The sequence below is a fragment of the Gasterosteus aculeatus genome, chromosome 21 (genome assembly GCF_964276395.1).
Source record: "Gasterosteus aculeatus chromosome 21, fGasAcu3.hap1.1, whole genome shotgun sequence".
NCBI classification, from domain to species: Eukaryota; Metazoa; Chordata; class Actinopteri; order Perciformes; family Gasterosteidae; genus Gasterosteus; species Gasterosteus aculeatus.
The window spans coordinates 16,652,565-17,160,140 of NC_135708.1; the positions used below are offsets into that span (position 1 = coordinate 16,652,565).

Below are 507,576 nucleotides of genomic sequence, written 5' to 3' on the forward strand. Positions count from 1 at the left end.
AACGCAGCGAGTGAATAATGGAGGTAATGGCGGTGAATCGATCTCCAGAAGTTTGCATAAAATCATCCTCTGATAGACCTGTGATTGTTGAGAAGGTGGTTGTTAACAGCTCAGAGACAGACTTGTGGTAAGCTGACAGCCGCGGTGCTTCAAGAGCCCTGAAAGAGCAGCGAGTGCATCAGAGAAAGAAAGAAAAATAGGAGTGAAATGGGGCAAAGCGAACAACTTTAAATGGGGGTCTGATCATTGTGCAGCTGCAGTTCTTGTCATATAATATATATATATATATATATATATATATATATATATATATATATATATATATATATATAGTCATAGGCGTATATGCACTTCTGCACCTGAGTGGCAGGGGAAGCAATCTGAAAAGAGAGTGGAAAAAAAGAGAAGGTGGAATATGATAAAGAATACATAGAGGCATCATGTTTTCTTCCTGTGGGTGAGAGGTTCAACAGATGGTTTGGGGGCCAATAGGGGGCACTGGGGGCCTAATCCACAAGTTTGGGAGCAAGCAGTAGATCAAGTAGCACCAAACACGCTTTCCTCCTGAATTCCACCCTGTTAAACTGAACCTACTTTACTTAAACTGAGCAAGAAAATGGAAACTTCGCGACTCCTGTGTCATTTGATGAGATTAATGTGGGGCGAGGCGGCAATCAAACGTCTGAGCTCCGTGCGACCGCGGACGCGGCTGCTGCCGTCTGAACCGTCATCAGCGAGTCGGCGATGTCTAATCAGGGCTTGATTGGCACCCCGGGAAGAAACGGCCCGTAAATCAGCCTGATGTGAAGAGCTGTTTCAAGGGCTCAGGTCGGCTCTCTGTAAATACAGATGCTGCTGTTTCGTGCATTCAGTGCTGTTCATTTGTCTACTTCGTGCAATTTTAACATTAGAAGGAAGAGCTGCTCGTTATCTGTATTCACTCACTTTGAGGAGCCTTCCCACTAATTACAACCCTACGCTGCCGCTGTGATGTATTAGCTGTGCTGAATTATGATAAAGCACATTGTTGTCACCAATTACCGTGCAGAGAGAGACTGACCCGCTCCTCTCCTCTATACCTCATGGGCTGTGGTTACCAATGGAAACAGCGCACGGCTAACATTTACCCTCACTTCTTTGTGTGATGTATTGCAGTAAGAAAAAAAGATGAACAAAGCACAGTAGCATACTGAGTGTGTGTGTGTGTGTGTGTGTGTGTGAGAGAGAGAGAGAGACGGAGAGAAGGCTGTGCAGAGACTGAACTTTCCCAGCTAATGTACCTTGTGAATCTGGCGGTGACAAAGATAAATTAGCCAAAGAAAGAGCGGGGGACGCTTCAACAGCAACCGACCCTCCGACACCAATTAGCAGATTGATTACGCGCCTGAGAGAAGCGGACGCTTGTCAATCAGCGCCACACAAGGAGAGCGACAGGAAGGAGCTGGCGTGGATGTACCTGGAATGTTAAAGGAACAAGAGGCTGCTCCAGGGGATCCATACAGAGGCACTGATCCATAGGACTGTGTAGCGCTCAACAATGACACACTGAAACAGCAAAGGTGCAAATACCACTATGCCACATGGAAGCCTGAAAACCTTCACAGGCTGCAAACTCAAATACCTGTATAACTGGAGGCACACGGGGCCCGTTGTGATGGCTGGCCGTGCACCCAGCTTCCTGTATGATCTGAGTGGATTACTGCAAACAGTAATTCTGCAAAGGGAGGTATTTTTTGGTGTGTGAGTGTGTGTGTGCATGCATAGATTATTTGCACACATGTTTATTCTTGTTCTGCTCATGCACACGCACACACACACACACATGTGCAGAGGCGTATACATCCCCATGTTATCCATCAACTCCCGAGGGGCTGGGTAGTGCTGTCCTCTGGATGGTGACAGTCTTGTTCGCCTTCATTTAGCAAGGACACACCGGCAAGGACACAAAGTAAATAAACGCAAACCGCACAATTTAGTGCAGCCTGACACATGCAAACAGCAAGAGAAGAAGAGAGAGAGAGCGAGAGAGCGAGAGAGTTGGAAGACTTGAAAACGGCTGCTGCTGTGCGAGGAGGTTCAAACCCGACGACCGTGCGTCGATATCAAGACGGGCTGCAGCTCAATTTGATGTACAGCTGCTCGTATGCTAAGACTCACACAGAGGCTAGTTAACTGTTAAAGTTAAGACAGCTGAATCCTCTTTAATGGGGCAGTAAAACTCGGAGAAGAAAAGGGCACAATTAGATTTGACCGCAGGGGGAAAGACCCCCGGGTCCCGATTCTTTGCCTCCCCCTCAGACTGTATGCTCCACAGTAACTCTTAAAAGGATGAGACCATGACATCACCTCCGGATTCAGAATAGCTACAGCATGAAAGAATGAAAAGAAGGAGAGGAAACAGAAACCAATTTGTTAGATTAAACATTTCTCATGCAGCCGCATGATTTAGAAGGTCTGCTGACCGCAGTCGCACAAGGTTTTACCTCCTCTAAGACACAGCATTCTGTCAATCCGGCCCAGCCAGAATGTCTAATTATAGTCTGCAGACGCAAAGAAGGTCAAAAGCTTATTAAAAGTCAAGATTAAAATTCCCAATGCATATTATAAGCCACCTCCTCCCCTGACTAGCAATTATTTGCTAACTCATGCCAGTACGGAGAGCAATATTTCTCCGGAGCAACACGTTATGTGTGAGGTGATTGTGTGTTATTGTGAGGGGATTAGCGTGTTCTGAATGTTCTAGTCAGTTGACTTTGCAGCTGACATTTGGGTTTTGCCTTTGCATTCCCTGATCTCTCTTAATAATGGCAGGAGAGGGGAAGGAAAATGATTTCGCTGTTTCCCTTTTTTGTTGTTTTTTTGTCATGAAGCGATTTAAACTGTTTGTTGCACATACAAACATGACGGTTATCTTTTTTCCTGCAGGATCCTTTATAGTCAGAAAACTGTCGTAAGATGATGAACATGTTTGGTTAGTTCTTGTTAGAACTAACAAACGGTGATGACTGAAACAACGGACGCTGCAATGCAGGATTGCTCCATATGTTTCAGTCATACAAGGATACGTTACATGGGGAAGGTGCTCGCCCAGACTTAATGAAAAAAAGGGTTACGGTAACAGAACAAAACTGAAGCAATGTGAGTTTCAGAAGTCTTTGCTCGCCGACGGTCTGAAAGTCTAGACCTGGAGTAGCATGTTTTTGCACCGAGGAAGCAGCCTCGCGGTGTCAAGCGGGGTCATCACAATAAACATCTTTTTCTCCATCATTCTCTTCAGACTTCTTTACTCACCGTCTTTAAAGAACCCCCCCAAAGATGTGCGGACGGACGCCTCAGCGGACCAGCTAAGCTGTTGCTAGCAGACATGTTCTGTTATGAACCAAGGAGCATTTCAGTCAACAGCATCGATCCAACTCCAACAAAAAAAAGTCTCTCTCCCTCTTTTCTTTTCTTTTTTCTCTCTGTCTCTCTCTCTCTTCTCTGGAAAGCTTCCAGCCACGTCTGATCACCCTGCTGCTCCCGTATAGATCCGAGTTCACCTTCCATTACAGCGTTTACAGGGCCTGAATCTTAATTGAAAAATTGATTACAGAATAATGACATGACACTTGTTTAATCAACTCACTCCCAGCCGGTCGAATGGGGTGACACGTGGGCGCGCACGCACGCACGCACGCACGCACGCACGCACGCACTCTGTGGCGTGCGGGTAATGAAAGCTGCGAGGTGAAAGGCACTTTATCAAATGAATGGCTGAAACGCTGCAGACCGTAGTTATTATCAGTCCAGGCTGGAGGCTGAGGCTCCTGTGAAGACCGGGACGCAGCTGAGGGTAATCTCTACCTGGATTTAATTGCTAGGTGGAGAACTGGGAGGGGGGGTGGGGGGATTGCCATTTTTATGAAAGTGAACCTGATAGCTCTCTTCCACGTTGCCTCTTCACATGTGGTTTAGCGATCTCAGGTCATCTTCCCTGCATCTGTGCTCCTCGTGAAGGCAACTGCTGAGGAATAGAGTATTAATTATGGCTGTGCGGTTGAATTGGTGTCTGAGGGCATCGGCGTGGCAGCACAATAATTCCTGTATGTTTGAGCTCAGACGCAGGACCGGGCATGTTTGCCGTCTGCATTGATGCATTCGGGGTCCTGAGCAAAAAGGTGATGCATCTGCCTGTGTTCATGTACTCGTATGTACAACAATGACCCGCTCTGTGGCTCCAGAAGGGTGATAACGAAAGCTGTGTGACGTCCACGCGGTCATCAACATCGACCAGACAGACGTCATCTCTGCGTCTTCCTGTATCCTCGGAGTCCACATTGTCACGAGAGGGTCCACTTGATATTTCGTGGTTGTCCACATTGCTTTGTTCATGGCACCTGCTGGAGAAAAACCACACTTTTGTATGTTTCCATTGTGATAATTTCACGTTTGAGCGTTGAATTTCCCGGGTGGAGCTTATCATCTGCAGACTTAACTTGTGCGTCGGATCGCCTTGTTTTTAAGTTTTCATTTTAATCTCCTTTTGATGTGTTGTTCCACTTGGAAGAGGGAGCTTAATGCACAGGTATCAGTAGGAATTACAGGAGGGCTCCTGCACACCGTCAGCCACACTTTCTTGTGGCTTACTAAGTAGAGCTGGCTGCTGTCGAAGATGAAGGGCCACTCTGAAGTTTTTCATAGATGATCATGCCGGATTTTTTTTTATGTTCTCCAACCTTTGAACACAGGATGTGTTTCCAAGTTTAGTAATTAACTCCGGGCTCAGCCATTTTCATCCAGCGACGGAAAGTTACCAAATGATGAAAATGAAAGATCAATACTTTGCAATAGTACATTCCCAGTTGCATTATTTTTAATGTGTGTGACTCAGTTGCAGTGATTACTTAGATTCTGTAATGAAGTCATCGAAGCAAATTTAATTTGAGCCAAGTTCTGAAACCAGTTTTTTGCCTGGCTCATAATTCAGTAACGCCTCGGTTGAACCCATTGCTCCGCCTTGGCCGAGGAGGAAAGTATATTAAGGATTATAAATTGCAGGGGGAATAAATGACAGAGCACTTTTTGCAATGGAATAAGTCTGAGTGTGCGACTGTTTGTGTGTTTGTTTCGCTGTCGAAGCAGGTGAAAGGCGGGAAGTAGCGTCGGGGCATTGTGTGAGCGGCTGCTTTTCCTCCTCTTCCTCCTCTTCCTCCTCTTCCTCCTAATCCAACAGACAACTTATCAGGAATCAGGAATCAGGAAACATTTATTGCCAAAATATGTCAAACATACAAGGAATTTGTCTTGGCGGTTGATGCGTGACAGTAGACATAAACCAGACAATAGACAACAAGATGCTTTCTCCTCATCAGTGTTTTATCAAACACAATGTTTCTGTGCACAGCTTTTACTTTACTGTTAATTCTTTCTTTTTATCTACAAGTGTGACCTAAAATGCAAATAACGCTGAATAGAATCGTCTCACTGTACTCTTAACTAATCCATCCGAATCCTTGGTATCAAAATAAATTGCGGAAACAAATAACAGCCTTCACTACTGACGCACAATTAACCAATTGAGCTGATCAGGAGGACTCAAACCGCGGATATCGTTCAGTGTTTCTTCTCTGCCGTTACTCAGTAAAATTAAAACTATATACTGAGCGATGTGACATCCTCGCGTTCTCAAACACAGTCCGTCAACCAGCCTGGATCGAAGCCTGCGCTCAACTCAAAGCACTTCACTTAGAAGTAATACATTTGACAGGAGGCCAAGCAGACATTTGCTAGCTTGCTGGTCTGACCCGCCGGATGCAGACTGCCACCGACGCGGCGTTCTCCTACTCGTCTACTTGACGCCGGAGCCACTGCAGTGATTGGATGAAAGAAATACAAGCAAGCATATATTGTGCAGAACATTGCAATATGTTGTGAGTGAACTTTTTTACTTTTTAACTTTTTTACCAATGCATGCGTTTTCATCGTTTTTGCCACGTGGCAAAGGCGTGTAAATTCCTGATGTTTAAGGGGAGCAAGGGTTTCTGGGTAATTTGCCGACTTGCAGGCCGGACGGATTGCGTGGAGCACCAGCATCTCCGCCAGGGGTATCGATGATGTAATCCTCATCCAGAGACAGACACAGATATATGATATTACATCATCGGTGCTGAACCTGGGTAGACAGCGGACACACACACACACACACACACACACACACACACACACACACACACACACAGGCAGACTGTACACAGCCACACACACACACACACACACACACACACACACACACACACACACACACAGGCAGACTGTACACAGCCACACACACACACATACACACACTCACATTTAGGATAATTAAGCTTTTGCTGCTCAGCCTCCATTGTTGACATTCAGCAGCCTTTCAGAACTTTTGAATGTGGTGCTAATTTGGCAGCGACGGTGCCTTTTTATCATTCGGCAGATGCTTTTCAATCACGTGTAACGCTGTGGGGGAAAATGAGCATCTCAGGATGGTCTGGCGGAGTTTGTTAAGTTGGTGGATTTTGGGGGGGAAATGAGGAAGCTTTCAATGTGTCTACACTCAGGGTGGGAATGACAAGACCAGGGTGCAGGAAGAAGCAATTATATCCCCTGAAGAGTTGTTTGACAGTTTTATAGTGCAACATCTATTTTCTCTATCCTCCATATCGACATCCGTCTGGGGAAAAGAGCGCCATTAGTTCCCCCAAAACACATCTCAATAATTAATGCTATGCTTAAGAACGGTGGATAGAAATGTTGTAGGTAGGCATTGTTTTCACACTGGTTTAGAAGAAAGTATACAGGCTCTATTTTCACAACACGCTTAAGGCTGTATGATATTTCTTACATGTCTAAAATTAGCTGCTGACTAATATATATATATATATATATATATATATATATATACATATACATATATATATATATATACACATATATACATTATATATATATATATATATATATATATATATATATGATTTTATATGTGCTCCCAAGAAGAAAATTTGCAATAAAAAATATGTAAAAATGTATTTTTTGTACTTGAACAAACTAATCTGTGCTGATGTAGTATTTTTCTTAGCACTTTACTAAAAGATTAAAAAAAATCCATCTAAGTGTTATTTCAAAGGTCATTGAAATGATCTCAAACCCGTTTAAACCGGTTGACAACGTTTCAACGACAGACACGTGCTGTAAATAATGTTACGGCATCATCAGTTGGATCAGTGAGCAAATAGTATTTCCTCCATCGCCTCACGTCAGCTCAACTAGGCGTCGCAGTTAAAGTTTCATACAGTATGTAAAGCGAGATGTCAATAATTAGCACATCAGGATTTGGGATCAATATTTGATTCCTGTGAGGTTTGTACATTCAACCCGGAATCTGAGAAAAGAGGGACACTTGTCTCTCTCTCACCATGTCTGTTCACTACTAGATTTCCTTCCCTGCACTATATAACAACTTTTACACCGTCAATGCAAACTATTGAACCAAAACAGGCAAATTCAAGTCCCTGTGCTCTAAAATCCCACGACTGCCGGAGCTGACGCGTCTGGCATCGGCAAGCACATCGTGTTCAAAGTTGCCTAAATCACACGCCTGGCCTGGTGTCACATTTAGTGGGGTAGAAAGTAGCTGCTGACTCACTGTCTGCGGGATGGAGCCGTGTGTACGAACGGGAAGGTGCAGCTGATGAAGTGACCTTGGCGTGTGCAATAGGCCCCGCCCCTTATGACCCACCTGGTCTTTTCACACAGAATTAAAAGCTGTATTGTTTTTGACACGTAAACTTCCTCGTGCAGCGCAGGCGTCAATGCACTGCAGCTTTTGTAACCAGGGAGAGTTATTGTAGCCGCTCACAATTACGCGTGAGCGTCATCACTATTTAGCAGAATACCCTATAATATTTTTACTTCTCACTGTGAATTAGGGCCTACGGAAATTACAGGCTGGAGGTCTGCCTCGCCGTTTTATGAACTTTAAGTGCTGATATTGATGGAAGGGTAATGGTAGTCCTCGGCCCCGAGTGTAAATAGTATCTAAAGTGATTACTCTCTTATCCCGTGGGGTAAAAAGGTGGAGAAGGACTTAAAAGATAAAATATGACGGAGGGGCGCGGACCGAGAACGCTGGATTGGTTTCATTTTGATGGTTTATTGGCTTAAATTTCAGGTGTATGATGGATAAAAAAATACCCAAAGTGGACTATAAAACAGAGTAGAGGTTATTCTTCTTCGTTAAGTAAATATTGTCCTTTTCAACCCACTGCAGTGATTTAATATCAATTGTTTCTTTGTTAAATACGATTTGATGTAAACTTATAAAAAGTAATTATCATGAAGGACTGAGGTATCCAGCAGTATTTAAAGTAGTTCAGAACAACTCCACTCTGATCAACAGATATATGCTGCGTGCACATTAATGCATTGGTAATAATCAATGGTTTGATGTACTACAACTCTGTGGTTTCACTTTTATTCACTTGAACGATTTGAGAACATCTTTCTCTACCGTTCACATCTTAAGTGAATTCATATGTTTTCATCATTTCACACTGTTTTTATGTCTTATTACAGATTTTCTACGTATTTTACAGTGATTATGTTTTTTGTTTTAAAAAGCACCTGTCAAAACTGAGAAGTTCTTTCCAAGAAAGAAAAACATTTATGTCACATAAATCAACCCTCACGGATAAACACACAACAGATTGAATGATCTTTATCATCATAAAGCCACATTATGATAAAAGATGATTTAGATCAAACTATAAGACATTATGTTTGACTCCTCAAACAGTTTTCTGAATGTAGGAAAATAAATCACTTTCGGCCTTTTCCCTTTTAAATGCTTGCAATAATCACTGTTTTTGTTATTTTACTGTTCACGGAAGTACTTTGTCACTGCGGGAAAAAAAATCCCAAATATTCATTTGACACTTTGACAACAAACAACGCCGACAAAGTCCAGTTCCTAAGCTGCTCCTCGGTGCGCTGAACCTCCTCTGAATGCTGCCCCTGTGATCCTGAGACCTGGCAGTGGTCCACGCTCTGTTCAGCATCGCTCCACGGCTGACAGGGAAGCAGAACGCCGCCTGAAAGCGTCTCTCCTTCGCTACGTTCTCCAATCAATCTGCCTGGCAGTTCCTCTGTTCGCGGTTAAGTAGCTGTTAAATTATTTTGGTTCAATTTATATCCTCAAAGCTCCCGTTACAAGGGACTCCCTCTCTTGACACCCGTGTCGAAGGGTTAAGACTCTGATTTTCATCAGTGAGTGCCCCCCCCACCCACCATCCTTCCCCACCTCCCACCTCCCTCTCCTCTTGCCTCCTCTGGCGTTCGGCCTCCTCTCCCGAAAGGAAGCTGAACATGTAGCTGATATCTTTCAATCAAGGGCTCTCCCGTCCCTGCAATCACAGTGTCATTGTTCGTCTCATGTTGTGGAAAGCTCTTTTGACAGAGCGCTGCCATGAATCACCTGGCTGAGCAGCCTTCAGATCCCATCGTCCTCTTGGGGGGGGGGGGGACAAAAAAAACAACATTCAATTCATTTCTCCTGCTCTTTCATGTCTTCTGCCTCTTTTTTTTCGTACACAGGGTGTAAAAGTTATTCACTGCAGACCGTCCTCTTTTCTTCTCGCTGGGATTCGCAAAGCAAATATCTGGCGGGTTTGGTGCATAATGGAAGCGCTTTTACTTGCTTGAGGTGCTGACGGCGAAGCACACTGTGTTATGTTGGAGGCTTAGAAAAACAAAACTCTGCAGGGTAATAATGCTCAGCGGCCCCGCTAAGCGTCAGAGGCAACTCTTCCTCCTCTCACTCTGTGGAAAACACTCTTTTGTACAAACAATCTGTTTGCAATGCAGAGAAATGTGTGCTCTTTAAAAAAAAAAAAAGTTTTATCATGAAGTACCCTCAGTTTTTAACCTCCCCCACCCCTCTTGTATCAACTCCAAAAAGTGAAAAGAGGGACAAATATAAACTTGCAGGAGCAGCGTGTGAGCACACGATCAGGTCCAGGGGTGAGTGTGTTTTTCAAAAGGCTGAACGACATCACAGAAGAAAAACCGACTGCGGGGAGAAGCACAAATGAAACGCCCTCGAACCGGGCAAAGAGAGTGATTCAGAGCACCTGTGATTTCACTACACGGGAGCACAATGCGCTTTCACAGCCTGTCAATGATCACTCAATCGCTGCAACAGGCCGATTAAAAAAGCGCTCTGACACATCTGCGCCTGTGTGTCAGTATCAAAAGTCACGACGAGCTGATGGACCAGCGTCCCCCCCCCCCCCCCCCCCCCCTGTGGTTAAGAGAGCGGCTTGTAAGGTTTGGTTTAAAGGTGAGGGATGTCGAGGGGAATTTATAGATCCAGACGCATTGTACCGGCCAGCTGTGCAGCAAATCACTCCACCCGATCCTTTAAATGCAGACATAACAAGCTGCCTGAGTGATGGGATGCAAAACTTTTTGGACTCGACTGAGGAGAGCTTACCCTTAACCAAACACCGCAGACTTCAATGACACGCCGATACCGATGTGTTCATGCATCATGTTCAAGTTTCTGAACACACCAAACGCTGAAATGATCTGCCAGACACCCCCAGGACGTAGCTTTTAATATTCACGCCAGAGCAGTTAAATACAATGTTGTGCACAACGCAAGGAAACTGTAATCTGTTCTTAATCAATGATGTTTGGAAAGAGTGTGAGCACGGCGCTTAAAAGCATCGCTCACACATTACAAAAGTGTTTATCGGACTGCGTGAGAGTTTAAAGGCTGGATGTTTTCTTAAGAGCACATTTAAAAAAAAAAAAAAGGAGTCTCTCCCTGTGTCTCGCAGCCTGAAATGTCTTGAATACGGGGCATGTTTTGACATTTTCAAACAAAGGGCACTGCTATTGTGTCACGAGCATTTTCTAGCGGTTCTTTCATGGAAATATTGAATGAAGCGATCAGTACAATTAAGGCGCAGATTCTTCAGCAATGTGAAGTTCGGAGACCTGGACAAACCCTTTGCTGTCTCCAGCGGGAGGCCTGACACCTGGGCAAACACTGCAGCCCAATGATCTGTCATCAGCTATGGAAACCAGCACCAACCCGGTCGCTTTTGTCAGCGCACAAAAGAAAATGCCTCAAATTAATTTAGCACTCTGCATTCATCTTCTGTTGAGGCTTAAGACCTCATCTAAGCTTGCGAAACGGCAAGGGGCTCACGGGGCTTCATGTAAGAATTTTGGCTCATGGGTGAAGCCAAACACTGCTAAGACGTGACATGTTGACTGTTGTAGTGAAGTATGTGTATCCTGTGAATTCAGACAGTCGGTAATACCTGGGATCTACGGAGCCCTCAGATGTACTTCTGTGTGTACCCTGCGTCTCTGATCTCTCCTGCTGAGCCTTTCCTCCACAACGCCAGGCCTCCCGAGGACGTACGAGATAATTGTCCCTCAGCCGCCTCACTACCTCGCAGGCGACTTCAAACGGAGCTCTGCCCGTTCTCGATTCACGCCCAGCGTCGCCGGCGACGACTCCCGAGAGCCCAGTGGGCGATGACACGTCCGGGTCGGCGGCGGCGTCCGTGCCGGTGACGCGCCGCTCGGGCCTGAAGTAAACGTTCACACACCGTCTGGAATGCAAATGCTTAACGTGGCATCTGGCTTTAGGCAGCTGGTCATGTGTCGCAGCTAATCATCTCTCTCCGGGAAACGTACGTCATGACTAACTCAGGGAGCAGTTCTCTGATCTTACCAAACATACACCCGCTGAAGGTTTTTGGGTGTATTAGGTGAATACATGTTTAATTTGGGGTTCATTTTAAGGATGAAAAAGATAAAGAGGATATCACAACAGTTACAGCTACAAGAAGTGACAGAAGTGGGAACATTTACAAATGCAAATCAAGTCTGTCACGTCAGTATTTTTCTATTTAAAAGGAGCAAAGCAGACTATATTAGTACCTGTGTTCAATCCAGATAGGTTGTGTATTCCTGTATATTATTCATTTCCAACAGGAACTAGTAGCATCTGCGTGCGACTCGTGTTAGGAAGTAAAAAGGTTGCTCGATTTACATGAAGAAATTAAAAACAATTAAACACATTTGGCAAAATGCATTTTCTAGGGTGTATATCGCTGGCACCGTTTTTATGTTATATGGTGTCAAAGTATTTTTAGATAAGGTCATAAGATTAAAACAAATAATGATAATAATAAAAGGGCCTCTGGTAAATATTTAAAGCAACTATTTAATGCATTGAAAAGCTTTTTGCAAGACAAAATTCTGTTAAATACGTTCTGTGTTGAGGAACTAATTTCTTTAAATCCTATTTGTGAGCCACAAATCTCAGGGGTGGATATCTCTGAAAATAAAGACAAAACTACCTTTATCGCTTGATGCTGCCGATCGATGCAGCATTCACCATTTTCACGCTTTAAGTATTTTCCTGCAAATTAACCGCAGCTACGAATACATTTATTGCAGGTAAGCCTGCCACGGATCGCCACAAAGCACAGCACAAAGGGAATAACCTGAGTGCCATTTCCATGGTAATGCCATGCGGCTTGGCTGCAATCACCGCGGCGTAGCGACGGTTGTCACACAAAGCCATTCAGACAGTCAAATGACGAGAGACCTTGAGAGCGGGACGGGAGGAGAAGCCAGCGTGAGTGTGAGGGGGCCTTTTCTTCTTAGCGCTGCATTATAAGGCACACTGCTCAGACTTGATCACACACCAGAGGAACTCATCTTAAGCCCTTTAAACTAGCCAGTAATCCACCAATATGTGCAATGTGACATGAATCGTTTGGCTGGAAAGGAGGGCGTGCTACTGCATCACATTCAGGTCACCTAATTCCTTGTCAGTGTTATCCGTCCCACATCCATGTTATTATTCTTAACAATACTTGCTTTCAGATCAAGCACTTAAAAGGGAGTTAGTGTATCATCTGGATTTACTTGAATGGCAGGGGGAATTTGGCGAACGCATCAACATGCAATGCCAGATACAACTGAGAAAATATTTCTTTTCATTTGGCCGTCCGTTGCATCACATGATGCTGCCGCCGCTTTCGGAGATTGAATCTTAAGTCATGAATGTCAGAAAGTGATCAATGGCCTCTCGATCTACCCAGAAGAATCAGGGTGCCTTATTGTGACTTGCCCCCTTTTTTGTACCTGAACATAGTGAACGTATGTATGTCTGACCCTGAGCATGGAGGCTGTTTGGACTTTGGTTTCTCCGTCGGGAAATATCTGACACCTGAGGCTCCTTAACCGGCATATTAATTACGAAGAGCTGTAACAGTTAAATCATTAAAAGCTTTTCATTTCCTGGTGGCATCTGCAGTACTAACAGTCATCAACTGACAAGAGTTAATAACGTAATATTTTTTAAGTACGCATTTACAGATAAATCAATAAACATAAGTTTTCCAACAGGTTTTATAACATAAGCAGCGATGTATTGCTTTTAGAAAGGTGTGGACTAAGATAAAACGCCTTTACATTTGTAAGATACTTTGAAGAAAAGCTCAAAAGCTACAAACTCGCTTCATGAAAAAAAACAAATTGACTGAATATATTTTACAATTCATTCCCCCCACCGGTTTGAAAACGCGCCCTTGGTTTCCTTCAATGAAGCCGGAGGATGAACCGTGCACTTTGTCAGCCCACCAGTCTCATGGCCGGCTTCCCCGCCGCTTTCCTTTCAGCGACAGGTTAGCCACCAGGGCAGATTAAGCCCGCTCCCCTCCCCAATCACCCAGTAATACCAGCACGCTGTATAAAGCCCATGTTGGGTTTTGCCTGTTGAATGGTGGCTTATGGCAGCTAAAGACCTCTAGAGGGGGAATCCTGAGGGGATTACTCTCACGTTCTCCATGAAGTGGGAAATCAAAACAGTCTCGAGCGTCTGGGGATGATCTCCAACATCCAGCATTCCCCCGCATGCACGCGCTCGCGCACACACACACACACACACACACGCATATCTACGCTCATGTGCAAACATGCACAATTACACAGTCGACACAGACACACACATAAACTTTAAGGATATTGGACACTCCCATCCCTCTTACCCATTGACACCCAGTTTTTTTTTTTTATACCCAAGTATAGACGTCTAACAAGGGCCAACTCCACTCTGAGAGGATTAGTGTAAGTCGCACTGATAATGAAATCATGGGCTGAGTAGCTGTTGGGAGGATTTCATACAAAAGAGGCCTGAATTACTTTGTCTTTTCTGTTTTTTGAAAACCTTTATTCTCTACGGTGAGAACATTAAGAACAGTATGAATTCTGCGACGCATGTCACCCTGCGGCCCCCCGTCCCTCTGCGCAGGGAACCCAAACATTTCCACCGTCCATAAAGAAACTGCTTAGCCGGCTCTCATCAGCAGCGGAACACATCGTCATGGCATTAATCTGCTGCAAGGCCTGCATCCTCTTTCTCCGCAGGAATTTCGCCTGGGATTACACAGGCGATCAGCATTCTCTCACACAAATAGATTATTGCACAAAACAGCAATGAAGAGCAGGTCGAGCGATGGTGAATAGTCGAGTGTCATCGTGAATTTCTTAATTATGACAGAAAAACGCAAATGACCAAACTCAACATCTCCCGCTGACTTCTGCAGTGGAGTTACGGTCTGTGTCTTGAGGGAGAGGCTGACGTCTCATATAAAGAGAAAACATTTTAAGTATTTCTCAAATCATTTGCTCTACAAAAGAAATAATGAATTATCAGTCACTCTGTGATTCCAAAAGTATTTTATGATACTGAAAGAAACACACGAAGCCATGAATCGGATGAATGATTTTTCTTGCACTGAAGAATCTATAATCTTTGCATATTTAAAAAAAATATATACTTTTTACCTGCTTTAATGTTGCGTTGCCAGTTGAACACTTGCTTCTCACGACCATCTTTTTTTGCAGTGATGTGAACAACAACGAGGCGGCACTTTAAGAACTTAAATTCTATCATAAAATAGTGAAATTGATGTGATTTTATGTTGACTAAATCGACGTCCTCTATGTAAAGTCGTGTAATTTTATTTGTGATTTCATGCAGGGTCATGCCGTTAACTGTTATTTCCCACTCTGTAATGCTATTGAGTGTCATGCTAGCGGATGGGATTGAATGTTCCATTGTGTCACGTCGAATGAATATGTCATTCAGTGGAATATGCTTGTGTACTCACATATTTAGTACCCTAAGAAGGAGAATTTAGGGTGTTTCTGTCAGAAAGATACTATTCATAGTGCTACACAACTTCAAGTGAAATACTAACGTGTTAAAACACAATGCAACGTGACAGTGACGGCAGCTTTCACAGCATAAAAAAGGTGGATGGCTCTGAAACAGCAAATACACGCTTCCCTGTGAGTTTAAATACAAGATTCCACTCACGCCAGGCATAATTATTTGTTTTAAATAAGCTCACAAATCATAATTTGATCACAAGAGGTTGTCAGGGGTTACCATGGTTACGTGTCTCACACCAAGAAGGAAACTGGCTTCGTAATTGCAGTACATTGTGTCCGAAAACGTAATTACTGCTGCTTATTAACAAAAGTATGTTGAGAGAGAATACAAATATGTTGTGTGTAATGCGTTGTATGCTGTGTAAGGTCACTGTTTTTCCTGTCGTGCACATCATGCTATATTTATTCATGTCATTTTTATGTTGTGTCGTGTTATGTTGTGCTATTTTCCACTTTCGTTCTACAAGTTCTGAGCCACAGTTTTAGAAGGAACACATTCATTCCAACAAACCAACCAAACTTCACACAGTCGAACTCCATTCACGGACCTGTCCGCCCACACCATCACAACGTCAAAGGAGGATTTTCAATGTTACGAATTTATCTTTTTAGCATTTACAATTGGAGTGAGTCATGCACAAACGCCTTCTCCGTTTGCTTTGAGGCAACACAACCATAAACAGCTGTTACGTGTGAAAAGGTTACATTTTTGTTTGGCAAACACTGTGAGACATTTCTCAATGACTTGGGCTTCTCCAGTTCTGGTCAGGGAATAAAGATTTCCTCAAAGTGTCGATTCACAACGGCAGAGAAGCTGACCCGTGGCTTGTGCACAAAAAAGCTCGGTGAGAAATGTAGGTCAAAAGCTAATTACGTGGTCTGGCAAGTGGGGCTTACGCCGAGACATTTCACAAGGACTACGGCCTGCACGTGCTTAGCGAAGGCCCGTAACATGTGATCGGTCGTGCTGCTATTTGTTTGGCTACAAACGGGATACAGTCACACCTTCACCTCGTGAGCTCTGTGGTCTTCAGAAGCCAAAGTCCAAATGTCAACGCGAGCTGTCACGATTGCTTTTGTTGACCTAAATCAAAGAGAGAATAGGGCGACGGAAATCTTATTTGTCGAAGCCAGCCCTCATGGAGGGTCTCACAGAAGAGCGGTAATTTAGGGATCAGGAAGGTGGAGCCACCTGTTGAGAGACAGAGGTTAAAAGCTATCTGTTGGCCTTCCCAGCATGCCCCTGCTCACAGCCGCCAAGTACAGTTTCAGGACTCGGTGTTGCATTCCGTAAGTAGCGTCGACTGTGATCTCACAGGAATGCTGCTTTCAAAGTGTTTGGGATTAATATTTAACACAACATTGTTTGAAATGCTGAACAGAGTCTGTGGTTTTGTGAGGCTGTGTTTTCTTAGGAGCTGTGCTGCCGGCGTTATCAGGTTCTTGTCCATAACAAAGTATTTATGAGTTGTCTGGAGTGATTGATGCACAGGTGGGCGTGTTGTTGTTGTCCAACAATATAGGCCGACTTATCAGAGCACGGCCGAAATGGTGCTCTGTGTAACTGTTGTATTTCTATCTGCAATGATAGTATGGACATGGTGAAATTACACTTTTTCATTAATAAATGATAGATGATGTGCTCCTAACTGCAGAATTATCCAATCATTCCAAGAATGTTGTGGCCAAATTCTACTAATAATTTAACCACTTTGATTTAAAGAATACAACATTTGAATAATATTGTAACATTTTGAATCAGCGTGTTGCTTTTGTGAAGCACAAATCCATTCATGGAAGGTGTGTGTGTCCTTGTGTGTGATGCAGATGCTCCTCGTGCTCATATATGCACCAACACTGTCCATTCAATCTTCAAAATATCTTTAGATATGTCTATATACATAGACATCTATGCATACATACATATATTGTAGAGAATGCTGAAGACACCACAAGGTACCGTTGAATCGGTAGCAACCTGGGACCTCCACCTATCGCTATAGCAACAGCCTGGCTATTGAGATATGAACAATGTGACGGAGCAAATGGAGGCTGAGACTGGAGGCGGAAGAGAGATGGGATCCTTCAGCTATAATGAAGACGTATTGGGTGTCTCCTCTTGTTCGGCTGTAGATCATTCATCCTGGTCCCGTTCAGAGGGATCTTGTTAGATTCTTACCAAATCGAACCAAAAGCATATTTCACAAAACAATAAGTAGTCACCTTATTCAAAAATAAATGCAGTTTAGTTGCGCTTACTCCAAATGCAGAACTTACTTGACATTAAATAATCAACGAAAATATGCGCAATATATTGAACTTTAAAAACATAAACGTAGCTTGTAAGCAAAGAATGTGGAGAGTCTCAAGAAGTAACACAAAAAAGAGGGGTTGGTCAAACATAACTCCCTCAGAGCGATCATTGCACTGATTGGGTGACAAAGATGAAAAAGACCTTTTCAATAACTCAGGCTAATGTTGTGCCTTTGCTCAGACCGGCTGTTGCCCCGGGTGCGTGTGAAATGCTTGGCGTGGACAAAGTAAACCACGGCCGGTGCCCATGCTCCATTGTCCTCAAAGCCTCCTAAAGAGGTCTCTTCACAGGTCCAGCAAACACACTCTCCAGACTCTTGGCATATCTCTGAAGATCCTCCTTTTGTGCGAGGAAACACATTACTCTCTCAAGGAGAGGAACAGGGGAAACAAGGCAGCACTGGTGAAAAGGCTTAAGTATCTCAGCCCCCCACCCCAGACCGCCTCTTCTCCTTGCCAGATGATAATTGGGACTGAAACACTTTTTTTTGGTCCGAGCCTAATTCAGTGAGTAAATTGCAACATGGGAAAAACATGAATGGGGCCCAAGCTGTGTGGTGACATAGCCACGGAGACGCTAAGAGTCGCTCTTTGTGGCCGTCTACAAAAGGGAAATGTTCTGTTAATCAGCATTGTTATATAAGTAAGTGTGCTTTCCTTCAAAACTATGTGATTGAATGTTCCTCCTGAGGGGGGGTGCGTGAAAAATATTGATCGTGAGGGACGTGTATGAGCACTGCAAATATCATATCGGCATAATGCTGGGAAAGCAAACTGGAGCGGGCTCACAGTTGTAACACCTCTCCGTCCGGGTCAGCCGCTGGTTTTTATTAAAATTGGAACAAAGTAAACAAGCAAGTTAGAGCGTGCGATGCAACGGCATCAACCGCTCATTTCTCGCCAGTTTAATTCCTCGCAAGTCGGCATGGAAAACAACCAACAATGCTGACCCGACCGGCTTATACTGAATTGTTGCGCAGATTAAAATTCGTCGAGGAATGCAAAGGATCAGCAACAGCCTAAACTTTGCCACACGAATGTTTACTTCGCCGACATACAGGGAGGGTCGACTAATTAACGGATGCACTGTTACTTTGCAAAGCAGCAGCGCAAGCAGGTCACGTTGAGTTGGATGCAAAGTGGTTCTGTTAGTAGCAGTGTTCATGTCCAACGGACGGCTACTTCTGGGTTCGTAAAGAGGTCAAACCACAGCGATGCAGGTTACATGAACTGGAAAACTGCTTATATCCAAAGCCAAATCACAAAGAAATATAATATTTTGTAAAAAAAAAAGCAAAAGAACATACAAGTCATGTTACTGTTTTTATTTTTATTGTGTGTCACGTGCAACAAAACCTTTAAATCACAGGAACAGTTGGGCCTCCGGACACCCAAAGGTGCCAAAATGTAATGATGTCTTTGTCCAAGATGATCATTTCCTCTCAAACGTGCCACTAAATCCATGAGTTATGTTGTGGATCAAGAAGGCCTGTAATGCCTTTCATTTCTTTCCCAGATATTCCTGAACATTATTGAACCTTTGTGGAGGCTTCTGTTGTCTTCGCTCCATGGAAACTACAATCTAGGTGTCTTTTACTCTTTAACATGTTGAGATTGGTTGAAAAATTGGACATTCATATACAGTAATTTGTACTTTAACCTCAGCTATAGAATTGCAGGTGAAAACTGCACTGTGTGTGTGTGTGTGTGTGTGTAGTGTGGCACAGTAAAAGAAAGCCAAACAAATACTCCACTGGGAGAATAATGAATGAAATATGCTCCCTACGGTAGCTCAGAACTCCCTAAAACCTGCTTATACCAGGAAACAAGTAGAAAATAAGAACAAGAATATACAAAAGTATTGCTTCAGGCAATCTCAGGTGATAATTTCCCAAATTGCTAGTCTCCTCTTTCTTCTGTCTCACCGTACACGTTCAAATCCCTCGCTCAGACAGATGACTCTCTCATTACTGCTCGCTCAATGCATATGATGTGAACAGGTAAACAGCGGCAGAACAGAAGGGAGCTGAATGTGCGTCAAGGGTAAGCCGGGCCGCGTAATAATACGACTGCGAGGGTTTGGGTTTGCGGCATGAAAGAGTCAAACTATTTGTGTGGACGCGCTGTAGTAGGACGGGGTGGCTGTGTGTGCGACATCACTTCAGCAACTCAGACAGACATAAATATACATTTTCAGATTGCCGTCCTGCACTAAGCACTTAATAGTACATTAGAGTGCATGATTTTGTGCTTTAACTTTGACGTAAGGGATCCTGGGAATGTGATCCGCGCTTCCTGGTGTATTCTGTATATTCACCAGCCAGCAACGAGCAGCAAGCCGGGGGACATAAAGGACGATAATCTCCTTGGAATTCCACCGCATTTTCTTATAGAGACGAGGGGAGTGATGGACAGTGGGGTCGCGGGGTCAACGGGACCAGTTTGCTGAGGCCCATCTGTCGGCTCCTGCTCTATTTACGCACTATCTCAGGAGTGAAAGGCGAGCGTCTCAAGAGCTATCCTGTTCTCATAACACCACGACGCTTCATATTGGTGGAGGAGACACAGAGGGCAGCTTGTGGTGGTATGCGCCCCCAGCCACCGGCAGTGTTCCCCCTACCATTCATCATCTGCAGACAAAACCTAATAAGCGACAGAAGAGGCTGCGACTCGCGAGGGCCTTCGCTTTAGAGGCGCGTTCGGCTTTGATGCCGCGGGTTTCAATACAACGGAAATACATGAAAGCCTAAAATTTGTTCCGTGTAAATTGTTATTTTGAGCCAAATCGTGTCGAAGCAGGTGTATTTATAGGCCTATTAGGGAACAGATTTGACACATCAAATGGACAGATGACTGAGATAAAAATAAAGGTAAAGCAACACACAGTTACCAATTAGTTAGAGCAATTAGTGCAATTACTTATGTCACCTTTGAGTGCATTAACGCTATAAATGTATTTGTTATAGTTTCCCATTTGGTTCATATCAGCTTGTGTATCAGTTTGTTTTTGTTTATTCCAAAGCTTTTTAAATGACACATTCACTCCTTGAGGCCTGCCATGTCTATGGTACTCCAGGTAAATGCATCATATCCACCATTTCCAGCCGACAGGGAGTCGCTTCATTCACAAAATCTATGATTATACATTTTAATAATACCGTGCCACTCTATGAGAGAAGGGATGGCTGAGTGAATATCAAATGGTGACATATACAAAATGAGATGGTTAACCCAGCCAATTGAAACTGTGATACTGTATTTAGAGTGCATTTTGCCTTGACTTGTAAAAAATTACAGCCCTGACTATGTATTTAAGAGGAGCTGACTACAGTCGGAAGGCAATATGTGAACAACCCATGACCACATTAAACGGCACTTTAATATTTTACTTCAAAGTGGCAGAGTAAGAGCACCAGAAGCAAGCGCCGACAGCAAAAACAATAATTTCATACATCAATGTAAATATTAGTTAAAATTGAAATCATCTTTTTCTGTGTGATTTTATGACGTTCACCCCGTGTAATGAGCGGTTTGGATGATGACTGTGTGAGAAAAAGTCCTGCTATTTCTCAAAAGAGTTGAGACAAAAATGTATAATTTCTCATATTCCACATGAAGAAGCTCAAGTGATCTTTCAATCTGCAAGTATTTATTCAAATGCAAAAGTTTGACACCGTGGTCATATTTGTCCATTCCATTCAAGGCGACAGCCAGCCGCCGCTTAGCTTAGCTTAGCATTCAGATGAGAGCAAGGTGAGAAACAGCATTGCTTCCCCCTTAAAAACCTCTCTAATTAAAATGATACATCTAGTTTGTTTAATCTTCACCAAAAACAAAATTGTGTCCTTTTTACGGGATGTTATGAGCGGTTTCCAGGCAGCGCGACAACGCCTTAACTTCAGGAAGTAACTTGATTGTTACCCTTGTTACCCCGAGTCTGTCATCAAATGCAACCAATAAGGTGTTTGATGCCTTTTCTCAAACGCGGCTGTGAACAACCGTTTTAATTTGTTTGCAAAGACTTAATTGAAATAGGTGATTTGTGCTGTGATTAAACTGCATGGAGACGACAATGTCAGTGACAACAACAGCATTGTTTACTTCATCCTTTTTTATCAAACGTCATTCTCTTCGCCTGAAAAAGGGAACGAGAAGGGAATAAGAATGAGCCTTCGAGTCTTTAGAGAAAACCTCACTTTGTGTTAGAGTTACGTAAACTGGGGGAATTCCTATTGTTGGCAGGTGGACCAGGACAGACCTTTAGGCAACTACAGTGCAAGTCTTGGCTGCACGAGACACAGCCTGAGGAGCTCAAACCCAAAAGAGAAATCCTCACACAGGTGATGGAAGAAACATAAATTGTCATGTCAGCTTGTGAAATAATGCCCAATTATGTCACCTTATTTTTCTTTTTACCATTTGGTAAATAGCTAGTATTAAATAATAATGTGACAAATAGAAACATCAAAGTTCTTTTAGACTTGCTTTGTGTAGGCCGACCTGAACATGCCTGGACGAGCCTGCATGAACATTTAATAAATCTTACATTGAAGGAGGAAACCCTCAACCGATTGATTGATTAACTGCCGACAGCTTTATGACAAAATTACTATTGTTGCACTTTGAGTACTCATCATTAGTTAAATCAATGGTAAGGCGTGATCATTTGTGCCTTACCACACTCGTAGTGTCTGTCAGCCCTTTCATTTGGTCCAAGTCTGTCACCAGTCCCCAGCAGTGCAGCGCATAGGTTCTCCTAATAGCCACTAGTTATGACAGCAGCTGTCATGTGACACCGAGTAGCCTTTAGTACGTAGCTCACTTCACATGTAAAGGGTTTGTATTGTTGTATTTTTAGACTGCGAATATTTGACTTTCGATTATCGGATGTGTTTACAACAATAAAGTTTCTTTTCTGTTCAAGTAGACATTACTCCTCTATATCTTTGCATAGCAAATTGTTGTTACTGCTCTGAATACCATGCAGAAAACATTTACATTTTAATTAAAAACTAGCAATTACATTTAATACACAGCCATAACACGTAAAAGATGCAAAAAGATCTGTAGCGCTGAGGGGACCTGCAGAGTCTTGTGATCGAGTCTTATCCGGCCCTTATAGGATTTAATTTGATCTATTCTTAATATAAAAACATGAATCGGCATATTCTCAAAGAATTAGAATAACTGCTATAAATGAATCCCATTGTTTTCTGTGTATTTGTGTGCTGTCTTTAAATGACACCTCGAGCATTAGTGTGCTATATCCTAAACTTTAGCACATGCGCCTTAAGTATAGCAACAACGTGGAAAAACACCCCAAACAATACCAACTTGTGTCTGAGTGAAATGATTAGGCTAAATCACATTTGTTTGGCTAAAGCAGCTTAGAGCAAGAAGCATAGCGTAATAACACTGACTGGTGGGGAGCTTAGGAAATACCAAAAGTCTGACAAAACAACAAATTGTCGGGTCCAACTGCCTCATTCTTTCTGTGTTTCACTTAATGTCTCCAGGTCATGTGGGCGTATTTGTATTTATAGTGAACACCTGTGCACAAAAGACAAATAGTCAAAGATCTGAGCTACTTTTGTAATGCATTGGGGCTTTAATTCAACTTGAATGAGATGTGACATTTTCCAGCACTGTTATAAATTAGCTTTCAGTTTTGCCTAAACGTTTGGCAGGAAAAATCCTCCCGCGCCTTCACAGCTCCACCGCCACCGATAGAAGTCCTGCTGCTGGCGTGTCCTGAGTTTTGACAACCTCTTGTAAGTGCTCACTGCGCCGGCTCTCACTCCACACGTACCCCTTTCAAGACCGGGGCAATCTAATACGCCCTCAACCCCGGGTCGGCCCCTTCCTTCAGCGACGGCCGCCCAGCTCCAGCAGTTAGTAACTTCATCTCATTCACGTCGTCTTTCACAAAAAGGTGTGTCTGTTTACAAAACCCCCGGCAAACGTGACACTTACCACGTCGGCAGGTACAAAGCCCCAGTCGAGTGATCCGGGGCCGGCAATGAAAGATGAAAGACCGAGGCTGGTGCTCTGAAGCACGTGTCTGGATGATGCTCTCATCAGCCTTCAGTCGGACAGGTGGAGGAGGAAGAGTGCAACGGAGGCCAAGTGATGAGGCCGGGAAGGGTGGAGGAGGGCGGCGAGTGGCGGGGAGGGAGGAGGGGGGGGGGTTAATCTCTGGCCAAGGTGGGACTTACTTACGTTCCTGTTTGATACACTTTGATATGTGCACTGCACCTGAGCCCAGACTGTGAGTGTGAGGGGCGATGAGCAGGGACTTGTCAGACGCTTTATGGGATGCGGCGTTTGTTTATTAATCACTAGGTTCTGTGATGTGTCTCTCATCACCCCAACAGGTATAATTAAGCTTTAAAGGGCACGAGAGGCTTGATGTGTCTGCGATTCATTTTGTTTTATCTCCTTGTTCCTTTTGAAGTCACTGCTGCGTGGGTAAGTTGTGAGCGTGCACTGCAGTGTGTGTGTGTGTGTGTGTGTGTGTGTGTGTGTGCACGTACTGTAGGTGAGCGTGATTAAACCTCTGCATGGTCAGAAAGCGTCGTAACAAAGTATTTGTCTGTGGTTCCCATGTTGCACGACCTTGAAAACGTCCGCTTACACGCCAGCTCGTGTAGCCTGACACGTCCTGTTGAGCCTCAGCGCATTCAGTCGTTATGAGGAGTGACAGTTCAAAGGTTGTCAGGTTCTGATGGCCAGGTATTGTGCTGCTTGTATGACATCTTGGGTTCCCAGCAGGCAGCTGCTGCGGCCTGTTATTCAGCACAAGTATGTGACAAATGGGGGGTGGGGGGGGGGGGGGGGGTACACACAAAGACGTCTGGCCGTAACTGACGTAGCGCTATCGACCCGATCCAAAGGTCAAGCAAATTGAAATATGTATCAGAGACGGGACTATGTGCAGGAATGTAAACAGGGCGGCGCTGCGCTTTGCCGGCCTTGATCTTCCATATCAGCTTTCTTCTTGCACGACAGATCCTTGCATTTAAAGAAAAAGAGCTCTTCTCTCGCATTCCAAGCAAAACCGGACAGAAGTCGCACCTGAAATATCCAGTTTGATAAGGCACCGCATAGGCTATCAAAACACCTTCGCTTTAACTCGACCAGACTATTGTCCTTCCGATGGGCTTCGCCTTGATTCTGTTCCACGCAGCTCTCTGTCGGCAGCAGGCAGAGGTGCGAAAAGATGATAAGCTCACCTGTTTTCTTTGGCAGTGGAGACCGAGCAGGCAGAGAGCCAGCAGCACCGTCACTTCTCCCAATGGATCCGCCGGTTGTGTCGGAGTGAATCGATGCCACTCATGCAGAAATGTTACCCGGCATGGCACCCAACACGGCGAGCGGGGGTCAGGGGAACGAGCTCATGTAAATCAAAAGGAGGGATTTCTCTGACATTAATCATAATTAATTGTTTTTTGCATCATCGGATTAGATAACTATATATTTTAGAGACACTTTTTCTAGATAGATCAGTAGGATTATTGGTCTTGTCTATGTGTTCCTCTGCTTCTGTCTGACTCAAATGAGTTTTTCCAATATCTAACTTTTCCAACCCCCAACAGCCAGCAAGCTGTCTTGAATGCATCATGGGAATTGTAATTAAGTGGTGACATGCAAACATTTCTTCATCAACTGCAGGTTTAAAGATTACAAATGATTTGTGTGCGGAAGGAAAAACATTAATATTTGCTGTAACTGTTTGTTACTGGGAGGAAATCTTTAGTAAATAGTAAATAGATAGCCGGATCATTTGTGTATTGGGGTTCATGCCTTTAGCATTTAGAAATGTGATGCTCACCATTAAAATGTGAATCCATGGATGAACATTGATCAAATGATCGGATGAGACGGATAATGGAAACAAAAACATCTGTGACTGCACCTTTGGCACAGTAACAAGTAAATAAGTGTTGCTACTTTATCTTTCACCACGCACTAAAATTACAACAAGAAACCAAGAGACTGCGCCTGTTTGGCAGAATCTCAACGCGCTTTGAAGTCAGCGAGCAATGGTGACTGACTTGCCCTCTGAACGGTTAAGCAACATGTGTCATTTGGACAGCGGCAATGTCTTTTTTTTAATGACCGGCTTTACTATTGTCAATCCATTTGTTTAGGGTTGTTTTACTAGAGATGTTTGAAAGCTAAATAGTGAAGGCTGAGGTTGGAAATGTCTCCTTAAGGCATCTTTTTATTTCAAGTTGTTTTGCCTGTCAACAAGGAATAAGGTGAGAAATGGATAAAGACATCAACCATCAATGATCTGATCACATGGTCACAACTCCATCTCCTTTTACTCTTAAAGATGCCCCAATGCTTCCTGATCAGGTAGTAATTATGTTAAAGAAAAAATATTACATTCTTATCAATATGAAGAAGGACACCTCCCAACCTCTACCTTGCTTTAACCAATCAGGGTCCAGTATTGTAATGCAACCGCCTCTCCCCTGTTAATAATAAACGGCACATCATCACTATACAGTAGGTGCTTCATACAGGTCGCCTTGGAAACAAATGTGCCCATGTGACAATATGCCACGAAACATTCGGCACATTTACATGAGTTTGTAAAATAAAGTACAATATGTGAAAAACTAAAATAGGCCAACAGTCGCTCAACATAATTTTGTTCTTGTTGTTGTCTTTAAGGAGTCTTAAATTGTTTTCATGACAGGCTAAATATGGCTCTCCCCACTATGATCCCACCCCTCATCGCCTAAATATGGACTCATCTGTTGTCCTGCATGTCGGGTAGGAGGAGGAGACAGCGGCGTCCTGTGCAGACGCGGAAAGTCCCCAATTATGTGGTAATTCTAGAGAGTGGTTGTGATATTTATTCTTATTGCCCAAAGAACTTGGCATTTATGAGACTCCCCACAAACACATTCCCCACAGCACCGGCAAACTGTATGCCCTTTGCACTCGTCCAATCGGGTGAAACAGCAGCTGAAGCTGATTTTGGGAAGTCTCCAGCAAGCCCTGTTTATTTCATTCAGGTGCTCTTTTAAAAAATAAAAAGAGGATTCATTAGGTTTACAGCAGCTCCTCTTTGACAGTTGTTGATGGGTGTAATTCTACACGCCATAGCAAACATTTCCTGGTGTTTCAAGTACAAGGATTGGAATTTTTTTATTTGCTAAAATATAGTCACGGTGTTCACGAGGCACTGATGGATCTGAAAACTTGATGACAAGTTGTCAATCAAGAATCTTTTATATAGCAGAACTGCTGCCATGCATTGTGCCCGTAACACCCCTCAAAAGGCCAATTGACTGCACTCTGTGCTTAAAAGGTATGATTTGACTCGACTGGGTGTGCATTGTATGCAATCAGCAAGGAGGCTAAATGTAAAGATGAAAGCGAATGTGCAGAAGTTGCTGTGCCTCTCAGACGCAGCGAGGCAGCTGGATTCTCAGCGCTCATGCCGTCACAGGGCACAATTTATGGCCATTATGGTGGTCTATTTCTAGCTCTACTGATGGATTCTGCTCAATTATTGTCCATTATGGAGAAAGATGGCCACACAAGCATGCCAGAAGGTATTGTCTCCCGCTGTAGGGACATTACATTGAAATCATCACTGCACATCCAGCTCAGGCAAAAGTAACAAAAAACTGCAATAGTGTCGTTCTGGTACAGATTTGTGGAAAAGTACCAAACCTCATTTGCCTACAATCCCTTAATACTTGTGGGCCATTATAACAGGTTGCATATCTACTATTGCGAGCAGTTCCCTGACAGGAAGCTTTTTCTAGAATAACCAGTGCAGTGCCCCTTTTAAACGTACCTGTGTTTTCATTGCTTGGCCTCCAGTGTTGCTTCTTGCAGCTTTTACACTCCACAATGCACCTCGGCTCCTCAGTGATTCACCTGCCAAGTTTGTCAAGTCTCAGGCTTGTCCAAGTATGTAAACTAATAGCAAATCCGCCTTATTTTGAAACGAAATAATATATACAGTTGAAATGTTATTCTCCTAATTATTTTTGTGATCGGCTACTCAGTTTAACCATAGCGCTATACGGCAATACAGTAAAGTGCTTATCAAAAATGTATTATTGAGTCCCCAAGACGTAGTGTTTTCAACCAACTAATGTTGCTAACGTTAGCTCAGTTAGCTTAGCTTAGCTTAGTCTTATCGCAAGACAAGGACCTGTCGTGTTTTGAAAATTACCCGGAACTTCTAGTAATAAATTTGCCATCGTTTTAATTGTAAATGGTAGTATTTGTTTTGTGAAAAAAGATTTGTCACAGCCGAAAGTGAATCTCACACCATCCAGTCCAGGATCCTGAGTGTGATTCCAGCACAACATTGCAAATTATTTAACCCTTTTCCCGGTGCTGACCCATGCACCAGGCTTACAAGCCAACAAGTAAACCCTCCTCCGCCATTGTCCTGCTTTCTTTACGGCTGAATAATGGCGAAGAATCGGGAAATAGAGGCCGAGTTCCTATTATTCCTGGCATCCAGACGCTGCAGTGGCTCTCGTCTCGACAGAGCTCGGCCCGGCACTCAGCACAAACTGGAGGTAAGTGAGAGCGAGAAGTCCCGGCCAGATTCACAGCAGGCCACCGAGGGCCTCTAAATGCCACCGTAGCCCCCCGGCGGATATTAATCAAAATCTCCGATCAATAACTTCTCAAGTGCTAATAAGCACTGGCACATTTTGTGATATGTGAGCCCCTTCATCATTTCAACTCGCCGGGGATTTATAGGAAATCCATTGTTAGGTCCAAGTATGAGGTAATGTAGCACTTAGTAAATGAAGTAAAACCAAAAGCCCGGGGTGATTTGTATTTCATTTACAAAGGACATGTCTCATCATTAGGAGCTCCGTCTCTCTAAAATGCAACCAAACTGCTCTAATGATGGCTGTGTTATTTTATAGCTTACTTACTCAGCAATGACGCAGGAGATAACAGCAAATAGTAAAGCATCGCTGTCCTCCGCTGACTGGTTCACTCCCAGAAAGCCATAGGGGACCACTATCCACCGTGGAGTGATTAAAGTCAAGTTAAGCAAGCATTATGGGTCAAGTCATAAAATAATTAGATTTCTGTTCCCCTCCACTGTCTCCTATCAAAGTGATTGGTCTCCTGGTCATCTCACTGGCTGACATAATTGTTAATTAACCATTATGGGCTGCCCTCTCTCATCTATATCTCGCAGCAATTACTCATTTGTACAACAATGCACTAAATCACAGCGTGTGATGTATGGAAACAGACCCGTCTTATGAGCATGAACTGAAAGTGTTCGCTGTAGTCGAGATGCTTTATTTACTCAAGTATCGATCGCCATCCTGTTTGTCTTAAATATTTTCCACAGGCGCCTGAGATGATTTATTGTAAAGTCTTGACGGCTCTATCTCAGTGAGCACAATGGCATATGCATAAAGTTTGAGTAACTGATTGTTCTTTTTCAACTTCTGTGAGAAGTCCTATACTACTTTTTTTTGCCATTCGCTGAAGTCATCATCTCTTTGCACGTCAATGTGAGTTGTCTTTTCAGAAATACCACAGATCAGGCAAAGAGGTACAGGGGAAAGAAAGTTAAATAAAAAGCTCTTTAAAATGGTATTCATAAAGAAAAAGACAAACAATGTACTTGTTGAAAATAAAAGCGCACACAGAAATCCATTCTGATGACAGTTGGAAGAATGCAGGCTTTATGGTGGGACTTGAGCCCCATCTTTGCCATATCTTTTAAGCATGATTATTTACTTAAAACAACAAACCAAAGCCCAAAGTCTGGCATTGTGGACGACGGGCCTTTGATTGAGCTCTGAGCTTGAATTCTTAACTAATAAATTGTTCCACGCCTTTGTCTGGGGCATTAACAGCAGTGGTCTGCGTTGTTCTTGCCCTAATCTCAAGAATGCAGCAGCCTCTTGAGAAGCTCAGGGGTTTCCTCCTCTTCCAGAGCCAGGTCTTCACTTTGTTTTCTTAGAGGACTCCCCGGATTGACAGGCCTCACCGTTAGCCCTCTCCCCGGCCATCTGTTTTCACCGATTCAACCGACCCAACACATCAAAGTCAATTTAGGGTTGCAAAGCATTTTAAAAGACACACACACACACACACACACACACACACACCACCACCACCACCACGCTGCTTGTGTGTGTGAGAAATAAAGCAAACTTTTCAACAGGCTCACAAAAAAAAGAGACGGTTTGGACTGTGTGTTTGTGTGCTTGGTTTTCCATGTGAGGGTGACCTGGGAGGGATCCCTTAGCTCACAGCACAGGTATGAGCAGCTTAGCTTTGTTCACTGCCTACTCTGACGACAGCTCCGTGAGTCACCTAAAGACATATAGACCAACCTCCTTTGGTCCGGTTCCAACTATTCACTGCAACTGCCTAACAATAAAATAATCATTAGTGAGATTGAGACAGGGCACATCGTTTTCAAAGAGCAAAATTGTCTTTGCGTGGCGATAGAATGGGATATAAATAGACACCTTTGCAAATGTAAAACTGTCAGCATTGGCAGAATTATTCAGATCTTTGGCTTTAAAGGTAAATTACAATAGAAATACACTATTAAACTTACATACATACATCCTATACGTACATCTTGTCATACACTTGTCATAAGTCATACATCTTGCTTGAATAGTTTCAGCAAAATGTATTGTTACAATTTTACTCATGAATTAACTTGAACGAAACATTTTAATGCTACAGATTAATTGTGACAGAACAATACAACTTGTTACTGTTGCTTTCAGGCAATGCCGTGAAGAACAAATGTAAACATGCACTATTTCTTTATTAAGTGTAGTTTGGTAAAGTAGAAAAGCACTAAAGTAAAGCAAAAAATGTAAACCTCAAAATTGTACCCCAGAATGTTTAAGGATTGAGTATTGTATATGTTTTTGTAAGAGTATCCCTTATTTATTTTCTGTTTGGCTTGTTACACACTCTAACATAATTGTATGTATATCTAATGTGTTTAAATCACACACAATAAATTAAAGTAGCCAACGGTATTTGGGTAAATAGACTATCCAGTATATTTATATGGCCACATTCGACTACATTTTGGAATAATTCATACAACTACATAATCCGAAACCGGACCGGTTACCTGGCAACTGTGTGGACACCGTGTTGATAGTATGGCAAAGCGGAAGGTTTGGACTTTATTTTTGGTTTAAAAAAAAAAAGTAAAACTACGGAAGATGTCTCGTCAGGGTTTCTTCCACTACGTGCCTTCGGTCTTTAGACGTGGTCCAACTTTTGAAGCACGGCGCTCCGCTCGTTTAGTAAAGTTCTCCCGTTGCCTGCTAGCTTAATTAACGAGCACCTGTGTGCATCTAACGCCGTACGGTTCCGTCCATGTTGAAAACGGTGAACGTAACCGTTAACTCTCCAACGTTAACTTGTTTCTTCCTTTTGCTTGCTGCAATGTGTCTAGACAGCGTGATTGTGAATTACATCTTTTTTGTGTGTGTGTATTTATCGGTTATCCTGGTCTGAGACGTTACGTGAATGCAGTGATGTTACATTTCGCAGGGCTTGACGTGGAAAGCTAGCAGCTCGCTGGTGCTCAACTCGGCTGCCTTTCAAGACCACATCACACGCAACCTGCTGCATCCAAACGTCCGACTTCCTGCCCCCTTCCCGAGGGGCAAAAAAGCAGCGAGAATAAAACTAAAGGAAACTGCTCTGCAGACACACGATCAGCAAGAGGAGAGGGAATACGTGCTTGATTCTGCGCCACCCCCTTTAACGCTGGGTAAAAACAACCCTGGGAAATATAGGAACACTATATTTGTGGTGACCTCCAGGATGTAACCGGTGTCTTTCCTGTGTCTTCTAGCTCAGAAGTTGGGTTTGGTGGCCTCCCCTGCAGGGAGGATATCTGAGGACGAATGGTCTCGGGTCAAGGAGAGGTCTGTTCGGCAGGGGGACTCTGCACAGCCGTGTGCAATATGCAGGGAGGAGTTTTACCTTCAGCCCCAGGTATTCCCCCAACACCGCCCCAATAGCTGCTGTGAGAGTGCTCCTTTTGTGTGTGTGTGTGTTTCCAACATTCTGTCTGTCCTCGGGGAAACCTGTGTTTCCGTATGCACACATGGTCACATACACAAAGCCACCCCCCCCCCGGCAGTTCCTGTATGTCCTAATCTGTGTAGACAACTGTACAAATTTACCCATACTGCCTTGGAACTCAACTGTGACGTGATGATGTAGCAATCAGTGTGTTACTGTGAGGGTCATTCAGTCCTTTACACCTTTCCGATCCCCTTTTAAGATGCCAATCTCCTCAAGAATGTGGGACTAGAATAGGCGGCCTCACAAAGCACAGTTGCCATAGATGCGTATGTAAATATTAGTTTGACTCAAGGGGGGAAAAAAAGTTAATTAGAGCCTGCTAACAAGGGAAAGTGACAGGAGGGAATCTTTGTTGATTTTCCTGCAAACCTATTCTAACGACGTGTATTTTGTTGCGCCGTCTTGCATTCAAGCATTAATATGACAATAAAAAATGCTTCCAGCGGTGGTGGTTCTTTGTCAGCTGTGTTGATGTTGCTTCTTTATCCAGCTCATACTATTTTTAATACAAGTCACTTTGTTTTCTCTAATAGGAATAGATTTTTAATGAAAAGGATGCTCTGCTCTCTCTTACATTTTACTCTCTTTCTATATTGTGTCCATAAACTGTAGCTCGCAGCCTTAAAACATTTTTAGACGTGAAATTTCTCTGTGGTTTAATAGCTTGTCGAGCTCCTAGAAATTGTACACTACAGGGGGCCCTTTCACTGGTGATGGAGTGTGTTGGTCAGGCCAAAACAATGGGAAATCAATATGCCTCCCCCTGCCCTCTAGAGATCTGAGTAAACTGGGTTGTGTGCCAAGCCCAATAGCTTTGGCTGTCTCCTTTCAGACCATAAAAGAATCCCACTCACAGGTAGAAGAGACTATAGTCCACAGCCCAGCCGGCCCACTGGGGGTTCTGCTGACTCCCTCTATCCTCTCAGCAAATAACACTTAAAGGCAGACACATACATTCTCATACGTGCATGAATACACACATTTAGCTTGGCTTCAGGCTCAAATACGCACAGCCTGTGCACAGACTGTATACCATATGAGAGCTTTTTTGTAAGCACTTGAAAACTCGAAAACCACTACAGGCTCAGCAGCCTCCTCTGGAGACCTTTCAAACCATATAGTCGACCTATGAAATTGCATGCATGATACAATTTTCATTTCAGATGCACTAAATAACTTATATCATGTTTTTCTGTTTTTTTAGGTGTTGCTGTCATGTTCTCATGTTTTCCACAGAGCATGTTTGCAGGCCTTTGAAAGGTTTTCTGGGAGGAGGTGCTGCCCAGTGTGCAGAAAGGAGCAGTATGAGACACGGGTGATCCACGATGCAGCTCGCCTTTTCAGACATCAATGTGCCACCAGGTGCATGCAGTAGATGCATTGTTTTAGTTTAAATGCACAAAATACTTTGTTTCAATACATGTATGGGACAGACAGATTCAGGATTGTGCAAACTGCCAAATAGTCTCATAATCTCAGCAAGTGATTTTGACAAAACAACATCTTTCATCTAGTGTTGAAGGAAAAAAATAAGCTTGAATACCAAAATAATCTTTTATAAATGAAATTGTCAATATTAATAATAAGTAATAATAGTCGATCCCATTTTATTATGAATAAAGGGAATCTGCGTTAAATGAAAACATGGACTCATGATCAAATATCGGAGTTGCATATGACATTTCTAAACAATCCATAATATTTGTGCCGTAATAGTCTCAGTTGGAATACATGGAACCACACTTGCTATTAGAGCTTGGTTACGGTTTTACTTAATGAGAATTAAATAAATTAATTTTCAATATGTTAATTTGGCCTGCCTAGAAGCTTAGAGCCTCTCCAAATTATAGCAGTCCATAAATAAAGTGTTGACATGTTTTGACGGTGACTTTTTGAATATATTTTGAGGATGTGTGTGTGTCTGTGTGTGTGTTTGTGTGTAGAATTCAAGCACGCTGGCGAGGCTACCTGGCTCGAAAAAGGTACCAAAAATTGAAAAAATCCATCTGTCCAAAAGACACACGGCTGCGACGGAAATTCTTTGAGGCAAAGGTGACTTTCTACTTCAAATTTTCAGCGATCACAATCAGGTTTAATTAATCAATCATTCTTCTTTTGATCACACTGGGGTCACGGGGCCTAGCATCCGTCTCCTACATTTCACGCAGGCATTTCTAGACTCTTTTAGTCAAACAAAGCTCGCGACAAACGTCAAGTCTTGATGGTCTCAGGGACTCGCTGACCCCACTGCTAACTTTCAGACACACCTTCACCTGCTCTCACCCTCTCAAGCTTCTTTGATGCTTTGTGAATCATACACTGATTGTCCACTAATGAGGAGAGAGTTTTGTGTTTTAGTCAAACAGTCTGGACATTCCAGGGTCAACACAAAAGCTTGTCGTCTCCTGTGCATGTTTGGGTTTTAGTCTTCCTTTATCTGTGTGTGTGTGTGTGTGTGTACGAGAGTAGCTTTGTCACTGTGTCGGATGGGAGAGGGTGAAGAGGTGAGGTCGACCAGGATGTTTGGATACCTGACGCAGGTTTTCATTTCAGGCTTTGTACTCGTGTTCAATTTTGAACCTATAAATCATGCAAATAAGGTTTTATTTAAAGGTTGGCCCTCAAGAACAACCAGCGGATGGGGTCGTTTGACTCTGAGGCTGCGGGTTGCCTTCAGGGTGTCTCTCAGGAAAAGGGAACATTGCCACCTAGTGAACCTCCCCCATTTGAGGCCTCAGGTGACCTTATCTTTCGACCAAACACCAATTTGTTAGGGATGCACGGAGATTTCTCATACAGATTCATCTTATGACCCCCGCTTTAAAATAGTCATAGCTCCAACACGTGCATTCTATGTGCCATGTCTAAAATGCCCTATCCATTCATATGTTGAGTTGCAATCATGCAGAGTGCTGCAGCGCTCCAAACGGGCTGATTAAGCATGAGTGACAAATATGTGAGGGGCACACGTGTAATGTGATGCAAGGGTCGGAGTGTCCTACCCATCCCCCTGTCAGTCTCTATCATCTCGCCCATAAACCATGCCTTAACATGTCACGTAAACAAAGACACAGCATTTACTTGGCCAATTAACTGTGTCCTAACACATTAGGCCGTGTCCTGGTCCACATGCTTAGGATGGAGTCATAGGCGCTGTCAGCCACTTTGCATTCACGTTGTGTGAATCAGAGGTTGTGGGTGGTCATGAGATTGTCTCATATCTTTTGTCACACCGAGGACGATCTTCAAGAGCTGTGAGCTGCGCAGCACAGCGCTGACAGGTCTGATGGACTTGATTTTCAGCGGGAAGACTTATTTGCTCAGCTGACTGTAATGCAAACAGACGTGTTGGTGCTGGGCTGAAACCTGTGTGAGACAGAGAAACCTATTCTTTCAGTATTCCTTGTGATAGCACGAGGCCATAAAGCATCTTTGTACCACCAAGCCACAGGTGTTACTGGAAGGAAAAAAAAACAACTCCCACATATCGGCCCATTTTCTGAAATCTTATCAGCTGATCCTGATGCCCAGCTTTCAATTTTTACTCACTTCGGAGGTCCGACCCTGAGTCAACACATTAAGGGGGACACTACCCACAGCTAGATGGATAGCCGTGAGATAACGCCTGTGCGCTCCACCTCCTCTTCCTCCTCTCTCTGTTCTCCCGTCCACATCGCCTGTAGAGCAAGGCAAAGTTCACCAGAGCTGCTGTTTGTCTTCACTGTGGAAAACACAGGCTCATAAAACCATCCATCCAAACGGTCAACTTTGGTTTATAAGTGATGAAAGCGTGGCTGTGAAGCAATTCTAATGTCACTACGATCGGCTGCGTGTTTGTGTGTGCGCGTGCTGAGGCTAATGGACTCTAAGTAACATTGAGCACAAATGACATTGTATTTCCCAGATGTAGGGCGACACATCAATGTAGAGCTGCATCTAGTTGATTGACAGAAAAATGATTGATGGCAATTCTGGTAATCAATTAATTTTGAGCAAATTCCAAATATAGTTAGCTTCTCAATCACGTGTTTCTTTTTGTCCTGAGATGGTTAACTGAATGTCCACATGATTTGATCTGTTCAGGAAAACAAGCATTTTCGAGATGTAACCTCAGGTTTAAGGAAATTGTGACAACCTGTTGATCAACTAATTCATTAATCCACCAATTGCAACCATACATGTATGTATCCGTAATCACATACTGTCATAACAAATAGTTTTTTCCAGAGGTTTGACCCACATCTATGATCTTCCATAGGTGTTGTAATGGAGATGGTTATCCATTAATTGTGAAGATGGTATTACTTCTGTTATATAAAACATTTAAATGAATTGATAAATTGCACAGGGCTGCTGGAACGTATACTCTATATAAACATAAAGCCTATTCATTCACTACTAAACGCGTTTTGGATATAAACATTCATTAATTGTTGCCTAGCAACCACGGCTGTAAATGTGAGACGCCAGATGAGTTCCAGGAGGACAGACAATGGGAAGAAGTCTTTAAAGTCAGTTAATTTGAGAATTTTAGAGGAGACCGGGTCACTTGTTAATTATATTTCAATTTCTTTATTTCCATCCTGAATGTCTAATTATTCTTTCAAAGCCTCCTTTATTCAGCCAAGGCGAACATTATGGTGGGAATTAAGGAACCTGTCTCCTGGCTAAAATGGGGCGGTATTCGTATGTTAGGTTATTAGAAATAATTACAATGATTATAAATGTCTTTGAAAAGAATAAAGATTAGTACTTCAAGACATGTCATTTGTAACCTTTAATAGTTCATTAGTTTTAGTAATACGCCCACGCTGTGTATAAAACAGACTGTAGTTCTTATGATCGTGTAGACGGCAGAAAAGGTGTCAGATTTGTCTGTTTCCACGTTTCCCAGCACCATCTTTCCCGTTTCTTTTTACTGGTTTCCATTAATTCTCCGCGTTAGTGGTAGATGTGACTGTATTGATCTGGCTGTTTAACAACTGCATCCTGTCAGCATGCCTCAGCCATTACAATACACACAAACCATTAGTCGCCGCTGAAAACACGACTCCATTGTGTGTCTGAATGAAACATGCCTCCTTTGTGTGACTCAAATGCTTTTTCTAATAAGTTGCAGGAGTTGAATGACAGCTTTGTCCGATACTGTCACACCGACACGGAGTCTTTTCTGAGTGATATCAACCGCTCCCTGTCGTCGAGCAGACGAGTGTTCCAGCAGCTGGAGAGAAAGCAAGTCTCTGAACCTCAGGAGAATGATTGGGAGCGAATACAAAGCCAGGTCAGGAGCAAGTCACACTCTGCTGAACCAGAAGCCGCTTCTATCATTAAACAAGCTCCCCCTCCCGCCCCCCATAAAAAATATCTTCTCCTCCCAGCCTCGCCTTCCTCCTTGACATGTTAACGCTTGTATGGGGACAACGGCATCACAGCTGCAGTATAGAAAGTTCACCTCTCCAGCGGTGATCATTGACTTCATCAAATGAATGGCCGTGGGTGGACTATTAATCCTCTGTGTTTACAAAAAACATGACCCGGTCTGATAATGCACCGCAGGCTTTTCATCGCCTCGGCTGCTGCGGAGGGTTTGAAAAGACATTACGGTTTGCGTTTCCTTGAGGCTCCATTGTGGGCTTTCCTTGCAGCCAGTGCCATTTTCCATAGAGGGAGCAGGGTGTGTGTGTGTGCAAAGAAGAGGTTGTTTTTTTTTCTTTCCTTTATCTGGTGTGAAAAGGTTGCGCACAAGGCAGGAGTGGCTCGGCCTTGACATTGAATATGAAACACTGAATGTGCTTTCAACACATTACCTTGCACCTTTTTTCACCGGTGAAAAAACCCTATAAAGTGGAGAGCAGCTCGTTATGAGACATTTAACGGTCCTGCATGTTGGCTCCTAAAAACAGGAAGCTCATCTGGTTAATGATTGGCGTTGGTGTTTTAAAAAAACATAAGGATCACTTATATGAACATGTTATCACCTGGATAGTGACTTACAGATTTAGTTAAGAGTTCCTTATAATAACGTGGCGGTGGCGAGGTTTGCCTCTGTAACAGGCGGTGTTGTGTGTATATTTCCAATAGGTGGTCCAGAGAGGTGTATGGGACTGCCCCATCTGCCTGACGGCACTGCGTAGCCCGAGCCTCCCAACAGAAGCCGGTACGTCCAGCCATCACCGACACGCCGCCCTCCTGTCCTGTTCCCACGTCTTCCATCAGCTCTGTCTGGAGGCCTTTGAGGCCTTTTCAACCGAGAGCAGACCTTCCTGCCCCCTGTGCAGATCGTTCTACCACAAAAAAATCACCCACCTGGACACGAATTGAATTTAAGATGGCATTTTAGATCACATCTAGCAATATTTATAACCTGTAATAAAAGTATTCCTGAAATACTAACCCAGCCTGTCCGTATTGACCCAGGGCGTCACAATGACAAATGAAAGCAGTTTTCTACATTTTTTTTATTTGCAAAGACATCAAAAATAACTAAACTTACATTTAGCAAACTGAGAAATTGTAAAGAAACACATTCACAAAACGTACTAAAAATGACATGCAGCGACCAACTGACATGACAGTACAGACTTCAGACAGCTGCTTCACGTACACAACAGCTCACCTTTTGGAATCCCACACACACCAGAGATGTACTCTAGAGGCAACTAAAAGGTTAGCTTGAATAGAAAATGTCTCTCAAGTCCTTATGCAATGTTTTATTAGGGGAGGTACACTTCAATGTGAAGTCTGCAGCGGAATGGATGTCTGCACCACCATGATGGAATTGGAAAAAATCCAACACAAGCCATATAGTTAATGTAGTTCATCCAAATCAAGTCGTACATTTCGTTTCATACTTTCACTAATTTACTTGACATTTAAAGTGATATCTTGCTAATTTATAATATCTCTTTTTGCTTTGCCAAATCCCTGCGGACCACGTTAATTATTCACAGTACCCAATGAAATTGCACACTCCGTACAAGTTTTAGCCAGTTAAAATTGTGGGTAAAACTGCAGGCAAAAGGTAGACAGCTTTGAGAAAAACAATCCCTGTCTGAAGAAACAAGTTCCAAATGCAAATAGAAGAATTTCTCAATTTCCTTGTCCTTTGTCTCACTTAATTAAGCCATGAAAACACATGACATACAATGCCAGAGATAACGTCGTTACATCACTCAACCCAATTCTAGCGTTCAACTTTTTAAGAGGAACGAATGAAGGAAGCTTCTCACTTCATAAGAGCCACTGTGAAAACATTCATGGCACAAAGCAATGTGTACATTATAGCGAGCTGGCTTGACTAGAAACTCGGTGGCGTACGGGGATCACAGTGGAACTGTGCAGAGACAAACCATGCACTTGTACACATACGTACGAGTACATTTACAAACAACACGGAACAAGAAACAACCTTAACATTAAGCCCGCGAGATGCTTGTCGTTTAAGGCATTTAAGGTGGTTCTGGAGACAAAAGGACGTCACAGTTTAGAAGATTATGCAGCAATACAACTACATGTAAATCGGGCCTGAGTCACCAAGTCTTTCTAGCAGCTGCAAAGTTGCACATTTTCACACCCTGCATTCTGCATGTAAAGATTGTTACACGTTTGCATTGGATTGAGGTGTCCATAAAAAAAATATGTACAACAAAGTACAGCTTGCTTAGTGAGTCAGACCCTTATTGGACTCAACAAGAGCCAAATATTTACATCTGAATAATGCAAAAGAGTTTTGAAACACAGTGATATTTACATGTAACATTTACAAAAATGACCTATTGAACTATTTGACTATTTCTTTATGTGCCATGTGAATTTAAATATATATTTATGGGGGAGGGTGAGCAAAAATGTGATGGTGTTTTTGATTTAACATGTACAAAATAAAATTCAAGGAATTACAACCACAGGCTCAGCTACAAATGCCCTGAAGCATTCTGCTCTTTGGAACTGAAGAGGATGGAACTCCAATATAGTTTCCCATTTGTAGAGTAGCTCAAGTCTAACCTAGAGCTCCTAAAGAAAAAGTTCTTACCCTACGTCATACAAACTAACGACATCATCAATAAAGTTAAAGCGCACTTCTGTCAAGCCAAATAAGAAGACGAATGCAGCCCATCAGTTGGGATAGTGCAAATGCATATGATGTGAATCGTATGGATGAGTTTTATATATTGGATGGGAGGAGAATAACTGACTTCTTTCATGCTTCACAAAGCACATTTTGTCCTTTTCACATCTTAAGCTCTTAAAAAAAAAAAGAAGAAAAAAAAAGACTGACACCTTTTTATCATGCCTGCATTATTTCGCATAACAACCAGAGACCACAGACAATCAACTGCTCACATATCACACACACACCGATTACCATCTACGCACTGACATAAAAAGGTACCCATGTGGATGGTGGGTTCATTTACTATACCGAGAACAGAGGAGGCGCACGGTGATAGAAAAGAAAAAAAAAGACGTTGCTCCTTGCTTTTGTCTACTGCAGCGGGAAGGAGTTTGTGGAACAAAAAAAAAAAACAGTAAACAGGAAGCAATGCTGGAGAGGGGGGGGTGGGGACGCCCTGAAGCAAGATATGGGTGGTTTAAAGTCACAGTCGCGGTTGAGGTCAACGTCAAGGTCACTGCAGTGATGCCAGTCTATTTCCCTCCTCGGTCTCATCCCTGGCTCGGCCCCAGCTTCCGTGCGAGACGCAGAGGATGGAATGTCACGAAGCTAAATTGCTCCCAGCCTCCCTCTGCAGCATCCGTCAGACACTGCCCGGGTTTATTAAGTTCCTTCCAATCCCTTTTACCTTTCAGTAGTCAGCCAGTACTGTCGAAATCTCCCTTTGGCTGTGCTAAGGTGTGTGTGCGTGTGCGTGCGCTGATCTATCGTCCCTTTTCACAGAGTTTTCTGATGCCCGTTGGCTGAGAGCTTTCCAGATTCAGGGTCCGTGGGGCTGTTTGACAGTTGCAATTTATCCAAACCTGGGCAGGGGGAGATAAGGGAGAGAAATCTCATTAAAAAGCCTCAGACTTTCTCTTAGACAGAGGTATTGATGCCCCCCCCCCACCACTCTGCTTGACATTTTCTAGCCCTATCCCACCCTGTGTATCAAACATCCAGGGCCTGTCGCCACAAGCCTTTGAGACTATCCCCGTCCTCTGTCATGTGTCAGTCCCGCAGCACATTGGATCTAGCTGCAAGTTCCTCCATTTTGTTAAAATTAAAAAAAAGGCACTTTCTCCCCCCCGAGGCCGAAGAGAAGGTTGGTCCCGAGTGTTTCAGACGGGACCTTCATTGGTATAAAATTGGTCACAAAATGGATTGCTTGATATTCTGCAGAACATCCAGGACGTCAAAAGGCAGGATTACAATGACAGCTAAAATGTTGCAGTTTGGCTTTATTTGGTTATAGTACATTAAAAAGGTGCTGGTTAGAATCCCTCGAGAAAAATACATAGATTTACCCAAGGCCTTCAGAAGCTCTTCCCGTACTGCTGAGGTGAATTTTCTCACAAGACAGAGTGTCGTCACGACCGCAAATAGCAGGTTGTACGAAAGGACGATGTAAAAGTTTCCCAGCCAATTAAATCTCCCGAAGTCTCCCAGGAGATCAAACCTGGTAATACCTGTGTAGGACAGAAAAACAGGTAAGAGCCAACACTCATTTGGTTCCTTTGAGATACATTTCTCCGAATTGTCTTTAAGTTAAGTCCCCCTCTGATAGACAAATCGTTCTTCCAAGCAGAAGCACGGGACGGCAGAATGTGGGACAGTTCAACCCAACAATAGCGATCACAGCAGGTGGCACTCGGGTGCACGTCATCTCCCAGAATGAAGGAGTGGTTTCTGTGCCATCCGATGTTAAAATAAAACCAGCTTTCAATCCCCTGATGTGTACATACGTGTCGTATTCATGCACCACAACTTTTTTTTCCTAAAGAAATTGGATGAGACGTAGCACACCGTAGACCCGCGAGCCTTTATACGCTCTACTCCCCCTGTAACATCTTCACAACCTCTGTCGTCAATTAGATCGGGCAATCGATTTTGTCCTGGGAGAGAGGTATTTACAGCCGCAGTAAGCAGTTTGAAAGCATCAAGGACCTTTAACAAAATTGCCTGTGAGGAGACGACGGAGACCTCAGTCGAAGCTGCTCACTACTGCGGTCTGACCGCATCCCCCTCTAATGCCCAAAGGTCTCGATCTCGGTCTGGTCATTTGAGAAAATTGAATTGGGGTCGAAAAGACGCTTGGCATTTGAGATGTCAGGGGTACAGTAGTTAAAGCCACTATTATGCAGCTACATATGATATTAATCGGGGTTGTATGGGACTATTTTCACTGGAAGTGAGCGGCACTTGATAAGTGATGCCGTTGGTGGTGATACAGCATGCGTTTGGAGAAAGAAATAGACTGTTAATGTTCCCCTTTCTCTCATACAGTGTGCAACCCTCCCCACCCCCCCCCCCTCTTTTCTTTAACATTTCACTTTTTTTTTCTTAAGCTTAAGAGGCCTTTTCTCTTGAACTCTGTCTCATGTATTTATTCCTTTTAATCTATTCAGCGCCACAAAGCGGAACCTGAGTCACTGTATGCTCGCGCCGTCCCGTTTTCCCAATGTGTTGGTCCCTATCTCTCACACACACACACACACACACACACACACACACACACACACACACACACACACACACACACACACACACACACACACACACACACACACACACACACACACACACACACACACACACACACACACAGTAATGCTATTTGAACAGCTGTGCTCTGCCTTCTGCATGTTTATTAGTGCCATTGTGATGGTGCTACCCCTGTCATTTTTACCCCTTCACCCTGCGCTCTTTTCGTCACTATGGGAAACTATCGGCGATTTCAAGTTGCAAACTTAATGGTCTACGGTTTGTGGCGGGTGCCTGTTTTTTCAATGATGATGTGAATACACCATGCGGCTGGTTGGCCTCAGCTTAATATAAAGACTTAAAGGAGAATAATAAAGACACACAAGACGCGTGCGCTGGACTCACCTAGAGTTCTGGACATCACTGGCAGGGCTGAACTCAGGACCAAAATGGAGACACAGCAACCAATGATCTATAAAATGTATAAATATAACTTAAATTGTTCAAGCATATAATCTGCAGTTATGAGGCGTGCGACGAGAAAAGCTCCTATTGCGCCGACAGTTTCGGCTGTGACGTGCCCACACGCGCGCACGCAACGCGAGGCGTTAAATTAGTTGCACATATTGTGCAATTAGAACCTCTGAAGTTGCTCATTACCAGGTTTCCCCTGTTGTCCTTTCAAGCCCTTTCACTGGAGCGTCATGGCTAGTTAACAAGCCTCACCACTCCCAAACTCATTACCAAGTGAATAGGTGCCAAACAGAGGATGCCCCCCCGCCCACCCACCACATCCCTAAAAAAAAAACCAACTCTCCCTCTGATGTACAAGAAAGGGGGCTTGCACTTTGCCAGTGTTTGCGCAACCCACAAACAAATATTGGACAGATCAACTAAAGCCATTCAGGGGGCCCGAGGAAAACGTTAGTGAGCAGTAGGAGTTCAGAGTGAGAGGAAGGCGGGAAAGAGTAGTGGGAGGTGAGGGGAGGGAGGGGGGGGAATGGACAAAACACAGGGGGTCCCAAACACCGCACTGTAGGAGCAATCTCAGCCCCCACTTCACCCCCGTCCTTACCGTCGTCATGGTGGTGTCGTCGTTCCTGGGAGTGAGTCCCTCGAAGACTCGCAGGCTGTAGAAGCCAACGACGGACGACACCATCAAGTAGCTGTTGAGCGAATCAATCAAGGACCCCAAAAAAAACAACAACAACAACAACACACTTCTCTGCCGGGTCGCGGGGGCAGGCTTCATGGAGTCGCCTCTAAAAAGTAGCCCCAGTCGGCACCTTTTCAGCCGCGATAAAAGGTGACGAAACGGCGCAACGTGTCTCCCGGAAGGTGTGCGGCTGAACTATGTCCTGGGTAAACAAAGGCGGGCTGGACAATGTTGCTCTTGGCCGTGGAGCATGCTACTTTGACCACAAACAATGGGGCGGGGGGGGGGGGGGGGGGGGGGGGTCACTTAAAGGATACAACATGAGGACGATCTCCAGCACCGCCTGAGCCAGGCCGAATGTGGACAGAGAAGTGTTCCCAATGCCCCGGTCCTAGAAGATGAAGACAGGGGACGGGAGACACGGTTACACCTTAAACACATTAAGAGTTACAAGAAAAAGACGATGGGAAAACGACGGCACTGCGGGCGGTTATAAAGCACATGCAGATACAGAAACCCTCCAAAGTCAGTATGCGGCGTGTGAAGACGTTTCCCCGCGTGAGCAGGACCGAATCAAAGGGATGAATGGAACGAGATGGAACGATCGCACGGCGCCGGGAACAGGTGTTCAAACAAAAACGCCACGTCGCTCGCGGTAAGAGGAGGCTGAAAGCGCGGCAGAAACATAAAAACAACAAGACAAATACTTACGGCAAACACCAGCCCCCCCACTTCCTCCCTCCCTTCAACACCTAGAGGCCTTTTGAAACCGGAGCAGGAAAAAGGAACATCTACATATGCTGCACATACCAAGTGTCCGTGTCGCCGAATGATAAATATTTGCTTTTGACAGACTTGGCACCGGAGTGAATCCTGCGAGGGATCAGCGCGCTCACTTTCACGCAACAAAAAGTTCCTAAAACTGGATGCCGACTTTTCAGAGGTTGTAGATAATCATTTAGTTATGAGAGATAAATGATTACAACAGCAGTATATTCACAAACACGTAATGTGCTAAAATACACTACGCCGTCCCGTCTCGTGCATTCACTAATGTTCAGTGTGGTCCTAGATTTACTTTTGTGTTTTGTGCATTTCATTTATTTCTTTACCCAACTAGATTGTCCTTATCTTGATTTGTGTGATTTGAGCCTCTCTCTCTCTCTCTCTCTCTCAGCAGGCAGCATCAGATATAATTTATTAATGGAGAGGGAGGGGGGGGGGGGGCGGGGTGGGGGCATGCATTAAGATTGTGTGTGCACTCACAATATGCGTGTGTAGCCTGCGCTCAGGACAGCTAGCTTTCACCGTACGGCGCCTTCCAACTCTGCTGTCCTCATTAAAGTCGCACACGCTGGTCAATCGGATGAAACGTACGAGGTGGGATGATGTCGAGGTATCAACTAAATAAAAGGTGATTGCAGCGCTCAGCTCGTCTCCGTCCGCTTTCCTTCACGAAAGCTCCTGTGCACGTTTGTGCACGCTCAGAGAAGGGCGACTTTAGTGGGGTGAGAGTTTGGAGTCCAGTTACAGCTAATTGCCTATTTTATAAAATACAGTGTCAAGTGTTGTGGCTACCACGGGTCTGCAATAACACATTTATGGGTCCCTCTTAGTGCTTGTTCATCAAGCTGTAAAACACACCGTCCTCTGACAGCGCCAACACCAGTTCCTCACCCCTCCCCACCCCCCCCGCGCCCCCTGTTGCTTCTACAGCACCTCTGCTCCCCGTCTCCTTCCCCCTGTTTGTCCCGCTGGCGGATTCGCCTTCCCTCCGCCTCCATCCTCCGCTCCGTAAAGCCAATTGGGGCACTGCTCAGTATGCTGGGGACTGTGGCGGGATGCTCAGTAGGAAGGGAAGGCAAACATTGACAGGGCACATCCATTGTGCTCTGCCGCCCGCCCCACCCCGCAACAATCGCCGCACCGGGGGCCTCATTTGACTTTCCCACAGTCTCTTTGCTCAGACGGCTCCTCATTCAGACCTCAAACCTCACTTCTCTGCGTCGCTGCCTCTCCCCTGCTCGCCTCCTCCGAGACGCCGCGCGGTCAGCCCCCAGGGAGCTTCTGCGCGGATATCATATCAGTATCGATTGTTTTGCAGGACGAGACACCCCCCTTCCGCACACACACACACACACACACACACACACACACCCCTCGTAGCGCTGTGAGATCATCAGAGGTGTGGCATCCGTCCAGCTCAACAAGCGAGAAAAGCATTTAGTCGGGGCCACACTGTCAGGGAGGACAGCTTCAAGCTGCATGACAAGTGTAATTTGGGGGGGGGGATTTTCTGTGATGCGTCATGCCAGAAGAAAAACATCTCTGTTGAATAAAATAATTAGAACGTCGAGGGCACCTCTGTCAGTTGCCCGCGAGACGGAAAATTAAATGAGGGAGAAATAGGATACATTATGTTGCTCCCTCTCAGACAAGAATGCAACCACAGACGCGCGCACACACACACACACACACACACAAGCACATGCACGCACGCCTCTCTGTCACTGCAGATGAGACGAGATAAGGGGAGCTTAAAACGCATCGCATGTTAGGCGGAGATGGAGATCTCTAAGAGGCGTTCCACACGCGGTTAGGCCGCCTCACAGCGGGAGCCCGTCACCTGGCCTCCGTCTGCCTTACCCGCTGTGGACTTGAGACACGCAGCGAGCTCATTGAATCTGCACGCCGCTGTGAAATGACTTTCAATGAGCTTCCAAAACAAAAACCAGAGGCACAAGGTTCATGTGTGATTAACATCTGGCCGGGCCTTTTCTTTCCAACGAGCACGTGAGCATATCCGGAATTTGATTTATGTCGCCGCCAGGAGCACGGCGGGTCTGATAGGCAGGCTGCTCTGCAGTTTACATTCTGGGCGTGTGTGTTTGTGCAGGGGGGGGGGGTAAAAACGTACTTAGGTTAGGTTACAGTAGGCTTACCGTGGATCCCTTGGGCATGGCGGTCTCATCCACTAGAAGGTAGAGGATATTAAATACCACCATAAGGACTGAGATTGTCTGCGGACACAGAGGAAGATAAAGATTTGTTTACACGCCGCGTAATTAGAAAACCATCGCGTAAATCCTCAGAGTATCCTCACGATATAATCGAATTGGGGTTGTCCTTGCTGAGCCGTACGTGAGCCGATGCATTATAACCATCAACGTTAAGCTACTCAAAACCTCAACAGCGTGGGGAGGTTTCATGCAAGAATATAATGTATTAAAACGGTGGCTGTTCAGCATTGACAGCTATTGAACAAAAGTAGTTTCCCCGGCCGGACTCAGAGCTGTTAAGAGGATTTGGGGTACAGGGGTGTTAGTCCCAATGGCCAGCGGCCCGGCTGCATACGCCAAGAGTAAACAGTTTGGGCTTAATGACGAGTCGGTCACTGCACTCACGGTTCCTGCGAGCAGGATCAGCATCACTATCGGATACAACAAGTTCTTCTCCCAACCGGACGCCTTCTTTCTTCTCTCTGAGTGGAAATAAGAGCCAAAATGTGAGGTCATTGGTCCTATAGAAATATATATGTATAAGCAACTCTTTAATTGCCAGATTCATTCATTGAATTAATATGTTCATCAATAGCTTTACAGGGTTTGCACATCTGGATGTGTTGGTAAAACATAAATCCTGAATAAAAATAAATTAATTCAAAATGACTTTCATTTAAAGTTTCTGTCTTCCAGCTTCCTTTTATTCCAGCGACTCATCAGTCATCTTTTTAGACACTGCTGACAGCTTGTAGACCACGTGCCCTATATCTTCTATTATGGACATCCACGGTACCCAAGGATGTGCATCTTACTGCTCCCCAATCCTTGCTATATTGACTTTCTTTCTCTATTTCCAACCTTGTTAGTCCTCCTTATTCTCAAAGTGCACCCACCCTGCCTGCCCGAGAAGTTTGCCAAGTGCACTTTATATGCACCATCCTTCTAAATTAATGACATCACTAAAAGGCTTGCTACAATATAAAGTTTCCATCTTGTCCAATATCCTAAGTGCCTTTGTGCCCCCCCCCCCATCCTCCTCTCCCCCCCCCACACTGCTCCCCAAAAGACTCAGCTTCATTTATAATATCCTAAAATGGATGGAAAATTATCAAGCGGTTCTGGTCCATGTCCAAATTAAGAAATTAAGGCGGACGGGGAGAAAGCAGCCGCCTGTCAGCAATATGTAAAAAGCTTACTTCTTGGCAGACGTTTCCATGGCAATTCAAGGTCTTCAGAGGAAATATTACAGTCCAGCATTAAACAAATACTTACCCAATTTATGCTTCAGATTTCTAATATTGTCCAGGTCTTTGTTGAGCTGCACAGTAAAGTTTCCTCGAGAAAAGGTATAAGAGGTCGATCCTGCAGAAAGAGAAACCATTGGAATCACCTTCATTTGATCAGATATCGTTGCGATTATTTTCAATATGCAAAAAATTTAGTCAATAAACGGATTACACATTAAGTGGAATCAAAGTCAAGTTATGGAGAAAAGTTCTGAGAGTCTTGTTTTGTCTGTCCGACCGTCCTAAACTTTATTTGCTATTTTTGTTAGTTATTTTCTTTAAAATGATATAAAACACAGAAAATTAAAAAATGCTAACATCCGAGAAGCAACTAAAAGCAAAAACTATAATCTTTGTTTCAACAGATCTCTTCACAGTGTCTGCCAAATATGTGCACTGTACAGGAAGACTTAAGGAACAATGCATTCAGTTGGAAAACAGTATCAAATATCACGCTCAATGTTAACTTCACCCTTCAACTTTTTCTCGCTGCATCATACGGTGTTTGACCTCTCTATTAAAACAATTAACCCTGCTGTGAACACCACCATGTAAATCAAAAACCATTCCTTATGTCAGGAGCTGTCTCCTTCATGCCACAACTGGTTCCGTGGGCTGGAGAAGACAGCGGGGGGATTCTCCGGGAAAACCGCAAGGCCGCCTCGTTCAAGGCTAATTCATCTACTTCCCTCCCCGACTTGACGCGGTGGCGCAGAGGGCCCCCGGGAGCCGAAGGGAAGAGTATCCGTTTGCATCCCCCCCCAGGTGATTGGCGGATCAACACCAATTAGCTCAGCGTTACAGCGTTACTAGCGCGCAATAAAAACACCGTCTTTCATCTTTGTTACAAGAGGGAAGGACCAATGGCTTTGATCAAGCCCCCGTCCCCCCCCCGCGTGATTATGACACGCCCTGTCTGGATGGCTTTAAGTAGGCAGAGGACCTGCGATAGACTGAGAGACTTAGCAGTGTTGTCTGTCCCGGGATCTAAGCAGGGGAAAGTTTGAACCCTCCGAGCAAATATACGAACAACACAACAGGAAATGTCACGGGCAGTTCAACAGCTTTTTCTTCTCCAGAGATGAAGTGAAAACTCCGCCTCGGGGGGGGGGGGGTACTGAACTAATCTATCATATTTGTGCATAACGCAGCCAAACGTGGCCCTGCCCGTCACCCGGGACGGATAAATCATTGATCGAATGAACCGTAGGCAGATCCAAGTGAAGACAAAGAACAATATCATCACTTGAATTTCAACTGCAGTATCTTCAGTGACATCATTCTAAACCGGAGTTAAATATATCCCTCTCCTTCTGCTGGCAGCATCAATTAAGAGACTGAGTTACAGCGAGGCAGAGATGCTGAGTGAGGCTTCTGGCAGCCAGGAAGGCCCGGAGTAATTCAACGTATCCTTTCCAACCTTCAGCACAGACGAGAAAAAAAAAGGACGTCATCCACGCTTATGCTAAACACCATGCTGAGACAACAGAGGCACCGGCAAGGTCATCGTGCCGCATAGCATCTGGACAGGCGCTCTTTTGGTCTGCTATCAGCAGATCCGGGTCTTGAGAGGGCAGCGTGGTGTGTGTGTCTGTGTGTGTGTGTGTGTCACAGTGTGTCCTATTTGTCTGTTCTGGATACTAGACAATAGTCTCTCACCAAAAACCCGACGGAATCCCCCAAAATACCCTATTTTTTCTGGGATTTCTATACGGTGTGTAAACTTAAGCCTGAACACATTGGACAACAGTCAAAAAAAAAGGGTCGCTGCGGTTAATTGCAAACCCTGGTTTCTGGTAAGCAAAGTGTTAGCAGCCTACCGGAGAGTTCTCGGTGCGTGCGTCTGAACATCACGCATATTAGGTCCATCGTTACCATGACAAGAAGAACAGATGCACATGCCCAATCAGCCAAGTTAAGCCGTGAGCCTCTGAACTCTTACAGTTACAACATAAACAATGCCATTACAAATGGGCCGTTACGTGCAGAGCGAGGACAACAAAAGGCCCAGACGCGTAAATAAACGTTGATGCGCCGACTGATGTGGCTCAACAGTCCACATCTGCAAACACAAACCGGGCCAAAGGACCCGTTGGAGGGGCTGCATTGCGGAGCGGACGCAGGTGAAGCAAGACAACAACACTGCTCGCCTCTGGAGTGTGTCCCGTGAACTGTTGGTGAACTGTGGTCGCTCGCAGCAGATCAAAGGGACACCAGTCTGGCCTTCGGGGTTTTTTCACCCGTGTGCGTGTGTGTGTGCGTGTGTGAGCGCGGACCATGTGCATCTCTTGCGCAGCATGAAAACACTCTTCTTGGCCACGCCGGTTCCACCTTTTCTAAACGGGTAAAAGCGCATTTGCAGCTCGGCGGCGGCACACACACACACACAAAAAAAGAAAAGATGTTGGCCACATTTTTTGTTTGTTTTGTTTGCCCTCACAAGGACTCGTTGAGTTCAAACTGTGTTGGAGGTGATAAGGAACAGATTACAATTATTCAGTTAGTTCAAAGCGGGGCGGCGTGGAATATGCTCGAGGGAACCATACGCATTGGTGGCTGTCTATGGGGTCGGCCCGGCGTGGCATTCGAAAACACGCGTTATCAGGGAGGGATCTCCCTTACCTCCATGGTTTGAAAGGACGCTCGTCCTCTTCATTTACTCGCATCCGTACACTTGGTTGCACGCTTGAGTTAATATTAAAGTAGCTTTTGGAACGCGGCCCAAATACTTCCTGCTTTTGGAGATCATTCAAACGTCAAAACGAGGAATTTGGGAACACAGAGGGTCGGACGTGAAAAGGAAATGCAGGCTAAAAAAATAATCTGCACCATCCAACTCTTTAAACTATCCCTTTGTTCCGGAGAGCCGCACACGGCTCCCTGTCTCCTTTCAGGAGCCACCGAAAAGCCTCTTTTATGTCCAAAGAAGGTCCTTGTAAAAGACTTATTACTCGGGCCACCGTTCTAGTCCTAAAAGAGGCAATCACTTCACCAGTGTCTTAAATGGATCCTTAAAAACTTCCTTAACATATACAATATGGTCCTTTCCATGTGGCTGCTTTGCCCTTCAGCAGAGGTTATGTTGGTGAGACAGCGGTGGGGAAAGGCCGCTGGAGCCTTTCCTCATGTATTGCTTTCTTTTCCCCCCCCCAGTGTCTGTTCATGTCCGTCTGTGTGTGGCTGAATTTTCAATGCTAATTGATTCCAGTGTGGCCGCGCTCCATCACACCCAATAGGGCAGTCAGGCCCTCCCCTCCAATGTGCCAACACGTCCCCCACAGACATACCGTTTAACCTCCTCTGAAGGGCTTCCTCCTGCAAATGGATGCAGTAAATCTGCTCATCCAGGTCCTCCAGGATCTGAAGGCAGGGAGCAGAGGAGGAAGAAATGAAATGGGTTATAATTAGGCCCAGAGTGGGACTGGAGAGATGGCAGATGGGAGGATGAGTTGGTGATGTATTTGTAGTCCTGCGCTCTGCGTGTTAGTGGTCGTCTCAAACAGACAGTTACCTCCAGTCTGAGCGTTCCGGTTCAACTCGGCATTGTTTCAGCCCAAAAAACCAGCTGCCAGCTGCTCATTTCTACAGACAAAGGCGTTTACAGCAACAAACAGATGCAGATTCCTTACTGTTGGCTTCACTAGCAACTGGCCCATGATGGTGAACATCCTCGACAATCCCACAGGAGTGCACACTACACGGGACAGAAAACAGCACGGTCAGAGTGCTTGTTTAACCAGGACGAGGTGAAGAAATCAAGCAGTATTAATTTGATGGATTAGCGATTAGATTGCATTATTTGCAGTGTGTGTAAATGAAGTGGCTTACTGAGTAAAAGCAGTCCTCCCATCAGAGATATACAGGAGTAGAGGTATGGAAGGTAGAATTCCCAAAGATCTACAGAAAGAATGGGTCAGGAAATGAAAATCATCATCTAAGGAAATCCACACTACGTAGTTTTACATTTATATTTGTGAAGGGATTAAACAAACGAGATATTATGTTTTAATTTGTGTGCTTCATTAGGTAAAAAATTGAACTTTTGAGAAAGCCACTCTAATGAATTCCAGTATTCATGCTAAGCTAAGCGAAGCTAACCAACTGGCAGCTCAAGCTTCATATTTGACTGCATATGAGCATGAGAGCCTGTTATCAACCCCATCAGACAGTGGGAGAAATAATGCAAATGTCCAAACTGGTACTGGTACCGTAGAGTGACTCCATACTGGCCGCATCGTTGTCAATGAGCGCTGACGCCACCCACACGATGCCCAGGATGAGCAACGCCAGCAGGAAGAGCATCACAAAGGTCTCTAGGATACGCGCCTTAATGCCCTGACAGAAAAAAAACACAACTTTATTTCAATACACAATACAAAACACATCAAGCCTGGGAGGTGGGATCACCTACATTTCAAGTGATAATTAAAAAACACAAAAACAGGATTCCTTTTACGAGACATTTCCATCCTCCCGCGCTCATATTAAACGCCATCATTTCCATTCAGGCCACAGAAACATGACAGAAACGCTCCCACGGGTTCCTGCGTAAAACAGTCCTGTTATACACACACGTTGTGCTCTTTAAAGTGAGTCTAACAGGGGCTGGTGGTGGCAGAGGTGAAATGAAAAAAAAAAGTTTGCGGTGGGGGGGGGGTGCCGTATGGAGCATGCGAGCCTGCCCCGGGTCGGCTACTGTCTGCGATCAAGAGCAGGCCCCCCATCTGGGGCCGATTAGGAGCTCCCTCAAGACGCCGCGGCCGTGTCCCGGGCCCGCGCAGACCAGAGGGTTTTGGGGTAATTTGGGTTTTCCGGGTCACAAACTGCTGAGTGGTTAATAAAGTCCTCCTCTACCTGTTCACACAATTTCCCGCCCCCCCCCCCCACCTCTCCCCCGCCCTCCCTTGCAGGAGAGCCGAGCTGTCTGTGCCTGTAAGATGGATCGGCGTTCTACACATGTCGGGTAGGCTACCAGGCTCGGGAGAACAAGGGCTCTCGGCTTAAATTGGGCACATATGAGCAATTTGTTACCAGCTAACATAATGGCTCTGCGGTTGCTGTTCAGTATTTGCCAACAGGTACAAGGGGGGAGGGGGGGCTCTCTTTGAAAGTATCCCCCTTGTTAATCAAGTCGCTTTAGAAAATGCAAATGGTTTCAATTCTGTAGATTAAATCAGACACGGCTCACTTTTTTTTTTTTTTTTTTTTTTAATGTTTTCACGGCACAGTTCAAGATGTCAACCGAACCACCTGTTCTAGCGTTCACATTCACAGTTAGAGAGCTTGAAATATGGTCTCTCCTAACTCACTCCTGAGCTCCCATCTCTTTTACAAGCGCCGATCTCACAAACGGCAGCACTAATGGATCAGAGGCAAATTTATTGTCCACACATTGTCACCGACCCCCCTTCAGTCCAGACTTTGGATACTGATGTGTGAGGATTTGAGCTTATTCCCAAATCCGCCGTCGCATCCCTCGGCCATCGCTGAGCAATCGCCTCCTCTTGCGCGGCCTTCTGGAAAAGCCTCGGTGAGTGAGTGTAGAATTTTCTAGCACCACAGGGAGGACCGTGGACAGGGTCTGGAGTGCCCCAGTGTGGCCGAGGCAGACACTGCAGCCACCGACAGGTCCTTCTTGAGTCTGCAGAAACATTTATTCATTTTCTGTCATGCTATCACGCCGTCAACGACCCCCCCCCCCCCCCCCCCGCTCGATGCAGATCAATGCACCGAACGCGTTAAATATCCCAACGCACACAAACACGACAGTCCGTGGACACTCGGGGCACTGGTGCGTTTTTTCGCTGAGGGGACAACGGAGGGAGGCCGGCGGGGGGGGGAGAGGAGTCGACGCCGGGGCGCATCTCAATCCCCGGAGGTGAGCGCGGCGAGAGAGGAATGCTTTCAGCCCGCGTCCCACACGCGCGCCCTCTCTCTTAAGGATGCATGGGGACACACGTCCGCTCAAGCGCACCAGTCCACCTTAACAGGCCGACCGATGCCCAAGGTGTATTTCCCTCAGATAGGCCTCTCAATCATTTATAGGCCTCCAATCATTAGCCATTCAGATCATTTAGGGCAGAGGCAATCACCTCCCTCACTATCATCCCTGGCTCCTGCCTCGCTGGAGGACCGGTCCGCTGTGTCGGACCGGATTTGACAGCTCGGGGGAAAAGCGGACGGCTGACCTGCGAGTCCAGATTGGTGTCATCGATACGCGCACACGCATGACATTGCACATTGAAAGTTTCTCACTTGTCCTTTCAAGCGAGAATAACGAAATCCTTTGTTCCTTTATCAGACGGGAAATAAAAAAGGCAAATTTGTGCTTTGAAAAAAAACGATGGTATGAAAATAGAAAAATGGAACTAAGCTATCATCAGCCATCAAAGATGAAAACTGTCAACCGGTGAGGGGACGAGAGAGAAAGGATAGAGAAACCTGTGCCTCGGCATCCAGAGCGCCCGCTGAAAGTTTCTATTCTTGCCGTTCTAAATGTGTAACTACGCCTAAATATAGCAGCTCTGAAATATTCAGCATCCCCTGATCCTCACACCGACATCGGGTGCGGGGCTGCTTAACGGCAGCTGTGCTCAAACAAGAAGGGAGAGACTTCCAAGAAACTCGCGTGGTGGCCAGAAGAGGGAAAAAAAGCGCTTCATGTGAGGCACCAAACTAAACATGCCTGAATTCACGTACGCACACAGACCGACGCACGTGACCAACGAGGCAAATAAACCTCCAAATCCACCCAGTTACACAAAGCCACAGAGGAGCCGTCGGCCTGCTTCCTGCAGAGAAACCAAAGCACAACCTGCCCGTGTCCACCTCTGCTCCTTAAATGTGCAACAGTCGAGTGAACGAGAGTGAGAGACGACACTAAAGAGGGAAGATGCAGGGTTGAGTTGGACATTGGGGCGGGAGGGGAGGGGAGTGGGGTCGGAGTTAGGACGAGTTAGGTGGTGCAGGAGCTTCCGAGTTTGCCGCCATCAATCCTCGGCGGGTCAGCAGGCGGTGGCAGAGATCATCCCGCAGACCATCCTTCTGCTCACTGTCAGAGGCGTGTGGAACAAGGGGCCGGAGTGTAAGACGTGACGGAGGGGGCCCGGGCCGGGGCCGCCCCCCTCCCTCCTCGCTGCTAAAGACGTGCCAGATGTCCGGGGACCTTATTAGCGTGTCCTTCAGCCGGCCGGGCCGCAGCGCAGCGGCCGTGTCAGAGACAGAAAGCAGAGGAGAGGGACGCCGCCCTGTAAAGCTGCACGACCAACTTCTGAGGGCTCTTAATAAAGCACCAATGACACGAGCGCATGGGAAATGATCGGCGTCACGTCGTATTGTTCAAACCCAGGTGGGGGGGGGGGCGCTGTTGTAAATGTTGATGATTTTCGGGATGTGAGTTAAAACTCCCGTTTCCCTGCTCCTCCCATCGCTGACTCACCGGATGAGTCGGAGAAGAGAAGAAGTTGTGTTCGACATCCCCCTAATCGACACGAAGCTCAGTCAACCTAAAGCCACGCCAATGATTTCTATATATGCAGTCTGCGTGTACGATATCTCGCTTTAAAGGTCAAGAAAAGATTCAGAAGCAGAATCAGTGGAGCTTCAGAACTGATCCCCGAGGTTAGAAAAACTGAGTCACGGGAGGAAAGGGGGGAGGAGGGGGAGAGGGGGGGGGGGTAGAAATCCTGAGCAACTCGCTTGTTCTTTCTGAAATTCCCAGCTCGAACTAATATGTTGCCATGGTAACCAACATTGTAACAGGCAGCTTTAGGGAGACATTGTGACCTTAAAGGAAGGTATGTAAACACCACTTTATATTCTCCGGCCCGGCCCGGCCCGAAGGAAGGCCTGGGAAAAATGTCTGCATGTGCAGGAGATTTGAAATAAATATCCAGGCCCCCATTGTGGAGCTCCAACAAAGAGGAGTATCTTAGTAACACCACGCGGGTTCGCTCGGCGAGACGTTCCCCCTCCCCACCCCCTCCTCCTACTCCTCCTCCCCTCCCTCCACAATAAACACACTTCTCATCATTGGCGGGTTAGGGCTTAGGATGAGATTGATGAGGAGTTTCTTTAACTACCAGATGAAACCTGTTGGCCCTTTGCTGGGTCAGTCGGGGGGTCAGACTCGTTCCAACTCGTTTCAGGATCAAACACATTTCAATACTGTGGGTAAGACCGAAAGACTGCTCCCTGCGAAGCATACTTCGCTGTATGGTTCTTACTAGACTCATAAAACACACATATTTCCCTCACACTGAAGTTACAATAAGCGTTGGTAACTGAGGAAATGAATATATTTGTATTTTTAGCAAGAGATGATATCGTCTGTGCATTAGTGGTAAGAACATAAGATGAGACAACACTAGAAATAGACCCGTCAAAACCTCTTTTTATACCTTGATCTAATTGTTTTTGAGTAAATATAGCTTCAAGATATCACACTCACCGTTTATAATTACTAAGCCAACTTAAGTCTCTTGATATAAATAGAAGTCGGGACAAAAGGCTGGGAGTGCTGGTGCCTTCGAGAACATTATTATAATGCCACCTACTGGCGGCGCGGCGGGCGACCAGAGCGGACCGAAAAGATTAATATTAACCTTATTTTACGTGCGATTCGCATTGCACACGACACATGGTCAGAAGCAGCTGAGCCGACCTGCGCGGCGACCTTTTGCGGCCTCGGTGATGCGGCTCCGCGGCAAAGATTTGAGAAGCCAGCAGTTAAGTGGGGGACATTTTACAGCAGCAAATAAAGCTGCATCATAACATCTGCCATCAAGACCCTGTCGCTCTGATTCATCCACCATTTGGACAATTTGTTAAACTATTAATCTCTCGGGGTGACAGAGCCTCTAAAGAGGTGAACGGTTAACGTACGAGAAAAAAAAAAAAAATACATCCACATTTCCATCTTTATTCTGGTGGCGTCTTTTAGTGCATCGTCAAAAGTAAACACAGCCACATGAAAAGGCTGACCGACACCGTTAGTAGTGAAATTCATCATTCACTTCATTTCCGCAGTCAAAAAGGAACTCGCAGTGCCGTAACATTGGCACGGGAGGTTAAAACGCCACATAAAACCTTATGACAATGTGGTCGAATGCGCTTATTGGGGGAAAGGGATAATATCCCATTCGAATAACTCGGATCTGAGGGGGTTTTTGATCCTCTTCCTGTCGCCGGGCAGCTCGGCTGTTTTATTTATTTCATTTGAAGTGTCGCCCCCGCCCCTGCACACAACATGTACGCAATGTGAACCTGCACGTGCAGCTCAACATTGAGCAGTGCTTCCTCTGAGCACATTTATGGAGGAGCGGTAGCAAGGAAAAACGTGAAAGAGGCCCTCGCCCTGCTTCCTACAGATCAGGTCCCGCCTTCCACTGAAGGAAGTCCAACCGAAACAAATTAGCGGGCCGAGGAAGAAAAGATCTGGCCGTGCGCTACAGTACAGACTAATTTTTATGTGCTTTAGCCAGGAGGGACATAAACCAGAGCGGTTTCAAACTGTGACACAGGATAGAGGTGTATTAAAACAAAATCCCCCCCCCCCAATTTTGCAAGCTTCTATTGTGCTGTCATGTTGCTGCGACTTTATGGACTTTTGGAACACGAGCCCCCAACCTCCTTTTTTGGGGGGCGGAGGGAGGGATTTTGTGGGGGGGGGAGGTAATCAATTAAACAAGGAAGTTTTCTGAGCCATACAACTCGATTATTAGCCTGTCCTTTTGAAGTTTTATTTTGGGGGGCCGGGGAAAAGGGGAGGCAGGGGTGGGGGGGGGGGGTGACAAGGAATCAGGCTCTAAATCAGCGGAGCCGATGCAGCCGCGTTGAAGCGTTTGCAGCCCCCGCGGCCTTATTGGGAGTGTTTGTCAGGACGTGGCGCTGGGCGAAGTCCAGGTTCAGACTTTCATGGTTAATGAAGTTTTTCTGCGGTGGCGGTTACAGTCGGCGGCGTGAGTCGGGGAGGGGGGCCGAGGACACGGCACCTGCTGCAGGAGACAGGCCCTTTGCATGCAGAGCAAAGCACGGGCACACGGGAGGCACAGAAGAAACGGCGTTCTGCTTCTGTATCGTTTCAGTTACAGTGTCATCGATCACTTAATTCCCAGGACCAAAGTTTTTCTAAAACTAATATTTAATTTATAGCATTTTTTCTTTTTTTGTGATGATCGTTGTGCGTCGAAATGATGCAACAAACGTAAGGCAACGCACCTTTTTAGAACCTGCGAATCCCTCCGACTCCAGGAAGAAGTAAGCAAAGGGCATCAGGACAAAGAGACACAGGTTGGAGAACAGCGACACCAGGTTCCACAGACCTGCAAACACGTCAGTCTGTTTATGCATACAGGTAAATCATTATATATATATATATATATATATATATATATATATTACACATAAAATCCTGTTTTAATGTCTAATCGTGTCAGGCTCAGTGAGGTTACATGAACAGGTTGTGAGGTGCCAACACTGGTTTTAACTGTCCGTTATCGGTCTTTGTGTCCAATTCATGGACTCTGACGCCCCCTGGTGGATGTTCTTGTAACAACACAAATACTAAACTTTCAGCATCAAAGACAGAATAAAATTCATATCAATATCAAACAGTAGTGACAACAACAAAGAAAGCTCCAGAGGAGATGCAACTTTCTAAAAACTGACACAAAACAAAAGAAAGATGCAAATTCAAAAAGAGTTTGGTCACAACAGTCTATTAATATATTCTTTTAATCTAGCTCGTGTTTTAAGTGGTGATCTTTGAGTAAAACTGAAAACTTGACAGGGCAACAATGCCTCTTCTTTTTTGTGTTGAATCTACTATGTTTTATTATGTCATTTGATACCTTAAAACAAACTGGATTAAAATAAGTGTTGGCTAATAGGTGATTATAGGTTATTCCAAAAAACAAAAAAGGCAAAAGGAAGACGACATGAGATCGATCCACTGACCATGAATGAGGGAGCCATTGAGCCACTGAATGTAATAGTTTTTGGGGAAGGAGAGGAGGATCTCGTTACTGATGATGGAGAAGGGCAGCAGGAAGACGGCACCACCCGACACTGCCAGCGTGAAAGTGCACAAGTATAATCTGGGGACCGAATCCAAACACAAAGCAGAAACACACACGGGTCAAAGTGGAAACACGTGTAGAATGTTTAAGGATGTCACAGGAAATGAGCTGTGATATAACAGAGTCACTGCGTTTACAGCAAAGCAAACGTGACGGAAATGTTGAATCTATTATAAAAGGCTGGTTTAGTTTGAGTAATCCATTCATTGTTTCAGCTCCAATGAGCAACATATTTATTTACTTTATTTAAGTAGCTGACTAACTTTCTGAACATATTTGCTTTTTTTTATATGAAACATGAAGATATGAACAAGTTTGTCAAGTTAAAAGCCAGGTGCCGCTTAGTAGATACGTTGTTCCAAAAAGAAAATTTACCGATGGTAAATTTACTCACGATATTCTATTGACGACCGCATCTTCATCTTCGTGGTCATCTATAAAGGGAACCAAAACACAAGGTGTGAATCTTCCGTCTGTCTCATGCATCGCAACCTGCTTCAAGCAGCACAAAGGTAAAACATCTGACATTTTCACATCCGCAGATACCAACATGCATGGTTGTGTTGTTAGCTTAATAAAACAGCCCAACCATCTACATGCCTCTCTTTGTTTCAAAATGAAAGTAATCCATCTCATTTCATAGTTATGTGCAGGTGCTCCTATTCTGTGAAAACACTTTTTTACAAAACCTTCATAGAAATCGTGAAATACTTTGATTTCTTAGAAGAAACAGGTATTTACATTTACGTTTTATTTACAGGCATTTTGTTCGTTGTTGGGTGAAACAGTTCCATGAAAAAGTGCTTCTATTTTTGCGAACCCTTTAACTGAGAGGATCAAGCTTCCAAACCACTGGTGCAAAGAGAAGAGCGGCCTGGATGTCTACTGCACACTGGATGTCCGGTGCAAAGCGGTCCACTTTCCAAACGAGACGAGGGAGACCAAGACGACCGGGACACAGGTGGCCGATGTCCGATCACAGTCTCCTCATGTCTCCCCGCTGTACCTCCAACGTGTCGGATGTTACAGAAGAACATCTCAAGCTCTCCGTGTTTCCTAATAGACAAACGTTGTATTGGTCCAGTCCCTAAAGCGCTTGTGGGCGGACACGAGTCACACCGATAGAAAGCTGCCGGCGTGAGATTACTCTGCAGGCCTGGGTGTGGTGTCTCAAAACACCTAAAGCCTTCTTGGAAGTGACTTGCTTTCAGTCCCAACACAACAGAGGGCTCGGTCAGTGAGTAAATACACCGCGCACGCCCTTCTGCCGTGGAAGTGCTCCGGTTTGACGCTTTCGGGCGATGAAATCGTACAGCTTTCTGCCCCCGTGGAGGGAGAGTTCCTACGTGACACACTTACCGCTCTTCTTCTTGTATCTCGTTATGATGAAGTAGGACACGATGTAGAGGACTGCAAACAGGAGGAAGCAGATCTGAAACGACAACGTCAAGAGTCTTGGTCAAGGATTGTATGATATGTGTAGTTGGTCTTTTTCTGTTTGAATGTATGGTCTCGGCAGCACAATGTCCAGAACACGGAGTGCTTCCATATTTGCTTTTAACCATTCTGTAACCCCCCCCCCCGTGCGTCTAATAATACCCAAAATGATTTGTGCAATGTGGAAATATGTACATGTCTGCTTTCCAAAAGCGAATCTACCTGTGGTTCAGGCTTTTTGAAGTGTTCTCATTATTACAGAAATCCTTCATTATTAACGTAAAGTTCAAATTGACCCTATTTATTTCAGCATAAAGTAAAATAGTAATCATTGTTTTCCAACGTATGACGTGCTCATGCGACCAACAGTTTGTGCAAAGTGGTCCAGAAACGGCCGCCGCGTGGGAATGTGTCACCTAACCGCGGCCTCAAAACACGCAGAAGGATCCCATTCCACATTTCCCCCCTTCTACTGTGACAGTGACACAACTAATGTTAGAAGCTCCCGCTTCAGCACCTTGCACCCCGTCAACATTGGATTGGGAAAGCTGGGCTCATGAGATGACATGGTGCTGTATGTCTTATCACCTGAGTCCTCTTTCCAAACGAAAGACAGCTGATTTAAAGACCGGGGCTACAAAAAGGTCTGCTGGGACCTCGGGGGGGAAACACAGAGGTATGTGCAGGGAGCTGATGGACTGGCAGAGACGCAACACGGGGGTTCAGGAAGATACAACAACAACAACAAGTCACAGGCAGAGCGGAGGCCAACGCCGCTGCCCATCGGGAAACAGAAAAGAAAGAAGTAACAACAAATGTAACGGCTTGTGAGCGGTTTGCACGCACCATCCAACCATGGGGACAGTATTTCACAGCTTTATGCAGTGAGAACTCGAGCTGCAGGGGAGGGACACTTATGTCATTTGACAATTCCTGCAATGACTTCAGGCGCTGTGGTAAATGTTGTTCAAGAATTAGACCTGTTTAGCAGGAGTCTGGTTTTAGATGTTTCCACGTTAGACAAAAGTTAATGCAGTTGAAGGCTGCAGACAGGAGATAACCTGATTAACAGAGGACGGCTGAAGAAACCTAAACACCAGGCCATGACCCCTGTCATTAGCCACAACAACACTTTTACAACATGCTGTCAAAGCGTGCTGGAAGAACTTACTTCACTCGGTCTCCTAAATGGTCAAAATATTTTCTTAGGAAAGTGGTTGTTCAGGTTCAGGAATGTCACAACTTCTGCACGCCCTTCAACAAAGTGAACTTGTGTTTCCAAAACCACGTGAAAGCCTGATAATCATTTTCCGTCCTTGTGTGGAGGTGGAAGTGGAAGGTGTCATTAGTGACGGAGTCACCAGCTAGTCTCACTTTATTCCGTGTTAACTAGATTTCTCTTAAAACACTTCTTCAGGACGCCGGTGCGTCAGAAACCACTTCACCAAAACTCAGGTCTAGCATGCAAAGTACCACGTTGTCACCGAGTCATGTTTAACAAGTATGAAACTCAACGCAGAGTGGCCCCGGCACGCACAATAACACACAGAAATCAATCTGACTCACATTGAGACAGGAAGGAGCCATTACGATGGTGATACGGGATACTGGGAGTCAGATGCAGAGCGATAAGCAGGACAAAATGTGCCATCCAAAGCTGAGCTGTTCAGCTCGTCTGAGAGGTGAAACCTTTGATAGTTACTATTCTAAGAGTAATCAAGTAGATTTACTCCAGGTTAAATTATCCCCTGTACTTTCTCATTTAAGTCGACTGATCCACAGAAAAAAGACGATCATCAGAGAGTTTCCTACCCACGAGTTTATTGTTATATTTTGATTGTCAGGTGGCATAACGGGAAGATTAAGGACACTAAATGTAAAGCTGCAGTGGTTAAACATTTGCCAGACAAGAACACATCTTCTTACTTATAATATTACACAGCAAACTGCCTCCTCTGCCAATCACGTCATTACAAAACATGTTTTCTTCCTGAAACACAAAGTTTAGTCACTCACATCATCAACATCCAACCACAGGACCTCATGAGAACAAAGAGGACCTTTTACTGAAAAAGCCATTAAATCATCATGTGATCATCTGACAGGTCTGCATTTAACACAAACCGATGATCAAACCGAACACGTGTATTTTCCGAACGTGTAATATCCGAACACATATTTGAGCAGGGAAACATGAATATTATAATCTAACCTGTTTGTAACGTAACGTTATAATATAAATAAAGCCTACAAATGAAAGGGATTTCAAAAGCAGATGTCCCAGTCCCCCGTTCAGCCTGAATGAGTGAGCACTGGGACATTGTGTCCACGTCTTCCTCCGTCAATCGCAGGTGTATTCATAACAGGTCTGTCCCAACATCGACGCCTCCACTGGCGAAGTTGTAACACGAACGCTAACGTGACAGCTAACTTTAATTAGCAGATGCGACCTCACGTGTGACGGACACACAACGGGACGTGTTGCACAAAACGTGGTAAAGTGGGAGCGAATCTGCAGCGTCTCACTGACAGGCGAAGCTAACGCTAGCCCCCCCCCACCACCCGCAGAGCAGAGGGCGTTGTTAGCTTGCTAGCCTCCGCTAGCCGCTCCGGTAGGCTACTTACGATGTACTCTCGAACTTGGCTGTGGAAATTCTGCTCTCGGATAGAAACATCGTCTTCTTCCATTCTTCATATTGCAAATACGAGAGAGAGACAAAAAAGAGCTATTAGATTCACCGCATGTTAGGTTCGCGCAACAACTCCGGTGTCTTCGTCCCCTCCAGCAAATATTGCCCCGACTGGTTAAGAGACAGTTTACATCGGAGAACCCGCCGCTGCGTGCAGTAAAAAAATAAACCCGCCCATAAATAAAGTACGTCATCACTGCGCGCCGGCTCCTCGGCGCGCCCTGGAAGCAAATGCTCACGTGTTTTGTGGGTCACATAAACAGTTTTCTACACGGAGCTACATGTGCGGTTCGTGGTATTTATGTATTTTAAATAGGGGGGGATTCTCAGCGGGGGCTTTGCGTATGTAGATTGTTTTAAACCATTTGCGGATGCCACCGTTAGCTTGTTCGCTACGTGTCTGTCGCTATTTTCCGAAAGAAGGGTAACGGCCGGTGGAGTTCACGTGTCCGCGTCAAGTTACGTTTTAGAGATGAAGGGGAAATTTAAGAAGAACAGCAAAAAGAAGAAGAAGACGAACGTTGTGTTGCACAAGTACATGGTGGCAGTTGATGATTTTTTAAAGAGCAAAAGTGTCACTGAAGAAGAGGAATCTGTCCAAGGCTTGAGGGTTGTAAAACAGAAGAGCAGAAAAGAGCTTCGCAAAGAAACCCGAAAAAATAAAAAAGCCAGAATGAAATGTTACTATGAGGGTAAAAAAAAAATCGACGGTGAAAACTCTGAAATAGTAGTTGATAATCCACAGCAGCAGAAGAAGAAGAAAGGGGCGAAAGCGAAGAAAGAAGTGTCAAAGTCCTCCAGTTCTGTTCCAGACAAACCAGACGGCTCTGAAGCACCATCGTCTTCCAAGAAAAGCAAGAAACTCAGCAAACTTCAACAATCAAGGAAAAGGGCACTCCTGGAGGCAAATGAAGAGGAAGACCGGGAAATAAAGAGATTAGAGCGACGCCTGGGATTAAACAAGAGGAAAAACAAGAAGACCCTCCCTCAGTCGTTCTCGGTTGATGGACTCGATTACATCCTCGGTGTGCTGGACTCCGGCTCATCGGCCGCGGCCTTGTATGACGAAGATGATGGCGATGAAGACATGGAGAAGGCCGTGGACAACTTTGAAAAACTCGATGAGAACAACCCCGAACTGTCCGATGAGGACGGGAAACTTGGAGATGAGATGGCGAGTGAAGGCAGTGATGAAGAGATGGCTTCATTTGATGACGAAGATGAGGTTGATGGGGACGACGACGACGACGACGGTGAGGATGACGAGGATGCTGACGATGAAACTGTTGAGGAAAAGGAAGTGGACGCTGAGCCGGATGAGAGTGATGCCGCTGACTCCGGCAATGAAAACGATGGTGAAAAAGAGGAAGAAGCTGACGCTGAAGACACGGCGACGTCGGGCTTGAACTCTGAAACGGTGAGTTCACAAACGATCCTTTTATTATTTCCGAAGCGCTGACTTCTCATTTGCTGTACGATGGATCTAATTGTAGGACACTCGTTCTAATGTCCAGGTCAACGCTGCAGCGGGCAAGTATGTGCCGCCTCACTTAAGAGGCGCCGGAGATGAAAAACGCAAAGCTGAGCTGGAAAAGCTGAAGAGGACCGTGAAAGGCTTGATGAACAGGTACTTGTTATTCTATAGCACAGACGTAGCGCGTCACCCTCAACAGTGTTTTGCAGGTGCGTCAGAAAACATTAATTTGATATTTGCTGCGTCAGGGATGTTAACTCAGTTTGATGCTAATACATTCCCATAATACGCACGTTTACACTGCGATTAAGCATTTACACGTTTGCCGCTTTTTCTGCTAAAGCTGCGTTTCTTTATTTCAACAATCCTATGAAAGTTTTTTAAAAATATGTTTCTGTGATTTTATGCGTTAATATTCATACTAATTGTTGTTGGCTGGTTTTGTCCATTGAACGGTCCAAAGCACAAACATGTTAATCCTACCAGGATACGGAACGCCTGATTCCTGATGACTCGTTGTTTAATCCTTCAGGCTGACTGAGCCCAACATGGCGTCCATCAGTGGCCAGCTGGAGGAGCTGTACATGAGCTGCAGCCGGAAGGACATGAATGACACCCTGACAGAGGTGCTGTTAGCAGCCTGCGTCACCCCGTCCCTGATGCCCGACCGGCTTCTGATGGAGCACGTCCTGCTCGTCAGCATCGTCCATCACGCCATCGGAATCGAGGTAAGCGCACCGCTTACTTCGGTGCTCGAATGGCCCCTCATTGAATAGTTTTTACCTCCTGATGGCTTTTGAGACATTCTTTTCACGATGACCGCAGGTGGAGGATGGCTTTTTTTTTTTTGTAGCTCATGGATTATTCATTGGAGGCTTTTTTAAGGCAATTACTGCCTGTGCAGACTTTCACAGAATGATGATGCTCTCTTAATGAATTGGAAAGTTAAATCCAAATCTTCACTTAAGGTGTAATTCAACTATAATCTCTGTTGTATTGACTTTCCATCTTGTAAATGACCCCAAACAGGATCATCAGTAGAATTAGCCACAGCCAACAGATTGCTTTCCACATAGTGGAATTTTAACATAATACATTTGCTGGTTCTTTTTTTGTAAGATATCCTGTAAATATCTGTAGTTTTTCAATTCAGTACTCTTGCTACTGTATTAATTATCATTTAACATATTCCCTAGAATATTAACCAACGTAGATTGGTAAATTTTGATGATTTTTCCAGGTTGGAGCTAATTTCCTCGAGTCTGTTGTGCGAAAGTTCGACGAAGTGTACAACAACCCGACCGAAGGCAAAGAATGCGACAACCTGGTCGCTATTGTGGGTCACCTCTATAACTTCCAGGTGGTGCATTCTGTCCTCATCGTTGACATCCTCAAACGTTTTGTCGGAGCCTTCACGGAGAAGGACATCGAACTGGTGCTGTTGGTGCTGCGGAATGTCGGCTTCTCCCTGAGGAAGGACGACGCTCTGGCTCTCAAGGAGCTCATCTCGGAGGGCCAGCGCAAGGCCCGCGACCTGGGCTCCACGTTTCAGGACCAGACCAGGGTAGGTCAAACAGAAGTTCCTCTCCCTTTTTTTTTAAATTTACCCTCATCTACACCTCAGGCTGACTGAGAATGACCCTCGTTCTCGGATCATCACACGTCTATGTGCACACGTGCTTTAGGTGCGTTTCATGCTGGAGACCATGCTGGCTTTGAAGAACAACGACATGCGGAAGATCCCCGGCTACGATCCGGAGCCCATGGAGAGACTGAAGAAGCTGCAGAGGACTCTGGTGGGTGCTTCGATTTGAAATACCCTGATTTAAGGTTATTGGTGAGAATTGAATTTGGATTCTTAATAAGTAGCGTACATGCGACGGTGTTGACCCTCCTACTGAAGACGGTTATTGTGTTCTTTCAGGATATTATTTTCATAGTAGCTTCGGCTTGTACCACCAGGTGGCCCTAGAGCCCCTCCCTTACAGACCTAAAGTCCACAGTATATGGGATGCTTTCATCATGACCATGAGTTGAAGCGGTTCTAACGATTTGCTAATTTGGTTTCCTTCTTTGATGTTGTATAACCGGCGTTTTCTCGTCCCAAGTGGACTTATGGTTTATCCTGGGTAAATTGTGTCACTCAGATCCAGCGGCGGGCCGGAGGCAGCGACATGAAACTGCGGGTGTCTCTGGACAATCTCCTGGCTGCAGAGCACGTGGGCCGCTGGTGGATCGTCGGCTCCTCGTGGAGCGGCGCCCCCATGAACGCCGAGCAAGGCAACGCGGCCTCGACAGGCAGCGATGCTGGAGGGCAGGTGCGGTACCGGAGATCGTAATCCCAGTGCAGATCTGTAAAAGTTAGGCCATGTTAGGAAAGCATATGCTGAACTGATCATGTTCAATGTTGTCTGTGTTGCAGCATTTATATTATCTGCATTAATATATTTGATTTTTGCAATTTCTGGTTTAACTAATTTATCTTGCAAAAAACCTTTAACATTAAAGATAATTGTTTGGTCCCTGAATAGTATTTGTTGGTGTATTGACAATAATATTTTAATGCGTAAGAAGACAAAAATGATTTCCATTTTTTATTAATTCAACTTGGTGGGTGTTGGGTCTGGATATTTAACCTTAAAATGTTAATGTGCACCAATGAAGTTTTCCAGTTCTTATTCCCTGCACATAAACATTTTTAACGTGTAAACATATTTTACTACATTTTTCTAGTTTTCCTTTTTCACAAGCATGTAGAAAAACTTAACTGGGTCAAAATAATTTTAATAAGTTTTAAACAGAATATTTCAGTAATCCAGCTCTTGTATTTGACTATCCCTGACTTTTCACTCTCATTTGTTATTAATTTCAGTTTAGCGCCAAAGTCTTGGATCTGGCTCGGAAACAGAGGATGAACACTGATGTCAGAAGAAACATCTTCTGTGTGATAATGACCAGTGAGGATTACTTGGATGCATTCGAGAAGCTGATCAGGTTTGTTATCACTCACCTGTACAGTGTGTCTCCACGTTAAGTTGGAAGCACAGAGGCAGAGAGGAGGAGATGCGACGGGTCCCGTCGAAGCAGCCCAGCTGTGAGGGTAAATGATGTAAAAGCTTTTCCTTTGCTGTGTGTGAAGGATGGGCCTGAAGGACAAGCAGGAGAGGGAGATTGTCCACGTGCTGATGGACTGCTGTCTGCAGGAGAAAACCTTCAACGCCTACTACGCTGTCCTGGGAGAGAAGTTCTGCTCCCACGATCGCCGCTTCCAGGTACTCGGCTGGTGAAACACACATTGTGACGACTCCCAATTCCACATTAGGAATCAAAATTGTTTGATGTGTTAATATGAAATTGATTTTTTTTTTTTTTGAGTTACATTTCCTAAAATAAAAATAGTTTCAGTAAATAAAAAAGGACTGCGGTTTTAAATTTGGTGAGGTCATTTCGCTGTACACGTCACTACGAGTTGTAAATGGTTAAACCGCCGGCCGGAGGTCGTGTGACCAACCGAGTCTCTTAAACTGCGTGTGACCTGCGTCGCGCGGCCTGTGGTTCACCTCTGCAGCGTGGGAGCCTCTCACACCTCTCGCCACTGATGTTATTTGACTCAAACTGTGACTGCAAACAATGGGGGGTGAGACCACGCTTCCTACTCTGCTGCCAGGTAGGCCGCGGCTTCGTATCAGAGGCCGACGATCATTGTCCTCGTCGAAGCGCGTGAACCAGAGATGCTGCAACGTTTGCTTTTCTCATGTAAACTGGAGAGACTGCAGAGCTCGCTACGGTTCTCTGTACTTTCTGCTGCTCTTCTGGGGAATCTATAATTTAGTGTCTTATGTTCTTCAAGATGACTTTCCAGTTCAGCCTGTGGGACAAGTTCAGGGAGCTGGCCAACCTCCCCAGCAGCACCATGAACAACTTGATTCAGCTAGTAACCCTCTTCCTTCAGAGGAAGTGCCTTTCACTCTCCATCCTCAAAGTAAGTGACGTGTCGGGTGGCGGTTTTTACTGTTATCACATTTAATCAGTAGATGTTGTAAATTCAATTAAATCGTGATACCCATTCGCCAGTCTGTGTGTTTTTTCTATGTAGGTGATAGAATTTGGAGAACTAGATAAGGCCACGGTGCGCTTCTTGCGCCATGTGCTCACCAAACTGCTGAACGACATGGATCCCGAGGACCTCGCCGGCTTATTCGGACGGTGAGCCTCTACATGCACTTTCTTCTTAGAGGTTTGGAGATTTAAACATGCTAATTAATGCAACGGTAGGAACTGGAAGACCAAGAGTGTACAGCCTCGCGTTCTGCAGCCCTGTACTGTGCAGAGTGTCTTATAGGAAGGTTGTAAATCAAAGAGACTGTATTTGACCTCATGGTGGCACTAGATGAAAAGTCGGGGGACAACCAGAGTCCAATGCATTCATCACCTGGAGACCACGAATGTCCATATTTTCATTGCAGTCCATCCAATAGATATTTCCGCGCGTGTCCAACGTCAAGCTGTTTAAGCATCTAGCTGCTTCGCACCGCGTGAACATATGACATCAGTGTCCCTCATTGTTTCAAATCCACCAGGATTTCAGGAATTCCCAAGCTAGGAATGCTGCGGGAAGGCTTGAAGCTTTTCATCAGCCACTTCCTGCTGAAGAACGCCAAGTCCCGGGGACCAGCTGAGCAAGCAGCGACTCTGTCAGAGCGCGCTCAGGTCGCCACGAAAGCCATGGAGGCCAAGCTCAAACTGTAAAACACGACCACACACACACACAAGAAGCCCAACAGATGTACGAAACCGGATTGTGGAACAGAAGAAGACTTCGTCTCTTTACACAAAGAACCCAAACCTACAGTTTTCTTCGATGAAGAATAAATGTGTTTTTGAAATTAAATTAATGTTTTTTTTCGCTGGGGAGTCCTTGTACATAATTGTTACCACGACGATTCTTTTTACTCGCGTCAGTCATTGGGCCGTGTATATTAATCTTATTCAGTGCGTCTTGGTTGAGTCTATTTTGCAAAAAAATGTCATAACAATTTGAAAGCAATACTGTGGATGTTTTATATATTTTCATTTTTATATTTGTTCTCCCAAATTTTCCGTGTGTCACAATTTGAAAAGCATCAATCAAGGAAGCATCAATAATTCCAGACAAAAGCTTTGACTCCTTTTTTAGAGAAAAAAAATATATATAAAATATATTTTCCGACACTCATTCTTCCTCTATGCTTTATTTTCCTTTATCTGAGATCACCTTCATGAACGGCATACGCGGAAAGAGTTGAGATTGTGCACCTGGACCTGAACTTCTAGCCTTTACTAAGTCTATTTACTCTAAAGCATCTAATATTAAAGTCTGCTGGCTTTAAATGCAACCGCATGGTGAATATTTGCACGTTGTGATCCTTCTCTGTTGATGTTTCCACTCGGCTTGCTGCGAGTGTGACACAAACAAGAGCAGCGAGGGCGCAGAGCGACGGCGGCGTCGTGCATTCTGTTTGCCCACCCTGATGAAGCAGCCCTCCCTGTTTGCTCGCTGACACCAGGATCTGCCCGCGTGGTGAGCATAGCAGAGCCCTTCCGTTACATTTGATACTCGCCCTTGTTAATTAGCTCCCGTCGGTGCGGCCCGCATCCATCCAGAGGCTGGAGGTCGGCGACGGGCCGTCCAAGGTCGACCAGAGGAAACAACGCGACGTCACGCCGGTGGAAGGGATGTTTCAATCACGTGCAACATTTGAGACGCCGGCGGGCTTTGATAGCGGAGATGTCTCTTTTTTGTGATTTGATGATGGAGACTACCGGGAGAACACCGTGAAAAGAGCTCGCTGTGCACTCCACACACTGGCCATTGTCTGCGGTCGAAGCCGTGAGCTCTCACCTGTATTCTGTTTGGGTTTGACCCCCAGCTGAACTCTTGGTTCAGTCTGCCAAAGCAAACAGCTGAAGATAACCAACAGATCGGCCTGTAATCCTGTTGCAAACGGCACACAATCAGTCAACCGCCTGCTGTAGTCTCGACTGCGAGAACATGGGCAACCAGGAGGACCTATAAAGTAACACAGATGAGTTACTAAACCGGTCCTAGGTAATGAAAGACGATCAAATTAGATATTGACGTATTAGTTAATAAAACACCATGAGTGAATGTGCTTGTTTAGGTAGGAAAAGTAGGCTGATGGTATGTTTTGTTTGCGTTTGAGGAAGTTGACTTTTCTTTTCTTTTTCTCTTGAGCTCATGCAAATCACCGACAATGTTCGTTATGTTTATCATTGTTTTGTCTGGTTCGATGATGTTTGGTGTTTTTCATTCAAGGTGAGAGCAATGAGACTATAACAAAGCAGCACATTATTTAAATCTGCTTTTATAATATCAAATATTTTTTGCTTCTTGCTTAATGAAAACAGTGCACAAGCGGCCATTTAGAAGCTTTTTCTTAATGCGAGCCCATTGCCAGTGTGGTGTGAAATGTTTCCGCTGTTTGCGCTCTCCGCACGTTTGCACACATCCGACAGCGCTGTAAACAGTGATTCCCATGACCCGAGCTGTCAGACGGGAGAAAAACACGCGCTGAAACACTGCGCGTCACGTCGTAAATCAAAGGACTTTATTCTTCTGTTTTCGTTTTTAAAACCAGGAGGCCAGCTGAATTTTTATATAAAACTTCTTTTTTTTAAATTTTACATTGTTTGCACCAGGAGCGACGCTAAACAATAACTTCGCATGCACGGGGATGACCATTTTATAAATACAGTATAGAAAAATAAACGTAACATTTATTTATTTTTACCAGCGTGATATGACACATTACGGAACACCACAAAGAACAACATGAGACGAATAACAGCGGGATATTTACTGCGCTGAGGACTACGTCAGCAGCAGGGAAAGAGCGCAAAGTTCTGCGCCAGTATGCACATAAACCATGCAACATGTTCAGTGCTGAATGACGCTCCGATTAGAAACCTCCTGCTTTTATTGCTTGTTTACGAAAACCAAGATCACCTGTTCTCGACTTAAATTGTATTATTTTCATGAGAGAAAAGAAATGCCATGGAAGTGATTAGAGGCCGGATTACATGCAACCGCGTATTTATAGCAAAAATCCCCCCGCCGAGTTCATTACAAATGGGGATCGCCACCTTCGCCCCGGTTCGGCTTCAAGGCTGCGGACTTATGTCGCTGGTGTGATTCCTCTCGTCGTCCGAGGAGCTGTCTGACGAGTTGTACAAGAAGTTGTCGCCCTCGTCGTCGTCGCTGTCTCTAAAGTCTCTTATTCTGCCATTTTTTGAGTCCGTCTTGCTCTTATAGTCCGACTGGTCGTGTCCGTCCGATTTCTCCTGGGCGCCCTTGGTGCCTTTCTGCTTCTCGGCCTCCTGCGCGGCCTGCTCCTTGGCCTTCTTGCTTCTCTTCCACTTCATGCGTCTGTTCTGGAACCAGATTTTGACCTGAGGAGGAGAAAATAATTGACTTTCAGCGGTTTGAACGGGAGGCTGCATGTGCGTAAAGATTGCGTAAAGGCTACCAGGTCACCTGATATTAACCTCTGCTGTGCGTTTCAATTGCCCTACAATAAAAACATGACTTTCTTTAATGCATTATTATCAAATGGAAATAAAACAACCACATGGTCAGACTGCAAATTCCCCAATGGCCGATTGAAATAATTGGAGAGAACTTCTAAGGTAACGTTTAAATTATTTTTTTTAAAGATACTGGTTGTACCTGCTTTTAAAAATCACTGAGATTATCAGCGGAAGTGCATTGTAAGAACTAGTTTACCTGAGTTTCTGTGAGCATGAGGGACGTCGCCACTTCGAAGCGCTTGGGTCGTGACAGGTACTTATTAAGTTTGAATTGATGTTCCAGCTCCAGCAGCTGCTGACTTGTGAATGCGGTTCTTGGTCTTCTGCACTTGCCAAGCAAATTGGACTGAGCCTGAGCTGCAACAATAAAAAATAAAAATAAAAAAAAAACACGAAAGCATCAGTGCCACACACATAAAACAGCGCAAAATGACGAACAGTCTTCCTTTGGCTGATGCTGAAATAATGACATGATTCCGCGTTGTGAAAGGAATCGACCGGCCGTTGTTGTAATAAACTGAATATGTGCTCTCTGCTCAAGGAACAAGGTCATCCACTTATGAATATCTCCACGCAGAAGATATTTGCCACTCCGTTTTGAACAAATCTGTTAAAACGAGCGGAGACAAAAAGGTAGTATCTGGTGAGCAAATAGCATGTCAGCTGTGGGTTTCACACTGCTCTGCCACTTTCCCACTGTCCATTATCTGTCCATTTTAGTTCCTCTACATCAACACCACAGCCTCTTCATTCAGGAGATCGTAATACGTGAGGGGAATAGTGCGCCAAAATGGACAAATTAATACTTCATTTTCACCCAAAATAAGAATTCAATTGCTTTGTATATATTCGTCCCAGTGACGTAATCTGTCTCGGAGCAGCATCACTGAGGCCGATCTATTTCATATTTATGAGCAAAACACATCAAATAAAGCAGGCTTTTGGATTACCTTCACACATTTTATATCAACCCGGGTCACCGCACATAACCAAAGATGCATCTATTAAATAATTTTCTTTGGAGAGAAGAAGAGAAGCCATAACGCCGTGTCACCAAACAGCTACAAGCCTATACTCACAATTAAAGTCGGACATCTTGGGGAGCATCATCCCGGCCGTGGACACCCGGAGCCAGTGGTCCAGCTGGAAGGTGCTGGCCGTCAGTTTGATGGGATCGCTGTGGTGGTGATGGGAGCCGTGTGGGTACGAGTAGGACAGCGCCGGGTGTTGGCCCGTGAGCGCCGCCGCGGAGTAGGTGTACATGGGGTGTCCGTAGAGAGCCTGCGCGGGGATCCCCGCGGTGCTCTGCGGGTGTAATCCAACCATGCCGTGCGGACTGTTGAGGAAGCCCGGCTTGGGAATCAGCCCGCAGTTGGAGATCCGCGGCGGAGACGGCGTCTCGGTGCGTAAGGAGTCGACGCCGGTCAGCTCCGGGGCCGCGGACGACTGGATGGAGGAGGACAGGGAAGTGACGAGCGCGAGCGGAGAGGTCTGCGCCTTGGGGGTGTCGACTGCTAAAAGCGCGTCAATGCGAAAGTTTTTAGATTTCTCCATTGTTTTGGGGGGGCCCCGGTGCGCGTCTCTGTGGCTTTGGTGGCGAAGGAGAAGTCGGTGCTGTTTTTTCCCACCTCGCAAAAGTTATGATGCGCTCCGGAGTGTGAGAGAGGAGCTCCGTGTGACACTTAGTCCATGTCGGAGGGAGTCGATTGGTGCAGCCGGCTGCAGGGGGGAGGAGGGGGGGGGGCGTCCCGAACGTCACAACGCCCCTCTGCGCGAATCGCCGTAAAGCGCAGTGTTGGCTGCGCTCGCGCTTTTATGAGTATTGCTATTGCAGGAAAAATGACCTAAACGTTAGAAATAAAACGCAAGGTTTTTGATAAATTATAACTGGGTGTTATTTTTTTTGCGTATGACATTCAGCGGGCCTACAGAGAAAAAGGCTAACTAAAGGAGGGATTTATTATAATGTACAGGAGCCAGCGTGCGGTGCATTTTGGGGGATTGGCTCACTGTTTGACCAAGGTCACAGGAACAGGTGTACTAACATTTGATTAAACATCGGCAGGCACTCTAAATTGTCAACTTAAATATAAAAAATAAACTTTTTTTCTTGACATGAAAACATGGGGTGCGGATATTTTCCCATAAATGAATTGAACTCAAACAGGGTGCTTCTGTCCCGGAGCTGTTCTGGTTCATCTGAGGGCGGGAGATGGTTACGCAACACACTGTTCAGCTCGAACCTGAAAGCTGAAAATAAAATAGTTCAAATAGTAAATTGCAGTTTAGTCCAAATCATGTTGAATGTAAACCAGAATGCGTTAAGGTGACGTGACCGGTTATAAGACTGCTTATTGAAATCAGATGGCATGATCAAATAAATAAATAGTCTGTTAAAAGAATGAAAGCATCTTGAGCCGAAGCCCCCCCGCGAGGCCGTCAGGGAAATTTAAGTAAAAGCCCTCCTTCTGTCTCCCTGCCAGGCTGATGGGGGGGGGGGGGGGGGGGGGCAGACGCCCACCAGGCCGCTGTAATGGCGCTGTGGGTCCAAATTGATTACGTTGAATCAGACTGCGTCTGACGTAAAATATTAACAAACACTTTTTTTTTTTTAACTTTCGGACAAAATGAGACATTCAAATTCGATTTTTTTCCCTCCCCTGTTCGTTGTTGGTATTTTACTTGTTAGAAAGAGTCAGCGTCAAAATAAGTCAAAAATGTAATTGAAAGAACCTCAAGTGAGACCAGGAGAGAGATGTAGATAATAGGCCCGTGGCTCCGGGTGGCTTTGGTCTAATAAGCCACTTAAAGTTAATGGAAGAGGAGGTCAAAATGAGAATTATTGACACCCAGTTGCCCTTAACCTGTCTACCAATAAAGCTGATTAGTTTTTGTCAATTCATCAGCTAACCGCACTCCTGGGACGTTTATTTGCTCGGGGGAAATCAACAAGTCACCGGGTAGTTTTCAGGTAAAGGATCGCCATTTAATTGTGGACCTTGATGATCAGGACCAATTACAGAATGATAACCGGAGGATTGATGCGGGAGGGATGTGGGCCCGCGGGGAACGTTGAAAAAAATAGAAGAAGAAAGACACAGTCAATTCACTGTATGCTTTAAACGTCAAAACCTATTTATGTGGCAAAATGGCTCAAATGCTTATCAGATATATAGTCACCAAATTTTCAGATGTTCCAGTTTTTTCACTTGAATCATTTTTCCTGACTCTTAAAAAATAAAAATAAATAGAAATCCATTTCAATCTTGCATTTCCTTTTCTTTTCTTTATAATTTCTTAATTGCAATGGTTTTAAAAGATATACAGTTGGACAAAGCGTGACAAAGAGGGGGTGAGTGTGCGTACTATATTTGTATTAAAATAGATATTATAACGGTCTAAGTACAGATCTTAGCATTTAAACAGTGGGTACAGAAAGTCTTTTTGTGCAGTTCCCTCTCCAATCGAAGGCATTTTATCAGCCTCCTGTATGATTATTATAACAACTGGACTCTCGATCGTCCCCACCGCGGGTTTAATTTCATTAAGGGGCTCGCATGAATATTTCTATTAAAGCGGCGGTGAAATATGGGCCCATTTAGTATTGGCCTTCGCCGATCACCAAGATTTATCGCTCCTTTTCATCACATCTAAGGGAGAGAAAATTAATACGGCACCGGGGAAGGAATCGGACCCTGAAACCCTGGTCTTTCCTGAAAGCTGTTAATATGCTCTGTAATTACTTTTACAATTAACTGAAATACAAATCAAAGTGGCAAATCGGGATAGTTTATATATTAATTACCTTCGGTAAATGTGTTCATTATGAAAAGGCAATTTAAAGGGACCTGCACTCTCATTTAACGTCATAAATACTTTCGGTTAAATTGGCACAAATGGCCGCTTCTATGAAATGTATTAAAGTGCTTTTAAAAACATTTGTACCTCATAATCTTTTTTTTCAATCCTATACATCTCACAATTTCCGTCCTCCTATCAATGTCAATGTGAGATCACTGCAGAAAAGAGAGACTCATTTCTCTGAAAGAAACAGCTGAATCAAACCAAACCAAACTCTTTTTGAAATGTGATCAATACACGTTGAATGCGGCATACTTCACATGTGCGTCAGCATGTGAGCTTATGATATGATACACGGGCCTTGGTCCAATCAGATCTTAAACATTTGTCTGCATCATGTTCATGCCTTTAAAGCCTTTATTCGTTTAGCCTATAAAAAGCCCGATGAAATAAATCGTCATATGTTGACAAAAAGAGTAAAGGGCTCGATCCTACAAGTACTAATTTGTGTGTCCCATACTTATAATGAAATTTTCATCACTGTTAAACCGAATTCAAAACATTTCATTAGTTTCTAAAAATGCAAAAACAAATATATAATAATTTAAATTTAGCATTATTAATATCAGTATTATATGTATTGAAACACGTGTATTAATTCATATTTTGGTGCCTTTGCCTGAAAGTTATTTATGTATAGATTTGTTACATTGGACAGTGTTATTAAAAAAATTCATTTTATTTACTCAATTTATCAAATGCAAACCAAATAGTGCATATATATATGGAGAATTATAAAGCAACATATTCCCAAATAAGATCTTTGAAGACTGACTTTTATGTGATGTCAGTTACACACAGAAATAACTCTCTTGTACTGTTAACAAGTGTTGTGTATTAACTTATTAAAGGGAGATTTACATGAAAATTAAGATAGAGCAAATAAACAAAACAAATCAGTAGGTTACACGAGCCTCTAAAAAACAGCGATATGACATAAACATAATAAATGACAGATCAGTGCAGCATTACAACATAACAAAGGCCTCATAATACCGATGACTCCTTCAAATACCTCCAGCTGTTTGCAGACTTCAACATTCATGAAAACAACTCACTCAAGATACAACATAGAAATATAAAACAAGAGCTTGTGCAATCTATTTCACATGTGATCAGTGTGCGTTGTAGAATATGTTATTCCTGTATGAGGTAGACTGCAATAGATCCAAGGAATGATCTTTGTTGTACCTGTAATGAAGGACTGTGAAAAAATGAGCATCCACATATTTCATTTTCTATTAGTAAATTAAATGAACCAGTTCAGTGCATTGAATAAACACTAAAACTCATACTCGACATATGAATAACAATCAACAGATTCAGTTACAACTTAAGGCACACATTAGACCCCCTTTATTCACCTTTCTGAGACAAGTTATGTGTGTTTATGGACAGAATTAGTCTTTTTGGGATGGCAGGATGGATGTTGTTTGGGTTGTATTCAACGGGTTTCTCTCGTCATTTCAAAAAGTAAATCATCACATCAAATATTGTTAGATATTCTGAGCACTTTAAGTTGTTTTTGTCCATGTTGGAAAACATTGGAACATTAAATATTTGTGGGCCAACACATACTAAAAGTCCTTAAAGTTCTCAGGGGTGAAAATGTGAACATGTGCTGAAACTTCAATGACAACCAAACACCATCATGCTCTGTTGACATTGTTTTGTATCTTTTAATTATTTGCGTTTTTTTTCAGCTGTGTAATGGGTTTTTATTTAATAATTTATTGTGTCATTAATAGTTAGTTGTGTGACTTGGGTAAATGTGTAATTACCGACTTCACCGATGAACTTTTTTATATATATTACCAACTTCAAGGTGATGCAAAGAGCATTTTGATTTGATGTAAAAATCACCTCCATTATATTTAACCAATCACAATCAATGTGACAATGTACTGAGAATACAATAAAATTGTGATTATGAAACAAATAATTTAGCGTGGTGTGCGTCTTAAATCTTAAAGATCCCGTCGACGTTACCGCTGTTAGAATATTCTCTATATACACATCCACACATACATGGGAGGCGGGCTCAAGCCGCTTGGTATATTGACAGGAATGTAATCCAATCCGTTGCTTGAAATTGCCGGAAGCGGAAACAGTAAAGTTCTCGGCTGCCTGTGTTGTGTTGACTTCTAGAGAGAGAGAGAGAGCAGGAAAAGAAGACCTGGCGTTTGGATTAACCTAAATTGCCTTCTCAGAGTTATTGTCCCCGTCTCACTCCTTAATTCAAAAGTCAAAGGTAAACGATTCTAATTCTCAGATGAGTTTCCTGTTATAAAACCGACGTCATAAAGGACATGCGGAGAGGAATACACCCCCCGTAAAGTTAGCGTCTCATGAGTACTTAGCTGCTCTGCTAGCTAGCCGCAGTGCTAACGTTAACAAAATCAAGTTGCTCACGAATAAATGAATCAGTACTACGCCACATCATCAATAAATGGTGTGTTATGTGCTGTCCCCGTGGCTGCCCGTAGTCAGATAACATAAACGGCCCCGTTGAGCTCCTGACAGCTGCTGAGTCATTAGCTAGCTAAGTTAACCGGCTAGCTAACTATTGTTGCAACCAAACTGAAGCTGTCAGCCGGTTAGCTAGCTGAAGTTAACCTCCGGTCTTGTCGTTTCAAAAGTAGCCCACGTTTTACGACCATGATTGTTTTAATAAAGCACAGAAATTGCTAACGACAAACGCAGGCACTTGCACCGCGTAGCGTTAGCCACATTTAATTGTTACTCAATTGGAGCCAAGTCACGAGCCGTTGGTTCATTTTTGATTCATTTCGTCACTCCATTGTGTTCTCTTTTTCCAATTATTATTAGATAATGACTTCCCTTTCACTTTCTCTTTCAGGAATTCGTGGCAACCGTCAGTCAATGGGAAAAATCTAACAATGTTTAGCTTTGAGGGAGATTTCAAGACAAGACCCAAGGTGTCACTTGGAGGAGCGAGTAAAAAGGTGAGTGTCCTTTCACTTTTCACAGGGAAGGTGGAACGGAATCAGTTGGTAACAAAACAGGGACCACGTACCTGCTCCTATTCAAATTTCTCACAGTTCTGTTTATTGTGACAATCTTACCGCATGCTATTGTTTCAAGTGTGTTCAGCGTTTCTTGTGTTGTTTCTCAGGAGGAGAAAGCTTCTCTGCTGCACCGCACTCAAGAAGAAAGACGAAAAAGAGAGGTGACTCAGTTTGTGCTGTGCTAATCGTACAAACCAAACCAAAACAGTAATATTTCAGTCTATTTGGGTTTCATAGTCAAAGATTGTGTGTGCTAAGGTATGTGCTTTTATTACTTAGGATGAAAGGAAACGACTGAAGAATGCTATTATCATTCAGTCCTACATACGTGGCTACCAAGACTTGAAACGACAGGTAAGTCTGCAAGCACTACGAAGAACCCCTTTTTGTGTGTGACTGTAAGAATACATTGTAGCAATATTATTCGAGAAAAAGTAGGGACACATAAAACCTCAATCTGTAGGTTACGTACGGGTTAGTGGAAGTAACTATCAACAGGGCTTTTGCTACATAGAGGGAGATCTGCCCCATGACTTAAAATTAAGTTGTCCCTGCATTCCAAAACGCACAACATTTTTTGGGGCTTTTGCTTCATAATGCAGCTTGCAAAGTACATGCGGTTGCATCCAACTTGGACAAACTAGGGCGCTACAGTGCACTGTGAACAAATATGTACCGTGCAGAGGATTGGGGGTCCAAATATTCCAAATAGCCTAAATACAGTTCATTCAACAGTAAGGATTTGCCTTTAGTTAATTTGTCACCGGGTGGCAAAAAATTATTATTTGAGCAAGTCAGTGCAAACAAAGCGTTTTTGCAGAATGTGAGAATGTGACCTTTTAACCTTGTTTCCCCCCCAGTATGCCACCCAGAGGGCCAGGTTTGATGAGTGCGTCAGCCAGACGCAGGTAGGGAGAGCCTCGCGTGTGCTGGACGGTCCGGGTCTTTGCCTCTTATCAAGACAACTCGTATTTTTCTACAGACAAAGTGTTGACGCACATAGATTGGTGAGAATTAAACACATCTCTTCATTTGCTAGTGTATTGATTGCTTCCAGCTATTACGCTATAGTGACAGAGGTCTAATGTAAGTCTTCTAAATGGTCTCTGTTTGTGTGTTGATAAAGATATGGTTGTGCCAGAACCTGGTGAAACACAACAGTCAGTTTGTGAAACTTCTGGTGGGCCCACAAAGACAGACATGTATGTTTCAGATCAAGAGGATCTTAGGCTTCTGCTGCAGGTACAGTACCCAAAGATAACAACAGTGGGTTTGTATTTTTAGCCGCTGGATGCATAACCATTGACGCAACCCTGTTTTTATCTCTCCAGACTCCTACAGATGTGCAAGGATGACAGTCTAAATGTGACGGTTCCCATGCGGATGCTAGAAATATTTTCTTCAGAGAAAACCTATCTTCCTATTATTCCCGACGCTAACTACGTAGCATCGTTACTCGAGCAGATTTTGCACTATATGGTACAGACAGGTAGGTCAAGCATCAATCGCTCGGCTTTGATTGAGGGCTTTGAATGCTCAATTGATCGTTGTTGTGTCTGCTCAGCTTTGTGGAGGGTTAAAAAAAAGTCTGTACGAGCTTATTTTAGTATAATATAAGACCAGACTGTCAAACATTAAGGGTTATGGGGATGGTGAACGTTTGTAAATATCAATTGGTCTGAAGTGTGTTTGACTGCACACGGGAAGTTCCTGCTCTGACGGGCACCCGAGTAGAGACAGTGCAGTGCATAAGGCAATGACTCATTTCCAAAGTGCAGCTGTGAAACGATCCATTCTAGTAAACATAAAGTATATTGTTTCATTTTCAGCGCTGCGTCAACTGCAGTCTGATGTACCGAAGCCTAATTAGCTCAAATTGCTGACCGTTTATTTAATTGTTTCACCAATTCTACACTTGTTACTGCAAACAATTGACTGTATGTTATTGTTATTGTAAGTGTGTATTTATAACCTAATGGTTTTCAGAAAGTGAGTTTGTGTCTTTAAATTCTTCCTCTGAATTTCTGCTCTCCAGGATACTACAGGTCGCTGTATATTCTTGTGAATCACCGGCTCCCCTCCAGTCTGGAGTACAGTGACGCTCCCTCTATCCCTATGGCAAGCACACTGTTGGAGCACATCCTCAAACCTCTGCACTTTACCTACTCCTCCTGCACAACAGGCGCAAGGTACGGCACCAAGCTCAATTAGCGCTAGGTCAGTGCATTGAACACAGAACGGGTTTCGATACTAATCTTGTACAACAGGTCGGGAACACAACATGTGTGTGACAAATTAAGACTCAGGGAGACAACATTTAAACTGCTACTACTTGATTACTGCTACCGCTGTGTGACCTTCCCCTAGAGGAGGCAAAAAAGCAAAAGCAAGTGTCACATAAAAGGAGCGTAATAAATAATATCAATGTTGTCTCAAATTGCTGCTTTTTGAGGACAGATACCACGGCATGATAGTAGGAAAGGAAAGTCTTTGTCCCAGGTGAATTCTTCATTTAATTGATCAGACCAACAGCAGTTTTGTCCCTTTCAGCCGAAGCAGTAATTACATCAGAGACCAATTTACAACAAGCCCATAAAAGGCCCCCGTGCTCGCTCGCCACAGTGCAGAATATCAAGCTGTTTGCCCTCAGTTTCAGACATTCTTAATAACAAACGACAGGCAACTCCTTTTCTTCTTTGAAGAAAGGCAAGGCGGGAGTGAGAGGAACTTGTGTACACACAGACTCTTAACAGCTAATTATCTGACTCGGCCCACCAGATGTGTGTGACTGGGCCACACAAAGCAGCTATGTTTGGAGACACAATATTGGAGCACTCCTCCGGCGGAGAGAGCGGGGTGAAGTTACAACACCCCGTTGTGTTGGCAAAGTCACTTATGACCCCCTCAGTGATTCATCGCCTAATGTCTCTTTGTCGTCTCGCAGGCAGTTTGTGTTTGCGGCCTTCACCAAGGAGTTCATCTCCCCACCGTTCACCGAGCAGATCTTTCACTTCTTCATCCCGGCGCTGTCGGACGTCCGTCTCTCTTTCCCGTTCGAGGCCTTCCTGAGCTCCCTGCAGGTCACCATCGGCTCCTCCTCGGCGCCACAGAGCCAGGCGCCGTGGCTCTTCTACTTTGTCCTCTCTGCAGGGGAGAACTGCTTAGGTGGGTGGCGCAGTTGCTACGCGCACACTGTACAGTCCATGTGTAAGTTGGAAACCGAGTCGTCACGGTGACCCCGTTTGTGTCGGCAGGCTCTCTAACGGAGGAGGGCCTCCTGCTTTACCTCCGCGCTCTGCAGACGCTGCTGCCGCTGCTGCCCGTGTCAGAGAGCAGCAGCAGGCCGGAGGTGAACAGCGACTCGGAGGACGACGATGACGCCGGCCTCCTTCCTCCACCCAAGCAGGTTCGCTGCGTAATGCACGCACCAACACATGCGTGTACACAAAATTACTTCTGAGATAAGGAGCGATGTTATAGTTAGCGCGAGTTTAGATATCAGAATCAGGATCCGGGCATCTCAGCATGATGTCACTGATGCAAATAATACTATTGATTAACCACATCCCGTTGACATGGTGACATGTTTGAAAATCCTTTTGTTTTTTCCCCCCATTCTTCCAACCCATGTTGTGTTTCCTTCTCCATCAGGACGACAGCAGAATCTCTGTGCAGCTCATCACGGAGGAGTGTGTCCACAAGCTGGACACCAAGCATCAGACCAACGCCCTGTTGAACCTGGTGTGGAGGGATTCGGCCAGCGAGGAGGTGTTCACCATGATGGCATCCATCTGTCACACGCTCATGGTTCAGCATCGCCTCATGGTGCCAAAAGTCAGGTAGGTTAACACCAACCACGTTGTCCCTTTGTGGTGTAAAAGGCACGAAAAACGAGATTTGGCAAAAAATGCTCATTTCAATAATTTCAATAAGATACAGTTGGTGTTCCACAACTACGTTCGAATTGCATCCCGCGGGAAAACAGATGTAAGGCCTTGTCGGGATCAGCCTTGCGTTTGGAGAGCTTGTTTGCACACCTAGCTGATTGAGAGGAAAACTGTGTCCAAATGTGTTTCCGCGCCGTAAGCAGTAATATAAATAACGGTGAAGCGAGGCAGGCAGTTATCAGTGGTCCGCACCCACTGGCATTTACAACCGGCAGAGGAAGCAGGGATGTCAGGAAAGCTGTCAGTTGTGGATGAGGGCAATTACCCCTTCTCAGGTTGATTACATTAGAGCCAGGATGTCAGAGGTGGTGTGTGTGTGTTTGTGGGGAGGGTTGATGGTGCATTGACTGATGGGAGGTGATCCACGCTGAGCTTCATGGATGGTCAACCTGCTCCAGTTAATTATTAGTGGAGCCAGTTGCTGCTAGTTGATGGAAATGTGGGGATGTTGATGAAGATTCCTTAACATGACTTCTTTTGGAGCCCCTTGCATACCTAAAACCATAGCGTAATAGGATGAGCTTAAATTTGCTTCCTCTGACATAAAAAACAGGACACACGCAGCACGAGTCCAATGTTCAACTGTTCAACAATTTATAAGCAATGCTACAAAATGAAGAGAATATTGAGGAATTTCAGTGTAATTTGCACATTCCCCTTATTTTTTACGGGTTCCTCCTTGTCTTCTCTTTTACCATAAATCCTGCCCTTCGTCTTCCATCATTATTGGATATCTGTACAAAATAATTAGCTCACTGAGAAAGATTAATCACCGCGGGAGTGGACGGGATAGCTTTACAAGAGGCTAAGGGGAGCAAATTGCATCCCTGCCTTGATTTACAGCTCTTACAGCAACAAAAAAAAAAAAGAAGTGAAGAAGCTGGCCGGACGTGGAGCCGGCCCGGCATGCTGCCTCTTTAATAAATATGTAAAATGTCTCATGACAATCATTTTCTTTTAGAGGACAACTAAGACGCTGCTCGACGATTCGGGACCGAAATAGATTTTTCATTGGTTTGCTAATTGTGCCCGCCCAGGTTTGTGGGTACAGTGTGATTTCACTTTGGTTCGATATTTGGTGTAATGTCCCTTTGATAGTTTGGTTTCGTAGCACTCTGCCGCTAACGAGGCTCGCTCTGATGAAAGCGAGCGCCGGTGGGCTCCGGTCCTCCATCTATAATGTGCGATGGTCGCGTCGAGTCCGCTGAACAAATCTGTGTTCCGTTGGAAATTCTTTCTTTTCGTCTTCACAGTGTCAAATCGGACCCGAGCTCCGCTGTGTGTTTTCTGCTGAACAGAGATTCTTTCATTACTGTAAAATGAAATGATTGGGTTGTGATTCATCGAGCTGCTTTACACACACATGCACCGGCAACCCCTTTTGATGTGTTGACTTTGTTTATTAGCGGTTCACTCCATGATTGAAATGGGGGTTTGGGTTCTCTCAGGCCCGTAAATCAGCATGTCAGCTGGCATTTAGTGCTTTGTTTCCCATTTCAATCAAACACCCGCATCACTTGTTATGAGGCCGCAGCAGGACCGCCCGCTCCTCTCCTGAGCCTTGTAGTACTGACAGATGGCGTGTGCTCGGCACGGACCATTTTTCAAGCCGCATTGAGGGTTGTCTGACACTCTGCTCCTAATGCTCATTTCCATTTTAGGAGTTTTGAATGGCTTTTGGTAGATTGAATGGTCAAATGGGAATATGAGCATTGACATTGAGATTAGAATATTCAGCAAATTCAGGTTTCCCCTTTTCTCCTCTCGCTCGGATTTCTTCCCTCTTTCTGTCTCGTAGCTCTTGTTTTCCTTCGCCGACCTTTGGTCCTCTCCTCTACCGAGGACACGTGATGCTGCCCCGTTAAATGCAAGCATCCTTATAGGTGTCAGCACTGTCACTCTTAAACAAGGGCCTATTATATGCAGGGGCACTTTATTCTGCCTTTTTAGCATACTTACCACATTATTATCACCTGTACTTACCCTCCGCGTGAAATGCCGTGCAATTTAGCAGCACACACGCTTGAACAAAGAGCAGCTTCGCACCTCGGTGCCACAGCCCGCTGAGTGCGGAGCGACTATAGCGAGGTATGTGGGCCCTCAGTGTTCTCATGTAATTCCCTGTGAGTGTGCAAGCATGCTGGCGCTGCGGGGTCACAGCGAGGGCCAGGCCTCCCCTCCTCCTCCGTCCTCCATTGTCTTGCCTCCCCTTGCCATTAAGTTAAATGGGGCTCCTGCAGGAAGCCGGAGGGCTGTTTATGACCCGAGCTGGGTATCCTCGCCAGCAACTAGTTTACTAATGGAAGGTGCCTCGCCTAAATAAAGCTTAATGGCTCATTTAATCTTTTTGTCGGCCCCTCACGAGGTATAAAACGGGAGAGAAAGGCCAAGAACGTTCTATGAGGGAAATGTCGGTCGACAGTGTCATTTATTTTTTTCCCCCTCATGTGTCCTTTGGTCAACAGGGTGAATTTAACTATCTCAACATAGCAGACAGACTGACAGAGGGAGGTTTTACTGTCCTTCACACTAATTATGTCGTCACTAACTCACGTTTTCTGGTTTAGAGCTGTGTTCTTAATCCCAATAAATGTTTACTTTTAATGTCTCTTTTTCGTTTTTCTCTCTCCAGGCTTCTGTACAGTTTAGCTTTCAACGCACGTTTCCTGAGGCATCTCTGGCACCTGATAACTTCCATGACAACCAAAATGATCACCGGGTACGCTGACAAGAAGCAGATTATTATTATCAATATACTTTGTGTACACATGGCCCTCACTTTCTCTCTCTGCCCCGTCAGCTCCATGGTGCCGCTGCTGCAGCTGATCTCCCGAGGGTCCCCCATGTCGTTTGAGGACTCCAACCGCATCATTCCGCTCTTCTATCTCTTCAGCTCCCTCTTCAGCCACTCGCTCATCTCTGTGCACGACAGCGAGTTTTTCGGCCACGAAATGGAAGGTAGTTAACTCCGTCGGGATGGCGTTGTCGGCGGTAACCGTCGATCGAGTGCAGTGTAGAGCCGTGGCTTTAAGGAGCACGACAGGGAAACCCATGTGTGTGTTTACATACCTGATGGTTGTTTGCTGCTGTATTAATACTCTGAATATTGCCCTGCAAGCTTTAAGCCTTTCACTCACTTTTGACGTTGTTGGGCATCATGATGTCTGATTTGGGGGAACACATCCCACTGGAGCTACTTACCCTGTGAACACACTCCCATCTCCCTCATTTTAGCAAAATGAACATTGTCCGTGGCTTTCAGCAGTCACACGCTGTCTTGCCGCCATGTAAATGTGAAAAAAATCAATATCCTTAAAAGGCCCGAGTACATTCTCCCTCTCAACAGGTCAGACGCAGTCCTCCATGATGCCCTTCACGCTGACAGAGCTGGTGACTCTGTCTCGCTGTCTGAGGGACGCGTGCCTGGGGATCATCAAGCTGGCCTACCCGGAGACCAAGACCGAGCACCGCGAGGAGTACATGGCGGCCTTCCGCAGCGTGGGCGTCAAGACCAACATGGCGGTGCAGCAGCGGATCCAGGCCGAGCAGAAACGCTGGGTGCAGCTCTTCAAGGTAACGTGGAAAGCGCCTGTCTGCTGTAGCAGGAATGTGCATCGTTTATTTTCTCGTTCTCATATTTGTCAAGGAAATGGTGTTCTTCATCTTCAGGTTTTTCTTTCTATGTGCGTTCCAAAGTTGAAAGAGACACTTTTTATTGTTTTAGCTTATCATTGTGTAGAATGTCTTGGTGGCACAAAGGAAGTACGGTCAACCCTCACAGGAACAGGATTGCGCCTTTGTGTTCCTCGCTAGTTATCCACAGTTACCAAACAGAATCGGCTAGAGCCGCACAATATGTAGTTTCGGCATCAATATTCTCCAAAGTAACATCGCAGAGTCGTTTTCAATGTCTTTGTTTACGGAAAAGCAGTTGGCAGATTGTGCCACATGTGACTCATGCAGTTGGTCCCACATCACAGACGTGCTAAACGGTTTGACCTCTGTGGAAAAAGAATGACCTCAACCCCGCTTTCCCATCAGTTTACAACTGAGCTACCAGCTGCTACAAGTTTGACAATTTTGGAGTTTGGTTTGATTGTTTTCTACATAAAGCTGTGATATGTGACGCATTAACATGAGGGGTAAACCTTGTGTCGCCCCTCTGTGCATTGAAGCATGGTGACCTAACGCCTCCTCTGTGTTTGTGAGGATCAACCACGTATGACTGAGCAGCCAAGGACAAGATTGAGCGCTGCCATGGGTGTCGTCCATTTGATATTTACCCAGAAGTAATGAGGCAAAGGACGGCATTAACTTCTCCTTGGCTCTTTTTGCTTATTCCACCCCTCACCTTCCTTCCGCTCTCTATCGGGGGAAGCGATAATCAAGCAACGTAGCTCTTGGCTGTTTGTGTTTGAACACCGGTGTGAAAGGTGGCGAATACGTGGAGAGCATGTCGGAAAATTTCAAAAGAAATCTGCTCAAAGGCCTCTTGTCAGCGAAAACGACCCATTAAAGAAGTGGGGAGCAGGGGAAATGCATTTTCCAAATTGAACGGTGGGATTTACAGTCTGTTTAACGCCGCTGACCCCTAACGCGCTAATGTTTGGTTCGTGTCATCAGCCGTCCCTCCCCATCTTTTATCACCTCCATTGTCGAGCTATCTATTTAATTGAAAGAAGTTAATTGAATGAAAATGATCAACTAAGCTTGTATTAATATTGCTAATGGAACTTTCCTCTTGGCCATGTTTGGAGAACGATGTCACGCCGGAGTTTGGGAAAGGCCCATTAAGGCTTGCACTTAACCCGATGGGCTAATTAAGGAATGCTTATTCATTCCCAGAGTCAAGGGGTAGGCCTGCTCCAAACCCATCGCCACGCGCCTCTTACAGCATTTTGCACTTGCCATTATTGAGGACACACAACCGCGCACCGATTGGCCGAGATTGATTGTCGCTCTGTGAAAATGGCGTGCTTTAGAAAAGAACATTTCGATTAAAATAATCTATGTTGGGTTTTATGTGGAAATGCTGGCATGTGACTGTTATGGCGGACGGCTACATCTCCCCTAACGAATCTTCATGCAGTGACACGTGTGAGGTTATTTTGCGGATGTTGAGTAGCCATAGCGGAGCCCGTTAGGATCCACACACGGCACAGAAATCCTCCCGGTTAAAGTTGATGTTGACATTTTTCATTGTTTCTTTATGAGAGAATACATCTCTATTGATTCATATCACAAATTTCTAAAGCTCATGCAAGCCAGTAAAAGTTTACACAAAACCAAACTGACCTCTTCAGAATACAGAAAACCCTGGTTGGCAGGTTTGCAGCTTCCGTTTGAATGTGTATGTATGTGTGTGTGTGTGTGTGTGTGTACGTGTTTGAACGGTTGAACGTCGACATGTAGTGCGCTGTGCTTTAAATGGTCGGAAGCCGAGGGGGGGCCTCCAACCTTCACCTTGGACCAACGATGGGGTTTTAAAGTGAAATACCTGTGTGACCCCGAGCCTCGTACAGGCCGGCCAAGAGCCACGCTGATACTTGCAGTGCGTTGAACCGATGCTGCGTGGTCCTCTCTCTCTCTCTCTCTCTGATGGTTGATGTCAGCAGCAGTCCGCGCCAATAATTAACAAGCCTGGACGTCGATGGACGGGCACGGGTCGTTTTTCTTTTACACTCTCCATAAATGGTGCACTAATGGCTGAATTCTCAAATTGCTCTTTTTTCCGCCTTTCCTAAGCGAAGGCACGTCGTCCCGTTGAATAGCCGATATTACTGTACTTCACAGGTACTATTGTTCATCTCACAGTGAAAGGGATGTCACTTTTTTTGTATGATTGCCCGAGTTGTTCATGTGTTTAGTTCCCGTCTGTTTGCTCTGCTGCGCAGGTCATCACTAACTTGGTGAAGATGGTGAAAGCTCGCGACATTAGACGACCCTTCTGTCCAGGAGGTCACTGGCTCTCTGTGGAGGTCAACATCCGTGCGGATAAGGTAATGCAGTGCTACCACAACGTTAAGTCACATTCCAGCCCTATTGTTAAATGAATTATCAATCGAGAGCTGCATCCACAAAGCTTCCTGAAATGAGTTTATCACAGATGAATCTGAGTTAAAGTCGGTGAATATTCAAAGAATCACTGCGTTTTACTGTGGATTTCCCTCCAAGAATACAATGAAATCCAAGTCATGATTAAAGCTAGTTAGAGGAAATATAAACCATATGAATTAACAGGCAAGAACAATAAATTACGCAATAACAACCACTGACTACCAGAGGTAATTTAATGCTCCTCGTGATGATGTCATTCGCTCTCTAGGTCACCCAGTTGTACGTCCCCTCTGCGAGACACGTGTGGAGAACGCGTAGGATGGGTCGCATCGGGCCCCTTCAGTCGAACCTCGATGGTAATGTAATAACTTTGTTGTTTTCATCTTTGCGCTTGGAAAGTAGTTTCCAAAAACAACTGTACAACTCATGAAGAAACATAAACAAACGTTTATATCAGAAACATTTGACAAGTGTCTGACATTTATTCACTTTCTAAAAGCAATTGGTGGACAGTTCCCCTGGTCTAAAAGGCTGTTTATAATCAGTTGGAATCACGTGGCTGTTCAGTATATAATAAAATAACAAATTTATTTTTACGTTCTAAAAAGGTCGTACTGCTTTTTAGCACGGAGCTACCCCTTTGAGAAGAAGGAAAATGTTGAATATTATACAGTAATAGATGCGTCAGCTTAATGTATAGTTCAGTGAATCATCCTAATTGCTGTTCAAAGTCACCTTCTCCATGTTTGATTTTTAATATTCTATGGAGCTGTGCATCTGTATTATTGTTACCCTCCCTTCTTCGCTCTCTATAGTAGATGGAGTGAAGCTGTTAGGGTGCAAATGTGCTGTAGGACTAGGAAATGATTCTCTCTTAACAAGGGATAATGTACTCTTTTTTTTTTTTGCTGGGGAAAAAACCTCTGATAATGTAAAGATGCTGAAAAGTCATTAGCCTTCCCCCGTTTCAACAAAGATATATCACCACATTTTCTCTTCATTACCTCAATTAGGCACTCAGAGGAAAATGCACTGACGCAGGCAGGGCTTCCTCCCAGGTTTCTGTGAAGCATGGTGTGAAAACAAGCTGATAACAATGTGTGTATGATCTGCCCCGGCCCACTCACGGGCTGTATGGGATGAATTCAATTAGCGTGAAAGTACCTGATGAACTCAGCCACATCTGGTGCATGTGTTTGTCTGGCCTTTTCTCATTTCCTTAAATGGACAGGCCCAAAGCTGATGAATGAGCAACGTATTGACCGCTCTGAGGCCGTATCTCTCCTCAAAGATGGAAACCTGATGGGGAAAATGCAGATCAGACTGACTAATTGAGCAGAATAATTGAGCCGCAGTGGTGGCAAAGTGGTTTAGCTATTGTGGCTATTTTAGTTTAGTGGGCTAAACCCTAATAATACAGAAGAAAACATCAGCATAATGGATCAGGGCCGGAAGGTGGGGAGGCAGCTGACTGTTGGGTTAATTAAAAGGCTCTAGGATGGAGATGTCTTTAATGGCTGGCCTGTAAACGGGGCACTAGGTCTTACTTACAGAGCTTGTGTGTGGAGTATTCCCCAGATAACGGTTCCCTGAGCAAGTCTGTCTTACTCCTGTCCACTTGTAGTTGACCCTGACCCTTGAACCCTGTGGAGGAGAAGACTAAATAATCTGTGTCAATGTCTCGAAATTATGATGAAATCCCAGGAGCCAACGAGAGACATTCTTCTATTAAATCAACTTTCAACCAGTGATCGAACGATCATGTCCATTGTTTTTGCAAAAGTAATTAGTGATGCTTCAATAATGTGCACAAAAAAAAAAAAAAAGAACGAAATACTTGAGGGATTTAGACGCGACCCCAGATGTTTGCATTGCATTGGTTGCCCTCCTTTGACACGTAAGTGCTTCATAATTCACTGAAAGGGTATTTAATGACTTATTTTATATCATCGAACAAATCCTAAAATCACTTCACCTTGATCCCTTTGACTTTGAAACAACGGAACCACAAATTCTAATTCTTGTTTTTAAAGTCTCATTCCTGCAGCGCTCTATACTCTTAATTCTAAATCTATGTAATGTCTGAATGTGGTTGATATTTTTGGTGCGTTTGGTGAATGGACACGAGCAGACAACAATAATTCTTCTCTCCGCAGTCGGTTTGGAGCCTCCGCAGCTGTCTGTGTCTGAAGAGAGACATCTGGCCATCCTCACCGAGCTCCCGTTCGTGGTGCCCTTCGAGGAGCGAGTTAAGGTAAGGACGGCGCTGTCCCGGGTACTGAAACACAGCACAGGCGATCTCCAGTCACGCAGTCTGAGGAAAGCCGGCTCTTTTGTTTGATATGTTGCTTAGACTACTGTCTATTTACCCACGCATGTAATTATTGCACATATTGTAGCAATTTGTATTGGATTTAGTCCAATTTTTGTCATCACTTATTGGACGATTGAACAGCAAAGAAAATCACAATTTACAAAAATAATGACAGCTGGTTTGAGGAAAGCAGGGAAATGTTATGTTATGTGTACTATCGGAGTTGATTTGGCAAACTCGTATGCAGAGAGTGATACAGATAACGTCCTTATACGTTTGTATTTCTCACTGAATTGTGCCTCACAACCGCATTGACTTCTTCAGTTGGGCTTTCTTTTGCTAAAACGTAGTTTCCTTTTTTTTAATACCCTTTTCCCACTTTATCTTTTTCTCTAAGCTACCAACACAAATGCTCATCAAAGTGTGCATGATACATAGTACAATCCATACTGGGAATTAAACATTTTTACTGCTCAAAAGGATTTGTCGCTGACCCTGCCGCCGGGCTAACATCTGTCTTGTAGATCTTCCAGAGGTTAATCTATGCTGACAAGCGGGACGTGCAGGGGGACGGGCCGTTCCCTGACGGCATCAGTGTCACCATCAGACGCAACTACATCTATGAAGACGCCTACGACAAACTCTCTCCAGAGAACGGTACGGCCCGCATCGTGGTTCAGATTAAGATTCGATATGTGCATTATTTGTGGTGTCATATATCTCACACGAATAGCTCCCATGCACATGGCCAATACTCTCGCCATTGTGTTGTAGAGTCTTTGCCATTTCCTTCATGCATTGTCTAGATGACGCGTGCGAGAGGAGAGAATATGTGCAGTAGCAGATGTTGTCACTGAAACTCTCCTTATGCTCCAAGAAAGATGAAAGGTTCCCGTTAGCGTCGAAGATGAAGGTTAGCTCTCTCCTTGTGCAGAGTATCGAATTTCGGTAAAGCATAATTGTGGTTGCGATTATTATAATGGACCACATAAAAGCAGAATCAATTATTTTAAGTCACCTCTTTTGTGTTTGAATTTGAAAGGGCACTTCAGTGGGGGCAATCTGATTAAAAAGAGTAGTAGGGGACCTGGGCTGAAAGACATGATCTATATCATTTATGTGTCTATAAGTTATAGCTGCCTTGATTTATCACTGTACATTAATTATTCTGAAAGATGACCTCTTATAGGATTTGATTTGAATATTCTGCAGGTCAAGAAAGAGCTTTCTTCTTGATGTTTGTTTAGCAGAAACAGCTGATACACTAGATTTAAATGGTATTGGAATTCTGTTTTTACATTTTTCATCTATTTTCTGTGTGTACAGAAATGACCGGATCATCAATATATTTGAGACAAAATTTTATTACTAAAGTGCACAATCGAACAACTGGATAACAATGATGAGTGATGGTAAAATATAAAGGGAGATCAAACAAGGACATACACATCTGCATCTAATATCAGAGTGCACATGCTACACTAAATCTCAGCAACCCGGACTGATTTAGAAAAAGCAGTATTTCTGTTGGATCAATTGTATCCAAATCCTCTATTTGAGAATGTCAAAAGGGCCAAAAGGTGAAAAAGGTTTTTTTTTCCTGCGCAGGCACTTTCGCCCCGACATGTGCACACATATGTCCGTGTATGCGCGCACGTGCCGCTCCCAGCGGACAGACTATTTACTTTAACTCCAGTGTTTTCCCCCCCGGGGGAAGCACTGAAGTTGTTTGACTCCATATCTTGTTGTTTTACCAGAATCAATCTAGAGTGAAGAATGGAGATCTAAAGGTCTCTGTTGCATGAATCAGGGAGAAGATAAAGTCTCAGTTTATTGTGACCTTTACCTTGATTGGATGATGTTTTGTTTGTGTATTTTTTTTAATTTTCTTCACAAATCTCTCCTCATGCTCTTGTGTCTTCAGAACCCGACCTGAAGAAAAGGGTTCGCGTCCACCTGCTGAACGCTCACGGACTGGACGAGGCCGGCATCGACGGCGGCGGCATCTTTCGTGAGTTCCTCAACGAGCTCCTGAAGTCGGGCTTCAATCCCAACCAGGGCTTCTTCAAGACCACCAACGAGAGCCTGCTGTACCCGAACCCCGCCGCGGAGATGCTGGTCGGGGACTCCTTCACGAGGCACTACTACTTCCTCGGCAGGATCCTCGGAAAGGTGAGGTCCCGGCCCCCCCCCACCGCCAGAGGCTGCATCTGATGATGAGTTCAGATTTATGAACTTTAAAAACACCAGAATAAGGGAGAACATCCAAAGATGTTATAGCTGCCTGGTCAGTTTCATTAGCAGTCAGTGTCAAGGTTGGCACGTGCCGCAAATATAGAATTCAGGGGTCGTTTTGTTGTTTGTTCTCCAGGCGGACACAGTTTAGAGAAATTGCCTTCGTTGGTTTCGAGGGGCGAGAACTTTAACCCGGCACTTCTGCAAGCTTTAATTTACTCATTTATCCCGGTGCATAATCTGTTGACGGCATTGTTTTTCTGTCGCCTCCTTCCTGCGATGGCACTATTTATTAGTGCCTAATGTTTCTAAATCATCCTTAATGCATGTGGTAGTGTTTATCAAGATTCCTCCTGTGGGGGGCTGCGCTATCATCTCAACCCGGAGAAGAATTACCTCATGACAAGCGGTCGCCTCTCAATTAGGGCTTCCATTAGCCGATGATTCCTTCCTCTTGTTTGTGTAGTGATTGCATTTGGCTGGCACTAAATCAGCGAGCCCGCACAGACAGGACATAAATAAGCGCTCAAAGCACGTGGTAATAGCATTTTGATCTGTTTTACAGTCGGGAACATCCAGGTCTCTTCACTCTTGCGCAGTTCGAGAGATGGTCTGGTCCACTTATCAATGGATCGTAACTCCTCCTCCTCTTCTTCTTCTTCCATTTCCTCTTCCTCCGTGTGTTCTTTACAAGTGATAAATGATCAATCAGCAGCCAGAAGCTCTCCGCACCCACTCCCTAGATATTGTGCTCTCGATAGCTAATGGTTCAGGCAATTAGGAGAGGGGAAATTAATTTGAATTTGACTTTCAATTAACCCTACCGTAAGTTCCTCCATCCCCATAAAAATGGACGTTTGAATGGCCGTCTAAGAGGCATATTGATATTTGTTTAGTGCTGTTATTGCCTTGGTAAAAGGCACCCGTCTACAGGGATTGGGATTGCATCACTGCCGCTGCGGCGTGCACAGTGCTCATTGCGGCCCAAAGGACACCGGAGATTAATATTGTTAATTAATGTCCGAGGCGCGCCATTGTTGTGGAGGTGATGTATTACAGGCAGGAGTGGCTTGTCCGGGGGGTACTCACTGAAATGGGATTGAGCATCAGAATAGAGGCCGGCCCTCATCCTTCTTCCTCACTCGTCCACCCCGCTGTCAGGCAGAAAGATTTAAGCCGCGAACGGTGAAACGGGAAAACGGGTCTCTCTGCTCCTGTTCCTCCATCCCTCCAGACTTTAGACGAAAGAGTTCATTTAATCTTGAACTGAGTGTTTCCTGACATGGTCTTTGTCAAAATTTGTCATTATGTAATATGGCCGGCAGGAGGTTCTCTTTCGTGCCTCATTCGTCTCTCATTAGCACAAAACCTCCAACCTCATCAGCGCTCCGTAAACGGTGAGGGTGAGAAAAGTTTCTTCTTCCTCCTCCTCCTGCCAGTCCCTTCTTACTGGTCTCCAGTGGCTGATAGCACCCGTTATTAATAGAGATGCGTTTGAAAGGCATTAGAATTTTATTGATTCTTAATGCAGTAAATTAAGGAACGTATTTGGCAGCGAACAGAATGCACCTGCAACATTGCTGGCATTTATTCCACCTGATGGTGCCGCGATCCGCTTTAATTGCGATGCCGCTGCACTCACTTATATTAAAAGGCCCGGGCCATTAAAATTAATCCTTTGCAGCCAGAGTCATTTTGGCACAATTTCTGGCAATAAACACTCATAAATAAAGTGTGTGGCGTTGAAAAAATAAGGCCACAGGTTTTTTTTTCCATACATTTATTGCTGCCTCTTCCCGGCATAAGTGTTATTGATAGGTGTCAAGGGGCCACGTGGCGCATATGGTCTGGAACGAGCGCCGGCCGCCAGAGAAGTACTAAGTGGATTATTTTGCATAAAAAATAGACAATGTTTGAAGTTGCCCAATTAACCTGTGTTTAGAAAATAGCCGTGATTTATGTGTGCGTGTGTGTTTAAGATGCATGCATTATGGAAATCCTTTGAGATTTATAATCCATTTAGCTGATGTGTTCAGGGTTTTTAGCGCTATCATTTATAAAGACCTGTATATTTTAATGCGTCCAACGAGCTCTTTTTTTCGGACTATTCCAGTGCATTAGCTTTAGCTTTTATGAGTCACCTGCCCAGCTGTGGTTCTTAATGGCGTTTGAGGTCAAGGTGAGAATTGGCATTTATAAAGTTTGAGGCGGGTGAAGCCGAAGCCCGTGAGTTTTAAGATGGATTGTGTTTTCTGTTTTGCTCCCAGTCATTTTACTATCTTGTTGCTTGATTCTTAGATATACGATTTGTACGTAAATATAATGTTGTAAAAAGTGCTTTGTAATCAGATTTCTGAATGTGTACATAGTAATCTAATGCTCGCCACTTGATGCGGACATCTTGTTTATCTAATCATCATGTTTTATTCAGTGGTACACAAGCAATAAACCATTTCTGTGGTTAATCTTCCTGGCGTTTCCTCGTTTGCACTGACTGACTGATGATAGTGGGGCAATTAACATGAATGAAGAGCATCCTTGTCCTGGCGTCGTCCTCCAGCTAACAGGCACACCCTTCCCTCCAGGCTCTGTACGAGAACATGCTGGTGGAGTTGCCTTTCGCCGGTTTCTTCCTGTCTAAACTTTTGGGAACCAGCGCCGAGGTGGACATCCACCACCTGGCCTCGCTGGACCCGGAGATGTACCGCAACCTCCTCTTCCTCAAGAGCTACGAGGGCGACGTGGAGGAGCTGGGCCTCAACTTCACTGTGGTCAACAACGACCTGGGAGAAGCTCAGGTGACCAGGGGTTTGGGGCGCGGGGGGGGGGGGGGGGGAGGGTGCAGTCGGATAAATGATTCACACGTTCCCTTATTTCTTTCCATCTCTCTCTCGCCCCCCCTCCTCATCAGTACCTCTCATTCAGCTATCTTTCCTGCCTCCTCTTTAGTTCGTCTTTGTGGCGTTAATAATTCATTCCCCTCATGATGAACCACTTTTCAGCTCCGAGAGAGATAAAGCACGTCGCCACCGTCGCTCAGAGCTCCGGTGCGGGGAACACAGCAGCTCTGTTGACCTTGCCACCCCCCGCCAGCTCCTCCCCCGCCCCCCCCTCCCCTCACTTTCGAGAAATGATCTCGGGACACGCCTGACAGAAGCAACTAGCCGCTCTTAAGCACGTCCCCTCCAAAGCTCAAGGCTGCGAGGACGAGCCGCCGGCAGCACTCTGTGTCACCCGGGCCCGGAGCGGCACTCCCCCCCCCCGGGGGCCCCTGTTTGCTCAGGGCCGTATTGGCTCTCCTCAAACAACACCTGAAATGGTCGAGTTACAATGCGGCCCTCCCGGTCGCAAGTAGGGCATCGCAAACACGATTGGGAAAACAATTTGTGGAAGATTAGGCACACACCCGGGAGCAGTCTGCCCTGCATTTGCCCTCGTGAGATAGCCAGAGCAAGCGAGATAAGGACAGTAATTCTCTTACATTAGCACATAATCAGGATCCCCTGTGGGGAAAGAAAAAAAAAAGGGCTGAAAATGATTGCTGTACGTGCATTCAGCCGACGGACAAAATGTTGAACAGCTTACTTTATAATCCAATCTAATTTAATATCGCCGGGCCGAATACCTTTTGTGAGGCTTATCAATCACTTATTGTCAAGACTACGTCAGATAGCTGCTGATTCACCTCTGTTGTACATTTTTTACTGTCGTTTGTTCGTTTGTTAAACAAATATCTCCGACAGTCAACGTGTGACGACGTCGCTGCAGCCGCTTTAAAAAAAAAAGTTATACCAGTAAGAATTTAAAGGTATTTAGAACACAAGATAGAAAACGATTGAGGAAAAATGCTCTGGAGAAAACTCCTTTTCTTTCCCCTCTCGAAGCTGCTATGACGTCGTCATGCACCATATGAGCAGAGATGAGCACATCGTATCAAGCTATAACTGCTCTATAGATAATGAAAGCAGAACTACAGGCCAAATTGTATTGGACCAGATGTTCATTGGATGTGCTACATTTGGACACACTGAAATGCACACACACACGCACACACACACACACACACACACACACACACACACACACACACACACACACACACACAGCCGTACCTTTAATCAGAGTGCTGGTGGAAATATTTTAATTACCTTTCTCTGATTGAATTAAATTCACCTGGCACAATCCAAAGCACTTTGTTTGTTGCTTGGTCATACGGCTCCCCAGGGAGACCCAATGATATCCATCATATGATCTGCATACTGAAGTGTTCCGTATGGCTTCCACCAGTCACGTTATATATTAAATACTAAATGCTAAACCGAGGAACCCTTCTGACGCAGGTTGTTGAGCTGAAGCTGGGAGGCAAAGACATTCCTGTGACCACAGCCAACCGGATAGCCTACATCCACCTGGTGGCCGACTACCGGCTCAACAAGCAGATCCGGCCTCACTGCCTGGCCTTCAGACAGGGCCTGGCCAACGTGGTCAACCTGGAGTGGCTGCGCATGTTCGACCAGCAGGAGATCCAGGTAACGCCGCGCAGCAACCCGACGGGGCGTCCGTAACTCGCAGGAACGCGTGACTTATGCTCCCCCACCCGTCTCTTTGGCTGCGTCTGTGCAGGTGCTGATATCAGGGGCGCTCGTGCCAATTTGTCTCGACGACTTGAAAAACTTCACAAACTACTCGGGTGAGGGGCTGATGCGTGAAATAGTTATGTTACTAATGCCTAAGGGTCACCTACGTGCGAGTCTGGGTTCACTGGTGTCATTTTCTCCATGGTGCTCTCCTGTAGGCGGGTACTCTGCCACTCACCCAGTCATCCAGATCTTCTGGGAAGTGGTCGAGGGCTTCACAGACGAGGAGAAGCGCAAGCTGCTGAGGTTCGTCACCAGCTGCTCCAGACCGCCCCTGCTGGGATTCAAGGTGAGGTTTTTACCCAACCTGCCCCCCCCCTCGCTCTGATACCTGCTCTGCATATTTGACCCCCCCCTGTATCCTTTGTTATTGGCGGGTTCTCCAAACCCCGACGGAAGGGGCCGTTCCTCGTTAACGAGCTTGTAATGAAAATACCTCGACTGATAACAGCCCTCAAAAGGACCATTTTCAAATTAGGCGTATGATAAGTGGCGAAGGTCTTATCTCCACTTCCGCTGCCGTTTTTATAGTTCATGACCTTCCTGTGTTGAAGAACTTCCCTCCACGGCGCTGGATGTGTGGGCTTGGTCGGAGATCCTGCCTGGACAAATATTACCAATCAGCCCTCGGTAGCAGGTTGAACTTCTGAACTTTTGCCTTCTGTGTGACACACGGCGGAAGGCAGCAATCTCCTATTAAACAAACACGAGCGGGAACGACGTGGCCGCGCCTCCAGACGTTGTTCGAGCAGTGCTGAATCATTACTGCTATTTCTGAAATTATTTCCTAATTGGACACAGTTTCACTTTCTCACAGACGTGATTTGTGGTACACTTAGGTAGGTAGTTTGAGATGCGGGTGGGAGGGGGGAGGAGGAGGAAAGTGTTGCCCGAGGCCATTAAGGAGTTTTTTATGTGTCTTACTCCGTCCAATGAGAAGCTGTAATCGGCATATGATGGGTTTTAGTACTCTTTATGACTCTCAGTTAGTTAAGAAAACCCAAATGGAGTTCTGCAGTAGACTGAGGCAACAAAACCCTCCTTAAATTCCTTCGCCGTACCTTCTATTTGGATTCGAGAGTTTCCTGTTCTCCACATTTAATCAATTTGTCGTTGGCCAGCGGTGGATATCTCCACCCCCCACGCCCCCCTCCCATTCCTTGTCTCTTCTCCGGGCAGGAAAGGGCGGTAATTCGTGGGGGAGCGGCCCCTGACCCGGCCCTCAGCCCCAGCCAGCTAAGCCTTAATTAGCTGTCGTGAAACGGCCCAGGATTCATTAGAGGAGAAATAGCTCTGTCAGGAGAAGCCATTTAAAAAAGATGATGGAAACTCTCTTTTTTTGGTCCAAAATGATAGCCGTGGTAATGGCGCTTTCTCAATAAGCAACGATAGTTTAATACGGTAATTGTCAGAGAAATGAGGTCGTTACAGCTAAGCCCCCGTAGAGCCATTTAATCGGGCGAGTCCGGCCACGGAGGCGCACGCGCTCCCTTTAAATAGTGGGGGGGAAGGGGGAGGGATCAGGGCGGTGGAGTTTATTTTGTCGGCCCGGCCTGTGATGGAAACGCTCCGTGTCACAGTCTGCAGATGAGGTTAGAAAAAAAGCCAGATCGACAACATGAAATGACCATTCCTTCATCGCTTCATCCGAGGGTCACGCTGTGGGCCAGTCCCCCCCACCCCCTCCCCCCCTCAGTACCCTTCAAGGCGCCAACCCGCCCGCCTAAATTTATACTTCCGCCCTATTAGCTTAACGCTTAATGTTTCTTTTAACATTCACCCCCTTGTGGGCGTTGACATTTATTACCTAATCTCGATTGCTTCGGACGTCGCGATCACGTCTCGTCGTCCCGTCCCGTCTCTAAATGCCTCCCCATTTCTCCGCGGGACTGCTGCCAGTTTTTGGTCCGGCGCTTGTTTTAACGGCTTTCCCGTACGCACACAGGAGCTCTACCCGGCCTTCTGCATTCACAACGGCGGCGACGACCTGGAGCGCCTTCCCACCGCCAGCACCTGCATGAACCTGCTCAAGCTCCCGGAGTTCTGCGACCAGCACCTGATGAGGAACAAGCTGTTGTACGCCATCGAGTCCTCCGCCGGGTTCGAGCTGAGCTGAGGGGCGGGGGGGGGGAGGCGGAGGCTCCACGGACACGCCGCCACACAACATGGCTTCGGAGAAGAACACAAAAAAGTCCATTCAGAATCACACAAAAAAATGGAAGGAGAGAGAGAGAGAGAGAGAGTAGGAAAACAAATGATGCACTGACCTGCCTGATTTATTGTGTATGTGTGTGTGTGACAGTGTGTGCATGTGTGTATGAGCCGAGGGGTGAGGACATGATCACCTGCAGACTGCAGCAGAAAGAGGGGTGGATGCAAGGCTGAAGCGGGGTAGGGAGCCTTTTTTTTTTTTAAATCCTTGTTGCTTTTAAGTAATTTAAATGTTTAATCACATGTCAAAACACTTCAGAATGAGCAGCGACGGGAGAGGGTGGGGGGGTCGAGTTCAGCAGCTGCTCGCTCGTGTCGTGGAACAGGAAGTTATTTTTCACCAAAGATTAAGTGGCGTTGCATAAAGGGACTCTGAAGCCCCTCTGGCGTGCCGGGGGAGAGGGGGGGGCTTCTCATAGTATCTTCACATAGAGGTCATTGAAACATTTCTCCTGCAATTATTATTACGAGTGATAACACCCACACACACACACACACACGCCATCTGAAGTGTGGAAATGTATCATATTGCTGGACTAAATTTTTTGGCGGAGATACTATATGATTATGGATTTGTGAATATGTATATGTTTACAACTACTCTTGTATTATTCATTTATTCAGTATTTGTACAGGTTTGTGTTTTCTTTCCTTCTGTGTGACGAATGGAGGCCTGGTGTTTTCACACAAGCTCTCCAAGAGTGAACAATCTCCTCTCGGGCCGCGTCGCTCTGAGGGATCAGCAACCACGTCGATCGGTGATCAGTGTACCAACCGGGTGGGAAAAAAAAGGAGTGTGTGTGGAAATAAACCCATTTTTTTTCTTCTCTTTGCAGCTTTCCTTCCAAAAGTATCTTTTCTTGTTGCTTGTAATTTGCAGTAATGGCCGGGACATAAAACGGTGCTTTGTGGGGAAATCTCCTCCTGAGTTTTATGGCCTCTGACATATAATTAAAGAAACATCCAGTTAAGAAACACTGAGCAGAAGTATTCTGGCCTTGAGATGCATTATCGGGCTGAGCACAAATCAAGGTTGCGTGCGTTTGCCATAAATCTCGCTGCCCTCTGATGCAGTACAGCCCCGGAGGATATTCATCCCTCTTTGGACCGGGTCCATGTCTCCATCTTCTCCCTCGTGAAACAGCAAACTCTGCTGCCCCCCCCCCCCTTCTCCCCTCAGAGCCCGAACCCCTCACATCCGCCGGGCCAAGGAACTCAGTGATAATTGGGTCTTAAAAACCAGACTTGTCATTGAAATGAGGGATTCATCTCAATTACTACGAGATTTATTTAGGACTATTACGTTGTGATGGATTATAACTGACAAAGTTAATGCAGGGTGTTGTGAATCATCCTCAGTGCGCAATATACTTTCGCTTCCTCGTAGGCCTTTTAAGAGCTAATTGAAGCTTTTAGGCTTGTTTATCCTGCCGCAGAGAAGGGAAACATCAGACATGACTTGATTGCAGATTGTAGCCTTTACAATCCACGAGATTAGTGCCGTCAACCGTGCATGACTGGACTGTGTGCCTTAAATCAGACAATACCCGATTCCTTCAATGAACAAATCGCACAATGACAGTCATGGCTGCAGGTGCTGCATCGAAGAGCAAACGTGTTGCGTTCCCCCGTGACCCCCGTTCAGGTTACTTGCTGTAGCAGAGTACCATCTGGTGGTGAAACAATACTACTGCATGCAGAACATTCTGAACGTATGTAGAATCAAGCACCTTCGTCTGCCTTCTAACAAATGAAATGCCGAAAACTACAGCTCAGTGTGCCGCTGAAACACCCCCCCCCCCCTCCCCCAATCCCTCCCTCCATGAGAGACATCTCACGCATCACTTTCGCTCTTTGGTCTCCCGGTTGCAGCAGAAAAGACGAGTTATTCCATGAATATGGAAACATGCACCAAGAGGTTTAAGGCTCACATGTAGGTTCACCATTTGATGTTGCAGCACCAGAGGGTGTGTGTGTGTGTGTGTGTGTGTGTGTGTGTGTGAGAGAGAGACACTGCAGCATTCTGTGCCTGTCCAGGCATGAACGGGGAGTGGGCCGACCTTATTTCTGTCTCTCAGTAATTTGCAGCCTAGCGTAGGCATGAAGGTATATTGCAGCCTGCTGTCACAATTATCCCCCAAAAGAGCCCGTAAGAGTCTATTTGAATACGTTTGGAGAAAGCTATCGAGTCTTTTATGAAAAATGACCCGTGCATGATATCTATTGCTGTGATTCCTCCTGCTCATTGAGTCTAATTAGATACTGACTGGCCTTAACGTCCAGTGTAATTAATAGCCATCTGTCATTTTCATTGGGTCTTCCTTTGCTGGAAAGAGCTCCAGTCGGCTTTAACAGCAACAACGACCTTCAGGTTCCATTTAAAATCAATGCCAGTCTGTATAATTTTAGCCTCACGTCGATTCAAAGTTACATTCTGTTTCTTTGGGCTATGATGAGTTCATCTTATGGATTTGATCTTTTGATTTTTTTTTTTTACCCTTCTCCGTCCCGCCCAATTGTTGTAGCTGTGTCCATTTCTGCCCATGAAGTCCACTCGTATGTTTAATTTAAAGCTTGTTTTATTACAAGGAAAGTACATTGCAGCTCTCTGACTCTCGTGAACTTATAATACAATATTTATTCATACACTTGAATTCCCAATTACAGTGGAAACAAATAGCAATGAGAATGTAAGAAAATACAGTTTTATATATATATATATATATATATATATATATATATATATATAACACACACACACACATTCATAAATTAACAGGATTAGCAAAACATTTTCCTCTGGCACATTGTTTCCCATCAACACTTGAAGGACTGAGTTTGGACCCCTTTACTCTGACACGTATACGGCCAAAAGATTCCTGCCTGAGGATATGAGACGCTCCTCAGGTTTGTTGTGCAATGGGAGAGATATGATCTGGAGTGCTAGCATGTAGAACATTAGGGCCCTGAAGCTATAAGCCTAAATAAAAATATCTTGTCTAGAGCCAACTTGTGTTTTCCTACTTAAATGTGTCAATAAGGTGAATACTAAAAGATCCTCACAATTTTGAAGATGTATACACCTTTGTCCTAAACAGCCATGGTGTTTCCTCTGTAACAGGATGGTCTTCATTGTCACAGGTCACCTGTTTAACACGCTCTACACGACAGATGGCGCAAAAAGCCTCGTCTTGGTTTTCTGCACCTGCGCGGCAGAAGATAAACTGAACTTTTTCCAGGGGGCCTTTTTAAGAAAACCAGGACGGGCTCGTGTCTCAGTTCACGTTCTATACAGACGCGAAGAGTGGAGCCAGTCATCTGTCCTCAGGGTCTGTGGAGCGTCATCGACGTGGATGCGTGAGCGGGGTCAAAGACGTGCTGCGTTCAGGGACACATTGGGGAAAAACCTCCGTCGTGAGCTTCTTGCAGTTGCAAACGCATTCAATAGCCTCAATGTTGAAATTGACACGATCCTACGGTTTAAGTCATTTCCTGACATATATATTGTGATGGGTTGTGAAACTATTCGACAAGTGCACAATATATTTACTTAAGAGTTGCAAAGGTAAGGCCATTTTCCTTTTATTTTGCTCTCCAATGAGCACAATGAAAGTGTCATCTAAAGTAGATAATTGGTTTATGCACAAACATACTAGCTCTAATAATATTAGCTAATCAAAATAGGATCTACAATCTGGTTCCAGCACATGCAATAGATGTATAAGCAATGTATTACGATGAAAGGTAATCACTTACAGTGAATCCCAGGTGAGCAACGCAGTTTTGAACATTTGACTTCATTTAAAGAGGAGGCAGAATTTTCTGTCGGGCAAACATGCAACTAAACTGCCTTTCTTATGTTATTTTGTGAGGACTTTATTAAGACAGAAATATATTGTTTCAGAACATACAGAACGTATATAAGTATTAGTGGTGTTAATTATAAAGTTTGACACTGGATCCATCATCATGACAAGGCTTTAAGATTAAAAGTAAGTACAAGTGAGTAAAAATACAGGAGTCATTGGACCTGGTTTCTTTTTTATTTACAATTTGCCGCTCACATTACTAAATAAATGCGATCCTGACTTTGTACAGTGATCTTTTTGTTTTGTGCGTTTCCCAGAATCCGACCGCCCGTGAAGGCAGCAGCACCTCAGTGGGCTGCACGGTCTCTGTTCCTGTCGCTACACCACCAGCAGCCGCGGTTCTCAGGAGCAAGACACCGGAATAGCGAGGGAAAAAGAACAGCACCCCCCCCCCCCCCCGCTGCTTTTTTGTTTTGTTTTGTTTTAATTAACAGGTAAGTTAAGCCCCCTCCGTCAAGACGCGTACGTCGTGGGTCGCAGCGGCTCCACTCCGCCGGCTGGCGTGTAACGTCCCCGTCTCCTGCCGCATCGGGACTCGGCAACGTTAAGTGCCGCACGTCGGGATGCTGTGGCGTCGCAGCCTGATGCGACAAGATAATACGATATATAAACTGTTATATGTACATGCAATTATGCGTCGTTGGGTTCACGCGGACGCGGTGCTCTGTTTGAAGGCTCGTCTTAAGTTTATGCTCCCTTAAAACTGCTTTTACTCGTCTTCGGCGAGCTGAACGAGCCCAAACATTTCATAACTTAACGTTAGCTCGCAGCTAGCTGTTGCTAACTTAACCGACGTCAACTGTCAAATCATGAATGGTATTTAAACGTAACGTTTGAAGTTAGTTTTTTTTTTTCAAACTCGGACGTTACAGGCAATATGAGTCCAACGATAGGAGTCTAATATTAAAGAGAGGACTATTCCCAGAGGGGGTTTCATTATGCAACCGGTATGATAATATCAGCCCCCCCGCTGTGAGGCTGATCCGCATGTTGCTGGTGGCTTCGACAAGTTCGACTGGTGCTCGACTTTAAGTGTGTTTGTTTGCACTGAAGGTTGCACTTTTCTTACGTTAGGTGTACTTTCAGGAGCAAGTTCAACAAATTAAATACTTTATTTGTCATTGTGTGATAAATGGCAGTGAAATAGCAGATTCATCTATTGCTTTATGGCAGATTTATTTCTATTATCTGTTTGATTGCTGGACTTAACTACAGAAAAAGTGGTAAAAAAAAGGTTAAATGTCCTATTTAAAAACAAAGCACATGTTTTCGTAGATGTATTTCTTATGAGTTATTACCATTTAAACCAACAGTTTATATGGCATCCTTTGAATAGATGTATTTATGTACTATATAGTTATGATGTATTCTCTGATCCTTTTGAAGGATCTGTACGTGACACCGTCCCTGTGGTGGACCAGTTTGACCACTTTTTTGCCAAATAACGTGTCCTCATTTCACTTCGCTATGTGTAAAGCCGAGTGTATTACAGTGCTAAACAAGGTACTCTGTTTGCCACATTGTGGTTAGTGAAGCCCAGCTGGCGGCTGCAGCAGCAGATCAATTCTAACAAGTTTCCTGTGGCTGGATTCCCCGTCCAAGTGGACTTTTGTTTACAGTAAACAAGTTCTTCTCGTGACCGAGGGCCCTCGGAACATGTTTCCACGAATAGAAAAAAAGTGAGGAGACTCAGATTCTGCAAATCTTGGATGGAAAACAAAATTAGTTTCTTTGCCGTTGATTTAAGAAGGAAGTTGCTGTACAGATGTAATTTGTGATATGACCTTTAGTGAGCCCGAACCCTGGTTATCCGATCATCGTGACCTCATGGAGTTTATGGTGAGACTTCAGGGCCAGACTTCAGGGCCAGACTTCAGGGCCCATAACTTGCGATGGTTGTCGCTGTTGGGGGGGCGGGGGGGGGGGATTCCAGTGACGTTGTTGGCTCCTAACGCTGCTCTATAAAGTATTACATTGAATTCTGTGCTTATCCAGAGTCTGATCCAATACTTGTTTTAATTACACATCTCTATACATTCTCCTGCAGTAAACAGCCGGGCACAGCAGTTGAACTTTGTTCAAATCAATGAAGCATCTTAGATTAGAATCGGGTTAGAATCCTAACGAGAAGAAGCACCGCCTCTTGTTCTCTTGAGTCCTCGCGGGGTTTACTGACCCACATCTGTTGCTCCCGCTGAGGCAACAGTTCAGGAATCCGTCAGATCTGCGCTGGCGGCGGAAGTCCGACCGCGAGGTGTCCGTCTGCACGTACGCGCACGGGTCCTCGCACCGTGCAGAACCAACCGTGAGCAACCACATCCGCAGCAGGCACGCGCGTCCATTACCTCCCGACCGCTGCATGGGGCATGTTAGCGGGAGCTGGAAATGGCTGAAGGGTGGAGGGAGGGGGGTAAAAGAACATCCATTTAATATGGAGAGTCGGGGACATTCGGTTGGTTTTTAAGAGGAGACCCAGGGGAAAGTGATTTATTTTCTGGGTCGCCGCGGTTCACTTTTAGATTGTGGTCTATATTCGGATGTGGGGGGGTGGAAAAGAGGTCATTCTTACAACGAGGGCTGTAAATGCTGGAGATTCAACCGAAAAGAGTCTACGAGGGGGGATTGGGAGTTGCAAAAGACAGGAGTTAAGTGCCTCAACTAGGAGTCCCTTACTGGCACTGCCGTGTGCCGCCACCCCACCCACTCCTCCCATTGCGCCCCCCCCCCCCCCCCCCACACGCTCACAACAAACACAATCTAACTGCAAAGGCCACAGGTTATAAATAGCAAACAAACAGGACACAGTTGACTCCCAGCGTAAGTTTGTCCTCACGGGTTCGTTTACCATTTTTAGTGCGATTGGCCAAGATGTCTCACCATTAATTAGCGTCCGCCTGTGGTTTTTCTTGGCGTTTTTCCTCCTCGTTTCAGCCGCAAGAATGAGCCGCAGAATATTGGATCTCGCCTCTCCGTTTTAAAGAGAAGTGCGTGCCGAGGGTAGAACTTGGGAGGGGGGGAAAATGTAATGTGACCACCTTCACTGGACACACGAGGACGGTGTGTTGGAGACAAGGTGTCGTCCACTGGAACGGGTCGCAACGTAGTGTTTCCCTTAGTTTGACTCCTTTTTGTGCTGCACTCCACTTATTTAAAACAAAAGGACGAGAGGAAAACTTTCCTCAAGAGAACTGAAATGATTTTTGTCAATTTCTAGAGCAAGTTTTCTACGTGCAGACGGGGGCAACGTTTCCTTCTGTGTCTCTTACGTTTCAGGAAACTGTCAACAGGAGGAGGAAATGTGGTATTCTTACCATATTGGCTTTTAGTTGCCTCTTGCTGCAGCTGCAGCGATTTGTAGTCTGATATCTTTGTATCCAACTCCGGATCCAAAAAAATAGGACATTTGTGGCCTTTAAGAGCTGGTTATGTTCTCATACTTTTTCACCAGACATGTTTGGTCTTGTTTTTTCTGGGTTTTTTTTCAGAAGCCAAGCTTCATAACTTCGACATTGGGTCACGTTCAAGAAATGCGTCAGTCTTTATGGCCGAATCAACGTCTCCCAAAGTAAACCGTGATTCACGTTTGTTCTCTTACTGCCCGAGGGATGATCACCAGTTTATTATGTAATTTGGCTTGGCTTGTGTTCCCTAAGCCGCCCTCCTCCCCGCGTCTCTATTTCCGTGCGGTTGATTACATTGCTGGGTATTGCCACCCCCCGTTTAACGCCGTTGCCCCCTCCCGCCTCTACGAGTTGACCTCTGGGTTCTGGAGGGGCGACGTCCCCCCGCCCGCCGCACGTCGCCGCGCTCAGTTCGCAGTCCGTTGGGCCTCATCCGTCCGAGCAAACATGTCTTAACAGAACTTCTGTCTCCTTCCGCAGAGACGACCCTCACACAGCCATGCTGGAATATTACCAGACACTAGGAGTCCAGAAGAATGCAACGCAAGAGGACATTAAAAAAGCGTAGGTGCCCCCGAGTGTTTTTCTGCTCCATTTTGCCCAAGATTGTTGCTAAATGTGGCCCACTCACAGGGGTGTAACAGGTTAATTATATCCCCCCTCTGGCTGCGTAAACAGACACAAGGAGGGAAAACAGAGAGGCTGCAATGCACAAAAGTTTCCACTCTTCTTCCTGTAACCTTGCCGCTGTCAAATACCTTCCCTCTTACACTCCACTCGCCACACGCAGATCTCCCGCTGCACCGGAGAAAAACAAGTATTTTAGGCAATGCAGCAAATCGCTGAGTGACATGAAATCACGCGAGAACGGATGAGACTGATGAACATCCGATCCGCACAGCGTAGAACGATGGCGAATGCCGAGCGTCTGCCGTCGTTATCGGCCGCCAAAGTCAAAGGTTATCTCTCCACCGAGACCGGCCAGTAAGTCACGTCTGCAGCCACGATGATGTCACAGGGCACAACAAAGACGTGGACTACAAAAAAAAAACCTTCACCGCGGACCCCCGGGGGAGGAGGGGGGCGCGCGTTGCCTGTGAGTCCGCTGCCGGCCGGGCCCAGAGACAAACAGCTGATGCAGCGAACGCCGGCGAGCGAGCTTCGCGTCAGCGTCAGAGTGCAGGCTGTCTTTGTTATTTCCACCGGGGGCGAGGGGGAAGTTGCATGTATGCATTTGTGATGTGTGTGTGTGTGTGTGCATACACTGGGTGTCTGTGTGTTTGGTGTAGGCATGGTTGCAACTCTAAAAAAAGACGTGAGTGTATTTCTAATTGGGGGAGAGAGGGTGTCTGCTATACATGCATACACATTTTCCACCTCCCGTTATTGTCCATGAGTGTTGATGTAAATGTCTGCATTTAAACTTCATGGCCTTTGTGCTTCAGTTACAGAAAATTGGCGTTGAAGTGGCATCCAGACAAGAATCCGGACAACAAGGAGGAAGCGGAGAAAAGGTTCAAAGAGCTGTCAGAGGCGTATGAGGTGCTCTCAGACGGTAAGCTTTGTTCTGTGGAGGTGGGAAGTCAGGCACGGGGGCCGTGTTAGGTGAAGGACGTATAAACTAATGTCAAATGCGTAAAGCAGATCATTTCAGACCTGATCCTGTTTCTTAAGTTGATGCGAGCACCAGAACGAGGCACACATGAACACAACAGAAGCCTGTAACGTTTTCATTTGGTTATCACAAACTAAGATGCAGTTATGGTCCTCACATCCAGTCAGGGGAAACCTGACTTTGCTGCAGCCCAGCGAGTGTTTATACCCGAATTAGAGGGTGTGAGTTTTACTTCTTGTTTCACTTTGTTTTTTGTGTGTCTTCCGTCCCCTCGGAATCAAGGAGGAACTAGTGAGAACTTTGTGGTCAAGGTCATTGTGACACTATGACAACTTCCTATAAACAGCGGTTAGGGTCAAGTGATGAGCGTGTGACACTTTGGACAGACTTGATGTCGGGACAAGCAGGCAACCACAAAGTGCAGATTCTAACTGAAAGGGGCAATTAATGTGATGCTGAGGTTTAAAATTGTCTGTTTAATCTGTTTAACCTTCTTCCCACAACAGAAAGCCAGAGAAACACTTACGACCGATACGGCAAAGAAGGTCTTACAGCAGGAGGAGGTGGAGGAGGAGGAGGAGGCCGAGGAGGAGGTAAGGAGACAAGGAGACCACTTCCAAAAGAACAAGCTTTTTGGAGATGGATTTCAGTAGTCAATATAGAAGTGGAGAAATCTGATGAGGATTAAAAATAAATTTATGATTTTGTAGACTGACTGTGCTTCCCACACACGTTTACATTTAGCTGACACTTTTATCCAAAACAACATCGCTTTCTATTATTTTTTACATTTTTAATGAATGTGCAGCTGTAAGGGCCGCCCAGGGAGCAGTTAGGGGTTGGGTGTCTTGCTCAGGGACACTTCGACACGGGACATGGAGCAGCCAGGGTTCAAACCGCCGACCTTGTGGTTCCCGGTGCACCCTCTCTACTCCATGCTCCACCGTCACCCCTGTTCTGAGAGTTATCTAACCGTCAGCAACAACATTTATCTGTTCTTATTATTCAAATGTGTTTTCATGACATAAACGACTTTTTCTATTATGTTTTACAGGAGGCCATTATGATCACTTTGGTGGCGGCGGCTTCACATTCCGTAATCCCAACGACGTTTTCAGGGAATTCTTTGGCGGCAGAGATCCTTTTGCAGATTTCTTTGGTGAGTCTGTTTTCAATTAATGTTTTCAGAAATATAAAAGAAATGGGGAACCGCAGAGAGTCAAAGGAGTGCAGAGAAGGCAAAGGTTATTATTATTATTAGCTGCATCATTTCATGCGATCAAAAAATACACGCAGACGACCTGAGAAATGTAAGAACAAGTTGACATTGATATTTCTATTTGTTTGTCTGTTAGCCAGCAGCCTCTGCTGTGTAGAAGGGTGAAAGACTGAGCATTAGACCAAGGAAACATTCTGTAAAGCCTGGCGCTAATCCGCCACAGCGCTCTGCGTGCATCTCCAACGCACGTCCGGAGGTCGCCTGCCACTAAATGTCACATGTTGGCCGACTCTTTAGCTGAGCGGCGTAGCATTCAGCTACTGGCCGAGGTCAAGACCTGTTCATCTACTCCAGAGAAAAATACTCATGAAAACAAATTAAATAGATGAAATCCCTAAAGGCGTCTGGAGTTACGCCTAAAAATAAACTTGAGTTAGTTTTAGATTTTCATCTGATCTTAAAAAGACATAAACGTCTGAAACAATCAGTGCGGGGGAATTATTTTGATAATTAATTAAAAGTTTATTTTTATTATTCCTAAAATAAATTGCCAAACATTCATAGATTTTTTTTTTTTCATGTTTTGAGAGGATTTTCTTTTTTCCCCACTTTGTTTCTTAAATAAAAAACGAGAACATAACAGAAAGAATTTAGGCTAAAAATAGCCGTTGGTGGCAACCCTGCATTTAGTCTTAACCTGCCTATACCCGACACAGCAAAGTGATGGTAGCTTCCTGTATGCTGTTATACTGCTGGTAATACGCTGTGGCTGTTGATCACTAATTGTTCCGTGTGTAGTTACGGGACCTTTAACGTGTGGTCCGGTTGTCCGGGTTCAGCTGAAGGCTGATTGGGAGGCGCGTGTAGTTCACCCTGTGTAGCTCTAAATATGGAGTTCAGACGCAGGCTGAGGGTGGATTTGAACGTCTGCATCACTCAACTGGAATGCTTTCAAAAATAGCTTCCGTATTAAAACAAAAGCAGATGTAATAAGTCCGCGTGTGTGTGTGTGTGTCCATGTGTTGGAGCACACGTAAAACGTTGTGCGAACACTCGAGCGTGGCTGTACGAGAAAGTTGTTGAAAGTAACTGTAATCTAATACCCGAGTTATTGGGAATGTGCTAAAAAAAGGTGGGTGGGAGGGTGTTACTGAACTCAAACTTGTAGGGAAATTAAAGTCATTATTTGTATCAGTGGGTTTTTTCCTGATAAACTGACATGTTGTGTTTTTTTAACATGGAGACGATGAGCAGCTGTTGTTTATTCCCAGTGCACGCAGCGCCTCGCCGGGCTTTTTCAAAGTGCTTCTCGTGTCCTGAAGAGAGTAGAGTTCAAGTTCCATTTCGAATCGGGACGACCTGTTTTATTTTTTTTATGCTTAATTGGTACGCAACAGGATCCGTCCCAACATTCGCCCTGTCGAATCTCCTTCAACTATACTTAGTATAGATACTAAGAACTGTACTCTATTTTATCTTTTTCCTCAGAGATCTAAATAAAGAAGTTTTTCGGTTTGACTTTCCTCAAGCGGGCAGCCGCAAAAAAATAATCTTTTAAAATCCCGACCGGCTTCCCGTCCCGACCGTCTCAGTGAGCAGCAGCTGGTCTTGTAGATCCGTCACTCACACACCCACCTCAGAGCGGACGGAGCGGCGCGTGCGCGTGTTTTTATTCGTGTTTGTGCGCTCTAGAGACGAACACAGATTGACCCGATTGACGACGTCTCAGTTTGGTGCCGAGAGCGAACCATCATCATTCGGAAAGGAACGACGACATCAGTAGATATTACACAGACACACGTTTAGTTTGAAGTACTGCAGAAACACACAAGACATTTACAGGAAGTGGCGTAATGTCCTGTTCCAACCCTTCAAATCGTCCTCTGCTATTACACCGTGTTTCAGGCTGTGAAGGTGTGCCACATTCCTCCCTGATTTAATCTCCTGGTGCTCGGGACGCCTCTCATAGATCCATCCAAGTGCTCAAGCTTCACAGACCAGGAATGCTGTGACCTTTTTATCTCTCTGTGTACTTTGATTATGTACACAAGCGTTAAGTTCCTCTCTCCTCCCTCTTTAAGAGCTGAGCTGTCTCTTACGTCCTCTTTGAGGTAAACTGACACTAACGCGGCCTTTTACTTAAAGCACAAATAAAGGTTTCTTGTCGCTGCTTCGATTGACGCTGAAGGAGGAAACGGTGCCAGCGAATCCAGCCTCATCGCGTCAGGTCGACCCAGATCGGCAGCTTGCAATTAGCAGCACGTCCGCAGGGCTTTAGGGGGAGGAGGGGGGGGGTATTGGTGGGGGCCACTTTGACAGTTAAGATCGTTCCAGAAGTTACGCACGCTCGTACAGCCAGCGCTTTAGGAAGCTGTGCCTTAAAGCTGCTCTGATCCTCATGTCTATTAACAGTGGATCAAACTGCATCCACGTTCATCTAAATTGACTCTTTTCTGCATATATGCTGCACGTGCAAAACATTCTCCACATTAACTGAAAAGTCAATGCGTAACTGGTCCCAGGTGAAGACACAGAGAATGGATTTTTCTTCTTAAAAACTGAAACAAAAAGGTCCAACATGCAATGCAGAATGCCTCCTCAAATCTTCTCTGCTATGTCTCTCCCCCCCCCCCCCCCCCTCTTCCCACAGTTGATGACCCCTTTAACGACTTCTTCGGAGCCGGTCACGGTCGCCAGGGGGGCGCGTTCCAAAGCCGGATGGGGGGATCGCACTTTGGTTTCGGGAGCTTCCCGGCGTTTGGGCCCGGCCTCTCAGGTTTCAATTCAGGTCCATACATCGCTCCATACAACAGATCGCTCCACATTTCACCGGATTGGTCATGAATTCAGTTATGTTTTATCTTTACGATGTGCCCTTCCACAGGTTTTAGCCCCTTTGCAGAAATGGGCGGAGGAGGATTGACCTCCTTCTCTCCTTCGTCGTTTGGCGGCGGAGGCGGAATGGGTAACTTCCGATCTGTGTCCACCTCCACCAAGTTCATTAACGGCAGGAAAATCACCACAAAACGGTAATCAAACATCCGGCAGGAAAGGGAAAAGCCGCGAGCCCCTCCCAAAATCTCTAACTTTCTGTGAGCTCTTCCCCCCAGTCTGACCTCCAGAGCTCTGCTCGTTGTGTTTCTCACAGGATCGTGGAGAACGGCCAGGAGCGGGTGGAGGTGGAGGAGGACGGTCAGATAAAGTCTCTAACAGTTAATGGTAAGGAGCAGCTCCTAAGACTGGCGAACAAGTAACTATCTCGCCTCAACATCTGACCCACGTACAGTTTTCTCACTGGGAAAGAACTCGGTGACTGTTTGGTACCGACGGTCTCTCCTCTCTCCTTCCCCCTGCATCTCATTCCAGAAGGACAGTGTTTCTCATTTTAGCTTTAACTGCGAGGGAGGCGAGAGAGACGTCATCGTCACCATAATTGCATATTTGTATTTATTCCATAATTATGGGGGAGAGGCGGAAGGGGACCATCTTGTTGGGTTTTTTTTGTTTTTGTTTAATACAGAAGTGTAATTGTATATTTCTGCCATGAGCACAAAGCTGGGGACGGGCTTTTATAGATTTATTTTTGTTGCTGGAAAAACAAGATGCTGTAGGATCAGATTCGAGCATGTGACTTGTTCTTTTCAAATGACCAATTTAACAAGTGAATGAATAAAGCTTAACCACTTTGCTCTAATGTCTTTAACTGGATGTTCACCTCGCTAACCCGTTGCCATGTTCACGCGTGTGTACTATGAATGACGTGGGTCATTAATCAATTCATTAGAATAATAAGCATTTCTCTTACTCTAACTCTTGTCTGTGTATTTGGGGAAAAAACACAGTATGTTTGTTTGAATTATTTTTGCATGAATGCTGAGTTCAGGAGGCTGCTTTTTATATTTTCACTTTAACAATGTAAGCAGCTCGAACCATTAACTCTGACGCACAACACTGTTACCGGACAGACAGGGAACTTTTCATTCTTTGTTAGAAGAAAAAGAGAAAATTAAAAAGGTTTGTTCAATAAACTTCAGTTAAACTTGGTGGAAAGTCTGGCGCAGTCACTCTGTGTCTTTGAATGGCTTCTTTTAATCACCTGCTTCCTGGACGTGTAGTATGAGATGTGTGTGCGTGTGCCTGTTCACTTTTTAAACCCGCTTCACACAATAAAGGAAACCACAGCGGCTGCTTCTTTAGGTGCACTTACAGCTCACCGTGTGTATTCTTTTAACCGATTAACGCCTGGTGACTCACGTTAGGGCTTGGTCACTGATTCCATTGTGTGCACGTGTGTGTGTGTGTGTGTTTTCACTAAAATAAAAACGCTATTCATCATATAATCCATAACAATCATGGTGGAAACGCAGCAAAGTCACAGCTGTATCCTCAAACCCCCCAAATGGGCTGTAGGTGGTCTTCACCAGGTGAGAAGGTGACAGGATTCATGTGACCGTCGTCACGTTTAATCTCTCTCGCCGAGGGTTACTGGGCGGTACGAGAGGTAGGGTGGGGGTGGGGGTGTATTCTTTTTCATCTGTTGTGATTGAAGGGGTGCTTGTGCAGTCCTGTTGCTAGGTGACAGCAGGCCTGCGCTCAGTCTCCCCTGCTTACACAGTCTGTCTCTTCTCCCCCCACCTCTGTAAACGTGATGGCTAAATTAAGGATGTGTGATGTCGTGGATGGGGATTGCCACACTAACTAGTGCTAAACCGCAAAATGGAATTACAAATAAAACCATCATCTTAGAGTCGGTACAAATGGGTGCATTAGATTTCCACGTCAGCAGTGGAGCGCAGTTGAGAAGGCGACAGACGTGGTGTTATTGGTGCGATAGCACCCTCTCCTGGGTTCTGGGATTACGTGCAAGAACCACAACCAGAATTTACACCTTCAGGGAAATTAATCTGGGAAATCTAAGTAGGACTACAACATAGGATTTGGCTTCGGCCTTCAACTTTACCTCGTTTTTGCCATTATCGGTTTCCATATAGTTCAGTTTCTGATCGCAAGACTACTTCACTATCCCAAAAAACCTTCTCTCTTTGCCTATTCTATCTTAATTATGAGCAGCTTCTGTCTTTGAGAGGGTGTTTATTCCCTAACCGGACAATCATCCCAGCACCGTTTATATCTCTCCTCCTGTGTGGGTTCCCACTCCTTTTTAAGAGAGCTGTACAGTCATGTAGTTAACATCAAACAGGTTTTACGGGGTAAATACTTTAAATTTAAATTTAATTAAATGTATTTATTTTTGATATGTCCCTCAAAAAGGAGAATGCAAAGTTCCTGCTATTAACCAGACATTTGAATTCAAAGGGAGACTCATGTGGCCACTAGGGGACGCTGTTCGTACACACAAGGCAGCTGACACGGTTTGGCCAAGTGATGATTTCCTGAACACTGTGGAGCGATGAGTGGGATAATGTTACAAACTACATAGAAACATCCTTTTTCTACAATAGTTTATTAGTTATGATCCAATCAAATTAGTCGTGTATCCTCTTCTCCTACGTTTATCCATTCCAGTATGACACTCAATGCTGAATGAAACACACACACACACACACACACCCCTCTTGTCTGGCCTCTTTATGAACCATGACAAAGATAAGTCGCCACTTTCTCTTTGTGTCCGTACCAGGACACCAGTTGTCTTAAACCAAGCGACGGCGGCATGTTGACAATAATGTGGGCCACAGTTAAAGTTGTCATGTTGGTTCAGCCTTCTGCTGAGCAGTGGTTCATTTTCTCCACCAGCCGGCTGCATGTGACGCTGTGTGTGTGTGTGTGTGTGTGTGTTTAGGTGTTAACCGGGGTGTTTGTGCACGCGCTCCTGTGTGTCAAAGACTTTTTACAGATTCAAAGTGCATTGTTTAGCCTGGAGACAAATGACAGGCACTCTCAAGACAATAGCTGCAAATGAGACCATCCAGAACCGTGTTCACTGCTTTTCAAATTACCTCTGTGATTCAGAAGATAAAAGGCCGCCTGCACGAGCATTAAAAGATCTCATTATCATCAGTTCACTTTGATATTGTCTTTGTGTAAATTAATTAACTGATGATGGATTATGCGACTTGATAGCGGATGGAGTCTTATCGCCCAGGTAACCCGGCCCGTAATAGCCCCAAATATTGATCCTTTGGAACAAAGTGCACGAGTGTGGAGTCACATACATGTTGGCTTAATCCAGCTGAGTGGATCACCAGATGAATGTAAATTGGGATTACTTACTTTTTCCAGGGCCGGAGAGAGAACAAGTAGCTTTTGAGAGTATTAAAAGTGTATTTAAAAAGCTTGTTTCAAAGTTAACACAATTTTGGCACTAAAGCAACATACATCACATTTTTCATTGTGTAAAACTACACGGGCCAAGAATACTCGTCCAATTACGACCGTGACACAATCCAAAAGCATTTGAGACAAAGAAATCGACTGTGGGCGTAATGGAGGTCCTGCAGTAATAAGATGCCCACTGAAGGAGAATTGCAATCCAGAGACGTCTTTATCTGTGTGTGAACCGGAGCACATGCAGCCGGCCTTGATTGCCTGAAAACCCTTCAGCTGCTCCTGAAAGCATCTCGACTCTGAAATGTCACGTGAGGCCGGCCGACGCAACGCAGCCTCCCGTGCGGTGGAGATGCACGTTAATGAATAAAATAACGATATGTTTATGTCGAGGGCTTCTCCCACAGGTGTTCAGCAGTACGTCAAACAAAGCTGTCACGTCTCTAATGACTTGTGATGTGTTTAAGGCCGGGCTGTTGCAAACCACGCGAGGGATTTTTAAATGCTGGCGCAGATCGTCCTCTAAATGGGGACCAGGTTCAGCACGGCGAGCATCTGGCCCCCTTTCTTCTCCCCTCCACCGCCTTAATTACACAACACAATGGCGATGAGATCTGCTTGTAATCTCGCAGCATAAGTCCCCCCCCCCCCTCTATACCCTGCCTGCCATTAATTCAATATAAATGTAAATGTCCTAGAGAAAAGAATAACCAAATCTCATTTTATTTACATGACTAATCACAATAGTCAGGCAGATGAAATATGAATTAAATATATGGTTGTCGCCTTAGGGACTCTTTCAACTTGTTGTTTTATATTATCTTTGTTTCACGTTGGTAACATCAATAGATCTATTTATTTTTGCACTTGTGCTCAACTTGCTGTAATAGATGTGTTTTTTTCTGATTGTATTCACACTGCCAAGGGCACCGCGAGGTAAATTGTTTTCTCCTTTCCAGGTGATTTTTTTATGCTTTTTTTCATGTCAACAAGGTGAAATCCAAAGACCTTTCACAGAAAAAAAGTATTTTATATATACTTCCATTTCCTTATGTAAAAGCTGTTGGGTTTAGATCCGTAGGCCAGCCGTCCAGAGGGCGAGTAGACAGCGTTTTGATCGGATTCACGCCCCCCACCCCTCTCCCCCCTCTGCTCTGCCCCACACCCGCAGACGTGGCGACCCACGACCCCTCGGAGGAGGAGGGTCGTCGGCGCAGACAGAATGCACTACCGGGCCTCGGCCTGCACCAGCGCTACCTGAGGAGCTCCGCTCACAACCCCTCGGAGGAAGAGGAGGAACACGGCCTGCAGAGCTTGGGGCTAACGAGAGGTACTGCCCACCCGCCAACTGCCGAGCTGATTAATTACCGGCACAAAGGGCCTCTGCTTTAAAGAGTGCGGTCTTAATAAGCGAAGCTAATTGTCCGCCTTTGTGTCTGACGGCCACACAAAAGGGCGATGGCGAGGAGTGGCGTGTGTGATTGGCGGGTGTAAACACAGAGGACGGGGGTGTTGATTAGGCGGCTCTCTGTTCTACGCCGCGGTAACCACCGGAGGTCAGAGGTCGGCCTCTGTTTTCCTTTACAGGGTCAAAAAGTCGCACAGAAAAGCTGAGCAATTATCTGGAACACACGGTCGTTTTTTTGTAATAGAAGCTTCGTTGGAGAAGCAGAGGACCTTTAATTTAACTGTGCATACTTCCTGCTGGGACGTAAACAAAGGCCCTAATTCTCTGTCTGAGATGATGTCTCAAGCTGCTCACATGGGCGTGTTTTTAAATACTACAGTCTAAAAGGTCTTTGTAAAGGGTTTACAAGCTGTGACGAATAGTTTTTAGAAGTAGTTCATTTACTGATGCTTTACGCATGAGTTACAATTCATTGGTGAGAACAACATTCATTGATGAAAACTACAGGTGTTTATTATGTTAATCCTCTTGCTTGACACTATTTTTAGCTCCTAAATTAACCTTGAAGGCCATTTGGTCTTTGACCTTTTGTAAATGGGCTGCAGGATGTCTGCACCACAGTTAATATATCAACATTTTAGTTGAATAATTTCATTCTAGATGAGTGATATATATATATATATGAACAAATAATGAAAGTGTTCTTTTATTTTGTAGGACACATGGACACGAAGAGGAAGAAACTGTGGCTAAAGGAGGCAGAGTCCAAAAAGAAAAGGGCTCCTCGTCTCTTCCCTCGTTTCGGTGGACTTGGTGCCTTTTATTAAACATCTACACACACACGCACGCACACCAACAAACAAACAAACACACATCTGTTGGCAGACGTGCCATCAACCATATGCGGCATTAGTTTATCACTGCTACGTATCCGAGGCCCGACGTCCCCCCTGCTGCGTTGTGTCACCCGTTGCACATCAGCAGCGCACATCAGCAGCGGTGCGTTAACGAGCGGCAGCCCGCAGAGACGACGCTTCGTTGTATCTACAATACACTTTTTTTTTTTTTTTTAGTAGCTAAGCTTTTGCTGTAATTATTGTGGGCGGGCTCTGTGGATGGATCGGAACTCTGTGATTAATCACCTACGATGAGGAGGTTTGAGGTGGAAGGAGAATCACAGCAGCAGCCTCGTTTGTGATGAGCGTTAGAAATGGCCGCGTGTGAGAATAGCTGAAGGCTCGAGCTATTTAGTGAACCCGTCAATAGAGACGCGGAGGGAGAAGGATACGTTAGGGAATGTGGGAGTAAAGCAGGGTGAAAGCATTAAAGGGTGAGTTTCATTACGAGCATGAATGTCCAGTCCTTCACATGAAGATAACATTCATAACACTATTCCCTGTTTTTACTCCAACAGGGTGAAAGACGGCCATGCCCTCCAAGTTATTTCTTTTCTATTTGTAGGAGTCTTTGTACCGAGTAGATTCAGCAACATGTTAATGGGTGTTTTTGTAAAATATTTAAAAAAAACAGAATGCGGTTTTTCTCGTCTGAATTGTCCTCAACATTACTGTGGAAATGTGTGTTCATTTTTTTATGGACTCCTACCAATAAATGCAAAAACATACTCTCCTGGGGAAGGTCGTCGTATCATATTTCATCTTATATAAATCATGTATTTTACATGACTTTATAAGTTCTAGTTGTGTTATGTCATGCATAAATAACAAGTGACCCAAATGAGACACTCGGGATCAGTTGTCACCCGCTGATTTGGCTTAAATAGATGCAACCAGCAGACATTGGGGACACGCTAGCTTTTATTTAAATTCACTCTGATTTTACCCACAGATTTGGTCTCGGGCCACTCTGGCAACTCTTGATCATCTTATCGTATTTATTCTTTGTTTCCGTTGCCAGGTCACCTGAGCTGCGGCCTTTCTTTCCTTTAGTAAATGTTCCGTACCGACTGCTCTCCACGCACGGTAATTGAATTGAAGCAGAGACAAAACACCCTGGATTTTCCTGTCACATGGGCAGAGCCCTGCAAGGGGCAGTTTTCTCATTTTATTTTGAATGAGCCTGCAGTGTTTTGTATTATTCATATGGCAGAATGAATGCATGTGCCACAGCTGGCCTCTCAAGGTTTAATTAAACAGTGTCGAGGCAGCGGCCCATCTCCATCCATTGCTTTGCTTTTGCAGCCTTCCTCCTGAAGTTGTTACACAACTGTTCCTGACCGGGGAAAAAAGAACTGTAAAATTCTCCTATTGACCTCCACTCTCCTGTTGAAAAGCACATCTGCGTCACGCTGCCTGTTAAAAACTGCTTTTAAAGAAAATAACAATGATAATGTTCAAAATAACAGATACATTTTTTTTTAATCAAAAAGAGAAGATGAATCATTATTATCAAGTGTAATAACAATTTAAGAATGTCTTTTTGGACTTTTAGAAATCAAGTAAAGACATGCCTCATTTAAATTGTACACAATGAGCTTAAAGCAGCAATAAGCGCATTGCATCGCTTTGTTCAAAAAGCAGAGAAGCGTTTTGTTTCATGGCCTCTTCATTGTATTGTAATTTCCAAAAACCACTGCGGCCATTGAGACGGGAGGTCTTCACCCCAACAAATGTATACTTCTGGTTAATTGAATGAATCTAATTGTGATTTTATTTCACCTAATTGATGAAGAACTTGTGTAATCAAACAAGCTTTGAACAGTTGTGACTGCGGAGAGGATTTCTTTCCTACTTACTAACTATTGTTGTGCTCAAGGACTTAAGACTCTCAGTGAATAAAATAAACATGCTTGAGTCAAAGAAGCAAGATGCAGGAAGGGTTTCTCAATCCATTTTTTACAGAACGATCCGGCCACCTAACCACATTGGAACTAGATTAAAACAAGACAAACAAAGTGAGACTAAAGGCCACCTGGGCGCTTCATTTTGGAACAGCTGTCGGACAGGGATTTAGGTCGGGCTAGATTGGACTGAGATTTATTCGAGAGCGCACTCAGCAGATCAGGAGAGAGGAAACATCATGGCAAGTGTTCTTCAGTTAACAACAGCAGGGAGCAGCGATGTAAGTAAGTCATATTCCAACAAACTCTTCACAAAGCTTAAGCTTTACGATGCCTCTAAAAAGTTATAGTGTGTGAAGTTATTGCGCAGTACTTCATACAAGCTGTCAAGCTGGAATATATAGTGTACCATCAAACATTATGTAATGAGTGTAACATCCGAAAAATAGTCGTTGAAGAAAGGGGCCTTTATGAAAGCGTTTTGTCACCTCTTTGTCTGTGACCCCCCCCCCCCCCCCCCCTCCCATAGCCATCTTCTTTAGCTTCTCTTCTCAGTCGTTGTCTGATGGGCCTCCACAAATGTTTCACTCGAAGGCCGTGACTAGAGGAGAGGCCATTGAGTTAGAAAATAAAAGACAAGAAGTCACTTTTCTAAAATGCTGGGTGTTACATTGGGGGGGGGGGGGGGGAGACATAATCTGGGATGTGTTTCACTGCTGACAAGAAAAACAACGGTCTGCTGATTGGAGCGGAAAAAAGTGCGGAATCCGACTGTGAAACAATATAGAAAAAAATCGACAGACCAATTCAGTGGAAAAAAAATTGCCCTCCCCTGCTGCGAGCAATCAGCACACTCTTGTAGGACAACATACCCTCAGTGAGATTAAGAAATGACAGGAAATCCTAAATACATCTACACACCGCGTGAAGGAAGCTTATAAATATAGTGCACACGTTTTTGCTTTATTTAGGTGCAAAACTGGGTCTTTTAATAGGAAATATTTATTGTTAATGTTGATTATCTGCATTTCTGACATTGCTCTGAACAAGCCTTGTTTGCAAAAAGGTGAAAACTCTTTTGTGACCAGAAATAGTTCAGAAATGCATATATTTAAGGTGAACATTAAGTGGTATTGATATTTAGATTTTAGGTTTGTTGGAGAAATACAAAAGCGACCCATCTTACGCTAAAGAATGAAAACTATTTAAAGAATGTACAGTTATTGTTCAGTGATGTTCATTTTGACATTTGTGTAGTTCTTCAGTCAGAGGCCAGAGTGACATGTTAAACTCATTGTGTCGGCGTTTTGAATAATTTTGGTGTAGTTTTCTTCATTTTCTGGATATTCAGGGGCGATGCAGACACGGGTTCTTTGCACAGTTAAAAAGAGCAAGACTACTCCTAAAGGGGGGAGAGAGATACCAGTGTGATGTATTATCCCGCTGAATATTATCAGACCATTTTGAACCCGCACGGACCACATCCCTTTGATGAGAAGATCAGGCCTATCTGACATAAAATGACAGTCAAAGCCCTCTTTGAAAAATGATGTCTGATTACAGAGAAGCAGGCGAATAAACTCTTGGATCAGTGACACGTGAGAGGAGTATGTGCTGTAAATCAACCCCATAATCATTACGTAGTATTTAGGCTGCAGAGGCAAACACCTACTTACTACTTACTTACTACTCTACTGTATTTATTTAGTGAAGCCCAGAATAAACTGAAATATTGAACATACTGAACATATCCGTACAGAGGGACACAGTTAAGAGCCCTAAACACACTCTAGTACGGTGGCGTGAGGAAACGCATCATCACATTGTCCTCCCTTGTTCATTGGCTAAATTTTGATCAGGCATCAAAGTTTCTGATAGGCTGCTGCGACGGCGGAGAGTTGTTGCTGTTGCTAGGATCCTGTTGCTAGGACGGTTGCCATCTAAGAGGCTCAGCAGGAAACATGTAATGAATCATGGATGGTTGATTTTTCTCCAAGCACCCTAATCTGTGATGCAGATGAGCCCAAAGCTCGCCACCCCCGTCTCCACCCTCCTGCTCTCAACCCCCCCCCCCCCCACACCCTCCAACCTCTGGATGGGTTCATTAAAAAAAAAGGAACCAAAAATCAAGTTTAGATTTCAAGAGCTGGCATTTCAAATGAGCCTGAGGTTGCTATGGAGGGAGGTGGTGGTGGAAGGGGGGGGATACTGATAGGAATTCTCATGGAAAAAAGGGAAGGTCAAAGGTAATTTTCCCCTTTTTCTCCTGAAAGGGGAGATAACACAGCTGATATTTAAACTACAACTGACTCCCCCCCCCCCCCCCCCCCCCCGAGTTATTTCACTTGCATTCAGTAAGATAATGTTAAGCTAACAGCTGTCTGGCAGCTATATAAGAAAAAACTGTGATATCACTTTCAAAATGTGAAAACTATGGTGCTTTTCTTTACCAAGCTGTTATTGTGCCACACTACATTCTGCCTTTGAAACTCATGAAGAAGCCTCATTATGATTCACAAAAGGTCATCCATCCCGGTTTAAATGTGCCACCGAGACTTAACAATCGCTGTGGGCATTTTTAATATCATGCTATTACGCTCTAGCATACAGGCCGGTGTTTAGCGGAGAAACCGGGGAAGGCCCTCCAACCCCCAAATGAACCACAGTGGGCATGATTTATTTATTCCTGTCCTGTAAAAGAAAGTACAGCTGTTTCATACAAAGCTGCAAACAAACTCTTCTCGTACAGACGGCGAACATTATCCACAGAGGGGGAGACGAAGTGTAAAACGGGGTGATTACAGACAACAGATGATGCTGCTTTAGTGGCACATTTACAGAGTGACTCCGCTGGATGTGCTGTCTGTCTTCTTTATGTCTTTTTCATCTTCGTACTCTTTTCAACAAACACCCTCGATCCCCGACGTGCTTCCTGAACAAACAATGATTTAAAAAAACAAAAAAAAATTCCCACTTCTCCTTGTGTTCCATACGTGGCTCTTCAATTAACCCCCTTACCTTCGTGCAAACGCGCATCCCTCGACAGTCTCTCCTGCTCCCGCCCTTTGCCCTCATCTTCCCTACAAGCAAGTCACTAAACGGATCCTTTTCGGATCTAGTTGTATACGTGACGCTAATGCCTTCTGACACATTTGTTCACCGTCTCTTTATCATTAATAATTATGCAAAGAAGCTGCGTTCTCAGCCGAGCAAAAGAAATCCAATCTTAGTATGCAAATGGTTAAGGTCCCCGTGGAGTGCGGCGATTAGATGTGTGTTGATAAACTCGCTCATGATGAGTGACAGGCAGCGGGATTGAAGGTGCGCTGGTCAGCCACCACCGCAGACACTGGTGAAAACACCCCCCCCCCGCCGCCAAATGCCAGGGTATCCCTAGATGCATGATGGGAGAGGGGATGAAACAGTGTAAAATGTCATTGTGGCTGCTGTGAGCCCATTAATAACCAGAGAGAAGGAAGCGAAGGGGGGTGATGTGAAGAGATTTGCCTCGTGATTGAAGGCTTCGCCTTTTCTGTTCAGCCTGATGTTTGCTCAAGGGCTGCAATGTGCTGCTAACGTCCCCAAAACAATCAGCTTCCTCTGGACTGGACCATAAATCCCATTCAGCGTCCAACATCCAGTTTTACATTTGACCCTGTAGTCCTGCAACTGGATTGGGCTTCACCAGCTTTGCAAATCTTCTTTTTGTGGTATTGTTAACATTTCTATTGGTTCTCAACGGCTCTCAACATGGCGACGGCCGAGCAGCAAACGCTGCTAAAGGTGCTTATGGTGTAAATAGTGACAAAGTACCCGTGTAATACCTGGAGGATGGGTACTACAAAAAAAGTATTACCCTTTCAAAACAACATTAAAGTTTCAGGTTCGACATTCCATATTTGTGCCTTTAAATGGGTTATACTAGCAGGATAAGTTAGCTAGCTAGCTTAGTTTAGCTAGCTCAATTAGCTAACAAAACTAACAGGCAACTAATCTCCAAATAGGAAGTTATGTAATGAAGTTACGAAAAAATCTACTTTCAATTAAGTAAAAAACTAAGTAAAATTAGTAAACTTGCAAATTATCATGCTCAAGAATAATTTTCTTGTCTTTATTCTCTTTTGTTTGGTCTTTCATGGTAAAAGTGAAACAAAGGAGAGGCCCAATTGGTTTCTTAATACAGTCGAAAAAAACTCTCTTGGTTGTTTGTTCCAAGATGAGAAAAAAATAACAACTTTTGCAAAGTTTTATCTTTACACATTGAAACTACATTGTTAGTGACGTGGTTTTATCTTACTATGCTTACTTCTAACAACATGGTGGGAGTCCATATCTTAAACCACGCATCATTGAATGCACACGTTTACATAACTATTCAGGATACATTTTCTCAGGATCAGCGTTTTGACAAACAGAGACGGAAAAAGAAGGGAGAGTCTCGTCGCGAGTTGCCAAGTTTAAAAGCTTGTTTGTTTCTTCAGAAGATCATAGGTATCAAGACCTTGGACGGGTATGACAGGCTTCTGCAATCTGCTCTCCATTCATTCCCAACAACACCGCAGGAGAAAAACAAGTCCTTTCTCTGAGAAATCCTGGATAGTATCCCAGACAGTTTTTCCAACAAGCAAACACGGGGATCTCCAAGCCCCTCCGTGTTTGTCAGCACGCTGTGTGGTGCCATTCAAACGTTGAATGACCCGCAGATATTTTTCCAGGAGTGCAAAAAAGATGAAAGCACCTCTCGGACTCCAAAAGTTTAGTAATTGCATTTTTTTTCTACGTACTAGGCAATTGTTTTTCAAGCAACCACGTGGATTTGATTAAAACAAAAGTCAAGTTCTCTCTGATAATTTAATGGGACATGGTTTGATAAGAAAAATCAATAGTTAAAAAAAAAAAACTGATCCACAGGGGGATATTATGAGGCTATTAAACCAAATATTAATTACAGCATTCTGCTGCCTTTTCTGCAATAAACTGAATGTAAATCTTACAGCAGCACCTTTTGTTTTCAAAGTAGGAAGTTGGTGGAAGCGCAAGCGATGGATTGAAAACGAAACAGAACGTCTCGATGTCGTTTGCTCTTTAATTTGTAGGAAAAGATTAAATGATGACCAATTTTGCTGCAATGGACTTTGCTCTAATGAAGATTCTAATTGAAGATTTTTGTATATTTATTTTCCCACTGAACACCAATATGTCTCACGACTGCTTTGAACTTTGAAGTGTGTTAGAAGGACCGAGAGCCAACATTCATTACAATAAACCACAGAGACACCATCAAAGAGCGGGCCGGAGCTGTAAGGCCCTCTGAGGTCCGTGGCTGAAAAGGCCCCCTTGACGTTCTCGGCGGCACGGAGGCCCTGACTGAGAGACCTGCACTGTGTTTTAATCTGCTTGTTTCAGGAGTGAATGATTCATCGGCTTTGAGGCGGCTCTACTTCCAAAATCTCTCCCTCGCGAGATGATCCTCATTTCACGCCTGTGACTTCTCACTTTTCTGTTTTGCTCCCGCGTTTTCCCCGTGACTTTGCAGCTTTTTCTCTTTGGTGGAAGAAATCTGGTCCCCGTGATGGCAGGAAGGTTTGCGAAGGTTTCTTGTTGCATTTTCCTACTTTACATTTATAGCCCTGTGATATGTGCCAGCACTCCTCAACAACACAAGCGAGACATGCTGATTGTGACGGATCTCACTGCAAAGACTTATCCCAGCTTAAGCTGGAATTTATACATCTCAAAATTAAAAATCACTTTGGGTTAAACCAAGCAACCAAAGAGGGAATACACAGTGTCTAATTTTGTGACTTTTTCGGAAGGCATTAATCCTCCCAAATGGGTGCTGACAGGATACCACATGGTATTGTAGCACACGAGATACCTCGGAAAGCAATTACCGTCGATACATTTTCTAATAAACTTGTACCCATCAGATGATAAGCAATTAAACGTGCGTAATTATGGTTTCCATACAGTCATCTCTAAGCTGATTAGGTTTGTGTGCTTTACAACCTGAATGGGGGAATATTAATAGAGCTTCGGGTTTGCTGGTGGTAGTTAGCGGCGGCAGCTCATCGGCAGATCACATGCAAATGAGGCTTCAGGAAGTGCATGAAGCCTCATTCGCAGCTATTAGAACCATCAGGGGAGGGAGGGACATGTCAACGGGCGCACACGTGAATATGTGCATTCACACATGAAGAAGGGCAGGAAACTATATGTTCTTCATACACTTCTTTATATGTTCGCAGTTCTCTATTCATTAAAATCATCCAATTCTACAGTCTCATCTCATCTCTCATCTGCAGTTACAGATGCTTTATTTGCTCCAATAAACATTAACTATTAATAAAGGGTTTATTATTGGTTAATTAATCATTTAATACAGTTTCATAGAGCAGTTATAAACCTTTAATGAAAACATTTTGATCATATCCTGTTACTTCCTCTTAAGCATCACATGTGATCTTTGGCTCATCATTTATGAATGACATTTTAGCATTTATTATTTGATCTATTACTATAAAATGAGAGCCATTACTCTTTATTATAGAATAATGTTTGTTTCTCCTGGGTGTTACTCCTAGATTAGGTGAAACCTAATCATAAACCTTCTTTTAATGCATTTTAATATGCTCAGAGCACATTGTGATGACTTTTTTAAGCACACATAAATATTCAGAACACTGAGCAATAACACACTATAACGCAAAACAAACACACTTGTAATGTATTATGAGATTAGTGTATTTGATACTAAAATATTCTAATGGGTTTCCACTCTATTAATTATAATACATAATGAGCCTTGTAAAACTTATTATGAAATACTTTATGATGGTTGCTATGATTATTGTTTACAATGTGTTTATAAACAATAACACAGTGCTATAGGCAGATTATAACAAATTATAAGTATGCTTAAATGCCTAATAAGCATCGGCATCATATAAAAGTGGTTTTGAAGTTAAATCCCTCTGTAAATATTGAATCACTGGGCCTTCTCCTCTCTGTAATACGGTGAGCGGACCTCAGTGGACGAACGCGCGACTGAATTCATTTGAAATCCCAACCACTTTCTCCTCAGGAGCAAATATTTCATCCAAACAAACCTGCAAGATACAAACCCTCAGGCAGCGTTATCCATCTTTTCTCTGTGACTTCACTAAGGCTGCCATTCGATCAAATGTCATGCACTGTGAGAGCAGCCTTCCCCCTTCTGGGTGTGTGTGTGTGTGTGTGTTCATCTGAAATAATAGGAAATACATCAAATCAGTATAATCTGTTCTGATTTATTATCAATCTGGATATTACTTTTCACACAAAATATATAGTTCTCATTGAGGCTCTCAGTATACATTTCAGATAGTACTATATAGGTATTCATCAAGTCATTTATTGATTGTACATAGAATCTTTCATGTGGCACAAAATACTACAATGAACCAGTGATGGAGGCACGAAAATATGAGTAACGATCCCAATACAACTTCTGCTCACATATACATCCTATTATTACTATCTCGACACTGTATGAACCACCTCAGTTTTTGTATTACACTAAATATTAACAGAGATTTTGTTATGTAATGTTTAAAATGTATGCAGTGAGGAATAAAAAACACCTGATATGTTAAGAATATATCAAGGATCATGACCTGTGAGGCTTTTTGAGAATCAGCTGAGATGTCTGAGCCCAAAATACAACAATACACACTTCAACATGTGATGCACGTGATGCTGAGCATATAGTGGGTTGATTCAGATCACAGAGGAGAAGAAACATGTCAGGAGTCTATTCACAAAACGCTATATGCGTCTAATACATCGATTCATTTAGGGGATATAATCTGTACAGTATTAGGCAGGAACTTCATTTACTTTACATTTTATTACTCAAGCAGTACTACAGTTGAGAGCGTCGATGATGATGATGGTGGTGGTTAGTCTATAGGCAAAAAATATATATATATCTGCAACTATTTTGGATATCAATCCATCTTTTAGGCAAAACTGTCAAACATTCTCTGGTTTCAGCTTCTCAAAAGCAACAAGTTAGTGTCTTGAAACTGTAGGTCAGATATAATGAGCAAATTGTTAATTATAAACGGCCTTCTTTTCAATTTCGACAAAGCATTGACATTTTTTTTTAATTTTAATCGAACAACAAAGTGATGGTTTGTCTTAAATTTGCCAAAAGCCATTTTCAAAGCCTGCGTTTCATTTCCCCCCGACGGCAGATAGCTTATTTTGGAACTTGACGTCACGTAAACTGCCCGTCAGTGGCACTTGAACGCTACGTCCAGGAACAACACCACTTCTCATAGAGGGCCGGGGGGCCTCACAGCAGGGGGGCCCATCTAAGATCCGGATCACGACGGTCGCATTCAGAGGCGAGGGAGGGGGAGGGGAGGGTTTGCGAATATAGATCGAGGTGAGACATCTGGCACAACATTCATAAGTATACGGTATATATAGAGAGGTGAAGAGGAGGAGGAAGAGGAGGAGGACAGAAACGGAGCGAGGAGGGAGGGGGGGCAGTGACAGATGTCATCCTTGAGTGGGCAGAGGGAGCCGGTGCTCGGCGGGCGAGGAGGAGCCGGGCGATGGGATGCCTTCACTGAGGAAGCGCTTTCAGGATGGCGTTCACCTCCTCTGCCACGGCTGTCAGCGCAAACTCAAACTGCTCCTGAGGAGGAGGAGGAGGGAAGGGAGGAAAGTTTCAGTGTGCGGACAAGTGTGTAACAGCCGAGGAACGCCGTCTCGGGTTGATTGGCCGTCCTCCTCTCTCCCTCTCCTGACCTTGACCTTGACCCCGGATGCGTATTTGGCCACAGACCGGAGGTGAAGGTGAGCCGCTCTCTGGGCTTTTCAACTCGGGGAGAGCACGCGCACCCGGGCATCGATCCAGCCGCTATGTCTTGAAATAAAGCTTTTGAGTCTCTCAGCTCTGTGTGTGTGTGTGTGTGTGCATTTATTTGTGAATCCCACTCACGGGTTTTCCCCCGAGGAGCGCAAAAGGGGGGCCGATTGATGTGCGCCCCGCGGACCTGGTGCTTTTATATTCCTCTCCTCTCCCCAGGCTGGAGGCCACGGGGTCCTCTCTCTCAGAGAGAGAAAGGTACGTAGGAGTTTGGAAGGAGCGGCCTTTAGATGTGTCATCGCACAGCGCGGCGGCCCGAGGATGGGCTGAATCAATAACGGAGGAGCCACCGTGCCTCTCGCTTCTCTGTGGAGATTATCTGGAGTGATTAGGTTTTCTATTTTTATGTGTCTTCTGATGTTGTGTGGCGAGAAAAGAGAAAGCTCTTCACCGCGGCTGTTTGCCGCAGAGATGGATAGTTTCTAAGTGAGATTTGTGCGTGCGGCGCTGTTCGTCTTTACACCACTGGGGGGAGGTCAATCTCTGTTTGACGGATCAGACGATGTCTTTCAAAAGTAGGTAACCAGAAAAAGGAGGTAAATAAATGTTCTCTCTTATATTTTTGCAGAGTTTTATCCAAAAACATAAAGTGGCCACATCTTGCAGCAGAAAATAAAACATAACTGCCAGTCGGATGCTAAATTTAATACCTCATTACAATCTGATTTCTGTGTCGAGCCAGCGTGGAACCGCAAAGTGGAATCAACAATATTCCAATATAATTTCACTTAAGAGTTGTCAGAAAAGAAAAAAGAGAGAGTGCTTGAAATGCTTTTCTGCGCTGAATACAGCGGGGCTGCAAGAGCAACATTAATGAACCCCGGAGTCTGTTAGCAAGCAGCTACAATAAGTATTATCGCCCACCGCGGAATGAGGTTTGCCCTTTTATTATTATTACTACCACTATTATTATTGTCCCATCCAATTACAAGAGAGAAAACAGAAGATACTTCCTATTAGTGGATGAAAAGAAAATTCTGTGCAAACTCCCCAAACTAGGTGTGATACAAACTGCTGAGACTGCTAATGGATTTACAGTAGCAGTGTTTTATTAGATTAAATATTTACTACTGGTAAAATATTTCAAGATATCAAGATAAAGACGATATTATGTTTAATATTTTTTATAGTCACATTTTTCAAGCAAACAACATTAGTTTGTCTTAGCTTTTGCAGTTTTTCTCTGTATATAATTAAAAAAGGAATATTTTAACTTTTGTACTTTTGATTAAATACACAAGACATTTGAAGACACCACAATGAGACCTGAAAGGTTTAAATAATCGCAGCCCTAGTTAACACGTCTATTTAATTATCATTTAGATTCGTTTAACAATTGACAGCAACTTACATGACTGATTCATTTAACCGTTTTGGAAGGATTCATAATGTATGTTAAGAGAAAATCTTAAAATGTGTCACTTCCCCATATGAGTCTGTGACAGAGGGTCTTTGTGTCTTGTGATAAATGTGCACCAGTGAGTTATTATCTTCTGAGACAATGTTTGTCTAATCCTGCAGCGGTTATCAATTACCGCATCATTTCCCCTGATCCGTGTGCACACCAAGTAGAAAACCGTCTGTTTGAATGACTGCGACCCCTCCCCCCCCTTCCCCTCCCTCAACCCCCCCCCAACCTCTCTAACTCAAAGCCGGGAACCTTACCTTTGTCTGGACCATGCCAGCTCTCTGGTCTCTCAAGTGCTCCAGGGTAGCGGCAATATCAATCTCTTTAGCACCTGCAACAGACCGAAAATTGGACTGAGTTCAAAGCAGCCGAGTAATCCAGCTCACATCTGTCAATCTCTCTTTATGCTGGGCTCCCTTTGGAACGGCGCAGCAATTGAAAATTATTACATTCATCCTTGGAAAGGCTTGGACGAGAGCCACGCGGTGTTTCTCAATAAAATATGCAAGGGGATATTTTTGAGGGGTCTGGGATGTGCGCAGTGATACATTTCAAAAGCGTCACGCTCTGGCTCCTCGTGAGAATCTTGCTCAAAAAATGGTTTTGAATTATGTGCAGCTATGAAGTCTGCTGAGAGCTTTCTGATATCTAAGTGTGTCTCTGTGTGCGTGTGCATATACAGTATGTAAAAATCAACAAACGCTAATTAAAGCGTTTCATTGCCTTTGCAGCAGCGATGCCGATGAATAACCTACACAACAGTTGCTCGACTTCAACTGTGATCAACTGCTGTTGGGTTAAGTCTGTCTTTGGCTTTTAAAGTGTGAGGCATTAATCTAGTATCTTATTCTACTTTTAGATGTATGGGTTCAAAGCAACGAGCGAGGGCTCATTGGAGAAAGAAACGCGCAGAGCGGCCAAACTCTCGAGATGTTTTTGAAGGTGAGGCAGAGAAAGGAAGCAAAGGAGACGGAGTGCGAGTGAGTAAGAGACACTAAAAAAGAAAAAAGAAAGAGGGATATAATTCAGCCGGAGTTAGTGCTCAAAGTCCTCCAGTACTCCAACAAGACTTTCATGTCTCAGAAGGGCTGGATTCCAAAGTTAAGCTGAAGAGAGGCTCTTCGACCAAAGGAAAAAGCTTTGGAGAGCGAGATTATTTTCATTTATACATTCGATCCTAGAGCGCGAAACAAAAGGCTAAAAAGAGACCCGGTGGCACCTTTGATCACCCGGACAACCAGAGCCAGATGAACTAGATCCGGTTGTTTCAGTCTTATTACTGTTTCCCAATGCAACCGTCTTAACTAACTAGCTCTGGCGGGCTGCGATTGGCAGGTGGAGGGCCGTGCACAGGGCGGTGGGGGCAGGGGTCAAAGTTCAAAGGGCAAAGGGCAGAGGGCAGGCTAAGCTATGGAGGGCTTTACGGTGGCAGCCTTTGGAAGAGCACAGCTCCAGTGCAACAATAGATGTCCGTATCTAAATATCAAAGAATATGTATATGCGTACAAACTAAAAAAACGCAATGTGCAAAAAGCACAGGAACCTAAAATGTAGAAACAGATCAAACCATTTCTTTCAGCCAGCTTTTCTTGCCTAGATGTTTTGTATTTATTTAGGCCTTTGGATAGTGATTACTGCTCTATAGGCCAATAACGATGCCAAGTTACTGTGACTTGTGACCAATTCCAGACCATCATCCTTGACTGTTTTTTGACTAAACAATGCTAACTGAGGGCCATTGTAAGCTCAAAAATGTTTTCTGTAAGATATTTGCAGTAAGGGATGAGAATTGAGTAAGAACCATGTGGAATACAAATAATAATCAAATAAAGACTTTGTTCCCATTAAATATTAAATACTTAGTTAAACCATTGGACCAAGGATTACAAATTCCATGCATGTGCTATATAAATTAATGTTGCCGTTGCGATGCAGGTCAATATGGCGTGACGGTAGCTTAAATAGATAATTGCTAATGTGGTTAAAGGTTTCTCCCCCCCCCCCCATTTTCTCTTTGTTCAAGTCTCTCCACTCCCTCCACGTCTGCCTCTGTCTTCGCTGCCTCTCCACGCCTCAGGAAAGTCACCCTCTAATGCATCCCGAGACCCTCTCTGGAAAATGAGAGGCTTTGGTGTTGCCAAGGCAACACTTCCACGCAAGCAGAAAGAGAGAAAAGGAAGCCATTGATCGTTACCTTTAGCCATCCTATTGAGGACCATGTCAATCAGAATGTAAGTCCCACTCCTGCCAGCTCCATCACTGCAGAGAGTTAGAGAGAGAGAGAGATCATTAAGGTGGCAGAGTGAAGCTTTAATCTCAGAGTGTTTGTCTTATAAGTAAGCAAATTGCTCATTTACATCTGCGTCTGCGGAGAGCCTGCAGAGTATATTTAAACCCAAATGAGTCCACGCACACGGACACACCCCGCTCCATCCGCTTAAAGCCGGATATTACACATACGATTGAAACAAAAATCAATAACGATCATTAATATAACAGATCTGAATAGTTGATGTTCCGATAAATGTGACTATGTTAAACCTTTGCACACGAGTGCATGTGTGGTCTTGAGACCCGCTCGGCTATTGGGGAGAGGGCAATGGTCTCTGAGGCGCACTGGGGACAAAGGCTTTTAAATGAATGCACCTCAGGAGCAGAGGAGAGGTTGAGGGGCCGGGGGCGGTTCGAGAACGGCTTTTGGAGAGCCTTGCTTTTCCATTACTCCAGAGATAGTCTTATGAAAAGCCTCCCTTTGTGCCCGCCGGCCATTCAACGGCTCTGCATGTTAATTGCAAACAAGGCGTGCACATCTCACTAATAAAGGCAAGGCCAATAAAACAGGAGCGCGGCCTGAGCGCCACTGCTTCATTAATCCACTGCTAGACACTCAGTCCTTACAGCTCCCTCAGAGGGCGAGTAGGCTGCCCCCCCCGCCCCCCCCACGCATGACTTAACAGGATGTGACTATTAAAAGTGGTCAGGCAGATACCAGGTGTTTAACACTAAACCAAGCCAGTTACTCAACCAAAAGTGGAAATGGAGGTTTCTCTGGTCGGGTGTCTTTGCACCACGCAGCCGATGGAATAAACAACAGCTCCAGTGGACCCAGATAGAGTAAATGGACCCCCCCCCCCCCCCCACAACCCCCTCAACACACAATCACCATCCCAATTCAGCAGGATCAGCCCCTGTAACACGGTTGAAATAGTTATACTTGCCTGCAGTGAACAATAATTGGGCAAGATCGACCCCGGTAGCACTTGTTAACCTTTCTGGAATGAAAAAAAAGAGAAAATTGGATGTTATGGTGAGTTTGGCAGCAAAGCTGTCTGAATTGTCCTCTGGAAACAAGGTTTTGCTGAATAATAACATTAAAAATCACAGTGACACATGACTCGGCTTGTATGGTCTGGCTGAAATCAATGACTGTGACTATCAAAAGAGCAAAACGAGATCCCGAGGGACGAGCCCTCCTGTCAATCAATCACCTTCATTCGAGGACAGAGAAATATAATCAGCGTCGCGGCGAGTGGATGAATTGAACAGCTTTATTGTGACGTGTGGGTGATGGATGGAGCGGTGCGATGTTGTGATTGCCGACCTGCCGACGCATTAACCCAAGCCAATTATGAATGTTACACACCACCAAAGGCACGGCGAAGGCCAGCGAGCCTTTTTCTTCCCCCCCAACATCGCTGTTGCCATGGCAACTGACTACACCGAGCGCCACCACGTCGTCACATTTCCCACCGGGCCCCGAAAAATCACAAATAAGCGTTTGAATGACTCGGAGTATCTGAAATCTGTCGTTTGATGTTCTTCTTAAAAACCACCAATACTACAAACATCAATCATCAGAAACATTTAAACCAATGGATGTGTTGAAGCTTATATACAGCTTATATATATAGCTTTTTTTTAAATAGTTGAGTACATGTATTTGGTACTTTACAAACTACAACTGTGAATCTCATCTCAATGATGGCATTTTTTGGGGGGGAATTGGCATTCATTTTTGTTTGTACATCGAATGCATATCTTCTAAATTTGAAGTATATACTGTTTATAAATACATATACATTTATACATATAAATATATATATATATAATAATAAAATCTAAATCTGTCCTTTGTTGAAGAGCATACAGAGATGGTTGGAGTTCCCATGCAAGCCAGAGGAAGGAGCAGTGAGCAGACAAGAGGTGGAGGGGAGTCAGGAGTGAGAGAAAGACAGTTTGTGCACAGGCCTGGCTGAGGAGACACAGTTTCCAATGATCACTTTTGTGACTATGCAACTGGGCTCATATTACTAGCTGCAACATCACAAAAATGACACTGGCAACCGCAAAATACCAAGTTGGCCGAAACCGTGAAAACCGTTCGATCTGAGACCTCTGAATCGCAGAGAGAGATTTATCTTCCCCAAATCCCACGTGAGCATAAATTGAGTTAAATGTAGGCAACCTCGTTGTCAAGGCGGAAACTAAAACAGGTACGTATATATATTCAAACACAGCTAAAGTCTGCACAACAATACCATAAAATAAATATAACTGACTGCAAGCCACGCCTGCTTTAACTTTACGGAAAAACACAAAAACCCAGAAGCGACTGCGAGGAAAAGGATGACATGATAACGCTGCACAAATCCTCCTCTTTTTTTTTGCTTTCATCTGCATTACAAACCAGAGGGACATACTTCCATCCACAAATCAGATGCATCTTTTCTCATTTGGAGGGCTTCTTCTATCCCTCTGGGGTCTCCCAGCGGAGCTATTGCTGCTCTTCTGCCAGAACGCATTATATGGAGAACAGAGTGAGGTTATTCAGTCACTAGCTCTACCCCCTCTCCTGTGTTTTTAGTGAGACAGCTCTCATTTAATTGGGTGTTTGAATTAGATGTTTTTTTTTTCTCCTTTCTTCTCTTCCCAAGCCAAGCCAGGCAGTGCAGGGCTGTTAATTTGCTGCATCACATGTGCTGGAGGGAGGTGAGGGAAATAGGCCCAGGATGAAAGGGATAGAACAGAAACACGGTCCTTATTAGAACCACCATTCTCTCGGACACCAGAAGGCAGAGGGGGGGGGCGAAAGGGAGGCGGACCAGAAAGGCGGCGACAGAATACAGAATACAAGGGAAGGCGATTGAGAACGAGCAACCGGATGAAGGGCAGTTGTCCGAAACCTGCCTGAGCTCCGGCCGGCGGCTTCTGCACTCTACCTGCGGAAGTCCAAGAGGGTCCTGGCCGAGTTGGGGATCCCGCGGTCCATCCAGGACAGGAAGTGGAACTGCGTTACGGTGCGGGTCTCGTTGGTCTGCAGGTTCTTCAGGTAGAAGCTACGCACCAGGAAATCTTCGCACCAGATGTGCTCCGACACCAAGTTGACCTACGTTTCGGGAAAAGGGCCACACTCGGGTTAATTGAATACCGCTTCACACTAATAATGATATTATGAGAGTGATTTGGTCACTGCGAATGTCTCAACGCCGCAGCGATGGACAGGAACCGACCGCAGCGCAACTTCTGCCCGATCTCTCGGGGGAACGTACCTCGTAGACGTGGTAGACGTCGGATCCTTCGTCGGGCCAGTAGGGGTGACACTGCTTCACTCCGTTTTCAGACAGCGGGGTCAACATGACGACGACGACGCAACCGCTCTCCCACACCATCTGCACACCGGGAGGAAAACTTCGGGAGTCAGGCGTCTCTCTCGGACACAACAAGCCCTTTTCGTACTCGTCGCGGCGGAACCGTGGCACCAGGGACGCCATGTGGCACATTAGCCACGGCACCTTCGTATTAGAGGGGGAATTGATTTCTCAATCTTGGATCCGGAAAGTATGAATAGACGTCACCTCTCTGCGTGCGACGCAACGATAAATGTTGAGGTTCGAGCAGCAGGAGGGCGAGTGGTGAGTCGCCGGAGTGACAGCATCGACTGAGCCGCTGCTCCATGTGCGTTTTATCACAATCTAATGTGTCCTTGGGAAAAAAAGTACAGGCCCACGGCAGCCATTAGGAAAACGAGGAGGAAACACGGGATTTTATGATTGCTATAAAAACACAACGGCCTTGACAATACACTAATCACAAGCTTCTGTGATCCAGCCTGGTGGACACATTACACGCCAACTGTGCCAACTGTGCCAACTGTGCCAGGATGTGATGAGATTAGGCAAGGTGGTGATGTCGGGGAAAATGAACCATTTAGTCTACTAATATTCAGCAAGTATTTGTAGGCAATGAGGAAGAGGTGTATTACTTCAGGTATTAACGGCGTATTTTTTTTGATGCAAAGCTCCAAATAAATACTTCTACTTCGCATACTATGTGTAGAAGAAAGCAGGCTACAACTTTTGGTCCTGAAAATGACCAAAGTTGCAGTTATGTGAACTGGCATCAGCTCCGATTTCTGCAGTGGATCCAGAGGAGAAGCGAGTAGCAGAGCCCAGCTAGAGTTAAGGTAATAGGGACGGGGGGACGGGGGGGACGGGTGCAGGAATGAGGAGTGGAGGATTAGAGCAGAGCCTCGTTTCAGAGCTCTGCCTGAGGGCGGCGTGGATTAGATAGGACGGAGCAAAAAGATTTGCCTCCTGCATGGTCCATTTGCATGAGAGTGTTTCCTGTGTTTGTTTACTTTTAATTGGGGAAAAGATTGTTTTTTTTTATTCTCCTGCTACAACCCAAGGTTTAGCATATTGAAATAAGGAATGGCTACATCTGAATCACACACACAGCTCTTATGTTTATTGTGTCCGTCAATCTGTTTCTAATTTTACATCATTTCCTGCTTAATTTGGAAATATTTTGAGTTGTTCATTGCTAAATAGCCCATTTCATTAGATCATGGGTATCCATTTATCTACCTGGCATAGAAAAAAAATGGCAGACAAACAAATAACCACATTGATTAAGAGATAATCATCCACTGTTTAATTGCACTTTAGAATTGAAAAATTAAATTCACTTCAATTTCATTCATTAAATACTCTTTTGAGCAGATATAGTCAATCGGTGCTGAATCTTTCTTTTACTTTAATTAGCTAAACATCGGACGAGGACAGAATTTTTAAGTAAAGGTTTGATTCTTGGGCTTTAAAACGCAATTTGCTACAAAGACCCAAGCAGAACCCAACCAGACCACACTTAGTGTTTCCCCCTAACAGCACTTTCATGATGCTCCCCGAAGCAAGCCAGCTGGTCTGCCGGGGTTTATGCTTCACACTTTTACATCCCGGTCACGGCCATCACAGTTACTTTCCCATATGGAGGTGATGGGCCAACTAATTACGACAGTGCTGTCCTATTAACACATAAGAACGCCATTTGGCCACCATGCATCATTTAAGACATTCCTCCACACAAGACGACACTTCCCCAATAGCCTTTACCCAGTGATTAACGGCAGGTTCGTCTGACATTTATGGATGCGGCGGAGAATGCAAATGGCAAAAGAGAGAAAAAAAAAGACAAATAGGAGCAAAACAGCATCATCGCAAATAATGTTACACTTCCTGGCGGTGTGGATAACTAGACTACTGTTTACAAAACAAGAGCTGTTTTCTAGAACATATTCTGCGAGTGGCACTGTTTTATTGATGAGTAAGAAAAAGCACCATTACGTCCAGCTCGAGTCCATCATGTATTACCGTTTACGTGAGTGACAGAGCCAAGCATTACATTTTACTATAAAATATACAATGATTCCTTCCCATAATGGTTTGGGGGGCTGTAAATAAGAACTATACTGTTGCCATGGATTTAGTGACATATAGATAATAGATGGCAGTTTCTATTAGGAATGTAGCCATAGATATACAGACAGTGAAGGAAACAAAAAATGAGATATGTGCATGTTTTTGCAGTATTCTCTGACAGCGTTAGTCACATTTAATCAAACAATATGTGTTTCACGTCTGTCTGTTCGAACTACTGGATTAGGACTTAAAGCAGAAGGGGGGGGGGGGGGGATTTTTGATGCACATTGGAGCTACAAAGCGTTGAGGGTTTGCTTGTGAAATATTTGCCATTTCTGGTTACCGGGATTAAAGAAAATAAATAAGCAACTCAACAGACGTAGTATTCTTTTCATACGATTAGAAGAGTCTTTTAGGATTCTGTAATTAACCTCAGAAAAGCAGAACGACAACTCTAGTACAATTTGATGCTCGACTTGAGCAGAAACCAGGCCGACATTCTACTTCATCGATCCGACTTTGAGAAATCCCACCACTGCTTCGACAGCAAAGAAAGTAATCTAGACACTTGGACCAAGAGGAAGACATCAGAGTCACATGGGAAATCACACAAAACCATCTCGGATTCTTGAAAACACCCTCAACCCTTCATAAAAATAACGGTTAGAGGATGAGAAACCGGCAGGAATGGAGACGATTACCTGCCAGAAGTCCACCACGGTGGAAAGAAGTGGGCCCTGCGAGGAGATGTAAGTAGGGTTGCGAGGGTCGTGGTCCATCTGGTGGAGAGGAAGCACAGTGTGAGACAGCGTTTGGGGCCGAGGACTGGCGGGATGAAAATGTACCGTGTGGTTGAGAGCCTCCATCTGGACGGAGGCTTTGAGGGGCAGAAAACATTTGCTTCTGCAGCCTCGTTTCCCCTCCATTAATTTATTCCGTCCCTCTGAACGACATCGGCTGGAGCGCAAAGAGAACCACGCGCTGTTTCAAGCAGATTGGAGGCCCTTTTTTAATCGAACCAATGTTTTCAACCCTTTGAAATATTCAAAATAAACATTCATTTGCATTACCTTGACTTATCTTTTTCATCTCATCATTGAGGGACGCGTTTACCTCGCCTCAGTTAAGTCATGTACCGCCTTCTTTTCACCGCCCGCCTGCCGATGACCTAACGAAATGGCTTCTCGGATCTCGGTTCTGTCGTGCCTTGACGTGCGTGTGCATGAAACATGATGCAGCGGTGTGACTTTAACGCCTGCAGGCTGTTGATACGAGGGGACTGGGTGTTTAGCGGAGACATAATAACACGGGGGACTTGATTTGAGGGATGTATTGAGACTTGATTGAGTAGGTGTCGGGTGGGTCGCCCCCTGAAATCAATGATGTATTTCATGCACACCCTCGAGTGCAAGATGCATCAGTGGAAAGATGTTGATACATTTGGCAGGAAAAAAAAATGTGTACTGTAGACTTATGTGGTGAAAATAAAGAATATTGGGAAACCAAATGTTTTTTTCTTGTAAAAAGTGGCCCAGTTACACAGAGTCCCAGAGAGTGTGCGCTCCAGAGTTAAAGTTAAACAGAGTTTTTCACACCTGCAAGAAATGTTCTTGTATGAGTAGAACGCAGCAAGTTATTTTTCATTAACTATTTCTCACTGAACAGGAGTTTAGAAGTGAAACAATACGTTTTAATTTAATTTATGTTCCTCCTTGATTCATTTTTTGAAGCTCATAGACATTGACTTTGGTTGAATATTATCCCTAGAATTGTAAATGTATAATTTTAGATGATTGATACGCACTAAAATGCTAGAAAGGTTTTCTGAAATGTGAGAATTTGTCCGCCTTGTTATGGAAGAAAAATTTGCCAAAACGACACACCAATGCAGGAAACATCAATTGTTGTACTTCCATTGATATTCAATTTTGCTTTTATGCTTCCCGTTTAAGAAGTCTCCAGTGGATTTGTTCAAATGAAGATAAAAATCCCCCCCTGAAAGGAAAGGCCGGCGCCTAAACCTAGTGCTACCACTCCGTTAGCCAATCTCAAGGACACAGACAGGCGTCCACGTCCCTGCATGAATACTAAGGCGAAAACATGAAGCAGTAGTCCCGCGTCTCAGCTGTCCTCGCCGTGCCATTGTGGGAAGCAGATAGACCACAGCAAAAAGCAAAGGAACGCTCTTCGGGTTTGAAGTCAAATTGCCTGAACTTAAACGGCTCGCACGGATGTCTGTTTCCCGAAGACGAGGCTCAACTTTCGCCTTCATCCTGCGTTAGCGCGACACGCAGAGCTGGGACGAGGTCATCCTGGGAAGTTCAAAAAAGCCAAAGCAACCAGTTCGACCTTCTTCAAAAAAGCCGGACAAGGCGAAGGCCGACCCGTCTCTGACCACCAGTTTGTGCCGCTGCGCGTCCCTTTGATTCATTCCTCCGGCTAACGATGCCGCGCAAACGCTCGACTCATTTGTGGTTCGAGCGTTAACTATCGCCCAGGCTGTCTCCTGCGCGCGTCGCCCTCTGCTTTGCGCAGAGCGCAGATCTCTGACCTCTGATTCCCGGAGAGAAGGGACAGACTATTTACTCGTAGGCCGCTGCCCCTCCAGCCCCTAATGAGGAGGCAGAAGCCACGCCGACAGACGTAATTATCACAGTGTTGCCGGGCTCGGCCAGGGGTCCCTTTTGTGGTGTAATTACTGTCTTTTCATCCACACACCACTACATCCGCCATCACCTCACCCGTCTTTCTAAATACTTAAAAGAAACAACAACTTTGCTCTAATCCACCGATTTTTGCCGTTACTTTAATATTATTCCATGTGTTGGCAAATGTTGCTTTTTAAATGAAAAATGGCTAAATATTCCATGAGAGGAAAGGTAGGAAAAATGGTTTGTTCCTGATGGGTAATAGGCTTTTAGCGCAGCTGTGTGCGCCCCCTCCTCTATCTCCTCAGACATTTTGGCACTGTATTTGAAATGCATAGTTTCTGTTCCCTCTGATGGAATCCCTTTTCAGCTGCCTCTGGGGAAATTATGACTGCCAATGTTTTTTTGGGGGGGAAAAAACAATCGTAGCCGTCACTAACACTGAGGTCTATTTGGATTTGTACATTTCTTTAGTAAAAAAATAACGTATAATTCTTTATAATGGGAAGAGAAAAAAAAGGGGGCTTCTCCAGGGGGCGGCCATTTTGAAAGCGGTGTAATTCGACAAGACGCACAAATCCACTGAGGCTCCATGAGTTAAAAAATATATCAATGCACTTGGATCAATGACGAGTCCTTTAAAACCTATTTTTATCTCAAAATAAAAGCCAACCGGTGCTCCTTGTACAAAAAAAAGGCAGACATCAGACATGATCCACGACGTAGAACTACAATGAATAAACAATACTCACTATTGGACTGGCATTGATGTAATCTGAGTTGCCGTGGTTATTCTCCGCTTTCAAGTGGATTCTGGAGTGATCATCTGCAAGGGAGAGGCATGATTCATCAACATATGTTCCTCCCCACACGATGACACCCGGGTTCTGAGCAGTAAGAGAAGAGCGCCGGCTTCTGCAATTTCCCCGCGGTTTCATCATACACCTGAGTGGACTCACATACGACCACGGCGTCCGAGCGGTTCTTCTTGGCGTTGGGCTCGCCGCGCCCCACGCTGCAAGCGCTGGGCTCCGCTTGGTAGGAGCACAGGGCCTCCCACTCACGCTCCAGACGGTTCTTGTTCTTCAAGTGGTCCTCCATGTATGACTAGAGGAAGAACAGGACAACACCTGAGCCACCGCTGCAAATAACAAGCCAGATACATTGTCTGCACACACTGGGTTTAACGGAGACACAATTCATCTCCACCATTATAAAGCTTGTTTGAGATGCCTGATTTTTTGGTTATTTTTCATATTTTCTTCACCAAGAGCTGTCCAATATATAAAGTGGAGCAAAAACAACCCCCCCGACAGCATTAAAGGAATTCTGATGTACAGCCTCACAACAGGGTGAGGGGGAAGGCTGTTGACGATCTGGGTGGGGTAGGTTTATTAATGTTTATGTCCTTGTGTGTTTGACCGAGAGAGAAAGAAATTGTGCACAATTAAGACCCCCGAAAGGTTTGTCTGCATTGGAAATACTTCAGCGGTGTTTGAATCACGTCCGTTACTGCTTGCACAGCCACTGATAAGATTGTCTGCATTTAAGCCTTTGCTCGGAGAAGACAAAATTGAATTCGCTAGAGAGACAAAGATGGGAGAAAAAAAGAAGGGGGAAGGGTAGAAGTCTTTGTGTGCGTATTCTCCCAAACCAAGGCAAGTAGAGAGCTTAGACGCCGGCAAGACGATCTTTTGTAGCACAGCGTTGTGTTTCACTTTCCCGCCTATATCATGGCTTCCCTCCCAATGGGGTTAAACGCTTCAGTCCGCTATTGTGTGAGGCAGAAGATTACAGACTCATAAAGTGATGTCAGGGATCAGCTGGCTAATACAATGAAAGCGATACCCAGATGTGCCGGGGTTTTATCCCATATTAAAGGCAGCATAGGTAGGGCTGAGCAGAGAGGCAACACTCCGTTGTTACAGCCAACTTACTCACTCCTGTCCGTCAAAAGTGTAATCCAGCTCTTTGCAGAATATATATACGATTCTTACATAGATGATAATCGCAAATAAGCTTGTCCAACGCACAATAGGCAATTACCCTTTGATGGCTCGTGAATTCAGACATCGCCTGCATGCACGCGAAGGGTATTAGGAGATTTATAAAAACATTACAAAACCCACAGACAATGAAATCAGAGTTAATTGTTCAATCGGTCGCTCGGGTCTTAAAAGCAGCGCTGACAAAAAAAAAAGAAAAGACTAAAAGCAACTCTTGGGATTAATTCAGCTGCCTAATGAGAGCACAACAGCACACGGCGTTCTGGCTGAACCCATTAATGACACACGGCGACATTTCTGAAATATTACTGGAGATTTCTGTTTACGTACTCTGAGCCATTCCCCAACTTTTAATTTTATGCCTGCGAAAAACCCCAATTATGAAAAAAAACAAAAACAAACTAGATCATTTCAACTCTAATAGCAGCCAACATATATAAATATATATATATATATGCAAATATATATATATATATATATATATTTGCATGTGTGTTGGTGCGCATCGCCTACACAAACAGACAGTGCTGTCTGCCCAGGAAAATGACAGCATGCCATTATGGCCACTCGACAGAGCCTGTCACCACTATGCTCTTGTCACCCTTTACAAGTGCTCTCAGCTTGCCAGCCTGACAGCATCCCACCTCCCCGACCAATATTACATCTCCATGTACTTGATAAATCCACTCTGAATTGCCTCCCGTTCTATTCAAACGATGCCCTGAATCGATTGCATTCCAAATTCCTATTTTCGTAGCTTAAACGCGACGCAGCCAGCGGGCCCTTATCAAGCCCTCCCGTTCCAGGGGGGGGGGAGGCAGTGGACCGCGGCGTATTCCAGAGACAGGGTAGCGAAGGTTTAGTGAATGAGGGGGGGGGGGGGATTATGTCTGCCAATCAGAGGTTTGGGATGGGAGGCCTGGGTGTCAGGGAAACAATGTCTAATCCTTCCTAAGCAGTCTCCTCGGCAGCAGAGGGTGCTGGGTGAAATCAGGATGATGGGACAACCAGGGGAGCCAGACACAACAGGTAACACACATCGCCGCCGAGCTCCTCCGTCGAATTTTAAAACGAACAATGCTGGTCGGAACGGTTGGAACACGGCACTTTTTGATATGATAAACAGCGGCGGGGGGGTGGAATAAAGAAGGCGTTGATATGTACGTCTTTGTCTGCTGGCTAATAATAGCCAGACGAAAAGAACACACCGTTTTGACTGAAATGTAAAGGTCATTTTTTCTTTTGCTCATGGACTAAATGAAACAAAATGTCACAATAACTACTCAACATAATAAAAAAGAGTGGTGTGGCCAGTTAACAATGCTTGTGAGGAAGCGCTGTCCATGGTGCTGAAGGGGTCGCGGCAACAAGCACAGACATTCATCTTACATCTGGGAATCATTTTGGGGGGGTTTGTAATCCTTAAGTACGTCACGTTTTCATGGCTGTAACATTAAGCTGCAGCGGAATGAGGTAACAAGAGAGGAGATGGGAAATGATGGCAGAGGCGTGTCAGGTGACAGACGCAGAGGCATCCAATTTCACTTCTGAAGTCGAAAGTCGTTATGCAAGACTTTTCAAATCTTTGTGGGGGTCGAACGGTCGGGCGCAACGCGCTAGTTCATAGTGGTTGTGTGTGCGCTCGCGCGTGCGTGCGTGTCATCTGATCCAGCCTCACAATAAGGACCCCCAGCGCATGTGCTTTGGAAAGCCGGGTATTCATCATCCTTCTCCACACGGCGCGAGCTCCAAAGAGCGAGAGAGCGGAGATGAGAGGAGAGGAGAGCTGAGATGGGAAAATATAGGTCTGAGATCAGTGATAACAAGGCAATCTCACACATGGTTTCATGTGAGATGGCGGTGGAATTTTAAAGAAGAACCCCTATAGAACATCTCCATGTCAATCACGGCATGAAAGAGAACCCAAAGGTCCCTGAGTGTTTAACTCTGTACATTGCAATGCCTGCATGCAAGAAACTATGGCTGATAATCACAGCTCCTAGAAATGATTCACAGCGTCTCTTTTGTTATCGCGGGGCTAAATGCTTTTCTATTGTCAATGTTTTCAAAGGGGGCTTTACAAACAAGCCTTGACGAGTGCAACAAAACCCATCTATTACCACCAATACAAGGCATTACTCAGATTCACTCTCATTCATTATAGCCTCCCAATATAAAAGCTAGACATGCAGTGTGATGAATGCTCCCTCCAATAATGGAAACACTGCAAGGCATCTATCCATCTCTTTTATCAAGCTTGTCTCCAATGAATGAAGCGAAAGTTGTGAAAAATTAAAACAATCCATTGTGTGTGTTTGTGTGTGTGTGTGTGTGCGGAAGCTGAATTTCAAAAACATCCAAATGAAAATCAGACAAATCACAATAGTTCAGTATTTCAGCTCTTGTCTCACAAAACAACGTCTGCCGTTGTGTTGCTGCTGCAGTAAGAGAGACAGAGGGGGTAAGCGATGTAAATAAAGAGAGATGCAGGGCGAAATGATGGAGAGAGAAAATGACACAGTTAAGGGAGGAAAAAGTTAGAGGAGAAAAATGAAGACAACGGCGCAGAGATAAAAGAAGAGGAAAAAAAACAGCGGGAAGAGCGATGGGAGGAAAAATCCAAAGATAACAAGGTTCTGACGGGAATGAGGTGAGAGAAGAATGCAAAAAGAGACTCATCCAAATAGATAAACACAGATATCCCGCTGTTTGTTTTCAGCACAGGCCCTGGCATATAGACACTAGGAGTTTAAAAGCAGACACACAAATGCAAACTCACGTTAAACCTCTGAAAAGCTCATTGCTGCCCCAGAACATCGTTTTCAGATGATCTCAAGTACCCCAAAACGAACACAACCCGACCAATTGAATCCAATACGGTTTCTGTGTAATACTGTTTATTGCATAGAATCCTTTATTGTTACTCGTAAAATGCAAATTGTCAATGTTTGAGGCAATTTGATATGTAAAGTTATTGAAATTGTGCTACACAGTGTCACGCGGCGTTTGAACAATTTATCTCTCAACTTATCAAAGTACCAGTAGGGTGCAGGTACTCCGTGTCGATTATCTCGTACACAAGCCAACACCTGTCTTCTTACCAAAAGCATTGCAATCTGTGACTCCACGGAACACTGAAAAGTGCGGCGTCATTGTCGCGTGACGTTGTGGTTTGTTTAGCTGCAGCGATCAGAAGAACCCACAAAAAAAAAAGCAGAAAACCCCAACCAACCTCCTCCGTCCCCACTTTCCCCGCCACACGGCTCATTATACTCACTGTGTAAAAGCAAGGCACTTACCAGTATCATGTGACCAGTGGAGATGTCCATGTTGGACGGCACTGGCTCCTCGCACCAGGAGGAGGTGCTGCTGCGGGTCGACGGGCTGGCCGCCGGGCCGTCGCTGAACTGCGACGACACGCTGTTGAGCCTGGAGTGGCGCAGCGTCTCCGGCCGCTCCACGCGCTCCGACGTGCGGGTCGCCATGCGCTGGCGACACAGCTCCTGGAAGGTCAGGGGAGATAATGGTGGAAAAACTGATCTTCCAAAATGGCTCCTTGCCAGGTATTTATCCTCTTTTCACGAACAGAACAATAGTTGCAGGCAGGTGATGTGCTTATCCGTGCTGTTAGGGGCTGAGTCCCGTAAAAGGCACGTTGTAAAATCCAGTATCTCGGCCGACTTCATCTGTCCTCACTTGCCTAGATTAATGGCTTATCCTTGTGGATTATGGGGCTTATTCTAATTATGTCAAAAGTATATGGTTGAGAAACCATACACGATTTACAGAATGAATTCAGTATGTCCCACCTGGCTGCTACACAGCTTCTGTCTTCATTGTATAAGAAAGGTTATTTTAGTTCTCAAAGAAAGTGAGCTTTGAAAATCAAATCCTGTACAAAACCACCATAATTTAAAAAGAAGAATTGGGAAATTTGCTTTGCAAAGAAAAGAAAGTCCATCCATCAATCAATGAAAAAGGAGCTGCACAGTGGAAAGTACATAACCACAGAGAACCAAAGTGCATTTGCTCAATTGTAAAGTGGAATTTTCTGTTGTGATGGATATCGCCAGATTTTTGGAGACTTGCTAAAAAGCCCACAGCTACAAAGATTACACTCCTCCGAGTGACTCAGCTTTTCTCCCAACATGCCTCAGTGCAGAGACAGGGCGCTCAAAATCCAAAGACTAAGCATTATGCACTCCAATATATACAAAATGAAAAAGAAAGATGAAACGTTGTGCATTTAAAAAAAAGGTGTAAACGAACAAACAGTAGCGGTACACGGCCTGCCTGAATCCCTCCATAAGGTGTGGTCACACTTGATTTTTTCATGTTAAATTCCTAATCTGAAATCCCATCATGTTTGCTTTTCGCAGGCAGAGCCAGTCATCTCCACAGAATAAATTAGCATACTCAATTAATAACAGCGAGAGCAAGGCAGAGCAGAGAGCCTGGCGAGAGCACACGCTATCTCATGCTCTATCGTAGTGATATTTCCCTGTGGAGCACAGGCCCCTCTAAGCCCTGGTCTTGGATCAGCTTTGCTGCCGTCAGACCTTGATGATTAGAACCATGAAGCGGCGCCCTGGGCCTCGGACCCCCGGGCAACGTCCAGGTCCGCCTCATAATTCATCCCACTTCTCAAAACGGCTCTGCAAAGCGCAGTGCGCGGGCGGAGGGGGAGGCGGTTAGCGGCAGGGAGGGCCAGAGGACAGACACGTGGAGCCCCCCCATACTCCCCGTCCCCCCCCCCCTCCTCGTTCAGACTGCGGCTAATAGGAAGAAAAACAGGGCGGAGAGGAAACGACGTCTCTGGCGTGTGCTGTCATCTAACAATATCGCACTCCCACTGCACACTGACACGCAACTTTCTGTCCAAACAGCGAGAAGGCGTCACACATGAGAGAGCAGGTTTTCCGTCCCTCCTTAAAAAAACCCCAATTCACTCTAAACCCGATCAGAAAAAAACATTCAAAAAAATTGACGTTCTTTAGTTTGAAAAATCCTTCCGTATTTGAATTGGTTTTGCTTATCTGTGGCCGTTGCCGCTCCCGCAATGGGCCGAGAGAGGCGGACCTGTGAAAACCTGATTAAATATTGAAAATGTGAAGGCGACATGCAGATAAATATGTTCTGAGTGGCATGCTGGGCACAGCTGAGCCCCAACGCCGAAAATCAATACAGCCCAGGCGTTCCACGGCCCTGGAGGAACAGAGGGAATAGGTCACAGCGGCTGCCGTTCCTCTGTCGCTTTCTCTCAATCTCACTCCCTCTGTCACACACACACACACACACACACACACACGCGCACACACACGCAGACGCTTGTCAGGCACCGTAGAGCATTGAATAACTGGATAGAGCGAATATATCTATCCACCCAATAAGTCAAAATTCCAACTAATTAAAAGCAGAAAAATAATGCACATAAACATTGAGTGAGATGTTCACTTATGGCATTACATGGTAAAAATAAAGATTACATTCATCTTAAAAGCGAATACTATCATCGCAGCAGCCATAAAAGCAGGTAGCAGCGGATCATTCCCACATTAACACTCCCACAAACCAATCAAAAAAAATCTACCCTCCTGTGTGTGTGTTCTTCCAATTGCAGAGCCGGGACTAAGTGCACCGGCCCCTGATTGGCTCATAGCGAGGGGGGCTGGTCTAACCTGATAGGTTGCCGTGGCATCAGTACTGGTGTCAGTCCCCAGGCTGGCCAGCTTCTCCTTCATGCGGAGGTGGGAGCGTTGGCGAACGCAATAGAAGGTGGTGGACACCGCCAGCGCCACCAGGATGAAGAGCATGCAGAGGACGGAGAGCAGCAGGAACTGGCCCGACTCCACCCGGGTCTCCTTCACCACCGGGATCTGGGTCAGGCTGCCCCTCTGGAGGACACACACAAACAGAGAGAGAACGCACCGTCAGAAGCAGTAAAGCAGACCACTCTTTTTTTTGTACTTGCAGTGTGTGCAGTGCACCACCTTTCAGCTGGAGGCTTTTCTCAATGCCTCCTTACCTACCTATACCCCCCCCCCCCCTCTCCACCCACCAATATCTTATGATACGCATTCAGATGGAGTCAACCCATATTACCCGCGTGGTCCAGTCCACACTGCCTCAATATAGATATTTACAACCCTGTTTAGAGCTGGCGTGGGTCGGGCTGGTGCTGTGCAGCTACAGGAGGTTGGATACTAAGAGCTCGTGCTTAATTAGCTCCTCTGGTCCTGAGTTTGGCTGGATTAGGCCGCGGCCCAAGCCGCAGAACTAATGGAAACCAGTGCTGGAGAGACACAGGCAGCCCAGACTGGACCTTCATGCATCCACCGCCAAATTCAAACCCTCACAGCATGTTAATTGAAACAGGAAGGTATAGGCTCCGTCTCACGGCGGCAGACTTGTTTTTAACAAATCCTCTTAGAGATTTTTATCAGCGTAGGTTAGAATTGGCCTATGTGTTGATAATTGGTCCACTCAAGGCCATTTACTGTAATGATAAATTCCCCCTGGGCTCCATTGCAGAATATTTTGAGAGCGTAACAGCAATAATTAGAAGCATTAGTTGGGGATGATAACAAATGATAGCTAAAATTAAGCTCTTGTTAAAGAGTTTGTTTACTGATCACATAAAATATACGCAGACATTCGGCTGTTTTGTATTCAACTCCCAAAAACATATCATAAAAATGCACATTTTTATTCACATAAAGGTTCTATGACTAACACAAAAACCATGGAGTTTCTGCAAAGGCCAATTCTCCACAGTTTCTGATCTATTTCTGTCAGATGCAGGATGCCAATAGCTATACATCTGCAAAAGGGCAATATCAATAACAGAGAACAAATCAGCAGGCTCCTAATTGTCCGCATGCAAGATTGAAAGATTGATGGGCGAAGTGAATCAAATTTACAATATGAAAAAAAAAAGAAAGAAGAAGAAACTGCCAGAGCTCTGACATTTAGCCCGAGGGGGTCTAATGGGCCGGCTGAAGGATGGCTGCTTCTTGTTATACCATTTTCCAAAACACGACACTTGAGCTCACACCAGTAACAATACGGTTTGACCTTGTGACTCGTAATTGCCAATGTTTTAGCGGACGTGCGGATGCCATGGTCTTCACCATTACCTTGTTGGGCCCTGACGACGGTTGCTGTTGATTGCAATCGCCGTGGTTCGAGCATGTAGCTTTAATCAAGCAATAAGAGGTTGGACAACAACTGAGAGGTCTGAAGAGGCTCGTGCACGGGAACGGAGGGGAGGGATGGCCTCAATCCAACGACTCGTCCGTGCCGCTCAGTGATCAAATGAATATATAGTCAATTTCCACGAGTACTTGTTGAGAATGCAACGCTTTCAGCCAGTATCCTCTCTCTCCAAATCGCACAACAGGAGACTGAATGTAAAGCACATTAAAAGGCCTCACTGCTATTTGCTATTCAAAATGTTTTTGCACTGTAGACACAGAATGTCACACGCCTCTGAGACCAAAGTGCCCCCTAATGGTGCAAACCTCCCTGACAACTCCTAATCCCAAACTATTTGCTTGAACTCAATTTTTAAAAAACCCCTAAATTAACTAAATTAAATTAAGACCGGTCTCTACAATCGGTGGCTACTCTTAACTCTGTAGGCAAATGACTTGAAATGATTCATTTTAAAAGGATTTCCACTGTGGGAGCAAACAGGCTGGAAACACACTGCATGCATAAAGGAGTGTCTGAAGGCGGTAATCACGTCGACAGATTCAAAAAGGGAGAGAGAAAGAGGAGGAGGAGGAGGAGGAGGAGGAGATGTGACGAAGAATTACCTTCATGGGCCTTTAGATTTCTGGCCCTTTTTTCAAAGAAAATACATATTATGACGTATTTGTGTGATTATTTTTATCTTACAAAAATTTTATTTTACGTCTAAATATTAAAAAACACAGAAATTATGAATAATATTAAGCAAAAATTTGAAATCACACCAATTGTTAATACGATAAAAGATGAAAGAATATATTTGAATCTGAAGAATAGAGCATAATTTTGCACAGAAATCCAAGATGCCAATAAATAAAGAATCCGTTTTTTCCCCAGATAAATTATTTTGAACTCAGTAAATTTATTTGGATCGATTTTTATAAAATTGTGTTCCCACTGCCTTTTATCCGCACTCACACTGAAATTATTACTCCCTGCCTCATACAGGCTTTGCTCTTGTTTCTTTCTTCTATTCATATTGCCCCGGTGTGGTGAATGAGCCAATCTGAGAGGAGACAAGAGGCAGATGGATTTCGGTGCTCTGGATTATTCAAATGATAGAGGAAAGTTCAGGCAGAGAGGTGTCGCTGGGGCGGCTGCCCATTCACTCACCACACAATACCCCCCAAAAGTACAAGTAAATCCTCCCAAACACACAAACTCCCTAACTTCAACTCCATGGCTGTTCGTATTTTTTGCAAGTTGCAGCTACAATTGAAGATTTATGAAGTTTGAAATTTAAAAGTAGATTCTATGCAATGCAACGTGACCGAGAGCCCTGTGATAAACTGAAAAAAGATAAAAGGTGAAATGTTAAATGTAGCAACATTTTATAACCATGCTATTTTGCACAGCTCAAAGAAAAGACTGCATGGCAACAGCAAGTATGATGACATTTTGTAAATATAACCGTAATAGTTTTTTGAATCCCTGAATTATTAAAAAAAAAAAAAGATTAATTTCAGAAATACGAAAATAAAGCCATTAGATGTGGACGAACTCTAGTACCTTAAAACCTGCAACATCACATTTCCTGGTAGGCCAACTCTAGAAATATATCCAAGAATTGAATAAAATGATATAATATCAGAGATACTAGATAAGATAAGGATACATATATTTGTAATGAATGCTATTATAATAGAATAACTATATAAACACGGAGCCAATTTACCAGCTTTCAGTATAAACCGGGCAGCTGCGGAGAGGTTGACCATGCACATAAACTTTGTCCTCTGCAGCCAGATGTGCTCAAAGCAAAGCATCACTTTGACCAGGGCGGCTTCGAGGACTCTGCGTACCGGGTGCATTGCCCATTTCCCCCCGTTGCTCGATCAATGTTGTATTCTTTAAGCCTTCGCATTGTCGACCTCCAGCAGACTTTCAGCAGCACAGCGGATGAAAACCCCGAAACCTACGCTAAAATATCCTGAAAAACTAAACAATATAGGACGTCATTTTCGTTCACACACGGAATCCGGTTTTCGACGAGTTTGCAAAGCCGGTCCTTTAAAGGCGCCTTTTACGCATTCGACGCATTAGAACTTGCACACGGAACATTAATAATCATACAAAAAGAAAAAACAGGACAGTTGCACGTTTCAAGCCTAGATATAATTACCCGAATCCATGTGGCGGCACAGAGTGCACATTTCGCAGCAGACGGCGGTGTCCTGTATTCCAGAGCGCGCGCTTAACCACTGACGCCCGCCGCGGCTCCAAGAAGCGTCTGTGCGTCCCGGCCGCCCACTCAGTCCGCTTCTCCAAAAGTTCCCCCGCGAGGGTCCCATGCGCCCCCCCCCCCCCCCTCCGCCCCCCAGCGCCAACAAAAGACCGCGGCTTCAACACGGAGATGAAGAATTAAAAAAAAAAAATTAAAAAAAAAAAAAAGGGGGGAAAAAAGGGAGAGTCGGAGAGAATAAGAAAAGGGAGAAGAATGTGGGATATGCCCGCCTGATTTTCCGAGCCTCGGAAGAATGTGCAGAAGCCCCACTAGTGAGTCCTTTCAGCGCCTCTGTGCCAATGAAAAGAGACGGGGAGGTGGCGGGGTTGGGTTTTTTTTTTTTTTTGCCATCATTTAGTTAAGGCTGAGCCCCTCCTTATATTCAGCGGCTCAGGAGTCCCCGTCCATTGCACATGTCATATCCACTGGTTGCTATAGCGATGCCTCCACATGTTGTCGACAGTGAATGTTCAAGGAGCGATGCCTGGCTAATAGGCTTGCGGGCCGAGGGGCGATATGAATGGACATAGGGCCAGACACTCATTTGTTGAGCTACTAGGGGTCTCTGTGTTTGGTGTGTGAATTGCTGTTTTCTCAGGCTCTCCTTTTCCTCTGCGCTCCCTCTCCCAGGGATTCAGCTATGTGAGCAGAATAGGGGAGATGGGGCAGTCTATTCTTCAAAGTAGGCTTCTGCATTCAAAGCTGAAGTGAGCACTATAATAAGAGGCTACCGCACAGTACAGTAGTTGTAAACTATATGAATGCGGCATGGGACATTGGGTGCACTCTGAAAAAAATACTCAGGCCAAAGTAAATTGCGTATAATTGGCTCGGTCCTTTCTCTGCTTCCCTCTGAGATCGGCAGGAATAAAGAAAAAGAGGAGAGGAAAATTGCAATTTTAACAAGTTTTAAAGATAAAACTCACCCAAAAAAACCCTATCCTAATTAGCAATCAGTCTGAAAAAAGAAGAGATCCAAAGGAGAGCAACAGCTGCACTTAGCAGGGAGAGAGAGAGAGAGGGAGAGAGAGAGAGAGAGAGAGGGAGAAAGGGGGATTATGGAGAGCGCACGGAGAGAAAAGGAGAAAGAACAAGAAAAGGGGCGGTGAAGAGAGGAGAACAGGGGTCCTGTCAAATGCAGATGACGAGTCTTGGGGAGGGAGGGGGTTTGTGTGACGGGGGGGCTCTCCAGTTTATTTTTTTCCATTCAGAGAGCCCCCCCCCCTCCTTCTTCTCTATTGTCCCTCTGTGTGACAGCTGGAGTTGGCAATGTGAAGGGGAGAACAAAAAAACAGCCCGCTGTCCGGCCTTCGTCCGGTGCCGCGTCGGACGCCACCCCACCTTCAGAAAGCAGAGCCGACCAAGGCCAAAGTCTGAGGCTTACAACAGTTACAGCAATGCTGCAAAACGAAAATTATTTGGTCATTTTACACTGATTTGGACTATGAAAATGTGTTCCTTCCAAATATGTCATGGGGGGTGGGGGGGCACTCTTTACGTCATGCTCTCTGCACACTTGCATCCTCATTTATCAGGAATTATTCTGAATCCACATTCAGCTCTCACGCCTGCCGCAAAAATGTGGCGACTGCCATTTTTTATTTTTATTTCTGCAGCATTCAGGTTTGAGTAAAAGAAAGAGACGCTGTTGCACGAATGCAAGATGGACGCGAGAGTAACGCATGGTGGGAGACTTTTATCACGCGGTTTTGCTATCGGAAAGAAAGAAATAAAGCCTCCGGAAGTTAATCCCCTGAATATCAGCCCCTACGTCGAGTCAACCATCGGATCATGTCTGCGGTGTTCTCTGGTGAACTGGAAGAGAGAACCCTCGTTCACTCTTTCTCGTGTGAGATACCCCGGTCACCCACCTGTCAGCCGTATCTAAATCCACACTCCTCCGGAGCCGGGGTGTTCCCCTGACACCACAGCAGATGAACAAAAAAAAAGGAAAAAGGAAATGTCTACCGAGAACCCGACACAATCTTTACTTCTCGGTGAAGGGAAGCCTGACTTTGGCACCTGTTGTTTTCCTTCACTTGAACTCTGCGTAAATGGACTCATTTTCACACCTTCCAGCCACTGCTGCACACCACGATTTCACAACTCATGTCACGTCCTCTGGCGAGGCCGTTGCTAATGGTTATCACACCAGGGAGGTCTGACGTGCATCGATTCACCCCCCCCCCCCCCAAAAAAACCCCCCTACAAGCTCTCAAATTCGCACAGAAGTCGTTCTTATGGTCACTGGCGATATTCGCTGATGCTGTCAAGCCTCTGAGTCCCACCGGTAAGTACTTCCTCGGGGTAACACGTGTTCGAGCGGTCGGCCTGAGTCCCGCCAGGCTTATCCGTCCTCTCCTGCACTGCTCCTGTGTTTGCTTCCGCTGACACCCTTCACATTTCCAATAAAAAAAAAAAAAAGAAAAAGATGGAAAAGCGGCGAGCGTGTTTAAACAACGGGAGAAAGAGCTGCGCGGCACTTCGCCGCGTCGCTTAGAGAAGGAGGGATGACGGATGTTAAACAAATGTCACAATCAAGTGCACCGCCGGAGATGGCGCGGCGGAGACACCCCGCCGAGGCTCGTGCATGTGAGCTGACAACACGGATGAAGAGATATCTGGCTTAAATATTTGCACGCACTCACAATTTTTGAGGGAGTGCAAAACCTGCAACGACTGCGTAGCTGGACACGGAGCGGTTAGAGGCTGTGATACGTTGATGAAAAACAGGAGCCTGGTGGACGACGTGGCGATCACAGTGTAACGACATCAGCAAGAGGCTAATGCAGTTTACACTGCTGCTGTACAAGGAGCCGACAGCTGCAGGGTGTACCTGCAGACTTAACCAACTTGTGATACCGCCACACGAAGAACAGTCGGGGTTTCTGCTCGGCTCTTTTAAAATAGGTTGCAATAAATTATTCATAATGATATCTGAGCGAGAGTGTTGCTGCAGCTCCATTTGGGAAGGTTTTGGGGGGGATTAGCTTTGAACCGTAATGCGGAGAGAAATGTATGCAAAACAAAACACATTCGGGTCTTCTGTTCATGTCTTTATCAGATTCACCAGCTGTTATTGTTGAAGTGATATTAGAAGATGTGCGTGAAGGAAAGACTCATCCTAATCTGTGTTCTTGCTCTTTAGCTTTTAAATGCTTTGTTTTCACGCTTGCCTTTAACATTTGTAATGAAACAAAGCACTCGCACAGGCAACATTTAATTGTGAAAATCTGCCTATTTGGATTCAAAGTACAGCGATGTAATTATGGTATGTTTTTTTAAGTTGGTACCGTGCAGTTTGATTTTTCCGGCCATGACATAAAATAGCACTTACAATGAGATTAAATATCATAGGTGACACCTTGCTCTCCCGTCTAAACTGCTATGCATACGTCCCTCACTGTGAGGTGCAGGGGATGTCTTTAATGAATTGTGTCTCCTGTGTGTGTGTGTGTGTGTGTGTGTGAGGGAGAGAGAGAGAGAGAGGGGAACACCGTATTTCCTAATGGAGGATGTTTCAAGACACAAAAAGGTCCCATTTCTGGGTTTTACTTCTGGAAACATTTGAATTGCTGTGTTTAATGTTCATCAGTTGCTCAGAGAGGAACCATCCATGTGTGTGTGTGTGTGTGTCACACACACACATGTCATTCCTGTATTTTCCCCAGATGGGCTTGTTCAAATAGACCCCTTTCTTATGTGAATCCCAGCCCAGGCGTTGCCCATGCCAAGTAGTTCAAAGCAGTAAACATCAAGGTAAATGTTACGCCTGTCATCTTGACTATATTTAAAGCAGAGGCAAACCCACACACACCAACAACAATGTGCACTTCAAAAAGATGGAGCTGCGGCGCCGTAGCCCGGAGTAGAAAATACAACCGTATCTCAAGGATGATAGAAAATGTTGTTTTAATCTGTAAGCATGGCCACAAAGCAGTACATATCTAACGCTGAATTAACCACTAAAAGGTGTGCACACATTTAATGGATGATTTATGATTAGGCGAAGAACAGGGGACATTCTAATGGAGCAATGTGGATCTGATGGTGTCAAGAGGTCAGCCGACCTTCGTAAAATTTTGTGGTAATCTTTTTAAAACAATAGTTTAGACAGACGAATTTTTTTTTTTACAGCTGACTCATCCGGCAAAGGAGTGAGCATCCTAACAGGTTGATGATCCGTGTGAAAGACAGCATCACAGAGACAGCATTGCTCATGCAGAGCTGGATAATCAGATAAGTCAGTGGACCATCACGATGCTTTTTAAAAAAAATGATTCAGCACCACGGACAGCGGCATGGATTTATCAATACAAAGTTAGGCTGCTGATATTTCAGAGCCAAGTTTGGGGCCATGGATTCCAAAATGCACAAACCTCAGTCAGATGAAGGATCAATGAGGCAGACTAACAACCCCTCTGGCCTGCACCCACCAACCCCCCCGACATAATTAAACGTCATGTATTTACAGGCCTACGGCATATCGAAAGGTAGTTGGCTTCAGATGACAAAAACATTCCTTACAATGTGCATGTTTTGGAAAGGTTAAAAAAAGAAACCACCCTCCGAGCTCTTTAGATTAAGAGTCTTGCTCTCACTTCGCCCCGATGCACACTGCACCATTTGGAGGAATCCAAAGCTTGGCCTCTTGTGAATAGTTTCCTAAAGCTGTGGGAGATGGCTAACAAGTTTAGCGAAAACATAATTTTAATAAAACCTGCTATTAAAGCCACTTTCAGGCTCAGTTAAAAAAACACACACAAAAAGCTGAGTGCTTATTTAAGAATAAGAGTAGCTTCATATAACAGCTCCCCTTTCAGAAGGCTCTTTTCACAGCAGCCATTTGACACGTTATTGCAAGGCAAACACAGGTGTAATTAAAAATATTGATCATAGCCCTGTTCCGTGTAGGTGGAGCGCTGCCCTGGTGCCGTGCACGCTGGCTCACCTGCAGTGAGACACTAAATAGAGCGAGTCCATCATTAACTCGATTAACTACACCTGGGTTTTTCTCTGCTGTGACATTTCAAAATGGCCGCTGTGAGGAGGAAACCTGCAGTGATGTGGTTCAATCCAGAAGAGACCAAGTTGTCGACTATATGTGAACGTGGAGCTGATTTACTGATCTATTTGTTTAACTTTACTCCCGACTGGTTTGAGCTAATACTTTTTCTACCTGCAGTTTTTTTTTTTTAAAATAGCAATATGTCTGGCAAGAAAAATGTGCATGTTTGCTTAAGTAATGCAAAAATGAATTAAAAGTTTGCAAATAAATAAAAAGTTATTAAAGCAGAATCAGCTCTGTATCAGTAAAGGTGTTTGCACTCTGGTTCAACACGGAGCAAATAACACTCAGATATTAATTTATCCCAAAGAGAAAGAATCATGTTCAAGATGTAATTATCTTTAGATCTCATGATGCCGTGGGTAAAAAGTCATTAAGACACCAAATAAAACGGTCAGGTCCAGAATATGATCCCGGTTTTTAAGACGCAACCCAATCACGACAGGTAATTGAAGGTAATACTTCATTCTATTCTGTGAAAAGATAAAAGGAGAACCGCCACTAAAATCTGACTCGTCCACAGTCAGAAACAGCGAGGAAAACAGGGAGGTTTTAATTGTTTTGTTTGAATAGAATCCACACTACTTTTAGGCTATTAGGTTCTCGGCTGGCTCCTTTTTTTATCTTGGAAAGAGATAAAACCGCAATTAATTTTGAAAGGACGGAAAACAGTGAGACAATACATCAAGTCACACATGAGTGGGGCCGGGGTGTTGGGGGGGTGGGGGGAGGAGTGGGGGGGTTGTGGGCCGCCGCGGAATAACGGAGGTAGTCAAAGGTAGCATTCATAATTGAAACCCCAGTCTCCTGAGACCTAGTGTGCTGGTGGACTGTTACTGAGACTGACAGCAAAGGGACAAAGAGACGAGGACAGCGCAGAATGACTTCATGGCTTCAATAGCGTCGGCCCGCTCCACACCTGGGTCCACGAAACATCTAAAAGCCTCTGAAACATCGATCCGTGGCTGTTTGAAGATACATTTAGCACTTGGAGAATTTGATTGTCCAAGGAGTTGAAATTCCACCAACCTTCCCACAAAAGTCAAGACAGAACTCACGGCATTTAGTTCAGGTTGAGCGTCAAGACTGAAAGGACGTACTGCTGTAAATATACATGAAAGAACCTCACGCTGGATGTATCCCGACGTAGCGATTCTGGTGGACTAGAGCCAAACTATACACTATTCTGATCACGCTGCATTTACATAATGGGAGCACCAATGGCCACGTGCCACTGCAACTGTACCTGGGTGCCGCTTGACTCGCGGCATATTGCTGCCGCCTGCCCGAGCATACGCCCCGATGATCAGCTACAGCTCGCGTAAGTGAAGACATACACGTGGAACCACAGGAGGCGGCGCGTGATAGGCCAGGGGGTCGCATCCCCGTAAACGCACACAGCCACGGCCTCATAAATCCTCATCAGTGTCTCCATTAAGCATCGCCCCCCCCCCCTGCTGTCGCCATGACAACGCCGGCCCCGGCGTGCGTCCGCGGGGGGAGGCGCGTGTGCCTGTGTAACCCCCTGGAGTTACTTAGGGGGTATTTCTTGGCACAGACGCCAACACCCCATACCTCGCCTCCAGACGCACTCTTGCTTGAGGGAGGGGGGCGGGTGGTGGGGCGGTTGGTGGGGGTGGGGTGGCAGGCGGCCAGGAAGGCGAGATCTGTTCCACGGCGATTGACTGGCACTGGCTGCGTCTGGACTGGAGGCAGGCGCTCTGATTTCTCTCTTTAATTACTGCAAATCGGAGGTGGCGAGGCCCATGCTAATGAAGCCGCACCAATCAGCTGGGAGGAGAGTCCTCTGCGAGGCGAGCTGACACTCAGCCCGGCGCCACAGCTGTAGTCTGGTATCAGCCGCCTGTTCGCCTGTCTCACATCTCCCACTGCTTCACGCCACCACCTCTGAACGACAACGCAAAGAGAGGCCGATCAGAAGTTTTTAAAGGCAGAAGGAAACATGATTTATGTCAAGATTCTGATTGCTCTGTAACATAATAATACATTGAGGGCTCATTATTGTAAATGCATATAATCAGTGGCGCCTATTTCCAGCGGCAAACATAATTACATGGCTTTTTGTGAAGATGTGGTGATGTCTGGTTTTTCCCTCCTTCTCCAAGTGAATAATGTAATGAACAGTGTTCATGGATCATAGATTGCTGAGATCCTTTTGCCTTTTGTTTGATTAACAATGAAATGTTACTCCCTCCATCAGTAACGTATGTTGATGAAGCCACGAATGACACATTTCACGTCTCCTTTTTCCACTTGTTGAGCCATTTGTCCTCGTTCTTGATATAATGTGCATTGATATGTCAGTTTTAGTCTCTTCTTATATCGGCTTGATATGTCGTCGTGCGTGTTCTTAAGCTGCAGGCATATAACTGTGCTCAGGTTAAAGTATTATTAAGGCTTGGCGGTGCAGCAGCTTCCCAGGTTTTCCTATTTTTATACAGAGATCCACCTGCTCTCCGTCAGGTGTCAGCTGCATCCGTGCATTTGCCGGCACGACGCGGCATGATGAGCGTGTTAGTGAATGTAAATAGACATGTGGGCAGCCATGTAATGTGTAAAGCAGAAATCCCATCACAGCAGGACAATCCTCCAGTTGACCGCACACTATCCAATGTTTGATCTTTGAATCTTTTTACCTTCACATACACACCACATTTGCAAATATTTGGCTAGAAGACTACATACAGTGAAGCAAAAACATATGAAAAAGTCTTCAGTCCATGAATTAACCGCTTTATTTTAATATTAACAAATTACCAAGTTGTGCATGTTTTGTATAATATACAGAATATTTAAATATTCACCACCATGTTTAAATATTGACAGGCCACCAGAGCCGAGGATTCAAAGCAGTGAACACAACCGAGAGGCAGAGTGGTCCAGTTTAATTTCATGCTTTATCACCCCAAATGGAAGATATTCATACACTCTCCCGAGTCAAGGTCTTCACGTCAAAGACCATAACAGCGTATCAAGCAATTTAGTTGACCTTGCTATGCAGAAAGTAACTAGCGGTTATAGCAGGTTTCACAATTATAGTCAATTAACGTCAATCGAAGATGATATGAAAGTTGATTATATTTAATTTGCTTAGAGCAAAGTGGTTTCTGTATTTTGTGCTCACTGAGCAATAATTAATCTGCTTCAGATCAACCACAAAAAATGTAGTATTTGCTGGAAAGCCAGCTATGACTAACGTGATCAACAGATAACTACAGTATATTTGTAAATGTGTCTTTATTTGAACTTCACACCTCTCAAGAAATACAATTGTTCAGTGTTATTATTATTCGTTTTTTATTAATCTTTTCTCGATTTCGGCAGCAGCATCTCCTCCAAACTCCTCTCTTCTCAACGCTGAACCCCTGGGAATCTTCCTCAAAGTATTCCTGCGGTTCCATCGACTCAACTCGACAGGTAGTTTTGTTGCCACGTTAAAAACGAGCCACCGCTTGGCCCGCGGCAACTGCTTTCCCCCCCCGATGCCGACGGCGCGAGGGTGCCAGATGCGCTACGCAAGTAGCCGCATGATAAATGGCAGCAGGTGAGAGCTCCGCGGCCGGCACCCGGAGCACCGTGCCCCTGCGTCCCGCTGCCGGGTCCCTTGGCATGCGGCTTGTCAGGCCAAATGGCAGCCACATCCCCCTTCGACGCTGACATTTAAAACCTCTGCCATGCAATCCAGCTGTGGACACCATGGGTCCTCCCCCCCCGCACCCTCTCACCCTCACTCCCCTACCTCGGCTCCAAGGCCTCAACCCCTTCGCGGCCGCTGCCAGGCGCCTCCTTCAGCGGTGTAATGTAAAAACACGTGGTTGGAAAATCCTAGAGATGATGCCCACCTCAATGATTAAATCTCAAGAGCTTCAAAAGGAGACACTTGTGTCCGTCTGTCGCGACATGGAACATTAGGGCGAAACCACGAACGAAACAGATACAGCTAATTTTTTTGTCAACAATCTAATCAAAAGTTAATATCAATGCTCGAATGTCAATATGTTAATATGTCTTTCTGCTGACATTTAGACAGGAAGCCACTCAACAAGAGGCAGGATTTAAAATTCCTCCAGCGAAATGTGTCGTCCAAAATGCGGAGACCTGCACGCGTTGCATTTTGAAAACAGATCACAGCTCCAGCTGAAAAATCTCTTCTCTTGCAAAGGGTCGAGCCTCAATACCTTCAAAGTACTGACCAGAAATATCACCGTACCAAGTAGTATCGGAAAAAAACTCCTTTGATTTAATGCAAGTGGCTTTGGACCTCTACTGCAGCAGCCCCAACTCATATAGTATTCATCGGCGATCTATTTATTTATATTTATATATACACATATATGTATGTACGCTATGAGTATTTAGTCATCTCTGGTCCAAGATTCTAAAATGCAAATATCCAATGGTTTTCATCGTCATATGTGATCAGGAGAATGTTGTTTGGTTTTTGGCTGAGTAAAGAAGGATGAAAGGCTTTCAATCTGAGACCTTGTAGTTTCAAACAGTCAACGCTGAGCAATTGTGAGAAATAGAGGAAATCATGGACATGTTTAAAGCACCATGTTTAAAGTGATGTGCGAAGTATTTCATCAGTGAATTAAACTTTAGTTTGATCTGAAACCCCCACAACAGCTCCAAAGCCACCTCGGCCTTGAGTTATATCTTATTTTACCGTATTCTATCCCGTGCGAAAGGTTTCAAGATTTGCCCTTTAACACCAGTGTCAACTATACACGGTTATAAAAGCACGTCTTTTCGACAAAAGCGGCAGAACATAAAAGAAGCGAAAGGTAGGAGAGTAAACACTCTACATTCTGACGCTCATTAAAAACGGAGCGGCTCACCCTTACCCCGGGGGAAAGCACACGTCACGACATAAAGAGGCAAATACCAAACCGCACGGCACGGAATCAAAGGCGTTTCCGCGGCCCAAAGGTCAGGTGATGGTAAAAGGTTGCCCGGGGAACGGAGCTGCTGGCCGGTCTTTCATCAGCGGGAGGCAGCTGGAGTCTCCAAAGAGGCGACGTTACTCGGGGCTGCGGGCACAGTGGGGCTGCTCCGACATGACATTTCACATACAGATCTGCAGCAGTAATGGCATTTTAGCTACTTTTAAAGCGGCCAGATTGGCCCCTCCTGCACTGATGAAATGTTTATAGGCAGCGATTTCTTTTTTTTTTCATTGTTTGGGTTTATTACAGTGTTTGAAGGAGATGGGTGACAGGTTGTCAATGTGGGAAAAAAGGCAATTGGGGGCCAATGTGGAATTGATCTGGTGAAACGTACACACACACATACATACAGTACACACGTATACGTGCTAATACAAACACGACGACGGGTGGGAAATGCACCCTGCAGTGTGGGCGAGCCACCAGCGTCTCCTCTGATGTTCCAAACTCACACTTAAATGAGAATAATCTTGGAAAATTAACATAAAAATGTATTTTTTCCCCCATCTTGTGAAGGCAGCACGGGGAAGCGTGTTTTGAAGTAAAGCATACATCCATGCCGTTACAGGATCAATTTGTACGACTCACAATAATTTATTTATTTCAGTATCTGTCTCTTCTCTCTGCTGAAATGGTCAGTGGGGTTTTCCTTTGAAGTCCCCACTGAAGTGATTTGTCCCATTTGCTCGCAGCAATTGCATTTGCTGATGGTTGCACATGGTATTTCTTGTTAAGTGCTTTATGCTACAATACCGGGGCGTTGTTAGATTAAAGGAAAGCAGAATGCACTGATATTGCCTGACAAGAGCACGGAATTAAAAAAAAAAAAAAGTATAAATTATTATTCATGGGAAAAAGTTTTGCATCAAAACAAAATGCAAATGTAATGTGATCGTGAGCCGGAATTTATTGGATCATATTGAGTTCAACGATGAGTGTTAAAATGTGTTGTTGGTTGTGTGTGTTCTATTTCATTTTAGCAGAATTGACATTTGATGATCTAGTGGGGAGACAATCAACCAAGGGTATATTATATTAAATGTCCATTTACGACAAAGGCAGGGAAAAACAACACCATGTGTTTGCCACCAAAGTGAGGCTGCATTTGCTTGATTGTACTTGTTAAATACCAACTTCAGCATGCTCATATGCCCACAGTGTACGGGGGTAGGTTGTCTGACATGCCGGTGTTTGATAACAATCCAAAGAACTGACTTATCACTTAAAGAAAAGTTGGCAAGTGTAAAAGTAAAGAGATGAACAGAGAGAGATTCCGAGTGTTTACCAAATAATCTGTACCAAAACGTTTGCCTATCTTTGCATATTTTGATATTTCAGTTTGCAGAATCAAATCGTCGCCTGACATTACTATTTGTAGAAGTTTGCCCCTGACAAAGAAAATACAGGAGTTATGTCCATATTCATGAAGAAGAACCGTAACCATTAAAACCAATCAAGCTCCAGGTCTTAAATGAAAAACAACACCTCCACATGTAGAAGTAGTTTATAAAAGAATAACAATCAATGAGATGTAAACATTCCTACCGTACAATAATACTCAAAACCTGCTGCACCGTAATGTTTTCGAAAGAAACATTCCCAAACAGATGTGCATTAATTATGGCACATGCGGGAAAGAAAGCCTTGAAATCCGTAGCGAGGGGGCATGACTGCAAGTGACCTTTCCCTGAGATGAGCTTTGCCTCTGCGCCTCTGCTCGCAGTGATTTCATTCGAAGTATAACAGGAGATTTTAAACATCATGAAATGCTTTTATTTAGCTGGTGTAGAAATCAAACTGGAAAACCAGAGTTTAGTGAAGTGTCAGTAACGCTCACTATAAATGGAGGTCTACTGTACATTTGCACATGCGTGTACACAGACGCAGAGACTCACCGGCTGCCGTATATGATTTACATTAGCGGTTGAATAACCAGTTGACAAGCAGCTCGGGGAATTTGATGCTTAATGAGGACCTCTTCACACAAGCTTTTTGCCGGAGTCATCTTGAACATGAAAACGCTGTCAAAGATGTCAATGAATCTTAATTTGACTACCAGTTTAATTACGTCGGGACCATCTAACGCCGGCAGGTCCGATGTGGAAATGTGTGCATCCAAATCGCAGTGTATCGGACTTGGTAACGGGAATACGTCACCGTTGGTCCTTTACAGATGTGCAGCTCGAAGGCTTCACGCACATTTTGTACCAATTCATTTTTAAAACTTTGCATGATATTTCACCCCATTCACATGAATCTGTCTGATTCGTAGCTATGCCTTAACAGCCATCATGACTCAATAATAAGAATCTTAAAACGTTGAGCTCGTCGGGCATTAGAGCCAAGACGTGGCATTGAATGCAATGTACATAAAACAGTCACCTCAGGATCTTTCATAGATCCGTAGCGCTGATGGAAAGCAGCGTTCGGCACACTACTCCGAGTGAGGAACCTACTCTGGGCACTCTGTCTGAGTGCCGAGCGCAGCGACTGAAATGGCAACGGCCGTCATAACAAAATGGAACATTGTTCACTATTTTATATACAACGCTCTCTGTCTTCTCACAATGGCGCTCTCGTTTTAGTGGAGGGTGTCGGATCGGATTTAGGAAAGCAGACTACGTGTCTGCACAGATAGGAGGTACCAGCTCTCCTGAGGCAATAAAAATCATGCTGGTCATTGTGTGACCGATGCCCACAGAACGCAGCAGTGGTTGAGCGGCAGTCGCCACGTTATATCTGTTAAAAAACTTTATCTCGAGAGGAAATTCTCTGCGGACTCAACATGAACATTTATTAGTAGATCATTAAGACCTTGATTTTGGGGTTGAAGTGTCTCCTCATGGAGTAAAATAAAGCCTGTTGACAAGACATTTAGGCAAAGTCAAAGCAATTTCATACTTGAATCGTAAAATACATTTAGTCTTTTTCTGACTAACGAACCCCCCCCTCCCACACACACACACTATATGTGTTTACCTTACACAAATGGTTCCAGTGGGTCGCTGCAGAAGCTGCAGAAGAGACTCATTTCTTTCTACTTCGTTTCCCTTTCCCCTCTCACAGCTCTTCACACCTTTGCAGGACTCACAAATTGGTGCGAGAGGACCGTCCTCGGTCTCTCGTGGTTCCACGAGGCAGCAGCTCCCGCTTGGAGGACGGCTGTTACCGATAATGGGACTCGGGGAAACCTGATTACGCCCCCACACGTACAGACGTTACTTAAGATAAACAAAGTAGTTTCATTTCTCCTTAGCAAGCCGACTTCCCTGCGATCTATAATAGAGTAGATATTTCTCGGGCCTATTGATTGATGTCTCCTTCCCCCTACTTTGACATTTGCTTATCCTCGTCCCCATCTACCGCTATCGACGTTCGCTCTATCTGGACATCTTCCTAAGCCGTTTTGTCATTTGTCACCTCTTAAATGAAAAGGGAGGAGGGGGGGGGGGGGTCGTCAGTGATGAGACCTAATGATACCGAGCACATTGATGGTTTTACACGAGCTCGTGGAGAGAATACTGTCTGTGGAAAGCTTAGCGCTGACGCCGTCCTTAATTCCCAACATATACCTCTCATGGTTCCACCCAGCAATTTTATCCGGCAGATCTCTATTTTTGCCACTAATGAGCAGCAACCATTCCGCAACCTCCGACGTACATTCGCTCACGACTGTGTTCAATTTACTGCGGATCCACCGAGAGCAGCCTTTTGGTTTAACACCTTTTAAACTGATGTATTTTAAGGGCCCACTCAACCGGCGCTCACGTCGGAAGCCACTGTTTTCCTCCAACTTACCCTCGAATCTACACTTCTTGGTTCCAAACTGGTGACATCACACACGTCCACATGCGAGCTAATAAAACACTGAATGTTTTCAGAGTTTACACACGCCGGCTCTCTATTTGTAGTACAGTAAATGCCGCACTTCCTTGACATGAATTTCCACAAACACAATCTGGCGTGGATCTTCTCCCCATGAGTTGGAAGAAAGATTCTTCCTTTCCTCCCTCCCTCTTTCCCTCCCTCCCTTCCTCCCTCGCCCTGGCTCCTGTGGAGGGGCTATTATTGTGGCTAATTATCTACAAATAGGCCCAATATGACAAACACATCCCTGTACCAGTTCTGGCGGAGCACAGGAATCAGCCTGAGTGGGAATAAAAGAATGAAAAAAAAGGCGAGGCAACGCAGACAAAGAACAGGACAAAAGTCACAGTGGAGAAAAAGAGATAATTGAGAAGAACGTGAGAAAGACACAATGTGGAACAAGATGAGAGAGAATGTGGGGCTTAAAGAGATATAAGTGGGAGGCAGATGGGCAAAGAAAGACAGAGAAACCAAAGGGAGAACGCGCAGAGGGAACAGACGCGGGGAAACGATCTCGTCCATACAGCGTGAGACGGTGGTTGCCAATGGAAACTGTCCTGCGACGCACAGGCCGCATCCACTTGGCTCCCAGCATGCCTCGTGATCAGGGCAGCTCGGGGGTCTGAGGCTGTCTGCCTCATTTCCATAGAGAAACTCATTTACCAGGCGAACACTGAGGGCCAAGACGCATCAATGGGTGCTTGATTGGATCCTCAACGCTGATACATATGAATATTTATCAAGTGTTCAATGAAAACACATTCACTCTCCTTTCATCTGGATCATCCTGAGTGGCCTCCTGCTCTCCACTTAATTCTTTCCAATGAACATGTCACAGGAGCATCGGGGCTCCAGACAAAGTGACAGCACTCGGGATAATCTGGTTATTGTTGCTCTGCTGTGATGATCAACACTTACTTTATGTTTCACGAAATGCATCACGCTTTTGTCTTTTATTTACCACGGTGACAACAGCTCTCAGGGAAATGAATATGGAGGAGGGGGGGCGGTATAATCAAAGCAACACACATTAAAGGGATGCGTCTTTGTAAATGCGTTGCTCCTGCAGATTAGTGTTTGGCTGCTGAAGCTGCAGGTGTGATCTGGATGCCGAGACAACTTGGGTTCACCGAGTGATTCCTGTCCCATGTGGCCAAAACCAAGAGGACACCACACAATAACAAGCGCATCGCCTCTCTCTTTTTTGTTTTTTTGTTTTACACCCGGTGCAGACGAACAGACATTTTTAGTGAGTGCAACTTACATCACTAACTCCAGCCTCCACTATCTTCAGGCCAGTCTCCTTCTCCAGCTGCTGCTTCTCCTGGACTGCACGGGGAGACAAAAGCAGAGGAGGCGTCGGGGCCGTGAGCGCCGGATGACAGAGTAGCAGATTTTACAGTTCCGGAGGCAAAACAAGTGATCAGTGAAACTGAGAATGATGAGGTGGATGTAGCAATATGAGTCAGATGTCAAACTGGTCATAGAAAATGACCGGCCCACACACACACACACACACACACAGAGAATAATCTGCAGGGAATGACAGCATCTGTTCTCCAGCTGACAGGAGTCTGTTGTGGCCCTCGGAGGAATGATGTTGTTTGGGTAGACGGACTATAAGTAGGCGAGGTTCCGCGGCGGTTGCCGCTTCGCACTGCAAGCTGCACAACAACAGGCTACGAGTCATTTGAGATGGATGCTGGTCGCGGGCGCCGGTCGCTACAAATGAAAAGTTGAGCTGGTCTCAACTTTCTTCTGCTCTCTCTCTCTCCAAGCGCTATTTAATGACTTGACTGTTTCAACAAGCGCTGGTGCAACACCTTCCCATAATGCAGCTGTCCACGCTCGGTCGTTTTATGGCTTTTGTTACTTGTGGTGTGAACACGGCTCCAGGCACAGCGGCGCTTGCGACTACATGTTAATGCCGGAATGTTAACATGCTGATGGATAAGCCGGATTTATGGTTGACACAACGAGCTTAACGGGAGACGGTGTGATTTATTGTTTATTGTCGGATTTAACCCGCCGATGTCTCCAGTGCGACACTACGCGGATGCATTGTGCGCGGCGGCCCGGTCGTGTCAGGGAGGATTTTTCATTCGCTGCCTTTACAGATTTTACAAATACTTTCAAGAGCAGAGCTATAAAAGATGCATGTGCGTCTCACATTGTGATTGTTGATCCTACATTCATGTATGAACCAATTTTCAAAGCAGTGCATCCAATAGATGACATTTCAAACAGAACCTCATGTTTCCACAGAAAGAAAGAAAAAAAAACCCACATCGATCATGAATCAGGAATCTATTGCCATAACGTGTCAGACATACAAGGAATTTGCAGAACGACAATGGACGACACAGTGCACGAGGAATAAAATAAAATATAATGCTATGTGTTAGTTTAAAAATAAAGGAATAAAAGTTAAAGTTAAAAATGTAAAAATTAAAAATAAAGTGCACCAGCAAACAGAACATTTTAAAAAAGTATAATAAAATCTCCGTCAATGTCACAGAATTTCCTAACAATCCATCCAGTTGTTGAAATCTTTCAGTTTGGGCCAAAATGGTGGGCAGACATTAGAAATACAGATTGACTGTTATCTTCCCACACTTTGAGCCGCTAAATAATACCAGAAATACGCAGATGACGTGCTTGTAGATTCAGTACACAATAACTTCCGCCTTTGTTCTTGCAGTAATTAATACATCGACCGAGTTTGATCCACAGATCTATTGATCTAATATGGCATCCAATTTCTAAGGCTTTGTTCACAAAAGATTTTCTCATGCAACTCAAACCAAAGTGAGGCGATGTTAAATATCCGTCGCTTAAGATCACACATTTCACCGACTTTTTTTCCCCTCCTGTGCTTTTCCTCACTTTGATGGAGACATTTATATTGAAAAACAACATCAAAGGGGCCTTAATAGATTATGCCAAATTAGAGCGTGCGACAAAAAGATGGAGTATAATTTTAATTGAGTTTGTTAGCATGTGAATGTGATTGGTAATGGAGGAAAAGGAAAAAGAAAAGTGAGAGTTAAAGAGAGGAAGAGAAAGCGAGCAGGTCCTTTAAATCCCATTTCCCCAGATGAAGGCTATGCAAATGACCCTGAAGAGCTGCACCCCACCTCACACTCCAAATTTCGGCAAGGGCCTTTTTAATTAGTATTTTAATCTATCCCAATGATTCCACTCTGGCCACAATGTATGCAGCATTCCATCTAATTAAGCACGCTACTTTTAGGATAATCATCCATCTCTCTCTCGCTCTCGCTCTCCCCCCTTCCTGGTTATTAAGGCTCCAGAATCATTGATCATCGTATCATCTCATCGACATGGCAGCGAAGGGCACATCTTATATTGTAGTTGTCAGCCAGAGGTTTCTGAATGATGACTAAAAAAAAAAAGGAGGATAAAGGAAGAGGCGAGAGAGAGGGAAAGGTCAAATATACATGCACATTCAAATTAGCGAAGCAGCCCAGAGGTGACGCGAGGAAAATCGTCTTCTCCCTTACCGAGAGAGGCAAAGTCTTCATTCCAAGTCGCCACCCCCGGTATTTAGTCAGACATATTGCCACTTCACACACGGCTACCGTACCTGCACAGTCCTGCCGCTATTTTTTTTTCACGAGAGGGGGTAATGAGCAAGGTAATTGGGGCCCAGCTGGGTGGGGGCGTAGGTGGTGGGGCGAGGTGAAGCCGCTAAAAAGGTCACACCGCGGGTCTTTTTTTGGTCCTAATGAGGACCCCTCTGGGGTCGCAACACATCACGAGTCAGACTAGGAAAGATTAGTGTGGAATCAACACACATGAGGTTTTGACTGACAAGCTGACATTAACCGTCTCGCGGTGGAACCAGAGAAGCCCGAAGGTCAGTGTTTGCTTGCGAATCAAAGCTGAGGACTCTCCAATCAACCCGAGGGAGAGGACGGCCCCACAGCAGCCACTTTAAATGTAAATACGACGTACTTGCAGGGCTCATTAGCTGGTAACTGGATGGATCCTGGCCGCAGGGAGATTTCAGCCAATGGACAGCTTGTTCTGTCGCTGACTGTACGGAGAACAGCATCTCTTTTTGGTCCCCCTGTATATTAACCTCCCACTGGAGCTCACCCTCTTTCTCTGTTTCTCACAGACACTCAAGAGAAATTTTGTAAGCTTCAAATTAGGCACCGAATACTCCTGACAGTGTGGAAAAGACATGTCAGGACTCATTTCAAAGAGGCCCTTGCAGGCATTTTAATAGGCATTGTCTGAGTGGATCTAGCCTGACTTCTAATACTGAGATCTGATCCCTGCGGCTGATTTAATCGTTTCAGTTTCAGAGTCACATTGAGTAATGTGATCTGATGTTCTGCAGGACACAAAAGCACAGTAAAGGCCAAAAAGGCATCTGTGGTTAAATCTGCTGTATTTTCATGGGCTTTTAATTGAAATCCCATAAACATGTGATCATTTTACTGAAGATTATGAATTGGAAAATTGCCTGATAACCAGGAAATCTTCAACACGACTTCATTTCATGTGGGTGATTACTGTTTAGTAAATGTCGTCAAATCACCTGGTGCCGATTAGCCAACATTTATCTAGCGGGCGGAATCCGCCATCAACACGCTGCACAATATTTCACAGGAAACAACGTGGCAGCAAACTCTCAGATTGACATTAGATGTATTCTACCTTCTTATAATATTACTACTCCTGAACATTTCCTCCTGCTGCATCTTTGCATTCAACTGAGACCGGGTGGCTTTTACTGGGCTCCATCCACAGGAAACACGACGCAGTCATCAGAGGTTATCGTTGATCAGGTTTGGTTATCAAAAAGACAATGGTCATTTTGTGGCCTTTTTAATACAAATGTTTAATCTTTCCAAGTGAGTATGTTACAAGATGGAGCAGCCAGATTTAGGCTGTATGATGAAGAGTTTCCCTCCAACTTCTCAGCAAAGGGGTTCACTCTACTGTGGCCTGCTGTGAAATCACCCAAATTAGTTGTTAAAATAACCTGAGTTTGTTCGGCTGCACCAGATAGCCACAAAAGTGTTTTAATCCGCTACACTTTTTATCACCAATAACGACGACCGTTTCTAAATCAACCAAGACTGATTCATTCAAATTAGGTGTTTAAAAGTGGACCCTTTCACTTGAAGTGCTGCTTTATACAGACTACATAGATTACAAATGCATTAAATACCGCTGAAGGATTTCAGTTGGAAGTGTGCCGGCTAAACAATATGAGTGCACTAAATGTAAATTTTATGAGAATAAGTAGAAAAGTAGAAAAAAAAGATTCAGCCGGGTGAACGGGAAGAACTGGAGGGTACTTCAAAAACTCGTCAAGAACTCTTTGAAGTGGAAGCAAGAAGAGGACGAAAAGGCCATTTTAATCATCAATCTAAAGAATCCTCCAAAACGTTGTTGACTTTCCTCGACACGCAGCCTAATGAAACACACACACACACACACACACATTTAAGCTTGATTTCATGTGACCTCTAAATTGCTACGTAGCATATGTGCGCAATGCAAATGATCGCGTGGCAAGATATAATTTGATTAAAATGTTTCTTTTTACCGCCATATGCTGCAGACTGAAGTGATTGTGCTCTCGTCATTATGGATTCTAAAAGCCATTGAGAAATGATTATCATGAAGTCATCAGAGCTTAAATATATTCATTTCTCTGATAGGAGACAGGGTGGTTATTGTTAGAAGCAATATATATTCAGTGCCAGGAGACAAATCACCGAGTGTAAGCTGTAGGTATTTTGTATTTCAACACGGCACTGGAGCCCGGCTCTGTCATCGCAATGTCGCCTCTTTGCCTGAATGGCGATATATAGTTGACAAAATGCATATTTCCCCACCCTCTGATTGATTTGTTAATATTGAATAACATCCACATCCATTCCATCCCCCCCCCCCCCCCCCCCCCTCTCCACCCTTCCCCCGGCTCCTCAGGTCGTCTATTCACCACTTCCATCGCTCCATCCGTCACTCCAACCAAACAAAATGAAAGTGTTTATTGCGGAGGAGGGGTTGACGCTCACGCCTCTCCGCGGCCGTTAGCCTTATCAGCAGGCAATCACTCCGATATTAAAGCTGCCATTCCTACCATCAAATTCCCCTTGCACATATGATGGCTGTCGCTATCGGAGTAGAGGAGGAGGGGGGAGGAGGGGAGGAGGGGGGTTAGTGGAGGAAGAAGGAAGGAGATGCACCTGATCCCTCCAACAGATAAGACGCACGGCAACCTATTTTCTCAGAAAGAAAAACAGCAAGCGAAACAAAAGCACTGATATTAATTTGGAGCAGGAGGAACTGCAGAGCAGCAGAAGCAGCGCATTCATCGCATGTATGATACATAACGTGGATGCGACTCCTTTACATCCGACTCCTGCTCACCGATGCTTATCAAAAATAATTTCACCCCATTTTTTCTCTGCCAGTATTCAAAGTATATATTATACAGTGAAAAAAACACACTGATATCAAATGACTTTCATGGGTTATTTTAATCTTGTGAATAACATCTGGACAGAGACACACGTAGGAGGCCAGTAGTAAAAAAGCAGCCGTCAAATGTCATAGAAGTCCCGGCGATGTCCAATTGCTTGTTTTTTCTAACCAGTATCTGAAAATAAAGTGTTCAATTTTGAGCAGAATCAATTGGCCGACTACTTGATTGAATCAACAGAAAATTAAGCGGCTACTTCATTGTGTGCGTCAAATACACAAAATGATCGTCAAATGACTCAACAATGGCAATAATTGTCTATTGCAGCCCGAACTCGATTAGCAAAACAGAGTAGGAGATTTTCACATTCAGCACGGAGCATTGTTGGTTAATTAATGACAAATGTTAATTTAATTCCTGTTGACTGTCAAATAATTTCAGCACAGATGTATGGGAGTAACATCAATATCACCCCTCGCTCAAAAAACGCTGGTTTATATCTGTAAGTAAAAAACAATTAGACGTAATCTAATTTAACAGCTAACCTTAATTCCTAAAAAGTAATTATAGCCAAATATTTTAACCGAAAAGAAAACAACCCGTCTTCTCTCTCAGTATGATGATAGCCGTGACTTTATTAGGCGCCAGCGTCCAATCAGCAGTGCCACTCACGCACCAGCATGTCTGTCACATGGCGGAGCCGCGCTGTTAACAGCGGGGGGGCGTCCTGGCCGGCTCACTGTTTATTCACCCCGATCGATCGATTCCCGCGGATGAGGCCGACGGGGCCCCCAAACAATCCAACTGCTGTTGTTCAGCCGGAATCAACACGCCACAAACCTCCGCCTTGAACTCTGCCGCCAAATGCCACACGTACCACAAAAAAGCCGCGAAACCTGGCGTCCGCCTCGTGTGTCACCGCCCTCGGTGTCAAGCGCATTTGAGGCCGCGTCCTCTTTCAAAGCAGAACCCACACGACACATTTATAATTGCATTCTCCCTTATTAGAGGCGTATTTCAAAGACGGTCGAATAAAACACCCCAATGACCCGTTGCCTCTGCTGCACATGTGCAGACAAACACAAACACACACACACACACACACACATAATATATGTTGCTTTGCCGCCTGCTTGATTAATAGAATGTGGCTGCTCTGAGACTCCGTGTAGAATAGGCATTTTGCCTTTAATAGGCGCTGACACCGATTCTTCACGGACTGCAGGAGATCGGAGGAGCGGCAGCGGCACCGGCAAATGACTTGGATGGCGGCCACCTCCAGACCGGGGGGGGACACACAAAGCCCACGGATGTCACCCTGCGATCTCACCGCGACACGTGTACACCGTTCACGCTCCCTCTCAGAGATGACAATCTGCCGATGTGCGACACACGCGGGCGTGAATCACATCTGACAATAGCTCACGAAGAACAGAAACGTTTTGAAGATTCGAGAGGGCTGAAACAACCGCCGACACCCCGTGGAGATCCAGCACGCTGTTTGGGTCTTTGGGTTGACCTTTTCGCTAAAACAGAAGCTGGCAATGAGACATCAAAACATTCACTGCTGTCTTCTGGGGGGGGGACGCTTTAACGAGTCCTCTACAGTGCACGGCGTTAAGCAAGAATACTAAACGGGACCACCTGAAGCCAGATGAAGAAGCTTTTTCCTCCTTCGTCAGGCAAAAGGGAAGAAAGATTGATGCTCCCTGTAAACAACGCTTCATTTCTTTCCCTGGATGTTATATCTGTGATACGAGATGAAAACATCTGGAAGTCTGCCGCCGTCAGAAGGGAGCCTACTGGGGAAAATTCATATTGGAGGAAAGGAGGGTGTAGCTGACACACACACACACACACACACTGCCACTGCTTCCCCGCTGAGGGAACTCTGACAGAGGCAGCCCTACCTGTCACTGTGGCAGCAATTATCCTGCAGGCTCTCTCCACGGACCATCTCCTGCAGGTCTGCACATTACTAACCACATCACTGAGCACACACATACCGTGTATGCACACTGGCGCACAGGAGGGCACGGCGCACACCCCGCAAGCACACACACACACACACACACACACTGTACATATTCATGGACCCGCACACACTCATGCGGCTACGCTTTTCCCCCCACGATTCTCCCTCCGCAAGCTAATGGCTCGAACGCATGGTAATGATGTGTTGGTGCCGACATCCTGCTCAAGCAAAACATCGCAGCGTGGACGTGAGCGCTCATGCAGGCGCGCAAACGCACCGCTTCTGCATAAATGCGTCATCACAGATGAGGCCGCTAAGAAGTCCGTAAATATTCACGCTGTAAAAACCTTAATAAATCGATAAATGTGCTAGAGCGGTCTAATGGAAGAGTCTGGAAGCGTATTGGGCTGCACAAGGCCAGGATGTGAGCTCCAGCGAGTCAAGATGTGATACGTCTAAGACATTTGGAAGAAAAAACGGGAATGACACGCTCAAAAGAACAGGGCGTCCGATTGGGCTGCAGGGAGGTCTTCCAAAAGGAAGGAATCGATCTCTGGAGCTTCGACCCAGGACCCGGTCTGAGTCTCAGGAACAGGTTGATCGTACGAGGCTGTGAAGGGTGATTTCAGAGAAGGGAAAAAAATAAATAAATAAAAACCCCAATGTGACCTCATTACAGCAGATTTGTTCCGACTGTCATTAGGAATCACAAACGCCATCACTCAAATCGAATGCAAGGGAGAGGAGCAGGAAGGGGGGGTTGAGGGGGGGGGCTCTGAAGTGGGGACTCAAGTGGATACGATCTGAAAAAAACGGATCATAGATTACCGATCAACGCATACTTAGTATGTTTACCAGAGCTTACACGTGCTCCAAGGTCACTTTGTGACCAAAGACAATTACAATTACTAACATGAAATTGCTACAAACTATAATTTGATGTGAAGCTCTACAATACAAATAACGCTAATGTTGTCGTTATGGGCAACTGACAACTCAACCCACAACTGCTCGACAGAGCGGCGGAGCATAAACTCGGGGGTAGGTTCAAGGTTTCACGTACAAAGAATATTATAATTGTAACTAATTGTATATTAATCCAAGAACCTCCAAGAAGTAATGCACTTTGCACTAATAATTCAAGCACCATTGAAAACGAATATGATGCAATGAGTGTGACGGTATGAGTCAGTGAAAGATGCCACCATTTTCTGTCACAATCCAAAATGGATCCCGACTGTGTCCCTACGATGTGCTGAACCGCTAATGTGCCCCTGACAGAGCAAAAACTCATCAAAACAGCAGCATGAAAGTACGCTTGAAAGATGCATCGATTACAAAGCTTCTGTTTTGTTCCCTTTCAAACAATTTCAGCCTTCCAGGTCCAACTAATGCTCTGCTCATTTTAAATCACATTTCAGAGGCGCCTTTTTTTCACCGAGGTATTGAAGAGGGCTTTCAGGCACAGGAGGATGATGCCAAAGCGAACACATCCAGTCAGTGGCCTTTATGTCAACCCCCCCCCCCCCCACCTCCCAACCCCGTCCACAGTACAGCGGGCGCGTTTGCTCACTCGGCGCATGAAGTAACCGCCTGCGTGAAGCGTCCGCGGTGCCGTTCGGCGCACAGCTGCGAGTGGTGGGTGTAAAATGCTGCAACACAACAGTCGCACGCCGGCATCAAAAGGACAAATATGACATTTCCCTCCTGAGATTTTATTAGTTTTGATCTGCATTCGTATTCAGTCTGCTGGATGCGTAGCCGGGCTCTTTTTTTTTTTTATTACTGTGTTGCTTGAGGACAAAATGGGATGATCATCATTATATTGTACTGTATGTCTGAGGCAGAGCAGCTGCGGCTGCAAAGAGAAAAAAGGAAGAACTGTATTCAGGGTAGTAGGCAATTCAAAAATCTAAATACACAGTTCGACTGGTGTGTTTGCTATTGTGTAACCCCCCCCCCCCACACTCTGAATCAATCAGCCCCTCAAACCATTCCTTTATAAAACGCGGGACAGCGAGTCAGTCACAGCGTGATGACTAAATCTACACGCAGAGGCATTCACATCCTAAATAACTGCAGAGTCTTTCTATATGTTGCAAAAATCTCCAGAGATCGAACTCAAGTAGTTCATAGTGGAAGGACAAGAGCGAACACGGGCACGCCTCCCCGTCTTCTTAAGGACACCTGTTGGGCTGCACGGCTCATCTCCTCCTCATTTAGCCGTCTGTCTGGGCTCCGTGGGGCTGATTACCAGGAAGGGCTGATTCCAGTTGCACTGCTTATCAGTCTAATTAGAGCCCCTGGCAGGTGACTCGAAGGAAGCTGTGTGTCTTGTGGATGTTCAGGCACAGCGATTTGTACAGGCGCAGTGAGCTGCTATGTGTCACAAGGAAGAAGACGAGAGGAAAATGTAAAAAAAAATAAAATAAAACAGACGGATGTGACATTTTTTGGCTTGAGAGTTGTGACTGTTGGGTGTTTTTAAGCGGGGGAAGTACTTTCAGGGCCTTTCTGGGGTGCCTTGAGGTTTAATAAGAGTATTTTGCATCACAAGAAGATGTCAAGTGGTGCCAACAAGTCAAGGGAATAAAGCGACATCTTGTCTAACATCCTCTGGTTAACGTATCAACTGTCAAAAACTCAGCGAAGATTTGAGACGCTGCGGTTCTGTGAAGAGCGAAAGGAGAAACCTGATTTAAGACACACACAAAGAAACCAACACAACATCAGACAAAGAGAGACAGCAAAAAGAAGGGATTAAAAAGTTAGACGCAGAGGCGGACAGATATCGCACATAGTTGAGCACAGAGGAGGAATCCGCAGGAGGGGAACAAGTTTTCCAGGTTGTGTATCAGTCACCGCTAAAAGGTCACTCGTCTGCGGTTCGCACATCCAGGTGCTAATGTAACACCTCTCACACGCACCGCCCTCGCTCGCCTGCGTCTGGCAGTTTGCAGGTTGGTGGGCAGAGACACTGAGTTGTTTGTGCTAGAATAATATGCCGTAATCCCCCCCTGTCCCCCCCCCATACCGCCTCGGATTTGGCCTTAACACAGGTAATTGGACTTGGAGTGTGAGTGAGGCTGTGGCTAGACACACACACACACACACACACACACAGTGTGATGCACTTAAACCGCGGTCTGATTTTAAACAACAATATCATTCGTCATACTTTGAAGGACAGCTGATTTGTATTGGGTGGCAGAGGGATAATGGAGCTCGTCAAATGGTGCGATTGCTCCTGCGTTAGCGTGTCCGGTTAACTAGCGTAGTAACCGCTTATTATTATTATATCACTATTTCCAAAGCTCGTCCGACAAGAAGAGATGGGAACAATGCCGTCTTATCTTGTTCTCCGTGAGCAGCACATGGGTCATCAAATGCTTTTAAGCATTAAATCATGCCATCGAGGGCCCGTCTGAGACTTCCATCAGAGGCAAGTAGTGAGTTGTAAAAGTCAATTCAGCTGCTCATACTCACACTCACGAAGCTAACATTAGCTTAACTGGCTAGCAGACTACCACTGAACTGTAAAAAAGCAATTCAAGTACATCTAAATACAAAAGAGCTCTTCAAGTCAGACGTACCACGATTCGTTCAGCTTATGCGAGTGCACAGCGGCAGCGATTTAAGCCCGCTGCACTTTACCCTCTTTAGAAAAATGGTCTTATAAATATCTGTCCTCTTCCTTTGTGTCATCCCAAGTCAATCCGAGGTGGATATATTGGAGTTGAATCGAAAGGTTTGAGACGGCAGCGAGTTATCACCTCCACAGAGGAGCCCTGCGAGCCACAGCGCTCCTCTGTTGCAGGCCGGCCTGATGCATACAGGCCACTGACCCGTGACAGTCAGCCAGTATCGATTCAAGAGGAGGCAGAGGACACACGGAGAAAGGGAGAGGCAGTGGGAGAGGAGGGGGGGAGGAGGAAAGAAATGAAAAACTGTGAGGAGGCCAGGGAGCAATATCCCCCCTTAAAGCGTATCCATAATTCATTATCTGTTCTTTCTTTCTTCCCTGTATACTTTCTTCCCCTTTCCGATGGGTGCACGGCAGGGGGGCTGTTCATTTTTAAGGGGGATTAGCGACGACCTATTTGGAAAGGCGTGCCTGTGGTACAGGACCAGCACAAGGACATGATGAACCGTCCAGCCAGAACCCACAGCGTGAACCGTCCAGCCAGACGTGAAGGAAAGAAGGAAACTTATAAGACATCCGTGTAAGACGGACGTCTATTCCCCCTTTTTCTCCAACGAGGTTTATAATACATCGACATAATATACGTAAATCAATGTGGACCACGTTGCTCTAAAAATGAAGCGTGGTCCTTGAAGCTCGGCTGCGAGGGGAACGTTGAACAGTGGTTTCAACTGGGTGTCTTCACCATAAGAAAACAACACGTTGAATCCATTACGCACTGTGAACATTTGCCTCAAGATGTAAACATTTTACTATTGCCTCTGTGAAGGGAAACGTTGCAGAGGTGTGAACACGTTAATGACTTTCTTTTAGTGGCGTTCCACTAGACATGTTCGCTCGCCTTTAACTTCCGTTGCTCATTCGATTAATAAGCGGAACAGTGAGTCCACGGCGGAGAATCCAGACCAAAGTTACCTCAAGCGTGTTTAACATGCCGGCTGAGTGTGAACTGCCCGTTAACACACAAACACATAAGAACTACACAGGTTGAAAGTCAAACTTTGGTTTCTTTGGTTGACTTGGTTAGCAATTGGCCTATAAAATGTTGTTTTTTTTGTGCTTGCTCGACTCCTATAACACGGTAACTAAATATTGGATTTGCAATGATCCTCGGTTGCGGCAACCTATTTATGAATTTCAAGTTGACCCAAGAAAAACACACAGATGTTTCCTCTGATAAAGGCAAAGATGGCACCGAAATCTAGATTCCTGTGAGGCGGATCAACCCGTACCCGTCACTTTGCAATACATCCACCTGCAGAGTTCAGTCACTCGCACAGCGTCGCAGTCGGTGGGAGGTTCATGCGTTTTGTGTGACGAGATGCACACGAGCTGCATGTAAACACAGCTGTGCCGTGGGCACGGCCTGACATTCTCACGTTGTCCAAAACAATCTGCTTCTTTCAACCAACGGCGAGAGCACAATCACCACAGAACTGTATTCACTGATTTTGAAAAATATTTCTTTACACACACACACACGCGTGGTGTGCACAGACTCAAAGGCAACAACAGCCACATGTGTGCGACTAATGGCAAGTCATGTGTGCGACTTGCCTTAATTACTGCCTACGCTGGAACTACTGGAAAAAGCACAATCTGCATTACACGAAGCACGGGGGGGCAAAAGTGGTCCACAATAACACAAACAGATACAGAAGTTGAACATCTGTCTCTTTTTTTTTTTTTTTTCTCTTTCAAACCCTGTTCCAGAGAAAGCTGCACCTGGACATGAATTATAGAGAGGACTTGCATGCGGGGGTTGGAAGAAAGGGACAAGAGGAAGAGAGGTGAATGAAAATGAGCGGACAGGGTGGATTTCACGGCCCCCCCCTCCACCTGCAGACACTCACCGGGTGGCTCTATGGGATCACCGATCGATTCGCTGCCAATAACTGCCAATGAGGAATGACGCTGTGGCGTTACGTGTCTTAAATGATGCATAATTGCGGAATAAATGCGTTGGAAATAATGATAATAATGATAATAATAATGTGCACCCTTGAAAGGAAACAGCCCTCACGTTCGACGCTGTTCTCAAGACAGCTGTAATCCTTTAGGGGAAAAAAAAGATATAACTGTTCTCAAAGAGGAACTACAAAAGCAAATAGCGCTTTGAAGACGGAAAGCCCGAAAATGTCACCCACCCGCTTTGAAGCTCCCCGGCCCTCTTTGTTTCTCTACACTTGTTACTGACAAAACCACCGACAGAGCGCGATGCATTCAGGGGCCAATTTGGTGAACGTAGAAACATCCGCTCATGAGCTTGGACAGCGAATTACTAGAAACACACAAACGCCTGGAAAAGGCCACATGGCGCAGAAAATGCATGGCTGCCTCGCCTTTGTGGTTTCAAGCACTTCAAGTGTCATCTGCTGCCTCTTTGATATACAATATGTGTGTGTATATATTATAAAAACATGTGTGTGGAGTGGAGCTGATAATTAACATTATTGCTAATAAAATCTGCAGTCTTTCGACTGTGTTTAATTCTAAAATGTAATGCGCGCCAGTTGATCTCCAGAAAAACAGGAACACAAACCCCCACAACTAAACTTCTCCACAAGTCAAGAGCCGTCACAAACGTGCTGTTCACGATGATGGGGAACGTTTCACCTCTTTTTTCTTCTGTTGAATGGTGACTTGCACAGTAGCAGGAGTCGGGGAGTTGCTTGTTTCCACCGCCGTTTGTATCTACCGCCTCATGAAGTAGCACCCATCAAGTATCCAAACCCCCGCGCGCACAACAAACACCATGCACAAGTGCGCCTGCTGTTCTCGACACGAGGGCCATCAGCACATGCTCTCTTCACTGTGGGTACCGGCATGGAAGATGAAGGGACAGGGGGGGAAGAGGCAAAAGAGGAAGAAGAAGAGAGCAGAATGAGCTTGTGCTCAACGTGGCGATCAAACCTGCAGCAAAGTGTTCAGATGGTCAAGGTGGGCAGAAGCCCACCCGCAAAGATGGCTGCAGGTGGGCTTTTTATTAAAGCAAATTATCTGAACGTTGTGGTATAATCGTTCTTTGATTTGACTTTCTGCGCCTTCCGTTCAGATTCAGAGAGTAAACTCTGATGTGTGCGATCACGTGCCGTTCCGTCAACTCTCTGAACACAGGAAGCCGCTGAGCCATTGTGTTGTTATTGTTCGCCGCCACGCGCGAGAAAACGTGTCGTCGCCAGCCGTCAGCTGGGAATTAGATCACGGCAAGACACAAAAAAAAAAATCATCAACACTTCAACAAAATCCAGAGATTAGTCGTAACAAAAAATGTGGAGTCACATCATGACGAGACGCCGCAAGCTGTAACTGTTTGTACCAAACAAATAACACATTAGGAACTGGGTAGCTGACAAATACTGACAGGATTCCAGTATCATCTTCACAAGGGGGAATATAAAGGAGGATTAAACTGAAAGTCCAACCTCTATGTCTAACGATGTATATCTATTGTGAGAGTTTTATGGAAAAAAACAAAAAAAAATCCAGTATGGATTGTAGTTTTGTACGTATGAACTATTCCTGTTTGAGGAAAAGTCAGGGGATCCCATCGGTATAATTCACCCTCTGGGGCTCGAGGAATGTCGAGTCCAACGCAACGAGAAGCAGCGAGAAGAAGTGGGCCTTTGGAGCCTCCTGGGCCTGTAATCCATCAACTGGACCAGGGGCCCATCCACGGACTTCGGTAAATAGATCCATTAAAAAAGTTTGGATATTTGATCAGAACACAGATCACGACAGGCGATGTGTCGATCTAATTTAAAACAGCTCCGTGTTGGCAGCAAAGGGAGTTCCATAATACCACAGCGTCATGCACTGACACACTTCACTTTAAACATGTCGCTGTATTCCGTTCTTAATCCACGTCTTTCTCATCTCGATGCCCCCCCCCCCCCCCCAACAATGAAGCAATGCATATTCAATTTCGTGTCTACGAACTCGGGGGCCTCTCAAGGTGTCGGAAGAAGGATGCTCTGTTGTTCCAACCCTGCGCTGTGTTCCCCCCCTGCTCATTAATCTCCCTCCACTCGCTGATAGCTGCGTTTCGTCCACGAGAAACCGCTTTCAATTATTCATGCCCATTTCCCCCCACAAATACCTTGGAGATGGAATTAGCAAACAAACAATGCCAGGCGACACTAATCCTCCTCTACAGCAGAGATCCCTTAATGCACTGGAGATCTGGACCCGGCTGTTGACAGGCACCTGTTACTGTCTTTAGCCGCGGCGCGACGCCGACGTTGACACAGTAAATGTGTTTACCGGGGCAGCGGCGCACCTCCCCCCCCCCCCCCGACCCCGCTGGACTTTGAGGCACGGGGGGGGGGAATAATACAGAGAGGAAGAGTGGACGTCTCCGAGCGACACCCGTTTCAGTGAGTGAGCACGAGCGGCGGGAAGCGGCTGAAGGCTCAGCCTCCGGGCCCCGGACGAGGAGGACGACTCGACGTTTTTTAAACCCGATCTCCAAATGCCAGAATGCCCTGATATCCCCGTTTTTAATTGCTGTCTTTTGAGATGTTGTTGTTTTTTTTCTTCCTTGAGGCACTCGATGGAAAAAAACTAAACAAGGATGAAGCATTGTGACCTTGGAATTTGAAGGACGTCTGACGCCCTGGTAGGGAGGAAAACTTTCCACAAAAACAATGCAGTGATATTCAGCGGTTTGCTGTGACTCATACAACTCTGCTTATCTGGCACCCTGCAGCAAGCAAACACACACACACACACACACACACACACACACACACACACACACACACAAACACACACACACACACACACACACACACGCATGTGTGGAGCAACTGCAGTTGCTGAGATCAACAATGCATAAATGTTAAGGAAGAAAGAAAAGTGAGATGTGTCAAATCAAATCAGCATCATTGTGCGTCTATGTTTGTAAATCTATAAAAAAAAAAATATATATATATTTATATTCTTTTTTCTCTCCGTGTGTGTGCCCTCTAGCAGGCAGGGAAATGATGCAAGGGAGCCTAGCCGGGTACTTCTGAGACTGAAAGAAGATAGCGGCACTGACGGTTTAGACGACTGAGAGCCGGGCCTGTAGCAGGATGACACACACACACACACACACATACACACTTACACACACTAGCACGGTGCCAGGGGCGATGGAGGAGAAGAGACTGAGGAAGACTTTGATCACCGAACTGAGCACATTCAAGCACTCAACCAGAGAGGGCAGTCAGTGATATGGAGAGAGGAGAGTGCCCAGGGAGGGAGGGAGGGAGGGAGGGAGGGAGGGAGTATCTGGTTGGTTTTCTGACCTCTGCGCTCACTGATACAGATGTTGAAGCATGAACACACAGACAATCAGCTACCCGACACAAACACCGCCGAGCACGGTTGTAATGAAAGAGGGAGGGGGAGGCGGGTTTCTTCACACGTTTCTCGGCCGCGTAAACCGACAAAACTAATTCCATTTCAGCCGAGCCAACGCCGAGTCTCTATTGGAAGGCGTGTTTATTCACGCTCGCTGCTTTAGCTGAATTCCGCATGGCAAATATTACAATATCAAGCCGCAACCAGACGCGCACCTGCGTCGCATATGTAGGAATCCCCGCGGCTCGTATTAACTTTACAAAACAAACGGACGTCCGAAAAAAGACCAACAAAAAAAAAAAAACTGTCAGCCGTGGCACCGCAGATCCATCCTCCACGCATGAGATGCAGGTGGATAAAACCATTGTGCCGTTTGCGGAGAGAGCAGGTAATTATTGTTGGCATTTTGACAAGTGTTTGCCAGAGTGAAGGTCAACTGTGTCTGCGTGGGAGATCTATGCTAATCTGTTCAGCTGGAAAAGACTCACCACTCACATGGTAGCTGCAGCACCATTATGCAGTCACAGCTACTGTGTTTTCACTTCAGAGATGTGTGTGTGTGTGTGTGTGTGTGTGTGTGTGTGTGTGTGTCTATAAACAGATCAAAGAGAGTACCAGGCCTTCCTACGGAGGAGAGAGAAAAGACCGACACACAGAATCAAGCAAACAGATTGAGACAAATGGAGTAAGAAGGAAAGGGAGGAGGTATATTTAAATATGTAATTTGGTTGCGTATAATCCACTTGTTTTTATGCGTATTATCAATGTGCACATGAAATAAACCGGCGCAGGGAACAGTCATACGGTAAGACAATGTTTTCGAGCTTGGCTAAAGAAAAAAACTGGATAAATCCTTAAAAACCCAATGTGACGAAATGCAACGGAAACAGACTTGATTAACTTACCATGACGACTTAAACGCACTGACGTTTATCTGTGTAACTCCTGATATTCATGAGACAGAAGAGGAAACAACTATAAATTTCCTTTGAATAAATTGATTTAAATTAGCCCATAACCAATATTCCTGTTGCCCACTACGTGTGTGTGTGTGTGTGTGTGTGTGTGTGTGTGTGTGTGTGTGTGTGTGACAGCAGCAGAGGCTGAAACGTGGGAGAAAGACATTGTCCACGTCGACATCCCTGCGCGTCTCCCTCGGGTGACAGCCGCGTGTCAGGGTCTCTGCTCCCTGCTTCCAGATGGCCCCGCCAGTTGCTCCCAGGGTCCCCAAGGCTCTCAGCCCTCAATTGACCAGGGCCGGGGTTCTCACGGCCTGGGGGCCCGCCGACTCATTGCTGTGGCCTGGCCTCTGGGGCCTTTGGGGCCTCAGAGGGGCTCCGGGGTCGCCCAGCCGTGACAGCGGAGACAATAGGAGCGTCCACACCACGGCTGCCGCCCACCACCCACCAGCCCCTCTCGACACACACACACACACACACACACACACACACACACACACAGGCTCACTCGTCATGGCCTGGTCATCCTTGACCACAGTCGGTGGACAGCGGCCAAGTCATCGGCAGTCAGTTTTAACGTCGGACCCTTGCGGAGGGCGGTGATCAACTTGGTCACGAGGGCACAAAAGGACACAAAGGTGTCGCAAACCTGGGTGATGACGGACGTCCGTATCGTCAACGGGAAAAAATTGAATGGCGGGAGGTGATTGCAGACACTTGATGAGGCACAAACAACCTTCCCACACACGAATCCGCCCACTCACTGCGAAGTGTACAAACATGTGGAAGGAGGGTGTGTGGATCAAATCCGTCGCCAGTTACAAAATGTTGCTTCGCGGAGAGCCAAGGCAACATTCACCCCGACCGAATTTGATTTACGTGTTTTGGAAATCGCATTGAGATCGAGAGGCAGCGAGACAGCGAAATAAGTTGAGTTCTAAACAACACGTTTCAACGTTGGTCTTAACAGCTTGGCTGCCACTTCATCAAATATTGAATAAATCATTTCTTGGCACAGTATGAACACAGCTGCAAGAAGAAAAAAAAAACCACACACACACACACAACGTACACACATCCGCACACGGGCACACGGACACACAGAATGCCTTGTAGTTTTGATAAAGCGGCAGCTTTCTCTTTTGTCTTGCAGCCGAGCAGGGATTAGGCAGCGCCGGTCTTTGTCCTGCGGTTTTCCAGTTGAGCAGAACACAAGAGCCTCTACCTCCACTAATACAGTCAGACCTCCCAGCAGGCCTTTCACCACTCAGCCGCTAAGAACCTGCTGCCCAAAAGATGCTTTTCAATGAGTTATCAAATCTCCTCTATACTGTCCATGCCTTTCAACCGAGTCTCTTTGTCTATTCTTTTCAATGGAGCATTGCACGCATCAAATACAGCTGATGGGCCGATAGATGGACGGCAGAACTCTGGAGGAACAGCAGTCAAGGTCTAATGTGTTGTTGCATCTCAACGCACATGCAGCGAATGTACGTGCAAGTATTTCATGCATCAACATTTATGGTCAGTGTTTATTATTCAGAGTAGTTTCCCAGCAGGGAAATAAATCACGCAGCATTTTGGCTTGTTTCAGAAATGAAGTGGTCATCTGAAACCATTCCAGTTCTCAAACGTAAAGATTTTCAATGTTTAACGACTTAAATAGCGCCGGGTTTCAGACTGTCGGTTAGATGAAACACGATATTTAAAAGTGTCACCTCAGGCTCTCAGAACTTGTGGAAGTAAGTTACTATATAGTGTCACGTTTCAGAGCAAACGTACATCTCTGGAGGATCACGGATCATTTTAAAGATATCTCCAAGCACTGCTATGCACAGGACGTTTAACTTTACATCTCATTCATGCCTCAGCATTTGAGTTATCGGGGTGAATACATGCACACGGGCATCGCAGACAGAGACATCCATACCGACATGTGGGTGTGTAGTCCTTCTGATCAGGTACTTTCACGGCCCCACACAACTACAGTCACGAGAGAAAATGGGACAATCTTGACGAGCAAAATTCTCTTTTCCATCGACAAAACATCAAAAGTGTAATTAAAGATTCTTTGTCTTTAGCTGTTGATTACCAAACCTATTTTCTACCAAGAGAAGGGCCCATGGACTGAATTGTGCAATTCAAATAAACTAACTTGCACACTGATGTACAGTAGAACATGTTGCAGGTTGCGTGCAGACTACATTCGGGGGGGTGGGGAGGGGGGAGAAGGCTTCGATGAGTTCATTAAGAGGCCACGTCATTTATGCGCGGTCACACGTAAGGCGACGGTCAGCCAGGATTCCCCCAGGTGGCCGCTGCATGTGGATGTCAGGTTGATTTTCAGATTCCGCTTAAAGCGCGCCGTTCGCTCCTCAACGTGTAACCGCTGGGAAATCACGACGCCGCGGCCGCATTGTGTGGCGCTCGGTGTTCGGCGTGCATGTCTGGAGTTGGACAATAGCTAGAAGAAAATGATTTGAAACACTAATAAAAAAAAAGAGGTTTTCTGCATTAAATGGCAGTAGGAGAATGGGAAGTCCAGTCCACTTCACACTGTGGTAGAAACAGCAGGTGGGCGGGGGAGGGGGGAAGCGCAGGAGATGGAGTAGGATTTGATCTAAAGTCAGTGGGGGCACGCGTGTAGCCCCCGAGACAGAGGATTTAACCACTCCGCTATCTGCAAGCAGCGTTTTTCCATTTTGACTGCGTTTCAGAGGTGAACCTCACGGTCAGCCGGGATTTAGGGACAACAACTCTGCATCTGAAGCAGTTTGATAAGATCCTTCTGCAGCCTTTCACCAATCACCATTCATAATGCATCACCACGGGTCAGGCTGATGATCATGTTGACTTAACATTTGGTCTGACATTTCAGCCCCCTCATGCCTGTCATTAGCTCTCGCCACACGCCACCTCATCAAAGTCAGTCACACAAGACGGGAGGTGGAAAGAAATAAATGAAGATGCAGAAAAGGGATAAAAATGGAAAGAGAGACGAGACGATGATACAATCAGATCATTGCACATCGTGCAGGAGGGGTAGATCGGCCATAGTTGCGATGTTTGCTCATTTTGTTACACAAACGCTGCAAAAGTGAGGGATGAATACAGATACACACTGCAATCCAACAAACGTACACAGGGGGGGGGGAAACAAACTCACAATCGAAATCGCTGAACCGAAGCTCAACCCCCGGCCCAACCTTTCTTGCGGTGAATCTGTATCATCAGCCATCACCCAGCACGACCCTGATAGGAGACGAGTCGGTGCCAAAAAATGTCACCGCGCAGAAGAAAAAAAAAACCGGAGCCGCAACGCATTTCAGCCAATAACAACACCGGCGTGTTGATTCCAGCGGGGTGATAGTGGGTGATATTGACTGTTTGGGAGTATTGCCGTGCTTCTCAAAGTCATTTCCGACCAAAGCAAGGACATGGACACACATATCTCTCACACACAGGGACGCACACACACACACACACACACACACACTGATCCGTCCGGCAGATCGGAGGGCAGGCGATAAACATGGGAGTTGAGAGGCATATGACAACCCTCCTTTCTGTGGGTGACAGCTTTCCATCAGTCCACATCAGACAAGTAAATACATGCAGCTGCACACACAGAAGTACACACTCTGACTGATTGGCCAGTGAAAGCCTGTTTTCACAAATAAGGTGTCCCGTACTCCCGTACTCTGTACGTGTGTGTAAGTGTGTGTGTGTGTGTGTGTGTGTGTGTGTGTGTGTGTGTGGAGACAGACCAATCACCACAGTAATTGATGGTCATCTGTCATTGCACACTCTTGATAATCTTCTTTGGGACGGGGGCTTTGTCGGAACAAGAGGAACCCCCCTCCCCCTATCTACTGTATCTGGAGAGACTAATCCGTGTTGTCATTTTAACACAGACGGTGACTGAGTGGTCCGGCTGGTGAAAATGAGATGAATCGCAATGAGGGTCGTCAAATGCAATGCAGTGTAATATATGATAGAAGAAGAAATATATATCTATATACAGCATATATAGATGTATATACACTGATCTTACCTGCAACTTGAACCAGATCTGCGGTGGTCACGTTCTTGGGGTTGGGGCCAATTCTGAAAGTCAATGCTGGACCCAAGACACTGCAGCAAACAGCAAACAACAGCAAAGAAATAGTTGCATTTAGAGGATGTGTTTAACATCTGGTGAATATGAGTCTTAGGCGTCTTGCTACGAGTTAGACGACAAGATCAATGCAGCTCTTAGGGCGGTTGCAGGTATGAAAACGTCCCGTCTCTGGCCTAAGATAAGCTAACTGGTTTCATACCACATTCAATGGAGAATTTTCCGGGGTACAAAAAAAAGGTGGAACTGATGAGAACAGAACCAGACGCCATACTAGAGAAAGATGTCGTCATTATCATCATGAATTCTCTTTCCCTTTTCAGTTTGAATCTGGCCCGTGTACAGTCACCGTGTGTTCTGTTACTCTGCTCGGTCTGGTCAGAAGTCAGCTCCAGACTTCTTTCCCTGGGGCAGAATAAATGTTTGAGGTCCCCGAGGTTAGCCATGAAATAAAATAAAACAACCCCATCAGACTCGGTAAGAACTCCCTGCAGTGGTCAGGAAATACTGCAAATTCTGAAGCAGTGTGCGGAGACTAAATCATACCCTTGTCTACTGTAACCTCTTAAAATCCCAAAGGAAGGGATTGAATTATGTTTTTTTTAAGAGAATGTGACTTCAGAAGGGCCTTCTCGGGAGGGCTGACGTTCAAAACAGGTTTAAACAAGCCTAAAAATAAGCATGGCATCCCCCGCGAATGATGAAGACCCTGTCTGAGCCAATCGGTAACTAGTATGGCACATTACTTTTTAGCTGTAATTGTAATCCCCCAATGGGCCGATCAGGATGATTCTGAATGCTGTGACTGCAGCAGTGAGCTGTGATTTTCGACGAGCTTTATCACAATTAAATCAGAGATGTTGGAGAGACTGATAATGAACACATGGCATGAGTGTGAACAAATGATCAAAGCGGGAGTCAGATGCATCACTCTCACACGTTGAAGGGAAATCTTAACAGGCCATTTAGTGAGAATGAAATTCCAGAACTGAGATTTAGTCTGCGAAAATCTGCATCTTATCAAGTACTTTGAGTCTTTTATTCGGTTCCAAATGTCCCCCAGGGAGGTGGGTTCGTTCTCAAGTGTCCAATACAAACCAACTTGTTTCAACAATCTTGTTGAAGCAAGTTATATTTTACTTGATTCTAGTGCAAGCTTATAGAGACTTTAAAAAAATGACACTGCTTGGGCCTTAATACAATACTTCAATTAATTCATTTTTTGAGCCCTATGCCGCATGGTACTTGCATGTTTTAGCCCATTGACTGCTTATATATTAAATACCACATTGTAGCTAACCTCTGCACACCTTGCTGCCAATTTAGTTACAGTACGTGCAGTTCTGATAGCCATTGACCGCCATTCATATTGACTCTTGAATGCTGCTTAACATGTATAAGCCATTACGGTAAAAAGCAAGGTTGCTTTCATTTTCAGTTCATGTAAAAGACTTTACTATGCAAGGATACATTAGCAAAACTAAGTGCATGACGTTCCGAAAACTCTAGCCATTGTCTTTCAAAAATGTAAATCAATGGCTAATTGGAACAGTGGATAAAATAATAGATCTCGGACAGAAGGCATTGATAAAACCTTTAAATAAATGCAGATAACATATAATGTGTTGTTAGTCGGCATGAATGGGTTTATTCTGTGCAGTTTTCACTCTCTTTCCAGCAGCTTGTGAGGGAAATGTCAGTCGGCTAAATGCTCCAGTCGGTTCACCAGCGCATAAACTGTGTCCGTCTGCTGTGTGGTGCTGAGCAGGTAGTGGAAGACAGACTTCTAGAGCTTTCTTTATTTTACTATATAAGAGAATGAGCTGAGAATGTTCTCAGTGGGTCATTTTATAGACATACAAATCTTTAGTGTACTTCTGCAGAGTGCACGGCGGAGAGGGCGATTCATCAGAGTTCCAGAGTGCTGTGACCCCGACCCACTCACCATCACTCAGCCCCACTGAGCCAGCAGCGTCCGCCCTGCCGGGGGGGGGCAACACGTGACGGGCAGACTGACGAACTCGACCATGCACGATGCATTTCTGATCCTGATCACACACGCATGCACATGCATGCATGCGGCTCAAAAGGATGTGTGTCCTTCTCCAATACCTTCACCTAGGCTCTGTTTGCTCTCGTAAATGTCAATATTTCCCCAATCTTTTTTTTCTTCCCCACCAGCCAAACCTGGCTGTGTTTTCACCACGAGTATATTTAAATACCTTATTTAAATATACAGTCGGGGTGAAGTTAAGACGGATACGTTTTCTGGAGGACTTCACATCGTGTCCTGTGTTATTGGATGTTTGGGCTCAGACTTCATATTAGCTCTGCTGCTGGGACCTGATGAGTATATATGTGCAGAGTGGATGGCGGGATATTGGCAGTGTGTGTGTGTGTGTGTGTGTGTGTCTGCACAGGCTGCGTGTGAGGACGGACTTGTGAGTGTGTATCCCGCTCCCCCTAGTGTTCCCGACGAGAAAAGCACTTACGTCATCTGAGAAAGGCACATAGTATCTGTACCCCTGAACATCATCATCCAAAACTAGAATTTCACATCTCCTTTGAAGGGAGAATATTCTTCTGGAGCAGAAGCCTCGAACAGCGCATAGAAATCTGGACAACACCGAAACCTTCCGCCTCCTCGTCTCTGTAATTCTTCTCCGACTGCCTGTTGTCATATTTGAGTATCTCGTCTTCAGTCTCCCTACCAGTGCTCATCAGAGCGAGCGAGCGAGGAGAGAGTGCCCCCCCACCCCCCACCCCCTATGAAGCAGGGCGGCATGCTCTGACCCAGCTCTCCCTCTCTCGAGGCGACTCATATTCAGACACAGGCTTTCAAACACTCACCTGCCGGGGCCACACAGAGAGAGACACAATGGGCTCTCGTCACGTCCTCCGTCTTGGCTATTTCTACTCGAATGCACTTTCATTACTTTGTGAAAAAGGAAAGAGAACGCCGATAGACAAGCCCTGAAAAAAGGACATTTTTGTTTTTGTCTCCTGATTAGAATACTGTGATCCACATGAGGGGTGATCTGTCTATGAATGTATGCAACAGTATGCTTAAGTATTCCTATTTTATGCCTTCATACTACTAAAGACTGAAGAGGAAATCGTTGTACTCTTAAGTCAACTATAATTATTTAACAAAATATCTAAGAGTCACTTTCGGGATTCCGATTTTACAGATATCTTATCTGATAATTTGTTAGATCAGACTGCACGGCCTGCAGCAGGATACAAGACGGAGGAGGAAAAGCAAGAGATCCAAACTAAATAAAAGCCCAGATTTATATAAATAACATATAACACATCCAGATAACAGTCACAATCACCACGTGCATCGTGAGTTGATTCTCAGCGATATGAAATGACAGATGCAATAACCAGATCGGCCCGATCAGTGCCGGCAGAGTGACATGTCCCGGTGTTCTTCCTCATCGAAACGAAATCCGAAGCTTTCGTTTCCAAAAATGGGACGCCTCCGTTTATTTTAAGCTCACTGTGTATTTTTCAATGTTGAGCACTCGATACAGCGAGGTACTTTTTTTTTTTAACCTCGCAGCGGTGGCTATCGGCAGCAGCAGAGTACGACAGTAACAGTGCAGCCGCAGACTGCAGTGCAGCGGCTTCGCTGGCGTTCGCTATGCTGCGGGTGTCACTGAACCAGACTTCCCTTGAAAGGCTTGTCAGACCTCAGGCGAACGCGGTCTCCTCTGCCTCCGACGTGGTCCCACACACCGGATGCACCGCAGGGAACGCGGTGCGAGCGGGAACCGACCCGGGTTCAAGGACGGTCCGTTCCGCTCACTATTACATTCGCCGCCTCCTGCCGGACTACGTTTCTCTATTTCCAGCTCTCCATCCACCGCTGCCTCCTCTCCTCTCTCCCTCTCTCTCTTGCTCGGTTTTGATGGCTTGGCTGCTCTCTTTTTCGACGAGCTGTACAGTGACAATGGCGGCGAGGCAGTGCTTTGAGCACAATGGAGACACATCAGTATGTGCCTGGAGGTAATTAGGCCTGATTTCTCTCCCTGCGAGGAGCCAAACACTAAAAAGGTTTGAAAGAAAAAAAGAAGAGACAAACGCCTACGGTCTCTGACAGCGTGGCACAACATTTTGAGGGTTTTAAGGTTGTCCTTGAAGCCTCTGTTCCTTGAGCCCAAAGGAACTAAATATATGCTTTTAAATGCGCTCAATTATCCTTCATGCAATGTGGCGACGCGTGCACGTGTAGTGGGTGTTTGGGTTCGTGCACGTACGAGAGCTGGGTGAGGTCCGCGGCGTGGAGGTTCAGCCTCTTCGTCAGCCGCTCCATCAGGTCCGAGCCCTGGTCGCTGGTGAGGGCGCTGGGGGGGGGGGGAGAAGAGAATCACACACAGACAGCCAGGCGTCACGTTTTTGAGGTCCGCACCCATTTGAACGAATATACAAGGCCATTCAGCCGTTAAAATGCAATTTCTTTCAGGTGGATACTAGCACAATTCATACCCACAAATGGGTTATCGCGTACAAGCACGGCCCCGGTTTGTCTGAATGGACACACTAGCAGACAGACGCGCACAAACAAACACACAAAGAAACGTGCCAAGGGATCAGCTGCCTCTTCAGGCTTGGTAAACCACCTGCTTTTTTTTTTTCTTCTTCTTCTTTTCAGCAATGAGACAAACAATAAGGTGCAAATGAAACCTGCATGAGGTGTAATGGTTGCATCATATGGACGCGCCTTTGTCTCCGCTCTCATCTTTCTTTTTCTTTCGCTCGTCATTCTCTCGCTCTCTCTGGCGCGCACAAAGTAAAGCGCGATAACACAAAGTACACAAACAGACGGGCACGCACGCGCCCTCATGGTGGGATGAGAGTAATAAGGTGCAAATGGAATGGAGGTGAAGTGTAATGGGGGTCTGATAAAGCCATGCCTCATCTCGGCTCAGTCTCTCTCTCTCTCTCTCTCTGAGAGCAAATCGGCCAGGAAATGGACCAAACAAAGGCAATCTGCACGCCGACGCGCTGGCTGGAGGAAACGAGGAAAGGGCATTCACAAAAACACGCAGAAGGCTACCTCAGCGCTGGCAGCTTAACCTGGAATCACAGGCGGTGCCAAGTGACCGCAAGGTGACACGCACCAGAAAGTCGGCGGATCATAACGGGACATTGTTTTGTTAGCGGGGGGGGGGTGAGGAGAATGGAACTGGGAACCAATTCCACACAACATCGACGATTGTTCTCACTAAAATACACTATTATACCGGTTATTCTTTTGTTTAGCCTGCATTTGACACAGCAATACAGCAGCTTCCACCCCAACAGTGTACTGTGCATGCGTAGCTGATTCACTGGGTGGCTCTTTTTTCCCCACACTGTTTCTAAGGGGTTTTGAAAGTTAAAAGATTCACCGAAGCAATTCAAGACACGTTTGCATCCCTCTGCGGTAATTCCAGCAACTGGAGAGCTCCAGGAGTGACTTGGTTGTTGATGCTAGCACTTTCCCCCCTTGGGTTCCTCTGTCTTTTTCTCTTCCATCCAAACCCTTCCTCCCTCACACCCTATTCCCCCCCCACTACCACCACCACAACGTCAGGAGCTGTCAGATAAGCAAGTTTAGCGCAGCCTCTCTGCAGGGCGCGAAGGAGCCGCGGATGACAGCCGTGCAATCATGAGGTGTGCGGCGAATGCAAACCCCTCTGTAGACCGACTACAGGTGACCGCTCAGTGGGCTGAGGACAGACGGGGCGGAGGAGGTGGGGATTTCTATTCAGGAGGTGACCTTTTCATTTCCCCTTGGCACACACTCACCTCCAATGCGTGTTTTGCGTCTTAATCGGCGTTCCTTATATGTGAGGCGGTAGCGCCCCCAAAAAAAAAAAAAGCGAGCGCCGCGTGTCGGGCAGGTGAAGGACGACCCACTGACTCGATAACCCCCACGAGGGGATTTGAGAGAGGAACCCGCGGCGAAGAGGGCCGATAGGAACTTATCTTTGCCGGGCCTGAGCTGACTGAGAGGTGAGAGCGACGGAGAGGGAGAGAACTTGGCTACCTTTCATGACAAAGTATCATCATCAAAGCTGTAATACGCCTCGGTAGGGCCCACACACAAAAGGGATTTATCGCCTCTGCTGCTGCAATCGGGTGCAGCGCAGTCAGCAGACGGCAATATATATATGAAATATATATACATATATATATATATATATATATAGACAGAAACGGTGTGTGTTAAAGGCAGTTTTACGTAACTGCACAAAGCACACATGCAGTATTAGGGTACGCAAGGAGAAACTGGTTAGCGGGAGCAATAAACTATGACGTGTGAAACAGCTGATAATAACCACTTAAGAGCTTTTATAAAGCTATGGACATACTTGATACACCGTAGCAAAATAAAAGAGGCCCATACGTCCCTGTGGATTATTTTTTGGTTGTTGTTTTTCCTACCCCCCCCCCCAGCCATTGTAATACATCCCTACATGTGATGTACATCTGGATCCATGGTTCAATGTATAAATGCACATGTGTAGCATTTGTCTCCACACATGGGTGTACATGTATGTCTGCATGAATGTAAGGCCAGTTGTTTTTAGTTTATGCTAGCTTTAAATGTGCTCAAACTGATTCCATAACGCGCTGATGATTTGACCTTGAAGGCCGCTGGATATTTAATGTGGTTGATATAAAAGGAAAGACTAGGACATTAAACATTAAACTTTTTAATATTGCCACACTTAACATCTGCCAGAAATGTCCGTGTGGCATAATAAAAAGTCAAATTGATGTTCTGTCCTAGTCTTCTATTTCTATATGAAATCACAAAGAGGCTTTTAGTAAGTTTGATTCGTTTTGCAGTTACTACAGTAAAAGTGAAAGAGGTTATTGCCATAATGAAGATGAATCTATTGACAGTCTTGTTTCTTGTCCCGTATCGCTCCACTTACAGTCTCACGTAAATAACCTTTATACAAATACACAAGGCTCAGCATGAAAACACTGACACAATCAGGGATAATTGTGATACATTGATTAAGAGCATTATTAATTAGAAATTATGAATAGATGCGAATCCTACTCACTCTGAGCCCGTGATAATGTAGCCAAAGTGTCTGTCCTTCCCTCTGCTAGAAAACTCCTTCACCCCCACGTGGACCAGCTGAGTTTTGATCCTCATGTCCTTCTTCTGTGGCTCCTCCCCCTGCTTTCCCCCCTGCATCCACCTCTGGATCTCTGAGTCCACCTGAGCGTCGGGCGCATCCGCAGCGCCGGCCAGACGCAGGGTGGAGCCTTCCTTCGCGGGACCGGTCTTGTCCTCCCAGCGGAGGGGAACGGACGCCTGGCCCTGCGTCGTCCGGCTTTGGACATTCTCCAGTCCAGCCATTTTGCGGAGGGGAGCTGGTGGCTCAGGGTTGACCTTTGGAGCGTCGCCGAAGGCCTCCAGGTTGAGGTAGTCCAGCAGCTTGGAGAAGACGGCTGCGTGCTGCGTTGAATAAAATTTGTCTTTTGAATAAGGTGGGCGATTTTACTTTCTTTCAGGGATACATTTCTTTTTAAAATATATTTTTTTTAATCAAAACCATGAAAATTTAAAGGGATACATTTTTGTTGCATTCACTGACATGTTTATGGCTGAGCGCTGGTCTCTAAGCTTCCATTTGTAAAATATTTTAGGTTAAACAAAACTCAAGGATTTTTCATTGGATCCTGCAGTTGCTTTGAACACAACATTTGTAATAATTCAAATAACGTGTAAGTCTGGACGTGTCTCGCTGCCTGAGAAAAACTATTTGTTGCTTGAGCAGAGTAACTTCAAATTCACCTCGTCAACAGGCTCTTTGGCTGCACCATCTATTTGTTGGCCTGGAAACAAACACAGTTTATCTTTGTTAGAGAGCAGATTGTGTGAAAAAAGTTCTCTTTTGTATTTAGCAAAGAAAGAAAACAGTAATGACTCAAAATGAAAGACTCCAAAATACATTTGGCAGCACTTTCTGTGAGGATTACACAAGCAAAGCATTAGTATTTGTTAATACTTAGAAAGCCTTATACTCTTAGTATATATGGCAGAAAATAAACAGACTTGTAGTCCAATTGTTGCCAGCTTTTATTTTTTCGACAGAACAAACACTCACCTTGCTGTTTCCTTCTCAGCGGGTCTTCCTGGTTTAGCTCATTCCCTCTGTCGGGTTTCAGGACCTGGGGTTGACTCTGTTGCACGGCTGCCGGTGTCTGCCTGTTTCCCCCGATGCCCCCCTCGGAGTCAGCGGGTCCCGGTCCTGGCTGGGCCCCAACCACGGGCCGCTCCTCGTGCACCTCCTGCAGGACCCCTTTGATGACCCCCGCCAGCTGGTCCAGATCTTTGCCCATCAAAGCCTCCATGTTGACGCTGTGCCTCCCCAGCTGGTTCACCATACTCTGGATGAATCGCTCTGGACGGAAAAAAAAAAGGAATTAGAAGAACCTTTAATGGGAATACCGCGGCGCAAACATGAAAGCCCCCCGTGTGAAAAGGCGCCGCTTACCGTCCATGACACCGTGAGGCCCTTCGGCGTTCGGTTGGTTTGAGCCGGCCGTGAACAGAAGTCGGTCCGGATTAGGCTTTTGGGCTTTGGAGCCAAAAGCCACGCGAGACAGCGGTTCTTCGTGGTCATTGGGAGCTGGCCGGATGTAGCTGAGGTAGTGGAGCTTCCCTCTGGGCCACGCGGACTTGCCGCTCGGGGCACCTTGTTGAGTGCTTGGCACCTTGGCAAGGAGCTGCTCCAGATGGCTGTTGAGCAGTTGGCTGCCTCCTGGGTCCCGGTTGGAGTAGGTTGGACTGAGCTTGGGGTGTCGGCCCTCTCCGCTCTGGGTGAAGACTTTTGTGACTGGAGGTTGGCCAGCCCCCTTCTGATGGCTGTAGATGGTGGTCTCCTTCCACCCCGGCTGGGGCTTCAGTCGGCTGGGCTCTAAGCGACCTTCAGACTTGATGTCTTCATTCTGCAACACAAAATGCCACTGAGCACATTCGGGGCTCTGTTGATATGTCAAACCCCATTTTGCGATGCTCGCGGTGGGGCTTTGGGGATGACTGACGGTCCGACAATTGATCTGCCACTTTGGTCCGGACTATAATATCTACACGACTCAGATACCGGAGGATGAATCCCGATGGAATCAGTGACCCCTGACTTTTCCTCAAGCTCTACCATAGCTTTACATTTGTTGTTTATGGTACCAAACCACTGCAAATATTTGCTGTACTTTGTTAAATATCCATTTTGCGTTAGCGTTAGCATGTTAAAGTTGGCATTTGCCCATGTACAGACACATAAAGTGTCCTATTCATCTCTCTAAAGCTAAAGTGACAACATTTATGTGATGAATCTACAGCTGGAGCTCTGCACCCCCCCCCCCACCATATCCCCCATGAGGACATTGGAAGGTTGCGCTGGGTCAGCATCGTTGTGACAGACGTTAGTGCAAAAAGAGAAGCAACCTGGGCTCAGCGAGACAGGACAGGATATGAATGTGGATTCTAGATCAAAGACAACTGCCCTTGGAAATTGCATTATGGAAATCACAGATGAGATAGTGTCACTCAAAGAGTAATTTCATGCATTTGCACAACAAACTTTAAAAGCCTATCCCTTCTGTCGGAGAAGTAGAAGTCGTCCTTTATCTAAGGAGAAGAAACTATGAGATTTCTGATATCAGGCCATTTGGCATTATTGTTGGTATTAATACTGGCAGCAAAATGTGTGATTTTGTTCTTCTCTGTTCTTTCTCTCTGTGAAAAAGAGAAATTGTTCTTTCTGTCTGAATCCTAAGGACCCACGCTTCAATTCAGCTCACAATATATCCAATCCACTGAGCAGCATTATCCTCCATGTTGCTGCAGCACTTATACTACGTTTCTCCCTCGGTGCCATTTTCTGTCCTTCAAATACATAGAGAGAGAAAATGTCAGTCTTTCCAAGCCAGCGCCAAGAGAGGCCATAATGGCATTAGCACAGCTAGACGGGGTTGCTCCGCCATTCACGCTAACCGTGTTTGCATTTTTCCATCGCGCCACCGAACAAAAGACACCGCCTCATCAATAAAGAAGGTCTCTGAACTCTTCAACTTTGCATTACGGCTGCAACGACAAAGCCAGCGGGAAGCGGCTCGGCTGTGAAGGATGCGCAGCGCCGTTCGCACAAAGCCAGGGTTCCACCCTAAAATATGAGGGTTGAATAATGTAAAGAGGTGATGGAAGATCTGCATTGTGTCAAAAAGGTCTCTGCCCGGCGGGAGAGGGAGGAGGAGGAGGAGGAGACAGAAGGAGAGAAACAAAAGCGGTCCGGGGACAAGAGGGCGACCTCGGCAGAAGACATAATGACTCCCATTCAAAGGAAGTAGGAAGAGTTCTTTCAACCATTTAATTGAGGAAACGTGTGAGTTTGTTTACTCTGTGGATCCACATTTATTGCCTTAATCCTGGACTAAATTGGTTTTGTGCACCCGTCACAGGTGTCCAATCCAATCCAATCCGAAGCCGAACCGCGAGTGACTTTCTCACCTCAGCGTTGACCCCCAGTTGTTGAATTCCTGGTTTTCCCTCGACCTCAGACTGCGACAGGAGGCCCAGGCTCGCCAGGTACTGCTGGAGGTTTCTGCTCAGCTTCCGGTCTCTGGAGCTGCTGTGGGCCGTCAGAGGGCTCGGAGCCGAGGCCTGGTGGCGGAGAGGAATGGTCCTCAGCTTGGAGAGCTCTTTAGAGATGACCTGCTGGGTGATGTCGTCCTGCCACGTCAAACCTGGAAGAAAAAAAAAGATGGACGAAGTGGTTAGAGTTTAAACCTCCCAACTGTAACCTTGAAAAAACAACATGTAGGCCAATAACTTCAGATTAAACACTGCTTCAACACTAATAAATAGAAAAACAAAAACATTCTGCATTGATGTACAAATGAGACAATAAGAACCCTGACCACACAATCAAGCACACATGTACAGACACATGTATATACACACACACACACACACACACACACACCGAAGCCAGTCAACAAGCCTGGGGAGATTGTCACACTGCGGCCTGACGCCTTGCCAACATATCTGCTAATTGCCAACACATAGTTGAAATGCAGAACTCCTGGGCAGGGGCAAAGCGCACTGGTGCCAGGACCAGATGGAGCTACCCAAGCAAAAAAAAAAAAGATACCCAAAACATGGCTTCATTTCCAGGAGGCACGGCATTCCATCGGCAGAGAGCATGGAAATACCACAGATATCATATTTTCGTTGGAGGGGCCAAGCTGCCGCTGATGATACTTGAGTTTCAACGCAGAGGCCTTTTTTAATGAGAAATAACTAATTATGTCGTGCGGACCGCTCACGTTACTCGCTGCCACATGCCTAACTTTTTACATTCACCAAAGGAAACAATGCTGCTCTTAATGATGTGGAGTTGTTTGATAGCCATAAATATTCAGCCTGGGTTTAAGAGTACACACCCCCCCCCCCCCCTAAAAAAAAAATAAGAAACTATCAACAAAGCCGAACGTCTTCATTAGCCTTGTTTTCTCACCCTTTCGACTTGGTATTCTCATAGATATTCATGAGCGGCAGATGAGGATGTGAGCAGCAGCCACGGACGCCTCCAGTCACACTACTGGCGGCACAAAGCAGCGTATGCCGTCGCTCTTCTGGAACGCGGCCGGACCAGCCATCCGTACAACAATGACAGTTAACTACCCGTGGCTTAACCGATGTGGCGTGTGCTTGTTATATATCAGCGCGGCGGCGTATCGTCAGCGCGGCCGGGCGAAATCGGCTCCGGCTTCGAGCCCTAAAGGATCCATATGGTACCTTCGGGTTAACTGCAGTTGGTTAAATGGGTTCAGGGCGAGAGGATGAAGCTGGCCTCATTGACTGTGACACCTCTATTCCCCCTGCTGTCTCCTGGGGGGGGGGTCGGACTCATTTCCATACATACCATGTTGTTGTGTGTTTGTGACGAGCAACCCTTGAGGGGGAGGGAGGGATACTGGCGAAAATTACACAATCAAAGTGAGCCAAAGACAGGGAGAAACCGGGCCGCTAAGGTTGGACTTCTCTCAATCAAAAGCTCAGCCGAGTACCTTGGGCACCGAGGAGCTAAATGTCATGCAAATTCATCTGTTAGTCCAGAGAAAGAACAAGCGCTGTCGGGTCCTCGCCTATTAAGGATAGTACGCCGTCTCAGGCAAACGTCTCGGTTATTTAGCGCTCTTCCATTAGCGCAACAGCTTTTAAACAAGCAAGATATTTCCGTGGCCTCCAGTCGGTTTTCTCTGTGACTGAAAGGGAGGGAGAGCGAGAGAGAGAGAGAGAGAGAGAGATGGAGGGGCTTCCTGGATATTCAAAGCCTAGATCGAATCCTGTCTACACGTCGTTGAGGTTTCATCTGCCGTTTTTGAAATGCAGATTTCCCTTTTTCCTTTACGTCCCTCTTTCCGCCAACTGATTTTGAAGGAATTAATGAAGAGGGAGCTTGAATAATTTAGCAGCAAGATCTACCTAATAAATCAAAGAGAAATGTGTAGATCCCAATTTGATACCCTGCCGTGCTGAAAATAGGAATACACTGTGTATAGTGTCATCACGTGTGCTTAAAAAATATAAAGTATAGATGTTATCTTCTTACTTACATCCCACATACTTTGTTTAGTAGCTTTGTCTTCTTCTATCAACCTGTTTCATCTCTTCATTGAAGCTACATGATGTTTACACTGACGGATATAAAATATAAAATATTCAAAATAGCCAATGCATTATTTTAAGCGATTCCCCCCAAATTACAGGACGATAATATTTTGTTAATTATTTGAGTTCTGTCGATTTGAACCTTTTGCCGTTGCTGCAAAACAGTTGGTGGAACATTTACAAGGACATAAACTATTATTTCCCTGTGAAGGAAATCATTTTTTGCCCGGAGTGAAAATCTGCAGCAGCCCCTTTGAAATGATCCTGCAACCTTCACAGACACAGAATCACAGCGAACGGTTCAATAAAAGCACTCTTGTTTCCCACACAACAACTCCGGTTTTCCACACGGCACGTTAGTGTGCGATGTATCTGGCGGGTTCTTTTTTTTTTTTTTTTTTTCATCTCTCCAGTACCATCTAGCAAGGTCGTCAAGGAACAGACAGGGCGAAAATACGAGGACGAACCACAACGGCTCTTGTCGATTGTCTGTCAAAAAAGACATTTTTAGTGCAGGAAGAAAGCGGGCAGAGGACTGACACAGTGTCAGCTTATGGTCACTGATTGTCCCTGACTGATGCCTCCTGTCAATGGAGTTATAACGCAAATGTCACCGAGCATCATCTTACTTCACTCGTCAGCGCTATGAGAATACCCGGCGCTCTGCACAGGTCAGCGGGTCAGCGGGCCGCGGGGTGAGTGTAGTTTAAACGGCGTGTATGATGAACACCAGCGATGAATTCTGACGTGATTCTTTCCGACGTTGACAGAATAGAGCTTGACAGGATAAATACTGACCAGGAACTGGTGAAATACGATATGAACTAGTTTTTCAAAAAGCATAGAATTAACTTTCTGCTGTCCTTCCAGTCCGCAATATGGAAAAGACAGAGAAAATTTGATTTAAAAATGTTTGGAATAAGATGTAATATTGAAGCCTTTTAAGATGAAAGAAAATATCGGGAAGGTAGAGAAACTCCTCTGTTGTGTAAATCACTAGTAAATGCATTTACTGGCCTCTAACGCTCACATTTCTTTTTAAATTCAAGATGCACTGTCTACAAACAAGTCCCCCTACCTCGCTAAAGTGTTACTTGTTGCATGATTGCTTCACATATTAAAATTTGGACGAATAATTCAAAAATACCCTGCAGTGTAGGAGGTGTCATTAAGGCGGATTTTGTAGTCTCACCTTACTGAAATGATGATAAAGCTCGGGTTACAACTGCAAGCAGCTACGCGCTAATGAGCGGGAAATAAAGACCAGACCCGCTGTGATTGGCTCACACGCTAACCCACTCGCGCTCCGGGGCGGCGACGTCTAGCCAATGAGAGGCGGATTGAAATGTGCAGTCTTGAACGCGGGATGACTGCCGATTGTTTGCTCTCACGGTGGACAGATTGTCCCCGTCTGAACATGGTTGCTATGCAATGATTGGACATTTGCTGTGTAGGGGCAGCGTTCAGTCAGATGCTCCATTGCTGTGCGTGTTGTACATGTGAATTACAGCACATTGCTGAATTAGCTCCCGTGTGCATCGCCCCACAATCCCGGTATGCGAGCACACACACGTTGAGCGGCGCCACGATGGCTCCACAGCAGCACGCGGTGAATACTAACGCCGCTTGGCTTTAGGTGCTGTGTAATATAAAAGTCATTTACAGTTGGGTGACGGGGGCCTCGTATTCAAAAGGTACTGCGATCAAAACGGGATAGCAGACGTTGCGCTGTGCCAGTGGGGGACACGGCCAGACAAACCTAAGCCCTTTTGTTGCGAGGGTCCGTTTTTTATTGATCTGAATGACGTTGGTATTGTGCAGCGGGGCAGAGATTGTGCGCGGTTTGTACCTGCATCTCTGATGAAAGATAAAGAGGATTGTAAATCGATTCCATTGATGTTCTTCAACAGTTTTTTCTCCCCTTTACCTCTTCAATTTAGGTCGCAGTACAATGGTCTCGGTAACCCCGTCGGGGGCTGACAAAAAAAGGGAATAAAATGTCTCAAAGATGACACTTCAATAGCCGCTGAGCTGATAAGAATAACGTACCACTGGGTTTATACGGCGCACTGTGGATTCACCAGAAGCCAAAGCTCTGTGTATGTGGATGCAAGGGGCGGGGGGGGGGGGGGGGGGGGGGGATTCAAAGTGATGATGTCATGTCTTCGGCGTCTGTAAATGGGTGTCTACAAACACACGGTCAGGCTTGTGGGGAAAAGCATCTAAAGCGTTTTAAAAAAGGGGGGGCAGGGGAAAATTACACACCGGATCTCATTTGTTTATTTCAAAGCATCAATTAGAATAATTGTGCTGTCTCGCCTTACCTAATATTCATCACTTTATTCTTTCCCCCCCCCTTTTTTTTTTTTTTTTTTAATTTTCTCCGGCCAACTACTTGCTCCTAATTATTTTCCACAGCGGTTCACGCCTGTTAAAAGATATTAAGCTCGGAATGCCCTGCAAAGCCAATTATGTTTAGAGGGTTGATGCTCGCGGTCACGGTGCGTGTTAAAGGTGTCTACTGCTCCCTGGTGGTCGTAACTGTAGTAACAAGCTGCCCAAGGTGCTGAAAACACAACGTAGCAGTGTGTAAAGACTGGTCTTTACAAATGCAATATTTATTTTAGTTTATCTTAGTCAGGATTCAGTTTGAGTTGAATTGGTTGAGATGGATTTTCTTGGAAGAACTGCTACATTTAATCTTGAATACCTCTTCATCCATAATTTAACAAAAGCTGTTTTGTGTGCACAAAATCGCTTTCCACAAGTTTCCTCTCAGAAACAAACAAGCCAAAGTCCTTTATTCGAGCGGTTATAGCGATGGATCCATAACAACAGACTGCCTGCAGGCAGTAATTTCTTGCGGTTACGAGACAAGAATGCCAAATCTGCAAAGTCAACGTGACAGGACTGAGGAGAGACACGGCTCCGAGGTTAGAAAACGTGAACCCTTAAATTCCTGCTGCATTCACAATGAGCTGTTTAGTTACTTCTGTTACGAAGACATCTCATTGCAAATGCACTGTATGGCCCCCGAAGACGTGACCTGTTACAACAAACACATTAGCTGCTGCCATTGATTGAGAGGGAGAGACTGCCTAAGGTGATTACACTGCACAGTTACTCATCCACAAAATTAGCTCTAAATACCCCACCAGCATACGAGCCAATTACATTGGCTGCTGGAGTTACAGGGGGGGGTGATGGCGAAACAATGGCCCAATATGAGTCAAATGACCTGCTGTAGCTCAATTGTGTTGCACCGTGCTGGCCAAGGAGACAGCTTGGCTCATTTGGCTTCCGTTGAACAATGGCGGTGGACATTTGCGGTAAGCTCTGTACATAACTGATAAAGGGGGCTGAAGAAAGGGGGGAGGGAAGGTGGGGGGGGGGAGCAATCGGACGAAGACAGACGGCCAGTATTTACCTCTGTGAGCCAGTTTCTGTAGGAGGATCCTGAGGCGCTGCAAAGCCGAGGAAGAAATATCGTACGTGTAAAGGTCTGCAGCGGCCAGCTCCTGGCACTTTCCAAACACTCCGTCTACACAGCAAAAAAAGGGGGGGAAACAACTGTGAAAACACTGTAAAAACACTGTGAAAACACTGTGAAAATCAGCTGTAAGTGAAAAGCACACATGAGAAAGACGTTTCAAGCCCATCTGCCTTTTTGAAAGGTTGTATTGGTGTGCGGCACTTTGATTGTGTCTGTAACAAAAATCCTGGGGGGGATGGAGGAGGGGGTTCGGAGGGCGTAGGGTGAGGGAGGGGAGGGGAGGCGGGGTAATGGCTCACTCTCCTCTCAGACAGCAGCGCGATAACGTTCTTGACAGGAAGGACTTTATCAGAGACCCTCGCTGCTCTGCCTATCAGCGGGCCTCCCCGCCTCACTCGATACGGGTTGCTAGGCAACCCCGCGCAACAGATTCCCCATCAGCCCCCTCATTCAAAAGGCCGGTCGAGACCGCAGGAGGACGCCGAGGATCAGGGGGTCAGAAAACAGAGCGCAGACGTGACGCCTGCAATATAAATGAACCATGTCCCTTTTTTTTTTTGTCTCCTCTCAGTCACAGAGATAAATCCACGGGTCTTGTTGCTGCCTGAACTCACTTAATGAAAGTCCACCTCACAGGTGATCTCTGTGAGGCGACTCCTCCATCCTTCGATTTGAGCCACCTCGCCCGTGTGCGTTTTTGCGTGTCCGTGCGTGCAGTCGCGCAACGCGCGCGAGCATGTGCGTCGGCGCCACTGCGATTAGACGCGGCCTGATGATGTGAATCAACGCTTTGTCATGCACCGCAGCGTCCCGTTAATTAGGCCCAAGATGTCAGACAGTGATGGCAAACATCAGCGGTGCGATTGATGCACGGCGACATGTCCGCAGAGAACACAAACACCGACGTCCTTTACACGCTGCAAATATGCGGCGACCTCCCCCCAACGCCATTTATACACTGTATAGTTGTGTACGCGTGCACGTATATGATTTAGCATTTTGCCACAAAGAGCAGGGTGTCGAGCTTCGCCTTAGCGCCAACACCAGAAAAATATTCTTTAATAACTTCCACAGCAAATAATGGGATTAGAGTGTCACGTTCGGCGTGAAAGTCAGTGACTGATGATTAGAAATATAATAACGTGATGTCAGGCTCCAAATTGAATTCTTATTCTAAACAGGGAGCGGCTGTTACGCTGACTCCCCCCCTCCTGCCTCACCCTTTGCCTGTGACCCGTTAAATGACAGCTCTGTACAGGAAGAAGCCCGTGGGAGGTGTTGAATTAGCATAGACGACACAGAATAACAGTCAGAGAGTTATTTTAGGATCTCAAACAGCACACAGGAAAACCTCCCACCCACGGACGCTCAGAGCTTCACAGACATCTGCAGACCCTCTTCTCACTTAAAATCATCGCGATGAAAGTTTTCTCAAAACCACTCTGGTCGGATTTATTTCTCCCAGTGGAACAATAATGACACATATTATGTAAGAAGCGAGGAAAGGCTGGTGACATAACAAGTCGGCAGAAACAGGGCAATGTTTTACGCTCTCCTTTTTTTAATTAGTTTCCACGGCAGTGGCTGGCGTTAACTGGGTTGCTGGGTACATTTCACAGACAAACAAACACTGACCCGTGCATTAAAGTCAGAGAGGTATTTCACAACAAGGCCACCGTTTTAGAGTTGGATGGATTTATCAAAGTGATGTTGAACCATTTGGAGCCGCATGCACGATGACTCACAAAGCACCGTTCTGTCACTGCTGTAGTTTGTATTCGCGATGCAAAGATTATCAGGCAACGAGGGCTCACGGAAACAGATTTTCTTCTCAGCTAAAAACCAAGTTTTAATTTCAGGGTTGCGGGATGAAGGGTGGTTCAAATCTAAAAATAACAAGCAGGGCAATAAAATATCAGGCAGGTCCCATAAATGCGTCAGCATGTAACAGGCAGCGTTGGTTATATATTATAGGGCCATGGACTCCAAAGCTATTTGGGAATGAAGCAAAATCTATCGAGGACAGCAGAACAAAGTGATTTTCTAAGGATCAGTCAAGTTTATGGTATCATTAATGGGTCAATGGATCAAGTTGTGCCTTGTTTCACTGTGACAAACACAATACAACTCAAGTGCAATTTAACCTGGATCAATCTAATCTATAATGCATGAATCAATCAACAAAAGCGACTAATCCTACACACCAGTGTCATGCCCACTAAAGACAAGGCTGCGTCTGCACAAGCGCCGCGCTGACAGGAATGAAGACGAAGACTTTCAGCCAAAACGAAGGTGAAGATCTTTAAATCCAGACACCGTCCCTCCTCCCGCTGTGACAGACAGCCGGCTGCCGCTAAAGCTATTCAAGCTGCGGAGGCTAATGCTCTGAGATAACGGGAGCGAACAGCAGAGCCGACAGTCTGCGGAGCATTTCTAAAAGACTGTAAAGCCGGAAGGAGGAGAAAACAGACCCGAGGGACAAATTAAGACGTATTGGAACAGGTGTATTAGCTGTGCAACTGGAGTCATGAAAATGAAAAGGCCTGAATCAATGCACTGCCCAGATAAAGACGACGAGGCTAACAAGGACAGGAACAGAAGCTCAAGTGCTTACTGGTTATTCAGGTCTTTTTTTTTTTTATATGAACATTGTGCCTTTGAAATGATAATTGCGCTTATTCATGCGCCGCATCTAAATGCAAATACATAAATTACTAAAGATAAACCAGACCCGGCGCTTCAGCTCCACAGACTTCAGCTTCCATTTGTTGACAACGGCAGCCCACAGGGAATCTTCTAGCACTCATCCGCTGTGCTTTAGCTTATCACACCAGAAAGCCACAGACTCTGTAGGGATGCATCAAATTAAAAGGAATTTCCGGTCTCGGGGTAATCGCATATCCTTTTAAAGGAACCTGTGAGAAAGTATTTTCCCCAAAGATGGAAATAAACAGTTGATTTGTTGGCAGCAAAATGGCAGCTGAAGATCTTATGACGAATGGACCTGACCTACTAAATCAATGAGACATAACTTCTACATAACGAGAACACATTGAAGCGCATTTGTCTCCTATTTTATCAAAGCCGCCTCAAAATGTAATCGTGGTTGCACAAATTAAAACTGACTACTTATGAACTGCAGTGTAAAAACCTGGTGCTGATTGACAGCGAAGAGAACAGCTCTCTTCCCCTAAAGCCCCTTTGCATGGCAACAGCACGGGTGAGGAAGAGCGCGACTGCCTCGCCCAGAATAAACCAGGTTCCTCCTTCGGGGACGCGGGGGAGGAGTTGAGGTGGCAGACCTAGTTACTCCCACCCTGTCCCCCGTTGGAGAGTGACAGGGCGTAGATCTGACGGGTGATGAAGCAACTCAATACGCTTTCATTACTTGCACATTATGTACAACATTAATCTTTCTGGCCTGTGTGTGTGTGTGTGTGTTTCCCTTTCTCGAGCACAGCGCCTGTAATTGCATTTCAGTGAGCGCGGCTTAAAAGATAAAATAGGCGGTGAGGAGATGAAAAGACGTGGGATAAGAAATGACCATCCAGGCCTGAACTGTGCGGGATAAATTGAGGTAATATGGATCTTCCACACCCACCACGACCCTCCTCTGTGCCTCGGGGGGATTTTTGTTGAGGTATCAGCAATTTCCCTCCATTACACATCTCTCCCTTGTACCGATGCAGTCGGTGTAATTATAGCCAGTCTTTTTATATTTACCCTCCGCGCTGCCACCTCCTTCCCCGTTTCCTGCTAAACTGGGTTAATATGGAAATAAGGGGCGGAGGCCTCCAAATGTGCCTCTCTGACATGCTGCGGATCCAAAAACCACTAAGTAGCCCTCACTGTTAGATCGGATCACAGCCAACGCGCATCTCTTTAACCCGTCTTTGGACAGTAGTTGGATAAGAAGACTTGAAACAGCCTCCTCCAACAACCACTTACAAGCCCAAGCAGGTCTACGTCTCGTTTTAGTCATTTAGCCTTTTCCTTTGAGCAGGCTGGATGAATTTAATTTACTTACTACTTGATGGTATTTAAACCATCCACATTTGGGGTACGTAAATGAACAGAGCAGCATGAGAAGCAAGAAGCCACAAACCCGGACACTAAACATCATAATGTTGGACCGATGTTGATCTCCGGTGCGCCCCCAAAAACAATATGCTGTCAAGTCCTTCAGCTACGTTGGAATATATTAACCTTTCACGATAGCTCTCTCGTGAAGATGATTCTTGATATTGTCATGCTATGAAATCCCATTCAAAATTGAAGCCTCCTCCCTCCCCTCCCTCCCCGCTGTGTGCGATTCTGCTGATTGCCACACTGTGAAAAGCACCCCGACATTTCCTCTCTATTCATCAGGTGACGCGTTGCCACGGCAACCACTGGCACAGACCCGTCCATCCTCCATGACGAGACGGTGAATTTGCGGTTTGAGCAAAGCTCGACATTTAAGACGGTCAACGTGGTGCTTATTCATCCTGAGCTTTTGAGTTGGATGAATTAAATGATTAACAGTTGTGTCGCCGGGCTCTCGCGTTGCTTTTGCCGCTTTTCTCAAACGTGACTCATACGTCTAAACTGGGCGCGGATCAAAACGGCTGTGAGCGAGCTCTCTCCGATGACGATGGTTCTCTCTATAGAGGCCTGAATGATTGAAAATAGCTGCGACGGCTCGGGAGCGGCTTCAGCGCGGCGATATAACGAGGCGCGGTGGGCGTAAAGGCGCACGCGTCTGCATGGGTCTGACTTACCATTGACGCAGAACTCATACGGCGAACACAGCTCATCTTCAAACAGGCAACCTGGAGGGGAGAGAATAAAGATACTTACACAACCACTCAAGACCTGTGCAATAAAAACAGTTATAATACTTCTCTGTATATGTAATATCTTTCTATATATATAATATCTGATTCAGTTATTGTGGATCAATGTTGTTTTTATTAGAGCTTATTTATAAGTGTTTTTGATCTGGTTTCACTTTAAAGTCTATTCTGCGGGACTATAAGGATTATTTTATCTTATTTTGTTTACCAAACATCGAGCTGCAGCAGCTGATGTTTGCAGGAGACAGCTATCTTTGCTCTGCCTAGCATTGTGAAAAAGTAACAAAACCCCCTTCCAGCAGCTCTAAAGATCACTAATTACTCAACATCTCGTTTCTTTCAGCAGTGCAAAGAGTTCAGATGACTATTTGTGGTTGTGTTAACTTTGCGCGGAGCTGGTTTCCCTTGTTTTCAGTCTCTATGCTAAGCTAAACTAACCTGCTGCTGGAGGTAGCTTCAAATTCAAAAATAGAATCGATCTATAAACGCATATAACACAGCAAGAACCCTAATAAATGAATAAAACTAAAATGAGCCGCAGCCTACTTTCATCTTTTAAATCACTGTCAACTCAAGATGGAAGAAGAGAGAGAATTCAAACGTGTGCAGCAGGTATAAATGGCACTGGAGAAAGCATTACAAATGCTACGAACGGAGCCCAGACGCTTGTGTACAACTAGCAGAAAACTTACTAAATTTCAGAAGCAAATTAACCCAATGTCACAAATTCCAAAAAATGCATCGCGCTGTGACAGAAGCCTGCAGCTTAGTAGTACATTAGCTCTGGCCGAGGGCCTCACTGCTAACGGCGGAGCCATCCGTCATCAATTAGGGCGTCTTCTCCCGTCCCGTCTCCGACACTAATACCCCGACGCTTCCATTTATGGATGCTGTCTGAATATTAATTCACTTTTGACGCTGGCACCAGGGCTGCGTGTTCCATTCTAATAAATGAGCAGATGGCAGCAGCATTATGGGTAGCCGTTCCCTGTGTTCATATTTCACACGTGGGAGTCGCAGCGAGCCAACGGCTCTGCTCGCAGAAACGCGCAGGTGATCCTCAACATTTAAACGTTTCCAGAAAAAAAATAAAAAATAATTGTCCGTTTGTTTAATTAGCGGTTGATAGGCTCAGACTGCAGAGTTCACAATTGTTAAACATCTGGGTCGAGCCCCCTTTTATCTGATATTTTCACCGCTTCAGCTCATCAGTAGGAGTGACGTGATTGAACGCAGCCCGTTGGCCCCCGCGGCCTCGACGGACAGCCGTGAGCAAGGGGAGGGAAGTCCTCCGTAGACCTCTTTGATAATGAGAAGAGAGAGGTCGGGAAAAGCCTGTCAATCCCACAGAAAGGAGAGATAATCAGGAACGGCGTGGATCAGACCGGAACGTTTCAGGCGTCGCTTGTTCCAAGTTTGTTCCGCCATTAGGAGCGTTATAGCCTTGTGATTATTAACGTCTAGTCTACGTGATAATATAATACGATGAATGTTGATGGCACATTTAGTAAAATCCCATCCTTTGGTAACGGCTTCAATATATCAGCAAAACAGCAATTAAGTGCTGTGGAGTGCGGCGTCATAACAGAGCGGTAAGGTCGCTCTGCTCTCCACAACAAAACTAAAAAGGCAGAATGTCTCAATCAGAAGAGAAAGAACCTTCTGCTCAACCACAGAAAAACTGCTTTTGTCACTGTAATTATTATTTTCATGGACAGATTCAGCTACTTTGCAAGTAAACCACGACTATAAAACATTGCTGTTGGTTGAAAAACTGGACCACAGATACACAACTATTCCATTGTGTATAATACTATACGGTACTATATAAAAAATGAGAATGACCACCTCACGTTTCTATGCCTCTGCAAACCAGGCACATAACCAAAAACAGAGCCAAAAGAGCAAAATAAACACAACTTTAAAATATTTAATTTAATATTTTTAATTTTAATATTCATTATTTTACCAAGAGGATTTTGCTGGAAGAGGACTTGAACATTTCAAGAAACAGCCGCACACCCCTCTTGACCCTAAATCTCAGCACCCTGCAATTAGCGTCCTCCCGTTCAACTTTACCCCGCCTTGCTTATATCGTCAGGGTCTCTGGGAGGCCATGTCAGCTCTCAATATTAAGTACTACCTCCATTTAATGAAGCATCCCGTTAAGCATAGTGAGTCAGGCCATGTGTGTGTGTGTGTGTGTGTGTGTAATAGGCAGGGATATAGAATTGATAATGCCACATCCCCTTTCTCCTCCACCATGGCAGAGATGATTAAAATGGGGCTTTTTAATTAAAATGCAATCACAGTGAATGCTGCTGATTACCTCAGGCGGGAAAAAAAACAAAAGGATGCTCAACTCGTCGAGTGAGGAAGAGATGCTGGTAAAAAAAAAAAAGAAAAAGCTCTCTGTTATTTCCTAGTGAAGCATCCTGAAAAATGAATAGCCACATTGTGTAATTCTAAGGGTACATGATCATTTCCCAAAGAAAAGGGAAAAATTACCTTTCTAAAGAAGTGCGATTAAGTGGCGATGCTCTGTTGCCATGGCAACATCATCACAGTAGCTTTTCAATGGGGAACTAACCAATTGAAGTAAGTACAGCCTAATTTTTTTATCTTGTGTCCCAATTAACGGTGACTTAAAATACTTATATACCTGTTTATATAGTATATTTAATTTATAGAAGACTACAAAAACAGCACATATGTCAATTTGAAAATGTGAAACTACTAAACCCGCTTTTACTAACATATAAATTTTCTTAATTGACAACTAAACATCATATTATCAGACGTCAACTTGAGCTAAGAGTTTATTGACTTAATGATTAGTCATTATCAGCCAGGACTAGATGTGAGCTAAGTCCAGGTGTTACTGGTAGTGCTGGTAGTTAGTGGCCTGTTTTCTCATCATTTGAAATCAAAGATACTTGAAGTAAGTGAAAATGGAAATACAGAAGGTACCGAATCAGGATCAATTAAATGTGGCCTCCATCCTCTCAAAAGCCTCCGCTGAGAGCTGTGGACTGGAGCAGAGAGACGTTCTCCAACAATGCCCCCTACCTGACGTATTACTGCTAACTGCTATTAAGGGCAGCAAGTCGGGATCTACACACACACACACACACACACACATTTCACCTTCAGCTGAAATCTCTCCACGGCGTGTCAGGGACATAACAACAAGGGGAAAGCTCATCTAAGGTCATTTAAGGAAAAGCAATTACATTAGGATGACGCAGAGTTTGTCCTTAGAAAAGGATACAACCACATTAATACCTCGCTGAAGCGCCACCTGTACGTTATCGAGCTCGCCTGGAACACGAACGATTACGTCCTAATGAGGCCCAACCCAAGGCTGAGCAAGAAGTCAAGAGATTGCGTCGTTGACTTTTCCCTCGCAGGTGGCTGGCCGGTGCCGGGTGACCATCTGTGATGTCAGAGGGGCCAAGGAGAACGCTGGGAATCTGGCAGCGAGGACAGTCCCTCCCAGAGCCGGCTGCATTAGGACATGTTCTCTCTCTGGGGCCATCGACATATCTTTTACTATAATTATAAACTCCAACCAAGGACACCTGACTCATTTCTAATCACACACACACACACACACACACATCTGTACTGTCAGCCAAAAAAATCTGTGCAGCGGCAATAAAACTGCAAGTGAATTGGGAGCACGACTGGAGGACAGAAGAGAGGAACATCACCTGCAAGCAAATTAGTATCAGTTTGACACCATGTCCGCAGTTTTAAACAGCTTGTGTCATTAAGGCGCTCGTCTGCTAAAATTAAAGATGGCTCCGAGCTTTTCTCTGCTCCGAAAGGTCTGTTCTTGTCAAGAGCTGCACTTTGCATCTCAGCGACGAAGCCGCGGTAACGCAATATTTTTCGTGCACTTTTCATCTTAACATGACAAGAATGTGTAGTTTTAATAATGTCGTGACATTCTGTGCGCCGACAATTCATGAGGAATCCTTTCTGGGGTGAAACGCGCCGTTAAACATTAAACTCCCACGGCTCAAAATGACCACCTACTGTTGAGGCTTCGTTTTTCTCTATTATTCCACAGATGGATGCTGATTTTCTGCACAGACGCACAGTTTGACCCTTTTGGAAAACTCAGTTACCTTGAGTTATCAAAACGTCAAACTTCTTCTCGAGGGAAGATTGTTTGCATCAGTGAAAACATCTACGGTCATTTCAAAACTAAAGTGATAATTAGTGGGAGCTTTTAGGTCTCCTGACATGAAAACCATCTGACATCCAGAGGAGTGAAACTAAATACATTTCTCACGGACTTTCTAGAGAATTTGTCTCGCAATTCCCCGGCAGGCGGCTCCCTCTCAGTCACTCAGCTGCCAGCCATGAATTAAAGATTGGCGCCGTCACCGCGGCAACGGAGGAACCCAGAAATAGGCCCTTCGTGACCTTTCCTCCGACCGCGCCGAATGATTCAGACATTTGATTTTCTCCCCTCTTCCGGAGGCGTGATTGGGCGTTGAAAAAGGGAACCAACACAACCCCCCCCCCCCCCCCCCCCCCCTCTCCAAATCTCCACATCCCCCGGATGGAGCGCAACGTTTGAAGCTCATTCGAGGTGCAGGTGGTGCAGCGGTGTTTGGCTACTGCGTTCTTGTTCGCTTTCCGTAATTTAATATCTCTCAGCTAAACAACTCACCTGCGTAGTCACGGCATTTTGGTTGTGTCAAATCAGATTGAGGGCCATTTGGGAAATACTTTAGCGTGAAACTGTATCCGCGCTCCGTCCCACTCAGACAACCGCTCATCCCCCTGAGGGAAAGGCCAACACCCGCCGCCGTGTGTCCGTCGCTTCTTAACAAAGACTTTTCCTCCAGCTGTTTACACGAGCTAGCGGCATTTTAAATATTAAAACCCATCCTGCCTCACCTGAAACGGTTCTTATGACATGTTATTATCCTCCATTGCTAAATTGATTAGCTGCATTTGGATTACCCCAAATATTAGACACAACCAACAATATATTGAGATGCATTGAAAAGTAGTTACAGGAACGAATGTATATTTAACAGAAGAAGTGACTGAAATGCTTTTGGATGGATCTGGCAGATATTGTTATTTTAAGATGAATTATAAGCACATCACTTATAGCTGCTTAGCAAAAAGAAAACATCAACATCCTACTCCATCCTATAATGTATTGACTACCCCTCTCAAATATAATACAATGCATCTCCTATTCAATTTTACGATACAATAAACGTGGTCTGGAGTATTTCTCAGCATCACCCTAAAACGAAGACACGTGACAGCTGTAATCACGGCTAAGGTGGTAAATCCGAGGGGAGAAAGTACTCTGCTACACTGCGACTCTGCATGCAAGCGGCAAAATAGCTTGACATGCGTATTCTTCAACACATTGTTCCAGCTGAGTTAAATGTAATGTCTTTTCATTTAGAGGGTAAAAAGGAAGTCCTCACAACCTCCCCCCCCCTGCCTCTCTGGCGGCACTCTCAACCCAGAATATCCCCCAGGTTCCCCTTGAACTGGAGCAGGAAAGACGGGCAGGAGACGGATGGTCTGGACGCGTCTATTCGACACAGTTCCGACTAACCCCTCCCGCGAAGAGGCCGCTGACATTTTGTTCGGGAGAAACGCGGGAGCTCCGCCAGCCGTCGCCACTCTTGTCGCCTTCCACCACCCTCATGAGCCAACGCACTCCTCCGAGCATCTGTCGAGTCACAGAGGAGCGCCGCCGCACCTCGTCTGTTTGTCACACCGCCCGCAGCCGGGAATATAACAGCCTGCTCTGTGTCGGGAATTTGTTGAGATTGGCTGAAGAATCTTGGAACGCGGCGACACTCGATCCAGATGTCGGTTCGGTCGAGGCGATATTGGTAGTCCCATATCACATTCCACAGCGGATGATAACGGACCGTCTTGACCGTACACCGATCACATTCGCATCGAATGCTGCAGCTGCACACAGCTCAGCCATGTGCACAACGGAGGGCCGCGTTGCACCACAAAATATCCTCCAATAAGTAGTTTTTCCTCTTCTGCGGATGAGACCAAGCCAGCCTTTAGGTGAAACCTAGAAGAGCTCCACATCCAAAGTGTCAACGCATTCTGAAGCCTGACGCATGCGACCAGTTCAGTCAAGATGACGGATTTCTCTGTGACCCCCGCTGAGACACCCCGGCAGAGTTTTAATGGTTCACACAGTTGACTGAAGGTCTCCTTGAGCTAAAGAGATATTTTAGGTCAATTTTAGGTCATTTCAAACATCTCTTCAGTTCATGAATCCCGTAGCGTAGTTGATATCACCACTGAGTCTGGACATCTACGGGAAGACGGAGGCCCGCGGCGAAACAGATAAGAGCTGAGCAGACTATGAATCAAACCCAACTCGCCTGGATCTATTAGGAGATGGCTGCTGATAGCCAGTCGTAACGAAAGGACCCCTCAGCGCAGCCTTAAAGGACCACCGTCTCCATCTAGAAGCAACTCTGCCCATCAACACACACAGCACTCTTTTGTTTTAGTCAGGTTTAGGTGAGCTGAGGCCGAATAATCCTTTGAGTGTGTCGCAAATGCCGCACGAGGCTTTTGGAAATCAACGCCATCAATGTGGTGCGAGTGAGTCATCCTTCTCGCAGTCTTCATCCCGATCCTCGATTTGACTTCATCTACTTTGACTAAAAGATAAAACTTTACATAACTAACTTACAACTAACACGGCGTAGTGCTGTTAAATTTGTCGAACACCTCCCACCGGTAACGATGCCCCCCCCCCGACCCCCTTTGGCTTCTTCTCCGACGAGCTTTTGAATTATGCCTCGCTTCAAGGCACTGGACTCAAGGCTGTTTGTTGAGTCAGCCTAGCGTGAAAGCACAGAAAAGTACAACATGTCAACGCGCCCGTGATCCCCGCCGTCTGCTGGACGACCGCAGCGCCATCGCGGAGCAGCAAGTGTGGAGGTCATGAGGAGATCAAGGCAACAGAACAGCAGGTCTCTGCGTCTTCTGGCTGTTTATGTAAACTTGTGAGTGTGAATCTGAAACACGTGAGGAAGACGCATCACAGCGTGATTATATTTAGCATGTTGTGTCTGACTACAATCAGTATGAAATGAATAATAAATTAATTTAATACATTCAAATGTGGCTTATTGGTAGTTTAAGAGATATTTCTGTTGTGCTAGGTGTCAATTATCAGCTCCTGGAAGAAGAAAAAAAATATATATAAATATATACGTATATGCAATGTTATTAAATACATAAATCTATGTCGCAGCAGCACTCCTTGATCGCTTTGCGCAGTGGGACTCATTAAAAACATAAAACCACCTCTAACTCCCAGCCACGCGCTAACAATGGAGACCTCTTCAGCACATGCTGAGAATTCAATGAGAGAAATGCACTCTGGGAATAAACACTGACTCATTCACAAATCATGGTAACCACAAATTACCATTATTTTTTAAAGAGAAAAAACAAGTACTGTCTATATATATTATGTTAGCTTACCTTTTAGCCGACAAGATCAGAGTGTGAATATAAAAAAATGAACTACCCAACTGTGGAAACGTTCTGCTTCTGAATACAAACAACACGCTGCAGCTCGGTGTGAATCATCACAGCAGCAGCAGTGTCAACGCCTCTCGCTCGTTATAAAGTTTATTCTGTGTGTTCTGACTGCAGATCCTGGACCAGTAAGTGTGATCACACACACACACACACCTGAAACAGTCACGTCAGGGCCTCTGATCTCTTTCTGTCCCTCAAAGGACACAATTCTCTAGAATGCCGTACTTTGGACATGGGCCATTCTGTTTGAAATGAGAGTGGAGCGTCTGACGCAAGAACAGATGAAGGGTAATGACAATACAACCGGGGCCTGAAAATGAAAGCTGCCCCATGGAATTGGATATCATCAAATATTTAACTAGATTTAGAATGGCATGCTCTTTGGTGCATGTGTGGAGCCATTTTTATGGGTATAAAAGCCATTAAGCACATTTGTTTGTAGTTATAGTGTATTCATCTGGAGGTAAAAGTCACGATTGAGCGCAAAAGTTGCAGTTTTGTTTTTCTCCTGACAGTGTTTTTTTGTGAAACCAGCGGCTCGGTCCATCTCACTGTGAGCTTCCTGCACCGGGCCTGGTACCTTATGTAACTTTCACAGATGGATCTTCAGACGTCATCAGCAGCCTCGCCTGACACAAGTTTAAGAAATAGCAAGAACAATGGAGCACAATAGGAAAGACAACTTTTGCGATGCCAGTTCGAACGACCAGCTAAAAGGAGATAACACGGTTATTACCCTGAATATAATAATAATAACTAGTGGAACCGAATGAAACAAACGCTTACCGAATTTCCTGTCCGCGCTGGCAGGTGTGGAGCAGAAGCTCACCGCCAATGCAGCGAGGAGGACGGGACACCAGGGCGAATCCATACCGCCGCTAAGCACGCAGCCAGCCGTCCATGGCACGAGGCGGAGGAGGAGGAGGAGGAGGAGGAGAAGCAGAAGCGAGGAGAGAAGAAGCGACGACCGCTGAAAGGGCGACGTTTCAGCACCGCGAACAGCGACCAGCCGCGCAGGAGGAGCCGCTCCTAAAGCGCTGTGACGTCAAAACACGCACGGCGAGGAGGGACGACGTGCAACAGCGCCCCGGACGCACGGAGAGAGGGAGGGGGGGGGAGGGGAGAGGGGGGGGGGGGGGGCGTCGATCGCTGCCCGGAAACCGTGGGAACGACACAAGAAAACACAGCAGGAGAAAAGAGACAAACACGCTTTATCAGCTCGACAGGGAGAAAATAAATGTCACTAACAGATCTGGATCTTTAGAATAATTAGCAGCAAAATTGCCCTTGAATGATTAATATATATTTTATCATAGAATAATACACTGTATCTATTGCTGCTCAATATGTGACCATGCAACATAGTTGATATATTTATGTGCAGCACAGCCATGCAGGAAAGTATAAAATTTGCCTCTAAATCAAGTACACGTAACTAAAAAATGTTACTCAATACCACACTTATGTGACTTTAGATTACACGATTAACTGTCCAAATGTAGTAAATGTAGCCTCTTACTATGAGACGCGCTGAATCCAAGAGGAATAAATGAGTGCAGAGCAGTCAGATGTACCGGCCTTACTGTCCAGATAAGACCATTACATGTGTGTCCCTGGGACGCACAATTACAAATATTGACTTAAGTTAAACAGCATGTGTTCTGAAAATAGGAGCCACTCCTTTTTTGGGGATGAAGAGATGGGGGAGGATGATTTATTGCTTGTTCGTACAGTTGTTATTTAGCAAATCATTGTGCAGTCCAGTCAAGTTTAGGTGGATTAATAAATTGCTTTATTCTTATTAGAAATGAGGTACGGCTGACAGATTCAAAAGATACATAAATATAGTAAGACATGAAAAAATATATGTATTTCATATGTGGTTTGTTTTTATTTAAACTGTGCAGCAACAGCGTTTAAGAAGAGTAACACTCAATATAAGAAACTGTATAGCTGTGTTGTGGGTTCTCTAATGCAAAGAGAAAAGCAGAATATACTGATCTCCTCAGTGCCATAAAACACAAAAGAGATGTTAGATATCACAAATCAAAGAGGTTGACTCATAAATCCAGAATTTCGTTCACGGTCTTCACTGAAGATTCATAAATAAGCCTGTGGCAGGAGGGGAGGAAAGGTTAGTCACGACAGCTCATGCAACAAAGACCAATCAGAACTGTCTTATGTGGTCCCACTCACCTCTGGACGTCTCTGGTGTCTCCGGATGTGACGGCGTGTTTGTGAATCTGCTGCTGGACGGATGTGGCGGCGCTCCTCAAACTCGCTTTAGACTGCCCCGCTAAGAGTGTCACGTATAAAGCAAACGTGATACATCTCAACCAGCAAAGGGATCAAAAAAACAACCTAAAATCTTATGACTCACTGCGTCCGATGACCGCCAGCACGTGCAGGACGGCAGCCAGCTCGTGCAGGCTGCTGATGGACTCGGAGTCGAACGACGAGCAGACTTCTGTCAAAAAAGCCCTGAAAAGGACCCATTCAGAAAACGCCATATTTATTATTTATGATCCCTGGTAGCTTTTAGAGGGAGTAAGAGGATGTTTACCTGGTAAGGGAGGAGGATTTGAGGATGACAGACAGTAGGAGGCCGGACAGAGGAGGCAAGTCCTCCACTGACTCTGGAGTGACCACCTCTTCAGGACGGGTCATCTTTAAAAACAAGAGCACAGCGTCATTCATCGGGGCCCTGAGGTGCCTGGAAGAATTCCCCCGGTCGGTCAGCATGCGATGACGGCGAAAGACAAACAACAACAAAAAATGCTTTGGTGGGTCGGGCCGCACCTTCTGAAGCAAATGTCTCTTCTCCACCACCACCACGGCAAAGAGAGTGGAGAAGACCCCGTACAGAGGTGCTTTGTCCCAGGTCTGCGCCACCTTAAGGAAGTCCGCCAGGCCGGGAACGGCGGAGTGACACAGCTATGGGAGGGCACACAGACGGAGATGTGTGCTTAACACGGGAGATAAAAGATCTACACAGCTGGTCTGAGGCAAGAAATAAACAAGCACGGTGTATCTGAACTCAAGGTGGAGGACACACTCGGGAGTCCAGATGTGGACGTACCTGTTTTCCCTCCTCCGGGTCCTTCCTGAGACGGCGAGCCAGAAGCTCGATGATCTTCTGGAAGATGTTGGCAACCACGCCCAGAGCAACAGTGGTCCCATCTTCCACGTGTTCCTGAGACGGGTCGTTCTTGTTGTGCTTGGGCAGGTGGCTGTCGGACACGTCCTTCAAAATCTGCAGCACCGCGGGAATGCACAGGTAGCCCGCCTCTGGAAACCCCACGCAGAATGAGAAGGAAGGACATTCCGGTGAAGAAACATGATGTTTTGCCCGATAACATCTTTAAGATAGAAACACGCACACTGGTAGCCGTGTTGTTGTTTTTTCCGCCCACTATAAAAAGGCATTTAAAAAGACTCACCTGAGAGGAGGGTGAGGGAGCACAAGTGGAGGATTTGACCCGTGAACGCCTCGTCAGCCAAACCCACGAGCAAAACGTCTCGGCACACCGCGAGGAAACTCTGGGGGGGAAAACGCAAGACGTCTTTTTTTTTTTTTAATCATGAAAATGTTCCCACTTTGTGAGCCTGAATCAAACATTTAGACCTGCACTGTGCCTCTGCTCCCTTGATAGAGACCACACACATTTGACCTATTTAGATAAATTTAAAGGCGGTGCTTAACGCAGTGAATTTGGCTCCACCAATTACAGCCGGACTCCGGGCTCCGTAGAATATGCTCAACCCGTATTTGTTTGGGCTCAATCAATCCTTTTAGTGGACGCTTCCCGCTCCGTTTTCTTTTCAGAGCTTTCGCGCTTGCATTATTAGCAAAGAGCTCACCTCGGTTATTCGCGCAGCAAGCGGCTGCAACTTCTCGGAATCCTTTTCAGCACCATCATCATCATCATCATCATCATTGTCGTTGGTGGTACGTGTAGCGAGGAAGGGCAACACCCTCTCAGCTACCCACGCTGCCACGTGCTCCAGAGAGAGCAGGTGCTCTCGACCTTCTGAGGACTGGGACACGAACAGAGGCTTTCGTGCTACATCCACTGAAATCGATATTTTCAAACCGGCAGGGATAAAAATGTGCTAAATTGGAGACTCACGCTATGCTGCAGATGCGCACTGAGTTGACCGTGATGCACAAAGGCTTTCAGTGCCGTCTCCACGCTGGGGTATTTAGCATCTTCAGCGGCGGCGCTGAGGTGAGTGTACAGCACTGACTGTCGAGACAAATATCACACCGGTTCCGCCGGAGGACGGATCATGAAAAGACATTTGTCTACTCCACGTGGAAAACGCTGAATAAAGAAATGTAAACGCACTCTAGGTCCGTTTGAAATGAAATTGCGATAAATAGCTCTCTGGCATACCCTCCAGTTTCCTAGAACCTCGTGCAGCTGCTTCAGAGGTGGCGGGCCGAGGGCCAGCACTTGGTCCCGCAGCGACGGGCGAATAAACAGGTACTCCAGGTACGCCAGGGCCAGGTCCGGTTTGGCCTCCGCCGTCTCCTGGATACGCACCTTTCGTCTGCCGCTGTCCTGAAAGTGAGAGGAGCAGTTTGATGAAGAGCGGCGAGGAGCCTCCATAGAAGTGCGAGAAACCACCGTGGCGCAATGACCGGCGGAGGGACGGGGGTGGGCGGGCGGGGGTCTGACGCACCCCTTGCTTGGGCAGAGCCTCGGTGAGCCAGTCGGTGACGAGCTCGAGGACGTGAGCGGCCTGGCCCCAGCTGCACATGCAGTCCAACAGCTGGCTGTACTGCTTCGGCCCCGCGCACGAGTCCATCCGCCTCAGTCGGGACAGCACGCCGCAGCTGGTGGGGCGAAGAGAGAGAGGCGGCTTAGACGTTAAACGGAAAAAGAGCAGGGCGGGACCGGAGGAGGCGTCAGGGCGTACCTGAAGGTTGGAGCCGCGGCCGGGGGCATGAAGGAGGCCAGCTGGATGAGAGGAGCGGTGCAGCGCTCGTCCTGGGAAAAGCAAACGGACAACGTTTCACGGTGAAAACCCGTCAGTTGGTGGAAAGAAAACAACACGGGGAAGGAACAAGTACCTCAAAGGTCTGGAAATACTTGTTCATCACACTTCCAAACTTGGCCAAAGTGTACTTGCGGGCCTCTTCGTTTTGTTTGAGGGCCTTTGTGACACTTCTCCAAAGGATGACCACGACCTCCAGCAGACCGGAGAGGACGGCCGTGTCGTTGCCCAGCGAAGGTTGAGCCTGTCGACATCAGAACGGGAAATTATAGAAAGAAATACGGCTCAACTTATTTGTCAAGGGTTAATTTGTAGGTTTAAAGTAAAGAAGACGATCCACACAAACTTCTCATTTAAATGCCTCCGTCTTACTTTGCTGTTCTCCTTGTTGCTGTCGATAAAGTCGGACTGGTCACAGTCGCTCTGGATGCAGCTGTTCACAACACGGCGAATGGCCAACATCAGCTTTACTGGAAGAGAAGACAAAACCAAACGGGTGACCCAACCACAGATGCAACACGGCATTTATTGATTTCTGCCTCACGTGCACAGCACCTACTTATGTTAGTGGGTGCTGTGTGTTTGTGGGCGAGCTGGTAGAACTTCCGGGTAGCCATGGGGTTCATCTGGAGGAGGGTGATGCAGCGGCAGCACCACTCGCGCTCCGGGTCGTTGACGGGGAAGAAGGACTTGAAGAGCAGGTTGACGATGCGCTTGGAGACCGGATGGGAGTCGATAGCCAGGCGGGCCAGCAGGTGGTCCATGTTGCACACGTCCCAAAACTGCGGAGCGGTACGTTAGTGATCTGCGTTGCTGACTGCACTTTCGCGGTTTGGATTTGGATCACATTGTTGCGTGACGCAAAAAGGAAACCCAACGCATTCGGTACCTTGGCAGCGCGGACGGCCTTGATCTTGATGAGCATGTCCAGGAAAGCCACGCGCACTTTCTCCGACTTGTCGTGAAGGCTGTACTTGAGGGTGGGCAGGAGTTTTTCCAACAGCGGATGGCTTAGATTGTTGTCCAGGACAATAGTCAGACACTGCGGGGGGGCGGGACAACAATACACAAACCACAAGTCATTAAATATCTTGTATGTCGGCGATCAAATCCGCTGCGCTAATTCCGTTTCTAAAGAACATCCCGGGTAAGATTTTATAATAGCAATTGAACTTTAACAGGCCCATGTTGATATCTTCCAGGACAATACAAAATAAGGACGGTGAGAAACAACGCTTCACACCTTAAAGACCGAGCACCGGACATCGGCGGAGCTTTTGTCAGCCGCCAGCTCTGTCACCAGCTTCTTCAGGAAGTCTGTGATGATCGTGGGAGGAAGGAGCTCCCAGCACTTGGCCAGGATCTTGCACACTCCCAGCGTAGCATTGGAGCGCACAGTGGGATGAGGGTCATCCAGGAGGCCCTGCAGATGACAGATCGGTGGTTGGAATAGCGGAACCTTTTTGATCCTTTGGAAAGGTCTGTGTCAGAGTGTGCTTTGGGTTTCATTTTTTTTCTCTCAAGTTTCCTCATAAAAAAAAAGGAGGAATGTTTTCAGCGGCTCTCACCATTGCTGTGTCCAGCTGCTTTTGAACGGTCTCATCTATAATCTGGTTGTTCTGCTCGGGGTCGTGGATCGGGAAGGCCTCAGTGAAAAGCAGAGTGGCATTTGCACGCACCTCAAAGTTTGGAACCTGAAGAAATAGAACAAAAACACATGAGACTAGAATCAAATGCAGAAAAAATAGAAATGTGTGCAGTTAAGATGTGTCTCCATACACTTAGAGCTTTCCAGAGAATGGGCTTGTAGAGATTACAGAGCATCTTGTCCACCTTGTTACAGCCTTGCCGTGAGTGGAAGTAGCTCATGATCTGCATATGACCATATGACAGTTAGGAGATCACAAAAAGGTGAGTGTACAGTGAAAAACACGACCTCAGACGCTGGTAAAAAAAAAAAAATGAACAAAGTAGTGAATATGTTCACCTGCCGGACTTTGGCATGCACAGGAGATGCTCTACGAAGGAAGATCGCATTCTGCATAAAATCCTGAATGCATGAGCTTTCAATCTTCTCCAGGAAGTCGCCATTCGCCTTCTTCCATGCTCTGTAGTAGATCTCCATAATGTGAGTAGTCATGGTCCTGCACGGAACATTTCATTAGTAGACGACACGGAGATAAGATTGACTACACCCGAACCGAATGTTGCAGGCGTCTTACTTGCTATAAAACGGCAGCTGCTTTTTAATGGTGCCGTGAATAACACAGATGAAGTTGACGTTCCAGCTGAAGAGAAACACCAGGAATCGCTTTCCCTGCGACAATACACACATCATCAGGACCGGCAGCTCAAAAGGGGAAACCATTACAATAAAATACAAAACAGAGACTCAAACTCTCTACTCACGTCATCGTTTCTAATGTAATTAGGACTATGAAAGCACTGGAGCAACAAGTCGGTTATCTGCTTGTTTTCTTCTGATGTGTAGTCCAAACTCAAAAGCACATCGTGAAGACTCCAGACTCTTTGGATCTCAACAGCCTGTGAAAAGAGAGAGAAAGCGAATGAAGAGAATACAACAAAACTACCAGAATTGAAGATAGTTTGAAAAGGGCCTCATGATGGATTGATCTGATGCATCGCTGAGGAACATATACTGACTAGTTTCTTCAGGGTGAAGCTCTTCTGCAGAGAGATGAGGAAAGCCGTGCGGCCAAACTGTTCTTTCTCCTTCAGCCCCTTCTTCCACCAGGCCTCGCAGAGCATGTGGATATGCCGCTGCAGAGGAGCCTCCGAGAAGGGCAGCGACACCAGAATCGCTGAGGGAAAGACACGTTAGATATGGATTTACCTGAAGGTACATCAAATATAACAGGGAAGAAGATCAGCAAGGACACCGACTGTGAAGCCTGTGGGCAATTTCCAGAAGGGCGCCGTAGGTGTCGCCGTCTTGTAGGACCTTTATTGACGCATAAGCCACGAGCGTCACGCCGTCCACAACAGCCATGACTCGTGTCTGAAGGAAAGATTTACGGCGAATGACACCAGAAATGTCAATTAGATTTTGGTTTTGATTAATAGTTCGACGACAGAATTTAAAAGTGTGATCAGAGTGAACTCACAGGGTCGGCAGCGGACTCCACTTCCATCCCGTCTTCCCCGTCCTCCACCCAGCGCTCTGGAGGCAACTCCTGCAGGACGTCCTGAAGGAGCGAGCCCAGTTTTCCCCAGAGAGTCGATCTCTGGCCCACGGGCATCTCCTCCACCACCTCCTGCACATCGAAAGGCTCCGCTTTGTCCTTCTGCTCGGCAAACAGAGACGAGAGAGAAGCGACTCGTGACGTAGAGGACAGACACGCAAGCGGCTGTAAAAACACTTTGAATTGCAGCTTATTCACAGTAGTAGATGACTTGTGGAAAATACATTTTGTTTCCCTTTGAATTGCTCATAGTTAAGTAATTTTAAGTAATTTGTTTTACAGAATTTTATTTTATTTTCATGAGAGTTATCAATAATAATAATTCAATTTCTTAAACTAAAACTAAATTTAACAATGATAAGGAGAATGTGTTTAGAAACTGTGAGACAAAATCAAATTTCCAATTTCAAAGACAAATTTCCCAAAAGATTGTATCTGTACCAGTTTGTAGTGCAGTTAACATTATATGATTACATTTCAACATATAGTATAGATATAATTAAAGTTGTTGATTTGTTCTATGGTCTGCTTGGAAGCTCCAGTTTGTGGTGCTCAGGAATTTGACAGATTGTGATAATCATTAGAAGTATTAACTTCCACGTTAGTTTTATAGTTTTCACACATCTCGTAGCTTCTGAAGGGTTCCTGGTTTATATTTACTTTACTCACATGCAGCTCGATGAAGCGGAGGAATTCCTCCACGTTGTCCTTACAGGCGGCCGCTAAAAACGTTTCTCGCTTGGACATGTTTCTCTTTTTGTCCCTCTAAACCTGCAACGAAAGAAAACAGCAACGTAAAGGCCGATGGCGAGTTCCTGTAACAGATTCAAAACAAATATGGCAGTCCCGGTGTGTCGTTACCGTTAAAAGTGATAATTACCGAAGTTTATTTTATTTTATCCGTTGGTTCTTGCAGTACTACGTTTTATAATCACGAGACTATAAAATATCAACCATAAGCTCCGTCAGTTACCTTCTTATTGATAATTTTGTGAGGTGACAACCGTTGGCTGACAGCCTTCCATAACAACAGCAAACCCGCGCAAATTTGGATTCGGTGCGTCGTGACGTATGTGTCATGACGTCGTGCGTCGTGACGCATTCCGACACGTTTATTGTCGTTTGCATTCACATCCACTAGATGGCGACAAGTGACTGGATATATTACAGAATACAGATCTATAGGTCTTTACAATGCCGCTATGCTGTGAATGCGCACTCGATATTATTTGCTCTGTAGGATATTTGCCCTTTTAGATTACACTCCAATCCTCAAGGGAAATTATGCTGCAGTTCTACGTTTTGCTCAAGAGGCGCTTCAGCAGCACAAAGTTACACATACACTCCAGTACGGTAGTGAGGTTTGAGGTGTTTTGAGTAATTGCATTTTAAGTTATACTCCATAATATTTTAGAAAGACATTATTTTTTCCCATAATATATATTATATATATTCACTGACTAGTTCCATATTTAAATTGTTGATATAAATAAAATAAAATATGTTATGTTCATTCTACACAGCAGTATCTAAAAAAACAATATTCCAATCCAACAATCTCTTATTGCATGCACCACACTAACATTTATTGCAGGTACCCTTTCTACTTTTAAGCAACATATAGATTGCTTTGTCTTGTAAGTTAGTATTCCTACATGTGTGTACGTGTTATTTCTATCTGAGTACTTCTTTTACCGCTGATAACATTATATTTTAATAATTGTGTTAGCGAAGAGCTCCCAGCGCCTGGCCAGAATCTTACAGACTCTCAGGTCTACTACAAATTATTATTATTTTATCTATTAAAAATGTAATGTCTCTGTTGCTCAACAGAAGGACCAAACAAGGACGAGACGATTTTCACAAGAGAAAACATTTATTCCTCAAGAACAAATGAACCAATCATATCTTTCAAAATAATACCATTAAGAAGGCAAAAATTACATAGCGATTTCTTTTTAAGGCACAGGATAGATAGCAAGAAAAGTATTTAAAATCTTCCACGGTTATGACCGCATGACAAAAAATGTACGCGCCACATTGCAGCTGTGTCATCACATTAACATCTGGCAGCCCTGCTCATAAAATGCAATAACTGTTGTCTCACTCATATTATTCATTTTGTTCGACTCACAAGTGGTTTGAACATCAGTCAAACCCGTGTTCAAGTATCCTTCCTAGTATACAGCACTTGTTCATAGCCCTAAAATGCCCCCAGGTCCTCACTACCGTCCAAATATTCCACAAAATCATCTTAAAAATTACAGTTATCATTTGTATTTTTGCATATGTGCATTCCATGTTTGTACTCGAGCATAAATAACAATAACAGGTAAAAAATCAAATAACACTACATGACAAAAGGTATATCAAAGTGGAGACTGCTACTTGAGCCTACTTAAACGAATGCAGCTGTTCCTTTGGTAAGTTTTCTCAAATGACAAAACTGAATTTGGCACATCTGAACAAAAGGAACGGACGGGAAAAACAATGACAGCCGTAAGTTTCCCCTCCACAAAGGAGATGTGTGGCCACAAAACCCCCTGCAAATTTATAAATATTAGCGACTTTATTTTTTACATAAAACACTTAAAACAAAGACGAAGCAATTAGTGTGTTGCAACAAACGATGCTCTGTAACAATATGTTACATAAAAAAAAAAAAAACAGACAGGAAGACAGGAAATGTGTGAAAAATGTCTGGCATGCTGAAATCAGTCCCGTAAAACGGATGAAAAATGTACACGAATACATCAAAATGATGTGTCCTTATATTAAAAAGAAAACTATGTTACAGCAGCGACGGGGCTTCACTGCGTGAGGAGGGAGTCTGGAATACTTCTGATGCTGTGAGACGACGGGCCGCCTTCACTCAGCTCGTACCTGCGACGGAAAACGATACAGATGTGTATTTAGGCACTAAAACAGAACATTTATAATTCGAAGAAGTGACTTGAAAAAGAGAAAATACAAGTTTACCAGTGTGTGTATCCTCGTGATATATCGTCCCCACTTAAATCCACCAGCACCTGTGAGTTCCAACAAGAAAGAAAACGCTTTTGGAAGAATCCAAAGAATTTGCTGGAGAATCCACATCGAGACATCCACCGGTTACCTTTCCCAGAAGCCCCTTGTGTTTGGACAGGATGTTCCCTCCGTTCTTCACGGCTACGTCCAGAGTTCTCCTGTGGAGCTCCACCATCGACACGCTAAACTCAAACCTGTGGGAGCACACGCATTGGACACGTCTGCCGATCGACTACAAACAACACAATGTCTGATATTCATAAATGTATTTCTGACTCCTTTTACTCAGGAGCTGATAAAATATCGACCCACGTTTGATCATAAACTGGGTTGAGGGTCCTCTTCATCGTGCTGGTCTTCCTCCTCCCAGTCCGGCTCTTGTCGGGCAGCAAATAGAGGCGGATGAAGGGATCCGAGCCGTCTTTGGTGAAGGCTATCAGGTTACTGAGGACACACACAGGACAAAATGCTTTGACCCGCGTGCTGCCGGTCACATGTTGCTTAGGTTAACGCCGCCTGTTTATTTTTAATGTTCACGGCCACGCGGGAATTGAGGGGCACCGGCGAAAAGAACCCCCCAATGAGTAGGAAAAAGAGGCCTTGACAATGAGACGACCTTCAAACTAAGTCCGCCGTATATATCTTCCAAAGAAAAAAGAAAAATCTAAATCTGAATGCAGGATCCGTGGAGCTCACCGGCAGGCGTGCGCCACCACAATCAGTCGGTTCCTCTGGGAGCTGTGGCGGACGGTCAGCTGGACCTCGCCCAGCGGGAACTGGCCGGGCGCCGAGCCGCTGCAAACACACCACATGACAAAATGTCAAGACTTCTGAGACGAGCCAAAGAAGACAACGAGATTGCTTTTGAAAAAAACAAAAAACGCCGGCCGGAGGGGCCGACCGCTTTACTTCTGCAGCTGCCGAAGCCGCTGGTGGAGCTCCATGGTGGCGAAGGGCAGCGAGATGTCCGAGGCCAGGCTGGGCGTGGACTCCTTGTGGGGCAGGTGCTTCTGGGAGCCGGACATGCAGGCGCCCAGGTCGGAGACACTGCGGCGAGGGCCGGCCGAGTACGGCTCGCCGTCCCCGCGTTGGAGGGAGAGGGTGGAGGCGGCCACCGGCGGCGGGGGAGGCGTGGCCGGAGGAGGCGTGGGCGGAGGCTGCGGGGAACCCACCGAGGCCGAACCCCGCTTGGCGGGAGCCGCGGGGGCCTGCAGGGGCACGCTGGACTTCCTGACCGTGACGGAGGAGGGCTGGTCTGAGGACACCTGCTTCTCCATGGAGAGGATCTGCAGCGGGACATGGAGGGGGGGGGGGGGGGGGGGGGGGCGTTACAAAGACCTTAAGAAGACATACAGAAAGGGGACTGCGGTTGAATCCTCAATGAGATGTACAATTCTACTTGCGTCCTTAAACAACGGCATGACTTCACGGCGAGATTGACCAATCTAGTAAATTGGTCTCGGTGCCGCGGCTCCAGCTGGAAGACGTCGGGTGTCCGTCCAGTAAATTTGTCTTTATGGAGCAATTCATCATTTCTGTGTTCTGGAGTCCAGAACTCCCAAAGGGCCATTTCCCTCTTTGGGTATTCGTTATGAATCTTGACATAAAGCCATTTCACTACCGGCCAAATTTCCAACGGGGCTGCCTTGGTTTTCTTATTCGATCAGTTGTGATGGATCGATACGGGAGGGAACACTTTGCTTTGGGTGTCACGAGGACGCGGCGCGGGTTTACTCGTTCTCCGGCGTCCGGCTGGTTTGAGGCAGTGACCGAAATCCTTACGGGTCGGTATCAGCAGGGTGGCTTAATTAGTATCATGTGATGGCGAAGCGCCTTTGGGAAATGACGGAGCATCGTCCAGTGTAGGGAGGGTGAGGGGGGGGTTAAACTGACTATTCAATAGAAAGAAGTTTCATTCAAACTAACCGTCGTGACCCGCAACGCATCGGCAGTTATCTGAAATCCAATCTAAATATTTAAATATATACCACCAAGGAGAAGCGAGAACATTGTCTTCTTTTAGCTTCTCGTTTGAATTATTTGTTAGTCATTTGGGTGAAGCGGCCCGATGCGGCGCGCCGAGTGCGATCAGATCTGAGCGCCACGTTTCAGACGACACAGTCAACGTTTCAGGGCCTCAAGAGCAATCGCTGCTCTCTGCCTCCGTCTGACGTTTTAACAACAACTTTGGAGTATTAAATCCGCCACACAGTTGTCACTGCAAACTGCAATATGAGCCGGGTGAAGGAACCTTGAACGCTCGGTGCGGCAACAGTTGCCACGGGCAGCGGGCCAAACGAGACCGGAGCTGAGATCACAAGCTGTCAACGGTGTTCACTAAATCCCCTTCAGTTTGTTGTTGACGCGGCAAAAAACGTTTACGTTTCCTTTCAGTTTTTTATTAGATTAACCTCGTCAATCTCCCGTCTGTTTGAGCAGCAGATGGTGGAACGCCTGTTTCCGGGTTCCCCTCGGCCCGAAAACAAAGTACCTCTCACATCACCCGTCCCAACAGTACAGTGAGCGTCTTTACCCTCAGGGCCATCTTCAGTTTGATGGTGGAGCTCGGCCCGGAGTTCTTCAGAGGAAAGCACCGAGTCAGCGTCATGCCCTCCTCGTCCAGCAGCCCGCGCAGGGACACCGCCAAACTACCCAGGGTGCATTTGTGCTTGTCGTCTTTCACCTGCGCGTTAGGGGACAGGTCAGGCTCTACGCAGCAGGGAAACGCGAAATGAGCAGTTGAGGTGGCTGCAGCTTTTACCTCCAGCTCCAGCTCCTGCCGCCGGGGGTTGTGGATGAAGAAGGAGAAACAGTCTTCCCACAGAGGCTCCTTGGTCTTGTAGCGGATCTTTGCGGGGGGAGAGAAGTGGCCTTTTGTTTGGTCGCCAATCAATAAGACACTTGAGAGCAGCTGATTAACAACAACAGTTCATCCGGTCCGAATGTTAACTGTCCCCGCAGCCATTGGACCTCTCTTCATTTCTATGGCTCTATTTAATAAAGTCTCTAAAAAGTTTTTAAACCTCTAATTAGCTACATTGATTTTGTAATTGACCAATTAGCCAGTTTCCCCACAAGCTCTGTTTCCATAGATAATTAGCGACAGGCTTGTACTTGCAAATCGGATCGTAAATGCAAAAATGACTTTTAGGTTAAAGAGTCTTTTTAGCTTTAGGGTTTCTGTATCGAGCGAAAGGTGTCGAGGCCTCTTTTCTTTTTCTTCGTAAACTATCTAAACCTAGAGTGCCAGGTGAGGAGTGCCGAGGAGCTCTGATGATGATTGACAGCGCTCGTATAGTAAATATAGTTGTGGAGCGAGTTTTCTTCCCCACTGCAACGTCACCAAGTGATTCACGTCCACTTAACGCTTATTTCTAGAAACTTTCTCAAACCCACAGTGGAGCAAAACTTACGCTTCAGCAATACCTCGGTCTGCTTACGCACAGTGTGGCTTCCTCCTATTTAATGTCCCTTTATTGAACGGAACCCGGGAGAAATAGCTGGTGCATACGCTAAAAATCTATGCAGAGGCTATTAGCAGACACTATTTTCTCAACACACATTTTCAGTTCATTTCTTTTAACTCCAAAGTAAGAGCGAAACGTTCCCGAACACAAAGCCCCCGGGAGAGACGGGCTGGCTGGTGGATTTCAATAAGTATTTATCTGTAAGCCTGCAAGATGTATTCTTCAGTGTTTTGTTTTTTCCTCTCGTAGCTTACAGGAGGAAATCCGCTGATGATGAAATGATGAGACTCACCTTGCTCTCCACTGATTTGTGTCCAACGGTCAGTTGGACGTACGGACAGGGCTCGCTGCTGCTCTTCTTTGCACACTGTTAGAGAAAGGCAGAGGGGGGGGGGTTAACTGATTCCCATCACTGTGACAACTTAATTGCAGCCGAACTGAAACAGCAGCTTGTTGAGAGAGAGAGAGAGAGAGAGAGAGAGTCCGGGGTGCAGGCGGGAAGCGGCATTCCACACAGCGCGGCGAGCGGGGCTGCAGGCAGAGACGCTTCCACGGAGAACGCACGGCTTTCAGTACTCCTACAGAATAAATATATATATATATATAAATATATCTGCAAGAGCCGGGGAGTCTAAACCTACTCGTTAACCCGTACTCTCCCCCTGAGGATGGTGCTTTTAATGTGACAAAGCTCCACATTGTACATTTCAGGCTGATTGAGACGGCCGCACACTGCGATGCGCCTCAACTTGGGCTGCGAAGGCCCTGACGGTGTTTTCATCATCGATGTGATTCTCCTTAATGCGCCGAAAATGACGACGTCCACATCCAGAAAAGGTGAAAAGGGTTCTCTGAATCTCTGCTGTGCCGTCTAGAAAAGAATACCTAGAAGAGTCGTGGACATCATGGACATTTCCTTTAGAAACAGTCAATAGGTCCACACCAATTGATGAACAAAGGCAACGAGGAGATGCCGAGGCTCAGTGAGTCGCCTCATTAACGGCCAGGTAGCGGCAGCGCTGCAGGCGGGATGACAAAATGACTACTGGAAGCAAAAAGAATCTTGCCACTGTCATGTTGCACTGAGGGAGCGGCTCCGCGTGTGCGACAACGGGGAGCCGCACAACATTATCTCCTCTTTGATTAGCCGACACCGGCTGGGTCGCTCTACAGGTTTGCTGCAATTCCCAGAAAAAAGGAGCACGCGTTGGACGGGCAGCAGCATGACATTTTCCCTCCTGGTATGAATGCGGCGTAAAGCCGCCTCGGCCTCATATCGATTGGACACACGATGCGAATAGAACAGATTGAGGGCGTTATTGGGCTTTTTCATGCAGGACCACGAGTTATTGTTACGAATAAAAAGAGAAAACTGCATGAAACAACAAAGAAACAGAAAAGCCGACCTCAACATGCATATTTATTTAGGTAGGACAATTCACTCGTTCGACAATCATCACAGTCACATGACGTCGTACGGTGCGCTTGAAGACACAGGTGTGATTTTTGCATGCAAACCATCTTTCCCACATTACCTTCAGGGCCTTAAAGACTGAGACTTGCTTCAACCCGTCATAGGTGAAATCTGACAGGTTGCTCTTTAAGTCACAGGTGGGTTCGGGGGGGTGGGGGCAGAAAATCACACCCCCAGTTAGTAGGACAGGAGTTTGGTACGGTTAAGAGGCATGAAGAGAGACACGTAAAAACACGTTGAAATACGAGCCAGACGCGAATGATGTGGGAAATAGATAAAAAAAAGTAGCGTGAGGCGACACTGCAGGGAGCCAATAACGAAAACACAGGCCAGAATAACGAAGGTGTTTCCTTCTTGTCTCTTCTTTGAGACACTGTGCAGCTTTTTCAAACAAGCTTCAGGCGTCCTGCAGCTGCACATTAATTGGCTCACCAATGCCGACAAAGATCACTAGCAGCTCTGCTGCAGAAATCCCATATTATGGCCTTGAACTAAGCCCCTGAATTAGAAAGATATTCATCTGACTGACAAGCGGGTACAGCTGACTCCTCTGTTTGGAAGTGTCTGCTTTATATTAAGGGTTATTGGCCACTCATCTCAATCAGACACTCGAGTAGAAAACCGTGCAGCTACCACATGCTTTACGATGCAGCTTTTTCAAGACTGCCGCTATTGTTATTGACCCACGTCATTGCACACCGCTAACGCTATCAGGATGCAAAGAGGGTGCCGAGGGACTCACAAAGAGAGTTCTATACTCTGAAGTATTGCTCTCACAAAACACTAGACCCGATGCTCTCCTCTGACCTAAGTTCCCGCAGCCTAAGCTGCCTGTGAAGACGCTCTTGGGTGAGGAGGAAAAAGAGTAGAAAGAGAAGAAAGTGACGTTATGAGGGTTGAGATGAGAATCGATGGTTAGCATCCCCGATGGTACAAGATTTCTAATTGTGTTAGATACACAATGAATGTACACAGGATTCTGAAAGCAGAGCTTTTTCAGGTTCACGGTGAGGAGCTGGAGAAATAATCAGCTGTAGTGACTAATTCATGGATGTGGTTAAAGACATATTGACCCGCTGGGAGCTAAAGGCTGCATCCATAACCGTTCATCATGGCTTTAATGGATGGGTTTGCGGTCGCTAAGTTAATGAGGAAAAAGTAAACAGGCTTTCCCTGGCTGCTAGTTTCACCCGGAGGTCAGAGGTCATTGGAAAGCGATGAGTATTCTATGAATTCTAGGAATTGTGATAACAGGGAAATGGAGCTTTGCTGAACATTTACCAGTGATCCTTATTCAAACAAGCGTGCACACTGGTATTTCTCACTAAACAGGTTCTGACAATGGCCGTGTGTGTTTTCGGCGGTGGAGAAAAAACAAGGCCGACGCGCGAGTCTCGTGCCGTATCGCTTACCAAGGACCTACGGGGCACCACAACGAAAGCACAGACAGCGTGAAAACAGAGCGAAACATTTGCGGCGTCTTACTGGCAGGTTCTTTGCCGAGTCCAGATGGACCACGAGCAGCGCTGACGACAGCCCGTCGTTGGCCAGACTGTCTGCTCGCACGCTCTGCAGCACCTGATCAGACAGGAAGGTCAGTCACCACGGAGACGGACGGCTCTGTGGAGGCGGGAATGTTTCTTTTATTTTACCTGGTTCAACTTCTCAGGGGTGGAGAGCAGAGAGAGCCACTCCAGTTTTAAGTGGAGTTTTCCGGTGGGGGTTTCCTCCAGGTCGAACCACTGCGACAGGGTCACATAACGGCGATGTCAAATCAACAACTTATTGTTTAGTTGTTATACTAAGGTGGGTCATGTATGTTAGTAGAAAGCTTATTAGACAAAATGCTTTGTTGTATTCGATTTCATTTGATGTGACTCTACTAAGTCCGTCCAATGTTTTTTTTTAATTCATGCCAAACTAGCGAACGCTGCCGCTTCTCCAACGACGCCAATCACAGATTTAAAAGCCTAGAAGAAGCCAAACTATTCCGCTACGACGTACGGCTTATTAGCTCTAAACAATTTGAAATGAAATGGGGGAAATCATTTTACCTCATCAACCTTCTGCTCTTTGTACAGCTCACTCATGTCGATCATCAGGCTGTGAATAACGTAAAATAATAATTACTCAACAGTTAGCAGAGGAATCAAAGCAACCAATCAGAGGAGAGGGGCTCCAGTTATTGATCGTCTGCTTTGTGTTGTCAGCACTTGGTGTGGAGTTACAGGCGAGTGTGGCACTCAATTGAATTCGCCCTCGGGAAGTGTGGGAAAACACCTGCTCTTTACGTCGACTGATGTCTACCAGCACAGCACACCTTGTTTAGAACACAATACATCAAACCACAGCAGATCCTCTGTATGTCCATGCCTGTGTATCAATGACAACAAGGTCTGTTCTTAAATACCAGACAAAAAGATTCGTTCATTTCTCAAGAAGCACCAAATTCACCTTCCCAGGAAATCATCTTTGTCGGGATCTTCGTCAAAGAGCTCGATCTCAAGGTGCTGACCCGAGTGCTCGTACACCAGAGCCTAAAGGAGACAAGGAGACACTGATGCTCTCCAGTTGACCATTGTTGTTAGTTTTACTCAAAGTGCACAGCGACCAGCGGTCCATACTCCAAAGGGGGAACCCCAAACTCGTCACCTCATAAACCTCGTTCCACTTGGGATTGAGGCTCTCCTTCACCACCTTGCTGTGGAAGACCTGGTTGCCGATCTGCAGGACGCCGTACGGGTCGGACTTGCCCTTGATCAGCCCGCCCAGAAACGTGTCCTTCCCTTCCAGATCCTGGGCCTCCAAGAAGTGGATCCTCAGGACTCCCTGTGGAGACGCAGACACAGCACGGCGCTCAGGGGGGGGCGACGGCGACGCTGAAGTGGCAGCTTTAGACACTTCAGCACGGGAGTCGGTTGATGGGACGTGATAGTATCCAGCGGGTATCATGAGGCAATGCAAGAGAAAGCTGTGGCTTATTATTAAGCGTATAGAGGCAGAGGAAATAGATTCACAATTATATCATTTATTATTCACGTTTTTACTCCACTGTGTGAATATTGGATGCTGCTTACAGTGAAATACCCTCCTGGGTCTCGAGCTTATGGTCTGTTATCACACAAGTGAAACAAATCGGATTTTGTTATTGTGTTGCCATGGATACAGGTCCGCGCAACAAAGCCTCAAAATGCCTTTGTGCTGCTGAGAGTTAAATGAACACTGGTGAAGACTTCTATTAGAATAGCAACCGTGAAACATTACACAGCTCATATGAGAAGAACCATCAGCTACCAACCGTTACCTCCTTCATTACTGCAGTGAGCTTACAATCCAACCCACGTAGCGAGAGCAGGATGTGCATTTTCACGCTGTACGAGTACCTTGGGCATGGGGAAGCGCAGCAGGGCCAGTTCCACATCCCCGACCAGTGGGATGGTGATGCGATTGGGTAAAACCAGATAGTTGTAGATAATGTCTTGAATCAGATTGTCGGAGAGGCCGCTGTAAGGAAAGGAGGAGAGAAGGAAGTTAAAGCGAATGATGCAATGCATTATTTGTCAGACAATAAGGGTGACCTTGGGTTATAAATGTTCTCCTTCAATCTCAGTTTAGAGTGCACTTCTGATTTAGATGTGAGAAGATAATAGGAAAATTGGAGTCACGTCAAGCATGTTGGTGCCGCCGGCCAACAACCCTCTGAATGTCTATCCGATCCTGAATCAACACTTTGTGACAACAACAGACACAGCGAGAATGCGTTACCGCCTCGGGGAGACAAACAGATGCGATTACGCCACAGCCGTCCGTATCTCACAAGGTGGATTTCCTCGTCCATTTTGTGAAGTTGAAGCTGCAATTGTCTCTGGAGGGATCTCAGGACAATATTTTTTAAAACAGAGGGTTTGCAGCCTCTCTGCAGGAAAGTGATCACACAGTCTGAGAGGCCTTATCCCCTCCATGTTAAGAGTCGGATCCTACCTGGAAGGAATGTGTCCGAGGATCTCAGGGTGCTGCAGGCGCCGCAGGGCAATAAGGGCTTGGATAGATAACAGGGTGAGCGTGGCGGCTCAGGGCTCCGTACCTACTCCATTATATCTAGACATCCGTTCTAAAGGCAGCATGTAGGAGTAGTGAAAGGAGTTACACTCAGCTAATCGTTAGCAGATTCTGTGAAGAAACAAAGTGGTCCAACCCTTTAAATGTTTCTGAGATCATGAAAGCGGGTTTGAACCTTATAACGTGTTCTTAGATTTCATACAGAATGTAACAGTGAACCCAAATATTGTCCTGTCATGGAGACAACAAATCCAGACCCCTATGTTTGGATCATGTGGACAGATCCTACACAATTGCAGCTTTAAAGGACAGACACTAAAGCAGCAACGTAGCACAGACCCCAGCTGCTCTGACAAAACCTGCTAGTGTTTGTGTCTGGAGTTGGGAGAAACATTTATTTGGTCTTCAGCTTATCTTTCAACCCGAGCTCCTCTCTGTGAGACGATTACAGACATTATGGTCCTCTGGCGGGAGACTGATTGGAGACCGAGCTCTTCTCCAGCTGAGAGCCGAGAGTGTGAAAGGATTCCTGGCGCATCAGAGCTTATTGCTGCCTCTGGATTGCTCCCCTGGCGTAAACAACGGAACACCGGATCGCGTGTGAGCAGATCGCTATTCAGTTTAGGAGTGTGCAGAATGCAGACATATACTCCGACATACGGTGCGTTACTGTGGTTTGCTCTGATAGCACATGCTATCAGCGTAGCAGAGCTGGTAGCATGGCTGTCGACTCCTCGTCTGCTTCCGATTCAGATTCTACAACCAACTCAACAGCAATGACGCATCACGACACGACAACAGGCAAGACTTGGATAAGGGGGTTCGGGCGAGACCCACTGGGGGAGGCTTCACGGTGGCAGCTGATGCTGCATTCAAAGATCTCCGTCTCTGCAGCTACAATTTCACCATCCGGGCCTCAGCCACAGCAGCTCAGCACTCTTTATCTGCACGTGTCCCCTCCACACACCCACACACTCAGGCACATGTGCACACACACACACACTGCATTGCACTCTGCCGAAGGAGCTAACGTAGACCGCCTACTGAGCTCCAACGTGTCTGTCCACCTCAGCAGGGAACATGAAGACCAGTAAGACAACCTCATGCAGCATTCACACACGTGTCACTTTATTCGTGGAAATGTACGTGTGTAAATAAAGTACGAAGCACTCAGGGCGGCTGTGAGTAATTTTCCCGGGCATTTAGCATCTCTTAATCGACTTTCGAATTACTCTCTGCTCAGCCCACACGACAAGGCTCTTAATATAAGCAAGGCTGAGGAAACAGGCTGCATGCAGCTCCTTTCCTTCCCTGACCAGTTTAAGCCCAGTTAACTCATTCTGGTGAAGCGCTGCATGAAAACAAGGACAAGGAGACCATTGGACACACAAGGACCTTTCTGGGTACAGCTGACTTACTTGAGCCCAGGAATGTCGAGTATATTTGTGAGGCCAGTCCAGTTTATGTCCAGAAGCTAAGAGAAGAGAAGAGGGAATGGGGAACATATGCCATATTAACACTTACTCTGGCTGCACACCAGTTTGACAAAGGAATTATCTGCAGTTTATGAGTCACAACAAGAGGCCAAAACACACAATGAAAATCAACACAAATACCTGCTCACTGAAATATTGATAAAAGCAGCAGCGAGGCGCTAGGGTCTCATTAGTTTTCAAAGTATCCTGAGATCACAGATATGCGCTTCAACATGGCTGAAGGTACCACTTCTGAAGTATTCTACAGTCAGAAACCAACCAATTTACAGCAGCAGGCTGAGTGAGTCAGTCAAATGGCGAAGAGACAGTGGAAGAAAGGCAAATGAAAGCAAGCGATCTGAGCGGCTGCGTCTCAGCGAGCTTAGATCAGCGTCTGCCTCCGAGGAAGCAGCTTCCTTAACAACCCTTTCCCACCCTACTTGTACAGTGCTGCAGCCGATGCGCTGATGCCGCAGGGGAGAGGCGAGCACTGCATGGCTGTGATCCCGTCTAGTGGGGAGGGAAACACCCCCAGCCTGCAAAGCGCTTCTACGCAGCCGTTAAAGAGGCGTTTTATTTTTTTTTTTTACATTAATGTTATAAAATCAAGGATGGGACAATAAGAGCAACGTCATCATTATCACTGTTTAAAACATGTTTGTAAAATAACCAGCAGCCACAGATATCATCTGTCCTTTATTTAAAGGCCCTCAGTGTGTTGCATCCTTTCGTTCTGACTCGCGTTATTGCAATTTCACAGCCAAGAGCGAGACCTCTTATGGTCTGGAAATGTTTCTATTTCACTTGGCGCTGGCGGTCGGCCCTTCTGCGGCGCGCTGGGAGGAAGGCAGACGAGATGTTTGGATTCCACTGCGCACGTTGTCGAGATCCTTTGGCCTACGGGGCAATTTATTTTACCACTTAATTTCTCTGTCCTCCAGTATGCGCGGTAATGTCCCTCGTGTGGAAACAGGAAGAATACTGAGGTGCGTGTGCGTGCACGTGGGAATGCTGCTGCCTTCTCGCTTCCGCTTCGTTGGGTTCATTTCTCCACCCTGAGCTTGAGCTGAGTGCGTCGGTTAGAGAAATCTACCAAAGTAGGACTAGCTGGTTCTGCTGCTATTTAAAGCTCCGCTATCGTTCCGCTGGGTCCTCCCATCCGCTACCAATCGGCCCAACATCTTAAAGCTGTGCAGCAGCGGCTGTGTGCGGGGGAGATCGCTTGAATGCACGTGAAAATATTGGCAACGTGCAACGCAAATGGTGAGTAATGAAGAGGGATGAAGACTCAAGGCCGGTGCGAATGCCGAGAAGAATGGAAGGATCGCTTTGTACTGTGATTCAGCTCTGATTTGAGGCCCAAGCCCGCCGCTTCAACCAGTTCAACCAGTACCACTTGTGAGGGGTACTGGTTTAATCTCCCCATGTGAAATGGGTGGGCGGTCGATGGCTTTTCATGAACAGAAGCAAAAAGTTTGCCAGGGCGTCCTGGTATATTAACAGTAAGTGTCGGGGGGGGGATGGGATCGGGCCTTCAATCCCATTAACATGCTTTATTTCTGCCTGAAAGAGGCTAACAAATGACAAAGGAGAAAGCCAAGGCGGGATCTGCTTTATCACGTGCAATTAGTTTAAATCTAGTGAGAGTATAAAACGCACAAAGGGCCAAAGTGGCGCATTAAAGATATTTGAGATATTTGGTGATATACAAAGAAAAGAGGCCGAACTTGGCAGAAAAGACAGCCGAGATAAAGCTGCCAGTGCGCACGAGTGAAATAAAGAAATGAAAGTAGACCAAACGGGTAATGCAGCCATTGAGGAGATGGGTGTCGCCAGTCCCAGTTTAATAGCATCCACTCCTCATTTTAACCTCGGCTGCCTTTTCTGTTTAACAGCTTTCATCGATTAAACCGCACTCATAACATCAGCGTCTGAACTCACCGGCTTCTTGAGGAAGAACACAGACAGAGCTCCGATAAGAGGCATGTCGCCCAGCAACGGCTCCATCACCACCCTCAGCACGCCGTGGATCTATGGGAGCACCAGAGGAGCACGTTGACACAAAGGGAACATCGCACACCCGGCTGGCCCTCGGCATTCCTCGGCGGTCGGCCGGAGTGTGTGACGGGTTTGAAACCCGACCGCGGCCCGACTTCACACTCCGTCCACCTTCGTCATAACATATAATGACAATTGCCAGGGTCGGGGTAGTGGGAGGGGTCCACGGAGCGGACGACGTTGGAGAGTTCGTTGGTGTTGAAGCCGATACCGATTAGGCTCTTAAAGACGGCGAGTTGTTCAAGACTTCCCCAATATTTCCGTCACCAAGGAAAGTTCAAATTGAAAAGTTTCCTAAAACTAAAAAACTGGGGAACTGATACTTCTCTTTGTCCTCGCTGAGATTGAAGGAGCTCCTTTGAGTAGGCTGGCAAACCAAAACTAAATTTAGATTATTTCTCTGTCAATTTCTAGAAATCTCCTTTTCCTTTTCTATGAAGCAGTGCCTTTTACACCCTGGTGTTATTACACAGTCATTACCGTTTCTTTAGAAACAAATGTTTTTCCAATCAAGAAAAATGGCTGGAGTTTTTGTAACGTAGACCAGCTCACGGGTGTTGGCGGCTGACGATGGAGAGATGTAGGTCTCCCTGAGTTAGATAAAGGGACCAGCGAGTAACAAATGTCTCCCGCGGGGCCGGGCGAACAGCTTCCGTCTCCACGGAGGCACCCGGATTGTTTTTCTTTCTCTTTGCCTGCTTGGTTCCACGGAAACCACGAAAAGGTGCCAAGAACACGGCAACAAGAACAAAAACGCACACAAACACACTTTGTCGGGCAGTGAAGGGAGCAGGGGAGTCTTCTCAGGAAGTAAGATGTAAATCTTTTAGTGGCGTGAGGAAATATTTGTCTCACTGTGAGCGTGTGAGTCGCCCAGCACTCACTTTTACAGCCATTGAGGCAAGATCAAGATCAAGATCACAAAAACTGTAGTGATAATATGTTAATACGACGGGTGTAAGAGACCTTTTCACCAAAGATCAGGCCGACGCTCGTGCCAGCGGAAAGAACCTAAATACATTTCTCACCTGGATGCTCTTGATGCCGGCTTTGCAGTAGTAGCGTTTGATGTCTATGTCGATCTCGGTGTTGCCTACAAAGCTGAGGGACAAAAACAAATGATGTACAATAAAAGTCCTGTGCAAGGGTTCGGGATTCTCATGTTTGGATAAGACATTGGCTAAATATGTTTTATTCATTACCTTTACGGTTTAAAATATTTAAGATATAAACACAAACACGAGTCACGGAGGGATGTGACATGATTGCAGCCACATATTATTTATGGTTTACATTTTTACAGCAAGAGCTACTCATTCTAACAACATTAGGACTCATATTGCCCTCAATGCTGTATCCTCAATCTGGAATTATTGTTTTTAAAAGGGGCTGATAAGTTGATAAAAGTGTTAAACACGTTTATTTGACGCTTGCTATTGGAAAAGGATATCAAGAGGTTCAGGATTGTGTTGTAATATGCAACGTGCTTATTTAGTGTTTTCTATTTATCTCCCCGGCTGCATAGACGATGATTAAAAAAGAGCATCCGGTGGGCTCACCTGATCTGTAGGTCCATGATGATCTGTCGCTTATCCACATTTTCTGTGTAAACCTTGACCCCGTTGACCCTCAGGGGCTTCACCGCAAGAGAGAGAGAGAGAGAGAGAGAGAGAGTAAGAACCATCATGCACAACTCACAACGTCTCCCCCCAAAAAAAGAAACCCACGCGGCGAGCACAAGGCCGCCCCGTCTCCTGACCCCCGCGTAGAAACTATTCGTGCAGTGAAGGTCACGAGCGTTCCCGCTAGAGCCCCTGTTGCGCCCCCCCCCCCCCCCCCTTGCTTGGCAGCTGCAGCCGGCCGGCGCCCCCCCCCCGGGATACGCGCGGCGACACTCACTTTGTCGCCCATGTCGATCTTGCTGAAGCAGAAGGTGCTGAGGTGGGCGTTGGACTGCTTCACCGCCGGCTCGATGGTGTCGTGGAACAGCTTCTCCGCAAACTGGCAGATGTACGGCCACATCTGTTTCACCGTCTGAGGGGACGCAGGCAGAAGGAGGCCGCACGTTATGAGAGAAACGATCGGCCTTCACGTCGATGATCATTGTAACGGGAAAGCACACGTGTTGAGAGACCTCGAGGGATGTGATTCTTCATGCAGGAACATCGCTGACACCACGAATGATAAAGTTACTTTTAAATATTTCAAATATTTAAGTGGAACCTTGTCAAACGCGAACCCGTCAAGCGGGCACAACAGCCGCATTTTGATCTCAGCATCCCGATAGTGTAGATTGGAACTCGGTGAGTGGTTTATAGATTACATCCAGGTCGTTGCCATGGGGATCCACGGGAATTAATGCGTTCCACAGTGCAGCAGAAAGAGTCCAGCGTGCTGCAGCGTGAAGTGTGGCGACACACACGGGCCCCAGGGAGGGGAAGGGGAGATAGCAGAGGAGCGTCAGACGTCCCAGTTATTTCCCTTCACACATAGAAAGGGGGGCAGCGCGCGAGCAAACATAGTTAAGTGACAAACGCAGAGATTCTTTACCTTGTTCAGCCACTCCACTCGCTCGATATCTGGGAAGTGGACCTAAGGCGGAGGAAAGAGAGAAGATGGTTGATGGTTTGCTCCTCTGACATTCTGACTTGAAATGATGTTCAGAAATTGTCAGTTTAAAAAGCTAAAGTAAATCCCTGAATGTGATCCCAATTATTATTATTATAATTTAACCATCCGTGTAGGAAGAAAAAGAAGTTTCAAAACGCTCTTCAAGCACAGGTCATTTAGTTTCAGCTCTCCCTTGAGAATACTTTGCTTTTAAGACTTTCCATTCATCGCCCTCTTTTCACGTTTGGAGTAAAAAAAAAAAGCTTTTCCAGTTTGTAGAAATTTCAGAAATGACTGCAATACCAACCACTCTCACACCTTCAGGGTCTCCACAGACCTCCACTTCACAAGTGTGAGCTGCAGCTGGACCAATCTCACTCCAGGACCAAAGTAAATTGGCCATTGATTTAACATGAGCTGAAAGAAATGTCTAAGATAAAGTCGGTACCGTGCACAAAGGCGTGCAGCAATGCACGCGCCACCTTGATAAATGACGGCCCTCGCGCCACATTCCCTCATCTCAACAGCAAGATAGAGCAGAGTGCTGGTGAGATGTGACACGCAGGCCGACAGCCACGAGGGACGGCACGACCCCCCCCCGTGGAGGCGGTCGGCGGAAGTGCTTATCCAGCTCTTATGTCAAGCAGCGACAGGAGCAGGAAGACGCAGGGCAGAAAGTTTGAGTCAATGCAACGGATTCAGGCCTGTGGTTTATTATTAGAGAGACGCTGGCATGCTTCATTAAAACATCTGACACAGTGACCTTAATAGAGGAAGTGATGGATGTTTCGCTCGTTTGGACGAGTTTTAAAGTGCTGGCTGATTAAAAGCGAGCTGAGCAGCAGCGAGCAGAAGCAAAGCAGCTTGGTTGTTGGAAAGCTTCACATTCATCAGGTGAAATGTCTTGAAAGTGTGATTAACAGTGTCCTTGAAACTAGGAGAGAGGTTCGAACTGCTTAACGAGAGTCGGGAAAGGAATCGGCCGTCTGGAAACAAACCCCAAAATAGCAACTTGCTGTCAACTTCCCGTCGTGGTGTAGTTAATAATGCATCGTTATTTTGTCATTTAGCAACTGTTTTCTAAACGTTATATAACATATATACATTTTTTATAGAGGTGGAATTGACCTAGTTCACCCAAAAACTGTCATCCGGTTGGATATTTTAGTCGTCATCTTTGTTTGCGTCTGAGTGTGCACGAGGCAACACATATTGTATCCATATTGTTTGCATATCGCCGTGTGAAACCAGATATTGAGTCACATTGTGGACATTGTTACATCGTAATATTGCAAATAGTTACGCATAATTATAATAATTATATGCACAATACCCCTGTTAGAGATGCTGAATTCATTCCCACTGAGATGTGAAAATCTTTACTTTCAGAGTAAGTAGCTGCTACACCAGCCAGCCTGAGTGAGTCACCCAGATGAACACAGCGGCCGGCGATATCTGGAACAAGAAGTGCTCTTTAGCAGCAGAAGCTTTGGCACCACACAGCAAAAGCATTTGTGAGAGCTGTGCCATGTCTGTAGAGTAACATATAAAGCAAAGAGAAAAGAGACCACCCCCTGAACACAGCTGGGGCCAGCTGATCAATCGCCGTAAAGCCGTGTTTTCCCGTGATGCACGGCCCACGACAGGTACGACCACGGTCACTTGACTTGCAGTTTCTTTCACAAACCACCGACTTTAAGGACATTCATCAATGCCCCCTTCCTCTAGGTGGGATGCTGTTGCTCCACCCCATCCAGTTCCTCCGCCCCCGTTTAGCGGCCTCGACGCCTCCTCCTGTGTCAGCAGAATGCGCGTTTTTACAGTAGAGCCTGAGGCGGTAGTGAGCATCACTAACTAAGTGGAGCTGTGGCTGTGAGAGGAGTCTGATATGGAAAGAGTAGGTTTGCAGTTTCTGAAGCAATACATGTGAGCACCCTTTTGGGCTTAAATGCAATCTAAACTTCATTAGAAATATGTGAGGTTTATCTAGATTAAAAGGGCCTTTGTGAATACCAAGTGGCCTCTACTGCCACTTTATCTTCTGGACTTTCAGTGGAGTGGACTTGTGGATTTGTAGTCAGGAGGGAGTTTGAGGTTCAATCAATGAAAATGGAATTGAAATGACTGGCGCGTAAACGTTGTATATCCTTCATTAGGGAAAAGCCATTTACTTTGAGATGAACCCCCCTCGATGGCGTAATCCAGCTCCCCGCAGGACAGCAGTTAACAGCGTGGATTACACGATGTGTCACAAACCTCCATTAAAGGAACACGAGCCTCGGAGCGTAGAGATGTTGGGTTTACATCGAACATGCATTTTGTGGGGAAGCAGCCTGCGTTAAATCCCAAACCTTGTTTGAGAGCGTACACGTTTGAAAATAAAGTGTTGAGGTAATGGAGCGAGTTAGTGAGCAGCGTGTGTCCCAAAATAACAGGGACCCCGTGGGCATGTTTCCCTTCCAGCGTGGTGTCTGGTTCACCATTGTACCCTGCTGTATTTAGACTCAGTCTAATGTCACTGCTGCTGCTGCTGGGGGGGTTGGAGGGGGGGGGCAGCTGCTTCATCACAGCTTTACACCTCACCTCTGCTCTCTGTCAGCTGATGCATCTTCCTGGAAACTCAAAAATATTCTGCACAACAACAACAACAACAACAACAACAAAAACACCAGCACATGCGTTTACAGTGGGATCGACCGAGGCGCCTTACCCACGGTGGCAGGTCAGAGGTCGCGAGGCTCTGCTCGACGCCTCTCTCCTCTTGCTCCAAGAAAGCGAAAGCTCGGCCGAGTCGGCCGTGCTTCCCCGCCGCGTTCCTCCGCCACCAGAAGAAGATCACAAGTCCGATCAACAGCCAGCTGAAGCTGAACTCGAAGTAGCCCAACGCGTAAATGGGGAAGATGAGAACAAACGTCTTGGCCACGTCCAACCAGGTGCGGGTCAGCGCGGCGGCGGAGGACACCGGGGCGTCGTCGGCGGTGTCCCCCGGTGAGGCGCGGGGAAAGTTGGGACTCGGCGCGACGTGTCCGTTCTCTTTGGGCAAACGGGCTCCGCGTGGATCCGTCATGCTGTCCGCGGACACGTCTGTGGCGCGTGCTCAAGGCGCGTTAAAATGCGGGTACGGTCGGTGGACACGGTTCCCGTGCGCGAAGCCCCGTGTTCTCACGTTGGCTCACCCGCACGCCGGCCCATCGCCTCGTTGGGATTGACCACTTCGGGGTTGGGGGCGGTGGGGGCGAGGGTGGAGGTTTTCCGTCAACGACTAAAAGCGCGGGGACGTTTTTGACATGGTGAGAATCCGGTCCGTTCCGGTCCGCGGCTCCGCTTGCTGTGACTCCAGACAGGTTAAAGGCTCGATTCCCAGAACGCACGGGGATCACGCTCCGCGCGTAACCCAGCGGTGCCCGTTGCCTGGCGGGAAATGAAGAAACGCCGCCTCCTGGTGCTCAGTAGCGGCCAACGCAGCGTGTCATCTTCAACCGCGTGTTCGGTAACGCAACGTTAGGCCTACTAGTCACAAATTTCTGTTGGTCATCTTTCAAACAATGACTTGTCTCACTGACTAGCAGAATTGTTTTGAAATACATTAAGATGTTATGGACGGTGGTATACTGCCGAACACAGAGCAATCGATCGATAGACAGAGTTTTACAATCGCACGCAGCGAAATGAAGCAAAACACCAACAGAAGTGCCACATCTATTAGTAAACATAAGCATATCAATAAGACGCACAACGTTTCGATACGGCTCGTCAATAAAGACATTCAAGTCATTGACCGCTGCCATGGCAACTGCTGTTTGTTCCGTTGGCTTCTCGGCCGCCGATTAAAAGGTCTGTTGTCAGGCTGATGTGACGCGATCTCCTTGGTTTCGGCTTACTGCGCGTGCGCACAAGTGATTTGCCATCATGGCGGCGTCGTTACTAAAATATGAGTTTATTTTGGACGTTTGAAAGACTCCAGAAAATAGAAACCCCAATAAGAAAATGCATAGCGAAAAGGTAAAGTGTTTTATCTTATAAATGATCGTGTGCTGTCTAAAGCAAGTTCACGTGAATAGTAGAATATCCGCTGTTGCTGTGAACAAACGTTGTCGTAGAAAACAAACTGGGCATGTGTTGGTTTGATATCGTGACAATACGTTTGCTGTCGTTTTTGAATGAACCTTGATACTGTCATCTAGTGAACATCAAAATGTTTATTTAGAAATTAACGAAGGAAGACACATGGAGACCAGCTGACCTGACAAGACACATAAGGGTAAGTTTGACACATAAGGGTAAGTTTTTGCGAGTTTAGGACAAAGTTCCAGCTGGAGTTAAATCTGTAGACGTAATGAAACCTAAATAACATGGTTTTATTTTCTCTTTTTTCAGGAGGAGGGTGATGACAATGAGAGAAGGCGTCGCGGTGGGGAATCCGTGGAGAGACGCCGCAGGGACCCAGAGAAGGCGTCCAGACAAGAGAGGGACAAGCCCAGGGAGATATCGAGGGAGAAAAGACATGAAGACCAAAAATACAGATATTCCGATCGGCGCAAGGAGGGCTCGCGGGATAGGAGAGGTGATAAGGACCAGGAAAGAAAGGATGACAGGGAGACGAAAAGGGAAAGAGACAAGTTGGTAGCTGGGCAGAGGTACGACGATGATTACAAGAGGCGTGATAGAGAGGACAAGCAGGACAAAGAGAAGGACAAGGAAAGACGCAGAGAGAAGGAGAAAGACAGGGAAAGGGATAAAGAGAGACACAATGAGGGGCAAAGGGACAAGAGAGGGGGAGAGAGAGAAAAGGAGAGACGGACTGAAGAGCGGGACAAGGAGCACAGGAGAGGAGAAAGGGATCGGATGGAAAAGCCCGAAAGAGAAAAGACAGATCGGCATCTAGGGAGTGAACGACACAAAGACGAATACAGAGACCACAGGAAAGACAAAGAAAGACGAGAGAGACATGGAGACAAAAAGGATTTGGAAGCGAAGGACGAAAGTGGTGAGGCCACAGCCGTGTGCACACTTAGCTTTCCGTATTCACCGGATCGTCATTTCCACACAAGATAAGCCTTCTTATGTTTCTGATTTCAGAGCGCACAGAAGAAAAGAGGAGACACAAAGAGGAGCGAGAAAGAAGACACAGAGAAAGAGAATACCAGGTAGGCTGGTAAGCTTGTAACCTAAAGTGGCTCCCCGGGTCGAAACGTTTTACTCCGTGTGGATTTTTGCTCTTTCGCCAGGATGAAAAGCGAAAGCGTGACAGCGAATCCAGGGAGAAGCGAGACTCGAAGGGTTCAGGTGAAGAGGTCAGGCGTCACCGCGGCGACAGAGAGCGAGCGGAGCGGGACAAACGCAAGCAGGGAAGGCAGAGAGAGGAAGACAAGGAGGGAGAGGAGGAACCGCAGGGAAATCCTCACAGAGACGGGGTCAGCTCCAAGAAACCAGCATCTGACAAGAGTCATAAGCAGGACCCCAAAACGGAGGTGTGTGCGCGCCCATAAGCTGCCTTTGCGCTGTAACCCAGCTGGCTGTCAGTGTGCATTCAATGCACTCCTCCTCCACAGTTCGTACAGCTCCAGTTTCACCGTAGTCCTTCGTCATCCTAAAGAGTTTCTGCCTATTTGAGACATTTTTTACTGTTTTTTTTTATGTCACCTCCCGTAGGCTGCCGAGGATGAAGTTTCGGCTGACCAGGAATATGAAGATGACTTTGAGGTTATAATACGGCTTTTCTAATTGGGCAAAAGGCCACATTACGCAGAACCGTGTATGGTTGTTTTTTCATTATTTATCATGTTAACGTAAACATTAATCTGCTCATTTTTGGTTATTTCTGCATGCTTTAATCCTTTCAAAGAAAGCGGTGAGTATTGGGAGCTTTTTCGAATGCATCCATTTTTCATTCCTATAAGATGCGAATTGCCTCTTTTTTTAATACTGTTTCTGTCTTCCACATATTCCAAATGTTCTAATATTCTAAATGATGTGATTTCTCCACTGACAGGAATATGAGGAGGACTTTGAGGAGATGGATGAAAGCCCAGGCGAAGGTGCGGACGAGGGGGAGCAACGGCATCCGGCGGCGGGGGAAGAGAGGGAGGAACTTTCAGCACAAAGGAGAAAGGAAATTGAAGCGATTCAGCGAGCCATGGACGAAGAGAACCAGAGAGTTGGAGCAGCTCAGTCCAGACAAACTGTGAGCACAGAGGAGGAAGAGACGCCTAAGTGGTCCAGAGGTACGCTCCTTTCTTCTGCTTTATTTAGTTAGCACTTGTGTGTCATGGTATGTTCCAGTGTGTGTATTATACAGCGTTACATATGGCCTCTCTGCTGCTCTTTTAATAGGATCAGAAATGGGCCCGAAGAGGGAGGGAGCGTCCCAACGTGGAAAGTTTATCGACTTTGTAGCCGCGAAGCAGCGTGAAGTCAGCAAGAAAGTTTCCACCAAACAGAAGTAAGTCACATGCAGGTTGAGCCGTTTTGGATGTGATTCGATGCTGGTAGTGAATCCTGTTTTATGATTTAGGACAGGTTTTTCTTTTTTATTCTAACATCAACGTCTAATTTCTTCAGGAAACGCAGTACAGAGCTCCTCCGCTTGATTGATCTGGACTTCTCGATGACGGCCTCTCTTTTGGATCTGCCCCCGGTGAATGAATACGACATGTACATCAGGACCTTTGGAGCGGCAAACACCAGGCAGGTTAGTGTTTCTTTCACACGTGACACGGATACCTGTAACCACATTTTGGGTAAAAAAAAGCAAAGGAGCTCATGTCAGCGATGTGACGGTGTGTGTTTAAATAACCTCGTCCATGTCAGGCTTACGTTCAGTGTAACGAGGACAACGCTGACAGAGACGTCCAGACGGAGGAGATAGAGGTGTGTGAGAAGTGGACGCAGCATCCTCCGGAGCACAAGGGAGCCTGTGGAGGTAAGGAAAAGCCAAATACTATGAGCTTTATGTTTGAATATAGAGTTCAGTACCTGTGTTTTTTGTTTTTGACAGATCCAAACCTCTCCCATGAAGCACGAAACAAAGGTGAAATGAGCTTCGATTCGCAGCGTCTGACAGCGTTTCTGCGCTCAGCCTCCCAGGTTGTCTTTTCACACTTAAAAATAAAAATACTTGTTGGACTTCCTACGTCACTTTTTGTTTGTTGTCTCCACAATTAAAGACATGTGTGTGTTTTTTGTGGCTGAATCAAGGTCATGGTCATCCTGTTGGAGGAGGATCGAGCGGAGAGAAAATCCCTCAGGAAGCTGAGCTCTCAAACCGACACGCCGTCTTTCAGCGATGGAAGTTTACAGCTCAACACCAATTTGTCCTTTCTTTACGGTACGAACACCAACCCGGAGAAATTCATTTATGATAATCATACCCTCAAACCACTGTATTCTCATTTGTGTTGTTTGGATTATGCTGCTGTTTAAACACCTCGGCTCTTTATCACGAATTGCATCTCATTTTTGATCCGATTGTCCGTCACAGGTCGGCGCATTAGCCTGGTGCACTTCTCTCAGGCCCAGAGGCACACCATGATGTCCGTCCACAGCCCGACCACCGAGCCCAGCGCGGTGCGTCTCGACGGCTGCACCGTCATCTGCATCTGGAACATCTGGGAGCCGTCCAGACCCCAAAAAGTCCTCGTCTACGAATCCGAGGCGAGATTTTCTGTTAATTCTTTTTATTCATCTGTCTTAACACGCACCAAAACAAATATAGTGTCCTGAAATCAAACCTGCCAACCCCTTTTTAATCTCCACTGCTACAGGTGCAGTGTTGCTGCTTCAGCCCCGGAAAGGCCATCTTGGTGTTTGCAGGCACATCCGTGGGCTCCGTGGTGCTGTGGGACCTCAGGGAGCACGCCGGTGCCCATTACCGCCTGACGATTGGGGAAGAGGAATGGGCTTTCCGGCAGCCCACCTTCTCCACTGGTGCGTTTTCAGAAAACAAAGGACATGGCTGGTTGAGATAACGAGACCCCAGTGCAATCATATTTTTTGTACAAATGCTGGATCAGCTTTATATGAAGTGAGAAATCTGGACTCTTTTAAGCACTTTTGGCTAAAACCACATTGAAAAAGAAGAAAAAAGAACCGCAACTCTACGCCAAGCATGTGTTTCCTGAGCTTTTTTTGTCTACCTTTATTTTAAGAATATTAAGCCCCTTGATCTTTCAGTCAGCCATCTTTGTTGGCGTGTATTTATGTCTTTTGAGAGGAGATGACTGTCAGCAGGTAAGTGGCAAACATTCTTAATTTGCTTCATCCGGTGATCCAGTACTGCCTTTGCCCTTTTTGTCACTTTCAGAGTTCAGAGACTCTTTTTATGACGTAACACTTGTCAACGCAGACGCAGTGATGGCCGGCTCGAGCCATTTCTCATCGGTGACATCTGTAGAAGTCGTCCCTTCCACTGCACCGGGGGGGCTGAGGCCAGAGGTCCCCCTTTTGGCATCCGTAGAAGGTACGGAATGGTATAGGGGGGGTTAACACATCGATTGAAGGTCTTGTGTAACATTGTGTAAATGCACCATGTGTTTCTTCCATTCACAGTTGGCTTGCAGTTTGATTGTTATTCTGTTTCCTAATGCAGAGTCGTCAGGGTTGTCCTTCCAGCTGGCCTCTCTGGATGAAATGGGCGTTCTGAATTTCTGGGTAAGTCGGGGGCGACAAAGCGGATCCTTTTGTGTTTTTCTTTCTTTGCCCACATTCCCACACATTCGCAGCTGGCCGGAAGCAATTAAGGAAACCTTTCATTCGTTCCTGAATCCCGGTTGTGCCACGATGGCCTTTGGTGATTTCCTCTCTCTCCTTTAGGTGGTAGTGGAACTCCCAAAAGCCAACGAGGCAGGCTCCCCAACTGATCTAGGTAAGTAAGGCAGGCCCATTTTAGAGCACCCCCCCATTTTTTCCGTGAACATACTTTCTCGCAAATGCTGGTACAAGCTTCAGTGTCTCTCTCTCTCTCTCTCTCTCTCTCTCGCTTGTTTTCCTGTGCAGGGCTCAGGCCTGGCGGGAAAGTAAAGCTACTTCACAGCTCCCGCCTCCTCACCGCTGACAGGTGAGATTGATGAATAGCTTGTGATGGTCATCTGTCACTGCGGCCCACCGGGCTCAAAATACCCCACCATGTCTTTCTGCAGGGGAGCACAGCTGCTCTGTCGTGGTCATACGATCTTGTCAACATTTCACTGGAACACATTCGATATGTGCGGCATGGATGTGATGAAGGGTTGTGTTCCGCTGTTGCACCGGTTGCTTTTGGCTGGGAATGTGACACCTGGTTTGGATTTGTTTTTTTGGTCCGTCTGGTTCTCAGGGTATCGCCACGAGATGCCGCAAAAGCAGGTCCGCTGCAGACGCTTCTCTTAAGATTCCTCCCAACGGACTCCAATCATTTCTTTATCGGCACCAATATGGTGAGCATCCTCTCGTCTGCTACAGTATAACGTCATTACTGTGTCATTATGTGATAATGCATTGATATCCTTTTTTTTTTTTTTAGGGTCTGGTCAATCATGAAACTAGTCACGGTTTAAAAGCCCCACCAAAGTTTTACAGGTTCCAGGAGGCTGGAGTCCGACCTATTGATGTCACCTCCATCCACTTTTCTCCATTCAGGCAACAGTTGTTCTTGGTGAGAGAATGCATCTTTTAAAGACTACTTAAAACATATTCTTCAAATATATTCTATTCCAGTGATCCTCATTGCCATGCAGGGAGTCCTTTACTCAAAGTACCATTGCATTAAATAGCTCCCCCCGTCCTTATTGCAGGTGGGATGCGGAGACGGCAGCATCAGGCTGCATCAGGTCAGCCGTGAGCATCCCGTAGCAGAATGGAAGAACGGTACAGCTGGTGAAGCGGTGGTCTCGCTACACTGGACGTGGACCAGACCTGCGGTCTTCTGTGTGCTGGACGCAGCCTCGACCCTCCACATATGGGACCTGGTGAAAAACGACGCAGAGCCCGTGGTCACCGAAAGGATGGACTCGGACAGGTGACGGCAGACACAAATGAGGGGTGATTTTACTTGTGGATATTCGATTTGGTACGTTGACGTGTGGTGCTCATTTATCTGCTCTCCTCTCAGGGTAACGGCCGTGACTGTGTTTGGAGACTCGGGACAACAGAGCATATATTCAGGAATTGCACTTGCACACGAGTCAGGAAAGATAGAAATGCAGTATTTCTCAAGACATTTTACTGTACACATTGAAGGAGAAGAGGAGAAGTTGGAGAGTATGATGGCTGAAGGCTTCTGAAACACTGAAGTGTTTGTGCTAATTAAAAATATATTAAAACTCTGGAAAAACAAAAAGGGTCAATTTATGAATCGATTTTTTGTTAGTCAGTTTGTATACTCTTTCATTAGTTTTTTCCATGTTGCTAAAAAATGTACAGGAACATGAAAATAGTGTGACTGGAAACCAAAGATCCTCTAAAGGGGATAAATATCCTCCATAAATCATAAGAACTATTATATCAATATTTGATAATGGAATTATTTCTACTGTTAGATGCAAAATATTTGTTTGTTATTATCAACTTTCGATTTTTATATAATAAACTGCCTATATCTGTGGTTGTGTTACATTTTCTCTATGTACATTTTCAGTTTTCTGTGTGTGTTTTTTTTTTTTTTCAAAGCAGTTGACTAGTGTTTATACAATATGTTAGACCAGGGCAATGGATTTTAGTTACTACCTCTAAAACGAAATTCAGAATTTTAACCTTTGCTTTATTCAGTGAACACTTGTTGTGTTGTCTTAAATTTAAACACAGCCGCTAAGAAAATCGGCCCTCTTTACGGTGCCAAGATTAAATCTTAAACAATTAATAATCAAAAAGGATGTAATGAGTTGAATCTTCTTTCCAGAAATTCACGTAAAAGGTGCTTATTGAAGACATGACCTCGGTATCCTCAATGGTAAATCCATCCATCCAAAAGAGATTTTATTTATCTCATTTAGAAAAGATCAGGTTTTGTGACCTGCTGCCATGGATGTATCCGAGCGACTCGTTGCCTGGCAACAACGCTGGGAGAACAAGCTATTAGCACAGTTATGATTTCTTTCAATGGTTTAGGCTCAATTAACTTCCCGCTGCTGCTTCCAGACTCCATAGTTACTGGTTGGTGGAAGGTAAAGACAAAGTTTAACATTGTTTACCAACCTTTAATGATAGTAAATTTTCAATTTAAGACCTTAAAACAGTGATTTCAGCTAGTCGTTAGCTTACAGATTAGCTAACGTTACTAAAAGTTCGTTAACAGGTGAACTCTGTGGTAATGATCGTTAAACATGAACAATTTTGCTTCATTATATTAAATTTTTGTGTTAAAGGCTGTACAGGCACGCAATACTATTATGTGTATTGTAAGCATGTTATCAATATTTAATTTTTACACCACAGAATCGGCAACACTCCTCCTTCTGTTCGGCTTTTTCTACATAGCTTCGCACAAGTAAGTTTCCCCGGCAGAAAACTTCAGTGGATGCTGCAGGAGCCCGAGTAGAAAGTTGTTGAAATGGTGGCCCCGGGAGAGGAGACGAGGGCCACGGCGGTACTCCTTTCTTCCGGTCCTACCCGGAGTCTGTTGTCTCAAGAGAACGGGACGTCAGACGGAGAGACGCTGGGCCAGCAGAATTTGTTCAAGCAGGATGGGAATCCAGCTACGGACCAGGTAGAAAGACCGATGCACACTGGCTCTGTGCAACCCCAGACATCCCGAACACCTTATGCTACTTCTCTTTTCCTGACTCTGTAGGAAAGCAAGCAGCGCGCGTTCACTCATGGCCTCCGTCGCCTGTGGCATTTCTCCTGCGACAGCCCCGTGCGTTTCGTGACGTATTCCGACGCCGACGGAGCTTTCATTAGCCTCCATTCAGACAACACTGCTTGCTTTTACAGAGCTGACGGCCACAAGCGAACTTCCCTCGCGCGCCTCCCTTTCACGGGCCTGACCGCCACAAAGGTCGACGGCTGCCTGGTGGGTTGGGGCCCGGGGCCCGTCTTCACACTTCTGGACCGCGACTTACGACCGCTGGACGCTGCTCCCGATGCCCTGGACATCCGCTTGTGTCAGGCTGCAGAGCACTGCACGGAGTTGGTGACTGCGGGCGCCGGGAACGTGTGCGTGTGGTCCGTGGTGCTCATGAAGTGCATGGTGAAGATACGGGGGAAGCTGCGGCGCAGCACCTTCACTCAGTTGGCACTGGCAGCCCCCCGATCAGGCAGGCCTCACAGGGCCTTTGTGGCGTGCGGGGCGGACGTGACGGTGGTCGACCTCAATGCCGGGAAGGTTTCAGAGCACAGGAGGGATCTCTGTTCGTGGTGTGTATTGGTGCATGTCAGACTGTGAGTGGTGGGATTTCAATGCTATTGGGCATAAAGGTGAACAAGTTATGTTTTACAGCAATATCACTGCCATGGTGTACTGCTCTCAACTGGACTGCTTGATCACTGCAACTCAGGAGCTCTCCATTAAAGTATGGGGTCCAGGTTGGGAACTTCGCGTTGCTTTTGTTGGACATAATGGTAAAGTCATAACGTCTCACCATTTTCTTTTTCTCCATCTTTATTGTGAGACAAAATGTGGGCATTCTCTGTTTCATTTGTGTCCAGGTGTGGTGAGCTCTCTGTTCTACTGCTCTGCATGGAGCATGCTGTTCTCCGCCTCTGAGGATTCCACGATACGCAGCTGGGACGTGGCCGAGGGCCGCGGGGTTGAGTGTGTCCACACGGAGCAGAAGACCCCCGCGTTGTTCATAGGTGGCACTAAAAAGGGAGATGCGTTCTCCTCGTTCTCTCACAAGGCGGTGGAGCTCTGGACCATCAGGGCCTTGTACACCCTCCACTGTGTTATCAAACGGGATGAACGATCCCCACTGAGACAAATCCTAGCTTCCCCTCTTCCTGCTCCTTTCCCCTCACGCGTCCTCTGTGTGAGCGGGGACGGTGACATCACGCTGGTGGCCGCGGGAACGGGAGCGGTGTTGACTTCTTTCGAGGCGACGCAGAGGATCACGTGCGCCGACTACTGCCTGCAAAGAGAGCTTCTTCTGGCTTTGACTGACACAGGTACGGTGCTCCTGGCCAACACACTCACCAATCCAATCGCTCTGATGCACCAGTGGAAGGAGAGCGGCCAGGGGCCCTGGCAGCCGACGGACCACGTGAAAAAAGCCCAGAATCCGCCTATCCCTGGCCCGGCTTGCTGCCTCGTGCTCTACGGTTGTGTGGCTGAAACACAGAAAGCTTTTAAGGAGTGGAGGAGTCTGCGGGATGGAAGGGGATGCGGCCACACGAACAAAGCAGCGCTTGATGATGCCAAGAATAAGTGAGCATTTTGTCTGCTTTTAGCTATTACCTCCGTGAAGGTGCTTTTGTTCCAGGCAAGTTTGATTGTACTTTACAGGTTTGTGATCATTCTGGGCCAAAGCGGAGGCTGCGTGAGTGTTCTGGACATCGATAACGGGGAAGTCTTGTGGAGGACGCAGGCACACAACGGTCAGAAAGTCACCAAAGTGCAGGTGTATCCCGAGAACAACTGCCTCCTCTCCGCAGGTATTTCCTAATGTAACTTTGTTGCTTTGGTATCCTTGTTAGAGACGACTCCTTTTGCCTTTTCCCCAAACCATAGGCGAGGACATGACAGTGGCGGTGTGGCAAGTAAACCTCCAAATCCAGGACTGTCTCAGCCAACAGCTGAGCGTGCACTGTGGCCGTCCTCCCGTCTACCTGGCAGCGCTGGGGCGCCACTTGGCCTTGACCTCTCAAGAGCCCAACAGCGGCACCTACAACCTGATGCACTTCAACTTACCCAAGCAGAGCCAGACCGGTGGCCGGCCCGGTGAAGGACACTCAGACCACTTCACAGGTCACATAGACTCTTCTGTTTGTGTGCCTACTGGATGGATTGTCTACGGTGCCTGGTGTTGTGTTTCTTGCGTGTCTGAATGTTCCTGCTCTTGCAGGATTGTGTGCGTGTACTGATCTGGACGTGTTCGTCTCCAGCAGTCTGGATGGAACACTGTGTATCTGGAACGAGAGGAATCACCTCATCAGGTTGGAGATCATTGTCTGCCCTCTGAATTCTTGAACAGCAGGTGTGAAAAGCATGCAGTGATAATTGGTGATGTGCATTTGTGTATTTGTGTGACACCTCCAGGACGCTGGAGCTGAATGCGGTGCCCGAGTGTCTGGCCTACTCTGGGTTTCGAGGGGAACTGTACCTTGGCATTAAAGGGGATCTGTACCGGATGGATTGTGCAGAGTTCCTGCCACACTACTATCAGCAATTGGTGACTCATCGATTTACAGTGTGGCTTGTTTTTTTTTTTACCAAAGCTACAAAATATAAACCCAATTTATCCCACTTTTTTTCCACAGCTACTTTACACTTATTACGTCAAGCCTCCTCCTGACATGCCTGTCATGGAGACTAAAGACGAGTCCAGCAAAGGAAGGTGAGAATTTATAATTTTGTAAATTGAAAATAACACAAAGTATGAGTATGAGCAATATTTGTGCAAACAGGACTGCAAGCACAGACAAAGATGAGGAAGAGCAATTGCCGGCACTCGGCAGCAACGCGTTACTGACTCATGATGTGACAAGACAGAAGGTGTGTGGGAGTTGATTTTGAGAAAACCTTTTCTGGTGGCATACTGACCACCACATACTGGATGTGTTTAAATACCCAGAATATATTTTCCAACTGTCTTGTTCCAGGAGTATGTAAGCTCAGTGGCCCCGGCGATGGACCTTGCTGCACTCCTACAAAGCTCAGTAAAATGCCAAAAAGGGAAGCCCCCCAGCACAAAGGAAACCAAGAAAGAGGCTTTTGATTGCTATATGAAGATACTTTATGGGTTACCCCACAATTTTAAGGTTCTTTCCCCCCATTTTTTTCTTTCTAAATTACACAGATTTTAGCTACGTTCTCTTTATAATCAGCTTCCCTTTCAGTTTTCCTTTAATACCCAGAGGCAGTGTGACACTAGCGCAAGTTAAACACATGTTTCATTTCAAGGCTTCTTTCCCTATGAATCACCATATTTCTTCATGGCGGCAATGTGGTTGTCTCAACTTTCAGTAATCCGCCATTTAAATGTTTTTGCATGAATTATGCATTTTGGTCACGCTGTGTCAACAGATTGATTTGGAGGACAAGTCTGACCCAGATGAATTTGAGATAGACTCATTTCATCCTGAACCATATAACGTTGAGCGTAACCTTCCCAACTTGGATGTCCGCCCAAAACTAGAGATTGTGAAGAAAAAGAAGGTAAAACACACCGTTAGCTCGATACAAAAACCTTGTTCTCAAGTCATTCTTGACGTTGCTTTGCAGAAATGTACAGAATTCACGGCTTTATTCCAGTTTGCGTTGATATCAGTCAGTTGTATTAATCTGTTTCTCTATCTGCAGGAGAAAAAGGCTCCAGTAGCAATCTCCAAACTGAAGACCCAGATTATAGTAAAGCCGCTGCCGGTTTCGGCCAGGAAACCCGTCATAGCCAGGAAACCCGTCATTGTGGAGTGTGACGAGGTGAGAGCATTGCTTCACACATAAAGAAACACAAAAGAAACACACTAAACAGCAGCGCCTGCACGTGTCAACGCGCAGCCTCCGGTGAGAACCTCTTCAACTAAACAACCCAAACCCGAAACACCTCCTCCTCCTCGTCGCGAGACCCCTGCAGCACCGCGGGAGCCCGGTCCCGACATGCCGACGTTCCTCAAGCAGTTTGCAGACAAAGGCTGGTTTAAAGAACTGTATCCTGATAAAAAGGTAATCAGCGGCAAGCAGTTACCATGAGATCACCCACCATGGTAAAAGCTCTTAACACCTGTGCGTTTGTGTGCAGTCTGTCCCGAGCAGCCTTTCTCCAGACGACTTCTCCTTGCAGCTGCTGGCTTGTCTGGACACCCGCAGGACTCCGATGGAGATCCTCAGCGCACTGCAGGCTCTGCACAGCCAGGGACTCTTACACAACACAGACACAATCTACAAACTCCTGATGGACATGGTGCCCAAATTTGTGGGGCCACACATGGTATTGTATATCCAGGATCTACAGCAGCCACGGTGCATTTTAAAAAGTGTGACTCATTGTCGTTTTTTTGGTTTGTTTCAGTCTGCTGTGGAACGGGCCGCGCTGGTTGAAATCTTGAAGCTACTCGTGTGTCTCAAGTCTCCCTCACCAGGAACATAGAAGGGATCTCCACATCAGGAGCCCGGAGAAGTGCGAGGGGTCAACCTTCCGCATGGTGGAAGTGCTGAATCATTGCTGCTACGCCCAAAAGGAAGAGCACAGACGGGCTCAACACGACGCGCCCGCCGCTCGCAAAAACACTGTTCTTTTGCCCCAATCCGACTGGTACGTGAAAGCCACGCGGTAGATTTCCTACGCAAAAAGTACTCCACTACAAGTTTGCTTTGTCCGTGCAGTAGTTCTCTACCGATCATTCGTCTTGGGGAGACTTACAGCATGGCCCGGGCGGGGAGGCCCCCGGGTAAGATTCCACTCTACACCAGCAAAGACGTCCGACTCTGAGAACGAACTTTGGTTTGTAACATTTGATGTACTCTCGTCACGCAGGTGAGACTCTGCCTCCGCTGAGAAACCGTCCCTTCCTCATGCACTTTCCTCATTTTATCTCCTTGCCGTTAACTCGGATCACTCTTCTTCCCTTTCACATCTGCTCAGAGGAGCGGGCGAAGGCCTTGCTTCGCCGCTACTTCATCCAACAGCAGTCGCACGTAGAGTATTACAGATGATTCCTCTCGGTCTGCATATGACATATATATGGTTTAAGTATTTTACATATATTTTGAAATGAAAAAACTCTGCTTTATGAATGATTTATTCGGTGACTGACACTATGTAAATACATCCATGTGTTAAAAAGGTGATTAGACATTTGTGTTTCCTTATAATTGAAGATTTATAACGTCTGGAACGAGGGGAAAAAAACATAATTCTGGATATTTTACAACAATTACAGCATGACAAATATGTAAATTAGAAAAGCACAGAGAAATATTTAGTCATATTTTACTTCAAATAAGTAAAATATGACTAAATATCTTGCATTTTTGTTATATTCATTTCCTTGATTGAGAAACTGAGCACACAAACGGAAGCCAGTGTTACAACTTGTTACATGTATTATCTACATATATACTAAATATGAATTAAGTGACAGCTGTAATACCATCTATTCCGTTGAAGTGATCATAAAGCAATTTTGAGTACAAAATCATTTATATGTGAGCTTTAATAAAGTAGTTTCAAAGCATATGGCTTATTACTGTATAATTACAATATAATAACAAATATTACAAATGGCCCATTCTTGAAATCCCAAGAGAAGGACTCAATATTTTTCCTTTAAACCAGATAATTGAACCATACTTGACCATTAATAACCAGTGGTAACGTGATCGTCAGGTGTATGTACATTGCTCCGGTGTGTGATACCCGTGTCCATCCTTTCACCTCTGCTCTAGTCCACCAAGTCTTTATCGTAGTTCAGCAGGTCGCACGTCAGAAAGAGGTCCGACCGCCCGCTCTCCAGCAGCACCCTGTTGAGCTGGCTGCTGGTAACGTTGATGTCTGTGACTGCGTCCAGCGGCCAGTCTAGGAGCTGAGCGCTAGAGGGCAGGTCGGGGAGGCCCGGCTGGTAGTCCTCCAGCGGGTTGGGGTACAGTAACTGACGGAGGGAGGGCATTCGCACGGCCATCCTCACCAGGTCCACGAGGCCGGCGACGGAGAGGGGGTTCAGGGCCAGAGCCAAGCTCTTGAGGGCCCGGCAGCCTCCCAACGAGGGCAGCAAGAGACCCAGCAGGCCATCAGTGAGGCCACAGCCGCTCAAAGAGAGGTGCTGCAGGCCACCGGCAGCCTGGGAGAGGAGGCGGCGGATCGACGCCAGGGTGTTTTCATCCAGGCGGTTCTCGCTCAGGTCCAACTGCTGCAGCGTGGACGCATGGTGGCTGCAGGACAGATAGGCGAGGTCGGCTGGGCTCAGGCTCAAATACGGCAGCTCCAGTATCTCCAGAGGCTGAGGGAGTGAGCTGTAACAAAAGAACATTATATTAATTCCAATATTGAGGTAGAGGACTGTTTCAAATCTCACCATTCAAACTAGCGGACCTAGTTTGAATGGTAAAGATTTGGGGAAGATTTTTTTTAATTAAAAGATAATAATAATAATAATAATAATAGGTCTCTATTTTTTTAAAGGGCCAATCTAGATTAAATTTGGCATCGGACTTATTATTTATACTATATTATTTATACTTTTTATACTCATTAATACTAGCTATAAACTGGAAGAAAATGGTAAACATTTCCATCCGTTTTCCTAAAAACACAATCAGGCCCTACCTAAGCAGCACACGAAGTTGTCCAGGCAGGCGCAGGGCAGTGAGGCTGAGGCGCCGCAGCTCTTGCAGCTGCGTCAGGCCCTGAGACAAGTCCCTGAGGGCCTCATCCTGGCCAACGTGGTCCCTGCGAAAGTCCAAGTTACAGTAGTGTAGGCGCAGGGAGCTCAGCGCAGGGAAGGTGGCGAGCAGAGGCAGCAGCTCGGCCAGGCCGGCCACCCCGAGGCTGCTGTAGCGAACATCGATGCCCAGAAGACCCTGGCGGGGCAGGAGGCCCAGCAGGGTCTTGATACTGGTCACCGAAACCTCTTCCACGCGGAGGTATCTGCACTGCAGCCTGAGGGGGCCCAGCGCGCTCAAAGCCCCGCGAACGCGCTCCCAAGAGCGTGCGTTTACAAAAAGATCGGCCCTCACGTGCACCGACACTTCGGCGTTTACCTCCTTGTCCTCAGCGTCCCTTCCGCTGCCCGCCGACCCTGGAGCTAAAGTATCTCGTTTCCTCTCCACCTCCATCCTCCTCCTGACACCTGGGATCAGCTCCTCTTCCTCCACGGCCCCACACGGGTCCAATTTCTCCGTGTCGTGTCCCCCCAGCTCGTCGGCGTGGCTTTTCTCTCCCCTTTCTCTTTTCACGCCTTTCTCCCTCTGCAGCCCTGAGAGCCTTTTCCTCTCACGCTGGGCCCTCTGTGCTCTGGTTCTGGCCTGAACCACCATGGTGCAGAGCGCTACAGTCAGAGACCAGCCTCCCATGGGGTCTCCCATCCCTCCTTCGTCTCCTTGCAGCCCGCAGAGGTCCAGCACCTGCAGGGCACACCTGGGTAAGAGGGAGGAGTCTTAAAAATGGTCTCTCAAAGAGCTCAAAACCAACGCAGCTGGAATTAACGAACTACTTATCTTTTACCTTTTGTCCGACATCCCTCTGACGACTGCGAGCAACAGGGCCTGGACGCAGAGTCGGTTCGGTCCGGTTTGACCCGGTTTCCGGCGCCTGCCGACACGCAGCGTGCGTTCGGGCCACCGCTGCACCAGTTCTCCCACAGCCAGCGGTCTGCAGCCGGCGAAGGAGGCATCCAACAGCGGTCTGTACAGCTCCCTGGGCACCCACCTGAGCCAGCAGGGCGACGAGCTGTGGTCCCTCACCACTTCCCTGGCGCAAAGGCTCACCAAGGAAAGCACCATTTCATCCCAGAGAAGGGTGAGCTTTTAAGCACACGACGACGACGACAACAACAAACAACAACGGAAACAACAAACACGCCGCGTCGCGAAAGGAAGCCGACTTCATAAAGTCTCGAGGGCTAACGTTAGCTAGCTCGGGCTAGCAAAGAGCAACTTTATGGCAGTAAGTTGAGGCGGTCTTGTAAGAGACCTTCCAACCCCCCCCAAAAAAGATAATTTACAACATCATCTGATATCCCACGCGTGTTATTAATAGCGATAAACGTGGGAAACATTTCGCTGGTGAAATGTTAAACGCTCGAGCGCACCGTTCGCTCACTCGACAAGCGAGCGCTCAGAAAGCTGCTGCTGTGACGCAGTGACGCAGCACGTAAAGGTGACGTCACCCTGGCGTCACCAACACCAAGATATTTCATATAATATCTATGTTATTTCTTTAATTGGCAGCGATATTTTCCCATTTATTATATAGTTTTACTGTTCCTTCTTACTGTTTAGTTAATTTTCGATATTTGTATTTATATAAACAGCAGACCTGTGCTAATCCCTCCATAAGAGACCTCAAACAACAGATGTATCCTGTATCCAGGTGTTTTTGTATCCTGCCACATAAATAATCAGAATCTTTGCTGAAGGAAAAAACAAAACAATATTACAGTTTAACTTAACAAATTAAAGTCAACCATTTGAAATCTTTACCGTACATGTTCTTATCAGCTAACACATGCAGTGCAGATACACGACAGGTCTATTATCATTGATCAATAGACTGGACCATTTGCTTTGATTGTATCATTGTGTTATGTATGCATCCCTCCCTGCAAAGTATCAATACTAAGTGTTCATCCTGATGTAATAAGGCGTCAAATCTGCAGAAGAGCTGTGAGAAACTGCAGAAGAATGTTATTTCACAAAAGAAAAAAACATTTGCTTTTTGTTGACTGTGATCTGAAGGAAGCCCGCATGGATCAATCACTAGGTGGCGCTAGAGGTCCGTGCACAGTGTGCTCAAACATTCTACACCCCCCAAATGAAGTTTTGGAGGTTTATTTATATGTGTTGGAAAATATTAACATGCCACATGGGAATCATAAGTTAACCATCCCTCTATATATTGTTAGCTATTATTATAATACTTATCAATCATATATTCCGAGCAGCTTGTGGTTCAGCTGTTTGTTTTTTATTTAGAGAGGCTCAAGGACTAATTTCACAGAGTGCGGGCTGCAGTTAAACACTGCTATTGATGGGCGACACACAACAGCAGACACACACAAACACAAGACAAAGAAACTGAAAGAAGACTGAATGAAATGTGTTATCACCTTGGTTTTACTTATCGATTGTTGTTGTGCATGCTTACTTCTTGGCTGACCTACAAAACCAACCCTACTTTGCAGTATATCCTGCAAACATACTGTTAATGCAAACTAAACACACTTCCAGTAAAGGTGGGTCACTGAGGTCACTGAAACGTTACCTCCCCGGCCCCAAAATATCCATCGCACATGCACCCAGTCTGCTGGTTCAGCATGCTTGTATCAGATACTGAGTCATACATGTTGAAGTACCTCAAATCTTACAGCATGGCATCGTTCACACGAAGCATTCAGATTCAATGATACCAAATGTCTGCTATACAAACGGATGTTCAGAGACTGCAGCACACCAACTCTCAATTTCCTTTAAATTACGTTGTGCCTTTCATTTTTCAGGTGTTATCTTTGTGCAATATTTCACCTGCAGCCTTTGGAAAAATTCCGCTTTCAGTCTGTCCACAGAAAACACAATGCTAATGCATTTGGGGAGCAAGTGATTAACCTTTCTTTTACCAAACGTGTCTCACTCACTGATTGACTGGTTGTTGCATTTTTACATTACGTCTGAACACCTTTTGAAAAGGCTGAGAGCAACGAAATGAAAGCGACAAAACGAAAAGGAAAATTGCATTGGTGCATTGGTGTTATTCTCCCAAGAGTTGGACTGCCAACCAGGAAATGAGTTTGTGTTTTAGCTCTTTGTGTTCTCTCCCTTTGTGTTCCCTCTTCTCAAAATTGATTTTTGGTTGAATGCCTAAAATAACAGCAATGGCTAACACAAGCTTAAAAGATTTAACCTTTTGATCCATGCTATGAAATACATCTCTTAATACCCTTCTCACGAATTCCAAAGCGTTTATGTTTCTTAAAAAATGTGGTTGCCAAAACGTGGCTCAATTCAAGTACCAAATGTCAAAATGTTGAACACTATCCCACCTGAAGTTTATTCTGGTGACGTTGAATCGACCGTGGTTTAATTTGTTAATAGCTTAACGTTACCTTTTTACTTCACATTTATGACAAAAAAATAAATAAAGTTTTTTTCTCATCTAAGAACAACTGTTGTCATTAAGCTTTGCTCTCTGCAATTATTCCAAATCCGATCACCGAATCCTGTTGGTCTTTTGTCGATGGAACCAAGGTGATGTTCACTTCCTGTTTGGTCAACAAGAACATACAAATCCCACAAAGAAATCCATTACAGGAAAACCTGTGTCATTCTCACCCAAAAAAACACCCACTAATGGGCTTCTGGCTTCAAGGTTGTATTGATTTTTCTCACGATGCCAAAGAGAAGAGTGTAAAGGGGAAACAAGCAGAGCAGTTCTATACTTTACTTTATATTTCATGTAAAAGGGGCCATTGTTCAGCCTCACGTCGGTGCCGTCCCATGACTTTCATTTCGGTAAACGGTGCACTCGAAATGGACCCGTGACAGAAGTGATACAAACTGACTTTGACAAGTTAAAAGCGACTCCTCCTGTCCGCACCCACCCGAGGTGCTGAGGGGAGGAAGCACCGTCGCCTCGATAACCTGTCAGAAAGTCCTTGAACCTGCACTCGTGAACTTCACACACAAAGAGAACCTCCTGAACTCTCTGGCTGAGACGAGTCCACTGCCCGAATCATCCAGACCAGCGGAGCAAAGACACGTAGTGGTAATGGGACGTTCTGTCGAAACTGTATCGCGACACCTTTTCTGTTCTAACGGCTACACAAACAGAGGTAGTTTCATACCCAGTTATAGAAAGAAAAATATTGTAAATCATTCATTTGTAACACATTGAATCCAACAAAACCGACGTATAGAATATGTAAACAATCGCTAGAGATTGATAGAGAATATGTAGGTATGAGGCCCTGGTGGCATCTCCAGTCTCTACATACTAAACCTGGATTACACTGTGGTTAAGCTTTCCTGTGGAAAGCGTTTTCAATGTCACATTAAATGAAATATTCAATGGAGAAGACGGCATATTGACCCGGAAGTGTAAAGTAAATGCCTCAATTAAATCAAATGCTGTCTCTCTTTCTCTGTTTCACACACACACAATTTATAGGTTGTACTATGTCAAATGCGTCAGTTGTCCTTTCTAATTCTCATCTAAATGCATATGTGTCATAATAATGTTTTTTTGAAAAAGGTTTAAAAGGTAATATATACAGGATATTCAGGTCAGATTTTTATCTTTTGGGATCATTGCCACTATGAAATCTGTCCTCTCCGACTGTTTATCGTCCTCTCTCTCTCTCTCTTCAGCATCATCAATCAAGCTGTGATTATTACGATGATTTGCTTTCAGCTGATGGCCAGAGGGAGGGAAGGACCGTGCCTGTTGCTTTTAGGACACCCTATTATAATCCGATGCATTATTTACAGATCTGTCATACTGATCATTAGTGAGTCAGCAATTAGGTTTGAGTCTCTGAAACATTCCAGCTACCGACATTTACATTGCAGCAATAATAACTGACTACTTTCTGTTATGAAGTACTTTTACTTTAGATACCTTGAGGACTTTTTTCAACGCAGGGGTATTTTTCACGCATTATTCCTCCACATCTGCTTCGTTGAAGTTGTGAAGTTCTTTTCAGTTAAACTTTGTAGCCTTGCAGAGGCCTCAGATGAATAGCAAAAGCGATGACATAATCACCGCCTCCCTGGATGTTACCTGGATGGCCTTTTGTACCCTGGCGCACACGGATCCTGATGGGAGTTGGCTATTTAAACGTCGCCTTGGTTTCTGCCTCGCTCCTCTTAAATGGCTCATTTGTCGGCCGCTTTGTGCACAATGTCACGTCACAAGACTCGGCGGGATGTTCTGCGTTGATTGGAGGGGCTGAGTGAAGTGCCTCCTGCAGGTACGCCTTGAAGATCCATCCCCAGCTGCTGGGACGACTTCACTCAGCAGGGGATTCACTGGATTTGGGCAGGAGGAGAATTGGCAGGTGGCAGCTGCTCGCAGCTGAAATGACTCGTGACACTGATCGGTTGCATTCAAACCGGGGACGCACGTGTTCTGTGTCGATGTGTTCTAAATGAACTGTTGAATGAGGCTGGAATCAGACGAATGATGTGGCAACCAAACTGGTATTTTTTCTTTCATGGAGATACACTTCTTCATAATAAAAATCACTGCCACAGTATCTTCAACTGCTTTCTGCTGCTGAAGGGAAATGTGACGTCGTGGTGTGAAGTTGTGTCTTGATGGAAAGTCTCAGAGATTCTGCCTTTGATTGCTTTTGTTTGTCTGTTCTACAGCTGGGTGTTAAAACCTGCAGGCAGGATTCCTTGGTACTTTCTCACAATCTGTGTCTTTTTTCTTTTCTTTTTCGTGAGATAATGAGTTTTTTGACTCCCATTACTCAGAACCAACAGAAGGGAAAACATTTGAGGTCAAATTTGGTTACAAATGGGTACAGGAGTTAATCACATAATCTTTGTTTTATTGTGTATACACCTGTGTGTATTAGATAAGTTTACAGCTTGACAAAATTTTAGTCACTTAACAGGCTTCTTTGCTTTGACTTTGTCTCTTCTTCTTTGATTTCACCCACAAAGGTTGAATATCAAGTGTTTTTAAGGATTCATGTACTGTGGATGAAGGAAATAAACCAATCAGTCAAATCAACAAGGTGAGCCCTGGAGGGAGGACCCGTTGAACACATGGAGCGTTGGATTTATTGCTATCACATTAGCAGCGGTGCGTTAGCATTGTCATTCAAATGAAAATTCATCCGCCATCTTTATAAGACAAACAGCTGCGTGTCGTGATGAGTCATGCGCTTTTCTGCACTCTCGCACCTTCGTGTTCCTGCGACACGTTGTGTTTCAGCGCGGTACTCTCTGCTCCCAGTACCGCTGCCAACAGAGGTCAACGCAGACATGACCTTTTCCATGTTCCATTAGTCCGTTGTCCCCGATGGAGCTCGCCGTGTTCCTCCCAAGGTTACTTCTACTTCAAGCGCGCCGGCTTCTTGCGCCGGCTTTGCTGCTCGACTGTTTCAAGCTCCCCGTCTCTGTTGGACGCCGTGAAATGATATTATGCCTCGCCGTAAAGTGGGGTCGTGCCCCCCGCTGGACGCAGTTAATGATCCTTCCGCAGCAGTTCATATTCCCAACCTCATCTCCTCTCGCCTATCTGGTAGCATGAGCTGAGGTATTCTGCCTGGTGGAAAACAGCCGGCCCTTCGCGCCTCTGCTGCGCAAACGGAAATAGGGCCTCGGGGTCAAGGATGGGAATGTAAATACACAGATTGTGTTTAGGTTACATCTCCAACACACACAGAAACAAATGCGGAAACCTAATTTATTAACACCCTGGCTTTTCTCCTGGCGCTACCGTTAGGTGGACCTCTTGGGTGAAGCTATTGAATACATTGTCCTTAGTGTCAGTGCCAATTTGCAAATTTAAGGCTGCTTGACTTGTGTTGTAAACGGTGAAGATGGAACCAGCAGCACGTCGGCCTCGAGCCTCGAGCCGTGATGTGCAGGAGGACGGCCTCAAAAGAGCTGCTGCCATGAACACATCCGCCGGCAAAGTGACCCCTGTTGCGTCAACGGTCGTAAAAAGCCATTTTATGACTCTTCCGATAACGTGATAATGCATCACACAGATCCGAGGGAGCTCGACCTGGACCGCCGCTTCGCCCTCGCGTCCTGACAACAGGGCGCTTTTTCTCCGGAGCGGAGGGACGGTGTTTGCGTGGCGAAGGACAGACAACCAGCGGGGCAGATGACGCCGCTGACGTGGCTGCTGTTGGCCTTCTGTCAGGTGTCCGTCGGAGGCGGTCGGTCGGAGGAGTTCGGCTGCTCGCGGCGGCCGGCTGTTCCCGAGGACCGCGTGTGTGACTTCACCGACAACTGTGGAGACGGCAGCGACGAGGAAGACTGTGAGTATAAGGGCAGGAATATACCTGGATCGGTGTGTAGAGGGAACTGCCCTTGCCGAGATGTGTAACATACAAGGTACCTGCGATTGTCGTGTCGTGGCAGTTCACTCACACAGTCTGCGTCATACTTCCGGGGGAAATAACAGACTTTCATTTGACGCACAAAATAACTTTTCCTGACTTGAACTGAAAGTGCATAAATTACAAAAAAAAGCATTATTATTCATCTCTCTTTTGAATGCACTTGAACACGCCAAAATAAAATAACAGTGAGGAAAGCGGGTATTAAACCCTGCTGTGTTGAAAGGGTTCGTGTTGGATTAGGAAAAGTAAGAACAAAGAGGGAATTATTGTTTTGAAAGTACATTTTCCCTCATCTCAAAGTCAATTGTCTGAAAGAGCTTCTGGTGAGATGCCTGAAATTACACGCAAACGTCTGTGAGGATCCCCTTTCTTTACATCTGCCTCTACAACAGTAAAATCACAGAGGCTTTGCAGTCCCCTTGTTGCACATTTGGCTGCGGAGGCTAAGAAGATTACTTCAAGACTTATAACCAGAAATGAATCCGTACGGTGCAAAGAACCAACAGCGAGATCCCAAATCACAGGTTAATAGCGAGTTTTAAAATGTTGTTATTGAAGGCTCTAGATATGAGAGGTGTGACTTTGAAGAAGGATTCTGTGGCCTGATTGAAAGCTCAGAGACGCCCTTTGGATGGAACAGAACAACGGCGGTCCCGGGACTCAATCGGGACCACGGCAACGTCTCAGCCGGTAGGAGCACCTGTAAAATGAGAAAGCGCATCTTGAATTCGCAATCTTAATTCTACCCTTTATCTGCTTTACTCGTGCTGCTCACGTCCGTCTCCTTCAGCACATTTCCTGTCCCTTTCGCCCGTCGCTGGACACAGAACCGCTGCAGACCTGAACAGTCCCGTCTTCTCGCCCAGCCACACTTGCCAGGTGAACGAAAGCTGCTGTTGTCGTGGACGCAAAACCGCCCCAACAACCGCGCATGAACGTCTTCTTCGCATCTTCATTCGACAGATACGTTTCTACTATTATGTTGGGGCGCAACACGGAGGCCTCGAGGTTCTGGTTCGGGCCCAGAGTCAGAGCACGGCGGCGTGGAACCACTCCACACAAACACAGGCGGGAATGTGGCAGCGGACAGTGATCACGTTCTCCAGCAATTCCAGTTTTCAGGTCCGTGACATTCAACATTTTACCTTACTAGGAGCTGCATATTGGAAAAATGTATATATCTATTCCTTCCCTGTAGACCGATAAAGTCCCAGCGGCAAAACAGGAGCCGTTTAGGTGCGGTGAGCTTGTGCTGACCCAACTGGGCCCTTCAGAGGCCACCTGGAGTCCAGCTGTTTGTGTGCTCGCTGCAGTTTGTCCTCAGACAATGTCAGCATGTCACACGTCTCCATCTGTCAGAAAAACGGTGGTCAACTATTCACTCGCACCTCCATTAGCCTATTTCCTGCTTTGAAGGCATCTCAGTTAATTGGATTTTTGTTTGCCGCAATCATTCTGAGCATTTCAGGCGTTTTGTTGAGTGAATGATGAAAAAATACGGCCTCAAACGTGAAAACATAAACAAAGAAAAGCTACGATGTGATTAGAGTTTGAATGAATGCTCCTATTGACAATATGGCAATAGAAGTGACTCTGTCGATAAAAACACCCACGATATATATATATATATAAATATATATATACACATTGCTTGTGTAGCCTCACAGGAAACCAATACCAGCTGACAATTGTGACCAATGAAAATTGTGTATTTCAGAGTTCATTTTGCAATCCACCCTTTTTTTCAGATCGGTCATAAATGATGGGTTATAAAACTCCAGTAGTTTAGATAAAGCTGTTGTGTGGACTTTGATCAGTGCAGCTTTGATGTTAATGGCACTGTGACAGTCAGAATAAATTAGATATCCATATACACTGTAGAATTGTGACATCAACCGCAACTAGGGGGCTTGTCATATTTTCATCTGGGGCCATTATATGGTCAGAAATTAAAACTATTGGCAATAGCTGTATAGACTGTACAGTTTCTTTTGGTTGTGTCTCAGTTTGCACACACATGTATGTCACGTGTTGCATGCAAAGGCACTAAACCACTCCAACACACTTCCTTAATGTGCACAGAAGCGAGGCTGCACAGAGACAAAAACAGTGTTTTGAAGTAATCCAAAGGGGATTTCTGTGTTTCCACCAGGTGGCGATTCGAGGGCGACTCTCAGCTGACAGCGAAGCCTCAGAAGTGCTGGCCATCGACGACGTATCCTTCGGCCCCGGCTGTGTGACCGTGCCTGGTACTGCTGCCATTAATAAACATCTCACTACACACACGAGATTAGCCCAGACTTTGGCACTTCCTAAAATATCGCCACACTTAAACAGACCACGGCAAACCCGTTTTGATAACGACACTGGATGGATGCGATTCATAACAAAATGAGTCATTAAAATAGTGCTGTCTATGCACATTTCCCTGCACTGAACATTGGGCAGTCAGGGCCACGGTGTACGGGTTCATTTCCTGTCTCATCGGCGTGTGCTGCACGCTGCTCGGTGATGAATATGATACCGCTCAACACCCGGGCTGAGTTTAATAAAGCACCACCTTGCATTTTGACGAGCCGCAAGCCCAAACCATAGCTGCTATTATTTATCTCAAACGGGATGTTCCTGCCCTCTGTCTGATATTCAAGAGTCAAACGTTTTGGGAGCACCAGAGGTCAATGTAACGCCACACCACCCAAAACCAACCGGACTGTGCGACAAAAAGATTGACCGTGAAGCTCTGCCCTTTGCTTGTGAAACGCTCCACACATCCAAGAGGAAAGGTTCACGTTATCGCACAAAAAGCGTTAAACGTGATAATGCATCACACAGAGCCAAGCTCCAAAATGTTTTTGCTTGATACCCTTATGTATCTCTACACATGTGACACATCTGTGGAGTCTAACATGTATGTGAAGGAATGCAAGGATGTGAATTTAAAATGTGGCTCTAATATTACTAACTAATAATAGTCACTTCACAGGGTTCGTTGTACCATTCTTTTTGGTTATGAGTTATGGTTTCACAAGACCGGATCAGATTAAGTGGACAATCACATATAATATATATTTAATATAATTTCAAGGGTTAATTATTGTCTTTTTATTGAATAGATGTGTGGGGGGGAAATCAAACAGAAACTAAATCAATCAAATTAATTAATGCACATTGTATTTTCATCCGGGGTCCGAAATCTGGTTAAGGCCCCGTTATCATAAGTCACGTTTTTTGCATGTGTGAGTGTCCGTGCATGTTTTGGGAATGAGTCATTTGGGCATGAGTCATTTTTCACGGCTAACATTTCACGTGCTTGATTTATATTCTCAGTCATTTTTGTCTCTCTGAAGAATCTCTGCTCTCCTGCACCTTAAAGACATACATCACGCTTAAAATGACCTGATCCTCGATTCTCCCGGAAGCTTCGGCCAGGAACAAAGAAAACGGAGTCAATCCGTGATGAATTGAAACAGATGGTGGCCAGGTCGAGAAACAAAGCAAAACTGCATCAAAAATCTGCTCACAACCCCTCACGCAACACAAAGGAGTCAATGGATTAGATGTAATATGAAAGGCTTTGCATGAGCAAATAGTGAGCCTAATCCTTCACGTGTCTACATCTGATTGGTTCGGTAATCAAAGTGCCTCTTTGCAACTGAATTCTATAACCGCACAGATTGTATTAATCTTTTTTTTTTGTCGTTGTTCCTGTTGCAGAGAGCAGCGCACCTCCTCCACCGGTTTGCCCGCCCTCGATGTTCGCCTGCGGCACTGGGGAGTGCATCGAGGAGAGCAAAGTGTGCGACTTCACCCCACATTGCCCCCAGGGAGAGGACGAGGCCCACTGCCGTAAGGCTCCCCAGTAACGCGTTGGATCAATCCACATCCTGTGTGCATGTTTGACACATGCAGATGTCAAAAACGTGCATTGTCTTCAACTTTTGCAGTCAGTGCGAGCTGCTTTCATCGTAAAGAAGAGTTGTATTCTGTCCACGTCAGTGAGACACTGTATAGAAACCGAGACAAATATGAGAGCACTTTATTCTTGACCACGGGAACGGAAGTTGACATTATAAATCCCACCACTTTGTCCTTAAGAATCTTTTCAGGAACGAGCGATCGGTCTCCACTTGATTTAAATCAATTCTTCCGCATCTCTCCGCTCTTTCAGCCTCGCGGTGCGACTTCGAGGGCGGTTCCTGCGGCTGGTACGAGCTCACCCTGGGCGATGGCTTCGACTGGGTCCGGGGCGGTTCTGTGGAGGTGCCTCCGGACTCCCACCCGCCCCCTCTGGACCACTCAACAAACAGCACCGAGGGTACGGAAAACAAACACACACACAGGGGAATAACTGGCGGAGCATAATATTATATACAGATGTCAAGGTTTTGTGGAAGGAAAGATAAAAGTCATCTCTAAAAGGCACTAGAATAAAAGAAAGCAACATATGCTGCACGCATTCTGCATATTAACAGCCAGTCAATCGCTGGAATACACAATACTGTGGTTGTATTTCACAGTTTCATGTTCCACAACTTTTGACTGTATATTCATCCTCATCACATCTTTATTCTGGCTTTTCTCCACATCTCACACCCAGAAAACACGTAGCTGTTAAACAGACTTTATGGATCTAACAGGAACTCTTGTTGTAAACTTGTCTTGATAACATGCGTTTTATTTTATTTTTTGTGAAAAGACAGATTCAGACGTGTGTTTCACGCTTTGGGAAACAACACGTACCCGCGGGAGAGCAGACCTGTGAAGGCTTTAAAAATATGACTGTGACTATTCACAGATTTAAAACAACCTGCGGGTCTTTGGTGGCGATCAAGCTGTGTTTACTTGGCAGTTGGGCTCATAATCTGAGCCAGAAAACTTTAACAAACCACCAGCTCGTCCTGTGAATCATTCAGCAAAATGGACACGTTGTTTGTCTCTGTGCCACTATAACACAAGAAATACCCAATATGCCAACTGAGTAGCCGATGAGCATAAAGCCAGAACTTCACCTCTGTGTTATATGTGATTAAAAGACTCACACATTTTCCACATAAGTGATTGCTCATCATCAGCATCGGTCAGGAAGGAAAAGGCTGCTGCTGTAGCTAAAGAGTGGCAGCGACTTTTGACTCTGGTGGAAGTCATACGTTGTTAAGTTGCCTTCAAATGACATTTGAATATATGGTAGATTCATTTATGGATTTCAATCTTGGTGTTCAGATTTGTTATTTCATATATTTATCATACAATATAGTAGTAGTAGGAGTATATAGTTACAGTACACACACACATATATACATATGCACATTGTAAATATGAAGGTATGTGCAGTTTGTCAGCCTAATAACAGTAACCCCCGATTCTGTTCATCAAAATCTGCATCTTCATGTGTGCTAGAGGGAAACCAGCATTGGTTCGACGAGCTGTGTGAAAGAAAAAGGCCCTCCGCTGCACACGGCAGCCATTAGTGCGTTTGCTGACTGGCTCTTAACAAATGAGCCGCGCTGTTGTCCTCCCGACTGGTCCCATCAACAAGACGCTGTTGTCATGGCGACTGCAGTCGACAGGATATGGTCCGTCTATCGCATTAGTCTCGATATACTCATTGCACGATGTGATGCACAGAGGGTGAGACGTATCCGAGAGGGTGAAATTGAACATTCTGCCGAATGGTCTGTCTGCACCAGAGACAGTTTTAGACTTTTCAAAGGTAATTCACCGGTCTGGCGGAACAAGTTGTTAGCTGCAATGTGATGGCGTGTGCAGTAAAGTAGACACTGATACGGTTTGAATCTTTCTCTCATTCATTGCAGGACACTTCATGTTTATATTGAAGAACAGCAGCAGTCTTCATCCAACGGCGGTTCTCAGAGGACCCTGGTTCAAACAATCTGCATCCGGGTGTACCATCACTTTCTGGTGAGGATCACAGCGTCTTCCCTCTACAAACTGTCTGGTTATCATAAGCAGAATCTATAGATGCACCTGGAGTTTTAGGCTTTTTCCGTTTCTCTTCCCTTTCCCAAAAATGTCATGGAAAAAAGAATAAGGAATAGGTTAAAAAGTGATTTGGGAATAAAGTCAAAATATAGTATGTCTAATGGAATGGAAAAGAAAAAATGTTTTGGTGAAAAAATGTTTTTTGTGAAGTGAAAAGGTTTGAAAAGGTTGAAAAATATAAAAATATAAAATATAAATATAAAAATAAATAAGTCAAAAAATGTTTAAAAGAAATACTGCGTGTCTAAAAAAGTAATTAAAAAAATGTTGGGTGGAAAAATATTGTGGAAAATATGCACGGTGAAAAAATGTCATGGAACAACTTTCAACAACTTTCTGGTGAGGATCCAGCGTCTTCCCTCCTCACTCTATGAAGTTGTTTATTCATCAGAACCAAAATATGTGGATCCACCTGGAATTTGAGGGTTTTTCCGTCTCTCTCTTATGTTTTTTTGTTGAAAAAGAAATGTCACTTCACCTGTCTCAGCTCTCTCAGCCTCCCTTATTTATAACACAATGCCAGGACACACATTGGAATCCATCACGTGTTGACGGCCCTGTTTATGTTCATGTAAAATGACAGACTTTATTTTTCCACTGGAGGATTGGAATGGTACTCCCGGCAGAGAAGGGCTAGAGGTTTTTACGTTTCATTTTCTTTCTGCATAGTAATCAAAAGATCCCATGTATAATATCCTGTAAGCACATGCATCATCAAGTGAGGAATCTGTGACTTACAGTATCTGGGGTGAATCATTTCAAAATCGTAATGCCACAGATTGCTCACACAGCTGCACTTGTTACTGTCAGTATAATTTTACCTGCCATCTCTCCCTCATCTCCTTCAGGCATTATAACTCCGGTATGTCTGTGGGGGCTGCAGACATGTACCTTCAAATGAACGGCGTGAAAAACAGAACTGTCATATGGAGGACTCTGTACGACCAGGGGACCCGCTGGAACCGGGTCACAGTGCAGCTGGGACGCCTCACCCGGCCCTTCCACATCGCGCTGGCCAAGATCAGCCTGGGTGTGTTCAACGGGGTCTCCGCCCTGGATGACATCACCTTCGAGAACTGCTCGATGCCCCCCGCGGCGGCAGAGTGCCCGACGCACACACATTTCCACTGCGTGCACTCGAAGGCGTGCGTGGAGCACCTGCAGCTCTGTGACCTTGTGGATGACTGCGGGGATGGGTCCGACGAGGAGGGCTGCGGTGAGCGCCTCTCTTGCTTATCAAATAGTAACAAATGGGAAGTGCAAATGTGTTTATAGTCAACGTCCATCTTACTGTCTGATTCCCACAGCTCCGGAGCTGCAGTGTAACTTCGAACGCGGCCTGTGCGGCTGGAGACAAGAAGTGAGCGGAGGCGACGTGTTCGACTGGACGCGCGTGCAGGGCCCGACTCCGACCATCAACACGGGGCCCCTGAAGGACCACACGCTGGGCACCAGCCTGGGCCACTACCTCTACATCGAGTCCTCCGCCCCCCAGGAGTTCAAGGACACCGCCGTGCTGCTGAGCAGGGTCTTCCAGCCCACGCGCCAGCGCGGCGAGAACGCGCCCGGCCAACACTGCGTGTTCCGCTTCCATTACCACATGTACGGCTCCCATGTGTTCTGCTTGGCGGTGTACCTGAGGACCGCCGCTTCCAGCCGCGGGAGCATGCTGTGGGTACGATACGGGGCACAAGGAAACCTCTGGCACAGGAAGACTCTCTACCTCGCCAGCGCCCGGCCTTTCCAGGTAACTCGTGCTCCAGAAGCTGATCCCAGATGGGCAGCGCAGCGTCTTTTTCATTTTAACCTCACTGCGTATGTTTAGAAGATCTCTGTCGTCAAAGGATATTTCTTTCTGAGCGGAAAAAAACCTGAATATTCTTCAGATATGTCTTTCTTGCGAACATGTAATCCTTCCCCTGTATAATAAACACAGACACGTAGACATGAGCGACAGGTAAATTCAGTCTCCGCAGCTTTGCACGCTGATGTATTTAATATCTTCACTGCTCAACATTGATCCCTCCGTGATGGATGATCTGCTGTCATTAATAATGACTGAGCGTAACGTGACAGGCAGTTAAATGCTTTTTCTCCCGTATATCATTGAAAACTGGAGCTCTGTAAGTGAAGTTGCCCGACTGCAGAAGAGACACTGAGGAATTTAATTCAGAATCAGGCAGCTGTTCTGCTCCCATGGCAGAAATGTATCTTAACAGGTGCAACAATCCGACAACGAGCTCTGCAGCATTACAGTTAATTAAATTGTTTTAAAAGCTCTTTGCCAATGGAAAAGGCTTATTATTCATCTAAGTGGAACAAGCTAATCACACTCGCTCCGTTCAATATTTCCAAAGTATTTTTCCAAAGTAGTCGACGGAGATTTCGGCTGTTGATGCAACTCATCCGAAGCAGTCATCTTCAGCTAATCATATGTTGCTTTTGAAAGCTGCTGAGAAGACTTAAAATTCAGCGCATGTAATCTTACTGGTAAACAGGCAGGATGGAACACTGGAACGTTATTAGAAAACCACACATGGCGGGAACTTTTAATATGCATTTCTAGCTAACTGGCACGGCTGAATAAACAAATAGTCTTAAATTGTTGACGGATATTGTCTTGTGTCTCTTCACCCTCTCTTCTGTCAGATTTTGATTGAAGGCACAGTGGGAGATGATTTCAACGGGGACATTGCCATCGACGACCTTTCCTTCCTGCACTGCGACCCATACGATGGTAAAGCATCGGAACATTTCAACCCTTTTTTTGAAAAGTTCCCATGGTCGATTTGTGTTTCGAACCGGTCTTTGATGCAGGCGAGCTCCCCGCGGTGAACACCACCACGCCCGCGGTGACCACGCCGGCCCCCACGCTTCCCCCGCACAGCTGCCCCGATGGAGAGTTTGCGTGTGGGGCCCACGGGGAGTGCGTCGCCGACGGCAAAGTGTGTGACTTCAGGCGGGACTGTTCCGACGGCTCGGACGAGGAGAGCTGTGGTACGTTTTAGCGGTCGCGTTTCCGGGGGGGGTGGGGGGGGGGCGGGGGTGGGGCCCTCTCCCCCTTTCTGCGCCTGACTCCCTTTCCTCTTCCTCCAGTGGAGGAACGGTGCGACTTCGAAGGCGGCAAAACTTGTGGCTGGAACAGCGCCGACTCCCCTTTGGTCCCAATGCACGCGTTTCGCTGGTCACCTGACCAAGGGGAGAGCATTCATGATGGGGAGCAGTACCACCGGCCCGTCAATGACCACACCCTGTGAGAGCCCCCCAAACGATTAATGGGACAGGAACGCCGTAAACGTTGATGCAGCAATTTATCTGCAATTACAGTCATTTTTAAGACTATTACATCATATACAAATATTTAGCACTTGAGATCTGAGTTGACGTGTTAGTCCAGTCGGACTCACAGTTTGGGCACATCGTTGTGATGTTGTTCGGTGGCGTCTGTGTTTTCCCCTTACAGAGGCGGAGCGGAGGGCTGGTACATGTGTGCCGACAGTTCAAACGGCGGCTACGGTCAAACCGCTGACCTCCAGAGCCCGGCCGTCGCCTCCACCGGGCCTCAGTGCACCCTGGTCTTCTGGTACCACATGAGCGGATTCACCGTGGGATCGCTGCACGTAGGAGGCGTAAAAAAATGGCGCACTCATCGGGAGAATAACAATCAGCGGCACAGACTCGTTATTCTCACCGTATCTGCAGGTGCTGTTGAAGTACGGGAACGTCACTCACGAGGTTTGGTCTCAGACTGGTAACCAGGGCAACAAATGGAGACGAGGAGAAGTGTTTCTGGGATTGTTGAAAAACTTCCAGGTCGGTAAACTGTTTTAATGAGTAAGATAATCAGCTACAAATGAATGATTCATATTTTCAGGTCAATAATACTGCTTCAAATGCCTGTTTAGTACCGGGTGATATATATTTTTATTTTGTGGGTGGTCTGTCCGTCACATTCTCGTGAATTGAATAACTCAAGAATGCCTTAACAATTATTAATGACCAACTCTTCTTCATAACATTATTTTTAAATGTTGCTATATGCATGAAATAGGAATAATCTCTACACGATTTCAGTGTTTTTATCTCTTTGTAGACATGCAACATTAATGACATTTAGTTTGTCTTTGTGTGCACATCCATGACTGGCCTAATTCCTGTCAGGACGGGCTAAACTGTCTCAGACCAGACGATCGATGCATTGATCGGGTCTAATTCAGTCTAACTTGTCTTAGCGTGTGAGCGTGACGGTAATCAGAGTTGCGGAACCTTCATGGTGTCTGCTGAGGCTATTTTAGGTCCCGTGCCCTGTGTCTTAGAACTGAATGCCACGTCCCTTCAGCCCATTTTAACTGATGCACGTTAGCCTCTGTCGGCTCTCTGATGGTGCAATCTGCAGCTGAAGGAATGCTCTTTTCACACGGAGAACAGGTGCCCTTTTCTCCAGCTTCAGGCTCCTACGCGCCGTCGTCTCTGATTATGTGCACATGGCAGGCGGCAAGAAGGCCTCAGCTCTTGTTGGCTCTCCGTCAGGTGGTGTTCAGGGCGAAGCGGGGGATCAGCTACATGGGCGACGTGGTGATAGACGACGTCGCCTTCGTCCACTGCGCCCCGCCTCTTCCTTCGGACCGGCCGTGCACACCTGAGCAGTACGCCTGCGGCAATGGCCGCTGCATCCCTCAGGACAACCTGTGCGACTTCATCAACCACTGCGGGGACGACTCCGACGAGGACGCCAACATCTGCGGTGAGGCCCTCCTCTCGCGGCCCGACGGGCGTCACATTTTCTGGTTGACGAAAAAAACGTTTTCACCGCTGTCTTTCAGTGGGCTTCAGCGGGCGCTGCAGCTTTGAGTTCGACCTGTGTTCCTGGCGTCAGTGCCTACGTGACGACTTCGACTGGCTGATCAAAGCGGGCAGCACGCCCACGGTCGGCACCGGGCCGTCTAGTGACCACACCTTGAGGGACCCCTCGGGGCACTACCTGTACCTGGAGAGCTCCTTCCCGCAGGCGGCCGGAGACGCCGCCCGCATCTCGGGACCCCTGCTGAGCCGCAGGAGCTCACAGTGCAAGGTGAGGTCCCGAGAGCAGCAGTGACAGGACCACGCTGAAGAGAGGCGCTTGTTTTACACCTCATTCTGTCAACTGGAATCGTAGTATAGCGTGAGTTCAATATTTGGAGCTTAGCTACTGGGAGATCAGTGTTAACAGGTTCTGCATTGAATATGTCATTCAAATAAACAATGAAATGAAATGAAGAAAAAACAAAAAACTAATCAGCAGAAAAAGTTGAAGACACACTAAAAAATGTAACAAAATATTAGCATTCCTCTGGCTTCAATGTGGATTTGAAAGTTTGATGTATTTTGAAGGCAAAAGAGTATATTTCCATTGTCTTCTGTGTGGAAGGTTTTAACTTTAAACTAGAGATTCTGCATATTTTATTATTATTTACTCAAGCGCTATTAATTTAGGACTAAAGAAGCAACAGAAACACTGTGGAAATCAACCTCAGCGTACAGACTGAATCCAGGAGGCATTCATCCTCCCATCTCTCTGATCGACTCCTCGGTTTTCTTTGTGCGTCGGGTTCTTCTCATCCCACTTCTCACCTGTCAATCAGTCAGGCGGGCTGCTAGAAAAGGCCCCAATTAAACTGAAGGGAGGGCTGTGCAGAGGAGGAGTGAGAAGGAGACAAGGACGGGCAATCTCTCCAGAGATGAAGAGTGTAGTCGTGCCGATCGCAGCGAGTCTCGCTGTCTCAGTTCTGTGTGATGGACAGAGACAATCACAGATCTTTAATGCACCTAATTAAAACCTAATTACTTTCGAAAGCATTGTCAGAGTGTGTCTATGACGTAGCCAGTAACAACGTGTCATATGCCTCTTTCCGACATCTTTCTTCAAATATGTGTCTGCATAAACCAGCTATTACGTAATCTTCTCCCTCTGAAAAGTCTCATTCTGCTATTTCTAATTTTCCATCCTTTGGTCCAGATGCGTTTTTATTTCCACATGTCTGGGGACGGCATCGGGACCCTCAGCGTGTTCAGCCGAAGCGGAGGGCATCTCCGTCTCCTATGGAACCTGACGGGAGACCAGGGCAACTACTGGCAGATGAGGGAGATCCCGCTGAGCCACGACCGGGACTTTCAGGTGGTGTTCGAGGGCAAAGTGGGCCGCAGTGCGAAGGGCGACATCTGTGTGGACGACATCACTTTCTCTGCAGGGTGCATGCTGTCCTCGTCAGTAGAGGACGACACTCCTCTGCCTCCTGCAGGTCGGCGTGCTACTTTTTCCCTGATGTTTTGTGCATGACAAGCTCTTTTTTTTTTGGTCCTCTGGTCCAGCTGTGATCCCACAGAGTCCCGCCTCCCGCTGGACTAATCTCATTTCATCCAAATTTGAATCCTCGTCTGTCTCAGCACTGACTAATCGAAGCAAGCCCGTTATCTCTTAGTCCCTGCTCATCTGTTAGTAGTTTGTCCGCATCCTTTACATTCTTTAAGAGCCGAGGTAGATGAACGAGAGCTGATTTATTGCCGCTTAACTGCGTATTTCTAGCAGATAAAGACATGCGGCCTCCACAGGAGTCCGCATGTCTTTTGGAGATACAGCCGTCCGTCCCTTTCTCTGTCTTGTCGTCTCTTTGCATTGGTCAGCATACGTGCCGACATTGAAAGGGCCGGAGCCCCTGCAGAGTCAGCGTGTTAATCAGTCACAATGAGCTCTGAGGTAGTGCGACCTGCGCCGAGATGTGAAGCAGGTCTGCGAGGCCAATGACGCTTTCAAGTTGTTTATTAGTATTTCTCTCTTGCTCTTTCCGACATCTTTCTTCAAGGGAGTAGCACCCTGCGTGAAGCCTCCACCAACACTCTGGAGGATCAAAAGGATGTATTTCTGTGTTGAGCCGCGTTTTGATATTGGCTCTCTGCTGAAACGTGTTAAACGTGTAATGCTTTACAAAATATATAGCTTAAGGAGCCCACAGCGGTGTGTTGAATACTCAACAGACTGCAGGAATAGTCTCTCTAAAAACTGAATTTGTTTTGCACATTACTAAAGTAAATACCTTTAGCTTGAGGAAAAGAGCTGCGAATGAGATTTTATAGAACCAATAATGTTGAGAAATAGCAGAAAGAAGAAATACTGCGAGGGAGTCTGAGGGAGACTGGTGTTGCTTGAAGGTCGGGGGGGGGGGCGGAGAGGAACCCGAAGACAGCAGGAACTGTTAATTATGAAGTGAAACGCCTCAGGAGGCTTTTTCTCCCACTGCTCCATTTACCGTCACCCATGGAATGATGGAGCGGCGAGACGCACGGCGGCACCTTTAGTTCTTTCGAACTTGACGAAATTACAGAATAGCTGAGAACAATGAGCTTGAGGTCAACTGCTGCATGGGAATAAATAAAAGGATGATCAGAAAAAGAGTCTCGCCGTTCTCTGCCGGCGAGCGCCGTCAGCTCTGATAAACCGAGCTGCGGCAGAAATCTTCTCCCACTGAATGATGAAGCTAATGAGACGATGCATTCAAGTCACTCAGAGACAAATGGAAAGATGTCCTCCGCGCCCACGATGGTCATTCATTAATGCCTCATTAGCACCTTCTCCACGCATCAGACATGACGCATGCCCCGTCATGTCTGAAGAAAGGCTGAAGGGACATTTCAAACAGGTAATTAAATGAATGACTTGAGTGATACGGTTATAACGTTATTATAGATGAAGCCAGCAATCACTTGAGACACTGCTAGACTTCTTCTCTCCGTCCCCGTCTTACAGCCAGTATATCATTTTATCTGCAGTGTGACAGCTTTTAATTTAGTGACTTGTCGGATACACTGTGAGAGCAGCGTGGTTTCGACGCAGCCGCTGTGGATCTGGGCGCCGTGAAGCGGGACAAAGAGAGGCAGGAGACGGGGACGTTATGAAGCGTCCGGTTTTATTTCGACCTTAATGCAAGAAATCAACAGAATAGAAATATGACAGAATGGAGGACGCGGTGCCTTTTTGAAGGCCCGGTCACACAACCTCGTTCTCTTTATCCGCCAGATTTTTGATTTCAGGAGTATAAGAGTTTATTAAAAAGCTAATCAGGGGGAGTAGCACCCTCGCACCAGGGGGCAGTATGCCAGCGAGGACAGTGAGTCACATGACACACAGCCACGCAGAGCCAACGAGATTTTTACTGCAGTCAATGAGTGCTTTCAGGAGACGAACTGCATACCCAATGAGATTTAGGCTGTTGTGGGAGATGTAACAAATAATTAGCTTCAACCACCCACTTTCTTTCAAATGAGTCCTCCAGCACGCTGCACATCAGGTGGCGAGGAGGCCCCTGCGGAGCCGCGGCTTCCCGTCTTCCTCTCTGTGCCTTTTAGTTGGGGCTCGTTTCTTCTGGTCTTGTGCATCCGAAGAAGAACAAGGGATTGAGAGGAACTTTTCTCTCCTTTACTGAGAGGGACCTCCCACACATCGTCACGCCTCATCTCCCTTTCTAACGCTCGGAATGCTCGGAGAAGCCAATTACAGCCTCCTGCAGCATTGCCACCCTTGCTTCCTTGTCTCCTTGAGCTTCTTAATAAGACCCCGATGCCGCACGCAGATGGTCTCCCCACTCACGAGTTGACTTCTGGTGCTCTGAAGTTAAGTCTCAGGCCAAAAAACAGTTTGCGTGGCTCCGTCAAAAAGTAACAACACAATCTAAAAAGCTCACTGGTTAACGAGTTATATCTTGTTTATTTCTTCCATTTAAACAAATAAGATGTTAAGTTTGTGGCTTTAGAGGTGTCGGTAGATGTTTTCTGTTTTCTTTAGTTTGTAAAGTCTTAATGCTAAGCTAAGCTAACAGGCTGCAGTTGTCCTTTCATGTCACTCAAGAAAATGAAGCTACGTATTCCTCTCCTCACGAGTCCGTATACTATGTACAATAAAAAAGTGCTCGCAGCGTCCTTAATGGGAAGCACATCAGTCTGAGTTGTTGTTCGATGTCTTATTTCCAGGCTCCTCGTGTCCTTCAGGCTCGCTTCCTTGTGAAAATGGCCGGTGTTTCGCTCCGGCGCAGAGCTGTGACTTCACAGACGACTGCGGCGACGGCACCGACGAAAGGGACTGTGGGACGTCTTGCTCCTTCGAGAGCGGCCGCTGTGGCTGGACGAGCTCCCTGGCCGACAGCTTTGATTGGACGCTGGGCACCGGATCGGTGAAAGGCATTCGGCCTCCGTACGACCACACGTCGATGGATGAAAGTGGTACGTGTTCACAGTTTCCCCGTTCTGGTTCACCTGAACCGCCAACTCATTTAAAAGTAAAATCCTAAATAAATCTTGTTAAAATTACTTTACAGGCTTTTCTGGCCTCCTGATCAGATTTCCATTCTGTAATTGAAGTGACCTTTGACTTCTGCCTGTTTCTGTATAATCAGATTGAGTGAAACTTGAACCTGAAATGCTGCGGTAGCTCTGCGCAGTGTTTAATTCATGACCGAATCAATGTACCTGAGGGGTGTTAGGAATGATTGATGCCGGGTGTCTTGGGCTATAATTCCATTTTACAGTGTAGACGGTAAATAACCGCACGCATGAATAAATAAACACGTATGTACTTTAGCACACGCGCGAGTTATGCAGGCGCTTCCCCCAATCATCTCAAATTCGATACTGCTCTGATGCAACTTTGTGAAAGTGGACATTGATGCTGACGTCACCAAAAACAGAAGCAGCACATTACATGCACGCTTTTGTCAGAAGCGTCTTGAATCGACAATGTTAGCAACAGGGCTGTGACTTGTCACTCGCTGCAGGTGCTGCTCACACAAACAGTTCTAAATTGTTCTTCGCTGCCCGTCTCCCTCTTCACTCCTTTTTCATTCCCTCCCTTTAGGTCATTTTGTCTTCCTGGAAGCGACACCGGTGGGACTCAAAGGCGATAAGGCTCATATCAGAAGCTCTGTCTGGAAGGAGTCGAGCGCCATCTGCAAGCTCTCCTTCTGGTACTACATTTCCCACAAGGCCTCAGGAACAATCCGCCTGCTGATCAAGGTAAACCACCCCGCAGAAGAAGTGTTTGGACTCATGATAAGAAATGACAGATCTATGTGATGCCAACCCCCGCGGGCCCGTCTCTTTCCATCAAGCGGTGTTAGCGAAGCCAGATCGCATTAAATCACATTAACGATGACGGTTAGTGTGTCATATCTAGAGGTGTCACGGATCTGATGAAAAGAGAGCCGCGGCTGTCAATCTCTCTTTGTGGAGGACGCCCCCAACCCTGACCCGGCCCGGCCGCACCATCTGGTGCCCGCGCGCGCCGGCACTGCCAGGTTTTCAAGGCGTCTTGTTTGTTTGGCATTCTGCCGCCCGGCTCGTGCGTGCACGGTCGATTCTCGGGGATTAAGGTTTCGACTTGAAATTTGGCCGTGATTCACTGCGCCTCCGGTGTCGTCCAAACCTCTAACACAACTCTCACATAACTCGAGCACAAGATTATTTTTTCTTCACACAGCGAGATGTTGTGTCCCACCCAGCAGAATGTGCATAGCATTTCTCTCGCAAAGAATGATACCGTCTCATGTGGAGCTGCCAAGTGATCCACAGAGCTCCCGATGCCATTGTTTTCTACGTGAGAGAATCTAACTTATTCTCTTAGTAAAAGCTCCATCGGCTTGCAGTAGTTTCTCTTTTTGTGTTGTGCTGGAAAAAGCCAAAGCAAACTGCATGAATTGGAATTCTAAGTGATTGATGACATTTGATATTAAAACAATTCATATCAACGATGGTATTTTCTTTGTTCTTCCCACATAAAACTCCAAAGCAATGAGGTATTATCTCATTCAGACACTGGGTTTGAATATTTAATTCTAATTCATGCAATTTGCACATCTTTGGAAACTGTTTTTCTTTGTTGTTAAAGAAGAAATTGTTATTTTCTACCACATCTGGTCAATGTTGTTGTTCAATATTTTTGGAGGAATTTTAATGAGACATAGAGATTAAAGGGATTTGCTGAAATATCAATATTTCAAGCTTAGATTTCGTTGTTCTTCTTCATGGAAGAGTTTTGAAGTGATTCGCTCAAGGAGGGTTCATTGTAACCAAAGGAAGAACTGATATTTGGCTTTAGAATACCAACAGAATACCAACAAGTTAGAAATATTCACGCCATGTCTTTGATAAACTGCTTGAATGTTCACCTCTGCATGTAGATGGTATATTTAATTGGTGTTGTTTTGAATTGAGTGATTATACTAATACAACTACTGTATAGCATTGATTACTCATGAAGGTCGGGTGCAGAGAGGATCTCATGAGATTAGTTTCTCAGTCGAGCCGGCGGCTGTGTGATTGATTACGGCTCTCTGTGAGAGACAGGCGGGGACGGATGCACGTGGACTGTTTTACATGTCTCGCTTGCTCGCGTTGAGGTGCAAAGTGACAAGTTTGGCCTTTTAAAGAAGGTTAGCTCTCCACCAGATGAGGCGCTGGAATAACTCGCACGCAGAGAAGAGCCAGAGGTCACATGGTTCTACACCTTGACTGAAGTGTGTATGTGTGTGTGTCCCCTGATCTCTGTAAGTGAGAGAGACCCAACGTCTCTGCTCGGCTGTACGTCCCTTTAGTCTCCCCTTAAATCATATGAAGTGCACGTGTGACCTACAAGGTTCAAAGACATCCGCACAAGCGGATTATTGCTGTGTGCTGTAATTTACAACATTATTTATTTATTTCCGTGATCACACATTTGCACAGGCGCACACACACACGCACGGTGTGTAAACACAATGAGATCCGTCTCTTGAAAAGGTTAATTGAAGAAAGAAAGCCGCTATGGTAATGACGCTGCAGAGGGGCAGAGTGAGGCGATGACTGCTTCCCCGTGTGAAGTCTCTCGGCGGCCCTTTCTGTTTATAACGGTCGTCATCCCTCAGCGGGCGGAGTGGACGCGCCGCAGGGGGTCCGGCTGGAAGGAGGAGGGCGGCGTGGCAGACCGCTTCCAGGCTGCAGGCTGATAATGACGCGTGTTATTTTCACGTATTCGTGTGAAGTGCAACGTTGCATGTGTGTAAAAGGAGATCCAGCGGAGAGCAAGGGGCATTCTATGCTTCATGCTGATGATTTTACTTCATTTTACTCGATCAGGTGCAGATGGAGGTGGTAGGAACACACAAACCTTTTTGTTAGATCCTTAATGCATGTTGGGTGTATTTAAGTCTGAACGGGGCCTTTTTAAGCTTCTTTCAGCAACATAAAGAATGGAATTCAACATCACAAGCTCAATGTGTAAAAAATGTGTAGTTAAGTGCTATTCTCACTTCAAATACACGTATTTCACAAATGCAAAAGAATTATTCATTTTTTAAACTATTTATTTGTTTTATTTGATATCTTACTTTCTTCTTTGGACATCATGCATATCTCCCAACACCTCATGAGAGCGGGTCTCCGTGGAGGGAACTGCTTTAAAACGGTGCTACGCAGCCCGCCTCCCGCTCACTGATGTCTTTGCCGCAGTGTGTTCAAATGTGGCGTGCCGCTGTGGTGAGCCGAGCATCTCCTCCTCGGCCAAAGAAGAGATGTTCTCCCTCATTTAAATCAAACACGACGGAGATCGTCTTTTCAACCAGTTCTCGATTTGAAGATGAAGACGTTGTGGAGCGGCCTCGTCACATAAACAATGTGCTGTTCTTGCATTATTGAGCACAATGATCCCACAAACAGCTGGCAGCGGCTCCATACATTACGAATTGCATCTGGTCTTGGTGAAAGTATATGACTCCAGATATATGGGGATTTCAATAAAATAAGCGTTATGCTCCTATAGCATTTTTCTTTGTTCTTTTACGCCTTCTTGACGATCGCCAACCTTCAAACTGATCGGATAAACGCCTCGACTGATTCGCGACGGAGACGGTCAAGTGAGAGCAGGGACGGCTGCTTCATTCAGTCGAGCCTTCATTCCGTGACATAAATCTGGATAAGTCCTTCTGTAACGCTGTCTAATAATCTCGGCTTCGCTCTCACAGTAACGAGATTATTGCGAGCCAGGGCTCCGCCGGCGTGGAGGAGGCAGCCTCACCCAAGGGTGCATTTTAATGGGCTTTCAAACTGCCGAGCAGGACATGACATTGCTTGTCCTCTGGTCTCCAGTACGTGACGCCAAGTCCCCTTCTTCAGCGCACTCAAGCCTGCGGCCACATCTTGATCTTGATGCCTCGCTGGTTACAAAAAAGTGAAGTGAATATGGAAGCCTGGCCCATCCGTTGCAGTTCCTCTACTTCACCAACAGTTGCACACGTTCTTCTTATGCTTGTGTCATAAATGTGCATCATAGATGTGACGTGACACGACTTGGCATGTATCTCCTTCATGCTCTCGACACCACATAAAAAAAAAAAAAACCCTACTGGCTCGCAACAGTGTACATTCTCTAAGCCGCCTTTCAAAGTCACATTCTCCGGGTTCAAAGCTGTATTAGTGGTGATTTGGTGTCGGTCTGTGCCATGGGAAAAGACAGAGAGGCCTGAGCGTAATATGTTCCATGTGTGGCATGAGAGAGCGCCGTCCCCGTGACTCACGCCGATCGGGGCTTCTTCTCACTGCTCCAAAAGTTCTGCTAATCACGCTTTAATGGCTCCTCCGAGGTGATATTTAGTGTTTCTCAGCAATCGGCCTGGAGAATTTCGAATGTACAAATGACAACCAGTGACTTTCCCTTTTCTCCTCAGACGGAGAGCCGTCTGTGGGAAGCGTGGAACAAGACGGGGCACCAGGGGAACGAATGGAACCGGGCGGAGATCCCTCTGAGGAAGCTGAGGAACTTCGAGGTGATATTCGAGGGGATCCGCTCGAGCGACGTGAGCGGAGGAGCCGCCCTGGACGACCTGCAGTTCGAGGACTGCGCGCCAAGTACGTGACGCGAAGGGCACGCGCCTGTATGGAGGAGATGTTGGAACAGTGTGGGCTGAGCCGTGACCCACCTGCCACTTTAATTATTTATGAAGTGATTCTCCCTTTGTAACGACTCCTCGCACCACTTCTATCCGTGTGTGTGTGTGTGTGTGTGTGTGTGTGTGAGCTGTTAAAAGCGCAAAAGTGGGCGGAGGAGATGGGAAATGTCTACATTTCTCGGCCCAAAATGGAGCACTGGAGTGGAAAGTTTGTGTAAAGCCAAACATCTCACCACCTGGCAGAGTAATCAGTCGCTGCTATTCAACAAACGTTCAGGCCTCTTTGTGCAGGTCACCGGTATCACCAGTGTAGCCGGACGCTTTTTAAAATGTAAAGTCACTTTACGGAGCCTTTGACAGAGTTACTTGTGAATTGACCGTCTTTGCGAGTGCAAGAACAACGTGACAAACGTGTAATAAGAAATAACAGCAATAACAAAGTGAGCTGAATGAGTTCCTCTCTTGCTATTGTACAAGCAAGATGAAACTATCCCGTGAAATTATTGCAGGATCTTTCCAGACACTTTGACGTACGGCGTCGATTCCCGGAACGCGAGCGGAGAAAGAGAAGCGGAGAGCTGGCACGCGTCTCAGAGGGACACATTACTTTGTGGGAAGACGGTTGAACGCCGGTTGACGTCTGCGTGCGAGACGGATGTTCAACATTAAACGCGCAAACGTGGACACGCACACACACACACACACACACACACACATGCACCCGCTCACGCAGGGAGACGTAAACACGGAGACGTGGATCAAACGGGCCTGCGCGTCAGAACTAAGACTAAACAACGGCGAAACACAATAACACCCTCGAACATCTTGCTCCCGGTTTTAGGTAGAAGGTCACAAGTGACTGATGATAGTCGCAGGTCCGTTTATCTGCTGCAGCCTCGTATGCTGTGCCACACTGTACTGGATGAAATCGGCTGGGATTGGAAATAATTATCCTAATGGATGTGCGTACGTAACATACAATTAATGTGCTCTTTCAAGCCACCAGACGCCGGTCACGCAACAGTAATTTCACCCCACTTATCCTCGGAAAAAAAGGTAATTGACCGCTGCACAAAGCTACCAGACTCCACGGAGAGGAGCAGTCATTTTACAGCTTCACAATAGCTCCTGGAATTAAGTTCAATTATTGGCAAAATGTCCATATATAAATATATATATATATATATATATATATGATCTCCCCTCCTCCCTCCCTCCTGACAAGGCTTGATCCTGCAGAGGTGCAGAGAACAGAAACTTTTAATAAGCTGGATTCGATTGATCTAAAAGAAAACAAGCGGGTGACAGCTTTCCTCTCAGGAGTGTCGGTCCTGAAGAAGATACAAGAAGATAATATTACCTGATTGTGAACGTGTTCTTACGTTTTGTCTGCGCGTGTCCTGTGTATTTTCCAGATGTGGTGGGGCCGCACAGCTGCCCCGCGGTCACAGACTTTGTGTGTCACAGTGGCCACTGCCTGGAGTCCCACCTCGTGTGCGACAACAAGGCCGACTGCGCCGACGGGTCCGACGAGACGGACTGCGGTGAGGAGCGAATCTCCACCGTAACTCTCGGCCCCCGGGACCTCCGACGCTCCCCGTCTCACTCTCCCGCCTCACTCTCCTTGCCGCAGAGCGCGTCTTCGACCTGCCCGGCGCCTGCAATTTCAACGCGGGTGAAAGGCGGTGGGAAGACGCCTGCCAGCTGTCTCAGGGCGCCGACGATGACTTTGACTGGACGATCGGTTACCGGACGCAGACACCGGGAGCTGGCCCTGAGGCGGACCACAGCCCCGGTTGGTACCCGCCCCGCGTCTCAGTAGTGATGCTGACCGACATCCGTTTTCGATATTAACATGAACCAACTCTATCTTCACAACCTATTTTGACCCACGCAAGTTTTGAGGTTGTTTTTTACAACCTTTGACCTCTCTGTCGAGGCTGAATGAGTCACCGCATCCTGTTCTGAAGGATTTGTAATGCTTAAAAACGGAATAATAATTAAATCAAAATTAAGAAGAAACAACCTCTTTGTCCTCCTCACACCCGCTAGTGTAATTACGACCTGGCAGCCGGGAAACAACAGCGTCCGACAGGAATGATGAAGCAGGGTAAATTATAATTATAGTCCAATGTCAGCTGAGTCACACTCGGCTTAGTAGTACTGGACGGGTTGTTTATCTTGTTGTGTTGATGCTGCTGTGTCAATACAGGATTTTTGTTACCGATTAAAGGCAAATTAATCTCAATGGTGTTCAGGTTAGATTTACACTCATCAACACACCTCAACGTAAACCTTCATTCCCACGTGCTTTGGAATTTGTCTTCATTAATTATTCTTGCTTGTGGGAATGACTGTTGTGGTTGCTACGGTGACCTTGATAAGGAGAACAAAGCCAGTAGAATAATGAAAAATCTTATTTACAGCGTTTGCAGGTGTTTGTTTGAGGGAAACGGTGGACAAAAGGGCTCCTGGGTGCAGTATTTTGTAGTCGGGGCTCCATTATATCCTAACAGCTGTGGTTTTTCTTTATTAACTGACGACTCCACAAACAAACGGCTCCTTCAGTCCTAACGCCTCCTCGCATTGTCTGTGGGTGAGTTACAGAGTCCACACCCGTTTCTGAGGCCGTTTGGGTTTATTGAGCTGAGAGAGGAATCTGGGAGGGGGGGATTGGGGGGGTTTATGATCTCAGGACAGAGCGGATCAATAAAGCCGGCCGTCTGTAACGCAGCCGTTCTCACGAGAGAGCCGAGCAGCTAGCGGAGGTGCACACGACTCAACATGTGGACACAACATTTCTTTCCTTGGCTCAGTGAATCTTCGGTCGGTGGGAGCCGAGCTTTTCTGTGCCGTGATTAAATCCTAAATCCCTTTAACTCGTTCTGGCCTCATGTGAGCTGAAGAAGCTCTCTGCGGCTGCAGGCTGCAGACCACCACATTTCACAACGGCACAACTTCCGTCTTCTGTCCAAATCTCACAAATTATTGGAATCAGCCGGAGAACGTTATTGGACTTTTTTTGTTTTTGCCTGCAGCTGGAATTGAAGATTCTCATCTTTGTCTTTAATCACGCTGCAACGTTGCTCGAATCTGCCATAAACGTTCGACACATCTGATGCGTTCTGCACCCATCTCCAAAGGTGGTGGTGGGAGCTTCCTCTACATACACACGGCCAATCAGAGGGAGGGGGACGTTGCCAAGGTGACAACCAGGAATGCATTTCCAGCCAGCATCGGCCGATGTGACCTGCGCTTCTGGTTCTACATGCACGGCTCGGACAGGATGGGAACACTGAAGGTGAATTAATCCGAGCCACATTTCCATAAATAATTCAAAGTCCTTTGTGCGTTTGTTTGTGTCATTTGCGGTAATGATCCGTCGCAGTCGACCTGAAGGCTTAATTGGGCTTTTGACAGGGTTGTCTTTTCCATTTTGCCGCACCTCCAACTACATTAAACTCTGCTCACTGTCAATCACCTGATACCCACAGGAAGGGTTGAAAGCGGCTCTGCCAGTAAAAAGTGTGTCACCTCACAAACAACATCATCATTTCCTCTTTTCATGTCTTTTTTAGCTTTCCTTCTTAGCTGTGTTAATTTCAAACTTAAAAAAGTGCCACGTAATATAAATGCTTCAATTGAAATCTTTCAAATTGAGTGTGAGTCTTGGTTCAGTTAATCACACATCTTCCATGTCATTTCACGTCACCTTTAACATCCCTGTCGGTTCGCGCCTCCCCAGGTCTTCACTGTTGGACCCAGTGGCACCAGTCTGCTGATGTGGGCAGCCACTGGGAACCACGGCAACCAGTGGAAATACGCCAATGTCATCTTGTCCAACCCGGGACCTTTCAGAGTGACCTTCCAGGCGGAGGCCGGCGGAGACATGTGGACGGACATCGCCTTGGACGACATCTCCTACACCGCAGAGTGCACTGCAAAAGGTAAAAGGGATTTCTTTTCTTTTTTTGTCTCTGGTCTGTCTTTGCTCGTCCATTTGCTCTCTCGTGCTCATGCAATTTCCAACTATTTTAATTCTACCGTCTCCCACTTCCTCTTTTCTAACCTCCACACTCCTCCCGTTCCTTACAAACAGCGTGGAGCCTCGCGGTGAGTGTAGTTTGTAAATGGAGCCCGTTGCCCTTTAGGTCCATACAAATTCACTGCGGAGGCCGGCCCGGCTCTGAGGGATGAGGGACGGAGGGCAACGGAGGGGAAAAGCAATTACATTTATATTGTGTTGTTTCATCACTGCCACCCAGGAGTTCTCCCTTCAGCCCTGAACTGCTTGACTCACGCACACCTCTCTGTTTTTTTAACACCGTGCACACTCTGTGTCTTTAAACAATCCTCTGAGGCGTCTCGCCGCCGGGCGCTTGGCTGGGTGTGATCTAAAATCAATAAACGGGTATTAATGGGTCTGTAATTATGTGCTTCCCCGTGTTGCCTCAGGACAAGTGACCCCCCGGCCTCCGACCTGCGGGTTGGACCACTACCAGTGCAGTTACTCCTATCAGTGCATCCCGGAGAGCTGGAGGTGCGACGGCGAGCTGGACTGCGCCGACCAGTCCGACGAAGACTTCTGTCCCACCGTGGTGCCCGGGACTGTTCCTCCTCAGGGCCGCTGTCCCGCCGGACGCTTCCAGTGTTTGAACGATACCTGCATCCCCTCCGTGCTGCGCTGTGACGGCGTCCCGGACTGCCCCGGCGGGGAGGACGAGAACCGCTGCCGTGAGTGCATGTGCCAGGTTTTTTTGTAGTTTTTAGTTAGTTAATCTGTTTCGTAAATCACATGGTCAGTTTTTAGTAGAAGTCTGATGCTCGTAGTGATCTGTGAACACCTTCCAATCACACCTCTATATTTAACATCCTCATTTCTGCTCTTTCCCAGCTCTGCTGCCGTGTGCGCTGGGGGAACTGGTGTGTGAAAGTTGGCCCGGTTGCATCCCACTTGAGAAGCGTTGTGACGCCTCTGCAGACTGTCTGCCTTTTCACTCGGATGAATCTGGCTGCCATGGTAACGTTTTTTTAGATACCGTGCGCTGTTAGAGATGGAGCCTGTCCGTCTTTTGTTCCCCCTTTTACTACTAACGCGTAGTTTCCACTTTCATATGAGGCCACACTTAATTGTATTACTTAATGCTTTGAATTGTTTAGTTTAAGTATGTCTTTTTTTCCCTTTTGCAGTTTAATTGGATGCACACCTTTCTTCTCGCTCCATATTACACTCTCATGAGTTACCAGTCACTTTTGAGTCGCGGTTTTGTTCGCGTCTGCTCATTTCCAGCCCGAGCAGTGACTCCCACGGCATTTCGAGTCTGGTTTTTCAGTTTTCAAAGCACACCTCAATGGCCGCTGTGAGCTGCCAAAATCCATTAAAACCCTGTTTGTTTTCAGGAATAAGACCAAACCTCACTTTTATAATGCATACTCTGCCAAGCCAAGGCTACTTTATGGAGGTGGAACTCAAGAGCTTCAAACATGATGATTATTGAATAGCCCTGATGACCCTCAAACAACCTGTTAATCATCAGACGTACAAGATGCAAGAAAAGTATGTATTTAAGTGGTATAATGTAGACGCTGCAGCTCTGTGAAGAGATTGATGGACGATGCTCGGAGCCCCGCGTCCCCCTGGCAACATCACTCACTGATTTCATGTTCTGATATCAGAGCTGCCACATGCCCGAGTGCACGTCTGTTGCTTGTCAGAGGAGAAGGAACTGGATGACGGCTCGTGGCAGAGAAAGACCTCGGAGGAAAAGCTTTTTTTGTGTGTATTTCTAATGAGATATTCGGCAGTGATTTATTTACGTGTGACTTGCAGATTGTCCTCGCCTGTATTGCCTGGATCGCGGCTCCTGCATTGTGGAGAAACACGGGCCTGTTTGCATGTAAGTAGAACTTCAACCACACGTGAATTATGAGCGCAGGGCAACACATTCACGCTGATGAACAAACGCAACAAAGCGGCAACAGAGTGTGTCGTCCCTTCTCCTCCCCTTGTCCTCTATCTTTCTTTGTGGGACTTAAAACATGGAAATCCGATCAGCCGTGTTTCTTTCCTTGGAAAAGACACGCTGCATGAGGCATGTGGGAGTCTTTTTATCCCCTGCAGCTTAACCGGGCTGGTTCCGCCTCCATTTATCCACCAGCACCGGGGTTCCTGGGGATCTCTGGACTCTACTGGTCAATACTTAAACACCAGCGGTCTTAGTGGGGGGAGCCACAAAACTCTCCGTACGGATACTCTGTGTGTGTGTGTGTGTGTGTGTGTGTGTGTTTCTCTTGAATCTAGTTGTCTGCATCAGCGACTTGGATAGTCCACAATGAGATATCACATTCCAAAAGTGAGAACGCCATTATGAGACTTGCTGCTGGATCCGCTAACGTCATCATGCGCCACTGAACCGTCTTCCATCTTGGTTTTCACACAACTTATTGTGTCTCATATGCAAGTGTCATATTGCTGGAAATGCAAAATGATGAATTAGATGAGAGATACATTTAGACAAAAGGAGATGTAGCAGCATTGTGTGTGTGGGGGGGGGGGGGGGGGGGGGGGGACCTCTGGCTCAGTATTTGCATCACGTTCCTCCCACTCTGCTGAGTCCACCAAGGAACCGGGCCAGACACACAATATGTACCCTGTGAATGATAATGAAACCAAGCTGATACTGACCAGATGTTGAATTGGACCAGAGCCTCCACTCCTGAATAGAAAAACTTTGTTTCTTTCCCAGAGATGCGGCTCACCAGACGGGGCAAAGTATTTTCAATTAGTGTGTCTGTCGGTGCCGGACGTCCAGCAGAGAAATTCTGCAGCATTTGTCAAGATGTTTTTTAAATGGTTTGGGACTAAAATTGCATCCTAGTTAATAAAGATTGGGATTTATGTACTAAAAACCACAATGCCTTTAAGTACTCCCAATAAGCAGCACTAAGGAGATACTTTCAGAAGTAAGAAAAGAGCTATTGCGATTTAATTCAAGAAATATTATCACATGAATGTTTATTTTTGACTTTTTTCAAGTGGCTTTTGTCCCTGCAGCATAATTTCCACAGCATCAACGCCCTGTCTTTGCTCTATTTCCTGGTATTGGATGGCAGGTGTAATCGCGGATGGACCGGCAACCGTTGCCACGTGAAGGAGAAGCCGTCTCTCTCCACCTCCAAGCCCGAACTGGAAGACACACAGCTGGGTAGTAAAGGGTCGCCTCCCCCACTCCATTAAACTGTCTGACCTGTATTCATTTACTATTACTTTGCACACCTTGTTAATCGCTCTGCAGTCCATAAAAAGTTCTCCCCCCCCGCTCCCTCTCGGTTAGCCGCTGTGTACGTTGGCATCGGCATCGGGCTGCTGCTGCTCGTGGCCGGCGTCGCCGTCTGCACGCTGGCTTTCTGCAAGAAGAAGTGCTACCCGGGGTGAGTGGTGGTCGGAGCCGCGGCTCCCTGTTGATGATGAATGCGATGACCGTGATGATTCTGCTGCTGGCTCCACAGAAAGCCCGGCCCGATGCGCTGCGGAGTGATGGATACGCTGGCGTGTAGCTGGAGGGCAAAGGTCAGCGAACAGACATGTCCAATCAATCATCAGCAAATTCTGTTAGCGCAACATTTGTTTTCTCGGCTTTACAAATGTCGCTTCTCTGCCGTTCTCCTCGCTTTAATTCAATGGATGGATCCAACATTTGAGGAGGTCAGAAGGTGATCGCCGAGCCTTTTTGCTAAATCACATTTTAGAATTAGGATTATTGATTTTGGTTTCTGTGCGCTTCTGTGTGTGATTTGTACGCACACTGTGGTGCACATACAGCAGATACGCACAATAGTAACCTGAACACCTAAAATAACCGGTGAAATCTACAACTTTTTGAAACGGTCTCTTGAAACAGTCTACAAAAGCAGAACACGATAAGATGCTTTTAGACCGGATTACATTATACAGGTGAAGTGGTTGAAGAAGCTCACAGGTTCACAACCTGTTCAGGTGTGAGATCATTATTGAGTATTAACAATGACACCAAAGAGGAAACATCAAAGGACTTCTGTGGAAACACATATACAACAAATAGCTCCTATTAGGAGGCAGCTTTAGATACAGAGGTTTGGGTGTGAAGCTCTTGAACGCTGAGCAGTGGAAACCCCCAGAGGTTATTTAACCTCTGAAAGATGATCACATCATTCGCGGAGGTTGGAGGTGTAATTATGGAGGCGCGGCGGTTCAGTTTGATTTCTACCTGCACTTCAGGCTGTCTTTGGCATCAGGGCCCGTCTGAGTCTAAGCCCGCGCACGTGGTTTGTCTCTCCCTCAGCTCCGCAGTCTGCACCAAAGGCCGGGCGGCCGTCCCAGAGTCGACCCCAGGGGGGGGGATGGTCGGGGGCTTTCCATCAGCGTCTACCCCTGGAGGAGGGAGGTGGAGGTAAAGGTGTATTTCACGCCAGATTCGTCTGTGCAGGATCCAGGGACTTGAGCTTTGCCTCTTTCTGTCCACGGCAGGTTTCGGCCTGCAAAGATGCCAAGCTGTCCTTCACCAACCCGCTGTACAAAACCTCCCGCCCCGGTGCCAGTAGCTCCGAAGCCTGAAAACAATGGACTTCAGATGTTGACACTGCAGTGGATCCGCGTCAATCGCTGTGTGCACATACTCGATGAGTTTGTCTTGACGTGCTGCGGTGCCAAGTGCTTGGGGAACGATGCAGAAGAGTGAAGGAAGTTCAGCTACTGCATATTGCGGCACAGTATTCGAGTATCTATTCCGACGGACATCTATTGTGATTGACGACAGAATTATCAATTATGGAAATGAACGATATGATAGATAGCACTGAACTACCTGGTACTATAGAAGGTAAAAGTTCTGCATAATGACTCATGATTGTCGAGTTTAGACGTTTAACAAATTTATTTTTCCATATGCATAGCAATACTGTACATTTTGTTTAAAAAATAAAATAAAAATTGAAGAGCTCCCTCTCTGTCTTTTATATCAGTCTTTCGTGCAAAGGCAACAAACATCCAGTTCGCTGAACTGAGAGACTCCACTGAACGCAGCTTCCAAATGGAGTCCTGACTTCATTATGGATAAGTGCAAATAAAGTAGTTTGCCCCTGTTTTATTTGCAAATTAAAACCCATTACAAGTCAGCTTCCTGCAGCTGTTCCGTGTGTGCTGTGAACTCTCTCGCTCTCTCTGAATCAACCATCGCTGAGCAGATTGCTCGTACGCAATTAAACCGCTCTGATGTAAACTTGACGAGTGTTCATCAAAGATGCTGCCGTCGCAAATTCCCTCTTATATGCTGAGATGTGCTGAAGAGAGCGTCAGTTTGTGCAGGCGGCTTCCTCTCGGCCTCAGCCAGTAATATTTGGAGTTAAAAGTTGTTGCTCCTACTTGGATTTTTTAAACATTGTGCAAACTGAACAGATTCCATTGGAAGATATTTCAACATGTTGAAGTAGTAAAAGCCCAGATGTGAATAATAGGAGGCCTACTCGTAGCTTTTATAGGGATTCAACACCCATCCCATGCAAGTCTCGCTTTCATCCCATTTATCAAAGGGCCCCAAGATAAATAACAGTGTTGCGTTGTTTGTTCCCTCTCCTCAAGTTCAGCCGCCGCACGAAGCCAAAGAGCAGGAAACACTCTGTACCGAAGATGAATACACAGACAAACAGAGTCTAGCCAACAGTGAGGGAGCAGCGATTGCCCACAGATAGCTTGTTTGTTTACTGATGAAACCTAAGCCTGCGTCATCTTCTATCGCAGTAATCTGTATTCCTAAATCACTGACAGGAATGCAGTTCAGGCGTCACAATATCTCTAATTTTGGGGCTTTTATTATGTTTTGCCCGCAAGCCTGAAATCTTTTTCTCACTGTTCATATGGTGATTATTCTTCACAAGTTCACATGTAGTTTTATCATTGTTATCCAGCCACCTTTCTCTCTTTCCACAGCTCCATCTATATTTGTCTCCCTCAACCCTGCGGCGTTTGAAGCACTACAACTGATGACCAACAACACCCCCCCCTCCCTCCACCCCTCCACCCCTCCACCCCTTCCCGCCATTCAAACAATGCCCCCACCCGCTCACCCGCTCACAGCTGACTGAGAATGTGCAGCCAGCAGTTTTTTTCTCTGGTAGCTTCGTTATTGGTGCGGTTGAATAGCGCGCAGGAGGGCGCCTGTTGTTGCTGGAGGCAGCGTTAGTCAGCCTTTTCTCGCCGGCGCTGTTGTTGCGCCGCCGTTGTTCATCGAGTCCATCGGAAAGGTCACCGTTTTGTTTGCGTGCCGCTCTGAAAGGTTCCCGTAATGAAAAAACGCTCTGCGGTGACAAACCTTTTTTTGGGGGACTCTTTTAAATTCTTTATCATACATAAACTGCTCACCTGAGACCTTTCCCATTGTGGACTGTCCAGCTGCTACGGCAACATTCACAGCGACGCGCGGCCCTGTGCAGCCGGGGACCGAGGTCACCCAGCCGTCCCGCTTGAGTCAAGGTGACATTTAACCAAAGTCTGTATTCATTGCTGGTACAGCAAAGCTTAATTCTGACTTTGTGTTTTTCACCATCAAGCAGAACGTTCCGTCACTACAGGCAGAGAAGCCAGTTTATCGTGAAGCGTTGCCAATTTAATGAGATTCTTGACTTGTATTATTTAAAGTTTGCCTCGAGAGATGCACAAATTAGGCTTCAGAGAAAAACTGCCGGCAGATAAATGACCTCTGTGGACTAATTTATTCTGCCGTGGACTGGAATTACAACGAATTCCTCTTTTTGATTAAACAAACTTTAAAGGGCGTTATAGGAGCACCACCCGACAACCACGAGCTGAACTGAATGAACTGGTGGAAGCATCGATGATCAACGATGAATGGGTGGAGAGCCACGGAGCAAAAAAGGGAAGGAAGCGGACCTTCTTCAAGCTTCTACTCAACGCTAAATCGTTGTTGACTTTCTGGTTAATACCATTGTGAAACTTTAAAGCAGTTGTATAATGGAAAGAGAGAAACAGAGCTGAGCTTGTTCTCCTCCCCTGGTCGCTGTTACAGAGCATCTGCGGTGACGATGCGGCTCTGCGACTCCACAAGTGGGAAGAATTTACACTCAGATCCTTTAATGTCGCTCCCGTCTCTTTTCATTCATTTCAATCGCTCCGATGCTCGTGGAGGTCACCCTGAGGGAGGTCACCCTGGGGGAGGTCACCCTGGGGGAGGTCACCCTGGGTCCTCCAGCCAAGCTAAAAGGTGCTCTGCATCTGTGACTGATCCTGCTCCCTGCTGCACGTGGACGGGGTTCAGGAGGAGGTCGAGAGGGAGATGAGGGTGCATTTGAGAAGAAACTGGAAAACGAGTGTGATCTTTAGAGGACTGGCTGGGCTTGTTTTTCGCTGGAGTTGTGGAACAAGGTGATTAGAGCAGCAGACTGCATGGGGAGCCTCAACTACCGGGATGATTAAAGTGCTTGGAAAGAGTTGTGGGGGAGTGAAGGGGAGCAGAGGACACTTTGGGATCTAAATCGCCGCCCGATGCTTGACTGCGTGACCTGACTGAGAGATGCAGCGCAGTTTAAATGTCCGGTTCGACGGGCAGACGTTTGATGTACCCCCCCCCCATCCCCCCCCCACCCCACCCCACCCCCTGGGTGCACACGAGGTTTGCATAGAGCTCAAATGTCGCTGTGGGTGGTTTGATGATTCATGTGAGAAGGTGGATGTGACACCATCATGCTCAGGCGCCGCCTGAATAATCACGTCTTTTCACTCACCAGCAACTGCTTCTGAAATCTGCATGAGGAGTTTAGTCACTAAACGCGTCATTCTCAAGATTAGAGTCCTTGACAAATAAAGTAATCAAGATCCTTACATTCACAGCAATGCATTTAACCGAAAATATGTCTTCCCACAACATTTTAAGAGATTGGACATGTAATGAAATATAAATAAAGGCTGAATTAGCTGTTTTCAGTTCTTGTTTACAAAAGGGTTAGAATTATTAAAATTATTTTGATATATTTCAGTACATACTGGGCATAATATCTACTGTAAACAGTGGATTTTCCCACGAGTTAGTTGTTAAAAAAGAAAGAGACAAAGTGAAGCAGCCTCCTCACTGACACGAAGCAGCAGCCGCATTCATTTCAGAATAAATCACCGCTGCAGTCAATACGTTGTCAGCCACCTCTAAAGGTAATGGGACGGAGGTATTTTAGGGGCTGCAGGAGATAGTCGGGGGAATAGCAAATAAGTAATGGCATATTTCAATTGGGCGTGCTGTGAGAATATTTTTGTGGCCTATCTTTGGATTCTGATGACTTTTGTTTTAAACACTAAAAAAGTTGCAAACCATTGAGTGCAAACAACTAAATGTTCCATATGCAGTAAACGATAAGAGTGCTCTGCTTTTCCATGGAGCTCCTGAATTCCTACAGCGAGTGTCGTAATTAGAACGACGATGTGATCCAAGTTATCCTGATTGAACTAATCAGTGAGGAGGAAAAAACTAAAGTCTCCAAGTCCCCCCCCTTCAATATCTGGCTGATCCCCGGAAAAGTGAAAGAACACAATCGATGTCGAGACAACAAGGAGTAGATTAAACCCAGTTGACCCCGAACTGTGATGAGGTACTAACACTTTCTTTTAGCAAACAAAAGGAATATGTAGCAAATATAACATAACCTTGGCTTATTAGGTGTGAATATGTGTCTTTATTACGCTTATTAAGCCTGCTCATCACCTTAGAATACTAACTCATTACCTTAAAGGAGAAGAAATGAATTGTAATAAAAACGCGCACACATGCATTAAAGCCTATATTGTGATCCGACTGGCACCTGTAGAGGGCGCCCTCCCAGTTCCATCACCTGTTTGTGACAGTGAAGTTGAGGGAGGATAAACAGAACACACAATCAAAGTAAAATAGCACAACAATAACAAACATCTGACCTCTAAACAAGCCGTACACAGCCCAGACTTCCAATAAAGCCCACATACTTAATAAAAACACTAAGCTCTGTGGTTCAACATCTTTTGTCTGCCGGCAAACAAGGTGCGTACAGAAGCAGCTCCTGAACGCATCTTCCCACATCACACAAACGCTCCTTTGGAGACACGGCGCGTCTCGTGTCCTCGGGCAAAGTCTCCATTGGCTCCTGCAGCTGGAGAAACGCGTTGTCTCCGCAGCCTCTCGTGCACATGCACACTTCTTCAAACAGAAGGAGACGAAGAAGAAGAAGGAGGAGAAGAATAAGAAGCCATTGGCTCCGAGGAGCTGATGACGGAGGGAGCGCACCGTCTTCTCCAGGAACGCGCGCGCGCACACGCACAGTGGGATGAGACCAGACTGGCACGGACATCTAACTGGGGAACTTTGTTTCTCCTTCTGCGGGGTTATTATTATTATTATTATTCTTTTTTAAATATTCATCAGGAGGCGGAGACCTTTTGGGGACGGCCGCGCGTTTTGCACTCTCTCCAGGAGCGCGCAGTGTGGCGCACGCTGGAACAAAACAACTAAAACAAAACCGCTCCGTGCAGCGCAGGCACGTTTCCCTTTTTAAAAGCTGCGGGGGATCGCCGGAGAGTCGCGGAGTCGTGCGGGAGGAGGAGGAGGAGGAGGTGGGTGGACCAAGCGGTGTCGGTGCACGAGGAAGACCCAGAGAAATCTGCGGGCGAACTTTGGATATGGCCGGTGCCAAGACGTTCCACCTTCTCGTTGGAGTTGTTCTAGTTTTGCAGTGTTTCGGGGACTCCCGAGGCGAGACCCCAGCGAGCGACGGTAAGAGAGACCGCGTGTCAGACGCGAGCGGGACCTGAGGGGGTTCGGGCTCCGTTGCTCTTTCGTGCTCTTATTTTTAGGAGTAACTAGGACGTCGTGACCTACTATCTTCCTGTTTCGGTCTATATCAAAGACTTTCTTTTCTAATGATCACATTTCCACAACCCGAGTTAATTGCATTCCTTCTTTTCTTCTCATTATTGCACATTAATTGGGCCACTGGGTGAGATAATGATTCCATGTTGATGTATGCGAATGTCAAACTGCAAAATGCCAATGTTTTTCAGTGCATTCCCGCTAATTCACCTGTGCGATTTGTTTCTGTCTGTGGATCAACCGTCTGCAATATTGGCCGATCTGAGATCAGTAGCCATCTCACGGTGCAGGTGCTTTCTCCGGGAGTCCTGCAGAGAAAATGAAATGCTCGATACCTGCACGCTCTTGTCCATCCTGGATCACACGACGCACTCCAACACTGGAGCACGGGGAGGACTCTCTTGTTGAACTGTAAAGTCTCCAGTGTGCGCGCCTGTAAAGTCCACGAACCTCACATCTAGTGCATCAAACACACACACACACACACACACACACACACACACACACACACACACACACAGGCTCGCCCTCCGACAGGCGATGGAATAAGTTCATGCCAGCGTTGGTCGAGCTCTTGTTTCCCACAGATTTTATTGCTGGCAGCAGATTTTCATCACATGAAATGTGAAATGTTCGGCTGCCGACAGTGGCTGTAAATTAAACCGGTGTGTGTGTGTGTGTGTGTGTGTGTGTGTGTGTGTGTGTGTGTGTGTGTGTGTGTGTGTGTGTGTGTGTGTGCGTGCGTGCGCAGACCACAGAGTAACTGGAATGCACGGCCCCGTTTGATAGAGATGCTATCGGCCGTGTGTGTGCGCGCGTGTGTGTGTGTGTGTGGCCGATTGCACACACTTTTTCAGTTTTCACACAGTCATTCTCATTCCTATTCATGAATTCAGTCAATCTGATGGGCTGCTTCTGCTTTCGCAGCTGCTGCACCCTTTCGACGTCAGTAGATGTCTGGTAGAAAAGAACAGTTTGTGTTTTCCAGAATGAGGAATTGTTTTAGTGGCTGCAGATTGAGAAAAAAACATTAACACTCATTAACAAAAACGATATTTTCCTCTCGGTGCTTCAATGCTTGGTCTCCTGCTCGGACGCCGGACACATTTAGTATGTAGGACAGTATTTTTAGACATCTGGGCGAGGTGGCTGCTGTGCCATAGACTGACCTCGGCTCTGCTGTGGAGGAGCTCTTCACAGTCCTTTAATGATGAAGTGCAGGCTCCTCCGCTCCCTGCAGGTAAAATAAGAAGGCTGAGCCGTTTCAGCAGAGCCTGAGATGTGGACACTTTGGCTGCACTCATTATCCTGTGAGCTCGTGCATCTTTTTTCTTCAAAAAAAAAAGATGTATATATATATTTCAGTAAGTGGCTCACTCACGAAATTGGAGCTGCTTTGGTGGGTTTATCTGCACTCTCGTGCTTCTCTCGGAGTGGAAAAAAAGAGATGTGTCACTGAAATCTGGTGTGCGTCCGCAATAGGAGAACGAAGGGAGCGTGAGAGAGAAAGCCTCGACTCGCGTACGGCTGCGGCGTCGTTTGAAAGCCTGCCCGCCGAGGGTTGTTAACGTGCTAAGATCGTGGTCGCGCGTGGAATTTGCTTTGGTTGTGGACGCTCGGAGGTGTGTTTCTTTGGTCGGTGGAGGGTTTGTAAGCTCACAGGCAGCGATATGGATGTTTCCTGCTCCCTCGTCCATCGTGCAGCCGGCGGCCCGCTCTGCAATCGTGCAAACGCACTTTCACATGAGAGCGTAAGCTGCACAGAAGCACGCAGGCCGGCTCACATTGCTCATCAACCCACTTCAGCAAATTAGCATATAAAAGAAGTCCAAATCCAAAAAAGTCTAAATAGTTTTTATGCTTGGCTGAGGTAGAAAGGCATGTGGATCAATAAAACACAAGGTGCACTATGATGAAGTGTGTGATATGAGTCTATTTGGTTCATCAGATCTATGTGTGACCATCCCAGTTTTAATCATTACATTCCACTCGTGTCCCAGTTACTCCTTGTTGTAGCGTTTGTTCCCATCGCAGTCATTAAAAGTAATGACGGATTACATCATTTATGTGGGAGTTGATGATCAAAGTCGACGCAGTACGAGTCCTTCTCCCCTCGGTGGAGTTGAACGTCCGATCGAGCAGCTACCGCAGGGATGAGTCCGAACGGCAGGAAATGAGTTCTGCTTCCTGTTCCCTCGTCTCAAAGTCAGTGGGAAACAAAATGGAGAAAAGCGCTGCCACCAAAAGTGAGCCGATCTCAAACCTCACGGCTTTCAATGTTCTCTTCTCTTGAGGAATGACTCCCGACGCAAACTGTCCAAGGAGGACAAGATGGGAGGTCCTGCTCGGTGAAGAGATCGTAAGCCTTCTTGGAATCTGCCCCCCCCCCCCTTTCCCCCCCTCCATCTTTCTGACATTGCACATTTCGGAACGGACAGAATGAGCTTGCCTCTTTATTGGCCCTCTGAATGACCCGATGAAAGGATCGGCCATGAATGGACGACGGGGGTTGGGTTGGTTTGAGGGAGGGAGGGGGGGGGGGCAGACAAAGAGGGGCGGCGGCGGTGACGGCGGCGTCCGTCGGGGCAGGGGGGGGGTTTATGTGCCGTCCCGTATGCAGACACAGTGGGGCAGGGTCGACCCCGCCCCGCGTACCAGCATGCAACAGCTCCACCAGGCTCCTGCATTAGTCACGCCCCCCCCCCCCCCCCCCCCCTCCCTCGGAGGAGGCTCAGTTGGGCGGCTTGAGAGGGACGGAGCGGCACTCGGGAGTTCAATAGGCTCCGAGACAAAGAGCCAAGAGGCCACTAGTTAATGAAACCCCGGCGCAGATAAGCTCCTCTTCAGCTTCTCCTCGTCATTGTCCTTCATGTGGGTTCGAAGGCCGCTCCACTTCCCCCACAGCCATCCGCACTCACTTCACATCCTGTGCAATTTATCTCTGCTTATTCGGAGAGAGCAACCAAAAATTGTTGGATGTTGTGCGTCAATCACGTTTAAGAAAAGGCGGAAAGGCGGGAGCAGCGGGCTCGTCGGGGAGCCTTGCCGGATGCGGCTCAGCGAGAGATGACGAGTGTTTTCCATTCGCGATAAACGTCCCCTTTCCACGGATGATTGCAAAGCCGGCGGTAGACCACAGCCGGGCCGTTATCTGCTCCTCCTGTTGACTCCGCTGAGGGATGCTGCACTAGAAGAGATACTAGACGAAAATAGTAAAATGGCCGTTATTTAGGCGGGAGGAGTTGTATTTTCTTGTGATACCAGGAAGAAGTCACAGGCGATCCCCCCTCTGAGCTCTTTTATAAGAAATACAGCCGAATTTTATGAATATTACACTCCAGTAATTTGCCTCTTCATGATTTTTCGCTGATAAAGCATCCATGAAGTTACTTGATGTGAAGGACCAAAATCTAAATGTGCCATTAAGATTCTCTTTGGCACCTCCTCCTTTTTGGTGTATTTGTCCTTTGAAGTAAACTAATCTGGTCCATGATGATAACGGTCACACACTGATGCTGAGGACTTCTGGGCAGTCGAACTGTGGGTAAACGCTTCTCACCTCTTGTGAGAGACCCGTCAGATCACAGAAGGCCTCGGAGGGGTCAAACCGGGCTTCTCCGGCTAACCTTCGTGCGCACCATTAAGTGCCGGCTATTTGTAGACCAAAGGTTCACAGTGCTGGATTTTATTGGAGGGCATAATGTGTAAAATGGCCCGTAACGGGAGTCCCGTTTGCCTTTGGACCGCAGATGTGTGGTGATTTCATGCTTCACACACAGCGAACCAGCCACTTTCTGTTTGATGGGAGGTAAAAAACCTGCAGGTGTAACAGAAAAGATTTGGACCTGCAACTTTTAGATATCGTGATGTTGTATTTTCCTTCTTTGAATTGCAGTAAAATTGTGTGATTTTCTGTATTTACTAGAATGTTCTGTTATTTGGCTTCACCCTCGTTAATTCTCAGCATAAACATTCAGCCCTAAAACATCGTAGTATTCATGTCGAGGTATTTGGTCTTGATTTGCTGTATATTACCCGGCCCTGCTATCGAGGTCGTTGTAAAAAAACAAAACAACACAAATACCTGCAGGTGGTTGCGCAACAGAAAACGGCTTCTGCAGATGTGCCGGCTTCCGATGCCACGAGGCGCCTGCACGCAAATGATGAAAGCGCCCGAAGACTCGATGCGCCAGCCGGAGGAAGTTAAAAGAGGCGGCTCTCCGAAGGGCAGCAAAGTGTGACATGCACGGCCACCGCCAAGAGGAGGAGGGAGCCGTCCAGTCATGCTGAACGAAGATAAGGTGCTGGAGTAGCTTGCCTCCCCCACGCCTCATATCCTGAGCCCAGCAGGAGCACCGGCTTGTCTTTGTCCCACAATAGCAAGTGTCAGTCACAGGGTTTACAGCGTGCCGCTGCATGCCTGCGCCTACATGTGCCGCTGCGTGTGAAAGTTTTCTCTCTCACACTGTCAGCTCGCTCACACGTCCTTTCATTGTTGCTTTCTTGATTTGAGCAGCGAGTGAATACACCAGGTCCGCATGTTGATGTTAAGACGAGTTCCAAGCCTCAGGGAAAATTGGATTCGGCCGTATTCTCCGGCATGTTTTGATTTGATTCCGTGTCTTATTTTCTGATCAGATATTAAAGTCTGGTGGAAACACTTTAGAAGAATGTCTTGTTTTGTTAAAACAAAATCTGGCTTTTGCAAGGCTCCTAGCGAATTGCGTTATTGGATAAGTATTATTTTGGCATCTGTACCGGTATTTCAGATTTCAGAAGGGAACTTTTCCAAAAACCCAAAATCAGTGTGTTTGGTTGGATGTTAGCTTGACTGGCTCCCTTTCCAAGGCCGAGGCGTGTCTCATAATACTCTTCTGTAAGGTAAAACAAAAAAACTCCCTCATTGTTTTGACTTACTTGGTTAGCGTTGCTCCATCCGTGCGATGAGCTCTGCCAAAGGCTTTGACCTTCCCTGAATCAGCAAAAAGCCTTTTATTCATTCCAGTGAGTGCAATCACATGTCGCCTGCCCCTTAACTCGACCCCATCAATCAGTTTACCGCCATTTGTTACATGTGCATAGCGTGCTCACATGAAACTACATCAACCAGGGTTTTGCAACATGCATGTTGTGCGACGTGTGCAATCAGCTGGTTTGGGTGTGAATATAATAAATGACACGTAACTTTCTTTCTTTTAACTTTTCCGAATCTTCACTCACTCTTCACTCATCGCAGAGACGTCGTCTCACGAGGAACAACCGTTCCTGTCCGTTCAATTGAGGTTGCCGTGACACGGAGTGACAAGTATCAGCGCTACCGGGATTAGCGACCGCTCTGGGAGACACGTGACGTGTTTTCCTCGCTGTGGGTCCAACAGTGCTGCCTTTGTTACTCCGCCCCGGGAAAATGTCTCCACGTTGCCTGTCCAGAAATTTCTTTCTCCCGACCAAACTCATTCCGGCAAAGAACAAGCGTACCCCCCCGCGGCAACGGCTGCTCGCGCCGCCGTTTCTTTGACAGGGGACATAAAAAGATTTACAGCCACAAGTGTGTGTTTCAGCACGAGGAGACTTTGATGACTCCATCAAAGATGTTTTCTCTCTATGCATCTATAATTCATGCGGACAGAACCCATCTTGAGGATGTTCAAGCTGCCTCGGGCCTTTCAGGTGAACACGTTGTTCCATATGTGCCGTCTCAGGGGATCCAAGCCGGCCGTCCGTCACTGAGTGCTGCGAGGAGGAGGGTCAACATCGTCCCGTGACTTGTTTTTCGGCGAGTTCGGCTCCTAGAATGAGTCACCAAGACTCAACACGTTGTTGTCGGGTTTTTTTTCGCAATCCATCTGTGAGGCTCCCTGCTCGGCTTCATGCCGTTCATCCCTCGACCCTTTGGGGAATCGGAGCTGCCAGCAATGGGGAGGATAAAGTGCTCTTCCCAGAAGCGAGCAAATGTTTTTCGGGTCACAGTGATCTTTGTTTGGAGTAGGCAGCTTTTCGCAACTGGCAACTGTCGACGCGCTGAGATCAGCCTGAAACTAAGCGGGAGGCCAGTTGGAAGCTCATTCCTGATGGAATCGCAGCTCGTATCTGTCTCGTTCTGAACAAAAAAAACAAGTGAGTCTGTTGAAACCGAGCATCGGTTTCTGCCACATCTCAGGAACAAAGGCGTGCTTTGAGCCTCTGTGGGGAGGAATTGCAAGGTGTAACAGGAGTGTGCTGGATGGCAGCCACAGGTAACTAGAGACCAGTCTTGGCCCAGTGTCCTGCAGGGTTTATTCTGTACAGTCCGGCAAGAAGAACAAGCACCCTGATACCAGCGGAGCAGTTTAAGGCTCCTTAATGTTCCCGTCCTTTAGGCTGCAGGTTTTTTTTTTTTGCCTCCTCTCTAAAAACATGCAAGCTGATCTGATCACCTCATTTCGCTGAAGCCGTCTCACCTCTCTGGGAACGCTGAGCTGCAGAAATCTACTGGACCCTGTTTCCAGCAGTGAGGTTTCAACAGCGATTTCCTTTCCAAGGAATGTGATGGATGGCGGTTTGTCCTGAAGGGGATTCTTAGTGTTTGTGTCCATTAAAAGGTGTTTATACGAGAATTAGTCTGATGATAAAAAGGAGCGCTGACATCACAAAGTGATAATTTACTCCCATTTAAAGGCCCTTCTCCCGTGTGTCCCAGAATGCTTTGACTAGATGGAAAGTGGATTAATGGGAGCAGTTTGATGATGAATGTGATACTCATTGCACAAGGTAATAAATCAAATCTGTCTCAAACAGGTGGGAGTGAACGATGCAATAGAAGGTTGTGGACGTCAGCGTTTTCTCCCCGTGGTGCCAAACACAACAACATCCGACAAAACACGAGAAGACAAGACAAGAACTAAATAGAATTCACAGCATTATTATTTGATCAATTCTGTAATTTTATTATATTTTCACTTCAGCGGCGGCGTTGAGGGTTTGTCATTGCACCCGTGACGCGCAGCAACCAAAAGGTTATTGACTCCATGTCCGGTTAAGCAGAAACAATGGGAAATAAATTACAAAGACAAAGAATCAAAAGCAATGAGCCCAAAGTGGTAAAAGCCAGTGTTCTTCTAAACTTAAGCGTGTGTGTTTACAGTAGAAAATGTTCTCCTTTTAGGGCGGTTTCTGTCTCTTCAGACGCAGAGACACACGCAGGGAGTTTGTGTGTTCGGGCCCGAGGCTGCACATTGTTTCTGCAAACAATTCCATCTGAACGGGATAAATTAAAGGCTGTTGAATCATCAGCGGTCAGCTGGCGATTGTGTATTAGCTCGTGTAAACAGATGGAAGTTGCTTCTTGTCTTGTCTGTAGAGACTTTAAAGTCGTTTGTCAAGTGTACATCTTTTTTTTGTTTGCTTTTTTGATTGAAAACGATTGCACAGAAGCTTCAAATCTCCAAACCGTTTGTCTCTCCATACACAAAAAAAAGGTAAAGGGGGAGACAAAGGGAAGCCTGACAAGGACACGGACGGATCTTCTTTCTGACAGTGAAGTGATATTTCCAGAGCGATCAAATTTAGAACATCAATGATTGCAAGCATTAAATAGTGTCAATCAGTGTTAAATTGAGACTGTTTCATAACCAGTTAAAAGTCCTTCATAACTATAATTAAATGTTTAGGTGAAAAAAGCTCTAAATATTGCATTTAAAGTAGCGTTTATAAAGATGCCATGTTTGAAAAAACAGTGATCAAAATTGTTGCTGATTAATATTCCGTCATTTCACTTTGTTTTCTCTGGTGCTGGTTTGGGTTCGGCGAGGTCAGGACTCAAGTTTAATGAAGTTCGCCCACACGGAGGATTCAGGGTAAGGTTCTGTGCACGGCAGAAACTGAACTAAAAAAGAAAAACAATAAAAAACAGGATATCTTCTAAAATTCTAATGACTCAAAAAGTGATTCAATTAAGAGCAACCAAGACAAATATCTTTGGGAGTCAGCAAATATGTACACGGACATGCAGACACTGGGAAAGGTTTCCAATTACTGAGCAAACGCACGATTGAATGGGAACATTAACCTTCAACCTGGTAGTTCAGACGAGTTGACATTTACACCACCGTGAAACTGCAGAGGAGACTTTCAGCAAAAGCAGCCGCTAATTAAACCAATTGCTTTAAAAGGAAAACTTAAGGAAATGCTTTTCAGAATGGGACATTTACTAGATGTGATAAATGTTTCGTATGTGATTATGTTGACTCACAGTTTAATCGGACAGCTTAAAAGCTTTTGAGGTAAAACAAAATGAACAAATCGACATTTATGCTGCGAGTGTCAGTATAAAAGAACAAATTCCGCCTTTTCTATTGTCGCCAGCGGCGTCTTAAAGAATGATTGTCCGGCAGTTTCAGCAAGACGTTTTCCATTCCTTCATCTCGGCATTTGCGGGGAAACACGTTCAGGCGATCGATCTTTGTGCAGAATGACAAGAGAACATTTCGGGAGGCTTTGGAGGTCGTGAGGGGTCAGCGGAGCCTCGTAAAGATTTTCCTTTTCCAGAGACAAGAACTCACTGGCTCTCTGGTTTGGACCCTTCAACCTCCAGGCGTGAATCAGTCACACTTTGAGCTTCTCATGAAGCTTTTAACAAACGCCCTCAGTTAGCTGCTAAGTTGCAGAAGTTTTTGTACTTCGTTTCAGAGATAAAATGTACATTAAATGTAATATCATGACACATTACTCCTCTTGAGCTCTTTTGTTAATCTAAAAACTGATAGTCACCATTATCCCACTGAGGATGTCTCATGTGTACAGACTGCAAAGCCCTCTCAGGCAAATTTGTAATGTGCGATTTTGGGCTCCACAAAATATAATTAATTGAAATGAATTGAATTGACTCCCAGTAGCATAAAATGTGCCAAGCCAATATTTTTACAGTAGATTAATTCTGACATAATCCGCATGGCGAACATCAGTCTGGCTGGCAACGGTCCAACGGTCGACGCCGTATTGGATTCAGTTCCAAGTCAATAAAATCTCACCCCCGGTCGGCTGTCTTTTCTCTTTTTTCTGTGAAAAAATTTAAAAATCAATGTACTAAAAACATTCAGATCATTCCGAGTCTGAACGATATCCCGGTTAGTTTTTTTTTGCATGCTTGCATGTTATTAGTGCTCGGGTCACGCCTCGGTGTAACACGCATGCTGGCAGGTAAATCCCTTCCTCCGTCCCCCCCGGCTGCCGCGTGCTTTGATGCTTCGGCGGGAGGGCGGTTGTTTTTTCGCGTCCCGCAGCAGAGACGTGACAGGCGACACATCCAGGCTCCGTACGAGGCCGCCATCGGGCTGACAGGGAGGTAATGGAAGAGCCCGGTTTCCCCCCCGCAGTCTGGTCTTGATTGACGGCGATAATTTGACCCCGTCTGTCAGGGCGTGTCTCTGTGTAGAGCGGCGTCGACAGGACGAGCCGGCCCGTCTCGGAGGTCGGAGGTTATCTGCTCACGTTGTAGCTGCACTTAATCCGTCAGAGAGTTTGTGTGTACTGTTTTATGTATGAGGTTTACGTGGAAGATTCTGGAGCTTTGAGATGAGATCGTCTGGAACCTGTCAGATGATGCTGTGCATCACAAGAACCCTGTTTTACACTTCTGGGGCTGATGGGCTTCCTTCTAAAAGCTGTTTCAGTCCTGGAATTGGGAGGGAAGGAGCGATGGGATTACCATGTGGGACTGCACATCTGTCTAAAGGGGGAGGAACAAACAGGTCTGGCCTCGCGGAGAGGACACTGGACAGAGCGGGAGACGGACGAAGGCTCGGAGGGAACGTCGGGGGTCTGATCTCACGGACTGTCGAACAGCTGGATGGACAATAGCCCCCTTTTTCGGACCCTGTGAGCTCAGCAGCTGGACGTGGAAAAAGTGCTTAACAGCAGCAGCTTTTTAAAAGGTCACCTTATGATGCACGTCGACTCTACAGCAAGAGTTTACTGACGACGCTTGAGCTTCACGCCGGGAGCTCTGCAGCATTTTCCCTGCAGTTTGATATAAAAGAGATTTTCTCTCTTTAATTAAAGAAAACACTTGAGCCACACGCATCGTCCCGTATGCGGAGCGCGTGTCTTCTTCAGCTTCCTGAACTTTGTGCAGATGATTTGTTTTCCTCCAGCCTTATTTCCCAGTCCGCCCCTCTTCCGCTCCTGGAGTTATGGAGGCTTTTGTAGGCTCTGAACATCCTCCGCTCTGGATCGCCTTAGATGTGTTGGCCAGGAATGCATTTGATTTATTTCCGTATCGAAGCGCACAGAGAGTAGGCGTTTCATTATGAATAAAGGTTTTTCGAAGAGTGGCATCTCGCCGTATGTTACATTTGTACTGGAAGAAAGAAAATGATCTGCTTTGGGCACCGGGGACCACTAGCATCTGTCCTGCTGGACAGAAAGACACCCGTCCAGCTGCTGGTCTGACCTCAGACCTTCCAGCTGAGGAGGAAAAGGAAATATTTTAGTAATAGTCCTCTCAGGATCTCCATTGTTGCTCAAGATGACCGAATGTGCTAAAATGTTTGGCTTGATAGCAACACGCCTCCAGGGGACGGACATTTTGTCCCCAGGCGATGAATCCGACAGATTTCTGTAACCTCCCAAACTTTTTGCAATACGTTCAGTTGTCTGCAGAATTCTACACTAGTTTTCTTTGGATATTAATACCTTTCAGGATGAAACACAAACTTCTTAGTCAGGGTCATTTTCCCCACCTCGCTGACAACATGCAGAGAACCAGTCGGCAGATCTCTGACGTGTTCCTGCATGTTTGTATCTGAACGGGCACCCGGATAAACACGCAGCGGACGGCGCCGCTGTCTTACCAAATGCGAGTCACGTGCTGCTGTGGGACACGTCCCTACAAACCCTGTCAACACGTCTAGTTACACGCAACAAATCACCAACGCTAGGTTTCCCTGCAGATTGTCTCTGCCTCAGCATTTAATACAACCTTCATCTCCTCTTTTACTGAATCATTACTTTTTTATTTGTTTTGCTCCCCTGAAACGAAAGTAATTTTGATGAGTGTCTTCAGGAGCCTGATGGGAGAGCAGTAAGAGGAGAGGATGAAATCTCCCTAACTGCCAGATATCATGGCTCTATTTGGAGACGAACCAAAGAGGAGTCTTGTTGGTCTATTGTCTCCCTGCCAGCCATTAACGTTATGCTAATGCTGGAACTATTTTCCATGTCAGCAAACGTTGTCGTCCTGTGTCCAAGGACAGATTTACACAAGAGATGACGCAATGCTAGAATCGCTGCCCCTAATTTGCCGGGATTACATTACAACGATAATCTGCTCTTGAGAATTGGGGCTGTCCTCTTCTAGGACTTCAGTGAAAAGAAGTCTTCCTCCTCATCACCGCTGTGGTACAAACTGCGGGTCCCCGGCGGTTTTCTGCCCACAGTCCGTCTCCTGTGGTCGAACCCTGGAAGACGGGTGGTGTGAAGTCAGAGCATCCGACCCCCTCGGGGGGCCTTTCCCTCCCCGTGGCACAGTTCGCCTGCCTTATTGTATAATCGATCATTGTGCACATTGAACTCTTAGCACGGCGGGTCTCTTTCAGGTCTCCCATCGCCGGCAGACAACTTGAAACAAAAAGGATGTGGAAAGGGTTGGTTTTCTCACCTGAGTCGAGCCGTGTGCATTTCATCTCAAGCGTCAGACTGTTTTTAAGGATATAACTGCAGGGAGATCATGTTTTATTCATGCGTCCCCACCTCTTGGTGTTTGTTTGTAAGCATTTGCCTTCATATGCCCTCTGCACACAAACTGTAAGTTGTGAGAAGACATTGCAACAATTTTCATTTATTCCAATTGTTTTTCTGCAGCACCAGTACTTCTACTTGGAGCTCTTTAAATAAAATGTGATTTGTCAGTATGAAATGCAGTGTTTTTATATTGTGGAGTTGTAGAGGCACGAGTGTTGCTATTTTTCCTTCTGGCTGTTTGAAAAAGCCCCCGGGTTTGATCAATGGAGCCCGGAGAGGCAGAACACGGGGCCCGGTGCTGGTGGCCGGGGGCCCGGCGGCCTGGCACGAAGACAGAAGCGAGGCTGCGTCACACTTGAAAGAACCCAAGTCCCAGACTCTCTAAAGGCAGAGCGGGTTTGGGGCTTTTCTTTCCCGTGAAATGTCAAGGTTCTGCAGTGTAGTCTAGCGAATGTTGTTCCATCTGATTGTACTAATGCTCCTGAGAATACCGAATTTAACGACGTTATAGATGCATTCAAGTTTTAGGTGCAAAGGACCAAATATTTCTGGACATTTTGGGACAGTTTGTCTTGTTTTTTTTATTTGTAAAACTAATACAACAATGCAACAATGAATAAAGCCAGAATAAACAAACAAAAATGTTCCTTTTCAGAATATGAATGGTTGTTTGCTAGTGCCATCACTAATCCTTAATAGTTGTAGTTATTATGAGGGAAGAAGGACTTGATCTCAGATGTCACAGTAATAACACGGTGTGCAACATAAGGCGCCCGTCAAACAAAACAGTCTTTCCCTCCCTGGCGTCAATTATCTCAACCCGCCCTCATAAATAAACCGCGTCAGCCTGAGGCCCAAACAGGTGCGAATACAAATCTCCCGCCGACCGACACTGAGCCAAAACTCAGCCGGTGTTGGATGTTCCTCCTCCTCCTCCTCCTCCTCCTCCTCCTCCGACAGCCGCGAAGCTTTCAATCGAAGTCCGCGAGGCACGAACCCAAGACAAGAGTTGGAGGATATCGAGTCTCCGGCATTTGCATTCAATCCCAGTGTCTCCCAGTGTCTCCCGGGAGACGGAGGGCGCTGAACTGTCTGCTTCCATCACGGACTCCTCAGACCGAACGCCGCCGTCGCCAATTACCCCCCGCGTCCTCTGCGAGGGTCAAAGACATGTTTGGGTTTAGTCGACACGCATACTCGAGGGATTCGCGTAGCAAAACCACAGACAGACAGAAACACTTCAGCTAATTTCACGTCTCAAGTCGACGCCGAGGGGCTTTTTAATGCGGGCGGGCAGGTCGGCACACGCGCGCGGCGCCGAGCGCCTCGAGCCCGAAGGGCAGGGAGGGGGGGGGGGGGGGGGAGGAGGCGAGCGCCCGCACGCAACTTTGACTTCATGAGTCAAGTTTCTTCACGGGGGGCCTCCACAAGATGGAAGGTCAAGTCCAATCCAAAGTGACTTTTGGTTTTGTTACCATGGATTTCTGACCTCCTCGGGGGAAAAGAGACGCAGAAGTGTCCACAAATCCAAACTGAGGAATGCTACTTCAGCTGGTTGGTCGGTCTTCTTGGTGTCTCTCCGGTGAGATCTGTGGGCTCACCTGACACCGTGTCAAACTGTCAGAGCTTCCACGGAGCGTGCCGCTACTAACGGAATACCGTAATAGATTTTCCTTTTGAAGTTCCCAGAGGAATCGACAGAAGGAGCCGGACGTGTCAAATCGAGCAATCAATCAACTTTATACCAGACACAGAGGTCCATAGAGAATACATACGCACAAAAAACAACAATGCTGCTGATTCAAAGGGAATCAGCAGCAAAGACAGGCGGAGAGAAGACGATTAAATTAAGAAACCGCACAGTTCCTTCATCGACTGTTGGGACGATTAATCGCAAAAAGCACTAAAGTACTCGGCTGATGTTTGCTCTACAAGTTCTTATCTCATATGATACATGGTACATACGGACAGAGCAAATGTCAAACTAATAAATAAAAAAACTAGTAAAGCCACGGTATTTTAGTTTTGTTTTGAACTTGACCCGGTCGTATCGGTTATTGACCCCCCCCCCCCCCCCCCTCCTCCCCGTCGGCCTGTTTTTCCGGACGCACCGACTCTATAAACTGCTAACAACCGGCACTACAACCCGAGAGCCTGCAGCTGCACCACACAGCTGTTGGGAGCTGCAACTGGGAGCGATAAACCAAAACAACCTGCTCACTATTTCATCCCCCCCCCGTCCCCCCGATGGCCTCACCAATAAACCCCCGTCGTTCCACCCGTCTGCCTCTCTTTACGACTACATGTCTCTGTTTCAGCAAAACTGCAGAAAGATTTGCTGTCTTTGGTGAGATGGTTAGACGTCGCGTCTGCAAGACATGAAGTTATTTCACGTGAAACAAAAGTATTTCATTACATTGTTCAAGCCGGCTGAAGACGTTTAAAGAGTCAAATAAATGAGAAATCTGATTTATTTAACGGCTCTGCTCAAGTTTGCCTCAGCAGAGAAACCTTTGTGCGTCTCCCTTGTCCTGTCGGAAAAGAAACAAACCACAGTTTGATTAAATAATTTCTCCCCATAATTAGATTATTTCTAAGAAAGGCGAGGGGAATATTTTGGTATTCAATTGGCAATGCGAATATCAGGCTGCGTTCCTATTATTTACTGGAAGTTGAAGGCTCTTAACTAAACACGCATTTCTCTATGCAACACACACAATCCCCTATAAAAAGGGGATCTTCCGCGATGTGCGGCGCTTTGCGTCTCACTCAGACAGCATCTATTATTGATTTCCTGCGAGCGGCTGAAGGCCTCCACCGACGAACTGGAAGAGGATTGAAGCAATTACCGACTGTGTGCGACTCGGATGAGTCCCACAGTTTGTCAACATATTTGAAGGGGTGGGTTTGGCGTCCGTGAGCCTGGGAAACGGCCCCCTCCTTCTTTTCTGCTCATGTTAGCAGAAGAGTCTGAAAATATACGTGCTTGTGGGATGATGGTGCTGAAGAGTTTCGGTGCTGCTGGAGCTGGTTTGTGTGCGCCTGCAGGCTGGAGGTGGGAGGGAATGGGATTTGGTTTGATTTGATTTTACAAAGAGTTTTTTTCTTGCATATAAAATAAAATAAAGAAATATTCAGCATAAGATTAAAAATGTGGGTTAGATGTTTACATCTGCTCACTGGGAGGAAAAAAAAAAAAGGTCTTGGATGGAAAACATCCAATTTTTTTTTTTAAGTGAAGCAAATTAACTTGATCATGAGGAATTTCGTAAGTGGACACGAGTGCTGCTCTTAGTGCTGGAAAACCAGCACCACGTGTTGCTGGTGGAATTTGGCGCGATGGACTCGTGCACCACGTACAGAGAAAGAAGGAGTCACCGTTGTAAGATTCAAAATCAGCTCCTTTATGAGGCATAAACTCTACAGCCTGATGGACACTGGATTATTGACGCCAAAGGGCGAGACAAATCATTACATCACAGGTCATTTAGCTGACACTTTTATCCAAAGCTACTTACATTACATTTTTAACCCATGGCTTTTTACATTTTGCCCGGGGAGCAAGTAGGGGTTAGGTGTCTTGCTCAGGGACACTTTCGACATGGAACATGGGGCAGTCAGAACTCGAACCACCAACGTTGTGCTTCCCAGCACACCCTCTCTGCCCCCTGCGCCACGACGACCCGACTCAACTCAGTACCGAACTTGGCGCTGGCCACGTGTGTTTACGGCGAGGTCTGGCGGGAGGCCCGGTGATGCTGATGGATTACCGGGAAGGATGAGGACAGGCCCGAGGGGCCCTTCTGGCCATCGCCTGCAGCCCTTTGCCCACAATGAAAAGAAAACACAGCTAATACACTGACACCAGCACTCAGTCAATCAATCTCCTCCTGCAGGAACAGTCACCCGTGCTCCAGAAGAAGGCCGTCCACGGTACAGGGAATCAATCTTCAGTCTTCAGCGGAGCCGTGTTGTTTCTCACACGCCAGCGCTGTTTGTGACGGAGTCTCACATCATTGCTTTTCGGGTGACAGAAAGGTGGTCGATTAGCCGGAAGCACCAGTGCCGATCAATAGATTTGAAACAATGTTTTGATGACGGTGTCTACAAGTAAAGAGTTAGCATTCATTAATATTCTTAACCCGATTGAGATCAGCAATATTTATTATCCTTCATTCGTTTGTTTTCAGGCAAATTTACACTTTTGTAACTGTTGTAACTCTGTGACTTGTAGGGATCAAACGATGGAGGGAATCGGATGTTTGGTGTGTTTCTATCCACAGAAGCTGAAGAGCGTGTGAGCCTGGGGGATAAAGGCTTTTGTCTGAGATGTGGCATATCAGAATAAAAGCGAAGGCTTTTTTCTCCTGCTGATCCCTCTCTAATCTTGTGATCATTTCCAATTTTAAGGTCTGTTAAGCATGCACTAAGCAGTGAAAGGCCAGATCTTGGGTTTTTGTGAGAGATTTGACATTTTGTTCGTGCAAAGACAGTTTTGCACTGGAGGAAGGAGAACTAACCTGCAGGTCCTGCCAGGCCTGAGCTCTGAAAGAGAGCCAGCAGTCGCACCTCATGCTCCCGCAGTCAATCACTCAATCTCCTGAAATATGAGAAAGACGCGACCGGAATCCTGCTTTCTGAAACGCACCGTGTCACTCAGGGAGCTGCATCCCTCCCCTTCGCCAAAGCACTTTTCTATGACTTCCCGCACTGACCCGGCGGCGGAGCCAAGACAACCACCAATTACAGAAAGAAAGCCGCAGCGGTGACCGGCGACTCCGCGATGGTTTCCCCCAGCACTTTAAACCCTGTGTTTTGCTGTTGGATGCCGTGTGCTGTGGGATGTTTTCTGGGGGCTTTGTGGCGTGTGTCCGGTGCATTTACTTGTTTACAGCGGATGCTCGAAAGGGAAAATGAGCAATCTTCTTTAAAGCCCGCTTCCTTATTCCTATAGCCTCCGCCTCCTCACTCCTCGCTTCCTCTAACGGTGCTGACAGCGTCTCACCGAGCACACTGGTCTCCTTTTAATAAACGTCCTTACACCTTCCGTGCTTGGCAGATTGTAATCAACACGTTTCTATTCATAGAGTTTATTGGCACTTGGCTCTTTTCTCATCTGGACAACATGCAGCGCCTCCTTGTCACATCCTTAGACGTATTTCTGATATGATTATAGCAATGTCAAGTCCTTCTCGTTAAATACTGTTATATACAGGTAGTACGAGGAGCAATTATGTGATGAAATTGATTTTCCTCATTTTGCTTTTCCTGCAGTGTTACATTTCATGGCTGAACTCGTCTCGATGCGATGATCCTCTGAGATTGAGATGAATCTTCTGTCTACTTGCATTTGCTCTACCAAGTTCATCTAAACCTCAGGAGGACTTTGTTTGCGGAGCTCTTGGTGCTGCCTCTCTGCCTACCTGTGTTTAACTTTCTCCCGCAGTCGGCTTCTAGACTTTATGATTGTGGCGTAATGACAGTCTGCCTTTTTAAAAAGAGGACGTGTAGAAATCAACCTCGGGCAGGTTAGACAGCGCGTAGTCTGCTCCGCGCGCCGTAATGATTTTTAGAAAGTTGCATGTGTGGAATTTGAGCGGAGTAATGTTTAATGTGTTTCTCCACCCCGGGAGACAGAGATTTAAAGGGTCTGCGGTTGGATCACTTTGCATCACACACGCTGTGCATTTCAATAAGTCAGCTAACATGAAAGTGAAGCATGGCGGCTGCACTTATTCGGCGGTATGCGCTCTATAATCTATAAACACACAGAATTAGATCGAAGAGTTTGTTTAAAAATCATGTCCATCACGAGATCGCAGTTTATTAACTTATCGTTAACTTGTTATTGAATTTCTGCACTTATCTGCTGATAACTCTGTCAACCCTGAACATAATTTGGCTCATTCAGCCTCCAACCTCATATATTTACTGGAGATGTATCATTTTGGCTTCTTACAGCGCTAATTTCTTCAGATGCTGAAGCTTTGAATGGTCCCGAACCCGGCCTGCTTCCATTAGGAGAGGCCTTTACATATTTTGGGATGTGCTGTTATTCTACTCTTCAGACATGCCCCCCCCCCCCCCCCCCCCCCCCCCTTTTTGGGGTCAAGACATATGCTTTCACTGAGAGAAACCACAAATAGCTTACAAGCCGTCGCGTAGCAGGTTACAGAGGCTTTCAGCTGACATTTGAGGCCCCGGGATGCATATTCTCTGTCAGTGTGGTAAATTCCAAAATGGTGGCGGAATGTAATATCTTTGGGTTCTTTGTGTCAAACCAACCACGCAATTGGAAGACATGGCATGAATCTATTAGACCGTGGCGAGGTGTCCTGTCATGTGGGCTGAGTGAGAAATTGGGAAAAAACGGTCAACGCTTTTCTGTTGTTATGCTGAAGTTTATCATCATTGTTTGCTGTCATTGCAAAGTTCCTCCAAAGTGTGTGTGTGTGTGTGTGTGTGTGTGTGTGTGTGTGTGTGTGTGTGTGTGTGTGTGTGTGTGTGTGAAGGAAAGAAGGCGTGATGGAGTGCATCTCCTGACAAAACGTTTCCCAATGAATCATCGCTAACGAGCAAAACAAGACGCGCTGAATGGAGGAAAAAGTTCCGCGTTCTTTCTCGTGATGTAGAGCTTTCCTGTTTATGAAGTTTGGGGTTTCTTTCTACAAGAATTCTAGGAAGAACGTCGTCCTGCTCTGGCAAGAAGACGTTCCTCCACACGGGGTTATCTCAGATCTAATATGGGGTCTTCAGAAAAAAAAGCCCGGTCTGTCAGCATCGCTTACATCAACCTAATCCTTGTGAGGCCTGTTGATGTGATCTGCACGGAGCCTGAGAGATGGTGCGTTAAGTGGACACTAAGTTAAGCACTCTGACACCCAGAGATAACAAAGAAAACATCGAGGGATGTGAGTTCTTTCCTGCTCAAATTATGCACACACACACACACACACACACACACACACACACACACACACACACACTAGCATGCAGAAATGCAACGAGGCGTTCCACCTCCTTTACTTTGCAGTCATGTGTGGAAGTCTCCTGTCAGTGGTGCTGAGTCGGGTGGGAACACAGAGACCGGAGTGAAAGAAGGGTTCAAATTCAATTCAATTCATTTCATTTTTGTACAGCCCAAAATCGCAAATTACAAATTTGCCTCAGATTTGCTTTACAGTCTGTACACATGCGACATCCTCCGTCCCGAAAAACCGTAACATCGGCACAGGAAAAACGGGTTGCAGACAGCGGCTTCGCTCAGTCGTTTTTACGACCCCCTGAACGCCCTTGAAAGGTTTTAGCTGGAACCGAATGACTGAACCCTCCGGTGTTTGTGAATCAGAGGCGTTGACAGGCGTGAGTGCGGCCGGCCGACAAGGCCGACGGGCGAGTCGGGGTGAAGGTATGCGCGGGGGCTTTTCAGGCGCAATGAAAGAAAAGTAGGGGGGGAAGATCTTCCCCTTCGCACAAAAGGCGAGCAGCAGTCCCGCATTGAGAAGCAGCCACGTCCTGCCGGGAGGTTATTTTAGGTGCCCCTGTGGGGTCCTGACCTCAGTGCCCTTCCGAAAAATGCTTGACAAAGGACTCAGAGTTCTTCTTCTTCTTCTTCTTCTTCTGGCCCTGAATCACCAACGCCAGAGGGAGCGTTCACAAGAGAAATGCAGGTGCATGTGCTCCTTTAAAAAGGTGACTCATTGTGGGCGTTCACACCGGGACATGCTGGGAAAAGAGCGGCCATTTATTAAAAGCCCCTGTTGTTGTTGTGGTGGCGGCGTATTCGAAAGCATCCGCAGTGTGCCAGCTTTCCGTCGTATGTTAACAACCGCCGAAGATCCTTTTGCAGGACGAAAATAAATGTTCTGGTGCCGGCTGGATACTGTTGTTGACGGGAAGTTTGCCTGGGCTACTTGTCCACACGGGTGTGACTAATGACCGTCGTGGACAAAGTGAGCGTCTGGAAGTGTTAGTGGGACGCTGAGAATGAGCAAATCGTTGGCAAGGGGGAGCCGCAGCGCGCACACCAAACGGCGAGGTCGGGAGGATGCTGAGAGAGAGAGAACCTGAGATCCCGTGAAGACGTCCTCGATTGAATGCATCAATGACATCACCGATGGAACAATTTTAATTTGCTCTTCATTGGGCTCCAAAAACAATTTGCTGCGAGTTGCACTCCGCTCCTTTTCGTCGGCCATCTTCTCATGCGGATTGCGTGTCTTTGCTGCTTGCGTCGCTGCTGCACGTTAAAAAATGAGTAAGAGGAATGTTCTGTTCCTAAGACAAATTGCATCCCTGCAACCGCATGCAGGCACTTTGTAAACCTTGCATTCGGAAGAGCGCTATAAAAATGAAGTGTATTGCTAATTGTCTTAAACCGCTTAATCCTATTAGTCACGAGGAGCTCATCGAAGCACAGCGAGCATCAGCCTGAGGGCGGAGAAACGAGTCTGCAGGACTGATAAACAGGCCAGGTTTAAAGTTTATTACATTTATTTATAGCAGTGGTTGGCGGGGATCAGCGGCCTTTTGCACAAGAGCCATGATGAAGGATTCTCATATCTCTTAACTCAAAGTAACGGTAAAAAGACTGAACATTCTCTTTTCTAGCAAAAGTAAAAATGTACTAACAGTATGTAAAGTATTAAAGGAAAGGATGTTCATGCATAGTGTATTGAAACATTGTTATCCATGCTGGTAGTAGTAGTACTTTGTGTACTGTATGTACTGCCGGATAACAGTATCATGTTTTATGAATTACACGTTTTGCTTGTAAATTCTTAATCTTAACCTCCAGCTCTCAGATAAATATAGTGGAGTAATATAAATAACCAATAAATAATAGTATTTTCCCATTATGCTGTTGTATACAATTGGAAAACTCCCGTAAAGTACCTCAAAATTATATTTAAATACATTATTTCAGCCAATGTATTTGCAGCACTTTCTCACCATCTATAGATAGATTGACCCGCCATTGTTCTCGATCATCTCAAAGCATTCCCTTGCATAATATATACATAAAGTACATTACATCAGTACCCTAATGTCAGAGAGTTTGTGTTTAAACGGCGTGAAGACAGATATTTCCCCCGTTTCAGAAGCTCAGGAACCGATAAGGTGCTAAAGACCACTGAGGGCTCTCTGAAGGACAACCGTAAAACGTATTGATCGCAACGAACCGATTCCGGCTTGAAACACTTCTTCCATCCCCCACCACCCCCCTTCCTCTAGAAGGAAGAAGGGCTTCTGATCATTTGTTTGCTGCTTTTCAGGGGCCTCTCGTTTAAAGTAATGACTCAGCAGATCTCACAGTACGCCGTTAATCGAGTCGGTGTTGACATTTACGCGGAGCCGCTTTTTCACCTTTCGCCAGTGGGGGGATGGAGATGATGTGTGTGGGGATGGAGATGATGTGTGTGGGGATGGAGATGATGTGTGTGGGGATGGAGATGATGTGTGTGGGGATGGAGCTGGAGGATGGAGATGTGCGACTGTGGCCCACTGGTCTGTGCGATGACTGCTGAGTCACTGCTAATGTGCATCTGTTTCAGACAGTGAGTTATGAGGGAGAGGCACAGCATTAACGGCTTGGATCCTCCCCACCTCTTATCATTTTCACCATCGCCTTTGTGAAAACACAAATATTAGCGTTACATGTAATTTTCTTAGCTTGTACATAAATGATTCTCTCTTCCGGACTAACTTATTGCGCGCGCTTGATTAAAATACAATTGCACCGGCTGTGCGTTTATCGCCGCGCAATTACAACCTCAATGCAATTTGGCTTCAATTCCCGCCGCCGTGCACTCACGCTCTTGTCTTCCCGTCTCCGCAGGGGTCCCTTACTCATACGCGCGCGGGCAGGCAGGGGGCGAGGACGCCGCCGTGGACGTGGCGCCGTACGGTCGCCGGTGGAGGAGATGGCTTCCCCCGAAGCCTCGCAACATGGACAGCAACCGGGCCAGTCAGGAGCAGGACCAGGGGCCCGAGCGGGAGGAGCCCGAGGGCTTCCCGGGCCTGCTGTCCGCTGAGGAGACCGACAACAGCTCCCAGACAGAGGTGGGTGCCGCGTTTCGTTTGTGCTTTCTTTCATTTGATTTTCTAACATCCGGGTAAGGTGCGTAACTTTAGACCGTCCAGATGCATTATGGGAAGTGCGGCGCGCAGGGGTTTGACCCACGCGAGCGACTCGGGAGTTGCCCACTGCTTATTTACGTCGCCGTCTGTCAGCTTCTGGGATCCGCCCCAAATGAACGGAGGCGCAGCGCCGCAGTAAATCACGGCAGCGCCCGTTGAGATGTGTCATTAGGCGGAAAGCCCAACACTCCCATCACCTCCCACACAGGTGTGTTCTCCTAAAGCTGCGTGGGAATGTACACACTGTGCTCCGTTGACCCCGTTGGTTTCGTTGCACCCGTTTGTGTCACTGCACGTTTCCCATCAAGCGCTTCAAGTTCAGGTTCTGTAGTCTTAGTGAATCACGATATACTCACAGTGCAACTCACAGCAGACCGTCTTATATAAAGAGAAATGAATTTATAAGTCCACCGTTGAGCTTAACCAATAAATGTTCTTGAGTTGCTCCCCTGCAGCGATTTAAAAACCTCCCTGGAAGAGAGGACCTTTCGTAACGGGGAAAAAAACATACTCTTTTTAATATTTTACATTAAATTAGGCTCAGCCCTCAGGTATTCATCTACCTCAATCCCCGTGAGCTCGACCTCGGAGGAACCGCAACAGGAAATGAACCCGCCCTCACAAATATTTCGAGGGGTTAGCGGAGCTCCTTGAGATTAGCAGCCGGGTTCAGGTTCAGCGTTTGTGTCCATGCAAATGAAGTTAATGATTTGCTGAGGAAACATCAGAAATTCTTACTCTATATTAAGTGTATCTGTGGTGCGTCTGCTGAAGCTTCTTCATATTTCTCTTTTGATTGATTTTTTCCAATATTACTTTTGACTATTGACATTTGCCTAAAAATAGTCAATTCAGAAGGAAACTGTTTTATTTTGATGGTTCCGACAACCGACTCACGTTAGTTATACAAGACAGTGTTGTTTACTCTCAGCTGCATCAAAACATGTCACTTATTCCCTTGCTTGCTTAGATGAGGACATTGAAGTCCGTCTTTTCAATCTGAAGATTGCATCCAGGGGGAAACATTCAGCCTGCAGTCTTTGCGTTTATCTGAGAAACAGGGTATGTGTTCATAAGAAAGCCTCCGTGGTGGGTGTTTTTTGAACCCTTTGGGCCGAGCCAGGCCGAGCTAAGCTAACTGGCTGCAGCTTCATACATACAGATATTTCATCCAACACGAAAAAAGGAAATAGAAAAAGTCTAAAACTCTCATGTTGGGCCAGTTATCTACTAAACGAATTTTTAAAAAAGCAATTGTTTCACTTTCATGGAACTGAAGACGTCTCTCCGTCTGAGGTCAGTCTGTGTTTGGTTAACGGGCGAACACATCCAGCTCACCTCGACCTCATAACAACGGCCTCGGCAGCAGACAGTCTGACGCCCTGCAGGGCCGTGAATCACCCCGTCGCCTATCAGATTAAACCTCCGTCAGCGCGGAGGGAAAAAAAAGGGGCAAACGTTTAGAACAAGCCGCGGCGTCACATCCCTTTTTTCATCAGGAGGGGCCCGGCCGCCCATGGCACGTCGGCGGCGACGTGTTATCTGACAGTTTTGTGCGTCCGCGTTTATGCGTGCGGGTTCCGCAAAGCAATCGAGGAGCAGCGTCGACATTCTCCAGATCAAAAACGGCGCGAAAGGCCGCCGTTTGCCACGATTGTGATCGCGTCTCCTTATCCGAGCGCGGCCCTGTTGTCGCAGCTGCGGGCGCGTTGGCACTTGGGAGCACGGCCCCCACCGGCGGCCCTTCCACACAGTCGATACCGGCGTCCTGACCGAGAGCCGGTCACCCTCCCCGACGGGATCGGCACAGCGGGAATCCCCCACGTCTGCACACCGAGCGAGCCCGCACGGGTCCTCTTAGAGGAAACTTTTCTTTATCGGGAGCAGAAACAAACAACATAAAACACAGATTTAAGATAATCCTTTGTCATATTGCAACAGGAGAGACGCCGTGTTCATATCTGCAGTCGAGTGCAGCCCGTCATGAGGATCTATAACCAATATCAGCCTGCCACTAATAGCCGAGTGGTTCCTGGTTATTGTGTTGTCTGGGACTTTTGGGAGTCGGGGGGGGGGTTTACATGCTTCACTGCATTCACTGTTTATTTGTTTATTCGTCAAAAGGGAGAGAATTCACGCAGCGAGCCGCCTGCTGATTTCCATCCCGCCGCTCCTCTCCGCGTTCAGGCCGCGCAGCGAATGCAAATTGTGTCTTTGTTTGTTTTGTTCGTTAAAAGGTTCCCGGCGGATGATGCGTTGGGGAAGAGATGTTTGCTTGTCTTTATGTTTAAACTTGTACTGCTCGAGGCTGCTCTGCAGATGAACCTGCAGATGTTTAAACCTCTGTGTGTGTCCAGCCTTTAGCTGTCTGACTGAGACATCATCTCCTTGTGGGAAAAGCTCCTTGAGGTTTTCTGAGTGGATCCTCTATTTCCTCAGATTAAAACCAAAGTAAAATGTGGAGGTTTTGTGAACTGTGGGTGCATCTCTACGTCCTTGAACGCGCAGCTCGCCAAGCCAACTTAGACTGACGGCCAACGTAGAGGAACAAAAGAAATCAATACCAGCTGCTTGCGTTCATCTCCGGCTACTTATCTTTGGGTGGAGTCTCACTTCATTCCCAATGAAGCAATTGCGAATACTTGAGTGAAATTGAATTCTTGCACGCTGGGTTTTGGTGTATTTGCTGGTTTGTTTCAGACATGTGACCTCTACATCTTACCCATGTGTCCCCCCTATAGGTTCCTGTGTGTAGCTGAACTCACACACACACACACACACACACACACACACACACACACACACACACACATCACCGGTACCATTAAACTCCTTCCACTGGCAGGAGACGGGGCAGAACCATGAATAATTGATCGCAGGTTTTGTCAGCTGATGGAGCGCCGTACACATGAGCGATGGCCTGCTTTCATTATTTTCAGTGTGCATGTGTGTGTGTGTGTACTGGGTCGTACTATCTATAGATACAGGAGTGTTACTCTGCAGCTTAATCCCAACACGTTGGAATCAAAGCTCTAATGTGCATTTTTAAGACGCGGTTGCATTGTGTTGAATCACAGCTGAGACCACGTCTCCGGCACCAGTTTTAGATATTCAGGTCTGACGCAGTGTTGATGTGGTGGGCAGCTCAGGACAGAGACGGGGAACATTAGTGCCTAAATCCTCGTGCCGCTTGTTCTGTGCTTTAGAGGCAGAAAATGGTCTGTTACAGGCAGCGATTTCCACTCTCTGGTTTCATTTTACCCTGAAGCTGAGAAGCTCCTTCGTCATGTGACCACCTTTCTTCCATTAGCCTCCCTTCAGCTTTTCAGTGAAGTACGTCACCTTTGAAATGGCCTAAAACATGCAGGGCGGCGGAGTCGCTCTTTTAAACAGACAAGCCGGCAAATGCCCGTCGCCGTTTTTTTTAATTGTCCCTCGGGAATGTTTGGCTTCATTTGACGGAGGTGACGGGAAACGAGGGGAGAGAGAAGCGAGAAGGTCCCTGCTTCACAAACGTCTCGCCTAACGCAAATCCCAGCAGCATGCAAGGTTTTCGCATCTTCCTGCTGCCTTTTTCGGTGTCCGTCCTCATCTCCGAGGAGCCTCCAAAACATCTTGAGCTGATTGGGAGGAAACTTTGCAGCTGTGCGTCTACTGCTTGTTTTCTATTCTGAGCGTAATGTGCTGACTAAGGCCTCCCGGAGGGGCCCTTTTCCCTGACGCGATTTGTCTGCACTTCAATGCGCGATGAAAGGCTTCTGGCGGTGTTCGCTTAAATCTACAAATTGATCAAAAAGTTAAAGCACCTACGTGGCCGAGGGTCCGTTTGGGTTTCTGATCCTGATCAATCCCGCGAGGCTTCGCTCAGCCTGAAGCGTTATCTCTCTGTGTTGTGTTCCAGACCGTTACGGTAGCGGTATGAAATTATAACCCTGAGGAAATAGGAACCCTCAAAGCGAAACGAGCTGAACAGGAAAGGATTGTGCTTTAATTAACGTTTGTCTCGCGGCCTTTTGACACAGTAGCTCAGAATAATACCGAACCAGAGGCCGGAGCTGCGCTCCTGTTAGTGAGATCGCAGTGTGCAGCACCCGGCGAAACATGAACTTTAACAGTGTTACCGCTCGGCATCTCATTAGACCCGAGCAGGAAAACACCCGAGCAGTGGGAAGCGTTCCTCCTGATCTCGCCACAGGAAACCATGAAAGCAGACGGGACGTTCCCGGCACGTTGCTTATAAATGTCGGGAAAAGGAGATTCCGACTGTGCAGTCTGTTTTAACTGCGGCTTTTCCTTTTTATCGTCATTATGTGATTATGGGAAACTATTTGTTGTACACACAGTGAAATTATTGCATCGTAATGTAATGTATAGTGTAATTTTCTTCTTATTTTGCCTTGAAATGGATTTGGGTTCATTGTGTTAGCTGTGTACCGTATAATAAAGGCAGCACAGGAATTCCTTTCCTCTGTTTTCACCCAAACTTTGTTTCCTACCTTGCACAGGAGGACACAGATCACAACTACTACACATCGAAGACGTACACCGCGTCGGACGCGATGAGCAGAGACCTGTGGGTAGATGTGGACCAGATGGACAAGGACAAAGTGAAGATCCACGGGATTCTGTCCAACACACACAGACAAGCAGCGGTGAGTGAGAAGAGGAGGTTTAGTTGTAGTTTGATACGTAAAAGAGGTTTTCAACTAAGGCTGCAACTGACAATTATCTGCATTCTCACCTGGCCGGTGGATTCTTTCACAAATAACACACTTGGTTCATAATATAATATTATAATACATAACATCATATACTCTAAAATATTAAAGATGAGGTTTTGTCCGACCAACAGTCCAAAAAACAGAGAAATTTTGTTTATAATGATGACAAGCGGGAACCAGAACATTTGTTTTATTTTTCTTAAATAATTAATTGTAAATCAATTATCTCTCGTTTGCGTTAAGGAGAGAGAGAGAGAGAGAGAGAGAGAGAGGCATCCACGGTGAACAGTAGCTGGCGAGGAGAAAGAATAAAGACCCACATTGTGGATTCTGGTCTTGCACCTGCAGCCACGCCATGATGGATTGACCCGAACGGTCTGATGGGAGCGATTCTCTGTAGCCACTGAGCAGCAGGCGCGGCGTTTCTTTCCAGGCAGTTTAGAATCTGTTCTTTGACTTTGGCTTAAAAGAAATATATAATTTCCTGATTGAATAGTCAGCCAAGCAAGGCAAAGAGTCAAAAATGGGATCTCGCTTGCATCATTATTATTCACATTAGTCAACATAAAAAGGCCTGTATAAAATAATTATCTTCATGATATTGAATGTAAATATTCTAAAGTATAAAATGTAATACACGTGGATATACATTTATAGAAACATTATATGCAAATGTACCAATAAAAGCTGTTAGAAATGTTACTGTATCGTGACTCGCTTATGTGTCTATTTTAAATTCTTCTTTAAATCTCTATTTCATATTTCTCCTCAGAAATGAGCAGGGATTTCCCAACGATAATGAATCTTCTTGTTGTTTATAAGACGCAGACCCTGATCCTTCTCTTGCCTCTTTTCTTCTCCTCACAGAGAGTCAATCTGTCCTTCGATTTCCCTTTCTACGGACACTTCCTGCGGGAAATCACCGTGGCGACCGGTGGTAAGTGAGCACTGTTCCCTCAACGGATGTTATTATGTTTTTTTTATTGAACATGCTGTACATGCTCGCCGTATTAGACTGTCCACGATTACGCCCGGCAGTTCAGGAGGAGCCGAGAAGAAAAGCGTCTGCGTGTCCTTTTTCACAGACGTCTCACTCCCGAACCACCGAAAGCGATGGATTATTTTCTTTAGATGCTGTCTCTGGGAATTTTGCAAAGGCTTATCTGGCAAAGAACCGTGCTACAAAACCGCCACCGACCCTCCGACAGACGAGACCGTTAACAGCAAACAAACCACGCCCGACACTCAGCACCATCAGCTCCTCACCAGACTTCGCCTGGAAGAGAAACCAGACCGACGGGTTCTGGAAACAGGAGCCCCTGTGCCAACATGTATAAGCAGTTATGGGTATCAGAAGGTGTGTGTGTGTGTGAGGGGGGAACCTGGGGGGGGGGGTTAGACATGTGACGCAGCAGACGCGTTCGCCAAAGTGTGCAAAGCAATTTTCCACTTGAGTCTTGACGGCGAAAACCACAACACCCCAACCGGCTATTATCCCGTGAAAAGACTGAAAAGCCTGAAGCTCTTGGCCAACTGTCTCAGAGACGTCGCGCTGCGTCCAACCGCACCTCTGGAATAATAAAGAAATAACCCTCCGCAATCCTCCGTCGGTGGCAACGTTGGGGTTTGGTTTGAGAGGCCGGGCGGCGGCGTGGAGGAGCGGACGGGCTCGGGCGCCGGCAGTGAGGAGATAGCGTGGATTTGCATTCCTCCCGACGGACGGGGGACGAGGCCGAGGAGGAGGAGGAGGAGGACGCTATCTGCCTCTCGCAGGCCTTTGGGGCTTCTTCACGCCGTCCTCGCATCAATCACCTCCCCTGCGGCCACTGGGCCGTCTCTCCTCCCTCCTTCCGTCGCCGTCAGCAAAACTCACTGTGTTCCTTTTTTTTTTAAAGCCAATGTGCCTTAACCATGCTGAACTTGTGCAGGAAAATCTAATAATTTGTATGATGACACAGCGGCAGGTCTGCTATTCAGAGCTAACGGAGCAGCAGGCAATTCTCCAAACATGAGGGGCGAAGGTTGGCATCCGGCCTCGTCAAACACATGAAGTCTGCGTCGACTTTTATGGGTTTTGCGCGCAGTAAATTAAAGGTTTCGGTCTCAAAAGTCTACGCCGCAAAAAGTCACCTTGAGTTCAAAATGTTTTTCTTGTTTAAGGTTCTAATAGACAATAAACTGTTAACGGCTAAAGAAGAAAAAATGCAAGGCTACTTTAACACTTTAAACTTCTCAAACATCACACAAACATTACGAACTTTCAAATACGACTAGAAATATCTCAAAGATTAACTGATTATTGGTGATCATAAGCATTTATACATGGAAGTAAACCTAATATAATGTCGTCAGTGTGCTGTACTACTGTGCGTCATTTGAGTACATTTAATGCTACTTCATGATTCTTTTTCATAATTCTACTTACTTTACTCAAGTTAAGCACAGAAGAGGACAACCTTGGACTCTCTATGTTATTATGAAATGGGCCGTTTTTTCCATAATTTGTTATTTTAACGCCACCTTTACTTAAGAATTTCAACGCAAGCCTCTTGAATATTTAGATCTCTTTTTACTGAAGTTAAACAGCTTCTTCCACAGCTGCCTGTGGCAAGCGGGCTTTTGTCCATGCAGACAACGTCGTGTTCGAGGCTCTGAAACGAGAAACACGGCACGTTGTCGAGGCAGATGTTTGTCCTCTGAAGCCGTAACGGATCGCTCGTAGGCTGACGGAGCATCGTTTGCTTCACGAGGCAACACGAAAAACGCTACAACAGAGATCTCATTCAGATTTTGTTCTCAGCAGAAGAACAGCTGCAATAAACAGAAAATGTCCTGTAAATTGTACACAGGTCAGCGCGAAGTCCTTGTCTCAACACAGTCCAATAAAGTGCAGCTTTAGTTGGGTGGGCTCAATCCCACTCGTGTTGTTCTTGGACACACACACACACACACAACCTGAAAGGGTTGGAAACGATTACCCGGCTCCATCCGGCCTCTGTAAAAACCTCTTTCTCCTCTCCATCATTGCTCCTCTCTGCTTTTATATGAGCCGCTCGCCGGCTTCACCTCCTAAAAGGATGAAGTGCCCCGTGGATTCACCTCTTTGGCGAATTGAGCGGCTGTCTGAATTTCTTTAGACTGTCAAATAAGTCGTGTTGTGTTTTTAGGGGATTGCCGGTGTGCGTTGGTGCGCGTGTGTTTGTGTGTGTGTGTGTGTGTGTGTGTGTGTGTTTAGAGCTTTCTGAAGGGCGAAAGGAGAAACAGTACAAAGACAAGAAACAGTTGATGAGATGAACACGTGCTCGAGTTGAACGTTGGGTTAATATGAGACGAGGTGGCTGATTTGGGATCAGATAAAGACGAGTTGCATCACATTTAAAAAGGTGCATTAAAAAACGCTGCCTCTTTATTTGTTTGTTCTCTACGACACAATTTGCGTTAATAATCTGAACACAAAACCACAGCGACCGAATTCACAGCAGGCCTTAACTTGGTTTCATGCATATAGTTGAAATATATATATATATATATATATATTATATTATATGTGTATATATATACACACACACACACACGTTCGCAATTCCTCCTATTGAGCCGTGCAGCTTTGTCCACTTCAAGTCACATCTTCTCTCCTGCTCTTCGCCTCCTCATAGATAGATTCATCCAATGAAATGCTCCTCTCCCGCTTTCCAAAGTGAAGTATGTGTTTTCCTCTTTATGAGGAGACACATGAGGAGATGAAATGGGGCTTTACGAGCTGTTTGGGTTTTTCGCCTCAGGCACCGACAGACTGTGTTTCTGTCCCGCTTCCTCACCAAAGCAGACAGGTCCTTTCAAAAGGTCGTGAGTTCTTACTCTGGGTTGGTTTGAAGATTTATTATGGTATTCGGTACAGTTCTCACAAAGTCTACTATAGTCTGATAGTTCCCCATTTCCAGCATTGATTTAAAGGGAATAGTTTGATATAATGTAAATGTCTTATTAACTCTTGGATTGGATGCATGTGCTGTTTTTACTTCGCTCCCCATCAAATTTGAATTAATGAGTACGTGTTACGGCGTGTTTTTAACATTTTTGCGCTTCAGGCAAAATCAGGGCGACAAACTAAAAATAAATACACCCTTAAATAGCTGCTGACTAGGCTACACTTTCCTGTCAGAAGGGAAATTAAGACGTGGCGTAATTTTGTTGTCGCGAAGGTGCAAATACATTCCCGCGTGATGAACGATGGGCTTTTCCCCCCCGTTTTACAGATGCATTAATAACCACGTGCGCAGACGTCCAAACGATGCAGCGCCGGTTTCTTCTGCACGTCCCTCTCTGTGAACTCGCTGCAGGGATGCGCCCGCGAATTGGAAACGCTTCCATAATCCTTTTCACGTCGTCTCTTCGTTAGTTAACACACACCCGCGGATGTAAAACGAGTGAATCGGGAGCGTTAAAAGAAGGCGAGCGCATGGTCGTTTCTTTTGCTGCTTACTCAACATTTCTTCCCTTTACACCTCACACGAGGACAGTTCCTAAAAATGTATTCATAGATTTTAAAATGCTTTCTACCTTCAATAACATTTGATTTTGTTGTAAAATTCCATAGATTTTGAAGACAGTACCCATAAAGAGGGCAAAAATTAACTAATAAACGTTGATTATCTACATGTAGATAATCACGTTTTCTGAAATCTTCTTTAAACATGTAAATGAGTGAAATCCACAGACGCAAATACGCAAAGTCGTGAAATAAACACATCATTTAGCATTTAGAAACGTTTCTTTCCAAAAGCAGTGTTTGAGTTTTCTTCATCAGGCCCCTCAGGTTTTCCCTGCTGTTTTTCATTTAAAATAATAACAGTGCTAATTATTGGCAGCGCACAGCGGGGGGCCGGAGACAGACATGGAGGCGTTGTGGGGTAATTAGGAGCTTTTATCGCTGGACTGGAGGGCCGACTTTTAGTCTTCCTGAAACCCACCGTACCTGACAGCAGCGGAAAGGAAATAGACGACTGATGTTTGTTTTTACGAGTTTGCTAAAGGTTAAACTCTCCGTAAAACACTTTATCAAAGGAAGCGCGGCTCTGTAAGTGGTGCAATGACGCTTCTAACAAGACGGCAATCTTCTTTTAAATAGGAGCTCAGTACTGACAGTTATTTGTTGTGTCTGTTTCTTCCCCAGGGTTCATCTACACGGGCGACGTGGTCCACCGGATGCTAACAGCTACTCAGTACATCGCTCCTCTGATGGCGAACTTTGACCCCAGCGTCTCCAGAAACTCTACAGTCATCTACTTTGACAACGGTGACGGCAGTTTACTGCTTTCATGCTTAGCAGCTGTGTTCTCGCCATTCTAACACTTTTACGTAATGACGCAATGCAACTTTGTGTCAAGAAGTAGCAGAAAAAAAATAAAAGTTCACTTCTGCTACTTAATTAATTCATCAATGGGAATCACAAGTCAAAATGTATGATTGTAGCATCAAATCAAGTGACCTATTTTCATCCTGATAGACGGCCGTGAACAAATACTAAAAAGGTTGAAAGTGAAGCTCCTACTAAAGATACGAGCCATCGCCAAGTCTCTTCTTTCACTGATGGATACGAAACCCTGTTTGACCTCAGTGACCCGCCTTTAAATCCCTCTCACTCACTTTCATACTGAACTGATGCACTTCCTCCCTCCCGGCGCCTTTCTTCAGCCACGCGTGAAGCTTCTCATCCGTCACGTCCGACTGAGCGACGGCGGGACCTTCTGCCGCGCAGCTCCTCGCGCTTTAGCCGAGTGCACGTGAGCGCCGACGCCTCCCCTGTTGCCCTCAGCTCTCCTCAGGGAAGATCTCCGGCGAGGCCCACGGAGAAGAAATTGATTAGTAGTGGTCATTCGAGTTACTCGCCTGCTCGTTTCTTCATTCAGTCGTTAGATATTCGGTTCGCCTCGAGAGGTCTTTGGGGTCCCTGGCGGTCTTTGAACATGAAACGCTGATCCAGGATCATGTTTGCATGGTTACTTCAACCATTTTGCTGTATAGTGTATTTTAGTGGGAAACCCTGGTGGAAGAATGAAGAATTAGGGCGGCGATTGATTAATCAAGTGATTGTACCGCAAATGTCAGAAGACTTTGTGGAAAATCCTACTATTAAAATCTAAAACCCACAATGAGTCAGTGTGTTTGAGATTGACCATGAATTAAAAGTTAGAGATTCCTCTTTAAAGCGTAACCAGGTTCTCTAAAAATCACTTAGAACTGCAATTCGCTCTTGCACAGCATGAAACAACTTAAACTATTGTGAAAGTTGCTTCAGTTTTATGGCTGTTTCATGTTTTCATATCAGTGCTCCCACTTCAGTGTCTTCACACCCACGACGGGTAAAAAAAAAAAGCAGCAGTCTCCGCCGCGAAATAATCCCCCGAAAAACATATCGTCTCACAAACGCGATTTGTTACAGCGGGCGGCGTGTTCACGCCACGCTGGATCTGAGACAGCATAGAGACCACGTTCCAGAAGGAGTGAAACACGAGTCTGTGTTGAATCGAATAGAATCGAATAGCCAGCGGCTCTTTAATGACGCCTGCGTTTTTCCTTTTGATTTGGGGGGTTTCCTGCGTCCGGCAATGAGCTGAATGTGGTTGTTCCCCCTTCAGGGACGGCCCTGGTGGTGCAATGGGACCACGTCCACCTGCAGGACAACTACCACCTGGGAAGCTTCACCTTCCAGGCCACGCTGCACGACACCGGCAGGATTGTTTTTGCATACAAAGAGGTATTTTTCCTTCTTTGTGTGGCTTTATCCGTCTGTTTCTGACGCCGCTAACAGTCTTAACGAATGAATGAGGTGTTTTTTATTGCGCTCACTACACTATAATGCTGCATTTACTACCTTCTTAAATCAGCACAGTACACACAGAGAACAGCAGCTCACACCGATTTCTGTGTACAGTTTATTTTATTCAGCCGTTTAAATTGCTCCATAATGCTTGTAACATTGTTGTGTGTGTGTGTGTTTGTAATCAGAAAAAGGGAAACAGAGCCATAACATGGAGGTAAACAACTTAATTCAGCAGAAAATAAAAAGGATTTAAAACCTCATCATTTAAGGATCCATCATAACGCCAATAATAACGGCATGATCTGTTATTTTAACAAATTAGAGAGTTGTTGGAGGTGATTTTGTAATTACGCTGCTGTTATTAGTCTGCAAAAAGCCACCTGCCAATGACATGTGATCTATTTCTTTTCAATTCATCCACAAAACACTCCTGGTTTCTCTCGTCTCTCGATAATCGATTTTCACTCTTTCGCCCTTTCAGATCCCCACCGAGGTGTCGCAGATCAGCTCCGTCAATCACCCGGTGAAGGTGGGCCTGTCTGACGCCTTTGTGGTGGTCCACAAGATCCAGCAGATACCCAGTGAGTCTCCGAATCACCTCACACGTGCTCACAGCTGACCTCTGTGTGAAAATGTGTTTAAATGAGTTATTAGGGATGAAACGGCACAATGTTCACGGCTCTCCCCCTTAAACACAAGAACTGTTTCCATGCCCTCCGCTGCGCACGGATCATTAACTCTCAGCACGGGGTTACTTAGCAGACTGGGTACATTGTCCCGGCAGCTTGTCATTTACCCTTTTTTGAGCTTCGCCTGGTAGCTCAGAGTTCAGCCTCGTCTTGTTTTGCTTCCTCTCTGAGCGGGCGTGGACTTTTGAGTCACCGCAATTTAGCCACATTAACTTTAAAGCAAATGCGAGCGTCCAAAAGGAAAATCTTAGTCGGTCTCTCTCTCTCTCTCTCTCTCTGTCTCCCTCTGTGTCTCTCGGCCGTGACTCAAAGTCTGCCGCATTAATGAGTTGTCAAATGTGATTTATTCCATTATTTAAACTCTGTTTTGATTGCGTGTGCGTGTGTGAAACCCAAAGTTCAAAGTTTATAACTTATAATCCAGCACATGAGGGAGATTTCATTTTCATCCTCCACTTGGCATCTTCATTTTGAGTTGGATAGGGAGGATTTACTACGCCAGCAAATGAAAGCTGCTCTTTTATAGCGCTCACCTTGAAGCCCCTCTTGGGTTGACAGCATTTCTCTATGTTGCCTTTGTTTTGGTGTTTTTTGTGCTTCCGGCATTGTATAGTCTTTACATCTGCAGAACGTTCGCTGCTATTGTACTTCATTTGGATTTTTTGAAATGTGATTTTTAATTGAGTTCCCAGCTAATGTCAGCAAACACAAACGCCGTTGAACCCTTTCTTTCTTTAAGTACAGATTCTGCAGAAATCATCATATGTTGTCTGTTGTCTTCAATAAATAGTCAACTGCTAAGATCCAGTCACTGCAAACCGAACCAGACAAACAGAAGAGATTTTGTTTTATTGCTGTGAAACCAGCAGATGCTGTTTGCAAAGTGCACAGGTTCATGTTCGAAGCAAAAGGGCAGCATTCGCTTTCTCGCGCCTGTCCGTCAAACAGGGCTTGAATTGGCACGTGAGCTGATTCAGCAATGGATGCACTACTTGCACCAGAGGTTCAGCTACGAGCACGCGTACACTTTATGCATTATCATCAGTGACAGTGAGTTATTCTTAAAATGACGCCAGTGCCACATAAATCCTCTCATATCATCCTGCCTGTGTCTGGAATAATAATTTAATAACACCCAGCAGGAAGGTGCAAATACGGCCGCTATTGATCTCACACGAATATCAATTCAGGTTTTTGTTTTCAGCTCTTTCGCAGTAGATCTCTGTTAAAGAAGGAAACGTTGTGATTAAATATGTTGGGAGGAATCGACCCGCCGAGAGTTTAATCATGAGGTCAAAGAGGTTGATTGAACACATTGTTGTGTTGCATTGCCTGATGAGAATACACCTTCCCTCCACCGATCTATAACTCAATGTCTTCAAATCATATTTCTATTGATTTACATGCAGTTTTCCTATGAGGATGAATGCGCATTAAGATGCCGTCTGGTATTGTGATTCAGTCAAAGCGAGAATGCAAACACGTCTTTCCTTTATATTTCACAGCTTAAGAGTGTAATAAAATGTGCGAGTGTCTCTTACCTGGATGGGATTTTATTTTGAATGTGGGCTAACTGACCCGTCTGAGCATATATTTCATCCTTATCCTCAGGTCAGACAGAGCTGATCAGCTTTGATCGGTCGTCCGCTGCGTAATCAAAGCACGCGGGTCGGCAGGCGAACAACATCCTGTCACACGAGAAACAGAACCCTGTTCTGTGACGCTTCATTAAACCAAGCGAGGGGAAAAAAAACAACCTTAAATCTGTAGGCTTTGTTTTTTATTGTAGTTGTTCCAGAGAGCTGTATAGATTTCCTCATCTTACTAAAGGGATCATGAATGACACTCGTATGTGATACGTTATGTGTTACACAGCCACAGTCTGCTCATATTGGATTTTAAGTCCGTAGCTCATTGGTCGAGCAAATACAACCACTACAGAAAGTGTGTCGGCTGCAGTGCATCTCAGTGATTTATTCTACAGATGTACGTCCTGTTCCTGGAACGGCTGCGTAGAAAGTCGTTTTAACAATCCAATCAGGGTTTTTGATTAACTACAGCAGCAAGGAGTTATTATCTGATTTGTTTGTATCCAGCGCAGGATAAAAAAAACCCTTTTGGTTTGTAACAAAGGCTGTTTTTCATCCTCCGCTCTTTTCCATTCCCACCGATGGGAGGGAAGATGCGCTGTAAGCAAAAAGCAGGCGGCCAATTTCTGAGCTGCCCCGCGTGAGTTATAAAGGCCAGAACGGGTTGAGAGTCAATGATGTTCCTAATCGATCGCTCCCATCGGAAGATGTGCCGCTACAGATGAGTGGGAAGCCGTCCGATTGATATCAGCTCGCTGGGGGAAATTGCTGCTGTCCGTTGGCAGATTGTGAGCTGATGTTTGTGCACGATGGGAGTTGAGAAATAAAGCGTCCCGTGTGACCCGATTCGGCCTCTGGCTGACCTTTCCTCTCTCTGCGAGGGGGCCGCTTGTTTGTTTGTTGTTTTTTCGTGGCGGTAATCCTTCGCAGTCTCACTCGATCTCTTGTTTCTCCTTCGCCGCGCAGACGTCCGGCGGAGGACGATCTACGAGTACCACCGCGTGGAGCTGACGAAGACCAAGATCACCAATTCCACCGCCGTGGAAATGATGCCTCTGCCCAGTAAGAAGAAGCCACTGTTTGCAGCTAGTGCCTCGTGTAGAACCTTCTCCTGGGACCTTTTTTTCCAATTGGGCGATTGATTGTGTGATTGTGACCCCCCCCCCCCCCCCCCCTCCCTCCTCCTCCTCCTCTGCAGCCTGTCTCCAGTTCACCAGCTGCAGCTCCTGTATCTCCTCGCAGATCAACTTCAACTGCAGCTGGTGCCATCGCCTCAACAGGTGGGACATTTTTAGATGCGTTTACTCGCCGCGCCACTTTTTATCTCGTCTCACGCTTCCTGTTTCCCCCCCCGCACGTCGAAATAAAGTAAATAGCACTTCAAAATAAAGTAAATAGCGCTTCAAAATAAAGTAAATAGCACTTCAAAATAAAGTAAATATCAGAGCTGCCAAAGAAGTGTTTGCGTTCCTCACCAGAATTGTAGTTTTCTTTCATTACGCAGAAGAGAAGAGACCTTTAAGAAGGTTTCACCTGAGAAATCAAGAGATGTTTTCTGTCCTGATCTTCGATGCTTCATGCATCAAACATGAATCTGCCATTCGTTCATTTGTGACTCATAATTCATTGTGTTGGGGTTGTGGACCGTATGGGTGTGCAGCACACTCGCTCGGCATTTGTACAAAAATGCCAAATGAATTTACAGCGTATTGACGCCTGTCGCGGTGATCTCATTAAGCTTTTGTTTTAATGAGCTTCCTCAGCATGTTAATATCTGACTTTTCATCCCTCCTCTGCCCTTTTGTATCCTCCCGCCGCTTCCTTTGAGAAAAGGCAGAGTCGCTTTAAACGGGCGCTAATTAGGAACAGCGGCCGGCCCCCCGTTGGCTCCGGGGGGGGGGGGGGCGGTTTTAAATGAAAAAAGGATAACCCCGATGAACTCGTCGCTCGCTGAGCTTCGGGGCAGGTGAGAGCTGAGAACTCCTGAACTTCTTCAGTTCGGCTTGTTGTGGCTGACGCGTGGTGGCTCAATAAAGCACGAGGGACGTCCCGGCGGATCCACGGGGGGGCTCGCAAGTGTCTTGGTCCCCAGCGTTTTTAAGGGACTAGAGGGACAGCTGGTGAGCCTGAGAAATAGTATCTGGTAGAAAATGAATGGCCATTCAGGAGACAAATATTAATCTGTCTCATTCGGGAGGAAATTGTTGCAGCAGAGTTTAGTGTCGAGGAATCGCTTCATCGTGAGCTCATCGCTCTTTCACGAGCTGCAGCCTCTCTGCTCGGCCATCGGAGATGAATTCACTTTGTTTACTCGAGTAAATTGGAAAATGTAAGTGTGTAAGAATTCTATGTTACTAGTTACGTTTAATATGTAGAAGTCCTGCATTCAAAGTCTTATAAGATAAAATGGACTTAAAGTAAAACAAAACTGATAGTTTCATATATATTCTAAGATGGATTCTTATTGTGTAGGTATTTATAGCTATATGTAAAAGAGCTTTTGGAGGAGCAGCACTTCTGTACAGTGCAAATGTTTCAAACTGTTTAACTTATTTTAAGGTGGCAGTAATTGTGAAAAAAAAGTCAAAACGCAAACCACAACAAACATCCTAAAAATAACTGAATGAACTATGAGAAAGAATCGAAGTGGGAATGAAACGAAAGCCATCCGTTGAGAAATCGTGAGCTCATTTATATTCAAAGGCGGCGCCTCAGTCCGTTTGTAATTAAAAGCGCCGCGGCTCACTGGGACGGAAGCCATTGGGAGGAAACAAAGCCCCGGCCCCCCGCAGGGACAGGTTGGACCTGCTCGCCCATGCTGTGTCTCCTTTTGCTGCCCCGTCCTCCTGTCTGTTGGGGTGAGGGGGGGGGGGGGGGGGAATTCAGGGAAAAGTGTGGGATTAAGCGAGGAATCCGTCCCGCCTGATTAAACAGATGAGGCAGATTTTTTGTGTGTGGGTTGTGGGGGGGGGGGGGATTAAAGAAATGGAATGATTAGAGAGGTAGAAAGATGGAAATGGAATCCGTTACCATAACAATATGTGCACCAGAGAACCGCAGCCTGCTGGGGGCCGTCTGGGACTCCACCGGTCCACGTTGTCCTCTCAGCACCGTCGCTCAAAGGTCGTTTTCATTTGTCTGCTCTTTTTTTTTCCGGCGACAAATCCTTTGCAGCTTCGGTTTGTTCGTCCGAACGCAGTGGGATTTAGCGCTTTGCATACTTACTCTCCCTTTCCAGACAGGATGCAGCCGGTGGGCCAAGACGGAGCGATGGCGAGGTCCACCCCCCCCCCCCCCCCCCCTTGCGTGGGGTGATTTATAATTTTGACAACACGCTGGATTAGTCGCTGCCGCCTCGATTACTGTCTGCTGCCTTCTGAGCTTATTACTCAACAGAACCCAAACCACAAGTCCCCACGACCCATTGACCCCCCCCCCCGATCCCACGTCTTCATACAGTAAAAACTCCAATCCGCTTCGACTCGAGACCCCAGGAGGAGACGAAGAGCTGGAGGGGCAGATGTTTGGTTGCTCAGCTGGATTCAAAGTAGAAGTGTTGTTGTAAAATAATCAATTATTTCGTATCTGTGTTGTGTTTAAGATGCTCTCTCTTCTGCTGCCGCCTCTCAACTTCCCACCGTTCATTAGAAAGCGCAAATACCCCGGGAAAGAAAACTAAAATCAGGGTGGGAGGTGTTTGACTGATATAAAAACTACTGCTAATCCTCCGCACAAAAGGTGCCGCTACTTAATGGAGGTACCAGACTAAACCTCTTTTAGCGGACTAAAGATCTGACTGACAGCTGTTTTTTCTCTGGTCAGATGTTCCAGCGGTTTTGACCGCCATCGGCAGGACTGGGTGGATAACAGCTGCCCAGATGAGGTAAGCAAAGAGGCTGAAAACATAACAAACGGGGAAAGACGGATGCCCTCATATTCCCCCGCGCACACAGAAAAATAAAAATATTACACATAGAAATTACATTTCTTCCCTTTCAGACCAAGGACCAGATGTGTGACGTCACGGACACCACGTACCTCTATCCGCTGACCACCGCCGCCGTCGCCAGAACCCCGCCCAGGAGCAGGGGGGCCACGGCGGGCGGGGACGCCGCCTCCACCTCGCACCCTCCCACCAGCGTCCCCACAGAAGGTGAAGTAGGAATCAGCTGAGACGGGGGCCGCGGGGGCCCAGAGCTTTTGGTTGGCGGGGTGATGGATGGATGCTCCGTCCGCTCTGTCGGCTGCGTCCCGAATGAAGTGCGTTTGCTCTTTATTAGTATCGATGTTTCCCCTCTTAATTAACATGAGGCAGACGCTTGTGCAGAGTGCATAAATATGCAGCGCTGCTCTCGAGCAACAACAAAAAATCCTCCCAGATGGTGGGAAGTGGAGCAGCGGCTGTGTTTGGACCCACTTTTAAACAAATGTCGCCGGTCTAAAGCAGATCTCAATCTCACAGTGTTCCACTCGGCCGCCTCGCCATCCGTCTTTATTTCCAGAAGTCTTTTGGTTTCATTGCAGATGATGGATCTCTTGAGGTATCAAAGCTGTTTCCATCCCGTTATTGCTCTTCTTAATCATTTTTCAGGTTAATCGCGGCTTTCGCTTTCCGTGTTTGGGAGGCGAACAAAGGGCAACTTCCATTTCTGGTTTAATAGAAAATTAGTTTGAGCGCTGGCTTTTGTCTCAGTGAGCGAAGAGTGGCTTTGCAATCGGTTTGAAGAAGTTTAGTGAAATTTGCTCAATCTGATCTTCGCTTTTCAAAGGTGCCGTTTTTATATCTGACGGTTTTAAACGTCTCCATTTCTGTGGATGTTGAGTGAAAAGAGAGAAATCTATGATGAAGCATATGTCTGGTAATCACTTGATCTTTGTATAATGGTTCGATAAGGACCTCTGGTTGCTAGATGAAAGCCATTAGTGACATTTCCCATAATTCAGAATTATCATGAATGGTCACTGAACTTTATTTGAAATAAATCCTATTTACCACCGTCTCTTGCAAATACTACCCCACAAATACTCTTTGGATTGTTGTTTTAATAACATTTGGTAAAAACTACAAGGCCCCGCTGTTTTAACATGTTGACTCAGTATCATAACGTACGTATAATACATGTATCCGTTTAACTTAAGGTGCGAAATGATTGCACTCTACTTAAAATCTGCAGATGAAATTCTGAAGTCTTGTAAATAAGTAGAGAAAGGAAAGTCCTCTCTGACTGGCGGCACTTTTGCAGTGAGAGTCAGAGGGTGTCGTGCTCCTTTTGATATTGCGCTGTAAAATATTGAGCGCATGACTGGCTGCACCCCAGCGGGAGGCGAAACCGTACTGCAGCATAATCGCAGCTATCAAATGCAAATCCTCTCTGCAAGCGGCCGGCTGGATTCCTCTGCTGACGATAGGAAAACTGCCAAGGTGTCTTTCAGAGTTTGTTTTCCTCCCATTTGTTATTTAACTTTTTACCAAAGAAGTCGAGAGTTGTAAATCGGTTTGATTTATTGTGCCAATGTTTTTCTCCTTTTTATGCCTTTCGAGCAATTTATTCAAGTAAATTGGCATTTTGTTTAATCAGCTCCAGATGTTTTACACACTCACTTAACTGTGGAGTAATCAAAAACACGATTGCAGAACGCGCTCATAGGACATCGGGCGGATGGGCAACAAATCACTTCAGACAGTGATTTTCACAAAATAAAACGTCCCCCAGTGCAGCGGCATGTTTTTTTTAATAGTGTCTGGACAACAATGCAGCAGTAAGATATACATCAGGCTGTGGCCACACACACACACATTTCAGTGGGGGTTCTGGTTCGTCCTGTGGGATTTGCTGACAGAAAAATAAAACATTTGCAGACTTTAGCTGTTGGAATGAAGGATTATCTCACCTCCTCAGATGGAGCATTCCAGCGGCGTTTTTTTGGCCCGGGGCACATTGCAAACCATCCAATTTGGCTTTTGCTAAGTCGAGGCTTTGACCTTGTCTGTTCTCCATTAAAAAAAATGAAAGTTCACCGTGTTCATGTGTTTTTTTGGTACGTCGTCTTAACCACATTTCTTCTCATCATCAGCTAATTCCATTTACCCTCCTTCTTTCTGTCACTTCTCTGGCCCTTAGAGATGTTTACCCCCCATGCACGTCATTTGTTGAGTTTCTTTAACGCCCTCTACTCCTACGCCAGGCAAACCCATTATTCCACTTAATGAAAGGCATTGACTTTCGTCAATAACTGAGGGAGTAGTCAACCTTTCCCCCCCCCTGCACCCGCATTAATCATCTCGTGCGGGGTTTGAGTGGACACTCCATCGGGGCGGCCGTGATGAGGATGGATGCCGTGTGAAAACTGTCCGGCTGTGAGTTAAAACAGATCAAACCAGGCTGAAAAAAGGGGACTGAAACGTTTCTGGTTGACGTGTGCGGGCCTGAACGTGCGGAGGTCGAGAGGTCGCTCTCTGCGGCGCTTGATGTGATGCCGACAAACTCTCGCGCGCTTTCTGACACGTGCAGCGGGTCGGCGTCCTCGGCTCTCGCTTGTTCCTTCAGCTGCGTGGGGTCAAAGGTCAGATCAGAGAGCGGGCCGGCCGGCTCACAGTGGAGTGGGAGGGGCGGAGGAAGGACATGAGACACGGAGTGGAAGTTCTCTTTTGTATTTTGTGGTTGTGTTGAGGTCAGTGAGGGAAGGTCCAAAGTCCACGTTCAACAGTCGAGGAAATGTTACGAATTAAAATCTCTTTTTATGACATCAGACATTCACTTGGACTGGAGGTTCACGTGATTAAGGTCGAAGGTTCAAAGGTCAAGGTTACTGTGATGCCACAAATCACTTTGTGGGCCATGACTTAATAATAATTGAATTTAATAAGCATTTTCATTTCAGCTTTCCATTCACATCGGCCTCTTCCCGATATGTGCAAAGACCACGCCAAGTTAATTAATATTTCTCTTATTCATTCTAAACATTGTAGACCATGTGAGCATCTCGCCACAATATACTCCTCCTCCACCTTTAAAGAAAGAATGTGCTATATGCTCTTTCAAAAATGAATTAAAATCTCCTATAATTCCACTGCACTATATTTAGTGCAGTCTTTTTAATGTCATTTTGAGAATGTATGTGATATGAAAACAGTATCACATGGACCTCTCACTCTGATATGCATCTGAACAGACATGAGGATATATTTTTATCAGGTTTTTGGCTTCTATCCCCAGAGCAGCGATGGTGATCAATATTCATCCCCTTCACAGCGGATTGAATTGAACCACATTTTGAGCGCTCTCTTACAGCACCGTGTCTCATTTAATGATTCATCTCAGACCAAAATGTTGCTGCATTAGTTCTTAAGAAAATTGAAATAGAAAAACCCCTTTGAATTAAATTGTTCAGTGAAATATATGTGCGTGCGCTGAATTTGCATAATGTGCATAACTGCCTGCTAGCCTTGGAGGAGAAGTGGGCCACGCTACATTTCCATATTTCACATGTATAGTTAACCCCGGACAGCTTTTATGTGCTGAATTATGCATGCTGGACCATTCTATTCCAGGCATTCATTTTTAATCAGATTTTAAGTGGATTGAATTTCATGTTAAAATTTCCACTAATGAAAGACGCCTAATCTCATTTAGGCCTTCGGGGAGTTTTTCCTTTATATTATGACAGCTTCAAAAACAAACTACAAAGACAAAAAAAATAATGATCATGTCTTTGTGTCTTTGTCCCCTCACAGACGATACCAAGATCGCCCTGCACCTCCGAGACAACCAGGGTAGGTCTCTGTCCTCCACCGCTGTGGACTCCAATAACTGCTGTTGATGTGTGACTTCGCTCCGCCATGTTTTTGTGCCCGCGGGGGGGGGTTCTTTATCCGCCTCCTGTTTCCGTTCTCACCGATGAGGTACCGGTCCCTCATCGCCCCTTTCGTCTTTTTTGAAAGGGTGTGTGGCTCAATGGGCTGATAAAGACGTGCAATGCTTAACTGTGGACTGCAGAGATCCATTAAATTGTCTGAGGGGGGTGCGAGAGGAAGGGCGGCGTGTTTTTTGCCCAGAAATAGACGTTGTATTGAGTAACCTATTTCAAACGAAGTCTCTGAGGCAAAGGAAGAACCGTGTATGTGATGTATTTTTTATGCTATGGCTGTATTGATGTAGGCCGGAGGTAGAAAAGAAGATAGCTGTACAAATATACTCCTTTTTGTATATTCAATAAAAAAGCAAACATGTATCCTGCAGGAAAGTATCTTGTTTTGCACGTTGCATGAATAACTCGCATGAAGACAAAGGCTTCAGGACCAAGTGGCACCTTTTAGAATTCAGCGTGTTGTTCAAGGTCAAAAGAGAGGAAGACATAAAGGATGAATTTTTACGGTCCAGGTCAAATATAGTTGAATACGTATTATAACCGCTGGGTATTTAACAGGTTTAATAAACCAGAGGGGGTTTCAAAATGTGTCTTTTCATGCAAGTCGCCCGAGATAATGCAGGATTTCTTTGACGGTGGAGCTCTCGCATCAGCGAGCGACACCCAATGTGTCCTCTCACCGTGGTTGCAAACACTGAGGTAAAACCAGCTGAGTGCTGAGATGAGCAACAACAGAAGCAGGCCGCCCTTTCTCTGGAGTTTCTATTTCCAATAAAACAACAACATTGGACCCAGTGAGCACGACGGTTGTGCTCCACTAATGTAGAGCTGGAAAAAAAACAGCGTGGCTGCTTTTCCTTTGCTCTCGTTTTTTGTTATTCTCCAAAACTGATGTGTTTTATGGAGCTCTGCTTTCCGTTTGCTCGTTCTCTAACGCAGAATGAATTCAGGTCAATTTGCTACGGACGAGGCATTTCTGTGTCCCGACTCCATTGTGCTGAAATTATAAATCTGACCAATTATCTCCGTAATTGTAAGCTAACGAATAGCTTTAGCGCTGCTGACGGCATCGGCTCCATGTTGATTGAGGTCGCTACCAGCTTGTAATGTGGTTTAGCCAAAAGTTTATGCTCAAGGCTTTAAAAGTGTCCGTCCATAAACCATCGGGTGACGTAGAGGAGACTGCGCCTACTTCATATATAAACAGTCCATGCTTCGGACGTTCCCCGGTGCCGGCGGGATGTAGCATTACGACGTCTCGTCCAGCGCCACCGAGACGTCCTGAAATTAGTTTCAGTTTACGACCGAAATCCTGCAAAATGAACAACATTCCCATCGGCCTCAACTATTTACAACGGTAATCAATTTGCAAGTTGTCCCTGTGGGCATGTTAGCATTTAGCTCAAAGAAGACTCTTAATTCACTTTAAACTGCGTTGTATTCTGCCGACCCCCCCCCCCCCACTATGACCCTGCATGGAGCCCGAGGCCTTATTGCTTTAAGGGCACCGTTCAGAAGAGTCCAGAGAAAACTGCTAGCTCCTGCGGGGGTCCAGACCCATCTGCGCTAGCATCCCGCTGGTCCTTTAGCTGCCGGCCTGTTGATTTTTTCATTGTTTCGACACCTTTGCTCAGTGTCCCCCTCCCCCGCTAAGCTACTAACGGGCCGGGCCGACAGCCGATCTGGTGTTGCTCCGGCTTCCAGCTGACCAGCAAATGGCTCTTTGAGCCTGTAGCTCTGGCAGATGAACACAGGAGAGAAAAACTCGTTTAATCAGGGTCGAGCAAAGGTTTTTCTCTGAAAAGTCGCTCCGGCGTTTGAAGGCCGAGCACCGAAATGGCGACACAAACAAACGTTTTCTGTCGGATCAGGGCCAATAGAGTTGATCTATTGTTCTGTTTTGTTTGTTTTAATGTGAAATTTATCGAGCGACGTTTGAAACACACCAAATTCTCTGCACCCCCCCAACTTGAGGGTGCAAACGACGGCCTCGCACAGACGCTCCATGCCCACACACATCGGACGTGTTTGATCACCGCCCCGGCTATTCCGTGTGCCGGGAATCAATGAGGCGCCGCGCCAAGGGAGGAGGGTTTGGCCCGACGAGCGCGGCGATGGCTAAAGCTGCTATTTCAAGCCAGGAAGGGGGGCCGCGGGGGGGGGGGGGAATATGCAGCTGTGTGAAAAGAACTGAGATGTGAATCAGTGTGAGATGAGCTATGAGGGCATCCTCGCTGTTTGTTTCATAATCGCTTCATTAGCCCTGATCACCACAGGGACTGTTTCGCTTTGTATTTTGTTCTTCTATTCTTCTGCTTTGCGTTCTTCTGGTTGAGAAAATGCTCCTGTTTTCGTGTGTTGGGCAAATTGTGCCATCTTCTAGAGGACTCTCAAAACACCTGCTGGGTGGGTTCCAATATGAATGTGACCAAAGCAACTTAGCTTCAAAGACGTCGCACAGCGAGTAATGTCGGCCAAGGTTCCCACTGAAGGACAGGCTCGTTACGTAGTCGCCACACACGGCCCCTTCAGTTCGCATCGCCACGACTGGAGGCCGCAGTTGGACTCTTATCAGCATCTATGGGCCGGTTTCCTCCTGCTGTCAGAACATACGCTGCTGACCTCGGGGTGGGATTGACTCTTTCGGGGGCGAAGAGACGACCACGGACACCTAAGCAGATCGCAGAACGAACGTGTGCCTTGAATTTCATGTCTAAGTGAAGAAAATCTCTTAAACCCCCCCAGTGGAATCCAATGAACCTACATGCTGAAGTAGATTTACAGTTTTAATTGTCTGTCTTTTTTAATGAAAGTATATTTTCTGGTGCAAGCAGGTCACTTTTAAGGCACATTGTTACATGTTACAAAAGCAGGGTATTGATGAATGATGAGTGACCCCTGCTGGTTCAAAGCGACACTGCAGCAAAAGGATAAAAACGTGATTTTGCTGTTTGCTTTTATCGAGGGTATGTCTGCAATTTTGATACCAACATTTCATCATGTGTCATATACTTCTCTGAGTACACGGCTTGAGCAGGCGGTTTCTGTTGTATTCTCAGTGCCTCCTGCGGACAGCGCCGTTGACAGGAAGTCAGGCACGCACCCTTTGCACACGGGCCTGATCCTCGGCATCCTCCTGGTGATTCTCGTCATGGTCGCCGGCGTGCTGGTCACTGTGTACATCTACCATCACCCGACCTCCGCGGCCAGCCTCTTCCTCATTGAGGTGAGTGCCGACGACCCCCCGCAGAGGAAATCGTTCTTTGAGAGGTTTATTCTTGACCTTAGAGAGGTAAAGTAAACAGAAGGTAATCTCACCACAGGGCCCGTTTCTTTTAGCAGTTCTGGATCTTTATAGATCAGCAGGTCTTACTCGATGGAAAGTGTACAAGAAGTGTTCTGGAAAATAAACATTTAAATATTTACAACTGCGTGACAACGAGGCAAATTCATCTGAGGAAGATCGGGAGAAAGCTCCAACAGAGCGAATTGAATAAGAAAATATCCATATAATTTATGGACCTGTAGGATGATAATAGGTAGTTCAGAAAAAAATCCTCTTTTTTTTGCTTTTTTTTTTTAATTTATTTTTAAACATATTGTGTTGCCTGACTAACAGACTCTCAGTACAATTTATTATATTCAGGATTTGACTGCACCCTAAACAGAAAAGATTTATTACGTGAGGAATGTGTACAAATTGCTTTTAGTTTAGTCATTTTTCACATTCAACATTTTCACAACAGCAAGAAAAGCTACAAACAACATTCACTCAGCTTCTCATCCTTCAACTCCTAACTTGTAACGGTACACAGTCCTTAATAAATCAACGTGAATATACGGAGCATTAGTGCTGTTTGGAGAGAAACATCTTCTAAATCACACGTCCCCCCCCCCCCCGTGCAGAGACGCCCGAGCAGGTGGCCCGCCATGAAGTTCCGCCGCGGGTCGGGACACCCGGCCTACGCAGAGGTGGAGCCAGTGGGCCACGAGAAGGACGGCTTCATCGAGTCCGAGCAGTGCTGAGGGCGAGGAGGGGGCGTCCGCATCACAACCCCCCCTCCCCATCACCCCCACCCTCTACCCCCCCCCCCCCCCCCCCCCCACCACCACCACCCCCCACACTCCTGAGCCGGACCTCCTACCAGGGACTCCTCCCCAGGAAACCTGCAGGATGAGCGCGCACACTGACCCGTTGAGACGATAACAGGAAGTGAGGAAAAAACGCTGAAAACTGATCCCAGCTCAGCTCATTGTTCGGATCCCGTCGGCAGAGACCTGAGCCACTGGGGACGGAGAGGGGGTGGGACGGGGGACAGCATCGAATCGGGTGCTCTCACGTTGCCATGGATACTGGTGTGGTTGAGTGGGGAAGGGGATTATACAATATATATTTTCAGAAACAGAGAGTTCCACTTTAATGTTGGTGGGGTTTTACTGTGTAGGCCTTTGTATATCCATCAGGTTTTTACTTCTTTGCCATTTTTTTTCCTTTCAGCGCGTTGTTCTCACAGGCGCTGGCACATCTGTATCCGTACAGGCCGTCCGTATTGCTTTTCCACGCCACAGCGGGCTTAATTGACTTTTCCACTGGCCGCTCCGGCAAACAAGAGACGCTGCGGCCCGAGTGACGTGACGCCGGCTGAAGTCCCGCCGCCGCGATCGATCGCAGCTGCTGCGTTGGATTAGTTTGTGGGGGTTCGCTCGTTCTCATTTACTGGAAATGGAGTCTGAGACGGTTTTTTGTTCACTGAGGTAAGTGTGTGTGTGTGTGTGTGTGTTTTCTGAATAGGTGACGGGCAAACACTATTGTTCTTATTCTTTTGATCGGTTCATTGGTTGACTCTTTACATAATGAAGCCCCTTTAATCTAAGTTGTTTCATTTTTGACATTACTGCCGTGACATTTTTTCCTTGACTTCGGTTTGCACTTTTTTTTCTTTCTTTGGACACGTGGTACTAATGCAAATTTACAAGACAGGCGCTTGTGAGTGTGCATGCTGAATATATTTCCTATTTCCTGTAATTGATTCAGTGTGTGTGTGTGACTGCAGTTTACATATGTGATCTGCTTTATAGGTGCATATATTTGAGCTGGCTCTGCACAGGTGATTCTTATTGATTTGAATCTAAAGGCATGTGGATATTGTTTGTGTGAGACTGGTATGCTTGGAGTTTTCCTTGATTTTCACTGTGCGGTTTCCTTTTCTAGTTGCCAGCATAACCGTAGGCTAGTCTGTGTTAAGTTATGGTCGACTCATCCGCGTCAAACCATTCTTGTATATACCAAACATTTGCAATTCAGGTAACTCAAACATTTGTAGGGTAGCAGTGTAGTATACAGGAAAAAAGTACTTTTTATTTTTTATGAGTGGCCTTTATTTCTCTACTTTTTTACTTAAATGTGAATACCGTTCAATCATTACTGTCACCAATCAAAATCCAAACATTCACTTTTATATAGTATCTCAAGACAAAATCATGCTTTCGCACCAATGATTATAAACTGAATTAAGATCAGCATCCTGGAATTCTACTGAAAAATAAAACGTGCAATAACACACCCATCCAGTGTGACACCGTAAATACAAACAACTAACAATCATTTTATCTCATTTAAATTCCCACCTTGTCCTCATCACATTGAGACCAAAGACGGAACAGAATCATGCCTTCGAGTGTTTACCTCCACGTCCCGACCTCCTCCGCAACCACACAACCACCCACACGCCCTCATCACAGCTGAGCCGTACTGATTAGTGTTGTTGTCGCTGCCATTTACAAAAGAACAATGATTCTGCACACTGCAGACAGCCCTCTAAACCCCGCCCCCTAAATCTGATTGTCCAATTGTAGCTCAGCAACCTGCGCCTACACATTTAAGCTTGCCTTGAGATTAAGTTAACTCCAGTTAAATTAAACTGGAGTAGCGACATTAATTAGGGGGCGTGGTTTAGGCAACCACTGGTGTATTTCATCTCTCGACACGCTCACCCAAAGATGCACACGGGATTCATGCACAAATACCAAATCAAGGACTGACGGGTTGTTTGTCCTTAACAACCACTCTGAGATACAACGAGGTCTCATTGGTATTGACTGCAGAGTTCAAACTCCATCCAAAAAGCCCTTTTATGGCTCCTCGTAACTTCTTTCATCATCGGCGTTTAAAAAGCAGACATTTAAACAGGCTTCTTCATGCATACACACCCTTCCTCTAATGTTGGTCAAATGAACCCCCGCGGAGAAAAGTCCCTTTCAAGCGCTTGGCACATCTGCTACACACCCTGAATATGATTGTAAAACCGCGGATTAGGAGCCGTATCTCGGCCCAGCGAGCTTCAAACTTCAGACAGTTTTTTTCGTCGCTCCGCTCGTTCGAGCAGCAGCTGCAGTAAGATAAATACTCAAAACACATGAGCAAGCGTGAGTGAAATTGATGGTATTTGTGTGTTCGTCGCCTCTGCCTGTGTTCACAGTTACACCTGTTTTATATGCACTGTCGAAATGCATTCTGGGAAAGCTTGTTTGGCTTTGACATGTCTACGCAAAAGCCTAAACGGCCTAAATGCAATCGGTTGAATTGCCACTTTCCTAACTATGTTATTTTAGATGGCGAGCGGCGTTGAGATATGTATGAATCTCTGACAGATCCGGAGCTAAATATGAACAAACAAGAACTGTGACCTTGTTTTATCTCATCATGACTCCAAATCACACGCTATCATTGCTCCCCGTCTGCAGTTTCTGTAACTACTGTTGTTTTGATTACATTTGAAATAATAAACAATGTTGTTGAAAACAAAGACATCCTCTGAATATTGCTGCTGGAGTCTGCAAAAGTTGCCGTGTGTAGTTTCTTGTTTTTTTCATTTTGAGTGTATATTCAGCTGTATTTCCACAGCAAATAAATTCATTACAACCACTTCCATGGTTCCATTAATCCGTATTAGTCTGAATATGCATTCAAATAACTGTGAGGCAACTGAAATGCGTTGTTCTACCATCATAATGCATACCAAAAAATTAAAATAAAATCTCTGTCATGACCCTGGCTTCCTTTTCCCTCCTTGTCCCCTGTCTCCCTCTTGTGGTACTCTCAGGCAAACACCCCCTGCCCTTGCTCTCTCTCTCCCCTCATTATCCCTCACAGCTGATTCCCCTCGTCCTCATCATTGTCTCACCTGAAACCTCTTCCACCTGATTTTGCCTGCTTCTTATTCCCTCCCTCTAGCCTTGTCTTGTTGTCGGATTATTCCATGAATGTAGGCACACGCGTCAGCACTCGTCTCGTCCTGTCTTGCCCTGCACCTTCACCGTCCGCGTATTTGTGACTGTGCCTTTCCAGAGTCCCCGACCGGCGCGCTCCCCCGGCAGCTCATCTGCTTTCACCTCTCTGCTGGATCCGGCTGGTAGGGAGCACCCCGGGATCCCCGAACGCTGTCCTCACGGGAGTAATCCTTATCCCCCTAAGTTCCTGATTTCCCCTGTCTGCTTTTGTTATGTTTCCGGCCAACGCCAGAGGACTTTGAGTTTATTCATTATTGAGGACTGTTTTTCCTTTTGACCATTAAAAGACTCTTTACCGCATCTCGCTCCTGGTTTCCCATCATTCCTACGTAACAGAATAATCCGACCAGAAGATGGACCAGGCGAGTGGCAATCATCTCCACCAGGCCGTCGAACTTCAGGGAGCCCTCTTGGGCAAACACGAAGAGGACCTATCTTCCGCAAGACGGACCATTGACTCCCTGACCGCCCAGATCTTGGACCTCACCCAGCAGTTCCACCTCCATCGCCTCGAGGCTACTGGGTCGACCGGGGCGCGCACCTCATCTGAGCCGCGAATTAACAACCCGCCTTGCTACTCGGGTGAGCCAAAACAGTGTCGAGCTTTCCTCACCCAATGCGAGGTTGTTTTTTCTCTCCAGCCGTCCACTTACGCCAGGGAGAGGTCCAGAGTGGCCTACGTTATTTCCCTTCTCGACGGGCGCGCAAGAGAGTGGGCGGTGGCCAACTGGGAGGTAGAGGCAGACTGCATGTCTGAGTTTTCCCTCTTCAAGGGAGAGATGATCAGAGTTTTCGACCGGTCTGCACACGGAGATGAAGCATCCCGCCTCCTATCGACGCTGCGCCAAGGAGGAAGATCTGTTACGGACTTCTCTATTGAATTCCGCACCCTGGCCACCACTAGTGGTTGGAACGAGACGGCCCTCGTCGCCCGTTTCCTCGAGGGCCTTAACCCTGAGCTCAAGGATGAGATCCTTGCCCGTGAGGTCCCCGATGCCCTCGATGCCCTCGTCGATTTGGCTCTCCGCATAGAGAGGCGTTTCGAGACACGACGGAGGACCCGCAGGTTGGACCTTCCGCCATTTCCGGCCTCTGCAGCAGCACCCCCTCCGCAACCATCTCCTGCTGATCCTGAGCCAATGCAGCTGGGGGGGCTCCGTATATCTCCACAAGAACGACAGCGCAGGATTATGAACCGCCTGTGCATGTACTGTGCTGCGGCTGGCCATTTTGCCTCAAAGTGCCCAGTAAAAGCCACCGCTCGTCAGTAGGCGGAGGGTTGCTGACGAGCGCTACATCCGGGTCCTCTCCTTCTAAGTCCTGCACCTCTCTTCCAGTACATCTCCAGTGGCTGGGATCATCTGCCTCCTGCGCCGCATTGGTTGACTCAGGAGCAGAGGGGAACTTCATTGACGAGACTTGGGCTCTAGAACAAGGGATTCCCCTCGCAGACCTGCATGACCCCACCCCCCTGTTCGCTCTTGATGGTAGCTCCCTTCCCATGGTGCAGAGAAAGACCCTACCACTCACTCTCACTGTTTCAGGAAATCATAGAGAGACTATAGACTTCCTGATTTTCCGTTCCCCCTATACTCCGGTGGTATTAGGCCACCCATGGCTAGTCCTTCATAACCCCCAGATTAACTGGGCTAACGGCTCTGTAATCTCGTGGAAACTGTCGTGTCATGTTGATTGTCTGTCCTCTGCCGTGCCCCCTGTCTCTTCTGCTGCTGTTTTTCAGGAGGAGCCAGGTGATTTGTCAGGAGTACCGGAGGAGTATCATGATTTGCGGGAGGTGTTCAGTCGTTCCCGGGCCACTTCTCTCCCCCCTCACCGCCGGTATGACTGCAGTATAGACCTTCTCCCGGGCACAACGCCCCCGCGGGGTAGACTATACTCCTTATCCGCTCCCGAACGCGAGGCGCTCGAGAGGTACCTGTCCGACTCACTCAACGCCGGCACCATCGCTCCCTCCGCGTCCCCCGCAGGGGCCGGTTTCTTCTTCGTTAGGAAGAAAGACGGTTCGTTGCGTCCTTGCATAGACTATCGGGGCTTAAATGACATCACGGTCAAGAACCGTTACCCCTTACCACTGATGTCATCAGCTTTCGAGGTGTTGCAGGGAGCTAGATTTTTCACCAAGCTTGATTTGCGCAATGCCTACCACCTTGTGCGTATAAGGGAGGGGGACGAGTGGAAGACTGCGTTTAACACTCCCCTCGGACATTTCGAATACCGGGTTCTCCCGTTCGGCTTAGTAAACGCACCCGCGGTTTTTCAAGCCTTAATCAATGACGTCCTACGGGATATGCTTAACATCTTCGTCTTCGTCTACCTCGACGATATTTTGATCTTTTCACCATCGCTCCAGGTGCACGTCCAACAGGTTCGTCGTGTCCTCCAGCGCCTTCTAGAGAACAAACTCTATGTTAAAGCCGAGAAATGTTCTTTCCACGCCTCCTCCGTCACATTTCTGGGTTCTGTCATCTCTGCCGAGGGGATTAGTATGGACCCGGCCAAGGTTCAGGCGGTCACTGACTGGCCCGTACCAGACTCCCGTGTCGCGCTACAACGTTTTCTCGGGTTTGCGAACTTTTACCGTCGCTTTATAAGAGGTTTCAGCCAAGTCGCCGCCCCCCTTACCGCGCTAACCTCAGTCAAGTCCCGTTTCAGGTGGTCAGAGTCCGCGCAGAGGGCGTTTGATGTCCTTAGGGGCCTCTTTACTACCGCGCCCATCCTCCTCACTCCTGACTGCACTAAACAATTTATAGTTGAGGTCGACGCATCCGAGGTTGGTGTCGGGGCTATACTCTCCCAGCGCTCCGTTACTGATGGTCAGATACACCCCTGCGCGTTTTTTTCCCACCGCCTATCTCCCGCTGAGCGCAATTACGATGTCGGAAACCGCGAACTACTAGCCATTCGCCTGGCTTTAGGCGAATGGCGACAATGGCTGGAGGGAGCCCACGTACCGTTTATTGTATGGACGGACCACCGAAACTTGGAGTACATCCGGGAGGCCAAGAGACTCAACGCTCGCCAAGCCCGCTGGGCTCTATTCTTCACTCGTTTTAACTTCACCATCTCGTACCGCCCGGGGTCTAAGAACATCAAGCCGGACGCGCTATCCCGTCTCTTTGACTCCTCTCCCCCGAATACCCCGGAGGAGATTGTTCCCCCGGGTCGTGTGGTCGGCATGGTCGTCTGGGGGATTGAGAAGCTGGTTAAGCGCTCTCTTGCGCGAGCCGTAACCCCTCGGAACTGCCCTAAGGGACTCCTGTTTGTCCCCGCGTCAACGCGCCGGGCGGTCCTACTGTGGGGACACTCCTCTAAATTTGCTGCCCACCCCGGCGTTCGGGGCACCCTCGCGGTAATTCGTCAGCGCTTCTGGTGGCCCTCCGTGGAACAAGACACACGTCGGTTTATTACCTCCTGTGTCACGTGCGCGCAGACCAAGGCCGGCAATTCCCCCCCAGCCGGCCTGCTCCGTCCGTTACCCATCCCCACCCGCCCTTGGTCACATTTAGCTCTCGACTTCATCACCGGGCTTCCACCCTCGGCGGGCAACACCGTAATTCTAACTGTGGTCGATCGCTTCTCTAAGTCAGCCCATTTCGTTCCGCTCGCTAAGCTCCCCTCCGCCAAGGAGACCGCCCAGATCATGGTTGATAATGTTTTTAGGTTACACGGCCTGCCGACGGATATCGTTTCGGATAGGGGCCCCCAGTTCTCTTCCCAATTCTGGAAGGAGTTCTGCCGCCTTATTGGGGCATCCGCTAGTCTGTCGTCCGGGTTCCACCCCCAAACTAACGGCCAGGCTGAGCGAACCAATCAGATCGTCGCCCGCATCCTTCGCAGCCTCACCCATCAGAACCCCTCGTCATGGTCGCAACAACTATCCTGGGCCGAATACGCCCACAATTCCCTTCCCACCGCGAGTACCGGTCTCTCGCCCTTCCACTGCTGTTTTGGCTACCAACCTCCGCTGTTTACGTCCCAAGACTCGGATTCCAACGTCCCGTCCGTACAGTCCTTTATCAGCCGTTGCAAACGCACCTGGAGGAGAGTGCGATCGGCCCTTTGTCGAGCAGGTAGACGCATGTCAGTCGCGGCCAACAGACGCAGAATCAAGAGTCCGCGTTACACTTGTGGTCAGAGGGTTTGGTTATCCACCTCTAACTTACCTCTCCGGTCAGAGTCACGGAAATTATCGAACCGTTTCATAGGACCTTTCCGTATCACTAAGGTCATTAACCCAGTCGCAGTGAAGCTCCGTCTCCCGCCTAAGTTTCGCCGTGTCCACCCTGTGTTTCATGTCTCCTGTATCAAACCCGCCATTCGCCCCCCCCCTCGTCCTGTTCGATCGCCTAGTCTTGTCGAAGACGCTCCTGCCTACAGGGTTCGCCGTATTCTCGATGTGCGCCGCCGGGGTCGCGGTCATCAATATCTCATCGACTGGGAGGGGTACGGCCCAGAGGAGAGAAGTTGGACCCCCTCCCGGGACATCCATCCCGCACTGATCGATGACTTCCTCCGGACCCGCCGACTATCCCAGGGAGCGCCTGGGGGCGCTCATTGAGAGGGGGGGTACTGTCATGACCCTGGCTTCCTTTTCCCTCCTTGTCCCCTGTCTCCCTCTTGTGGTACTCTCAGGCAAACACCCCCTGCCCTTGCTCTCTCTCTCCCCTCATTATCCCTCACAGCTGATTCCCCTCGTCCTCATCATTGTCTCACCTGAAACCTCTTCCACCTGATTTTGCCTGCTTCTTATTCCCTCCCTCTAGCCTTGTCTTGTTGTCGGATTATTCCATGAATGTAGGCACACGCGTCAGCACTCGTCTCGTCCTGTCTTGCCCTGCACCTTCACCGTCCGCGTATTTGTGACTGTGCCTTTCCAGAGTCCCCGACCGGCGCGCTCCCCCGGCAGCTCATCTGCTTTCACCTCTCTGCTGGATCCGGCTGGTAGGGAGCACCCCGGGATCCCCGAACGCTGTCCTCACGGGAGTAATCCTTATCCCCCTAAGTTCCTGATTTCCCCTGTCTGCTTTTGTTATGTTTCCGGCCAACGCCAGAGGACTTTGAGTTTATTCATTATTGAGGACTGTTTTTCCTTTTGACCATTAAAAGACTCTTTACCGCATCTCGCTCCTGGTTTCCCATCATTCCTACGTAACAATCTCCTGTTTTGACTGTCGCTAATCATTGTGCAAGTCCATCACTTCATGTCCCCCCCAGAATCCAGTAGCATTATTTTATATTTGATATCATCTATATTTAGGATTCGGTGTATGTGAAAGTTTTTAGGCCATTTGCTGGGTTTAGGTTTAAAAGTATTCAATTCATTTAAATTTGCAAAAAAAAGTATGTGTCCACAACAATAAATGACCAATGTTGACGAATATGTATTGTGATAGAAAAATATATATTTTTTGGGCTATTGGCTTGTTGGACAGGAGACACAGATGTTCCTTCATCAGGATTAAAAATATCTCAGACATACAAGGAATTTGATTGGTGCATAACATCAGACAGTAAGACAATGGACCACAAGACAGATAAGACAACATAGTGCAAGAGGAATTAAATAATAATTCAAATAAAGGTTATTAATAAATAGACATGCACGTGTAGACGTGCACCATCATCGTCTTTGGCAGGTTGAATTTCTTTAACTGCTGAGCCTTCTTGGTGATGGAGCTGATGTTCAGCTCCCACTTGAGGTCCCGGTGGTTTTGGCTGCACCGAGTCACCAGATGGTCAGACTCCCGCCTGTAGGCGGACTCCTTCCCACCACGTAACTTTGCTACCCACTACTGATTTTCCCCGTGATTGCTTCGCCTATCCTCAGATCAAGGCCCACTGTTACAGACCGCGCAGTAGCACTTCCATAACGTTAACATGATAAGTCAAGGACAGAGTCAGCGAGTAATGAAGTGTGCAACATTAAGAACAGCGCTGCACATTTCCACCTCTAACAAGGTGTTAATGGCTGTGGCGCCCAGCCATTACGTTCCTCTAGGCCAGGTTGATTTGTATATTTTAGACAAGGTCATGACTCCCTCTGAGAATCCCTCTGCTGCTGCTGTCAACATGTGTCAAGTCACTGAGACGTGATGTTCTACCGCCATCTGGTGGTCAAGGCACAGAACAAGCTGTGGCTCTAGCTCTGTAAATGTGAGGATTTACTGCTTTTTGTCATGCATGATAAAAACATTTGCTGTTGGCTCATAAAACACGACCTCAGAAATAATACATTGGCCCTGGGAAATTAAGATGCTTACTATCCACCTGCAATGAATAAAATAAGTAAGTTGAAGCCTTATTGAGCGTTGTAGCGGTCTCTTCCATTCAAGCCAGTAGCTTTATTAGCTTTAAAGTTTATCGCCTGCAACTACAGCCGAGGTAACGCTCTTATTAACGCTTTTAATGAATGAACCGCAAAGTTAAATCAAAATACAGATTTATTTGTGCTTAAAAGAACATCAGATCATTTCTAAGGATAGGGAGGGCCAATAAGACATAGAAAAACAATAGTAATAAGACACATGTTTCAGGGCTACAGATGATACAGAAAAAGACATTGACTGTGTTACCTTCATTCATTCCTAAAGAGTAACTCCAGTAACACGTGCTGGACTTTGACAGTAACTCGATCCAAAACATTGCTACAAAGGTGGGTTATATTTTAGGTCGAGTGCTCAATAACAGTTTTCATACACGTCTGATCTTATTTTGTGTTTTGACTATTGTATATTGTATTATGCAATCGTACTGTTTTCTGACTGGTGGATTAGCGGCTCCATGTCGCTTTGAAATAATGTTAATTATCAAACCTGTTATCAAATCCATAATGCCCCACATCTGTAGCAGCGTTTAAGTGCTTATTTAAGGCGTGTTTTTCTCAGACCTGTGACTAAAATGACCAAATCATTTAACAGTGATACTGAGTTTAGGCACTGGTGTACAACAGGTCAGCAGCGAGCCGCTGTCCTGTGTCACATTTCAGTATCACACTAAATGTCAACAGACGCGTTGCTATTTGTGCACACGATGGGAGACAGTCTCATCCGAGTACACAGCTTTGGATGTCGTCTTTTACACACATCAATGCAAAAGACTTGGAACACCACCTGATTCCTCTGGCGAGCCGTCACGGTGACCTATAAACAACCGTCACAGGAGGGTCTGTCCAGGGCAGCTGATCCCATTATAGTACACAGCGACAGTTTCAGATTCTTGCATTCTGCTTGTGTCGCCTCGCTGACGTCACCGGTTCTCCACCAAGCCGGGTGTCGTACCCGGAAAGAGAAATTTAACACCAGCAGTGTTCGGTCGCCCTTTGAGGTTCGTCCTTTTTCCAGCCTGTTTACACCTCTAACGTGACCTCGGGCGGTCAGACGGGTGCTCTGTTGCACCTGTAATCACAGCCAACAGTGATGTTGTACGGGCCTGGACCCTGAACATCACCGTGGCGAGGCGGCTTCGTGGCGAGTGACAGAATGCCGGGCGCATGCTAACAGTCATTTTACCTGTCGATTCAAGAGTATAGTTTCCTGAAGCCCAAAAAACGATGACTTGCAATAGCTACCAAGTCCAAGCAACACTCTGAAACCCAAAGATATCAACTATTTACTTAATATTAATGTTTAATATTTCCCTTTCTAAATTTTTAAAATTAGTCAAACTACCAATCAATAATTTATATAGTTTCAGATTTTTCTTTCAGTTAATAAACTCGTGTTTGCAGCTCCTCATTGCAACGCATTCTTTCCTTAAATATGTCCCTGTGCCACAGTAACACAAACATATCGTTTTAAGGGAAACGATCACTGCTTTTAAGGCAACACACAAAATCAATAACGTCGAGTTCATAACTGTGCGCTAACAGAGTAACAAACGTCGCAGCGCGACAAAAGCAATTTACAGTTTGGTCACAAAAAAATGGGAATCACTGAAAAAAAGCGATTCCCCTCAACAGTCATTAAGGGAATATTAGTAACAGCTTAGTAGTGCAGTTCTGCCGTTAACATGAGACTGAGGAGTGCACACGTCGGGTTCGGGTTTGGTGACGGCCACAGCTTGTGCCGCCTCGCTTTGGGTCCAATCAAACCCCTCCCGTCACACAACCCTCTAGACATTTTACCAACAACGTCTTCAAAACCGAAGAAACAACTTCAACAGGTCAGTGTACACTTTTGACAGTGCAGAAGAAAAACAAAGAAAAGTGTGTTTATGTGGTTAAGGCCTGTGGTATCGTCACAGTGAGAATCCTAAAGAACGAACACGACTAAAATACACAGTAACATGTCTGATTCAACAAATAAATAGGTCGCACTGGCTTATACATTCACGGAAGTGTGTCAGTCACCCCTTTCCTTCTCTTGGTTGAGATGGTCCATCAGCCAAGAGGGTTCTTCTAATCTACAATAAAAACAGCATTATTAGAAAGGCTCGGTTACATGAATACAAACTCAATTCACGCTGTTTTAGAGGTATAAAATATATAAAAATAGATAAACACATAACATGTTCAGGCTCCGGTTGGACTTTGTTAGAAGCCCAAAATATGTGTGCATCACTCACTGGAAAGCGGCTCCACCTCCGTGGTTTTGGACAAACTGAGCACAGACTTCTGTTTGGGTCGAGCCCCCAGCTCCCGTCCCTCTCTAGCTGGATTTGCGTTGTCGTCCAGGGTTTTCTTCTCCACCTCCTCCGGGTTGTAGTAGCCCCCCTCCTCTGCCACTACCTTCTCCACTTTCTCCAGCAAACGCCCCACTTGGGGATCCTCCCCGAATATGCTGTTATTAATGACAAAGTACCTTCGCTTGCACTTTTCCAGCACCCACTGCAGCTCCTTGCCCTCCCTGTGAATGTACCTCTTGATGGAAATGGTCTTCAACACCTCGGCCCAGGTGAAGACCACAATGGTGTGCTTCCACACACGCTGGCCAAAGAGGCTCACGTGCTCCTCGATGCGAGCGCGATCCACCTCCGTGAACATGCCCACGGGGATGACGAGCAGGAAGGCGTGCGGGCCCGGGGGGCAAAGAGAGGCTCCCCTCACCAACTCCTCCTTGTAGGAAGGGGGCGTATCCTGGGCCGAGAACCAGCCCGGAGTGTCCACCACGGTCACCTGCCGCTCCTGCACCTCCGTCTGTCTCTTCACGCAGAACTCGGCGGCCCGCTCCAGGTGAAACTCCTCTCGGCCTATGATGGTGTTTCCGGTCAGGCTCTTCCCGGGCCACCTCCAGCCCAGCACCACCAGGCGGACTTCCGGCAGGCGGGGAGCCGCCTCGGCTGCCGGTGCTGCCGCCCTCCTGGTCTTCTCTTCTGGTCCACGAGCATCCCGGTCTGTGGCACGTTACATGGATATATTTCAGTGTCAATAAAGGTTACTACTGTCAGTAGTCTATGAACATACAAAGTATTTTTTGTTATCAAAAATGTTTTTGCTATCAAAAAGAAGACCGGAAGCCGGAACGTAGCTTTCCAATCACGTAACGTTTATGACGCCTACGACTATGACGCACTAAAAGACAATACAGGCAATCAACTTAACGTTACTAACAGCGTAATAAGACACGGAAGTAGGTGCAATATGTATTTCTTCGTCGTGAGATAAAAACGTGTTACGTGTCACAATCCGGTTTATGAGGTGATGTTCGGCGTACTAACAGTTTGCTAACTTGGCGCTAATTTTAATAGCCACAACACATTTGAAAACTGACGCCAACATTTAGTTAACTTCTTAACAATAAAGTAACTGGCTCACCTTCCGTGTGAAGTGCTTTACTCGGCTCCATACTTTGTCTTGATCCTGGTTGAGGTTTTATTCAGGTATTATTTGTCTTTCGGAGGCTAGTTGGCCGGACTGAACACTTCCTTATACCTGCTGACAAAAGTCTGACGCGAACCGGAGCGCAAAGGCGTTTCCGTCCGTTACATCTTTCAGAATAAAAGCCTAACGGATGTGAAATAACAAAACTAAACGTGGAATTTAACAATTACACTATATGAAGTGAACTGAAACACCAAGTATCTAAAGTACTATACTGAACCAACTATACTGGGATATATGAATGTTTAAATACACATCAACCCATATGTGTAGGTATCATTTGTGAGACAAATATAATCTGAAGTCTATGTAAATAAATATTAGAAATAAAATAAGAGAATATAGGATACTGATTTATTATTGAATGTCTAATTAAGTAATCAAGAAAAAAATATATTTACAGGATTAATACTAATCAGACTTTATTTACAGCCAGCACAGTTAGGCTTTCTCTTATATTTTAGTTGAAAACATCACGTCATATCCATGTAGTTCTTCATTAGTGCTATGAAAGATGTGCATTATGTACATGCAAAGTAAGAAGGATCAATGTAAAGACAGGGAGATATAGTTTGTTGATTTCCACACTTCTTGATGGATATGACCTATGCAGTGACATGACAAGTCGACAGGCAGAAAGCTTATTTTTAAAACAGTAGATGCTCTTCATTTTCCCGAATAAAAAAAACAAAACGTATTATCTTGAGAGATGAATCTGGCAGAGTACATTACGGCTGATTTAATGTACTTAAGTTGCCCATGATTCCAGCATACGCATGTCGTCTTCATCTTCAACCCTTTTCTTGGTTGCTGCAAAAAGAAAGAAACAGTTAATAAGTGTGCGATTTAATTCTTATGGAACATTAATCAGGGTAAGCCTGCAACTAAATATTAATATAGGCATCCATTTCCCCCGTCGATTTGTTTTGAAAATAAAGAGCTCAACGTCATCACGTAATGCTTGTGTAGTATCTCGACTGCAGTATTTAGACGTCCAATACAGTGTTGCATTTACTTGCGCGCTGAGCGGGTTTCGCTGAAGGCAGCTTGGAGCTGGGCACGCTGGGGAGTCCACCCATACTCTTCATATTGTTCTCCAACTCCTCCTGTTCCAGCTCTGCCAGCTCTGCCAGCAGCTCATCCTAAGAAAACACACAACACAGGTGTGTTGTCATGTGCATTTTTGTAATACAAGAAATAGTTTAGGAGGCGTCATACTGAAATGCATATTTAAAAATATACGTTCAAAACAAAGTGGAGGATGGATACAATGGTAAAAAGTAAAAGTAAAAATATATCTACATCGTCGAATGCCTCGCCGAAGGGTCCGGAGATTGCCTCGCTGATTTCTCGGGCCACGTCCTGTTGCTCTGTGATGTCCTGCATCAGATCATCTATCTTGCCAATGTCCCTGAAAATAAGAGAAGATGGAGATAAAAAGGGTTTGGATTGCACAGGATTATCTACCCTGTATATGTATTAATAATTCACCCAATGCGATTTTGATGTGATTTGATTTTTTGGGGGGATAATCTAATCTCCATTCTAACGGACGGTCTTACATGTTGTCGTGGACCTTCTTCATGGCGCTGGCGGCAAAGCCCATGTTCTTCAGGACCTCTGTGTTGGTGTGAGAGTTCTCCAGAGCTTCTCTCTGAAACTCGATGGTGGAGAGCGTGCCATCAATCTGCGTGAGCTGCTGCTCCAAGCGCTTCTTCCTCTTCAGGGCCTGCAGGGCAGCTAATAAAGACCCACGCTACCGTTCATTGTTGTGATTTGACACCTTTGCTCTCCTATCAGCTATTTTGCACAGAACGGTCTAATCTGGTCCTGTGACCTCATACAATGGATAACAATGTTCTACTCCCTTTGTCTACTGAGGGAAAAAAAACGTTTGTGCACCCGGAGATGAACTTATAGTCTAATAATAATATCTAATTCATTTTAGGTCATAGGTCACGTCAGTTGTTACAAACCTGTTATACTTAAACTAAAAAAATGTCCTGTGGGTTAATTGTCGTTCTGGGTGGTATGTGTGGCCTTGAGCTTTGGGTACTTCGTTGTTTTTAACCCTTTGTTGATACAGTAACACATTCCATTGGCAAAGGTTCGCAATAGTCGCTCAATAACCAGCGCGCATAATAAAAGGCAAATAAAAACAGGCGCACGGATATTCTCGGATTCGGATAAATCCTACCTCGCTTGTTTTTCGTGCCATTCTTCTTGGCTATCATTAGTTCCTGCTCTATCTTCTTCTCCAGGTAGTCTTGTTTCTTCGTCAACATTTCTTCCGTTTCCCGGAGTTTGTGAATGGCCTCTTGGGCCGAAGGTCCTCCCCGCGACCGGTGGTGTTTGGATGAGCTCGACGAGCCGGAGCTCCCCTTGAATAACTTTGCGATTTTGCTCATTTTTCTTTTGTTTCTCGGCAGCTTTTGCTGTAAACCGCGCGGAGGTAGCTGAGGTGTTCGCTCCGCCAGGTTCAGTGTTCCTGCTTCACAATGTTTTCACGGGCGTGTGTGTGTGTGACGAGCAGACTTTCCAGCTCGACGGCTTTTCGCTTTCAATTCAAACCAGCCAGTGAACGCACCTTTCGCCGCACCTTTCATCATTACCTGAGTGACGTCACGTTAGTGACACCCGACACCTTCCACTTTTTTTTTTTACACCGAGCTGTTAGTTTTCAATGTAAATAAAAAACGCACCACCATTTAATCAAAAGTTAACCACACATATCAACTAATTTATTTCAATGAGGAAACTAAATTACAACTTTCTTTTAAAATAATGGGGGAAAAAAGCCTGCGTCACGTGGTTTCACTGCCGGGTTCATAGTTCGTGTTGACACCCGCAGACTCCCGGCGACGTAATGGCTGAAATAGACATTGGGAAGCATTGCCAGATCGATTCTTGCTGTCAGAAAGGTCCGTGTCATCGCCTACAGAATACCAAAAAGAAAAGATGTTGACCTGTGGCATTCTTCTGCCATATGCGTTGTTAGGAAACACACCGAGCGATTCTTTAGCTTTGTTAGCCTGTCGGCTAGCTAGCTAGCTAGCTAGCTAGCTGGCTTCACTATTACATAGCTCGCTACTGTAGCCATCCAGCTAGCACCAGGGTAAATCGTTATAACCATGGTCGGACATCAATCCCCGGTTATTATACAAAATAAAAATGGATGTATATAAGACTATTTGTTACAAAGCAGTTGTGTTTGTCTCTCTGCAAAGTTACGCAGCACTAGTATTATACTCACACCTCACCACCAATATCTTCTGCTCAATAAGTAAATTAGTCTAACTTATTTTTTTGTCACCTTGTTCTTCATATAGATTTCCTTCCATTTGTCTGTGACCTGTGCAGTGGGGTTTTCTGGTAAGATTTCACCAAATCCCAGTGGAAAGCGAGGTGCCAATTTAGAGGAAGAACTTTACTCTGGTCTAAAGTGATGAATTCTGTATTTCAGATTGTAAAAAAAGTATGACTTGCCTAAATACTTTTATATATTGGTCATAATTATTTAACAGTCCAATGCAAACCACGCATATCCAACAGATTTGTTTATTTAATCTGTAAAATGAGTTCTGTTTGTTTCTTACAGCCTTGAGCACAGAAGCAGAGAGGCCCATTCATGTTCAGAGGTGCACTGCGTCTTTTGATTACATATTCCTAATAATATTATTTGATAGATTATCAAAGGAACATTTTGTTTAGTTACTTTGGTACTAGCTGGGTTGTTCTCATATTTCCTGTTGCTTCTTCCAGGAGCCAGTTAAAAGGGTATCCCAGAATACTGTGGGGAGCAGCACAAGTTTCCCGTGCTCATTTCAAGACTGCACGGGAAAAGAACTGTTGCCAGTGATTTGTTCGCAGTGCGGAAAACATTTCTGTTTGGCGTGAGTTTACAGTTAATTCCCCTTTTCCTGATCCTCTTTTCATGTAAAACAAAATAACTGATGATGATCTGTGCAGGGCACATGCAGAGGAAAAGTCACGGGAAATGGTTTAATACAATATATCACTATTTTATGAATGCTTTTATAATGAAGTTCCATTTTTCTCTTGTTCTACTTACAGCCATCGTCATCAAGATGATCACAAGTGTGAGAAGTTGGAAGTCCAAAAGCCTCGGATGGCCGCCACCAAAGAGTTGGTGCAAAAGATTGTTGGTTAGTTACAACGCAGTACGTCACCGGTGGTTTCCATGACGACAAGGTTTCCTCTGTGGTTCCTTAATTGTCCACATGGGATCAGTATTAAACGCACCGCTCTCGTCTTTGCAACAACTAATGCACATCTGCTTGTATTCTTCAACCTACTGACGTTTGAATTGTGTTTGTATTACTCTCTTTGGGATACTCAGAGTCCAAGGACATATCTAAGAGTAAAGGACGCAAGGGAGCAAAGAACAGTGCAACTGCAGCTAAGGTAGCATTAATGAAACTGAAGCTGCATGCTGCAGGAGACAAGGCGCTGCCACAGGTACAATCCTATTCTATGAATTAATAGCAGTGTGATAATAACTTTTCATATTAATATTATCCTCAATTTAACCCCTATGTGTTATTTGGCGTTGATTACTTTATCCAACTGAGTAGTACTTTTTTTGGCTTTCCAGACAGAGCGAACCTATTTTCAGGTTTATCTTCCTAAAGAGTCCAAAGACTCCAGCCAACCCATGTTCTTCTGTTCCAAATGGAGTGTGGGGAAAGTGGTGGATTATGCTGCCTCGTTAGCTGGCCTCAAGAACAACAACAATGTTCTGACAGCTAAGGTAAAACATCAGTCAGTTATCTGGTCTGTTTCCCTCGTTTCTTAGGTTCCCATTTCACGTCTTCTCCATAGCTTCCACTTAAAATATGATCAAAAAGACGATTTTCAACACCAAAGCTCAAAAAGAGTTCCGTCCTTGACTACACACAGATCATGTAGGACATATACTATATGCACTGCTGGTGTGGGCAACATGAGAAGAAGTCATGTTTTCTTCCATGTGTAATTCATTTAAAAGAAATACTTATGATAACATTCATGAAAAAAAAAGCAAAGAACAGTACATATGTATGTAATAAAACAGCATTGCTCTCTCCTCTCGTAGAAGCTGCGGTTATGTCACCCTCAGACAGGTGAGGCTTTCCGGATGGACGACGCGCTGCTCTCGCTGCTGGCTCACCAGGTTTCTCCCCTGTACAACGGGGGTAATGTGATCTTAGAATACCTGGACAACGAGGGCTCGGGCCTCGAGAATGTTACTGACTACATCACACAGACATGACAATGCAAATGGGTTGTAGTTGGTTTTATCTGTATTGTTTTAGTATTTCTGTCAATAAATTCTATTTACTACAAGTTTGGATAACTTTCATTGGATAACTTTTGCAAGCAACATACGTACAGATATAAAAGGAGTTTATTATTCAAAACAATGTTTAAGGGACTTTAAATGATGCTTATCGACCCAGACATGACAATGCAAATGGGTTGTAGTTGGTTTTATCTTTATTGATTTAGTTTTTCTCTCAATAAATTCTATTTACTACAAGTTTGGATAACTTTCATTTGATAAGCAATGTACGTACAGATATAAAAGGTGTTTATCTCGTTTAAATGAATGTTTGGGGGACATTCACAACTGCTTATCGACCCAGGTGGGACTTGAACCCACAATCCCCAGCTCCGGAGGCTGATGCCTTATCCATTAGGCCACTGGGCCGTTGATGTAAGTTCCATTATTAACTAATTAGAATCTATATCGGTTACCCCACTAACTGAAACTGCGTGAAAAACACTGCTTAATTAAACATAGTTTAAATCCACCAACACATTTTGTGAAAATTGGTTAATTGCAATATGTTTTACAATACAATAATCGAAGTAAGACATCACATTTGCACATGCAAACAACACATGCAAATGATTTGATATCAGTACAAACACAATACATATTTGATATTTGTGTGCAAAGACGATAGTGGACGATATGATAATAAAAAGTATATAGATACAGATCCAGTCGAGGAAATATATATGACGTGTTTTATGCAGAAATATGCTGAATTTGCTATTCCTGCTTCAGCTGATGCGTTGCGATAAACAGTCAAGACATTTGACACAGTTCCAGTCTGAGAATTGACCGAGCAAGATTCAACCAATCACATTCGTTGTCTTCGGAATGAGCAACCAATCACGAGGGGGCATTTGTAAAAGTAGGCGTTGATATTACCCAGGCGTATATATACGAAAAGGGGCTCGGTTGCCATACAGTGGATCCCGTTGTTTTCATGAGAGTAGTTGTGTTGTTGACATAATCGACGATTTGAAGAAAAAAAAACTCGACCCGTTACGCTGAAGTATTGAGATTAGGGAGCTCGTCAGTTGCTTCTACTCTGATCGAGTCGCTTGAATAAAAAAGGCGACTTGATTTAGCCAGCACGAGCCTCTTTGTGAAATCAGGGCGAAAGGGATGCCGCTGCAGACGGACTCCGACGGACGCCAACAGCCTTTGGATTTAATCTCATCGCATTTAATCGGGAAGAGCAGTTTCTCTATAAATTTAAAAGGCCTCAGAATAACGCATCCTCGACCGAGTGCTTTTGTAAAATGCTTAAACTCGACTGCGAATTAATAGCGCGGCTGTGAAGTGAAGTGACGGGAAGCGGTAGCACAGTTAGCGCGCTAACGGCCAGCTAGCGTTAGCTGTTCGTCAACAAAGCGGGGCTCGCTAATCTCTTTGCGTCACAGCGGGACCGTGTGTGTGAAGAAGAAGAGGAAGAAGAGTTTCCACGGGTTTAACTTGTTTAACACCCACTGCATTCTGCCCGTGTGCTGAAACACAATTCTCGGTGAGTTTCCTTTTTGCCGTAACGTCGAAGAACTGAACCAGGAAGACGATTTGTCAACTTGTATCGAGCAGGGTGGGGGAGGGGCGGTGGCGCTATGACCTATGCGCGTGACCTCTAGGGGGCGCACACATATTTATCATTAAATGGACATCTGTTTCATGTTGATATATTTTTGTTTACTGGCGTGGACATCTGCGTTGTTAGGAGTCAACTGTGCATGGCAACCATTACCACGGTACCGTTAAAATATAATTTTTATATACGCACGCGGGTGCAAATGCACAAGTTGGTGCGTACACGTTTGCTCACTGCTGTTGACTCTATGCGACGGTTGACTAACTTTATGCTCTTTTTTTAAATTTATTTTTTAGACCGAACACAATGAAACTGTTGGAAAGCTCCAGCTTTGAAGCCCTCGGGTCTCGGCTGTGTGTTGAAACCGGGGAGTCTCGCATTCTTGGCAGGTAAGGACAGTAATCTATAATGTACCCATGTAATAAACAAACAGAATGTGTTGTCTGTGGGTTATAAAACATGTAATATATATATTGTATAATAAACATGTCATTTAGCTGACTTATCCAAAGCGACTTACAATAAGTGCACTTCAACCATAAGGATACAAACTCAGAAGAACAAGAAAGCTGATTATTGAAGTACAATTTAAGTGCTACAATTATTTAGTCACGGTCTAATTTAGGTCTACAAGCGCCCACTACAAATTCAAGTAGGATATTTGGACTTTTAAATATTATTTTGACACCCACTTGTTTGCATCACCCCAAAACAAGAGCCCCTGCAGTCAACCTTGACTGAAGTTTTCCATACACATTAGAAAACAATGTCTGCAGTGATGTCATGCACCACGGCTGAAGCGTGTGGGGGGGGGTCACGCGTTTACAGCCTGCGTGGTAAGTTAATAGATAGCCAGCGGTGCCCCTTTACGACATGCGGGTTATCTAAGGCCTTGGCCGCTGGGTGGTGGAGTTATGCAGCGCGGGGCTTTCTGTGTGGGCGGCGAGACCGAGCCTCTGTGCCGGCTGCAGATGCACCGACATGGTGTCCGCTCGCACCGCTCCGTGGCTATTTGGAGACTGTTGTGAAGGGTGTCGTTGGGGGACACATGAAGACGTTCGATGACACCGCATCGCAGCTGACAGAGCTGCTGGTGTTGACGGTTGCTTGGTGGATTACCGAGGCAGCAGGAGTCACAAGCTGCAGGATTTATCTAAAAATGTAACCACACTTCCAGGAGATGAACATTTTTTTATTTATTTTTTATGATTTTGAATCAAAAACAACCCAGCTGGTGTTTGGTGCTGAAATATAACATAACAGTGTCCACTAATCACTAAATACAGATGTTAACGCTGAGGTCTAAAATAACCATCAGTCACTCCCCTTTGGCGGCAGGTCAGCTGTGTCGTGGGTGGAAAACCGCGGCAGTTGTTGCCACCGTGGTATGTGCTGCCACCCCAAATGTCCCTATAATTAAGCTGGCAAGGCCAGTGAGGGTCTTTCGTTGCATAACCCCCCCCCCCCCCTCTCTTGCGTAACCCATAGGTGGGAGGAGGCAAAATAAACAACTGCACACACACACACACACCGGTCGGCTCCACTTTCATATCTGTGTACGTTGGCGTCTGAATCTTTTTGCCCAGACTTGTAGAGCTCTTTGAGCAAAAGGTTTTTATTTGCCCGCAAGGGGGAATGTTTTTATCATTTCAGTACCACATTAAAACTAAGGCTTTTTATTTTTTGACAGCGCACAGATGTATGGCAGACCACATTATTGTTGGTTTTCTATGATACTGCAGTATTATGTTTATAGTGCACCTGATTGGCCATGACTATTGTGCACTAGATGACTATTGTGCACTCTGTATTATTCATGTTGTTGTTGTTGTTTTTTCCCCCTGCAGGATGGAGAGCTACTCCTGTAAGATGGCAGGCGATGATAAGCATATGTTCAAGCAGTTCTGCCAGGAGGGGGAGCCACATGTCCTGGAGGCCCTCTCTCCCCCTCAGTCCACCAGCGCCACCAGCCCTTCACAGTGAGCCCTGCAGTCCTCGATGGACACCGGAGCCGCTAATCGGCAGTCGCATCGGTTTATTCATTACCATCTCTTTCTTCTTCTGTCCAGGCTGGGTAAGAGCAGCGAGGACGCGGAGAACCCCTTAAGTGACAAGTGTTGCAGGAAGACTCTTTTCTACCTCATCACCACGCTCAACGAGTCCTTCAGACCGGACTACGACTTCAGCGCGGCACGAGCCCACGAGTTCAGCCGGGAGCCCAGCCTCAACTGGGTCAGTGTGCTGCTCTGTGGCAGTCTCGGCCTTCTCTGGGGCGGCGGGGAGGTGTGGCATGTTTTTTTATTAAAAAGAATTCCCCGGACTACGACCTCTCTCCAGGTGGCGAATGCGGTGAACAGCAGCCTGTTCTCGGCCGTGGGAGAGGAGTTCAACTCTCTGGGGCCGGAGCTGTGGAACGCCATCGACCAGGAGATCAACCTGCAGGGCTGTGACATCTACAGGTGGGCGTGTGCATGAGCACAAACGGGCACGGGGGGGGGCAGATCCTCTGGTTTGTCCATTTCTAATCTCACGTTTTGGGTTCTTAGCTACAACCCTGATCTGGACTCTGACCCTTTTGGCGAAGAGGGGAGCCTGTGGTCCTTCAACTACTTCTTCTACAACAAGAAGCTGAAGAGGATCGTGTTCTTCACATGTCGCTCCGTCAGGTCAGCAGCCGCAGCACACTGATCGCAGAGGACTAAATGTAGGATCACAATATACACATGACGCAATTAGTAGTTTATAGAATTCAGCACGTTGGGTCAAAGCATTTAACAGATGAAAGTGTTGGAAGTAGGGGTGCACCGATCGGATATCTGACTAAATAGCTAGATCGGGGATCGGGAAAAATGAACCGATCCACGGGCCGATCCACGTTTTCTTTTTTTTCTCCTCGTCGCAGCCGGACCTACGTCATTCGTCAGCTTCACGTGCGTCGCGCATGCTAAAAGCTACATGGAGCAAGCCCCAGAGAGTCGGCTGTGTGGAGATATTTACCGCTTGCCACGCCAGCTAGTTCGTTGGCTGTTTGCATTGTCTGCAAACTAAATGTTTCGAGGGGAGGTGGTATCACGGCAAGGTACAATACTACCAATTTAATCAAGCACATCCAGAAACATCATGCTAAGGAGCACGCTGAATTCCTGCAGCTCAGCAAAAAAAAAAGGAGCAGACAATACAGCCCAGCAAACTTTGAAGGATGCATTTCAAAGACGCGAAAAGTTTCTGAAGGAAAACTTTAAAGCTTCGCCAATTACACAGAAGGTTGTCGAATTCATTGTTTTAGATGCTCAACCAATGTCAGTTATTGAAGATGAGGGCTTCCGTCGCCTACTGGAACACTTAGAGCCGAGGTACTCTCTTCCATCACGCAAGTATTTTTCCGATGCCGCACTGCCAGAACTGTACAAAGAAGTTTGCGAACACGTCTCGAAAGAGATAAAGGCTATGAGCTTTACTACCGATATATGGAGCTCTGCTGTGTGTCCAATGTCGCTTTTGAGTTTAACGGTACACTGGTTGGACTCGAGCTGTACACCACACGGTGCAATGCAACACACCAGCGATATCGGAACGGTATCAGGTATCGACAGATCCACAAAGCCCAGCGATCGGTATCGGGACTGAAAAAGTCGGATCGGTGCACCCCTAGTTGGAAGTACTGACTTATTGAAGCTGTACACCCGTTTCCACGAGATTACAGAGGTTTAATCCAACAAAAGTAGTGCGCACATCTGAGGGTGTTAAGATATTTCCTACCCGCAGCGTCTTGAGTGGCTACGGCCGCGATTGTCTGGACAATGAGCTGGACATGGAGCTGGATGACGAGGAGGAAATGGACGGCTTCACCGAGGACAGGTTGGATTATTGATTATTATTTCCATGGAGGCGATGATTCACTAGTGGTACAGATTGCTGGTGACAATGCAGTTCTTCTGTGATGGAAGACGCTATTAATTTATGATTTCCTCTCCCCTCAGGGCCCCCAGAGCTCTGTGCGTGTGAATCTCGCCGACGGACGCCTCGGCCAATGAGCATCTGAGCGTTTCATCCTCCTCGTATTTGTGTTTTTCACCCATCGTACTTTTCAAAAAAAAATTTGCTGCCTCATCCAAAAGTCATTTCACGCTTTAGACCAACGCATGTTTGAAGCCTTCTCTTCTGATTTGTATTTTGTGACGCTTTGTTCCAAGCCCATACAGCACACACAAACAAATACACACACACAAGCTCCTCTACACCTGCCACGTTTCCAAAGAGACCCTTCACGGACACTTTTGTGGAAGGTCTTCCAAAGGATGAGTGGCCAACAAAGACTGCAGGCGAGCGGAGTTTCTTTCAAATGAGAAACCACCAGCAAGGGAAACAGACAGTTTAAGATTGCTGGTGTTCCTACCTGAGAAGGGGCTGGGCTGTTTCCATGGAAACCTAGTTAAGACGGACGGACGGACTGACTGCCAGCGGAGAAGTCATCTGTTGGTTCAGTTTGCTATTTGTGTGTTTGTTGCTTTTGGTTTTTACGCGTGACAGTGATGTAACTGTGAACCCTCTTTTTGAGCACTGAGTTTTAATCTGAAAAATGCTGCATTTGTAACTGAAACTTGTTATTGAATCATATTAATACGACAGCTCATCTGTACTTTAGACCGTAGGGCAAGAAGACTAGCCACCTTGGTTGTAGCCTAGACAAGTTTTGATAAACGTCACATTGTTTCACTTACTATACAGTTCTATTCATTTTATGCCGTCTAAATTGAGTATGTTTTCACTCTGTTTAATCCCTCTAAACCCGTGTTGTCAGTGTTTCTATTTGCTTATTACCTCAGTGCAAAGGCTTCTTTGAAAAACGAATGTATAATACAATTTAGATGAGAAAATATTAGAGAAAATTGGTTTAATGTACTTATTTTTGTAGATATTAAGCTCCTTTTACGTTCCTTACAAGTGGTTAGGAGTCTTCTTGACTACGCTGTGCTTGATTTATTTGGCAAATACATTGCAGATGAGAATAAACTGTTTGAATCCTTCTTTGCTTGGATCTCTTAACTATATAATCTAAATTGTTTTAACATACTATGTTATGTTGTTGAAGCAGGCATTATGAATTCATCTGTCTGAATCCATTCATTAAAAAGTGCAACTATCAAAGAATAAGAACAAAGACTACGGTAAAATGTCTTCTGCTGGTTCGTTCCTTTTGCCGTTTGATTGCAGTTGTAAACAAACCGGGTGTATTTAAATCACACCAAGCTTCAAATCTGCACTGGATCAATAAACAATGTAATTAAACGTCGAGGACTTTTCTTTTATTGAAAACAAAAACAGACAGCACACTGAAACCAGTTTGCTTTGTGAGATCACGGTCCCTTGCCATAAAGTATAGAGACCCCCCCCCGACCCAGATGGACACCATCTTCTTCACCCCCGTTCTGATTCAGACTCCATCAGTCGGTAGACCTGGTTTCCAAGTTCCTAATAGGGAAACAAAAGGTAATAAATCCCAGGCCGACGCTCACAGCAACCCGGTGAAGGCCGAGGATCGACAGGGAGGATCATCGTAGTGCTGATAAACGTCTGACGAACAAGCTCCCCGTCGCCGTGCGGCCTCGCTTTGATGGCGGCTCATTCAGAGCCTTTTGTTTTAAAAGTACAAAATGTTCACAGGGAAACACGGGTCCAAATGGCTGCAGAGTTAATGAAACGTTCATATGAGGATGCAGAGGATCCGTCTGCAGAGCACCAACGGTCACATGTTAATACGCCGGAACAAAACAAGCACAAAAAAAATAAATGGAAATCATAATGCATATTTGTAAATGTTTATAATCCTGTTATCAAAGTGAGCGTTTAAAGTAAATGGCTAAAGGGTCAGCTTTGATTAAAAGTCTGCATGACAACCCTCCGGCTCAATTACAAAACAAGTAACAGACTCAAAGTTAATAAGCGAGGGAGATGGATATTTGACCACATTTTAATACGGCACCTAGTGTTTCTAGTGTGACAGTTGACTGCCGACACCAAAGCTTATGAAACTGAAATCATGCGTAACATTAAATGAAAAAAAACAAAAAAACAAAAAACGAGAACATTATTCCGAAAAGAACCTTGTGCCACCATTCCCATCAAAAAAAGGTTCCGAAATACTGCTTGTAATCCCTTTGCTCACCTTGTTAATGACCAAAGTTATATAGAGGCAATGAGAACACAAATAACAGCGCTGCACCAACGTGATGTTTGTGGCGTTCCCTTGATATGAGGCGACGCGGCATGATGTGCGTGCGTGTGTGTGTGTAGTGTAAATCACGCCCAGTGCAGCCCTGCTGTGCACACTGCTACTAATGCTCCTAGCTCGCTGAAATGACTCCTCCTCCACTGCTGTAAAAGGAACGTCCGGCAGCAGGTGACCAGGTCAGTCCGTTGGTTCTGCTCCATTCGGGAGAAGCACCAGCTCCACTCGGCTCAGCCTCGGGCCGTCTCCACGGGCCAAAGTCCCAGTTTATCATTAAAAATTCAAATTAAAAGTACAAATAAGCCAAGAAGCTGTTGTTGCCACCGGGTGGGTGGTGCAGGTAGTCAGGCTATTGGCGGCTGGGGGCGGGGCTATCTGAGGCCGGCCCTCGATGTCATCCACTCAAGGCCCTGGCATAGACTACACAAAACAAAGACGGGTCAGCAGATGAACAATGAACACACTTTGTACAGAAAACATAACTTCAAGGATGTTTGAGCGGATTTCATTTTTCTGCAAAGAACGTTTACGTTCTTCCTGTTTGTGCGGAGAAGAAATGTGCAGCGCTGAGGCTTCAAGCTCGGCTGGTGGTTGACCGGTTTAAGCAGTACTAAAAAACGTCTGTTCTGTTGCACTAAACAGACACATTACTGTGCAATATGCCACATTTAACGTAGTTTTTTTCCTCAATTTTCTGGATTATTAATGTTAACAATGTGTCCTAACGTCATGGAGCCAAAAACAGAAGGCGTGTGATGCGATTCAAGCAAGGGGTCTTTAAATACCCATTGATGGGGTCAAGAAGGGGCTAACAGAGACAACAGCACACAGATGTCTCCCTAGTGACCATTCATTTACCCTCTAATTATTCTCTTCTCATTCTAATTTCGTGCACAAGCAACTTATAGAGGGCAGCGAGTGGAACTCTCAGTCAGGTATCCAGATAGATGTCACTGAACAAATGAGACTCCTGCTCAGTATCGACATCAATGGTCACATGGTGCTCACCCCTCTCCTGTGAGGGCACAGCAGGACTGTATGTGCCAGGGGTGGTCTTTGATGGAGCTCAGGGTGAGGTATTTGGAGATCTCTGCCGCGGACATACAGTCCTTCATATCCTGCTTGTTGGCGAATATCAACACAGCGGCTTTCCGCAGGTCCTGAGGGGAGAACGGAGAGAACAATGAAATTACAACGGTGCACTCTTCCACCGTTTGAAGCTCTGAACGTGGCACGCTGGAAGGCGCCCGCCTTGGTGGAAAACCGCAGTCCTTTAGAAAAACAGAGGGAGTGTAGTCTGCTTCCTTATGCTTATACAAGAGATGCGGGGTTACCTCATGAGCCAGCATCCTGTAGAGCTCCTCTTTAGAGATGACCAGCCGCTCTCTGTCCGTGCTGTCCACCACCAGAATGATGAACTGCACAGTGGGAGGAAAAACAAATAAACAAACCACAAACAAAGAACTCTCTCCAAAAAAAAAAAGAAGGCATTTACAGAAATGCAATTTGCCCCAACGGGTGAGCATTTCCGGGCCAAGGCCCCCACAATGACCGCTATGCCAAAAGCCCCGGTTTGAATGAGAAAGAGTGACCCCCGTTTCACAAAAGGTCGGAGGCCCTTTCGTGATGGTGGGGCGGCATTTGTAACCAAACAACTCCGCAAAAGGTTTCAACATTCAACAATACGCTGTCAGACATTACAGGAACACACATGGCGGCCGGAGATCCGCAGGAGTCCGTCTCGGTGGAGCGTAAGAGTGACCTTGCCATAGGAACAAACACATGGTTCCTATAGTAACCGCTCAAATACTTCTCTGCCATGAACCTCAAACTGCAAACAGTTATATTTTATTACTGTTAAAGTGTTTATTACTGTTAGTGTTGTCTGCTCCTGAAACGATGGTTGAAACCAGAAACAAAAATCGGTTTATTGATTCATCCTTTATATATATATATATATAAAGTTTTGTCATATATATGACCAAGAAAAGGAAAATCTTCCCCCGGAGAAGCTAAAAATGGTCGTTTTTGCTTGAAAAAAGAAGAAGTAAAAACTGAAAATGTATTAAAAATCTTTAATTACGCAATTAATTAAGTAGTTACAGAATAATATTTATTGTCCAATTGTTTCAGGTCTTTGGCAGAGACGTGTCAGAGAGCCGAGGAGTCAGGTCATGGGCGGGTTAAATCAACACTGCTGTCTCGCGTCGTGGCAGATGTTCCACCAAGAACATTTAATCCGCACGGAGAGCTCGTTTTAAAAAGACGCATCTGCCACGACTTTCCTCCTCCTCCTCCTCCTCCTCAAACTCTGCGGAGGCTGACCGTCGCTTTGCTTTTTAGTCGGGCCCCTTTGTGAAAGGCTGACCTCTGACCTTGGGCGGCCCCTGCTGCCGCCTGTGCTCTGAACAAACACACCAGCTGCCACGCTCATGGAAAAAAGAAACGCAGCTGGACAATACGTCTGTTTCCCTCATCTGCTGGGCGGTAGTACGCCGTGTACACAATGTGTTCCATTCCTCACCTCCGTATTGGAGTAGTAGGTGTTCCAGGAGGACCTGAGAGACTCCTGTCCTCCAATATCCCACATCAGGAAGTGAGTGTTCTTCACCACTATTTCCTCCACGTTGCTTCCGATGGTGGGGGACGTGTGGACGACCTCGTTCATAAGACTTGATAAAAACAGAATCACAGAGTGAGTCTTGGCTGGAGGAGGTCGGCCGAGTTAAAGGGAGTTCCCACTTGTAGATTTGACGCATAAAACTACTTACAATTGGTAGAGGATGGTGGTTTTTCCGGCATTATCGAGTCCAACAATTATCACCTTGTGCTCTGCAGAACAAACACAACACAAACTTGAAGAGGACATTGTGGAATTCTCCTCTCCGTCGGTGCCAATGAGTACGTCATCGAGTACATCTGGAGTTCGTCTATACAATGCATTCATGTTACGTCATTGCAGCCCATTCAAAATGCTACAGGCTAAACTTATCAAAAGATTACTTTAATACTAGACATCAAGTTTTATTGAAACTACAGGCACTTATTTCCATTCGTTAAAAACCTGCTAGAACAGTTTGCAACAGTGAAGGCGTTGAGGGCCACGAAGCAGACGGATTAAATGCAGAATCTGAGCTGACACTGGCGTGCAAAAATAGCTCGCTTTTAGTGTTTTGACTTTTCCGGCCTTCCGAGGGGTTTGGCAGAGGAGAAGGAAGGAAGTGCGGTCAGAGGGCTTGAAGTTGTGACAGTCTGTGTGTGCATTGTATTTGGAGTTGGAGGTCTTTTGCTTCCTTAATGAGGACGATCCAGACAACACAACTAAGACCGATGGGGGGAATTTACCGTCATCAAAACTGGACTTGATAATAAATCTCCTTCGACATGCATACGAGTCTACCGAAAAGAAGCAACCACGATGTGAGGACCACGGACACGTAGCACAGTTTGTGTCGCTTTCCTTTAAAACGTATGAGGTGGCTGAGAACAAACTGATGATGGTTCACTTCAGTGGATTCATGAGAATTGCAATCTAAGCAGAACACTTAAGGAATACCTATTTCCAACAGTAATGTGCTTATTCTGCAAAAATGTCTGGGTCTTGTGCCACAACACGGAGCCCTTTAATGTGGTGACACGGCACCTCAGGCGCATGAGGCTGCAGCAAAAAAGGATCTGGAATAAAGTGAAGCAATAAAAACACAAGACTATTTAGGCGATCCAGTGGCCGTGCGATATACATGTAATTAACTTCTGCTCACTCAGTCCTCATCTATAATCTGCTCACAAAGTGAGTGCAACCTGACACCGGGGACAGAAAATAACACCTCAAAGCCCAAAAGCTATTCATCAGAGGAATATATACACACACACACAATATGTGATGACAACAAGGACAACTGGAGTAGAGCAGAATATACAAATACTCAGCCTGCCACGGACACACAATCCTTTGTGTCATCAACTCTTAAGGGCAAACAAAACTCCCGTATAGGAATAAAACTACTGTGCAAGCCGGTCAGATGCATCTCAGTGAGATTCAATTAAACAATCACTACGCAGTGTTAGCCAGCTAAGTTGTAGTAAAGTAGCGGGGACTCCTGAACGACGAGGCAACGTTACAGCTGCAGCAGGCGAACGCGGACTCACCGCTCAGTAAATAATGTTTGTTGACAAGCGGAGACAACGGGGGAACTACTGGAGCGGCGAGACGGGGAACTGTCGCTTAGATGGCCGTTTATTGACGCGCGAGCTGAACAAAAGACAGAGAGAGTCCTCGAGTCCAAACGAGATGTGGCACGATAATCTCCCCCCTCCTCCTCCCCCCACATGTGTTATTGTGGCTAACTGACTGCTGCTCACTTTAAGCTAACGGGCTAGCAAGTGTTATCCGCGGATCAGCGGCGCGCGCGGGTTAGTGAGCCGTTAACGGCTTCACCGACACCCACCTTGGTTGCAGAAGAAGCTCCACAGTTTGGCGAATATGAGGCCCATTGTTCGGGTTAACGTCCGTCCGTCCGTCGATAGAGCGAGCACCGAGCCTCTCCGCTCCCGGGGTCCACACTCCACAACCCGCCGCGGTTTGCTAACGTTAGCTGGACGATCCCTCGTAGACGGAACACCTCACCGACCTTCTGGACGCCGACTCCATGCGGTCCGGTCACGCACTAAAACGGAGCTCAGAGGCTAAAACGACGTGCGGTGACTTGTCGAGCACGGTGCGGTTATCGTCGAAGCGTCCGGCGAACCGCGCGAGCCGCCGGGTGATGACTGCGGCACCGAGTTGACTCCGCTTCGCACGGCTTCTTCTGGCCGCTGGCTGCTGGTTGTGGTTCGGTGCGCTGAAAAAAAAAAAAGCAACCCCAGATCTTCGATTCTCGCCCGGTTACGTGATGACGTCACGGCGTGTTCACGTTGTCTTTTTGTCTTTCTTTTTTAAAATGACTCAAAGTTGTGGAAGTAACTGTGTGTGAGGTTGTTACCTCTGGACAACGTGTTGGAGGCTGCAATGGATCATGTGCGAAATAACACTTTTGATGGTGCAACAGGTTAAAACAACAGTGCAATTACACTTGTTATAACATGTTGCTGAAATGTGTTGTTAAAATTATTCAAAGTCACTTATAGTTTGAACTGTAAGCAATTATTAGCAAACACAGACAACAGGGTGCATTACTTTTTACATTTATGAATCGAACTACTGTCACGTGACATAGTTTGTGACGTATGCGGAAGTGTTTGGCAAAACAAACGAATACTCCTTGCACAGAGCGTGAGTAGTTACGATTATTAACATAGACTTTACGTTGCCCTCACAATTATATTTTACAATTCATTTAACTCACCACTCATTAACTACGAATGGGCGCATGTAGCGTTCAGATTCTACATAAACGTAAAGTGGTATAATTATAGGTTTGGGTTGATAGTGCATCACGTGCTCATATCTTGACCACAAATATCATATTTCACGTTTTTATATTTAATTCAGATAGTTCCAGTAGTGGTCATACAACTCACATCTCTCTTCTCTCCTCTTTTTCATTTTTGAATGAACTGATATTTTTCTTTGTGCAGATTGAAGAAATGTCTACTTTCCCAAGGATCTCACTGAAGCCTGAAGTTGCTGATCATCTCAGGAGTGTCTTCTTAAACAAGGAGGTAAGAACTTAAATGCGATTTTAATCATGATGAATAATGTGAATCATGAATACACCTTCCATAAAAAACAGATTTGCTCTCTCTCATTGGAAAAGACAACAGAGGAATGATGCCGGAACCTTAGATTTGAGATAAACTGACTTTGAATGTTCCAACAAAATGTTGGTTTAATGTTTAGACGCTATCGTTAAAATGCTTGTTTTATGACCTGTTCGTACTTTGCTTTCACAAACTGGAAGGTTTATTAAAAATAGTGCAGTTCCATGTTGTTTGGGTTCTCATAATTGGAAGATGTTTGCGCTCAGGTGCTGGCTGCAGTCGGCCATCAGGTGGCGGAATCCCGTTTCCAGAAGCTGCTTACGTGTCTGTCTCACCCTCCTTCGCACACTTGTATTCGGGCGAGCACTCATCTTGCTCCCCTGGAGGAGATCCGACACAAGTTGGCAGAAGAGCTGGAAAAGGTGAGGACGAAAGAGGGAGGAAGGAAAGTGGCCGCGGCAGCAGTCAGTGGATTCCTGATCATTCAGTGCGATGTTGTTGTTGTTGTTGTTCTGAGCAGCAGATGTGCAGCTCATCCGCCGGGGAGGTTGCCGTTCAGATCGTTCCTCACCCGCGGATTCCAGACGTGCTGCTCCTTCCCGTCGACGGCCCGAGGTATGTGAGGAATGCTGGAGCCACGTCAGACCAATCTGCTCTACGGAGAGAGAGAATAGAAGGAATAAAATACAGTAGCAGCACAATAATAATAATAATAATAATAATACGTCCAGTGGGGGTTAATTCTCCACGCATGGCACCACGTGCTGTGTCTCCAGAACGCTGCCGCGGTACGAGGTTGTCCAGAGAGACGCAGACGTAAACTAATGTGTCTTCCCTTCCGTCCCGTGTGCCTCAGACCCGTGAAGCAGCTCAGCTCAGAGGTGGTGGTCGGCGCTCAGTGCGGCAGCGCCGTGCTTCGAGGCGCCCACGTCTTCGCCCCGGGGATCGTGGCCAGCCCAAAGTGTGAGACCCTCGAGGGACAGATGCCGTTAAAGTCAACGGGAAACTCATATTTACGAACCGTGTCGATTTGTGCCCATCGAGCGTGAAAACCACCCGTGCGTTTGCTTAACCCTCAGACATGAAGGCCGGGGACGCCGTGTCCGTCCTCTCTGACTCGGAGGGGCGGTGCACCCGAGGAGCCACGAGCTTCCAGGGGAACCGAGTGTTTGTGGGAAACGGAGTCGCTCAAATGGACCGCTCGGCCATCTTCTGCACGGAAGAACCTGTCAAGTAAGGACAAGACATATTTTATTGTCTTCTTGGACCCCGTACAGGAGGATATTTCACATGGTTTAAGGACAAAGTACTTGCATATACTGCCACCAGCCAACAAGTAATCACCGTCATCATAATAGGTTAATATCATAATATTAATAAATAAATCAAACATAGTCACTGTCATCTATTATCTTAGAGGAGTAGGCGTTCGGATGGTGGAGCCACTTTACCAGAGTCCTTCCTTCGATGGAGTTCTGCCCGACATGGCATTCCTGCAGGTATTGATCTCATTAGAATATGTGAGTGAGCTACGATGATTATCAACGTCCTTAAAGTTTACGATAAGAAAGCAGAACAGAGGGATGCGCTGCTTTTCACGTTGTGCAGAACCTTCCCTCTGTAGTTGTGGGACACGTCCTCGGGCCCCGTCCTGGGGAACGGATCCTGGATATGTGCGCTGCCCCCGGAGGGAAGACCTGCCACATCGCTGCGCTCATGAGGGATCAGGTACAAGCTGCAGATGCAAGCTTCAAATTGTAACTGAATCCAACATTTTTTAAATGATTGATTAATTTCTGTACCTATACAGGATAATTGGATATTTATACGGTTTCTTAAGCCTTATTTGGTCTGTCTCACACAGGGCGAGGTTGTTGCTCTGGACAAGATCCGAAATAAGATCGGTCGAATCCGTCAAAATGCCCAAATGTTGCGCTTACGTTCGATCAAAGTTTATTGCTTTGACAGCACCCGAGCTGTGAGCAGCGACCCGACAGCGGGAGCCGAAGGTACGGAGCCACACGACGTACACAGACAAACCGATAACAATAACAATACGTGGAAATATTACTTGTGTTGTGTGTCACCAATTCCAGGACCTCCCTTCCCACCCGAGAGCTTTGACCGGGTCCTTCTGGACGCCCCGTGCAGTGGACTGGGACAGAGACCCAACATGTCCTGCACCTGGAGCCTCAAGGAGATCTGCTCCTACCAGCCGCTGCAGCGCAAGTTGTTCCAGGCTGTAAGTGTGACCGAACACAGAGGAGAGTAGCTCAGGTCGACCAGTAGATGGCGCTGTTGGATTTATATTACACCGCTGTCTTATTGGACCGGTTTCAATGGCGTTTTGGGGGTAAATTACAGGTCAAGATGATAGCTACTCAGTCAGTCCGTCATCTTCTCTATGAGAGGGGGGGGGTCCCGCATTTCATTCATCTCATGACGTGTAGCCGCCACAGCGTTTGTCTCCTTGAGGTTATTCAGCACAAAGACAGATGAGGTGCCGGGAGAAGCGCCGACCTGCGGATTTAAAGTTGTCGCTGTGTTGCAGGCGGTGGGGCTGTTGAAGAAAGGCGGGGTTCTCGTGTACAGCACTTGCACGGTGACTCTATCGGAGAACGAGGAGCAGATAGCCTGGGCCCTCGAGACCTTCCCCTGCCTCATGCTTCAGCCTCAGGTAAAAAAAAACATCCCCAAAAAACACCGGACAGACTCACAAATACGGAGAGGGATGTTCGGAGACCTCACCAAAAACGCACGCTGTCGTCTGCAGGAGCCTCACATCGGGGCAGAGGGCATGCTGGGAGCCGGCCTGTCGCCCGAGCGGCTGCGCCTCCTCCAGAGGTTCAGTCCCGAGCTCACCTGGGACCAGACGGCGGCCCCCCTCCCCTGCAGAGCCGACGGGGACACCATCGGCTTTTTCATCGCCAAGTTCCTGAAAAACTGAGCTGCAGGGCATCTTTTCTCCCTGAGCAACCCCCCTCCACCAAACCCCCCCCCCCCTCTACGCACACCAGGAGGGCAGAACAGTGTTTATGTTACAGCGCCGCGCGCGCTTCGACGGGGCGGCGCTCAGCGAGACGCTCGCTGCGTTGTTTACAGCATCTGCCTCTTAACAGCTGCTCTCTGGAACTGCGGGCCATGTAGGGATGAGTTTTATAAACACCATGGGCAGAGGGGGGGGGGTTGGCAAATGCAGCCAGCCTGCATCGCCATGACAACGATGACGACACAGCTGCCATGGTGGCGGCGGATTGGCCGGATGTGTCGGAGCAGGAAGCAGCGTGGAGGTGTGTTTTCGTACCTCCGTGACTTCTGCTGCTTGTAAGGGAGAGATGGTGCCGGGTGTAGTTCATCCACCTGGAGGACGTGGTGCATTTCTTCAGATTAAAATGTAAAGACCTTTTTCTTTTCGTACGTTATGTATTCAGCAACTGCAAATTATATGATCACACTGATGAAACGTTGGTATGAGTGCAAATTAAATGACCCGTCACAAGGGCATTCATTGAGTGTCCTTTAAACCTGCGCAAGAGTTATAGATTTGTCCTCTGCTCAATCCCCTCTCCCCGGGAGTACCGTTACCCTCGTATACGTCCATCCACACACATCTGTCTGGGAACGCCAGCAGCTGCTGGTTAAAATGGCGGCTTGGTTTCTCTGCTGCACCAAAGGTAAACAATCCCGAGATCCAATCAGCTGCCCCTCTGTGAGCGCTGGTCTATTTTGGAGGCGTCTAGCGTGTGGAGAAGCTATTTTGGATGCATCCCATCAGTCTTGTCGTTCGTGTGTGTCGACGTTGTCATGGCGACTCGGGAGGAAGGCCGAGGAGTCCGCCTCAATTTTTCAGCAGAGTTTGAGATGACTATTTATAGGCGGCGCTCTTCTCCTCTGTCTGGGTCTTCTAAAAAAAAAAAAAATCACAAATCAAATCATTCTCCATTCTCATCAGCGCTTTGTTCTGCCAACTTTATTCTTTATATTTATGCATCATGTACACACACATGTACACAGTTAGAAAATCTGTACTGCTACCAGCGTAGCATTAGAAATGTAGTCTTCTGTAGTTACAATTGTCAGACGAAATCAAAGGAAGTGAAGGGACGCGGTGGGTTTGTAAACGGAGGGACATTCACGGTCAATTCTTTATTTTAAGTATCGTGAATTTGAAAAGTTTAAAGTTGATCCAACGTCAGGGACTCCTGAAATAGAATGTGGTCTGGTAAACATTTTGGAATTGTTTGAGTTGCAAATGCATCTTTTTACTATTATTATTGAGTAACATACTTAAGATAACCCGAGAAGAACAACCTTCAAACTCTGGAGTTCAAGTAGAAATAAAACAACATTCATCAGAAAAAGGGGGTCAGACTTAATAAAAGATGAACCTTGATGGCGTTTTAATTGAAGACCTACAGAAAAGTAGCAATGTCATATCGAATGTCACTTGAAGCCAACGTGAATCAGTAAAAGTGCAGATTGAAGTGTGTGTCAATGTTACAAAACGTTTCTGGACCAACACAAAGAGAACAGTACTGCATGTTGGAGAGGAAGTTATTGCCTTGGAAAGCAAGACTAAGGTGCACCTCGAGCGAGGCTTAAATATGTCCGAACCAAAAGGTCTAAAACCATGGACGCAGAATAAATAATAAAATAAGCCATAAATGAGGAACATTAAACTCAGGGAGTAGTCTGACTCATTGGGGAATACGCTTATTTTCTTTATGGCCAAGATTTAGATGAGAAGATTGACTTTGAATCTTTCTTTTTCAATTTGACCCTGCAGCTAGCGTTAGCAGCGAGTTAGCTTAAAAGCAAAAGCTCTTTTGAGATTCAGTTTTGTGTGTGAGATTTAAAGTGTAAATCATTGAGCTTTAGATGCTGGGGGGCTTCATATCGGAGTGTTACTGATCTTCTCATCTAGACTCAGTTGGCATTTATTCAGGAACCGAAAACCGCTGCAGTTTAACCCAAAAAAATAGTCTTGTTCTTGTTTTTTAGACGAGCATCACTCATAAATGTGGACAGAATGATAAAAACACCTTCCAGTATAACAAGTACAGCAGAGTAGAATTCAACAGCACCACAAACCGCAGTTTCCAAAATGATGATGATAAAATTCAGGTTGATCAAAGTTGAACATCAGGACCGGTTTATTGCAGGACTCTTATCTTTAGGCTGCACTATTGGAGCTACGTGTACCCGATAAACTCTCAGCAGGACGTAAGCCTATTTCCCAAATTGACGAAACTACTCTTTTAAACAAAAATACAGCATCAAACTCACTTGGCGAGTCAACCTTTGCAGTCGAAACCGAGCAGTAGTCCAAAGGAACAAATCATTCAAGTGGTAGCAAGCAAAATGAGTAAAAACAATTAAAAAAAAATGTAAATGCTAATCACAGAAAGCACAGAAAAAGAATTCTGCTTTTGTGTCATGCTTCATCAAACACAATAAAATATGCATATTTGAGAATATCCGTGAATATCCGCACATAAACGACGTCTATGCATAGATACACACGCGCGCACACACACACACACACACACACACACACACACATATATTTATATATTTATATTTTGTATCTACGTAATCAAAATCCTGCCATTGAAAAAGATGCAACAGCCTTTACAAAGGAAGTGTACATAAATAGGATGCTGTGGTTTGCGGGCGTAGCAGCAGGTCTTCAGAGGGGTCCGGTCCGGTCCGTCACTGGTGGATGTAGGAGTCTCTGGCCCATTCCCCCGCCTCGCCCCTCTTTTTGGGCGCCACCTCCCCCTCCCGGTCCCGGTCCCTGTCCCGGTCGTAGTAGTGGTGGTGGTGGTCGCGGGCCGGCCGGTGGTGGTGCGAGCGCTGCTTGTTCCGCTCGTTGTGGTCCTGCTCGCGCTCCTTAGAGCGGTGGTGTCCGGCAACGCCGCCGCCGCCGCGGCCGGCCTCCTCCGCCCCGCCGCCGCCACCGCCGCCGCGGTGGTGGTGGTGGTGGTGGTGGTGGTTGTGGTCCCGGTGGGGCAGCGGCTCGTACCGCTGTTGCTGCTGGGGGTGCCCCTCCCCTATATCCTCATCCTCCTCCTCCTCTTCCTCCTCCTCCTCCTCCTCCAACTCCTCCCCCTGCTCCTGGTGGTGCAGCTGAGTGCGCGGCTCGTTATAAGCGGAGTCCTTGCTCTCTCGGCTCTCTCGGCTCTCGGGGGTCTCCGAGTCCAACGTCTCCTGCCGCGAGAGGCCCCGCCCCCGACTGTTGTGGTGGTGGTGATGGTGGTTCTGGTGCTCGGTCCTGGTGGAAGACGAACGGTGGTGGATGTGTGGCGCTCTCCTGGAGGCCTCGGTCCTCGGGGGCCGCTCCTCCTCCTCCTCCTCCTCCTCCTCCTCCTCCTCCTCGCCCTCCCCCTCGGCCTCTGCGTCCGCCTGGTCCTGGTCCTGGTGGTGGTGGTGGTGGTGGTGGTGGTGATGGTGCTGGTGATCCTCTCTGGAGCCCTTTCGCTCCACTAGTGCTTTGTCTCCTTTCTGCTCCGCGGTGCCGGCCTGCGGTCAGTAACACACGTCAGTCAGTCGGGCGACGGAAAGCAAAGAAATGCACTGCAAACGCACACAAACACAACTCATGCTGCAGATTAACACACACACACACACACCAACACACTGCTTAAATATTCATCAACCACCAATTGAAGGTTGTTGAATCCTGGAGGACAAAAATCTTCAAGGTATTTTGTACTTTTTTTGCAGGACCGTCCTTATGGATTTGCGGCACCCGGAGTGTAAAAAGCCTTTTCGGGGGCCTCTGCTCACTCACCACACTAGTAATCACATGTCAAGCTCACTCCTGCTCCTCATCAATATCAGGGTTCTCCTCATTGTCAGTCTTACATTTCCCATTGTGATGGCAGTGGGTGGAGAGAGGGGTAGAGGTTAAGGTATTATCTGCCATTTACTCAGATATCTGAAAATCAATCCTGCACGACCAGCTTTAGTATCGCGCCGTTACTGTGTGTCTCCCTGCCACTCGCTGCAGGTGTGGCTCTGTGTGGCCTTTGCTTTCGTACCTGCACGCCGGAGACCAGCGCTGGCCCGGGGGGCAGGGTGGCGGCGGGCAGAGAGGTCAGTAGTGGGTTGGGGGGGTTGCAGCTGGTGGGGTGGGTGCTTTTCCAGTAGGCCTCCAGGTAATCGGCCATGTGCTCACATGCATCCTCCAGCTGGTTCTCGTCCAGGATGATGTCAAACATCTCCTGGGGAGGGAGGGCCGGGTTCAGACGGGCTCAAAGAAAGTGGTGCGGTGCAGCAGTGGAATTTCACAATAAAAGACTGACGCTAGGGGCCGTTTTAAAGACGCCTTTACGCTTATTTTTCTTCATCAAATATACACATACAAAATGTCCATTTAATAAAGCCCAGGGGACTAAATAGGAAATAGCAATCGGCATTCCTTCTGAGAACATCTGAAACAGTGATTCCCTAAAGATATGGATGCTATTTGGATTAAATTAAGCCCCTATTCTCAGAAGCCCGGGGTGCTTGCTTCATTTTTATAAAATAATAACTAAGCAGATTACTGAAGAGCAGAAATAGAACTGGCACGAATTATAAAGCTTAAAAGAAAAAAAGGACTTCAGACACGTATGAAACTTAAGACAGAACCATCTCTAAAGGACCAAACTGCGGGTCGCTTTGAACACGGGAGCGTGCGTGTGTGTGTGTGTGTAGTTCTGGCGGCGTTACAGAGACTTACAGGAGGGCACTGAGCCAGCTTGTCAGCGGCCACCATCTGGACATTGAGGTGTTTGGCCTGCGACTTTCCTCTGGACTTGATGAGCCGCTGCAGCACCTGAGGGCGAACAAGGCGACGGCGTCGTGCCGGTTTTGTTAAGACAAAAACGCGATTTAGGCTTTGAGCAATGTTCGAGTTAACAAAAGCCTCTTTAAGAAAGAAGTGAAAGCTGGTACGGGGTTCATCGAGTGTTGCATCGTTTGCTTGAACTCTGCTTCGGTTTTAGATTTCTGCTACTAGATTTCAGATGAGGGTTTTCCATAAAAGAACAGAATAGGATTGTCTTTTGAATACCAAATCATTGATAAATATTAATCCATTCCAGTTAGAGACATTTTCTCAGATGCTTTTCTATTTAACTAAAGTTGCCCCCCTACATTGTCCAGTATTTCATAAGTTTACATCCAGAAATGATCATTCCATGAGTTTTTAATCCTTAAATCCGGAGGGACGTCTAGTACAAATGTAAAGAAATGAAAGTATTTCAACATTGCTGCATTAGTACTTTTACTTACTTTTCATCGCCGCGGTTTATAAAGTTTCACTATAACTTGTAAAAGCACTGAGGTCAGCTGTAAATGATCCAACAGCAGATTGTAATTCAGAGGACAGGTGGTGGCGAGCAGATCATCTCATCCCGCTGCGCGTGTGATTCACACCGACGCCGCTTTGATTCAAAGCTTCCTCTTCAGCAACGCTCCTCTCTCGCTCTCTACGTCAACCAAATGCGCAATTTCTATCTCGCGCTGATCACCGTATCGTGACCTTTTTTCCTCTTTGCCGTTGAAAGTCAAACGGATGAATCGGTCCCCTCGAGCATCTGCTGCAATCACCACACTTCGATGAGAAGCTCAGCCGGATCAAACCGGTCGGTCCCCACTCACCTTGGGAGAGGTGATCTTGACGTAGACGATGATGGGCGCCAGCGACGTCTTCCCCAGCTGCGACGGGTGGTTGATGGTGTCGGCGTCCAGAACCACCAGCTGCAACGTCCGCGCCAGCTCGAAGATCCTCTCGATCTCACTCTGGACTTCAGCTGGACGAGAGAAGACGCAGCGGGCCGTCAATAAAGAGATTGTCTTATAAACAGGTCGCTTCTTATTGGGAACCAGAATCACTCTTTATTTCTCTTGTCTTTATTTGTCACGTCACGTCTTTACTGTAAAGTCCTTTGTGTCAATCGTTGAGCAAAGTGCTGCATCAACACCTCTTTACTTTCTGTCTGGTTGACTCATTTCTCTCCGTTGCGTAGAAACCTAAATATTCAAAGGACTTGGGGACTTTAGGGACCTGGCTCGGAGACACGTTTCGGGAGAGAGACGGCGAGCTATCGCCCGCTCGCCAACTGTTACATCACACGGCCTCCGCTCGGCTCCCCGACAGACGACGACGTGACGGCAGAAACTCGCCTACAAACATCGCAGCGGGGCGCGAGTCCCAAAGCGAGAGGAGCTTCACGACTTCCAGTCACGACAAAGCCTGAAGTGAGCCGATACGTTTACAACATTCCAACCCAACAGCGCGCTCTCATTTTTTTTTTTTCATGAAGTAACTGTACGCAAAATGGGGCGAGAAGCTTCCGCTTGTTTCCGAATCGAGCACGAATGAAGCATCAAGCATCAAGCGGATGTCACTTTGGATTTAAAACGTCCGTCTGCATCGGAAAAACCTCTGTTTGAATTTGATGAATGATTTCTTTGGGGGAAATTGGAGATTTCAGGCCTCGATAGTGCACGACGAACCTCGATGAGCTCGTGGAAAACGGGGAAGCGGTAAAGTAGTTTGGTGACTGCGTATGAAAAAGTCCAGCACGATAAGACTTTTTCGCCTCTGGCATACAACTCACCTTGGATTTCTGACTGCGCGGCTGATGCTTATGTTGATAAAAGGCAAAGATTAAACAGAGGAATGTTTTTCGTCCTGATTACATCCGAACCCACATCGGCCTCGGTGGAATCAGAGCGCTTCCTGAACATGTTATGCTGCATTTATCTTTCATTCCCAACAAAAGAAAAGTGAGCGAGGCCTTTCCGGGGCCCGTCGGGAGCTGTCACCAGATTTCCCTTAATCGCTTCCTTCCTTTTCGCCACGAAAAACATTACGGATCAAAACGCTAAACGCTCCCAGGCGCCGTCGGTGTTTCTTTTTTTTTTTTTGTTAACGTACCCAGGTTGGAGCGGGTGTTGGAGCGCTCGATGATGGCGTGCTTGCTGGGATTGTTCAGGACCGAGCGCTTGGCCAGAGAGATGTCCGCCGTCACGCGAGTGATCGATATTCTGAAAGGAGGCGCACGAGAAGCAGCTGGTTCACTCGATGTCGGGGACAACAAAGTAACAAAGAGAAAATGAGAGAAGAGCAGCGGCTGGGAGTTAAAAGAAATATATATAGATATCTTCTTTAAATGGAATAATAGTGATTCGATCATTCATGAATTCACAATCTGAATTGTCATATTGTCATATTGACTCAAAAGAGTGTACAAAAGCCCGTTGTTTTTTCATAAAGGCTATTGTTTTATTGCATTAGCACAAAACAGGCTGTCATCATACTTCATCTATTAATTGATCTTTATCAGTGTTCATGATTAAAACGGCGCCATTCACTTACATCACAGACATTTGTACGGTAAGTGTGATGGAAGACATCATTAGAAAAGGGGTTTAAAAAGTTTAGCTTTGTGTTCTCCAAAGGGGGTTTTCACGGCTGAATGTGGGAACGCACAGATTGCGTTGTCGCCCTTTGAACCCTGCGCGAGGAGGCGGACTCGGCAGCGGTCACTGCTGGCGAGTCCGAGTGGGTCCGAGCGTTGTGCACCTTCACGGCCGCCAGTGAGGAGAGTCTCTGCTCTGCTCGAGGGCCACTATGGCCTATTAAGGACATGGAGAGGGCCTATTTAAAGAGGCGGCACACATCTCCGGGCCAAACGCACTCCCTCGGCCAACCTCGGGGGACGGATGAATGCCGCTCCGTGGAGCCGGAGGGGGGAGGAATGAGGAAGAAAGCGGGAGGAGAAAAGGTCACGGCGAGCCTTCCTACCTTCCCTCGAATCGGTGTTTCAAAAAGTCAAACAGAGCTTTTTGCATCATGTCTGTCACCTGCGGAAAAAAAGCACATTAAGGGAAAAGAGTTTGAAAAGGGGGGGAAGACAACATTTCTAACAAAACTGGGGATTCGGACGCACCTCGTAGCCCTTCAGCGACGGCCCCACCAACACCACGGGCCGCATGGAAGGCACCACATCGTACGGAGGAACGTGTTCCGCCTGAGGGGAGGACAAGAAGGAAAACAGTCGCAAACGTCTGTGGAGACAAAGTAAACACTCGCCATCCACAAATCACTCGAGGGGTTCGGAGCGACGCTGAGCGACGCCGCGATTAGAAGCGCCGGGGACGGCGCGAACCGTGAAATGGGAGAGAAACACCAGCATTGATCCGTGAAGCAGCTGGACGGGATGAGGAGAGCAAACTGTTGTTATCATCCTCCCGTTATCAATAAGCAGCTTACGGCGAAAACGGCAAAGTTTGATGGGAGGGATTACAATGTTGGGATGAATCCGCTCATTCCACGGTTCTGATGTCGTTATGTAAAAAGTAAAGCTATGTAACAACAAAGGTTAGTCGCTCAGTGAGAAAGGAGGCGCAGAAGATTGACAGAAGTGCCATTAGAAATGTGGAGCCAAAGCAACAAAGATTTTATATCAGGTAACACGACAATAGTCATATTTTCTGCTGGAGATTCCTTCCCCTTTTTGTTTGCATCATTTGTAACGGAACTTGATTGCGATTATTAATTGTTAGTGAACTGCGCGTCGCGTCTGAGCGAGGCCGGGACCCCTCGGCCCTCCCGGGCCTGCGCTGTGAAACGGGTACGTTTCATGTTCACCCTTCTCTCCACCTCCGAGCGGTTTCCTCCGGCCCGACGTTTGCTGTCGTCAGTGCGCCTCCCTCGGGACCCCGTGGGAACCGACGCACAGTGCTGGTGACTAACATGAGGGGATTAATGGACGCCGCCGCTCGGCACAAACACTTCAGGCAGTTTAACCCGGCATCATGTGTGTTAGCGTCACTTAGTTGTGGCTAACTTTCAGGTATTGTGCGTTTCACCCCTTTAAAATTAAATGTACTTAATTGTTTTTTTGTTATATGCATTGCAAATATATTGTGAAAAGGTAAATGGTTATTGTTGTGATTGCTATTTTCTATTGCAAATATCATGAGTTGCTTTCCTCTCTGATCCAAACAAGAATGTACAGCTTTATAAACCTCTTTGTAGGCTTAATACATAAAATGCAACCGTTGCTACTAGTAGTGGTTATTACAATGAATGGCGACGCCCACCAAAGATTAACTCATATTTTGATCGTTCCCAAAATGCTGTACTGTTCCTTTAAAAATCAGATCCGGTCCCGCCACCTAAAAAGCTGAATCCCAACAACAAACACGACACAGAGGATTGCGGTGGGGGCCAGTGAGCGGGGTCAGAGGTCAGCGCACTTACCGACTTTTGCTTCTGCTTAGCTGCGGTGAGGCGAGGGAGGAGAAAGAGAGAGAGAGAGAGAGGTTAACGACAGGCACGGCATGCTGGGACCGACAAAGGCAGGACGGGCGACCGAGTGAGGCCAAGCGGGGCGTTTAGTCCAGAGGCGTGCGGGCGGACGGAAGCAGAGGGGCTCAGAGGGGGGGGGCGGTCCGCAGTTTACCTTCTTAAAGAAGGGCATTCGTTTCTCTTTGGCTAGAGGCGACATGACAGTGTTTGGACTGGCTTTGGTCGAGCGCAGGTTGACCGGAGGCTCATTGTCCTCGGGGTCTAAGTCTGTGGCGTCTATGTCAATGGCTACGGATGAGACCACCGTCACACAGGTTAACACAGGGGGGGGGGGGGGGGGGGGTCACACAGTTATCGAATGCAAATGAAACATGTGAAAGTACAATTACAGCAATATGGGTAAAAATACAAAATATGAAAAAACAAACGTGCATATTACTTTCAACTTGAATTCAACGGTTGATAATTGTTTTAAAAAGTGTTTTAAGTTGGAGTTTTGTCTGTGAAGACGCTCACCAGAGGAAGGAGGTGTGGATTTACGTGAGTTGGGAACCACTTCGCCTAAACTAGAGGAAGAGTTTGCCCCCAATTTACTGCAGAGAAAAAAAAAAGGAAAGTTGAAATTCAACCCTCCTACACTTCACGCGACCTCGGACGAGAGCTTCTTTTTCCTACCTGGAGTGGAACTTGCCCTGTTTGGCTCTCTGCTCCTGGAGGATTCGGGTGTTCTCCAGCTTCACCGGACTGGGGATGAAGCCGATCTCACAGCCCTCCTTCACCAGGCGTCCTATCCACCAGTCGTTGTTGAATTTCTACAGCCGAGAGGTGCACAACGTTAACGCGAGAAGCTTCCTCGCCGCGCTGAATGCCGTCTGCGGGGGAGGGAGGGGGGGGGGGGGGGGGGGTCACCTCTTTGACGTGGAGGAAGTCCTTGGCCTCGAAGGAGACGGCCATGCCTTGCACGGGGACGTCGTCATCGTGACACGGACTGTAGCTGACATTTGTGCGGACGGCAAATGCAACTGGTTTGATCTGTCGGGAGAGGAAATGAATGAATGGTAAATGAATCCTAATGCACTGTTGTGCTGTGGCTCTCCTCCTTGTGTGAGGTTTAAAAGCAACCCCTGTGTGTGTGTGTGTGTGTGTGTGTGTGTGTGTGTGTGTGTGTGTGTGTGTGTGCGATGCTTGGGACATCTCCATTCATGAGATCATGTGATCCAACTCCAACTCCGGGGACGGCCAGAGGACAAAGCGTCCTTCCGTGTTTGCATGCGTTTGAGTCACATGGCTCCGGGATGGCGAGAGGTCCATTAGTGCACTTGTGTGTCACAGACCCCCCCACACCCTCGCTTTCAGCCAGTCATGGCCGCCCGTCAGGTGAAGCTCTCTACAAGCCAAAGTGAGTCAGTCTGCCACCGTACGTCGCGGGTGACGGCAGCGCGGCGCGGAGCCCGTATGTAACGCAGGCCTTCATTACGGAAGCCGTACTGACTGCAGGGGGTGAGGGAGGGAGGAGGAGCATCAGATAGTGGGAGGAGGGGGGAAAAAGGGAAGGAGATGGACAGAAGGACAGCAGACAATGCAGTGTCCAACCCCCGCCCCCTCCCGCCCTTAACAAAAAGGAAGGACGGGGGGAGTGCGAGTGGACACATTTGTGGAGGATAAGACGGAGATGAAGAGAGAGACGACCTGCAGGTGGGATTCCTGGGAGGGAGCCGCCAATTAACACCAGCCGCCGCATCGCACATTACACCACCGCCCCCCCCGCTGTGCTTACACTGACTGACGCACACATACTTTCCTGTGTAACGTGCCACAGACACACACACGCACGCACAATGTCATTCTAGAAATCCTCCCGCAGTGTTTCACCTTGCTGTGGATCGATTGGGAATGAACCCTCTTCAGACGCGTGCAGCGGCCTCAGGTTGTGCTTTTAAATGCACTGTTGTGTGTGTGAAGGGGGCCAGAAACACGATTATCTGAGGCTGATTTTAGTACATCAAGTATGCAAACTGCATTAACAGCATGAACAACGAATTAAAACATTCTCACGTTGTCAAAACTCCGTTTTGTCCCCTAAAATATCTTTAACTGCTAAATCCTCCACTTTATAAAGGAGTTGCAGTCCGATTGGTTCACAGCCGGGACACAATACCCACATGCCAATAACAGTCTACTTCTTTGCACTTTAGGTATCACTGGTCAGCAGAAGTTCAACCCCCCCCTAAAAAGGAACAAGATTTTAAGTGAAATGCCAATATACAGCCCACCTACTAGATCCAGAACCAGACGTAGATTATTTTTAAAAGCTTTGTGCCGCACTCCCCAACTACTCAGTTACTAAACAAATACATATGGAACCTCCTAAACGGTGCTGGCCCCCCCAGTTCAAATATAATCTCCCCGATCGGCTGTGACCCCGTGACCTCGTGAGTCACACGTGACATCATACAGCAGGTCTCACAGACTCGTAAACCACCAGACCTCGTTCCAACGTGTTTAAGGTCAAGCGGAAACAGCAGAGGGGGGTTTAGCGGCGGGTATCTGCGGTACGTTCGTGACGCCATCGTGAGTTTCTACCCATGATGAAGGCTCGCACCTCCTCCGTCATGTCATCTGCCATGTTAGATGCCAGCGGCGGGTTAATCTATGCCAGGTTATCTAGAAAGCAACCTTGTCTTTTTAATTAGAGGACACAGATCTGCGGGACCGATCCGTCTCTGCCGGCCCCCCCGAGGTTCCTCCAGTCACAGTCTGCTGGTAAACGGACGGAACGCCAAAAGCCAAACGAGCCGTCAAAGACACACGCTGGAGGACGACAGAACTGCTGTTCGGACACTTTGCTTGAATTGACCCTGCAAACAGAAAACAGAAGCTGTACCGAATGAGCCGCGAGCAGGAAGAGAACCAAACGCAGGGCAGCGGAATCACCCCAAAGATTAAAAAAGGACATGTGAACAGCGCTGATTGGACTTCCTGTCGCACAAAGGCGAGCCTGCTCGGCCCTGTTTGTGTGCGTGTGTTTGTTTATACGCTGCTAATTGTGGCCCGGAGCGGAGCAGGCGAGGCTCGGCTCTGACAGACAGTGACGCCGGGGCCCTCTGGGGCCCCCGAACCTTCTCACACCAGCAGCCGCTAACAAGCGGACAAATCAGCCCCCCCCCCTCCCGATAAGTAAAACCACATATATACGATTGACGGGGAAGTCCAAATTAATGACCCGACTGGCTCTCAGGGAAACAGCGGCAGCTTTTACTGCTCTGAAAGCAGACCAGCCAGCGTGACGTCTACATCCTGGACATCGTTCATTCAAGGAAAATAAACCACTTTTAGTCCACGCAAACACAACAGACACAACCCAAAACCCAGTGACCTCGCGGCGGGCCGGGGTCGGGGGGGTCGGGGTCGGGGGGGTCGGGGTACCCACCTTGGCCTTGTCGAGCTGCGTCTGAGCCTGCCGCTCTGCCTCCCTGCGCGCTGCCTCCTTGTCCTCCTCCAGGGACACATCGGAGTCTGATGGACGGCTGGTGTAGGAGTCGGCCGAACCCTGCGGAGATACAAACACTCCTTTTCAGCCACACGCTTAAACACACACACACGCACACACACGCGCACACGTGAGAACGGACGCCAAAGGACACAAACGCGGTATTTAATGGAGTCGCATCGCCAGCGGCTCTGCTCCCGTCCTCCCGTCCTCGGCTCTCCCCTACGTATTTGTTGTGATCGTTGTGCGAGCGGCATGTGGGAAGTGATGACGGACAGCAGGCCGCATGTCTCCATGTGACATATAGTACCACTGTAGTACAGCAAGAACGCACACGATGACTAGCTCACACTCACTCCTGAGTCTGATGCACACACACACACACACACACACACACACACACACACACACACATCGGGTCGCATACCAGATGAAAACGAGCTGGTTAAAGTAATACCGGCACGCTATATAGAGTCCGTAGTGTTTTCAGTGAAAGAAGAAGAAGCTTCTACATATTTTAGGTGTCCAGGTAGAAACTAAGTGGTTAAATAACAGGAATAGAGATAGAAGTTAGATACCAGCTAAAGGCTTTACACAGTAGAGGCAAACAAAAGGCATTTGTGAAGCTTTCCTGTAGACATTTTACAAGAAATCAATTTAAAATTCAATACTTTACAAAACACGGATGTTAAAAATAGCTTAAGCTCGAAATGAAAGATGAATTTGTTGACCAACCTGTAGCTGTTTTTATAATCTTTTATGAGCAGATTAAGCTACTACAAGATAGTTAGTTAGTAACAAAAATGAAGCATAACTTCAATCACTGGAAACAACAAAGTTAGTAAATTTAGCTTTGATCGTCTCTTGCTGTGAAATGTCTGCAATGACCTAAATGAATTTATATAAATACGCAAATAAAACCCCAAAAGTGAGATTCTAGGGCATCTGGATTAGTTGAAACATGTTGTTCCCGTTCCAGCACGGCCAGATGAAATGAAAAGTTTTAGGATTTAACATGTGGACGTTGGAATGAAAACAGAACAATTCCACGTAGATTGCAGAATTATTTCCCAGCGCAGCCCATCGGTTTCAGATGAACACAAATCAGATTAAAAAAAGGGGGGGATTTTTAACCAGGCGAAGGCTTTGTGAGCCTTACCTGCTCGCACGCTACTATGCCGCCCACACAAGGTCTTTCATTCATCTCGCTGCACCATCACACTGCTGTCTGAGGTAAAAATAGCCTCCCTCCCTCTGCGCCTGATGAGAATTACCCAGCCGTCACAGCCGTACAAAGGAGGACGTCTTCTCCGCTTACATTACCTGCCTGCTGCAAGCGTTGTTACCATACATAACACAAGGTTGTTCATGTGCACGGCCTCACACTTACAAAAGGAACCCTGCAGCTTGTCAGTCGGTGTCTCTCATCCGCCCGACTTTGTACCTGATATAAATAGCTCATTTGAAAGCTGGCTCATTAAAAATCCATGCGCCGCTTTTGCTGCCAACACATCAGAGGCCGCGTTGATCTCCCGGAGGCTTTCAAAGCGCCAACAGGCGGCTGAACTAACGCGTGAAGCCCGGCTCGAGTTGGAGTGCGACTGTGCAACACTTCCCCGTTCAGGAGAGGGAGAGAGGGAGAGAGGGACCTCCTTATGGCTGCAAGCAGAGCTCCTATGAGCTGCATTTGCCCTTGAAAAGTGAAGTGTACCGGTTGTGGTTCCCGGGGCGAGATGGAGAGCGCGGAAAGCGGATGACAGAAACACAACTGAACTGTTATCGGCATCGTCGTCGTCGGGCGATGCATCACCACGCCGACCCGTAACCGCGCGGAAAAAAAACAGACACACAAAAAAACAGCATGAACACAATCAGAAGTCTGCTTACACAGTCATCGGAGCTCTTCACGCGACCCCCCTTGGCTCGTTTCAGCAAGCGGACCCAGGTGGCCTTCATCAGCCACGCTGGTCCTTCAGTGTCCTGCCCCACCGCCCCCCTCCTCCCCTCGTACTACTGCCACGACCGCACCTGCACCTGCGCCTACCACCTTCCGCTGTGGTCACCAGCGCCTCGGGCGTCGGGCTGCAGGTGCACGCGGCGCACGTGGACGGCTGTGGCGCCCCCCGCCCCCGTTACGCCGCGGCCATCACCTCCAGGTGAATAAGACGCAGGGGAGTCGGGGCTCTGGCGGGGCTCCGGCTGCAGCTCCTCCTGCTGCTGCAGCCGATGACGGGGAATCCACAGGAGCTCTCTGCCCCGCGCATAATCTCAGCCGCTCAATCCCCCCCCTCCCGTCTTCTGTTGAGCGCTGCGACTGCGGGTTGCTGAGGCTGACTCCCGAAATGAGTCAGGTGGCGACGACGCTTCTCAGCCTCTTTGCTGAAGATTTTGGCTCCCGCTTTGATCTCCTCCTCCTCCTCCTCCTCCTCCTCTTCGTCCCTGCGCTGTTCCACAAGCGATGGATGAGAGCAGTTTTTTCCCCCCCGCCGCGGCCGCCTGTGGCCGACTCGCCTCCTAATGCTCGTGGAGCTGCTGCCTGTCAGATGCTGCGAGCTCCATCTCTCTCGCTCGGTGGGTGCGTGTCCTGCACTCCCTCCTTCAGGGACGCCGCCTCTCTACCTCCGCCTTCACCCACCCCTCCTTCCCATCCTTCTCCGTCGCTCCTCTCAGATTTTTCTCTTTTTTTTTCTTTCCCTCCTCTACCCCTCACTGTCGGTCCATCTGCTCGTTGCATCTCCGCGGCGACAGGATGTGCCGCACGGTTGCTGTTTATGTGTCGTTGCTGTTTTGTTCTTTTTCCTTTTGCACCACATTCACCCTCATACGAGCTGTTTATAGGAACGAATAAGTGTCACATCGCCGTGTTGTCAGGGGGCGAGGAGCAGAAGATCTGATCCCTTTTTATCGTGAATCATATTAGAGCTGCAATGGATGATTATTCCCATTATTGATTCATGTACTGGTTCTCAGACATTTCTATTTGTGAGCCTATTTCTCTGCGAAAGAAAACACAACCTGCGCACATCCCCTACCAGTGCACTCAAAACATGCATCTGTACATTGGGGACAGTATAGCAACAAGGAAAAAAGTGTTTGGGATGTTTCCTCTGATTGTTCTGAATGGTTACTGGTGTGCGGCTCAATCAGACACGAAACACACAAACAAGCTAAATTGATTAACTTCAGAGCACAATATGCTTTCTCATATCTGGGATTTGACTGCAGTGTTTCCACCTGAATGAATCTATTTTGGACAACTGATTGTCTAAAGCTGAATAAATGAAGTCAGAGTGCGTTTTCAAGCACATAAAGTGGTACCGGATTTTTTGAAAGATTTCCTGAGATCTTTGAAGATTGAACATCTTTGAGTTTCAAACTGCTGCTCTGGCCAAATGAGATTTGAAAAGAATTAAATATAGCATATACTTCCCTTTACACGAGGGATTCTGGAGGGGGGGATTCTGAATCCTCTCCCGTCAGATGGGCGGTGATTCGTTACATGTGAGCGGAGCCTCACTCAGCCACACGGGACACCGGAGAATAATGACGGCGTTAATTAACCCCCCCCCGCCGCCTCCCCATCCTCACGGCAGTAACGGCCTAATGTTAAACTCTGCAGAGGGATTATTCCACGTGTCCCGCTGACGCATGCGAGGTCAGAGGCGTCAAAGGGGGGGGGGGGGGGGGGGGTCGTCCCGTAGGTGGAGCGCTGCCTGTACATCAGAGGATGACACGCTAATCAGCGGCGCTTATCATGACCAATCAATGACACGCCTCCATCTGCTCGGGGTCCCTTCAACTACACGCGGGCACTTAGAAACGACACGTCTTACACGAAAGGAAAGGCCGAGGGAGGATAATGTGATTTTTAGCCCATTGAGACCAATAAGCCGGACAAGGAAGGCAATTACCAGAGGTGGGTTATTCCCAACAGAAATGATGGGAATAGATCAACATCGAAGCGCTTCAGGGCCAAAACCCGACCCCGGCCCGCAGCTCCGTCGGGTCGGGGGGGGGGGGGGGGGGGATGGTGCGACGGTCGCATATGTTTCAGAGAGGCGGCTCGACTCTCGCCCGCTGGGGTCCGAGGGGGGGGAGAGAGTCGCAGATGCTCCGATCGAGAAGCCCCCCCCGGAGACGAGAGCTGCCGGCGCTCGCCGACAAAGACGCAGAGCGACGGGAGTGAGCCTCGGGCCGCCGGGCCAGCGCTGACCTCTAGACCCGCTGCCACGCTGACACGGACGGGCCTGTTGATTGGCCGCAACTGTGCGCTCTCCAGAGGAAGGTCAACGGGACCCAGCGGCGGGCGGCTCGGCGATCGTCGCATTAGACCGTAACAAATCCCTGCGGCCAAACAAGGAGGCCGCCAAGCAGTCAGTCAGTTATTTTAGCCGCTATAAGAGCAACTTTGTGAGTGTATCCCATGTAGAAAAAGTGTTCTCATGGGCAAGAAGTCCTTGAACACGATCGGTAGAATTTATAACGCTATGCGCCAGGGATCAAAACGATCGGCTGCGGAAACCAATGGGCCGGCGTGTTGAGATTGCACAATATTTCTCACATTATGCATCATGATTGAAGAACGAAGACAGCCTCTCGTGCCAAGTCGTGTTCAGTCCCGGCCGACGGGCTGCAGCCGACTGCACGCCGCTGACAATGGGCCGAGTGTGCTCGCGCTTTCTGGCTCGGCGTGACTCATTCTCGGCTGAATAAATAAATAAAAAAACAGCCTTTTTACCAGCCATCTGTCCGTCAGCGCTCCTTCCCTCAGTGCAACATGAAGTCAATTAAAATCATCGGCCCACAAACGGCGTCTCCTTCGTCACACGGAGACAGCGAGAGCCGACTCAAACAAGAGAGAAAGGGAGAGAGCGAGAGGGAAACGACTGTGAGAGAAAGAATGTGAGAGAGGAATGCGGTGAGGAGGAGGAGGAGGAGGAGGAGAAAAGGAGGATTGGCCGCATTGACGTCAAGGTGACATCGACAGGCCCATGAAGAAACAGTGTTTACCCAGCATCCCGTGTGTTTACCCAGCATCCCGTGCGCCAGTGCATTAGATAAGTGCATCATCGCGTCGCAGGGGAGGACGCACACCGGCTGTCAATCACATGATGGAAGGGCGCAGCGCTGCAGGCTGGAAAAGCTGGGAACCCATCAGACGCTAAGCTTCATTCACACACCTGGATTACTAGAGACTCAAAGGAAATCCTAACAACAATTAACGAAATTCTCAAATAGACATGAAGTCAGCAGGATTCCTCCTCTCAGAATCCTTCACTCCACGTGAGTTCACTGCTATTTGTCGACACTTTTTCCTGAAGTAAAGCACCAGTAGCCTCGATAACATCGAGATCCCCGCCGCTGCATCAACGTGCGCTAATCCTCTTTCAACCTGTAAGCGGCACCTGCAGCCGGCGGCAGAAGCCCCGAGAGGGGCATCGCTGTCGATCGCCGTGAATCCACTCACAGCTGTTCAACGTAGCACCGGGTGGGTGGGAGGGAGGAGGGGGGGGGGGGGGTGATTGATGAGAAACGGCTGAGAGAGAACGAGCTGCTAAACCGTCTTCAGCGGAGCGAAGAGAACCGCGCGGCACACGGGAGGTTCATTTCATTCGAACAGAGATAAATAACATACTTTGGACCGATTCCTTTAGGAGATTATTTATATGCACTATTCGGTCTTGCTGGCAGAGAAGCATTGGGGATTAGCCAGAATACAGTGGCACATAAAACATATATTGCTATATAAAGGCCACAGGTAAATTCTAAAAGGATAGAATAGAATAGCAGAGACTCTTTTTTTCACAATAGCCAAACCCCCAAAATATTTAAATGTTTATTATCTTACATGACAAATAAAAGCATCTAATACTCACAGATGAGAAAGATGGGAAATTTAAAAAACTGTTTTAGAAATTGATTTTTAAAACTGATTCTCAGCTACATCAATGCATAAAGGAACTAGATCACTCTGACAGTTTATTGTCTGTGTATATACATATATAAGTATATAGATATATATATCCGGCGGCGTTAAGAATAATAAATTAGGCTAATTGGTTGGCTGCTGCTGTTGTTGTTGCTGCTGCTTTCTCTCTATGAAACACCACAGACACAAAAGTCTCGCCTCACAAAGGTCTCGTCCATCAATGTGGGATTCTGCACCTTTCTTCAAGCTGACATCTCACTTCCAAACGTTTAAACTCCTGAGGAGATCCCGAGTGAGGAGCCGGATCGGTTTTGTCAGAGCTTAAAGAACAACTAGCAGCTATCGATTGAGCTGCAGAGAGCCGCAGGCAGCTTCTCATTTACTAGAAATAAACGTGACAGATCTGTTGCACACACACACACTCTCTCGAACCAACAGACACACATGCACACTGTGGCCCTAAACACATACATCTAGATACATGATTTAATGGCATTAATGGATGGACGTATAGCTGTGCAAGAAACCTATAATCAATTTCAATTACAATAACCTCAACAGCGATGGGATCGATGACTTTCCCTTTAAAAGGTGGGCTGCAAAGTGTTCGGTCTAAATGCATGGTGGGACGGAATCAAGTAATTGTGCTCAATAATATTGACCTCAATGAAGCTGAGGAGACCGTGTTCCACTCTGGTTTCAGGTTGACCTGTTTTTCTTATTCCAAACCACAAATATCTGGTATCTGGACCGGAAGTGATCATGTTTTAACGACACTCGTCCGTGTTGACTGCTTTTAACTTGCTTTTAGAAGCTGATTTGTCACGAATACGTTTGGAGCTGATAACCATTACTGATCACTATCACAGGAATATATTTCACACACACACACACTGCGATACACGAACAAACCGAAGAGAAACTACAGAGAATCTTTGCTCGCCTCGTGTGGCTGAGACCAAACTTGTTCAGTAGGTCGCAGCCACAAACGTTTTGATCTCTTTACTGGTCTCTGCACGTAAACAAAGCAGCTGTTTGCCTTCTTTCCCTCGCTCTGCTTGTTGAGCGCCGTCCCCAAACCGGTCCCAGTGAGTGGGACGCGGCTCGACATCCTCCCTTCTCCGGCAGCGCGAGCCCGTCCTATTTGTTCGGCGGGTGGAGGGGAGGGCGACGTGAGCGGCACGGTCCACTTCAGCGCAGGAAAGTGGGGGAAAGGAAAACCCATCTGGACCGCAGGGAAGCTTGTTTACTCCCAACTTACCAGGTCTGACTCCTCACTGCCGGAGCGGTACATTACCGTCCCGTCCGACCCTCCGCGGCTCGGCCCCGGCTGGGAGAAAATCTCAGCTGCTTCCCATCTCCACTCGGAGCACAGGAACAGATTCCCTAGTCCGCGATCCGGAGAGGGTTTTTGGGGGGGATGGAAAGGGGGCGAGGGGGGGGGGGTTAAAGTCTGGAGAGCCTGGAGGAAAGAAGTCAGCTCCTCTCAGACCTCCTTTGGCCTACTTCGGTCCCTGGGAGGCAGGAGGAAAAGATCAGCGTCTTTCCCACGGCTGGGAGAACACTCCTTCAGAGAGCCGCAACCGTCCTCCAGCCCCCAAAAAACAACCCCCCACGCCACCCACCCACCCCCCTGTGCTCCTCTCCCCTCCCACACACACACACACACACCGAGGAAGTAAGGTCTCTGGGCCAACGGGGCCGGCCTGAAAAATTCCAGAAAGCACCAGAAGCAGCTGGAAAAGCTTTATTATGTCTGTGTGATCGGGGGAGTTCACGTGCGTTCCCTCGGAGAGGTTACACACTCCGGCGAGAGGCGGGCCGAACGGATTCAAACTCCACCGTTTTTTTTTCCGTCTCGCCACATGTTGTCGGGGAGGGAAGGGGGGAGGGAGGGCAACGCGCCAGGAAGCGATTATCTCCACTGCGTTGACGAAAGGCCATATTTGCTTTCATCATCGAGGGGACCGGAGTCGTTTCAGACTTTCCGTTGGTTCGTTTGACGCGACGCCGTTAACCTCGCACGAGACAAAAGGGGAGCATGTGACACGCGAGCGGATCCAAAACTGAAAAGGCGTGGAAAAGCTGGTTTGGTAATGAAGTGACGGGTTGAAAAAGACGACAACAACAACAAGAAACACATGAAAGGGACATCTGACGCTGTGACGCGTGTCGGCTGAGCCACTTAAATGTACTTTAACGCTGTGAAACATGACTCAGAAAATGCCTAATTTCAGTCGTCCTGCTTTAACAGCGGAGGAAGGTCGGAGGTCACCGTGGAGCGAGCGGGCGCTCGGATTTTGTGTCCAACTTGTAAGATCAGCAACTAGAAAACTAGGAGCGGTGAGCTTTATTCAGCATCGCCGCAAAGCCCAGATTTGTATTTTTCAGTGGGGAGAAAATGTTTTCTGGGCGGCCCATCCTAAATCCTGGATTATATTGTGCTTGATCGGAGTTAACCCCTCTCTAAGGATTATCATCCTGTGTATGTGTGTGTGTGTGTGTGTGTGTGTCCGGCACGTGACACACGGCGGGATAGTTATCCTCATTGCACCAGAACAATGACGATGAAACATGTGTGTGAAGTACATATATATGTAATATTTCTATTAGTGTCACGTGACCCATAACAGCAAATTATTTAGTTTGTGAACATCTGTTGAAATAAGATTAAGCATTCTCATGTCATGTTACTTCTGCAAAACGGTAATAATTCATTTGTATTTGCAATATTAATAGTTAGAAGAGCAGATCGGTACTTGGCTTCCGTGTAACGATGCAATGTTGCATACGGAAAAGGTTGCAATAGTCTGCTTTACTGTGCAATAACATACGGATAAGGTCTTCTCTTCAAGAGGTTTTCCCCAAAAACCAAAGCTGATATATTCCGTTGTCTTTTAAACTCCAGTATTGCTCCCAAACATTTCCCGTCATAGGAGGAAAAAAGCAATTAGCCCCTTTGCTCTTCAGCCTTTAAACACATCTCAGTTTGGAGTCCCGCTCTCGCCCTGCGGTGGTGGCGCGAGGTCAATGGTAAATGAAGGGGAAAAGCAGATTATAATTAAGTCAAACCCTGGAAGCAAAGACCTCCGCCTGCTGAGCGCGGTGACAGTTGATCAGGACGTGCGATCTGGCGCCTCTGAATGCTCACTACTAATGACTCTCCAAGGGAACCAAAGCAATGAGTTAATGGGTTGAAATGCGTAAAAATCCATGCATGGTTATTGATATTGTGTTCCCCCTCGGCTCGAGGGTCCCGGCAGGGAGAGCCGGCCCTCCTGCAAAAAAATCCACTGTCTTTTTAGCATCTCTGTTAGCGTTCTGTGAATTACACTCCTGATCGGTTGCTCTATTTTTGTGTAACTGCTGTCATGCAATGATACAATGGCGCTCGTCCCTGCCAACAGCAACTCATAATGGACTCTCTGAGCGGATCAATGTCTCTCCGCCGGGGAGGGGGGTGGTGGGGGTTTGGCGGCGCAGGCGGTGACGTCAGGAGGCACTCACGCCGGCGGGCGCGCGGAGCCCCGGATAGCTTACAAAACCAGCGTTCAGTAACTGGACCACGAGGCCGGCGGTCGATTGCAGCGCTCCCATGTGCTTCACATTTTTTCCAAAAGTGACACCGTAGCTAAAGACTCGCCTGGTGGGGGGGTCGAACGGACTGATGGTGTCGACGTCTCTCTGAACCATGCAACGTTCTACAGACCTTCTCATTCCACCTAATGGGGGTGCACCTCCTAAACCAACACGTTCATGTATATTGTGCAATGGAGGTTTTATCAGAGAAAGAATAAATAGCAATGCCCACATTTTACAAGGTTTGTATATACGGTTTGTGGTGATATTCATTTTTACTTCTCCACAAAAGGAGACGCGGTCACAAGAGAATCAGCGCATTGTTGCTCGTGGTGGGATTAGTTGACAAAAGGAACGTCGCAGCGACAACTCGGTAAATGTGAAGCTGGAACACCTCAACTTTTTACTGATGACTTTTTTTACCGAGCCAGATCGCTGAAGCTCGCGGCTGGTTCAGTCTGCCGTACAACCCACTCGTCCACCGGGCCGCTCCAACACTTTCAAAGTGGTTGCCACCACTCGCTATTACAGTAAACAGTCCAAAACACCCGTCCTCTGCCAGACGCCCGTGCCAGGGTAAAAGCACTCAGGACCACGACTGGACCTGTGTTACATCAACAGGAGATCATAACACTGAAGACATCCTCACACAGGACAAAACAACGATAATTGATCGGTTCCCACCCGGACCATCGGTGACAGAAACAATATCCAGCACAAACATCAGATTTGATATTATCCAACAATTAGATCACCGATCCGTCAGAAAGGCCCCTTTCCAGAATGTGTTCAGCCTTGCCAAGAATGCTTTCATCCTAATGAACCTGGACCGGTCCAGAAGTTCTTTACTCTCTAAAAGGCCTATTTGTTTGTTCTCCAAAGCGTCCATAGGAAAAGAAAAAAGCCAGTGAATGCAGCACTGTATTCAGGTGATGTAAATCATACATTACATGTCACTTTGATGCTCTCGGCTGCGTGGTATAAACATGTAGCTGCAGCTAGTTAGCTTAGCATACGGACTAGAAACGTGGGGGAAGAACCAGTCTGGCTCTGTCGTTTAAAAATAACAATTTACCAAACGACTTCTCAGCAGGGAGCCGTAACTTCTTGCAGTCGTTGCTGGTTGCCTAGCAACTTCTGTATTTTGTATTTAACACACAGAAGACAGTGTTTAATTAGGGATAAATGAAAACCCCGCAGCCGGCGCCCCGCCCCCGGGCCCGGGGTTACCTAGCTACCACACGCGGCCGCGGCGGCCGTCTCTGATTACACACACGAGGAGGGAAAGGAAAGGACTGATGGCGCCGCGTTAGAGAGAGCGACGGAGAGCGGAGAGGAGGGCGGAGTGAAGCTTACCCTCCCCAAGATGCGCTTAGTCAATGGAGACAGAGACAACTTGTCGAGCATCCCCAGCGGAATGAAGATCATCGGCTCGGCGGCGGCGCCGGGCGGCGAAGGATCGGCAGCTTGTGAAGTGCAGCGGCGTTTGCCGGCAGCGGAGTGCGAGCCCGCCGGTGTGTGTGTGTGTGTGTGTGGCGCCGGGTCACTTCACGCTCGCTGAGCACATCAACGAACGCATCGGCTGGACCGCACGGAAAAACTCTTCAGCCGGCAAATTGGGGGTCGTTGTGGCCGATGTCGTCACGGACGGGTCGGGCCGACTCTGGCAGAGGTCACTCGCACGCCGGGCGCAAAACACACGTTCTCGTTTATCTGCCTGGGCCCAAAGATGGGAAGCAACTAGTCTAAAACCAAAGCACAGAGGAATATTTATAACAGGCTTTGGATACACAGTAATTGTGTGCTCTAAATATACTAAAAACATTAAACCTTCTGAACGCCCCGACGGGCTCCTAACTCGGGGCCCCCGTCGCACAGTTTGAGCAGTCCGGAGTCAGGCGATCATCTCCTGTGTCGTCCCGTGACCCCTCGGTGTCCCGCACACCGCTCACAGGAGGGAGGCACCGACTCACACAACCACGCACGCAACCACGCACGCAACCACGCACGCGGGGGTGATTGCTTGTGTCCACTTGATCCCCCTTGACTCACTTTGTGATGATTGCTTCTTTCGGTAAGGGGATTTAAAATCTGCTTCTGCCTTTCGACCAATCCAGGATTTAGAGTAGAACAACGGCCGACGGGAAGGACGGCCGGGAAGCGGCTGAAAAGCCGTTTGGGGGAAGATTTCCCATCGCTCAGGTTACGTGGAAGCGAACCCATCGCTACCTTTTCTCTAGTCAGTTAATGGATCAATGACCTCCTTCTCGACAATGTTCTTATTTAGTTTAAATCATGGCAATGCACCAGCAAACACAGTAATGGAGAATGCTGCTGGATGTCAGAAACAAGGACAAAACTACTTTAATTCCAACGGATCACAAGTTGAAAGGCTGGGAAATACACTGCCCTACATTTTGGTAAAATAACAAAGATTAAATCATGCCGCCCCAAACCATCTACATGAGATTTCCTGACGCATCAGCAGAGCTGTTGCAGGTATCTACGCTCAGGACGGGAAAGGTGAGCCAGCAGATCGTCTTTCACCTGCAAGCGTCCAGCCTTTCTGCAGGGCTGGAGGACAGACGCAGTCCCCCGTGGATCCCTGATTAAAAACTAAGCTCTACTTATGCGAGGTCCACTACCGGCCTCGGGGACAGGATGGAGGCCGAGACAGCGGACGCCGTCTCACACGCACACACACACACAAAAAGACAGCGCTCATAAAAGACATTTGCAAACAGAGAAAAAAACGATTTTTAAGCCGCAAGAGCGAGGCCAAAGCTTTGGCAAAACAAGCGATTTTACGCAGAAACAATAGAAAGAAACAAGAACAAATAAAAAGTAATTTCTTTTCTTCTGTTTTTTTTTTTTTTTACCTTTGGCTTCTTAGACATGCTCGCCCTCCCACAGCGGCCGGGACACCTGCGTCGCCTCTCCGTTCCACAGCGACCGCAATGAATTATGCAAATCCCCTGGTTTTTGTCCACAGTACCGTGACCCAGGGGTGCGAGCAGCTGACGCCTGGCATTAAAAAAAAAAAACCCTCTCTACCACAGTGATGAAACTGTTGCTCTAATTTGGTTTTTCTTTCCGGTGCCTCTTCCTGGGTGATTTTTTATTTTGTAAAAAGGAGAGAAAACGAGACGCTGTCATCACCAACAGTGTCATGCCTGATGTGGAGAGTCTCTCAGACGGATCACACACACACACACACACACACACACACACACACACACACGCAATCAAGTGTTTAAGCTCTGCGGTGTCATGGTCGGCTCGGTAGTGTTTTTTTTTTTTTTTTTCTCCTGCCGGCCGGGCATTAAGCTTTAATTTGATAGCGTGACATCTGCTGCGGGGTCAACGCAGCGACACGACGCTATAAAGCGCGGACGGAACCGCACAAACGCACTTTGAAACACCATGAACCCCCCCCCCCCCCCCCTCTTCCCCCCCTGGCTGTGATCGGACACTTGCGACGGTCGGCTTTATCGGGCCGAACGGCGTCGTAGTAAAACACGTGACCTCTTGCAGCTGTGCGGGGAGGCAGTAACAGCACCATCTGGAGTCCTAATCCGCCGGGCGCTGCCCACCTCAATGTCATCAGGCTTATCGGACAGACAAGTGGATACCTGGGATCAGCGCCCTTTCTGCAAACGCACTCGGTTGTGTTCCCGGGAACCCTCCCTCTCCCCAATGCATTAACTCCAAACTTGAATTGAGAACTTAAGTTTCTTAAAGATGAAATGGTGCTGTAGTGGGTGGCGGTTCTTCGTGGAACCTTCCCAGACGTGATGCTTTTCACATCAGATGAAATGAGCCTCGTCAGTGTGTTGTTCATCAAGGGCCCCGCGGCACTACAACAACACTGGGAAATGAAAGGGTCGTGTGAGAGGTCATAGGCAGTCTGCTCAGACCCTTTAACCGCGTTCTATTGACACTGACTTTCTCTGTTGTTATTTCTGAATGAAAAATGTACCCGACGTAAAGTACGAACTGCCAAAACGCCTCGTTAATCAGCGATTGATAACGAGTCTTTTTTTTTTTTAAAAGCTACTCAAACTCTCCGCCGCCACGTGTGCCGGGGCGATCATGGCGAGCTGGGCTGCTCCAGAGTAGTAGCGTGACATATGCGGCATATTGGAGGGTCGAGCTAAAGTGGAGCAGCGTTTCCCTCCGGAGGAAAACACACACACACACATGTACTGCTCCCGTCGCGCACATGTGCACACGTCGGCGTGTGCTGGACCATGACGCAAACGCCGACGCCCGCTGAGGAGAGCAACGCATGGCGTGAATCACACCGCGACCGTGTCGCTCGCACGCCTGACGTACAGCGACTCCAGCAAGAGAGATTACGCGACAAAAGAGGCCGGGCGGAGCGACTGCAGGATCAAGTGATCCTTTTTTTTAAAAGGTGCACGGACGGAGAGGAGTGAGACTCTCCATCACATCCTCTCCTCCCTGCCCCCACCCCCCCTTCCCCAAGTAGCTGATTTCATCCTCGCAAAGCCACTCTCACTCTAATCTCCCCCTGATCCTTCTGCACTGGCAAAGAATCAGATGGCACAAACTTGCACACGTAAGAGGAGGAAATGACAGAAAATACCGGTCCACCTATTGGTATCGAGTACGAGCAAACGGCCGTGCTTTTTATCAGATACTCGGCCTCGAGTTCTATTACCTCAGCATCAGACACGCACCTTGTACCTCGGGCAGAGTCGGCAGTCTGATTCCATAAAGTGGGCATGTAGTAGCGTGTAGTTATATAATGGATAAATCTCTAAGCCTCTCTTTGGAACGGCCACCGGGCACAGGAGCATCGAAAACCGCCGGCTGCACTCTGTACTAGTCTGCACGTAATCTGTTAAAGCAGCATCGTATCAATAGTGCACAGCACAGAGTGGTTCAAGTCCCCCGACCACACCTCACTTACCCAGGAGACATTCTTATTCTTGGCTTGTTTGATCATGGCAACGGGGAGAGAGGAACCCCCCTCCCTCCCCCCCCAACCCCCCGAACCTCCCCTCGACCCGCTCCTCCTCAGCGGATTTCAGCCCGGCGGCCCGCCGGGTGGGCGGGTCCGAGCGGGGTCAGGGGTGACGGCCGAGGGTCGCGTCCCGCTCAGCCATAGGTCGTCATCTGCCCCGCGGACCTGCCGGCGACAGAACCCAACCCGGCATCTGTCGGCAGGCTGGGACCTCGCTTTTCGCCACGAAACAAAGTTCCCTCCGCGTGGCGGCAAAATGAAACAGGCAAATAACCAAAAAAAAAGAGGAAAAGTCACGCAACAATCACCCGGCAAAAGCCAGCGGCTCTTCCTCCTGCCGGCGCGCAGTGACCTGATGTACTGATTATGTATTCACGCCGAGTATGAATATGAAACATCCCAGCAGGTTTAACCCCGCCCTGCTGAGCCTCCACGCGCACCCAATCGCCAAGCCGATCTTTGTGGTTGGCTCCCGGAAGGAGGGGGGGGGGGGGGGGGTGTAGCTTATAGAAGCATTAGGGTGAACGTGCCGATTCTCCGGATGAGAGGACGGGACTCTCCGCTGACTGGCAGGTCAGCCGACACCTCCAGGAAGAGCCGAGGGAAGCTGACCATTGACTTCATCCTCCATCTATCTATCCTCCCCTTCCTCCTCCGTGCTCCACGCGCCACCCGATCCCTCTGCCGCCTCCACCTCTCAAGGGGGGACGCGTCCTCGCCCGGCTGGCACCTGTAGCCATGACACCTCTTTGCTAAGAGACGAGTGCCGTGGCAGATGCAAGATGCTCTCCTGCTCCCCCCCCCCCGTCTCATCTTCCCTCTCTGTGACTGCAGCAGCTTCTCCCCGTCAGCCCGTCTGTTTGCACAAGTCCATCCGGATTACTCACATGAGCAAGGGGGGAGTTCTGCCCCGCGCCGATGTGAGCGGCTGCACAGGAATTGAATCTCCAGAAATCTGCTTGCAAAAAAAAAAAAAAGGACTGGAACTATTCTGTTGAATTTGTGCTCTTATATTGTGACGTATTCTTCAATAATTGACGATGAATCAGCGAATGCCACAAACACAAGGCTGTTAAACCCCCAACGCTCTAGATCGCTCCAGTTAATTCTCTCTCGTATCCATATGGGCTGCCAGCACTCCTCCGGTTGTCCGCGGCTCTTCGCTGTTAATTGGCCTCATAAAACATCTGCCCCTGTTTTAAGGCCTGGCAGCCCCCCCCCTCCGTCTTGAGGTGCTCACCGCTCCTTCATTCCTTCATGTCCGTGCCCGTTTTTGTCCACAGACTCTTTAGCTCCTGTGGGTCGTTACTGGAGACGCTGTTGGTTAATAACGGAGTCACGGTCGTCCCACCAAACCGAACCTCGTCTCTCGCTGAACCTCGTCTCACCCAAATTACAGGAATTAATGAAATCGCTTGTGCCAGAAAACTGCAAGCCTGTCAGAAATGGATGAGGGCCCTGCAGGCCTCAACGCAGCTGCTCTCCGCTGATAGCGAAGCAGCCGATGTGACGCGTTGGAAATGACATCAACATTCAGCGGAGGGAGTAAATGACTTCACATGTATGGATCGCATGCAGCAGGCTTTGAAACCGCGTGCTGGCAGATATCGCTCAGTCTTTTCACTACCGGCGCTGGCCGGACAGGAACATTGTGTACAGTTTGCCATTCGGCCAGAAATGTTTATTTGACTTTCTGACCAAATACCTGCAGAGCTTACAATACTCCATCAGACCCGGCTGTGGCTGCAGACTGTGTGGTTGAAAGATGTCATTTTTTGTCTATTATTATTCCGTTTTTATTCATTACACTTTTTTTGAAAGGAGTGTTTTGTAAATGAAATGAAGAAAATACTGAAAAAGCTTTTCCCACATAAAAAGGAAATAGAGCAATTCATTTTAAATGATATGCGACGGGCAAGACAAAGCCAACGCAATAAGAGATTCTCTACTCCATTTTTTATTTTTCACCTTCACTGATGGTTAACTACTGACAGGAAATGAGGCCCCCTCACTACGACGATACCACAATGCCCCATTTCAGGGACTTTCAAAACCATCACAGTAACCCCCCCCCCCCATGACTTCACCGTTTCCAGACACGTGAGGCTTTCAAAACTCGCTGCACACGGACTCAGCAAACGGTGCCGCTGACGTCACCGTTTCCAGGCCGAGGCGAAGCTTTACTCCTAATTGGCTCCGCCCCTCACAGATATACATCACACTTTCCAGTCCCATCGTGAGCCGATGGATTGTGCAAAAGGCAATAAAGGCATTGCTCAGGGCCCCCGTGGCCGATTATCTGCCCAGTTTTTTTCGGGCAATTCCATATCGTCCCGAAAAAAGTGAAAGAACGCACGACGTCTGCAAAGGAAACCGGAGTCGGCCCCCGAAAACACAGTCCGGAAACCTGGGAATTCCAGGTCAGACTAACGGGAGATTAGCTCAGCACGAACACACAGCTCAGTATTTTCAGGGGGAATAATTACAGTTTTTTTTTACCTCAGTATCTGCCATTACTTGTTCTTTATGGGGTACTTTTAGCACCCCCAGCAGGCGAAAGCTTCACGCTTATCACACTAGATATCATGTAAAATAAAGGATGTATGTATATAGTATACATACGCGTGTGGTGCACATATTAATAGTCTTTTTCTTTCTCTTTTTATTGATTTGACCACAATATCTAAAGCCCTTTGTGCACGTTCTGCACTGGCCGCAGTTGCTCGACGGTCCTCCCAAATATTCGGGTTCAACGGAGCTCGTTCATAATCTCGCGCCCAGCGTGAGCAGTGGTTGCATCACACATGTTGCCCATTGTGCTCCGCCCGCAATGATCAGTCCGTTCTCACGCAAACGCCTTACACACGAGGCTCAGACTGTCCGATGGGGAGAACCAACAGCCGGTCCTGCTCCAATCCACTGGGTTGCATGAAAGCTCAGTTGAGCAGTTAAATGTGGATTGGACATAACGCACCAAACTAGTCGGCACAAAAGGTCAGCGAGCAGTTCTCCTTCTCTTATATAGGAGTCTTCACAAAGATCTGCATTGACGTGTCAGCGGTTTTATTCTCATGTCGGCCCACTGAGCTCAGAACATTTTGTCCAATGAGCTTCTGTCTTGGATTTGGGGATCTTTTCTGAAAATAAGAAACAATGAAATAATGAAAACAAGTTCCGCCTCATGCAAACTATTTCTGAGCCTCGAGTGGCGTCGATGCAGTTTCTTCAGTGTGTGTGTGAGAGTGTAACATGGCCATCTAGTGGTAAACTCATTTAGGAAAGAACGTCTGCAACTGCATCGCTGGAACATCGTGTGGATGACACTGAAAAATATTCTTTCATTCGTAATGTTCTTTGTGCAATTTCCCGCTATGCACACGGGAGTTTACAGAAACCGACCACCGCTGAATGACAAAATGAATGACGCCAAAGGACGGAATTTAATTTCCCATCTCAAGTCATACCTGCTGGAAGACGCAGGGCCACATTTCCCCCCCGCGGCTGCATTTCAGCGCAACAAAGAGCCACAATGTCAGGCTTATAAACACAAGGCACACGTGAAATAAACCAGCGGAGCCCAACGAAGTGCAGCTCCTGACCGAGCACGTGCAAGCGTGAACCCACTCTGTATTCCATAACATCACAAGCTCCGCTGTGTCCCGGAATAAATATGAAATGAAAGATTTATGGTGTCTGGCGGCGGGGACAGCACTCTGCAGAAAATACCTCAGCTAAATGCTGCAGCATTCAGGACCGGTTTCAGGACTGAGATCTAGCAGAGAGCCCTCATCAACACATGGGGGAGTGGGTATAAGAGGGAGGGGGGGGGGTGGGACCTGGCAAGCGTCCACCGATTCTATTCAGTGCCGTTCTTGCAAGCAACACTGGCGTTTTCAGGTGAAGTTATGCATGCAAGTGAAACAAAATAAATCAATTATTCATACAGCACAATCAGGCACTTTTAACCACACGAGTCTCCACATGCCGCCGTCATCGGCTTTGCTCTCCCCCCCCCTTGTAACTCTCGTGATGAAAACGGGCATCGGAGCCCCGGACTCACATATGGAAGCTCTGCTCTCCGGCGATGGCCCAGCCCACAGCACGGCATGAAGGGGACCAGGGCGGGGAGGAGCCGCTCACAGACTCCCTGTCGGGCAGCGGCATCCGCTCAGCCTCGCCCCGCGCCGGCTCGCTCGGCCCCCGCCGGGGGTTGCGAGGACGTCCGAGGGAGGGGAGGGGAGGGGGATGGGCGGAGGGGGGGGGGGCGGTGAAGAAGAGGCAGAAGAGCTCCTCTACGGAGGAGTGAGAGGAGGACTGACGTGTCCCCCCCAAACCTCCCCCCCTCCTCCTCCTCCTCTCCTCCCCGACTCAGAAACTCTCAGGATTCATGAAATCCAACGCACCCCCCCTCCTCCTCCTCCTCCTCCTCCTCCTCTTCTTCCTCCTCTTCGACACATCTCCAGACCGCTGTCCACGAGCCCGCGGCGAGGTGCGGGTCGGAGCCGAGTGCGTCCGTCCCCCCCCCCTTCACCCACCCTGTCCCTCCCCCACACTCCTCTGCAGTGCCGCTGCGCCGTAGCAGAGAGGTACAGTTGCAGGACCGGCACGCTGCTGGCTCAACTGCTGGCGGATTTAGACACGCTCATCGTCCCAAACAGACACGTGCACGCGCACATGCACGCTCGCAAGTTGAGGGAGGTGGAGCTCTGAGGGCCGTCCACTGACTGCGGTCCGGATGGAAAGGCGCCGCCTCCAAACTCTCTGCCTCCTTGCATCCGAGGTTGAGGCTGCTTTAAGAGTCTGACACACACACACACACACACACGTGTGTGTGTGTGCGTGTGTGTGTCTCTCTGTGCAGAGCAGCGCAGGAGATGCGCCCGTTTTCACGCGGGGGGCTGGTGTGATCGTTGTCCCCCCCCCCCCCCCACCCCCACCCAGGCGCACACACCTCCGCTCCGCCCTTCACCGCTGCACTCAGGCGATTGAGTCCGGGCCGACCTGCGGGCTGTTAACTGCTGCGTCAGCAGGAGGTGCACATAATCCTGCCTGTTGGCCTCAGCGTGGCGGGGTGGGGGGGCGCCAGGGGGGGGGGGCTGCCGAGGTGATTTTCACACACACAGCGCGATGGCGGGCGGGTTTTTGAATTGAAGAGCACACAGCGTGATGGACTGAATTTAAAAAGGTCTTGAAATGTCTAGAAAATGAATGTATGAGAACAATAAGATATGACAGAAGACACGTTTGATGGTATTACAGTAAACACATTATGGCTTTTAATGAAAACAAGCTCATTTTGGGGTCGTGTTCAACATGAAGATCGCTTCATCTGAAACTTTAATAACATGTGGCAGAATTTCGTAAAACATGTAATATTTCCACATGCATTTGTTTTATTCTGCAAGAGTGAAGTTGATAAAGACGACAATCTCTAATAAGCTACGTTATTATTATGCCAAGAGTGAACAATCACAGAGTATTCATATCTATTTTGTTTCACTACTCCAGATGTGGCAACAGCTGTAGAATGCCTCAAGTGACCTCAAAGCTCGTCGCTTTGGGAAAAGTTCATTAGTTGAAATTAGAAATCAAGTGCAAGAAGGAATATTTTGTCTTTTTGAGAAACACATTTGGACGCCGCAGGGTCGCTTCTGCCCGGCTCACCGGCGACAGTATCAGTAGAGTAACGACGAGTATCTCCAGCCTGACAGGAGCCTCCACCCTTCATCAGCATCGAAGCTCCTTCAGGTCACCGCCCATAATTCACCCGCGTCAGCGGTGATGGAGCGGAGAGAGTGCGAATGGAATCCTGTTCATCCATCCGGTTATTTGTCACAGACCCCCCCCCGCCCCCCCGCCCCGCCCCGCCCTTCGGAGAAGTCATCACTCTGCTCACGCAAAGAAATACTACTACTACTGACGGGAATACTGTGCACAAGCAGACCCATTCTGTATACTAAGTACTCCTTCACTCTCCAGGAGACGACCTCAACCTGCTGAGATCAGCTAATTAAATGCATCGATCTGTGCACCTTATAAAGACACTTGCGATGTGGTTGCTATTCTCATAATAAAATAAACTGTCAATAAACTGTGACGGCCTAAAAATGAACCAAGAAAACCACAGAATAATCAATAACAATATTCAGTTGCAGGCACATTTTTTGTAACCAAATAACAGCCTCAAAACAATCTCTTCTTGTGCCAATTTCATGGCACAGCTTTCAAATCACAAATACGATAACAAAATGACATAGCGGAGCGGTCAGCAGCTTGTTAACATTCCGCCTCCATCTTTAAAACCTAATAAATCTTCTTTGTTCACATTTTCTTTTTATCTCAAAGCATATCTCAAAGGGAAATGATTAATTTTTCCACTAGATGGCGGCCGGGTGCTTCTATGAAGTGTGATTGAGCAGCCGATTTAACCTCCATCCATCATGGATGCAGCTTCCAAGTCCATTTCCAACTGTGGCGACGCGCCGCTGAAAAGCGGCGGACGCGAGGACGATGTTGTATGTGGAGGCGACGCAGAGCCTGGCGCAACCGTTTACATGGACAGTGAGTGTGGGAGGTTGATTATGACATAATAGTCGGCGAGTTATGCCGATCAAAGTTCGGACCACCGCGTAAAAAGATCCCTTTTGTCACCGTTTCATTTTTCCAATGGCATCGTTCCCTGTGCTTCTTTCAAACGTATGCTTTTCTTTTCACTCTTTTTCGTTGCTTAAACACTCACATTGAGAGATGTCCTTTTGTGGAACAGACAGAATAAATGATGCGTTTTTATTTCCCCACTGGGGACGGACCTTTGTCGACTTCTTTCAAGCTGTTCTTCACTCGGGTTTCGCTCTGTTGTCGCTCTCTGCTTCTCACTCTCCACCGAGCACTTTGTAAAGTGTGTTTTAGAGAAGCGCTATTTAAAGGAACTTTATTATTATTCAGGGTCGTGGGGAGCTGGATGCTTTCCCAGGATGCATCAGGCACAAGGCAGAGTCTCTAAGCAGCGCCAGTCCTCAGATGAACTGTCACACTCGTTTACAACTATTAAACTATTTCCAGTTTAACACTGATTTAAAGCAGATGTCCTGCTACATGTTTACTCAAATTTAAGTATCAAACTTAGCAAGCGCATTTCCCAAAACGTCAGACGGTCCCTGTGAGTGGGCACGAGGGGGTCAAACAGGTGTCACCGTTCACTCGTCAGATGCTGAAACATCGTTTTTTTTTCTGCCTCTTCAGAAATGAGCTTAAAGTGGACGATCGGGACTGAAAAAGAAAAATCCAAGCAGCTAAAGCGACGATTTCAGAGCACGCCATGCTAATCCTGATGCTAAGGATTAGCATCTCTAGCCCCTGGCCAGGCGGGTTCGCTGACGGCCCCGTGGCGGCTCGGCCCTTCCTCCGTCTCAGGGCCCAGCTCCGGTTCAACACTTGACCTCGCTACTCCCACGGACCTCCACCCTCGCCGGGCCTCCCCCGCACTCTCCCGGGCATCAGCCCACGACCACAGCGAACGTCTCTCGTCCTTTCTCTCTCTCTCCCTCACCCTACTCTCTGTCTGCCATCGACAGAACGAGTAATTCCGCCTTTTAGGAGCCGACTGGCAAACCGGCACCGAGATCAGCGCACACACACACACACACGTTGGCGTCCTACTTTAGTTTGACGATCGAAATAATACGTCGTCCTTCTGTGAGAAGTGAAAGATGAGCGAGCGTGTGGGGGGAAACGGGGTCATATTTAAACCGCCGTTACGATGACGCAAGTGAAAAACAGTATTTACGCTCTTATCCAAACAGAGAAGGAGTTACGGGAAGCTCTGCTATTTCTGGGGCCCTCTGGCGGCAAACATCTGTAACGGGGTATTTATTTGTGTGCGCGGCGTGACCCTGAAACACTTTACCCCCCCCTGCCGTCCCCGCCGCCCCCCTTAATGGCCTCTCATTTGCGGCGGATGTGGTGTCACGTTGCAGACGGCGGCGCTCGCTCTCGGCCTAATTGAGTTTATCTGCCGTGACTCAAACTGAAAAGGGGGAACTCCTCGTTTTGGGGACGGGGCTGTGGGAATGGGCATGAGCTCCCACGGGCGGCGGCGGAAAAAAAGAACTTCTCCCCAAGCAGCTCCTGCCGAGCCGAGGACGAGCGGCTCACTCTCGGAAGTTCTCCGACGGCGCCTGAGACGAAGCAGACGGCCGGCTCTGACCTCCCCCGGGTTCCTCCTCCAAAAAAGGCAGAAACATTTAAGCAGGAGGACGACCAGGGGTGGGGGCCCCGTCTTTAACCCGTCCCTGTCCCGTCCCCCGCTCGCCGGGTCCGCTCAACAAATACCAGACGGCTCGAGCGTGCACATCGCGGCGTCTGCTTTGCAGCAGGCGGCGGGGACGAGAGGCCTCCACTTAACATGCCGTACCCGACGGTGTTTACAGAGAGCTCTCGCCGCGACGCGCATCTCGCGGCTGATGGATGATGATGATGATGATGATGATGATGACGGCCGAGGCCCGGGCTCTCGTGCCAGTTTGCATTGAGACCAACGCGCACGCACGCCGCATTCCTGGATGGAGCCGGGCCGCAGCCAGGAAACGTCATCGCCGTCCTGGGGGGGGGGTTGATCTGACCACCGGGAAAGTGGAGAGATGACGGGAAATGACGGGAGAGACGGATGGGAAAGAACGAGCGGCAAAGGTTCCCAGTGGGATTCTGCCGGGGACTCGTGGGTAACCCGGGGTGACCAGCGAGCTCGACGCGGCGGCGGGGGCGGCGTCCTTACCTGGCGAACGAGGCTGTTGGTGGTGGTGTCTGAGGAGGTGCTGCCGTCGGAGCCTTTGAACCGGCTTTTCCTTCGAGCTCCTCTGCCATGTGACTGAAGAGAGAAGGAAAGAAATCGTTAAGGAAGAGGTCCACCTCATTTCCGGCTTAAATTTATTGTTTTCACAAAACCTCCCGAATGCCGTTCCCCGAAAAAAGGGCTTCCCGCGGTTTCTTACCGATTGGCAACCACAGCATCACATTATTATTTATATTTATACATTATTTATTCAGAAGAAATGCCTTAAAATATCTAAAAGTCTAGATCTGCATCTGGAGCCTAATGACTTTATGGGTATTTTTAATATCTTTGCGAGAATTATTGGGGTTTTGCCGCCCAAATCAATCAGTAACTAATAATGATTCTGTCGATGTGAAAAACAAATGTTTCCCCTCTCGCTGCACACAAATAAGATCCTAAAATGGGCTTGAAGATAATGTGAGGCTGTCCTCTCGGTTAAGTACGTCTCTCTGTGTTTTATTTGAAGTGTGATATTAGGACAGGTATCATAGAGAAATGGTTACGTCGTGGGTGGTCTCTAATACGCAACCTGATACGATGAAGGTGTGGAAAGCGAAATAACTCACAACTCGGCTCGAGTGCTCACACAGCGCGTGTTGCTAGTGGCAACTGAGAAAAAGAAATTCATATGAAATCTGCTTTTTATTCCAGCCCGTTATTCGCGCTCATGAAAGAGACGTTCTGACGGTTTCTTAGGAACCCGAACAACAGTTTGAGCTTCAAAGAAAGTCTGTGGACACAGGATGAGAAGACTTAAGTTCAAAAATCATACTATACATGTAGGTTTAGTTACAAGTACATTTACTCAAGTATCATTCTTAAAAACCTTTGCTTTTATATTTCATGCAAAGGGGAAATAATGCACTTTACTGTTTTTAATCAAAAGTCACTTAGTTTTCATTTAAAATATCTGACCAGTTTTTGAAATATGATATAATGACAGAATTGAAACACTATATTTGTTCAAATTAGATTTCCTTGAAAGCTGTATTCTGTACTTAAGGGTTTAAACACATTTTTTGTAACTTTAAAAGTAGAGAAAATACCAAAGCTGCGATAGAAAATGTTGAACGTTCCCGTTGATTGAAGTAGATTGACCCATTCGATCCGCGTCTACAAAAGACATTACGTCATAAAAACTTCATTTAAACCCAGCAGCCCCCCCCCCCCCCCCCCCCGCGGGGACGAGCAACGCGGTCAGGTGAGCTGAGGTCGACCTGCTTTTAACGACTCCAGCAGACAAACTGTCTCCTCGTTCTTCTTCCTTTAATTCACTTTGACTCACGTGAAGCATCGGAAGCTCCGGCGGCTCCATGTGGCGCCGCTGCGCCGCCGCCGCCGCCGCCGCCGCGCTGCTTCTCCGACTGTTATTGACGACCATTGTCGCGCCGTTTGGATAAATATTCAGCAGGGCTCTCCGGTTTGGCCGCATGCAAAAAAACACCAGTCAACGGCATTTTGAAGTAAAACAAAAAATAAAAAATAAAAAGAAGAAGAAGAAGAAGAAGAAGAAGCCCGTAAAGTGAGTTTAAAGGAGACGAGGAAACGAGGCGCCGCCGGAGCCGAACTGTGCGCCGCCAAGCTTCAAAGTTTCCACCGGGCGGGTTTAAAGGAGGCGCCTGTGCGCGCGACACCACCGACAGAAGCAGGGGTGGTGTTTTTTCTTCTTCTTTCTTTTCTCCTCCTCCGGTTGAGATGATGCTGTGATGATGATGATGATGATGGTTTGAATGCACCGAGCCTCTTCATCAGTGTCCTCCTACTGCACCGAGCCGCCTCTCCGCCTTCCGTCGGCACAGGAAGAGCAGAGAAAAGACGCACGCTTTTTTTCACATTAGAGGCGCACAAAACAAAAAATGGAGGTTACTTTTCCCTCTACACATTTTGCATGCAGCTAAGTACAAGTACAACAAGTAGTTGGTGGAAAAATAGATAAATACGCATATGAAGTATCAATAAACATGAATCTATGGACTGCAAACAGGAGAGTAGTTGATTTATGGGATATATATATATATATTACAAACATAGACACTGTATATGTCATTTATTTGACAATGATGACGTCTATATGATTAAACAAACTGTCAAATGGGTCATTTATTAAAAAACATTGCCACTCAAAGGGAGATTTTGAGGCTCAAATAACGTCGCTATTATTAGATGCGACTGATTGCAGGCTTTGAATTTCAATGACTCTGAAATCAAGGCAGTTTTACTGGAAGCTGTTGACGTTTACAACAAGAATGCCGATCGTGACATTATGAAACGTCAACAATAGGAAGATATAATAAGACTGACTGCATTTAGCTGCATTGTTTCTGTCAGTGCTTGTACGGCAACATCAGGCTAGAATATACATTGATCTTCAGCATCAACATCATCATCGTCACCACCATTAACCAACAGCTGTAGATTTGTGGTACAAGTGGTACATTTACATTAACGTAATTGAGGCAGTGCTGGCCCCAGTGGAGCTGTCCGTACCTGTTCAGGTGAGCTCCCCACAAAGGTGAAGGAAAGGTTCCACGTCTCGGTTGTGATTCACATCCTTGTATAAAGTATTTGAGGTTTGATAATTGAAATGAATAAAACACAATACGTCTGCACAACTTCCTCAGACCACAGACAGCGCTGAAGTTTAGTTCTTTATTATTGCCCTCTAGTGGTTCCATGTGCTTTGACTTTCTGAAGGGCCACTGATTTCACTCATTAAAGTCAGATTGCTGCTCATTGTTGTCAGTCAGCTCGTGGAAACGGTTCAGTGACGTCTTCTGCTTTTCCAAGGTCTGAAAAATAAATAAATAAATAAATGAAGTGTTGTCTCGCTAAATCCTAAAACAGAAAGCTCGCTTTACAAACTGCGCAGTGTTTGAAAGATGTGGGTTTCAAATGAAAAGAAACTGTGGTGTTGCATTGTGGGAAATGTAGGATCCGGTGTTTTGGCACCAGGGATATCTGAGTCTCTGCTGCGGCAATGTAGTTTATATATCAGAAAAACATCTCTCTCTTGCAAGTCTCCCCAGTTTACAAAAGCACCCTGTTCAAATGATGCAGTGCTCCGCAGTTTTTAGCAAAATAATCAAGAAACTCACATTAAAAAATAGTCTACAACTAAAATCCCACATTATACGTTGAACCCGGGTGTTTTTGTGTGAGAACAATCACAGGCGCACAAAAAAAGGGCTTCCGCCAGATCTAATCCGAGGGAACTGGAATTTGTTTTTGGTCTGCCTCTTGGCAACGTCCCATCGTTTCTGTGTGTTCTTTTCCCCCGACGACCTGCTGAACTCTTCTTGTGACAGGTCTCTGATGAGCATGTGAGGATACTCAGCGTTCGCACCATCTTCCTTCCTCCATTCCGGCAATTGAAAAGATGCACACATGCCAAAATAATTCCTCTCTGGTGCAAAAAAAAAAGAAAAGAAAATGTACACACACACACACACACACACACGCACACTCACACATACATACCAACAGGCCAGAAGCTTTTCCTGCTAATGGGGTTGGTATTTCCAAAATAACAGCAAAATTGCTAGAATAAGAGAAAATGCAGCAGACTTCCTGCTATTGTTTGAAAAGCACTCGGGAAGCCACAATAAGTGGTGTCAGCTTTTTCTGACGCGATGGCCAAATTGTCTGTAAACACAATAATCGGCGTGCAATTCGTGCAATGAAACTAATCCCCAACATGAATAAGAAAAAAGGCTCAAAGGCTGTTTGTTTAAATTACACAGAAACGTGTTTGATGCTGACAGCACCGGGATTTAATCACAGCAAGCTGATTAAAAGCAGAAAAAAAAATCTTCTCTTGAACCCACTCATTCTTTCGACATCACAAATCCAATTTTATGTACAAATAAGTTGATTTGCTGCATTTCATTTCTCTCATTGTGCCGATGCGTTCGCCGCTCCTCTTCCTCCACCTCCTCCCGCAGGCCGCTGAAGAGCGTGTGCGCTGTGTGGGCTCCGGAGTATCTGTCTTGCACAGCGAGCGTTAGTCATCCAGGTTGGTGGATGAACACGTAGCTCAGGTGGGTGGAAGTGCCCTAATATTGGATCACAGAGAGGCCTCAAAAAACAAAGAACAATGCCTCTGAGATGAGAAGCTCAAAGAGAGCAGCGTTTCTCTAAACAGGAATTCAAAAATAAATGTATTTCAGGGCAGCTTATTCCTTAACAAGGAGTGCTTAGTCCATTCTTTGCTATCTAATATAACAGTTTCCCATTAAGCCAATCGTGTTTTGCATAATAATAGTCGTTTTTGTGTTTTTCTAATCATTTCTGTCACAATATCTTTTCCTGAAAAGGACTAAATCCACTGGTTCATATATTAATGACTAAATGGATTTCCTCAGCATGAATGGCTACTTTGAAAGACGTGTATTTATACAGAGGGTTGGATGTACGATTAAAGAAGGACTGAAAATATAAATGATCCTTTTAAGATGTGTCTTTTGTGGGTCTCCAAATGGTTCAGGGGCAATAATAAACTCCCACATGTCAGTTTTATCAGAATGCATTCATTTTACCAAATTACCCTTTTCTCCATTTGTCTTATTATTAGTCAAAGTTGTACAGTTCCTTCAGTAAACTTCTTGGCAGATAAACTTGGGAATGATGCAGAAATTGCGAGCCTGTAAAATGAAGCCAAATACCCAATTCAATATATAACCTGAGAAACGGCACAGAATCCTGGTCATGGACTCGATGTCTTTTTGACTACACTTTTCCTCATTAGTATATAGACACTGATATGAAATACATGCAAAACAAAACACGTGAATTTACAAAACTTTATATTTTGCTTGTGAGGAATGCTTGATTTGGTCTAATGCAGCATACATATTCAATAGAACAAAATTGTACTAGAATCGGCCAAATAAGGTCATTTTTAGAGTATTAAACAATTAACTGTCTAGATTCCTATCATACAAAAATAAATCATCAAGTATAAAAGAGAGAAAGGATTCATACAGCTAAAATACAATTACCATCCAGTGCTGAGACTACAACATCATGAACGACTCGCCTGTTTTTTACCCCACGACTCACGTAAGCAGCATTTACAATTTGAGTTTATGTTCAAAGAGTGCGAGAAGCAGGAGACAGGCCCAACCCATCAGCAGGCCGAGGTTCTGCAGGAGGAACATGAGGCACGGCCTGTCGCTCTGCACTCGAGTCATCTCAGGAAGCTGAAAGAAAGACAGCGGAACTAAAATAAAAACGGTTTGGACAGTGATTGAATCGAAAAGAGGGTTATTTCTTTCTTTTTTTTAAACTGTCATTGTTTTAAATTATCTGTATTGTTAAGAAATCCTATAAAAGTGTTTTCATTCATCACTGGAGAAGTGTTTTTGTTGAGGACCGATATCAGCTGCACATTATGCGATGCTTAGTGGCAGTAAGTGGACGTTTCATTTTTGAGCAATACGGTACATGTGGGTCTGAACAAGAGGTCAAAGGTCAGAGGTATTACAAGCTAATTAACCTTAAGGACTGTATCTGGTTTGTTGGTATCAGAGGTATAAAGTATAACAGGATCATTTAATTTCTAGACAATAGCAGAAATGTCTAGTAAAACAAGCCTATATCTTTAAACAAGGCTCCTTTACCATTTCCACCAGTGACAAGTAGAGGAAAATCCCAGCAGTGACGGCGAAGATCCACCGCTGCACCTCCATGTCTGCGGAAACAAAGAGGCCGATGTAGAGCCCCATGAAGGCCGTCAGCGCGCTGAGGAGGTTCATCAGCACGGCCGTCTTCACCGAGAGTCCCGAGCTCAACAACACGGCAAAGTCCCCTTTGAGACGGAAAGCAGAACATCAAGAGGATGCAAAAAGTCGAGCTCGGGGTGTTTCCCCCCCAAAAAAAACAGCAACGACGAAAGCGCTCCCGAAGCCGCGGCCCGCTCACCCATCTCGTGCGGGATCTCGTGGCAGAGGATGGCCACGGTGGTCGCCATGCCGGTCTCGGGCGAAGAGGAGAAGGCCGCCCCGACGACCAGGCCGTCGGCAAAGTTGTGGAGGCTGTCGCCCACGGTTACCATCACAGCCAGCAGAGGAACCCCTCGTCCTGGGCACACAAAAGTGGAGTCTGTGTGGCTGAAGCTCGTCCTCATAACCGCGACGAATGCTGCGTCGCGCCAGGCGACCGGGTTACATTGTGCATCGCATTCATCTGTGTTGTGCGGCTCGTGTTTGAGGGACATTACTCTGTGGTGGAGGGCTCCTTCTGTCAACGTGTTCAGGTGACGCCTCTGCACTCTCCAAGTCGTCCACTGGTCCCTGCAGGGTGAAGATAATTCTTTGTTTCGACCTTTGATTCCAATTTGAGAAATTTGGACGAGTGCACAAGTTGCATGAAGGGGAACCAGATGAGACAAATTCAACCGTACAGGATATTTTTATGTAACAAAGATGGTTTTAAAAAAAGGTCCATTTCCACGTGAGTGACCCGTCTTTGTGTCCGAAATGTTCTAGTTTTCAACCGTGTACACAACACGGGGACGGAGTCCTGAATGATTCAATACTTCTCATTCTCCTACATCCTACATGCCCGTGTTGCTTCACTCCCTCCCACACCGCTCCTCAGCGCTTGTTACATAAGAGCAGCAAACAGGAAAATCGATTTAAGTGAATTCCCAGTCGGGGCTTTGAATTCGAACACGGATTCCATGGATTCTTTTGATCCTGTGTGTGTTTTACGATAGATTGTGCCATTGATTTATCCCGTTTGTGTGTGCAGACTAAAAATGGTGCTGTTCTCCTATATCGACAGTGTCCTGTCAGCTAATCTCCACTGTTTATAACAAGTGAATTAATGCTTCCTTCGTGCTTGGCTGGAGGAGTAGTGTGGGAGTGAATGAAAAATATTGACTTAATAACTCCACAGTGTGCGAATAAGAGAAAATGCAGCAGACTTCCTGCTATTGTTTGAAAAGCACTCGGGAAGCCACAATAAGTGGTGTCAGCTTTTTCTGACGCGATGGCCAAATTGTCTGTAAACACTGCACTCTCCAAGTCGTCCACTGGTCCCTGCAGGGTGAAGATAATTCTTTGTTTCGACCTTTGATTCCAATTTGAGAAATTTGGACGAGTGCACAAGTTGCATGAAGGGGAACCAGATGAGACAAATTCAACCGTACAGGATATTTTTATGTAACAAAGATGGTTTTAAAAAAAGGTCCATTTCCACGTGAGTGACCCGTCTTTGTGTCCGAAATGTTCTAGTTTTCAACCGTGTACACAACACGGGGACGGAGTCCTGAATGATTCAATACTTCTCATTCTCCTACATCCTACATGCCCGTGTTGCTTCACTCCCTCCCACACCGCTCCTCAGCGCTTGTTACATAAGAGCAGCAAACAGGAAAATCGATTTAAGTGAATTCCCAGTCGGGGCTTTGAATTCGAACACGGATTCCATGGATTCTTTTGATCCTGTGTGTGTTTTACGATAGATTGTGCCATTGATTTATCCCGTTTGTGTGTGCAGACTAAAAATGGTGCTGTTCTCCTATATCGACAGTGTCCTGTCAGCTAATCTCCACTGTTTATAACAAGTGAATTAATGCTTCCTTCGTGCTTGGCTGGAGGAGTAGTGTGGGAGTGAATGAAAAATATTGACTTAATAACTCCACAGTGTGCCATGAAATCAAAAAGATATTTTGTATCAACGTAGCTGCTGCCACAGCTGCCTAGTTGATGCCAGTTTATAATTAAAATGAATTTGTCTTCCCTTATTATTTTGATGTCATATTATATATACATATATACCCACATACAGTAAGCACCAGGGCTCAAAAAAATATCTCGCTCTCAGTAACAGCAGACAGTAAACTAAGAAGAAAGAAGAGAAAAGACCAGCTATCCGTCCAGCTTGTGACACAGCACATGCTTGATCACCCACAACTGCAAGTTGGACATGAGGGGAACAATCGTAACACCTTACAAGCACTTGGTATGTTTTTTTGGGACGGTTTTAACATCTCGCTGTTTAACTTGCAGTAACGGCCTTGTCATGTTCCCCCGTATCTCCTCTAACAAGTACATAACAGGGGTGATGACGGAAATCAGGCCTTTCTGCCAAGAACAATGTTTCTGTATGAGACTCACCAGCTGTATGGTGGAGATGGACTTGCCCCTCTGTGACTGGCCGTTGCAGTTGAGCTCCAAGGGAAGGTCACTGTGACCCTGCAGACAAGAGAAAGTCACGAGCAGCTCAACAATCTTTGCATTGCACAAACCCCTTCTACGTCTGGCTAAACGAAATCAGCCAAAGAATCATTGAATCGTTGAAGAGCTGCAAAAACCAAAACGCTCACGTGGCCACGAGAAGACGAGAAAAGGGAAAAGATTCTCTCAATGAGGAAGAAGCCGTAGATCCCCGCGACCACGGCCAGAATCCTCCACAGATACTCTTTCTCTTCCGTGGAGTGTTCCTCATCGTGACCGTGAGTGTCACGGTGGAGGCCGAGGACCTCCATAGGAGACAGAGGGCAAGACAATCAGACATTTCCCCCACAGTCGACCCCCGAGTCCCTTTGTGCATGCGTGGTGACGCACTGGCTCTGTGTTCTATACCTGCGGTAGAAGGTGCAGGAGTGCATCTCCCGAGAGGGTTCCCACCGCCAAGCCCACAAACAGCTGCAGGATGAGCGTGAAGGTTTCCTGGCAGGAGTTGAAGAAGATCAGGCAGATGCCGAGCATGGAGCCCACCGTGATGAGCAGGACGGCCGCCGTGCTGTAGCCGTACCCTGCGGGGAGCAGGGACGCGTGTTTTTCCATATCAAGGTGATCATATCACAACATTAAATGAAAGAAAACACCAGTCTGAACACCAGGACCATTAACACGTAATCACAGCTTTTTATTGGGGAGGATCCTTTGCTTATTATTAAGTTTCATTATTGTATCATTTTTTTGTCTTTTGTAATAGTAAACCATTACGATTACTGAGTCACAAAACGCGTTATTATCTCCGCCAGTCGACTCGAGGTGCCAGGTTGCGGCTGCTCGCTGAGGGACCTCCAGCTGCGGTGACTCCCACTTCATCGCAACACATCCTGACGCCTGCTTTTCGTGCTGCCGATGGCTGATTCCTCAATCACTACTCTTAACCTGTCGGGCCAGCCAGGGATAACACAGCTCAGTGCGTCTGTGGTTCAAACGTCTTACTCTCAAGCGCGGTGGGCGGAGATTCTCTTCTGTTCCGCTCCGCAGACTCGCAGGCATTGCCTAGCAACTGCTGAATGATGGCAGGGCACATTTGCCTGAAGTGCTCCTTGGAAATTGGTGATTGAGGATTCAGGACGAAAATATCCAACATCTGATCGGCTGAATAACACACCTGATTAGATTGAAAGGCAGAGAGAAATTGGTGGATGAGTGTCAGGATTATTGAGTTACGCCAACATTGCTAGAAAACCCGTCATTTGCCTCAGCCTCACCTGGGCCCAGTCCCTGGTTATTCCACCAGTTTCACGGTTGCAGGCAGCCGGCGGGGGCCCGCCCCCTCTCTGGGAACTCCGCCTCTTCCTGTTGTGAGAGTGTGACGCTGCTTCCTGTCCCACTCCCAGCTGATGAAGCAACTCCTCCAAGTCTGAGCAAAGACATCACAGCATTGTGATACTGTGCAGCAGGCAAGATTCTAATAATGTCTTTATGGGATTTAAAAAAAAAAAAGCAAATGTCAGCCTAAATGTGCAAAGCGGGCCAACTGTGCTCTTGAACTCACCTTTTACCTGCAGGTCCCTTGTGCAACTCAGGGACTGGAAGATGTAGTCGGTAAAGAAAGCAGGAGACGGGAGGCTGCTCCGTCTGAAGCAGTGTCCCTGCAGGACGTGGCTGATGATGGCGGCCGCCAGTTTGGGCACAGAGGAAACACCAGCACCTGCACTTTCATGGACGTTGGCATCCTCGAGGAGGTGAGCGGCATCGACACACTGCGGAATCAAATGTTAGCTCATCATGACCCAAGGGTGCGCTCGGGCGAGACGGGGCGGGTTTCCTCCGATAGAAATTCCTTACTTGCAAATCAGCCGAGGCATTTTGATTGGAGGGCTCGTAGTGCTCATTAATGAGCTGCAGAATACTTTCTGCTTCTCTGGATGATAAGAAGAGGTTGTTCTCAGCAGGGTGCAGATTGGTGAGGGCCAAAAGGTAGAACTGATAGTTCTCAAAGGACAAGGAGGAGGAGGATTTGGCAGCGTTTGACACACAAAGGTCTTGCAGATTAATTATGTAGTACAGCAGAACGGTGGAGATCCTGTGGTAGTCCTCCTCGGTGATGTAAGCTGTCCCATCATCCTCTAGGACAGAGAGAGCTACTTCTGAGGTCAGGCACTGTGGCAAGTACAGGAAGAAAGAATAATTGATAATTGTTTTCAAGTGTTGAAAGTTGCAGAAGGTCATGTGACTGGATTTGACACTTGAGTGAGCTCAGAAAAAGAAGAATTTTCTTCTGCATAAACTGCACTCCAGATGAATGCTGGCTTTGTGCTGCTGTTTGCGGCCTATGAGACCCACACAAAGAATGTCTCTTTCTTAATTACAAAATCTCCCTTTCAAGGCTAAACAGGCTCATAACCGTTAGTCAACCCGCCTGCTCAAACATGTGGAGTGTTTATTACGTCAAACTGAAGGATGTCTAAAGCCACTCAGCATGAATGACCCCCCCCCCACAGAGGTCAAGGACTTAAGCCTCCACATTCACTCACATTCCAGCCATAACAAGCGTGTTTCTCGAAAGCAGCAGGCAGACGTGGGATGAACACGTAAGAACCACTTAGCACACGGATGTGAAAGTCGTTGCACGGCAACAACAAGGCGGACTCACCTCGCCACAGACGTCCTGAGAGGCGCCGGTCCGCTCCGCACAGTGCACCGCCCGCAGCAGCTCGCCGATCAGGACACCCGTGTGGTTCTTTTGGAGCCGTGGCTTTTCGCCGGTGCCCGGGGGGAGATCCAAAGCCCGGAGAGCCTCCTGCAGGTACTCCGGCTCCCGCCCCCTCACCTCCAGCTGACAGAGAAGCAGCAGCAACGCGGGAGCGCTGCCCCTGAAGTGCATGTTGCCACCAGGGCTGTCCGACTCCCTCGAGCTCCCGGGGAGTCGCTCAGAGGCCCCCGAGGCAACGAGGAGACGAGGGACGCGGACAAGAAGCTTGAGGGAGAAATTTGAGTCGAGGCGAACGGGAGGAGGGAGGCTGAAAGCGCGAGAGAGGCGTTGAGGACTTAGAGGCCCGTCCGATCTGGTGGAGGACAGGAGGCGCTCGATGGGCTCCTTTCAGCCGAACCAGCCCGCCACAGTGCCAATCGGTCAGCCAAAGCCCGGGCCCCTCAGTCCACAACAAAGGGATTAGTGCGAGTGAGAGAGCTCAGGGGGCAGAGAGAAAGAGGGCACGGAGGGGGAGACGGGGGGAGAAACGATTTATATTGAGGAAAACTCGGGAGGAGGGTTATTAGTAAAAAGCTCTTATTAACCTGGAGATCCACATCTGAACACAAAGTTCCCGCCTCCCACCTCCATGAAAACTCATGTTCAGACGAATATTTCTTTTATTTAATTCAGATTCTAAATGGGGTTTTATTGGCGCGAGTCATTTGCGGAGCATCAGAATGCGGCTCGTCCAAACATTTGAACCAAACACAAAACAGTAAGACGAACATTAGCACAAAGTATTTCTTTTATTATTCTCCATGCTCTCTGAGTCATCTGAGATCAAACACGGCGAGCAAAACATGCAGAGCTTCCTCGCTAAACACCTCCCAACATCCTCCCACGCCGCCCGCCCTGCAGGTCACACCGACCGAGCAGCGATGGGACTAAAGCTGCAGTTACACCTGAGGTAGACGAGAAAAACGCTCACCAGATGAACCGTTCTCCCCCCCCCGCCCCTCCAGCCCCCCGGCTCCTCTCCGCCGCCGTAATGGTTGCTTTTCCTCAGGAGACCCAGAGCCGGTTCGGGAAGAACTCTTGGGCATCGGTGGTGCAAATAAAACCCTCGTTGGAGAAGTGGAGTTGAGTAATGTCCTGAGGATTAGCTGCGACTGCCTCAGAGAGCTGCAGTTTCCATGGAGAACGCTGGCTCGTTTCAACATGGGGGCGGGGGGGTTGAATTCATTTTGAAATTAGGTGTTACATTTTGACGACATTTAATAATCGGATCAAATGTCTCCTTTTTAGCAGTGATCATGCTGGTGTTGTAAGTACCTTTAACCAGCAATAAGACACAAGAAGGGAAACATGCATTTTTCATCAGTTTGCAATCAAATGTGTATGACACTGTAGAAAAGGTGATTATTGACCTTGTGTGTGAAAAAAGCTACACTGATACATGGATCCTGTCACATTGGTGGGTGTTTCACCAAACAACAACGATTCCCGAAAATTGATTTAAATGCATTTGAGAATCTACAACAGGGAATCTACAATAGGGCTTGGCAATATAAAACGTCACCGTGATTTGCTTTGAAATAGTAACTTGATTTATGTCCATTTCACATTTTAATCGTCATTAAAACAGCTCTGTTTTTGTCTCAACATCAATCTTATTGCAGATCTCTGCAAATTGTGGTTGAAATTTGTTCGCTGGTTTAAAGTCAAGAAAAAAGTGCTAAAAGGACAAAGTGTCACGGTGTGGTTCACTTCCTGTCTTATTTTGTAGTTTTCTGCCACTCGTGTCCCCGGGTAACTTCACTTCCTGCCTTGTCTCGTCATCCCCTGTGTTCCTCTAATAGTTTCCACCTGTGTCCAATCACCTGCACCTCCCTTGTGTATTTAAGCAGTGTGTCTCCTGTGTCACTTGTCGCGTCATTGTCTTTCGTCTTGGATCGCCGTAGTCTCTTGCCTGTGTGCGTTTGCCCCGGTTCCTGTGTTTTTTGACTCTTGTGACTATTAAAGTCTTTTGTTTTCCTGCAAGTCTGCATTTGAGTCCTGCCTTCCACCCGCACCCCTGACAGACCCTGACAGAATGACGCGACCAAAGAAGGGCTCAGCAGACCCGCTGCCAGACTACGGTCCGGACTACCTGGATGTAAGGAGTCCCTTCTGGCAGCGGAAAACAAACTGTGTTTTTGGTCCCAGGAGCTATCAGCTCGCCTGCCTCGAGCTCCGGGACCTCCTTAACCCTAGGAGGAGCAAGCGGAAGAAGCGATCTCCCGTTCCCGCTGGGCCGCCGCAGCGATCTCCCGTTCCCGCTGGGCCGCCGCAGCGATCTCCCGTTCCCGCTGGGCCGCCGCAGCGATCTCCCGTTCCCGCTGGGCCGCCGCAGCGTTCTCCCGTTCCCGCTGGGCCGCCGCAGCGTTCTCCCGTTCCCGCTGGGCCGGCCCGACTCTCAGCCATGCCCCCGACCCCCGAGCCAGCGCCACGATCCATGCCCCCGGTACCAGCACCACGTTCCATGCCCCCGACCCGACCAGTTCCGGCGCCACGTTCCATGCCCCCGACCCGACCAGTTCCGGCGCCACGTTCCATGCCCCCGACCCGACCAGTTCCGGCGCCACGTTCCATGCCCCCGACCCGACCAGTTCCGGCCCCACGCTCCATGCCCCCGACCCGACCAGTTCCGGCCCCACGCTCCATGCCCCCGACCCGACCAGTTCCGGCCCCACGCTCCATGCCCCCGACCCGACCAGTACCGGCCCCACGCTCCATGCCCCCGACCCGGCCAGTACCGGCCCCACGCTCCATGCCCCCGACCCGGCCAGTACCGGCCCCACGCTCCATGCCCCCGACTCGGCCAGTCCCCGCTCCGAGACTCAGGCTCCCTCCCTCCCATCCCATGGTCCTCTCCCACCCTCCCGTTGGTGATTTGAGGGCCGTCTGGGATCCGGCCCTTCAGGGGGGGGCTACGGGGTGGGTTATGGGGGGGGCTGAGCCGCCGCCGACTGCGGAGGTGTTCCGTGTCCCCGAGCCGGAGCAGACTGCGGAGGTGTTCCGTGTCCCCGAGCCGGAGCAGACTGCGGAGGTGTTCCGTGTCCCCGAGCCGGAGCAGACTGCGGAGGTGTTCCGTGTCCCCGAGCCGGAGCAGACTGCGGAGGTGTTCCGTGTCCCCGAGCCGGAGCAGACTGCGGAGGTGTTCAGTGTCCCCGAGCCGGAGCAGACTGCGGAGGTGTTCCGTGTCCCCGAGCCGGAGCAGACTGCGGAGGTGTTCCGTGTCCCCGAGCCGGAGCAGACTGCGGAGGTGTTCCGTGTCCCCGAGCCGGAGCAGACTGCGGAGGTGTTCCGTGTCCCCGAGCCGGAGCAGACTGCGGAGGTGTTCCGTGTCCCCGAGCCGGAGCAGACTGCGGAGGTGTTCCGTGTCCCCGAGCCGGAGCAGACTGCGGAGGTGTTCCGTGTCCCCGAGCCGGAGCAGACTGCGGAGGTGTTCCGTGAGCCGGAGCCGACTGCGGAGGTGTTCCGTGTCCCCGAGCCGGAGCCGACTGCGGAGGTGTTCCGTGTCCCCGAGCCGGAGCCGACTGCGGAGGTGTTCCGTGTCCCCGAGCCGGAGCCGACTGCGGAGGTGTTCCGTGTCCCCGAGCCGGAGCCGCCGACTACCCAGGTGGTTTCCCGTGTCCCAGAGCCGGCGCCGCCGACTACCCCGGAGGTTTCCCGTGTCCCCGAGCCGGCGCCGCCGACTACCCCGGAGGTTTCCCGTGTCCCCGAGCCGGCGCCGCCGACTACCCCGGAGGTTTCCCGTGTCCCCGAGCCGGCGCCGCCGACTACCCCGGAGGTTTCCCGTGTCCCCGAGCCGGCGCCGCCGACTACCCCGGAGGTTTCCCGTGTCCCCGAGCCGGCGCCGCCGACTACCCCGGAGGTTTCCCGTGTCCCCGAGCCGGCGCCGCCGACTACCCCGGAGGTTTCCCGTTTCTCAGAGCCTGCCATTCCTGAGACGTTCCGTGCCCTGTGGTCACCGCTCCGGAGCCGGCGAAAGGACCGCTCGTCGGGCCGCCCGCCAGAGGCTCCCCGCTCGTCGGGCCGCCCGCCAGAGGCTCCCCGCTCGTCGGGCCGCCCGCCAGAGTTTCCCGGGTGGTCCGACCAACGTCTCGGGTTTCCCTCCCCCCCTCCCCTTGTTTCGCTCTAGTGTGAGCCGCCTGGAAGTCGGCCCTTGAGGGGGGGGTACTGTCACGGTGTGGTTCACTTCCTGTCTTATTTTGTAGTTTTCTGCCACTCGTGTCCCCGGGTAACTTCACTTCCTGCCTTGTCTCGTCATCCCCTGTGTTCCTCTAATAGTTTCCACCTGTGTCCAATCACCTGCACCTCCCTTGTGTATTTAAGCAGTGTGTCTCCTGTGTCACTTGTCGCGTCATTGTCTTTCGTCTTGGATCGCCGTAGTCTCTTGCCTGTGTGCGTTTGCCCCGGTTCCTGTGTTTTTTGACTCTTGTGACTATTAAAGTCTTTTGTTTTCCTGCAAGTCTGCATTTGAGTCCTGCCTTCCACCCGCACCCCTGACAGACCCTGACACAAAGATTCTGTTTTGTTTTGCTTTTTTTTTTAATTAAGAATTTATTTACAAGTTGTAAGGCATAAATAGACTTACAGTCTGATAATTGTACTGATAAAACATCTTCACCCGTCGTGATTCCTAACCATTGTCTGCTCTTCAAATGCTCCTCATTATCTATTAAAATTAAAAAATAAACTGTACAGATTTAACACATCACATAATCATGAAGTATTTGTTTTGGATCGTTCACATATTATCTTGTCCCTAGTTCACTAAGTGCAATGTCAGTGCTTGTATGATTTATTATACACTAATTAACAAAATCCTACACTCTTTAAATGGAAAGTATTACAGTGTTTGCTTGAGATTCACTTCCCAGTGAAGTAAACCAAAATGAAGAATAAGCGTAATAATCATTCATCCTCACATCTTCCTACGCCTGTTCATTCTGCTCCATATTGGACACCAAACCCTTGGTGTCTACAAGAGCTCGGATGGGATTGTTGAAGTACAGCTTGTTGTCGAAGGTGCTTTCTCCCAGAACAGGGATGGCCGTCCGTCTGCGGAAGAGCAGGAAGGCACCGATCCCGACCACGGCGATGACAGCCAGCACCACGGCGACGGTGATGCCGGCAGACCCGTGAGAAGCTTCTTTAACCACTTGGGCTGCGGAGGCAAAATATAAAGAAGTACAGTTACGTAACTGGAGTTTGTACCCTTATGTTTGAAATATGATGGTCTGAGAACTTACCAACGGATGGGGGTTTTTCTGTGGGTGCAATAACTGGAAAAAAAGAGAATAAAGGCTCCATATAAGTGACCGATGGGTCAAGTTAGACCTGTCGTAAAACAGTTGGTTCCATTTACCTTTAGCTGTTTTGCAGATGTAAGACTTGTATCTCTCGCAGTTGTGTGTGACCCACCGTCCGTCCTCGGAGTTGATGTACACACATGAACCTTTGTTAGGCATTCCTGATCTCCAGTTGGCATAGTCCACAACATTGTTATCGATCCACATCCACCCGCCTGGAACAGGGAAGCTCGTTACTTTAATCAGAAAACTTCAGCTCATATGCGTCTTCTCACCTAGTCACAGAGCTCAGTGTCCTATGCTTCACAAAAGACGTGTGAATGATGTCCCCATTTGGAGTGAAATAGACAATAAAACATTTTGCGTTTGGGCATAGCAACCCAGTGATTGACTGGTTGCTACCACATCAAACATCAAACATCTGTGGGAAAAATTATAGCTTTAAAATATGTTAGTCAATGTTCGGTTTAACTAAGCTCCACCCTCTTGTATAACTTGTGGTTTTCAAAAAGTCAATTCCAATACTAGGAATCGGGACAGTGCTTAACTTCTTTACACGTTAGGAAGAATAATTGCACGACCAGCTGACCTTCGTCGGTCTTGTAGAGGCCGATCCAGAAGGATTTGGCTTCGTCGTGCAGAAGCTGCAGGTTCTGCTGTATGAACAGACTCTCCTGAGGGTCCTCAATACTCACCAGAGAGGCACCTGATGAACAATTGCATGCTGTGAAAATTGTATATGCATACAAACTGTAATTTGTTAGGGAAAATTCTTCTTAACATACCCATTTTCAGACATTCAACTGAGGCATGGCCCCATTTGTTCACCGCTGAGCTCCTGAAAAAATAACAATGGCCTCTGAAGGGTATCCAGGTTATTTGTTTCTTTGGTTCTGGACAGTTACCGGGCATTTGTGGGGGCTCAGGGGGCGCTACGACTGAGAAAGAGACCGGACAACCGTTTGTTAGCCATTGTTAGCATTTGGCAGTGTACAGTAGTTGTAGTAGTTGTTGTGCAGGATAACTAACAGGATCGGGATGGATGTCTGACCTGGGGACCTCTTGCAAAGGGAATAGTAGTTGTTGGTACATGGTGCAGTCTTCCATGTTTTGTCCACATCCACGTACACACAGCCATAGTTATTTTTAGGCTCATCTGTGCCCCATTTTGCATAAAGTAGGAGCCAGTTATCAATCCACTTGAAACGGCCACCAGTCTGCGAAAAAAACAAAAATCTTATAAAAAAAAAGTTATATTGTTTAAACCAGTGGCGACCAGCAAGAGGTAGAACCTTTTACCTCATTGCTGTTGAGGCCGATCCACACGGGCTCGTTGTGCTTGGAAATGTGCAAGGTGAGGTACGCCTGGTCGACAGGGTTCAGGACACTGGCCAGATCCGCATCGTCTGCCAGGCACTGCCGCCTCGCCTCGTCCCATTTCATCTTCTGGGTCACCAGCTTGTAGGAGTCGTTGCCAAGCTTCTGGAAAGCCTTTGGTAACACAGTCGTGGCTGGGACCTCAATCTGAGAGTCTTTGTAAAAAGGGCACCATGAAAAAATAAACTTTAAGCTGAAAAAACGGCTTCCAGAATTACCGTAACTCATGTTGATGTGGTTTTGCTCACCAATATTTCTTTTGCAGATGAAGCCGTGTTTGGATTCACAGTCCTCCACCTTCCACAATCCAGTCATTTTGGAGCTGCTTCCCACAGTGATCACACAGTCAAACGTCTGTCAGACAGAAAGTAAACGTCCATCATGTAGACGTTTCACATTTCTGAAGCCGGGGATGTTCAAAGTTCTTTTGTTATGGCAGAGAAGGTTTTCTAATAAAGAAGCTTAAGTGGAATTAACCTCCATCTCAAATGAATAACCCCCGTCGGGCACTGACGTCGGTTGCCCTTTCGCCCAGTTGGTGTACGAAATCGCTTTGCCGTCCGTCCACACAAAGTGCTTCTCCCAGTTGATGTCGTTCATGCCGATCCAAAGGTTTCCATTGTATCCCAGCATCTGCGTTGTCAGGAATGCTAGAAAAAGAAGACACAACTCATCGATAACCACGACATCTTTTTTTTTTTTAAACGTCCGTTGTTTTGTGTCACAAGAAAAATCACAAAGAAAAACGCTCGCCTTGCTCTCTCTCCTTGGTGATAGAAACCAGATTTCCTCCCTGGTTAATGCAGTACTTCCTGGCATCCTGCCAGCTCTTATTGTCCTCCCCCATGACTATTTTGTAGCACTGCGTAAACAAGATTTGCACAGAGCGTGTTAGTACGACAAAAGCCAGGTGTGAAACACATTTTACCAGAACAGATTCAGGTACGGTTCATCTCCTGAAAGTAAGAGTAGGAGTTCCAATCTAGTTTTGGGAGTAATCTGCGATGTGAGCAGTTATCATATACCTTTCCTTGGAAAGCGAGCCAATCCGGTGCACATCCTCCTTTAGGAACAAGGGTTGGAGCCATTGTTGCGTTGATGAAATTGCTGCTTCTTTTGCAAATGGAAGGATGTTCCATGCCGCAGTTAATGTCATTCCAGCGTCCTATATGTGGGGAGTTTATAGAGAAAAACGAATAAATAATGAAAATAATATCATTACAATTCAGCCTCAGCTTTGATTTCTGAAATCGAGTGATAGACTCACCCGAGCCTCTGTATGTAGTCACGCAGTGTTCGTCATTATTAGCAAAGTTGGGCTCATTATTTTCCCATGAAGTGTATGATACAGGTGTTCCATCCACCCAGCTGAAAATGGAGAGGAAACGATGAATAATGCGTCAGGAATTAGAACGTTTTGTAACAGTTTCAGACAAAAATTTGACGGCTGGCTAAAGGGAGCCAGTAACAGTCTGCCTCAACAATGTGGTGTTATTCACCTGAACGATTTATCCAAATTCACGGTCATGCCGATGAAGTACTGTCCTTTGTCGCCCTTTGCTATCTGTCGGAACATCGTCGTGAGAGAAACATTACATTAAAGTTAAGTCAAAAGGCTTCCGGGGATTTTACCACCATGTTAAAAACATGATACGTTCTTTATTTAGGAAAAGGGTGTTAAGAATTTCTTGCCAGTTTCCAGAGGAACTTCCTCTCACTCTCCCCCGTGATGACAGCGAGATCACCAAAGCTCTTCCTACAGACGTCTCTAGCAGATTCCATGTCCAGATCGTCCTCGTTTACGAGATATTGTGTGTCGTTGTATATAAACCAGCCATCCTCGGTGGTGTTGTATACTGTCAAGAGAAGCAAATTGTTATCAGATGTCTTTCAGATGCAAGTCTACAGCCATGCAAACAGTTTGCGCTAAATGCTAACGCTAATGCAAAGTTTTTAATGTTTACCTACATGTTTTCATTCACACTAAACACAAAGTTCAGCTGAGGCTGATGGTAACAGTATTATCTTTCTAAGTATATCGTCATAAATCAATGTCCTAAATGCCCAAAAATGTCAGTAGATCACCATCGTCATGGGGCTTTATACTTTTAAGACCATTATTGCTTGAACAAAGTTTCACTGTAATTTGCTTCATAATTGAAATGGCCCACATGGGTGGACCGACTGACATTATACGTAAGGCTGCTAGAATGATTGAAAGGAGGATTGTTGAACCAGAAAGAAGTGAAGTGGGTGAGAAGCCATCGCTGAAATGTACCTGTTTCGACTAGGACAGGCTCGGGTTTGGGAGTCACACCTGAAAGTACAAGAACCATGAGGTCTCAACGATGGGCAAGGCCCTGCTCAAATATCACAAATCTCCGTGATCTCTGTGTGAGCTGCTGCTCCATGGTCGGACCGGCCGCTGTTACCTTTGCCGATCTGGCAAATCCAGTCCTTGTAGTTCTCACAGAAGGCATCGTTCCAGTGCCGCCCGTAGTAAGACCGGACCTCTGCACAGTGTTCGTTGTCATTGTGGTTGTTTGGCTCCCCAAAGTCCCAGTTCGAAAAGCCGAACTAGATCACAGTTTTGAGGGAAATACACATACTTAGTGCAGGGCTGAGAAGAACAGTGAGCAAAGACCATGGCGACCATTGTGTGCTACATACAGGTGACCCATCGACCCATTCAAAAGCTGCATTGGTGCCGAGGCGGAGGCCGATCCAGGCTGGATCTCCAGACTGAAGCCTTTATGACAGCAGGAAAAAACAGCACAGATTGCTTGAATGGTTGAGTAGCATGATACAAAAAAATACTGATGTATGTAAAAATAAAGGTAACGTACCGAGCGTTGCTCAGGTCCTCCTCAGTGTGTACGCTCATGAGCTGCCCTCCGATGTCCTTGCAGAAATCCTGCGCTTCCTGCCAACTTTTCTTCTCGGCCGTTGATTTTTTGTAAACCTTTTTAAATGAGCGGAAAAAGAAAGAGATTAGGGTACTCAGAGTCACACCATTTTTCCATTAGTTCGGTTTGTCCTCCTACTTTGAAGCAGACGCTCCTCTTGCCAGCGGGGGTCCACCCGGGCGGGCAGCTCAAGGGGATGGTGGTGGGTGGGACCGTTGTCACAGGTACACCCTCTGCTGGCTTCTTGCAGATGTACTTCTCCTTGTTGCTGCAGCTGACAACGTCCCACAGTCCAGCAAAAACACCAGTCGTCATGGCAACGCATCCCTGGTTTCGGTCTTTTGGTGAACGCGGCCAAAGAAATGCAAATCATTACAACCAAGGAAGGTGTCATGGAGTAAGTACTGAGATCCAGAGTGAATATCTCGTGGGGCTGCATGAAGGCTTTGAGTTAATATGCTTTAACATTTGCACTAAAGTAAACTGCAGTGAAGGCAGATGGTAAACAGGATCAGTTTTGCGGGCATTTAAAAACACTGACTGATGCTTTTAGCGCAGTTAAAAGTAAAACCTCTAACCTTCCAGTCAAAATGTAATGTATAAATGAACAGAACACACAATGTGTAGGACAGCTAACGTGTGCTGTACCTGGCATGTCCACATTGAAATGAGTGAACGTGACTTTTCTTCTGGTGTTCCACTTGAAAGTGTGGATGTCGTCTGTGTTGGATAAACCTGTCCAGAAATACTTCTCTGGCCTCAAACCCACCAAACTGATTAAGAAGGCATTCTCGTATCTGCGTGAAAACACGTCAAAGCAGAAATGGGTGCAGTTATTTTTTCAAAATAAGATTTTAGGATTAAGTGCAAGTTAATCTTCACTTTCAGTGAAGCAAAATTTCACAGACAAACTTTTCACTACACTACAATATGGGGCAACGCAAAATGATATACCTGTCAGCCACATCCACCAGGTGAGCACCAGCCGCTGAGCACGCCCGCTTTGCCTCATCAGAGGTTTTGGTCTCAGATCCAACGTTGTAACAATAAGAACCAAATCGGATTGAGCCCTTGTGAAGATTTAAAAAAACAAAAACAGAATGAGACGAAATCCGCTAAAAGCTTTGTTGCATGGTGGCCACATTGAATGAAATCCCTCACCAGCTTGCAGCCCGGGTTGGCTTCCTCTTGGGCGCCTTCAGCCGGTCTGGTGGAGGCCTTCTTCTTGCAGATGTATCCGTACGTCTTCTCGCACATGCGGTCGGCCCACCTGGCGTCCTGTTTCGGGGCACATTCAGCAGCTCAGAACAGCACCAGCTCAAGTCATCGCTCCATCCGCCCGTCACCATTCGCGTTCGTTACCTTTCCCCTGATGACGACGCAGTCTTCCTGGAGGCCGGCGTGATGAGACGGCTCGTCGGTCTGCCACTGGGTGAAGGTCACGTGGGACTGATCGGACCATTCAAACAGCAGCTGGTTCTTCAGATCATTCAAGCCAACCCAGAGCACGTCTGTCGGCACTGGCGGGTTTAAGTTCACACGTTAATGCGGCACCATTCCTCACACGGGGGGGCTCGTAAAAGCCATTATTACTGCACACTTACAGTATCCAGACTGAGACAGGATGAAGCTCTGCTCTTCTATATTGTGTATGCTGGCCAAATCTCCTCCGTCCTTGTGACACGCGGCCAGAGCGTCCTTCCACATCTCTTTTTTCCTCTGCAGGTAGTAACAGTTCCCCCCGTATGGGACCCAGTGACTGGGGCAGAAGCTGGGCTGGTCTTTGTCTGAGGAGAGAAACCGAAGGCGCTGGGAACACATTCCGACTCGCTCTAGTAAAGCCGGATGATTTGGGAGCTGCGGTGTTGTTTACTTGGTGGTGGCGGCAGACTGGTCGAGTTTCCTTTGCGACAAATGTAACCGAGTTTCTTGGTGCACACGTTGCTCTCCCATTTTGAGGCCTTGGCAGCATTGAGTGTTGCACAGGTGAGTCCGGGCTCCGACGACGGATGACCTATCGGAAACATTCGTCCAACATTAACGGTCAGTAGCTGACTGTAGCTCACTGTTGTCAGCATGCGGTGCTAAGGCCCTGCCCCTGTCGCAGTACAAGTCTTCACATACCTGGAGCCCAGTTTAAATATCTGAACGGGTTCCCGTTGCTCCACTGCCATCCGCTCTCAAAATCCAAGCTGTTCAGACCGATCCAGAGAGACGTCCCCAAAGTATCTATCAACCCTGCGTCGAGACAAACGTCGCAACGCAGATGTGTTTTTTGTCAGGTCGAGCACACGACATTGTGGAACTCGCGGGTTGACTCTGTACCTGAAATGTACGACTGCTCGTGTAGCTCCACGATGCTGAGGAGGTCGGCTCCCTGCTGCTGGCAGCTCTTCCTGGCCTGGGACCAGGTCAACACTGACCCCAAGTTCCTCTGATACTGAACCCCCGTGACCGGGTCGTTGTCCCAACCCGAGGATGCTGCATTGGGGTCGAGACGCAACGATTTAAAGGTGAGAGTAAACCGAAGAATGGGGTGAAGGGATTTTAAGGACAGCGAGGGAACAATAAGACAAACGAAAGAGGATTGAAAAAGATCAGCTCTCCGAGGGCTGTTGATGATGCTTCTTACCTGTGTTGGGGCAAAAGCCCCACTTCTTGGCTTTGTCGTAATCTCGCTCCGTTGCACACCACAGCTGTCCATCTGTGCGGCCGTCCTTTGTGCATTCGGCGTACCACTTCTCCTGAAACTTAAATGGGAACTGACAGGGTCCTCCAAAGGCATTGCCCCCTATCGTGAAAACCTCTGAGGAGACACAGAGCGTGAAGTTAAAGATGACCGAAACACGCACAAAGCCTGCAAATCAGCAGCCTAAACGTGTGTGGACCTTTGACCAGGACACTGGACACAAGTGCGATTGTTGACCTGACAGAGACTCTCCTGCAAGGTTATTTTAAAGACTCAGGAATCTGTCTGAAGCATTCACTGATGTTGGGGAGAAAGCCGAGCTCACCGTTCAAGCTCTGAACGGGGTTTAATGAGAATACATTTTCAAGCCTCTGTGGCGGCCAGTCAAGTTCTTAGAAAATAACGAGAACAATGTCTTAATGGACCTGTTTGATGCAGAAAGGTGGCGACATGTCAAAGAAGGGCCTCTCTCACACTGTCACCTACCCTTGTAGCTGAGGGGCAGCATGTGCACAGGAGGGAAGTATAGTGAACTTTTTTCAGACTTTATATGGACCATAACCTGCCCTTTTCTATTTTAATTGGGTTTTGAAAATACAAGTCAAACAGAATCTCAGATCATGTAACACTAACAGTTTGAGATGTTTCTTTACACATAGTCTACGGCTACGGATCGTTACTCGCTCTACAATGCAGACTCTACTTGGTAAAAAATGAAAATATGCAGAATGTAAAAAGGACATATCTGACATGGGCGGATTTTGCAGAAAAACCCCATAGCTGGACTTTCAAAATCACCCGTCCAACTTTTATGAATACTAATAATAATTAATAATATTTACACTATCGGAGCTTTCTTTATTGAAATTGATCGTGTTCCCACAATTCCTACCTTGAAAACCCTTCGAACAAAGGTCCTCCTGTGTGCCAAATATCCTCCAGCGACTCCACAGCCCTGAGCCCTTGTAGATCATTATGTTCCTCTCATTCTTGTTGCCCCAGTTCAAGTGCAGGTCCTGGTCTTTAAGGCCAAAGAGGGTCTCATTCTTGCACTGCCAATGTTGGAGGTTGCTGCTCTCGTCACATTCAAAGAGGAGCACCTTCACCCAGTCTTTAATCTGTGTGGCCCCCATACAGAGCTTGAGGGACAAGCTGAGGATGCGCGATTCGGAGGCCCATCGAAACTGCTGGTTCTTGGCATGAGGATCACAGGGGGCCACCGTCATGGACGTGGCACTCTCCACCTTCATGCACTTGTTGTGGTTCTCGTTGAAGATCAGGAAGGAGCCGCTGTCTGGAGCAGAAGGAAACAGCTTCAACAAAAGTGTTTTTACGACCCAGTCGCTCTCGTACACTCTACTCACGAGGGGATAGCGTGTGTCCGGTGTACGTACCTATGTCTGCAGTGACGCAGAGGACATGCAGGAGGCCGAGGACCACAGCCACATGAGAGCAGGGGGACATTATCCTGGAGGTGTGGATGTGATCGTGGAAGAGTTTTCCAGTTATGAAAGAAGTGGTCTGGTGTGCGCTGAGGTGTGTGTTGAGGAGCGACAATGACACAGAGACACGGTGCTTTCCCCCCTTAATCCCACCGATGGGTTTCCTGTCACATGCGCTGCTACGGTTGGTCATAGTCAGCAGTTTGCTGATGTGAGGGGTTTTTTGTGGGACAGTTTCCCCCAGAGGGTCCGCGGGGGCTTCGGGTGAGGAGTGCAGGGATGATACAAGTTAGTCGAGAGGGATAACGGGAGGAAATCCTGCTTCCTATTGGGGGAAGCAAGTGGACATCTGACCACGTTGGCATTATAGCGTCTGCAGAGATGCCTAATAGTGCACAGAAATGGGACAAATACCTTTGCATGGACTCAAAGCTGTGTCTAACGCTACAAATTGTGCAGTAATGAACTGAAATCCAACACCAAAATTACATAATGTAAAAAATCTCAAAGGATTATTGCAAAGAAACAGCATTTGTAGAGGTTGCGACTTTGTGTTAAACTTGTGACTCACTAATCATGTAAAATTAAGCATACTTTTATAGGGGAATCAGCATTTAGAGTTGTATTTAAGTAATGCATTCACCATGGCTTTACATTTTTATCAGTCTAGTTTGTATTTATAAATAACCGAACCAAGAAGTTGAAAACAAACAATATTAACTTACCTTATAAAGTTATTATTAAGTTGTCTTTATAATCGGAGCAACATCATTGTTCATTTGTTTTCATGGTTCTCGCCATATCAACAATATAAATCCAATAATATCTTTACTTTTAGCTCTTCTGTGGATTCTACCAAGAAAGACAATAACTGGCTCTTCATCTGCAAAACGCTGAACAATTTTCACCGGCTGGTTGCAACGTGTCTTTTTGTTGTTGTGTCGGTAGTGTACAGTCGGTTTATCAAGGTTGACTAGGATGATTTTAGAAAATAAATCTGTTAACAATATACATCAATATTTTGCAGTCCTCTTGTGCTTTGCAATAGCAGGTGATTGTTTTGCAGACCAATGACAGCAGTGGTAAAGAAATGTGAGCTATTCCAACATACATGAAAACTCACACAACTGAAACTCATTTTCTGTATGTATGTGTTTCAATGGTACAAACGCACACTTTATTTTTCTTTCAGAAATAAAAACCTAATATAAACATGGATTCATGCTTGTACATATTCACTGCACTTAATGATGGTAGAAAAAAGAAATCTGATATAAAATCTCAAATGACATTACAGGTATACAAAGTGTCATTCCTGGTGAGGGGTAAAACAGTTAAATAATGAGTGACACCACAAATGATGCCCTTTATGGGAAAACATTGTCTCAGAGCTCCCTTTTAGCTTATGAAAAGTACCATCAAGCACTTGGACAGGATATCTCTGCTGTGTCACAAATTCATACTTTGGTTTGGCCGCAGCAGCTTTTCTTAAAACTATAACTTTCAGTTATTTGTAAGAGGCCGTGCAGCCGCCTCCTGAACCCTCCCGCGTTCCTCCCGACGGGACCAGCCTGTGGCTCCCGCCGCGTGTTTTAATGCTGAACTGTCTTCGCCGCTCTCAAAAGAACATCCTCTCCGTGTTGAAGACCCTCAGCCTGGTCATGAAGTTGAAATAGACGAAGGCCAGGCAGACCAACAGGTTCTTCATCAGGTAGAGGACGGGTGTGACGAAGCCGAAGAACGCGACCAGGGCCACGCGCACAAAGAAGAAGGGGAAGTCCTGCAGCGCCACGCCGAGCGAGGAGAGCAGGGGGCTCTGGGGCATGGCCACCACGCGCAGGCAAGACAGGAAGCTGAAGATGTAGACGGGGAACACCCAGCCCGAGTAGTAGACGCCGGGGAGTCCCGCCACCCTCACCATCTCCACTGTATCCATCCAGAACATGAAGCTGTCCACGAAGACGTCGGCCCGGGGGTCGCAGGCGCACAGGGACCTCGGCGGGCTCCCGTGGGCGCACTGGGACGAGCGGCCCGCCGCGGTGCTCGCCGACCGCGAGCTCAGGCCGGAGACGCTGGGCGGCCCCCCGGGATCGCCGGCCGTCCCGTCGGCCCCGCTGGGGTTCCCGTCGTTGTGCTGGGGCGCCGGCCCGGGCTGCCCGGGCACAGCTGGGGCGACGGGTGTTACCTGCTCCACGTGAGTGAGGACAGAGGACGGGATGTGGGCATCTCTCTCCCCGTCGTTAGCTGAGGGCAGAGAAAAGTAAAAGAGTTCCTTTTTTTAATCATAATATTCGGCATGATTTTTGTTTGAATGATGTTTGGTCAGCGAGAAATCTGTTAAGACACAATACAGCGCCACCAGAACTTGTGATCACAGTGCAGCCGGTGATCTTTTGAGCGGTTGTGGAGGAAACGTCCCGAGACAGTTTCCCCGCTTTAGTAAAACAACACTGACGTTCTGTCACTTCAGCACCGTGTTGCAAGAAGTGAGCTTCAAACGTCCTGCTCGCTTCCGCGGTTGCAAAAAAAAAAGGTCAGTTCAACTGCCGGCCCGGAGCCAAAGAAACCGGCTCTTCTGGACGACGCGCATAAAATAGCCGTGCGTCTCCTGGAGGCGTGACCCGACGCACTCGGTAAGTGGTGCTCACCCTGGCCGGTCAGCCTGCAGTGGCGTATCCTCTCCACGAGGTCAACGCAGATGAGCGAGAAGAGGACTAGTGAGACAGGGAGCTCTGTGAACGCATCATGTTTCATGTTGTTATTTAGCTGAACCTGGGCAAACAGACAGAGAACCGTTAGTCAAAACACACCGGAGCATTCACAGCCAATCACTTGATGTCAAAATGGAACGCGTTAATTCGTTAAGTCAATAAAAAGGGCAGCAAGGATTATCGGACCTGTGTCTGACATCCCTTAGTTCGGGGTTTGTGGGCTTAAGTCTCTTGCAGTGCTGGTTTTAGGCTGAGTCAGGACTTTGTGCCAAGAGGGCACTTTAAGCAGAAAAGCTGGTGTTCTTAGCAGAATTTATGGCTCTCATGTAAAAGACACCAGATAAGCAAAGGTTAAAAGGTCAGCTCAGGCTCCACATGAAACAGCAAATAGGAGCTGGGCCTCAGCCAGCCAGGAAGTGAGAATGTGCCTCATTCACAGATGATTTGACAAGGGCAGCTTGGAAAGGAAGAGGGCCCAAGCTGCTTATCAGTAGCTCCTTATCCATATTCATCCCCTGAGAACCAAAGGGCTCCTCACAAATCACCGCTTACGTTTCAATCACACACTGTGCTTCCACTCACAAGAATCATTTCAAGAAGATTATTTTAGTATTCTTAATACACTACTAAGGGATCAACAGTAACAGTCTGACTCTTGCTATAAATATGGTACCACGGGGGGGTCAAAGTTCATGAGCATCGTACAGATGAACTGACGTGATGCCGTACCTTAGAGCTGGCGACGAGAAAGGCGAAGCAGGGCAGCGTCGAGAGGATCACATAGACGAGGGCCACAGGCCTCCTGGTACAAAGACAAAGGAAGGTAAAGAATGTGAGCAAAGAACACAAGTCAGCTGCGCTCCCAACCGGCCGCAGACCAAACCGCTGCTCGGTCGCCCTCTTCCCCCGACTCCTGGACAAAGGCCGGAGGAACGCACCACTTCCTCCTCCCGTCGAGAAACTTGTTCTTCACGAAGACCATGTACTTCATGGGTACCCAGACCAGCAGGGCGGTGGAGGTGACGTAGGCAATAGAGGAGGCCACGATCAACCAGTAGGCCGTGGCGCCGTCCCCGTGGGGCCTCGCCGACGCCTTGACCTTCGCGGCGATGCCGGCGAACCGCTGCATGACGACGAAGAGCGGCGCGCACAGGCCGGCGAACTGCAGCACCTCGCACAGGGCGAACTTCAGCGTCCTCCCCGAGCCCATGCCGCGGAGCTCAGGAAAAAAAGCAGGGGTGGAGACGGGGGGGGGCGGGGAGGCGCCCCGTGTCCCTGCGAGGGCTGGTCGGGCCTCGGGCCGTCGCATTGTCTGCCTCCGCTAGCATGTTCCACGCGCCGCGGCTCGCGCGGCTCGCGCGGCTCCCTGCTAGAACCCCCAACTGCTTACACTGCAGTAGGCTTTGTGTGGCTCGCCGTGACGGGGACGCGGCCGGGCCTTTGCTCTCTTTATACAAAAGGCCGTGTAGCTCTGCACCCCGGGGGACATAAAGGTCCTACGGACATCTTGGGAGCATTTGGTGCTGGACACCCTGCTGCAAAGATGCCGAGGATCAGATAACAGATGACCTGCGTCTTCAACATTTCATGCATGAGTTCTACCCTGTATTTTCTTTCTGTAAAACCAGCAAAACACAAGTGCTGGACTCAGCCAGAGCAACAGCAACAGCAACAGCAACAGCAAGGTCAGGGACTATCAAAAGGTACGCGGGCCCAGCAACGTCCCGTGAGGCGGTTACCGTGTTCAAACACTGCCACCTAGTGGCGGAATATGATAACAAGAACGCGCGTCACCCTGCTGCTCTTCTCTGTACCCACCCCGGCCAGCTGTCAGCTGCCCCCCACCTCCCACCTCTCCCCCCCCCTCCTCTACCACCCTGCCCCCGGTACCATGGCGTCCAGCGAGGAGGACGGTGCGGTTGAGGAGAAGGAAAACAACAACAAGAGGAGAACAAAAAGCGCCATCGCCACCGCATGGCTGACCTTCTACAACATCGCCATGACCGCCGGGTACGTGCGTTACCCCCCCACCCTCCCCGCGTTATGAAAAAGCCCCAGAAGTTCCAGTGATCCGCTCCCTGGGACACTGTGGGCGCATGTTGCTGTTTTTAGGACTCCGCGTCTCTGCGGTGAGACCAAACGGTCCCTCCGGCGCGCTCGACCGGTGGCAAACTTTTATGGAACAATTTCATATGTTTCATAGGATCAAAAGGAGCGCGGGCGATTTGCGTGCGTGTGCGTGCGTGTTGGTGAAATGAATGAATCGTGTTTTGGTTGAAGCGACGCGCTCGGGCTGCAGCCGTGTCCAAATAGGGCTGCGCGCACGTCGGCGTCGAGGCGCACGCGGCGCGTCCCACGGAGGCCGCGATAAGTTTAGCCGGAGCGCGATGACACTGGAGCTCCGGTCTGGGACACGGAAATGCTCAATGTGCAGTTCTTTTATTATTATTGTTTTTTAAATAACTACAATAAACATTTGTGGTTATTTATATAAACTGTCCAGATGGGAATTAAAAACACGTCACTTGTCAATCGTTTGTCGGGTCGGTGGCGGACGGATAACAGGCCTCCAGTGGTGGAAGAAGTACTGTAACAATACCACAGTCTAGAAGTAAGTTAAAAGTAAACCTGTATGATTGGATGAGTAAAATGCAAAAAAAGCAATTCAGTACAATTAGAGTAGATTCGTATTGAGGGTTTGACACGTGACTCCACTTACGAGGTGAAGCGTTTATATTTTATATTCCACATGCATTAACAATGGTACTGATGTTGCACATGAATGAATGAGTCATCTGGCAGGTTTTGATTTGGTTTTTGTGGGCCCAGCAGTGTTTGATAGTATGATGAATACATCAGTATTAAAGGTTAAAGCCCCCGATTTTTGGTTTTACTGTTAAATCCTGGTAGATTATTAGAACTCGTTCGCATTCGCGTGAAAGCTGGATTTCACTGTTGCTGCCGTCTGCTTTGCAAAGGATCTTATTTCTACAGCGGTGAGGATTCAAAAGCTGATAAATATGAATAAATGGTTTTGGAAAAGTTGTTGGAAAAGGACCGAGAGTGAAGATTTTATTGTGCACGAGCTCTTTTGCGGAAGAAAACAGAGACAAACATGCTTTTAACGGAACACGGAGAAGATGCAGGTTTTAGTTTCAAATAATTGTGCATTTCCCGTGTTGGAAAACGCAGCGTGCACATGTGTTGAATAACAGGATTTTCACGTTCTTTCACATTCTCATTAATCAATACTTTCATCGTTATGTTTCATTTAACCTTTATTTCACTAGATAAGTCATTTGTGATCATCATAACATGTTAAAAAGAAACAAACTGGGTTCTGGAGAAACAAACTGCGAGACCGTCTTCTGTAATGAGTCATTAAACGGGACCAGTTTCAGCTTCTATCCTCTGCCGTCTCTCACCAAGTGGAGCCTTTGAGTTGTCAGGTTTCTCTGTCCTGCAGGTGGCTGGTTTTGGCCTTGGCGATGATGCGCTTCTACATCCACAAAGGCACACACAAGGGTCTGTACAGAAGCATAGCCAGAACACTCAAGTTCTTCCAGACCTTTGCATTAGTTGAGGTAAGAACTCCAGCGGAATCACACTGGGATATAAACAATTTAGATAAAAGTAGGCGAGAGAAGTAACTGACGTTGATGTGTCTCGTCTTCCAGGTGGGACATTGTGCGTTAGGTACGTGAGGACTTTGTTTGTGACGTTGACAAATTCAACGCATTTACCAGCCGGCGTGTCGGCGGCTGTGAACTCTGGCTTTTCTCTCCCGCCGCGCTGCAGGCATCGTGAGGACCTCCGTGATCGTCACCGGGGTGCAGGTGTGCTCGCGGATCTTCATGGTTTGGTTCATCACCAACAGCATCAGACAGGTGAGGAGGGGTTTTCCATCCCGTTATCCCACCGATGGAGAGGAGCATCAACTTCATTTGGTTTTCTTTACTGTCCGTGAGGCGGATTTGCACAGAAATGAATATGTAATATGATTGTGCACACACACCTGCAGTGGATAATGTTTTGTTATAAAAGTAACTTACAGAGTTCATTGGGACAAATCTTATTAAATGAGCCATCTTCTTTTATGTGTCTATTTAATGCATGTGATGTAAAAAGTAAATCGAGACTCCACGTGCTTTGCTATAGTTCTATTTATTTTGTATTCCACATATTTGCATTTGTTCGCCTTGTTTCAAAAACTCCCTCCTTCCTCTGCCTGCCTGCCTGTGTCTTTTTCTCAATGAAGATCCAGAATGAAGAGAGCGTAATCCTATTCCTGGTTGTGTGGACGGTGACGGAGATCACCAGATATTCCTACTACACATTCAACCTGCTGCACCACCTGCCGTACTTCATCAAATGGGCCAGGTGGAGACGCCGCGTCCCTCGCTGAAATATCCCTAACGTGTCGGACGCTGTTGTTTAAACCGGCTTCACGTCAAGAAGTAGTTCAGCCTCGCGCGTGTGTGTGTGTGTGTGTGTGTGTGTGTGTGTGTGTGTGTGTGTGTGTGTGTGTGTGTGTGTGTGTGTGTGTGTGTGTGTGTGTGTGTGTGTTCGTGTCGGCCGGCTCACACAGAGAAGCGAAGCATGTGTGTGTGTTCATTGCCCCTCGTTAGCCGTTGTGTGAACTGACTGCTGACGTTGTGCTCCGGCAGCTCTGTGGAGACAGTAAAACAGAAAACAGATTTTAACCTCTGAAAACAATCCCCACAACGACACCTTTCCACAAATTGTAAAGCCACAGGAAACCGGTCTGGCGATGGTCGGTGACCTCGTCCCTCAGCCCTAGAGTGACGTCATTGAGGCCTCCGTGCCGCCGTGCGGGACGCCGCTGGCAGGAAGGCGAGCTGTCCGTCTGTCCGTCAGTGACACCCGTCACGTCAGCACAATGAGAGAAGTCTCTGCAGACAGAGAGGTTCAGAACGCGAACCCCCTAACCCCCCCCCCCCCCCCCCCCCCCTTCCCACACAAACACACACACACACACACCCTTCACGGCTTTCATTAAAGCACGCCGGAGACGCCGAGGCCCCCGGCGAGCGGCTCATGTTCAGCTGCTCGTGCTTTTGAGACCCATCTGTTTTGGTCATGGAATGTTCGCCCGGCGTTTCTCTCGCACCCGCCAAGACGCGCCTCTGCTGGGGGTCTCCGCCGAACGGGCAGGGGACGGGGGGGGGGGACAGGGCGGTTTTATGATGAATACGGACCACATCTCTACGTGACGTTGCCGGTTTGCCGAATAGATTATAGAGGTGAAACCAGCTTCTTGTGCACCGTAGGCATCAAAAGCGTTCGCCCACTCGCTTGGGGCCCGAACGCATGATAAGCGCACATCTAAGCACGTGACTGTCTCAACATCCGGCGGGTGTCTGTTCCGCGTGTGTGACCTCGTGCGCCTCGTGTCCCCCCCTCTAGGTACAACCTCTTCATCGTCTTGTACCCCTTGGGAGTCGCCGGGGAACTGCTGACCATCTACGCCGCTCTGCCGTTCGTGCGCAGATCCGGAATGTTCTCCATGAGGCTCCCCAACAAGTACAACGTGTCCTTCGACTACTACTACTGCCTCATCGTCGTCATGTTGTCCTACATCCCACGTAAGGAGCATTTTTTTTTTCTTGCTTCTTCTGCTCCGTGAGACTACAAGCTACAAAAGGCCCAAAAGGCCTCCGACCTTCAGAAAGCTTCCGTTCTTCCCGACTGACAAAGGACTCGGTGTATTTCGCCCAGTGTTTCCTCAGCTCTTCTTCCACATGCTGCGGCAGAGGAGGAGGGTGCTTCACGGCGAGGTCATAGTGGAGAAGGACGACTAGAAGGCCACCGCCGCCCGATGCCGCCGCCCTCACCAGCCCCACTCCAGCTCCGCCTCACCGTTTAGCACCACCGGCCCACTTACAGGTCTTCATCGCGCGGATGAAGAAAAAAGGCCTGACGAGAGGGAACATCGGGAAGAAAAGGCGTTCACCAGTGCTGATAATATTGGCCGATCCGAAGTCTTCACAGGATCATCTGAATGGTGGTATTAGAAACTTGTTTACAGTCCCAGTGTTAGACCGAGGCCCGACGTCGCGTCATCAGACGAGGGGGCTTCCGGGGAAATGTGAAGCACGGGGAGGAAGTTTGAAAGCCGTGTCTCCTCTCGTCCCGCTGTCGACCCAATTGGCACTTGTGTTCGGTTTTTTTTTTAGTTTTTTTTAAAGTGTATTCCACCAAAAGAGGTTTTATACAGAAGTAGCTTGGCTGTAAAAAAAAAGAAGAAAATATTCAGTTTAATCATACCTCAACAATAAATCTACATTTAGACAATATGCTGCTTCTTTTGTGTACGTTTTTAAATGATACAATGTGAAATGAGCGGTTAATAGTAAGCATATTTCTTAAAGATAATTTATTCACATAACGTGTTCTTAGCTTAACACTTAACACACTTCCATGTTGCTTTGATGTTTACTATGTCAAATGAATTTGAGTCTTCTGAAAGCTTTTCCATCGGCCGCTGTAGGTGAGGCTTTAATTCAGATTTCTGTGAGCACTCGCAGTCTTCAGTCGCTGTGGTTTGTTTTCTAACAGGAAGAATCTCGCGTGCGTGTCGATAGAAAGCCGCTGTTTTTGAGATCATCTCATTCTTCTGTGCAGCTGAAGCGGCAAACAGGACGGGAAATGATTGAGAGGAAATGTTGCGTAGTCCGCGGTTATTGAAGAAAGTCAACACTTGTCTATAATCTGGGTCCGTGAGGAGAAAAACAGTAAAACAAAAATCTCTGGAAAAATGATATTTCAAGAGCATAAGAATAGAAATGTGAAAATTACTTTTTTTTGTGCAAAAATCAATAAACTCAATTCTAAAATACTGGGGAGAGTTTTGTGATGACCTTCACACTCATGTAGACAGATGAGCCATCTGATGCCAGGTTTGTTCATCTGGATCGGCATAAAAATGAAGAGAGAAAAAGAAACAAATGCAAACATTTTCTGGGTTTTCACGTATTTATTTGTGAGTGTTTCCTTCATTCGTAGTGTTGTTTAAACTCAAGTGTTTTTCTTCACAGGAAACGGTACCTGAGTGCAGAAAATGGCACATTTTATATTCGTAGAAAAAAAATCCACAGATTGATATTCCTAAACTCGCGTAGGTCTGTAATAGTGAAAAATAAATCTCATAATAACCACATACTGTACCATACGTAGAGTATTAAACTGTAAACGTGCTGCCTTGAACTAAAACTCAAGCTGACTGACTTTCTTCTGCATTAATGTGTAAATGATTCATTGGCTTATTTGCTCATATAAAGAAAAGGATAGATAAACATTCATGAGGTTAGATAACAGCATATCAGCAACATCTCAGCTTTTTTTGCGCACCATTTAATCTTAAGACAATTAGTTATGAAAAGCACTACGGTGAGTCCACTTGGCTCTGTAAAATTCTTCATTTCCGACAAAACTCGCATAATGAAATATACATTCGGATATTCAGTTGCACGTGGAATAAAATTGTATAAAATGTATTTCAAATTACCAGGCAAATATGAATATATATATATATATACATATATAAATGAATTGGTGATTTGATAGTTAGAAAAATAAAAGCCCTCCCTCTGTGATTGCCCTGCTGTATTGCACTTGCTGGTAATGTTGGACTGGTTTCACTTGGGGGGGAGGATGGCGTCTCCTCAACATTGGTCCCTTTTACTGTCTTCGTACGGACTCTGTGGTGCCATCGCGCTGGTGGACCATTTCCACGCGTGAGAGGAGAGATGGGGGGGGGGGGGGGGGGCAGCGGGGGTCTGTTCACTGCAAGCTCCACTTCTCCAGACGTCGCTACGATCCAAGCAGCCTCGCTGCAACGAAAAAAAGAAAGGTTAGGGACACCTCGGAGGATGCGATACGGGGACAGTTCAGGAGGAAGAAGAGTGCCGAGGCGGACGTACTGGTCTCCATTTCCTTCTCACAGATGTAGTTTATTTGATCTTCACAGAAGGCGTCATTCCACAGCCCCTCGTGGATGAGTCCCACGCAGTCTTCCCCCGTTCCGTGGCCGTGGCCCCAGTCGTCCGGCTGCCCGGGCTTCCAATTCCTGCAGGAAAATAAGAGGGGGCGATCACACGTTGCATTCTAAGGGATTTCCTCTCAGAGTCTCGTGGAAGGAGAATAAACTGAGTAAACCTTCTGCTTGTTATTATTACCTCACGGGGGGGTATTTTTGAACATGTCTCAAACGGCAACTACTCTCATTGGGGAAAAGATATCCCGCGTGAACAATTAATACTGACGTGAAAGCAGGTTCGCTCCCGTCCAGCCAACGCCAGACGTTCTCCTCCTCCCGGTCGGTCAGGCCCATCCAGAAGTATCCCTTTCCTAAGGTCTGCTTCTTCAGCCATGTCTGAGATCACGCCAGGACAGAAAAACAGAGGGGTTACCTCACTCGCGGCCGAGCAGTGACGGGCTTCCCCACCCGGTACACGTGGATGTCAGTGTTCAAGATAACACTCAGTCATTAGTCACCAGCTCCTCCCGATCGTTGATGATCAACAGCGAGGCAGACGTGGATTCACAGCTGGTCTTCGCCTCGTCAAAGTTCTGCATGTTTTTGGAGAAAAAGTAGCAATTGCCTTTGTAGTTGACCCAATCCACAGGGCATCCTGGAAGACAAATCCACCACATTATATTAAACAACATTAGAAAATAACATACAACAACATGTTCTATGTGGAAGTCTGATTTAAATAAACCTTCTACTACAGTTATTTTGCAGGATAATGTAAATTACAATACTCCATAGAGATCCATAAACTTCTGAATGTTGATATAATATTGACCATAATTTTTCCCTTTCAGATGGTTTCCTCTCTGGGAAGCAGGGATAGTTTGACCAGAAGATCATGGAAGAATAATTTTCCAGGACAACACAATATTTTGACTTTTTTCTCTAATCATCCGCGTGTTTTCAACGACTGGTCAACTGTTTTCCACGTGTTATTAGTCCGGGTGTAAGAAATGTAAAACTGCGACGTTCAAACCAGTGATGAGACCTAAAGGCCTACCTGGCGCCCAAAGGGAGGGAGCTGCCGCTTCATCCTGCAGAGACACAGGAGGATGTACTGGAGCCTGGATGGGGAGCCCTGGCTGTCCCGGTGATCCCGCCGGCCCCGGCGCCCCCATTGGTCCCGGAAGTCCCCTCGGCCCCTGCTCGCCGGGTGACCCCATTGCTCCTCTGATACCCGGTGGGCCCTGTGCCCCCTGAGGACCAGGCTGCCCGTCTCTTCCAGGCAGACCGGCAGTACCGGGCTCTCCTTTGGCCCCAGAAGGTCCGGCCCTTCCCCCCGACCCTCGGGAGCCCTTCGATCCGGGGCCACCAGGCACGCCGGGAATTCCTTTCAACCCTGGCAGACCTGGTGCTCCAGGGATACCCTGCTCTCCTCTGCCGCCCCTTATCCCTGGAACACCCTTTTCCCCTTTCTCTCCCTTCTGGCCAGGCCCACCAGATGTTCCTTGGGGTCCTTTGTCCCCTCTTGGTCCTCTTGGACCAGGGGGACCTGAAATATAAGATTGACTGTAATCAACAAACTCTTAAAAATATTTTTGGCCCCAAAGAATATTCACAGCCATACATCCCTCACCCTGTAAAATGGTAAAGTTGGTTATTAGCTGCGAGTGCTTGGTGTCCACCAGCTTCATCTCCTCCATGACAATAGAGAGGCTGGTGACCTCCTTGTCCACGCGTGCCGCCAGCTCGTCCTGCTGGGACCTCAGACTCCCTGCGTCTGTCCTCATGTCGGTCACGCTGCTGTTCAGGTTCACCAAGAGATCAGAGTGGCGCCCGACGGTCTCGGAACAGGTGCGCAGGTCGTTCAGGTTGAGGTTGATGGCGCCCAGGAGCTGCGTGGTGAAGCTGATGTTGCCGGTGACCCGGTCCACGCTCTGCTCGAACTCGTCCAGCCGCACCTCCAGCTGATCAAACTTGACGGACGTGAGGTTACCGAAGTCCCTCTGCTCGTCCAGGATCTCCCTCAGCCTCTGGTCGTGAGCGTCCGCCAGGCTGCTGGTGTTCTGGAGCTGGTTGGCCACAAACGCCAGCTGGGATCCCACCTCCTCCAGGCTGTCGTTGTTGGCCTTTGCGAGAGTCGAGGCATTGCTGGCCATGACCTGCAGGTTCTCCACCTTACTGCGGAGCCATTCCGTGTCGGACCGCGTCTGTCGCGCCATCTGCTCGAGGCCCTGGAAGTCACTGCGCATTTTCTGGATGGCCTGAGTGGTGTCATCCACTGAGCGCTGCAGGACGGCGATGAGGCCTCTCTGCTGGGCCTGGGTGAAGTTGAGGCTGCTGATGCTGAGCAGCGCCCGGTCCTGAAGCTTCACCTGCTGCTGGAGTTCTTTCTGCAGCCGGGCCGTGTCCTGCTGCAGACCGCCGATCATGCCGCCGTAAGACTGCAGGGTGCCATTTACCGTGTGCAAGCCGGCTGTGTTGCTCTCCAGAAGTCCCCGAACGGAGCCCTGGCTGTTCTGAATGTCTGAGTCGATGTTCTGCAGCTGAGTCAGCTTAACTTGATCTCTGTGGACGCGTTCCTCCACCGCAGACAGCTGCCTCTGGAGAGCCCAGATGTTGTTCTTGAAAGCCTGGATCTCTGTGGTGGTATTCTCCGACTTCTCCCCTGCTCGATCATCTGAAGGCGCAGGTTCGTGCAGTAAATTACAACAGAAAAATGTTTCAACCTCTCACTTTAGCCTCTACTTCAATTTGAGCACAGGTACTCAGACACTTACCGAGCTTTTTCAAATCTGTCTCAACGGCAATTATCTTTCCTCCGTAGTTTGCGATACCTTCAGACACGTTGTCCACTCTTTGCACGACTGGAAAGCAGGAAAGAACAACCGGACAGGCAGGACAAAGGTTAGTGTCAAAGCCTCGTCACAGGCTGCGCGCTTTATTAAGAGACCTGAATGGCCTGCAACCACAGACATGATATATGAAAGGGATCAGAGAGGAAACCGCTGACTAAAGGAGATGCGTCTACGCGTCTTGTAGGCATGTAATAATGCTGGGCTCGATTAATGTAATCTCTTGGGTTAGGCCAGATTTAGAGGGCGGCGGGGAGACGCACAAAATCAGCGCGACTCAATATCGAGTCAAGAGACGGCAGAAAAAAAGAAGGCAGAGCGAAAAGAGACCGAAGGAGGCAGCAAGAAACATTGATTCTGCAGCGACGGAGTGGGTGGTCAATGATAGACACCAAGGACGGTGGTGGTGCTGCATGGGGAGACTGTGGCGAGGGCCCCAGGGGACAGGAAGTGACCCGGGAGGGGTTCTTTAGTAAAAAAAAAAAAAAAAGGCGGATCAAAGCCCAGCCCAGAGGAGACAGACGCTGTGGCAGGGAGGCTCTTCACGCCCCCACAGGCGACACCGGCGTTCATTTCCTCTGGAATGTGTCTGGGATTCCAGGGAGTCAGCCCACTTCAACCACCAGCCTCGCCAGGGGGACACGTCCTCCAACAGGGAGCTGCGTGGACTCCTCTGCTGGGAAGCTGCATCCCAAATGTTTGCCCCCCGCAACAGTTGCGTCCCGAGGCTTTCATTAGCAGAGCTGATCTGGTTCAAATCCCTCCAAAAAGGGACACAGGTAAAGCCTGTTATTCGTAGCCCGATTAGCACTAAAATGGCCTTTAAATATGTGATTTTACAGTTAGCCAATAGTTCATATCCCGTGTGTATTACACCATAAGCAAAACACGGACATTTATTTGCTTTCTTGCTGAGAGAGTGAGATGGGGAGATTGATACGACCTTCGTGTGTTCCTGCTGAGGATGAAGCTTCCACCAGCCTCTGGTCCGCTTAGCTTAGCTTAGCATGGAGACTAGAAACGGGGGGGGGCAGAGCTTGCAGGCAAAGTCAGCAGCTCAGTCATTGTGGTTTTACAGTGCTGATCATCGTTTATTTTATTGTTATGTTACTTTCCTCTTGGGTAGCAGACATTGAGATGTTTTGGAAACTGCAAATAGGAAGATGAATGTTTGACCAAAATTGTCAAAGCAGTTTTATTGTTCCCTCTTTTCTTTTCCCATTTTGTGGTCCAAGAAACACACTTTATGTTTTTTCAAGTAACAAACATCCTCAGATGACCAAATTCTTTTTAATTATGAGAGAAAACGCTCAGCTGGACAGGAAATGTCCCACACACCAAACTACACGGGGCTCTTTCCCAGACGCAGGACGGACAGTTCGGCATCGCAGAGCACAGAAGACACTTCGTGTACGGCTCATTGCATCACACCGCGGCCACAAAACACACGTTACAGTTCAGCAACTGTTCAGCATTACTTCTGAACAATTGACAATTTTTCCTTTTTTTGTATGCAGTTATTTCCAGCTCTTGCATGAGTGGTTCCTAAAACCTTCCTTGGCTTCCCGGTGTATATAAAGTCAGAAATAGCACAAATGTGGTATGCGAAAGCGGCGCTGCCTCGGTCTAGAAACGCTAGTGACTCGTTCCATTCGTTGCGAGGGATTCATTCAGCGGGAGACGGATGCTGGTGGAGCAGCAGCGAGCCTGGAGGTGATGTCAGGACTCCGCTAGAAGGACCGACCGACCGGTGTGGCGGGACCGCATGCAGGAAACAACAAATACGTCTCCCAGGGAGGTACGGCGCGTTCACATCTGGTTTCACTCTGGTGATAAAATCATTCAAGTGTTAAAGCTGTGAAATGCAAACGCATGGCGTTGCAGAGGCACAATTAGTCACAAACAAATGGACTCTGTAACACTCCAGCAAGAACCCTCCAAAGTCCACGGAACGACCCACTGATTGCTTCTGCTGGCTGCAAGAGAGAAGACAGAAGTCGCCGAGCGGCGAAAACAAAAGAGTCGCTAGCAGGACGTTTCTGTGGGTCAGTGAGTGAGGACAGAGGGAAGCACACATGCCGGTTTGCAGAGAGCAGCCCGGCTCTGGCTGCGCAAACCATCTGGAGCTGGGAGAAGCTTTAGCGTGAGCCGTGGTTCCCTTGACGCAGGCAGCGGCGCTCCGGTGCCAGTAAAAACCCAAATTTTCGGTGGGTTCTGCCGAGTTCACTCGCCGCTCATCTGGGATCAATTAGCTCCCGCATGAAAACATGCGCCGTGAAAACGAGGAGGACCGGCCGAGCTCACAGAGAGCGAGGACCACAGAGAATACAGGTTAATACACTCGATCGCACACTACTGAACAACGTGAACTTTAACAAAACAGGAAAGAAGGAGGAGTCACGCGCAGGCCCACGTTGGAGTGTTTAGCTCAATTATGGCAGAAACATTTTCCCAAAGTTTCCCAATCAGGAGAAAAATGGGAAAACGGCAACAAGGAAGTGGAGCCGTACGAAGCGTGGAGAGCTTATCCGGAGCAGTGCGCTTCGGGGGTGTTGGTCAAATAAACCAAGTCAAGTTTTTTTTTGGAGGGGGGGGGGGTGGAGACGGAAGTGTCCGTTCACGCAAATCACTCCGGATTCCACAGATCTATTCGAGGTCCTTAAAAAAAAAGATCTGCTTGGCCACATACGACTCGGATTGAAGGACCAGTCAAAGATTCCATTAATGAGGTTTGCAAATTCCCGGGACGTGGATTTTGTTTTCCCTCTAGCCAGCGGAGGCTAGCTGATTCCCTCAGCTTCCAGTCTTTGCGCTAAGCTAAGCTAGGTGTAGTGTTCCCCTGCTCACATTTTCCATTACCGATCCATCTCCTGTTCCATAACGACAAAGTAACACTAACAAATAACATTCACGTGTCGCGCAGAAGGCCGCTCTGGTGAGGACGATGACCTCTCTCTCTCGCTTCTAAAACAGCAGTGCTGTCATTTCTCGGCAGGACACAGAGAAACCAAATGATACGTTTGAATGTGTGTCCTCCAGTAATCACACCCATCGGGTCGCGGTGAGGCAAGAGGAGCAGCTACCTTTGTAGCCGAGCACAGCGACGGCGATGGTGAGGAGAGTGCACAGCACGTAGAGCAGAGCGATGGAGGTCTTCAGCGCCCATTCCTTCTTACACTTGGTGCACTGGGTGCCCTCCTGGATCCCTGCAAGGAAAGAAAGACCACATGAGTCAAATCCAGGTTTCCTTTTCTGTCCCGGAGCAAAAAACGTTCACGTGGGTAGAATTTAGTGTTAGCCGGGGGACCGACGGCGTTCCACGACTCCCACATCTGGACAAACAACCGTGGACTACATTAAAGAGTCAGAGCAGTTCCCCCGAGGGCCTGGGTGGTGAGGGGGCAAGGGACACAAAAACAACCCCCCCCCCCGACCCCCACTGGTTTGTTTACACTCAGCGACGTGCTTGTTTTCCTGAACTCGGCATAAACCTCCTCTTTTTCAGACGACGTCTCATTCCTGAGCACAGAGACAAATCACGTTCTCTGTGAAGCATTTTTTTTTTTAAACTCAAAACTCAACCTGAGATGCCTCCGCTAGTGGGGACACTGGTGGAATAAAGGGGATAACTTTCATGACAGATCCACAGCGCTGACGGGAACACAGCTGTGTTTCATTTTCTATTCAGGAAGTGTGTCTCTGTGTGTGTGGAAAGGTTCGAGGTGTGTGTGTGTCTGTGGTGGGGGGGGGGGGGTTCTGGTTTTCATGCACCTGGAATGAAACTCGCTTCACATTTGCCACACTAAGCAAAAGCTCTTAATTCAACTTGGCAGCACAACGATCACACAACACGACCATCGTCGGCTGGGAGGTCGTTTAATGCATGAAGGTAATACTTCAACGGATTAAAATGACAGCGCTGATCCCCACACTGGGTTCCTCGACGGTAACGACTCCACCCTACGGATGTGTGTTAACGCTCAGCGAGTCGCAGAGCACCGAGTCCAGCTGGAAGGGAGGTCGTTTAGCACTCGGCCAACGGAAGACAAGATTTACGGTAAAAAAAAAAACCTGCGTGGTTTGGATTCTTCACCTCAAATGGCACCTAAATGGCCCCTAAATACCAACCCGAACTTCTTCTTGAGTTGCAGAATGACACCTGAGAGGTACCTCAGCTGTCAGAACCCCAAAACATGGCTGATCTAGATGGTGCGAAGGGCATCAATGAATGGATTTAGAAGTGCACATGCATCACCGACATGTCGTGGCCGTGGAGCCAGTTGCTGAGCTCAAGATGCTCACGCAGCTGTGCACGAGGGCTCAGCGAAGTCTTCCCTCGCCGCTGACTGTAAGCGGAGAAGTGCACCCCGGGAGCACGGCCTCCGTAAGTGATGATGCCTTTCGGGAATCATTCATAACCGCTGACATGTTTGAAGTTCAAGGCCGTCCGTGTTTCCACAATAAAACAGGCGCGTCGGTTTCGTCGGTTCGCAGCAGTCGAAGCTCCGCTGCCCGACTCGACGGCTCCGATCCAAACAGGCTGCCGGTGTTTGCCGACCTGCAGCGCTGAGATGAACTACTACACAGGCCGAAAAGGCTTTTCCACTCCGGTGCACGATGACGGACGGTCCTCAGGCGCTCCGCGGATGAGCGGAGAGCTTCGCACAGCGCACATGGCCGACGACACAAGCAGCTAAAAGGAGGTCTCGGCTCCGTATCCGGAGGAGCAGCTGGAGCCTCTTCAGACTTGGAGGTATTTGGTATGTCAAGTGTTGATCCCTTCTCTTTGCATCTTAGCACTATTGCACAATGTTATATATCCAACTTGTTTGTCTTATGTAGCAAATACGAATTCCCCTCCTCTATGACAAATAACAGAAATGAACTATTCATTTGGCGTCGCTCAACAACTGTTTACACGACAAGCGGCCAGACGGACGTCAGGCCGACAGGACGGACGTCTTTCACACACTCTCAGATAGAGGCCCCAGATGCGCCAATCCACACATGGGTGAAGTATCCTAAAGTTAAAAAAAAACAAAAAAACTTTAGTATTAAATATTCAAAATTAGGAAGAAGAGAAGCAGACTGTGGGAAACACAAGTGAACAGCGACCTCCTTGTTCGCAGTTTCAATTTTCGGAGACTCTGCTTCCTTTGACTCGGCTGCTCGTCATTAAATCGGACTCGGATCCGCCGGCCCGACCGACCGCAACCCGCGGAAACACCCTTCGTCCAGGGTGCTCGGACCGCGAGCCCGACAACGACACTTTTACTGCTCACGGCGAAACAAAACTGATCCTCCAAAGACAAAGCGCCTTCCCAAAACAACAACGCGGTAATCCCGCCGGATAAAGTCTCCATTGTTTCCTGCAAAACGTTGAAATAATATTTGGATCGTGTCCACCTTGATAACTGAGCGTCACCGAGTCTCTATTTCCTGAAACAAGGGACCCAAACGTTATACTTCATCCATCCGTTTGCCCAAAACTTAAAACACAAGGGGCCCCTGCTCATTAAAAGACTCAAGAGCGACGCTACGGCAACGGATGAGAACACAAAGCCGTGAGCTGAGGTCACTCAAACTGTGATTTGGATCCCTGCCTCGATTAAAACACACACACACACACTCGACCCCTTTCCAGGAACGAGGGAGCAGATTATACCCGACATCAAAGCCACGCAGAGGAGTTCAACACAAACTAGAAGCCTTGCAAGAAGTCAAGCCAAGAGTAGGAAGTCCTGTATGTAAGATTACTGTACACAGTGCTACACTTTGTACGTCAGAAATACTCAGAAGAGGAGGTGACTGTTTTTTTTCACTATTTCTGGGCAGTGAAGAGAAAGAAAGAGCGAAAACAAACAAACGAAACAATGAGAAGTTAACATTCCCATCATCCCCCGGGTTCAACCCCATGACCCTGCATGGGATGAATGGGGGATAAGTGACATTGTTTTTACCATTTTTGTGAAAACTAAAATGATGCCTTCAGAATAACCTAAAATACACTACAATCACATAAAAACAATGTGCACACAGTGTGTTAAATTGTACACAAAAGTACAGTACTTGTGTTTATCACCTTCATTACATCTCAGAGACAGTGAAGTCCAGGATCGAAGCGGATTGGTTCCATCTTCTTTTCGTCCTAATCAGTCATCTGTCCTTCATTACTCAAACAGAAAGAAGTTTTCCTTTTACAGGATCTGTGAACCGCTGTGATCTATAAGCCAAGAGGTTTCACGGTGAGGAGGGAGATGGGGGCTCTGGTTAGTAATGACTCAATGAGTCATACCCCGCTCAGCTTTCCCATTGGCATCATGAGGTGTGTGTGTGTGTGTGTGTGTGTGAGCGGATGTTGGGCTGCATGACTTTCAGTGGACATGAATTAGTGACTTGCCGATGACATCACAAACACTTTAAACACGATCCACTGCACAAGCGCCGATCGCAGCGGAGGTCCTGGTGACCACGTCCAAGATCCACGCAGAACACACTTCCCGATGGCCACTGAGCTCACTTCCAGGCCGCGCACGGGCCAACGGCGCGATGAGCGCAAGTGCGGAATTGGGGCCAAAGGGTTGTGAGTTCATGCGATGGCTTTCGGGGGCCCGGCGGGAAACCGACACCGTCTCCATGTGTGGCCCGGTTCAAGCTCCATCTCTTTTATTGCACGTGATGGAAACCATACGCCTCCATCACATGAGACGTGCAGGCGTGATGTCCGCGGACTGCGGAGTGTGTTGGGGGAGGTGGGTGAGGAGAGGAGCGAGGACGGGGGAGGGAGGGGGGGGGGGTCAGGAAGGACAAGGCCAACAGCGGATGAAAACTGAAATGTGTGATATAAGGGGGAGGGTGGGAGGGCAAAATAATTCAAAGATCTGAGCGGTTGAGAGAAAGCAGCGACGGATTCATCATTATGAGACAGTGACCCCTATCGCACCGTCCACGGCGAGGAGCCCAGAACCTCTCAGGGATTTTGACACGGGCCAGATCACCCCCCCACCCCCCAAAAAAAATAATATAAAGCAGGGAAAAAAAGAACATCTCCGGCTGAGCTTCGTGAGACGTCCAAAAAGAAGAGATTGTCAAATGATGAGGTAAAAACCAGATAGCAGCATCCAGCGGCTCTCCCGGCTCCAACTGTCTGCCGCCTCACCGCGGGGGGGGGAGGGGGGAGAAATCATCTTTCTTCTCTTCTTTTCCACATGAAGACCCGATCCATCCGTCGGCTCTGCTGTAGTCCAGTGACAGGTTTACGAGGTCCCATTAGACACGTGTTAAAAAGGAACGAGGCTACATCAGCCCGACCCCCCCCCCCCCCCCCACGAGACGGACCCACGCAGCGGACGTCTACGTTCCTCACAGCTGTGAACGCAGTTGAGCTCAAAGACGCTCGGCAGTGATTCTCTAACACTAACTAGGGTGATTTTTCAGCCCACAGACCCGGAGGCCTCGCTCAGACTTAGCGATCGCCGCGGTAACGCAAACAGGTCGTCTTTTCCAGAAAACAGGGAACGGACTCACTAAGCTCCGGGATTTGGGGCCCAATGGAGCGACTTAAGCTTTAGTTAGTTTTAGTTACAAAGCAAAACATCGGAGCTCAAGCGCCTCAAATCGTTGCCGCTCTCTAGGAAGAGCATGTGTGTGTGTGTGTGTGTGTGTGTGTGTGGCCCACTGGTTCACGGCCATCACATCGGCATCTAGAACTCGATAGTCCGCCTGCGCTCGGCTTTAGAGGAAACGCGACACCATCAGCAAAAGGAAGAAGTGAGTTCAAAGCGACAACGCCGGAGAGCAGGACAGGAGAAAAACAAAAGAAGCAATTCATCCCGCGAAGAGCCGGATTCAAAGGCTGCTTGTCTTCAGTCAGCTGCCCGAAAGTGCGGCGCTGAATTTGAATCGTATTCCCTTTCAAACAACAGTGCAACACAAGAAAATCTGAGATTCTGCAAAATCTCTTTCAGTGGCAATTTTCGACATCAAAGTGGAGTCTCAGCTTGCGGGGGCCGAACCCCCCCCCACACTCCCCCACCCGCCGGTTGCTTCAGGTGCCAGTCGAAATGTGAAAACCACCACAGAGACCCCCGGTGCCGACCGACAGACCACTGGCAAGCGCTTCAAAGAAAAGAAAACAACAAATATCACCAGTCGGACAAAAAGAGAAATAAAACAAATAACAGGACATTTTCCCAGCGACGAGCAGCTGGAACAATAAACCCCAAAAAGGGATCTGAAGCATTCGAGTGTGACTTTTTCTTTTTTGCCAGCTGTTTTTAAAACGTTGTATTTACTTCGGTAAACGGCATCCTGGTTGTGGTACGGAAGATGTACGGTGGACATATGAAGTTTGAGGTCATATAGCTGATAATTCGAGAGTGAGGAAAGTTGCCCCAACGTGCAGTACCAATAATGGCCACCAGAGTTCCCTGTTCCAGTACAACCCTCACTGCAGTGAAACAGCAGAGGAAAAACCCCACTTGCAGCTCAAGAACTGCAGTTTATGGATTTCTAATAAGACAAACGAACATTGAGGTAGGAAAACATGATCCTGGTGTTTGGTCTCCACTTCGCAATGTTCTTTAAAACATCTAAACCTGAGGAACATCCAGCGGGGGAATAAAGCCAATTGTAGTTCATTCAGCTAACGTCAGACTTCTTGTCCTACGTAAACTGAGCTTGAGCACTTCCTGTTCTGGAAGGCTTTAAAGAGCTCTGCAGGTTTTTGAGATATTCAACAGAAAAAAAAAAAAAAAGTTCTTTCAGAGGCCTGGCCCACATCAGCCAAACTCATCACCACGACGCCAACATCCGCCACTGACTCGGCCACACGGACGAAGCGCGGGTCCACGCCGAGAAACGCCCGTTCTTTGAAACATGTTTCTTCTCCAGCGGTTCTGCCTTTTTTTCCCCTCCGACCCGCCGGCTTCCGCCCCACTGGGGCTTGTGGGCAACGTCTGACCGACTTTAACTCACTGGTGAGTTCCAGGTCGTCCAGCTATAAAACACGACAGTGGTGCGTGTGTGGTGACATTAAGCCTTTTATTCATTTAGCTGTTGAATAAGAATAATAACAAAGTTTGCATTAAATCATTGCAGATTTACGAGTCTTTCAAAAGCTGTTGCTTAGTTCAGAACAGCCATCTAGAATTAAAATGGAATGACCGGTTTGTTCTTTACCGCATGAATCAAGTTGACCCGTTACAAGACGGAATGAAGCTAGTTAGATTTCCTGCACACACGCCTCCGGGAGAACCGCTCCCAAACTCACCAAACTCATTTCTGTTTTTATTTCCTGGGTGGCTCTTGAATTTTATTATTTCATACAGTGTCTGTAAAAAGTATTTAATAGGATATGAGAGTAGAGCAGAGTACTCGGATCAAAATACACATTGGAGATGGGGTGGAAACTTGTGGCGATCTCTTGTGTGAACCGTTCAACGCGATAATTCAAATTCAAGGCCGCGAGCAAACCGCACGTGGGTCGTCCAATTACCAAATTATAAATCTTTCCCTCCAAAGTCAGCAAGACGAAATACAAAAAGAGCCGTCCTGACAGCCCGGCGGGACGCTCTCTGGCGTGGGTTACAATGGAAAGGCATCCTGAGCGTCCGGGCTTCCTCCTGGGTGGCCCCTGCAACATCTGCGGAGGGGGGGGGGGGCGTGGCCTGTCAGCCTGAATGACAACTGGCCACCTCCGGCCGGACCGAGGACCGAGGGAGGCCGTCCGCCGTGATCTGCTGGGACTCACACACTCCAGACAGGAGGGTGGCACGCTCCTCCGCCTCAGAGACGCAGCATCGGGGGTCCGTGAGCCGACACTGAGGGCGGTAATCGACGCCAGACGGGGGCTTTAAATTACTCCACGCAACTGTTTGTTTAGGGGTAATCTAGAAGAAGAGCTGCTGAGAAGGTCCACGCCTTTCCGACTGGTGGATGAATCTGAGCTGCGCAGCGTCATCCGGGAGCAAAGAGATTTAAAACTGCAAATCGGTTGCCTTTGCATACGAGATGGAAATACTGAGTCACTAAATGCAATCGATGTGAACTTTACAGAAACTCTGCTTCTTCAGAGTCGCTTTAACTCAAAAGCAGAGAAATACACCGTATCCCCTCCGTCTGCAAGCCTTAAACACACAAAATGTGGTAGTCTCCACCAGTCCGACGGAGTTTTGGAGCAGCTCCTCACTGTTCCTCTCCGCTTCGACTCCTCCTCGAGAACCAGGAAGCTGAAGGTTGATCTTGGCAACGTTCACCCTCGCTTTTTGCCCAACTTTCATTAACGTTTTGGACTGCGAATAACAGATTCGGGTGGTTTTATTACTCATACTTAAAGCGGTGGAATAAGAATCCCCAAATTAGTTGTTAAAGCGTGCGTGTGTGTTCCACCGCCGGAGGTGTTGGGAGAACTTTCCGTGTTTGTGGACACGCGAGACCCACAAAAGGTTACCGCTTTGTATTACAAACACACACACACACACACACACACACACACACACACACACACTGGAGGGAATACTGATGAAACATCTGATGTAGAACCGTGATTCCTGCAGAACAAAGAACTGCAGCTCGCCCCAAATCGACCACAAGTCCTTTCATGGGAGGCGCTGAAGAACGCGGATGTCCTGCAGAGCTCCGCCATTCTTTCATTTAATTACCAAATCAATGAATCAGACCCCTTTGCTTGAACACCCACTTAAAAGGTTCCTAAAGAGAGGCCTTACTGGACTGCAGAAACCCTCCCCAGACATGTGCGTGTGGGTCACGTGTGGGTCACGTGGAGGACACCAGCGGTTGTTGTGTGTGAGAGCCGGTGGGACTAGAAGAAGGTGAGTGAGAATAAAAGTCACTCGGACACTCGGACGCGCCAGAGTGAAAACAGCAGCTTATTAGCGGCCGGAGCAAAAAAACAAAACATCCCCAACTCTTCTTCACTCTTATTTAGAGCATGTGTATTTATACTGAAATACAAGTAACGAGTGAAAAGAAAGTAAAGAATGTAAATGTGGAGAATGTTCACTTTCAGACCTTTTTGTGGGATTCCAGGTTGAAAGGACTGAAATAAAACAGAGATAAGAGCCCGTCTAAATGTCTGCGAGCGTGAGTGATGACCTCTGAAAAGCTGCGGCGCTGAACTGATGATTTTTTAATTGTGTGTGTGCGTGTGTGTGAGTGAGTGCATGTGCTCTCATGTCATAAAAGGTGTGTAGTTTGTGCTTCAGATAAACACTTCCAGCTGGCTCGGCTCCCTTTACAACTCCCTCCTCTTTTCTTTATCTGCCATCATCTCCCGCACACTCGTCCCCTTATCTCCTCCGCAAAGCGCTCCTCTCATGCGCCTTCCAAACCTCATCCATCCACGGCTGCGTCTCCTCCACCACATCCCGCTTCCTTTTCACTCCCCTTCCCATCTCCTGGGATGAAAAACTCCCCCTCCCCCCCCCCCCCCTCCCCCTGGGCCTTTTAGCTCGTTCAGCATTTCGGTCTTATCTCTCCTGCCGTCTGTCCGGGTGGTGTGAGATTCTGCCCAAACACCAGGTACGAGGAAATCCCTGGTCTGCACATCATCTTTTTGTTTACACCGGGAGGCTTCGCTTTTAACAGCCGGCTTCCCGAAAAAAAAGCTCCGGGTGAAGCTTCCTCTCCCCTTCCCAGAGAAAAAGAAGACTCGGGGCTGACATGTGAAACTGAGACGTGGTAGCTGGACTCTGTGAGGCTGAGATTCTCTACAGCGGGTGTTCAACCCGCTGCAGGTCAAGTCTACAAGTCTACACCTGGAACACAAAAAGCCACTATAAAGCTCACAAAATAAAACTTCAACAAGAAGATTAACCATCCATCCACTATCTGTAAACGCGTGTCCTCTTCCTATACCACTTAAAGGACAAAGGGATCAGAACCTGCCATGCAAAGGTGAGAAAGAACTAAAGAACCCTGTTAAAAAGAAAAAAGGCCAAGAGACCACAGCAAAGTGCATAAAAGTCCTCAGCAGTCATTCTGATGAGCCCACTGGCAGGTATCGGATGGCCGTGTGTACTAAATGTGTCAGAGTCTGACCAAAGCTGGCCAGCAGCGCGCATTGCATGTTAACCGGGACAGATGAGGTGGTGGCGGAGGTGGTAGATGAGGTGGTAGATGAGATGTGAAGCGGCGCTCTCTGCCAGAGAAACCCACCGGGCCCGGCCGAGGCCCGGGTGGGGGGTGCTGACACAGCTGGTTCCAGGCAGAGACACCCCCGATGCCACGCTCGGGCTGCAGGAATGTTCCCGGGCCCCGCTGCAGAAACCATAACAAGTGCAGGAAGTAGATTTGTACACTCCGGGTTCCACGCCGGGCCGCGAAAAAACCCACACGTGTGGGAACGGGAGACAGGGCGCGAGACCCCCGCGGAGACGTCGGCGCGGACCCCAGGAGGACCTTGTGCGCGGAGCAATCAAGCCTCCGGTATTTAACGGCTGGCCCCGACTCGTCCCTGCACACCGACATTCCCCCAGCAAAGCTCTGTGCAGTAATAGCAGCCAGCAATGCACGAGCACACACATAAAACATGGTGTCACCTAACTGTAAACTCTGTGAATTGTAAAAAGAATGTAGTGACAGGTATTTATTAGCAGTCTGTGGGGTTCAGGGCATTACGTCTTTTCACATGGAGCGTTGCAACGGGATCTGTGTGTCGGACGGTTGCTTTTATCTTCCTAAACTCCCTTCGCAGCATTGTTCTACATTCAAATTTCATGGGGAAAGCCGAGTTAATTGTTTCAAGAGCCGAGAGCGGCCTGTGGCCGCTACAACAAAGATGGAATGAAGGCCTTGCTCCTTTCACGGTGTTCGACCTGCTTGCTAGCTGCTATCGCAGCTAAAACAAACGATTAAGATGAAAGTCGGCTTTACTTTCAGAAAGAAAAACACATGTGGTCTTTGTCGTTGGAGAAGCATCATATTGTTCTTATAGTATGTACAAGAGATTTGCTCCTGTGAAACCCAATTATTCTGGTCTAAAGAACCCGATCAATGCTAACAGCACTCCGCTAACATACGTGGGCCAGCAGTGTTGCTGTTCACGTGCATCAACTTGCATTTAAAATATAGAGTTGTAGACAAGTAAAGAGTAAAAGACAAATACTGATCAGAACATGGAATGATTTGGGCTTGTGTTTTAAAATCAGGTCCGCTGACAAAACCAAATGATTTGGATTCAAGTTTGACAACGTAGCATTCGATGTGAACACGCAGCGCGCGTCTAGCATGAGAACTATCATGGATTTACTTGGATGCGCACAACCCCAATTTTATTTGTATTCTTCAACAAGGAATAGATACCGGGTTTGACTCGGGCCAAGTGCAGAGTGCGTAGTGCCATTAGCCAGAGATTTTACCAGCTCACAGCGAGCGGGAAGAGTTCAGCCAAAGCTCGCGTATAGTTTTATCCTGACGTCCCTTCTTATGTCAACTCCCTGCTGAGACATAAAGCGCTGTGGAAGCTATTCCGGCCTGGCTTCAACTTGGCAGGAGAGAGATGGTATTACCAGACGAGTTCACTCAGTGAATGCGCTGATGTGTGTGTGCGCGTGTGTGTGTGTGTTGTGCAAGTCCATTTGTACATACATATATATATATATATGAATGTGAGTGGAAAAATGTGTCCATTTGTGTATTTGAGTAAATATAGATGATGTATCCAGGCCTTCTGGCTGACGTCTGTGTAGGACAGAGAATCAGAAACCGTTCACTTTGTGTGTGTGTTAAGCTGACACGTCACCTTGCGTACACTGAGTGCCACTTGCGTGCATCTCAGAGGCTTGAAACTTAAATCGGACAGATAATTGAACACAGCGAACATTAAGTTTATTTGACATGAGACGGAGTGTTTCCCGCGGGGACTTTGACACGTCTCACGTCACATCACAATAAGTCAGAACGTCTCCTGGGAGAATGCAACGACGAACGAGGGCCCGCGGTGGTTTGCGTGAACGCCGCTCGATTGCGCAACAGAACTTCCCTCGGAGTCGGCCCCTCCGAAAAGCAGCTGCGGCGTCCCTCGGAGGGAGTTCAGCGGCTCTCCCTTCCTACTCCTCCAGGAGTCAAGGGTTCATTTGAATGAAAGTTAAAAGTGAGAGCAGGATTTGGACCCCGGCCGCGCGGCTCTCTAATCGCATTCCACGAGCGGGACTCGCACGCGCTCCCGGGAGAAACACAAACAGGACGCTTCAACTCGGGTAACCGGGATAAAAAGAGAGTTTGAGTTCCTCCCAGCTGGTGCTGGAGTCCAAAGCCTCACCTCCACGCTCTGGTGGACCCCCGGGCCGACCTGCGTGCGAGCAGAGCCACCGAGGCTCCCTGATCCCAGATCAGCGTAGAACCCGCGGAGGAGCGTGCGCCGCGTCCCTCGGGGGAGCGTGCTAACGACGTGTTTGAGTGCGTGCGTGACACAGCGTTTGCCCTTCCGCTGCCAGTTTCCTCTTTCTCCGCCCCGAAAGCATGAATGCACGCACTTGATGGCAAACACATGGCTCACGGAGCCGTGATGGATCGTGGAAATAACAGCGTAGGCTGTGTGAACTTATCGCAAATGTACAAAGAAGAAAAAGGGAAGAGCCGAATGGACCGTTAAGGTTGCCACAATGGGGGAGGGGTGGGGGGGCCGAGAAGCCACAGATGCATTTTTCAAAGGGTCACCAAAATGTTGGGGTCTGGGGGTTTACAGGAAGCATTGTTAGGAGCTGCTTGTTGTGGGCAGAGCATAAAGCCTGGGCACAGTGAGGTTTGTGGGGGCTTTTTTTTGCAAAGACACGTTGCGGGTTTTATTGAATTGGAGGGAAAAATGTCATTGGTGTCGTTCTCGCCGTGTCCGGTTCGCTGCAATGCGAAAACGTCGAAAGAACACGCCGCCTTTTACGCTCCACTAACCGCACGCGAGTCAGATATATGCAGACCGCAAAGCGTTTGAGTGAATCCATTTAGGTGAAGGAAAGGGAGAAGAGGGTTTCTCAAACGTCTCCATCTGGTGAGCTGTTTTCGCCCGCTGGTTGGTTTTTGTGGTAGACCTCACAGACCCACGGCCGCATTTACGTTCAACCCAAAAAATCAGGACTGTTGGGGCTCTGTCAGCTGGCTGTCCGTCATGTCGTGAAAGATTAGGGCTTCAAACCTAAAACACTATCGAGGCTTTAATCGGTAAAGTTGTATTCTGAAAACCATGAAATGGTTTCATGGTGAAAGCTCCGTGTGTGTCGGCTTCTGTCTCTTCCACCTCAAGAAAAAGGACTTTTCACTCACCGAACCGCTTGTATCCGAAAGACTGTACTTCCTCCTCGTCTGCAAAGTCGTCTGTGTGACATAATCAGAGACAGGACACAATAGGTCATAAGGTCATACATGCACACTGCTCCCAGCGCACGCTTCACCATCAAAATAAAACAGAAAGAAGCGATCAGGGCCGAGAGCCATGGATTCACTTTGTCATCCTTGAGTAAAAAGATCCCTGTTTGGCAGCCGACAGCGCATTAGGTCAGAGATAGTGAGTGTGTGTGTGTGTGTGTGTGTGTGTGTGTGTGTGTGTGTGTGTGTGTGTGTGTGTGTGTGTGTGTGTGTGGAGATAGGAGGTCCAGAGACCTGTAAACGTCACAGGCTGCGGTTTCTCTGAGTTGTTGACAGTAAACCCCTAATTACACTGTGCTGCACCACACTGAAGACTGCAGCGGGGAGAACATCACTGGTAATGGTAAACAGATGGGGCCGGGTGGGGGGGGGCAGGCAGGCTGGAGCTGCAGTGTGTGTTTGTTGGTGGGGGGGCGAGTCAGAGGGGGTCAGAGTGGTATTTCACCTCCTTTCTACCGCTAAAATGAAGATTGTAGTAACCGAAGCCAAAGATGCAGTGTGTTGCTTTTAGGAGGTGAAATGCCTTTAATTACAACTGTGTTTAATGTCAGAATTAATCAAGTTCATCGAGTCTGGTCATCATCACTAGTTATGTTCATCTCAATTAAGTTTTCTTGTTTCCAATATTGCAAAATCCAATAAGTAAAAGACACCTGGCTTGGAACTTTCATATCTTTCAATTGGATGTGACTGTGTGGCGTGAGAGAAAATCAATCAGAGTGTTTTAAAACGTTCTGCACCGCAGTGCCGTAATGTCATCCAGATGTGAGCCGCGCATCACAAAGAAATACGCACCGGAAGTCTGCAAAGAGCGTAATCCGCGCACATTTTGGACGACACACGCTTAAATACCCAATGCGCGTAAAATGGAACGTACCTTTCATGGCGCTTTCTGAGTCGTCGAGGGTCGTCGAAGAGATGAGGACCGCTGTCACTTTCTGCGCATCTCAGCATCCAGAGCAATGGGTGCAAACTCGTTCCACAACGCACACTGACGAGGGAAATAACACAACTAGAAGTATGTCGTCATGTCTTCGGTTTGAAATCCCATCGCCTCTGTTCTCCGGCTCGCTTAGTTTCTGCAGGAGGGATGTGATGTTACCAGAAACCCGGAGGAGGAAGACGAGTGTTACTTTTTTACTACGAGGGTAAAGTTATAAAGAAAACCACGAGGCACTTCCGGTGTGGCTTTCAACATAATTGTTTTTTTTTTGTTGGGTAAAACTGTGTTAAATTGAACTTTTACCTTTATACGGCAATTTAAAAACATATTGTTCACTGAATTAACTGAGCCGCTGTCCCCAAAGCTCCCTATTGGAAACTTTATGTTTAAAAATCACAATTTGAATTCCTACAGAAAATACAAGCATAAAAATTGACATGATTAGCATTAGCTAAAGTCAGCTAAGTTGATACCTCACTGATACTGATACCTCACACCAGCAGAAACACACACCAGAGGGCTTCTAATAGGCCCCGAGCATATTTTAAAAAAACAAATACCCCACAGTTACTTAGCAACGTCCGTTAACCAAACAACAAAGACGTGCCTGAACCCCCACCCCAAAAACAAAGACCGTCCCACACGACTCTTATTTTGAAGGCCATGCCTGATTTCCGGGTGCGTTCGTGCCTGCATCATCATCACTTTTCCTTTGCTCTCTTGTCTTCTTCTTTTTTGATGTCCCAGCGGTGTCTGTCCCCCCCCCCGTCTTCTCCCGCTGAGCGTCCCGCTGTCGGGACGGAGGAGGTGCGGACAGAGCTCGCGCGGCGTCGCAGTGATCCAAGCCGGAGATGAGATTAAGTTTCTGGGGGTTGATGGTTATCACGTCCCCGGGTAGAAAATCTGCTTCCCATTAAAGATCATTTCAGAAGGTTTTTAAGGAGGTCGAGCGACACTGAAACGGCGACATTTCAGCGCAGTCGCTGTTGTTTTTACATGTTCACGACTCGTTTCCTTTTAGGGGGAAAAATCACTTTGATATTCACAGATTATTCCTTCAGGGCCCCTCTGTGGTCCCCGGTCATAATGTCACGCATGTGGTTTGGGGTATTTTATTTTGATTTATCGCAACAACCACACATTCCAAGTAATACACTACCATATTCCATTACAGTTATATTATTCTAACCTGGTCGAGTGCAGGCACTTTTTCTTTATGGAAATTGGTATAAATAAGTCTGTATTGTCAAACAAAGAATTTGAGAAATTAAATTAAAGTTGATTTAATAAATGAAGTAGCCTCATTTAAGCACGTTTTACACTGTGCGTTACAGTACTGTTATTTCACTTTAAAATACTTACTCAATTAAATTAATTATGATTCAACTATTTAAAACCTTTTTTATAAGATCATATAGTTTTTTATAATTTCTGTTGTGGTCCCAACTTTCGCCAATACGAACCACAGTCTATCAAAATTAGACTGCGCGTTTCACCAGTGGCCCTTGTCCTTTAACTCCTCCAGGTGCATTGATAATTCCAACAGTTCCTGACTCCATAATCTCTCCAGCCTGCAGATGCGGATCACCGATCAAAGGCCCAAAAAAACAGCTGCATCAGACATCAAAGAGTCGGTCAGACCCACCGTGGTGTCTGCAGGTTAGTGTCACCGGGTCACACTGATGTTAATCTTCTTACACTCGCGCAGTTCAAGTGATTTACAGGAAAAAGAGATACAGATAGCCCCCACCGTCCCAGCTATAAAAGCATCAGAGCTGTAAAAAACATAAAAGATCTACTTTTCTTTTTTTGGGGGGGGGGGATAAAACGCCCTTCAAACAGGCTCAGCAATCGCTGGAGTTTGACCCGGTCCACCGCAGCTTGGACTCCAGACTCGCCTGAGATGATAAAGCGACTAATTTACTTGTTTTCCTAAAGGCTTCAATAGTGTTATTTTAGTGTCGGCTGTAATTGCAGCAGCGGGCTGGTGTTTTGGGCCCAGATAGGAATCGGGGCATTCTGATAAAAAGCAGCTGAGGGTCGGGTATCCTGCAGCATCGCCCCTGCTGGTCCTCGTTCAGATGTTCGGGACCTCATTTGCTGGCTCAGATTAAGAGAGGGCCGAGAACGCACACAGGGAATTCCTCATTCACCACGCCGGTGTCCTGCTTACACGCTGCGACGAGAACGTCTCGCGCTGCCTTGCGTGCGGCAGCAGAAGCTCGCTGGTGCCGGAGGCCTGAAAGAGGGACAAAATCTCCCCATGCAGTGCTGACACAATGTGATGGATGCTCCGGAGTTTAAACACACGGCATATGGTACTTGATATACAGTTAAAGACCCCCACTGGTTTTCTCTTTAGCTTTTTCTTTTGCATTGGCATTGAGCGTGCCAGTGTGTGCCAGGTCTCCGCAGGAAGCTCACAACCTTTTGCTCGAGGAGAAAACGGTGCACCTGCAAACAATTGAGCCTGTAATGTTCAGAGCGCTTCGACTCATGTCTTTAAATGATCTGTGTGCACACGGGGCTTAATCGTGCCAGCTCGCTAATAGGATCTGTGCTGGTGAGTAGATCCATAAAAATAGAACAATCCTTCTAGGAAACTCTCATCTCTCCGACAGCACAGCGTGCAGCTTTTTGTTCTGGGGTTCTTTTTTGTTGCAGACGCCACAGGTAAATATACTTGTAAAAACTACTTGGCTATCTAATTTGTCTGGATTCGGCATTAATGAGCAAAGTAATTGCTTCTGTAACAGTGGACTCGGAGATCAAATGCATTGTTGATTTTCCATTTAGATGGATTTTAGGAAGTGGGATATAACACATTTAACCTGTAAAAGTCTGTGTTGATAAAAATAGGTAAAATTGCCATTGAAAAGATTCACAGTATAAAATATTTCACATGGGCAGTGCTAATTCCTTTTAATGTTGTTGATTAATACGCGTACATTGACGTGTAAAGGATAAGAGTGACACGCTGCTGCTGAATGTCCACCTCTACAAGAGCTAGAAGAGTCTTACAATAAATAGTTATTTGAGCTTGTAATCTTGTGAATTTCCAACAATAAATAGAATTCCAGTGCGGTTATTATCCTTGTTCTGTGATTAGATTAGCTGCTCTTTGTGTTGTTTGAACATTTAGATGCCCTCTATAATAAGATCCTTGAGAATTGACACCACCTTGTGGCCCATGACCGGCACTTCAAAGCCCGTCTGTTGTCGTAGGCGAAGAGCAGGTAGTGTGTCGCCTCTGCACGGCGTCCCACAGAGCTCCAGACGGGATGAGGAAGCTGCTCCTCCACATTCTCTGCATCGCCGAAGTCCTGCTCGGTGCGGCTGAGCCTCCTCCGCTGAGCGAGGACGCGCTGGAAAGTGAGGCCTTTATTACCGGAAAAACGCCGTCATGTTCTTACCAATACTAGATGATTACAGTGTGTCACGAATGTGTGTGTGTGTGTGTGCGTGTGTGTGCGGGCTGCATACAGAGCTGTCTGCAGCAGGGGAGCAGTGCGTTGATGAGGAAATTAAGCGGGCGTTACTCGGGGTGAAGCAGGTGATGGAGACGATGGAGAAAAGGGAGGAGAGGCACCGGGGCCTCGTGGAGGCCCTGAGACGCAGCAGTGACAAGAGGAAGGTATGAACCGTGTCGCTGGGCCGTCGCATGCCAGTCTTGTGTGCGCGATGACACATTCTCCCGCCACGCGAAGCGAGCGATAGACGTGGGCGCTGGTTCAGGGAGTCACAGCTCCACGGCAGTCGGGACAGATGAACCATCTGTGGATTTCAAAACGACCTTGAGCCAACGACGTCATATCTTCTCTAGTTTATTAAGAGGCGGTTTCTTCCCTTTCGGGGGTTTCCTTCAGGGCGCGATGCAGCTGGTCCGGGACACGGAGCAGCGACTAGAGGAGGCCGAGCAGCAGTGTCACTATTTAATCAAATTATCCTTCAACGAGTGTCAGCCTTGTCTGGAGGATACTTGCAAGGCCTTCTACGCGTCCACGTGCCGCCGCGGCTTCGCCTCCTTCTCATTCAAGGTTTGACCTCGTCTTCACGGTTTCAGACAGTGATGAGAGCTGAAGCAGAGTCGCTACAGGCTCCAAATGTCTGCAGGTGGAGGAGTTCTTCAGGAACATGGCCGCCCGGCTGGAGGCCCCCGAGCGCGTTTACAATCGGAACGAGGAGAACGCGGGACGCGCCGACGCGCCGGACGACGGGGGCGACCCGGAGCTCCTGCAGGCGGACGCTTCGTTCGGCCGGCTGCTGTCCGCCGCCGGGCTGCTGTACAACCAGAGCGCCGCGCTGGTGCAGAGGAGGCAACAGGCGTTGGGGGGTTCCTTCCTGGAGGCCTTCAGCGCGGAGGTGCGACCCGGCTCGCCGTCTTCCATGCGGGGCGGAGGCGGCTTCTTCGGCGCGTTGGGTCTGGATCACGTCCTGGAGTCGGTGTCCGACTTCGGGAGGAACGTGCTGGAAGGACTGAGCTCCAAAGTGGCCGATGTATTTGGGGAGAGGCAAGAAGAGGAGACTGACTTCCGGCAGCCGGACGCAGGTATCCGGCGCCATAATGACATAATGACCTTTCCTTTTAGAGAATCCTAAACAGTATGACGCAAGAAGTAATGGGATTCACTTGAAAGGTGATGAATCTATGTTTGAAATCAATGTACATCCTCTGTTGTCGTGTGTTCATGTGTGTGTTTACCTGAAAGGTGCAGGACCGCTGCCACAGAGCAGATATCTGTGCAGAGGCCTCCGCAGACAAGCGTCCGACTGCTGGCAGCTGCAGAGTTTGTGCGAGAAATGTGAAGATTATTTGATAAAAGGTAAATAAGTTGCGCAAAAAGAAAGCGTTTCTTTTAGTGAGCAGTAGACAGAGAAAACCGAGAAAGTCAAATTTACATTTAAGAAGCTGAAACCAGAATACGCTGTATGTGTAAATGTTTGACTGTTCAACAATTAATCAAATATTATCGCTGTGTGATGAATGAATCGACTGATCCGTGGTGCAGGATATGACTGATGCAGCAATCAGCGAAAGACACGTCTGAAAAAGTGAACTTTTCACTCAGTTGTTCTGATCCCGGCCTCTCTGCACGCGCCCGCTCGTGCTTGCAGAGTGTCCCGGCGTCCGGCAGCTGCACTCGGAGACGGAGGAGATGCACATGCTGTTCAACGCCACCCGTCAGCAGTACGACGAGCGGCTGCAGCTGGTCCGGAGACACGCAGAGGACACGCAGGCATGGCTCGGCAGCATGGACGACAAGTACGGCTGGGTCCGCCATCTGCCCGACGGCGCCGGGGGCCCACGCGCCCTCTTCAGTGTGATCACAGTACGTCTGCAGCAGTGTTTTTGCCATGCAGGCGCTTTGATACTGTCATTCACTGTTAATCCAATCTGCAACTGCGTGGTTTGTATTCTTTCACGGATTGGCTAACTGATTGATTCTTTAGGTGAATGCACAGCAGCAGCTGAAGGACATGAGGCCTAAAGTGGACAGCAGTGTGGTTGTGACCATTCTGGACTCTGGCCCGGTAACCGTCTCAGTCCCCTCGGGGCTGGAGGTGGACGAGCCGACCTTCATCCAATATGTAGCTCAGGAGGCTCTGGCACTCCGCAAGCAGCAGATAAGCGGTATCGACCCAGTCGCGGCTTAGTTTGTTTCACCTGGTGGAGCTGCAGCTTTAATATGAGGCCAATTAAATGTGATAATTGGAAACTTGACACCATGACAAATCCCTGTGCGTTTGTTCAAACGTTACTTCTTCTAAGACCCGCAATGCAAATGGCACAATGCGTTATAATCCAAAATGATGAGGTAAAAAAACAATCATGAATTGAATCCTTCATTGACCTTGTGTAAAAAGATGAAATGGTCCCATGTGCACCAGCATTAATACCCGTAGCCATGGAACTATTTAAGCTCTTGACTTGCTGGTATTGGGCTTCAAAAATCGTTTTACGTTGTTGTTATTTCTGCACTTAAGTTGAGTCACTTTCACTTTTTTTGTTAAACTTGAACATGCACATCTAGATGGACAGCTTGTATTCTTTTTAGTTATTCGGCCTTATGGTTTAAGATGTTAATGCGATTCATTTATTTACTCTGTGGTTCAGCTTTTTTTTTTCTTTTTTTGTCACAAGAATACTTTTTACAACGAATAATTAAATTATTACAAATGCATGTCATTCCTCATTTCTTTTCTCAAAGGAGTTTGTATTTGTAAGTATTACCGTGTCCCCATTTTACTTGTACAAAAACACATGGCATTACTTTCAAAAATGTTTTATTTATCCGTAAGTATAGTTTTATTATTCTTTCCTGCTTTACTTCAGGCAAACATGCTGCAAGTAATGTTAACAACCTTTTATGGTTCCTGTTTATGGAAGCTCAAAGCCACTCCTTAAGGTCATTATAATGATAATAATAACATTATTATAATATAGATTCTATAATAATATTGATATAGAATCTCATAACTGTAGGATGCTAAGTCATAATTATGACATTGTTTATCGTTTAACAACTTAAAGGATCTTTAATTTTTTTCAAAGCGGCACTAATGATCTTCCATACAGACCGAGATTTCTTCAGTTGTCGCGAGACGTCAGAACGAGAAGCATTCCTTCAAATCACCCGCGAAAATCCACCGAAGAGAAATACAACAAGTCTGTCACTCGCTTTTCCACCACAATGCTCGCCACGTCTGAGATACACGCAGCAGAGGGTCGAGAATCGGAGGTGGAGGAGAAGAAGTCTGCAGAGGAGGTGGAGGAGAAGAAGGAGAAGAAGAACTTTGGTGTTTTCTGCGATGAGCGCGGGTATCTGGACCAGATCGAGCTCATCATGCAGCAGGGCCGCAGGAAGGGAGACCGAACCGGGACCGGAGTCCTCTCCGTGTTCGGTGCTCAGGCCAGATACAGTCTGAGAGGTTCGTCCGTATTGAATTGAATTTTTTTGCATTGAATTTTTGCATTGACTTTTTTTGCGGTTGAATTATTTGCAGTTGAATATTTTAACGTTGAAAAACATTCAGATACATGATTTAAATGCATAAATATTCAGTGCTAGAAATTCAATCACCTTCTTCTTTCAAAATCCAATGACACAGACGTCCGGTACCAACACTTAAAGGACTAGGACAAATAAAGTGACGTGTCCGTGCGTGAGTGACCGGAAGGGATGAAATAAGACCTGCAATGTGTTATCGATATGCAAATTGGACACGTGGAAAACAAATCTATTGTTTAATTTATTGTCCATTTTATTTTGTGAGATAAAGTTAAAGTGAGTGATTAAAGTAATTAATACAGCGGCCACAACTAGAAGGAAACTTCTGTAATGAATTATGTACTCAAGAATATTAAGTGACCTATTACTGGTTTTATTTTGTAGACCAGTTCCCCTTGCTGACGACCAAGAGAGTGTTTTGGAAAGGCATCCTAGAAGAACTGCTGTGGTTTATTAAGGTGAGCGTGATCGCCGTCATTTGTTCACAATTCAACCAAACCAAGTGGTTTACTGCCATGCGGATAGTTCGGGGTTTGACTGCTTTGGTCTTCGCTTATCCTCTCCATCACCTCAGAGGTCATCACATAACTGAACATGTAGCTGAGAATTTAAGATTCTTTCCGTCCGTGTGTGTGGGTGTGGGTGTGGGTGTGTGGGGTCTCAGGGATCGACGAATGCCAAGGAGCTCTCGGAGAAAGGGGTGAAGATTTGGGAGGCCAACGGGTCGCGGGACTTCCTGGACAACCTCGGGTTCTCCGAGAGAGAGGAGGGCGACCTGGGGCCCGTGTACGGTTTCCAGTGGAGGCACTTTGGCGCCGAGTACACGAACATGCACGAAGGTGCAGACTCCGAGCAGCTACACGGTCGTATTTTGAGGGGAACAGTTTGAGCAACAGTGACCCAAACGTGAGCTTGGTTGTCTGATCAACGTCCTCTGGACGGCAATTATTCACACTGTTGGAGGACATTGGGTAGATCCATATTGGACATTTTTGTCCTTTTTTAAAAGCACACACACGTGATTAAAATAATACTGTTGAATGACCCTTTTTTTTTCTTTTCCGCGCATCGAATCCCTCACCAGATTACACGGGACGAGGCGTTGACCAGCTGCAGAACGTCATCGACACCATCAAAAAGAACCCGGAGGACCGGCGGATCATCATGTGTGCTTGGAACCCCAAAGGTCCGGCACGCGCCACGTTTAAAATACTCTCTAAACTGCCACATGCATCGTTTTTATTCATTTGAAAAATCCCCCGGCGCCGCTGCAGACCTCCCCCTCATGGCGCTGCCCCCCTGCCACGCCCTGTGTCAGTTCTACGTGTGCGACGGCGAGCTGTCGTGTCAGCTGTACCAGCGCTCGGGCGACATGGGCCTCGGGGTGCCCTTCAATATCGCCAGCTACGCGCTCCTCACCTACATGATCGCACACATCACGGGACTCTCGGTGAGATCCCGTCGCTCAGGGGGGGGAAAAAGAAAAAAGTCGCTTAAAGTGCGTTTTGCTCGCCGCTCACACGTTTTAAATTCACTTCCTCCTGCAGCCGGGCGACTTTGTTCACACGCTGGGAGACGCTCACATCTACGTCAACCACACGGAACCTCTCAAAATACAGGTGGGTCAGTTTATGGTGGTGCCCCCACCCCCGCCCCGCCGCTCGCTGTCTGACTCGCTCTCCTGTCTACATTTGCAGCTGCAGAGGGAGATCCGGCCCTTCCCCAAGCTGAAGATCCTGAGAAAAGTGGAGAGCATCGATGATTTCCGAGCAGAGGACTTTGAGATCTGCGACTACAACCCTCATCCCGCCATTAAGATGCAGATGGCCGTGTAGAGATCAAAAACGACAACAGTTCAGTAGATCAGAATTTTATTTAATGCCTTTCTGATTTTGGTGAACGGACACATAAAACCAAACCTTTTACCGAAAAGTATCTTCGCTGATAATTTATCTGCAAGAATCACAGTTGTGAAGTGGTTTTCAGTTATTATCAGAAAATAAAATGTAGGTAAAGAATGAACATGATTTGTACTGAATCATTGACCCAAAAGGAGCCGTGCAGCTTCACACAAGTTAACGTCACAAAGGTTCCGGATACGACGCCTGGTACTTGTATCACTCCAGGATGGAAAGGAGCCTTTGTACAGCTTATTTGCTCATGTTCAGCTTCCATACTTCTCCTTCGGGGTACTGGTGTCTCTGCACCGATGACTCCAGCATCTCACAGGAGAAGCCTGGATCCTGAGAACAAAGAGCACCTTCCACTCAAACAGGAGTGTTTGTTTTTTACTTCACAACATTTAAGGGAAATATTGCACTATTAACGCGATTTCCTTTATTTGATACGTTTGTGAAATTCACAAGCCACTCAAAAGGAAAAAAGTTTTATTTAGAATCACGTAGATACATTAATGTTCTAAATCATCATTCCCGTCCACCTCACCTTGGGGGGCATGTAGTGGGCGTCTCGGATCACCACGGGACTGGTGAAGTGCTCGTGCAGGTGATCCACATATTCACACATTCTGGCAAAAACAAAAAAGTACATTTAGTCGAGAGCTCTTATCTGGCGACTGGAAAAAAACAAAACACCAAATCCTGCTCTCACCGGTTGCTGAGACTGCCGGACACGGAGATGTAGTCGAACAGAATCAGGTGCTGGACGAGCTCACAGAGGCCGACTCCTCCGGCATGAGGACAGACGGGCACTGAGATGAAACACAGCAGCACGCGCGTTGCTTTTCACGCAGATATCACACCTCTCGCCCACATGAGTCAGTTATAACTACTTTCATTTAAAGAGTGAAAATGGAATTCAATTTGGTTTAAACATTTTTTTTTTTTAAAGTCCGTTTTGTTGCGTTTACCCTGGAACTTGTGGGCCATCAGCAGCACGGCCAGGTTCTCGTTGACGCTGCCGACCCGACAGCCGTCGATCTGCACAAACTGCAGCGCCGAGGCCTGCAGGAACTGCTTGAACATCACCCTGCTGTGACACTGGAGAGGAAACGGTCACCCGACTAAAGACACATCAGCTCGTCGGCCAGCGATACGTGCGGCGGATCGAAACGCGAGCTCTGACCTGCTCTCCCGTTGCCACGCCGATCCCGAGCGGAGCCAAAGCCTGCAACGGCAAAGTCGAAGGTCTTTCATTTTATGCCATATCGCTACAACCTCTGAACCCGATTTCATTACATTTGAGTACTTTTAGTTTCACGTCTCCCCGCTCGTCACCTTGGAGATGGCAGCGTGACCCAGGATGTCGTCGGGGGACGTCGGCTCCTCGATCCAAAGCGGTTTGAACTCCGCCAGGCGGGACACCCAGCTGATGGCCTCGGCCACGCCCCATCTCTGGTTGGCATCAATCATCTAAAAACACAACACTTTACTGCACCTTTGTGTCTTCATATGACAACAATGGTGAGGGGGGGGGGGCACAACAACCATACCAACGTGTTCTCGGGCCCGATCATTTGCCTTATGAGGCGGCACCTGCGTACGTCGTCCTCCAGGTCGCCGCCGACCTTCACCTTGAATCTGGTCCAACCGCTTTTCAGTGCATCTGTGCAGAGCTTCAGAAACACGCGAGGACGGTCACGCCGGTTTGACTAAAAAGGGGGAGCGGTCCAACCTGAGCAACGCGTTTCACAGCGCCGAGACCTGTCGGAGCAGCTGGTCCGGGTATCCGAGCCACGCGCAGGAGGTGGTGTAGGCGGGATAACCCTCCTTAAGCATCTGGTCCTCTGGCGGGACGCAGAAGCAGGCCAGTCAGGCAACACACACACACTCCACGACAAGTGTGCAATGATTGAGTGCGCTCACCTCTCTGCTGCTTGCCCTCCTGAGCCTTCACGATCATGTCTGGATGAGAAAAGCAAAGCGTTAGGAGTCTGTTCTACGTCTACCTGCTCGTGCAACATCCCTTTTTAAATCTGGATTAAATGTATGGAGGGAGCTTTTTAAACATCAACGAACTCTGTAGACATCATTTTATATTAAAAAAAATGTATACACTGTATATATGTTAGACATCCTAAACCAGTCCCACCCACGGCCTCCTCCTCCGTGAGCGCATCGGTGATGTATCTGAAGTCAATGCACGAGACGAGCTGCCTGGGATCCTGGATTAGACAAGGAGACAGGAAACAGGTCACCGGGCGGTCGCGTCAGTCGGACGTCCACGTTTCCCCGCGACTCACCATGTCAACGAGCAGCTTCCACAGCGGCTGCAGGGGAAAAAAACGACAGACAGCAGGTCATGATGTGTCAAGCCCCCTCCCTCCCTCCACCCTTTCTTTAATAATGCCCCAAGCAAACAGTCCCCACCTTGCCCTCCGCCCGCGCCCACAGGTCCCACACAGCATTCAGGACTGCAGCCACGGCCAGCTGGATGACTCCTTTCTCCGGGCCCAACTGGGTCGGTTCAAGGAAAGGAGGCAGGGTGTGAAAAGTGGACACCGAAATTAAGAGCTTTTATTTTTTCCAGCTGCAAGAACTTGAAGCCTCTTGCATGTTCTTTGGCTGCATGCAAGAGAGCGCTTTTACTTTTACTTGTCAATAACAATCAGGACTTTGAGACCTTCAAAAACGTATTTTTTTTTGCACACATTATAAATGGCTTTTCTTCACGCTGCCATATTTCATTTCATGTTTATTAGTCGTCTCGGCCCATCAGTCTTCATCGGGACTTTGAGACCTTCAGAAACAGGATTAGTCACCCTGTGGGTCCTTCAATCATATCGTCAGCAGCAGGCCAGCAACTTGCAATGATGACAGACAGGAGTTTAAAATGAAACCAGTTATCCAAACAGGGTTGACGTGGCTCTAATTTTGGAATCTTGGTAATGAATCCAACAGATGAGTAATTTCATAACGACAAGCCAAGAGGAAGTTATTCTACAACCAGACGGCTGCTTTTGAAAGAGATAGAAAAGTGCGGCTGCATCGGACGCCGGCGTGGGCGCTCTCACCCATCTCATCTGCCCGTCGCTGGTCAGGAGGCGGTAGAATCCCCGGAAGTCGCTCACGATCTCCTGCAGAGATTTGCCCACAACCAGAGTGGCCACAGCCTCCACGGCGCAAACCACTGCGGGCCACAACCACAGGGAAGAGAATGTTTCATTGCACCGGGAGAAGGACGCATTGGCCACTAGGTGGCGGTGGGAGGTTCAAATTGAAGCCTTTTAATTTATGCTTCAAGCTAAAGAACGTGAGAGAAACAGAGGTTCAAGTGCAATTAAAAAAAGGAAAGGAAACTATTTAGATGGATAAAGTTAGCATTTCATTTTACATTTTTAACAAGTTGAAAATAAATATTCTTAGTTGAGGTCGAGTGAAGAATAGCAGAACCTTCTGATCAATCCATACGTTGTGCAGTTTGGAAGTCTATTGCGAGCCTGTTAACTTTAGGCTTTGGGTTATTTCTACTGTTTACTGTTTTATTACATATAAAACAAATTTTGAAAAATATGGTCTTGCGCCCTCTTCAGCCAACACCCAAACTAATGTCCCAACTCATTTAACAAAATCGTGTTTTAACCTGGAATAAATAAAATGCACAGATGCACTTCAAGTGCATCTGTGCAGGACCAACTTGATCAAAGCATATATATATATATATATATATATATATAAATATATAAATAATAGAATTAACTGATGTACGCCCTACATTATCTCATCACATAAGTTACTTATATTTCCTGCGCTTGTCAGTGACCCTGAACGCGGCACCGACTTTATTTTTTTTCTCTTTAATCTATTCGTTTAAAACTTTATTTGCGCAAAATCCGCAAACCTCACCGATCTGCGTGCCCTTGCCCAGGGTGAACGTGAAGCCGAAGCCCTTCAGGCCGCAGTCCGTGTGGATCACCACGTACGCGGCGGAGTAGTCGGGGTCGGTGTGCTGCAGGGCGGAGAAGAAACGCACGTGAGCGCAACGCAACGCAGGCGCGCGCGACAAAGCCGCACCGAGCAAAGCACAGACGCGCTCCTCACCATGGCGTCGGAGCCGTGCTGCTCCACGGACGTCGGGAACCTCACGTCCCGCACCGTCAAGGCGGTGATTTTGTGCGACATTTTTGAGAACTTGTGTTGTTGTTTTTTTTTTTGTGGAGGACTTCCTGCTCCGCGAGACCTGTGGCGGTTTGGCCCCGCCCACCGAGCCGTGTCATTGGTTGAAACGTCACCCGCTTAAAACGAGTCCAAAAAATAACTAGATAACTAGAATTTGTAAAATCACGTCTTTATTGTACAAATTCCTCGGATCAGACTGCAGACATTACCTCTACCCCAAATATATTTTGCAATCTTTTCATTTTTGGGGGATAATCTTAGAAAATGAGCATTTTTTTTAATATACAAAAGCCCTTCTTTACAAGCTCAATCATCAATTAGCGTTCTTTCCACCATAATACTGCCCCGATAAGTAAAAGGAAAAGATCCCTGTAAAAAAACATGTTTCTATGAGATAGAAATAGTTTCTGCAGAGCCACTTTAGATACATGAACATGAAAGAGGCTTTGTTCATGTTTTCCACCTAGAAAGAGCTCGTGAAATCATCGAGTGTCAATCTGGCTTCATCATCATCAGTTTCATCACTGTCTAACTCACTGACACGTTACGTCTGATTGAACTGAGGTCACACAATGGAGGGACAGAAAGAATGATGTCATTTCAAAGTCTTCAAATCAAGCTATAAAACCGCCTGGTGTGGATCAAATGTGACACAGGTTTGAGATAGACAAAGGAAAACAGAATGAATTGATATGAAAACAACAAAATGCATTTTGAAATATTAGAAAGGCATAAGAGACCACGTCACAGTGTCGTCGCAGTCGCTGGTTTGTAACAAATAAGGAATTGCTCTGCAGCAGAATAAATGTAGCTTAAGTTAAGCTGTGTGGGATTTATGTTTCAACAATTAACCAAATGGACTGTGATAATGACCGACAGTCCCCTGAGAGCTTCTCCCTGTTAGTATAATATATTATATCTGTTAATAATTCATTGAATTGATGTATAATTCACAATTTACCACAAAAGAATACAATTTGGAGGCTATTGGAGCTCGAGATGTCCACATTAAACTGCATGTTTTTCTATTACGAAGCATTATCACAGCTTATTTATACAGCGATAAATTGTGTTCATGAGAGAGAACCAAACATGTATTGTCTGTAACATAACTGAAATGAATGCGTTTCTTTTTAGCACAGTCCTTAACGTACACCGTGAAAAGAATCCACATTAAAATGAAAGATTTCACACAGGTAAGACTTGGCTTGTACCATCAATAAGAAAACAGAAATATACAAAATGTAAAATGAAATGATGGCGGATGCTTAAAAAAGCAAAACCTATTAAAAAAAAGTAGTGGTTTATGTGACTGGTTGGTCTGGTTTCCGGTCGGCTTTCAGTCCGACCATTAAGAGCTCACGTCTTCAAGCGAGTGCCCGCCCGGGCGTACGGATAGTCCACGCAGGCTATAGGTTCTCCCCTGGTTGGTACAGTGGCTCCGTGGCGGTGAAATAGTCCTCCAGGAAGGACTGCAGGTACTCGAAAGTGGGCCTCTCATCCGGGTCCTTCTTCCAGCAGAGCTTCATCATCTCGTGCAGGGACTCGGGGCAGCCCTGCGGGCAGGGCATGCGGTAGCCGCGCTCCACCTGCTCCAGCACCTCCCGGTTCACCATGCCTGAGGGGGGGGGGGGGACACCCGCAAGTTAGGGTTTTATGGGGATTCCTTTTGAAATGTCCCAAAACACCTTTTAGGATTTATTGGATCAGATCAGATATACAAAATATACATGAGGTTCAAACATGGAAATATTTGGCATTTTCTTTCCTTGATAATTGAGGCAAAAAAAAAAAAAAAAAATATATATATATATATATATATATATATAGATCCACATTGAGACATGCGCTTGTTTGAGTTGGATGCGTATGTGGACGCCACTCCCCTTCTGTCCACCGACGTTGAAACTACAGGAGACGGTTAGCTTAGCATAGCATGAAGACTGAAATGAGGGGGGGGGGGGCACCTAGCCTGGCTATTTCCAAATATAATGAACTTCGTCAACCAGCATCATTTAAGAAGCCTGTTTGGCAACAACACCACGCCAGAAAGTCACTCTAAAAACAACAGCTGACGTGCTGTTAGTTGCACACATCAGTGTATTGATCTTCTCATCCAACATTCACAGACATTTCCTTTATACTTCTTCCTAAATTTCCTTACCAGATTTTATTTTTAAAATGATTTTAATACTATTGTTGGTTCCAGCGCTGCGTACAAAGGGGAGCCGCGTGAAGGCGGGACAGAACACTGCAGGGCGCTGCTCCGCAGGGCGCTGTCGCCACGGCAGATGGTTATAAACAAGAGTGGTGTTCAATCTCCTGATCGGCCTCCACCAGATGGTCTCATTTAATCTCAAACATGTGTGTGATGTGTGTGTGTGTAATGGTATCTGTGTGTGTTTGTGCGTTCCGGCGCAGACAATGTCAGGCGGAGCGACGTCAAACTGACAGACTGAAAGCTGATGACAATGACCGCCCTCCGAGCTGCACTTTCTTTTTAATCCACACCAGAGTGTGCGTGTGTGCGTGTCTGTGTGTGTGTGTGTCACTGTCACTTACCTGGGTAGGGTACTCTGCCTTTGGTGACGAGCTCAGTGAGTAAGATCCCAAAGGACCAGACGTCTGATTTGATGGTGAAGCGGCCGTACAGGGCGGCCTCCGGGGCCGTCCATTTAATTGGGAATTTGGCCCCTGGAAGGAGAGAGGAGAGGGGTGAGGGGTGAGGGGTGAGGGGTGGGGGGATTCCACCAGAGGGCGTATAAGCCTCCATCTCAGGCTTTACCTCCAGTGGATCACAATGGCCATGGACCTACAGTCCTTTCTGCCAGCAGACATGTTGACTCTTCATAGTAGGAAATCACATGTTCTACTAATGAACACACGGCTCGGTTCTATTCCACTTATTCCCTGTGAGATTGAATGTAAGCAAGAAGCTGCTGAATGGAATCATTTATCATCCATTTCATTATTTACGCTTGTGTTTTTCATGCTGCCTCAAGTCATCATCATTAAGACCAATAATCATAATAATGGTTATAAAGGACAATATGGTCCGTGCATGAAGAATTACTCACTCGCCATTGTTCTAATGTACAATGAACAATGTCATTTAGGGGTATCGTCTGATCTCATTGTTTTAATGCACTCTAATCTAATTAAAGTTGTTCATTACTTGGGCTATTGGTTTATTTATCTTCTTAAGTGGATCCTTTCTTGACTCAATTTTCTTTATTAAAATTAAAGTGGCATGGAGCAGAATAGATTAATAATAACACAAGTAGACTGATGAGGTTAGGCAATATAAACCTTCATTATTCAACATGAATAGTGGAAAATTAATTGTACTTTTTCATGCAGGGACCCATTATTAAAGATAGTGTTCCTATAGGGTTAGTTCATCTAAATTAAAACCGCAGAGCAACCTTCTGTGTTTTAAATCATATCATCATGCACATTTTTCACTGAATAAAGGCAATAGATCAGATGCATGACAACCACATGCATATGAGAAAACAAATCCGTTAATTCGTCAACGTGCCACTATACTTTGGTAAACGCTCTGCACAAATCTCTCTTTGTTGGAGATACTTTCCCACTGAGCTAACTGTCGGCCATCGTCATTCAATTAAACAGTCGTTGCACAACAAGGCCGGGCGGAGATCTGCGCGCCCGGCTGCGTCTGTGTGTGTGTGTGTGGAAGAAGCCCCGCCCACCTTGTCTGGCGGTGTACTCGTTGTCCTCTATCAACCGGGCCAGACCGAAGTCGGCGATCTTGCACACCAGGTTGTCGGCCACCAGGATGTTGGCGGCGCGCAGGTCCCTGTGGATGTAGTTCATCCTCTCGATGAACGCCATGCCGTCAGCGATCTGAAGAGGAATAAATAAAGAATGAGTGAGACTCGACGGCATCATCGCCAGATGCTTGGGAGCAAATCGTTTTTTTTCAGCTTCTGGCGCTCAGAGCATCGACGCAAAGAGATCTCAGAGGCTTGAAATGGAAACAGGAAACGCACAGGTCCGGTTCTGTCTCACCTGGGCCGCCATGTCCACCAGCAAGGGCAGCTTCAGGAATTTGCCGTCGCCCTCTTTGAGGAAGTCGAGTAAGCTTCCTGTAAAAGTGGCGACGGGTTGTAAATGAAGAGCGTCAAATCAAGCTTGAAAGTGAATTGGTGAATAAAAAAAGAGGAATTGTGGCGAAATCACCATCAGTTCATCTATGAGATCACAACAACCAGACCTGAGACACACGTGCAAAAACAGTTGATATTTACACACACAAAAACGTTCCTCGTTTCAGGCGCCAGGGAACCACGAGGGACTCCCAGGACTCTCATTATGTGCATCACATTAATTAAAACCTCCATAAAATGTACATTCACGCATCAGCGCAACGCCTGGAAAATCCCCTCAAGATCAATTTGTGCCTGAGAAATCAAGACAAACGGCTTTCGTTCTCTTTTAAAAAAAGAAAAAAATAGACCCCCATCAGTTCCGTGTCACAAGACGCGTCGCATCTCTCTTCGAGGCTGAGCGATCTCTTGGGTACCTTTGGCCATGTACTCCGTGACGATATAAATGGGCTCCTCAGACACCACGGCGTAGAGGGGCACCAGCTTGTCGTGCCGGAGCTTCTTCATGATCTGGGCCTCCTGGAGGAAGGCCTCGGGCGACATGGTGCCCGGCTTCAGCGTCTTTATGGCCACCTTGGTGGTGCCGTTCCACGTGCCTGCGGGGAGACAAAGACGGGGGCGGTGAGCGTTTGTATGAATTAGGTCCTCCCCCCTAAGCATGCCCCGGATGAGCGGTGCAAATAGAGACTTTCTCCCGAGATAAGGAGGACACAACAAACAGAGGAAGCGACCGCAGGAAGTGGATAATTCCCCACCGGTTTGGACTAAAATAGACACAGTAAATACAGCCGTCCCGAGTGTGTGTGTGCGTGTGTGTGTGCGTTCGACTACGCAGCTGATTTCTTTTTTTTTCCCACCAGCACTCATCACGACTACGCACTAAACGCCAGAGGGCGTTTCCCCCCCCCCCCCCCTCCGACATGTTCCCGCGTGTCTCCACCGTCTCGCTCACCCATCCAGACTTCTCCGAAGCAGCCCTGGCCCAGTTTGAGCTCCAGGCGCAGCGACTCCCGCGGGATCTCCCAGGCGTCCTTGGCCAGCCCCTGCGTCTGCGGCTTGACCGTGGGGCAGACCGACGTCAGCCTGTGGCAAAGCCCGTCGGCGTGCTCTGCGGCGGGAGCGGAGCGCTTCGTTAGGGACGCACGAACGCCGGATCGGGGGACGGGGACACACAGAAAGACACAAACCCCCGCGTACCCGTGTAGTGTTTGACCAGCTTCTGCAGCGCGTCGAACTGCGCCCGGGTGGTGATGTAGTAGCCCCCGCTGTCCAGCTTGCGGATCTTGTAGTGTTTGACGTTGTCCCCCTTGGCGTCGTCCCAGTCCCGTATGGACAGAGAGTAGGCACCTGGAGGAGGAGAAGAGGGACATGCCGTCCGTCCGAACCGAGCACGAGCGGCCAAGGTCGCATCGCACGGAGCCGACGGTCGACGCATATTAAGTCCTGTCCTGTCCTTGGAAGTTCTGTTTTTTTTCTGCGATGGCCTCGACATACAAAACTCCTTCACTCGGGGAGGCAAAGCAGAATTCAGTATTCAGTTCTGCTCTCCCTCTTTTTTTCACGACAACTTTTAACGACATCTTTGCTTCCTGGAAGGCCTCCATGTCGAGGAGTGCTGCATGAATGCATTTTGCTCACTCGTCTGATTTGCGCTCCGGGCGCCGGGACACCCATGATCATCAGCTGACGCTGCTGCAGTGTGGGGAAGCTTTGTTTTGCTATTTAGACACACAACACGGAATGCTAAAAGCCAACTGGTTTAAAGGGGCTCTTTTTTTCGGCTTTGATTGAAGAAACCCGATGTTTTCAGATGTAGTCGCTCATCTTACGCTCTGGCGGTTAAACCGCGACTAAGCTTTTTGCCCCAAAGTATCGCAGGCTGCCGCCCGACTCAAGAAGTGGTCCTCACCTTTAGTGGTTTCACTTTCTCGCACTAGGAAGGTTCCTCGATGGTTTCCTGTATTCAGCAGCAACCTCTCAGCATCTTTGCGCCCCATTTTACCAAAGTACCACCTGCCAACAGGAAGCATTTACATTAAAAAAACGAAAAATGCCAAATTGAAACATTCTCAGATGGTGGTGTATATAATGAGCCTGCATGTGACCTAGAGAGACCAACATATACCGAAAGAGGGACCTTTCATGGTACATGGCATGTCCATTTTTTGGCTTAGAAGCCGTCCCAAATATCCCAATATAAAGCTCCATCCAGGGCGGGGAGCTGTTGGTATTTGGGCCACGTGAGACGGGATCATGCCGGTGTTATTAGTCTCCTCGTGCGGAGCGGGTAACGAGGCTTTAACAAGGCCTTACTCTTCAGCCTGGATGGAGTCAGCAGGGGCCACATAGTTGCTGGGGATGTAGCCGTTCCTACCCGTGTTGATGGAGCGAGCCTCCCACCAGTCTCCCTCTCTGTGGGGGGAGAAAAAGGGACAATGAACGCGGGAGAGAGGAGACTCGTCCCGTTCAGCAGTCAACCCCGAGGCCGCATTGCTGCTGCGACTGATGGAGGAAAAGCGGTTAATGGTTAATAATTCGCTCATTAGGCGCGGATGAATTATCGTCTCTTTAGCTTCCACGGTGGCTTACGGAAAACGGTTTGAAGGCGCGTGGATTTTTTTAGTAATTTGTTCTGCATTCATTTAACCCCCCCCGAGCTTGGAGTGAAAACCATTGTTACAATGGGAATTCAATGAGACTAATCTGCTTTACATGACAATGCTGAAAATCCCAGGCGACGATTCCGCTGCGAATGTATTCATAGAACAGGTGCGTGGACGAGAGTAATCTCGTTATCACTGGAATGAACAAAAGCCCCATGAACTGAGCGGGAAACTGGGAAGATGCTCACGTGTTGTTGATGATCTGGAAGCGGTCTCCTTTTTTAAAAGAAAGATCGTCAGAGGTTCTCGCTTCATAGTCGTACAAGGCCACAAAGAAGGTCACGCCACCTAGGAACACAAAAAGAGGTGAGTAAACACAAGACTAGAGGGCCTGCCGCAGGAAACAGCTTTATCTGTGTGTGTGACCGTTTAAATGGACCATTGAGGTAGGAATAAATCTGCCTCGCCAAAAGGCCTGAGTGCTCAGACTGTATTGATTTTCGAAGGTTTTTAAATCTGTTGTATGATCCCTTCCAATGCTCAGAAACGCCACCGTGACTGCACCCGAGACAAAGGAAACGCAGCGGCAGGTCTTCCTTGTGTCACATGTTACACGTAACCGGTCCACAAGTCGTAGCTCTATGGATAATAAAGTCCTTTACCAGCTTCCTGCAAAACATTCTGCCTGCTGCACAGCCACACCCTCAGACACAGATATATATATATATATATATATATATATATATATATATATATACAACAATGCTGTCAGTGCAGTAATCTCATTATCTGAGCCATGGCAGTGCCACCTTCGCCCCTCCCTGAGAGCAGATAATCCGACACCGAGGGGGATTACAACCTAAATCCCACCGAAACAGGAGGGTTCAATCTCATCCCTTCGCTCTCAGGATGGCCGTAAGCTGCTCAGACACATTAACGGTGATCACAGATGATAACAGGACCTGGGTTCACTCAAACAGCGGGGAAAGCTAGTTTAAAATAACAGCGGCCGGGGACATTAGCCGTGACCCCGACGCGAAGGATCAAAAACACCGACCGCGTTAAGCTCAGTGTTAAGTGTGTTTTAGCCCATTAACCGTAAAACACTGCTGAATATTCTCCTCAGACTATTGCCTCATATCAGCATTAAGAACGGGCATCTGAAATGTGTTCTTATTTTCTCTCATGGATCAATGCGCAATAAACAAGCAAAAAAAATTAAGAACAAATTCGATTCACAAACAAGCACCAGAAATGTGATTTTATATTACTTTGGTATTCCTTAGTCAGCTAGTGAGAAAGCCACATAGAAAAAACCTCGATCATGTTAAATCAAATCCTGTGTTTGGTCATGAATCAAAATTCCATGCAAAATCATGGTTGTAGAAGGCGAGAAACTCCCAAAGTTGTCATAATTCATTCTGACGAGGACATGAAGGCGTATTTAAAGTTATACATCATGCCATCCGGGGTTTTATATTTATAATATTCTCCATCTCTGTTGCCGTCGGATTACACGTCTGCAGAGAGTCAAGTCTCTTTGAACACAAAATTAAAATCAATACGGTTTTAAATATCTGATTCCATATGGCGTTCTGGAAAGAGTCCAGCAGAAAAGATGAACGACGGACACAGAGATTACGGCCGGAGGACACGTAGGAACTAGATAAAAGTGGTCAGCGTCAAACACCACTCACTTGAAACGGCGCCGGAGAAGGAGTTGGACACGGGGCCGGAGAAGGACGACGCTCCTCCGAAGGGAGTCATGGCCGACGAGCCTCCGAACGGCGTGAGGCTTTGGTTGAAGTTGGGGGCCCCGGAGGCCGCGGAAGAGGAGGGGGGCGGGTTCTGCTGCAGCTGGGTGGGGTCCGGTCCGTAGTGACCCACGTGAGGCGCGGCTGTGGCGGCGTTGGGGTCCGACGCCGCGGAGTTCTCCGGCCGATACTTCATCGTGGGGCCTTTGTCCTCTTTGCTCTTGACGCAGCCCATCGTCTCGCCCTGACGGGACAGACCACTTCAGTGCCAGAAAGACGAAACAATGAATGACACGTGCACAAAGTCAAGGGCGGGATCAACGGGTGCAACGCGCGGGCGACCGAGTAATTCAGCGTTATGAAACGAAAAACTCAAATGACCCGATATTTTCATGTGAATCGCTTTGTTGTTGCGACCCACTAAGACTATAAGCCAAGTGGTAACTGGGACATATGTGCAGACGGAGAATCCGCTTTCAACCCACGCGCCCCTCCAACGTGTAGATTCCATCGAGCGCTTTGAGGTACGAGAGCCATCATTTCATATCGTGGTGACCTATTCCGGGTCACGGTTTGGTCGACGAAGACGTCGACTAACGTTTGCAGATCTAAAACACTTCGGCCTTAAAAGGGAGAAAAATGAAAACTCTTTGCGGTATCAGCGGTGTTAATAACATTCAAAGTGCCCTCCGCCTAGTTATGAATGACTAAAACATGCCGACCGCACACGGCCCCGGAGGCCCAAGGGGTCAGGGGTCACTAGGCCCGGAGCCGCATGACGCCAGTAGATCAAACGAGATGCAAAACGACAAGAAAGCGAATCACACAAATGCATGAAGGACCACTGCGGAGAGACGGAAACGGAAGGAAAATGACATCCGAGGCGCAAGAAGGGCTTTTGCACCACCACAAAGACGGGGGCCACGTCTGAGACGGTGGTGTGTGTCTGAACCCGACACCCCCCCGGCTCACCTGCAGAGTGTTACATAAGCAGTCTGGGTGTCTTGTCGCGTGGGAGGAATCCGTGTCTGTACATTGTGTGTCTGAGCCCAGAATCACAACGTCTCATCATCCGTCCGCGCTGCAGGATCTAAAAGCGTAGCCTGGAAGGCGTTCTTTAGCGAGGTGAAGGCCCGGAAAATGTGGAGACAATGGAGACGCGCGTGCTCGTGAAGAAGTCCAGATCGGAACGCTTTTCATTCTGGAACAACAACAACAACAACAACAGCTGCTGGAGGAGTTGGCCTCGGTTAATTGGCGCCGACACGTTACATGACAGTTAAACAATGGAGGACTGGAGGAACCGGGAGCTCTGAAAGCGGTCTGAACAACGGGGGTGACGGGATTACGGGCTCGAGCGCCTCGGTGCAACAGAAGAGGCTCTTCTGAGGCACCTCTCACTGATTTGGGAACAGTAGCTTTGATTTTCGGTTGGGAGGCGGGGGGGACCTTTTCCCCCCTCATCAGCAAAGCAAGCGCGCATCCCAGAGTTCATCGAGTTTTCCGGCTCAGCTGCCAAGGAAATCAACAAAACGGGGACAAATCAAAGAAACCTTCCAAGGCTTCGGAGCACTTTGCTCAAATAAAAACCGTACGACCGTTTAAATTGCAGGTTGCAGCTCTCGCTGAACGCTGGCGGTCCAAAAAACACTTTAGAGAAAAGTCCCCAAAGGGGCCAAGAAATCTAATCTCAGATGTTAGATCTTGAGCCAGTATGTTGAGAATGTCGGCATGGAAAGAAAGAGAAAAAAAAAAAAAGAGTTTCAAAGCCGAACTTTCCTTTAACGTAGAGACAAGCGGAGAGACGGCGCAGGGCTTCGCTCGTCGGCTCGGTCGGCGTAATTCATGTTAAGTTGCAGCATATTATGCACGTGGAAATACAATATTCCAGTCAGACAATCGCCCCCCCCCGCCACCGGGGGAGATGAGCGACAGAACGGTACCCGCGTGGGCGCAGAGACGGTGATCCATATAGGAGGGGAACTGGCAGGGGAGGCAGCAGCTTGGTGGCATGAGGGAGGGGGTGGGGGGGCAACCACACACAGTGAACACCAGCTTGAACTGGGAGGATTATGAGGATGGGGGGGGGGGGGGGGGGATTTACCCTAAGAGGATAACAGCAAGAAAAAAAAAAAGAGTAACCACAGTGCCGTCCTCAAACTGCACCTGCACACGACCATTTTGGTGGCGTGTCGACCCGACATCCATTACATACTGACAAGGGGAAAGATGGAAAAAGAGCGAGGTGTCGCCATCAAATGTCTCAAACGCTCAAGCTCATTCCTGAACAGCAGAGCCACGGAACCGCAGGGGGGGGGGAACGCTGCCTCGCCGCTAATAATAGTAACGTATTCTTATTGCTGACAACGTCCCACTGGCCCCCTCGGGATGAGACCATGACCTACAGCGGCACGCCACCCCCGGACGACTCCCAGTTGCACCAGTCAGATCCGCGCGGTAACAGCGAGGGACGGAGAGTTTAAATTAGAATCCTCACTAAAAACAAACGGGAAGGATCCTTCCTCTTCCTCCTCAGAAACGTCTCTTTGTTTTTAGGCCGCCGGGAATCTTTGAAACAAAGAAGGACACGGACCAGCGTCTGCCTTCGGGTCCGTTGGTTACCGTAGAAACGGGATCTCGAGGGACTCGAACAACAAAGATGTTTAAAGGAAAGCATCAAGTTGGCTAAAAGCAACAAATATTTCATTTGAGAGACATATTTCTAGGCCTTCTCGTGAAAATGGAACCCTTCCAGAATAAGTCAGTGGGATCCGCTTTCAGTTACGCTGTGTGTTAACAAAGCACAGTGAATACAACCACACACAGTAACGCAATTCTACCAAGAAGCCAACAGTTTGCACCACAAACAGAAACCGCTTAATGTCAAACGTTGCTCCAGGTGTAAGAAACCGGACTGACCTCTCACGCACTCAAGGCTGAAGCGATGCCGGCGTTTTGGGTGCCGCCGAGGTCACGGCTCAGAAAGCGGCGGCGACAAAGTTCAGCTGAGTGGATCCACATTCACAGTGTCAGAAACAAACTGATGCCTTTTGATACATATCACATTGGCCCATTAATCACACAAAAGATTGTGACGCGACGCTGTTTAGCTTAATGCTAGCTAAATGCTAACTGCAACCGCGGGTGAGGACTGAATCCGACGGACGCTATTGTGCGGCCTCTTGCAGCATTCTATTGTACGTGAGCATCCCGCTCTCCTCTGGGGGTTTAGGTCGACGTTTCCCAGACGCCGATCGAGTTGACAGATGACCAGAGGTCTGAAGTCTGAAGCGTGTGACGTAAGTCCAATCGGACAGCTGCAGACGGGGGAAGGCCCTCTGGAGCTTTACTGGGCCTCAGATCTGCAACAGATGTTGCCGTTACCACCATCATCTACCACATTCCTCTTAAAACCGGTCTGGAGAGGAGTCATGTGACGTTACGGGCGTGAAGCCTCGGTACGGAGAGACATCAATAACTCGGTTCTATCATAACATGAAATACAGTCTCATTTAATCACTGACCGTCTTTAGCATTAATAATTCAGTCTTGAGTGAAAAGATGTCCTCTTAACACGTTCATTTTTTTCCCCTTAACGTGACAAACCAGAGCACGAGTCCACCAGAAGAGGGTTTCTCTGTCGCTCATGCGAGTTTTTGTGAAGCCGGAGAGCCAAAATCACGCTGTTTTCTAGAATAAACCGGTCTCATGGGGATACCTGAATACTGGCTCCGGAGTCTAAGTGGGAGCTGTTTTTGGCGTGTTAGAGTGTGTGTCTGCAAATTTGACAACACACAACAGGGCCGAGTGTTTGAAGTGTCAACATCTGAACGGAGCGACCACGTGATCGGCTGGATTGGGGCGTTTTTTTTTCTCTTCTCCTCTCTGGAGAAACACATCCGAAGCCAGAACTTCACACACTCGAATTCTTATCTCGTCTCATCTTCAGATTCGTGCTTAAACATGTTTTTCAAGCAAAGTCATTTCTTTTTCATGTCTGTACAAGCAATGCTGTCTTTGGAATGTTTGCATGATTTTTCTTTTTTGGTGTTACTTTTTCCCTATAATGAATTCCCCTAATAATAGATAAATCCTTAACAGAAAACACCTCCTGTAGAACATGATATATTCCTTCAATTGTATTAATAGATCGGTGGCCGTGCTTGGTGTGTGGCGACGGAAGAAGTCGGAGGGAGAACTTTGTGCCGCTTCGTGATGAGGCGAGATCTCACAGATTTTGGGCTGCTGTCTTTCTTTATGTTTGGACATTTGGGTCATGATCTGCAGCAGGTATACGGATTAAACGGCACATGGGGACTTTGCACCAATCTCCCTCACCAGATTCTTATCTGCTTGATAATGAAATGATTAAGCTGTTACGCAATGGGTATTTTAAAAGTCCGTGTTTAGGCCACCACATGCTTTGTTAAATGCAAATCGCATCAACGGGTTCCAGTGAAATACACTGATTTCACCGCCACGTTTGAATAAAATGTAAACTTTTGCACTATTGACTGATTAGGCAATAAAAACCCACTATGGAAGACAACAAATTTACCGTCCAATGGTTTAAAGGACTGCTGCAATTTTAAAATATTAAAATATTTTAAATATGAATTGCGCTATCCACCTTTAGCTTTCCCCACTCCTCAGGTTCAACAGCGCTTTTAGTCCCGGTTGGGCGGAGCTGTTCAGCAGTCGGTTCAATCGGAGGTAACGAGGATGCTTCCTCGGGCCCCTGAACTCAGAGTGGAGGTGGTAAGACCCAAAAAACACAAACCGGGGACAACGGCGACAAACTGTGACTCAGCTGTTCCATCACGAAGTTTGAGTTCACAGCCAGAAGGGCCTGGACTTCCTCCTCCTCCTCCTCCGGCTACTGACTATCATCTACACTCTCATCCCACTCAGGCGGAGTCAGATTGAGGTTAACATCTGAAACCATGAGGTGGCACTTTGGCATCTTGTGTCTGGCTTTAAATGAACACAATGGATGGAAAACGTTGTTTCAACAGGGATGAAATCAGAGAGTGAATAGAAACGGACAGATGACGTGTATTCTTTTCCACGCAATCTAACTTATAACCTTTTGTTTTACTACTACATTAAGTACCTTACTAATTAAACAGTATATCATATAGTCACTTTGGATAAAAGCGTCAGCTAAATGACCTGTAATGTAATGTAAGATAAATGTTGCCATAAAAGGTATGGAGAAGGTGTTTTGACCTTGTCCTACTTTGAAATATGTATCTGACTCCCGATATGGTTTCAGTAATATTCCCGTGGGACTCCGAGCACGTGCTCCTCCAGTGATGCATTAACCTAAAAAACACGATGAGCTGATCAATACGTTACACACGCGCGCTACAAGCCACCGACGGGTTTCTGTGCATTCCCATCAGACGCGTCGGTTCCTTTGTTGATGACAGGTCGGAGCGTTCCGGCCCATCCTCACGATCCCGTTGACACACGAAAAGCACACTTCGTTTGCATTTGAGATCTTACCTTCTCAAACCCGCCTTCTCCTTCTGGTTTTCTCCTTTGGATTTGCTTCCTCTCCTAAAATCAGACCCGGGAGCGGGGGGGGGGTGGTGGAGGGGGGGGGGGGGGGGGGCAGTTATTCCAACAGAGACCGAACCGCCTTCATCCTCACTTCATCCATCCAGCAGAGAGGGGGGGAGGTGGAGAAGAACAGAAGAAGCTGAACAGATTTAATGCCGAAGTTAAATCGATGGAGCGCTGCAGCGGGTGAGGGCGCGCGACGCAGCCATCGTCCTCCAGCTGCGGATCGGCGAGAACGAGCGAGATCCAGTCATCCAAGTGTCCCGGCTCCTCGTAGCCTCCACTTCCCACTGCCGAACTTACATCAACCCCCCACCGCACAACAACATGGCCGACCCCGTCTGCGGGACTGGAGGAGCCGCGCACAGCTGGACGGATCCGTCCGGTACAGCTGATCTGAGAACAGCTGCGGAGGGGAGACGACCACGCGAAAGGGGGAAAAAAAAGGGGGGGGGAGCGAGGGAGAGGAGGGAGGGGGGTGTGGCTGGATAGAGGAATTATAAAGAGATCCTCATGTGAGAGGCAGCAGAGGAGAGCGAACCAGCAGACCAGATGGGTGGTTCCACGGTTTTCACGGAGGGGAGGGGGGGGGGGGGGGGGCTCGAGGCGGCCTCTGCGGGCGCCGTTTCCACTCACAGGTCCGGAGCTCCAGCCCCCCCTGCCGGCCGCGGCGCGGGTACTGCAGCTGCACATCTGCAGTTCAAGGGTCGCGGGGGGGGGGGCCCGAGAGACACCTATGTGGGCGGGACTAACCCAGCCGAGTATTCAATGGATCACGTCATCATCCATCATCCCGAGTCTCAACTACCTGGTTTCTGAAAGTATTTCCCTCTTGATTAATATTAATAACAATATTGCCTCGCATCATGCTGCAGGTCACGAGTTAACTTCATAGGGATTAGAAACATAAGACATGAAAAGGAAAACTGCTAAACGGTATTATTTGTCCTATTTGCATATTTATTTTGACTTTTATTTACAATAAACACAATTACTAACACCTGCTTTATGGTACAGACACTTACCTTCTTTAATACAGTATTCATTTTTTTATAATTAATAATAAAACATGATGTGCTGAAAATTCATGTTCTCTAAAGGAAACTTTATTTAAAGTGAAAATTAATAGCATAACAAAACAATGCAATTTTTTAAATCTGACAAAATAAAATAAACAATAGATTAAGCAAACATACATTTAGCTTGTATTCCACGTGTCCAATTTGCATCTTAATTACACAATGCATGGTCTCTTTCTTTCATCTCATCACTTCTGGTGACACACACGCACACACACACACACACATGCACGCACACGCGTCACAAATTAGATTTACAAATACGCTCTCTGTTGTAAAAGCGGTGTGGTAAAATACTAAGTACACAAGACAGGAACCTCAATAAAGCTCTTTAAACACGACGTGTCTACACCAGTAGGCGCTCTGAAAAGTTAACAGCAAATAAAATCAGAATGAGTCAAACGTTCTTCTCGGGTCCTACAAATCTTACACACACACACACACACACCAGCTGCTGTTTGTACACCCTTTTTAATAAACAGGAGCATATTTTCTTTTACACACATTGCCAAAGTAATCAGTGAGTAACTATATGGACACATTCTTAAAATTGACCGTGTATATTGATTTTATGATGTATCTACGAGATTGTTTATCAGTTTCATGACATCACCCGGATGTCACATCAACACCGTCACTCAATATAATACAAGTGTGACAAGAAAAGCAACAAGCATTAAACAGAGCAGGAGATTAAACTACTCCTTTATTAATATTCCACTGTGATTCCCACAAGAAGATGTTTATACTTTGTGGTGAGTCAAACATCAGGTGAGCACTGGATCAATATTCTTATCTGCTTAATGTTCTCAGGCTCGTACATGTAATTTAAAGTTGATGAAGTGATATCCTGGTAGAATTCACTCGTCAGCCTTAATTACACTGTGATTGTGTTGCGCTGAATCAAAATGAATTTCCTGGCAAAGTCACTAGAGGTTCCAAAAGTCAAGGTGACACCCACACATGCTGTATTTGCCCTTAAATAAACACCCAAATTGTTATGTAGACAATCTGCCTGTTTGGACAGGGCAGCCTATTTCCCTATTACATTAATGCAACTATGTGACTGTTTCCCTCTTTATGGGTCAACTTGAAACCGTTTGGTAATTCTGAACATTGTGGGCTGCTGTGTATTGTGTGTGATTTTATCGTGCCTTCACCTGGAGGACGTTAAAGGCCTCGATGCGATCACTTTCGTCTCTCAGCCACTTGGGTGCAGTGCTCCCTCAGAGCGGAGTGATTGTAACCTCGCCGTATTTAGGATTCAAAGCGCTTCTTTGCACTACAAACAGACCAGAGCCAGGCGAGGATCGACCGGTCCGAATCACCCACTGAAGATTCAACGTGGCTCCATTTCAATAACCCCAAATCGGGAAATTAAACATTATTCCGGGAAAAAATAAAATATAATCATTAATTACTGTACATTTGTGTGGCAGAACTTGTATCTTGTGACCTTTTGGTGGGGTGTGATGTCGTTACCACTGGACTAAACTACCTCACCGTACATACAATTAATAGTATAATGGTAAAATATAAATGTAGCCCTGAACCAGAGGGCAGCTGATTTATACTGTCTACTTTATAAATACACTAATACGTCAGCTTGACGTCACCGTCTCCTGATAATCCTTCGTTTCCACCTTTGGGGATTTAATATATGTTATATTATTAATGTTTCTTTCTTCTTAATCTAAAGAAACCTTATCTGGAAAACGAATCACAAAGATCAGAACAAACCTGTTTTTGTTACATGGTGAATGGATGTTTTGGAGATACATGTTCTTCATGAGACGGTCATGGGGAAATATTTAAAGGACCGACTGCACCTTCAAGTGTCTTGTTGTGTAACTCCTAAACTCTTAAGGGACCCCCCCCCCCCCCCCCCCACACCCCAAAATAAATCAAAATACTTTTCCTCTCACCTGTAGTTCTATTCATCGGTCTAGCTGGTTTTCGAG

The 507,576-nt window shown here is 46.8% G+C and overlaps 31 protein-coding genes, 1 long non-coding RNA gene and 1 other non-coding gene across 69 annotated transcripts; 15 read left to right on the plus strand and 18 right to left on the minus strand.

The window, feature by feature from the left end:
- Positions 1-30,483: 30,483 nt before the first annotated feature.
- On the plus strand, positions 30,484-38,076 carry rnf32 (ring finger protein 32). The gene is made up of 7 exons (XM_040166865.2): positions 30,484-30,758; positions 31,141-31,363; positions 31,448-31,590; positions 32,888-33,045; positions 33,627-33,735; positions 36,797-36,964; positions 37,765-38,076. The coding sequence occupies exons 1-7, from the start codon at positions 30,744-30,746 to the stop codon at positions 38,002-38,004; spliced, it is 1,056 nt and encodes a 351-aa protein (XP_040022799.1). The 5' UTR covers positions 30,484-30,743; the 3' UTR covers positions 38,005-38,076.
- A 50-nt stretch (positions 38,077-38,126) lies between these two features.
- lmbr1 (limb development membrane protein 1) lies at positions 38,127-63,128 on the minus strand. Of its 2 annotated transcripts, XM_078095947.1 has the most exons (18): positions 62,904-63,128; positions 60,201-60,273; positions 59,236-59,275; positions 58,720-58,859; positions 57,982-58,085; positions 51,972-52,098; positions 51,592-51,660; positions 51,393-51,457; positions 51,051-51,123; positions 47,750-47,839; positions 46,880-46,956; positions 46,418-46,495; positions 46,122-46,169; positions 43,793-43,866; positions 43,395-43,485; positions 42,725-42,791; positions 41,143-41,304; positions 38,127-40,659 (listed from the first exon to the last, which is right to left on the minus strand). In XM_078095947.1, exons 1-18 carry the CDS (start codon positions 62,964-62,966, stop codon positions 40,574-40,576), a joined length of 1,527 nt encoding a protein of 508 aa, XP_077952073.1. In that variant the 5' UTR covers positions 62,967-63,128; the 3' UTR covers positions 38,127-40,573. The 2 variants fall into 2 exon arrangements, with proteins under 2 accessions (XP_077952073.1, XP_040022798.2); XM_040166864.2 differs by lacking the exon at positions 46,122-46,169 and having other exon boundaries at positions 62,904-63,126.
- A 6-nt stretch (positions 63,129-63,134) lies between these two features.
- On the plus strand, positions 63,135-69,657 carry nom1 (nucleolar protein with MIF4G domain 1). Of its 2 annotated transcripts, none has more exons than XM_040166862.2 (11): positions 63,135-64,385; positions 64,462-64,595; positions 64,975-65,170; positions 65,683-66,006; positions 66,128-66,238; positions 66,590-66,760; positions 67,315-67,436; positions 67,582-67,714; positions 68,293-68,424; positions 68,539-68,648; positions 69,023-69,657. In XM_040166862.2, exons 1-11 carry the CDS (start codon positions 63,441-63,443, stop codon positions 69,189-69,191), a joined length of 2,547 nt encoding a protein of 848 aa, XP_040022796.2. In that variant the 5' UTR covers positions 63,135-63,440; the 3' UTR covers positions 69,192-69,657. The 2 variants fall into 2 exon arrangements, with proteins under 2 accessions (XP_040022796.2, XP_040022797.2); XM_040166863.2 differs by having other exon boundaries at positions 63,158-64,385; positions 64,483-64,595.
- A 1,747-nt stretch (positions 69,658-71,404) lies between these two features.
- On the minus strand, positions 71,405-73,720 carry mnx1 (motor neuron and pancreas homeobox 1). Its single transcript, XM_040166867.2, has 3 exons — positions 73,109-73,720; positions 72,226-72,386; positions 71,405-71,891 (listed from the first exon to the last, which is right to left on the minus strand). The coding sequence occupies exons 1-3, from the start codon at positions 73,581-73,583 to the stop codon at positions 71,604-71,606; spliced, it is 924 nt and encodes a 307-aa protein (XP_040022801.1). The 5' UTR covers positions 73,584-73,720; the 3' UTR covers positions 71,405-71,603.
- A 4,260-nt stretch (positions 73,721-77,980) lies between these two features.
- ube3c (ubiquitin protein ligase E3C) lies at positions 77,981-101,155 on the plus strand. The gene is made up of 24 exons (XM_040167500.2): positions 77,981-78,141; positions 78,751-78,856; positions 79,027-79,080; positions 79,199-79,273; positions 79,780-79,926; positions 80,046-80,161; positions 80,251-80,408; positions 80,955-81,108; positions 81,864-82,084; positions 82,174-82,325; positions 82,571-82,758; positions 85,499-85,585; positions 85,667-85,824; positions 86,213-86,439; positions 88,761-88,865; positions 89,192-89,279; positions 91,080-91,177; positions 91,762-91,894; positions 93,162-93,409; positions 96,058-96,270; positions 97,813-98,001; positions 98,096-98,162; positions 98,268-98,398; positions 100,055-101,155. The coding sequence occupies exons 2-24, from the start codon at positions 78,791-78,793 to the stop codon at positions 100,223-100,225; spliced, it is 3,246 nt and encodes a 1,081-aa protein (XP_040023434.2). The 5' UTR covers positions 77,981-78,141; positions 78,751-78,790; the 3' UTR covers positions 100,226-101,155.
- A 3,290-nt stretch (positions 101,156-104,445) lies between these two features.
- On the plus strand, positions 104,446-119,754 carry dnajb6b (DnaJ heat shock protein family (Hsp40) member B6b). 3 transcript variants are annotated; one of them, XM_040167324.2, is made up of 10 exons: positions 104,446-104,623; positions 108,071-108,154; positions 109,036-109,145; positions 109,712-109,798; positions 110,260-110,364; positions 113,075-113,212; positions 113,309-113,453; positions 113,573-113,643; positions 117,884-118,042; positions 118,838-119,754. In XM_040167324.2, the coding sequence occupies exons 2-10, from the start codon at positions 108,090-108,092 to the stop codon at positions 118,945-118,947; spliced, it is 990 nt and encodes a 329-aa protein (XP_040023258.1). In that variant the 5' UTR covers positions 104,446-104,623; positions 108,071-108,089; the 3' UTR covers positions 118,948-119,754. The 3 variants fall into 3 exon arrangements, with proteins under 3 accessions (XP_040023258.1, XP_077952074.1, XP_077952075.1); XM_078095948.1 differs by lacking the exon at positions 104,446-104,623 and adding an exon at positions 106,961-107,006; XM_078095949.1 differs by lacking the exon at positions 104,446-104,623 and adding an exon at positions 106,997-107,173.
- An 8,435-nt stretch (positions 119,755-128,189) lies between these two features.
- Positions 128,190-219,249, minus strand: ptprn2 (protein tyrosine phosphatase receptor type N2). Its single transcript, XM_040166766.2, has 22 exons — positions 218,929-219,249; positions 210,493-210,543; positions 205,667-205,780; positions 200,074-200,309; positions 198,059-198,512; positions 197,669-197,965; positions 197,356-197,396; positions 196,616-197,016; positions 193,811-193,897; positions 189,483-189,562; positions 168,241-168,305; positions 149,278-149,493; positions 146,899-147,102; positions 142,553-142,700; positions 142,346-142,419; positions 139,647-139,724; positions 136,798-136,917; positions 136,468-136,634; positions 134,467-134,520; positions 133,443-133,507; positions 131,506-131,579; positions 128,190-129,606 (listed from the first exon to the last, which is right to left on the minus strand). The coding sequence occupies exons 1-22, from the start codon at positions 219,011-219,013 to the stop codon at positions 129,535-129,537; spliced, it is 3,183 nt and encodes a 1,060-aa protein (XP_040022700.2). The 5' UTR covers positions 219,014-219,249; the 3' UTR covers positions 128,190-129,534.
- Positions 219,250-219,911: 662 nt separating this feature from the next.
- ncapg2 (non-SMC condensin II complex, subunit G2) lies at positions 219,912-227,483 on the minus strand. 2 transcript variants are annotated; one of them, XM_040167736.2, is made up of 27 exons: positions 227,320-227,483; positions 227,016-227,117; positions 226,269-226,448; positions 226,048-226,162; positions 225,808-225,965; positions 225,553-225,687; positions 225,366-225,460; positions 225,131-225,287; positions 224,923-225,015; positions 224,712-224,837; positions 224,387-224,566; positions 224,033-224,185; positions 223,703-223,925; positions 223,516-223,613; positions 223,220-223,387; positions 223,066-223,136; positions 222,829-222,982; positions 222,540-222,707; positions 222,273-222,389; positions 222,004-222,180; positions 221,583-221,682; positions 221,222-221,430; positions 220,942-221,076; positions 220,706-220,809; positions 220,523-220,623; positions 220,339-220,438; positions 219,912-220,254 (listed from the first exon to the last, which is right to left on the minus strand). In XM_040167736.2, exons 2-27 carry the CDS (start codon positions 227,091-227,093, stop codon positions 220,203-220,205), a joined length of 3,447 nt encoding a protein of 1,148 aa, XP_040023670.2. In that variant the 5' UTR covers positions 227,094-227,117; positions 227,320-227,483; the 3' UTR covers positions 219,912-220,202. The 2 variants fall into 2 exon arrangements, with proteins under 2 accessions (XP_040023670.2, XP_040023669.2); XM_040167735.2 differs by having other exon boundaries at positions 227,227-227,422.
- Positions 227,484-228,203: 720 nt separating this feature from the next.
- Positions 228,204-248,311, minus strand: esyt2b (extended synaptotagmin-like protein 2b). Of its 4 annotated transcripts, XM_078095951.1 has the most exons (24): positions 247,227-248,274; positions 244,457-244,498; positions 243,806-243,940; positions 243,466-243,542; positions 242,935-243,007; positions 241,790-241,879; positions 239,792-239,847; positions 237,698-237,818; positions 236,967-237,143; positions 236,769-236,851; positions 236,369-236,417; positions 235,967-236,056; positions 235,800-235,892; positions 235,057-235,158; positions 234,376-234,438; positions 233,133-233,207; positions 232,135-232,221; positions 231,907-232,056; positions 230,283-230,659; positions 230,070-230,168; positions 229,686-229,817; positions 229,462-229,567; positions 229,326-229,375; positions 228,204-229,229 (listed from the first exon to the last, which is right to left on the minus strand). In XM_078095951.1, the coding sequence occupies exons 1-24, from the start codon at positions 247,581-247,583 to the stop codon at positions 229,157-229,159; spliced, it is 2,757 nt and encodes a 918-aa protein (XP_077952077.1). In that variant the 5' UTR covers positions 247,584-248,274; the 3' UTR covers positions 228,204-229,156. The 4 variants fall into 4 exon arrangements, with proteins under 4 accessions (XP_077952077.1, XP_040022841.2, XP_040022840.2 ...); XM_040166907.2 differs by lacking the exon at positions 235,057-235,158; XM_040166906.2 differs by lacking the exon at positions 234,376-234,438.
- dync2i1 (dynein 2 intermediate chain 1) lies at positions 247,309-254,831 on the plus strand. 2 transcript variants are annotated; one of them, XM_040166904.2, is made up of 22 exons: positions 247,309-247,449; positions 248,724-248,777; positions 248,894-249,503; positions 249,596-249,663; positions 249,745-249,987; positions 250,169-250,219; positions 250,509-250,740; positions 250,850-250,958; positions 251,078-251,207; positions 251,327-251,438; positions 251,514-251,602; positions 251,714-251,843; positions 251,997-252,169; positions 252,280-252,442; positions 252,861-252,974; positions 253,104-253,165; positions 253,328-253,379; positions 253,511-253,571; positions 253,830-253,929; positions 254,016-254,147; positions 254,287-254,510; positions 254,604-254,831. In XM_040166904.2, exons 1-22 carry the CDS (start codon positions 247,408-247,410, stop codon positions 254,773-254,775), a joined length of 3,123 nt encoding a protein of 1,040 aa, XP_040022838.2. In that variant the 5' UTR covers positions 247,309-247,407; the 3' UTR covers positions 254,776-254,831. The 2 variants fall into 2 exon arrangements, with proteins under 2 accessions (XP_040022838.2, XP_077952076.1); XM_078095950.1 differs by lacking the exon at positions 247,309-247,449 and adding an exon at positions 248,366-248,518.
- A 1,209-nt stretch (positions 254,832-256,040) lies between these two features.
- On the plus strand, positions 256,041-259,256 carry wdr97 (WD repeat domain 97). The gene is made up of 10 exons (XM_078096964.1): positions 256,041-256,196; positions 256,281-256,846; positions 256,929-257,050; positions 257,138-257,852; positions 257,931-258,079; positions 258,156-258,392; positions 258,490-258,580; positions 258,684-258,816; positions 258,905-258,981; positions 259,247-259,256. Exons 1-10 carry the CDS (start codon positions 256,041-256,043, stop codon positions 259,254-259,256), a joined length of 2,256 nt encoding a protein of 751 aa, XP_077953090.1.
- Positions 258,487-261,813, plus strand: LOC120811513 (uncharacterized). 2 transcript variants are annotated; one of them, XM_078095954.1, is made up of 11 exons: positions 258,487-258,580; positions 258,684-258,816; positions 258,905-258,981; positions 259,052-259,139; positions 259,247-259,802; positions 259,947-260,066; positions 260,145-260,309; positions 260,386-260,574; positions 260,656-260,898; positions 260,970-261,034; positions 261,121-261,813. In XM_078095954.1, the coding sequence occupies exons 5-9, from the start codon at positions 259,626-259,628 to the stop codon at positions 260,731-260,733; spliced, it is 729 nt and encodes a 242-aa protein (XP_077952080.1). In that variant the 5' UTR covers positions 258,487-258,580; positions 258,684-258,816; positions 258,905-258,981; positions 259,052-259,139; positions 259,247-259,625; the 3' UTR covers positions 260,734-260,898; positions 260,970-261,034; positions 261,121-261,813. The 2 variants fall into 2 exon arrangements, with proteins under 2 accessions (XP_077952080.1, XP_077952079.1); XM_078095953.1 differs by having other exon boundaries at positions 260,386-260,898.
- LOC120811517 (leucine-rich repeat-containing protein 14) lies at positions 261,368-266,452 on the minus strand. Of its 2 annotated transcripts, none has more exons than XM_040166909.2 (3): positions 263,806-266,452; positions 262,909-263,718; positions 261,368-262,595 (listed from the first exon to the last, which is right to left on the minus strand). In XM_040166909.2, exons 1-3 carry the CDS (start codon positions 264,081-264,083, stop codon positions 262,028-262,030), a joined length of 1,656 nt encoding a protein of 551 aa, XP_040022843.2. In that variant the 5' UTR covers positions 264,084-266,452; the 3' UTR covers positions 261,368-262,027. The 2 variants fall into 2 exon arrangements, with proteins under 2 accessions (XP_040022843.2, XP_077952078.1); XM_078095952.1 differs by having other exon boundaries at positions 262,909-263,705; positions 263,806-264,446.
- Positions 266,453-270,036: 3,584 nt separating this feature from the next.
- On the plus strand, positions 270,037-299,299 carry malrd1 (MAM and LDL receptor class A domain containing 1). The gene is made up of 33 exons (XM_040167755.2): positions 270,037-270,295; positions 270,938-271,069; positions 271,170-271,258; positions 271,343-271,501; positions 272,532-272,628; positions 274,094-274,225; positions 274,548-274,694; positions 276,193-276,298; positions 277,228-277,595; positions 277,687-278,126; positions 279,029-279,116; positions 279,197-279,376; positions 279,476-279,632; positions 279,843-279,999; positions 280,082-280,192; positions 280,910-281,123; positions 281,203-281,450; positions 282,375-282,657; positions 285,380-285,628; positions 286,260-286,417; positions 290,101-290,281; positions 291,738-291,866; positions 291,956-292,117; positions 293,466-293,623; positions 294,068-294,269; positions 294,778-295,056; positions 295,217-295,342; positions 296,153-296,219; positions 297,436-297,527; positions 297,657-297,753; positions 297,832-297,892; positions 298,644-298,751; positions 298,829-299,299. Exons 1-33 carry the CDS (start codon positions 270,139-270,141, stop codon positions 298,913-298,915), a joined length of 5,421 nt encoding a protein of 1,806 aa, XP_040023689.2. The 5' UTR covers positions 270,037-270,138; the 3' UTR covers positions 298,916-299,299.
- Positions 297,008-298,911, minus strand: LOC144390041 (uncharacterized). The gene is made up of 3 exons (XR_013454097.1): positions 298,569-298,911; positions 297,599-297,879; positions 297,008-297,508 (listed from the first exon to the last, which is right to left on the minus strand). It is a non-coding gene; the product is annotated as an uncharacterized LOC144390041 (long non-coding RNA).
- A 4,128-nt stretch (positions 299,300-303,427) lies between the features above and the next one.
- plxdc2b (plexin domain containing 2b) lies at positions 303,428-354,557 on the plus strand. Its single transcript, XM_040166747.2, has 14 exons — positions 303,428-304,106; positions 325,759-325,982; positions 330,566-330,712; positions 331,649-331,718; positions 335,955-336,077; positions 337,420-337,538; positions 338,086-338,185; positions 340,849-340,944; positions 341,081-341,162; positions 343,705-343,765; positions 343,882-344,035; positions 347,618-347,656; positions 350,811-350,977; positions 351,658-354,557. The coding sequence occupies exons 1-14, from the start codon at positions 304,013-304,015 to the stop codon at positions 351,775-351,777; spliced, it is 1,596 nt and encodes a 531-aa protein (XP_040022681.2). The 5' UTR covers positions 303,428-304,012; the 3' UTR covers positions 351,778-354,557.
- A 6,927-nt stretch (positions 354,558-361,484) lies between these two features.
- On the minus strand, positions 361,485-365,092 carry gimap4 (GTPase IMAP family member 4). 2 transcript variants are annotated; one of them, XM_040166751.2, is made up of 3 exons: positions 364,814-365,092; positions 363,625-364,392; positions 361,485-363,462 (listed from the first exon to the last, which is right to left on the minus strand). In XM_040166751.2, the coding sequence occupies exons 1-3, from the start codon at positions 364,842-364,844 to the stop codon at positions 363,458-363,460; spliced, it is 804 nt and encodes a 267-aa protein (XP_040022685.2). In that variant the 5' UTR covers positions 364,845-365,092; the 3' UTR covers positions 361,485-363,457. The 2 variants fall into 2 exon arrangements, with proteins under 2 accessions (XP_040022685.2, XP_040022684.2); XM_040166750.2 differs by lacking the exon at positions 361,485-363,462 and having other exon boundaries at positions 363,617-364,392; positions 364,814-365,002.
- Positions 365,093-365,284: 192 nt separating this feature from the next.
- Positions 365,285-367,497, minus strand: chmp4c (charged multivesicular body protein 4C). The gene is made up of 5 exons (XM_040166752.2): positions 367,077-367,497; positions 366,442-366,619; positions 366,182-366,290; positions 365,895-366,021; positions 365,285-365,689 (listed from the first exon to the last, which is right to left on the minus strand). Exons 1-5 carry the CDS (start codon positions 367,285-367,287, stop codon positions 365,628-365,630), a joined length of 687 nt encoding a protein of 228 aa, XP_040022686.1. The 5' UTR covers positions 367,288-367,497; the 3' UTR covers positions 365,285-365,627.
- A 187-nt stretch (positions 367,498-367,684) lies between these two features.
- Positions 367,685-370,418, plus strand: zfand1 (zinc finger, AN1-type domain 1). The gene is made up of 8 exons (XM_040166748.2): positions 367,685-367,800; positions 368,209-368,251; positions 368,478-368,517; positions 368,642-368,772; positions 368,954-369,045; positions 369,240-369,358; positions 369,495-369,650; positions 369,975-370,418. Exons 1-8 carry the CDS (start codon positions 367,746-367,748, stop codon positions 370,149-370,151), a joined length of 813 nt encoding a protein of 270 aa, XP_040022682.1. The 5' UTR covers positions 367,685-367,745; the 3' UTR covers positions 370,152-370,418.
- A 98-nt stretch (positions 370,419-370,516) lies between these two features.
- On the minus strand, positions 370,517-370,589 carry trnar-ccg (transfer RNA arginine (anticodon CCG)). The gene has a single exon. It is a non-coding gene; the product is annotated as a tRNA-Arg (tRNA).
- Positions 370,590-370,981: 392 nt separating this feature from the next.
- maf1b (MAF1 homolog, negative regulator of RNA polymerase III b) lies at positions 370,982-376,820 on the plus strand. Of its 2 annotated transcripts, none has more exons than XM_040167109.2 (8): positions 370,982-371,718; positions 372,090-372,182; positions 373,641-373,772; positions 373,863-374,025; positions 374,131-374,252; positions 374,340-374,459; positions 375,559-375,651; positions 375,774-376,820. In XM_040167109.2, exons 2-8 carry the CDS (start codon positions 372,100-372,102, stop codon positions 375,796-375,798), a joined length of 738 nt encoding a protein of 245 aa, XP_040023043.1. In that variant the 5' UTR covers positions 370,982-371,718; positions 372,090-372,099; the 3' UTR covers positions 375,799-376,820. The 2 variants fall into 2 exon arrangements, with proteins under 2 accessions (XP_040023043.1, XP_040023042.2); XM_040167108.2 differs by lacking the exon at positions 370,982-371,718 and adding an exon at positions 371,737-371,953.
- A 257-nt stretch (positions 376,821-377,077) lies between these two features.
- Positions 377,078-382,878, minus strand: arl8 (ADP-ribosylation factor-like 8). Of its 2 annotated transcripts, XR_005710385.2 has the most exons (7): positions 382,471-382,603; positions 380,794-380,854; positions 380,547-380,694; positions 379,357-379,440; positions 379,031-379,182; positions 378,199-378,442; positions 377,078-378,168 (listed from the first exon to the last, which is right to left on the minus strand). XR_005710385.2 is itself a non-coding variant. In XM_040167113.2 (6 exons), exons 1-6 carry the CDS (start codon positions 382,514-382,516, stop codon positions 378,394-378,396), a joined length of 540 nt encoding a protein of 179 aa, XP_040023047.1. In that variant the 5' UTR covers positions 382,517-382,878; the 3' UTR covers positions 377,078-378,393. The 2 variants fall into 2 exon arrangements, 1 of the variants encoding a protein (XP_040023047.1); XM_040167113.2 differs by having other exon boundaries at positions 377,078-378,442; positions 382,471-382,878.
- nsun6 (NOP2/Sun RNA methyltransferase 6) lies at positions 382,439-387,246 on the plus strand. Of its 4 annotated transcripts, none has more exons than XM_040167104.2 (12): positions 382,439-383,070; positions 383,600-383,683; positions 383,989-384,144; positions 384,243-384,337; positions 384,579-384,685; positions 384,802-384,955; positions 385,140-385,221; positions 385,331-385,450; positions 385,587-385,731; positions 385,819-385,964; positions 386,274-386,399; positions 386,496-387,246. In XM_040167104.2, the coding sequence occupies exons 1-12, from the start codon at positions 383,038-383,040 to the stop codon at positions 386,667-386,669; spliced, it is 1,422 nt and encodes a 473-aa protein (XP_040023038.2). In that variant the 5' UTR covers positions 382,439-383,037; the 3' UTR covers positions 386,670-387,246. The 4 variants fall into 4 exon arrangements, with proteins under 4 accessions (XP_040023038.2, XP_040023039.2, XP_077952093.1 ...); XM_040167105.2 differs by having other exon boundaries at positions 382,492-383,039; XM_078095967.1 differs by having other exon boundaries at positions 382,936-383,070; positions 384,246-384,337.
- Positions 387,247-387,677: 431 nt separating this feature from the next.
- On the minus strand, positions 387,678-424,741 carry cacnb2a (calcium channel, voltage-dependent, beta 2a). Of its 12 annotated transcripts, none has more exons than XM_078095956.1 (14): positions 424,139-424,741; positions 422,794-422,886; positions 399,463-399,582; positions 396,942-397,064; positions 396,708-396,844; positions 396,549-396,625; positions 395,985-396,004; positions 394,669-394,749; positions 394,524-394,582; positions 393,654-393,763; positions 392,372-392,523; positions 391,449-391,544; positions 390,766-390,948; positions 387,678-390,244 (listed from the first exon to the last, which is right to left on the minus strand). In XM_078095956.1, exons 1-14 carry the CDS (start codon positions 424,283-424,285, stop codon positions 389,435-389,437), a joined length of 2,208 nt encoding a protein of 735 aa, XP_077952082.1. In that variant the 5' UTR covers positions 424,286-424,741; the 3' UTR covers positions 387,678-389,434. The 12 variants fall into 12 exon arrangements, with proteins under 12 accessions (XP_077952082.1, XP_077952081.1, XP_077952084.1 ...); XM_078095955.1 differs by lacking the exon at positions 395,985-396,004 and adding an exon at positions 396,187-396,320; XM_078095958.1 differs by lacking the exons at positions 395,985-396,004; positions 422,794-422,886; positions 424,139-424,741 and adding exons at positions 396,187-396,320; positions 418,081-418,236.
- A 1,834-nt stretch (positions 424,742-426,575) lies between these two features.
- LOC120811598 (zinc transporter ZIP12) lies at positions 426,576-435,769 on the minus strand. 2 transcript variants are annotated; one of them, XM_078095970.1, is made up of 13 exons: positions 433,696-435,769; positions 433,108-433,202; positions 432,888-432,963; positions 432,595-432,802; positions 432,308-432,459; positions 432,036-432,207; positions 431,442-431,614; positions 431,183-431,338; positions 430,974-431,051; positions 429,071-429,143; positions 428,773-428,931; positions 428,472-428,659; positions 426,576-428,051 (listed from the first exon to the last, which is right to left on the minus strand). In XM_078095970.1, the coding sequence occupies exons 1-13, from the start codon at positions 433,924-433,926 to the stop codon at positions 427,923-427,925; spliced, it is 1,890 nt and encodes a 629-aa protein (XP_077952096.1). In that variant the 5' UTR covers positions 433,927-435,769; the 3' UTR covers positions 426,576-427,922. The 2 variants fall into 2 exon arrangements, with proteins under 2 accessions (XP_077952096.1, XP_077952095.1); XM_078095969.1 differs by having other exon boundaries at positions 432,888-433,202.
- Positions 435,770-438,311: 2,542 nt separating this feature from the next.
- On the minus strand, positions 438,312-447,661 carry mrc1a (mannose receptor, C type 1a). Its single transcript, XM_040167102.2, has 30 exons — positions 447,461-447,661; positions 446,959-447,360; positions 446,010-446,183; positions 445,703-445,858; positions 445,502-445,615; positions 445,251-445,391; positions 444,982-445,164; positions 444,740-444,897; positions 444,539-444,655; positions 444,332-444,447; positions 444,026-444,174; positions 443,516-443,715; positions 443,318-443,433; positions 443,142-443,220; positions 442,904-443,048; positions 442,750-442,788; positions 442,164-442,327; positions 441,971-442,035; positions 441,739-441,839; positions 441,497-441,636; positions 441,225-441,333; positions 440,949-441,121; positions 440,720-440,825; positions 440,394-440,626; positions 440,146-440,311; positions 439,880-440,032; positions 439,684-439,800; positions 439,151-439,309; positions 439,035-439,067; positions 438,312-438,949 (listed from the first exon to the last, which is right to left on the minus strand). The coding sequence occupies exons 1-30, from the start codon at positions 447,528-447,530 to the stop codon at positions 438,717-438,719; spliced, it is 4,311 nt and encodes a 1,436-aa protein (XP_040023036.2). The 5' UTR covers positions 447,531-447,661; the 3' UTR covers positions 438,312-438,716.
- A 997-nt stretch (positions 447,662-448,658) lies between these two features.
- LOC120811601 (transmembrane protein 236) lies at positions 448,659-451,641 on the minus strand. The gene is made up of 4 exons (XM_040167107.2): positions 451,158-451,641; positions 450,949-451,021; positions 450,157-450,280; positions 448,659-449,752 (listed from the first exon to the last, which is right to left on the minus strand). Exons 1-4 carry the CDS (start codon positions 451,526-451,528, stop codon positions 449,127-449,129), a joined length of 1,194 nt encoding a protein of 397 aa, XP_040023041.2. The 5' UTR covers positions 451,529-451,641; the 3' UTR covers positions 448,659-449,126.
- A 29-nt stretch (positions 451,642-451,670) lies between these two features.
- hacd1 (3-hydroxyacyl-CoA dehydratase 1) lies at positions 451,671-457,079 on the plus strand. The gene is made up of 7 exons (XM_040167110.2): positions 451,671-452,229; positions 453,686-453,803; positions 453,897-453,915; positions 454,018-454,106; positions 454,478-454,599; positions 455,647-455,825; positions 455,959-457,079. The coding sequence occupies exons 1-7, from the start codon at positions 451,991-451,993 to the stop codon at positions 456,039-456,041; spliced, it is 849 nt and encodes a 282-aa protein (XP_040023044.2). The 5' UTR covers positions 451,671-451,990; the 3' UTR covers positions 456,042-457,079.
- Positions 457,080-457,196: 117 nt separating this feature from the next.
- Positions 457,197-477,611, minus strand: LOC120812038 (collectin-12). The gene is made up of 10 exons (XM_078095968.1): positions 477,329-477,611; positions 476,350-476,400; positions 464,154-464,276; positions 460,996-461,082; positions 459,852-460,895; positions 459,276-459,767; positions 458,737-458,873; positions 458,505-458,614; positions 458,163-458,308; positions 457,197-458,072 (listed from the first exon to the last, which is right to left on the minus strand). Exons 1-10 carry the CDS (start codon positions 477,333-477,335, stop codon positions 458,053-458,055), a joined length of 2,217 nt encoding a protein of 738 aa, XP_077952094.1. The 5' UTR covers positions 477,336-477,611; the 3' UTR covers positions 457,197-458,052.
- Positions 477,612-479,928: 2,317 nt separating this feature from the next.
- Positions 479,929-483,575, plus strand: LOC120811565 (clusterin-like protein 1). 3 transcript variants are annotated; one of them, XM_040167033.2, is made up of 8 exons: positions 479,929-480,067; positions 480,603-480,766; positions 480,880-481,028; positions 481,261-481,431; positions 481,508-481,943; positions 482,104-482,217; positions 482,510-482,724; positions 482,846-483,575. In XM_040167033.2, the coding sequence occupies exons 2-8, from the start codon at positions 480,676-480,678 to the stop codon at positions 483,047-483,049; spliced, it is 1,380 nt and encodes a 459-aa protein (XP_040022967.2). In that variant the 5' UTR covers positions 479,929-480,067; positions 480,603-480,675; the 3' UTR covers positions 483,050-483,575. The 3 variants fall into 3 exon arrangements, with proteins under 3 accessions (XP_040022967.2, XP_077952099.1, XP_077952100.1); XM_078095973.1 differs by having other exon boundaries at positions 479,938-480,067; positions 480,620-480,766; XM_078095974.1 differs by having other exon boundaries at positions 479,963-480,067; positions 480,620-480,766; positions 481,273-481,431.
- Positions 483,576-483,989: 414 nt separating this feature from the next.
- tyms (thymidylate synthetase) lies at positions 483,990-486,426 on the plus strand. Of its 2 annotated transcripts, XM_040167038.2 has the most exons (7): positions 483,990-484,324; positions 484,789-484,862; positions 485,069-485,243; positions 485,489-485,590; positions 485,679-485,854; positions 485,952-486,023; positions 486,102-486,426. In XM_040167038.2, exons 1-7 carry the CDS (start codon positions 484,087-484,089, stop codon positions 486,237-486,239), a joined length of 975 nt encoding a protein of 324 aa, XP_040022972.2. In that variant the 5' UTR covers positions 483,990-484,086; the 3' UTR covers positions 486,240-486,426. The 2 variants fall into 2 exon arrangements, with proteins under 2 accessions (XP_040022972.2, XP_077952101.1); XM_078095975.1 differs by having other exon boundaries at positions 483,991-484,324; positions 485,679-486,023.
- On the minus strand, positions 486,259-490,572 carry enosf1 (enolase superfamily member 1). Of its 3 annotated transcripts, none has more exons than XR_013454104.1 (15): positions 490,404-490,572; positions 490,209-490,311; positions 489,377-489,492; positions 488,733-488,819; positions 488,606-488,632; positions 488,455-488,527; positions 488,229-488,267; positions 488,067-488,149; positions 487,856-487,978; positions 487,641-487,775; positions 487,489-487,530; positions 487,274-487,403; positions 487,015-487,191; positions 486,850-486,931; positions 486,259-486,647 (listed from the first exon to the last, which is right to left on the minus strand). XR_013454104.1 is itself a non-coding variant. In XM_040167034.2 (15 exons), the coding sequence occupies exons 1-15, from the start codon at positions 490,482-490,484 to the stop codon at positions 486,555-486,557; spliced, it is 1,314 nt and encodes a 437-aa protein (XP_040022968.2). In that variant the 5' UTR covers positions 490,485-490,572; the 3' UTR covers positions 486,259-486,554. The 3 variants fall into 3 exon arrangements, 1 of the variants encoding a protein (XP_040022968.2); XR_013454103.1 differs by having other exon boundaries at positions 487,015-487,194; XM_040167034.2 differs by having other exon boundaries at positions 487,015-487,114.
- A 57-nt stretch (positions 490,573-490,629) lies between these two features.
- LOC120811564 (tyrosine-protein kinase Yes) lies at positions 490,630-505,097 on the minus strand. 3 transcript variants are annotated; one of them, XM_078095971.1, is made up of 13 exons: positions 504,480-505,074; positions 501,891-501,976; positions 498,915-499,215; positions 497,466-497,565; positions 496,928-497,026; positions 496,524-496,627; positions 495,812-495,961; positions 495,567-495,722; positions 495,031-495,210; positions 494,517-494,593; positions 494,198-494,351; positions 493,044-493,175; positions 490,630-492,099 (listed from the first exon to the last, which is right to left on the minus strand). In XM_078095971.1, exons 3-13 carry the CDS (start codon positions 499,204-499,206, stop codon positions 491,891-491,893), a joined length of 1,653 nt encoding a protein of 550 aa, XP_077952097.1. In that variant the 5' UTR covers positions 499,207-499,215; positions 501,891-501,976; positions 504,480-505,074; the 3' UTR covers positions 490,630-491,890. The 3 variants fall into 3 exon arrangements, with proteins under 3 accessions (XP_077952097.1, XP_077952098.1, XP_040022966.2); XM_078095972.1 differs by lacking the exon at positions 501,891-501,976 and adding an exon at positions 499,944-500,172 and having other exon boundaries at positions 504,480-504,999; XM_040167032.2 differs by lacking the exon at positions 501,891-501,976 and having other exon boundaries at positions 504,480-505,097.
- Between the last annotated feature and the right edge of the window lie 2,479 nt (positions 505,098-507,576).

Excerpts from the sequence above, each read along its gene's own strand:
- dnajb6b (XM_040167324.2), top strand. The coding sequence starts at position 108,090 with ATGCTGGAATATTACCAGACACTAGGAGTCCAGAAGAATGCAACGCAA. Across the intron at positions 108,155-109,035 it reads CAAGAGGACATTAAAAAAGC|TTACAGAAAATTGGCGTTGA; the intron begins GTAGGTGCCCCC and ends TTTGTGCTTCAG. Across the intron at positions 113,213-113,308 it reads CCTCTCAGGTTTCAATTCAG|GTTTTAGCCCCTTTGCAGAA; the intron begins GTCCATACATCG and ends GCCCTTCCACAG.
- nom1 (XM_040166862.2), top strand. The coding sequence starts at position 63,441 with ATGAAGGGGAAATTTAAGAAGAACAGCAAAAAGAAGAAGAAGACGAAC. Across the intron at positions 66,761-67,314 it reads GCAGCGATGCTGGAGGGCAG|TTTAGCGCCAAAGTCTTGGA; the intron begins GTGCGGTACCGG and ends TATTAATTTCAG. Across the intron at positions 68,649-69,022 it reads CTCGCCGGCTTATTCGGACG|GATTTCAGGAATTCCCAAGC; the intron begins GTGAGCCTCTAC and ends CAAATCCACCAG.
- arl8 (XM_040167113.2), bottom strand. The coding sequence starts at position 382,516 with ATGGGCCTCATATTCGCCAAACTGTGGAGCTTCTTCTGCAACCAAG. Across the intron at positions 380,855-382,470 it reads GAGCTTCTTCTGCAACCAAG|AGCACAAGGTGATAATTGTT; the intron begins GTGGGTGTCGGT and ends TTTGTTCTGCAG. Across the intron at positions 380,695-380,793 it reads ACCACCATCCTCTACCAATT|TCTTATGAACGAGGTCGTCC; the intron begins GTAAGTAGTTTT and ends GTTTTTATCAAG.
- lmbr1 (XM_078095947.1), bottom strand. The coding sequence starts at position 62,966 with ATGGAAGAAGACGATGTTTCTATCCGAGAGCAGAATTTCCACAGCCAA. Across the intron at positions 59,276-60,200 it reads GAGATACAAGAAGAAGAGCG|ATGACCACGAAGATGAAGAT; the intron begins GTAAGTGTGTCA and ends TTCCCTTTATAG. Across the intron at positions 41,305-42,724 it reads AGTGATGTCCAGAACTCTAG|GTATTACCAGGTTTGATCTC; the intron begins GTGAGTCCAGCG and ends TGTCCTACACAG.
- LOC120812038 (XM_078095968.1), bottom strand. Across the intron at positions 458,874-459,275 it reads TCCCTCCCTTTGGGCGCCAG|GATGCCCTGTGGATTGGGTC; the intron begins GTAGGCCTTTAG and ends TTTGTCTTCCAG. Across the intron at positions 458,309-458,504 it reads GGGAGCGAACCTGCTTTCAC|GAATTGGAAGCCCGGGCAGC; the intron begins GTCAGTATTAAT and ends ATTTTCCTGCAG.
- enosf1 (XM_040167034.2), bottom strand. The coding sequence starts at position 490,484 with ATGTCGCACAAAATCACCGCCTTGACGGTGCGGGACGTGAGGTTCCCG. Across the intron at positions 489,493-490,208 it reads GGGCAAGGGCACGCAGATCG|TGGTTTGCGCCGTGGAGGCT; the intron begins GTGAGGTTTGCG and ends TGTGGCCCGCAG. Across the intron at positions 488,150-488,228 it reads GGAGGGCAAGCAGCAGAGAG|AGGACCAGATGCTTAAGGAG; the intron begins GTGAGCGCACTC and ends GCGTCCCGCCAG.
- plxdc2b (XM_040166747.2), top strand. The coding sequence starts at position 304,013 with ATGGCCGGTGCCAAGACGTTCCACCTTCTCGTTGGAGTTGTTCTAGTT. Across the intron at positions 336,078-337,419 it reads AGTCATCTACTTTGACAACG|GGACGGCCCTGGTGGTGCAA; the intron begins GTGACGGCAGTT and ends TTCCCCCTTCAG. Across the intron at positions 344,036-347,617 it reads CACCAGCGTCCCCACAGAAG|ACGATACCAAGATCGCCCTG; the intron begins GTGAAGTAGGAA and ends GTCCCCTCACAG.
- tyms (XM_078095975.1), top strand. The coding sequence starts at position 484,087 with ATGCTCGCCACGTCTGAGATACACGCAGCAGAGGGTCGAGAATCGGAG. Across the intron at positions 484,325-484,788 it reads GGCCAGATACAGTCTGAGAG|ACCAGTTCCCCTTGCTGACG; the intron begins GTTCGTCCGTAT and ends TTTATTTTGTAG. Across the intron at positions 485,591-485,678 it reads GTGTGCTTGGAACCCCAAAG|ACCTCCCCCTCATGGCGCTG; the intron begins GTCCGGCACGCG and ends GCGCCGCTGCAG.
- chmp4c (XM_040166752.2), bottom strand. The coding sequence starts at position 367,287 with ATGAGCAAAATCGCAAAGTTATTCAAGGGGAGCTCCGGCTCGTCGAGC. Across the intron at positions 366,291-366,441 it reads AAGAAGGTCCACGACAACAT|GGACATTGGCAAGATAGATG; the intron begins GTAAGACCGTCC and ends TCTTATTTTCAG. Across the intron at positions 366,022-366,181 it reads TCGGCGAGGCATTCGACGAT|GATGAGCTGCTGGCAGAGCT; the intron begins GTAGATATATTT and ends GTGTTTTCTTAG.
- LOC120811565 (XM_040167033.2), top strand. The coding sequence starts at position 480,676 with ATGAGGAAGCTGCTCCTCCACATTCTCTGCATCGCCGAAGTCCTGCTC. Across the intron at positions 481,029-481,260 it reads GCAGCAGTGACAAGAGGAAG|GGCGCGATGCAGCTGGTCCG; the intron begins GTATGAACCGTG and ends GGTTTCCTTCAG. Across the intron at positions 481,432-481,507 it reads TCGCCTCCTTCTCATTCAAG|GTGGAGGAGTTCTTCAGGAA; the intron begins GTTTGACCTCGT and ends AAATGTCTGCAG.
- LOC120811564 (XM_040167032.2), bottom strand. The coding sequence starts at position 499,206 with ATGGGCTGCGTCAAGAGCAAAGAGGACAAAGGCCCCACGATGAAGTAT. Across the intron at positions 496,628-496,927 it reads GACTCCATCCAGGCTGAAGA|GTGGTACTTTGGTAAAATGG; the intron begins GTAAGGCCTTGT and ends TCCTGTTGGCAG. Across the intron at positions 494,594-495,030 it reads CACGGAGTACATGGCCAAAG|GAAGCTTACTCGACTTCCTC; the intron begins GTACCCAAGAGA and ends CCACTTTTACAG.
- nsun6 (XM_040167104.2), top strand. The coding sequence starts at position 383,038 with ATGTGCGAAATAACACTTTTGATGGTGCAACAG. Across the intron at positions 383,684-383,988 it reads GTGTCTTCTTAAACAAGGAG|GTGCTGGCTGCAGTCGGCCA; the intron begins GTAAGAACTTAA and ends GTTTGCGCTCAG. Across the intron at positions 385,965-386,273 it reads AGCGCAAGTTGTTCCAGGCT|GCGGTGGGGCTGTTGAAGAA; the intron begins GTAAGTGTGACC and ends GCTGTGTTGCAG.
- maf1b (XM_040167108.2), top strand. The coding sequence starts at position 371,862 with ATGGACATCTGTTTCATGTTGATATATTTTTGTTTACTGGCGTGGACA. Across the intron at positions 371,954-372,089 it reads GCATGGCAACCATTACCACG|ACCGAACACAATGAAACTGT; the intron begins GTACCGTTAAAA and ends TTTATTTTTTAG. Across the intron at positions 372,183-373,640 it reads GAGTCTCGCATTCTTGGCAG|GATGGAGAGCTACTCCTGTA; the intron begins GTAAGGACAGTA and ends TTCCCCCTGCAG.
- LOC120811598 (XM_078095969.1), bottom strand. The coding sequence starts at position 433,926 with ATGCACTTCAGGGGCAGCGCTCCCGCGTTGCTGCTGCTTCTCTGTCAG. Across the intron at positions 433,203-433,695 it reads CTCAGGACGTCTGTGGCGAG|TGCCTGACCTCAGAAGTAGC; the intron begins GTGAGTCCGCCT and ends TACTTGCCACAG. Across the intron at positions 428,660-428,772 it reads CGAGATCCCGCACGAGATGG|GGGACTTTGCCGTGTTGTTG; the intron begins GTGAGCGGGCCG and ends TCCGTCTCAAAG.
- dync2i1 (XM_040166904.2), top strand. The coding sequence starts at position 247,408 with ATGGGGAAGATGAGAACAAACGTCTTGGCCACGTCCAACCAG. Across the intron at positions 249,988-250,168 it reads AGCAGGACCCCAAAACGGAG|GCTGCCGAGGATGAAGTTTC; the intron begins GTGTGTGCGCGC and ends CACCTCCCGTAG. Across the intron at positions 251,439-251,513 it reads GCACAAGGGAGCCTGTGGAG|ATCCAAACCTCTCCCATGAA; the intron begins GTAAGGAAAAGC and ends TGTTTTTGACAG.
- ube3c (XM_040167500.2), top strand. The coding sequence starts at position 78,791 with ATGTTTAGCTTTGAGGGAGATTTCAAGACAAGACCCAAGGTGTCACTT. Across the intron at positions 79,274-79,779 it reads ACCAAGACTTGAAACGACAG|TATGCCACCCAGAGGGCCAG; the intron begins GTAAGTCTGCAA and ends TTTCCCCCCCAG. Across the intron at positions 91,895-93,161 it reads CAAACTCTCTCCAGAGAACG|AACCCGACCTGAAGAAAAGG; the intron begins GTACGGCCCGCA and ends TTGTGTCTTCAG.
- cacnb2a (XM_078095955.1), bottom strand. The coding sequence starts at position 424,285 with ATGCGGCCAAACCGGAGAGCCCTGCTGAATATTTATCCAAACGGCGCG. Across the intron at positions 422,887-424,138 it reads CGGAGCTTCCGATGCTTCAC|TCACATGGCAGAGGAGCTCG; the intron begins GTGAGTCAAAGT and ends TTCTCTCTTCAG. Across the intron at positions 397,065-399,462 it reads CGCAGCTCGACAAGGCCAAG|ATCAAACCAGTTGCATTTGC; the intron begins GTGGGTACCCCG and ends CTCTCCCGACAG.
- malrd1 (XM_040167755.2), top strand. The coding sequence starts at position 270,139 with ATGACGCCGCTGACGTGGCTGCTGTTGGCCTTCTGTCAGGTGTCCGTC. Across the intron at positions 279,633-279,842 it reads CCCGTCAATGACCACACCCT|AGGCGGAGCGGAGGGCTGGT; the intron begins GTGAGAGCCCCC and ends TTCCCCTTACAG. Across the intron at positions 280,193-280,909 it reads GATTGTTGAAAAACTTCCAG|GTGGTGTTCAGGGCGAAGCG; the intron begins GTCGGTAAACTG and ends GCTCTCCGTCAG.
- esyt2b (XM_078095951.1), bottom strand. The coding sequence starts at position 247,583 with ATGACGGATCCACGCGGAGCCCGTTTGCCCAAAGAGAACGGACACGTC. Across the intron at positions 236,852-236,966 it reads AGTGGAACGAGGTTTATGAG|GCTCTGGTGTACGAGCACTC; the intron begins GTGACGAGTTTG and ends TGTCTCCTTTAG. Across the intron at positions 229,818-230,069 it reads GTGGTGGCGCACGCCTGCCG|TAACCTGATAGCCTTCACCA; the intron begins GTGAGCTCCACG and ends GTGTGTCCTCAG.
- ncapg2 (XM_040167736.2), bottom strand. The coding sequence starts at position 227,093 with ATGTCCAAGCGAGAAACGTTTTTAGCGGCCGCCTGTAAGGACAACGTG. Across the intron at positions 225,016-225,130 it reads TGCATGCCAAAGTCCGGCAG|ATCATGAGCTACTTCCACTC; the intron begins GTGAACATATTC and ends GGTCATATGCAG. Across the intron at positions 224,838-224,922 it reads TTCTCTGGAAAGCTCTAAGT|GTTCCAAACTTTGAGGTGCG; the intron begins GTATGGAGACAC and ends CTATTTCTTCAG.
- LOC120811517 (XM_040166909.2), bottom strand. The coding sequence starts at position 264,083 with ATGGTGCTTTCCTTGGTGAGCCTTTGCGCCAGGGAAGTGGTGAGGGAC. Across the intron at positions 263,719-263,805 it reads AGAGGGATGTCGGACAAAAG|GTGTGCCCTGCAGGTGCTGG; the intron begins GTAAAAGATAAG and ends CCTCTTACCCAG. Across the intron at positions 262,596-262,908 it reads CAACTTCGTGTGCTGCTTAG|CTCACTCCCTCAGCCTCTGG; the intron begins GTAGGGCCTGAT and ends CTTTTGTTACAG.
- rnf32 (XM_040166865.2), top strand. Across the intron at positions 33,736-36,796 it reads GGAAATTCTTTGAGGCAAAG|TTGCAGGAGTTGAATGACAG; the intron begins GTGACTTTCTAC and ends TTTTCTAATAAG. Across the intron at positions 36,965-37,764 it reads GGGAGCGAATACAAAGCCAG|GTGGTCCAGAGAGGTGTATG; the intron begins GTCAGGAGCAAG and ends TATTTCCAATAG.
- ptprn2 (XM_040166766.2), bottom strand. The coding sequence starts at position 219,013 with ATGGATTCGCCCTGGTGTCCCGTCCTCCTCGCTGCATTGGCGGTGAGC. Across the intron at positions 197,397-197,668 it reads GCTGAGAAGGAAACAGCAAG|GCCAACAAATAGATGGTGCA; the intron begins GTGAGTGTTTGT and ends GTTTGTTTCCAG. Across the intron at positions 139,725-142,345 it reads ACATCAATGCCAGTCCAATA|ATGGACCACGACCCTCGCAA; the intron begins GTGAGTATTGTT and ends CCTCTCCACCAG.
- mrc1a (XM_040167102.2), bottom strand. The coding sequence starts at position 447,530 with ATGTCCCCCTGCTCTCATGTGGCTGTGGTCCTCGGCCTCCTGCATGTC. Across the intron at positions 444,175-444,331 it reads CTGGTGGATGTGGCTGACAG|ATACGAGAATGCCTTCTTAA; the intron begins GTATATCATTTT and ends GTTTTCACGCAG. Across the intron at positions 441,840-441,970 it reads AATTTGGATAAATCGTTCAG|CTGGGTGGATGGAACACCTG; the intron begins GTGAATAACACC and ends CTCCATTTTCAG.
- mnx1 (XM_040166867.2), bottom strand. The coding sequence starts at position 73,583 with ATGGAGAAATCTAAAAACTTTCGCATTGACGCGCTTTTAGCAGTCGAC. Across the intron at positions 72,387-73,108 it reads CAAGATGTCCGACTTTAATT|CTCAGGCTCAGTCCAATTTG; the intron begins GTGAGTATAGGC and ends TTATTGTTGCAG. Across the intron at positions 71,892-72,225 it reads TCATGCTCACAGAAACTCAG|GTCAAAATCTGGTTCCAGAA; the intron begins GTAAACTAGTTC and ends TCTCCTCCTCAG.
- LOC120811513 (XM_078095953.1), top strand. The coding sequence starts at position 259,626 with ATGTTTTTGCATGAATTATGCATTTTGGTCACGCTGTGTCAACAGATT. Across the intron at positions 260,067-260,144 it reads TCATTGTGGAGTGTGACGAG|CCTCCGGTGAGAACCTCTTC; the intron begins GTGAGAGCATTG and ends GTCAACGCGCAG. Across the intron at positions 260,310-260,385 it reads AACTGTATCCTGATAAAAAG|TCTGTCCCGAGCAGCCTTTC; the intron begins GTAATCAGCGGC and ends GTTTGTGTGCAG.
- gimap4 (XM_040166750.2), bottom strand. The coding sequence starts at position 364,844 with ATGGAGCCGAGTAAAGCACTTCACACGGAAG. Across the intron at positions 364,393-364,813 it reads TAAAGCACTTCACACGGAAG|ACCGGGATGCTCGTGGACCA; the intron begins GTGAGCCAGTTA and ends AACGTGCCACAG.
- hacd1 (XM_040167110.2), top strand. The coding sequence starts at position 451,991 with ATGATAACAAGAACGCGCGTCACCCTGCTGCTCTTCTCTGTACCCACC. Across the intron at positions 454,600-455,646 it reads TACTTCATCAAATGGGCCAG|GTACAACCTCTTCATCGTCT; the intron begins GTGGAGACGCCG and ends CCCCCCCTCTAG. Across the intron at positions 455,826-455,958 it reads CATGTTGTCCTACATCCCAC|TGTTTCCTCAGCTCTTCTTC; the intron begins GTAAGGAGCATT and ends TATTTCGCCCAG.
- LOC120811601 (XM_040167107.2), bottom strand. The coding sequence starts at position 451,528 with ATGCGACGGCCCGAGGCCCGACCAGCCCTCGCAGGGACACGGGGCGCC. Across the intron at positions 450,281-450,948 it reads TTCTCGTCGCCAGCTCTAAG|GTTCAGCTAAATAACAACAT; the intron begins GTACGGCATCAC and ends CTGTTTGCCCAG. Across the intron at positions 449,753-450,156 it reads CTGCAGGCTGACCGGCCAGG|CTAACGACGGGGAGAGAGAT; the intron begins GTGAGCACCACT and ends CTCTGCCCTCAG.
- zfand1 (XM_040166748.2), top strand. The coding sequence starts at position 367,746 with ATGGCTGAAATAGACATTGGGAAGCATTGCCAGATCGATTCTTGCTGT. Across the intron at positions 368,518-368,641 it reads AGGCCCATTCATGTTCAGAG|GAGCCAGTTAAAAGGGTATC; the intron begins GTGCACTGCGTC and ends TGCTTCTTCCAG. Across the intron at positions 369,046-369,239 it reads GTTGGTGCAAAAGATTGTTG|AGTCCAAGGACATATCTAAG; the intron begins GTTAGTTACAAC and ends TGGGATACTCAG.
- wdr97 (XM_078096964.1), top strand. The coding sequence starts at position 256,041 with ATGGTGGCCCCGGGAGAGGAGACGAGGGCCACGGCGGTACTCCTTTCT. Across the intron at positions 256,197-256,280 it reads GGAATCCAGCTACGGACCAG|GAAAGCAAGCAGCGCGCGTT; the intron begins GTAGAAAGACCG and ends CTGACTCTGTAG. Across the intron at positions 258,817-258,904 it reads CACACTACTATCAGCAATTG|CTACTTTACACTTATTACGT; the intron begins GTGACTCATCGA and ends TTTTTTCCACAG.